This window comes from Gopherus flavomarginatus, chromosome 3 (genome assembly GCF_025201925.1).
Source record: "Gopherus flavomarginatus isolate rGopFla2 chromosome 3, rGopFla2.mat.asm, whole genome shotgun sequence".
NCBI classification, from domain to species: Eukaryota; Metazoa; Chordata; order Testudines; family Testudinidae; genus Gopherus; species Gopherus flavomarginatus.
Genome location: NC_066619.1, coordinates 288,025,788 through 288,596,876, shown reverse-complemented (window position 1 = coordinate 288,596,876; position 571,089 = coordinate 288,025,788). Strand labels below are relative to the sequence as shown.

Sequence of the window (571,089 nt, the reverse complement as noted above, 5' to 3'; positions counted from 1 at the left end):
CAAGAGAAAGTCTCTTTAAGCCCAAGGGAGACCCCTCCATTTTGTCTTCAGCTGGCTAAAGAGAGACCCTCTCCACTCCCAAAGATACCAGAAAGAAACTGGAACAAAGGACAGTGACTGCAAGGGGGGTGAGTGATTGCTGGACCCAGGCTAAAAGGAGATTAGTCTGTAAAAGGGATCATTCTGGAATTGGTGAGGATCTTATCTATATTTAGTTTGATTAGACATAGATTTGCATGTTTTAGGTTATTTTGCTTGCTGACTTACTTTGTTCTGTCTGTTACTGCTTGGAACCACTTAAATCCTACTTTCTGTATTTAATAAAATCACTTTTTACTTATTAATTAACTCAAAGTATGTATTAATACCTGGGGAGGCAAACAGCTGTGCATATCTCTCTATCAGTGTTATAGAGGGTGAACAATTTATGAGTTTACCCTGCATAAGCTTTATACAGGGTAAAATGGATTTATTTGGGTTTAGACCCCATTGGGAGTTGGGCATCTGAGTGTTAAAGACAGGAGCACTTCTCTGAGCTGCTTTCAGGTAAACCTGCAGCTTTGGGGCAGGTAATTCAGACCCTGGGTCTGTGTTGGAGCAGATGAGAGTGTCTGGCTCAGCAAGACAGGGTGCTGGAGTCCTGAGCTGGCAGGGAAAGCAGGGACAGAAGTAGTCTTGGCATATCGGGTGGCAGCTCCCAAGGGGGGGTTCTGTGATTGAACCCGTCACACCCCCATCTTAGTATCATCTGCAAACTTGCTGAGGGTGCAGTCCACGATGTCCTCCAGATCATTAATGAAGATATTGAACGAAACTGACCCCAGGACCAACCCTTGGAGCACGCTGCTTGAAACCAGCTGCTAACTAGACATTGTGCCATTGATCACTACCCGTTGAGCCCGACGATCTAGCCAGCTTTCTATCCACCTTATAGTCCATCCATCCAGCCCATACTTTAACTTGCTGGCAAGAATACTGTGGGAGACCGTATCAAAAGCTTTGCTAAAGTCAAGATAGATCACACCCTCCGCTTTCCCCATATCCACAGACCCAGTTATCTCCTCATAGAAGGCAATCAGGTTGGTCAGGCATGACTTGCCCTTGGTGAATCCATGTTGACTGTTCCTGATCACCTTCCTCTCCTCCAAGTGCTTCAAAATGGATTCCTTGAGGGTATGCTCCATGATTTTGCTGGGGACTCAGGTGAGGCTGACTGGTCTGTAGTTCCCCAGATTCTCCTTCTTCCTTTTTTTAAATATGGGCCCTAGATTTGCCTTTTTCCAATCGTCTGGGACCTCCTCTGATCACCACAATTTTCAAAGATAATGGCCAATGGCTCTGCAATCAGATCAGCCAACTCCCTCAGCACCCTCAGATGCATTAGATCTGGACCCATGGACTTGTGCATGTCCAGCTTTTCTAAACAGTCCTTAACCTGTTCTTTCACCACTGAGGGCTGGTCACCTCCTCCCCATGCTGTGCTGCACAGTGCAGCAGTCTGGGAGCTGACCGTGTCTGTGCAGACTCAGGGCAAAAAAGCATTGAGTACTGTAGCTTTTTCCACATCATATGTCACTACGGTGCCTCCCCCACTCATTAAGGGTCCCACATTTTCCCTGACCTTTTTCTTGTTGCTAACATACCTGTAGAAACCCTTCTTGTTACCCTTCACGTCCCTTGCTAGCTGCAACTCCAATTGTGTTTTGACCTTCCTGATGACACCCCTGTGTGCTCTAGGAATGAGCTAGACTTGAGTCAAGTTATTCTTTTCCTGGTTCCATGGTCACCCTGGGCCTTTAATGGGACCGTGCTCCAGATTCGTTCCTGGCCTTGGGTCCCTTCTTGGCATCCTGAAGCAACTCCAGGCAACCTTGGGGGCAGAGAAAATGAAGGGTCCGGCTCTAGCTTCTCTCCCCCAGCATCGCCTGCAGAGGGGCTGAGGGGAAGTAGACTCCTGGCGCAGGGGCGACTGGGAGGTGACAGGAAAATGCTGAAGGAGTCCCCTCTCCTCTTCCTTCCATTAGAACTCAGCACAGTTCCCTAGGATGGGTCACCATGTGGCACAAGCTGGCTCTGTTCATCGGTGACCCAGCCAAGGACATCAGCCTGCAGGCCAGTTCATAAATATATGATAAGAAACATGCTTTTCCAACAGCAGAGACTGAATGCGGACCCCCATTGGGACAGGCCTACCTTGGAAATGACAAATACCTTTATCGAATTCAGCCAAGATTTGTATCTTCTAATGAAGCCCAATGATTGTATTTATTACTCATTTGTTAGTAGCACTAAAAATATGGATAGAGATGGGCTCTGCTCCGTGGAATTTACTGTTAATGAAATCCAATTAGATGGATTGGGAACAACGTTGAGATTAGCCAAGGGGTCATGTCCCTTTTTCTGGAATCTTGAATCTTGCCTGGCTGCTTTCTAGATCCTGGGACTCTTACACCAGCTGGTCATCAGCAGCGGGTAGGAACACTCCAGCACGTCAGCCATGCTCCTCGCCCACTAATCCTCCTCTTTGCCCCAATGGGCCTCGAGAACAAGCAAAACCACAGGGACCCGTCTGATTTTGGGATGAAGATCTACAGGGGAATGGACACAGCCCTTCCACCACTGGCAGATTGAGCTCCATTGTCTCCAGGCCTGCTGACTAGGGCACGTGCTACCCCGGGGGAAGGTTTCCCAGGGACAAATGGCTTTCCCCAATCACAAGGTTGCGGAGTATAACCAACCCACTTAGCTGACAGTAGGGGCTACAGAGGAAACTACAATACATGATGTTCCAGTGACTCTTCTGGCTGACGATCGTTCCGAGAGGCAGCAGGGATAGCAGTGTACACTGCACTGTGGTGAATGACTTGCCAAACCAGTTATAAATGGGGAAATTGCTTGTCTTCAAAAACTTTTTCACCAGTTAAATCTGTGTCCTCTTGAGGTAACATCTGTGACACGTCCTGGGATGAGGTATGCTCCCCATGCTGGCCCTGCAAGAGCTGAACTGGGCCAATCAGCCAATTAGGCTTCAATGGGGGAGAATTAAACTGGGAGGAAAGCCCTGATTAGGGGAAACTCAGCTCTGTGGGTACAGGAGGGGCGTCTATCAAGACAGGAAATTGGAAGCCAAAAGGCTGCAGGGAGGTAGCCGGCATCACTCCCTGGGAGCAGGGAGGTGTGTTTGAGGGCTATAGAGACAAGCAGCCCATGGTTACCCCTAGAGGGAGGGAGCAGCCCTAGAGGCGTCGGGAGGGCCAGGAGGTAAGGAAGAGGCCCAGGGAAAGGCAGCAGGGTGTGGAAGGGAACCAGACCTTGGCTGCTGTTTGGAGGGACCCTGAGCTGGAACCTGGAGCAGAGGGCGGGCCCGGGTTCCCCTGTCAGCCACTGAGGAAGCAGCACCTGGGGAGGTCAATGGGAGGACTATCTGGGGTCGCTGGTGAGCAGGGACTTTGATACACATCCCCTCCAGGAGTGGGACCTGCACAGTGAGCTGGCTGGAGTCACGAAAGGGAGGCTGTGGTTCCTGGAGCCAGAAAGGGGCTGCAGGCTGAGAGGGTGGCAGAGTGTAATGGCTGGAAGGGACGTTGGTCTAGCAGAGCCAATCCCCAGCACAGCCAGGAGGAGGCGCCAGTGAGTAGAGACCCCCTGGGTCACAACTTCATTTTGAAAATGTTTATTTAAGCCTTGGGCCTATCCTGTACGTGCAACTTGAACAGAACTTCCTCAGCACCTATGTCTTTTGGAAGACCCGTATGAAAACCCTGCCCAAGCAATATAGCCTGGTTTGTAGCAATCTGTTCATTTGGCTTTGGAGTGTGTTTGGAAACATGAAACAGCCTGGGGCTGGGACAGACATCTGAGAAGAAAGGACATCTTCCTTCCTCATCACCTTCATTCCTCCCACTCCCCAGCCTCACCGCACCCCTGTGCACTGCAGCTGCATCACATGCTTGCCATTTCCTGGCATGGTTTTGGCTTCCAAGCTCTCAGACTCTGGCGCACCCCCCACTGCCCTTCTCAGTGGAGAGAGGCAACCTGTCTACGGTGAGAGCACCGGAGTCTCTGAGCTGAACTGGCCATTCTGACCTGTATATGAAGAGGCGGATCCGTGTGTCAGACAGCACCCTGTCACTCACCTTTGAGGGACCCTACTGTGTTCTGCATGGGGTCTCTCAGCTGAAGTGACCATATAGAGAGAACCCTGACGTTTTGACCATGCATGGCCACCAAAAACCCCTGTCTATTGAAATGACCACATAAGGGAAAGGTGGGATCATGGCCAGCCATCAAACCGCACTAATGATAGAAATGACCAGAGATGGGAAAAACTCCAAAATCTTTGCCCAATACGCAGAAGAAATAACTCTAGTTGTTGCACTGAACATATGAGACCAATGAACTGGGTATTAATGTCACATGTAGCACTGTGGGCTACAGCACGGAGGGTGATGACTTTTGGAGTAGGTGCTCCATAAAAGTTGGGTTGTGACCATGAGAGTACTGGACTTCTCCCACTTTTCACAAGAGCGAAACTCAAAACTCCAGAGCCCCTAGAGGTCACAGGTACTTATAGGGCCTGGTCACTGATCCGAGCACCCACCAATCTGTAACATTTCTTGTCCAACCCCCATGCAGCAGATAGGTGCTATCCTCATTGGGCAGGTGGGAACTGAGCCCACAGACTTACACGAGGTCCCCAAGGGAGGCCGGGGTAGAGCTGAGAACTGACCCTTGCTCTCCCAAGGTCTAGCCTAGGGCCCTGGGCCGATGAAGGTGTTTCTAGGGGGCGCTGCAGGGATCTGTTCTCAGCCCCGTACTAGTCAATATCTTTATCAGGGATCTGGAAGAAAATAACGATAAGAACAGGTCAGCTATGCAGACCGATGTGGGTCACTTGGTCAGGTGGGCCCATTTGATCAATGTGTTTTAACCCAGCCCGTTGTAAGGGGGTAAAGACTGTAGGTCACACTTACAAGATGGGGGATTGTAGCCTGGAGAGCAGCGATTCTGAACAGGGCTCGGGTACCACAGTAAATAACCAGCTGAACAGGAGTTCCGGGTTCCCATGCTCTAAGAGGCCAAACACCATCCTGGGATACATTCCAGTGTTGTGTCCTGCCTGGTTTTAAAAATCTCCAGAACTGGGGGTTCCATCCCTTCTCTTGGGAGATGATTCCAAATTCTCTCTTCATAACGATCAGTCCCGTAGCACTTCTTGGGGTGGGACAATCAAACGAGGGATGCAGCCATCTCTCTCACTCCCCATGCTCCCACCGCACAGGACATGCCCAAGGAAAAGGGTTACACCATGACATGCGAGCGCCGGATGGCTCTATTGAGCGGGAGCCGTTCAAGGTGCTAGGAAAACAAGCTGGAACAGCTTGAAGGAGAAGGGCAGCAGAATGAGCTTGAAACAGAAGAAGAGAAACACGGGGAGGGACAGGGAGGCCAGGAAGATGACCAGCGCCGGGAACACGTGATTGACCATTACATCGACACATGGCATCAGGGTTTGGCAGAAGATGAGCATGGCTGGGAACACCTGCTGGGAGAAGATGACTCCTGGGAGCAAGAGGAGCATTAGAAAGATGAAGGAAATGCGGAGAATGAGATCGTAACACAGAACGAGGGCAAGGAACACCAGCAGCCTCCTGAGAGCAGAAAGGTGACCTCTGAGGACTGGCTGCATGCCGCAGGGCCTCTCGCTTGGTGCTCAGTCACAGCTGGCTGTTGGCTGCAACGTCTCTTCGGCTATCACACCCAGCCTGTGAAGGAGACAGGAAGCCTGAGCTGGTGTGAGACCTAAGCAGTGAGAGAGAGACATTAACCATCTCTCTAGCGCCTAGGAGTACCAGTCATGAGCCAGACCCCGCTTGCACTGAGTGCGCACAAACAGAACTAACAGTCGCTGCCCCAGAGAGCTCACAAGCTGAGGACAGATACAGGCAGACGGAGGAGTACAGGGGAACCAGGAGTAAGTACTGATAGGTCTGATCGGCTGGGGACAAAACAGCTGGTTTCAGGGCCATGGATAATTTCAGATGATCTGACATATGTATTGCATTCATGCCCAAAGGATCTGATTCAAACCTGGGCTGAGTGAGTTACAGACACGATCCCTGCCCCAAAGAGCTGATAATCGGAGCGGTTGAGTGACATGTGGTACAGGGGAGGGGGTCACAAGTCTCCTTGTACTTCTGCATCCTAAGGGCCAGATGCTGAGCTCCTCCTTGACGCTGAGCAGTGTCGTGTTCCGCATGAAAGTCACAGAATTGGAGCAGTAGGGGCTGTGAAGGGACGCGATAGGTCGCCTGGCCCAGTCTCCTGCATGCAAGGCAGGGTCTGCCACGGGACTCACAGGAGCCAAATGAGGAGTAACAAGCTAGACAATGTGCAGAAGAGCATGAGATTCTAGCCTGAAAGTCCCCAGGGTCCCCAGACAGGCTGCACATGGGCATAGCAGTAAGAGATGGGGAACACTGGTTCAGTCCCCTCCAGCCAGCTCCCACGGGCCAGTGCAGCATTGTTCCTGGGCTCTGGTCCAGGCTGGGTTTAAAGTCTCACCTCTTTCCCCGGGGAGGTTCCTCCACAGCCCGATACCATTCAGCACCCAGAGGTTTGGGGAAAAAGATGGTTCCGGGGGAATCCCCAGTTCTGTTCCCTGCTCTGCCCCAGTCTCCCTGTGTGACCTTGGGCCAGTCAGCCCTGCCCTGCCTCCCAGGCGCTGGGTAGAGAAATACCCTAAAGCCTGTGAGGTGCTCACGTACTACGGAAATGGGGCCAGCTACGCGGATTCCTGGGCCTGCAATCCAGCGAGCTGGTGGCTTCACTGTCCGCTTGTGACGTCACAAAGGGGGTGTGGCCGTGGGGCTCGCGGGCTGGATGCCAGCTTGGCAGTTGCTGCAGTACTCTGGGGCACACAGCAGCCCTTGGATTTCTTCCCCTCTAAGGCACCGATTCCAAGCCATAAGGAACAGACCAGCCCAACAGCACAGGGAGGAATCGTGACTCCAAGGAGTCGCTTGAGGGCACTGTGCCTGCCAGGGCTGCCCGGGGTCTGTGCAGCTCAGGCCCTGGCTCAATCTAGCCCTGAAAAATGGGCCCAGGAAAGAGCAAAGGGCAGCAGATAACACAGAAAGCAAAGTGCGGGGAGACCCCAGACAGGCCAGCCCACACCGACCAGACTGTCAGTGTCCCATACAGGCAGCTAGCAAGGGGCACAGGCCTGGCCTCAGAAGGAACTCCACAACCTAGGCGTCCCCTCAGAGTAACTTCGGCTCCCAGACCTCCTGTGTTTGGGGCACCATGTACTTGTCGCTGGATCTCTCCGGGAGAACCTGTAGGCAGCAGTTCCAGCAAGAAGAAAATCCTAGACCGATAAGATTTTATGGCCAGAAGGGACCATCGTGCTCACCTCTCTGACCTCCTGCGCATCGCAGGCCACAGACCCTCACCTGCCCACTCCTGTAACAGCCCCAGAGTGAGAGACGGAGGGCACATCTACACTGGAGTGAGAGGTGTAATTTTCCACACCCACGTGATGCTGCCAGGCCATGTGCCAGGTCATGCCAAAGCTCCCATGTCTCAGCTCGACACTGTGGGGGAAGGGCTAGTTCAGTGGTTTGAGCATTGACCTGCTAAACCCAGGGTTGTGAGCTCAATCCTTGAGGGGCCATTTAGGGATTTGGGGATTGGTCCTGCTTTGAGCAGGGGGTTGGACTAGATGATCTCTTGAGGTCCCTTCCAACCTTGATATTCTATGACACTGACCGATGCACATCTGGGTTCACTAGTGGGTTCACATTGACAGGAGAGAGATTAGAATTCTCAGGAAGTGTCTAGTGTCTGGACTCTGGTGAATGCTTGTGAGTTGCTGCCTGCATTGATCTCACCTGTAATACCTGTGTTCCATCCGGGTGGAGTGTGAGCCTCTGTGACCACATGGGAGAGCGACTCTTCTACAGACATTGTTACACCCCTCCCAAAAGAGGAGACCCATCCATACCAGATGGGCTCTGGTTGGATCTTACAACTGGAACCTCCTCACATCTGGAGTGAGAAACCATCAGCAAAAGGATTAAAGATTCGTATTGTCCCACCTTCCACCCTGTGAAGATGAGACATGCAAGTGGAGTCCTCCCATCTGCAGCTCAGGACAAACGGAAGGAGGGGGATAAAACCCCCAGACTATTAAGGAACTAAAGATCTCTGTGTTGCTTGGACTCTGGGGGCCAGGTTTCTAGGCATAAGCAAGAGATCCCCGGTGCTTAGCCTGGGCTAGTCCTAAAGGATACATAACGCTTACTTATTATAAAAATCTCTGTAACCATTTGAAACCTAAGACTATACCTCATTTGTGTGTGTGTGTTACCTGCTTTAACCTTGTAAATAACTCCCCAGCTCCGTTCCCTATTTAACATGTCTTCATAGAGTTTATTACAGGATTGACTACAAGGATCTTTGGTGTGAGAGCAAAAGCACAACTGACCTGGGGTCAGTGACTGGGCCTTTGGGATTGAGTAAGCTGAACATTGCTGTGACTCTTGGTGTGAGGGACAACGGTCCACAGAGTGACGTTCAGCTGGGTGGCGAGACAGCCCGGAGCACCCCCAAGGGACTGGCTGTGACTCCATGTTGAGGCTGTTTGGTGCCTGAGCAGTTTGCACTTGGTGCAGTGTAGAACTCACAGCCAACCAGGAGTTTGTTCTCTGGGTTTTAACAGCCTCAGGGTCCTCACGCTCTTGCGTCACCGTCGGGAGCGTCACAACTCACACTCGCTCGGATCGCGCTAGCATGCTAAACATAGAAGTGTAGCCAGAGCAGCTCCAGCGGCGGGGCAGGCCAGCTGCCCCGATACAATCTCCTCTAGAACCCCAGATGTGTTCCCCAGGCAGCTGGCCCATTCCACTAGTCAGGCTGCGGTCGCTACACGTCTGTTGTGTAGCACAGCAGCTCGATTAGAGCTGGCACTGGTATGTCTACCCAAGCAGATATTACCCCTCTATCTCCTGTGCAGACCTATCCCCAAGCAGAACTGACTGCACCACAGCCAACAGTAAGCATTTCTTCAAGAGAAATGGGCTTAAACTGCAGCAAGGAAGATTTAGGTTGGACATTAGGAAAAAGTTCCTAACTGTCAGGGTAGTTAAACACTGGAATAGATTGCCTAGGGAAGTTGTGGAATCTCCATCTCTGGAGATATTTAAGAGTAGGTTTAAAGAGGCTCCCTGGCTCCCCGCCACGCCTGAGAGGGACGAGCCAGAGCAGGTGCCTCAGTGGGCGGAGTCAGCACTGCCTGTCCCCGCCCCCCGGAAGTCAAGGGGCGGGACAGGAAGTATAAAAGCCCGGCCCCAGCGCTCAGTTGGAAGCAGGCTGCCAGAGAGGACAGACGCTGGTGCCCGGGCTCCCGCCGGGCCCAGCCTGCCCCGCGCCCACTACCCAGAGGAGCGCTGGCCTGACCTGCCCCGCGCCCAATATCCAGAGGAATGCTGGCTGGACCTGCCCCGCGCCCACTACCCGGGGGAGCGCTGGCCGGACCTGCCCCGCGCCCACTACCCGGGGGAGCGCTGGCCGGACCTGCCCCGCGCCCACTACCCGGGGGAGCGCTGGCCGGACCTGCCCCGCGCCCACTACCCGGGGGAGCGCTGGCCGGACCTGCCCCGCGCCCACTACCCGGGGGAGCGCTGGCCGGACCTGCCCCAGACCCGGTACCCGGGGGAGCGCTGGCCGGACCTGCCCCAGACCCGGTACCCGGGGGAGCGCTGGCCGGACCTGCCCCAGACCCGGTACCCGGAGGAACGTCGGCCTGACCTGCCGTGTGCCCGATACCCCGAGGAGTGGCCTGAGCTTCCCCACGACCGGTACCCGGAGGAGCCCATGGTCTGGGACCCCCAGACGACGTCGGCAAGGACCAGGTACCCAGAGAGGGGGAGGTTGGAAGTGGCCCGGGGATAGCCAACCCTGGTTTGGCTCCTGAAGAGCCCGAACCCATGTCAGTGTGTTGCGGCCAGGATCCCCACTGACCGCAGCGGGTCTTGACCGCTGCTGTCGCTGAACCCGCGTTGCTCCCTGCTTGGCAGCATCCTCTTCGAGGCCACTTCCCTTCGGCAGTGCCCCTTAGTCCATCTGCAGCCCCTTCCGGGGATCGGTGATCAACAGTCCTCCACTGCAGCCACCACGTGCAGCCACACAACCCAATGTCTAATCCCTCTTGTCAGGGATCGGGTGCAATGTATAATGGCAGCTCCCTACGGCTAATGGCTGGGTGTACTGCAAGGAGGAAGGGGGTGACCCAGGCCTGCCCTCTACTCTGGGTCCTGGCCCAGGGACCCTCTGGCATCAGCCTTGCTGTCCTCTTTCTTTCCCTCCTCTGTCTGTCCCAGGCCTTCGACAGGGGAAGGTCAGTCTCTAAGGGGGAGACTAGCACCTCGGACAGCGCAGTGCTGGGCAGGCTCAGGGAGGCTAGAAGGCTCTAGCCCATAGCCGCCAGGCTGCAGGCCCTGAAGGGAAGAGCCTAGCGAGTGCAAGGGGCCGTAGGGGAAGAGGCTCAGGGGAACAGACAGAGGAGGGGAAAGAAAGAGGACAGTGAGGCTGACGCCAGAGGGTCCCTGGTGATGACCTGTGGCCTTCCTGGTCACCTTTGAGCGGGTGGCCACCGTCGCGGGGTGGAATCCTGACCAATGGGCCTCCATCCTGGCCCCGTACCTGACAGGAGTGGCCTAGGCAGTCTATCGAAGCCTGTCTGCCGAGGCCACCCAGGACTATAGGCAGGTGAAGTCCGCTATCCTGGATGCCCTCGATGTGAGCCCGGAGACGTTTCGGCAGCGGTTCAGGGGCCTGACGTACCCCCCGGGGGCCCGGCCTCGTATGGTGGCCCAGGAACTGCGGGAGACCTGCCGGCAGTGGTTGCAGCCCGAGCGTCGAACGTCGGAGGAGCTAGCAGAGCAGGTGATCCTCAAACAGTTCACCCACATCCTTCCATCGCGAGGAAGAGCCTGGGTCCTCTGTCATCGACTGGCAACACTGGCCGCCACTGTCACCTTGACGGAGGACTTCCTGGCAGCAGAAGCCCCAGTGGGCCCGACAGGCCGACCAACCCCACCGGGGCTAGAACGCCTCAACCCCGAGAAGAAGGCGACACCCACCCGGGCTGCAGCCCCACCAGCACGGCCAGCCCAAGTCCCAACTCCCGCTCCCCGGAAGGTGCCCTGGAACCCTGCAAGGGACTCCCCCAGGACCCGGCCCCGAGTAGGACGACCCGACCTAGGGCCTTGTTTCTCTTGCGGCAAGTCAGGACATCTCCAGAGGGACTGCCCCCAAATGGAGTGTACCTTTGGCCAAGTCTGCTCCGGGGAGACTCGGGCTCGTCGCCGACAACCCGCCAAGATTACGGCGCCCGTGGTAGTTGAGGGGTACCCGCCCGTGGCCCTCCTCGACTCCGGCTGCGGACAGACGTTAATCCGCAACCGCTTAGGTCCCCCGGCGGATGCACGCCTGGGGGAAATTCGCCTACAATGTATCCACAGCGACGTACGGCCGTACCCCAGTGCCTGGGCCCAACTGACAATAGACGGGGTGACCCAACGGATGGTGGTAGGTCTCGCACTGAGTCTGGCATATCCAGTGATCCTGGGCCGGGACTGGCCTGGGTTTCCGGCTGTCCTACGCCGACATGCCGGAGGCGGCCTGGGTCCCATACCGGCCTTGGAAGGAGAGGCCCCAGAAGGGAAGGACGATGAGCGGGGGCCCCCAGAAATGGAAGAGCATGAGCTGGACCCCCCGGAGCACCCCGCCACCGAGGATGGGGACGATGCTTCCCCGGGCGAGGCCAGGGATCCCTCGGCCCCCACGGACTTCTGCCGGGACCAAAGAGCTGACCTCACCCTCAGCGAGGCATATGAAGAGCTCGCCGCTGTGGATGGGACTATCCTCGATCCCGGACGAGCTGCCCGGTGGCCACACTTCAAGTTGCGACAGAACCGCTTATATCGGGTTGAGAGGGACCCACACACCAGGGAGCCCCGATCCCAACTCCTCGTACCCCGCTGTCATCGGCGGGCGGTCATGAAACTGGCCCATGACGTCTCGGCTGCCGGACATCTGGGTACCGAAAAGACCCTAGCCCGAATATTGGGGCGCTTCTATTGGCCGGGGATATACCGCGAGGTGAAGGACTATTGTACCTCGTGCCCGGGTTGCCAGTTGACCGCGCCGGCGAGGACGCCCAAGGCACCACTGGTCCCGATGCCGTTAATCGAGACCCCTTTCGAGCAGGTGGCCATGGACCTGGTGGGACCCCTCCCTAAGAGTGTTGCGGGGTTCCAGTACATAATTGTGATTCTGGACTACGCCACCCGGTTCCCCGAGGCGATCCCGCTCCGGAACATCACCGCCCGCACCATCGCAGGCGAGCTGGTTAAGGTCTTCGCCCGCGTCGGCTTGCCCCGGGAGATCCTCACGGATCAGGGGACCAACTTCACCTCGTGGCTGTTGGAGCAGGTGTGCAGGCTCCTGGGGATCAAGCAACTGCGAACCTCGGTGTATCATCCCCAAACCGACGGGTTGGTAGAGAGGTTCAATCGAACCCTAAAGGATATGCTGCGGAAATTCCCCCCAGAAGACCTCCGCCGGTGGGACCAGCAACTCCCGCCCCTGCTCTTGGCGGTGAGAGAGGTCCCCCAGGCCTCAGCCAAGTTCTCGCCGTTCGAACTATTGTATGGCCGCCAACCGCGGGGCCTGTTGGACCTGATGAGGGAGACCTGGGAGCAAACCCCCTCACCCACCCAGGGTCTCCTGCAGTATGTGATCCAGCTCCAGGAGTGTCTCAAACAGGCTGGGACCCTGGCCCAAGCAAACTTAAAAGCCGCCCAAGAGATGCAGGCCCAGGCATACAACCGGGATGCGCGCACCCGGGACTTCCAACCTGGAGACCGGGTCTTACTCCTCCTCCCCTCCAGCGAGTCCAAGATCCTGGCTCGATGGCAGGGCCCGTACGAGGTGGTGCGAAAGGTGGGCCCCGTCACCTATGAAATTCGTCAGCCCGACCGACGGAAAGAACTCCAACGGTATCACGTCAACCTCCTTAAGCCCTGGCGGGAACGAGAAGGGTTGCTGAACAGTCCCTGTCCACCAGACCCCGAACTAGGACCCCAGGTACACACCAAGGAAGACCCCGAGGGACCCCAGCTTGGGGAAACGCTGACAGAAGAGCAGCTTGAACAAACCCGCTGCCTCCTTCAAGCATTCCCTCGTACTTTTACGGCCCAGCCGGGGTACACCTCCATGGCCTATCATCAGATTCAGACGGAGCCGGGGGTGTTGATCCGGGCCACGACCAGACCCCTGCCATATCACTGAAGGCGAATCGTTGAAGACGAGGTATGGGCAATGCTGGACCTAGGAGTAATTGAGCCGTCACAAAGTGAGTGGCGTAGTCCCATCGTCCTGGTGCCTAAACCCGATGGCTCCCAGCGCTTTTGTATCGACTTTAGGCGCATTAACGCCGTCTCCAAGTTTGACGCCTACCCCATACCCCGAATAGACGAGCTGCTGGCCCGGTTGGGAGAGGCCCGCTATATCACGACCCTGGACTTAAGCAAGGACTAGGCAGATTGTGCCACATTGAGAGACAGAGAGGGTGGAGAAACAAGACTTGTACTGGAAGGCCTAAGTGGCTCGGCTTGCCGAGCAGCAGAGTGAGGTGCTCTGGCTGCTGCGGGGGTGGGCACCCAGACCATATAAGAGACCAGGCGCCCAGGGCAAGAGGCCAGGGCCTGGCTCTAAGAAATGTTATGCCTGTGGGCGAAAGGGCCACTTCAGGAGGGAGTGTCCCTACTGGGAGAGGGCAGAGAGGCCCCACCCAGACAAGGATCCTCCTGTGAAGGTAACAGGGGGGCCCCCAGCTTGTTGGGTCTGTGGGGAGCAGGGACACCTAAGGAGAGGGTGCCCCTACAGGGATCCTAAGGCCCGGGCCAGCCCAGAAGGAAGCTCAGGCCACTCCTCGGGGTATTGGGCACACGGCAGGTCAGGCCGACGTTCCTCCGGGTACCGGGTCTGAGGCAAGTCCAGCCAGCGCTCCTCTGGATAGTGGGCGCGGGGCAGGTCCGGCCAGCACTCCTCTGGATAGTGGGCGCGGGGCAGGTCAGGCCAGCGCTCCTCTGGATAGTGGGCACGGGGCAGGCTGGGCTCGGCGGGAGCCCGGGCACCAGCGTCTGTCCTCTCCGGCAGCCTGCTTCCAACTGAGCGCTGGGGCCGGGCTTTTATACTTCCTGTCCCGCCCCTTGATTTCCGGGGGGCGGGGACAGGCAGTGCTGACTCCGCCCACTGAGGCACCTGCTCTGGCTCGTCCCTCTCAGGCGCGGCGGGGAGCCAGGGCACCTCCTTACACACACCCCCCCTCAAGGCTGGCTCCCGGGCAACGGGGCCAGGCTTGTCCATGCCCTCCAGGCGGGAAAGGAAGTCTGCGTTGGCGTGGTCCTTCCCCGCCCTGTGGCGGATGGTGAAGGCGTAGGGCTGCATGGCCAAGTACCACCGTTGAAGCCGCGGAGTGGTCAGTGACCAAGGTGAATGGGTCGTCTCGGGGGAGGGGGCTCCCTCTCCCGCAGCCCCCCGTTCACCGGCGTTAAGGGTCCACGCCCACATCCTGGGCGATAGCCCCCCAGTGGTGCTTCCACGTGTAAGCCGGTCGTGTCGGGGCTTGTCCCTCTCAGGCACGGCGGGGAGCCAGGGCGCTTCCTAGCACGCCGCAGTCCGGGTAGGCTTAGCCACTCTGCAGGTGCTGAGGGGGGTACAGGGTCTGCAAACAGGGTAGAGCCTCGGCCCCCTAGCCGGGGTCGGGGCTCTCAAAGTAAATAAGCCCCAGCCCTTGGGCAGGGCGGGGTAGTAAGAGTTCTAGTTGGCCCTGGCCTTTTGGATCAGGGCAGAGCAGTGGCAAAGTCAAAGGGGCCCAGCCCTTGGTTCGGGCGGGGCACCAAACACAAGTCTAGTTAGCTCTGGCCCTCTGGATCAGGGCAGAGCAGTGGCAAAGTCAAAGGGGCCCAGCCCTTGGTTCGGGCGGGGCACCAAACACAAGTCTAGTTAGCTCTGGCCCTCTGGATCATGGCAGAGCCGTGGCAAAGTCAACGGGGCCCAGCCCTTAGTCCAGGCAGGGCACCAAACACAAGTCTAATTAGCTCTGGCCCTCTGGATCAGGGCAGAGCAGCGGCAATAGGCGGGAAGAGGGGGAGTCTGCCACCCGGTTACGGGTGGCAGGGGGAACACAGGCCCTCCCACTCCACTGCGTTCCAGCCCGGGGCCCTAGCAGTGGTCAAGACCCGCTGCGGTCAGTGGGGATCCTGGCCGCAACACACTGACATGGGTTCGGGCTCTTCAGGAGCCAAACCAGGGTTGGCTATCCCCGGGCCACTTCCAACCTCCCCCTCTCTGGGTACCTGGTCCTTGCCAGCGTCGTCTGGGGGGTCCCAGACCATGGGCTCCTCCGGGTACCGGTCGTGGGGAAGCTCAGGCCACTCCTCGGGGTATCGGGCACACGGCAGGTCAGGCCGACGTTCCTCCGGGTACCGGGTCTGAGGCAAGTCCAGCCAGCGCTCCTCCGGGTAGTGGGCGCGGGGCAGGTCCAGCCAGCGCTCCTCCGGGTAGTGGGCGCGGGGCAGGTCCGGCCAGCGCTCCTCTGGATAGTGGGCGCGGGGCAGGTCAGGCCAGTGCTCCCCCGGGTAGTGGGCGCGGGGCAGGTCCGGCCAGCGCTCCTCTGGGTAGTGGGCGCGGGGCAGGTCAGGCCAGCGCTCCTCTGGATAGTGGGCGCGGGGCAGGTCCGGCCAGCGCTCCTCTGGGTAGTGGGCGTGGGGCAGGTCCGGCCAGCGCTCCTCTGGGTAGTGGGCGCGGGGCAGGTCCAGCCAGCGCTCCTCTGGATAGGGGGCACGGGGCAGGTCAGGCCAGCGCTCCTCTGGGTAGTGGGCGCGGGGCAGGCTGGGCCCGGCGGGAGCCCGGGCACCAGCGTCTGTCCTCTCCGGCAGCCTGCTTCCAACTGAGCGCTGGGGCCGGGCTTTTATACTTCCTGTCCCGCTCCTTGACTTCCGGGGGGCGGGGACAGGCAGTGCTGACTCTGTCCACTGAGGCACCTGCTCTGGCTCGTCCCTCTCAGGCGCGGCGGGGAGCCAGGGTGCCTCCTTACAGTAGGTTAGATAAATGTCTATTAGGGATGGTCTAGACAATATTTGGTCCTGCCATGAAGGCAGGGGACTGGACTTGATGACCTCTCGAGGTCCCTTCCAGTCCTGGAGTCTATGAGTCTATGAGTCATACACACTCAGCATAACAGAGCACCTAAGATCATCAGCAGCAATGACTCGCAATCATGTGACATGTCCAGTCCTGGTTGAACCTAAGGCCTGAGAGCAGACCAGCCGTGGCCAGTCCTGACAGACACAGACCTAGAGTAAAATTCAAAGGGGTCTAAAAGAGTTAAAGCCAATGTCCCCTTCCAATCCCCTCAATGTGCAGACTACACCAGTTTAGACCCAGTTCTCCCACCTGATGACATGTAAACAGAGGACGCTGGCTCTGTCCCAGACCACTGGTGACCCCAGTAACACCCACCCACCGAGTCACTAGGAACACAGCAGCACACAGCCCCTAGTTCCTCCGGGAGCTGAAGGGAATTCCTGTGGGGAGAGGTAATCAGAGGGCCCGGACCCATCACCCGCTCGCCTCTCCTCCTTCCTGTGCCGTCGGATTGACAAAACGGCACCACGGTATAGCCAGGCCAGGCACTTGTATTGCATAGTTGCTGTTCGAACTGCTCACCAAGTAAGCCGAAGCAACTTAATGAAAACGGGCAGCAGTATCTTCTGCACGTAGAGGTAGAGGAAGATGGGTGGAGACAGGGAAATGAGGAAGATGACCAGAGCTCGGAACAGCTCATTGAGCAAGACTTCTGTGACGGGCAGCAGGGCTTTGAAGCAGACGAGGATGGCTGGTAACACCTTGTTGACTAAGACGATCCCGGGCAGGAAGAGGGAGAAGAGAAAGATGCTGCCGATGCAGATCAGGAGGATTAAGATGATTGTGGCAGCAAGGAAGCACAGCACGCTCCTGAGACCATGAAGGATGCCTCTTCCGACAGGATGCATGTCTCAGGGCCTCTGGCCTGGTGCCTGCTCTAGCTGTGGCTTCTCTGCAGAGGCAGTGCCCGCCCTATGAGCACACAAGGAGAAAAAGCCATGATGAGGCCTGAGCAGGGGATGGGGGAAACGAACGGTTCCTCGGGAGAACGCTGCTGCTTTCATGGACGCGACTAAGAGTTCATGGTTCTATTGCCATCGGAGCTGGGATCCTGCTGTGCTGGGCACAAGGCCAATGCAGAGGCAGCTGTTAGGGGGCTTATTCCTTCACCCTCTCACTTCCCTGGTCCTTCTCGCAGGAACAGAGAGCAACAATACCCGAAGTCCAAAGGCACAAACAATTCGATGTTTATTGGGGTGAACTTCCAGCAAGCCTGATTCCAGTTTCCTTCCTCAGTGTCCCCTTCCCAGCTCTGACACCACAGTGCCTTGCCTGTGTCCCTGTTCCTGTTCCCATCCCCTGTTCCCATTTCCCCCTTTAGCAAGACATGATTTTAATTCCCCCATCCCCAGTCCCTGTTCCCATTCCCCTCCTCTTCCTGATTGACTGCAGATTATATAGTAAAACCTGAGTTTTGCTTAGCTATTCCTTAACCAATCATTTTACTGAAATTTAACTAACCAACCCTAACATATTGTAACATGGTTATTTAACCAATTATATTTCACCACCTTCATTAGTTTACACCCAACAGCAGACAGAAACGATTACAGAACCAGACAGAGACCATGCAAATAAACATACAAAACAATACAGAAGTGAGGATTTCACAACTACATCTATACAGACATAGGGTTTTCCAGCTGTGTCTATTGATAAGTGAGTTCTTACCAGACAGGATGCTATTAAACTAAGTTTTCTTTTACATCTTCTAGGCTCTACCCTTCCTCCGGAGGTGATAAGAGTATCAGGACGGGATTGTATTCCTAATAGCCCAATAGCACCTTATTTCAATGGCCTGGTCTACATTACGCTTTTAAACCGATTTTAGCAGCATTAAACTGATTTAACGCTGCACCTGTCCACACAACGAGGCCCTTTATATCGATATAAAGGGCTCTTTAAACCGGTTTCTGTACTCCTCCCCGACAAGAGGAGTAGCGCTGAAATCGGTATTACCATATCCGATTAGGGTTAATGTGGTCACAAATCGACGGTATTGGCCTCTGGGCGGTGTCCCACAGTGCACCATTGTGACTGCTCTGGACAGCAATCCGAACTCGGATGCACTGGCCAGGTAGACAGGAAAACTTTTGAATTTCATTTCCTGTTTGCCCAGCGTGGAGCTCTGGTCAGCACGGGTGGCGATGCAGTCCCAAATCCAAAAAGAGCTCCAGCGTGGACCATACAGGAGATACTGGATCTGATCGCTGTATGAGGAGACAAATCTGTTCTATCACAGCTCCATTACAGAAGATGAAATGAGAAAGCTTTTGAAAAAAATCTCCAGGCTATGATACAGAGTCCACAGCACAGTGCTGTGTGACAAGCGTAACGGAAAGCCAAAGAATCAGATGGATGCTCATGGAGGGAGGGAGGGGGTATTGAGGACTCCAGCTATCCCACAGTCTCCGCAGTCTCCAAAAAGCATTTGCATTCTTGACTGAGCTCCCAATGCCTGAAGCGTCAAAAACATTTTCCCGGGTGGTTCAGGGTATATGTCGTCAATTTGCCACCCCTCCCCCCTGTGAAAGAAAAGGGAAAAAAATAGTTTCTTGACTCTTTTATATGTCACCCTATGTCCACTGCATGCTGCTGGTAGAGCCAGTGCTGCGGCAATGAATAGCAGCATCCTCTCCTCTCCCCTCCCCAGTGGCAGACGGTACCGTACAAAAGGACTGATAGTGGTTCTCATCATCCTGTGAGCACTCCTGGTTGGCCTCAGGTGAGGTCGACCGGGGGCGCCTGGGTAAAAATAGGAATGACTCCCGGTCATTCCTGGTAGATGGTACAGAATGGCTGGTAACGTCCTCATCATAGCAACTGGGGGCTGAGTTCCATCAGCCCCCCCCCCTTTCATGTCTAAAGAAAAGATTCTGTACTGCCTGGACCATTATAGCAGCTGGAGACTGCCTCCCCCTCATATTATCTCACAAAAAACTCAGTGTTTCTTATTCCTGCACTCTTTATTACTTCATCACACTGATGGGGGGACACTACCATGGTAGCCCAGGAAGGTTGGGGGAGGAGGGAAGCAACGGGTGGGGTTGTTGCAGGGGCACCCCCTAGAATGGCATGCAGCTCATCATTTCTGTGTGATCTAACACGGAGCGGCTGTGCTCTCTGGTTCTCTGATACACTGGTTCTCTAGTACACTTGCCCCATATTCTAGGCAGGGCTGACTCTATTTTTAGATAAGCCATAAAGGAGGGATTGACTTAGGGAGTCATTCCCATTTTTGTCTTTGTGCCCCCGGCCGACCTCAGCGAAGGCCAGCCAGGAGCACCCATGACAGCAGCAGACAGTACAGAAAGACTGATAACCATCATCTCATTGCTAATTTACAATGGCACAGCAAACGGTACAGAACAACTGATAACCATCTCTGCTACCTTGCAAAGGCAAATGAACACTGCTGTGTAGCACTGCAGTACCTCCTCTATCAGCGGCATCCAGTACACATACGGTGACAGTGACAAAAGGCAAAACGGGCTCCATAGTTGCCATGCTATGGCATCTGCCAGGGCAATCCAGGGAAAAAGGGTACGAAATGATTGTCTGCCGTTGCTTTCACGGAGGAAGGAATGAGTGATGACATTTACCCAGAATCACCCGCGACACTGTTTTTGCACCATCATGCATTGGGATCTCAACTGAGAATTCCAATGGGTGGGGGATACTGTGGGAACTATGGGATAGCTACAGGATAGCTACCCACAGTGCAACGCTCCGGAAATCGACGCTAGCTTCGGTACGTGGACACACACCGCCGAATTAATGTGCTTAGTGTGGTCGCGTGCACTCAATTTTATACAATCTGTTTTACAAAACCAGTTTATGTAAAATCGGAATAATCCCGTAGTGTCGACGTACCCAGTGTGACTAGTTTGGAATGTGAGGATGTGACCATACAGAGACAGTCATTTTGATTCTCTCTTTTATACATCTGTAACTAGCTAAGTGATAAGAATACACCTAAGTTCTTAAAGTATAGGCCTTTGAAGACAGGCCTGAATATCTATATCCTAACAGCAGCCAAAGTGTCTTCCCCAGAGATCTGCCAGGCTAAGCAGATGGGCAGCCCATGGTAGGAATTTGAAGACTTCAATAACTCAGACATAGGTTAGGAGTTTGTTATAGAAGTGGATGGGTAGGATTTTGTGGCCTGCTTTGTGCAGAAGGTCAGACTAGATGATCATATTGGTCCCTTCTGACCCTAAAGTCTATGAATCTATGAGTCTAGGAAGGGTTGAGGAGAGCTAATCATAGAATCATAGAATATCAGGGTTGGAAGGGACCTCAGGAGGTCATCTAGTCCAACCCCCTGCTCAAAGCAGGACCAGTTCCCAACTAAATCATCCCAGCCAGGGCTTTGTCAAGCCTGACCTTAAAAACATCTAAGGAAGGAGATTCCACCACCTCCCTCGGGAACCCATTCCAGTGCTTTACCACCCTCCCAGTGAAAACGTTTTTCCTAATATCCAACCTAAACCTCTCCCACTGCAACTTGAGACCATTACTCCTTGTTCTGTCATCAGGTACCACTGAGAACAGTTTAGATCCATCCTTTTTAGAAACCCCTTTCAGGTACTTGAAAGCAGCTATCAAATCCCACCTCATTCTTCTCTTCTGCAGACTAAACAATCCCAATTCCCTCAGCCTCTCCTCATAAGTCATGTGCTCCAGCCCCCTAATCATTTTCGTTGCCCTCCTCTGGACTCTTTCCAATTTTTCCACATCCTTCTTGTAGTGTGGGGCCCAAAACTGGACACACTACTTCAGATGAGGCCTCACCAATGTTGAATAGAGGGGAATGATCATGTCTCTCGATCTGCTGGCAATGCCCCTACTTATACAGCCCAAAATGCCATTAGCCTTCTTGGCAACAAGGGCACACTGTTGACTCATATCCAGCTTCTTGTCCACTGTAACCCCTAGGTCCTTTTCTGCAGAACTGCTTCCTAGCCATTTGGTCCCTAGTGTCAAAGTTAGAATCAGGACTCACAATTTGTCAGACCACTCTGTTTTATTAGCACAGCGCTCTGCCAATAACATTCAGAATATGTGAGCGGCCATGCAAGGCCAAAACAGTCTTATTTATACAGATAAAAGAGCGGGAATCAGACAAAGGAACAAAGAAAGCAAAACTGTAAAATTCACCTGGGGCACAGCATGCATATCCTACTTCCTTACTAACTCTTTATGGATCTGAGGCTAATACTTTACCAATTGCCCTTAAATGGTGCAATTGTTCTATGTGAATGTCTGTATTCCTGACACCTGGATTGCAGCATTCCAACAGTTTTTCTTAAAGGTACAGACCCCACTGATTAAGCAGAGGATCTTTGGCCGCTGCTAGGGCCCCAGGCTGAGGCGGAGTGCAGTGGGAGGGCCTGAGTCCCCCCAGCCACCCAACTCCTGCGTGGCATCTCCCCCTCTGCCCAGCCTGAGGAGGCTGGAGCCTGTTGTTATTGCTCAGCCCTGCCTGAGCCTGAGCCTCTGACTCAGCGTTTGCTGCCCCACTCTGACCTAGGGCCTGGGCTTAATACTGTGTACTACTGTCCCTCAGCCCTGACTGAGGGCCCGAACCCAGACTTAACGGGGTTGACCCGCCCTGAGTCAGGGCCAGGCTAACCACAGTTCAGCCAGCAACAGCAAGGGCTACCGAGGGAGACCCCTTGGCCGGATTAATTCCCCGGAACCATCAGTGTGTAGTGAGCCGGCATGGCTCCCCATCGCCCCGGAGAGGGTCAAGCCCCAGCGAACTCTTGTACACGGCCCCAGAACCGACCCTTGGGGCACTCTGCTTGAAACCGGCTGCCAACTAGACATGGAGCCATTGATCTCTATCCGTTGAGCCCGACGATCTAGCCAGCTTTCTATCCACCTTATAGTCCATTCATCCAGCCCATACTTCTTTAACTTGCTGGCAAGAATACTGTGGGAGACTGTATCAAAAGCTTTGCTAAAGTCAAGAAATAACACATCCACTGCTTTCCCTTCATCCACAGACCCAGTTATCTCCTCATAGAAGGCAATTAGGTTAGTCAGGCATGACTTGCCCTTGGTGGATCCATGCTGACTGTTCCTGATCACTTTCCTCTCCTCTAAGTGCTTCAGAATTGATTCTTTGAGGACCTGCTCCATTATTTTCCCAGGGACTGAGATGAGGCTGACTGGCCTGTAGTTCACCGGATCCTCCTCCTTCCCTTTCTTAAAGATGGGCACTACAGTAGCCTTTTTCCAGTCATCTGGGACCTCCTCCGTTCACCATGAGTTTTCAAAGATAATGGCCAATGGCTCTGCAGTCACATCTCTGGGGTTCAAAGTTCAGCAGCACGTGGGCAGCAAATGCTGACCTCCCACCCCACTGCTCGGGGACTCCACATACCCGTCACCAGTCCTGTCCATCCCTTCCTCTCATCTCCCTCCCTGCCTCACTCACACTCTCTCCAGGCTCCCCCGTCTCCTCTCCCACACCTGCCCCCCATACGTCCATCTCCCTTTCCCCACGGAGTCCCTCCCTTCCACCAGTGGCTTCTGTACTCCCTGTATCATGGGCACACATGAGCTGCCAGCCAGCACCTTTGCCTGCTTCCCTCAGCCCCAGGCATCCTCTCAGACCACTCGGGGCTGCGGGTAGGAGGGCAAATCCCCCCAAAGGTTTGGCACTGGCTCAAGGTTCCCTGGGCTGTTATTAAAGTCCAATACCATTTCCCAGAAGATAAAACAAGACAAACACACACAAATGGGGAGGGGAAAGAACAGCAAAGGGAGAAAATGCAGCGTTCTGTCTCTGGTGCTGACTCTCACTCAGGGGCGGCTCTAGGTATTTTGCTGCCCCAAGCACGGCAGGCAGACTGCCTTTGGCGGCTTGCCTGCGGGAAGTCCCCGGTCCCGCGGATTCGGCGGCACGCCTGTAGGAGGTCCGCCGAAGCCGTGGGACCGGCAGACCTTCCGCAGGCATGCCGCCAAAGGCAACCTGCCTGCTGTCCTCGCAGCGACCGGCAGAGCGCCCCCGGCTGCTTGCTGCCCCAGGCACACACTTGGTGTGCTGGTGCCTGGAGCCACCCCTGCTCTCACTTGCAGCCTTGCTGCTGGTAAAACCCAGGCCCAGCCCATGGCCTGCTCAGCCACCCCAAGACCTGGCAAAATCATACCAGCATAGGGCTGTTTAGGCCATTGCTTTTAGCTGCCTTTCTGATCGGGGGCACACAGCCGTGTTGCAAAGCGTACAGTCCTGGCTGGCTAAACCAGGCCTGCATTAAACAGGAGGGAAACAGAGAAAGATGGGAAAGAACGGGAAAAAAGGTAAGAGGGGAAAGGACACATTGGAGGAGTGGGGGCAGGAAAAGTCTCACTCCCGGCTGGTGGCTGAGAGGTGAGAGTCCCTCTCTCTGATCAGGAAAGCTGTCAGGATTAGGAGGAAGAAAGTCCAGGGTCCCAGGAGACAGTGGGGGTGGCAAAGCTCGTTCCCTCCCTGTCTCTCGCCTCACAGCTGCCTTTCCTTCCCCTCAAAGAGTCTTTGGAGGACCCCAGAAGGGGCGTGGTGAGCGGAATATACCGTCCTGTCACTGGTTTGCCCACAAATTTGGCCTAATTTCCAACACACCAATTTTGGTTAGTCGACTTCCACGCTTCCACTGATCTTCTTGACCAGGCGTGGTCATGGGCAGTGGGTGAAGCTTCCCGTTGGGGAGGCAAGCCCCCTGCCCCACCTCTTCTAGCCGAGGCTATGCCCTGCTTGCTGCTCTCAGCCTTCCCGTGTTTGCAGATCACAGAGAGCTACTCGAGCTAGCTTAAATCCAGGGGGCACAGGTACCAGAGTGGTGGTGCCGCAGCAGCACAGGTGTCCACATGGGCTAGCCCCAGGCTTTGAGTGGGCTGCAGCCTTGCTCCAGGTTCACTGCTCTGGGACCCAAGCTAGCTGGAGCCAAGCTAACACTGCCCTTTGGGACCCAAGCAGTGAGTTGAAGTCTGTGGCCCTGTGGGTGTTCCAGCTGGGAGCAGACATTGGCAGTAGCCAGGTATTTCTTTGTAAATAAGCCAAACGTCTCAAAGCCCCATGTCTCTGAGTCCAGGAGGAATCAACTAGCAGGAAACAGCTCCCTTAGCTCCTAGCACCAAGAGTGTTCATCAGCCTGCGTCCCTGACCCAGAAACCTCTCCCCAGAGTCAGCTGCTGAGCCTACAAGCTGCTTCTCCCCCCGCATGCACCCCCCTCGCTCCAGGGCCAGCCGGAAGGGTTGGGACGAGGGATTCTCCGCGCACAACCCCCAGCCCCCGTGGAAATGAAGACACCAGGGCGTGTCCGTGCCTCAATGCTGTATTGAGCTGGAGCAGGGCCGTGCGGGCTTGTGAGTCAGGATCTCGCTCAGCCACTGCAGGCAGAAGAGGAGGAGCAGGGCTGAGAGCAGGAACTGGACGACGAGCAGAGTGGATGGGAGCAGGCTGCTGAAGAAGACGTGCACAGCCGCGATCAGGAGGGCAGTGAAGAGGACGCCCACGTAGCTGATGAAGACACACAATGCCAGGAAGAGAACGACGCTCAGCAGCATCTTGAACCCGTCAAGCAAGTCTCTCAGGACCCCCCCGGCGTAGTGGGGCTGCCTGATCACCCTGCGGCAGGGCCTGGCCATTGGCTGCTGCTTCTGAGAAGACATGGCACTGTCCCTGTTAGGGGGACAAAGCGGGAAGGTGGGATCAGACCTCCATAGTGCCAGTGGGGAGCAACCTGTCTCTCTGGCAGAGGGCAGGATGCTGAGGTTATCACCCCTGATAACACAGAGCTTGCGCCAAGCTAAACATGGCCCAGGCTCAGTCTTCAGGGCCCAAGACAGTAGGGAGTCAGGAGAGGTTTCACCCAGCATCTGCATCCTTGCACACTTGGCCAAGTGCATTGGTGGAGTTGGGTTCACTGTGCTCTGCAGCACTGTGCATTGGCCACTGGCAGAGGCAAGATACTGGACTGCCTGATACTTTGCCCTGCTATTGAAGGAGCTAGAGGGCACATTAATGACATGAATTAATTAATTGAGCCTCAAAAGCCCCCCCTCAAAAATGCAGTGGGTAAATGTTATTATCCCTTTTGGATAGATGTAGAAACCAAGGCACGGGGCAGGGAAGTGACTTTGGCCCAAGGCAGCATTATGAGCTTCTAGCACAAGAAGTGGAAGCCTGGGAGATGAGGAAGACGGCCAGAGCCCAAAGCACATTGTGGAAGAAGACGTCTATAACCAGTGCCAGGGTTTGGAGGAGAAGCAGCAAGGCTGGTAACACGTGTTTGTATAAGGCTGATAACATGTGTTCATATAAGGCAACACCAGGGACCATCAGGAAAATGAGGAAGTAATAAAAGGCATCTCCCAGGGCAGCAATATAGATCACGAAGGCAAGGAAGCAGAGCACCCTCTTGAGCCCCTGGAGGAGATCTCTGATGGTGGGATGCATGTTACAGGGCCCCGCTTGGTGCTTCCCTTTCTGCTGGCGCCTCTCCTCGAGTATCCTGCTCTCCCTTTGAAGTCTGAGTTGGGGCGAGGCCTACGCAGCGACGAGGGAACAAACGGCTCATTTCCTGCGCACTGATCACATAGCGTTACGATGCAATGTTTTTATTGCTGCAGCACCCGGGGCCTGGATCAGGACCAGCATTCCAGTGTGCTGTGTATCCAGGTACATATCAGCACCATCTTTGATGCATTTCTCCTCACACCACTTTGAGTTAATTTGGATTAATTGTCCCAGATGTCCCCATATAGACATGCCCTAAGTGACTTCTCTAACATCACACCGGGAGTCTGTGGCAGGGCCAGGAACAGAATCTAGCTCTCCTGAGTCCCCCACTAATGTCCTAACGCCTTTCCCATCCTTCCTCTCATACTCCCTTGTGCTGGGTGTTGTGATAACATGGAGGCAAACTCAATCCCTGCCCCAAAGAGTGGGCCACCTAAGCAGATGAGCAGCCCCTGTAGTGACAGATTGAGGAGGGGGAGCTGATCACGTGCAGACAGTCAGAAGCATGTTGCACTTCTGCCCAGTATACATGAGCTAGAGCATAGAGTCTTGAAAACGGCCCTCACCTCCCGTTTGGCCCAAACATTCACATCTCAGCATTTCCTCATGTCACTTCCCTTGCACCTGCTCTAGCCCAAAGTCCTTCATCCGGCTGGACAGAAGCAGCGTCTCACCCGGGGCTTCCCAGCCACCACTGTCAGCCAGCAAGGTGGGAGTGTGGCAGCTCGGTCACTAAGTCACAACGAGCTGGTGACCCTGTTGTCTGGTTCTGATGTCACAAATGGCCCAGTGGTGAGACAGGGGCTCCTACGACGCACAGATTGATGCAATGGAGGGGGAGGGGTTTCCTCTCTCTCTCAGGCATGCAGGGGGCATGCTGAATGAGTTGACAGAAGATGTTCCTTGACTTCCACCCCTATGCCTGGTCGCTGGACCCTCCTTCCTACCATCCGTACGCTGCACAGGGCAGAACCAAAGTAAATGTGAACCAATTGTCCCCAGGAGTGCAGGGCAGTCTCTGTCACCAGCAAACTTTAAATCCAGATTGGCTGTTTTGTAAAAGCTCGACTGTAGTTCAAAAGGAGCCATTTGAGGGAGGTCTCTTGCCTGTGCCATACGGGGGGTCAGACTAGATGTTCACAGTGGTCCCTTCTGGCCTTGCAATCTATGAATCTAGGTGATCCCAGCTGGACATGTCCTGTTCAAATCCCACGGTGAAAAGCAACCCGCAGTGGGCAGTTATGGATAACGAGCCATGAAGTCACAGATTCCAAAGCCAGAAGGACCCACTGTGCTCACCTAGTCTGACCTCCTGGAGAACTGAGGCCAGAACGTCCCTGAATTAGTATCTGCGTGAACTCGAGCAGATCCCTTAGAAAAACAGCCAGTCTGGATTGAAAATTTGCCTGTGATGGAGAATCTCACCCGTGCCCCTGGGTCAACGGTTCCAGTGGCCGGTTACCCTCACAGCTAATATTTACCCCTTATTCCCAGTCTGAGTGGGTCTAGCTTCAACTTCCAGCCCTGGGGTCAATTAGACCTTCCTCTGCTAGCTTGAACCTGCCTCTGATGTCAAATATGTGTTCCTGCTGTGGGCACTTGTAGCTGTGAGTGTCACGCCTTACCCTTGATCCCCGTGATCAGGCAGGCTAAGATAAAGTCACAGGTATTTTGGTAAAAGTCAAGGTCCCTGACCTGTTCATGACTTTTACAAAAAATACCCCAACTAAATCTCTACATCTGGGGCCCCACTGCTCTGGGAGGGGGGGGCCTGCTCAGGGGGGAAGGGCCCTGCTCCAGTGCCGGGAGTTGACTGCCTCTCAGGGACCGCTTTCCAGTTGGCCTCTGGGTTCCGGACCGCTGCTGCTCGGGTGCTCCCTGGCACCAGCCACACTGGGTGCAGCACTCCCCAGAGCCAGGTGCCCGGGGCCGCTCAAGCAGCAGCTGGAGTGGCTGTCCCCAGGGCAGCTCCCAGGACCACTGCTCGGGCAGTCAGTGGGACTAGCTGCACTGGCCGCTGCTTTGGTGGTCCCCAGAGCCAGCTGGCCCCCGGTCGCTTCAGCAGCAGCCAGTGCAGCTGGTCGTTGGGCAATCGAGCCGCTGGCCCTGAAGTTAGCAGCACCAGCCGCTGCGGAAATCACAGAAAGTTGTGGGATCTCTGACTTCCATGACCTCGGTGAAAGAATCGCAGTGTTAGTGATCAGGGAGGAGGAGGTTGGAGGGCAGAATGTGGGTCGCCTGTCGAAGACTGCCTGCAGCACGGCACTCTCACAAACAATTGCAAGGCTCGGGGTACACTGGAGATGTACGAGTCCCACAGCAAGTGACCTCACTGCCTTCATGCCTGGTGAGAATCAGGCGGCCTCTTTCCTGTCAGAGCCCGACTCCCAAATAAGAACCTCTCTGAACCCACCTCACAGCACGGGCATTGAGGACAGGGAATGCAAAAGGATGCCACAGGCAGTGAAACTGTAGACAAAATACACTAGGGCACCAACGGGAGACCCTGCTAGCCCTTGGGAGGGCCTGCGAGGACCTGAGGTAGTCTGGATCCATGCAGGAGCGGCGCCAGGGTTTTTGGCGCCCTAGGCCCAGGGCCGGCTCACTGGCCCCTTGGCTCCGGTGGACCTCCCGCAGTCGTTCCTGCGGACGGTCCGCTGGTCCTGCGGCTCCGGTGGACCTGCCGCAGGTGTGCCTGTGGGAGGTCCACTGGAGCAGTCTGCCACCCTCCCAAATCCTGGTGCCCTAGGCGACCGCCTAGGTTGCCTAAATGGAAGCGCCGGCCCTGGATCCATGCTTCTGGTGAGCCACGGGTCCTTGTCCTGTGCTTATTGGCCAGCTAGAACAGGCAGGCACAGTCTGCCTGGAATAATGACACTGCCAAGAGGTGAGTGAAAACAGACCCAGCTGAAATCCTGGCCTCATTAACGGCTATGGGAGTTTTGCCATTGACTTCTATGGGACCAAGGTTTCACCCCCTCATTTTTTTATTGCAGGGGGAGGATACGGAAGTCTGGAGTTTAATGCATTGATGTGGAAAAGACAAACAGGGAAATGTTTAGATTCATAGACAGGGCTGGCTTTAAGCCGTTTCCCCCGATTCCCCGGAAGGGCCCTGCGCCTGCGCTAAGAGGGCCCCGTGCCTTTAGGCATCTTTTTAATTTTTTTTTACTCACCCGGTGGCGGGGGGCGGGGTGCTCCAGGTCTTTGGTGGCATTTCAGCAGTGAGGGGTCCTTTGGTGCTGTGGAAGACCCAGAGCAGACCCCCTGCCACTGAAGTGCAGCTGAAGCACTGGGCCACCGCCGGGTATTAGAATCGGGCCCCGCCGTTCATAAAGCAGGCCCTGTTCATGAAGTCTAAGGCTAGAAGGGACCACACTGATCTCTAATCTGACCTCCTGCATAACCTAGACCATGGTGCTTCCCTGAATTAATTCTGGTTTAAACTAGAGCAGAGCTTTTATAAAAACATCCCATCTTGATTTAAAAATTGCCAGTCATAGAGAATCCACCACAACCCTTGGGAAATTGTTCTGGTGGTTAATGACTCGCGTGGTTAAAATTTACATCTTATTCCGATCTGAATTTGTCTAGTTTCAACTTCCAGACACTGGAGATAGTTCTCTGCTAGATTGAAGAGCCCATTATCAGATATTTATTCCCTCTGTAGGTACTTATAGACTTTGGTCAACTCATCAGCATGTTTTCCAATCCTTTGATCATTCTTGTGGCTCTTCTCTGAGCCCTGCAATTTATCAACCGCCTTGTTGAACTGTGGACACCAGAACTGGACACAGCATTCCAGCACCAGGTGCACCATTGCCAAGGGTGATGTCATGGTAGGGGGTCTACTACTGACCACCTAGCCAGGATAAAGAGGCGGATGAGGCTTTTTTTAAACAACTAACAAAATCATCCGAAGCTCAGGACTTGGCGGTGATGGGGACTTCAACTACCCAGACAGCTGTTGGGAAAACACCACCACAGGGCACAGATTATCCAACAAGTTTTTATTTCAGAAGGTGGAGAAAGCTACTAGTGGAGAGGCTGTTCTAGGTTTGATATTGACAAATAAGGAGGAACTGGTTGAGAACTGGTTGAGAGGCTAACTGTCAGGGTAGTTAAACACTGGAATAGATTGCCTAGGGAAGTTGTGGAATCTCCATCTCTGGAGATATTTAAGAGTAGGTTAGATAAATGTCTATCAGGGATGGTCTAGACAGTATTTGGTCCTGCCATGAGGGCAGGGGACTGGACTCGATGACCTCTCGAGGTCCCTTCCAGTCCTAGAGTCTATGAGTCTATGAGTCTATGAGTCTATGAGAATCTGAAAGTAGAAGGCAGCTTGGGGGAAAGGGATCATGAAATGGCAGAGTTCATGATTCTAAGAGATGGTAGCAGGGAGAACAGCAAAATAAAGACAATGAATTTCAAGAAGGCGACTTTAGCAAACTCAGGAAGTTGGTAGGTAAGATCCCATGGGATGCAAGTCTAAGGTGAAAAACAATTGAAGACAGTTGGCAGTTTTTCAAAGAGACATTATTAAGAGCACAAGAGCAAACTATCCCACTGCGCAGGAAAGATAGGAAGTATGGCAAGAAACCATGCTGGCTTAACCAGGAGATGGTCATTCTTCAATTATCTAAAAATCAAAAAAAGAGAGAATGTGGAAATGGCAGAGGTGCTTAATGACTTCTTTGTTTTGGTTTTCACCAAGAAGGTTGGTGGTGATTGGACATCTAACATAGTGAATGGCAGTGAAAATCAGGTAGGATCAGAGGCTAAAATGGGGAAAGAACAAGTTAAAAATTACTTAGACAAAATAGACATCTTCAAGTCACCAGGGCCTGATGAAATGCATGCTAGAATACTCAAGGAGCTGACTGAGGAGATATCTGAGCCATTAGTGACTATCTGTGAAAAGTCATGGAAGACAGGAGAGATTCCAGAAGACTCGAAAAGGGTAAATGTAGTGCCCATCTATAAAAAGGGAAATAAGGACAACTGTTCACAGAGCGTAGTTAGCAGTCCTGCAGTCCCTCCCTGTCCTCCTCCGTCCCCACCTCCCCACCGGTGCTCCTGCCAGAGAGCAGGGTAGGGGGGAAGGGAATTTCACTTTTTAATGAGATGCTAGAAGCAGAATAACGTTGGTGGGTTTTAAAGGCAAAATTAACAATTTTGGATTAAGGTATAATGTTCTTTACAATGTACATTGGCAATTGCACTGATTTTTTTAATTATAACCAATTTTCCTAATTAGCATTTTGCTACCAAGGAAAGGGGGCTTATGTAACCTGAATTCTTGCTTGGTTATAGGTATTTGCTTTGCTTTGAAGTGAGTTTTGCCATTCCCAGTATGGGATAGTAAGCAACAGGAAGAAACACGCCCTCTGAGCATTTCCATGTTGTAACACAGGTCATGCAGTGAAATAGCCAGGAAGAGTTTGGTGCTTTCTAGCTCCAGCGTCATCCACTGTCACGCTGTCTTATCAGGTCTCTGTTTGTCACAGAACCTCCTTTACCTAAACCTCTCCTGTCCAATCAGCTTGCCCCACTCCGCCCGCCTGGCACAGGGGCTTGCCCACCTCCCTTGCAGAAGCACCCCAATTGCCACAGACCCCGTTGGCCCAATGGCTAATCTGCCACTGATGGCACATTCCATTGCCCATCACTCCTTTCACCCATTCCATGGCCAGTTTGCACTGCTTCCTGCCCACACCCGATATTTCCAAACTGATGCGCCACACAAAGACCTTCAGGAGCTTTCAGGATCCAGGAGACAACTCCTTTCCCACACAAGAGACCAGTTATTAAATCAGCTCAACACACAACAGTTCTTGCAATGATATTGCATGGTGTATGCTGTTCCCTCCTACAGTTTTCCCCACGAGTTTATGTACACTAAGGATACAGGGTGTTTTAAAAGGCCTAAAGACTTAAATGCCATTTAGAGAGTCTTCAAGATATTTTTTATTTAAGATATGGGGGAAAAAACTGTCCCTCTTTTGAAGACTGTTTAGGCATTCTTCCTTTCATTCAACATGGGCCCACAGTGGATTCCTCTAACACTAAGACAAATTCAATAATATGGACATGAATTATGATTATTTACTTATTTTATTAATAGAAATAAACAACTTTAGTTTCCAAATGCTATTTCTCTTCTTTATTTAGAAAAACATATTCTTGACCTGCCAATTTTTCTCTTGGTTCGGAGCTTGGGAGTGGATGTCTTTCTTTAAGACAGATACAACAGTTTCATATCCCTAGCACCATAAAGAAATGTTTTCAAAGTTTTAGCAGGTACCTGGCAAAATCTGATCACACCCTGGTTTAAATCAGGAGTAACTAAACTTTGTGGGCCTCATTCTGTTGGGTCAGTAAAATGTGACTCAGACCTTGTCGAGTAATTCCAGTGTAAAGTTAGCCCAATTGTGGTTAGAAATCAGGCCCAGCATCCTCCCTTCTTTTCAGAGACACTCTTGATGTTGATTTAGGTTGAGAGCTCTCAAAATATATGGAAGACCTGATCTCTTCTCACAGCTACCAGCCCGCACTGGGATAACTCCATTTACATTGGTGGTTCTGCTCCTGTTTCATGTTGGTGTGAGAAGAGAATCAGATCTTGTCTGTCATTCAGGAGAGTCACAGGGCAGAGGAAACACTTTGGAAGTCCAGGGTGATGAGGCAGAGAGAAGCAGCACATACTAAGGATCGGTGTGTGAAAGGAAAAGGCAGGCCATGGGGAGTCTCACTGATCTGACTTTGGAACTAGTGGCATAGCAGGTCTTCTTAGACCAGAGCTGGCCTGTCTTTCTGATCCAGCTACTATCTGAGATGTTTATAGGGTGCCTACCACTGCATATCCATGCCAGGGGCCCCAGGGGGTTAGAGAGTTCCCCAGTCTTAGAGACTCCCCAAGTATTCTTGCTACATTCATAGATTTTAAAACTAGAAGGGACCATTAGAGCCTCTAACCTGGCCTTCAGTAGCCTAGAAAATTTCACCCAGTTACCCCCAAACTGAGCCCATTAATGTGTGTCTGGCTAAAGCATGTTCCAGAAAGGCCACCAGGCTGGAACTGGAGACCTCCAGAGAGGGAGAATTCACTAGTTTCTTTTCGGAGTGTGTTCCAGTGGGACTGTTAAAAACATGTGCCTAAAACCTGATTGGACTGCCCAACTTTAACTTCCAGCCATTTATTTGTGTTCTGCCTTTCTCCGCTAGATGAAAAAGCCCTTTGTGACACAGATGGCAATTTCCTGCCATGTCCTGGCAAGACCTGATTGTATTAAGATTACATCTCTCTAGGGGCCATCTCTCTAAGGGGAAGATGTGACTGATGGGAGACCTGGGACTATACTGAAAAGGTGCCAGACATGGATGGACTTTTGGAACAATCAGTGTTAAGTAAGTTTCCTGGTTAATTCCTAGAGGGGGGGTAATGCAAATTCCTCAGCTCTGGTTATACAACTTCCCCCATGCCTTTTGAAGCTATGCCCTGTTACAGTCAGGTCTTTGGTCCCTTCTGTATAAAGAAACAACTGATCTGCCGAGTCTCTACCCTGGTTCTGGATCTAAGAGGAATTTGTAACCACGGGGAAAAGCCAGTTGTGGTTTGGAAGGACTAAAACCTACCAGAGCCTGTGTTGGGGGTGACCTCAAGTGAGCTTTCTAGCACACATGTAGGTTCTTTTGTTGTCTTAAAAGACTTTCTCTGTGAAAATGTTACCTTAAGAATTGATGTGCTTTGCTTAGAAGGAGCTGGGTGGGAACTTGTGTTGCTGGCAATACACTAGTCATAGCCCTCGCGGAGAAAGCAAAGCGCAGCTGCCGGCCTGTTATAGGCAGTCTGTCTTGCTGGGGACATCACAGTCTGTCTTGATGGGGATGTGCCGCTTTCAAATCCCTGGGCAGGAGAGTATGAGACATGGGTCTCCACCTAAGAGAGGTGCCAACTGGGAGCCGGAAGACTAAAGTGAGTGCCCTTCTTAGACCATGGAGAGGAAATGCAGGTGCAGTTACCCTGAAACAGTGACACTGGTTAGTGCCTGGTATTTTCTCCCCATGAAGGGAGACACTAATCATTTCAACAGGCATCTCTGAACCCCTTTTATTTATGGGGTATCCAGAACTGAGCGCACACCAGGAGTGGGGCATTCTTGGGATTTGAAGATGGCATGTTTTCAGTATTCTTTTTTTAAAACTCTGCTGTAGCAATGTTGGGTCTAAACTTTTGGTGAACTTTGGGGAGCCAAAACACACCCAGACTGGCCGTCTCTGCATAATCCTTTCTGAACCCTTTATCGAACAAAGCACTGACCTGCAAACTACTCATGACACCCCCTTTCTCAAGTAGCCATTAGCCTTTATCTCTATGCATTTACTTGTTAAACTTGCTTTTCCTGTAAAATCTTGATTGATTATGCATGACCATTATCTTTTGTTAATCACTTTGTTTACTTCTGTGTATAAATATTGATGCTCACCCCTAATAAAGGGGCCACACTTAATCTAAAGCTTTGAGAGCTAAGGATAGTGTGAGCCCGTTGATCAACGCATTGGTGTCTGGTCTCTGACAGAATTGTGTGCCCCATACCAACTCCGCACGAACTCGGGTGCTGGAGAGGTGAGTGAGGACTTGCTTTATTACCTAACAATTTGGGGGCTCGTCCGGGATTCCTTCTGGTGCGGTACCTCTGTCCAGTGGTCAGACCACTCATATATGAATTGGCAAGGCGCCACAGGAGATTTCTCCCAGCCAATTCAATATTGAGGGGTCGTGTACTGGACAGCAGGGTAAACGCCAGTTGGAGGGCTCCTGTCAGACACCATGGGTCAAGGGACTAGCGTGCCTCTTGAGAGTCCGTTGGGGATTGTAAATAAGTTATGGAACGAAGGGAAACTCCCAGTACAGACAGGAATGTCTAGGAAGAAGTTGTACACACTATGTGTAAGGAATTGGACTGGGTATACCGCGGTATTGGCCGACCCGGAGATGAGGTGGCCTTCGTATGGCTCTTTCGAACAGGCTGCCTTAAGAGGAGTAAAGAGCCAGATCGAAAAAGACCATCCGGGACAGTTATGTTACTGGTTTTGTTGGGACACAGCAGCAGAGCTGTGGAAATCTTTAAAAATTATGGCAGTCAGGTACTCTCCCGAGAGTGAACCCCCTCCAGGTTATTTCGATGAAGGGTGTAGACCACGGCGTGTTTTGACTCGTCAGCTGGTCCCCTCTGCACCTGCCCCTATTCCTCCGCAGGGGGACTCTCTCCTTGTAGCAGAGGGGAATCTGCAGGATACCAGATTGGAATTTCTGCAGAAGGTTGAGGAGGAAATGGAGGGGCAAACCTCGGGAGGAGTGGTTACTAGGCTAATGTCCAAGCAGGTACGGCAGGGTGCACGCCCCCCCCCTGAGGATAGCCCAGAGGATGTCCCCGTCAAATCTCTTGCGAGTAATAAAAGTATAGTTAGAGAGATGCCTTTACAGGTGCACGATCAACCTTATATGGGCAATGATGGACGGTTACAACATGCTAATATTGTGGAATATAAAGGATGGCTAGAATGGGACTTGAAAGAGTGGGGACAGTTGTCAGGGTCTTTTGGGGAAAATCCCCGAAAGATCATAGAACTTCTAGAAAGATTGTTTTTAAGTTATAATCCTACTTATACGGATGTGGATCAGTTGTTAAGTAGAGTTTTGACCGGAGAGGAACGTAGTAGATTGTGGATGGCAGAAAGGACATGGGGAGATAGCAATGCAGTTAATCGTACTTGGATGGATAGGCGGGATCTGGCCGCTGGCTGGAATCCCCTAGACTGGACTCAGCCAAGGCTGACTCAGCTGCGAACAGATCGAGAGCGATTGTTAGAGAGACTCAAGGAAATGGCTCGCCGCTCGCCTAATCAGGCTAAGTTCATGCAGATTCGGCAGGAATCTGATGAGCCGCCCAGAAAGTTCTGGTCGAGGCTATTGGAGGGGGCCCGAATGTTCACTCAGATGGATCCTGAGAGAGAAGCAGACCACCCTACTCTTATTTCATTTTTTGTGAATCAGTCGGTGCCCCCTGTAAGGGATTACTTCTTAAAGTTTCGCCCTGGTTGGGGAGGTGAGTCAGTCACTTCAGTGTTGGACGTAGCTGATTTTGCCTGGGAGAAAGAAAGGGAAAGTAGTAAAAAGAAAGAGAAAAAGGAAGAATATAAGCTGATGGCTTTAGCTTTTCACGGCGGTGTTCGAGGCAAAGGCCGTGGCCGTGGCAGAGGATTCCAGGGTGCTTGGGGAAGAGGGTCCTGGCGACCCCAGCCATCAGGAAATTGTTTTCAGTGCGGACAGCCCGGTCACTTTAAACGTGAATGCCCCTGGGGACGCCCAGAGGGTCTGGTTGCATCCGCAGATGCTTACACAAGTGAGGAATACACCCCTGCACCACCAGCTCAGCCCATTCCCCAGGCCTGGATCAACTACGGGAAACAGCAGCAGCCGCAGCAAACTCAGCCTCCTCAATGACGGTACCCCGGGGGCGAAGGCAAACAATGTGATGGTCTTATTTCCTTAATGTCTTTAGCCGGCTCCTTTCTCACTTTCTCCCCTCCCAGCAAAGAGCCTCGTTTAACCCTTTCAGTCCAGGGACTGCCTGTCTCTTTCCTCATTGATACTGGGGCTACTTTCTCTCTTTTAAATCATGCCCCCTCTCCCTGGCTATCCTCTGAGGTTAAAACTGCGACTGGGGTGGAGGGCAACCCACAGTCTCTGGAACTCACTTTGCCTTTGAATGTTGTTTATGCTGATAAATGTTTTCCTCACCGTTTTCTTTTTTCCCCAGCTTGTCCAATCCCTTTGATGGGCCGGGATTTACTCTGTAAGCTTGAGGCTACTTTAACCTGCACTCCTGAAGGGGTAGGATTATTGATGACAGTGTTAGGAGATTCGGCCCCTACTCAGGGTAATTGGGAAACACCCCCCTCTCTCTCCCCTGACCTCACTGACTTGCCTTCAACCCTCTGGGGAATTTCTGACACTGATGTTGGCCTGCTCCTTTCGGCAGAGCCCGTAAGGATTCAGGTGAAGCCTTCCTTAACCCCCCCGTCAGTCCCTCAATACCCCCCGTCGCTGGAAGCCCGGGAGGGCATCCGCCCCATTATCGAGGGATTCATTGCACAAAAGCTAGTCCGCCCTCAGCGCACTCCCTGTAACACCCCTATACTGCCTGTCAAAAAGCCTCCTAAAAAGGACGGAGACCCTGTTCGTTGGCGCTTTGTACAGGATCTACGAGTTGTTAATCAGTATGTGGTCCCTCTTCATGCAGTAGTTCCTGACCCAGCTACTATCATCAGCCAAATCCCCTGGGATGCTGAGTGGTTCACTGTTATTGACTTAAAATCAGCTTTTTTCAGCATTCCTGTGCACCCAGACTCTCAGTATCTCTTTGGTTTCACCTGGGAGGGACAAAGTTATGTCTGGCAACGACTTCCTCAAGGCTACAGAGACAGCCCCACGATTTTCAGCCAGTGCCTCCGCCACGACTTGGAAGGTTTCACCAGTCCGCAGGGATCCACATCGGTCCTATACGTAGATGACATCCTATTAGGTAATCGCGAAGAAGCTGCCCTCCGCATCGATGGTAAGGCACTTTTATTATACCTACACACCAGAGGCCACAAGGTAGACCCTAAAAAGATTCAGTGGGTCTCACAGAAGGTCCGATATCTGGGCTTCCTGTTAACCCCAGAGGGAAGACAGATGGACCCAGCCCGCATAAAGACTATTCAAAACTGCCCTCTACCGAACACCAAGAAACAACTTCGAGGTTTCTTAGGATTAATTGGCTTCTGTCGCCCCTGGTTGCCGTCCTGCGGGGAGTTAAGCAAACCGCTCCACCGACTCACTGCTAACCTTGCTCCTGACCCTTTGCAGTGGTCCCCGGACACTATTCAAGCCTTTCAGTTACTCAAGGACAGTGTGGCCTCCTCCATGTCTCTCCGCCCCCCCAATTACAGCAAACCCTTTCACCTTTTTGTCCACGAGAGGGGCGGAATTGCTAGTGGTGTCCTTACCCAGCTGAGCGGGCCCCACCATTTCCCGCTTGCTTTTTACTCTCAGCAAATCGACCCTGTCGCTCAGGGAACCCCATCCTGCACCCGGACTCTGGCAGCAGCTGCCCTGCTGATCACAAAGGCAAAGAGCCTAACCCTGGGTCATTTTACCACGGTTTGGACCTCTCATGCCTTGTCAGCCCTTCTGCGTAGGGGCACAACCCAAGTCTTTTCAGCCCATCGTCAGCAACAGCTAGAGGCCGAACTCTTAGAAGACACTAACCTAATTTTTGAAAGGTGTGGACCCCTTAATCCAGCTACCTTGCTTCCTGACCTGCCAGTCCTCCAGGATCAGCACGACTGTGTGGAAGTAGTTTACAGCATCTTACAGATAAGAGACAACCTGTTTGACGTGCCACTGGACAACCCCGATTGCATCCTCTTCTCGGACGGAAGCTCCTTCTATGTTGATGGCAAGCGTTTCACTGGTTATGCTGTCACCTCTGAATGGGACATTCAAGAGGCCGCCTCACTGCCAGGCAACTGGGGAGCCCAAGCCACTGAACTCTATGCCCTGGCCCGAGCTTGCCAGTTGGCCGCTGGTAAGACCGTTACCATTTTTACTGATAGCAAATATGCTTTTGGAGTTGTGCATTGTCATATCCACCTCTGGAAGTTTCGAGGTTTCCAGACAGCTGCCGGTAAACCCATTCAGCACCTCCCCCTCATCCACAAGCTTTTGGACGCCCTCCAAAAACCCTCTGTCCTGGCTGTAGTTCACTGCCGGGCCCATACTAAAGATAGTAGCCCCGTTACCTGTGGGAATGCCCTGGCTGACGCCTCCGCCAAGAAGGCTGCCACCTTACCTTTAGCCATGCCCACATTGGCTATTGCAACCTCCTCCTTTACTCCACCGCACCCCGTACCAGTACCCGCTGCTGAACTACAATCGTGGGAAAGCCTCGGGGCCACTCTGGTCAAAGGGACCTGGCTTATGCCAGATGGCCGAGCCTGCCTCCCTCGCTCCACATACCCCGTGGCAGTTCGCTGGCACCATGATAAAGGGGGTCACTACGGCACGCACGCCCTCGTGGACACTATCGCTCGCTTTTGGTATGCTCCAGGCATTCAACCCTATTGCCTATCAATAGTGAAAGCATGCAGCACATGTCAGCGTAATGGACCTGCTCCGCCTCTTAACAAAATTAAGGGTGGAAGACCTCCGCCTGCTGCTCCATTTCAACATCTTCAAATTGACTTTGCAGATATGCCAAAGGCTTTTGGGAAAAAGCACCTCCTTGTTTTGGTTTGCCCTCTGACTTCCTGGGTCGAAGCTTTTCCTACTGCTAATTGTACTGCTGCCACAGTGGCGAAGATTCTCCTTAGAGATATTGTACCCCGTTTTGGCATCCCTCTTGTGCTCGACTCAGATCGCGGACCTCACTTTACTGGTCATGTCCTTGGCCGTTTAGAACAAGGACTGGGCATTTCACACTCCTTTCATACACCCTACCACCCCCAGTCTAGCGGGAAAGTTGAGCGTATGAATAGGGAACTTAAGTTTACATTGGCTAAATACTGTCAGGAAACAGGATTAAAGTGGCCTCAGGTACTTCCCTTGGTCCTGTTTCACCTTCGTACTCGCCCAACCCGCGCATTGGGATTATCCCCCTTTGAACTGCTCTATGGACACCCCCCTTTCAAAGGCGGGGCACTACCACGTGCTGATGTTTCACTATTGGGAGGGGATCATATGACCGCGTGTCAGTTTCTCTCCCTACAGGCTCGCCTTCGTACCCTTTGGAAAGCCTCGCAGTTTTCCCAGACCGTGCCGCTGGAGGAACAAATCCACCCGTTCCAACCAGGGGACTTCGTCTGGGCCAAAAAGTTCGTTCGTGACGACACCCTCCAGCCAAGGTTTACTGGACCCCACCAGGTTCTTTTGACAACCCAGACTGCAGTGTTCCTGGAAGGACGCAAATCTTGGATCCACCACTCCCACGTCAAGCCAGCCGTAGTGGACCACAGTGACGGACCAGCAGCTCTTGTCACCACTGAGGACACTGCCTTCGACCAGTGGACCAGCTTACCTCTCTCAGACATTAGACTTAAATTGACTCGAAAAAAATGAGAGGACCCTTTATTCTGACAACTGTATGTTTTTTTTTATGCTTTTTTAGTTTATTTTCTGCTTATGAAGATAATGCTTTTATTAGATATTCCCACGAGGTTAAAACTCGTATTTTAGGAAATAGAAGTGATTGCTGGGTATGTACTCAATTTCCAGTAAATGCAGCACAGGGACTCCCCTTCACACCCATTCCCCTAACCACTGCTAATATGACTTGGATGCCACCGACTAGAATAAAAGATCCAGTCCAACCCAATCTTACATGGGACAAAACAGGAGTGCCAATTAACAAATATCTCAGGGTAACCAATCAAACAGGATCACTGTGTTTTGTTAAAGAAAAAGGGTCAACTTTTGTGGGAACAAGTAAATGCAACATATATTTTAATGGCACCGCCTTTAGTAAAAATCTTGGCTTCAAGCCTTGCACATCCCACTTATCCCATATGTGGATCCCTCAACCCGATCCAACCTTTTCAACTTTTTCATGGAGGGGCAGGTTTTCAGAGTCAGTTTTTAAAAAGCCCTGCTCAGATCTCGAGGGTGTCCAACTAATTGTTAAAGGATACACAATTGCCTTCTACAACTGCTCAAGCAGTACTACACTGCCCTTTGAGGACAACACTACCAAATTGTGCCTCTGCAGTTCACACAACGACCCCTCTGCGTTACCAGGGGAACAGTGGTACAACGGGTGGTGGGTTACCTCCTACTTTGAGAAATGGAATACCCAAAACGCATTATATGGAACATACTGGGTGTGCGGGCCCAAGGCTTATTATTTTCTCTCCCCTGATTGGGCAGGGTCATGTTATTTGGCATGGCTAGCACCGCCTTCTCGCATCTCCCTCACTCCCCCTCATTTTCCCCACGTTCGTAACATCCGTGAAACTGACAGAGATATTAATCTCCGTGATGGTTTGTCCTGGCAGCGGTGGGCTGGTCACACTAGCTTGAAGGGTGCTATCATCCGCCTACAGGGACTATTAGAATCTTTGACAAATGAAACTGCAACCCTATTTGAAAATCAGGCCGGGGAAATGTCCCAGCTGCGCCAGTTAGCTTTGCAAAACAGAATGGCTTTAGATATGATGTTAGCAGCCCAGGGAGGAACTTGCGCCCTCATAAATGAAGAATGCTGTGTTTTTGTAAATGACACCTACTCTGACACTTTTCAACGTACCAAACACCTAAGGGAAATGGCTAAAAACTACTCCTTTGGCCAGCCACCTTATGATTGGTGGGGAGCCTTATGGAATTGGCTGCCCGGACTTGGGTGGGTTAAAAACCTCTTGGTGGGTGTTGTTGGGGCCATAGTAGTCCTTATAATACTGTGTTGCTGTATTCAGTGTGTCCCCTCCCTCATAAACTCATGTAAGTCAGTTTATTCTTTTCCCACTTCAGCTAAAAGCCTTACTCTCTTCGAATTGGCCCAGGCTGAAATTGCCAAGCGGCCCTTGAGATCTTGAAATAGGGTGTAGCTTTTTGATTAATAGTTATCTCAAAGCTACAAATGGAGGAATGTTGGGTCTAAACTTTTGGTGAACTTTGGGGAGCCAAAACACACCCAGACTGGCCGTCTCTGCATAATCCTTTCTGAACCCTTTATCGAACAAAGCACTGACCTGCAAACTACTCATGACACCCCCTTTCTCAAGTAGCCATTAGCCTTTATCTCTATGCATTTACTTGTTAAACTTGCTTTTCCTGTAAAATCTTGATTGATTATGCATGACCATTATCTTTTGTTAATCACTTTGTTTACTTCTGTGTATAAATATTGATGCTCACCCCTAATAAAGGGGCCACACTTAATCTAAAGCTTTGAGAGCTAAGGATAGTGTGAGCCCGTTGATCAACGCATTGGTGTCTGGTCTCTGACAGAATTGTGTGCCCCATACCAACTCCGCACGAACTCGGGTGCTGGAGAGGTGAGTGAGGACTTGCTTTATTACCTAACAGCATCCTTCTTGTCTCCACTGATTGTATAATGGCGTTACATTTCTGGTTTCTTTTCCATCCCATTATGTCTGTGATTCTATGTCTCCTATGTCATTTTTATGAAATGCTGCACATCCTGAGACATGTTTTCTCTGGTCCAGACAAACCTAAACATTAACCTGCACCCCCAACTTCCCCCAAACACAGTCACCTTTACCAGATCAATCTCTGAAACTTCAGTACTCCCAGGGTACTTTGTGGCACCAACTCATAGCCTCTGGCCAGAATAAAAATCAACCATTTATTCCTAGACTTGGTTCACTGCCTCTTAGCCTACATTTCCGAGGTTACACCCTGCCAGCTGGGAATGGCGCCCTTGGCCTTCTGCTTCGGCTTCCCCACCCAGGGTGGTAGGGCTTGGGCTTTGCCCCCGCCCCCCTTCCTCCAGGGCAGTGGGGCTCAGGCAGGCTCAGGCTTCGCGCCCCCCACCCCCTCCTGGGGTCGTGTTGTCATTTTTGTTGTCAGAAGGGAGTCGAAGTGCAATGAAGTTTGAGACCCCCTGCTATAAAATAGAGATTCTGCTCAGAATCTGAATGAAAAGTCTTTTTTCCATTAAAAAGAATTTCTGAAATTTCATTATGGAAATATCAAAACAATATTTTATTTTGATAAAGTTGAAGTGCTTTGTTTCATCTTTATCATTTTGACTTTTATATTATAATTTAGCACAATAATTTTTAATGCACATATATTAATGGAATTGTATTAATAGATCATACTTGGAATACATATTTTATTATATAAGACTGACACATTATATTATCAACTATAATATAATTCATATACAAGTTGAAAGTAGGGGCCCGGGCAGAGACAGATGCATCGTGGAGGTGAATGCCTGGCTGTGAAGATGGTGTCGCCAGGAGGGCTTTGGCTTCCTCAACCACGGGATGCTATTCGAGGAAGGACTGCTAGGCAGAGATGGCGTTCACCTTTCGAGGAGGGGAAAGACCCTATTTGCACACAGACTGGCTAAACTAGTGAGGAGGGCTTTAAACTAGGTTCGAAGGGGACAGGTGAGCAAAGCCCACAGATAAGTGAGGAACATGAAGACCTGGGAAATGGGTCGGAAACAAGAGGGAGTGTGGGCTATAATGGCAGAGAGAAAGGAGGGTCAGAGCAAAACTGGGAGGCAAGATCAAACCAGTATCTTAGATGCCTACACACAAATGTGAGAAGTATGGGTAATAAGCAGGAAGAACTGGAAGTGCTAACAAATAAATACAACTTTGACATTGCTAGCATCACTGAAACGTGGTGGGATAATACACATGATTGGACTGTGGGTGTTAATGGGTACAGCTTGCTCAGGAAGGATAGACAGGGGAAAAAGGGAGGAGGTGTTGCCTTATATATTAAAAATGTACACACTTGGACTGAGGTGGAGATGGACATAGGAGACGGAAGTGTTGAGAGTCACTGGGTTAGGATAAAAGGGGTAAAAAACAAGGGTGATGTCGTGCTAGGAGTCTACTACAGGCCACCTAACCAGGTGGAAGAGGTGGATGAGGCTTTTTTTAAACAACTAACAAAATCATCCAAAGCCCAAGATTTGGTGGTGATGGGGGACTTCAACTATCCAGATATATGTTGGGAAAATAACACCGCGGGGCACAGACTATCCAATGAGTTCCTGGACTGCATTGCAGACAACTTTTTCTTTCAGAAGGTTGAGAAAGCTACTGGGGGGAAGCTGTTCTGGACTTGATTTTAACAAATAGGGAGGAAATCATTGAGAATTGGAAAGTAGAAGGAAGCTTGAGTGAAAGTGATCATGAAATCATAGAGTTTGCAATTCTAAGGAAGGGTAGAAGGGAGTACAGCAAAATAGAGACAATGGATTTCAGGAAGGCGGATTTTGGTAAGCTCAGAGAGCTGATAGGTAAGATCCCATGGGAATCAAGACTGAGGGGAAAACCAACTGAGGAGCGCTGGCAGTTTATCAAAGGGACGCTACTAAGGGCCCAAAAGCAAGCTATTCTGATGGTTAGAAAAGATAGAAAATGTGGCAAAAGACCACCTTGGCTTAACCACGAGATCTTGCGTGACCTACAAAATAAAAATCTTGGGCTTTGGATGATTTTGTTAGTTGTTTAAAAAAAATAAAAAATGTCATATAAAAAATGGAAACTAGGTCTCAGATTACAAAGGATGAATATAGGCAAACAACACAGGAATGCAGGGGCAAGATTAGAAAGGCAAAGGCACAAAATGAGCTAAAACTAGCTATGGGAATAAAGGGAAACAAGAAGACTTTTTATCAATACATCAGAAGTAAGAGGAAGACCAAGGACAGGGTAGGCCCACTGCTCAGTGAGGAGGGAGAAACAGTAACAGGAAACTTGGAAATGGCAGAGATGCTTAATAACTTCTTTGTTTCGGTCTTCACTGAGAAGTCTGAAGGAATGTCTAACGTAGTGAATGCTTATGGGAAGGGGGTAGGTTTAGAAGATAAAATAAAAAAAGAGCAAGTAAAAAATCACTTAGAAAAGTTAGATGCCTGCAAGTCACCAGGGCCTGATGAAATGCATCCTAGAATACTCAAGGAGTTAATAGAGGAGGTATCTGAGCCTCTAGCTATTATCTTTGGGAAATCATGGGAGACGGGGGAGATTCCAGAAGACTGGAAAAGGGCAAATATAGTGCCCATCTATAAAAAGGGAAATAAAAACAACCCAGGAAACTACAGACCAGTTAGTTTAACTTCTGTGCCAAGGAAGATAATGGAGCAGGTAATTAAAGAAGTCATCTGCAAATACTTGGAAGGTGGTAAGGTGATAGGGAATAGCCAGCATGGATTTGTAAAGAACAAATCATGTCAAACCAGTCTGATAGCTTTCTTTGATAGGATAACGAGTCTTGTGGATAAGGGAGAAACGGTGGATGTGGTATACCTAGACTTTAGTAAGGCATTTGATACGGTCTCGCATGATATCCTTATCGCTAAATTAGGCAAATACAATTTAGATGGGGCTACTATAAGGTGGGTGCATAACTGGCTGGATAACCATACTCAGAGAGTAGTTATTAATGGCTCCCAATCCTGCTGGAAAGGTATAACAAGTGGGGTTCCGCAGGGGTCTGTTTTGGGACCAGCTCTGTTCAATATCTTCATCAACGACTTAGATATTGGCATAGAAAGTACGCTTATTAAGTTTGCAGATGATACCAAACTGGGAGGGATTGCAACTGCTTTGGAGGACAGGGTCAAAATTCAAAATGATCTGGACAAATTGGAGAAATGATCTGAGGTAAACAGGATGAAGTTCAATAAAGATAAATGCAAAGTACTCCACTTAGGAAGGAACAATCAGTTTCACACATACAGAATGGGAAGAGACTGTCTAGGAAGGAGTATGGCCGAAAGAGATCTAGGGGTCATAGTGGACCACAAGCTAAATATGAGTCAACAGTGTGATACTGTTGCAAAAAAAGCAAACGTGATTCTGGGATGCATTAACAAGTGTGTTGTAAACAAGACACGAGAAGTCATTCTTCAGCTCTAGTCTGCGCTGGTTAGGCCTCAACTGGAGTATTGTGTCCAGTTCTGGGCACCGCATTTCAAGAAAGATGTGGAGAAATTGGAGAGAGTCAGAGAAAAGCAACAAGAGTGATTAAAGGTCTTGAGAACATGACCTATGAAGGAAGGCTGAAAGAATTGGGTTTATTTAGTTTGGAAAAGAGAAGACTGAGAGGGGACATGATAGCAGTTTTCAGGTATCTAAAAGGGTGTCATCAGGAGGAGGGAGAAAACTTGTTCACCTTAGCCTCTAAGGATAGAAGAAGTAATGGGCTTAAACTGCAGCAAGGGAGATTTAGGTTGGACATCAGGAAAAATTTCCTAACTGTCAGGGTAGTTAAACACTGGAATAAATTGTCTAGGGAGGTTGTGGAATCTCCATCTGTGGAGATATTTAAGAGTAGGTTAGATAAATGTCTATCAGGGATGGTCTAGGCAGTATTTGGTCCTGCCATGAGGGCAGGGGACTGGACTTGATGACCTCTCGAGGTCCCTTCCAGTCCTAGAGTCTATGAATCTATGAATCTATGGTAACATCAGAATGAGGTGACTGAAATGAATGATTTCAATAGTTTATTGAAAAGATTTGTGCTCTCCTCCTGTCATAGCATTCTTTTTCAAATCTGAACCTTAGAGTACAGGAATGAGATACTAGCATGAATTTCCCTAAGCGTAATTACCAGCTTAGATCTGATAGGCTGCCACCACCCAAAAATATAGTGTTTTGGGGCACTCTGACCTCCCCAACCTTCCCTGGGGACCCCAAGAACCCAGATCCCTTGGGTTCTTAAAACAAGGGGAAATAAACCATTCCTCCACCTCCCAGAATTTCCCTCCCTGGGCTATTCTGAGAGATACTGATCCAACCTCTTAAATCACCATACAGAGAAGCATCTCCCTTCCCTCTCACAAAGAGGCAAACAGATTCAAGGAAAACAGAGAGAGATTCTATCTCTCCCTCCTCCCGTCTCCCCCACCAGTCCTGATGAGTTATCCCAATCCCCTGGGATAAAACAAGGGAAATAAGAAAAAATCAATCAGGTTCTCTAAAAAGAAATCTTTTAATAAAAGAAAGGAAAAAGTAAAGAATTATCTCTGTAACTTCAAGATGTAACTATTACAGGGTCCTATAGCTTACAGACAACAGAAAGAGACCTTCCCCCCAGTACCAATACAAATCAAAATATTCCCAGCAACTACACATATAAAAGTTAACCTGCCAGGTCCACAATTGCAAATAGAGTAAAACAATTAAAAAGCCTAAACCGCCTGGTTTTTACCTTCTATTTGAAAAGAAACTTAGAGAGCCTGTAGTAATGTCTGGTCTCTTTCAGACCCTCCAAGAGAAGAACAAAGAACTCACACCCAAACTTCCCTCCACCCGAATTTAAAAGTATCTTGTCTTCTGATTGGTCTTCTGGTCAGGTGTCCAGTTTCCTGCTTGTAACCCTTTACAGGTATAAGAGATATTAACCCTTAACACTCTGTTTATGACACCTCCCATCCAACTTTTCTCTGGAGGTGGAGCCTGGGAATGGATGCCTTTCTTTCTGGTAGATCCAACATTTCCATATCCCTTGCAGTCCTGATTTGAAGTCATCAAGAGTTGGAGAACCCATCACACCTTTTGGTAGTTTGTTCTAATGCTCAATCAGCCTCACGGTTAAACATTTGTGCTCATTTCTAATTTCACTTGGCCTGACTATAACTCCCAGCTGTTGGTTCTTGTTTTGCCTTTAACTGCTAGATTAAAGAGCCCTTTAGTACCCATTTTGCTCTTATCTTTTCTGAGCTTAAACAGAAAAACAGAGTTCTTTCAGTCTCTCACTGTACGGCATTTTTCTGCCCCTCGGTTTTCTTCTTTTTTTTAATCTCTCTCTTGCTCTCTCTCTCTTCTTCCTCCTCTCCAATATTTCAAAATCCTTTTTAAAATTTGGGCACCAGAATTCTAGTATTTGTCTCACCAGTGCAATGAACACTGATAACCATCTTCCCTCCCCACCCCACCCCCCGTTTCTACATGCACTGCATTCTTTCTTCCTACATGTATAACCTTGCCATTTGGCCATTGTTTTAATACCACACAATTTGTTGGAATGGGTCCAGTTTATCAAGGGATTCAGATCACACCAAACTGTGTCATCTTCCAATTTGATCAGCAGTGATTTTAGATATACTTCCAGCTCATTGATAAAATATTGAATGTCATCAAGCCTAGAACTGACCCTAAAGCTTGTTAGAAACATCCTCATTCAATTATGATTCCTCATCGACAGCTATTTTGCAAGATCTCTCAAGCAGACTTTTCTTAATCCATTTAATTTGTGCTTTATGTATATTGTTTAGGGCTTTTTTTTAAATCAGAATGTCATGTAGTACTAAGTTAAATGCCTTTGTCTCTTCTGCATTATTATAACAATTTTACCATCTCCAGTAGTCACTGGCATATACCATTCTTAGTATTTCTCTGGTTCCTGATATACTTAAAAACTCTTTTTTACTGCTCTTAGCCTGCCAGTCATAGATTTTTCCCTAATGTCTTTAGCTTTCCTTATCAATTTTCAACACTGCATCTTGTTCACTAGATAGATAGATAGATTTTAGAAACATCTAATCTATCTATCTATCTATCTATTTATCTTCATTTCCCTTCTTTCCCAGGATGTGCTTTTAACAAAATTGTGTCCTCTTTCATATGGTGGAATGGTATGTTTTTGGCTATTTAGTAAACTCTTCTTAAACAAGTCCAAATTTTCATTAACACTTTTTTGTCTAAATGTTTCCTCCCAATCAATTTCACTCATACTTTCCCTCACCTTTGGGGAATTAGCCCTCTTGAAGCACCAAATATGGATATCACTGGTCTTCTGTTTGTCCATAATGAATTTAATTAGGTCATAATCATTGGTCCATAGGCAAAACCACCAACTTTCAGTCCAAAGATCAGTTCAGTTTTATCCATCCCAGTAAGGTACAAAATAGAGTTACCTCGTGTTTGATTCAATCCCTTTTGGGTAAGAAAATTATTTTCCCTATGATATTTTTTTACTGGCTGCATGTGGCCTCCAGCATATGCCTCCCAGACTGACATCTCCTGTAACAACAACATTTTTCCTTTCACACATTCATGATGGGCACTCTGAGCCCCTTTCCATAGTATTTGCAGGGGACCTCACAGGAGGGCAAGAAAAATGCATTTCTTTCCCACATCTATGTCATTTTATAATGCGATTATGGAGTAATTGAAGTTCTTTTAAATAGTGCTTTACCTAGAGCCCCCTTTTGTTAGCTTGCTTCAGTCACCTGCTGATGCCCAGCAAAGTGCATTGGAGGTATTTCTTCTGAAGTTTAGAGTCACTGACAAACAATGAATGCTATTGTTTTAAAGGTCTTGCTAGAAGGGTGGGGACAGAGGGGGATTTTGTCATTACTGAATTTTGATGACTGAAAATTAGAAATACAAATATTTCATCAGGCCAGAAGGAACTGACATGATCCTCGCTCAGTCGTTTTGGTGTCGGGCCCATAACCTCTGTCTGAGCTAGAGCACAACTCTGAGAACTCCCCGTCTGCCTCGATAAGTCCCATTGGGAAATTCCTCTCACAGTTAAAAATTCGTGCCTTTTTCTAATCTGAATTTGTCTCACTTCAGTTTCCAGCCACTGGATCTTGTTCTGCCTTTGTCTCCTAGTGTAGACAGACCCTCAGGGCTAGATTTTCAAAGGTGTTTAGGTGCCTAAATGTGCAGAGGGGCATCATGTGAGACTTTCCAAAGCACCTAAACTGGGTATCAATGAGCTCCAGGAGGGTTAGGGGCCCGGCCAACAGAGGAGACAAAGTCTCTTCACTGGAGGAAGACAGGACACTGGGCTAGATGGACCTTTGGTCTGACCCAGTCTGGCTGTTCTTGTGTTCTTACCTGGGGGATTTTGAAACCTCACCCGAGCTCTTTCTGCCTCTTTAGTGCCTAAAAGCCTTCTAGATCTGGCTCTTCACCTCTCTTGACCCCAGATACAAGTAGCCCGGCCCTGCCTCACAAGGGTCTTGTGAGGGTAAATACATTACAGATTGTGAGGCGCTTTGATACTGGGGCCAGATAAATACCCGAGGTAGACAGACACACGGTGTACAGATGCCAGACTCAGGGATATTTGTTTGAAAACCTATGGGAAGGGTGAAGTCCCCATTCCTCATCCAGGCCACTTCCTAAAGTAAAATCTGAGCCTTGACCCTGTCTCTGCTGACTACAGATCCCAGAGGTTGTCCCTGCCTTACATGGTCATGTGGAAATGACCCGGGATGCTGGAGCCATTGTCGTGTCACAGCTGCCCCTTTAAGTACAGGCCAATTTAAGCGCCTCTTCTGAGCTCAGGGTCAGCACCAGAAAAGAAGTGGCCTGGCAGAGCCTACAAGGGATGGTCCTTTCCCTGCAGTTTTAATACCACCCCAGGCTCAAGACAATGGCGAGATGCCCCTGTGTGCCTGTTACCAGGAGGAACCAAAGAAGGGGACATGGGGGGAGGAGAAGGAGAGCCAAGCGTGGGAGGAGGAGGCAGCAGAGGAGAGGTAAGGGGATCGGAGCGTACTGAAGCGGTTGGTTGTAGCTGTGTGTGCTGGGAGAGGGTGGGGCTGAAGATAGTCTAGATCACAGCAGGCTACTTGCCAAACCCTTGGCTGAGAAAATCGTTCCCAGCAACCTGGTTTAATTTCCCTGGTTTGTCCCCTTCCTGGTTTCAGTTAGAATTATAAACTCGGGAATGGGAAAGAGGCCCAGTCCTCCTTCACTCCGTCTTCTTTTCCTAGCGTTCACCACTCGCACGGTGTACTACTACCGGAAAAAGAGATAACCCATGACTCCCCCTCTTCTCCGGCCCTGGAACTTGGCAGCAGTGCCTGTGGCGTCCCCACCAAGGCAATGGAATGACTTTCCAGGATCCAGGAGCCCTCCTAGCAAAGGAGCAAGGCCCGAGCCCTCATTAAACCTGCAGCTGCATTCCCTGCTCTCGGTGCCGTTGTTAGTTTGTCACCGTCCTTGGGTACACACAGAACCTGCTCAAATGTCCAAGTGACACAGTCCGGTGGTTAAAAAAATACTTGAGAACAAACAGGGAAGCTTGGGACGAATTTGTCCTTCGTGTTGCTCCGAGTTGTTAGTTCAAAGATCCCCCAGGAGCACGATTCTGTTCATTTAAATGAACTGAATATTTTGAGTTCCCCTGGGGCCAGTGCGTGAAGTCCAGTTAAATCATCCCATCTCCAGCTGCTGCAGACTAGCTCCTTACCAGTCCCTTCTCATTCTCCCTCCTCCCTATCAGGTATCCACTGTGGGAATGAGGGCCAAGTACCTAACACAGGTACCTGAGCACCTCACAATCTTTAGTGGATTTATCCCTTTCGAGTCCATACATGGGGACCAGATAGACCTGAACCAGTGGCAATGACTTAGTGTTTGCAGGATCGAGGTCATAGTTGCTAGATTCTTTACCTGCCCCACATGGAAGTTGTGAGGCTAAAATCACTAGCGAGCTCCAGATATCATCCCATGGAAGACACAAATTAGGGCTGTCAAGCGATTAAAAAAAAGAATAATGATTAATCTCACTGTTAACAATAGAATACCATTTAATTTAATATTTGGGACGTTTTCTATATTTTCAAATATATTGATTTCAATTACAACACAGAACACAAGATGTATAGTGCTCACTTTATATTTATTTTTGATTACAAGTATTTTCCCTGTTTAAAAAAAAAAAAAGAAAATAGTATTTTTCAATTCACCTAATACAAGCGCTGTAGTGCAATCTCTTTATCGTGAAAGTTGAACTTACAAATGTAGAATTATGTACAAAAAAATTGCATTCAGAAATAAAACTATGTAAAATTTTAGAGCCTGCAAATGCACTCAGTCCTACTTCTTGTTCAGCCAATTGCTCAGACAGACACGTTTGAAGTAAGAAGCGGGCAGGAGATAATGTTGCCTGCTTCTTACTTACAAGGTCACCTGAAGGTGAGAACAGGTGTTCTCGTGGCACTGTTGTAGCCAGCGTCACAAGATATTTACATACCAGATGCGCTAAAGATTCTTATGTCCCTTCATGCTTCAACCATCATTCCAGGGGACATGTGTCCATGCTGTTTTATTAATCCAGTTTTACTAATCTCTCCTCATATGGAAGCTGTTCCATACCCCTAATCATTTGTGTTGCCCTTTTTTGAACCTTTTCCAATTCCAATATATCTTTTTAGAGATGGGGCAACCAGATCTGCAGACAGTATTCAAGATGTGGGCGTACCATTGATTTATAGAGGCAACATGATATTTTCTGTCTTATTATCTATCCCTTTCTTAATGATTCCCAACATTCAGTTTGCTTTTTTGACTGCCGCTGGACATTGAGTGGATGTTTTCAGAGAACTATCCACAATGACTCCAAGATCTTTCTTGAGTGGTAACAGCTAATTTAGACCCCATCATTTTGTATGTATAGTTGGGATTATGTTTTCCAGCGTGCATTAATTTGCATTTATCAACATTCAATTTCATCTGCCATTTTGTTATCCAGTCACCCAGTTTTGTGAGATCCCTTTTTAACTCTTCACAGTCTGCCTGGAACTTAACTATCTTGAGTAGTTTAGTATCACCTGCAAATTTTGCCACCTCACTGTTTACCCTTTTTCCAGGTCATTTATGAATATGTTGAACAGCACTGGTCCCAATACAGTCCCGTGGGGGGCACCACTATTTACCTCTCTCCATTCTGAAAACTGAACATTTATTCCTACCCTTTGTTTCCTATCCTTTAACCAGTTACCAATCCATGAGAGGACCTTCCTTGTTATCCCATGACAGCTTAAAAGTCTATGGTGAGGGACCTTGTCAAAGTCTTTCTTGTTCACATGCTCATAAGAACATAAGAATGGCCATACTGTCAGACCAAAGGTCCATCTAGCCCAGTATCCTGTCTTTCGACAGTGGCCAGTGCCAGGTGCCCCAAAGGGAATGAATAGAACAGGGAATCATCAAGTGATCCATCCCCTGTCACCCGTTCCCAGCTTCTGGCAAACACAGACTGATAGATTTTAAGGTCAGAAGGGACCATTATGATTATCTAGTCTGACCTTCTGCATAACACAGGCCACAGAATCTCACCCATCCACTCCAATAACAAACCCCTAACCTATGTCTGAGTTATTGAAGTCCTCAGATTGCGGTTTGAAGACCTCAACCTGCAGAGAATCCTTCAGCAAGTGACCCATGCCCCATGCTGCAGAGGAAGGTGAAAAACCTCCGGGGCCTCTGCCAATCTGCCCTGGAGGAAAATTCCTTCCTGACCCCAAATATGGCGATCAGTTAAACCCTGAGCATATGGGCAAGACTCACCAGCCAGCACCCAGGAAAGAAACAGAGGCTAGGGAGACCATCTCTGTCCATCCTGGCTAATAGCTATTGATGGACCTATCCTCCATGAACTTATCTAGTTCTTTCCTGAAGCCTTTTATAGTCTTGGCCTTCACAAAACCCTTTGACAAGTGGTGAGGCATCATTTACTTTCTTGGCACTGGCCTTATCTTCCTTGACTGCTCCTTTAGCATCTCGATTGTTTAGTGGCCCCACTGGGTTGTTTAGCAGCCTCCTGCTTCTGATGTACTTAAAAATATTTTTGCTGTTATTTTTTGAGTCTTTGGCTAGCTGTTCTTCACATTCTTTTTTGACCTTCCTAATTATATTTTTACACTTCATTTGCCAGTTTATGTTTGTTTCTATTTTCCTCACTAGGATTTAACTTGCACTGTTTAAAGGATGCCTTTTTGCCTCTCACTGCTTCTTTTACTTTGTTGTTTAGCCACAGTAGCATTTTTTTGGTTCTCTTACTATGTTTTTTAATTTGGGGTCTACATTGAGCCTCTATTATGGTATAAGAACATAAGTACCAGGTCAGACCAAAGGTCCATCTAGCCCAGTATCTGTCTACCGACGATGGCCAATGCCAGGTGCCCCAGAGGAAGTGAGCCTAACAGGCAATGATCAAGTGATCTCTCTCCTGCCATCCATCTCTACCCTCTGACAAACAGAGGCTATGTTTAAAAATTGCCATGCAGCTTGCAGGGATTTCACTTTTGGCGCTGTACCTTTTAATTTCTGTTTAACTTCCTCATTTTTGTGTAGTTCCCCTTTCTGAAATTAAATACTACAGTGGTGGGCTGCTGTGGTGTCCCCTCCCCCCCTCCACTGGGATGTTAAATTTTATTATGATATAGTCACTATTACCAAGCAGTCCAGCTATATTCACCTCTTGGATCAGATCCTGTGCTCCACTTATGACTAAATCAAGAATTGCTCCTCCTCTTGTGGGTTCCCGGACTAGCTGCTCCAAGAAGCAGTCGTTTTGTGAAAAGTATTTGCCCGTGGGTGATAGGATGTATTTGTCTTTTATCATTTTTCTGTCTGAGTTCATTCGAGAGCGTAGTGATTGATCCATAAGAACGGCCACACTGGGTCAAACAAATGATCCATCTAGCCCAGCATCCTGTCTTCTGGCAGCGGCAGCGGCTAGGGTGTGACGAAGTGGGTTTTTCCTCCTTATGATGTTGTATGCAAGCCTGTATGAGTCTTACTGTTTTGCAAGACTACTGTGTGTGCCTCAGTTTCCCTGTGTATTGCACCAATGACTAGGTGGTGAGAATAAGGGTGTGTGACTTTTGCTGAGACCCTCGGGGACAGGTGAGGTGGCTCCAGCTGCCTCCACATAAGTGATGGATGGTGCCCTTGGTAACCTGAGACCCAGGAGGCGGATGTGATCAGGTGACACTTTGCCTGGGGAAGCGAGACAAAGACCAGGAGGAGGGGCAATGGCATGTTGGAGATTGGGTCGCTGGAAACTGGGCAGTCTCCTGTTTGGGACTCAGAGGGGGGAGTCCAGGGCATCTGGCCCGGGGTCCCCCCAAGATGGACTTGGCTGAAAGTTACTGATTTCTGTGCTAACAAGCTCTGTTCCATGCTGTGTTCCTGTCAGTTAATAAACCTTCTGTGCTACACACTAGCTGAGAGTCACAGCCTGCGGAGTTGGGGTGCAGGGCCCTCTGGCTTCCCCAGGGTCCTGTCCAGGTGGACCCACCAAGGGGAAGTGCACGGTGTGAAGGCTCCGAGGTCAGACCAGGGAGGTCGTAGCCGAGAAGTATGGGTTGTAACTGTGCTACTCCTATTTGAGATTGGTCCTGGGTCCCAGGATCGGATCAGCTCTTCTAACCACAGCATCACATCTGGGTGATGTCAGGCTAGGAGTCTATTACAGGCCACCTAATCAGGTGGAAGAGGTGGATGAGGCTTTTTTCAAACAACTAACAAAATCATCCAAAGCCCAAGATTTGGTGGTGATTGGGGACTTCAACTATCCAGATATATGTTGGGAAAATAACACCGCGGGGCACAGACTATCCAATAAGTTCCTGGACTGCATTGCAGACAACTTTTTATTTCAGAAAGTTGAAAAAGCTACTAGGGGGGAAGCTGTTCTAGACTTGATTTTAACAAATAGGGAGGAACTCATTGAGAATTTGAAAGTAGAAGGAAGCTTGGGTGAAAGTGATCATGAAATCATAGAGTTTGCAATTCTGAGGAAGGGTAGAAGGGAGTACAGCAGAATAGAGACAATGGATTTCAGGAAGGCAGATTTTGGTAAGCTCAGAGAGCTGATAGGTAAGGTCCCATGGGAATCAAGACTGAGGGGAAAAACAACTGAGGAGAGTTGGCAGTTTTTCAAAGGGACGCTATTAAGGGCCCAAAAGCAAGCTATTCCGATGGTTAGGAAAGATAGAAAATGTGGCAAAAGACCACCTTGGCTTAACCACGAGATCTTGCGTGACCTACAAAATAACAAGGCGTCATATAAAAAATGGAAACTAGGTCAGATTACAAAGGACGAATATAGGCAAACAACACAGGAATGCAGAGGCAAGATTAGAAAGGCAAAGGCACAAAATGAGCTCAAACTAGCTATGGGAATAAAGGGAAACAAGAAGACTTTTTATCAATACATTAGAAGCAAGAGGAAGACCAAGGACAGGGTAGGTCCACTGCTCAGTGAGGAGGGGGAAACAGTAACGGGAGACTTGGAAATGGCAGAGATGCTTAATGACTTCTTTGTTTCGGTCTTCACTGAGAAGTCTGAAGGAATGTCTAATATAGTGAATGCTTACGGGAAGAGGGTAGGTTTAGAAGATAAAATAAAAAAAGAGCAAGTAAAAAATCACTTAGAAAAGTTAGATGCCTGCAAGTCACCAGGGCCTGATGAAATGCATCCTGGAATACTCAAGGAGTTAATAGAGGAGGTATCTGAGCCTCTAGCTATTATCTTTGGGAAATCATGGGAGACGGGGGAGATTCCAGAAGACTGGAAAAGGGCAAATATAGTGCCCATCTATAAAAAGGGAAATAAAAACAACCCAGGAAACTACAGACCAGTTAGTTTAACTTCTGTGCCAGGGAAGATAATGGAGCAGGTAATTAAAGAAATCATCTGCAAACACTTGGAAGGTGGTAAGGTGATAGGGAATAGCCAGCATAGATTTGTAAAGAACAAATCGTGTCAAACTAATCTGATAGCATTCTTTGATAGGATAACGAGCCTTGTGGATAAGGGAGAAGCGGTGGATGTGATATACCTAGACTTTAGTAAGGCATTTGATACAGTCTCGCATGATATTCTTATAGATAAACTAGGAAAGTACAATTTAGATGGGGCTACTATAAGGTGGGTGCATAACTGGCTGCATAACCGTACTCAGAGAGTAGTTATTAATGGCTCCCAATCCTGCTGGAAAGGTATAACAAGTGGGGTTCCGCAGGGGTCTGTTTTGGGACTGGCTCTGTTCAATATCTTCATCAATGACTTAGATGTTGGCATAGAAAGTACGCTTATTAAGTTTGCGGACGATACCAAACTGGGAGGGATTGCAACTGCTTTGGAGGACAGGGTCAAAATTCAAAATGATCTGGACAAATTGGAGAAATGGTCTGAGGTAAACAGGATGAAGTTCAATAAAGATAAATGCAAAGTGCTCCACTTAGGAAGGAACAATCAGTTTCACACATACAGAATGGGAAGAGACTGTCTAGGAAGGAGTATGGCAGAAAGAGATCTAGGGGTCATAGCAGACCACAAGCTTAATATGAGTCAACAGTGTGATACTGTTGCAAAAAAAGCAAACGTGATTCTGGGATGCATTAACAGGTGTGTTGTAAACAAGACACGAGAAGTCATTCTTCCACTTTACTCTGCGCTGGTTAGGCCTCAACTGGAGTATTGTGTCCAGTTCTGGGCACCGCATTTCAAGAAAGAGGTGGAGAAATTGGAGAGGGTCCAGAGAAGAGCAACAAGAATGATTAAAGGTCTTGAGAACATGACCTATGAAGGAAGGCTGAAGGAATTGGGTTTGTTTAGTTTGGAAAAGAGAAGACTGAGAGGGGACATGATAGCAGTTTTCAGGTATCTAAAAGGGTGTCATCAGGAGGAGGGAGAAAACTTGTTCACCTTAGCCTCCAATGATAGAACAAGAAGCAATGGGCTTAAACTGCAGCAAGGGAGATTTAGGTTGAACATTAGGAAAAAGTTCCTAACTGTCAGGGTAGTTAAACACTGGAATAGATTGCCTAGGGAAGTTGTGGAATCTCCATCTCTGGAGATATTTAAGAGTAGGTTAGATAAATGTCTATTAGGGATGGTCTAGACAGTATTTGGTCCTGCCATGAGGGCAGGGGACTGGACTCGATGACCTCTCGAGGTCCCTTCCAGTCCTAGAGTCTATGAGTCTATGAGCTCATGTTCAGCTGGTTATCCACCATGACCCCCAAGTCCTTTTCAGTCACTGCTTCCCAGGATAGAGTCCCACATCCTGTCCATCAGTCCTGATCTGCAGCCCCCTGTTACCTCCAATCCTGACCCACCACAGACCCTGCTATCCCAGCCCTGAGATTCCTGCCCCAGCTCTGCTGGTGCTCCCAATCCGGGCCCACCACAGCCCCCTGCTGTCCTAGCCCTGGGATCCCTGCCCCAGCTCTGCCGGTGTCCCCAATCCTGACCCACCACAGCCCCCTGCTGTCCCAACCCTGGGCTCTCCCTCCCCTTTGAGTTCTAGTAATAAATCACAGGGCTTTGGCAACTGGCCAACATGTGCTAGGAATGGGTCCTGGCACTCTGGGAACATGGTCCCATCTCTCTTGGTTGCTTCTGTGATTGACCCTGTTGCAGTGAGTGACAGTGAGTTTCATTGTTACTTCCATAGCGCCACAGAGCAGGGGTTTTCAGAATGAAGAGAGAGAGACTCCCTCGCCCAGACAAACTGGTACAGCCGTTAGAAAACCCTTGGGGAGAGAAGCATTTAAACTAGGATGAGGGGATAGAAGTGGGGCGAGGGCACTGGGAGCCCTGTTGTTACCTGCCTCACACTCTAGGGCACCCCACCTTTACCCTTCCATGGGTTAATGTAGGCATCCCCATCCTTTCCCAGTTCCCAGGGCTCAGAGCATCATCTTCTGCAGGGCCTTTTACCAGTGCAAGAGCCTTGCACAGTAATATCCTTAACTTCTAGTTATTAACCTTTTCCTAAACAGAACGCGCACGCTAAGCAGACAATGCTCACCACTCCCAATAAGGCAGACAAACTTTTCCTGCTGGCCAGTCAGGCTCAGGTCATCCGGGGCTCAGCTTCTGCACAATGCAGTTGGCAGGATGTTGAGGTCTGGCAGCTCCCTTTTGGACCCCCGTTTATACAGTGGAATTTGAGTCCTGCTTAGCTGCACTGTAACCAGTCATTGTAAACTGAAGTCCTACAAAACACCATTTTTCACCCATCCTAGCCCAATACAAAACACTTCTTTGCCCTGTCACACCCACCACCTTAGTTGATTCAAATCTTGCAGTTAATTATGTAACAGACAGAAACAATCAAAGAACCAGAGAGACCATACAAACTGCAGAGAAGTGGGGACCAGACCCACTTTAGGCTGATTCCCCAGAACTGAGGCCCTGTGCCTGAGGTGTCTTTTTAATTTTTTTTACATACCCGGTGGCAGTTGGGGTCTTCGGTGGCACTTTGGCAGCGGGAGGTCCGGGTTGAGTGAAGGACCCCCACACCGCCGAAGTGATGCCAAAGACCCAGACCGCCACCGGGTATTCGAATCGGGCCCCACAGTTCTTAAAGCCGGCCCTGGTGGGGACCATAAAGGCAAAACAATAAAGAAGTAGTGATTTCCCAATCACAACTGTTGAGCAGTGGTTCCTTGCCAGACAAAATGCATCAAACGTTTTCCCTAAATGTCTGACGATCTGTCTCTTTAGCTGGTGATGGTGGGTGCTCTCAGGACAGGAACATCTCAAGAGATATTACATGGAATGTGAGGATGTGATTTTCTGCTTCTTAGCTCAGGGCTGCTGCCCTGCTGCGGCCGCTGTTGCTTACTGTAGAAAAAGGCCTCAGCCCTCACACTAGGGCGTCTTGGGGGTCAGCTCTGAGTAGCAACCCCCCACCTGGGGGACACTTCTCTGCCCCCTGCCGGGCCTGGTGGGGAGCCTAAGCCCTCCCTCCTCATCTGGGAGGGGCCCCAGTTACCAGATGCTCGTGGAGTGAGGGGCCCCGGCAGGATGGGGGCGCTTGGACCCTACAGCGATGAGGGACAGTCAAACCCCAGCGGAAGCAGAAGTGCAGAGCCCTCAGACCCATCAGAGGGGAATTCCATATGCAGGGCTTGTCCAGAGTGGGGCTGGGGGGGTTGACCCCCCCAACACACCCAGCCCCCGCCCGGGGTGGGGTCTGTGGGGCTGACGCCCCCCAACACGCCCGGGGTAGGGTCTGTGGGGCTGACACCCCAACACGCCCGGCCCCTGCCCGGGGTGGGGTCGGTGAGGCTGACGGCCCCCAACGCGCCCGGCCCCCGCCCCAGGGTCCGACCTGCGCCCTCCCAGTAGCGATGGGGTTTCAGGCCGGTTCCCGCAGCGCCCAGAGGCCGCGGTGCGGACCGGTGGGGGCGCGGCCGGGCAGGGCTGGGCCAGTCCCTCCTGGGGGCCCTGCGCTGGCGGGCAGGCGGCCGCTCTCGCAGGGCTCGGGGGCGGGGAGAGGGGCCGAGCTGGCCCCACCCAGCAGAGAGCGCAGGCCCCGCAGAGCAGCCCCGCAGCCCTTCGCCCGCAGCGCCGCCCGGCCGGGACAGGGGCGCGCCAGGTAACGCCCGCCGGGGTAGCGGAGCGGGCCGGGCCGGGCCGGTGGTGCTGCTCGGGCTCCGCGTTAGCCAGGCGCTGCCGTCCTGTGCTGGTGCCCATCGCCGCGGTATCGGACCCCACCGCCCCGGCCGGCGGAGCTCACGGCGGGGGGGTTGTGTGTTGAGGGACTGTGGACTGTGTGTGCCAGAATGGGAGTTGTGTACTGGTTGAGGGCTGTGTGTGGCAGCCTTGTGCATTGTGTAGTTGAGGGAGTGCTGTGTAGTGGGGACGTGTGTGCGGACAGAGGTGTGTGCTGCGGGCGGCTGTGTAGCAGGGGAGTTGTGTGGCAGGGAGAGGGTCTGCACAGGGGCTGGGGGTTGTGCGCTGGGGAGGGATGTATAATACTTGGAGTTGTGCAGTTCAGGTCACTTATGGTGTGTGAGGGGGAGGAGGGCCCTGTACACTGTGTTGTGGTTGTGTTGCTGGGAGTGCTGGATGCTCCGCTGGGCCTGCACAGGGTTCTTGCAGCTCAAAGGCCTGTTTGTTGAGTGTGGTGTAGATGGGGGCGTTGTGCAGGGTAGGGGTTGTGTAGCTGTCGTGCCTTGGGTTGGCTGTCTAGGGCTCCTGGCCGCCAGCAGCTTGTTTGCTGAGCTGTAATTTATAAACCTCTGAAGGGGACTCAGAATTTCCAGACTCTGGAATTTGCTGCAGCTCCTGGAGGAGTCTGTGTGATGAGGGTGGACCCAGGACAGGGTGTGTGGAGGAGGGGGAGCTCCTTTTATCCTCCAGGGGAGAGTCAGCCCCAGTTCTGCCTCTGGTTGGGTTCAGACCTCTGCTGCAGCAGCATTTGGTAAGGTGAGCGGTGGCTAGCGGGGCAGGGTCCATGTCCCTGGGTTAGGGTGACCAGATGTCCCTATTTTATAGGGACAGTCTGATTTTTGGGTCTTTTTCTTATATAGGCTCCTATTACCCCCCACTCCCTGTCCTGATTTTTCACGCTTGCCATCTGGTCACCCTACGCCGGGTAAGCCAAATGGAGCAGCCTGTGCCCGGCAGCTATCTGGGGCTGGCTGGCAGCAGCTCACTGTGGAGTTTGCAGACGGTTGCAGCCATCTGAGTGTCTGCACATTCCATCTAGGTCATTTTCTGCAAACAAGCTGCCTGTTGCAGTTCTCAGAGCCCCAGGCGGACCCCAAAGAACCCGCCCCAGCCAGCCAAGGGCCGTGCTGGCATCCCCCACGCCTGCCGTGCCCTGGGCATCCCTCCTCCCTGGCTCTGGTACCCGTGGGGGCACTGGGGCCTGCAGGGGGCAGAGGTACGCTGGCTGCACTGAACTCCCCAACCTCGAGGGGGTGGCAGCAGCTTCGGGAAAGGAGCAGAAGTCGGCCACTTGAATGGCTGGTGGCCTCCCATCCCCTGGGGGGTGCCTCGTCGAGAGGGCCCCAGCTCCGCCTGCTGGGCTCTGTGCCTCCAGATGAAGGGCAGAGCTCACAGGGCAGGCTGGAGTTGTGCTCCAGCCCCTCGTCAGGGGCCGGTGCAAGGATATTTTGTGCCGTAGGCAAAACTTCCATCTTGTGCCCTCCCCTGTCCCCAAGCCCCCGCCCTGAGGCACCCCCCCACGGCAGCTCCTCCCCTCCATCCTGAGGAGTCCCCCCCCACGGCAGCTCCCCCCCTCCGCTCTGAGGCACCCTGCTTGTGGCAGCTCCCCACCCTCAGCCCTGAGACACCCCCCCACCCCAGCTCACCCCTGCTCCACCTCCACCCCAAGCACGCCATGGCTGCTTCACTTCTCCCGCCTCCCAAGCGGGCGCTGCAAGCCTGGCAGGCGGGAGAAGTGAAGCAGCCACGGCGTGCTCGGGGAGGAGGTGGGGCAGGGGTGAGCTGGGGCAGGGAGTTCCCCTGCGTGCCGCCCCCGCCCCCCCCCTTCCTTACTGCAGCCGGCCCCCCTGCACTCCCGTGCCCCAGCTCCCTCAGCCTAAATGCCGGCAGCAACTGGGGCAGCCAAAGATGCGGCCGCCGCGATCGCTGCCAAAGAAAATGCCGCCCCCCAAATCCTAGTGCCCTAGGCGACAGCATAGGTCACCTAAATGCTTGCACCGGCCCTGCCCCTCATGTTATACTCGAGATAGTTCTGTCTCCTGTTGTCATGAGCCCCTAGCTGTCCCCTGTTGGGTGACCAGTTCATTGTTCTGGTGATGTGGCTGTCATCATGGCCACAGGCATCTCTTGGGGACCCAGATACCTTGGGGGCTTGGCAGCAGGCTGGGCTCTGTATGCAGTGGGGAGCTCAGACAGAGAGCAGGGCCCAGGGCGACGTGCTCCTGGAGCCCTGTGTGCTTGTGTTTCACCAGGTGGAGCTTTCTTGGGCCATAGGGTCTTGTGCTTAGCTAAGAGATTGCAGAGCCTGGGGTCAGCCATGCAGGGGGTCCCTGGGGCCAGGCTGCCCCACAGGACAGGACCCAGTTCTACAGCAGCTACAGGAGGGAGCATACGCTGCCCTGGCTGTTTAGTGCCAGTAGTCATGAGATACCCAGAAGAGCCCAGGGCAGCTTTGTTCCCACAATCTGGAGGGGACTGAATTAATCTTTAACCAGCAGTATTTCTGCAGCATGTTTCGCAGCCAGGGCTCAGGTGGGGCATGTCCCTGCATGCTCCCTTCAGATGAGGCAGCTCACGGACAAGGTGAGGATCAGACGTGAGGCGGTTTTACCGTGAGCAGCAGGCTAGACCCTAGCGGACAGACATCCCTGTGATAACGCCAGGGCAGCGGCTTGTGTCCTGCCCCGTTCCAGGGCTGTGGGCTTGGCCCTGTCCCCAACGCACGCTTGGGAGCCCCCAGAAATACCCTGTTTCCACAGAATTGCCTTGGCTGCACTTCCTCCCCTGCACTGCGTCTGGTTGCCAGGGGCTTGCAGGGGCTGGTGCCAGCCCCACCCCGCGTGTGCACATGGACTCGTGTCTGTAGTGGACAGAACAGTGCCCCTGGCTCTGACTGGCACTGGCACTACCAAACTGCCTGCCCCAGAGGCTCAGCTGCAGCACTGACCTCTGCTCAGCTCCCCAGAGGGGAGGGATGTGGAGGGTGACATAGCACGGGCGCCTCCCAGCCCTGGCATTACTCGGAGAGCGCAGACGTGGCTGTCGGTCGCTCTTCCCGCCAGGCCCCCCAGTGAGCCAGAGAGACCAGAACTGTTTGAGCACCTGACCCGGCTGTGGCCCCCTTGCGGAGGCTGGGCTGGCTCGGGCCACAAGCCCGTTGTGGACACGTGGAATGAAGGAGGGCAGCTGTGGCTGCGGCGAACCGTAGGCAGGGCTTCTGCGCAGGTAGGACTCTGCTGGGGCCTGACCACTGGAGAGGGACTGCCAGAGCTCCTAAAGATTCTCCAGCTGCCTTGCCCAAGCTGTGTCTGGCCCTGGGGCCCCGGAGTTTGTCTTTGCCCTATGTAGGGCCGCAGCCCTGCCTGGTGCCACCTGGGAATGTCACCATCACAGGTTCCCCCAATGCACCCAGCTCCATCCCTGCCCCAGACGCTGTATTAGCAGGAAGTGTGTCCTGGAGCCAGGTCAGCTGCCAGCCCCACGAGCTACATTGCTTGCAGCACCAGTGCTGCCAGGCGGTCAGTCAGTGGGGACTTTCCTGCTCTCTGCTGCGTCATTTCAGGAGGGAGCAGTTGGACTCTGGGATGTGAACTTGCAGACAAGGCCAATTCACCCCTTAGCCTGCCCTTGGACTGAGCTGCTTGTGTCTTGCTGCAGGGCTGGTTTGCCAGACCTCACGTTGTTCCTGTAGCTCTTCTCTCATCCCTTATCTAGTTGTCCACATCCCTTCTGGAGCGTGGGCACCGGTACTGGAGGCCATGTCCTGTGATGGTCTCGCTAATGCTGTATACAAAGGTGACACCACCTCCCTGCTCCTCACTCTGCATTGCAGGATCATGTCCTTTCTCTTACCAGAGTGTCCCACGGGGAGCTTGCGATCAGTTGGTTTGCACCAGTGCTGCTGCATTCCTGGCTGTGGCATTGCCATATGTGTGACCTACATCCTTTGTGACCTTGCACGTGGCTGTATTAAAGTGCATGCTGTTTGCCCACTGTACCAGCCTCCCCAGTCAGCTCTCTAGAACTGACCCCTGCCCATCGTCATTTCCCACGCCTCTGAAAATGTGACCAGCACTGACTTAGCTCCAGGCCGGTTCATGTCTCACTGTTGACGAGCGTGTCTGGGTAGCAGGTTGAGTGCTAACTGGCCCTGTGCCAACCCAGCCATGAGGAGCTGGGCTGCCAAGCAGGAGGTTGGAGCCCACATCCCTGCTCAGACTCTGGCTCTGCCCAGGCACAGCGACACCTGCACGAGCAGCTCTGCGGTTGATGTCGAGACAGGCCGCTGTTCCAGAAGCGCACACTGACCACAGGGACCAAGGGCCACAGGCTTGGTGCGGGGGAAAGAGGACCACTTGGGGAGCACGGGATGGAGAGGGGGTGTCCCAGCAGGAGGGGATGGGACGAGGGAGGCAGACAACAGGAAGAGGAGTTAGGGTTTGGCCATGGCCTGCATGAGCGCGTGAGGGAGAGGAAGGGCAGAGCGCCGGGGGCGCTGTCAACAGAGATGGGAGAGCAGAGCAGGCCATGTCCACGCTGGGCTCTGCAGGGCTTCGCCCCAGCTGCCCAGGGACAATCCCCAGTGCTAGTGTGGGTAGAAGACTCCCTGAGCCCCCAGGCAAGGGGACAACCGTGGGGAGGGTCTGAGCAGGGGCCAGCATAGAGGTGGGCAGGTGTGGGGGGGATTGCTGAGCCCCCATCCTTGTCCCCACCCCCGGATTCAGCAAGGCCTCTCATTCCCCTAGTTGGCAGCGTTAACCCCTTCCTGCCCCCGCTCCTGGCCCCGTTCCCCTGCGAGGAGGTGGCCTTGGGCCCTGCACGCAGCCTGCCCATTCACTGGCGCTGTCAGTAAATTCCTGAGGTTTCCTGAGCAGTCGCAGGGAGCTGGGCTCTCTCTTAACTCCCTCCCTGCTGTTTGCGTAAAGTCTGTCAGTCCTTCCAAGCCTTTTCCCCGAAGTCTCTGAGGCCCATTCATGCCGGGGAGGCAGGCACATCTGGCTTGGTATGGGGTGGATCGAATGTCCTGCTCTGGGCGGGGACCCCTCACACACAACCTCAGTCAGAGGAAATGTTGTCTCTGGCCGGAGTGGGCGGCCCGGGTTCCCAAGCCGCAGGAGCGGCCAGGCGGGATCACACACTTGGCTCCTGTATGACAGCTCCTGACACCAGCAGCTGCATCCCCCGGCAGCCCCTCCTGAGCAGCCTGCCCCAGGTGGGAGGCACCAGCCGACTGGGCTGGGCAGCTTGTACCTTGGAAGGTTACGGCCTGGCTGAATTTTTGGTGTTCTCCAGTGTAACTCTGCGTGGCTCCATTGTCCCTGCAAATGCCTGAGCCTTGTGTGACTCCTGAAAAGATCTCGGCCTCAGCGATACTTTGTGGCAGTGAGTTCCACAGGCTGATTACATGTTGGGTGAAATATGTTTCCTTTGCATTGTAAATGTGCTGCCTGCCAGTATCTGGAGCTGTCCCCTCATGAGGGGACCGGCCCAGCGCCTTGCCTCAGCCAGCATGTTGTACCCCTCTCAGAAACACTCTTTTCTCCCCTGGCCTTGACGGAACTCGGCTGAGTGCGAGGAAGAGCCTTCCACAGCCGGGGGGCCCTGAGATGAGGCAGGAAATGCAGAGCCCAGGAGCTGCCTCCCATCGTCTGTTCCCTTCTCAGGTTATCTAACCTTCTGGTGCCAGAGTGCTGGCGCCCCTTCCTGGCATCCCCCGTCCTCTCAGCCCTGCAGAATCCAGCCCCTGGCCAGTGCTCAGGTCTTGCCTCGTCTCTCTCCTTGTGCCCTCCCTACCCTGGTGTGCTCCAAGCAGAGCTCTCAGGGGGTCTGGGTTGTTTGAACTGCTGCATATGGCATGTGATGAGGGCTGCCTGTCCTGCTGTGCTGCACTGGAGCGGGGGACTCCCCGCCCAATACCCTGCAGCATGGGGCACTGGGCTGGGACCCGGGAGCCCCTGTGTGGCTGCTGTCCATGTTTCTGTGCAGTGCCTTGCACTGAGTGAGGCCTCAGACCCAGCGCAAGGGCAGTTGCAGCTCAGACCATCTTACTAATGAGGCACCGAGAGGCTGCACAGCGGCACTTCTGGCAGATCTGAAGCCAGGGGGCAGCTCTCAGCTGCTTGGCCACATTACTTGGCCACTGCTGCTCTAACCACAGGGCAATGCTACCCTCCCTGAGCCAGGATTAGAGCTCGGGACTCCTGCTCTCTAACAGAGGTGTGTGACTGACTGGCAGAGTGTGTCATATCCCCCCCTGTGGCTGCTCTCCTAGGGTTCAATAGTTATAATGGGATAGCCTAATTCTGGCAATTGGTCTTTGACTACTAGTGGTGAATATGCCCAATGATCTGTGATGGGATGTTAGATGGGGTGGGATCTGAGTTACTACAGAGAATTCTTTCCTGGGTGCTGGCTGGTGAGTTTTGCCCACATGCTCAGGGTTTAGCTGATGGCCATATTTGGGGTCGGGAAGAAATTTTCCTCCAGGGCAGATTGGCAGAAACCCTGGGGGTTTTTCGCCTTCCTCTGCAGCGTGGGGCACGGGTCATTTGCTGGAGGATTCTCTGCAGCTTGAGGTCTTTAAACCACGATTTGAGAACTTCAATGGCTCAGACACAGGTTTGATACAGGAATGGTAGGTGAGATTCTGTGGCCTGCGTCGTGCAGGAGATCAGACTAGATGATTGTAATGGTCCCTTCTGACCTTAAAGTCTATGATTCCTCCAGGTCATGTGACAGAGGCCTGTCCTGGGGTGCTGATAGGGTGACCAGACAGCAAGTGTGAAAAATTGGGATGGGGATGGGGGGTAATAGGAGTCTATATAAGAAAAGGACCCAAAAATTGGGACATCTGGTCACCCTAGGTGCTGAGGGTCTCAGGAGCAAATCCTGCAGGCCGTCAATGGGTGGGTGCAGAGCGAGGGTGTTATGAAAACTAGAATTTGTGTGTCCGGTTTCTCCTTGCTGGTTTGCTGAATTCACCCAGAGAGTAAACGTCCTTCGGACGGGGTGAGAGTTACAGCCTGTTCCCCAGAGAGAGAAAACACCCCTTGGATTGTTTTATATTTTCTTCCAAATCATGGATAAAGATATCGAAAAGCATCATGTCAAGAACAGTTCCCTGTTAAGACTCCCGCAGAAACACCCCCACTGGGTGACTATTCTCCATTCACCGTTACATTTTAGCTCTAGCAGGTAACCAATTTTAATCCATTTACTATGGGCTACAGTGATTTTGTGTAGTGCTGATCTTTTTATCAGACTGTCACATGGGATAAAGTCAAATGCCTTCCAGAAGTCTGTCTGTTATGACAACACATTTCTCTTATCAGTCCAATGTGGGACTCATTAAAAACAATATCAAGTTTTTGACGAGTCCCATTTTCCATACACCCCTGGTGACTGGCATCACTTGTGCTGCCATCTTCATTCTTGACTCGCTGCCTCCCATATCAGCCTGGCCATGATTTTATTCTGGACCAATGTCAGGCCATTAGGCCTGTAGTAACCCAGGTCACCCCATGTACCCCTTTTAAATTCTGGCGCACCATGAGCTCTGTCCCACAGAATTTCCCTTTGTTCCCAGCCAAGTTGAAAAATATCTAGTGATTCAGAGAGCTCCTGGGCCAACGCTTTTCATACGCTGCGGGTGCAAGTTATCCGCTTCAGCCAATGCAAAGCTGTTTATTTGTAGCAGCTGCTGTTTAACACCCTCCCTGGTACCAATGGATTCGAGCATTTCGTTATCCCTGCAAGATGTGGAAACCTCACTCTGCTTTCCAAGCCCAGAACTGAAACATCTGCTGTCTCTGCATGCTGGACTATGTTTCTGTTCCTGTCTCTTTTCAGACCTCTGCCCTTGCTAGTGGGGGAAGGCGGAGGACAGTTTACTGTGAACAGGGGAGAAAGGGGAGCTACTGAGGCTCAGCTGGGGTGGGGAAGGGGGAGATTGTTCCAGGCTGAGGAAGGGGGTGGGGTCCCAGTAGTTCCTGTCTGTTACCTGGCCAGATCCTGGGTGCTGCAGTGGCTGCTTCAGCAGCCCCTCTGGGTCCCACTCTTGCCTCTGTGAGTTTACATGGTGTTGAACCCCCCCCCCAATATTTCCATGGTGAGTGAGCTAGTCCCTCTGCTCCCCCGTTTCGGCAGCCCCTTTTGCTGAGCTGGCTGGGGTCTCATACTGGAAGGTTCGAATGTTTGGGCCCAGCATGCCCCAGTCTCTCTGCCTTCCACTCTCGAAAAGGTCAATAAACCCAAGTGACCTGTGCTGAGAAAGAGAGAGAGCCAATAAAACCCAGCTGCCCCTCTGTTCTGTGTCCCCTCCCCCTTGGGCAGTTCAGACTGTGAGCTCTGCAGCGCTGGGACTGTGTTGCCAAGGTCCCAGCTGCTGGGAAGATGCCAGTCACAAAGCCCAGAGCAGATTGAGTCCATTAATGGCTTTGGAGAGCTGGACCAAAGGGGCCGGCTGGGGACGAGCACAGGCCTGATGTGTACACAGCAGCCTAGCCTGTGATGCAGGGAATGTCAGTGCCGGAGTCTTCGTCCAGCAGGAAGGGCTGGCGTGTCCTGGCAAGCTGCAGGTAAATGATGGGATTTTTAGTCCTGATCCTGCGGGGTCAGCGAGACACAGTGATGATCTGGCCTGGTGAAGGGGCAGATGCCTTCCATGGGGGTGGACAGCGACCCAGTCGGCCCTGCTGACTGCCCACAAACAATCTCCCAGCTGGCTTTGGTTCTGTTCTTGCAAACCCAACCTGGCCGTTGAGGTTTTGGGAGCCAGCCATGCCCTGTCAGATCAGAGTCTGCCACTCAGTGTCCCCTGTGCTCCTCATGCCTGCACTATGCTCAGAAACAACTGCCCTGTGCCAGAGGCCCCTCTCCTCCCCTGTGCCAGGGCTCTGCTTCCCCCGTTCCCTCTCCCTCCCATGCCAGGGGCTCTCTGCCGCCCCTAACTTTCCTCCTTTTTATTCCATTTCTTTCTAACATGGTAAACTGCATTGTGGGGTGGGCAGAGCTGACCGGGTGGTGGTGATGCTGGAAGGTGTCGATGGTGACATCAACTGGTTCCTTGATCTGCAGACAATTACAAAGGTGGCCAAAGCTGCTGGTTCTGCTGACAACATGCCAGTGCTCTGTGTCCCCCCCATTTCCACCTTCCCGTTTTTCTGCTTGCCATCAAAATCAATAGGATTCTGCTGTTGATCAGATGCTGCCTTCTGAAGTTATTGTGTAATATCCAAATGATGAAATGCCATCAAGTTGAATGTTAGGATAAACATTTTAAAATCAGCAGGCCTGGATAACTTGCACCCAAGAGTCCTAAAAGAATTGGCTGTGGTGATGTCTGGTCAAGTGGAGTTTATTTTTAATAAATTTTGGAATACTGGGGAAAGTCCAGGAGTCAGAAACAGGGAGTCAGAAACAGGGCTAATGTGCAAATATTCAGTAAGGGCAGATAGGATAGGCTGGTTAGCCTGATATCAGTCCTGGGGAAAATAATGAAAAAGCAGATCCAGGATTCAGTTAGATAATGAAGAATTACAGAATATGAATATGATTAATGCCACTCAGCCTAGTTTTGTGGGTACGTAGCTTTCGTCAAGCAAACCCGATTTCATACAGGGGTCATAGTGGATAAGCAACGCAATGAGCTCCTGGTGCAATACCGTGGGCAGAGGCTAATGCAGTGCCTGGGTGTATAATGGGGGAGTCGTGAGTAGGAGCGCCAAGGACATTTCCCCTTTGTATATGGCAGTGGTGAGGCAGGTACTTGGAATATAGCACCCATTCTGCTGCCCACCTTTTAAATCGGATGTTGAAAAACTGGAGAGGGTGCAGAAAAGAGCCAGACGTGCAGATGTGCCCCGAGACCTGTCGGGGCTGGCCCTTCCCCAGGCTGCGCGGCGCTGCACATGCAGGCGTGCCCTGAGGCCCCACGGGGCAAGCCCTTCCCCTGGCCGCGCGGCGCCGGGCGTGCAGACGGGGCCGGCCCTTCCCCTGGCCGCGCGGCGCCGGGCGTGCAGACGGGGCCGGCCCTTCCCCTGGCCGCGCGGCGCCGGGCGTGCAGACGGGGCCGGCCCTTCCCCTGGCCGCGCGGCGCCGGGCGTGCAGACGGGGCCGGCCCTTCCCCTGGCCGCGCGGCGCCGGGCGTGCAGACGGGGCCGGCCCTTCCCCTGGCCGCGCGGCGCCGGGCGTGCAGACGGGCCCTGAGGCCCAATGGGGCCAGCCCTTCCCTGGGCCACGCGGCGCCATATATGCAGACGTGCCCCAAGGCCCTAAGTCTCTGCTGTTCCATGGGGCCGTGCCCCTGTTTGTGAGCGTGGGGGCCCATCTGACCCCATCTTCCTTTTTTTCCAGGCCCATCTCAGCCATGAGGAGCAGCAGTGCCCGGGCATGGCAGGACCTGCTGGCCCTGCTCTGCAGCGTCTGGCTCTGGGTGTGCGCTGCTCAGCACACCGGGCCCACGCCCACAGCACAGAGCCAGGGCCCCAAACTGAAGTTCCGCCTGGCTGGGTACCCCCGCAAGCACAACGAGGGGCGCATCGAGGTCTTCTACAATGAGGAGTGGGGCACCATCTGTGACGACGACTTCACGCTGGCCAACGCCCACGTGCTGTGCCGCCACCTTGGCTTCGTGGCCGCCACCGGCTGGGCCCACAGCGCCAAATATGGCAAAGGCATTGGTGAGGGTCGTAGCTGGCGTGGCCCTGACTGCCAGGGCCAGAATCTGTATGTGTGTTGGGGGGTGTGCATGGTGGAGCTGTGTGTGGGCGAGGGACTGTGTGTGTCACTGAGCTTATGGGGGAGTGTGCGTGCAGTGGGGCTGGGGGCTGTTTGTGCATGTGATGGGGTTGTGGGCTGTATTTGCTCAGTGGGGCTGTGTGTGTGAACATGCACGGAGGGGCTGTGTATGTGTGTGTGCAGTTGTGGGGTTTTGTGTGTGGGCAGTATGGCTGGATGCACATGCAGTGGGGCTGGATGTGTGTGTTCACGCAGTCGGGCTGGGGGCTGTGTGCGTGCAGTGCGGCTGGATGTGTATGCAGTGCGGCTGGATGCGCGTGCAGTGAGCCTGTGTGTGCGTGCATATGCAGTGGGGCTGAGTGTGTGTGCATGTGCAGTGGGCTGGGGGCTGTGTATGTGCATGCAGGGGGGCTGTGTGCTATGTGCAGTGCAGCTGAGTGCGCAAGCAGTGGGGCTAAGTGTGTGTGTGCATGCAGCGGGTTTGGGGGCTGTGTGTGCAGTGCCACTAGGTGCGCATGCAGTAGGGCTAGGTGTATACCCAGGCCAGTTGGGTACAGCAGAAGGCAGATATACTGGCCACTGGATTAACAGTTTTGTGTTCCCTGACTGAGCAGAGCAGGGGCTGCTCCAGGCTAATGAGAACACCTGACTCCAATTAACCTGCAAAGAGTCAGGTGAGGCCATTCAGTTAATGTGACCACCTGACTCTAAGCAACTCTGGCAGTGAAAGGTTGGCTGCTAACAGTTGCTACCATTAGGGTCCCTGGGCCGGAACCCGGAGTAGAGGGTGGGCCTGGGTTCCCCCCAACCCACACTACAGGAACATCTCCTGGGAGGGGAAGTCGGGCCCCTGTCAGGACAGGAGGCTGAACGGAGACTGGGATTCTCTCACCAACCTCCTTGCAGGCCTATGATAAAAAGGGCTCAGTAGACTGTAACCCTGGCCCTAGAGAGAAGGGCTACGTGGAGGGTCACAGTGAGCCACTGAGGCTAGCATAAACCACCTAGAAGTGCAGGACCCACGGGTCAGAGCTCTGTCACAGTGTGCAGGGGGCCAGGGGGCTGTGGGCTGTATCTGTGTGTGCAGTGGGGTTGAGTGTGTGTGTGCATGTGGAGTGAGGCTGGGTGTGTGTTGCTGTAGATTTGCACACAAAGTGGCGGGGGGCAGTGCATGTGAAGTGCCCCCCCTGCCCGTGGCTATGGGGCTGGGTACTGTGGAGGGCTGGGATTCCAGGGCAGTGGCTCCTAAGGAGGCTGCTCTGGTTTTTGTGAATGGGGAAACCCCAGGCTGCACCCCCCTGTCCCAGGAGCTCCCTGGGAAATCACTCTTTGGGGCTGAGATTCACGTTTCTTCTGACTTCTTTTTGAGTTGCATTGACCTGCCCCACACTGCCACATACGTCCCAAAGACCCCACACACACACCTTATATACACCCCTCTGGCCCAGGCCCGGCCCTGTCTGTGACCCCTCCCTGGCTTGGTGCCTCTGCAGGGCGGGTCTGGCTGGACAATGTGAACTGTGGGGGCAGCGAGAAGAGCATCGCAGACTGCAAGTCCCGGGGCTGGGGAAACAGTGACTGCAGCCACGAGGAGGACGCTGGCGTGATCTGCAAGGACGAGCACATCCCGGGCTATGTGGACTCCAACGTCATCGAGGTGAGTAGCTGCAGCCCTGGGGTCTGGGCCCCAGGCAGGGGGGCTGCCAGTCCCCCACCCGCATGCCCCACGCTGCAGGGCTGCCACCACCCCTCTCCCTGGGGCCCACACACTGGGGCTGCCCTGCCCTGCCCCAGCTCTCACTCCTGCCCAGGCTCCATCTCCCGGGTTCTCTTGAGCCTGGTGCGGTCTCTGCGTCCCCGTCATTGGCACTGGGTGGGCTGGGAGGGTTGGGCAGGTCGGTGCTGGTGCTGGGTGGACTGGGTGGGTTTGGTGGGGGACGGGGGCCTGGGGCGGCTGGCGCGGGGCTGGGCGGGCTGGGGCTGGACCTGGTGGACTGGCCAGGCTGGCACTGAGAAGGCTGTTGGGACCAGTCTGGTGGAGCTCAGTAGCCCTGACTGCGCTCTCCCTCCCTCCGCCAGGCTGAGCAGAACCAGGTGGAGGAGCTCAGGCTGCGGCCTGTGGTCTCGGGTGCCAGGAAGCGGCTGCCGGTGACAGAGGGCGTGGTGGAGGTGCGCTACAAGGAGGGCTGGGCGCAGATCTGCGACGAGGGCTGGAACCCCGAGAACAGTCGCGTGGTCTGCGGGATGATGGGCTTCCCGGCCGAGAAGAAGGTCAACAGGAACTTCTACAAGTGAGTGAGGGGCTGGAGGAGAACCCCACCGATGGGGTGGGCCTGGCAGTGCCCCGTGGGGCCTGCATGGGCACCAAGGAGGGGGGGAGTCCTGAGGGACTGCGGGGGGCCCATGGCAAGGCAGCCCTGGGGGAGCTGGGGTAAGACTGGGGGGCTCCACAGTGGGGCAGCCCTGGTGGTAGCTGGGTCAGTGCTGCCAACTCTCATGATTCTTTTATGACTCTATTGATATTTGATGTTTTTCCTAAATCCCCAGCTGCTGGAGTCAGGTGACTGTGAGGGCGTCGTCTCTCGTGTGACTAAGCTGGTTGGTTGGGTGGGACACGGAGGTGGAACCTGATGGCTCAGAATGGGGCGAGGGCAGGGACCCTGCATGGGCCTTGTTACAAATTCCCTGCCTTTGAGGCAGCGACCCTGAGTCCATGCCTGTGTCCGGCGAGCCCCAGCGTGCTCCCATTTTGGCAGCCACACTGAGCCTGGCCCTGCTGCATGGGGAGCCTGGGGCAGCCCTTGTCACCAGAAGCGTCTGCCCAGCTCTCGCGGTGACTGGGTGGCCTGAGGTGCTCAGACCTGGCCTGGAGCCTGTGCAGAGGCCGGGTCTGGCCCAGGAGGCTGTATGTGCACGGCCCTGCAGGGATCCAGCACTGTGGAGCTGACCGCCAGGAGGCCTTCCTCATGCCCTCCCAGGCCCCATGCTGGCCGACAGCCCCAGCCTGGCTCTGCCATGGCTCCCAGGCAGTTGCCAGCCCTGGTGCTGTCTCTGGATTTATGGGCTGTACCTCTGGGCATCTGCCGGACCCTCACCGTCCCCTGACTGGCAGGTCACCGTTTCCTTTCTACAGGCGGTTAAAGCAAGCAGCCAAGATAAAGAGCTGGAGGCCAGGGCCAGGTGCAAGGTAACAGGGTAGGGCCAGGGCCACATCCTGGGGCCAAGTCTCCTTGGCAGGTCTGGGGCTCCGAGTCTTTCTGGATGGGAGAAGCTGCCCCTGCCTGGGCCAGTCTCTTCTGCCATCAGGGCTGGATTCTGGGCTGGCCCCTGGGAATCCAGCTGGAGCCATGAACTTCACCCTGGGATTCAAAGGCTGCCTTGGGCAGGCAGGCTGAGCCCCTCGCTGCACAGCTCCTTCGGGGCCTTTGCATTTCAGTGGGTGAAGTTCATTCGGCCGTGGATGGGATGTGAGGCCTGGTTGGGGTCTGACCCACCCCTGCATGTGTTCTGTGTCCTCCATGAGAAATGGCTTTTTCTCCTTGCCCTGGCATTGCATAGGGTCCCCACACCAGCCCCTCAAGGGGCAGGGCAGGGAGGGGGCTGTGCCCAGGTGGGGTCTGATCTGGTCCCTGTATTGGGAGCGCCATGCCCACCACTAGCTGGCAAGGGCACCTCTCAGGGGGACACGCTGGGGATCCCTATGTGGAGGCCACTGCCACAGAGATGGGACTGCTGGTCGTCACCCCACCCAGCCCAGCAGTGGGTTCGGTGGCCATCGGGGTCAGCCCAGGGCCCTGGAGCAGATCTCTTTCTCCTGGAGGGGGAAGGAAGGGCTGGTGGACACGGGCCATTTTCTGGAGAAAATGGCAGTGGAGCAGCTGGGCTGGCTGAGAGTCGCTCCCGTTCCCCACCTGGCTCTGCCTGCGCCTAAGCCATGGGGCTGGCGGACTCGTGTGTGGTGGCAGGGCCTGGAGGCTGTAGTGGGAGCTGTGCAATGGGGCAGCATTTACTTTCAGAAAGGGGCACTACACAAACATGAGGAAGTTAGTGAAACAGAAATGCAAAGGTACAGCACCAAAAGGGAAATCCTTGCAGCTGCATGGAAACTTTTTAAAGACGCCATAATAGAGGTTTAACCTAAATGTATACCCTGAATTAAAAAACACAGTAAGAGAACCTAAAAAGTGCCACCGTGGCTAAACAACAAAGTAAAAGAAGCAGTGAAAGGCAAAAAGGCATCCTTTAAACAGTGCAAGTTAAATCCTAGTGAGGAAAATAGAAAGGAGCATAAACCCTGGCAAATGAAGTATAGAATTAGGAAGGCCAAAAAACACTTTGAAGAATTGCTAGCCAAAGACTCAAAAAGTAAGTACATCAGAAGCAGGAGGCCTGCTAAACAACCCAGTGGGGCCACTGGATGATTGAGATGCTAAAGGAGCAGTCAAGGAAGATAAGGCCAGTGCCAAGAAACTAAATGAGTTCTTTCCATTGGTCTTCACGGCTGAGGAGGTGAGGGAGATTCCCAAACCTGAGCCATTCTTTTTAGGTGGCAAATCTGAGGAACTGTCCCAAACTGAGGTGTCATTAGAGGAAGTTTTGGAACAAATTGATAAACAAAACAGTAATAAGCCTCAAGGACCAGATGGTATCACCCAAGAGTTCTGGAGGACCCCAAATGTGAAACTGCAGAGCTACTAACTGTTATTTGTAACCTACCACTTAAATCAGTTTCTGTACCAAATAACTGGAGGATAGCTAATGTGAGCCAATTTTGAAAAGGGCTCCAGAGATGATCATAGCAATTACAGGCCAGTAAGTCTGACTTCAGTACTGGGAAAACTGGTTGAAACTATAGTAAAGAACAGAATTGTCAGACACGTAGATGAACATAACTTGTTGGGGAAGAGTCAACATGGTTTTTGTAAAGGGAAATCATGCCTCACCAATCTATTAGAATTCTTTGAGGGGGTCAACAAGCATGTGGACAAGGGGGATCCAGTGAATATAGTGTACTTGGATTTTTAGAAAGCCTTGACAAGGCTCCTCACCAAAGGCTCTTAAGCAAAGTAAGCTGCCACGGGATAAGAAGGAAGATTCTCTCATGGATTGGTAACTGGTTAAAGGATAGGAAACAAAGGGTAGGAATAAATGGTCAGTTTTCAGAATGGAGAGAGGTAAATAGTGGTGTCCCCCACAGGTCTGTATTGGGACCAGTGCTGTTCAACATATTCATAAATGATCTTGGAAAAGTGGTGAACCGTGAGGTGTCAAAATTTGGAGATGATACAAAACTACTCAAGATAGTTAAGTCCCAAGCAGACTGCAAAGAGCAACAAAAGGATCTCTCAAAACTGGGAGACTGGGCAACAAAATGGCAGATGAAATTCAATGTTGATAAATGCAAAGTAACGCACATGGGAAAACATAATCCCAACTATACATATAAAATGATGGGGTCTAAATTAGCTGTTACCACTCAAGAAAGATCTCTGAAAACATCCACTCAATGTGCAGCGGCAGTCAAATAAGCTAACAGAATGTTGGGAATCATTAAGAAAGGGATAGATAATAGGACAGAAAATATCATGTTGCCTCTATATAAATCCATGGTACGCCCACATCTTGAATGCTGCGTGCAGATGTGGTTGCCGCATCGCGAAAAGATATATTGGAATTGGAAAGGTTCAGAAAAAGGCAACAAAAATTATCAAAGAGATGGAACAGCTTCCCTATGAGGAGAGATCAGTAAGACTGGGACTTTTCAGTTTGGAAAAGAGACAACGAAGTAGGACCATGATAAAGGGCTATCAAATCATGACGGGTGTGGAGAAAGTAAATAAGGAAGTGTTGTTATTTCAGGGGTGAAAGTAATTTACAGCACTTACCTGTACTGCTGGAGTCCTGGGGGGTGTGGCCTCATCTGGAAGGGGCGTGGCCTTTCAAGATTTAAAGGCCCTGGGGCATCAGCTGTGGCTGGGAGAACCAGGGCCTTTAAATCAACCAGGGGCTCCCAGCTGAAGAGGTGGCTGGGAGCCCCCCAGGGCTCAGGGGCAAATTAAAGGGCCCGGGGCTCTTGCCGCCAGCGGGAACCCTGAGCTTTGCGGGGGCTGGGGCAGGAATTTAAAGGGCCCAGAACACTTGCTGCTGAGGGGAGCCCTGAGCCCTTTAAATCCTGGCCCCAGCCCCGCCTCCAGGGCCGTGGCCGGGATTCAAAGGGCTCTGGGCTGCCAGCAGCTGCGGGGAGCTCTGAGCCCTTTAAATCCCAGCGGCGGCAAGGATTCAAAGGGCTCTGGGCTGCCAGCAGCCGTGGGGAGCTCTGAGCCCTTTAAATCCCAGCTGTGGCCAGGATTTAAAGGGCTCTGGGCTGCCCGCAGCCACGGGGAGCTCTGAGCCCTTTAAATCCCGGCCTCAGCCCGGCAGCTGGAGCCGCAACTGGGATTCAAAGGGCTCTGGGCTGCCAAGAGCCATGGGCAGCCCAGAGCCTTTCAATCCCTGTGGAAGCTGGTGTGGTCCAGCACGGCATACTGGCTCTTGCCGGTACATCGTACTGGACTGGACCGGCTTACTTTCACCTCTGTGTTATTTACTCCTTCTCATAACACAAGAACTAGGGGTCACCAAATGAAATTAATGGGCAGCAGGTTTAAAACACACAAAAGGAAGTATTTCTTCACACAATGCACAGTCAACCTGTGGAACTCCCTGCCAGGGAATGTTGTGAAGGCCAAGGGTTCAAAAAAGAACTAGAAAAGTTCATGGAGGATAGGTCCATCAATGGCTGTTGGCCAAGATGGACAGGGATGGTGTCCCGAGGATAGCTTTGCACAGGTATGGGTTGGTGGGTACATATGGGGGTGGCTGGCTGGGTGTATGGTGGGGGAGGGATAGGAGGGAGGATAGCTATGCACAGATGTGGGTTGGTGGCTGGCTGGCTGCTGGGTGTACTGAGGGGGATACACTGGACGGGATAGAGGGGTAGCGCAGGACAGACTGGAGTCCATGGTTTGGGGCAGTATTTACACGGGTGGTGCCAGCTATACTGCACGTTACAGCTCCATTTGGAGCAAGGGGGTTGAATTATGGCCAGTGCAGGAGTGAGCAGTAGAGTCTGAATTCCAGCTTTCCTTCCCGCCCCAAACACACCGGGCACTCAAACTATGCCGGGGGCTGACTGACGCTGCATCAGGAGGAGTGGGGCTCCCGGCAGGGCCTTGTGGGAGACAGCCTGGAAGCCTACCTGGCCCCTTGCAGTTAGGTCCCCGCCCAGGCCCCTGCCTGTCTATGGGGTTATGTGGGAGAGGGTGAGGTTGCGAGTGGTGCAGGCCCAGGGGTCGCCAGGGTGGGGAGCAAGCAGCATGCATGCCATGGCCATAGGGTACCGGGCGCCATGTGTGCTGCATTCCAGGGAGCATGTGCCTGCCTGTGGGATGTGGTGGCTGGCGTGACACAGGACATGGCTACGTCACACCTGTCATGGGCCATCAGGTGGGAAATGGAGTCACTGCAGTGGGTGACTGATTTCCGGCCATGAGGTGGGAGAAGCTGTCGCTGGCAGCAGCTGCCCTCCTTCTGTGAGCCCTGCCTGAGACCTGGTGGAATGGGTGGCACCCGGGCCCTGTCCAGGTGGATTTGGTGCCCACATGGCTGGATCTGGCCAGGACCCTGGAGGCAGCTGGGCAGCCCCGTTCTGCCAGGATGGCAGTGGCAGGCAGAGCCAGGGCAGGAGGTTGGTTGCAGACCTGGGCTCCAAACTCCTTGACTGTTGTTTTCTATATTCCAGGCCGGTCTCCAAAGCTCGCCCCAAACACAAGCACAGGGAGGACTTTGGGGTCCCCAAGAGGTAAATGGGTGCCTGGCACCAGAGGGTCCTGGAGTCCAAAGGCCTGTGGCCTGCTCTGGGGTTCCCTGGTGAAGAAGGAGTGTGAGCCTTGCTGGCCGGGGCCGAGGGGAGTGCTGCAAGGAGCTGGGCCGCGGAGTGACAGTCTCTCTCTTCCCTGCTGATTGGTGTTAGGGTCATGGATGGCGAGAGTCCCTGGGCTGGGCTCGGCTCTTGGCACCCTGCTGCCCCCGCCAGGCACTCACGCTCTGCTCTCTGCTGGCAGGTTGTACCTGGAACGGCAGCAGCTCAGCTACCGGCTGCACTCGGTGGCCTGCACGGGGAATGAGGTGCACATTTCCATGTGCCCCTTCGAATTCTACAAGGGCAACGCCACTGCGGCCTGCAAAGGCGGGATGCCCGCTGTGGTGAGCTGCATGCCAGGGCCCCTCTTCACCACTGGCAGTTCCCCAAAGAAGAAGAAGCAGCAGCGGCAGCAGCAGCAGGGCCAGGTAAGCGCTCTCCGTGGGTTCAGCGTGGGGCATACCCACTGTGTATCAGGCAGTGATGCCAGCAGCTGGAATGGGGGGCGCCCAGGGTCAGTCAGGAGGCAGCCCCAGCCCAGTGACTATCTCCCAGGGCCTGGTGGGGGCAGCAGGAGCCCTGAGGTGCCCTTGCTTCTGGGCCTGGCAGCAGTGCAGGAGCGTCGGCTGTCTCATGACGTGTCTCCCGTGCTCTCGCCGCAGCAGCGCATCCGGCTGAAGGGTGGTGCCAAGGCCGGGGAAGGCCGGGTTGAGGTGCTGAAGAACAGTGAGTGGGGCACCGTCTGTGATGACCGCTGGAACCTGCAGACAGCCAGCGTGGTGTGCCGTGAGCTGGGGTTCGGCAGTGCCAAGGAGGCTTTGACGGGAGCACGCATGGGCCAAGGTTTGCTGGGATGGGGGTGGTGAGGGGAGAAGCTCTGGGGCAGCCGCATGCGTACGTGGGAGTGATTCAGTGCATGCCGAAGAGCCCGTCAGGGCACGTCTGCCCTCTGGGCGCCTGCTTGAGCCCCTGAGCCTGTTGCTCTGCAGGGGAGAGAACCAGCTCAGGCGGGTTGAGGGCTCTGGATCCCAGGGACGTTGGCTCGAGGGGGCTCTCCCCACATTGCGGTGGGCCTGTTGCTGAGCCGCTCCAGCTCTCAGTTAGCGCTGTGCAGTCTGGGTGCCCTCGCGCCCTGCATCTGCCCCCTCTCCGCCAGCCTCTCCAAGGGGACTCCAGCCAGGCAAGCTGCAAGGGCTGGGAGAAATTCAGCCTCTGAGGGAGAGCCCAGTCCCTGGAGGGCCAGGGAAATGCCTGATGCCAGCCCCATAGGAACCCATCAGGTCTGAGGAGACCCCCATATGTGTCCAGCAGGAGGGAGGGTGGGGCGAGGAGGGAGGGCTCCTGAGACTAGGGTAGGTATGGGGATTTCCTGGAGCGCTGGCTGCCTGCCTCCCCATCACCCTGGCCCCTCTGCTCCCTGCCAGGGATGGGGCCCATCCACATGAACGAGGTGCAGTGCACAGGCTTGGAGATGTCACTGTGGAGCTGCCCCTATAAGAACATCACGGCAGAGGACTGCAAGCACTCCGAGGACGCCGGGGTCCGTTGCAACATCCCCTACATGGGCTACGAGACCACGGTCAGCACCACCCCGTGCAGAGGGGCAGCCCACAAGGACTGGGGTAGGGGACCTGGCTTAGATGCTCGCTGAGCCCGCGGAGCCCAGGATCTGCTGCTCTGCCAGTGTCCCAGGTCACTGCCCAGAGGGGGCCATCTCCCCTGGCAGGGCTCACAGGGCCCAGTCCTCTGCCAGCAGCTTCCTCTCATGTCCCCCCATCACACTGACAGCTCCTGGGCATGGAGGGGGCAGGAAAGGAGGCCCTGGCACCGTTCATATACCACCTCTGAGACGCAGGTAAAGGTGGGGCAGCGCCCGCTTTACCTGCAACAAAAAGGGTGCTAGTGCCCACCAGACCTGGGTGTTACTGCAGTGGGGTGGAGCTGTGGGACCCAAACAAAAACCCAGCATGTGCATGGAGCTGTCTGACTGCCCATGGGAAACCCAGCATGTTAACACCTTTCACAGGCAACCCACGAGACCCAGGGGTAGCTCCCTGCTCGGGGGGGTGTCATGTGCAGCTGGGAGAGTCCCCTGGTGGTGGTGGGGGGCATGTGCCAGCTGGGTAGCCCCCTGCGGAGGGGGGGCACATCCCAGCTGGATTTTTACCATCCAGAACACGTGGCAGAGACCCCAGTGCTGCCGTGGTGAGGTTGAAAGGAGACGATTCCCAGGCTGGGGTGCGGGAGGACTGGTCGTACCCTCGGCGCTGGGCACTTTGGGGGGCAGTCATGGGGGGGAGGGAGGAACCTTCAGCACAGTCCCTCTTCCATTTCCTCTCTGCTTCCCCGCGGGTCACTGCCCCATTCCGTGGTGCCCCTGCCCCCAGGCGTCTCTCTCTCCCATGTGGGTTGGTGCTGGCCAGGGGCTGTGATGATGGGAGGTGTCCCACACGCCCAGGGTCTGTTCAGTTCACAGCCTGGACTGGAACCGTTCCTCTGCTCCAGGCGTGGCACCCTACAGTGCCACCCCAGGTCTGGGGTGGAGAGGAGCATCCGTTGGGGAACCTCAGCCTGCCCTGGGGCACCCATTCCCGCCTGCGCCCACAGGGAGGGGAGTCCTGAGCGCCCGTGAGGAGATTGCTGCTTTGCACTGCATGCTCCCTGCGTGCTCATGGGGGATGGGCACTGGGAAACTGGGCACACGCAGCTCCCCCTCGGCTCGCTCCCACCGTGAACAAGGAGCTGCCCACGCGGCAGTTCTCTGCTGATTTCACTCCCCATCTCCAGGGCCCCCAGCACCAGCCTGGACCAGGATATTGGCTCCTGAACGGGCAGCTGGACAGGGCTGCCCTGGTCCTGCCGCACTGGCCAGTGGCGGATTGGGCACCTGGTGCCCCCTGGAGATGAAGCGACTGCAAATCACCATCAGCAGACGGGAGGGGCCGTCTGGACCGCAGGGGGATCAGGGCTGGGACGGGGGATACAACTCCAGCCTTAAAGTGATTGGCTCGCAGGCCAGCTCTGCGCAGGCACTGCCTCGCAGCCTGAGCAGACGGGACCGGAGCTGGAGCTGCCTCTGGCACTGCCCAGGCTGCACCCACTCTGTAGGGGCTCCCCTCCGGCCCCTTCCCCAGCGCCAGTTCAGGCCCCAACCCCATGGTACTTGTGGCTACATGGAAGGCTGCTGGGGGAGATGGGGGACACCTGGAGCTTGCAAGTGGAGCCCTCAGGGACCCAGCTGGGCCCTGCCGCCAGCCCCTCCCGCTGCCCCCCAGCTAACCCGGCCTTGTCACCTTCTCTCCACAGATTCGCCTGAGCGGGGGCCGGAGCCGCTTTGAGGGGCGGGTTGAGGTGGCGCTGGGCACTGGGAGCAGTGGTGGCCCCGCCTGGGGCCTGATCTGTGGCGATGGCTGGGGCACCCTGGAGGCCATGGTGGCTTGTCGCCAGCTGGGCCTGGGATTCGCTAACCATGGCTTACAAGTAGGTGTTAGTGCTGGCTTGGCTAACTGCATCAGGCAGGGCCCAGGACTCCTCCCTAGTACCCTGGCAGGGCAAAGGCAGCATGCTGGGTTCGCAGGGCCGGCTGGCTGTGGGGTGGGGCTGCATGCTCACGGCCCACAGGGCTTCTTCACAGATCCGAATAGTAGGAGGAAGAACCCCAGCCGAGGGCCGCGTGGAGGTGAAGCGAGGCAGTAAGTGGGGAACGGTCTGCAGTGAGGGCTGGACCACCAAAGAAGCCATGGTGGCATGTCGCCAGCTCGGCCTGGGCTACTCCTTGCATGCAGTGACGGTAGGTGCTGGAGGGGCCCAGGCCTCAGAGAGTGTGGGGGGCAGGGGTTCACCCACCGAGACTGGCTCAGGGCTTGCTCGCAGGGTCCAGGCACTGAGGGGAGGGACGCGTGGGGGCTTGGTCTCTGGGAGCTGCTGGTGGGGTTAAACACACAGCAGACGGGAAGGTATGCACAGGTCCCGCCGGGGGTAGAGAGGGGGCATGGCATGGGCATGGCACACACAAGTGTGGGGCAGGAGGGACATGCCAGGGGCTCGGTGCCTGGCTTGCTCTGCAGAGGGGCAGGGGGCACACAGGACTCTGACCAGCCCGGTGTCTCTCCCAGGAGACGTGGTACTGGGATGCCAGCAACGTGACGGAGATGGTGCTGAGCGGTGTGAGGTGCGCTGGCCACGAGATGGCACTGAGCCACTGCCAGCACCACGGAAACAGCCTCAACTGCAAGAGGACGGGCACCCGCTTCGCCGCCGGGGTCATCTGCTCTGAGAGTGAGCGAGGGGGGGGAGCTCTCGGTTACCCTGGCCCCGTGTACTAGCAACTCTGAGTGTATTACGTGGGCTGCAGGTTGAGAACCACAGCACCCCCCGCCCTAAAACTGCCCACAATCCCCTATGCCCAGTGTGGGGCTAGGAGTGGAGTCCTGGGGATGGGCCAGGCAGCAGCCAGCAGCCCCAGCACCGGGCCAGGAGCAGAGCCCCATGTAAAACCTGGGGCACATCCCTAGAGCCCCCCCACCGTACCCCCAGACCCACTCTCCCCACCACTGCAGCACTAACCAGCCCCTGCTGGCAGGAGTGCGGGTGGAGGCTGCAAGACCCCGGCTCCCCTTAGCCAGCTCCACCCCCTGCCAGACCAGAGCAGCAACTTCTGAATTGTGGTCCAGCTGTGCTAAAAAAACAGCTGTGCAGGGCGGCATCCCCTTGCTAAGAACAGGTCTGAGCCATCCTGTGCTCTGATTGGCTCATCCCTGCACTAAACCAAATATGGCCTTGACCTCCTCTGTCCGTCCCCCCCCCAGCACTGAGCAGGCCCCCTCCCAGAAAGGAGCAGGTGCCCCCAGCGCTGAGCGGGCCTCTCTCCCCGCAGCTGCCTCGGACCTGCTGCTGCACGCCCCGCTGGTCCAGGAAACGGCCTACATTGAGGACCGGCCCCTGCACATGCTGTACTGTGCCGCGGAGGAGAACTGCCTCTCCAGCACTGCCCGCAACGCCAACTGGCCCTACGGGCATCGCCGCCTGCTGCGCTTCTCCTCCCAGATCCACAACAACGGCCGCGCCGACTTCCGCCCCAAGGCCGGGCGCCACTCCTGGGTCTGGCACGAATGCCATAGGTAAATTGGGGGCTTGCCATGGCTCAGACATGCAGGGGCAAGGGCCAGGGCCCAGCTTGGAAGGAAGCTCAACTGGGCCTAGACTGGGCTGGGGGAGGCCGAGGTCTGACGGGACAGGGGGTGGGCAGGGTCTGGGGGAGGCTGAGCAGGGTTCAGTGGAGACTGAGGTCCCAGGGAAGGCTGAGCAGGGGCCAGTGGAGGCTGAGGGGGAGAGGAAGCTGGGCAGGGTCCAGGGGAGGAGGCTGGGTAGGGTCCCAGGAAGGCCGAGGGGGGAGGAGGCTGGGCAGGGTCCCAGGGAGGCTGAGATCAGAGAGGGAAGGAGGCTGGGCGGGGTCCTGGGTAGGCTGAGGGGGGAGGAGGCTGGGCAGGGTCCCAGGAAGGCCGAGGGGGGAGGAGGCTGGGCAAGGTCCCAGGGAGGCCAAAGTCCGAGCGGGGAGGAGGCTGGGAGGGGTCCTGGGGAGGCTGAGGGGGGAGGAAGCTGGGCAGGGTCCAGGGAAGTCCAAGGGGGGAGGAGGCTGGGCAGGGTCCAAGGGAGACTGGGGTCCCAGGGGAGGCCGAGGTCCAACGGGGGAGGAGGCTGGGCGGGGTCCCGGGGGAGGCTGGGGGGCGTGGGATGCCGCACCCTGGGGAGACCGTGCTGGTATCCTGCCCGTGGGCTGCTGGCCAGCTGCTCAGTCACTGCCTGGTCTGTCACAGGGTGAGGTGCTGCGAGGCTGTGGGAGTGGCAGCTGTGGGGCTGGGCTCCCTCATGCAGGTCTCTGGGCCAGCCTGTGTCGCAGGATGGGGTGGTGGGAGCCTTGCAGTCACTGAAGCAGGTGGAAGTGAGGGGTAGCGCTTGCCACCGTGTGACCCCTTGAGCAGCCCCAGGAAGTCCTGGCTCCAGGCTGTGCAGGGCAGCTGGGTGCCTGCGTCCTCCTGTCCAAGCCATGGCGAGTCTCCTGTTTGCTCCATGAAGTTCAGTCCTGGCAGGGGAGCTCTCAGGGGAAGGGCCATGGGAGAGGGCAGGGGGAGGGGGGAACCCTGGGGGAGGCTGCTGTAGGGCAAGTTATGGGCGTGTTGAGGGAGGGGGATCTGTGGGCTCCATTGGCACAGAACTCGCATGGGGACACAGTGGGGCTGTGAGCACTAACGTGGGGGGAGCAGGATCCTCTGTGACTGCCCGTTCTGGGGGCTTTTCCTTGCTCTCATTCTGCATGACAATACAATTGCAGCGGGTGCTGGAGTGGGAGTTGCTGGGACCGGGGTCTGTGTAGGGCTGCATGAGAAAGTGCCAGGGGGGGTAGGATGGGGGCCCCTCTGGGGGTATGTGTCTGGGCTGCCTCCCAGTGCCTCTCTGGGACAGACGGACACACACGCCTCTTCCCACTCCATGCCTCTCTCCGGGCTGCCCCTTCCCGAGGGCCATGTCTCCAGGATATTCCCAATACGCCGCCCCATGCATGTCTCTGGGCCCTTCTCCCTCCTCCACCCTCCCAGGCGTCCCCCCGGCTCGCACTCCACCCTGTGTGTGTGTCTCTGGGCTCTCCTCCCACCCCCGCTGCAGCACTGGGATCTCTGGGATCCCCTGTCTTTCGCCCCACCCACTGTGTGTCTGTGGGTGCAGCACCTTCGGTTTGTCTCTCTTCCCAGGCACTACCACAGCATGGACATCTTCACCCACTACGACCTCCTGACCCCCAATGGCACCAAGGTGGCCGAGGGCCACAAGGCCAGTTTCTGCCTGGAGGACACGGAGTGCCAGGAAGGTGGGTGCAGTGGTTCGGCACTGCCACGAGTTGTGCTGGAAGCGAAGGGAGAGCCCGGGAGGAGGGTGTCTTCTCCCTCTGGGGCTGCCCCGTGGGGAGCTGCTGCCTGCCTCAGGCTGGGCTTGCTGTGGGCAGAGGGAGGGCCAGGGTAAGTGACCTCACCCTGTTCCAGACGTGGCCAAGCGGTACGAGTGTGCAAACTTCGGAGAGCAGGGCATCACCGTGGGCTGCTGGGACCTGTACAGGCACGACATTGACTGCCAGTGGATCGATATTACTGACGTCCGGCCCGGCAACTACATCCTGCAGGTATGTGGGGGGCGGACAGAGGCTGCTGTGCCCTCCCCATGTGTACATGGGCAGCCGCCGGGTACCTGGAGCCACAGCCGCAGGCGCCTCTTCTCTGCCTCCCACTTCCTAGCCCATCAGAGCTCGCTTTGCAGCGGCTGTGTGCGTGAGTGGGGTCGGGTGTGAGGGGAGGGCTGGTGTCTGGGCTGGGATGGGCCAGGCTCGGCTGGATGAGTTTATTGGTAGGTGCTGTCCTAGAGCTGAGGTTGCATTTAGTTTGGGGCACAATGGGGCCGTGGTCTCCTCTCCTGTGGCAATGAGTTCCACAGTCCAGGTCTGGCCTCCAGGACAGTTGTCTCCCACTCTCCCCACCTTGGGCTGCCAGGGTCAGTGTCCCTGCAATGCAGCTGTCACAGGCCATCAGGGAGGGTTCCCCGGGGCAGTGTGGCCAGCAGCCTGGCTCTGTACTCAGTGGGGAGGCTGTGCAGAGCCTGGCCCTGTGGGGAAGGCGGACCCAGCGTCCTGTGCTGCTGGGTGTGTACCAGGCGGAGCTTTCTCAGGCCCGGGGCTTTGTGCATAGCTGGGCGAGCTGCTATGGCCAGGGCCGCCCGGGGGGGGGGGCAAGAGGGGCAATTTGCCCCAGGCCCCGTGCTCCGCAGGGGCCCCCACGATAGTTTTTCGGGGCCCCTGGAGTGGGGTCCTTCACTCGCTTGGGGGCTCCGGGGCGGAAGGACCCCCTGCCATCGCATTACCGCCGAAGCGGGACCTGCTGCCGAAGCGCAACCCGGTCTTCGGCAGTAATTCGGCGGCGGGGGCCCTTCCGTTCAGGGACCTGCCGCCAAAGTGCCCCGAAGACCCGCGGCGGGGACCCCCCGCCACCGAATTACCGCTGAAGAGCAGACTGCACTTCGGCGGCGGGTCCCGCTTTGGCGGTAATTCGCCGGTGGGGGGCCCGTGCCGCGGGTCTTCGGGGCACTTCAGTGGCGGGTCCCAGAACGGAAGGGCCCCCTGCCGCTGAACAGGGCCAGCTCTAGACATTTTGCCGCGCGGGGGGCCCCCTGCCGCTTGCCGGTCCCACGGCTCCGGTGGACCTCCCGCAGGCATGGCTGTGGAGGGTCCGCTGGTCCCGCAGTTCCGGTGGACCTGCCGCTGGCGTGCCTGCGGATGCTCCACCGGAGCCGCGGGACCAGTGGACCCTCCGCAGGCACGCCTGCGGGAGGTCCACCGGAGCTGCCTGCCGCCGATGGCCCCAGGCCCCCGGAATCCTCTGGGCAGCCCTAGCTATGGCCCTGCCTGTGAATGTGTGGGGGGGTGGGGGAAAACTCACATCATCCAGGGAATTAGCATTTAAATCACCAGCTTCTTAACCATGTATTTAAAATCCAGGCTGACAAAGCCTCAGCATGGGGTAGCTGCCATTCTAGCCAGAGAGGGACAGTGGGGCACACAGAGCCCTGACCGGGGAGGGGGCGGGGGATATGGGGGCACACAGAGCCCTGGCCTGGCAGGGGGGGTGGAGTTGGGGGACACAGGGGCACACAGAGCCCTGGCCTGGGGGTGGGGGAATGGAGTTGGGGGACACGGGTGTGGGTGCCCAGCAGTCCCTCAGCCCCAGGTTGGTGCCGCTGGCAGGTGGTGATTAACCCCAACTACGAGGTGGCCGAGAGCGACTTCACCAACAACGCCATGAAGTGCAACTGCAAATACGACGGGCATTGCATCTGGGTGCACAACTGCCATATCGGTATGGTGCCGCGCCAGAGCCCTGGGAGAAACGGGGGGCAGGGCGGCAGAAAGCGTTGGGGGCGGTGAAGGCGGGTGTGGGAGGCGCCAGCGTTGGGTGATGTAGGTGGTAGATTTGGGGGGAGGGGAGGTGACATTGGCTGTGGAGTAGGGCAGGCTGACGCTGAGGGCAGTGAGGGGTAGGTTGTGGGAGCAGGTTTGGGATTGTAGGGGGAGGGGAGTGCTGTGGCAGGGGGTGTTGAAGGCATGGGGGTGGGATACGTTTTGGGGGATGATGGGGACTGGGGAGGTGGCACTGGCTGTGTGTGTGGGGCAGGACTGCGCTGGGGGCAGGGAGCTGGTGGGAGGGGAGGTGGCACTGGCTGTGGCTGCGGGGCAGGGCTGCGCTGGGGGCAGGTTGGGTGCTGGTTTGGGGGGAGGTGGCACTGGCTGCGGGGCAGGGCTGCGCTGGGGCAGGTTGGGTGGTTTGGGGGAGGTGGCACTGGCTGTGGGTGTGGGGCAGGGCTGCGCTGGGGGCAAGGAGCTGGTGGGAGAGGAGGTGGCACTGGCTGTGGGTGTGGGGCAGGGCTGCGCTGGGGGCAGGGAGCTGGTGGGAGGGGAGGTGGCACTGGCTGTGGGTGTGGGGCAGGGCTGCGCTGGGGGCAGGGAGCTGGTGGGAGGGGAGGTGGCACTGGCTGTGGGTGTGGGGCAGGGCTGCGCTGGGGGCAGGGAGCTGGTGGGAGGGGAGGTGGCACTGGCTGTGGGTGTGGGGCAGGGCTGCGCTGGGGGCAGGGAGCTGGTGGGAGGGGAGGTGGCACTGGCTGTGGGTGTGGGGCAGGGCTGCGCTGGGGACAGGGAGCTGGTGGGAGGGGAGGTGGCACTGACTTCACGGGCTGGGCTAGGCAGTGCTGGGGCAGGGGGCTGTTAGGGGATGTTCTGCCCTCACTGGCGCCTGTGTTTCACCTTGTGCTTCAGGTGACGCCTTCAGCGAAGAGGCCAACAAGCGGTTTGAACAGTACCCAGGACAGCTCAACAACCAGATCGTATAGTGACCCCTCTCCCCCCCACACCCCCCGGAGAGGCCGTCTCCCCCCACCGCCCCCATGCACGGCCAGGTGCTCCGAGGGGGAAGCCGTTTGTCCCGGGGCAATGCCATGTCCTGGGCTGGCAGCAGGCTGGCTTGCAGGGCTCTGTGCCCAGGGGCAGCCTCTGGCCCAGCCTGGCTGTGGAGTTCTCGGGAATCTCTGATCTCAGGCAGGATTTTATTGGGCTGATGTGGGCACCACCTTCTTGTCTGGCCACGCAGGGCCTCACAGGAGGTAGGCTCTGGGCACTGCGCCCCACGGCACCCAGCCCTGCTCAGGACTTCTACCACGGGGCAGTATAGGGGCTTCTGCACCTCGGCGTGGGGCTGAGGTGCAGCATGACCCCAAGCAGGGCAGGGTTAGAGCCTGGGCCAAATCCAGCAGCTTCCTCTCCCTGGGAGAGGTGTGTGGATGGCCATCTGCTCCCTCCAGCTCTGTCCCCAGCTCCTGCCCCCCATCCTCTTCTCCCACCACTGCCCCACTATCATCCTGCCCCTCCACCCCTGGCCTGACCAGCCCCACCTGGTTCCTAGCTGTTCTCCTGCCCAGCAGACACAGGAACCTCATGGAAGAGCTGGCACCGGCTCCAGGCACCTTACGCAGCATCCCTTGGCCCATGCCACCTGCAGGGCTGGCTGGCTCTGGGCTGTCACGCCTTTTTGCGTGTCTATGGACTAAGAGCTGACCCATGTCAGGCTGCCCTGCTTGCAGCCCCAGGTCCTGCTTCCCTGACTGCAGCTGGGATACCCTGTCTCTGAGTTGTCATTTTATTTTCTGTATAAATGTGACGATCTGTCTCCCTGAGCGCTGCTGGCTGGTTTTTCCCATGGGCTACGTGCAGGGGCTTCCTGCCTGGCCAAGGAGAGAGCCTGGCCCTGAGACGAACCAGGCCAGCACACGTTGCCTGCACAGAGAACAGGGCGATGGCGGCCCAGCTGCAGTGCGAGGGCCAGCAGTGAGGGGCAGAATGGCTTTGCCCTGCCCCTGACAGGCAAGGGCAGCTGCTCCTGCACAGGGTGGGGTAGGGCTCACTAACCCACAGCTAGGGGGGTGGGAATGCCACCCAATGAACCTGAGGGGGCATGCCACAGGAGGGCCAATGCTCTGCAGGCTCCAGCGTGCCTGGGGAGCCACTGAAAGCAGCTGGGAGGAGATAAAGGAAGCTAGGGTCTGGGGGGCAGAGCTGGGCCTGTCCCTAGGGAGTGGGGTTTGTTGGTGTGACAGGAGGGGGCAGACTGCAGACCTTGGGGGCAGGGGGAGGGTGTGGTAGGGAATGGTGATAGGCAGGGCTGGCTCTAACATTTTTGCATCACCCCCCCCCTCCAGAAAAAGAAAAAGAGCACCACCCCGCCCTCCCAAGCATTGCATCGTGCCGCCCAAGTCCCTGCCCTCCTGAGCATCGCGTCGTGATGCCCAAGTCCCCGCCCCCCACAGCACTGTGCCATGCCTCCCAAGTCCCTGCCCCTGAGTGTCACGTCGCACTGCCCAAGTCCCTGCCCCCCCAAGCACGTTGCCCAAGTCACACCCCTCCTCCCCCTGCTGCCTTGCCAAACCAAAAAAACCAAAACCAAACCCTGAGCACTGGCCCATCCCAAGGTGCTGCCCCAATGGTGCCTGGAGCCAGCCCTGGTGATAGAGCTGTGTCTGGGGACAAACTGCCCTGGGTTGACACCCACCCTGGCTCCAGCACAAGCCCCTGGCTTGGGCAGTTTGCCTTTGGCCCATCCAGACGCTGCTCAGCAGCCTGGGAGCTGCTGAACCCTCCCCCTGGATGAGGAGCATCAGCTGGAGCCCAGAGCCAGCCCTCTGCCCCCAGTGCATTGGGCTGTCACTGGGCCCCTAATGGCACAAAAAAAATAAAATAATTGGAAATATGCCAGTCTCCTAGAACTGGAAGGAACCTTGAAAGGTCATTGAGTCCAGCCCCCTGCCTTCATTAGCAGGACCAAGTACTGATTTTGCCCCAGATCACTAAGTGGCCCCCTCAAGGATTGAACTCACAATGCTGGGTTTAGCAGGCCAATGCTCAACCCACTGAGCTAGCCCTTCCCTGCCTCCATAAGGAATAATTTCATAGAAATATCAGGGTTGGAAGGGACCTCAGGCAATCATATAGTCCAATCCCCTGCTCAAAGGAGGACTAATACCCAACTAAATCCCCAAGTGCCCCCTCAAGGATTGAGCTCACAACCCTAGGTTTAGCAGGCCAATGCTCAACCCACTGAGCTATCCCTCCCCCCACTGAGGCAATGGCCCAGCCTGGCCTTGCTGGCATGGCTGCAGCAGAAGTGCAAGCAAGCTGAGCTGCAGGGCTGTGGGGGGAGGCGGGCACCCAGGCAGGGCCTCAGGTGTGCATGGCCCAGCAGCCTCCAGCCAGGACTAGGCACCCTTGTCCCAATGGGGGTCAATCAGGGCAGGGAGCCTGAGAAGCAGCAGCAGGTGCCAGCTCAGGAGCAGGAGGAATCAGAGGCAAGTGGGTTGGACTAGGAGGGCAGGGTAGCCCAGGTGCCACCACTGAGGGAGAAGCCAGGCCGGACTAGTGGAGATCAGCCCTGCAGGAGAGGTGAGGGTAACGTGGGGAGCTGCCAGGAAGGGGGCAGGTGCTGGGTCCCAGCTCTGGGAAGAGCTCAGGCATGGCTGCCACGCAGCTCTTTCCATCGCAAGCGCACACCCCTCCTCCTGAGCTGGGCTTTGGTGCAGAACAAATTCCAGTGAGGGGCCAGGGCCGGCTGTGAAAGGAGGCCTCTATGCTGGGCTGTTTTCCCTCCGGCTGGGAGGGAGCCGTAGTTCAACGCTGCCTCCCCACCCAGCACTGAGCTCCTTTCATGCATTAAAACAGCCATGGGCCAGGGCTCAGCCATACAGCTGTGCTCCTGCTGCCAGCAGCACTCTCCCCCCAGCATTTCCCTGTCACAGGGAATTCCAGGAACTGGGGAACAGCATGCAGCTGCTGGTTCCCAGAATGCAGGGCCCAGGGAAGGGAACAGCCAGCCCCTGGCTCGGCAGCAGCAGGGCAGTGAGAGGCAAGCAGGCCCCTGCTCCCCAGCCAGTGAATGCAGGAGATCAAGGCAACCCTGTGGCATCACTAGGACAGGCAGGGAGTCTCAGCCCCATAGCTAAAGGGAGCACAGCCAGGGGGCCAGTCCCTCACTGCCACAGCAGCGCCTGTGTCACCCTCCCTGATGGCCTGCCCAGGGAGTGAGCAGGGCAGGTCTCCCTGGCTGAGGAGCCAGGAAGGGAGCAGTCCAGAGCCCAGTGCTCAGGCAGCTGGGCGTGAGGCTCTGAGGCACAGGCCAGGACTGACACACATGCCTCCTCCTGGCAGAGGCCAGGGCAGGGTTCAGACCCAGTCCCGCAGCCCCTCTCACCATGGCCTGGAGCCCATGCACTGACTGGAAGTGATTGGAGCAGAACACTGCCTGCCAATCCCAGAGCATGAACTCCCCCCAGCCCCCACAGAAACAGCAGCAGCTGCAAAGAGTGCTGGGGCAGACGACAGCCCCAGCACCGCCCCCTGGCCCCATGCAACAGCCGACATGTGGCCCTAATCATGTGATGACATGGAGCCCCTGCAGCCCAGAAGGGAGATGCTGTGCTGGTGAGCAGGAGTCAGACCACAAACCCCACCATGGTCCCCGAGGGGGGCCAGAGCCTAGCCTGCCCTTCTCAGTGCATGGCTGGAGCTGCTGTGGGGGCTGCATCTCCACGATGTCCTGGGCAAAGCTCTGTCACCTGTCCTGGTCTGGCTCTGACTGCAAAAGGAGAGCCCCCAGCCTGCCAGAGGTGGGGGGCTGCCCAGACCAGGAGTGGCCCTGCCTAGCTGCCACTGGATGCCGACTCCCTCAGCCTCAGGAGAAAAGCAAGGGCCATGGCCAATCGTTCCCCATGAGAGGTTTAATGGGGATGAGGGAAGCAGATAGCAGCCACCCCCCAATGCGCCAGTTCCAGGATCAGCCCCGCTGGCTGGGGCATTTCAGGCTCTTGCAAAGGCCCCGAGTCTCTTGTGGCAGCACAGGGCCTCCTGCCTGTCACCCTGAGCCTCTGGCTTGGCTCATGTGCTCCAAGCCAAGTCCATGGTACCCCTGCCAGCTGGGCAGCTCTCTACTCCGTGACCTCAGGGCTGACGTTCACCAGCAGCATGTCATGGCCGCGCCGGACCAGCAGAGCCAGGCTGTTCTGCGTCCGCACGGCCTCGTAGATGTCCTCGGCACGCCGCACTGCCTGCCCGTTGATCTCCTGCACAATGTCACCCGCCTTCAGGCCTGCCCTGGCAAGAGAGCAGACACCAGCATGCTGGGGCCCGACAGTGATGCATGCAGACCCTCTCTCCCCACAGAGCCCTGCCCCAGGCAGACGGAGATGGGGGCATGGCCCGCCTAGAACAGTTGGCTGGCTCTGGGTTGTGGCTCTCCTGGGAAAGCTGCAGTGTATTGACGTGAATGCAGCCCTCCGGGCACGGACGGGGTTAACCCCCTCAGGAACACACTGGCTGCTGGTGCAGGCTGCCTGGGGGCAGGGGATGGGCAGAGTCCACAGTGAGCACCCCACGTTCTGAGCCCCAACACCACACAGCAGGTAGCACCAGGACCCTCCCCCTGCAGCACTTACTGATGGGCTGGGGATCCAATGATCACCTTGTGGATCAGGACCCCGTACGAGACATCAGGGAAACTGGAGTCTCGCAGTTTCAGCTCAGCCAGGATACTGCAGAGAGAGAGAGCGAGCGCGTCACTGAAACATTACCCAGCCAGAGGGCCCTGGCCAGGGGTTCAGGACACCATGTCCCAGCACTGGAGAGCACGGGAGCAGCCTCACTGGGCAATCAGCTCCTCGTGGGGAACAGAGCACGAAGCCCCAGGTGGGACTTTGCCCAACCCTACGACCTGGGAGAGACAGGTAGGATCAGGCAGGACAGGCTGCCTTGCCCCAGCCGCACTGAGGGGACAAGGAAACAGAGTCCCTGCCCCGCCCTGTGTGCCCCCTGGCACCCAGCAGCAGACCAGTTCCCCAAGGACAAGGCAGCCAGAAAAGAACGTGGGAGACACGAGGCAGGATCAGAGCCAGCTTGGACCCAGCCCAGTCTCCCATCCCTGAGAACACCCAGCAGCAGCCGCCGCCGCCGCCCTGCCATAGGGAGGCCAGGTTAACCTGCCCCAGGAAAGTCCCCTCCTGACCTGGCAGCGGGCAGGTTCTAGTTCTGCCACACTCGTTACTGCTCAGCAGGTGCTACTCTAACGCTGAGCTGGGCCACTGTCTCCTGCCCCGCTCCAGGTTCAGCCCGGCTTCCCCAAGGGAAAGCAGACTTGCCAGCACACCGACGCCATCTCCTGGACGCCAAGAGATGTAGTTTAAGAAATCCACCACCACCATTAACCCCTGATTCCAGGAGACGAAGTGGCATCCCCACTTCCAGCACCCCAAGAAGGGGATGAAAAAGACCAAGGGCACCAAGCGGGATCCTCAAGCCTATCTGGAAGCAGGACTCAAGATCAGAGCGTGAGCTCACAGCGAAGGCAACAGCACCTGTCTCCATCCCCAGGGGGGAAGACGCCTGCTGGCTCATGCTGTGGCACTGTTTTGTTGGCCCACTGCATTACTAACCGCACTAACAGACTGAGCCAGCCAGGCAGTGACAGACCCACCAAGTCCCTTATGCGGCTGAGCCTGAAAGCTGCAGCCTGCCAAGACACTTGGAGGCTCAGCGGGCGCACACAGGTATTCCAGTGCCACCCTTCGGAGCACGGCCAGGTGCTGCCTGCCTATGGCATCCCGGAGCATGCGGTAGAGCAGGGCGTGGGGAATGTAGAACCCTGGTCACCTGCCGTGGAACACAAGAGCTGACTACTGTTACTGCTGCGTAACTCCAAATGGACCATCTCCATTCCTCCAGAATGACAACTTCTCCTTATTTGCTGTGCAAGACCACGGTGGCAGAGTAAATCTAGAGACACCTGGTGTTGGGCAGAGATGAGAATAGCTCTCTCTGTCCAGCTCAGCCAAGAGATGGCTGGGGCATGGCAAATACTGGGAAGGTGTAACGGGGTGATGGGAGGCTGAATCTCCCTGGGAACTCATCTGCCAGAGCGAAGGCTGGGTGCCCTGCCCTGGCTCCCCTAGGCTTCAGCAAGCACAGGTAAACTAATTGGCCTGGGGTGAGGTAGGACCCACACGGGCTTTCCCAAATGCAGAGTGATTCTCTGCGTGGGTTTCTGGGGGTGGGGTGAGGGGTGACAGGCTCCCTTCTCCATCTTGCTTTCCTGAGACACTGGCCCCTGGGAAAGCCCTGGAAGCATCTTCTGGCCCCAGACTCAGGACACATACCTGGGGGTCAGCGTTAGCATCATCACCCCAATGTAGCGGCGCTTCATCTCCGTGCTGCCAAACCAGGAGCCTGCAAGAGGAAAGGGAACCAGGTCTAGGATGCCCAAGAAAGGACCTGTATGAGCACCCTCCCTTACCCTCCAAAGCACAAGGCCAGTCCAGCTGGGTCACTCCTCAACCTGCTTACCCAGGAGAAAACCACGCTCCACCCCCAGACTGCAGCCTGCCAGTTCCATCCCACACCCCTATCCCATACAGGGCAAGTATCATGTGGAGAAACAGCAGCTGGGGGCTGGGAGAGCAGGGACACCCCAGATCATTGCCAACATCCTAACTGCAGCTGCTCTGCCATCCGGACCCACTACACACAGACTGGTGCAGCCCGGATTCTGGTCCAGGCCCTGAGTAGGTCCCCAGAGCACCCTGCCAACCCATAGGCAGAGAGAGACCCAAAGTCAGAGTTTAAGGCCAGAAAGGACCCTCGGATCAATCTAGTCTGACCTCGTGTACATCACAGGCCACTGAATTTCAGTCAGTAACCCCTGCATTGAGCCCAAGAGCTTGTACACATGAAGGGCTACTGAGCCAGACCAACGATCCGCCTAGCTCAGTATCCTGAGTTCTGACACTGACTGGTGCCAGATGCTTCAGAGGGAACAAACAGAACAGGGCAATTAACAAGGGACACATCCCCTGTCATCCAGTCCCAGCTTCAGGCAGTCAGAGGCTAGGGACATCCAGAGCAAAAGGCTGCGTCCCTGACCATCTTGGCTAATAGCCATTGATGGACCTATCCTCCAGGAACTTATCTAACTCTTTTCTGAACCCTGTTACACTTTTGGCCTTCACAAAATCTAGTGGCAACAAGTTCCACAGGTTAACTATGTTCTGTGTGAAGGAAATACTTTATATTTGTTTTAAACCTGCTGCCAATTAATTTAATTGGGTGACTCCTGGTTCTTGCATTATGTGAAGGGGTAAATAACGCTTCCTTATTCACCTTCTCCACACCATTCATGATTTTATAGACCTCTGTCACATCCCTCTCAATCTTCTTTTTTCTAAGATGAACAGTCACAGTCTTTTTAATCTCTCATATGGAAGCTGTGCCATACCCCTATGCTGACTTTCTCTGTACCTTTTCGAATTCTAATGTATTATTTTTCAGATGGGGCAACGAGAACTGCATGCAATATTCAGGGTGTGGGCAAACCATGAATTTGATAGTGGTATTATGATATTCTCTGTTTTATTATCTATCCCTTTCCTAATGGCTCCTATCAGCATTAGTTTTTTTGACTGCCACTGCACATTGAGTGGATGTTTTCAGAGAATTATCCACAGTGACTCCCAAGATCTCTTTTTTGAATGGTAACAGCTAATTTAGACCCCATCATTGTATATGTAGAGTTGGGATGATGTTTTCTAAGGTGCATCGCTTTGATTTATCAACAATGAATTTAAGCTGCTACTTTGTTGCCACCCAGTTTTGTGAGATTTTAACTTTGTAACTCTTCAGTCTGCTCTGGCCCTATCCTGGGTAATTTTGTATCTCTGCAAACTTTCCACCTCACTGTTCACCCCCGTTTTCCAGATCATTTACAAATACGCTGAACAGCACGGATCCTAGTACAGAAACTGGGGACCACTGATTACCTCTCTCCATTGCAAAAGCTGACTATTTATTCCTACCCTGTTTCCTGTCTTTTAACCAGTTACTGATCTGTGAGAGCACCTTCCCTCCTATCCCGTGGCAGCTTACTTTGCTTAAGAGCCTTTGGCGAGGGACCCTGTCAAAGGCTTTCTGAAAGTCCAAGTACACTATAGCCACTGCATCACCCTTGTCCGCATGTTGACCCCTCAAAGAATTCTAATAGATTGGTGAGTCATGATTTTCCTTTACAAAATCTGGTGACTTTTCCCTCAACAAATTGTGTTCATCTCTGTGTCCGATAATTCTGTTCTTTAGTACAGTTTCAACCGGTTTGCCTGTACCGAAGTTAGGCTTACCAGCCTGTAATTCCAGGATTGCCTCTGGAGCCTTTTTAAAATATTAGTATCAGGTTGGCAATCCTCCAATCATCTGGTACAGAAGCTGATATAAGCAATAGGCTAGATACCCCATTTAGCAGTTTTGCAATTTCGTGTTTCAATTTATTCAGAACTCTTGCGTGAATCCCATCTGGTCCTGGTGATTTATTAATGTTTAAGTGATCAGTCTGTTTCAAAACCTCCTACTGACAGCTCAATTGGGGAGGGATAGCTCAGTGGTTTGAGCATTGGCCTACTAAACCCAGGGTTAAGAGCTCAATCCTTGAGGGGGCCACTTAGGGATTTGGGGATTGGTCCTGCTCTGAGCAGGGGGTTGGACTAGACACCTCCTGAGGTTCCTTCCAGCCCTGATATTCTAGGAGTCAATCTGGGACAGTTCCTCAGATTTGTCATCTACAAAGAATGGCTCCATGTTGGAATCCCCCTCACATGCAGACCAGTGCAGAGTTCATTTAGCTGTTCTGCAATGGCTTTATCGTCCTTGAGTGCTCCTCTAGCACTTTGCTCGACCAGTGGCCCCACTGATTGTTTGGCAGACTTCCTGCTTCTAATGCGCTTAAATTTTTTGCTGTTTGTTTTTGAGTCTTTTGCTAGTTGCTCTACAAATTCTTCAGGCCTGCCCAGTTGTACTCTGTGTTTGACAAAGGCACCGTGTCTGGATTTGCAGACAGCAAGTGATGGAGAATCCACCGCTTCCCTTGGGAGGATTTTTTTTTTTAATCTGAACTTGTCTGGCTTCAACTTCCAGCCCCTGGTTCCTATTCTGCCTGTGTCCACTAGATTAAAGAGCCGGTTAGTGCCTGGTATTTGCTCCCTGTGCACGTGCCTAGCCACTAATTGGGTTACCTGTATTTATTGCCTTTATAAAGAGCTCAGTTTGTTTAACTTACGTCTCTCACTGCAGGGCATGTTCTCCAGCCCTCAAACCATCTGTGGCTCTACTCTGCACCAGCTCCAATTTTTTGATGTCCTGTTTAAAATGTGGGCACCAGAACTGAATGCAACATTTCAGTATTGGCCCCAGCAGCCCTTTTGGAGCCCCGGGGTGCCAGTTATCCAGCCTGCTGCTTTGAAAGAGGTTCTCCCCAGCAGCCACTGTTTAACATCCTCCTCACTGGTGAGTTAAGTCTCAGAGGGGTTACATCCAGACAGCATGGGCTGAGTGTCTCTTTCCTATTGCTCCACATAGGTGCCAGGGAGCAGGTAGGCACTCATGGCCTCTTACCACTCAGTCCCCTCAGATCAGGATGGGAGAGTTCCCTGGCCCCTGAGCCCTGGCCCCTTTGCAGTTGGGGCACAGTTGCTAGAGCCTGAACAGCAGAACTGCACTGCCTTTCCTCAGAAGACGGATGGGCCCCGGCTCCCTTCTCCAGAACCCAGCTGTGCTCAGGCACCTCTCCCTGGCTCCATCCCTTCTGGCCCCACTGCTACCATAGCTGAGAAGAGGAGAAACAGTCTGCAGTGGAGGGGTGATGGGGCTAACCCAGAGAGATGGTGTCTCTGCCTGGAAGGGACCCTCAAGGCTTTTCCCTTGGACTCTGACGTGCCGGGAAGAGATTGAGAGCCAGTCCTCTGCCAGGGATAGATGAGTGACAGCCCTAGCAAGGAGTCTGTAGTGGGTGCTCCTATCCCCCCTAGCCCCCAGCTCTGCTCCTCTCCCTTTGCCTGTATCTCTCCTGCACCAGCTCACTCACTCTTGTGCTGCTCCTCCTTCTGCAAGAATTCCCGCAGCCGGTCCGAGGGGATGGCGAAGGAGATACCCGAAGTCACCTTCATTGTGTTCACCCCAATCACCTCGCCGTCCTGCCGAGAGACTGTCACCATGCAAGCCAAGCAGGGCACCAGCCTGCCCCACTGCCATCCCTCCTGCCCCCCAGTTTGCCCCCTTGCAAGGAGAAGAGGGACATGGTGCCCGGCAGGGCACAAGCCCAGCCCATCCAGGCTTTCACCAATTTGCTCCCAACACACGCTTGGCTGGGGGTGGGTCAGGTGGTGATACTCTCTCAGAGGTGAGCAAGACCCACTGGCTGTGGGAGCTATGCAGCCCTTCCTCTGTGCCTTATAAGTACCAGGCCCCAGTCCAGTTATCCCCAGGCTTGGAGTGTGACTCCATTCAGGTCAGAGCCCCCTGGGCAGTGGGCAGGGCCTGGGAGATGAGCAGCTTGGGTCAAGCTGCTGCCTCACCCGTCCCACCAAGGGTCTGAGCCAGTGCTCCCAGTGGAGTACGAAGGGCCCCAACTGCCCCATCTCTGTCCTCCCTCCTGGCAGCATGAGGTGGACACTCCCCTTCCACAGAGCAAATGAGATAGGGCTGGAGCACCCAGCCCAAACAGGCATCACGTTCCCTCCCAGAAATGGCTAACACCCAAATGGCAGCACTTACCAGGTTGACGAGGGGACCCCCTGAGTTCCCGAACTGCAGCAGGAGAGAGAGGGGGAGAGTCAGACCCCAGCAGCGACATTCCCACTGGGGGGCAGAGACAAACCCCGGAGAACCTGGGGTAGTCAGTAACAGGGGCAGTGAACACAGCCCCTGGGAAAAATAACCCAGATCTCCTGCCTCGCACCTCATCCTGCTTTCCAGCTCATTCTACAAGGTACCTGCCAAAACCTCCATACATGCAGGCCCCCTTCCCCAGCTCCCCCCTCCACCCCAAACAGCAGCAAAATTCTTCTGGATGTATAATATGGTGGCTTCAGTGAGGCCCACCCGCTCCCCTCCCCAGCCCCCCCCCGCCCGCCCCCTCCCCCCTTACATCTATGGCGGCGTCAGTCTGGATGTACTCCATGTTGGAATCGGCCAGGCCCAGCTCCTGGCTGCCACGCTGGGCAGAGCTGACGATGCCGGAGGTGATGGTGTTCTGCAGAGCAAAAGGGCTGCCCATAGCCACAACAAACTCACCTTGACGCACCTCTGAGGAGTGGCCCAAAGATAGCGTGGGCAGAGGTTGCTGGGGGGAGAGAGAGAGACAGGTCAGCACAGCTCCAGGGAATGCCCTGCGGGCAGCCAGCGCAGGGGCATTGCAGCAGCAGCAGGCTGAGAACTCCCAGCCCTCTGGACAGATGAGGCCAAGAAGAATAGGCTGCTAGCCCCTGGCTGCGCACCAGGCTCCCCACACACCTTGGGGTTGATTTTGATGGTGGCAATATCTGCCACCTGGTCGACCTGACGGACCACGGCATCGTAGAGCTCTCCGCTAGCCAACTTCACCCGCACTCGCCGCCGATTCGCCACCACGTGGGCATTGGTCACGATAAGGCCATCCGGGGACACTACAAAGCCAGAGCCGTTGGAGATGGGCACCTCCCGGCCTGAGAAGGGATGCCTGCAGGACAAGAGCCAGAGGTAGCTGTGGGGAGAGCCAGGATCAGCAGCGGGGGGAAGGCACCCACCTCAGTTATCTGCAACCCCTTTAGTCAAGGCACAGGCCCCCTTCTTTGTGTTTGCAGATGACACTAAGCTGGGAGGAGTGGTAGACATGCTGGAGGGTAGGGATAGGATCCAGAGTGACCTAGACAAATTAGAGGATTGGGCCAAAATAAATCTGGTGAAATTCAACAAGGACAAGTGCAGAGTCCTGCACTTAGGATGGAAGAATCCTATTGACTGTTACAGACTAGGGACTGAATGACTAGGCAGCAGTTCTGCAGAAAAGGACCTGGGGATTACAGTGGATGAGAAGTTGGATGAGTCAACAGTGTGCCCTTGTTGCCAGGAAGGCCAATGGCATATTGGGCTGTATAAGTAGAGGCATTGCCAGCAGATCAAGGGACATGATCATTCCCCTCTATTCGGCACTGGTGAGGCCTTATCTGGAGTACTGTGTCCAGTTTTGGGCCCCACACTACAAGAAGGATGTGGAAAAATTGGAAAGAGTCCAGCAGAGGGCAGCAAAAATGATTAGGGGGCTGGAGCACATCACTTATGAGGAGAGGCTGAGGCAACTGAGATTGTTTAGTCTGCAGAAGAGAGGAATGAGGGATGATTTGATAGCTGCTTTCAACTACCTGAAGGGAGGTTTCAAAGAGGATGGATCTAGACTGTTCTCAGTGGTACCTGATGACAGAACAAGGAGTAATGGTCTCAAGTTGCAGTGGGGGAGGTTTAGGCTGGATATTAGGAAACACTATTTCACTAGGAGGGTGGTGAAGCACTGGAATGGGTTACCTAGGGAGGTGGTGGAATCTCCTTCCTTAGAGGTGTTTAAGGTCAGGCTTACAAAGCCCTGGTTGGGATGATTCAGTTGGGAATTGGTCCTGCTTTGAGTAGGGGGTTGGACTAGATACCTCCTGAGGTCCCTTCCAACCCTGATATTCTCTGATTCCTCCCTGTCAGCAACCTCTCCCCCCTGCTAGGACACACACCTCCTTTCTGACCTGAGCACCTGCCCATCCCACTAGTGAGAGACAGCTCCAAACCAAGGCTCTCTCCAGTGGATGTGGGGTAGGATCTCTGGGGGCAGGGCCAATGGGTCAGTACCTGCCCAGGATCTTGATGCAGAGTGCGCCAGATTTCTCTCGGGGGCAAGGATCAGTACCAGGACTCGGTATCAGAAGAATGAGTCAGTACCAGGGTGACAGGTTGGTACAGGATGAGGGGGGCCTGACGGGTCAGTGCTGGGGGGGAAGGACGTGCACGAGGTTGGCGAGCATGGCAGGGACAGAGGAGTGCAAGGCTGGTGGGTTGGTACCTGGATAGATCAGTACCGGAATGGGGGGGGGGGGGGGGGGGGGCGGGGGGCTGAGGTTGATGGATCAGTGCCAGGGACAGGGAGAGTGAGGCTGACGGGTCGGTACCTGGACCTGTGGGTACTGGGGAGCAGGGCAAATGGGTGAGTACCAGGGTGGGGTTGGTGGCAGGGCTGACGGGTGGGTACTGGGGGGAGGGGGCGGTATTGGGGGGAGTGTCAGGGTGACAGGTCAGTATCTGTAAAGCAGCATAAGGGCAGTAACGGGGGGGCCAGGGGAGCGGACGTGTCAGTACCAAGGGGGGGTTCGGTACTGGGGGGGGAGGTTGGACAGGGGGGTCTCAGTATCTGCCCAGGATCTCGATGTAGACCAGCGCGGAGACGGTACCAAGGGGAGGGATCGGGTCAGTACCCGGGGGCGGGGGGAGATCGGGTCAGTACCTGCCCAGGATCTCGATGTAGACCAGCACGGGGGCGGTACCCGGGGGGGGGGGGGGGTTCGGTTCGGTACCTGGCGAGGGTGGGGGGTTTGGGTCAGTACCTGCCCAGGATCTCGATGTAGACCAGCGTGGGGGCGTTAGATGTTGGCATAGAAAGTACGCTTATTAAGTTTGCGGACAATACCAAACTGGGAGGGATTGCAACTGCTTTGGAGGACAGGGTCAACATTCAAAACGATCTGGACAAATTGGAGAAATGGTCTGAGGTAAACAGGATGAAGTTCAATAAAGATAAATGCAAAGTGCTCCACTTAGGAAGGAACAATCAGTTTCACACATACAGAATGGGAAGAGACTGTCTAGGAAGGAGTATGGCAGAAAGAGATCTAGGGGTCATAGTGGACCACAAGCTTAATATGAGTCAACAGTGTGATACTGTTGCAAAAAAAGCAAACGTGATTCTGGGATGCATTAACAGGTGTGTTGTAAACAAGACACGAGAAGTCATTCTTCTGCTTTACTCTGCGCTGGTTAGGCCTCAACTGGAGTATTGTGTCCAGTTCTGGGCACCGCATTTCAAGAAAGATGTGGAGAAATTGGAGAGGGTCCAGAGAAGAGCAACAAGAATGATTAAAGGTCTTGAGAACATGACCTATGAAGGAAGGCTGAAGGAATTGGGTTTGTTTAGTTTGGAAAAGAGAAGACTGAGGGGGACATGATAGCAGTTTTCAGGTATCTAAAAGGGTGTCATCAGGAGGTGGGAGAAAACTTGTTCACCTTAGCCTCTAATGATAGAACAAGAAGCAATGGGCTTAAACTGCAGCAAGGGAGATTTAGGTTGGACGTTAGGAAAAAGTTCCTAACTGTCAGGGTAGTTAAACACTGGAATAGATTGCCTAGGGAGGTTGTGGAATCTCCATCTCTGGAGATATTTAAGAGTAGGTTAGATAAATGTCTATCAGGGATGGTCTAGACAGTATCTGGTCCTGCCCTGAGGGCAGGGGACTGGACTCGATGACCTCTCGAGGTCCCTTCCAGTCCTACAGTCTATGCGTCTATGAGTCACCTGGGGGGGGTTCAGTTCGGTACCCAGCGGGGGTGGGAGGTTCAGGTCAGTACCTGCCCAGGATCTCGATGTAGACCAGCGCGGGGGCGGTACCGGGGGGCGGATCGAGTCGGTACCAGGGGGGGTTCGGGTCGGTACCTGCCCAGGATCTCGATGTAGACCAGCGCGGGGCGGTACCGGGGGGGGGGGTTCGGGGTGGTATCGGGGGGGATCGAGTCGGTACCGGGGGGGGGGTTCGGGGCGGTACCTGCCCAGGATCTCGATGTAGACCAGCACGGGGGCGGTACCGGGGGGGGGGGGGTTCGGGTCGGTACCTGCCCAGGATCTCGATGTAGACCAGCGCGGGGGCGGTACCGGGGGGGGGGTCGGGTCGGTACCCAGCGGGGGTGGGAGGTTCAGGTCAGTACCTGCCCAGGATCTCGATGTAGACCAGCGCGGGGGCGGTACCGGGGGGGGGGGGTCGGGTCGGTACCGGGGGGGGGTTCGGGGCGGTACCTGCCCAGGATCTCGATGTAGACCAGCGCGGGGCGGTACCGGGGGGGGGGTTCGGGGCGGTACCTGCCCAGGATCTCGATGTAGACCAGCGCGGGGCGGTACTGGGGGGGGGTTCGGGGCGGTACCTGCCCAGGATCTCGATGTAGACCAGCGCGGGGGCGGTACCGGGGGGGGGGGTCGGGTCGGTACCGGGGGGGGGTTCGGGGCGGTACCTGCCCAGGATCTCGATGTAGACCAGTGCGGGGCGGTACCGGGGGGGGGTTCGGGGTGGTATCGGGGGGGATCGAGTCGGTACCGGGGGGGGGGTTCGGATCGGTACCTGCCCAGGATCTCGATGTAGACCAGCGCGGGGGCGATACCGGGGGGCGGGGGGCATCGGGTCGGTACGGGGGGGGTGCGGGGTGGTACCGGGGGGGGGATCGAGTCGGTACCGGGGGGGGGTTCGGGGCGGTACCTGCCCAGGATCTCGATGTAGACCAGCGCGGGGGCGATACCGGGGGGCGGGGGGCATCGGGTCGGTACGGGGGAGGTGCGGGGTGGTACCGGGGGGGGGGATCGAGTCGGTACCGGGGGGGGGATCGGGTCGGTACCGGGGGGCGGGGGGGGATCGGGTCGGTACCGGGGGGGGGTTCGGGGCGGTACCTGCCCAGGATCTCGATGTAGACCAGCGCGGGGGCGGTTTTCTCCACCACGTCGGCGATGAAGTTGAAGGCGGCGCGGGCGGAGCCGGGGGGCGGCGCGGGGGGAACCGGCACCGCGGCGCGGACCCGAGGCAGCAGCGCGGGCGGGTCCCGGTCCCGGCTCCGGCCCCAGAGCAGCAGCAGCAGCGCCCCGGCCCCGGCCCCCGCCAGCGCCCAGCGGGCCCGGCATCCGGGGGTGGGCGGCGGGGGCTCCGCGCGGGGCGGGCAGGGAGCGGCCGCCAGACCCCGGACCGGCCCCGCGACCCGCCTCAGCCCCAGCAGGGCCCAGCCCCGCCAGGCCGCTCGCACGCCCAGCGCCCAGGCCGCCGCCATTCTGCGCGCCGCGCGGGGCGGGCCGGGAGATGGAGTCCCGCGCGGGGCATGCCGGGAGCGAGGCGCGGGGCGGGCCGGGAGATGGAGTCCCGCGCGGGGCGGGCCGGGAGCGAGGCGCGGGGCGGGCCGGGAGATGGAGTCCCGCGCGGGGCATGCCGGGAGCGAGGCGCGGGGCGGGCCGGGAGATGGCGTCCCGCGCGGGGCATGCCGGGAGCGAGGCGCGGGGCGGGCCGGGAGATGGCGTCCCGCGCGGGGCATGCCGGGAGCGAGGCGCGGGGCGGGCCGGGAGATGGAGTCCCGCGCGGGGCATGCCGGGAGCGAGGCGCGGGGCGGGCCGGGAGATGGAGTCCCGCGCGGGGCATGCCGGGAGCGAGGCGCGGGGCGGGCCGGGAGATGGAGTCCCGCGCGGGGCTTGCCGGGAGCGAGGCGCGGGGCGGGCCGGGAGATGGAGTCCCGCGCGGGGCTTGCCGGGAGCGAGGCGCGGGGCGGGCCGGGAGATGGAGTCCCGCGCGGGGCATGCCGGGAGCGAGGCGCGGGGCGGGCCGGGAGATGGAGTCCCGCGCGGGGCGGGCCGGGAGATGGCGTCCCGCGCGCGGCATGCCGGGAGCGAGGCGCGGGGCGGGCCGGGAGATGGAGTCCCGCGCGGGGCATGCCGGGAGCGAGGCGCGGGGCGGGCCGGGAGATGGAGTCCCGCGCGGGGCTTGCCGGGAGCGAGGCGCGGGGCGGGCCGGGAGATGGAGTCCCGCGCGGGGCTTGCCGGGAGCGAGGCGCGGGGCGGGCCGGGAGATGGAGTCCCGCGCGGGGCTTGCCGGGAGCGAGGCGCGGGGCGGGCCGGGAGATGGAGTCCCGCGCGGGGCATGCCGGGAGCGAGGCGCGGGGCGGGCCGGGAGATGGAGTCCCGCGCGGGGCGGGCCGGGAGATGGCGTCCCGCGCGCGGCATGCCGGGAGCGAGGCGCGGGGCGGGCCGGGAGATGGAGTCCCGCGCGGGGCATGCCGGGAGCGAGGCGCGGGGCGGGCCGGGAGATGGAGTCCCGCGCGGGGCTTGCCGGGAGCGAGGCGCGGGGCGGGCCGGGAGATGGAGTCCCGCGCGGGGCATGCCGGGAGCGAGGCGCGGGGCGGGCCGGGAGATGGAGTCCCGCGCGGTTCAGGCTGGACGCAGGTTCACTTTCCCAGAAGGCCCCGCGCGGAGAGCGGCCGCCGTGAGTAAGATGGCGGCGGGTCCTGGGCCTCGCTGAGGCGGCGGCTCGGGACCGGGATGGAGCCTCCGGCCTCGAGTCCTGAGCGGCTGTTTGACGCGCACCGGTGAGAGCCCCGGGGGCGGGGGTGTCTCGACGGGGGGGGCTGGGGAGGGGGCTGGCAGAGGAGGGGGGGGGACTGGCCTGGCTGGCAGAGGAGGGGGGGGCCTGGCAGAGGAGTGGGGGCTGGGGAGGGGGCTGGCAGAGGAGGGGGGGGACTGGCCTGCCTGGCAGAGGAGGGGGGGGACTGGCCTGGCTGGCAGAGGAGTGGGGGGGGGGGCTGGCCTGGCTGGCAGAGGAGGGGGTGGGGACTGGCCTGGCTGGCAGAGGAGGGGGGGGCCTGGCAGAGGAGTGGGGGCTGGGGAGGGGGCTGGCAGAGGAGGGGGGGGACTGGCCTGGCTGGCAGAGGAGAGGGTGGGGACTGGCCTGGCTGGCAGAGGAGGGGGTGGGGGGGGCTGGCCTGCTTGCGGGGGCTGTTGCCAGGGGCTGGTGTCGGACCCTGACCCGAGCTCTCTTTCCCTGTCAGGTTTCCCAGCGATGGTTTCCTGCTGCTGGCTCTGCTGCTCTACGCCCCCGTGGGGCTCTGTCTGCTCCTCCTGCGCCTCTTCATCGGCATCCACGTCTTCCTGGTCAGCTGCGCCCTGCCTGACAGTCTGCTCCGGAGGTTAGGGTGCGTGCGGGGCTGCCCGGGGAGAGTTGGGTCTCTTGTCAGTCTCCCACCCCAAAAATCCAGCAAATAGCCATCCCTGACCTGTCTGCAAGGCAATCCTGTGGAGCCCCCCAGTTCCCCATGGAGTTGGAGCTGCCTCTCCCTGACCCGCTGGGGCTTGTGCTGTTAGGTGTGGTGTGCAGGTTGGCATTGTGGTTGCTCTGTCCTGGTGCCTTTTGTGCTTACCAGGCCTTTCATCCCCAGTCCCAAGCAAGGAGGCTCCTTTGCTGGTGACTCTAGGGCCTGAGCCCCATGATACGTGCAGCCTGACAACAGGTATCTTTTGCCCCAGTGACAGACTGCAGCAAGTGCAACCGCAGCCACTCCCTCACGATTCCAGTGCTGAGCTCTCCCCACACAGTTCTGGTAGCTAGTGCCCCTGCTATCTCAGCCCTGAGCTTCCTCCCATTCACCCTATCCCCTTCCCCCCCCCCCCCCCCACGACACACCTCTGGTGCCCCTCAGTCCTAATCCTGCAGTGTCTGTATAGCCCTTGCTAGTCTCGTCTTTATTCACTGGTCATCAAACCAGTTCTGGTCACAATGGGGTTGGGGGGGTCTCTGTTCCTGTTGTTAGGTTTATCGTGCGTGTGATGTGTTCGGTGCTGGGTCTGTTTGTGCGGCAAAGTGACCCCCATCTTCGAGATGCCAATGTCAGGGTTTATATTGCCAACCACGTGACGCACTTCGACCACAGTGTCATCAACCTACTGACCTCGTGCAATACCGTGAGTCATGCAGGGGTCTGGGGCTGCGCCCTTCAGCCTTTCCCCTAGGAGAAGCACTTAGTGACCTGTTCAGGGACTGGGGACTGGCTCCTGGGTCTCTCTTTATTAGTGAATAATGGAACAAGCCTTGAGCTGCTCTTTAGGCTTGTGTGTTGTGCTGTTGGGTTGTGGTTCGTTCAAGTAAAGGAGGAGCACAGAACCGGGCCACCCAAGCAGCATGTAGCCTCAGCCTCCCCTTCCTGGCTCTTTAAAGAGACGTGAGCGGAAGCACAGCTGGGTCTGGGGCTTTCCCAGGGTGCTGGCTGTTTCCTGTGAGTACAGAGGGCCGCCTGCATCTGCCCAGGAAGCACTGAGCGATGCTATATGATGAGGGTCTAGCCAAATAACACTGCTGACAATAGAAATAATAAACACCAGCACTGTCAAACAATTATAAAAATTAATCATGAAGAATAACGCTGTTAACAGTAGAATACCTTTTGTTTACATATTTTTGGATGTTTTCTATATTTTCAAATATATTGATTTAAATTGCAACACGGAATACAAAGTGTACAGTGCTCACTTTATATTTTTTTATTTCAATTATTTGCACTATAAAAAAAGTGTTTTTTCAGTTCACCTAATAGAAGTACTATTGCAGTCTCTTTATCATGAAAGTTAAACTTACAAATGTAGAATTATGTAAAACAAAAAGAAACTGCATTCAGAAATAAAACAATGTAAAATTTTAGAGCCTGCAACTCCAATCAGTCCTACTTCTTGTTCAGCCAGTCGCTCAAACAAGTTTGTTTACATTTGCAGGAGATAATGCTGCCCACCTCTTGTTTACAGTGTCACCTGAAAGTGAGAACAGATGTTCGCATGGGACTGTTGTAGCTGGCATTGCAAGATATTTACATGCCAGATGCGCTAAAGATTCATATGTCCCTTCATGCTTCAGCCACCATTCCAGAGGACATGCGTCCATACTGATGTCTGGTTCTGCTCTATAACAATCCAAAGCAGTGCAGACTGATGCATGTTTGTTTTTATCATCTGCATCAGATGCCGCCACCAGAAGGTTGATTTTCTCTTTTGGTGGTTTGGGGTCTGTAGTTTCCGCATTGGAGTGTTGCTCTTTTAAGACTTCTGAAAGCATGCTCCTCGCCTCGTCCCTCTCAGACTTTGGAAGGCACTTCAGATTCTTAAACCTTGGGTCAAGTGCTGTACAGTAACTCCTCACTTTAAGTCGTCATGGTTAACGGTGTTTTGTTATTTTGTTGATCAGTTAGGGAACATGCTCATTTAAAGTTGTGCAATGCTCCACTCTTGCGTTGTTTGGCTTCCTGCTTTCTCCACAGCTGGCTGCCTCCCTATGCTCCCCACAGCACGTCCTCCTGCTGGCAGACCCTGCGGATCAGTGCCTTCCCCCGCCTCCTGCCCGCGGCAATCAGCTGGCTTGCCACATCTTGGGGGCAGAAGGGAGGGGGGAGGAGCGAGGACTTGACGTGCAGGTTCTTTCCCACCCCCCATGCTGCAAGTCAGCTGATTACCCTGGGTAGGAGGCATCCCCCCTCCCTCCCTTACCTCCTGTCCTCGGCCATCAGCTGGCTTCCGGCTTTTTGGGGGCAGGAGGGAGGAGCGAGGACTCAACGCACAGGCTCCCCCTCCATTCTAAATGCCGCAAGCCAGCTGATTGCCCAAGGGGGGGAGGAACGAGGACTCAGCGTGCAGACTCCCCCTCTTTCCCCTGCCTCCTGCCCAGGGCAATCAGCTGACTTGTGGCGTTTAGAAGGGAGGGGGGAGGAGTGAAGACTCAGCATGGGAAGTAAAGGGGGAGGAGGTGTGGGGGAAGAAGAGGGAGATCAAAGATGGGAGAAAGGGAGGAGTGAATGGGCTAAGGGTTGAACTCCCACCCCTGCTGCTTTCAGAGTAGGGGAAGCTGCCGCTGCTACGCAACGTGCTTCTCCCAGCCTAACAGCACCTTCAGCCTCCTTGCCTGCCTCATCTCCAGTGCCAGTGGGCTATGCCCGTGTGGGGTGAGCCGGGGGCACCTCCCAACTAAAGTACAGTACCCGTATTAAATTGCTTTTTAAAAATGTACATAATGCCTTTTGTATGGCAAAAAAAATTTTCCCTGGAACCTAACCACCCCCATTTACATTAATTTTTATGGGGAAATTGGATGTGCTTAACATCGTGTCACTTAATGTTGCATTTTTCAGGAACATAACTGCAATGTTAAGTTGAAGCTATCTTTAGAAATCTCACATTTGCGTTTTGTGAAATCTGCAGTGAAAGTGTTCTTAAAACGAACAACATGCTGGGTCATCATCTGAGACAGCTATAATGTGAAATATATGTCGAAATGTGGGTAAAAAACAGAGTAGGGGGCATACAGTTCTTCCCCCAGGAGTTCAGTCACAAATTTAATTAACACATTTTTTAACAAGTGTCATCAGCATGGAAGCTTATCCTCTGGAATGGTGGCCAAAGCATGAAGGGGCATGCCAATTTTTAACATATCTGGCACATAAGTACCTTGCAATGCCAGCTACAAAAGTGCCATGCAAATACCTGTTCTCACTTTCTGGTGACATTGTAAATAAGAAGCGGGCAGCATTATTTCCTGTAAATGTAAACAAACTTGTTTGTCCTAGCGATTGGCTGAACAAGAAGTAGGACTGAGTGGACTTGTAGGCTCTGAAGTTTTACAATGTTTTGTTTTTGAATGCAGTTATGTAACAAGAAGAAAATCTACATTTGTAAGTATCACTTTCATGACAAAGAGATTGCACTACAATATGAGATGAATTGAAAAATACTACATCTCTTCCTCGATATAACGCTGTCCTTGGGACCCAAAAAATCTCACTGCGTTATATTGAACTTGCTTTGATCCACCGGAGTGCACGCGCGCGCACACACACACACCTCCCCCGGAGCACTGCTTTACTGTGTTATATCCAAATTCGTGTTATATCACGTGGCGTTATATCGAGGTAGCGCTGTATTTCTTTTGTTTGTCATTTTTACACTGCTAATATTTGTAATAAAAAATAATATACATTTGGATTTCAATTACAACACAGAATAGAATATATATGAAAATGTAGAAAAACATCCAAAATATTTAATACATTTCAATCAGTATTCTATTGTTTAATAGTGCGATTAAACATGATGAATTTTTTAATTGCAATTATTTATTTTTTTTAGTTAATCGCGTGCGTTAACTGCAATTAATTGATAGCCCTAATAAGCACTCTCCCCTGAAAGGACTTGTACTTTGCGGAGTCTTGAAAGGCAGCACACTTGGTGTGGGGAGGGATGATAAATCTTGTACCCAAGGCCCCTCTCCTCCCATTCACAGCTGGGGGCCATTTGGAGGACACCCAGCTGCTGATGCTGCTGTAGTGTCGGGGGCAGGAAGGGCTCTCAGGCAGTCAGGACCCAAATCGACCAGCAGGCTGGAGTCTTAGCAGGGAGACCGGGTGGGGGTCACTAATTTGCCCTTGCTCTTCTCTTGCAGCCTGCGCTGAATGGCACGCCGGGTTTCATCTGCTGGTCGCGGGGATTCATGGAGCTGGGGGCGGTGGGGAGCCGGGCAGAGCTGGTGGATTCCCTGAAGGTGTATTCGTCCCATGGGGGGAATCCACCTCTGCTGCTGTTCCCAGAGGAGGCAGCCACTAATGGCCGAGTTGGCCTTCTTCGCTTCAGGTAGTGGTGGTGGGGGATGTTCCTGGGGACAGGACTGCCTTAGCCCATCTCTGTGGCCCTTGTTAATCACTGAGATGTTTCGTTTTCAGCTCCTGGCCATTCTCAATCCTGGACATGATTCAGCCTGTGGCTCTGCAAGTTCAGAGGCCCTTAATTGCTGTGGTGAGTCTAGAGGTGTGGGGAAAAGAGCCCCTAGCCCATAATGGGTGTGTATAGCTTAGGGGGGTCGTGGCTAGAGGGTTACTATTGCCGTTACTTTGTGCCCTGTGGCCTACTCCTGTGCTTTGGGGTTCTTTCCTTCCATGTCAGACTTCTCGGTGGCCATGCGAGGCAGGCGTTCTGCTTCCTCCCAGGGAATTTCATTGACATCAGCTCTGCCTTTCACACACCTCTTAAGTTCCAGTGGCGATATTGGTACGTTTGTGATCTATCGACCTGCTAGGCAAGGCTCCTCTCTGGGTCCCATCACTAGTATCTTAGCACCCCACCAATTTTAACGCACTTATTCTCACAATACCCCATGAGATCAGGAAGCGCGATTATCCCCTGTGGGACTACATAACCCTTCCGCCGGGCACACGGGGCTGAGTTCAGGGCTTGCACATGAAGCACAGTCCGGTTCTCCTCTCGGACGCTAGTGTTAATATGTTGACCGTGACACCGTTAACTGGGTTGCAACCATGACGTTTTCAGCTCCCTTAAAGCTGTGACTTGGGGCTTGAGGAGAGGGAAACTGATTTAACAGAGGCAGCGATAAAGTGCTGGGCTGAGGGAAAGGAAGGAGTTGCTCTGTAATGGGCAGAGGTGGATGGGTGGTTATACAGCTGTCTCGTGGAGCCAGAGCTAGCACCCCCTCTTGGGCAAGCAAAGACACCCTTATCCATGAATATTTGCTCAGGCTGAAAGCTGGGGCCTGGGTCAGTCTCACAAGTGCAGATTCCCTCTCTCAGCAGCAGGGTCAGATGAGGCCTACTAAGCAGGCAGGGACCGCATCTGGAAAGTGTGTTGTCAGAGCAGCTTGGCTTCCCAGACACCCATTAGACCCACAACTTAGAGCAGGAAATAAGGAAAGCAAAGGGACAGACTCTAAGAAGTAATGGACAAAAGCCCCCCACCCCACGTAAGTCTCTTTCATCCAGGGGTTGTCACTGGCTGTCAGGATAACCAAGGAAAGTTCCAGGAGTTCTAGCCACACAGTGCCAGTCTGTGAGAACCAAAGGCTAATTGAGGGGAGCTCCTTTGAAGTAAAATTGGCCAGCTGTTATCCATGCAGTCCTCAAAAGGTCTGGACCTACAGTGCTGATTGAAAGAAATGTGACTCTGTATCAGTTTCATAAATGTTATTAAAACTATTGAACAAAATCCAGAAAATATCAGCTAAGCGTCTGTTAATACTTCTAAACTGAACTACAAATTAAACAATATAACTATCAAATCAATTAGGTACTTTCAATACAGGATTGCAATTACATCACCAGATTAATACAACAAATAATCCGCCTTTATAAAGCCTGAGGAGGAAGCTGTCCATTTGTTCATAAACCCCAAATAAGGAATTTTACCAGTTAATCAAATGTATGATTTGGGAGTGTTAAATGTTTTAATACTGAAACCAAATTATTGAATGATTTCAGAGCCAGTTACAAAGCTGCTTCCTTGGCTTTCAGTTCTTGTGTTGTGGTCCTAAACCCCTCCTACCCCACTCTCCAACAGAGAGTTTATAACAAATTCCAACAAAACTCTGTGACGAGCGGAAGTTTAACCAGTCTTATGTGCCAAAAGTCACACCTGGCAGTAATTTTTTTTAGAGCTTCTAAACACAGAATGTAGGACATACTTTGATGGGTGTCTGAGACTTTAAAACTGAAGACCATTTCTCAGACACCCTTTGACAGCTTACAATTGGGGAATGTAAAGGTTGGGACACCTCCCATTTAATACAAACCAAAGAGAAAAAGGAAATTCTCAAGGTAATGGAGCAGCAGTCCCTGAGCCAGACAGATGCTGCTGGCACATCGCTTCTTGCCAGTGGGGTCTCCTTTGAGTGTGGGGAGAGGCTTGTCTCTGGCTAATGTGGCCTCTTGATATATTGTGACTTACGTCATATCATTGGTGATTTGCGTACCACAGAGACTGTAAATCTGACTCTCCAAAATATCAGAAAAACAACATGGGACCACTTGGTGAGGAAGATGACATGGTCTTACCGGAGTGAAAAAGTCTTGAGATGATATTGTCACCAATGTATGGAAAATTTGACCAAAAAATCCTATAAAAGTCTCTGAAGAGTCCTGGTAACAACCAGCCAGTCAACATTCATCCATTAGCAACATTAAAAATAAGTTAGACATATTTTGGTCAAATTTTGTTATTACTCTCTCAATCAACAATTTAATAATCTAGATATGTAGGAATTAAATCATAAGTCAAACACTTTGAAAGTTTCATCTTGATAGAGAAGTAACTTTAAAATCTCTCAGTGAAGTCCATTTAAGAAATAAAAATAAGTTTTTAAAGTCTGAATTCCCATACAACCTATTTCTCTCACAAGGTCTTGACGGGTCTGGAAAATCAAGTTCTGTCTGGTCCAGGTGTTCTTTAGCTATGAATTGTCTGTGTAATAGGCATCCTAGTGCCCAAAACAGATCCAGGCAAGGTCACTGAGTCCAACATGCTTACTTACTATGATTCTGGCCAAGAGAGTAGGCCTTCCTGTGAGTCCAGAAAATTGTTCATGGTCCATAGGCCTGAAGCCATTGCCAGTCTTTCATCCGTGAGCAGGTTCTGTCAGTTACAAGTGGGGACGGGGACACACCTGTCTGCTCTGATGGTAGGAGTGGGGCAAGCCCTGGAGCTATGTAATCGGTTGGTGCTAGTCCTATGCGTGTCTCCTTGTCATAATCCACATCCCCAATCATCTCAGTCCTTCTTAGTTCTGCCTGGTGAGAAAGCAGCCTGCCTGGTTTTGCCTCAGGGCAGGTCTTTGCTGTGCGCTCTCCCTTCCTTTGGGCATGTCCGTGTGCTGGCTATGTGTGGCTCTGTCCCCAGCCGGAGTCTCACTGTGCTCTCTTCCCCAGAGTGTGGCCGACTCCTCCTGGATCACAGAGCTGCTCTGGACCTTCTTTGTTCCCTTCACAGTTTATCAAGTAAGGTACTATCTCTCGCTCTCCTTTGAGGAAGGGGGTGGAGCAGGGCCCTGCTGTGTTTATCTTATTCAGTCCTGCTGAGAGACCTTGCTGTGTCCCACTCCTGGGTCCGGGTCCCAGGCTGTCCAGCTGGGTGGCTGAGTCCCTGCTTTTCTCCTTTCCAGGTTCCTGGTGTGGGAGGAGCCTCTTTCTGGGCCCCTGGTTCCTGAGAGGGGTTCGTCCCCTGTTAGAGGGAGGGGGATCCAGTACCAGTGAGGGGTGCCTTGGTCTCCCTGAGTCCTTTTCCCCACATTTCTCTGCTGTCTTTCCCTTTTCAGCTCCTGCCTTCTCTGTGCTTCGGTGGTTCCCTGCAGCTGGCTCAGCCTTTCCCTCAAGTCAATCCCTCTCCCTGCTGGGAGGCTTTTCCTGACACTCCCCTTCTTCGCTCATTTGAGCAATTCAGGCTGGGCCCCTCTCCCTGTGAATCCCAGGGCGTAGCTGATCTCCATCCCCCCTTGGCTGGCACAGCGGCTCAGCATGTCCATCTTACAGCATACAGCTCAGACTGGGGGTATCAGTGAGCAAAACCTCCCCTGCTCTTGAGGGCACAGTCCCTGAGCAGGGCCACCTGCTGGGTTCTTTCCCTCTGTCCTCTCTTCCTCATTGTGTCAGTGCAGGCTAAAGAGAATCCCTCAAAGAGGGAGAGCTGGATCTGTGGGGGAGCTCTCCTTCCCTTCGCTGGGCTGGGGAAAGGGTCCACGTGGCATCTGTCCCAGCAGAGAGCCCGGGGCAGGCTGTGTCCTTTTCCCTCAGGCTGTGTTACATAGTGCAGTTTTCCTGCCCACACCTTGGGTCTGACCCTGGTGCCTCTGTGTTCTCGCTGCCCTCACTGGGGCAGCAGCTCCTCCCAGTTTGGGTCTGGGAACCACATTAACAGGCCACTGACACCCCTTTTCCTGGCAGTTAATGAGTCTAAATCAAATGGGCTCAATTCCTCCCCTGGCAACCCCCCCTTCCCAATCCACCTCCCTCTGCCACATTGCTTGCTTGCGTTGCTGCCACTGGGGCTTGGCCCTGTTGCTGGGCCTGGGCAGCTCGGTTTCACGGTGGACTCAGGGAAGGGCCATGGGGCCCAGGCTCTCAGCCACGCCAGGAGTAGTCAGCCCAGTGCTGTTGTCTCCCATCAGGTGGATGCCGCCTGTCTTCAGACAAGCTGATGAGCCGAATGAGGAGTTTGCGCTCCGAGTTCAGGAGGTAGGAGGGGCTTGGGGGAGGGAGATCTGGGGCTGCTGCAGTTGCAGGGCATCCTAGAGGAGGCTTGGGACTGGATCGGTGGGTGTGAGCAGTGTCTAAGTGTTGGGGACAGAAAACATCTCCAAGGAGGGGCCAGGGTGTGTCTCTGGATGGAAGAGGTATCCCTGGGCCCGTATTTGTTACCCCTGAATTTGCCATATCCTTCATGGCCTGCTGTTTATTTGCCCCTCCACAGCTCAAGGGGGAGCTAACTTCAGTGGACATGGGCAGGCTGGCTAAGGGGAATCAAGGTATAGAAATGGAATTTACCACAGCAGAGAGAGCTGGCACGTGACACTGCTAGGCAGGTACCAAGGATTTCTAATCTGTCAAATGCAGAGTGGTGCTGTCTGGCACGAATAGCTAACAGAGTGCCAGTATTTGTGGCAATCTCCCTGTTACTCGCGCACTCTAGGACACCCTACCTTTATCTTTCTGTGGGCTCAAGGCATAACCTAGTTAATGTAGGCACCCACACCCTTTCCCAGTTCCTAGCGCTCAGGGCGTACTCTTCTGCAGGTTTGCCGGGCCTTTTACCAGCAAAAAGCTCCTTACACAGTAATATCCTTAAACTCTATTTATTAACAGTTACCAAAAGAGAATACACATGCTAAGCATACAACGCTCACCGCTCCCAATAAGGCATGCACATTTTTCCTGGTGGCCAGTCAGGATCAGGTTGTCCAGGGCAGTGGTTCTCAACCAGGGGTACTTGTTCCCTTGGGGGTACACAGGTCTTCTAGGGGTACATCAACTCATCTAGATATTTGCCTAGATTTACAACAAGCTTCCATAAAAGCACTGGCAAAGGTAATACAAACTAAAATTTCATACAGAAAAAATGAGTCAGCAATTTTTCAGTAATAGGGAAATAGTGAAAAGAACAAGGCGTACTGGGTTTTAGCCCACGAAGGCTTATGCCCAAATAAATGTGTTAGTCTCTAAGGTGCCACAAGTACTCCTGTTCTTTTTGCTGATACAGACTAACACGGCTGCCACTCTGAAACCTGTCAGTGAGCTGTGACACTTTCTTATTTTAATGTCTGATTTTGTAGGCAAGTAGTTTTTAAGTGAGGTGAACCTTGGAGGTACAGAAGACAAATCCGACTCCTGAAAGGGGTACAGTAGTGTGGAAAGGTTGAGAGCCACTGGTCCAGGGACTCCAGCTTCTGCACGAGATAGTTGTCAGGATGTTGAGGTCTGGCAGCTCTGATCTTGGGCTGTATCTGAATTAGGTTGCAAAGAATTTCTCTTTGGACCCCATTTAGTTAAACTTGAGTCCTGGTTAGCTACACCTTAACCCAGGGGTGGGCAAACTTTTTGGCCTGAGGGCCACATCAGGTTTCGGAAATTGTATGGAGGGCCGGTTAGGGAAGGCTGTGCCTCCCCAAACAGCCAGGTGTGGCCTGGCCCCTGCCCCTTTTTCCCCCTACTTATTGCCCCCTGATTCCTCCCCCAGGATCCCTGCCCCATCCAACCTCCCCTGCCCCCTGACTGCCCCCAGAACCGCACCCAACCCATCCTCTCATTCCTGAATGCTCCCACCCCCACCCCCCGTGACTCCTGCACCATTCAACCACCCCTTCTCTCTGACAGCCCCTGACTGCCCCCTGCTGCCCCATCCAACCCCCCACCCCCTTCCTGACCGCCACCCAGGACCCCTGCACCCATCCACACACACACACCCCGTTCCCTGCCCTCTGACTGCCCCGACCCCTATCCACACCATCACCCCCTAACCACCATCCCGAACTCCACTGCCCTCTGTCCAACCCCCCCGCTCCGTAACTACACTGCCTGGAGCACTGGTGGCTGTGGCAGGAGCCAGCCATGCCATCGCGCAGCACAGAGCACCGGGTCAGGCTGCAGCTCTGCAGTTGCACTGCCTGGGCGGCGCAGTGAGCTGAAGCTGCGGGGGAGAGGGAACAGCAGGGGAGGGGCCGGGGGCTAGTGTCCCAGCCAGGAGCTCAGAGGCCGGGCCAGATGTGGCCTGCGGGCCGTAGGTTGCCCACCTCTGCCTTAACCAATCATTTTAAACTAAAGTACTGCAAAATAATTCTTTGACCAGTCCTAACATATTGTGAAACAATTGTTTAACCAATCATACACCACCACCTCAGTTGATTTAAATCTTGCAAAATTAATCACGAGACAGATAGAAACAAAGAACCAGATAGACACTAGAGATAAACAGTAGAGAAGTGGGGACCATAGAGGCATAGCAATAAAGTAGGGATTTCACGATCACTCAGCTGTTGATAAGTGATTCCTTGCCAGGCAGAATGCATCAAACAACATTTTCTTTAAACATCTTAAGATCTGTTTCTTTACCTGGTGATGATGGTGCTATTAGGACAGGAACGCCGCCTTCTTAACTGCCCCAAAATTCATTGTTTTAATGTAATTAGATGGAATGGGAGCATGAGACTTTCTGCTTCTTTGCTCCTGTCCTAATGTGGCAGCAGTAAAAGGCCTCAGACCTTACACTTGGGTGCACCCGTGCATTTGTGGTGCTGCCGCACATGCGCACCGATCCCTGGATCTTGTTGCCCTGGGCATGACTGCTGACTCTCTCCTGTATGTTTTCTGTAGCTCTTGGCCGTGGAGCTGGGTGTGGTTTCTACGCGACTCACTGCTGCAGATAAAGCCGAGCATATGAAGAGGCTGAGACACACCCCACCTCATCTCTTTGCCCCAGGTGTGTCTGCCTTCCCTGCTGCAGAGCACGTGCCTGGGCTCTGGCAGAGCCCCACCCGCTGCCTGCTTTCTGCCTTGGTGGCTGCCCTGGTCTGCTGTCAAAGCTTCACACTTGGGGGAGGGAAAGGGACATTCTCCTCCAGTGCCAGCCTCCTCCCTGGGGAAGCAGGAGGCACTCCTAGGAAAGGGTGTTACCCCAGCCTGCCTGTCCAGACTGGGATAAGGGCAGACCTGGTGAGGTGGGGGGTCCCCTTATAGAACCTGTAGAAGCTAGAGATGCCAGCGGGTCATCGCTCCCCTGGCCAGCGTAGCTTGGGACCCTGCACTCTCCCCTGGGCTGCCCATTCATGCCCTCTGTTCTTGCTCCTGCAGCCTCAAGCCAGTCCTTGGTTGCCAGGCCAAGGGCATCGCCCAGCCTGGCTGGTGTCGGGCCTCTTGCTCCCGAGGATGTGCGGATCACGGAGATGGCCCAGCGGGTCAAGGAAGTGCTCCCACATGTGTCTCTGGGAACCATCAGGAGAGACCTGGGTAAGCGCATACCTGGGACCTTCGTGCAGACCCTATGGGGCAGAGGCTGGCTGCTGTCCTTCATCTCCTGTCACAGAGCTCCACAACACCCGGCGTGGAGGCCTGGGGACTGCTGTGCTATGGGGTTTGTTGGGACATGGAGAACCCCTGCACAGGTCCCTTAGCTTCAGCAGCAGCTCCCCTTCTAACCAAGCCCCTGTGTCCCCACAGCCCAGACCAACTGCGTGGACACTACCATCGCCAACCTCCTGGAGGGCCAGGTGCCCCTCCTCCCTGAGGACAAGGATCCGGAGCCTGGCCTGCTTGCTCCATCGACGTCCCAGACTCCAGCGGTCTCCAGCTCTCAGTGCCCTGCAGCTTCATCCTCCTCCAAGGTGCCTGCTGGTGGGACATTGAGAGGGGGACCTGGGGAGGCTGAACCCGCTGGCCCACAGGCACTCTCAGGGCTGCACTGGGGCCTGCCCCCAAGAGCTGGTAGCGGGTTTGAGAGAGCTGGGACTGCCAAGGAAGGAGATAAGTCAGGGCCAGGAACGGGGATGATGGGCTACCTCTCCCTCGCTAGACCCAACTCATGGCCTGGCAGTGTGGGGAGCTGGGCACCATGGGTTAGGTCAGCTGTGGCCATCCAAGCTCCTGCCCGTGATGCTAATGGGACTGGAGACTTCTGCAGCCTCTAGTGCTGACGCTCTCCATGAGAGGCGTGGGCGCTGAGGTCATGATAAGGTGGAGGGGGAGGTGCTGGGCTACTTGGCAGCTTGCCTTGCCATGCAGTGTGGCTGCTCCCTGAATGCTCTCTTCCCCCAGCCCTCTGTGAAGCTCTTTGCGAAGTCCCCTGTGGAGAGGCATTTGTCCTTGCAGGAGCGGAAACATGTGCTGTATGCCTACGCCAGGAGGTGAGTCCCTTCTGCATCTTATGACCCCTGCCTCTGCCATGGTCACAGCAAGGGTGGTCGGCATTCCTGGGTCGGTATCTGCTCTGCCCAGCTCCGGGCAAGGGTGCTGATGCCCAGCAGAACCCTGCCTCCCAGCACAGAGTGGTGGCTAGGGGCACCGAGCTGTGCACAAAGCAGGCAGGAAAATGTGGCTGGATTTGGCTCTTTTTTCCAGCATGTGACCCTCTCCATGGTTCTGGGGCAGCTGTCACCAGTTTGTCAGCACCCATAGGACCATCTCCCTGGGCTGGACATAGGGCTATCCGCTCCCTGCTGTATTCAGTCAGTAAATTAAAGGATAGGCATATAATTAATGCTAGTCCATGTGACTTTATGGCAAATGGGGCTTGTCAAGCCGGATTTAATCCTTTGGTATTGTGAGTGTGGTTGATAAAGGTAACTGTGCACCTGTGATGTGCCTGCACCACATTCTTGTTAGAAAATTAGCACCTGGCATGTGGCAAAACGGGCTGATGAGGTCCTGGGGAGTACAAACCTGAGGAGCCATGAGTATGCATAGGAGTAGGGTGAGGATTCTCCTGTCTACGCGGCACTGGTGCAGCCGGTGCTGAAATGCCACCCCAGCTCTGGAGCAGCATTTTAAACAAGGGTGTTGGAAAACTGGAGAGGATAAAGAAAGGAGCCAGAGAAACGGTTGGCGGGTGGAGAAAATGCCTGGCAGCTGGAGACTTACAAGCTCATTCTGTTTAGCTGAGTGAAAAGGAGACTGAGAGGTGACTTGATTTCACTGAGAGAAAATCCTGGGGACTAAAGGCTCTTTAATCTAGCAGAGAGAGGCAGAACGAGACCCACACTGGAGGTCAAAGTGTGTCAGACCTATTCCAATTAGAACTAAGGCCCATGAGGGTGATTAACCGTTGGAACAAACTCCCGGGGCAGTGGTGGATTCTCCATCTCTCAGGGATGAGGGAAAGCAGGTGCAGATAGAGCTGAGGGGAGAGGCTTTCCCTGTGGAGAATTTGACTCATTGACAGAACGGGGCTTCTCCAGTTTTTCTAGAGCATGTATCTCAGCACTCTCGTCAGAGCATCCAGACCTAACGACCATGTTGTTTTGCTTCCAGAGACAGAGTGCAGTGTGACCTGGGCTGACATGAACGGCCTTCTGTGCCCTGGGAGTACTGGGCTTACAAAGCCAGGCTTACAAAGCCAGGCTCCTGGGGGAAGCGGGGAGGGGTCCCTGACTGGGGATTCCACATAGGCAGGCCAAAGAGCCCTAGTTTCTGAAGAGGACTCCTGTGGGAGCCAAACCTTGGGGTACGTCTGGTTCTGCCTTTCTGGAACATACATTTTAGCCCATGCTAGTTCTTCATTGTGTGTCAGCGTAGATCCCGCTGTGGGTGAGCATGCTCCTCATGCACACCAGACCGGAGGCTTTTCGGAATAGCGGCGTCTGCCCCTACTGGCATGAGCCCGCTGCTGCCTCGCTCTCCCATACGATGCATGAAAGGTGGGGCAGCCGTGACCGCCCATGGCACTGAAATGCAGCCAGGAGTTCTCAGCTCAGGCTAAACTTTGTCAAAATTTCCAAAGTCCTCAGAATCGCTTCTATGGACTGTTTGTCAGCCATGAACTGATCCCACCATCGGGACTGATTTCCAGTGGTCAGACCTGCCCATACAGGCTCCTTATAGTGGACTCTGCCCTGTGGGCTTCCAGCCCGGTCCGTCCTGCGCTGGGCTCGTTCCCCTGAAGCATGGATGCTGTGGTTGTCTCTCTTACCTGGGGGAATTGCATACTCACTGTGCTTGGCTTTCTCTGCCAGACTGGGAGGTGTGAGACGCAAGGTTGAAACTCCACCTTCTGGAACAGTCCATGAAGGTCTTGTCAGAGCCCCTGAAACAAGCTCCAGCAGCAGCACCATCTTGGGCAGGCTCAGGCAGTGTCACAGGTTAGCACTGAGAACCCAGCACTGAGGAAGGATCCGTCAAAACACTGGCATTGAAGCCAGCCTCAGCGTCCATGTTGAAGCTGGCACCAGCACCTCTGGGGTCAAATTCAGGGACCAAGAGGGGCTGCTCTGAGCAGCGAGGTAGAAATGAAGAACAGACTGCAAAGCCTCCAAGCCCCATGCGAGATCAAGGGCTGGGGAGATGGAGCCCTGCCAGCATGGAGCCCGGCTCTGGAGAAGCACCTGAGCCACCCAGAGTCGATTGTACTCCTGCGACATGGTTTGGCCCTGTGGTATGCTGCAGCCCACCATGGCCAGCATGGAGAAGCCAGTCTCCACCATCGAGGAAAAGGAAGATCTCTCCCTGCAACCCCCCCACCCCAAGCAGGCCATTGACACGTGAATACGAGGAACAGCCAGCTCCGGGGCAGAGCAACGTGATACTGAAGATCTCCCCCATTATCACCAGTGTCTTCAGCACTGGATGACTTTAAATTGTTCCGGGAGCTTGAGTGTGGCTGAGACCCTCGGCATCTTGGAGAAATCTCACAAGCTGTTTGACCCCCTCTTGGCTTCTGGTCTAACAGGATCACCCTCCCAGCCAACATGGGGAACTGCTGGACCCAGCTAATGGGCTGTGGCCACAGGGAAGCTAATGGTGAAGTGAGTTGACACGCAGTCCCTGGTACCAGCCTCCATGGGATTTGAGTTCTTGTGCACTCAGCTGACCCAGCTTCCTTTGTCGTATTTGCTAGGCAAGAAATTTTGAGGTTGAGCTAAAGCACAAGGACTCCAGGTGTCTCGAACTACTTGGGAAGAATTCATACTCCAGCTTCGCTGCAGCTGTGCATGGCTAGCTGTCAGGCCCTGCTGGCCAAGTACAACTTCCTAACATGGGACAGCAGAGCAGAATTCAAGGATGTAAAGCAGCTGGTGGCAATGCTTCTGACTGTGGCCAGGTCGTTAGGCAACACAGTGACCACAGACAGTGCACTGTGGCTCCAGGCTGTGAATGAGGATGTACCCTGTGAAGGCTCCAAGCTGCTGAGCGAGACAGGGGCCAGCCCTCTGCACTCACTGAAGGACTCAAAAGCCACCTTGCACTCTCTGGGGGCTTGCACCCCTCCATTCCACAGGCCATTGCATCCCCAGCCTCAGCAGCACTCACTGTCCTGCCACCCCATACAGTCGGAATGTCATGCCAAGAAGCTCCCAAGATACAACATGGGCACCAACCTTCCTTTTCCTTGGCAGCACACCTGCTCCGTCACACGTCAATGGATCAACAAGACAGTCGAGAGCTGCACTGGACCCAGTCTAGAGAAAACAACCTTCAGAAGCTACCTAGCCCCATTCCACCTGGCACTGTCTGCCATCACATCAGATAAATGGACGTTACAAATCTTTGCCTGGGGCCACCCATCGCTCTTCCATGAGAGCTTGCTACAAGCGGAAGAAGCCTTGTTGCTACACCTAGAAGCCATGGCAAAGATCCCAACAGAGATTGGGGGAAGATGCTTCTACTCCTGGTATTTCCTTACTCCAAAGGAAAAGGGAGGTCATCTTCCAATCCTAGACCTGAGGACGCTGACCGAACACATTCACTGTCTTGGGGTCAGGATGGGTAACACCTGCCTCCATCATCACCTCTCCCCAGGCTCAAGACTGGTTCGTAGCGCTTGATTTGCAGGGTGTGTACCCAGCCCACAGGAAGAACCTTAGATTCACAGTAGGGCCCGACCATTATCAGTGCAGGGTTCTGCCCTTCAAACTCTCCAGTGCTGAGTGTGCACTAAAGGTCTTGCTGTAAACACAGCACATGTAAGGAGACAGGGAATCCATTTCTGTCCAGGCCTGGACAACTAGCTGATCACAGACAGATCCCAGCAGGAGACAGGAACAGCCTTACAATACGACCTTTCCCTGTTCTCGCAACTAGGGCTCCTTGCGAATTAAAGAAATATCTCACGCTGTTGCCGACAATAGAGTTCACAGGAGCTCCGACTGATTCCAGATGAGCCCGAGCCTACCTGCTGGAGGTTGGATTCCAGTTTCTTCAGTCAGAGGTAAATGATCTACAGGCAAGACTGACAGTGCATATGTGTCTGGGACTCTCAGGGCACATGCCGACATGCGCATATGTGATGCCACTTGCCAGACTCCACCAATGGCCATCACAGCAGTGGCTGTGGTCCATTTAGTCCCCATCCAGACATCATGAACGAGTTGGTCACAGTCCATCAGATCCTGGGAGAGCTCACCTGGGGAGCGTGAGAAAAGGGCTGGCATTCTCTGGCCACTCCCTGACAGCTCTTATCATGGATACATCAGGGACACGCAGATGCAAGGCACGTGGTCTCACAATGACTTGAACCTACCCATGACTGCACTGGAGCCGAGGGCCTATGTAGCGTTCCTGCCCGTTCTGCTAAACTCCACCGTGCAAATCCTGACAGCACATCTGGGCAGCACTCGATCTTCCTGGAAGCCATCAAGCTCTAGGAATAGTGCCATCAACACGGCCAGCCCCACTGGCTGTCCCCCTTCCAGGGGTTGGCACTGACCTGGAATAGTACCATCCCACATGAGTCGACCCCACTGGCTGTCCCCCTTCGAGGGGTCGGCACTGACCTGGAATAGTACCATCCACATGGCCGACCCCACTTGCTGTCCTCCTTCCAGGGGTCGACAACAGCCTGGCTGACTTCCTGAGCAGACCAGGGGGCTAGCCACGAGCGGTCCCTGCAGAAGTCCATCCTAGACTCCCACCATACACTTCTTGGCCACAGAGCACAACACCAAGGGTCTGAACTTCTGCTCCGGGGAGGCCTGAGCCCAGGTTCCCTGCTGGATGCCTTTCTCCCCTGACAAAAGATAGACAGGACATGGCTATACTCATCCTATTAGCCCTTTACTGGCTGTGACGGTGCTGCCCGTGGGAGCCAGCTGAGGTCCCTCAATCAGGGTGAACTGCAAACCAAACGGGGCAAACAAACCCCAGAAGCTGGTGGTTATTCCAATACTTAGATTTACCAGCCAGCACAGAACAGCTTCTATAGTACCTCTCTGGTTACTCAGAAGTCCAAACAACACAGTTCCCTTAAAGTACCCAGCCTCAGGCCTCCATCCAGACTCACCTGTCAGATATGATGATGATTCCTGAAAATCTTACTTCATCATATAAAAGAAAAGATTCTTCCAATCTCAAAGGATCAGCCACACACTCAGTCCAATTATAACTTAGATCTTACCCAAAATACATGCTATAGTCACAAGCTAAAATTTATGTAAAAAGAAGAGAGAGAGGATGTTGGTTAAAAGATAAATTCAAGTCTGTATGTATATTAAATTCTTGAGGTTCAGATGCATAGCAGAGGTGAGCTTGTAGTTGCCAAAAGTCCTTTTAGAAACAGTCCATAGGCTATAGTCCTATTTGCATATTCAGGGGGCTCCAGTCAATGACTGGGGATCTCAATCCTTATGACTTAAGGTTTCCCCCTCTTGAAACCCAAAGCAGATCTGAGATGAAGAAGGATCGTGTCCCAGGGTTCTTATACATTTCCAGCAGCCTTTCGGCCTGAGAAAACAATAGGCTTAATTCTCCTTCCAAACATCCTGGCAATTAGCACAGGGTAATTTATCCATTAAACAGTTCACAACCTTCAAAGAGACATATAGACAATAATACTATTTCACTTAAATATCATCATAAATGCTAATATTCCTTTTTTGATCTTTGAATTAAAACTATAGCAGTAGACAAGACTTGTTTGCTTACATCACAAGACCTGAGCAAACATTTACCCTTGAGATCTCTAACAATGCAGACTGCATTTCAAAGCTTTATTTATTTACATATTTTCCTAACCAGTCCTTAAGATTCACCCGTGGGTCAGGTCAGTCGGTGAGGTGAGTTAATTAACTCTTTCTGGCCCGGTCATCTTTCAGTGAGATATTATATCACACTCATAACGTCACACTGGCCAAGAGAGTTTTGGCTCTGACCTGTTACAAATGTCCTGGGGCGGCGTCCTACCCTCCCCCAATATTCCTCCCGGCTTGTATCAGTATAATAGCTCAGAACCAAGATCGGAGATGCACTGAGAGGGCCTGGATGCTGGCTGGCTGAGCCCTACTGAACTTGCAGGGTGCAGTTGCTGCCAGGATATTTTTATGTAAAACAAGAAAACTTGCACCAGGAAAGCTTATTCCTCGAAATGGAAGAAATTCTCCAAATGGGCAACTCCCTGTTATGTTGACCCAGCAGAAGCTCTTGTGCCAAAGATCTTGTGCTAAATTCTGCTTTACCTCTCACCTTGCTGCAATATCTGCACGTCACACCGTGGTACAGTCGTATTCTGACTTCTCCCACCCTACGGCATCAGAATTCCTCCAGGGGCCTCCTTTATGCTTGTCTTCCAGTTAGAGACCTGACTCACATGGGACTGATTGTGATAATGGGGCCTAAAAATTTACCGTAATTATAAGCTCAGTTGTATTAAAAAAAAAAAAAAAAAAAAAAAAGGTATGTGAAAGCTCCTAAGACATCACAATAACCTGTAACATTCTGCCTAGGAGTTAACCGTCCGCCACCTGACTACCAAGATGGTCTGGCTATCACCTCAGCTTGAAGGTCAGCAAGCACCAAGTCCTTCCATGTCCTTCCACAGGGACATGGTGGTGCTGAAACTGTGCCCAGGTTCCACCCTATGGTGGTCTCAGAATTCCACCTGACCCAGCCCGTTACCTACCCGTCGTCTGCATGCTTTGCACATTGCCAAAGCTGTGCTGTTACCCAACAATCCAGGCCTTTCAGGGTTCCTCTTTGTGGCCATATCACAGAGCATCTCCAAGTGGAACACACCATGCAGAGCCACCTGCTTTCAGCTGCCTAGGGAGGCTCTCCCTCCAGATGGCCAGGCACACTCCACTAGGGATCGAGCAGCAGCACCTGCCTGCTTCCAGACTGCTGCACGCTGCAAGGCAGCTGGGTTAAACGTTGTGCGCTTGCTAAGGCAGCCAGCCACATGCCAAGTTCAGGAGAGCAGAGCTGATGTCTGTTCGATTGGCTCACCCTCATCGTGCAGAGAGTGTGCTGCTTGCCAGCCACCTGCAGAGGGATCCACGCTGACACGGAGCCGAAAAGCAGAGAGCTGTTACTTACCCCCCAGGGAGTGGTTCCTCGTGACCTGTCACTGCTCTCGCAGTCCTCAGCCATCTGGGCTTTGGACTGCGAGGGGGTGGCAGGAGGGTCGTGGCCACATCTCGAGGAACCATGGTGCTGCAGGGTAAGTGCCTGGTCTCTGCGCTTTAGTCAGATGCAAGTAATGGGGCTGAGGGCGGGGTAATGGGGGCCTGTGCTCTACAGAAGGTCGGAGCCGATAAGCCACTGGTCCCTTCCAACCTTCAGGGGGCCCAGAGCAGAGCGTAGGGGATGCGAGCGTGGAGGGTCACCCTTCACCGTGGAGGCACCGCCCCCTCCCTCCGTTACATGGTGCTGGGACTGAGTTATTCCCCCAAGCCCAGTCTGGTGGTTTCTGAACCCAGGTCCTCTGGGCTGTTGCTGGGGAGGCAGCTCCCCTCAGTCTGATGCCATCTGAATAGAACCCAGGAGTCCTGGCATCCAGTTTCTGATGTGAATAGGAGGCTGCTCCAGCTGCCATCCTGGGGGCGATCCACTCCCTCCCCGCACTCCTCTGCTGCCTGACTAATGGACTCTTCCTGCCCCACAGGAGATACACGGAGAAATATGGGATGCCGCGGGGTGATGGGAGCCACTGAGGCGCCCCTCACCCTCCTGCCTGTGGCGTGCGCAGGGCTCGGGCCACTGGGAGCGTGACCTCAGCATGGCCGTTTTGCATGAATCAGCACTGCAGTGGGATCCCAAAGCCTCCGAACCAGCACGCTTGAGATTCAGCAGGGCCTTCGTGGCGTGTGCCAGCCCAGGCAGGCAGTGCTCAGCTGCCCACGGTGGGGCAGTAAGTGCCTGTGTATCCCCACATCACACCCGACCTGCCTCCGGCGAGCCACATGGGGTTGGAGAGCTGAAACTGGGCTGCCCATGGGGGACTGGACTCCGCATCAGCCTCGCCCGGCTGCCTCCACTTGGGCTGTTGTTAAACTGGGCAAAGGGGGTTTCTTCTCAGCCACAAAAAATAAATCTGACTCTATTATGGCCGGGTCCCAGGGCTTGAGATCTCCGGCGGGGGAAGCCTGCTGACCTCTCTGGGGAGGCAGGGGGAAGGGAGGGGAGAGGGGCTCCTCTTCCAGGCCAAGCTTTAACCAATGGGGCCCAGTGTTCCGGTCCCGAAGCTGTCTGGGCCTCAGATGTGCCCCAGAGCTGAGCTCGGGGAGCGCCCTGGAGAACTGCAGGCCCTGTAGCATTGGTGGCTGTAGGCCACGTTTACTTCAAGTGTCTCTGTCCCTGTTCTCAGTCCTCTGGTGCCCATGTGCCCTGGCCGCACTTGGGCTGATGCCTCTCACGTGGCATTGTTAGATGGTCAGAGGTACTGGGGGGGGGGTGCCCAACAGCTGGAGAAAGATCGCTGCACGGCATGCCCTTCGGAGAATCTCCAGGTGGGCAGAGGACAAGCAGTGCCCAAAGGAGCACGCTCCCTGGTGCCTCCCTCGTGCTCCCGGTGTGAGGTGGTGAGAGTGGACAGGTTCCACCCTCTTAAAACTGTTCTTTGCCTGGCACCTGAGCGCTGCCCTGCTGCGCAGCTCTTCCCCCAGCTGCTCAGGGGCTCTCTGACCCTCCTGGAGCAGGGGAGAGAGGGCTGGTGCAGGGTCCACAGGCCCAGGAGCATAGATGTGTGTTCCTGGAGCTTTAGTTCCATCCTCTGGGTGGAGTGAGTGGCCTATACCCTCTTCCTGCAGCTGCAAATGAAACCCCAGGCTGAGTGCCATGCTGCTGCAGCTGCCCCAGTGCCGCTCAGCTGACCTCTGGGAGAGGAGCTGCTTTGAATGGGATCTCTGGGGTTCTCCCACTGCAGGGCAGGGTCGGTGATCTCAGCTGCAAAGGGGCGCAGGGGGCTGGGCAGGGGCACTGACTTTCCCTTGGACATGTGGTGCGCGGGGAGGTGATTTTAGGCTGGTGCCCAGGAGTGGATGAGGAGCTAGGACAGAAAGGAGAATGCCGTGCCCCCCCTACCCCCCCACAGGCCTGCCCCGTGCATTGCCGGTGTGAGGGGCTGGGCCTGACAATACGGGCACGGCAGGACGGGTCCCAGCCAGCTCTGCTTTTGCTTTAAAAAACCAGCTGGGGGTGTCTGCAAAGAGAATCAGGAAACATGCCTGAGTCTGCTCAGAGCCTGGAGCAGGAGGGGTGCTGCCCGTGCAGGGCCCTAGACCTGTCACTCACAGCCCCACTCCCCCAGCAGTCTCTGCCACCCGCACCCAGCAGGGCCTCCACAGCAGAGCTGCCTCCTGAGACAGCGGGGGGCGGGGGGAGTGTCTGCACAGTCAGCAGTGTGGAGAAATGTGGCAGGGGGAGGCTTTGTAATGGCCATGTGATGGCCCCAGCAAGGGGGTGAGTAATGCTTAGACCAGGGGGCAGGGAGCCAGGACTCCCAGGTTCTGGCCGGGGATGGGGGTCAGAATCCAGCCCTGGACTTTGAAGCGGAGTCAGAGCCCCATGATGGCTGGGCTACATCCCACAGGACCCCACTGTGGGCCAGTTCGGGCAGGGTCTGGTCCTGTACCACAGCTGGGGGGCTGGGGGTCACTGCAAACCATCGCTCTGCTCCCTGCCCCCGGTGGATGCTGTGATCCCAGGGTGCTGGGAGGTCGTGCGTGTCCAGGCCATAGGATGTGCCCTGTGTCCCCATGGGTACATAGGGGACCTGCAGGGGGACACTGACAGATTGCCCCTGGACCAGCACCCCCAGTCACCTCTGCCCCTCCAGCCACTACAGTGACCAGCCATGATGTGCGCTGGCGGCTCAGCTGTGGTCAGCCCAGACCCACTCCTGGGCCACATTCTGCACTGAGGTGAGCACAAGGGCACCACGGGCTGAGCTGGGATCTGCCTGGGGCCAGCTCACAGCTGCTGCCACCCCATGGGGCAAGGCCTTGTGCCCCCCCCACCCAGCCAGCCTCCTGCTGGGCCCATGGCCAGGCATGTGCGGCATTGCTGGGGCCTGCCCCCCCACCCCCCCAGCCAGGGGCTACCAGGCAACCCAGAGGCCAAAGGAAGCTGCTGATGCAGGGACCCAGATGTGGAATGTCTCAAAAAACTTGAGGCAGCTGCAATGGGAAGGGGGCAGGTAGCCAGGACACAGGGGTGGGGGTGGGGTTTCCAGTCCTGGTTCTGGGAACAATGGGGGTCTAGTGGTTAGAGCAGCAGGGAGTGGGGCTGAGTGTTCCCCTCTGTGCATCTCCCATGGGCTGACTTGGCCTGAGGAGGGGTCTGGCCGTAGCAGGATTCTTGGCGGTTGCTGTAGGTTTGCCTGTGCTCACAGCCCCTGGCTGGGGGGCTGCAAGGGCTGGGTAGGGGCATGTTGCGCCCGGGTGTGGAAGCAGAACACCCCCCACCCCCGCCACAGCTGCCCCAGGGAACCTGGGGTGGTCCCAGCCCCACTTGCTCTTCATGGGAGGGGGATGGGATGCCAGCGAATCTGGTGCCCCTGCCCAGCTGGCCTCAGGATGCGGCGCCTTTCTGAGCCAGGCCTCAGTTGCCTGAACTGCTGGGTAAAGCATCCCAGCCCCTGCCCCCTCCAGTGCCCCCCTGCGAGCCCCCCCACCCCACCCCTTTAGTCTGTTTTGTCCTTCAGCCTTTGCTTTCATGCTTTCCCCCACCTCCCCGCCACTGCTGGCCTGAGGTTGGAGCCCGGCACAGCCTGGAGAATTTAGTCTCTTTATTGGTAGGCAGCTAGAGGCAGCCTATGGCCCCAGGCACACGACCCCCAGCAGTGCGGCAGGTACGTGCTGAGCAAGCAGTGGGGCCTGGGCAGCTGGGGGTGCGCAAGGAGCTGCTGTGAGGAACGTGGGCAGAACGCAGACCCTGATGGCCCATGGTGGGGACGCTAAGCCCGTCTGGCTGCCTCACGTCGAGCAGCAGCAGGCTGGCTCCTGCCCCACAGAGGAGGGGCTCAGTCCATGGGCGCTGCCCGCAGTGCGGGAGGCTGGCTGGGACCAGGCGATGGGAAATGGCCTTAGCTGAACTGATCTGCGGTTGCTGCAGTGGAGCCCCAGCGGTGCTGGAGAAGCTCACTGCACCGCGACTCCAGGGGTCGCAGCCTCTGGGAGTGGCTGATACAGAGCCTATTTCAGTGCTGCTCTGTGACCAGCTTGGGGTGAGAGTTAATGGGTGCTCAGGGGCTGCCCATTGCCAGCCCCGCCCCGGGACAGTGCAGCTCTAGGGGGTCAGGACCTGGCAAACTGTCCTGTACCAAGGGGCTGCCCCACTGGGGAGTGTTCCTGCTGAGCGGGTGGACTGAGTCTATCAAATACTAAGTGCGCGACCCCCAGGCAGCAGACCGTTCTGTCGGCCTCACAGCACGCCCACAGGCCGTAGAGCGGAACGGGGGGCAATTCAAAGGAAATGTTTCCCCCAGGCAGAATTGCATTCGCCTGTGAAACTCACTGCCCCAGGACGGCTTAGGGGCTGGGCCTTTATCCAGAGCACAGATAGGAAAAGGAGAGCTGGGAGGGGACCCAGAGCCCAGCTTCAGGGCTGCGGCAACCTCTAACTCCTGGGGCTGGAGCAGTCCTTCACCGGGGCAGATTTGCTGGCTCCAATGTTTCCTACACATTCCTCAGAGGGGCAGACGGGCCCTAAGCCTGACCTAGGCTGGTGCCACCTGTGAGAGGGAGGCTGGGCTAGGCTGGGGCTTCTGCAGCTCCAAGCACACGGGAACCAGGGTGCGGGGGTGGTGGGATGCTCAGGCTGCCATAGGAAAGATGACTGAGTCTGGCCCAGGGCTCAGCCGGGGGGAGGGGGGGGAGTGTGCCAAGCAGCCAGCAAACACCTTCATCAGCAAAGTCACCCTCCTGAGCAGGACAGCGAGGGAGCCGATCGCGGGCAGTGGGCCAGTTCAGGTCTGGGATATGCGCTTGGATTTGGGGGGTGGCGGGGGTGGTGATTTCAGCCCTTTACTTCCATCCACTGTCAGCTGCTAAAACAAAGAGGAACACGCATTAGTGAGTGGCTGGGATGTGGGGGCGCGGGGGCGAGGCCCTGCACCCCATGTGGCTCTGGGGAGATCCTGCAGCCCAGGTCGTGGCCAGTACCTTCCCACTGTTCGGTGTGGCGTTCTGCTCCATGAAGGTCTCATAGACGCTGGAGCTGATTTTGCGGGGCAGTGGGGGGGCCTTGCTGGCGCTCTTCACCCGACCTGCGAAGCCCCGGGGGGATCCTGACGCCCCTGCACACAGAGAGGAGGACACAGCGCTGAGCCCTGCCCTGTCGTGCAGCTGGAGCAAAGCCGGTGCTGCCCCATGCCCTCATGGTGCCAGCTCCGCAGCTGGGCAAATATGGGCCATGAGGGAGTCAGCAGGCCCTCAGGAGAGCCGAGCCGGGCAGGGACCAGCCACGCCCCGTACAGCCTCTGGGTTCTGGACCATCTGGCTGCATGGATCTCACCCTTGGGTCGTGTTAGCCTGGGGCCCAGCCTGTCCTCCATCCCCCCCCCCAACCCAAAGGCATAAACAGCCCCTCAGGCCCGTCACCCTGGCCAAATCCCAGAGCTATAGGGGGGCAGGGGAGGGAGGGGAGAGGGCACCACATGGCCAGGGCACCTCAAAGACCCCCGGGCACTGTACGGTGAGTGACCGGCCAGTGTCCTTATGGGCCCCCCAGTGCTGGGACATGGGAGCTGGGAGCCCGGCGTGAGCTACGGTTGCAGGCCAGCCTGCCAGGAGCCCCAGCTACAGCGCAGTGCTGGGCACCAGGTGGCTCTGGGCCAGGGCACTGCTCCGACAAGCCACAGTGGTGCCTGGGCCCCAGCAGAGCCAGCGTTCATGGGAGAGCTGCTCCAGTGCCCCCAAACAGGCATCACGCAGGCAGGGCCCCATCCGGCTGAGGCTTCGTGCACCGGGAACACAGGCGAGGCCTCGGCATTGATGATCAGGGTCGCACAGCGGAGGAAGTGGCTCACCAGGGCACCGACGGGGGCAGGGAAGATTATGCAGAGGGGATCCCCATCCCCACCCCAAGACTCTCCATGGTCAGTCTGCAGCCCCCTTTGTCGAGTGCTTGCCACACTGGGAGGGGACGGGAAGGGGGTGCCCGACCATGCTGTGCTGAGGGGCAGGGGAAGGGGGTGCCTGTACCTGCCGTGCTTTGGGAGGGGATGGGGTGGTGCCCAGATGTGCTGTGCTGGTGGGAGGGGAAGGGGGTGCCCAGATGTGCCATGCTGGCGGGAGGGAAATGTTGTGCCCGGACGTGCTGTGCTGGGGGGAGGGGAAGGGGGTGCCCGGACGTGCTGTGCTGGGAGGAGGGGAAGGGGGTGCCCGGATGTGCCGTGCTGGGGGAGGGGAAGGGGGTGCCCGGACGTGCCGTGCTGGGGGAGGGGAAGGGGGTGCCCGGACATGGCATGCTGGGGGGAGGGGAAGGGGGTGCCCGGACGTGCTGTGCTGGGGGAGGAGAAGGGGGTTGTGACGTTATTGATATAAACTGGGACCATATAGAACATGGTTTGCAGCCAAGGTCCTGTAATGGCACCAAATCTCATTTAAAGGGGGTCATATAAGGTGTCTAAGACCAAGTTTTGAGTTACTGGTTATGATTATGCTGTCTGTATGTCTGTAGCATTATGTAGTTGAAGGTATAAGTATTGGCTCTGTACTGTCTGTATTTCAAATTGGTGCTGTAGTTCTGGGTGACATCCCAGACAAGTGGGTGTTAGCTCTGCTTAGCCTGCTTGATGGCCCACTAAGGACCATCAGCTACACAACTGACCCATCGAGAGAAGGCAGATACGCCTTGTGACTCAGCAGGGTGTGCAGGGACTTGCCCATGTGACTCCAAACTCCATTTTGCTGTAATTTTCCACAGTAAGAACAAAGAAGTGTTCTTACACCTGGAAGTGCCTATATAAGGCTGATGCCTCATCTCCATCTTGTCTTCAATCCTGCTTCCTACCTCTGGAGGGACTTTGCTACAAGCTGAAGCTCTACACAAGGGACTGAGGACCCATCCCAGCGGGGGATGTTCCAGAAACTTGATTTAAACCTGCAGTTTAGTCCATCACTGCTACAAGCCTGAACTAAGAACTTTGCCATTACTGTATGGAATTGATTCCATTTAACCAATTCTAGCTCTCACCTCTATCTTTTTACTTTTATGAATAAACCTTTAGATTTTAGATTCTATAAGGATTGGCAACAGTGTGACTTGTGGGTAAGATCTGATTTGTATATTGACCTGGGTCTGGGGCTTGGTCCTTTGGGATCGAGAGAACCTTTTCTTTTACTGGGGTATTGGTTTTCATAACCATTCATCCCCAGGACGGGTGGCGCTGGAGGTGATAATGGGAAACTGGAGTGTCTAAGGAAATTGCTTGTGTGACTTGTGGTTAGCCAGTGGGGTGAAACCGAAGTCCTTTTTGTCTGGCTGGTTTGGTTTGCCTTAGAGGTGGAAAAACTCCAGCCTTGGGCTGTGACTGCCCTGTTTGAGCAATTGGTCCTGATTTGGCACTCTGGTCAATATATACATCAGATCTTACCCACAAATCACACTGTTGCCAATCCTTTAGAATCTAAAATCTAAAGGTTTATTCGTAAAAGGAAAAAGAGAGAGATGAGAGCTAGAACTGGTTAAATGGACTCAATTACACACAGTAATGGCAAAGTTCTTAGTTCAGGCTTGTAGCAGTGATGGAGTAAACTGCAGGTTCAAATCAAGTCTCTGGAGAACATCCCACGCTGGGGTGGGTCATCGGTCCCTTGTGTAGAGCTTCTGCTTGTAGCAAAGTCCCTCCAGAGGTAGGAAGCAGGATTGAAGACCAGATGGAGATGAGGCATCAGCCTTTTATAGGCTCTTCCAGGTGTAAGAACCTCTTTGTTCTTACTGTGGAAAATTACAGCAAAATGGAGTCTGCAGTCACATGGGCAAGTTCCTGCACACCCTGGTCAGTCACTGGGCGTATCTGCCTTCTCTCGATGGGACAATTGTGTAGCTGATGGTCCTTAATGGGCCATCAAGCAGGCTAGGCAGAGCTAACACCAACTTGTCTGGGGTGTCACCCAGAACTGTAGCACCAGTTTGAAATACAGACAGTACAGAGCCAATACTTAAACTTCAACTACAAAATGATACAGACATACAGACAGCATAATCATAACCAGTAACCCGTAACCTGGTCTTAGACACATTATATGACCCCCTTTACATAAGATTTGGTGCCACTACAGGACCTTGGTTGCAAACCATGTTCTATATGGTCCCAGTTTATATCAATAACGTCACAGGGGTGCCCGGACGTGCTCTGCTGTGGGGAGGGGTTAGGGGGTGCGTGGACGTGCCGTGCTGGGAGGAGGGGAAGGGGGTGCCCGGACGTGCTGTGCTGGGGGCAGGGGAAGGGGGTGCCCGGACGTGCTGTGCTGGGGGAGGGGAAGGGGGTGCCCGCACGTGGCGTGCTGGGGGGAGGGGAAGGGGGTGCCCGGACGTGCCGTGCTGGGGGGAGGGGAAGGGGGTGCCCGGATGTGCCGTGCTGGGGGAGGGGAAGGGGGTGCCAGGACGTGGCGTGCTGGGGGAGGGGAAGAGGGTGCCCGGACGTGGCGTGCTGGGGGGAGGGGAAGGGGGTGCCCGGACGTGGCGTGCTGGGGAGAGGGGAAGGGGGTGCCCGGACGTGCCGTGCTGGTGGGAGGGGAAGGGGGTGCCCGGACGTGGCGTGCTGGGGAAGGGGAAGGGGGTGCCCGGACGTGGCGTGCTGGGGGGATGAGGAAGGGGATGCCCGGACGTGGTGTGCTGGGGGGATGGGGAAGGGGGTGCCCGGACGTGCTGTGCTGGGGGAGGGGAAGGGGGTGCCCGGACGTGGCGTGCTGGGGGGAGGGGAAGGGGGTGCCCGGACGTGGCGTGCTGGGGGGATGGGGAAGGGGGTGCCCGGACGTGCTGTGCTGGGGAAGGGGAAGGGGGTGCCCGGACGTGGCGTGCTGGGGGGATGGGGAAGGGGGTGCCCGGACGTGCTGTGCTGGGGAAGGGGAAGGGGGTGCCTGGATGTGCTGTGCTGGGGGAGGGGAAGGGGGTGCCCGCACGTGGCGTGCTGGGGGGAGGGGAAGGGGGTGCCCGGACGTGCCGTGCTGGTGGAGGGGAAGGGGGTGCCCGCACGTGCCGTGCTGGGGGGAAGGGGGTGCCCGGACGTGCCGTGCTGGGGGGAGGGAAAGGGGGTGTCCGGACGTGCCGTGCTGGGGAGAGGGGAAGGGGGTGCCCGGACGTGGCGTGCTGGGGGTAGGGGAAGGGGGTGCCCGGACGTGGCGTGCTGGGGGGAGGGGAAGGGGGTGCCCGGACGTGCTGTGCTGGGGAAGGGGAAGGGGGTGCCCGGACGTGGCGTGCTGGGGGGATGGGGAAGGGGGTGCCCGGACGTGGCTTGCTGGGGGAGGGGAAGGGGGTGCCCGGACGTGGCGTGCTGGGAGGAGGGGAAGGGGGTGCCCGGACGTGGCGTGCTGGGGGGAGGGGAAGGGGGTGCCCGGACGTGGCTTGCTGGGGGAGGGGAAGGGGGTGCCCGGACGTGGCGTGCTGGGGGGAGGGGAAGGGGGTGCCCGGACGTGCCGTGCTGGGGAGAGGGGAAGGGGGTGCCCGGACGTGCTGTGCTGGGGAAGGGGAAGGGGGTGCCCGGACGTGGCGTGCTGGGGGGATGGGGAAGGGGGTGCCCGGACGTGGCGTGCTGGGGGAGGGGAAGGGGGTGCCCGGACGTGGCGTGCTGGGAGGAGGGGAAGGGGGTGCCCGGACGTGGCGTGCTGGGGGGAGGGGAAGGGGGTGCCCGGACGTGGCGTGCTGGGGGGAGGGGAAGGGGGTGCCCGGACGTGGCGTGCTGGGGGGAGGGGAAGGGGGTGCCCGGACGTGCCGTGCTGGGGAGAGGGGAAGGGGGTGCCCGGACGTGGCGTGCTGGGGGGAGGGGAAGGGGGTGCCCGGACGTGGCGTGCTGGGGGAGGGGAAGGGGGTGCCCGGACGTGCTGTGCTGGGGGGATGGGGAAGGGGGTGCCCGGACGTGGCGTGCTGGGGGAGGGGAAGGGGGTGCCCGGACGTGGCGTGCTGGTGGGAGGGGAAGAGGGTACCCGGACGTGGCGTGCTGGGGGGGAGGGGAAGGGGGTGCCCGGACGTGCTGTGCTGGGAGGAGGGGAAGGGGGTGCCCGGACGTGCTGTGCTGGGGGGATGGGGAAGGGGGTGCCCGGACGTGGCGTGCTGGGGGAGGGGAAGGGGGTGCCCGGACGTGGCGTGCTGGTGGGAGGGGAAGGGGGTGCCCGGACGTGGCGTGCTGTGGGGGAGGGGAAGGGGGTGCCCGGACGTGGCGTGCTGAGGGAGGGGAAGGGTGTGTCCGTACCTGTTGCACTAGGGGATGCAGCGCTGGCATCTCTCTCCAGGGGTGACTGTTTTCCCTCGGCACCGGCCAGGCAGCTCTCAGTCATGTTCCAGGAGAGTCTCCACTTCTCCTCCTAGGGGAGCAAGGGGTATCAGCTCAGGTCCCAGGGCAGCAGCCGCCAGCCTCCTCCTGGGCACCTAATGGGCCAGCAGCAGTGGCCGAGCTGGGGCCAGCCCACGGGGAGCAGGGCTTGCTGGCACACGCTGAGTGGGGCAGTGACATGAATCCTTTAGCTTGTTTCGTTATCCCCCTTTCACAGATGGGGAAACTGAGGCACAGAGGTGCTGGGCCTCATCCAGCAGCTGAGCTGGGAATAGACTCCAGGGCTCTGTGTGGCAGGCCAGGCCACAGTGGCCGCTCACACCTAGGCAGGCTTCAGGGCCATGTCCCAGCCCCGCTGTGCTCAGGCACCTGCCCAGGGCAGCGGGGACACCACGGCTCACAGCGAGGGGCACAGGCTGGGGAGGACGCAGCGCACGGTGTGAGGGGTGCAGACCCGGCAGGGGCATGGGCTGGGGAGATGCCATGCAGGGGAACGCGCTCACTCTGGGGGGCAGCGTTACCTTGGGCTCCGGGGGCTCCAAGACGGACTGGCGCTGCTCCTGCCGCCGGTACCCAAAGAAAGTGCTGCTGCGATTCTCCCTGCGGTCGCTCTTGCGCTCCTCGGCCTCAGGGGGACGCTCAGGAGCACAGGACACTGACTTCCTGGAGGGAGGGGGCTCTGTGCTGCAGATACCCCCAGGGGAGCCTTGTGAGAGTGGGGTGGGGGCAGTGATGGGGGGAGAGCAGGTGGCTGTGATGTAGAGTGGAAAGAGGGGAGGGTACGGGGGGAGGGAGGGCAGGAGCTGGGAGGAGAGGGGCAGCGAGGCAGGGTGGGGCTGCGGGGGCAGCCAGTGGCTGAGGGGGGAAGGGAGGGCAGTCCCTGGGGACATGGGCAGTGAGGCTAGGGGGACAGCCAGTGGTTGAGGGGGGAGGGAAAGGGAGGGCAGAGCAAGGCTGCTCCCTGGCTCCAGGACTCACCTATCTTGGTGCGGGCGGCTGGGTGGCTCTGTCTCCGGGCCCCACAACTTGGAGTGGGGGCGGCCTCCGCGCCTCTCCTCCAGGAAGGGCTGCGAGCACAAGGAGCCGAGGGGGGGGGGGGGCAGGGCTGAGCATCTCTCCCCAGCTCCAGCCAGGCCTGTAGACCGCTCCCCCAGCCCAGCCCCTGTCCCCACCGGGCAGCTCCGCTTCCCCCCCCCCCCGCAGCATGGTCACTGGGGGTGGGGGAGTGGGGCTCAATGTGCACACGGATCTGCGGGCGGGGGAGGCTGAGCAGAGGCGCAGGGAGCAGGACGCTTACACTCACCCAAAGGCAGGAGCGGAGGAAGAAGGGAGCCAAGGACAGAGCCCCAGGGACCCTGGCCCCAGGAGAGCAGCACGGGCAGGGCACTGGAAGCAACAGGGAAGGAGCAATCACCCCCCACCCTGCCGCCAGCTCCCCTTGGAGCATGAGAAGGTGCCGGACTGGACTGGCCCAGCTGCCCGTCCCAGAGACTGGCCAGCAGCAGCCCTGCCGCAGGGAGGCCAGGTTACCCTGCTCATGCCCACGGCTCTAGCCCTGCCACACTCAGGTTATTCGGTATTTACTGTGCCCGCTCTGGATGGTCTCTTCAACAGGGCTGGTCCCTCTGAACCCTGCTGAGCTCCGGCCCTCAGCAACAGCTTGTGGCCATGAGTTCCACAGGCTAACCAAGAGCCACATGAAACGCTGGTTACTTTTTCCAGTTTCCCTGCTGAGCTGCACTGACTGTCCCCTCCACATCCATGCACCATGAGACAGGGAACACGAGGCTCTGCTGCCCCTTCTCCATCCCTAGCCTCAGCCACCGCCCAACCTGTCTGCTCTCGAGGAACCACCTGCAGCCTGCTCAGGCCCTGATCACCCTCATCAGCCATCTCGGAGCACTGCTCTGTGCTGCCCTGTGCAGCACATCCAGACAGGCCGCACCCCGTCTACAAGGCAGCATTAGACAGTTCGCTGCATTATTCTCCTGCCTGCCCTGCAGCTCGGCAGCTCGTTTGCTTTTCTGGCATCAGCTGCACGTTGTGTCAAGGTCACACTGCGCTGCCCGGCGACGCTGGGTCTGTTTGCTGAGCGGATACAGACGCTCCCCAACTTACACAGGTGTTCTGTTCTGGAATGCCGTGTGTAACATGATTTTGTGTAAGTCCGAAACGTATACCCGACCATTATGCAAAAAACAACCCCCAAATCCTCCTATTTCTAGCTTATGGAACTTTTTCCGGGAGTGCAGATTTGCATAAGGCGGGTTTGTGTAACCCGGGGGGGGGCGTCTGCACTGTTAAGTTAGGCCCTGAGAAGGCACATGACAAGGTCAGTTTAAACCCTCCAATGTGTGTTACTTCGTATTAATCAGCCCTGCATCCCAGCTGTGCCCGCCAGCATGCTGCCTTTTCCCTCTGCCAGTCCCTCAAATTCCTCACAGGCGCCTCTGGGGGCAGCTCCCCTCAATACCTTTGTGTCATCTGCAGAGTCACACGTCCCTTCTCCAGCTTGTTAATAAGTATCTGAAACCCCCGTCTGCCCCCTGGGGCCCTGCTGTGACCCCTCTGCTCTGATGGAAACGGACCATCGATCCCTGCTCTGTTCTGAGCCTTCTGCTCCAGGGCAGAGATTCGCCCTCCCCTCACAGCGACTGGTTCCTCACCAGTCTCTTGCGAGAGGCTTTGCCAACGGCCTTCGAATGGCAGCTGCTGGGTGACGGCCAGGTGCATTGTCGCCGAAAGATCTTGCTCTGCAGCTGCCGAGCCCCTCTTGGGGTGAGATCCAGGGGTTTCAGTGTTTGGCTGCTGGTACCTTCCCTGGGGCAGGGCTCAGGCTCATGGCCTGCAGGCACCCAATCCACCCCACACTGGTTCACAGCAAGTCACACCCTGGCTGATTTCGGGCACAGAGAAACCATTCGGCTTCTCAGCAACGTCCAAATCCTTAGCACCTCCACCCTGCTGGGCAGCCTCACTGATCCTGCCCCCGCCTGCCAGACAGCCCTGCTGACACTGCCAGGTGGCCCCACTGACCCTGCCCCCACCTGCCGGGCGACCCCGCTGATCCTGCCCCCGCCTGCCGGGTGGCCCCGTTGACCCTGCCATGCGGCCCCGCTGACCCTGCCCCCGCCTGCAAGTCAGCCTCGCTGACCCTGCCAGGCGGCCCCACTCACTCTGCCCCCACCTGCCGGGCGGCACCGCTGATCCTGCCCCCGCCTGCCAGACAGCCCTGCTGACCCTGCTGTGCGGCCCCGCTGACCCTGCCCCAGCCTGCAAGTCAGCCTCGCTGACCCTGCCAGGCGGCCCCACTGACCCTGTCCCCACCTTGCCAGGTGGCCCCGCTGACCCTGCCCCCACCTGCTGGGTGGCCCCGCTGACCCTGCCGTGCGGCCCCGCTGACCCTGCCCCAGCCTACAAATCAGCCTCACTGACCCTGCCAGGCGGCCCCGCTGACCCTGACCCCGCCTGCCAGATGGCGCCGCTGACCCTGCCCCCAGCCTGTCGGGCGGCCCCGCTGACCCTGCCCCCAGCCTGCCGGGAGGCCCCGCTGACCCTGCCCCCGCCTACCAGGCGGCCCCGCTGACCCTGCCCCCGCCTGCCGGGTGGCCCCGCTTACCTTGCCCCAGTCTACAAGTCAGCCTCGCTGACCCTGCCAGGTGGCCCCACTGACCCTGTCCCCACCTTGCCGGGTGGCCCCGCTGACCCTGACCCCGCCTGCCAGGCGGCCCCGCTGACCCAGCCCCCGCCTGCCAGGCGGTCCCACTGACCCTGCCCCCAGCCTGCTGGGCGGTCCCGCTGACCCTGCTCCCGCCTGCCGGACAGCCCCACTGACCCTGCCCCCAGCCTGCCGGGCGGCCCCCTGACCCAACCCCCGCCTGCGAGGCGGCCCTGCTGACCCTGCGCCCGCCTACCGCGCGCCCAACTGACCCAGCCCCTGCCTGCCGGGCAGCCCCGCTGACCCTGCCCCCAGCCTGCCGGGCAGCCCCGCTGACCCTGCCCCCACCCTGCCAGGCGGCCCCGCTGACCCAGCCCCTGCCTGCCAGGTGGTCCCATTGACCCTGCCCCCAGCCTGCCGGGCGGCCCCGCTGACCCTGCCCCACCTGCCAGGCAACCCCCTTGACCCTGTTCAATATTTTCATCAACGACTTAGATATTTGCATAGAAAGTACGCTTATTAAGTTTGCAGATGATACCAAACTGGGAGGGATTGCAACTGCTTTGGAGGACAGGGTCAAAATTCAAAATGATCTGGACAAATTGGAGAAATGGTCTGAGGTAAACAGGATGAAGTTCAATAAAGATAAATGCAAAGTGCTCCACTTAGGAAGGAACAATCAGTTTCACACATACAGAATGGGAAGAGACTGTCTAGGAAGGAGTACGGCAGAAAGAGATCTAGGGGTCATAGTGGACCACAAGCTAAATATGAGTCAACAGTGTGATACTGTTGCAAAAAAAGCAAACGTGATTCTGGGATGCATTAACAGGTGTGTTGTAAACAAGACACGAGAAGTCATTCTTCCACTTTACTCTGCGCTGGTTAGGCCTCAACTCGAGTATTGTGTCCAGTTCTGGGCACCGCATTTCAAGAAAGATGTGGAGAAATTGGAAAGGGTCCAGAGAAGAGCAACAAGAATGATTAAAGGTCTTGAGAACATGACCTATGAAGGAAGGCTGAAGGAATTGGGTTTATTTAGTTTGGAAAAGAGAAGACTGAGAGGGGACATGACAGCAGTTTTCAGGTATCTAAAAGGGTGTCATCAGGAGGAGGGAGAAAACTTGTTCACCTTAGCTTCTAATGATAGAACAAGAAGCAATGGGCTTAAACTGCAGCAAGGGAGATTTAGGTTGGACATTAGGAAAAAGTTCCTAACTGTCAGGGTGGTTAAACACTGGAATAAATTGCCTAGGGAAGTTGTGGAATCTCCATCTCTGGAGATATTTAAGAGTAGGTTAGATAAATGTCTATCAGGGATGGTCTAGACAGTATTTGGTCCTGCCCTGAGGGCAGTGGACTGGACTCGATGACCTCTCGAGATCCCTTCCAGTCCTAGAGTCTATGAATCTATGAATCTATGGCCCTGACTCCGCCTAATGGGCGGCCCCGCTGACCGAGCCCCCGCCTGCCGGGCGGCCCCACTGACCCTGCCCCCACCTGCCGGGTGGCCCCGCTGACCCTGCTGGGTGACCCCGTTGACCCTGCTCCAGCCTGCCGGTGGTCCCATTGACCCTGCCCCTACCTGCCAGGCAGCGCCACTGACCCTGCCGGGTGGCCCCCACTGACCCGGCCCCCGCCTGCCAGGCAGCCCCACCGACCCTGCCCCAGCCTGCCAGACGACCCCGCTGACCCTGTCTGGCGGCCCCGCTGACCCTGCCCCCAGCCTGCCAGGGAGCCCTGCTGACCCTGACCTCGCCTGCCAGGCAGCCCCGCTGACCCAGCCCCTGCTTGCTGGGCAGCCCCACTGACCCTGCCCCCCCTGCCAGGTGGCCCCACTGACCCTGCTGGGCAGCCCCACTAACCCTGCCCCCATCTGCCAGGTGGCCCTGCTGACCCTGCCAGGTGGCCCTGCTCACCCTGCCCCCAGCCTGCCTGGTGGCCCCACTGACCCTGCACCCCCCTCGCCAGGCAGCCCCGCTGATCCTGCCCCCGCCTGCCAGGCGGCCCCCCTGACCCTGCCGGGTGGCCCCACTGACACTGTCCCCACCTGCTGGGAGGCCCCGCTGACCCTGCCCCCACCTGCCAGGCAGCCCTGTTGACCCAGCCCCCACCTGCCGGGCAGCTCAGCTGAGCCTGCCCCCGCCTGCCAGGCAGCCCAACTGACCCTGTCCCTGCCTGCCGGGCAGACTCACTGACCCTGCCGGGCGGCCTCACTGACTCTGCCCCCAGCCTGCCAGGCAGCCCCGCTGACCCTGACCTCGCCTGCCAGGTGACCCCGCTGACCCAGCCCCCGCTTGCTGGGCAGCCCTGCTGACTCTGCCAGGCGGCCCCACTAAGCCTTCCGGGTGGTCCCACTGACCATGCCCCCAGCCTGCCAGGCGGCCTCGCTGACCCTGTTCCCGCCTGCTGGGCGGTCCCAATGACCCTGCCCCCCACCTGCCAGGCAGCCTAGCTGACCCTGCCTCCAGTCTGCCAGGCGACCCCGCTGACCCTGCCGGGTGGCCCCGCCAACCCTGCCCCCGCCTGCCAGGCGGCCCCACTGACCCTGCCCCCCAACCTGCTGGGCAGCCCCGCTGACCCTGTCCCCGCCTGCCAGGCAGCCCCCCGACCCAGCCCCCACCCATTGTCTGCAGGCAGCCTCGCCTGCCTGCACCCTCTCCCCTCCCCTGCCTGCCCCCCCACCCAGTCCCACCCCATGCCCGCCCACACTCACCAGTTCCCGCAGGCCGTACTGGCTCTCCACCTTGGCTCGCAGCTGCACGAAGCACTGCTCCATGCGCTCGTGGAAGGGCCTGAGGTCCTCGGTCACCTTCCTGCTGTGGATCCGGATCCCCTCTGCCAAGAGCGGAATCTGCCGGGAAACAGGCCCAGTGCCAGCGCCCGCAGGATGGACACGGGCCTTGGCTCACACAACCAGGTGCTACAGGGACAAGGGTGCCTAGGTGGAGGGCTGGGGGGCAATGGGGGCCGGGCAGCACCCACACGGGGCCTGGCAGGGCTGAGGGGTCATTGCCTGGTGCCGGAATGGGCAGTGGCCTGCCCAGTGAAAAGGCTCAGGAGAACATCCCCCCATTTGGGGAACTCTAAGGATCCTCCAGCGTTCTGCCTGGAGCAGCTGCAGGAGACTGGGGCAGAAACACTCCCAGGAAGCCCTGGGATGCTGGGGAACCCTGCAGCAAGGGGGAGCTACCTGCCAGGCGATCAGGTCCTGCAGCTTCTCAATACTGGCCTGGTCCTCGGGGTGTTCCATCAGGTAGGCCTCCTGGAAAAATGCCTGCAACAGTAAACCCACCTCAGCTCCTACCTCGGCCTGGCTCAGCACATGGCCTCAGCCGCCGGCAGGGTGCAGCTGAGCATGGAGCATAGACACAACGGCTCACTCCCAACCCACAGCCCCTGGCTGTGTGAGCCCTGGGTTCCCTCCTCTGCTCTCTGCCCCCCAGCTCTGCCGATGCTCCTCACTCCCGACCCACAGCCCCTGCTACTCCAGCCCTGACCCCCAAGCTCTGCCAGTGCCTCTCATTCCCAACCCACAGCCCCTGCTACTTCAGCCCTCACCGCCAAGCTCTGCCGGTGCCTCTCACTCCCAACCCCGGCTATCCATAAAAGGTATGGGCTGGATGAATGGACTATAAGGTGGCTAGAAAGCTGACTAGATTGTCGGGCTCAACGGGTAGTGATCAATGGCTCCATGTCTAGCTGGCAGCCAGTATCAGGCAGAGTGCCCCAAGGGTCGGTCCTGGGGCCGGTTTTGTTCAATATCTTTATTAATGATCTGGAGGATGGCATGGACTGCACCCTCAGCAAGTCTGCAGATGACACTAAGCTGGGAGGAGTGGTAGATACACTGGAGGGTAGAGATAGGATACAGAGGGACCTAGACAAATTGGAGGATTGGGCCAAAAGAAACCTGATGAGGTTCAATGTAGCTAGCTGGGTTTGTGATGACCGGGAGAACCGTATGGTGACTTGCCTGCCTGGTGCGAAGGTTGCGGATTTCTCGAGGCATCTAGACAGACTTATGTGTAGTGCAGGGGAGGAGCCAGTGGTCGTGGTACATGTAGGTACCAATGACATAGGGAAGGGTAGGAGAGATGTTCTGGAGGCCAAATTTAGGCTGCTAGGAAAGAGACTGAGATCTAGGGCCTCTATGGTGGCATTCTCAGAAATGCTCCCAGTTCCATGCACAGAGCCAGATAGGCAGGCAGAGCTTCAGAGTCTCAATGCGTGGATGAGACGATGGTGTAGAGAGGAGGGGTTTACATTTAGAAGGAACTGGGGAAACTTTTGGGATGCGGGGAGCCTATACAGGAGAGATGGGCTCCACCTAAACCAAAGTGGAACCAGACTGCTGGTCCTCAACATTAAAAAGATTGTAGAGCAGTTTTTAAACTAGGAGATGGTGAAAAGCCGACTGCTGCAGAGGAGCATGTGGATCGGACACAGACTTCTCTTAGGGGAGAGTCTAACGATAGAGAATCTCCAGGTTATAGTCAGGAGCAGAGGACGGAAGAGGATAATGTAAGGGCCAGATCAGATGATAAACAGTCACATAAAAAAGAATCTGACACATCAGAAAAGGGCAGACAAATAAACAGTGACAAGTTTTTGCTTGTACACAAATGCTAGAAGTCTACATAATAAGCTGGGTGAACTAGTGTGCCTCGTGATAAAGGAGGATATTGATATAATAGGCATCACAGAAACCTGGTGGACTGAGAGCAATCAATGGGACACAATCATTCCGGGGTACAAAATATATCAGAAGGACAGAACAGGTCGTGCAGGGGAGGAGTGGCACTATATGTGAAAGAAAATGGAGATTTAAATGAAGCACAAATCTTAAGTGAATCCACATGTTCCACAGAATCGCTATGGATAGAAATTTCATGCTCTAATAAAAATATAACATTAGGGATCTATTATCGACCACCTGACCAGGACAGTAATAGTGATGATGAAATGCTAAGGGAAATTAGAGAGGCTATCAAAATTAAGAACCCAATAATAGTGGGGGATTCCAATTATCCTCATATTGACTGGGAACATTTCACTTCAGGACAAAATGCAGAGATAAAATTTCTCAATACTTTAAATGACTGCTTCATGGAGCAGCTGGTACGGGAACCCACAGGGGGAGAGGCAACTCTAGATTTAATCCTGAGTGGAGTCCAGGAGCTGGTCCAAGAGGTAACTATAACAGGACTGCTTGGAAATAGTGACCATAATATAACAACATTTAACATCCCTGTGGTGGGAAGAACATCTCAACAGCCCAACACTGTGGCATTTAATTTCAAAAGGGGGAACTATACAAAAATGAGGGGGTTAATTAAACAGAAGTTAAAAGGTACAGTGACTAAAGTGAAATCTCTGCAAGCTGCATGGGCGCTTTTTAAAGCCACCAAAATAGAGGCCCAACGTCAATGTATATCTGAAATTAAGAAACACAGTAAAAGAACTAAAAAAGAGCCACCGTGGCTTAACAACCATGTAAAAGAAGCAGTGAGAGATAAAAGGACTTCCTTTAAAAAGTGGAAGTCAAATCCTAGTGAGGCAAATAGAAAGGAGCACAAACACTGCCAAATTAAGTGCAAGAGTGTAATAAGAAAAGCCAAAGAGGAGTTTGAAGAACGGCTAGCCAAAAACTCCAAAGGTAATAACAAAATGTTTTTTAAGTACATCAGAAGCAGGAAGCCTGCAAAACAAACAGTGGGGCCCCTTGACGATCAAAATACAAAAGGAGTGCTTAAAGACGATAAAATCATTGTGGAGAAACTAAATGGATTCTTTGCTTCAGTCTTCACGGCTGAGGATGTTAGGGAGATTCCCAAACCTGAGCTGGCTTTTGTAGGTGACAAATCTGGGGAACTGTCACAGATTGAAGTGTCACTAGAGGAGGTTTTGGAATTAATTGATAAACTCAACATTAACAAGTCACCGGGACCAGATGGCATTCACCCAAGAGTTCTGAAAGAACTCAAATGTGAAGTTGCGGAACTGCTAACTAAGGTTTGTAACTTGTCCTTTAAATCGGCTTCGGTACCCAATGACTGGAAGTTAGCTAATGTAACGCCAATATTTAAAAAGGGCTCTAGAGGTGATCCCAGCAATTACAGACCAGTAAGTCTAACGTCGGTACCGGGCAAATTAGTCAAAACAATAGTTAAGAATAAAATTGTCAGACACATAGAAAAACACAAACTGTTGAGCAATAGTCAACATGGTTTCTGTAAAGGGAAATTGTGTTTTACTAATCTATTAGAGTTCTTTGAAGGGGTCAGCAAACATGTGGACAAGGGGGATCCAGTGGACATAGTGTACTTAGATTTCCAGAAAGCCTTTGACAAGGTCCCTCACCAGAAGCTGTTACGTAAGTTAAGCTGTCATGGGATAAGAGGGAAGGTCCTTTCATGGATTGAGAACTGGTCAAAAGACAGGGAACAAAGGGTAGGAATAAATGGTAAGTTCTCAGAATGGAGAGGGGTAACTAGTGGTGTTCCCCAAGGGTCAGTCCTAGGACCAATCCTATTCAACTTATTCATAAATGATCTGGAAAAAGGGGTAAACAGTGAGGTGGCAAAGTTTGCAGATGATACTAAACTGCTCAAGATAGTTAAGACCAAAGCAGACTGTGAAGAACTTCAAAAAGATCTCCCAAAACTAAGTGATTGGGCAACAAAATGGTAAATGAAATTTCATGTGGATAAATGTAAAGTAATGCACATTGGAAAAAATAACCCCAACTATACATACAATATGATGGGGGCTAATTTAGCTACAACGAGTCAGGAAAAAGATCTTGGAGTCATCGTGGACAGTTCTCTGAAGATGTCCATGCAGTGTACAGAGGCAGTCAAAAAAGCAAAGAGGATGTTAGGAATCATTAAAAAGGGGATAGAAAATAAGACTGAGAATATATTATTGCCCTTATATAAATCAACGGTACACCCACATCTTGAATACTGCGTACAGATGTGGTCTCCTCACCTCAAAAAAGATATACTGGCACTAGAAAAGGTTCAGAAAAGAGCAACTAAAATGATTAGGGGTTTGGAGAGGGTCCCATATGAGGAAAGATTAAAGAGGCTAGGACTCTTCAGCTTGGAAAAGAGGAGACTAAGGGGGGATATGATAGAGGTCTATAAAATCCTGAGTGATGTGGAGAAAGTGGATAAGGAAAAGTTATTTACTTGTTCCCATAATACAAGAACTAGGGGTCACCAAATGAAATTAATGGGCAGCAGGTTTAAAACAAATAAAAGGAAGTTCTTCTTCACACAGCGCACAGTCAATTTGTGGAACTCCTTACCTGAGGAGGTTGTGAAGGCTGGAACTATAACAGCGTTTAAAAGAGAACTGGATACATTCATGGTGGTGAAGTCCATAAATGGCTGTTAGCCAGGATGGGTAAGGAATGGTGTCCCTAGACTCTGTTTGTCAGAGGATGGAGATGGACAGCAGGAGAGAGATCACTTGATCATTGCCTATTAGCTTCACTCCCTCTGGGGCACCTAGCATTGGCCACTGTCAACAGACAGGATACTGGACTAGATGAACCTTTGGTCTGACCTGGTACGGCCGTTCTTATGTTCTTATGTTATGTTATGTAAGGACAAGTGCAGAGTCCTAGTGGTGGCAGATGACAGAACAAGGAGCAATGGTCTCAAGTTGCAGTGGGGAAGGTTTAGGTTAGATATTAGGAAAAACTTTTTCACTAGGTGGGTGGTAAAGCACTGCAATGGGTCACCCTTGCCCCGCCTTCTGCCCTGAGGCCCCACCCTGCTCACTCCCTCCCCCCTCCCACCCTCCCTCCCTTTCACCGGGCTGGAGCAGGGGGTTGGGGTGTGGGAGGGGGTGAGGACTTTAGCTGGGTGTGCATGCTCCAGGGTGGGGCCAGAAATGAGGGATTATGGGTTCAGGAGGGGGCTCCGAGCTGGGGCTGAGGAGTTCAGAGGGCAGGAGGGGGCTCAGGATTGGGACGGGGGTTGGGGTGTGGGAGAGGGTTAGGGGTGTGGGCTCCAGGCAGGCAGCGCTTACCTCAGGCGGCTCCTGGAAGCAACTGGCATGTCCCTCTGGCTCCCAGGCTCAGGGCGGCCAGATGGCTCCGCACAGTCCCTGCCTGCAGGCACCGCTCCCGCAGCTCCCACTGGCTGTGGTTCCTGGCCAATGGGAGCTCAGACTCAGCGCGCAGAGACCCCTGGCCGCCCCTGCGCCTAGGAGCTGGACATGTTGGCTGCTTCAGAGAGCTGTGTGGAGCCAGGCAGGGAGCCTGTCTTAGCCCCGCTGTGCTGCCGACCGGACTTTCAGTGGCCTGGTCAGCAGTGCTGACCAGAGCTGCTCAGGGTCCCTTCTCGACCGGGCGTTCCAGTGGAAAAGCGGATGCCTGGCAACCCTATCTGTGCTCCCTTCCCCACAGCTCTGCCGGTGCCCCTCACTCTCGACTCGCAGCCCCTGCTACCCCAGCCCTGCGCCCCCCAGCTCTGCCAGTGCCCCTCACTCCTGGCTCGCAGCCCCTGCTACCCCAGCCCTGTGTCCCACAGCTCAGCTGATGCTCCTGAATCCTCACCTGCTGCCCCAGCCCTGTCTCACCTGCTGATGCTCCTCACTCCCAACACACAGCCCCCTGGGACCCCAGCCCTGGGCTCCCCACAGACCATTAACTACTCTGTGATGTTTTACACTGCTCCCTGCATGACAGCAGCTCACTGGAGGCAGGTGGTGATGCCTCCTTGTTTGGGGTCAGCCCTCCAGAGCAGCAGGACTGCGCCCTGCCCCCACCCGCCCCGGAGCTCTCACCGTCTCATACTTGGCGAAGCCCCCCATGACGGCTGGGTCCACGATGCCATTGAGGAGCATGGAAAGTGGATTGACAGGCAGGCTGGGCTCGCTGTGGTGCCGGTTGATCTCGGTCAGGATTTTCTCATTGGTTTTCTTCATGGTCTCGATGGCATTTTCCAGGGGGCTGATGATGGTCTGGGCCGGGGCAGGGAGGCTATTAAGTGGCTGCAGAGGGCTGGGGGGCTCGGCCCATTTCACCCAGGGCTCCCCGGCTGGCCACGATCCCACCCAAGAACAGGCAGTGCTGGGCAGGCTGTGATCCCCCACAGGGACCCCACCACAAACCTCACCCGCCTGCGTCCAAGCTGCTCCGAAGGTCATGTCACCCATTTGCACCCCAACAGGCCGGGTGTCTCCAGGCCCAGGGAGAGGAGGGTTGGGGAGGCCAAGGCCTGGTTCTGCTGCCTCCACACCCTGTGGCCGGGGACTCCTGGGCAAGGTGGATTTCTTCCCTAGGCCCCAAACAAGCAGGGCTGGGGTCACCTCCCTGCACTACCTCTGGGGCTCACTAGCAGCTGGGACACTGGATCCAGTTTGAACCAGGTGTGACTAAGGGGAAATGTGTGCCTCAGTTTCCCCCAGACCTTGCACAGCTCCCAGCAGGGCGAGGGGGGGGGGGAGAGGGGTTCAGTTTGCTCTCAGGACAGGCCAAGAGTAAGGAACCACTGAGAGCGCCAGGGGGTCAGAGAGTCAGTGGCAACACCAGGGGGTCAGAGAGTCAATGGCAGCACCAGTGACTCCGGGTCTCCTGCCTCGCAGCCGGGAGCTGAGCAGAGACCCCAGCTGAGAACAAAGGCCAGGGCAGGGGTGGGACGGGCTAAGCATCTGCGTGGGTAGGAGGGCACCCGCTTCCCTGATGCCCGGCACCCCCCCGCTTCCCACCTCCCCCAGTTCCTCCCTTGCCAGGGCCTCACTCTGGCGGTGGCTGTGACCATAAACCAGCGCAGGATCCCAGGCAGCGGATAGGCTGTCACGTAGGTCGTTCTCTCGATCCACATGGTCTGGGGGGGGGTCAGAACTCAGTCATCACATGGGCCTTGGCTGAGGGAAGCTGAACAGCTCCTCCCACCTGGGAACCCCCTGGCCACCCTGAGCACAGGGCCCCCCCCGATGCTCCCTTGCCCCCTCCCCCGAGCACAGAGCCCTCGATGCTCCCTCATCCCCCCAGAGCACAGCACCTCCCCCACTCCCCAGGACCCCCCGGAGCAGAGGGCTCCCAGAGCACAGGGCTCTCCCATTGCTCATTCCCACCCTGACACACCTGCACCCCCCATTCCCCCCTAAGCATGGGGCTCCCCCAGGAATCGGCTCACCGCAAACTCATTGTCAGGGTCCTTTGGGCCTTTCCTGAAGGGCCGCGAGTAGCTGAACTGCTGGATGTTGTTGGCTTTATAGAAACTGCAGGAAGAAGGCGGGTCAGCATCGTGGGGGGGGGACAGCATTGGGGGGGCACGCCCTCCATGTACTGCACCCTGTCCCAGGACCTGCATCAACTCCCCCACCCCCAGCACCCTTCCTGGCCCCCTGGGGAATTGCCCCCCTGGGCCTGGGGACCCACCCCCAAAGCATCCATCCTGGCCCCCTGGGGAATTGCCCCCCCCCATGCCTGGGGACCCACCCCGCGAGCACTCTTCCTGGCCCCCTGGGGAATTGCCCCCCTGTGCCTGGGGACCCACCCCCCGAGCATCCATCCTGGGCCCCTGGGGAATTGCCCCCCTGTGCCTGGGGACCCACCCCCCGAGCACCCTTCCTGGCCCCCTGGGGAATTGCCCCCCTGTGCCTGGGGACCCACCTCCCGAGCATCCTTCCTGGCCCCCTGGGGAATTGCCCCCCTGGGCCTGGGGACCCACCCCCCGAGCACCCTTCCTGGCCCCCTGGGGAATTGCCCCCCCCAGGCCTGGGGACCCACCCCCCGAGCATCCTTCCTGGCCCCCTGGGGAATTGCCCCCCTGTGCCTGGGGACCCACCCCCCAAGCATCCATCCTGGGCCCCTGGGGAATTGCCCCCCCTGGGCCTGGGGACCCACCGCCCGAGCATCCATCCTGGCCCCCTGGGGAATTGCCCCCCTGGGCCTGGGGACCCACCCCCCGAGCACCCTTCCTGGCCCCCTGGGGAATTGCCCCCCCCATGCCTGGGGACCCACCCCCCGAGCACTCTTCCTGGCCCCCTGGGGAATTGCCCCCCTGGGCCAGGGGACCCACCGCCCGAGCACCCTTCCTGGCACCAAGACCTGCAGGTGGGGGGCACTGGCATGCCCACCTTGGGGGTTCTGGGCCCTGGGCACTCACTTGACAATCTGCTCAGGGACGTTCCTGCCCCTGAATCGGTCCCTGGCCTCCTCCACGGGCTGCACGGTGAAGCACTGGATATCTGGGCCGAGTGAAGGAGCAGCCAGAGCACAGATCTGTTCCGGGCTGAGCCTTGCTGGGAGGCCCACAGGACCCCTGCACCTGCCACACCCAGCCAGACCCCTGCATAAGGGAAGCCTCGTGGTGGGGCATGCTTGGGCCTACGCGGGGCACGCTCGGGGGAGGGGAGGGCCTATGTGGGGCGTGCTTGGGACGGGGGACACGCTCTGCCAGGCTCCTGTGCCCAGTGTAACACCGACAGACCCCGCTGGTCGGCAGGCGGGATCGAACCAGCGACCTCGGAAGCTCAGTGTACGAGCTAACAGCCAGCCAGCTGCGGGGCAGACTCATCATCTCTCTCTAAGTGGTCTTGTCTAGGTGCCACTAGATGGGCCAAAACCCCGCACGCAGGAAGGGTGTGGGTTACACTCGGATGCGAGACAGCTGGGCCTTGGCCACTGAGCTGGGGACAGGGAGGATACACTGGCCCGGTGAGTCGGTGACGTCCTGCTCCGGCGGGGACGTGGTCTGCAGCTTCTCGGCGTAGGGGAAGGGAGTCAGCAGCCGCATCTCAAAGTCCTCCCGGCGCTCGTACTCCTTGCCTCGGTAAATGAACACCTTGTTCTGGGGGATGGGGAGAGGTCAGGGTCCCTGTTCTCCTGTCCCATGAGGGCCGCGCCTGCCTGGCCCAACCCTGCTGCAATGGCCTGGCCTAGCGTGTGTGTGTGTGTGTGTGTGTGGAGGAGAAATACCAGCTGGTGGGGGATGGGGAGCCAGCCAGGCCCATTCTGCGTGGGGGAGGAGTCACCTGGCACTAGCAGGGAATGGGGGGCCCGGCCTGGCTCCTCCCCCACTATCCCAGCCCTTCCCCCTCCCCCCCAGGCCCTGCACACTGTCAGACCCTGCTGGAATCTCTCTCAGGGGAGTCGAGGCAGAGTCCCCAGGCCACAGGGTCTCAGGCTGTGACCAGGGGACTTTCCAGAGGAGCATCCCTGGGGCGGCAGGGGGAGAGGAGCATGGTGGGCTCTGGGGCTCGGCCATCAGCAGGGGGCCCTCGCCCAAGGCTGTCACAGGGGCCGACACCGACCCAGCCTCTGGGGCCCAGGAGCACATGCTGCTGCTCAGCAGTGGGCTGGCAGATCAGCAGGTGGTTGGCTGCGATGGGCCCCAGGGGGTCTCTTACCCGCAGGAACGTGGGGAAGCCCTGTCCGTAGTAGCCCACGGCGAAGTAGTCTGGGCTGGGCCGCAGCACCTTCAGGATGTTCTCGTAGAACTTTGCCTCCCGCTGCTACAAGACACAGGATGGGGCCCCACCCCGCTCAGACTTTTCACCCAAATCCACTACCCAGGAGGAGGCAGATTGGAGACCAGCTCTGCCAACTCCCCTGAACTGTCCCCTCCTATCCCAGCTCTGCTGGCGCCCCTCACTCCCTACCCGCAGCCCCTGCTATCTCAGCCCTGCCCCCCCCAGCTCTGCCAGTGCCCCTCACTCCTGACCCGCAGCCCCTGCTAGCACAGCCCTGCCCCCGCAGCTCTGCCGGTGCCCCTCACTCCTGACCCACAGCCCCTGCTAGCACAGCCCTGCCCCTGCAGCTCTGCCGGCGCCCCTCACTCCCTACCCGCAGCCCCTGCTATCCCAGCCCTGCCCCCCCACAGCTCTGCCAGTGCCCCTCACTCCTGACCCGCAGCCCCTGCCAGCCTAGCCTTGCCCCCCAGCTTTGCCGGTGCCCCTCACTCCCTACCCGCAGCCCCTGCTAGCACAGCCCTGCCCCCCCAGCCCTGCCGGTGCCCCTCTCTCCCAACCCACAGCCCCTGCCAATCCAGCCCTGCCCCTACCCAGCCCTGCCAGTGCCCCTCACTCCCAACCCACAGCCCGTTAGCCCAGCCCTGCTGGTGCCCCTCACTCCCGACCCACAGCCCCTGCTAGCCCAGCCCTGGGCTCCCCCCGTAGCTCTGCCAGTGCCCCTCACTCCCGACCCACAGCCCTGGCTAGCCCAGCTCTGGGCTCCCCGCGAGCTGACAGTGTCCGTGCCTGGTGCCTCCCTTGCACACTCAGTTCCAAGGTGCAGCCCCCTGCCCCCAGACTCACCAGGATGTCACTCAGCATTTCGTACTCAAAGACCTCACTCTCGTACTGCTCAGCCAGCTCCTTGCAGATGTGAATCGCCTCCTCCCACATCTGCTGGGAGACGGGCGGCAGAGTCAGGGGCTCTGCATGGGAGGGTGGGGGCGTTTCTCCAAGCTCTGCTCTGGGCATTGCCTCTGGCACCCACTGATCCGCTGCTGGGGAACAGGGTCACTGCCTGGGCAGGTTCTACTCCTGCTCTGCCAGGCCAAGGGGCACCTGCTGGGCCGTGGGACCAGCCCGGGGAGAGGGTGTGATGAGACCCTCTGGATGGCCTGCCAGGCATCCCTGCCACAGGGATCAGGCCCGGCCACGGCTGGCAGCTGCCTGGCCACAGTCGGGGCAGCTGGGCCCAGACGGGACTGAATGACCTCGCGGTGCAGCTTGTCCCCAGGCAGGGCTGCAGCTGCACTGGGCCCACCAGAGCCATGGGCTGGCAGCTGCTGCAGGCTCACCAGCGTCCTGCAGGAGGCGCTCCCGCACCAGGGCTGAGCTGGGACCCAGCTCACCTGGGGCTGCCCATGTTCTGGGAGGCCTGGCCCAGAGGGGGCAGTGCCCAGACCCCCAGGGGACGAGAACTGGCGAAACTATCAGAGCTCCTGGGGCCAGTGCTGGAGAGGGGATATGGGCCACAGGGAGGAAGATACAGGCCTGTGGAGAAGGGGCTGCACCATGGGGAAAGGGGTACAGGCCATGGGGAGGGGGGAAGGGGCCCTTGGGGAAGGGGTACAAGCTGCAGGGAGGGGGTATGGGCCACGGGGGGGGTACAGGCCCGTGGAGAAGGGGATACAGCTGTGGGGAAAGTGGTACAGGCCATGGGGAGGGGCCCTTGGGGAGGTGGTACAGGGAGGGGATGTGACGAAGTGGGACTGCTCTTAATGTTTCCTCTGAATACTGTGTGGGTCCCTCAGTTTCCCCCATGCATTTCTTAAGGCTCCAATGTGCATAAATAGCCAACACTTTGTATCCTGACAACTAATGGCCAGGCCCTTCCCCCCCTGGAAGGGGATTCTAAAGGTGTTGGAGACAAAGGGATCAGGTGACTTCGTGGCCCGGGAAAGAGACAAAGGCCAGAGAGGAGGGGCTGGAGGGGGTGTCAGTATGGAGCTGGCTGGGGACGAGAAGTGAAGTGCAGACGTGGAGGTCTGGCTCACTGCTCCCCCACCCAGAATGGACCCGGCCGAGGGGTCCGGTTCTCTGTACCTACAAGCTCTGTTTTAGACCCTGTTCCTGTCATCGAATAAACCTCTGTGTTACTGGCTGGCTGAGAGTCACGTCTGACTGCAAAGTGGGGGTGCAGGACCCTCTGGATTCCCCAGGAGCCCGTCTGGGCGGGCTCGCTGTGGGAAGCGCACGGAGGGGCAGAGGATGCTGAATGCTCCAAGATCAGACCCAGGAGGTGAAGCCGTGTGACCTTCCTGCCCTGAAGTCAGTCTGCTCCAAGGGAGAGGAGGCTCCCCAAAGTCCTGGCTGGCTTTGTGGGGAGCAGTTCCAGAGCATCACCTGGGGACTCCATGACAGGGGGTATGGGCCATGGGGAGGGGGGTACAGGCCCGTGGAGAAGGGGATACGGCTGTGGGAAGGGAGTACGGGCCGTGAGAAGGGAGTATGGCCATAGAGAGAGGGGTACGGGCCGTGGGAAGGGGTTAAGGGCCCTTGGGGAAAGGGAAAGGGGACATGCGGAGGGGGGTACAGCCGAGGGGAGAGGGGTACAGGTCGCAAGGGAGTACGGGCCATGGGAAGGGGGGTAAGGGCCCTTGGGGAACAGGAAAGGGGCCACAGATAGGGGGTACAAGCCCATGGAGAAGGGCGTATGACTGTGGGAAGGGAGTACGGGCCGTGAGAAGGGAGGTAAGGTCCCTCGGGGAAGGGGAAGTGGGGAGGGGGGTACGGCTGTGGGAGGGGGGTACAGGCCGCAGGGAAGGGGAGTCTCCCTGAGTCGCAGCCCCGCGCTCACCTTGCCCTGGTCGAAGTAGTGGATGATCTGGTTGTAGAGCGCCTCCTTCAGCTGGCGCTGGGTGTGCAGGCTCTGGCTGTGGGAGCCCTGCATCGGGGCCGTGTTCGGCTCGTCCGACCACTGGGGAGAGGCACACAGACCCCCTGTTGCCACACAGCCAATGCCCCCGCCTCTGGCATGCAGCAGCAGGAGATGGGCTCCCCCAGACTCCCCCAGGGCTCTGGTATCCCGACTCCCCCCCCCTCCGGGACTCTGGGCCTGGTACCCCGACTCCCCCCCCCCGGGACTCTGGGCCTGGTACCCCACCTCCCCACCCAGAGCTCTAGGTCTGGTACCTGACTCTGCCCCCCAGCACCCAGAGGGATCTTCCATCCCCAGAACCCCAAGGAGCAGTGTGTACAGCAGCAAGATCCCCGTCCCCACCCCCCAGTACCACAAGGAGCAGCGTGTGCGGCAGCAGGGTTCCCATCCCCCCCAGTACCCAAAGGAGCACCATTTGCAGCAGCAGGATCCCCATCCCCCCCCAGTACCCCAAGAAGTGGTGTGTGCACCAGCAGGATCCCCGTCTCACCCCCAGTACCCCAAGAAGCTGCATGTGCAGCAGCAGGATCCCCGTACCCCCCAGTACCACAAGGAGCAGTGTGTGCGGCAGCAGGGTTCCCATCCCCCCCAGTACCCAAAGGAGCACCATTTGCAGCAGCAGGATCCCCATCCCCCCCAGTACCCCAAGGAGCAGCATTTTCAGCAGCAGGATCCCCGTCCCACCCCCAGTACCCCAAGGAGCAGCGTTTGCAGCAGCAGAGTTCCCATCCCCCGCACCTGGAAGAGCTGGCCATGCAGAAGAGGTTCCTCACCTCGTGCAGCGACTGCAGGTCTCCGATAGGCCCATCCCAGCAGGGGCTTCACATCAGGGCACAGGCACCCCCAAGCCCTTGGATGGCGAGTCTCAGCTAATCAGTGTCTGTTGGGCCCGTGCCTGCCCCCTCGGCCTCCTCGTGCCAGACCCAGAGGCTGCACCGGGGTGCATGGGAGAACTGCTCTCAGGTCCTTCCCTACCCAAACGCCCTTGGGGACACCCTGAAGCAGGGGGCACGGAGGGGGACGGGCGTGCCCACAGGGCCACGTCTCCAAGAAAAAGTGAGTAACTATAGGGGGTATGACGACATGCTCTGCCCCCTGCCAGAGAGCGACTCCTGCTGGCCGCAACGGGGACTAGCTCTGCAAGGCTGACACCCTTTCCTGCGGCTCTGCCTGTCTCTCTGCTCCTCTCCCACTCTGCAGCCTCTCTCTCACCCCAGCAGCTGCTCTGCCTCTGGGGAACTTGGCCTTTGGCCAGCTCACTCCGCAGCTCCCCACAGTCCCAGGCAGTCCGCCCATTTACTGCCCACGCCACTCCCTCCGCAGCTGGCAGGAACCTGGGCCCCTCTGCTCCAGGTTCAGCTCAGAGACCCTCATATCAGCAGCCAAGGTCTGTTCCCACCCAGGCCGTTCCGTGAGCCTTTCTTACCTGGCTGGCTCCCTCCCCGTCTGGGTTCACCAGCCTTCCAACTGCCCCCACCCCAGACAGTGACTGCAGGTTCCAAACACCCCTCCCTTCTCCCAGCCCCCCACTTCCAATTCTCTGTCTTCATACATGCAGCACAGCTGGGTCCTCCTCCTCAGCGGGCACCCCACTTCTCAATCTGCACAGCACCCCACTTCAAGGGCATCTCCAGCAGTATCCCCAGGGCGCAAGGGAGCTTTGGAGTCCAGGACTGATGGTATTCCAGAAGAATCGAGTGCCGCATCGGATCTGGCGGCACAGATCAGGGCATAATGTACTGAAGCCCCCAGAGCAGCCCTGCAGAGCTCAGAAACTGGCACATTCTGCAGTAGTGCTGGAGCTGTTGCCTGTGATCTGGGTGAATGTGCTAGCACCCTTTGGGAGAGTGCTAATACCCCCAGAGAGCCATCTCGATAGTCTGAGCAGAGAGTGAGGAGCCCTTCAATCTACCCCAAGGGAGACGGAGAACTTAGGAGACTGGCTTGGTCCTATCTCAGCAGAAAGCCAGCACCCTTCTAACCTCCAGGCTATGAAAACAGGCTTCCTGCAGAGCACCATGCGGCTTCGCAAAAACCCTGGTGGACCAACAGATTGGTCAGGATGGAACTTGGACGGAAGCTTAGCTAAGAACTAAGCATGTGGACGTGAAGACACTTTGTCCTTGAAGAACAGCATAAAGACAGAATCTGCTACCAAATTACCAGTCTCCCTGACCCCACAGGCCGATGTGATGGCCACTAAGAAAGCTGCCATCATAGACAAATGGAACAGAGGACAGGTTGGAATACACTGTGGAGAACTTGGGTGTCTAGCTCCCATTCGTAGTCCTGAGAACTGCCTGCTGAGCACATGGGCTGTGCTGTTCCCAATACCTGGGAGTAGACAGCCGAGATTTAGCGCTGATGAACCAGCGCTAAGTCCCACAGTTTCACGGCTTCAGCGCACAGGGAGGGAGTCTTGCTCCTCCCTGCTTATTGATACAGAACACACGGGATGCATTGTCTGTCATGGCCCTGACAGGGGCAGTGATCTCGACAGCCCTGAGCTCCAACAGATTGATGTGGAGTCCAGTTTCCTGAGCTGTCCATCTGCCCAGAGTCAGAGGGCACTGATGTGGGCCCCCAGCCCACAGCATGTGTCTGGTGTTAAAGTCACTGGCAGGGCTGGGTGACCGAGAGGGATCCCTGCACAGTCAGACGCTGGGCTGATCCTTCCACCAGCCAAGGGAGGCCTCCACTTGTACAGGAGGTGTCAAGTGTCTGTCCAGGGTGCCACTGACTGGAGAACAGGTCAGTCTGAGCCAACCCTGGAAGCAGCGGAGGCAATGATGCAATGGTGCAAGCTGCCACATTCCCCAGGAGCTGAAAACAGTTCCTTATTGTGGTCCAGAGGCACCCTGGATTGCCCGTCCCAGAGCTGACAAAATCGCAGATCTGTCTGAGGGAAGGTAGGCCCCGGCTGTCAATGAGTCCAAATACACCCCTGTAAACTATCTGCCATATGGGACTATTTGATATGCAGCTGCCGACTCACCCCCTGGAACAGAGCGAGGGCCAGTGGGTGGCAGGTAGAACGGCCCTGGAGTAGACAGCCACTGAAATCGGGGGAGACTAGGATTGCTTCTTGTTGGAGGTAAGCAGCCACTCTTGCCAGCACCTCTGAGAACACCCTGGGCTGAGGAAAGGCAGCGGGAAAGCACTGGGTATTGGTAGTGACCCTGGCCTACGGTCGAGCGTAGCTATTTCCTGTGCGATGGGGGTATTCCTATATGGAAATTGGAATCTTGCAGGTCAACAGCTGAAAACCAATCCCCCTCCTCCAGTGAAGCAATTAGAGCTGCCAGAGTCACTTGAACTTGTCTAGAAGTCTTAGATCTAAGATCAGTCTCCGCCCTCCATCCCTTTTTGGCACAAGCAATGTACCGTAAAATCCTTTGCTCTTGTGAGGATGCAGGACCTGGGCTAGTGCTCCTCATGAGAGAGATTTAACTTCTTGTGTCAGTAAAAGCCCCACCCCCCCAGTGACATAAGTTACACCTGCCCTTAGGACCGTGCTACATTGGTGGGAGAGCTTCTCCTGCCAACGTAGCTGGGCTTCTCACAGAGGTGGAGCTCTATCCAGTCGGCACAGGGCGTCTTCACCAGACACGCTGCAGCGGAGCAGCTGTGCTGACGTAGCGCTTCTAGTGTAGACTGGTCCTCAGAGAAGTGCTGCCTACCCTGCTCCTTTACTGCACCCTCCACCAGGAAGTTAGGAGGAGGGTGGGAGAAAAAAAAGTTAGAAGCCTTGGGGGGAAACAGAACTTTATCTGCCCGGTTACATGTGAGTGGGACAGTGGAAGGAGTGTGCCGCACCAGCGTAGCCAGATCCAGGAGCACCTCATTGATGGCTAACGCCACCCTGGGGGGGTGTTGCAGACTGCAGGATATCCACCAAATGGGAGGTTTAAGCTGCAAATCCTTAACCTCTTTGAGTGGAATTTGAAGGGCATCAATTGCCCTCTTTTAGGAGGTCTTGATTCTTGGTAATTTCATCAGCCATAGCTGGTGGCAGAGGCATAACTTCCTCGTCCAGAGACGAGGATGAGAAAGGTGTTTGAGGTGTGGCCTCCTTTTCCACCCTGGCTTCCTGCTCCTCAAACATCTCCTATGGTGGGGGCTGCTTGAACTTGGGCTATGAGACGGTACCGGTGGTCTGGCAGGTTGTTGTTGAAAAAGAGCCCGGGGGCCCAGTCTTTCCACTGGGGGCCCATACAGAAGTGGGGGGATGCAGGGTTGGGTTAGGGTGAGCGCCCCATCTTCCCTGTGACTCTCCCAGAATGGGATACGGTGGAGGCCCCTGAAAGGAAACAGAGGAGACTGAGTCTCCTTCATCCTCGTCCATCTCATCCAGCGGAGGAGCAACCGCCGAAAACAGTGGAGAGTGCTGTGGTACCGGGGACGGTGGCCCAGATATAAGGGTCTCGGTACTGAGATGCACTTGGTAACCATGAGGCACAGGGACCCCGGTTCATCCGTTATCAAGAGGCGGGGACCAGCAGCAACACAGTGCCAAGGACCTGGCCACAAAGCCAACAGTACCATGGAGGGAGGGCGTCCTGGCGTCGATGTCAATGGGGTCTGGTGCTGTTGCTTGCTTGGTGCTGAGGGTGCCATAGGTGCCGATTGCGAGGCTCAGCTTGACTGCTTGGGGTTGCCCTTGCTGACAGAGCATACTGAGGCCCAGTTGGAGGAGCTGTGTCTCCTTTGAGCTCCAGCACTCTGCAGCCGTACTGGAGGCAGAGTCCTTCCACTCAGTCATGCTGAGACAAGAGGCTGAGGCTCCGGAGAGCGTGGATCTCGCTGGGGAACTGGTCTTTTTCAGAGCTGGCTCAAGGTGAGAGTCCGCGCTCCTCTTTTTAGAGACTTTCCCTGAAACCCCCACAAACCCTTCCCTCTCTTAGGGGAAGCCTGCGCCGAGGCAGATGGGCAGTGGGTCTGTCCGGGGACAAGCGTACAGGGGGCTCTCCTGACCTGACTCAGATGCTGGCCGATGGCAACATTCCATCATGAACAGTCTGAGTTTCATCTTCCTTGAGGGCCAGGCAGAAGCTGCACTTGTGGGGGATGTGGGGCTCCCACAAGCAATGGACATGCTTGGCCTGGCTGTCGCTCCAGGCACGGCCTCTCAGCAGGAGCCTGGCGAGCCAGGAATGCTCTGTCAGGAAAAGCGAGGAGAAAAAACCAACCTCTTGGCTATTTAGCTATCGAAATCTGACTGCAATGAACTATGCCATCCTAGCCCGAGATGCAGAGAAGCCAGGGCACACTCAGGATCCATCTCTGGCCAAGGCCGTTGAGAAGGAACAGAGGGTGGTTCTTCCACGTACTCACATGTAGCCTCGGTGTCTGGCATGAGAAGGCCTAGGGCGCACGCGGGGACCGAACGGATGCTGTGAGCTGAGACTCTCTGCTCAAGGGCTCGAGACACGCCTGCGCCCCTGCAATGGAGCAGCCGCCGGGATGTGCCTCTCAAAGAGGAAGCAGGTGCCCCCCGGCCCAGTACCTTGAGGAGCTGCGCGTGCAGCAGCAGCAGGTGCCCCCCCCCGGTACCTTGAGGAGCTGCACGTGCAGCAGCAGCAGGTGCCCCCCCGGTACCTTGAGGAGCTGCGCGTGCAGCAGCAGCAGGTGCCCCCTCGTACCTTGAGGAGCTGCGCGTGCAGCAGCAGCAGGTGCCCCCCCGTACCTTGAGGAGCTGCGCGTGCAGCAGCAGCAGGTGCCCCCCCGTATCTTGAGGAGCTGCGCAGGCAGCAGCAGCAGGTGCCCCCTCGTACCTTGAGGAGCTGCGCATGCAGCAGCAGCAGATGTCCCCCCCTCGTACCTTGAGGAGCTGCGCGTGCAGCAGCAGCAGATGTCCCCCCCGGTACCTTGAGGAGCTGCGCGTGCAGCAGCAGCACGTGGCCCCCCCCCCGTACCTTGAGGAGCTGCGCGTGCAGCAGCAGCAGGTGCCCCCCTGGTACCTTGAGGAGCCGCGCATGCAGCAGCAGGGTGTAGGCCGCCTCCGTGTAGTTTTCGTAGCTGACGTGCAGGTCCTTGAGCTTGTACAGGTACCTGGGAGCGAGCACGGCCCGGGGTTAGCACTGCCTGTGGTTCCATTGCAGGGTGGTGCCCATGCTGGGCCGCAGGGGAGGCTGGGCTAACCTGGGCCCACGCCCCTGGCCCACTCACCCTGCAGGGGGGCTGATACTAGGCCATACCCAGAGTGGGGAAGATGGCAACAGCCCCACCTCGCCCTGATGGCAGCACAGGTGGTGTCTGGTGCACTGGTCTGCACACCGCCCAGAGAGTTCTGGGAAGCAGGGCTGCCCAGAGCTGACCCCACAGCCCCTGGTGGCACACGGGCTCCAGGAAAAGCCAGCACCACTGTGACGGTGCCACCCATAAGGCTTTATGGAAATACGCTTATGAATATATATGACATAACGGGAATGTGTTCTGTGCTACATATGTCATGTAACATATCTCTGTAAAGGTTATAATCTACTGAATATATTAATCCTATTTGTATGCATGTGTCATTTTTGTATTCGAAGTTATGAATATTGGGTGTGTAAATAACCTTAATAGAACATTTGGTCAGTTCCTGAAGAAAGGAATTTGCAAAGTTAAGTGCTCAATCAGGAAGCACTTGGGGAACAATGCATCTTGGAATGCTCCAATCCACATAAGAAGTCTTCCTGGAGACATTCAAGATACCAGGTGGGCAATGGCGTCTACCTGTAAAGACTGAGTCATACATGGACATGGGACTTGCCCAGGTGACTCCAGAACTCCCTCTTGGAGCTGGACTTTGCATAGGAGAGAGGAGGGGTCTCCACCCACAAGAGAAAGTCTATTTAAGCCCAGGGGAGACCCCTCCATTTGGTCTTCAGCTGGATAAAGAGGGAGCCTCTCCACCTCCAAAGATACCTGAAAGAAACTGGAACAAAGGACAGTGACTGCAGGGGGGTGAGTGATTGCTGGACCCAGGACAGCAGGAGACTAGTCTGTATAAGGGAGCATTCTGGAACTGGTGAGGATTTTATCTATATGCAGTTGGATTAGACATAGACTGGCGTGTTTTATTTTATTTTATTTGATAATTCACTTTGTTCGGTCTGTTCCTACTTGGAACCACTTAAATCCTACTTTCTGTATTTAATAAAATCACTTTTTACTTATTAATTAACTCAGAGATGTATTAATACCTGGGGGAGGGGTATACAGCTGTGCATGTCTCTCTATCAGTGTTACAGAGAGTGAACAATTTATCAGTTTACCCTGTATAAGCGTTATACAGGGTAAAACAGATTAATTTGGGTTTAGATCCCATTAGGAGTTGGGCATCTGAGTGTTGGAGACAGGAACACTTCTGTGAGCTGCTTTCAGGTAAACCTGCAGCTTTGGGGCAGGTAATTCAGACCCTGGGGCTGCGTTGGAGCAGACAAGAGTGTCTGGCTCAGCAAGACAGGGTGCTGGAGTCCTGAGCTGGCAGGAAAAGCAGGGGTAGAAGTAGTCTTAGCAGATCGAGTGGCAGCTCCCAAGGGGGTTTCTGTGATCCAGCCTGTCACAGCCAACCTCCCTCCATCTCCTCCCCAGCAGGGCAGGGCCAGGCCGTGCAGAGGGGCCAAGGAGAAGCTCCAGGGTAATTAGCCCAAAGAGAATTTTAACGGTGGGGAGCCTTTGCCCTCAGGACTCCGGCTCACCTGGGTCTGGAAACACTGCCTGCCATCCCCAAGAGCCCTGGTGCCAGGCCAAGCCTCCTGGGGTGGGTCGTTCTGGGACCTGGCTCAGAGAGTGCCCTCGGCTCCTGCAGAGCATGGGGCATCACAACGCAGCATCAGCTCCCAACGTGCCGGCAGATCCAGGGCAACAGCTGCCTCCTCCCGGCGCAGATCATCCCACACAGCACCTGGAAGTGCCCCGTCTCCTCCTGGCCCTGCTGCCTGGGACAGAGCTGCTGGCCTCCGCAAAGGAAGAGAAGGTTACTCACCTTGTGCCGTCTCTGAGGTTCTTCGAGATGTATGTCCCTGGGGGTGCATCCCTGCACCTTTGCTCAGAGAGGTTTAGTAGCAGTGCCCATATGGGTCGTGCATGTGTGGTGTTTGCCTCACAGTGCCGTTAGCACCTCCTCTAGTGCGTGCATGACCAGGACCCCTCAGTTCCATCTCTACCACAGAGTCGTATATCGAACTCCAAGGTAGAGGGGAGGAGGGCAGGTAGTGGAGCACCCACAGGGACACACATCTCGAAGAACCTCAGTTACTGCACCAGTGACTAACCTTCTCTTCAAGTGCTGTCTCTGTGGTTGCGCCACTCCAGGTGATTGTAGACCAGTGCCTCCTTAGGACAGAAGGGGCTTCAGAGTTGGTTGGTTGACTGAGGATAGCACTGTTAGGCTTAGCCATGTGTCTGCTTCTGGACCCTGTGTAATTGCGTAGTGTTTCACAAAGGTGTGTTTGGAGGCCCAGGTGGCAGCTTTACATATGTCTATGAGAGGGACATTGTGCAGAAATGTTACAGATGATGCTATTGATCTGGAAGAGTGTGATCTGGTTCCCACTCGTGGCTGTATACCCTTTAGTTGGTAACATAGGTGAATACGACCAGATATCCATTTTGAATCTGTCTGCGTGGCTATGAGATTTCCTTTGGACTGTTCCGTGGTGGAGATGAAGAGTTTTGGGGATTTGGTTCTGTTTAGACAGAATGTTAAAGCTCATCGAATGTCCAGGGTGTGCATGATAGCTGCATGTGCGTTCTCACGGTGTTTGGGGAAGAATGCTGGGAGATGTCTTGGTCGATTTATATGGAAGGATGGTATCATCTTAAGAACAAATTTTGGATGGGTCCTTTATGTGACTTTGTCTTTAAAAAAAATAGAAACGGTGGGTGTGCCATGAGATCCCCTATTTCTCCCATGTGTCGAGCCGACGTGATTGCTATTAAAAATGTGACCTTTATGTGCTAGGGAACAGGTCGCCAAGGGTTCGAATGGTGATCGAGTGAGACCTTTTAAAACTAAGGTTAGGTCCCAAGATAGTGTAGGTGGATGCACTTCGGGGTAGATTGTTTCTATGCCCCTGAGAAATCGTTTAGTGATTGGATGTGCAAATATTATGTCATCGATTTTTTGGTGAAAGGTGGTGATAGCTGTGAGGTGCACTTTGGTCGAACTTATGGGTAGGCCAGGGTTTTTTAACTTGAGACTGGAATCTAGTATCAGTGGAAGAGGTGCTGACACCGGCAAGATTTATTTGGTGTTGCATCACGCAGTGAATCTCTTCCGTTTCTGTAGGGAAGTCATATGAGTAGTAGATTTCATATTGTGTAACAATACTTGGTTTACTAGTTCCGAACAATCTGATTCATTCTGAGTGAACCACAGAAGAGCCATACTTTCAGGTGGAGCATCTCTAGGTTTGGATGGAGAATCTGACCCTCGTGTTGTGTTAGACGGTCCGTCTGAAGCAGGAGAGTGATTGGAGCACATGCTGCCATCCGTGTTACAAAGGGATACCACGTCTGTCTTGGCCATGTGAGGACTATCAGGGTGACTCTCACTTTGTCTGTCTTTATTTTGTGTATCACCTTCGATAACAGAGGTATGGGTGGGAATGCGTATGGGAGAGATGCGTTCCATGTGCTTAGGAATGCATCCCCCATCGATCGTGTTCCCAGACCTGCTCTCAAGCAGAATCGCAGACATTTGCAGTTTCAGACTGTCGTGAAGAGGTCTATCGCTGGGTGTCCCCATTGGTGGAGTATGTTCTCTAGTATCACCTTGTTCATCTCCCATTCATGATCAGGGGAAATTGTCTGCTGTGGTGTTCTGGGATCTGGGCAGGTAAGAGGCAGAGATGTTGATATTGCGATGGATGCACCAGTTCCACAATTTCATGGCTTCGGTGTATAGTGAGTGTGATCGGGCCCCTCTCTGTCTGGTTATGCAGAACATGCATGCAGTGTTGTTGGTCATTACTCTTATGTTCTGGTTCCTTAGTAGCGGTAGGAAATATAGACAAGCATTGCGAACTGCACAGAGTGCCAACAGATTTACATGTAGCTATGTTTTGTCGGGGGACCACTGTGCCTGAATTGTGGGTTGTTGCATGTGTGCTCTCCACCCTATGAGAGGCATCTGTTGTGAGCATTTGGGATGGTGCCTCCTGTGCAAACAGGATTCCTGACCACACATTGTTGGGTTGTGTCCACCATTCTAGGGATTCCTTGACTTTGCGTGGCATTGTGAATCATCTATTTAGGCCATGTTTGTGGGGCCTGTTGCTGGTTCATAGCCATCCCTGAAGGCATCGCATATGTAATCGTGCATGTTTCACCACAAATGTGCATACTGCCATGTGACCTAGAAGTTGGAGGCAGATGTGGGCTGATATATATAGGCTGCTCATTACTACAAATATGAGGTTGGATATTGTGTTGAATCTAGGGAGGCTTTGGTTCCACTGAGTCGAGGTAAGCACTGATAAATTCTAATTGTTGGACGGGGTCTAGGGTTGACTTGTTCTCGTTGATTTGTAGGCCTAGACTCTGTAAGAAGTATATTGTCTGTCAGGTAGTCTGGATGGCGTCTATTCGAGTGTGCGACTTCAGAAGGCAGTCGTCCAGGTACGGGAATATTATTATCCCTTGTTTTCTTAGGTGTGCCGCTGCCACTGCGAGAATATCGGAAAAGACTTGAGGTGCCATCGATAGGTCAAAGGGTCAGACTTTGTATTGGTAGTGGTTCATGTCTAGGGTAAATCTGTGAGCGGGGTGTATTGAAAATAAGCATCGTGCAGGTCAAGGGCTGAAAACCAGTCCCCCTGTTCCAGTGCTGGTGTTACTGGTGCTAATGTGACAATCTTGAACTTTTGTTTTCTGACAAACTTGTTCAGTTGCCTGAGATCCAGGATAAGTCGCCATTTCCCGTTTTTCTTCTGTGTTAGGAAATAGTGGGAATAGAAACCCTTCCCCTGTGCTGAGTGGGAACTACTTCCACTGCACTTAGTTGTGGAAGGTGCTCTACCTCTTGTCGCAGTAGGTGCTCGAGAGAGGGGTCCCTGAAGAGGGATGGGGATGGGGAATGGGTGGAGGGTATAGAAGCTAAGGGGATGGCGTATGACTACAGGGCCCATTTGTCCATGATGATGGAAGACCATCTCAGACAGAAGGGGAGTAGACGGTCTCCAAACAGATGGATGACGTGGGGGAGGTCCTTCAGACCCTCAACCAAGGATTCAAATTTTCTCTTTGGATGAAGAACCTTGGGGCGCTGCAGCTGGTGGAGGTCTGCATCTTTGGGGTCTCTGTCTCTGTCTTTGTTGTTCATATAATTGCTGATGTTGTTGTGGATATGGTGACCATCTATTCCTCTGGTATGACTGATACCTATTCTGTCCCCTTTTGTGGCAGGTATGTGAATGCCTAGGGATCGAAGAGTCGCCCATGAACCTTTCATGGTGTGCAGCACTTCGCTGGCTGCAGAGAGCTTCTCACCATCAAATGGGAGGGCTTCATCTGTAGATTGTATTTCTTGGGGAAACTCTGAAGAGTTCAACCACAACGCCCATTGCATGACCACAGCAGTAGCAGAAAATTCAGCTGCTGTGTCTGCTACATCTAGGGATGCCTGCAGGGCTGTCCTCACTATCATTAGCCCTTCCGAGACCAGTGATTTCAATTGGTCTCTCTTTCCCTCAGGGATATCATTACTAAAGTCCAAACATTCTGCATAAGCAGCAAAGAATCCTGTGGCACCTTATAGACTAACAGACGTTTTGGAGCATGAGCTTTCGTGGGTGAATACCCACTTCCTCAGATGCATGTAATGGAAATTTCCAGGGGCAGGTATATATATGCTAGCAAGCAAGCTAGAGATAACAAGGTCAGTTCAATCAGGGAGGATGGGGCCCTGTTCTAGCAGTTGAGGTGTAAAAACCAAGAGAGGAGAAACTGGTTCTGTAGTTGGCAAGCCATTCACAGTCTTTCTTCAATCCTGAGCTGATGGTGTCAAATTTGCAGATGAACTGAAGCTCAGCAGTTTCTCTTTGAAGTCTGGTCCTGAAGTTTTTTTGCGCAGGATGGCCACCTTAAGGTCTGCTATAGTGTGGCCAGGGAGGTTGAAGTGCTCTCCTACAGGTTTTTGTATATTGCCATTCCTAATGTCTGATTTGTATCCATTTATCCTTTTCCGTAGAGACTGTCCAGTTTGGCCGATGTACATAGCAGAGGGGCATTGCTGGCATGTGATGGCGTATATTACATTGGTGGATGTGCAGGTGAATGAACCAGTGATGGTGTGGCTGATCTGGTTAGGTCCTGTGATGGTGTCGCTGGTGTAGATATGTGGGCAGAGTTGGCAACGAGGTTTGTTGCATGGATTGGTTCCTGAGCTAGAGTTATTATGATGCGGTGTGCAGTTACTGGTGAGAATATGTTTCAGGTTGGCAGGTTGTCTGTGGGCAAGGACTGGCCTGCCACCCAAGGCCTGTGAAAGTGTGGGATCATTGTCCAGGATGGGTTGTAGATCCTTGATGATGCGTTGGAGGGGTTTTAGCTGGGGGCTGTATGTGATGGCCAGTGGAGTCCTGTTGGTTTCTTTCTTGGGTTTGTCTTGCAGTAGGAGGCTTCTGGGTACACGTCGGGCTCTGTTGATCTGTTTCCTTATTTCCTCGTGCGGGTATTGTAGTTTTGAGAATGCTTGGTGGAGATTTTGTAGGTGTTGGTCTCTGTCTGAGGGGTTAGAGCAGATGCGGTTGTACCTCAGTGCTTGGCTGTAGACAATGGATCGTGTGATGTGTCCGGGATGGAAGCTGGAGGCATGAAGGTAGGCATAGCGGTCGGTAGGTTTTCGATATAGGGTGGTGTTAATGTGACCATCACTTATTTGCACCATGGTGTCAAGAAAGTGGACCGCCCGTGTAGATTGGTCCAGGCTGAGGTTGATGGTGGGGTGGAAGCTGTTGAAATCGTGGTGGAATTTTTCCAGAGTCTCCTTCCCATGGGTCCAGATGATGAAGATGTCATCAATGTAACGTAGGTAGAGAAGGGGCGTGAGTGGACGAGAGCTGAGGAAGCGTTGTTCCAGGTCGGCCATAAAGATATTGGCATATTGTGGGGCCACGCGGGTGCCCATAGCAGTGCCACTGATCTGGAGATATATATTGTCATCAAATTTGAAATAGTTGTGTGTAAGTATAAAGGCACAGAGCTCAGCAGCCAGTTGTGCTGTGGCATCATCAGGGATAGTGTTCCTGACAGCCTGTATTCCATCTGTGTGTGGGATGTTTGTGTAGAGAGCCTCTACATCCATGGTGGCTAGGATGGTGTTTTCTGGGAGGTCACCAATGCATTGTAGTTTCCTCAGGAAATCAGTGGTGTCACGGAGATAGCTGGGAGTGCTGGTGGCATAGGGTCTGAGTAGAGAGTCCATATATCCAGACAGTCCTTCAGTGAGAGTGCCAATGCCCGAGATGATGGGGCGTCCAGGATTTCCGGGTTTGTGGATCTTGGGTAGTAGATAGAATAACCCTGGTCGGGGTTCTAGGGGTATGTTGATTTCTTCTGGTGTTAGTGTAGGGAGTGTCCTGAGTAGATGGTGCAGTTTCTTAGTGTATTCCTCAGTGGGATCTGAGGGAAGTGGCCTGTAGAATTTGGTATTGGAGAGCTGTCTGGCGGCCTCCTTTTGGTAGTCAGACCTGTTCATGATGACAACGGCACCTCCTTTATCAGCCTCTTTGATGATAATGTCAGGGTGGTTTCTGAGGCTGTGGATGGCATTGCGTTCTGCACGACTTAGGTTGTGAGGCAAGCGATGTTGTTGTTCCACAATTTCTGCCTGTGCACGCCGGCGGAAGCATTCAATGTATAGGTCCAGGCTGTCATTTCGACCCTCAGGAGGAGTCCATGTGGAGTTCTTCTTCTTGTGCTGTTGGTGGGAGGGCACTTGTGTATCATTGATGTACATTGATGACATCTTCATCATCTGGACCCATGGGAAGGAGACTCTGGAAAATTTCCACCATGATTTCAACAGCTTCCACCCCACCATCAACCTCAGCCTGGACCAATCTACACGGGAGGTCCACTTTCTTGACACCACGGTGCAAATAAGTGATGGTCACATTAACACCACCCTATATCGAAAACCTACTGACCACTATGCCTACCTTCATGCCTCCAGCTTCCATCCCGGGCACATCACATGATCCATTGTCTACAGCCAAGCACTGAGGTACAACCGCATCTGCTCTAACCCCTCAGACAGAGACCAACACCTACAAAATCTCCACCAAGCATTCTCAAAACTACAATACCCGCACGAGGAAATAAGGAAACAGATCAACAGAGCCAGACGTGTACCCAGAAGCCTCCTACTGCAAGACAAACCCAAGAAAGAAACCAACAGGACTCCACTGGCCATCACATACAGCCCCCAGCTAAAACCCCTCCAACGCATCATCAAGGATCTACAACCCATCCTGGACAATGATCCCACACTTTCACAGGCCTTGGGTGGCAGGCCAGTCCTTGCCCACAGACAACCTGCCAACCTGAAACATATTCTCACCAGTAATTGCACACCGCATCATAATAACTCTAGCTCAGGAACCAATCCATGCAACAAACCTCGATGCCAACTCTGCCCACATATCTACACCAGCGACACCATCACAGGACCTAACCAGATCAGCCACACCATCACTGGTTCATTCACCTGCACATCCACCAATGTAATATACGCCATCACATGCCAGCAATGCCCCTCTGCTATGTACATCGGCCAAACTGGACAGTCTCTACGGAAAAGGATAAATGGACACAAATCAGACATTAGGAATGGCAATATACAAAAACCTGTAGGAGAGCACTTCAACCTCCCTGGCCACACTATAGCAGACCTTAAGGTGGCCATCCTGCAGCAAAAAAACTTCAGGATCAGACTTCAAAGAGAAACTGCTGAGCTTCAGTTTATCTGAAAATTTGACACCATCAGCTCAGGACTGAACAAAGACTGTGAATGGCTTGCCAATTACAGAACCAGTTTCTCCTCTCTTGGTTTTCACACCTCAACTGCTAGAACAGGGCCTCATCCTCCCTGATTGAACTGACCTTGTTATCTCTAGCTTGCTTGCTAGCATATATATACCTGCCCCTGGAAATTTCCATTACATGCATCTGAGGAAGTGGGTATTCACCCACGAAAGCTCATGCTCCAAAACGTCTGTTAGTCTATAAGGTGCCACAGGATTCTTTGCTGCTTATGCAGATCCAGACTAACACGGCTACCCCTCTGATACTTGACATTCTGCATAGTTTCTGTGCTTATATGTGGCTAGTAGTGACGCGTAGTTTGCCACTCTAAATTCGAGGGTAGAGGAAGAATATACTTTGCAGCCAAATAAGTCCAACCTCTTACTGTCCTTACCAGTGGGTGCTGACCTATAGTGTTGTTGTTTCCTTCTCTGGCTGGCCGCCTCCACAACCAGTGAGTTGGGTGCTAGATGGATGAATAACATTCTGTTCCCTTTGAGGGGCCATAGTACTTTTTGTCAGTCCTCTTGCAGGTAGGTGGTACTGTGGCTGGAGCTTGCCATACATTTAGGAGGTTCCATTAGCGCCCCACGGATTGGCAGTGCTATCTTGGATGATGATGTCTGCAAAATGTCCAATAATACGTGTTGGGCTTCCGGTACTTCTTCAAGAGGAATTTTTAGATAATCAGCCGCCCTTTTGAACAAGGCCTGAAAATGGCCAGAAGACTGGAAAAGGGCAAATATAGTGCCCATCTATAAAAAGGGAAATAAAAACAACTCAGGAAACTACAGACCAGTTAGTTTAACTTCTGTGCCAGGGAAGATAATGGAGCAAGTAATTAAGGAAATCATCTGCAAACATTTGGAAGGTGGTTAGGTGATAGGGAATAGTCAGCATGGATTTGTAAAGAATAAATCATGTCAAACCAGTCTGATAGCTTTCTTTGCTAGGATAACGAGTCTTGTGGATAAGGGAGAAGCGGTGGATGTGGTATACCTAGACTTTAGTAAGGCATTTGATACGGTCTCGCATGATATCCTTATCGATAAACTAGGCAAATACAATTTAGATGGGGCTACTATAAGGTGGGTGCATAACTGGCTGGATAACCGTACTCAGAGAGTAGTTATTAATGGCTCCCAATCCTGCTGGAAAGGTATAACAAGTGGGGTTCCGCAGGGATCTGTTTTGGGACGGGCTCTGTTCAATATCTTCATCAACGACTTAGATGTTGGCATAGAAAGTACGCTTATTAAGTTTGCAGATGATACCAAACTGGGAGGGATTGCAACTGCTTTGGAGGACAGGGTCATAATTCAAAATGATCTGGACAAATTGGAGAAATGGTCTGAGGTAAACCGGATGAAGTTTAATAAAGACAAATGCAAAGTGCTCCACTTAGGAAGGAACAATCAGTTTCACACATACAGAATGGGAAGAGACTTTCGAGGAAGGAGTTTGGCAGAAAGGGATCTAGGGGTTATAGTGGACCACAAGTTAAATATGAGTCAACAGTGTGATGCTATTGCAAAAAAAGAAGACGGTTACTCACCTTTGTAACTGTTCTTCGAGATGTGTTGCTCATATCCATTCCAATTAGGTGTGTGCGTGCCGCGTGCACGCTCATTGGAAGATTTTTACCCTAGCAACACTCGGTGGGTCGGCTGGGCGCCCCCTGGAGTGGCACCGTTATGGTGCTGGATATATACCCCTGCCGACCCAACGGCCCTTCAGTTCCTTCTTGTCGGAGTGAGATGTTGCAGAATGCAAAACTGCTGAGCCAAAGGCTGCGTCATCTCTGGACTGTTGAACCAGAGCGTAATGAGAGGCAAAGATATGTACCGAAGACCAGGTAGCTGCATGGCATATCTCCTGGATGGGTACACGAGCCAGGAAGGCAGCAGATGAAGCCTGAGCCTGATAGAATGTACGGTGAGGCGGCTTAAGGGAACATGAGCCAAGTCATAACAAGTACGAATGCAGGCCGTCACCCAAGATGAAATCCTCTGGGAGGAGACAGGTAGGCCCTTCATTCGGTCCACCACCGCGACGAAGAGTTGGGGCGTTCTACAAAAGAGTTTTGTCCGCTCGATATAAAATGCGAGCACTCTATGAACATCTAGAGAGTGCAATTGTTGCTCCCTTCATGTTGAGTGTGGTTTCGGGAAGAAGACCGGAAGGAAGATATCCTGGTTGACATGAAAGGCCGATAACACCTTAGGGAGGAACGCCGGGTGTGGTCGCAACTGCACCTTGTCCTTGTGAAACACAGTATACGGTGGGTCCACCATGAGAGCCCGAAGCTCGGAGACTCGTCTGGCCGATGTAATGGCTATGAGGAAATCTGTTTTCCAGGATAGGTATAGTAGCGAGCAGGTTGCTAGTGGCTCGAATGGGGCAGACATAAGTCTGGATAGAACCAGGTTGAGGTCCCAGGTTGGGGCAGGGCGGCGTACCTGAGGGTACAGGCGCTCCAAGCCCTTGAGGAACCTAGAAACCATAGGGTGCGAGAACGCTGAGCGGCCACGCTCCCCGGGGTGGAAGGTAGAGATAGCCGCCAAGGGCACCCTCAATGATGATATTGCTGGGCTCTGCTGTTTGAGAGACCAGAGGTAGTCCAAGATGGTGGGGATCGGGACCTCGGTGGGAGTAACGTTTTGCGTTTCACACCAGCAGGAAAAGCGCTTTCACTTGGCCAGATACGTGGCCCGAGTGGAAGGTTTTCTGCTACCCAGGAGTACTTGTTATACTGAGGCAGAGCAACGTAATTCTGATTGGCTTAACCACGCAGCAGCCATGCTGTGAGGTGAAGGGACTGCAGGTCTGGGTGGTGAAGTCTGCCGTGGTCCTGAGTTATGAGGTCTGGGCGAAAAGGCAGGGTAACTGGATTGGCTATCGACAGGTCGAGCAACATGGTGTACCAGTGCTGCCTGAGCCACGCTGGAGTCATCATGATTAAGCGAGCTCCGTCTCTGCAGAGCTTTAGCAGAACCCTGTGAACCAGCAGGAATGGTGGAAAGACATAAAGCAGTTTGCCCGTCCACGGTATCAGGAAGGCGTCCGAGATCGAACCCGGGGAGAGACCTTGAAAGAAGACCTTGAAAGGGGCAGAACATCTGGCATTTCCTGTTCTCGAGGAAAGCGAAGAGGTCTATGCGGGGAAATCCCCACTTCCGAAAAACAGAATGGATAACTTCCGGATGAATCGACCACTCATGACACAGGAAGGATCTGCTGAGTTGATCTGCCAGAGTGTTCCGAACGCCTGGGAGGAAGAACACTACCAGGTCTATCGAGTGGGCTATACAAAAGTCCCAGAGTTGGATGGCTTCCTGACAAAGGGGGGAAGACCGTGTCCCTCCCTGCTTGTTTATGTAATACATGGCCATTGTGTTGTCTGTGAACACTGAGACACAATGGCCTTGCAAATGCAGAGACTTGATTTGAACCTGCAGTTTACTCCATCACTGCTACAAGCCTGAACTAAGAACTTTGCCATTACTGTATGTAATTGAGTCCATTTAACCAATTCTAGCTCTCATCTCTGTCTTTTTCCCTTTATGAATAAACCTTTAGATTTTAGATTCTAAAGGATTGGCAACAGCGTGATTTGTGGGTAAGATCTGATGTGTATATTGACCTGGGTCTGGGGCTTGGTCCTTTGGGATCGAGAGAACCTTTTTCTTTTACTGGGATGTTGGTTTTCATAACCGTTCATCCCCAGGACGGGTGGCACTGGTGGTGACACTTGGAGACTGGAGTGTCTAAGGAAATTGCTTGTGTGACTTGTGGTTAGGCAGTGGGGTGAAACTAAAATCATTTTTGTCTGGCTGGTTTGGTTTGCCTTAGAGGTGGAAAAACCCCAGCCTTGGGCTGTGACTGCCGTGTTTAAGCAATTGGTCCTGAATTGGCATTCTCAGTTGGGTCCCGCCAAAACCGCATCGTCACACAAGGTAGTCGGTGCCGCGACAGGTGTAGGTGCCGGGCGATCCGATCTATCTGGGTGCTTCGGCTGCAGTGCAGAGGGCACAGAAGCAGCGGAAGTCTTAGGCCTCTTCACCCTCGGGGAAAGAGAACGGTGCCGAGGAGGCACCGGTGCCGGAGATGGTCGGTGCCGAGGGGTCTTAGAGGAGCCGGCGCGATCCGGTGCGGAAGAGGCGCTTCTGGCAGTAGATTGTCCAGCGCTTGGTGCCGAGGGCGGAGGAGTAAGAGCTGCCTCCATCAGGAGCTGTTTGAGACAAAAGTCCCGCTCCTTTTTTGTCCTCGGTTTGAAGGTCTTGCAAATGCGGCACTTATCGGCGAGGTGAGATTCCCCGAGGCACTAAAGGCAGGAGTCGTGAGGATCTCCTGTTGGCATTGGCTTGTGACAGGCCGAGCACTGTTTGAAACCCGGTGAACCGGGCATGGGCCCCAGCACCAGGTGCAGGGAAGGGGTTAATCCCTGAACCCTGCTTAACTATATACACTAAGTAAAGAACTACTAAAAAATAACTGTAAGTATAGAAATTTCAACTATATACACAAGAATAACGAGAAAAACTACGAGTAGCTAGGGAAGTGGAGGTCAGCTAAGCCGCGCTCCACTATTCCAACGACCGACACGGGCGGTAAGAAGGAACTGAAGGGCCGTTGGGTCGGCAGGGGTATATATCCGGCGCCATGGCGGCGCCACTCCACGGGGTGCCCAGCTGACCCATCAAGTGTTGCTAGGGTAAAAATCTTCAAACGAGCATGTACGCGGCGCGCACACACCTAATTGGAATCGATATAAGCAAGCACTCGAAGAACAAACGTTATTCTGGGATGCATTAAAAGGTGTGTTGTGAGCAAGACATGAGAAGTCATTCTTCCACTATACTCTGCGCTAGTTAGGCCTCGGCTGGAATATTGTGTCCAGTTCTGGGCACCGCATTTCAAGAAAGAGGTGGAGAAATTGGAGAGGGTCCAGAGAAGAGCAACAAGAATGATTAAAGGTCTTGAGATCATGACCTATGAAGGAAGGTGAAAGAATTGGGTTTGTTTAGTTTGGAAAAGAGAAGACTGAGAGGGGACATGATAGCAGTTTTCAGGTATCTAAAAGGGTGTCATCAGGAGGAGGGAGAAATCTTGTTCACCTTAGCCTCTAAGGATAGAACAAGAAGCAATGGGCTTAAACTGCAGCAAGGGAGATTTAGGCTGGACATTAGGAAAAAGTTTCTAACTGTCAGGGTGGTTAAACTTCAGAATAAATTGTCTAGGGAGGTTGTGGAATCTCCATCTCTGGAGATATTTAAGAGTAGGTTAGATAAACGTCTATCCTTGCCCACAGACAACCTGCCAACCTGAAACATATTCTCACCAGTAACTGCACACCGCACCATAATAACTCTAGCTCAGGAACCAATCCATGCAACAAACCTCGATGCCAACTCTGCCCACATATCTACACCAGCGACACCATCACAGGACCTAACCAGATCAGCCACACCATCACCGGTTCATTCACCTGCACATCCACCAATGTAATATACACCATCACATGCCAGCAATGCCCCTCTGCTATGTACATCGGCCAAACTGGACAGTCTCTACGGAAAAGGATAAATGGACACAAATCAGACATTAGGAATGGCAATATACAAAAACCTGTAGGAGAGCACTTCAACCTCCCTGGCCACACTATAGCAGACCTTAAGGTGGCCATCCTGCAGCAAAAAAACTTCAGGACCAGACTTCAAAGAGAAACTGCTGAGCTTCAGTTCATCTGCAAATTTGACACCATCAGCTCAGGATTGAAGAAAGACTGTGAATGGCTTGCCAACTACAGAACCAGTTTCTCCTCTCTTGGTTTTCACACCTCAACTGCTAGAACAGGGCCTCATCCTCCCTGATTAAACTGACCTCGTTATCTCTAGCTTGCTTGCTAGCATATATATACCTGCCCCTGGAAATTTCCACCACATGCATCTGAAGAAGTGGGTAGTCACCCACGAAAGCTCATGCTCCAAAACGTCTGTTAGTCTATAAGGTGCCACAGGATTCTCTGCTGCTTTTACAGATCCAGACTAACACGGCTACCCTTGTGATACTTGACACCAGGCAAGGCACTGCATTTAGCCGTATGGAGTGGAAATCCATCAACCTCATGAAGAAACTTGCACAAATACAGACAGATATCATCTTCCTTTCCAAATGCAAACGGATGGACATCATACCAAATGGACTAAAGGTAAAAAATCCACTGCTATCTACATACTACACAGACCACAGTGAGAGATTATGCCATACTCTATCAAAAAAACTGAGGAACCACCTGATCAGCATCCTATACAGCAAACAGGAAAACATCAAAAAAGAGCTCTCCAACATGGAGACTCTCATTAATAACCAAACTTCTATACAAACGGACTTCACTAGAATAAGACAGGAGATCTACATTACTCACTTCACCTCTCTACAAAGGAAAAAGGACTGTAAGCTGTCTAAACTCCTACCTGCCACATGGGGCCACAACCGTGGTACCCCTAACCCACTCAGCAATATCGTCAATCTATCCAACTACACACTCAGCCCAGAAGAAAAGTCTGTCCTATCTCGGGGACTCTCTTTCTGCCCTGCCACCCCCACCAACATGATACAGTTCTGTGGCGATCTGGAAGCCTACTTTCGCCGTCTCCGACTCAAAGAATACTTCCAGGACAAAACTGAACAGTGCACTGATATACAGGTGCCCTCCCACCAACAGCACAAGAAGAAGAACTCCACATGGACTCCTCCTGAGGGTCGAAATGACAGTCTGGACCTATACATTGAATGCTTCCGCCGGCGTGCACAGGCAGAAATTGTGGAACAACAACATCGCTTGCCTCACAACCTAAGTCGTGCAGAACGCAATGCCATCCACAGCCTCAGAATCCACCCTGACATTATCATCAAAGAGGCTGATAAAGGAGGTGCCGTTGTCATCATGAACAGGTCTGACTACCAAAAGGAGGCCGCCAGACAACTCTCCAATACCAAATTCTACAGGCCACTTCCCTCAGATCCCACTGAGGAATACACTAAGAAACTACAGCATCTACTCAGGACACTCCCTACACTAACACCAGAAGAAATCAACATACCCCTAGAGCCCCGACCAGGGTTATTCTATCTACTACCCAAGATCCACAAACCCGGAAATCCTGGACGCCCCATCATCTCGGACATTGGCACTCTCACTGAAGGACTGTCTGGATATATGGACTATGCCGCCAGCACTCCCAGCTATCTCCATGACACCACTGATTTCCTGAGGAAACTACAATGCATTGGTGACCTCCCAGAAAACACCATCCTAGCCACCATGGATGTAGAGGCTCTCTATACAAACATCCCACACACAGATGGAATACAAGCTGTCAGGAACACTATCCCTGATGATGCCACAGCACAACTGGCTGCTGAGCTCTGTGCCTTTATACTTACACACAACTATTTCAAATTTGATGACAATATATATCTCCAGATCAGTGGCACTGCTATGGGCACCCGCATGGACCCACAATATGCCAATATCATTATGGCCGACCTGGAACAACGCTTCCTCAGCTCTCGTCCACTCACGGCCCTTCTCTACCTACGCTACATTGATGACAACTTCATCATCTGGACCCATGGGAAGGAGACTCTGGAAAAATTCCACCACGATTTCAACAGCTTCCACCCCACCATCAACCTCAGCCTGGACCAATCTACACGGGAGGTCCACTTTCTTGACACCACAGTGCAAATAAGTGATGGTCACATTAACACCACCCTATATCGAAAACCTACTGACCTCTATGCCTACCTTCATGCCTCCAGCTTCCATCCCGGACACATCACACGATCCATTGTCTACAGCCAAGCACTGAGGTACAACCGCGTCTGCTCTAACTCCTCAGACAGAGACCAACACCTACAAAATCTCCACCAAGCATTCTCAAAACTACAATACCCGCACGAGGAAATAAGGAAACAGATCAACAGAGCCAGACGTGTACCCAGAAGCCTCCTATTGCAAGACAAACCCAAGAAAGAAACCAACAGGACTCCACTGGCCATCACATACAGCCCCCAGCTAAAACCCCTCCAACGCATCATCAAGGATCTACAACCCATCCTGGACAATGATCCCACACTTTCACAGGCCTTGGGTGGCAGGCCAGTCCTTGCTCACAGACAACCTGCCAACCTGAAACATATTCTCACCAGTAACTGCACACCGCACCATAATAACTCTAGCTCAGGAACCAATCCATGCAACAAACCTCGATGCCAACTCTGCCCACATATCTACACCAGCGACACCATCACAGGACCTAACCAGATCAGCCACACCATCACTGGTTCATTCACCTGCACATCCACCAATGTAATATACGCCATCACATGCCAGCAATGCCCCTCTGCTATGTACATCGGCCAAACTGGACAGTCTCTACGGAAAAGGATAAATGGACACAAATCAGACATTAGGAATGGCAATATACAAAAACCTGTAGGAGAGCACTTCAACCTCCCTGGCCACAGTATAGCAGACCTTAAGGTGGCCATCTTGCAGCAAAAAAACTTCAGGACCAGACTTCAAAGAGAAACTGCTGAGCTTCAGTTCATCTGCAAATTTGACACCATCAGCTCAGGATTGAAGAAAGACTGTGAATGGCTTGCCAACTACAGAACCAGTTTCTCCTCTCTTGGTTTTCACACCTCAACTGCTAGAACAGGGCCTCATCCTCCCTGATTAAACTGACCTCGTTATCTCTAGCTTGCTTGCTAGCATATATATACCTGCCCCTGGAAATTTCCACCACATGCATCTGAAGAAGTGGGTAGTCACCCACGAAAGCTCATGCTCCAAGACGTCTGTTAGTCTATAAGGTGCCACAGGATTCTCTGCTGCTTTTACAGATCCAGACTAACACGGCTACCCCTCTGATACTATCATAGACTCATAGACTCTACGGTCAGAAGGAACCATTATGATCATCTAGTCTGACCTCCTGCACAATGCAGGCCACAGAATCTCACCCATCCACTTCTATAACAAACCCCTAATCTATGTCTGAATTACTGAAGTCCTCAAATTGTGGTTTGAAGACCTCAAGCTGCAGAGAATCCTCCAGCAAGTGACCCGTGGCTCATGCTGTAGAGGAAGGTGAAAAACCCCCAGGGCTTCTGCCAATCTGCCCTGGAGGAAAATTCCTTCCCTACCCCAAATATGGCGATCAGCCAAACCCTGAGCATGTGGGCAAAACTCACCAGCCAGCACCCAGGAAAGAATTCTCTGTAGTAACTCAGATCCCAACCTATCTAACATCTCATCACATACCACTGGGCATACTTACCTGCTGATAATCAAAGATCAATTGCTAAATTAATTGCCAAAATTAGTCTATCCCATCATACCATCCCCTCAGGGATGGTCTAGACAGTATTTGGTCCTCCATGAGGGCAGGGGACTGGACTTGATGACCTCTCGAGGTCTTTCCAGTCCTAGAGTCTATGAATATGAATCTATGAAGTCATAGGCGGTGGCTGGGGATGGGGGCCTCACCTGGAGAGGAGGAGCAGTTATTAATGTTCAGCAAAGTGTCAGGTGCAAGACACTCTTCCTCTTCTATGGGTTCCTCCCTTGGAACCGTTGTTAAAAGTCTCCGACGGTGAAGGTGGACATCGAATGCCTTCCCTATGTGGGCTGGGGGGGTCTGCTCAGGGGTGAAAATAACTCCGGTCACTTACTGGTATGGGGCTGGGGCGGATCCAGCCCCTGGAAGGGGCAGGGCTGGGGGTCAGCATCCCCCAGCCAGCCCTTCCAGGCCATCTGGCCTGTGCTGCCCGGGGCTCCAGCGGTGATTTAAGGGGCCCGGGGCTCCAGACGCCACTGCTGCTATTGCGGCAGTGGCGTCTGGAGCCCTAGACCCTTTTAAATCGCCAGCCCTGGGGCAGTTGCTCCCTTTGCCCCTGTGACATTATTGGTATAAACTGGAACCATATAGAACATGGTTTGCAACCAAGGTCCTGTAGAGGCACCAAATCTTGTGTAAAGGGGGTCATATAAGGTGTCCAAGACCAGGTTACGGGTTACTGGTTATGATTATGCTGTCTGTATGTCTGTATCATTTTGTAGTTGAAGTTATAAGTGTAGTAAGTGAAGGCCCTGATAAAGGCCCAGTATGAGGCCTGAGGCCTGAACTAAAGTAATGGTCAAGACTTTGCTAACATAAAGCAAAGTGAAGCTGTGAGCCAGAGGCAGGCCCTGCTCGCAGAAGCTGGCAAGGAAAGGGCTGATGCTGCAAGAAGATACGTACCTAAAAGGTACTGAACACTAGAGATCAGAACATTCACATACTTGCACATTCCACACAGATAACAAGGAACAGACTGACCCATCCCAATGACAGGGGCAAAAGGGTAATATGATGGATAGAGTTGTTTTGATCGAGCCAACATGTACAAGGTGAGAGGCGGCACCTTACTACGTAGATGGGTTGTACCTTGCTACGTAGAAGGGTTGTACCTCAATACGTCAGGAGTGATGTGTAACTTGTTTGTACCTGTGTATAAAAATGTATCCCTGGGGCGATGTCTTTGTCCAGCCTAGGGGGCAGTGGAAAGGCCTGCCATTGACTGAGCCGGGTCCATTGCCAAGAGGCACTTTCTCGTAGTATGCCCTGAATTAGGCTCAGAAACCTACAGGGAACTGCAATTGTGTCCGAGGTCGCAATAAACCTGGCCGACGTGCCTTCGTACCTTACTAGACTCTGTGGTCATTGGGGGTTCTCTTCGGGTCTGCTGTGTCAGCTATCTGCGCAGAGCTGGAGCAGCACACAGAGGGAACACACGCACGCAGCCGAGTGATACCAACAAGGAGAGAGCAGAGCAGAGCACCACACCAGTAGCCTCTGACAACACACCTCTAACAACAATAAGTATTGGCTCTATACTGTCTATATTTCAAACTTGTGCTGTGTTACTGGGAAAAATCCCAGACAAGTGGGTGTTAGCTCTGCTTAGCCTGCTTCATGGCCCATTAAGGACCATCAGCTACACAATTGACCCATTGAGAGGAGGCAGATACGCCTTGTGACTCAGCAGGGTGTGCAGAAACTGGCCCACGTGACTGCAGACTCCATTTTGCTGTAATTTTCCACAGTAAGAACAAAGAAGTGTTCTTACACCTGAAAGTGCCTATATAAGGCTGATGCCTCATCTCCATCTGGTCTTCAATCCTGCTTCTTACCTCTGGAGGGACTTTGCTACAAACTGAAGCTCTACACAAGGGACTGAGGACCCATCCCAGCGGGGGATGTTTTCCAGAGACTTGATTTGAACCTGCAGTTTACTCCATCACTGCTACAAGCCTGAACTAAGAACTTTGCCATTACTGGATGTAATTGATTCCATTTAACCAATTCTAGCTCTCATCTCTACCTTTTTCCCTTTATGAATAAACCTTTAGATTTTAGATTCTAAAGGATTGGCAACAGCGTGATTTGTGGGTAAGATCTGATGTGTATATTGACCTGGGTCTGGGGCTTGGTCCTTTGGGATCGAGAGAACCTTTTTCTTTTATTGAGGTGTTGGTTTTCATAACCATTCATCCCCAGGACGAGTGGCACTGGTATTGATACTGGGAGACTGAAGTGTCTAAGGAAATTGCTTGTGTGACTTGTGGTTAGCCAGTGGGGTGAAACCAAAGTCCTTTTTGTCTGGCTGGTTTGGTTTGCCTTAAAGGTGGAAAAACCCCAGCCTTGGGCTGTGACTGCCCTGTTTAAGCAATTGGTCCTGAATTGGCACTCTCAGTTGGGTCCCACCAGAACCGCATCGTCACAGCCCCCCCTCTGGCCGTTGGCGGCCGAGGGGGTCAACGGGGGCAGGGATGTTAAAGCACTGCATGGTCCTTTGTCGCGGCAGCACTTTAATGTGGGCTGGGTATGGGCCAGTGTGGGTTCTTACCAGTACGCTATATCAGCCCATACCGGCTCACTTTCACCCGAGTCTGCTGTAGTGTCTTCTGTAGGACCTCCATTGGTCCCAATACGGCCAGTTTGTGGGGAAAGGCATGGGTGGTCCCATCCATGGATGCCCATACCATGGTGGTATTTCGTGCCCCTATGTGGACCTTGATCGTAGTGGTCCAGCTGTCACAGGCGTTCTGTTCAGGGAGGAATGGTGAGGTGAGAACATCCCTTTTTCCTCGTCATCCTCTTCACTTGAGATTGGAGGGACTATCAGAGATAATGGTTGCTCCGGTACTGCGCGCACCGGGGAGCCCTCGATGTCCAGAAGTGGGGACGCCAGTATCGAGGAGACAAATAGATCTTTCTGGTGCAGAAAATGGTGTGGTGTCAGGAGCTTTAGTGCCGATGAGGTCGGTGCCGATTGTGCTGATGGTGTAGCAGTCGGTGGCATTGTAATAGTAACAGTGGGAGGAGGCATAGTCAGCAGAGTGGCTGTCGGTGCTGTCTCCTTCAGCATCATCGATGGTTCCTTGATGGAGGATGTAGGCTTAGCACCCCTCGACTCCGCACTGGAGCACCGTGTTTCGGCAGAGGCCACTGCACAGCTGGTGCTGGAGGTTCCCAGAGAGTTTTAAGTGCTGAGCAGCTGTGAGGTCAGCACCGAGGAGAGCAGTCTAGTGGGAGACCATTTCCTCTTGGCCTGCTCTCTGTGAGGCGATGAGGACGCGTGTTTTCTTGCCGGGTTTTTGAGGAATCGGTCTCAGGAGACCTTGCCGTTAAATTGTTTGATGATCTCTCCTGGGAGGGAGTTTCCTGCCCGAGATCAGAGGCGGGCCGTAGTGATTTCTCCATCAAGAGGAGTTTTAGCCTCAGGTGGCTATTTCTATGAGCTCGGGCTATGAGTTATTACAATGGGCACATTTCTGGGGTATGTGCATCTCCCCCAAGCAACGGGCACATTGAGTGTGTCCACTGGATGCCAGCATCACTTCTCTGCACGTCGTGCAGTGTTTGAATTCTGGTGAACCCAGCATTCTTGTCAGTTCACAATCTCTATCCTAACTATCCTAAGGGATAAATATATTAAACTTTTTTTTATTATTATTTTATTTTTATTTTTTTTAGGAAGAAAAGGAGTAAGTAATTTACTAAAAAATGAAACTTATACTTCCTATCCTATTTGAAACTATTGACTAGCTAAGTTTAACAGGACTGCTAAGGGTTCCGTCCCTGGCCAGGGACGGTTGAGAAGGAAAGGAGGGGTCCAGGTCCGGGTTGTACATGCTAGATGAGGTGCCAACAGGGCTGGTGCAACCCATTAGGCGACCTAGGTGGTTTCCTAGGGCGCTAGCATTTGGGGGGCGGCATTTTGGGTCCTTCGGCAGTGACCGCGGCGGCTGGATCTTCAGCCGCCTCAGTCGTCGTCAGCATTTAGGCGGAGGGAGCTGGGGCAGGGGGGAGCGGGGAGTAACGGGGGGCATGGCACGCAGGGGAACTCCCTGCCCCAGCTCACCTCTGCTCCACCTCCTCCCCTGAGCACGCTGCCTGGCTCTGCTTCTCTCCCTCCCAGGCGCCAAACAGCTGATGGGCACCGCAAGCCTGGGAGGCGGGAGAAGTGGAGCGGTGATGGCCTGCTCGGAGAGGAGACGGAGCAGAGGTGAGCTGGGGCAGGGAGCTGCCACACGGCTCCCCGGGACGGGGGGAGCTGCTGCGGGGAGGGACACGCCTCAGGGCAGAAGGGGGAAGCTGCTGTGGGGGGGGCACCTCAGGGTGGAGGGGGTGTGGGGAGCTGCCAGGGGGGGCACCTCAGGGCGGGGGGGGGGGCGGGGAGCTGCCACAGGGCTCGGGGGGGGGCGCAAGGTGGAAGTTTTGCTAGGGCACGAAACATCCTTGCACCCGCCCTGGGTGCCAGCAGGGCCACGAGGCAAACACTGCGCTTGCGTGACCCGCTCAAGCACTGCTACTAAACCTCTCCGAGCAAAGGCGCAGGGATGCACCATCACCTCAAGTGGGACACCCATGGGACATCGCTCAAAGCCGCAGCAGTGCCTGGGCCCTGTATAGCCCGAGAGCTAGACCTAGTCCACGAGCCTCGCGGAGCCTGCCTAGCACCATCCTCAGGGTGGGTATTAACTTCCACCCAGTGGCCCCTGTGCAAATCCACCCAGCAGCTGCTCAGGGGCCCCAAGGGCCCCTCTCTAGCTGTTGAACCTTTGTTGCAGGGCATGATGCACCCAGGGGGCTGCAGGGCAGCTACTAAGAAGAACCATCTTATTCTGCTTGTGAGCGACGCAGTGGAGTGGAGGCCACAGGATGCTGTGCTGGAGGTGGGATGGGCCCCGCCTGGGCATATAGGGATGGACCCCCAGGGGCACACGGCTCTCACGGACCCTCGGGTATGGCTCTCACAGACCCCCTGGGGGCACACGGCTCTCATGGACCCTCCCAGGGCACATGGCTCTCATGGACCCCCCCGGGGCACACGGCTCTGTGACGAAGTGGGACTGTTCTTAATGTTTCCTCTGAATACTGTGCTGGTGCCTCAGTGATGGCTGACCTCTGTCCCCTGGCAACTAATGGTCCGGCCCTTCCCCCCTGCAAGGGGATGCTAAAGGTGTGGGGGAACAAAGAGGTCAAGTGACTTCCTGGCCTGGGAAAGGAACTGAGCAGAGAGGAGGGGCTGGAGGAAGTTTCAGTTAGGGAGCTGACTGGGGAGGAGTGAGGGCAGACGTGGGGGTCTGGCTCACTGCCCCCCAGAATGGACCCGGCCGAGGGGTCTGGTTCGCTGTATCTACAAGCTCTGTTTTAGACCCTGTTCCTGTCATTGAATAAACCTCTGTGTTACTGGCCGGCTGAGAGTCACGTCTGACTGCAAAGTGGGGGTGCAGAACCCTGTGGCCCCCCCAGGACCCCGCTGGGGCAGGCTCGCTGTGGGAAGCACACGGAGGGGCAGATGATGCTGAATGCTCCAAGGAGAGACCCAGGAGGTGAAGCCGTGTGAGCTTCTTGCCCTGAACAAGTCTGCTCCAAGGGAGAGGAGGCTCCCCAAAGTCCTGTCTGGCTTTATGGGGAGCAGTTCCAGAGCATCGCCCGGGGACTCTGTGACAAGCTCTCACGGACCCCCGAGGGCACATGGCTCCCACGCAGTCCCGGAGCACACGGCTCTCACGGACCCTCAGGCGCACACGGCTCTCCCACACCCCCGAGGGCACACGGCTCCCACGGACCCCCGGAGCACACGGCTCTCACCTGATGTACATGGCCCGGCGGTCGATTTCCTTGTAGAAGTTCTGGGGAAGGAAGAGCAGATGGAGGACAGTGACTGGTGGAGGAGGCACTAAAGAGCTCTGGGCTAGATCCACAGAGGGACATTGGTGCCTGTGTGTAGGCGCCTGCCACCCCATGGGATCCGCAGCCCAGAAGAGGGCGCCCAGCTCCCCACACAATGAATGGGCAGAGAGTGGGTCCCACAGACGCCAGCGATAGGTGGGGCCCTGCTGGAACTAGCCAATGGGAGATGCTGACCAGAGGGGTGGGGTCTCTGTCCTGCCCTTCCAAGGGCTGTTGGCGCCTACCTCCCCAAACCTGGCACTCAGGGCACTGAACCCTGGCTGCAGTGCGGTGCCTGGGCCAGGCCAGTTGGGTCCCCACTACCCCGAAGGGGGTCGAGCCCCGGCTAACCCTTGTACACGCTCCCCCAGGCTTTGGGAGGCCCAGGTTCAGTTCCCTTCTGCCAAACATAGAGCAGGGATTTGACCAGGGGTCACCCCTACCCACGGGGCTGTGGGGTGCCTGGGCAGGGCTCCCAGCCTCTCCTGCACCATGTAAACGTCCCTGCTACCAGACGTGTCAGGGGCCAGTTCTCAAGGCTCGGTACAGCAGGGGCTGGGGGGCGGGAGCTGCCAGCAGGGGATGCCAGACTGGGGGGTGGGAGCTTCCCGGGGAGACGCTGGGCTGAGGGGCAGGAGCTCCCCGGGGAGATGCTCGGCTGCCCGAGGAGGCAAGCGGCCAGAGACCCACCAGCAGGTTGACAGTGCAGCTCATGCTGTACGTCTTGTTCTCGTCGTTCATGACAGCGCGATAGTCCAGCAGCCGCTCCAGCAGGCCCGTGACCAGGGCTACGAACTTCTCACTGGGCTTGGCCAGCTCGGGGTGATTCCTGCAGCAGCTGAGCAGGCTGGGGGAGAACAGAAGGATTCACATCCCTGTTCCCCTCAGCCATCCACCCACCCCTCTGCCCTGGCCTGGAGGCTCATGCAGGCCAGACTCATTCCACACAACCACAAAAAGGGGATATCTCACGTGCGGCAGCTCCTCCAGCCCCGGCCTCGTCCAGAAGGGGGCGCTGTGGGGAGCAGGGCAGGAGCCCTGGCTGTGGGGGGAGCTCCTGGCTACCCCAGTCCCAGCCTCTCCCAGCAGGGGGCACTGAGGGGAGCGGGGCAGGAGCCCTGGCTGTGGGGGGAGCTCCTGGCTACCCCAGTCCCAGCCTCTCCCAGCAGGGGGCACTGAGGGGAGCAGGGCAGGAGCCCTGGCTGTGTGGGGAGCTCCTGGCTACCCTAGTCTCAACCTCTCCCAGCAGGGGGCACTGAGGGGAGCAGGGCAGGAGCCCTGGCTGTGTGGGGAGCTCCTGGCTACCCTAGTCTCAACCTCTCCCAGCAGGGGGCGCTGTGGCGAATGGGGCAGGAGCCCTGGCTCAGGGGGGAGCTCCGGGCTAGTCCAGCCCCGGCCTCTCCCAGCAGGGGGCGCTGTAGGGAGCGGGGCAGGAGCCCTGGCTGTGTGGGGAGCTCCTGGCTACCCCAGTCCCAGCCTCTCCCAGCAGGGGGCGCTGTGGGGAGCGGGGCAGGAGCTGGCTATGAGGGGAGCTCCCTTGGTGCCTCTGGAGGGTGCTGTGGGGCAGGAGCGCTGACTGTGCGGGGCTCCAGTTTGTGAGCTAGGCAAGGGGAGAGGGTCGAAGCTCCTGGGGGTGCCTGCGGGGGCCAAGTTGGCAGTGAAGTATTAACAGACTGGTCCTTGGTCCCAGCGCTCCAGCTGGCAGCCGCTGAGGGCGATTCCAGAACAGAGCAGAGGGGGCACATGGGGAGGGGTGTGAACAGCTGTAGGAGGGGCCAGACCCCCCCCATCCAGGGGCAGATGTGAGAGGAGGTGGGGCCAGACAGGGCAGAGACTCACATGCTCTGGAAGAGCTGCTTGTACTGTTCATCCCCACGGCCGCCCTCCACCTCGCTGTCCAGCTTGCGCAGGATCTCATCCTCGAACTGCGGAGAGGGGCAGCGTGAGCCGGGCTGGGGCGCTGCCAGGCTCGAGGCGCCCTGGGGGCTGCAGCAGCAGCAGAGCCCCTGCCCAGGGCCTGGGCCAGACTGGTGTCTAATCCTGATCTGGGCGGGGATTAGACTAGACCCTCGCGCTGCCTCCCAGCCTATGGGTCTAGAGCCCATTCCCGGGTCTCCTGACCATCTCCTTCCCAGCATCCCCAGCCACGCCCCACGACAGCCTTGGGGAGCGCAGGGCCCTGCCCCCGGCGGCTGGGCCAGGAGATCCCGGCAGGGCCTGTGGAGATAACTGGGCTGACAGATTTCCCCCGTTCCCCTGTTGGGAGCGGCGCATGTCCTGCTCGGCGCAGGGCACGGACTAGCTGAGCTCTCGCGTCCCTCCTGGCCACGGTTCTCTGACAAGTGTGGCCACAAGTGAAACAAGCACTGCTGGGAAAAGGGGCGGCCAGGCCAAATGAGTCTCAAGGAAAAGGCCTGATCTAACCCCGGGACCCCGGAGAACAAATGAAGAAATCAGTGACCCCAACCGGTGTGTCACCAACTAGGACAAAACACGGAGAGGCTGGGCTGCTCCACCCCACCGCCCTCCAGGGTCCTGAAACAAAAGCCATGGGAGAGGGACAGGGGAGACGCTGCCATGGGGATCCCCTCAGCCCAGCTACGGAGCAGTGTGCTAAGGGTGCAATGTAAGTCTCCATCCAGAGCCAGCACCAGTACCCCCGGATGGGCTGCTTATGAGAAGGGTGGAGCTGGACTCCCCAGGGGTGCTCGGGGGAGGGGCTCAGCCCTGTGGGGAAGGCAGGGTGAGGGTCACACTTGGGGGAGGGGCTCGGCCCAAGTCTCCGGGAAGGGAGGGAGAGGCTCATGCTCAGGGGAGGGGCTCAGCCCTGTGGGGAAGGAAGGGCGAGGGTCATGCTTAGGAGTGGGGCTCGGCCCTGTTGGGAAGGGAGGGTGAGGGTCACACTCGGGGGAGGGGCTCAGCCCAAGTCTCCAGGAAGGGAGGGTGAGGGTCTCGCTCAGGGGAGGGGCTCGGCCCTGTGTCCCCAAGAAGGGAGGGCAAGGGTCACACTTGGGGGAAGGGCTCGTCCCCAGGCAGGGAGGGAGGGTCATGCCTGGGGGAGGGGCTCGGCCCCGCATCCCTGGGCAGGGAGGGTGAGGGTCACACTCGGGGGAGGAGCTCGGCCCTGCGTCCCCGGGCAGGGAGGGTGAGGGGTGTGCCAGGGCCGAGAGGCTCAGTTTGAGGGCCTAGGACCCGGGGCAGGGGCTGAAGGGAGCAGTGTTCCTGTCGGGCCAGCTGGGTCATGGCTGAGGGGGAAGGTGACAGGCCCCGTGCCTCCTCTCCAGTCGGTCTCTGGCCCTGGTGCTCTCTTTTCCCATGGCCTCCCCCGCCTCTCCGTCATACTGGTCAGGTGCCGGGAGCAGCACAGACCCTCATGGGAGGGGCTCACACTGCAGCATGCCTCCTAGCCCAGGGCTGCTGTCATCCTTTGCCTGGTGACTACGGCTGGCTGCACACTGCCAGTCCACCCGTGCCTCGCACGCCCGCTCCTTGTACCCTGCTCCTTTGCCTGGTGACTACGGCCGGCTGCACACTGCCAGTCCACCTGTGCCTTGCACGCCCCCTCCTTGCACCCTGCTCCTTTGCCTGGTGACTACGGCCGGCTGCACACTGCCAGTCCACCTGTGCCTTGCACGCACCCTCCTTGCACCCTGCTCCTTTGCCTGGTGACTACGGCCGGCTGCACACTGCCAGTCCACCCGTGCCTTGCATGCCCCCTCCTTGCACCCTGCTCATTTGCCTGGTGACTACGGCCGGCTGCACACTGCCAGTCCACCTGTGCCTTGCACGCCTCCTCCTTGCACCCTGCTCGTTTGCCTGGTGACTACAGCTGGCTGCACATTGCCAGTCCACCTGTGCCTTGCACACCCCCTCCTTGCACCCTGCTCCTTTGCCTGGTGACTTTGGCTGGCTGCACACTGCCAGTCCACCCGTGCCTCGCACACCTCCTCCTTGCACCCTGCTCCTTTGCCCGCTGACTTTGGGTGGCTGCACACTGCCAGTCCACTCTGCTCGTTTGTCTGGTGACTATGGCCGTGTCATAAACAGACAGTTAAGGGTTAATGTCTCTTTGACCTGTAAAGGGTTAAGAAGCTCAGTGAACCTGGCTGACACCTGACCAGAGGACCAATCGGGGGACAAGATACTTTCAAATCTTAGCGGAGGGAAGTCTTTGTGCTCTTTGTGTTGTTGTTGTTCGCTCTTGGAACTAAGAGGGACCAGACATACATCCAGGCTCTCCAAATCTTTCTGAATCAGTCTCTCATGTTTCAAACTTGTAAGTAATTAGCCAGGCAAGGCGTGTTAGTCTTATGTTTGTTTTCTCCACTTGTAAATGTTTCTTTTTGCTGGAAGGATTTTACCTCTGTTTGCTGTAACTTTGAACCTAAGGCTAGCAGGGGGTCCCTCTGATCTATAGGAATCTGATTACCCTGTAAAGCATTTTCCATCCTGATTTTACAGAGATAATTTTTACCTTTTCTTTCTTTAATTAAAAGCTTTCTTTTTAAGAACTTGATTGATTTTTTCCTTGTTTTAAGATCCAAGGGGATTGGATCTGGACTCACCAGGGATTTGTTGGGGGAAAGGAGGGGGATGGTTAATTTCTCCTTGTTTTAAGATCCAAGTGGTTTGGATGTGAGTTCACCAGGGAATTGGTGAAGTCCCTCAAGGCAAACCAGGGGGAAACAGAGAGTGCCCCAGACACTGAAATACTGGGTGGTGGCAGGGTTACCAGATCTAAGCTAGTAATTAAGCTTAGAAGTGTCCATGCAGGTCCCCCATATCTGTACCCTAAAGTTCAGAGTGGGGAAAGAAACCTTGACAGGCCGGCTGAACACTGCCAGTCCACCTGTGCCTTGCACACCGCCTCACTGCACCCTGCTCCTTTGCCTGGTGACTACGGCTGGCTGCACACTGCCAGTCCATCCGTGCCTCGCACGCCCGCTCCTTGCACCTTGCTCGTTTGCCTGGTGACTACGGCTGGCTGCACACTGCCAGTCCACCCGTGCCCCGCACACTCTCTCCTTGCACCTTGCTCGTTTGCCTGGTGACTACGGCTGGCTGCACACTGCCAGTCCACTTGTGCCTCACACGCCCCCTCCTTGCACCCTGCTCCTTTGCCTGGTGACTACGGCTGGCTGCACACTGCCAGTCCACCTGCGCCTCACATGCCCCCTCCTTGCACCCTGCTCCTTTGCCTGGTGACTACGGCTGGCTGCACACTGCCAGTCCACTTGTGCCTCACACGCCCCCTCCTTGCACCCTGCTGGCCTCTGACGCCCTGGGCCCCAGAACGCACCATGCCAAAGTTCTTGGTCCGCTGGAACTCGCACAGCATCATGTCGAAGAAGATGGGGATGGTGGATTTGCGCAGCTCCAGCTCAGGTACCAGCGTCATCTCCAGGATGGGGCCCACCATGCCAGGGATAAACCGAATCTTGTGATGGCCTGAGGCAGGGGCAGGAAGGGACTGGTTGGAAGGGAATTGCTCTCCCAGGACCCCTCCGCTCTCTCCATGGGGGGAGAGCCCGCTCCTTCCTGCTGTGGGCAGCAGCCCGGGGGCAAGATCTCCTTGGGGGAGTGGTGGTATCACCCTGCAGGACACTAGCAGATTCCACACTTCCCGAGGCACCCAGATCAGGCCTAGCAAGGAGCCAGGTCCTGCCCCGGAGAGAGCAGCACCCACGAGAACGATGATCGGCAAGAGGTGTAAGGGACAGACAGCTGGGGAGTGGGGTTGCCTCGCAAGGGCATTCTCAGCTGCACATCCGGTGGGGCCAGCTCAGGACATGAGATCGGATTCAGTCGCTCTCTCCAGCCATGCTCTCCACACCACACCGCTCTACTGGGGCCCCACAGCCCCTTGGCGAGTCCAGCCCCAGACTGTCTCCGGTTGGCTGCCTTACAGACCCAGGAGCCCCAGCTGTGCGCTCTGTCTGTGGGGAGGCTGTTAAGCATTGCTCTAGCTGCGAAACCGAAAGGTAGGGAATTATTCTCACAGGCCAGTATTGGAACATCCCGAAGTTCGACTCTTCTACCCTAGTGCAGACCTAGGAGGTCCCTGCACTGCATGTGCTCAGAGTAGAGACGGGGTGCGCCAGGGACCAGGATGCCAAGGCGGAAAGCTGATGGGCTACTCCTGGTATTGGCTGAGGTGGCTTTTACTTGTAAACAGGCAGGGCACAGAGATGGCTTTAGGGCAGGGGTGGGCAAACTTTTTGGCCTGAGGGCCACATCGGGTTTTGTAAATTGTATGGAGGGCCGGTTAGGGGAGGGGGTCATGGCCCTGCCCCCACCTCCTATCTGCCCCCCACCGGGACTCCTGCCCCATCTAACCCCCCCCGTTCCCTGATGGCCCCCTGGAACCCCTGCCCCACCCACACACTTCCGCTCCCTGTTCCCTGACCGCTCTTGGACCCTGGCTGCCCCATTCAACCCCTCCTCTCATTCCTGACGGCCCCCCCTAGGACTCCTGTCCCATCCAACCACCCCTTCTCCCTGACCACTCCCGGAACCCCTGCCCCTGACTGCCCCCTGCTGCCCCATCCAACCCCCCCCCCCTTATTGACTGCCCCCCAGGACCCCTGCCCCCATTCAACCCCCTGTTCCTCCCACCCCCTAACCACCCCCCGAACTCCCCTGCCCTCTATCCAACTGCCACCCCCTGCTCCATGCCCCCTTCCCACACTGCCTGGAGCACCGGTGGCTGGCGGTGCTACAGACACACCGCTCGGCTGGAGCCGGGCCATGCTGCCGCCACCACTACGCAGCAGAGAGACCGGTCAGGCCGGCTCTGCAGCTGCGCTGCCCCAGGAGCTCACAGCCCCACACCCAGAGCCTTGCGCCGGCAGTGGGTGGAGCTGCGGGGGTGAGGGACAGCAGGGGAGGGGCAGGGGGCAGCCTTCCGGGCCAGGAGTTCAGGGGCCAGGCAGGACGGTCTCGTGGGCCGGATGTGGCCTGTGGGCCACAGCTTGTCCACCTCTGCTTTAGGGGTTAACGTCTGTGTAAGGTGAATGTCACATGACTGCGTGGGATGGCTTCCCGGAGTGCTGTGCTGTATCACTGGTCTATAGCCATAACCCGGATGTTCCTGGGTATATTTCATAACGAACCAAAGAGCCAACCTGCAAATAACGACGATCCCGCCCCCCATGCTCAGCCCTGCCTGGCCCCACGCCAGAGCTGCCCTGTCTATGGCACAAGCCCTTCCCACCCTGGCAAGACAGCGTCAGCCTCACCCAGGTTGTACCACATGTCCCGGATGGCGGCTCCAATTGTGGCTCTCATGTCTCCGTACCTGATGCGATAAGGAGAGGGAATTATTCCCTCCAGCCCCTGTGCCGTCCGGACCATTCGAGGTGTCAGTAAGAGCAGAATGGGACCCAGGGCTGGGAATCCAGCACCAAACCCACCCCCCGTCCCATTCTGATGGAAGCTCCAGACGCAGCCAGTCTAGAGCATCACCAGAGAGCAGGGAATCCCCCGCCTGGTTACATGGCAAAGTCAAGAGGCACCTCCAGCCACCAAGGTCAGCAGAGGAGCTCAGGCTGTGGCCGTGGAAGATGGGCTCCCCAGGGTCCCATAATCCCCAGGGCCCAGTGGAGACAGGCAGGTGACTCACTTGGCAAGGATGGTGGTGCGCTTAGCCTGGGAGAAGTTCTCCAGCTGCAGGGAATCCTGGGTGAGGAAGGCAACTGCCAGGTGGAAATAATTGTTCCAAAGCTGTAAAGAAAAGATGGGCTCAAAGGTGGCTACAGGGATGTCAGATGTGTGGGGGCCTGGGACCCGGAGGTGAAGGACTGGGGCAAGGCCAGGGAATGCGGGGGAGAAGGAGAGTGAGGTGGAAGGAGGCATAGATTCCGAGGCCAGAAGGGACCACTGTGATCACCTAGTCTGGCACCCTCCCACCCCCCGCCTCCCGCCCTGTACAGCATAGCCCAGAGACCTACCCCACAATAATTCCTAGAGCAGAGCTTTTAGGACATGGGTGGGCAAACTTTTTGGCCTGAGGGCCACATCGGGGAATAGAAATTGTATGGCGGGCCATGAATGCTCACAGAATTGGGGTTGGGGTGCAGGAGGGGGTGAGGGCTCTGGTTGGGGGTGTGGGCTCTGGGGTGGGGCTGAGGATGAGTGGTTTGGGGTGCAGAAGGGTGCTCCATGCTGGGATCGAGGGGTTTGGAGAGTGGGAGGGTGATCAGGGCTGGGGCAGTGGGTTGGGGTGTGGGGAGAGGCTCAGGGGTGCAGGCTCAGAGAGGTGTATACCCCAAGCGGCTCCCAGAAGCAGTGGCATGTCCCTTTTCTGGTTCCTAGGCGTGGCGCGGCCCACAACCCTCAAAAAGGGGCAATGCCGCGGCTTCAGGGAGCCGCGCGGTGCAGCCCCCGACCCAGTTCCTCAGCAGGAGCTCGTGGCCGGCTTAAAACAGCTGATCCAGGCCGCGGCTGTAATTTGCCCACCCCTGTTTAGAAGAACATCCAATCTAGATTGAAAAATCACCAGGGATGGCGAATCCACAACGACCCTGGGTGAATTTGTTGAGAGATATATATTATGTGACAGACCCAGGCCAGTGAGGTACAGGAGTCTGGTAGAGGGCAAATATACTGGTCACTGGATGAGTAGTTTTTCTGTTCCCTGAGTGACCAGAACAGGGGCTGCACTAGAGTAATCAGGAACCTGCTAGAACCAATTAAGACAGACTAATCAGGGCACCTGGGTTTAAAAAGGAGCTCACTCCAGTCAGGGAGTGGGGAGCCAGAGGAGAGGAAGTGCGTGTGAGGAGCTGGGAGCAAGAGGCACAAGGAGCTGAGAGTGAGAGGGTGTGCTGCTGGAGGACTAAGGAGTACAAGCGTTATCAGACACCAGGAGGAAGGTCCTGTGGTGAGGATAAAGAAGGTGTTTGGAGGAGGCCATGGGGAAGTAGCCCAGGGAGTTGTAGCTGTCATGCAGCTGTTACAGGAGGTACTATAGACAGCTGCAATCCACATAGCCCTGGGCTGGAACCCAGAGTAGAGGGCGGGCCCTGGTTCCCCCCAAACCTCTCAACTCCTGATCAGACACAGGAGGAGTTGATCCAGACTGTGCGGAAGATCACTGAGGTGAGCAAACTCTGCCAATAAGTGCAGGACCCACCAAGGCAGAGGAGGAACTTTGTCACAATATATATACACACACACATTGTGATTCATACAGCTGTGTAATATGTTATAGGTCATTGAGGCCTGGTACAAATGATGTGTGCTTGAAATGAATGTGTGCATTGCAAGTTAGCAACCGAAGCAAGGACTTAAGGTCAAGGACTATTAGAACTATTTGCACAAAAACAATCTTATGTTCCAAGAAAAATACAGAAAATCATCAGAAAAGGAAACACCACCAGCTGGACTGATATAAAATTGTATGAGAATTGAAGGAAATGGACACCTTGGATCATAGCAGCCCACCCAGCATCGTGTCTTTGGAATTGTGCGACGGCCTAGTAAACAAAGGCAAAGAACCGATGAAGCGATGGGATGGACTATAAACGAATGCCCATGTTTTCTGCAAATCAGAGTTGTTTATTGATCCAGAGTCCCGTGTGGCTCCCCGCATCTTATGATCTTATCCTGAGGGAAGGAACCTCGACTGGCCATCAGGACCATTCTGACCTTTGGACTCTGGTATAGTATGTTTGGGGTCTGAATGTGGAGTGAGGAAGGTTTGTTTTGTAATCAATAAAGAGCATGTAGAGTATCGTATATCAACACTGTGCCCAGTATCTGCCTGCTCCCCATCCCATAGGGAGACCTCTATTGTGCGTCTAGGAAATTGTTCCTATGGTTAATTACTCTCACTGTCAAAAACGTGCGTTTGTCTAGCTTCAACTGCCAGCCACTGGATTGCGTTAGACCTTTGCCAGCTGGATTGAAGAGGCTGTTATTAAATATTTGCTTCCATGTAGATACCTATAGACTGGGATCAAGTCACCCCTTAACCTGCTCTTTGTTCAGCTAAATAGATTGAGCTCCCTGAGTCTATCACTACAAAGCATGTTTTCTAATCTTTTCATTATTCCTGTGGCTCTTCTCTGAACCTTCTCTCATTTATCAACATCCTTCTTCAATTGTGGGCACCAGAACTGGGCACAGGATCCCAGCAGTGGTCGCACCAGAGCCAAATCCAGAGGGAAAATAACCTCTCTGCTCCTACTCAATATTCCCCTGTTTCTACATCCCAGGATCACATAAGCGCTTTTGACCACAACGTCACCCTAGGAGCTCATAGACTCATAGACTCAAGGACTGGAAGGGACCTCGAGAGGTCATCGAGTCCAGTCCCCTGCCCTCATGGCAGGACCAAATACTGTCTAGACCATCCCTAATAGACATTTATCTAACCTACTCTTAAATATCTCCAGAGATGGAGATTCCACAACCTCCCTCGGCAATTTATTCCAGTGTTTAACTACCCTGACAGTTAAGAACTTTTTCCTCATGTCCAACCTAAATCTTCCTTGCTGCAGTTTAAGCCCATTGCTTCTTGTTCTATCATTGGAGGCTAAGGTGAACAAGTTTTCTCCCTCCTCCTGATGACACCCTTTTAGATACCTGAAAACTGTTATCATGTCCCCTCTCAGTCTTCTCTTTTCCAAACTAAATAAACCCAATTCCTTCAGCCTTCCTTCATAGGTCATGTTCTCAAGACCTTCAATCATTCTTGTTGCTCATGTTCAGTTAATTATGTTCATGTTCAGTGAACCCCAAAGCTTTTCAGAGTCTCCCACCCTGAACGGAGAGCCTCCATGCTTTGTTCCTAGATGTACATATTCAGGTTTAGTTGTATAAAAACGCATGTTTGCTTGTCTCTGGTTTACCAAGTGAGACAGAGGGCCCTGAATCAATGATCTGTCCTCTTCATTATTTCTCACTTCCCCAATTTTTGTCATCTGCAAACTTTAGTGATGATTTTATGTTTTCTTCCACGTCATTGATAAAAACATTAAATAGCGTAGAGCCAAGAACCGATCTCTGTGGAACCCGACTGGAAACAGACCTCCTTGATTATGATTCTCCATTTACTATTACATTTTGAGATCTACCAGTTAGCCAACTTGTAACCCATTTAATGTGTGCCATGTGCATTTCATATCAGTCTAGTTTTTTGACCAAATGTGGAAGGGTGCCAAGCAAGCACCTCACAGATGTCTACATGTAGTACAGCACTTGTCATCTCCTCAAAAAACTACCAACTTTGACGGGATCTATTTTCCATAAATCCAGGTTGATTGGCATTAATTACATCACCGTCCTTTAGCTTGTTATTAATTGAGTCCTAGACGCTCCATTGTCTTAGCCAGCACTGATGTCAGGCTGGAAGGCCAGTAATTAACCAGGTCATCCTACTTTCCCTTTTTAAACACTGGCACAACGTTAGCTCTCTTCCATCCCCTGGAACTTTCCCAGTGCTCCAAGACTCACTGAAAAGCAACCGCCCAACAAGCTCCTCAGACAGCGCTTTTAAAACTCTGGGTGCAAGTCAATTGGACCTGCTGATTTGAAAATCTCTCACTGTAGTAGCTTCTGTTTAACATCCTCCAGAGAGACGAGCAGGATGGAAGAGCAGCACCATATAGGAGGCCGCATCAACTGGTTTTTCCCCCAAATACAGAACAGAAATATTTACTGAACACTTCTGCCTTTTCTGCACGATCACTGAGAATTCGGGGTCACAGTCGGCACATTGGTGCTGACAGTGGTGGCTTGCGGGTCTCTGGACGAGTGCATGAAGTGCACTGCCGGTTGGCCATTGACTCCCTTGGGGAGTGAATCAAGCCTGTGGGCAATGTCAGACCATGGCAAACCCTTCTCCCAACCAGCTCGGCTCGGCCTGCAGCCTGGCTCCACACCCTCAGCCGGCTGGTTTCACTCAGGGTGGTGATGTCTATTATGCCTCTCAGAGGTAGAAGCTTGGACAGATGGCTAGGGAGGAGTATAAAAATATTGCTCGGGCATGCAGGGGTGTAATCAGGAAGACCAAGGCACAATTGGAGTTGCAAGGGATGTGAAGGGTAACAAGAAGGGTTTCTACAGGTATGTTAGCAACAAGAAGGTGGTCAGGGAAAGTGTGGGCTCCTTACTGAATGGGGAAGGTAACCTAGTGACAGATGATGTGGAAAAAGTTGAAGTACTCAATGCTTTTTTGCCCTAGTCTGCACAGACAAGGTCAGCCCCCAGACTGCTGCACTGGGCAGCACAGTATGGGGAGGAGGTGAGCAGCCCTCAGTGGTGAAAGAACAGGTTAAGGACTGTTTAGAAAAGCTGGACATGCACAAGTCCATGGGGCTGGATCTAATGCATCCAAGAGTGGTGAGGGAGTTGGCGGATGTGAGTGCAGAGCCATTGGCCGCAAAGAATCCTGTGGCACCTTATAGACTAACAGACGTTTTGGAGCATGAGCTTTCGCGGGTGAATACCCACTTCGTCAGATGCATGTGGGTTACAACGGATGAGAAGCTGGATATGAGTCAGCAGTGTGCTCTCATTGCCAAGAAGGCCAATGGCATATTGGGCTGCATCAGTAGGAGCATGGCCAGCAGATTGAGGGAAGTGATTATTCCCCTCTATTCGGCACTGGTGAGGCCACATCTGGAGTATTGTGTCCAGTTTTGGTCCCAGAAGGGATGTGGACAAATTGGAGAGAGTCCAGCAGACGGCAAGGAAAATGATTAGGGGGCTGGGGCACATGATTTACGAGCAGAGGCTGAGGGAACTGGGATTGTTTAGTCTGTAGAGGAGAAGCATGATTCTATGATCACTCAGCACCTGCGAAGGCCACGCTGGCATCTGACAGTCTTGCCCACAGGCTCTGGAGGGAGCATGGAGTCTGTCTCAGAACCCAGATACAAATCTACCGCGCTCTTGGACTCACACCTCTTCAGCTGCAAGACATGGACGCTGTACCAACACCACATCGACTAGCTGGAGAGCTTCCACCTTCGCTGCCCAAGATCCTTCGGCATCCTCAAGTGGTAGGACAAAATCCCAATACTGAAGTCCTGGCAAGGAGCCAAATCCCTGGCCTTGAGCACAAGCTCATCGGGGCTCAGCTTTGCTGGGTCAGACTCATGGTCTGCATGGAGGCTTCCCAACAGCAGTGCTCTGCAGCCAACTGAGCATGGGAACCTGTTCTACGGGTCGACCCATCCTCAGATATAAAGACACCTTCAAGGCCAACCTCAAAGCATACAGGATAGATCTTAAAACCTGGCAACTTATGGCACTTGACAGACCTGGAGGGAGAGGTCTATGCCATGAGGCCATGTCCACTTTGGAGGAGTGGTGTGTGAGCTCCTTGCAGAAGAGAGCACATCAAAAGGCCAAAACCTCAAACCCTCCCCATAACCATTACGCTTGCAAGAGATGCAACCGCATTCGCAAATCCAGGATTGGACTCGCTTCCCACGTGAGAAGCCACAAAATCAAATCAATCTAGAACAAAAGTAAACACTAGCTGAACACTCATTCATGAGCGATGGGAGAATCCATCCATCCAGATAATTCTACCATTTCCATCTAGTAATAGACTAATACTTATTGGGATTTTTTCTGTTCCTAATATACGTTAAAAACTCCTCATTGTTTTTAACTCTGCTGGCCACAGAGTTCTTCTTGTGTCCCTTGGCTTCCCTTATCAATTGTCTACAATTTCTAACTTCCCCATTTTTCCATTTATTATTATATTTTTATAGCTGTCTTCACTTCCCCTCTAAATCAGGTTGTCTTTCAATCAGCACAGTCTTCTTCCTCAGTTGTGGAATTGTGGCTGTTTGGGCATCAAGTAAGTTCTTAGATAATTCCCAATTATCATTCACGTTTTTATGATTAAACACTTCCTGCCAGCTGATCTGGCTCATAATCACATTCAGTTTGTGAAACTGGCCCTATTAAAGCACCAAGTATATCTATTACTGGTCTGGATTTTATTCTGCTTGCACATTATAAATGTAATCACATCATGATTGATCACTTGTTCCAAAGCTACCATTAATTTTTGGTGCTGTGATCTTTTCCTTTTTGCCAGGACAAGGGCTCACAAAGAATTCCCTAGTGCTGGTTGAAAGCCATTTTGACTTAGGAGGGAGACGAGGTCACATACCAGGGCCTGATGAAATGCACCTTAGAATACTCAAGGAGTTAATAGAGGAGGTATCTGAGCCTCTAGCTATTATCTTTGGAAAGTCCTGGGAGACGGGAGAGATTCCAGAAGACTGGAAAAGGGCAAATATAGTGCCCATCTGTCAGGTATGTGGGGAAGTCCGGTCCTGCACCCCTCTTCCTGGGATCCACAGTGACTCTTAGCCAGCCAGTAAAACAGAAGGTTTATTGGACAACAGGAATGCAGGTTACAGCAGAGCTTGGAGGCCCAACCAGGACCCCTCAGTTGAGTCCTTCTAGGGGTTCAGGGCGCTTGGATCCCAGGATAGGCTTCCCTGAATTCCCCCACCCAGCCCCAAACCAAAACTGAACTGCCCCTCCTCCAGCCGGCCGATTCCTTAGATCCTGTCCCTCACCTAAAGACATTCCCAGCTCTTCCATCCTCCACACAAACAATCCCTACTCCATCACACCATCTATAAAAATGTAAATAAAAACAACCCAGGAAACTACAGACCAGTTAGTTTAACTTCTGTGCCAGGGAAGATAATGGAGCAAGTAATTAAAGAAATCATCTGCAAACACTTGGAAGGTGGTTAGGTGATAGGGAATAGCCAGCATGGATTTGTAAAGAACAAATCGTGTCAAACCAATCTGATAGCTTTCTTTGATAGGATAACGAGCCTTGTGGATAAGGGAGAAGCGGTGGATGTGGTATACCTAGACTTTAGTAAGGCATTTGATACGGTCTTGCATGATATCCTTATCGATAAACTAGGCAAATACAATTTAGATGGGGCTACTATAAGGTGGGTGCATAACTGGCTGGATAACCGTACTCAGAGAGTAGTTATTAATGGCTCCCAATCCTGCTGGAAAGGTATAACAAGTGGGGTTCCGCAGGGGTCTGTTTTGGGACCGGCTCTGTTCAGTATCTTCATCAACGACTTAGATGTTGGCATAGAAAGTACGCTTATTAAGTCTGCAGACGATACCAAACTGAGAGGGATTGCAACTGCTTTGGAGGACAGGGTCAAAATTCAAAATGATCTGGACAAATTGGAGAAATGGTCTGAGGTAAACAGGATGAAGTTCAATAAAGACAAATGCAAAGTACTCCACTTAGGAAGGAACAATCAGTTTCACACATACAGAATGGGAAGAGACTGTCTAGGATGGAGTATGGCAGAAAGAGATCAAGGGGTCACAGCGGACCACAGGCTAAATATGAGTCAACAGTGTGATACCGTTGCAGAAAAAGCAAACGTGATTCTGGGATGCATTAACAGGTGTGTTGTAAACATGACATGAGAAGTCATTCTTCCGTTCTACTCTGCGCTGATCAGGCCTCAGCTGGAGTATTGTGTCCAGTTCTGGGCACCGCATTTCAAGAAAGATGTGGAGAAACTGGAGAGGGTCCAGAGAAGAGCAACAAGAATGATTAAAGGTCTTGAGAATATGACCTATGAAGGAAGGCTGAAGGAATTGGGTTTGTTTAGTTTGGAAAAGAGAAGACTGAGAGGGGACACGATAGCAGTTTTCAGGTATCTAAAAGGGTGTCATCAGGAGGAGGGAGAAAACTTGTTCACCTTAGCCTCCAATGATAGAACAAGAAGCAATGGGCTTAAACTGCAGCAAGGGAGATTTAGGCTGGACATGAGGAAAAAGTTCTTAACTGTCAGGGTAGTTAAACACTGGAATAAATTGCCGAGGGAGGTTGTGGAATCTCCATCTCTGGAGATATTTAAGAGTAGGTTAGATAAATGTCTATCAGGGATGGTCTAGACAGTATTTGGTCCTGCCATGAGGGCAGGGGACTGGACTCGATGACCTATCGAGGTCCCTTCCACTCCTAGAGTCTATGAATCTATGAATCTATACCAGAGGTGTATGTGTGGGGGAGGGCGGAGGTCAGGAACCAGGGACATGCAGGGGTGGGAGGAGACTAGAGTTCAGAGATGTTGGGGGCAGGAACCAGGGATGGGGGGGGGCAGGAACCAGGGAAGTAGGGGGAGACTAGAGACTAGAGATGGGGAGGGACAAGGGGAAGGCTAGAGACCAGAGATGGCGGTGGGGTCAGGAACCAGAGATGAGGGGTAGGCCAGAGACCAGAGATGAGAGGGAGGGGCAGGAACCAGAGATGAGGGGGAGGAGGAACCGGAGATGTAGTGGGGGTAGGAACCAGGGACAAGGGGGAGGGGCAGGAACCAGAGACGAGGGCGAGGGCAGGAACTGGAGACAAGGAGGAGGCAGGAACCAGGACACGGGGTTGATCCCGTCTCACTTGAAACACTAGAAACCTGCTTGGGGGGATGCCAAGACCAATCCGAAGCCTGCCCAGAAATGCTCCCTCACCCCTTGTCACAGGCTTCATTTGAGCAGCCCCAGGTAAAGCATTAGCAGAACTGCTGGCAAAGGCCTTATGACCCCCTGCAGCCTCAGCTCTCACAGGCCCTGCTCAGCACTGGGCAAAGCCTGCGGCCCTCCCAGCCCCTCTGCTCACCTGCAGTTCCAAGCTGCTGCTGCTCAGGAACATCTGGGTCAAGGTGTCAGCAAACTGGTTGATGGCTCGGAGGAACTCCCTGCAGGGAGAGCGACAAGGGCAGTGAGCGGCTGGTCGGTTGCGCCCTTTGCCCTGCACGTGAGTGGGACGCTATGTGCAGCGGGGCAGGAAGGCTGCTGCAGAGGTTCGGGCTCTCAGGTTACCAAACCACGCAGGTGTCTGGCGAGTCTCATGCTGGCTGGGGTTCTTCTCCAAGCCCCAGCTCCTGGAGCCCTGGGATTACAGCGGGAGCTGTATAGGGTACAGTGTCTTTTAAAAATCCATGTCTAATCTCTGCAGGGGCTGAGAACAGGTGGAGAAGGTGCCGCCAGGAGCAGGTAAAGGACTGGCCAGCGTTGGTGTTTGGCTGCAGCTCAGGAGTTTGGGGATTCGACTCGTGATTACTGATTGGTCAGACGGGTGGACAAGACCAGAGGGAGGCATGTCTGGCGGGATTTCCGTGAGTGAAGGGCTGTGCCCCTGGCTCAGGGAAGCGGGCGGAGGAGCTCTGAACAGCTGGGCTGTGAGGAACTGGAGCCAGCAGCCTGCCTGTCAGAGGCTGGAGAGGAGCCGGAAAGCCCCATCGGGCACCAGAAGAGGCCCCACTGTGAGGGGTGTTACAAAGCCGAGCCCCCAGGCGAGGGGGCAGCTGTCTGGCTGGTCTGCTGTCTGCTCTGGCCCCTCTGTGACCCACACTCAGAGCAGCCCATAAAGGCAACCCCCCCTCATACCCACACCTGCATCACCCATACAGGCATGCACCCACCATGCAATGGCATGCCCATCCCTCGCCCCCCAAAAGAGAGAACCTCCCACCTGCACACACACACACACACACACACACACACACACACACACACAGCGAGCACGTCCGCCTCCTGGGTGGGCCCTCATGTGCGCATGCAGCCCTGTCCCCCCCTCCACACCCTGTCCGCAGCCACTTCCCCCCACCCGTCCCTGATCCACAAGGTCTTTGCCACACCCCAGCTTTACAACAGTCCCTTGGTGGAACCCTTCAGTGGGGCATCCCCGCAAGGGTCCCGCTCTCCCTTCGGGGCAGGCCCTGCAGCCTCCCTGGCACCTAGACTCAGCCTCTGGGTGCCAGCAGCCCTCCTGCTGCCCCCCGAGAGCTCTGCCCAGCCAGGCAGCTGAGAGAGGCCCTGGGCAGAGGTGCCTCCATGCCGCAGCGACTCGTGCCCCCAGCTGCGTTCCCCAAACAGAGCCGGGTGCATAAGTCACCTGCCCCCAGCGTGGGCAGCCCCTGGGTCAGCGCAGAGACAGAGCGGGTACTGCAGTGTCCAGCCTGGGCAGCCCGGAGCAATTCACCAGCTGGGACTCCATTGCCAGGCTGGCTCTGACCCCGTCAGTCCTCAGGTCAGAGAGCCTGGGCTGAGCCCCCTACTTACTCCCCCACGCTGAGCCCCCCACTTACCCCCTCCCACCCTTGCTTAGCCCCCCACACCCATGCTGAGCCCCCCACTTACACCCTCCCACCCTCGTGTAGCCCCCCGCCCACGCTGAGCCCCCCACTTACCCCCTCCCACCCTCGTTTAGCCCCCCCGCCCACGCTGAGCCCCCCTACGTGCCCCCCCACACTGAGCCTTCCACTTACTACCTCCCACCCTCGCTTAGCCCCCCCCACCCATGCTGAGTCCCCCACTTACCCCCTCCCACCCTCGCTTAGCCACCCTGCCCACGCTGAGCCCCCCACACTGAGCCCCCCACTTACACCCTCCCACCCTCGTGTAGCCCCCCGCCCACGCTGAGCCCCCTACTAACCCCCTCCCACCCTTGCTTAGCTCCCCCATGCTGAGCCCCCCACTTACCCCTTCCCACCCTCGCTTAGCCCCCCACCCATGCTGAGTCCCCCTACGTGCCCCCCCACACTGAGCCTTCCACTTACTACCTCCCACCCTCGCTTAGCCCCCCAACCCATGCTGAGCCCCCCACTTACCCCTTCCCACCCTCGCTTAGCTCCCCCACCCATGCTGAGTCCCCCTACGTGCCCCCCCACCCTGAGCCCCCCACTTACACCCTCCCACCTTCGTGTAGCCCCCCGCCCACGCTGAGCCCCCTACTAACCCCCTCCCACCCTTGCTTAGCCCCCCCATGCTGAGCCCCCCATTTACTCCCCTGCCCACACTGAGCTCCCCATTTATCCCCCCACACTGAGCCCTCCACTTACCACCTTCCACCCATGCTTAGCCCTCTGCCCATGCTGAGCCCCCCACTTACCCCCTCACACCCTCACTTAGCCCTCCCACCCATGCTGAGCCCCCCACTTACCCCCTCCCACCCTCGCTTAGCCCCCGCCCACACTTAGCTCCCCACTTACCCACTCCTGCCCCAGGCCTTTGTTCTCAGCTGGGGTCTCTGCTCAGCTCCTGGCTGCGAGGCAGGAGACCCGGAGTCACTGGCACTGCCATTGACTCTCTGACCCCCTGGTGCTCTCAGTGGTTTCTTACTCTTGGCCTGTCCTGAGAGCAAACTGAACCCCTCTCCCCCCCCACCTCGCTCAGGAGCTGTGCAAGGTCTGGGGGAAACTGAGGCACATCCAGGCATCATAAAAAGATTACAAAATTTCCCCACTTTGTCACCCTGTCACTGCAAATCCCCTTAAACCATGTTCCTGGCACCTCCTCCTGGATATCAGGCTACCAATTCCCCTATCACAGAATCAGAGAATATCGGGGCTGGAAGGGACCTCAGGAGGCATCTAGTCCAACCCCCTGCTCAAAGCAGGACCAATTCCCAACTAAATCATCCCAGCCAGGGCTTTGTCAAGCCTCACCTTAAAAACCTCTAAGGAAGGAAATTCCACCACCTCCCTAGGGAACCCATTCCAGTGCTTCATAGCCCTCCTAGTGAAAAAGACGGTTACTCACCTTTGTAACTGTTGTTCTTTGAGATGTGTTGCTCATATCCATTCCGGTTAGGAGTGCGCGCGCCGCGTGCACGTGCATCGGAAGATTTTTACCCTAGCAACATTCGGCGGGTCAGCAGGGTTGCCCCCTGGAGTGGTGCCGCTATGGCACTGGATATATACCCCAGCCGACCCGACCGCTCCTCAGTTCCTTCTTGCTCGCTACTCCGACAGTGGGGAAGGAGGGCGGGTTTGGAATGGATATGAGCAACACATCTCGAAGAACAACAGTTACAAAGGTGGGTAACCGTCTTTTCTTCTTCGAATGATTGCTCATATCCATTCCAGTTAGGTGATTCCCAAGCCTTACCTAGGCAGTGGGGTCGGAGTGAGATGTCGCAGAATGCAAGACTGCAGAGACAAATGCTGCATCGTCTCTGGATTGCTGAACCAATGCATAATGTGAGGCAAAGGTGTGAATCGATGACCAGGTAGCAGCGCGACATATTTCCTGGATGGAGACATGGGCCAGGAAAGCAGCAGATGAGGCTTGTGCCCGAGTAGAATGGGCGGTGAGGTGGCTAGCCGGAATGTGAGCCAATTCATAGCATGTTCGGATGCAGGATGTCACCCAAGATGAAATTCATTGGGAACAAACTGGCATGCCTTTCATCCAGTCTGCCACCGCTACAAAGAGCGGAGGCGAATGCCGGAAGGGTTTGGTTCTCTCGATATAAAAGGCGAGAGCCCTGCAGACATTCAAGGTATGTAGTTGTTGTTCCCGACGCGATGAGTGTGGCCTCGGGAAAAAGACTGGGAAAAAGATGTCATGACTTACATGAAAAGCGGACACCACCTTAGGGAGGAAAGAGGGGTGTGGTCGCAGCTGTACATTGTCCTTGTGGAATACCATATACGGGGGATCCGTTGTCAAAGCCCGAAGCTCCGATACTCATCTTGCCGAGGTGATAGCGACAAGGAAGGTTGTCTTCTAGGAGAGGTACAGCAGCGAGCAGGTGGCTAGAAGCTCAAAAGGGGCACCCATAAGCTTGGCTAGCACCAGGTTTAGATCCCAGGTAGGGGTCGGGAGTCTGACTTGAGGGTACAACCGTTCCAATCTCTTAAGGAACCTGGAAACTATGGGGTGAGAAAAGATTGAACGGCCACTTTCCCCCGGGTGGAAGGCGGAAATAGCTGCCAGATGCACCTTATAGAAGAGACCGCCAGGCCCTGCTCTTTCAGGGACCATAGGTAATCCAGGACAGTAGGGACAGATACCTGTCCGGGGACTAAGTTACTCTGAGCGCACCAGCAGGAGAAACGCTTCCACTTGGCGAGATATGTCATCCTAGTGGAAGGCTTCCTACTGCCCATGAGCACCCGTTGTACGAGGCAGAGCAACGTAACTCAGACTGGCTCAGCCACACAGCAGCCATGCTGTGAGATGAAGGGATTGCAGGTCCGGACGGTGAAGGCTGGCGAAGTCCTGTGTTATGAGGTCCGGCCAGAGTGGCAGGGGAATCGGGTCTGCCACTGATAGGTCGAACAACAGGGTGTACCAGTGCTGCCTCAGCCACGCTGGAGCAATGAGGATCAGGTGGGCTCTGTCCCTGCGGAGCTTGAGTAGGACTCTGTGGACGAGTGGAAACGGCGGGAAGGCATAAAGTAGGTGCCTCTTCCACAGGATCAGGAATGCGTCTGAGAGGGAGCCCGGGGAGTGTCCTTGGAAGGAGCAGAACACCAGGCATTTGCTGTTCTCTCAGAAAACCCCACCTCCGGAAAACAGAATGGATAACGTCCGGACAAATCGACCACTTGTAGACAGGAAGGACCTGCTGAGGTGATCTGCCAGAGTGTTCTGGACTCCTGGGAGAAAAGACGCTACCAAATCGACAGAGTGGGCTATGCAAAAGTCCCAGAGGCGGATGGCTTCTTGACAAAGGAGGGAGGAGCATGCTCCGCCCTGCTTGTTTATGTAAAACATGGCCATTATGTTGTCCATGAACACTGATACACAACGGCCTTGGAAATGGTCCCAAAACCCCTGGCATGCTAGACGGACTGCTCTCAGCTCCCTCACATTAATGTGCAAGGCCAGCTTTTGGGGCCATCAGAGGCCTTGAGTGTGAAGGCTCCTGAGGTGGGCACCCCAACCCAGAGATGATGCGTCTGTGGTTAGGGCCACCGAGGGTTGCGGTGGGTGGAATGGCATCCCTGCGCAGACCAGAGAGGGGTCTAACCACCAAGTGGTTAGACGAGAACCTTCCTGGGGATAGTGAGCACCGAATCCAGACCGTCTCTGTGTGGACGGTATATTGAAGCAAGCCAGGTTTGGAAGGGACGGAGACGTAGCCTTGCGTACTTGATCATGAAGGTGCAGGAGGCCATGTGACCTACTAGGCCGAGGCAGGTGCGCACAGACATTGTCGGAAAGGATTGAAGACTTCGGATTATTGAAGCCATTGTTTGAAAACGAGACTGGGGGAGGCAGGCTCTGGCCAGATTGGAGTCCAGAACCGCTCCAATGAAGTCTATTCTCTGCGTGGGTGTCAGAGTAGACTTTTCTGTGTTGATCATGAGGCCTAGGCTCCCGAAGAGGTCTCTGACGATGCACAGGTGCTGCGATACTTGTGACTGGGAAGTTCCTCGAATGAGCCAATCATCGAGATATGGGTAGACGTGTACTCGACGACACCGGAGGGAGGCGGCTACTACAGTCATGCATCTGGTGAAGACCCTTGGAGCTGTAGAAAGGCCAAAGGGAAGTACCGTGAAATGAAAGTGTTGGTGGTTGACCACAAAATGGAGGTACTGTCTGTGTGGTGGATAAATGGCGATGTGGAAATACGCATCCTTCATATCGAGGGCGGCATACCAGTCTCCCGGATCCAAGGATGGGATGATGGTCCCCAGGGATACCATGCAGAACTTCAGCTTTATCATGAATTTGTTCAGTTCTCGCAGGTCTAAGATCGGTCGTAGACCTCCCTTTGCCTTGGGGATTAAGAAGTAGCAGGAATAGAACCCCTTGCCCCTCATGTCTTTTGGCACCTCCTCTATGGCTCCCAGTTTTAGGAGCGCCTGGACCTCTTGTAAGAGGAATTCCTCATGAGAGGGGTCCCTGAAGAGGGACGGGTGGAGGGGGGGGTTGAAACAAACTGGAGGTGGTATCCCACTTCCACCGTGCGGAGGACCCAACGATCTGAGGTTAGCTGGGACCAGGCAGGGAGGAAATGGGAGAGGCGGTTGAAAAAGGAGGGAGAAGGATCCGGTAGGGTAACTGGTGGGCCGTTCTCGGGCGTCCCATCAAAAGCTTTGCTTGGGCCCCGTTGGTGGTTTAGGAGGCACTTGACTTTGGATTCCTTGAGGGCCCGACTGCCTCCGCCAATTCCCCCTGCCATGCCTTCTGGTAGCGTCCTGACGCGGCCTAGGATGGTTGTAAGGGCGGTGTGGCTGGGGCTGGAAGGTCCTGCGTTGGGTCACTGGCACATGCATACCCAGCGAGCGCATTATGACACAATTGTCCTACAGATTTTGCAACTTGGGGTCGGTTTTGTCTAAGAGAAGGACCTGGCCCTCGAAGGGTAAGTCCTGAATGGTCTGCTGCAATTCAGGGGGAAGGCCTGAAGCCTGGAGCCAGGAGATACGCCTCATCGTCACTCCAGATGCCAGAGTTCTGGCAGCCGAGTCTGCTGCATCCAGAGAGGCCTGGAGGGAGGTTCTTGCTACCTTTTTACCCTCTTCAAGTAGGGCCGTAAACTCTGGATGGGACTCCTGGGGAAGAAGCTCCGTAAACTTCCCCACGAACACCCACGTATTAAAGTTATACTCACTTAGGAGGGCTTGTTGGTTTGCCACTCTAAGTTGGAGGCCCCCAGCCGAGTATATTTTGCGGCCTAGGAGGTCCATGCATCTAGCCTCCTTCGCCTTAGGAGCTGATGCTTGCTGGCCATGACGTTCCCGTTCGTTCACCGATTGGACAACCAGAAAGCAGGGAGGTGGGTGAGTGTAGAGATATTCGTACCCCTTTGAGGGTGTGATGAACTAGGAATGTTCTTAATGTTTTCTCTGAATACTGTGTTGGTGCCTCAGTGTCCCCATGGCAGTTCTTAAGTGTCTGGCAGAGCAAAGGGCCAATGCACCTAAATGCCTGACACTCTGTCTCCTAGCAACTGATGGCCTGGGCCCCTCCTCTGCAAAGGTGCCAACTGAAGGTGTTGGAGACAAAGGGATCAGGTGACCTCGTGTCCCAGGAAAGGAGCTGAGCAGAGAGGAGGGGCTGGGGGGGGTTGTTAGTCTGGAGCTGGCTGGGGTCGAGGAGTGAAGTGCAGACATGGGGGTCTGGATCACTGCCCCCCAGAATGGACCCAGCCGAGGGGTCCGGTTCGCTGTACCTACAAGCTCTGTTTTAGACCCTGTTCCTGTCATGGAATAAACCTCTGTATTACTGGCTGGCTGAGAGTCACGTCTGACTGCAAAGTGGGGGTGCAGGACCCTGTGGCCCCCCCAGGACCCCACTGGGGCGGGCTCGCTGTGGGAAGCACATGGAGGGGCAGAGGATGCTGAATGCTCCAAGGAGAGACCCATGAGGTGAAGACGTGTGAGCTTCTTGCCCTGAACAAGTCTGCTCCAAGGGAGAGGAGGCTCCCCAAAGTCCTGACTGGCTTGGTGGGGAGCAGTTCCAGAGCATCGCCCGGTGACTCCGTGACAGAGGGGACCATATATTTCCTCTCTACTCCCCTTGCTGTAGGAGGAATTGAAGCTGGGGATTGCCAAATGGTGTCCGCATTAGATTGTATAGTGCGGATGAACGGGAGAGCCACTCTGGTAGGTGCATCAGCCGATAAGATGTCCACAACCGGGTCCTCTATTTCAGTGACCTTCTCCACCTGCAAGTTCATATTCTGAGCCACTCGCCTCAAGAGGTCTTGATGGGCCCTCAGATCGATTGGCGGAGGGCCTGAGGAGGATGTTCCTGCTACCGCCTCATCAGGTGAGGAGGAGGAGGAGAGACCCAGGACCAACGGGTCCTGAGGTGGATCGTGTACTTGAGGGGCGTCATCTGCATCAGGTGGAACCTCGGTGACTGCAGATGGAATTGGAGCCTTGTCCGTGCCCGCAGGGGGAGGGTGGCTCACTGTTGCCTCTGGTACCCGGTATTCTGACGGGGCCGACCATTGAGCCACTGATGGGGCACCTTGGGCCTGGTGGTATGCCCGTGGTGTCCAGAAGGACTAGTGATGAGGCCCTTGTTCGTGGCTTTGTCTCTCCGGATATTGGCTGGGAACATCAGAGTCACGCTCCTGATGGTAGGATGCACTACCAGCCTGAGACGATACCGATGTGTGTCTTGAAGGCCACAGTGGTGCCGAAAGACCCTGGGAGGGCGCCACTGTTCTTGACGCTCGATCCCTGGGCGGTACCGAGGAGCGGTACTGGGAGCTATGGCGGTACCGCGAGCAAGACCAGGACCTTCTACCGTACTGGTGCTGGGAGGTCAACCGGGACCTCAAGTCCCTTCATCTGGAGCGACTGTGGGATACACGGTACCGAGATTGGTGCCGAGAGCCGGATCAGTACCAGGAGTACCTGCCTGGTGAACGAGATGTTGAATGTCGCCGCGAGTGCCACCAGTACCGCGATGGAGAGCGGTGCCGGGACTGCGAGCGGTGCTGGGAGTGGGAATGACGTGATCGAGAGTGTCTGCAAGACCGTGATCTGGAATGACGTCTCTCTGGTGGACCGACGGAAGGAGGCCTTACCAGGGCCGGCTTGCTGATAGATTGAACAACCCACACCAGCGGTGCCGGGGTTGAGAACGTATCGGCTCCGTCACAGCAATGAGCTCCCTTACCATAGAGAAGGTCTCCGGCGTAGAAGGGAGGGCAAGCTCAACCACAGCAGGAGCCGGGGAGCTGTCAGGGACCGGACTCGACGGACCTTGTGGGACCGGAATCGACAGTGCTGAGCTTGGCAGAGGCGCCATCTGTGGTGCCACAGTCGATGGTGCTGCAGCAGATGACGGTGCCGGACGAACCGTGTTGGAAGAGCGCTCCTTCCGTGGAGCAGAAGTTGAAGCACTATGTTGCTTCCCAGGTCTCAGGGACAGGGAGCGGTGCCGAGCAGATGTCGGTGCCGGTTAGGGTCGGTGTCGGGACTCCTTCTCGGTACCGGAGCGCTCCGGGGCCGAAAGGGGTGCTCCTTACCGAAGAAGTCTGTTGGGCGCTCGGTGCCGACGCTGCAGGACTAAGTGCCGACTCCATGAGAAGCTGTTTCAGTCGGAAGTCCTGCTCCTTCTTCGTCCTTGGTTTAAACAACTTGCAGATGCAGCACTTATCAGCAAGGCGGGATTCCCCTAGGCACTTGAGGCAGGAGTCATGGGGATCCCCTATTGGCATCAGCTTTTGGCATGCCGAGCACGGTTTGAATCCCGGTGCCTTGGGCATGGGCCCGCACCAGGGTGGAGGAAAGGGGCTAATCCCCGATCCCCCCTTAAACTATGTACACTAACTATAAAGACAACAACTAATACTAACTATAACTACAAGAACTCGAACTATAAACACAGTAAAGAGCAAAGAACTACGAGTAGCTAGGGATGTGGAGATCAGCTAAGCCGCGCTCCACAGTTCCAACGACCATCACGGGCGGTAAGAAGGAACTGAAGGGCCGTTGGGTCGACAGGGGTATATATCCGGCGCTATAGCGGTGCCACTCCAGGGGGCGCCCAGCCGACCCACCGAGTGTTGCTAGGGTAAAAATCTTCCGACGAGCATGCACGCGGCATGCGCACACACCTAATTGGAATCGATATGAGCAAGCACTTGAAGAATAGTGTTTCCTAATATCCAACCTAAACCTCCCCGACTGCAACTTGAGACCATTACTCCTTGTTCTGTCATCTGCTACCACTGAGAACAGCCGAGCTCCATCCTCTTTGGAACCCCTTTTCAGGCAGTTGAAAGGAGCTATCAAATCCCCCCTCATTCTTCTCTTCTACAGACTAAACAATCCCAGTTCCCTCAGCCTCTCCTCGTAAGTCATGTGCTCCAGCCCCAGAGCAATCAATGGGACACAATCATTCCGGGGTACAAAATATATCGGAAGGACAGAACAGGTCATGCGAGGGGGGAGTGGCACTATATGTGAAAGAAAATGTAGATTCAAATGAAGTAAAAATCTTAAGCGAATCCACATGTTCCACAGAATCGCTATGGATAGAAATTTCATGCTCTAATAAAAATATAACATTAGGGATCTATTATCGACCACCTGACCAGGACAGTAATAGTGATGATGAAATGCTAAGGGAAATTAGAGAGGCTATCAAAATTAAGAACCCAATAAGAGTGGGGGATTCCAATTATCCTCATATTGACTGGGAACATTTCACTTCAGGACGAAATGCAGAGATAAAATTTCTCAATACTTTAAATGATTGCTTCATGGAGCTGCTGGTACGGGAACCTACAAAGGGAGAGGCAACTCTAGATTTAATCCTGAGTGGAGCGCAGGAACTGGTCCAAGAGGTAACTATAGCAGGACCGCTTGGAAATAGTGACCATAATACAATAGCATTCAACATCCCTGTGGTGGGAAGAACATCTCAACAGCCCAACACTGTGGCATTTAATTTCAAAAGGGGGAACTATTCAAAAATGAGGGGGTTAATTAAACAGAAGTTAAAAGGTACAGTGACTAAAGTGAAATCCCTGCAAGCTGCATGGGCACTTTTTAGACACCATAATAGAGACCCAACGTCAGTGTATACCCGAAATTAAGAAAAACAGTAAAAGAACTATAAAAGAGCCACTGTGGCTTAACAACCATATAAAAGAAGCAGTGAGAGATAAAAAGACTTCCTTTAAAAGGTGGAAGTCAAATCCTAGTGAGGCAAATAGAAAGGAGCATAAACACTGACAAATTAAGTGTAAGAGTATAATAAGAAAAGCCAAAGAGGAGTTTGAAGAATGGCTAGCCAAAAACTCCAAAGGTAATAACAAAATGTTTTTTAAGTACATCAGAAGCAGGAAGCCTGCTAAACAAACAGTGAGGCCCCTGGACAATCGAGATACAAAAGGAGGACTTAAAGACGATAAAATCATTGTGGAGAAACTAAATGGATTCTTTGCTTCAGTCTTCACGGCTGAGGATGTTAGGGAGATTCCCAAACCTGAGCCGGCTTTTGTAGGTGACAAATCTGAGGAACTGTCACAGACTGAAGTGTCACTAGAGGAGATTTTGGAATTTAATTGATAAACTCAACATTAACAAGTCACCGGGACCAGATGGCATTCACCCAAGAGTTCTGAAAGAACTCAGATGTGAAGTTGCAGAACTGCTAACTAAGGTTTGTAACCTGTCCTTTAAATCGGCTTCGGTACCCAATGACTGGAAGTTAGCTAATGTAACGCCAATATTTAAAAAGGGCTCTAGAGGTGATCCCAGCAATTACAGACCGGTAAGTCTAACGTCAGTACCGGGAAAATTAGTAGAAACAATAGTTAAGAATAAAATTGTCAGACACATAGAAAAACACAAACTGTTGAGCAATAGTCAACATGCTTTCTGTAAAGGGAAATTGTGTTTTACTAATCTATTAGAGTTCTTTGAAGGGGTCAGCAAACATGTGGACAAGGGGGATCCAGTGGACATAGTGTACTTAGATTTCCAGAAAGCCTTTGACAAGGTCCCTCACCAAAGGCTCTTACGTAAATTAAGCTGTCATGGGATAAAAGGGAAGGTCTTTTCATGGACTGAGAACTGGTTAAAAGAGAGGGAACAAAGGGTAGGAATTAATGGTAAATTCTCAGAATGGAGAGGGGTAACTAGTGGTGTTCCCCTAGGGTCAGTCCTAGGACCAATCCTATTCAATTTATTCATAAATGATCTGGAGAAAGGGTTAAACAGTGAGGTGGCAAAGTTTGCAGATGAAACTAAACTGCTCAGGATAGTTAAGACCAAAGCAGATTGTGAAGAACTTCAAAATGATCTCACAAAACTAAGTGATTGGCAACAAAATGGCAAATGAAATTTCGTGTGGATAAATGTAAAGTAATGCACATTGGAAAAAATAACCTCAACTATACATACAATATGATGGGGTCTAATTTAGCTACAACTAATCAGGAAAAAGATCTTGGTGTCATCGTGGACAGTTCTCTCAAGATGTCCACGCAGTGTGCAGAGGCAGTCAAAAAATCAAAGAGGATGTTAGGAATCATTAAAAAGGGGATAGAGAATAAGACAGAGAATATATTATTGCCCTTATATAAATCAATGGTACACCCACATCTCGAATACAGTGTACAGATGTGGTCTCCTCACCTCAAAGAAGATATACTGGCACTAGAAAAGTTTCAGAAAAGGGCAACTAAAATGATTAGGGGTTTGGAGAGGGTCCCATATGAGGAAAGATTAAAGAGGTTAGTACTCTTCAGCTTGGAAAAGAGGAAACTAAGTGGGGATACGATAGAGGTCTATAAAATCATGAGTGATGTGGAGAAAGTGGATAAGGAAAAGTTATTTACTTGTTCCCATAATACAAGAACTAGGGGTCACCAAATGAAATTAATGGGCAGCAGGTTTAAAACAAATAAAAGGAAGTTCTTCTTTACGCAGCGCACAGTTAACTTGTGGAACTCCTTGCCTGAGGAGGTTGTGAAGGCTAGCACTATAACAGTGTTTAAAAGAGAACTGGATAAATTCATGGTGGTTAAGTCCATAAATGGCTATTAGCCAGGATGGGTAAGGAATGGTGTCCCTAGCCTCTGTCTGTCAGAGGATGGAGATGGACGGCAGGAGAGAGATCACTTCATCATTGCCTGTTAGGTTCACTCCCTCTGGGGCACCTAGCATTGGCCACTGTCAGTAGACAGATACCGAGCTAGATGGACCTTTGGTTTGACCCGGTACGGCCGTTCTTACGTTCTTAATCATTTTTGTGGCCCTCCGCTGGACTCTTTCCAATTTTTCCACATCCTTCTTGTAGTGTGGGGCCCAAAACTGGACACAGTACTCCAGATGAGGCCTCACTAATGTCGAATAGAGGGGAATGATCACATCCCTCAATCTGCTGGCAATGCCCCTACTTATACAGCTCAAAATGCCGTTAGCCTTCTTGGTAACAAGGGCACATTGTTGACTCATATCCAGCTTCTCGTATGCTGTAATCCCTAGGTCCTTTTCTGCAGAACTGCCACCTAGTCACTCAGTCCCTAGTCTGTAGCAGTGCATGGGATTCTTCTGTCCTAAGTGCAGGACTCTGCACTTGTCCTTGTTGAACCTCATCAGGTTTCTTTTGGCCCAATCCTCCAATTTTGCCTATGGTAACATATCCCCCACAGCCCTGCCCTCAGAGATATACACAGCCCCCATGCATATTCCATGGCCCTGCCCGATAGAGACAGGGCACCCTCCCCTCACAGTACTGTCCCTCCATCCTGTCTATACCAGGGCCAGGCTGGGCACAGAACTTGTGCCCTCAGCGGGTGCAGCACAACCTGCAGCCTCCCCAGGGTGCTGAGCGGCGTTTAAATCAAGGGTGTTACACACAGCACTGCCTAGTGGTGGAACAGTATAATACAGTATCGAATTTCATTGTATCTCCCCTGGCCCCCAACCCACAGATACGGAGCCCCCTCCCCCACAATACCTACTCTATAGCTCCTCTCCCACAGTACAATACCCCCTGCCCCACAGATACAGAGCCCTCCCCCCATACCTACCTCACAGCCCCTCCCCACAGTACCATCCTCCCCACAACCCTCACCCCACAGATACACACGTCTCTCCTCCACAGTTCGTACCCCCATGGTCCCTGTCCCACAGATGCACACCCTCTTTGCCCCCCTCAATCCCTTCTCCCTGCAGGGATTCTGCCCGAGCCCCATGACACCGTACATCACCCCACACTTGTCATAACCCAAAGACCCACCTCAGCCCCATGTCTCCACCTCCCTTCCCAGCCTGGCAGAGGGCAGCTGAACTGAAGGCAGTTCCCTTCCTGCCTTTCTGCCTTTCTCCCTTTTTGCCTTCTGCCTTTGGGGGGAGCCCTGGGCATCCCCGACAGGGCTCCGCTCTCTGTACCCTGGCTACTCCACTGGCCCGAGCCTGGCTAGAGAATTTCGTAGGCAGAGGCTCCCTCAGCCCCAGCGACTGTTCCCTGCACATGCCAGGCCCAGCCCCCCTCTGGGGCAGCTGAGCCTAGTGCGTCCCTGGCATCCCCCACGTTGGAGCAAGCAGCTCCTCACCCCCCCAGCTCAGCTGCACCTGGGTGCACAGGCCCTATAGGTACTGGGGGAGGACTCAGCTCTTTGTGGCTCCCAGCCCTGGCAGCTCACAGGGGACGAGGGATGTTTTACCGGGACATGTAGGGCCCATCTGCACTCAGGACACTACAAGGGCCCAATGGCAGTGCTTCAGCATAAACACTTGTGCTGCTGGTGTATCCAGCCACCTCCCCAAGACGGGGCAGTGGACCGAGGGAAGCACTGTCCGTATTAGGCCAGGCTGGCGGAACTGCACTGCTGGGGGGTGGGTCACAACCCCCGAGGTCGACCCCACGTTTCAGCGCATACCAGCCCTACATGTGCCACCTCTGAGGCCTCGGCATGTTTCAGTTAGAAGCTGCAGTGCTGGCCCCAGACCTTGTGAATCAGCAGGGGAGGAGGAAATGTGCAGTACAGGCATCTTGGCCATGGCGACAGGACCCCGGGCTGTGACCTCGCAGGGAGCAGAGCTGATGACATTTCCTGTTGTCACAGGTGGTAAATAGGTCTACAAGGCCCAGGGAGTCCCTCACCATTGGAAGATGTCCCTCACCCTATCCTGCTGATGCGTCAGTTGCTAGGGACAGAGACGGCTGAGTTCTTGAGAAGGGTCCCCCTGCACATACCATGTGGCTATCCAGCCACATGTCAGCGAGCTGAGATCCTGGGTTGGAATTGTGCGCACCGAGTCCAGGTGATGGTGAAAGGGGGAATAGACCATGGCTAGCTAGGCTGGGAGAGGTCTGAGACATAGTCACGCATGTTGCGCTACTTATGTGCATGACACCATCTGGCGCACGAGGCTCCGACACTTCCGTGTGGCTGTGATTGGATGAGCTCGAAGGGACCTTATCATGGCTGTCACTGAGTGGAACTGGTCTTCCGGAACTGTAACTCTCACTTGCACTGAATTGAGAACTGCCACGATGAATCTCTATCCTCCGGGTGGACTTCTTACATTCAGCAGGAGGCCCAAGGTATTGAAATTTCGTCAACTGGATGAGATGGATGTCGGCTTCCACCTGAGCTCTGGAGTGGTCTTTGACTAGCCATTGAGATATGGAAAGAAGTGGACTCCCTTTTTTCTGAGAAATATTTCTACCACTGCCATGGTGAAAACTCGCAGTGTGGCTGGTAATGGCCTTAGCTCACTACAAATTTTAGGAGATGTCTGTGGCCATGAAAAATCGAGATGTGGAAATAATCCTCTTTTAGACCAAGGGCGGCACACCAGTCCCCAGGATCAGCGAGGGGATGATGGAGCCAAGGAGACCATGCAGAACTTAAAGTTCTTGAGATACCAGTTGAGACAGTGCGGGTCTAAACTGGGTCTGAGACCCACCTTGGCTTTCGTAATTAGGAAGTAACAGAAATAGAAACCCTTTCCTCTCACTTGAACTGGAACCCCTTCCACGGGTCCCACTTGAAGGAGTAATTGGGCTTCTTGTTCTAACAGATGCTTGTGAGAACAGTTCCTGAAGAGGGATGGAGCTGGAAGGGGTGGGGGGACAGGAATTGGATGGTGTAACCCAGTTTTACTGTGCTGAGAACCCAGCAGTCTGACGTGATCTGGGTCCAGGCATCCAGGAAGTGTAAGATGTCGTAGGAGAACAAGGGGGTAGCTAGATCCGATGCAGGGGGACTGGAACGCTGACCTCGAGCATCTTGTCAAAATGAGTGCTTTGATGATCCTGAATGAGCGGGACTTACAAGGTGGTTGGGGGAGAAGGTCTGTGCCTGAATCCGTCATTCTTTCTCCTGGGCTGGTCCTGCCTAGGTGGCTGACAGAATGAACAGCCCCTCTGCTGTGGCCTGTGCTGCTTCCTTGGCCCTGCCGGTGCATAAAGTCCCAAGGATTTCAAAGTTGCTTTCAAGTCCTTGAGGCCGTGAGCCTGGCATCTGTTTGCTCTGAGAAGAGTGCAGATCCCTCAAACGGAAGGTCCTGAATCGTCTGTGGCACCTCGTGAGGGAGCCCTGAGGCTGCAGCCAGGAGCTCCGGTGCACTGTTACCGCTGTGGCTGTTGATCGGGCCACAGAGTTAGCTGCGTCCAAGGCCACCTGCAGGGAGGCATAAACCACGGTTTTCTCTTCCTCGACCAGGGAGGAAAACTCCTGTCTGGAGTCCTGTGTGAGAAGGTCCTTCAATTTTAACCTAGGCTCCCATATAGTAACATACATTAACAGGTATATTGTGAGCAAGACACGAGAAGTCATGTTTCCGCTCTACTCTGCGCTGGTTAGGCCTCAACTGGAGTATTGCGTCCAGCTCTGGGCACCGCATTTCAAGAAAGATGTGGAAAAATTGGAGATGGTCCAGAGAAGAGCAACAAGAATGACTAAAAGTCTTGAGAACATGACCTAGGAAGGAGGCTGAGAAAATTGGGTTTGTTTAGTTTGGAAAAGAGAAGACTGAGAGGGGACATGATAGCAGTTTTCAGGTATCTAAAAGGGTGTCATCAGGAGGAGGGAGAAAACTTTGTCACTTTAGCCTCTAAGGATAGAACAAGAAGCAATGGGCTTAAACGGCAGCAAGAGAGGTTTAGGTTGGACATTAGGAAAAAGTTCCTAACTGTCAGGGTGGTTAAACACTGGAATAGATTGCCTAGGGAGGTTGTGGAATCTCCATCTCTGGAGATATTTAAGAGTAGGTTAGATAAATGTCTATCAGGGATGGTCTAGACAGTATTTGGTCCTGCCATGAGTGCAGGTGACTGGACTCGATGACCTCTCGAGGTCCCTTCCAGTCCTAGAGTCTATGAACATCACAACAACCCAGCAAGGCTTGCTGGTTCGCTGGGTGGAGCTGAAAGCCCCTGTAGAATAAGCCTTCAATCCGAACAGGTCCAATCTCCTTGGGTCCTTTGCCTTGGGCATAGGAGCTGTCTGTCTCTGGCGAGCCCTTTCGCTGGCAGGGATCTTGGGGAAGGGGGAAAAATGACGGATCCATATCCCGGGGCTGGTATAAGATACTTGCGCTCTGTGTGCTTTGCTGTCAGCAGGAGGGAGGCAGTGGTCTGCCACAGGGCCTGGTCTGGTCCATGACGGCTTCAATTAGCAGTAGGGCCATCCTAGAGGGGCCTGCTGGCAACCAAATGTCCAGGAGACCATGTGCTGCCTCCCTGACCACGTCTGAGGCTGCTTGCTTCAAAGAGTGCTGGTAAGCCCTGTGGTGGGAAGCCGCCTGGTGTTACTAATGCCTCATCCGGAGAGCAGGATGAGGAGGCTGAAACAAGCTGGGGAGCCTCCACTGGTTCCTGCAGGAGGCTGCTGGGCTCCTCCCAAGGCTCAGTGCCATGTCAGTACCGGAGTCCGGATCTGTAGCCCCAATGCACGGTGCTAGGGGCACCCTGACGTGTAGGCACCAACTTTTCCCGGCACCAGTGGGTGCTCACGCCCCCCGACGCCCCCGACTCCACCCCTGCCCTGCCCCCATTCCAACCCCTTCCCCAAAGTCTGCGCCCCAACTCCTCCCCCTCCCTGCCCCATTGGACTCCTTCCCTAAATCCCCACCCCTGCCCCACCTCATCCCCTGAGTGCATCATGTTCCCCTTCCTCCCCTCTCCCTCCCAGCGCTTGCTGCCGCAAAACAGCTGTTTCATGGCAGGAAGCGCTGGGAGAGACGGGGGAAAAAGCAGCGTTCTCAGGGGAGGAGGCAGAGCAGAGGTGGAGGTGAGCTGGGGCAGGGAGCTGCTGGTGGGTGCAGAGCACCCACCAATTTTTCCCCGTGGGTGCTCCAGCCCTGGAGCACCCACAGTGTCGGCACCTATGCTGACCTCCGAGACCATGGAGTACAAGTGCCTGGAGGGGACACCCCGTAGTGGGGGAAAACCCCATGGGCACCAAAAGGGGTGGGATCCCCATGGACCTAGTGGCTAAATGCCAGGAGGCACCGGGGCAGGATAGGACCGGTCCGGAGAATAGCAAGGAGGGGAATACGAGCCCATCTTGGAGTCCAACGAAGACACCGAGCTGTGGTGCAGAGACCAGGGCGGTGCCGTGTCGCTCGGCGCCAGAGAGGGTCACTGTGGTGAACTCAAGGCTGACAATGGGCTGGACAATGGCCGTGGCAGCGGGTGAGGTTCTGGTGCTTTCTCCCTGCTACTCAGTGGCACCGGCAGTGCTAAGTCTTGACCCTCTGCGGATCCTGGCACCAGTAGGGTGAAAAGGTCCCTGGCTGCTATGAGCACGTCAGGAGCTGACAGTGCCATGAACTTGGAAGGATCAGGCTCTTGTCTGCAGCCAGATTGAAAGAGCAGCCGAGCAGCAGCCATTAGCTGAGAAGCAGGAAGTCACATTCCATCTACATGACATTAAAACAATGTAACATCAGGCTGGTAAGGAGACCCCATCCTAATGGCCCCCACTAGCACCAGATACAGAAACAGAGCTTAAGATGGTTGAAGAAAACTTAGTTTGATGGTGTCCTGTCAAGAGACCATTTCTCAACAGTTCTGGGTGTGAAACCCTCATTTCTGTACGGCCCCATTCCTCTACTGGTTTCTGCCAGGTTCGATTGCTTCTCTCTGTTGCATAATTCATTTTGCTGGGTGCAAGTCAGGCCCGTTTTACAATATGTCAGGATTGGTTAGAGACATTGCAGTACAATGACTGGTTAAGGTCGAGCTAAGCAGGACTCAAGTTTCACTACAGAAACTAGGGCCAACAAGGAGACCAGCTGGGAAGAGAAGAAGAAGAGGAAGGAAAGACCTGGAGGAAGAAGAACTCACCCCGAAGAAAGCATAGGATCGAGCTGCTAAAAATCCTCTGAACAACTGATGCGCAGCAACCAGGACCCAGACGAGGCCGACCTTGCCTGGCCACCAGGGAAAGGCCGCCTGCGAGATGAGGACTGGGGATTATCGCACTGGGTGCTCAGCATGTGTATTTTGCTTCGTAATTCTTGATAAATAGAGGATACGGATATTACTGTGCAAGTCTCTTCCTCTGGTGAAAGGTCCTGCAGACCCACAGAAGCAGTGTACACCTGGAGCTGTACGGATTGGGAAAGGGGGCGGGTACTTCCATTGAACAGGTTAGTTACACCTGGAGCCGTACGGATTGGGAAAGGGGGCGGGTACTTCCATTGACCAGGTTATTTACACCCGGAGCCCTACGGAATGGGAAAGGGGGCGGGTACTTCCATTGACCAGGTTAGTTACACCCAGAGCCTACAGACTGGAAAACAGGGTGGGTACTTCCATTGACCAGGTTAAAGCAGCAAAGAATCCTGTGGCACCTTATAGACTAAAAGATGTTTTGGAGCATGAGCTCTCGTGGGTGAATACATCTGTGACATGCATCTGACCAAGTGGCTATTCACCCATGAAAGCTCATGCTGCAAAATGTCTGTTAGTCTATAAGGTGCCAAAGGATTCTTTGCTGCTTTTATAGATCCAGATTAACACAGCTACCCCTCTGATAATTGACCAGGTTAGTTACACCTGGAGCCCTACGGATTGGGAAAGGGGGCGGGTACTTCAAGTGACCAGGTTAGTTACACCAAGAGCCCTACGGATTGGAAAACAGGGTGGGTACTTCCATTGAAACCGTTACTTACACTCGGAGCCCTATGGATTGGGAAATGGGCGGGTACTTCCACTGACCAGGTTAGTTACACCCAGAGCCGTATGGATTGGGAAAGGAGGCGGGTACTTCCATTGACCAGGTTAGTTACACCCGGAGCGCTACAGATTGGGAAACAGGGCGGGTACTTCCATTGACCAGGTTAGTTACACTGAGAGCCCTACGGATTGGGAAAGGGGGTGGGTACTTCCATTGACCAGGTTACTTACACCTGGAGCCTACAGATTCGGAAAGGGGGCGGGTACTTCCATTGACCGGGCTAGTTACACCTGGAGCCCTACGGATTGGGAAAGGGGGCAGGTACTTCCATTGACCAGGTTAGTTACACCCGGAGCCCTATGGATTGGAAAAGGGGGCGGGTACTTCCATTGACCAGGTTAGTTACACCGAGAGCCCTACGGATTGGGAAAGGGGGTGGGTACTTCTATTGACCTGGTTAGTTACACCCGGAGCCCTATGGATTGGGAAAGGGGGTGGGTACTTCCATTGACCCGGTTAGTTACACTTGGAGCCCTACGGATTGGGAAAGAGGGGGGGGACCTACATTGACCAGGTTACTTACACCCGGAGCCCTACAGATTGGGAAAGGGGGCGGGTACTTCCATTGACCAGTTTAGTTACACCCGGAGCCTACAGATTCGGAAAGGGGGCGGGTACTTCAACTGAGCAGGTTAGTTACACCCAGAGCCCTACGGATTGGGAAAGGGGGCGGTATTTCCATTGACCAGTTTAGTTACACCCGGAGCCTACAGATTCGGAAAGGGGGCGGGTACTTCAACTGAGCAGGCTAGTTACACCCGGAGCCTACGGATTGGGAAAGGGGGTGGGTACTTCCATTGATAGGTTAGTTACACCCGGAGCCGTACGGATTGGGAAAGGGGGTGGGTACTTCCACTGACCAGGTTAGTCACACCCGGAGCCCTAGGGATTGGGAAAGGGGGCGGGTACTTCCATTGACCAGGTTAGTTACACCCAGAGCCCTACCGATTGGGAAAGGGGGCGGGTACTTCCATTGACCAAGTTAGTTACACCCAGAGAAGTACGGATTGGGAAAGAGGACGAGTACTTCCATTGACCAGGTTAGTTACACCCGGAGACTACGGACTGGGAAAGGGGGTGGGCACTTCCATTGACCCAGTTAGTTACACCTGGAGACCTATGGATTGGGAAAGGGGGCGGGTACTTCCATTGACCAGGTTAGTTAGACCAGGAGCCCTACGGATTGGGAGAGGGGGCGGATACTTCCACTGACCAGGTTAAAGCGGCAAAGAATCCTGTGGCACCTTATAGACTAACAGACGTTTTGGAGCATGAGCTTTCGTGGGTGAATAGCCACTTGGTCAGACGCATGTCACAGATGTATTCACCCACGAAAGCTCATGCTCCAAAACGTCTGTTAGTCTATAAGGTGCCACAGGATTCTTTGCTGCTTTTAGAGATACAGATTAACACGGCTACCCCTCTGATAATTGACCAGGTTAGTTACACTCGGAGCCCTACGGATTGGGAAAGGGGGCGTGTACTTCCATTGACCAGGTTAGTTACAACTGGAGCCCTACGGATTCGGAAAGGGGGCGGGTACTTTCATTGACCAGGTTAGTTAGACCAGGAGCCCTACGGATTGGGAAAGGGGGCGGATACTTCCATTGACCAAGTTAGTTAGACCCGGAGACCTACGGATTGGGAAAGGGGGCGGGTACTTCCATTGACCAAGTTAGTTAGACCCGGAGACCTACGGATTGGGAAAGGGGGCGGGTACTTCCACTGACCAGGTTAGTTACACCCAGAGCCCTACGGATTGGGAAAGGGGGAGGGTACTTCCATTGACAAGGCTAGTTACACCCCGAGCCCTACGGATTGGGAAAGGGGCCGGATACTTCCATTGACTAGGTTAGTTACACCCAGAGCCCTACGGATTGGGAGAGGGGGCACGAACTTCCACTGACCAGGTTAGTTACACCCGGAGCCCTACGGATTGGGAAAGGGGGCAGGTACTTCCATTGACCAGGTTAGTTACACCGGGAGCCCTACGGATTGGGAAAGGGGGCGGGTACTTCCATTGACCAGGTTAGTTACACCCGGAGCCCTATGGATTGGGAAAGGGGGCGGGTACTTCTATTGACCAAGTTAGTTACATCCGGAGCCCTACGGATTGGGAAACGGGGTGGTTACTTCCATTGACCAGGTTAGTTACACCCAGAGCCCTACGGATTGGGAGAGGGGGCGCGAACTTCCACTGACCAGGTTAAAGAGGCAAAGAATCCTGTGGCACCTTATAGACTAACAGACGTTTTGGAGCATGAGCTTTCGTGGGTGAATAGCCACTTGGTCAGATGCATGTCACAGATGTATTCACCCACGAAAGCTCATGCTCCAAAACGTCTGTTAGTCTATAAGGTGCCACAGGATTCTTTGCTGCTTTTAGAGATACAGATTAACACGGCTACCCCTCTGATAATTGACCAGGTTAGTTACACTCGGAGCCCTACAGATTGGGAAAGGGGGCGTGTACTTCCATTGACCAGGTTAGTTACACCAAGAGCCCTACCGATTGGAAAACGGGGTGGGCACTTCCATTGACCCGGTTACTTACACCCGGAGCCCTATAGATGGGGAAATGGGCGGGTACTTCCATTGACCAGGTTAGTTACACCCAGAGCCCTACGGATTGGGAAAGGGGGTGGGTACTTCCATTGACCCGGTTGGTTACACCCGGAGTCCTACGGATTGGGAAAGGAGGCGGGTACTTCCATTGACCAGGTTAGTTACACCCGGAGCGCTACGGATTGGGAAATGGGCAGGTACTTCCATTGACCAGGTTAGTTACACCGAGAGCCCTACGGATTGGGAAAGGTGGCAGGTACTTCCATTGACCAGGTTAATTACACCAGGAGCCCTACGGATTGGGAAAGGGTGCGGGTACTTCCATTAACCAGGTTAATTACACCTGGAGCTCTACCGATTGGGAAACGGGGTGGGTACTTACATTGACCAGGTTAGTTACACCCGGAGCCCTATGTATTGGGAAAGGGGGCGGGTCCTTCCATTGACCAGGTTAGTTATACTCGGAGCCTACAGATTGGGTACGGGTAGGGGCTGTTCGCCTGGAGCCCTACGGACTGGGAAATGGTGGGGTGCCCCAATTTGTGCAGATAATGAACTGGCCACTGCTTTTGCTCTGAGGCTGCTCCCCGGTATATGTCTGAGGGGCTTGCTGTGGCACTGGACGTGGTACTGGGGAGGAAAAGAGGCCAGCGCGGCTCCCACCCTGTCTTGTTTTGACCTCAGTACCAGGGACCTGATCTTGTCTTGGAGTCTGAGGGGCTTCTTCTTGGGTACCTGGCAACCCCCCCCCCCCCCCCGCAGTGCCGAGGCCCCCATGGCGCCCAGCTAGGGTTTCTAACTTTCTACTTGCAGAAAACTGAACATCCTTGCCCTGTCCCGCCCTTTCTCCAAGGCGCTGCCCTAGCCCAGCCCCTTCACTGAGGCCCCACTCCCCACTCACTCCATCTCCCCCTCCCTCTGTCGCTCCCTTTCCCCGTTCTCACTCACTCGGTTATTGTTACTGGACTGGCTCAGGGGGTTGGGAAGGGGTGAGGGCTCTGGGCTGGGGTATGGATGAGGGGTTTGGGGTATTAGGAGGGTGCTCCAGGCTGGGACTGAGGGGCTTGGATGGCAGGAGGGGGATCAGGGCTGGGACAGAGGGCTGTTGAGGACTCTGGCTGGGTATGTGGGCTCCGGGGTGGGGCTGGGGATAAGGAGTTTGGGAGGTAGTTGGGTGCTCGGTGCTGGGACTGAGGGGTTTGGAGACCAGGAGGCGGACCAGGCCTGGGGAAGGGGGTTGGGGTGCAGGTTCCAGGTGGAGCTTACCTCAAGCAACTCCCAGAAGCAGCGGCATGTTTCCCTCTCCGGCTCCTATGTAGAGGCGTGGCTCTGCACGCTGCCCCTTCCGTAGGCATCGTCCCTGCAGCTCCCATTGGCCATGGTTCCTGGCCAATGGGAGCTCTGGAGCTAGCGCTTGGGGCAGGGAGAGTGCACAGAAGCCCCTGGCTGCCCCTACATATAGGAGCCAGAGAGGGAACATGTCAGATGCTTCCCGGGAGCCGTACGGAGCCATAGCAGGCAGGGAACCCGCCTTAGCTCTAATGTGCCACCGACTGGACTTTTAAGAGCCTGGTCAGTGGCGCTGACCGGAGCCATCAGGGTCCCTTTACAATCAGGTGTTCTGGTCAAAAACTGAACACCTGGCAACCCGGCGCCTAGCCCCCCATCGCAGCGCCCAGCCCCAAAATTCCTGCCCCCAGCAAACAGAGCAAAAGGAAAATGTAATAGCCTCAACCAACTCCCACCAAACGCTGCAGGGCCCCCCCAACCCACCCCCGATTAAATGTCTCTATGGCCATGCCCCCCCAACCCACCCCTTGGCTACGGCCCCCCAACCCACCCCTGTTAAATACCCCAACCCACCCCCCTCAGATGCCCGCATGGCCACAGCCCCTCCCCCTACATACCCTAGAGGCCCAGGTTACAGAGCTTACACCCCAGAGACACACAATGCCTGTTCTCTGTAAGACCCGTCACCAGCTGCCTTTCTGGCTCTTACCGGCCCAGGTGAAGTGTGTGGCCCAGTGGCTGTACAGAACAATACGGGTAACACGAACATAACAACATAAGAACATACGGCTGGCCGTACCGGGTCAGACCAAACATCCTTCCAGCCCAGCATCCTGTCTGCCGACAGTGACCAATGACAGGTGCCCCAGAGGGAGTGAACAGAACATCATCAAATGATCTCTCTCCTGCCATCCATCTCCACTCTCTGACAAACGGGCTAGGGACACCATTCCTTACCCATCCTGCCTAATAGCCATTAATAGACCTAACCTCCATGAATTTATCCAGTTCTCTTTTAAACCCTGTTATAGTCTTAGCCTTCACAACCTCCTGAGGCAAGGAGTTCCACAGGTTGACTGTGTGCTGTGTGAAGAAGGACTTCCTTTTATTTGTTTTAAATCTGCTGCCCATTAATTTTGTTTGGTGGCCCCTAGTTCTGATATTATGGGAATAAGTAAATAACTTTTCCTTATCCACTTTCTCCACATCACTCATGATTTTATAGACCTCTATCATATCCCCCCTTAGTCTCCTCTTTTCCAAGCTGAAGAGGCCTAGCCTCTTTAATCTCTCCTCATATGGGACCCTGTAGTAAGGAGGCCTCACTCCCCGCTACGCCTGAGAGGGACAAGCCAGAACAGGCATGGCAGTGGGCGGAGCCACCCCCACCTGTCCCCGCCCCCTGGAAGTCAAGGGGCAGGACAGGAAGTATAAAAGCCCGGCCCTGGGGCTCAGTTGGTGGGAGGCTGTCGGAGAGGACAGATGCTGATGCCTGAGTTTCCGCTGGGCCCAGCCTGCCCCGTGCTTGGTACCCAGAGGAGCGCTGGCCTGCCCTGCCCTGCCCTGCCCTGACTCGTGCCCGGTACCCGGAGGAGCGCTGGCCTGCCCCGCCCCGTGCCCGGTACCCGGAGGAGCGCTGGCCTGCCCCGCCCCGTGCCCGGTACCCGGAGGAGCGCTGGCCTGTCCCGCCCCGTGCCCGGTACCCGGAGGAGCGCTGGCCTGCCCCGCCCCGTGCCCGGTACCCGGAGGAGCGCTGGCCTGTCCCGCCCCGTGCCCGGTACCCGGAGGAGCGCTGGCCTGCCCCGCCCCGTGCCCGGTACCCGGAGGAGCGCTGGCCTGCCCCGCCCCGTGCCCGGTACCCGGAGGAGCGCTGGCCTGCCCCGCCCCGTGCCCGGTACCCGGAGGAGCGCTGGCCTGCCCCGCCCCGTGCCCGGTACCCGGAGGAGCGCTGGCCTGCCCCGCCCCGTGCCCGGTACCCGGAGGAGCGCTGGCCTGTCCCGCCCCGTGCCCGGTACCCGGAGGAGCGCTGGCCTGTCCCGCCCCGTGCCCGGTACCCGGAGGAGTGCTGGCCTGCCCTGCCCGGTACCCGGAGGAGCGCTGGCCTGTCCCGCCCCGTGCCCGGTACCCGGAGGAGCGCTGGCCTGTCCCGCCCCGTGCCCGGTACCCGGAGGAGCGCTGGCCTGTCCTGCCCCGTGCCCGGTACCCGGAGGAGCGCTGGCTTGTCCTGCCCCGTGCCCGGTACCCGGAGGAGCGCTGGCCTGCCGTGCCCCGTGCTCGGTACCCGGAGGAGCGCTGGCCTGCCGTGCCCCGTGCTCGGTACCCGGAGGAGCGCTGGCCTGTCCTGCCCCGTGCCCGGTACCCGGAGGAGCGCTGGCCTGTCCTGCCCCGTGCCCGGTACCCGGAGGAGCGCTGGCCTGTCCTGCCCCGTGCCCGGTACCCGGAGGAGCGCTGGCCTGCCGTGCCCCGTGCCCGGTACCCGGAGGAGCGCTGGCCTGCCCCGCCCCGTGCCCGGTACCCGGAGGAGCGCTGGCCTGCCCCGCCCCGTGCCCGGTACCCGGAGGAGCGCTGGCCTGCCCCGCCCCGTGCCCGGTACCCGGAGGAGCGCTGGCCTGTCCCGCCCCGTGCCCGGTACCCGGAGGAGCGCTGGCCTGTCCCGCCCCGTGCCCGGTACCCGGAGGAGCGCTGGCCTGTCCCGCCCCGTGCCCGGTACCCGGAGGAGCGCTGGCTTGTCCTGCCCCGTGCCCGGTACCCGGAGGAGCGCTGGCCTGCCGTGCCCCGTGCTCGGTACCCGGAGGAGCGCTGGCCTGCCGTGCCCCGTGCTCGGTACCCGGAGGAGCGCTGGCCTGTCCCGCCCCGTGCCCGGTACCCGGAGGAGCGCTGGCCTGTCCCGCCCCGTGCCCGGTACCCGGAGGAGCGCTGGCCTGCCCCGCCCCGTGCCCGGTACCCGGAGGAGCGCTGGCCTGCCCCGCCCCGTGCCCGGTACCCGGAGGAGCGCTGGCCTGCCCCGCCCCGTGCCCGGTACCCGGAGGAGCGCTGGCCTGCCCCGCCCCGTGCCCGGTACCCGGAGGAGCGCTGGCCTGCCCCGCCCCGTGCCCGGTACCCGGAGGAGCGCTGGCCTGCCCCGCCCCGTGCCCGGTACCCGGAGGAGCGCTGGCCTGCCCCGCCCCGTGCCCGGTACCCGGAGGAGCGCTGGCCTGCCCCGCCCCGTGCCCGGTACCCGGAGGAGCGCTGGCCTGCCCCGCCCCGTGCCCGGTACCCGGAGGAGCGCTGGCCTGCCCCGCCCCGTGCCCGGTACCCGGAGGAGCGCTGGCCTGCCCCGCCCCGTGCCCGGTACCCGGAGGAGCGCTGGCCTGTCCCGCCCCGTGCCCGGTACCCGGAGGAGCGCTGGCCTGTCCCGCCCCGTCCCCGGTGCCCGGAGGAGCGCTGGCCTGCCGTGCCCAGTACCCGGAGGAGCGCTGGCCTGCCCCGCCCCGTGCCCGGTACCCGGAGGAGCGCTGGCCTGCCCCGCCCCGTGCCCGGTACCCGGAGGAGCGCTGGCCTGCCCCGCCCCGTGCCCGGTACCCGGAGGAGCGCTGGCCTGCCCCGCCCCGTGCCCGGTACCCGGAGGAGCGCTGGCCTGCCCCGCCCCGTGCCCGGTACCCGGAGGAGCGCTGGCCTGCCCCGCCCCGTGCCCGGTACCCGGAGGAGCGCTGGCCTGCCCCGCCCCGTGCCCGGTACCCGGAGGAGCGCTGGCCTGTCCTGCCCCGTGCTCGGTACCCGGAGGAGCGCTGGCCTGTCCTGCCCCGTGCTCGGTACCCGGAGGAGCGCTGGCCTGCCCTGCCCCGTGCCCGGTACCCGGAGGAGCGCTGCCCTACCCCGTGCTCGGTACCCGGAGGAGCGCTGGCCTTTCCCGCCCCGTGCCCGGTGCCCGGAGGAGCGCTGGCCTGTCCCGCCCCGTGCTCGGTACCCGGAGGAGCGCTGGCCTGCCCCGCCCCGTGCCCGGTACCCGGAGGAGCGCTGGCCTGCCCCGCCCCGTGCCCGGTACCCGGAGGAGCGCTGGCCTGCCCCGCCCCGTGCCCGGTACCCGGAGGAGCGCTGGCCTGTCCCGCCCCGTGCTCGGTACCCGGAGGAGCGCTGGCCTGTCCTGCCCCGTGCTCGGTACCCGGAGGAGCGCTGGCCTGCCCTGCCCCGTGCCCGGTACCCGGAGGAGCGCTGCCCTACCCCGTGCTCGGTACCCGGAGGAGCGCTGGCCTTTCCTGCCCCGTGCTCGGTACCCGGAGGAGCGCTGGCCTTTCCTGCCCCGTGCCCGGTGCCCGGAGGAGCGCTGGCCTGCCCCGCCCCGTGCCCGGTGCCCGGAGGAGCGCTGGCCTGCCCCGCCCCGTGCCCGGTACCCGGAGGAGCGCTGGCCTGCCCCGCCCCGTGCCCGGTACCCGGAGGAGCGCTGGCCTGCCCCGCCCCGTCCCCGGTACCCGGAGGAGCGCTGGCCTGCCCCGCCCCGTCCCCGGTACCCGGAGGAGCGCTGGCCTGCCCCGCCCCGTCCCCGGTACCCGGAGGAGCGCTGGCCTGCCGTGCCCGGTACCCGGAGGAGCGCTGGCCTGCCCCGCCCCGTGCCCGGTACCCAGAGGAGCGCTGGCCTGCCGTGCTCGGTACCCGGAGGAGCGCTGGCCTGTCCCGCCCCGTGCTCGGTGCCCGGAGGAGCGCTGGCCTGCCCCGCCCCGTGCTCGGTGCCCGGAGGAGCGCTGGCCTGCCCCGCCCCGTGCTCGGTGCCCGGAGGAGCGCTGGCCTGCCCCGCCCCGTGCTCGGTGCCCGGAGGAGCGCTGGCCTGCCCCGCCCCGTGCCCGGTGCCCGGAGGAGCGCTGGCCTGCCCCGCCCCGTGCCCGGTGCCCGGAGGAGCGCTGGCCTGCCCCGCCCCGTGCCCGGTACCCGGAGGAGCGCTGGCCTGCCCTGCCCCGTGCCCGGTACCCGGAGGAGCGCTGGCCTGCCGTGCCCGGTACCCGGAGGAGCGCTGGCCTGCCGTGCCCGGTACCCGGAGGAGCGCTGGCCTGCCCTGCCCCATGCCCGGTACCCGGAGGAGCTGCCTGAGCTTCTGACGCCCGGCATCTAGATGAGCTGCCTGAGCTCCCCCACACCCGGTACACAGAGGAGTGGCCTGGAGTTCCCGACGCCCGGTATCCTGGGGAGCCCATGCTCTGGGACCCACCGGATGGCGCCGGCGGATGGCTGGCACCCAGTGAGGGGGAGATTGGAAGTGGCCCGGGGGCAGCTGACCCAGTCAGGCTACAGATTCACCTGAGCCTATGTCAGTGTGTTGTGGTCAGGATCCCCACTGACCGTCAGTGGTGTTAGCTGCTACTAGGGCCCCGGGCTGGGACGCAGTGGAGTGCGAGGGCCTGCGTTCCCCCTGCCACCCTTCCAGGCGTGGCAGACTTCCGCTCCCCCTGGCCTGAGGAGGCCATTCAGACTGGTTGTTTGCTCAGTCCCTCCTGAAGGGCCTGAGCCCTGAGTCGCTTGCTGCCCTGCCCTGAGCCAGGGTCTGGGCTTTATACACCTGAACTGCTTGTTGCCCCGCCCTGCCCCAGGGCCTGGGCTTCTAGACTGCTTGTTTGCTCAGCCCTGAGCCAAAAGGGCCTGAGCTTTGCCACTGCATTTGGTGCCCCGCCCAAACCTAGGGCTGGGCCCCCAACTAACTGTGTGTTGTTGCCCAGCCCTGCAGCGGAGGGCCTGAGCCCCGAATTGACTGTGTATTGTTGCTCAGCCCTGCAGCAGAGGGCTTGAGCTCCCAGCTAACTGTGTGTGGTTGCTCCACCTTGCCGCAGAAGGCCTGAACCCCCAAGTGACTGAGCATTGTCTCTCAGCCTGGAAGCAAAGGGCAGGACCCGGGCCGACAAAATGTGGTGAGCTGGTGTGGCTCCCCTCCGCCCTCAGGGAGGGTTGAGCCCCAGTCCCACCCTTCTACAGACCCGTTAGTCTGTTAACATATCTGGGGATGGAGCGGAAATCCTCCAAGGACATCTCCATGAAGCTCTCCTGGAGGTACTCCAAAAGCCTTTGCAGAAGGTTTCTGGGCAGGGCAGCCTTATTCTGTACTCCATGGTAGGACACTTGACCATGCCATGCATGTAGCAAGCAATCTGGTATCATTGCATGACAAAGCCTAGCTGTGTATGGTCCCGGTGATTGCTGGCATTCAAGCAACATCCGTTCTTTATCTCGCTGTGTTATCCTCAGGAGAGTGATATCGTTCATGGTAACCTAGTTGAAATTCAGGAATTCAATTAAGGGGACAGACATGACCATTCCTACTGGCCTGTTTGCCTGTTGCTTAAAAGAAATCCTTCCTTGCACGTAGCCAAGCAGGGCCGGAGGAGGTGATTGGCGCTGAGCTTTTTCGCGTTTGGCTAGCAGGGATCTTTCCTGCTACCAGCCACACAGTGGGGGGGAAAGGGGGGTGATTAGCAGTGATCTTCCATGATACCAGCCACGCAGTGGGGAGAGGGGTAAAGCGATCATCCCAGAGAATTGGATGGAGGGTGGTTTCTGCTGCTGCATGTTAACAGGAAAGAAGCAGCACTGAATGGGCTTTGCTTGGTATTTAGGAAAGGAGGGCACTGTGTATATGAAGGCTGCAGAAGCCGAAAGACAATGGCTTACCATGGCCGCATGCAAGCTGAATTCTGCTGTCCAGACCTGCGTCTGTGAAATTTCTAACACCAGAGCCGCAGGCACTCAATATTAAGATGCAAAATGCAACCTTGTAGTGAAATCACATGTGCTATGTAAGGTGAATAGTGTTGTTCACTGTGAAAGAGTATAACCATTGTTCTGTAAAATGTATCTTTTTAAATACTTCTCTCCCTTTTTTACCTCCCTCATGCAGCTGCAATTTTTTCAAGTCTCCCTACTCCATCCCGAAGGCTATCTCAGATAAGGCGGTGGAAAAAAAAGACGTGAGACGAAATGTTCTCGGAAATCATGGAAGTGACCCGCAATGAAAAAGCTCATCTGAATGAGTGGAAGGACGTGATATCAAATTACAGGAAAGATGCTAGTGAACGTGAAGACAGGAGGGACGCTCAAGATGAGAGATGGTGGCAGGAAGATCAGAGGTGTAGGCAGGAAGATAAGCGGTGGTGGGATGCAACGCTGGGGCTGCTGCGTGATCAAACTGACATCCTCCGACGTCTGGTGGACCTTCAGGAACAGCAGCAGGGTCACAGAGTGCCGCTGCAGCCCCTGTGTAACCACCCTCACCACTCACCATGTTCCATATCCTCCTCACCCAGACATGTAAGAACGCGTGAGGGAAGGCTTCGTGCACCCGCCCAGTCCACCCCCGTGGACAGCCCAACCAAAAGGTGTCATTACTTTGAAATTTTTTTAGTGGCCTTTTCCTTCCCTCCTATCCTCCTCCCAAACCACACCCGGGCTACCTTGTCAGTCCTCTCCCTCTTTTTATAATGAATTAATAAAGAATACATGATTTTTAAACAATAGTGACTTTATTTCCTTAGAAATCAAGCTGTAATCGAAGCGGGAAGGTGGGTTGCTTACAGGGAATGAGTCAATCAACGGGGGGGTTTATCAAGGGGAAACAAACACAGCAGCCAGACTGTACCCTGGCCCGTGATGAAACTCATTTTCAAAGCTTCTCTGATGCGCACCGCTTACTGGTGAGCTCTTCTAATAGCCCTTGTGTCTGGCTGTGCATAATCAGCGGCCAGGTGATTTGCCTCAGCCTCCCACCCCGCCATAAAGGTCTCCCCCTTACTCTCACAGAGATTGTGGAGCACACAGCAAGCAGCAATAACAATGGGGACATTGGTTTGGCTGAGATCTGAGCGAGTCAGTAATGTGCGCCAGCGAGCCTTTAAACGGCTAAATGCACATCTACCACCATCCTGCACTTGCTCAGCCTGTAGTTGAACAACTCCTGACTACTGTCCAGGCTGCCTGTGTATGGCTTCATGAGCCATGGCATCAAGGGGTAGGCTGGGTCACCCAGGATAACTACGGGCATTTCAACATCCCCAACTGTTATTTTCTGGTCTGGGAAGTAATTCCCTTGCTGCAGCCGTTTAAACAGAGCAGTGTTCCTGAAGATGCGAGTGTCATGAACCCTTCCCAGCCATTCCACGTGGATGTTGGTGAAACGTCTCTTGTGATCCACCAGGGCTTGCAGCACCATTGAAAAGTACCCCTTGCGGTTTATGTACTGGGTGCCCTGATGCTCTGGTGCCAAGATAGGGATACGGGTTCCATCTATCACCTGCTCACAGTTAGGGAATCCCATTGCAGCAAAGCCATCCACTATGACCTGCACGTTTCTCAGAGTCACAACCTTTCGTAGCAGCAGCTTAATGATTGCTTTGGCTACTTGCATCACAGCAGCCTCCACAGTAGATTTTCCCACTCCAAATTGATTCCTGACTGACCGGTATCTGTCTGGCGTTGCAGGCTTCCAGAGGACTATTGCCACTCGCTTCTCAACTGTGAGGGCTGCTCTCATCTTGGTATTCTGGCGTTTCAGGGCAGGGGAAAGCAAGTCACAAAGCTCCATGAAAGTGCCCTTACGCATGTGAAAGTTTTGCAGCCACTGGGAATCATCCCAAACCTGCAAAACTATGCGGTCCCACCAGTCTCTGCTTGTTTCATGGACCCAAAATCGGCATTCAATGGCTAGAACCTGCCCCATTACCAGCAGGATCTCCAAAGCGCAGGGGCCCGCGGTTTGAGAGAATTCTGTGTCCATGTCCTCATCACTCACGTCGCCGCGCTGCCATAGCCGCCACCTCCTCGCCTGGTTTTGCAGGTCCTGGTTCAGCACAGACTGCATGAGAATGTGCGAGGTGTTTACAACGTCCATGATTGCTGTCTTGAGCTGAGCAGGTTCCATGCTTGCTGTGCTATGGCGTTTGCACAGTTCATCCAGGAAAAAAGGCGCAAAATGGTTGTCTGCTGCTTTCACAGAGGGAGGGGTGAGGCTGTACCCAGAACCACCCACGACAATGTTTTTTGCCCCATCAGGCACTAGGATCTCAACCCAGAATTCCAAGGGGTGGGGGAGACTGCGGGAACTATGTGATAGCTATGGGATCGCTACCCACAGTGCAACGCTCCAGAAATCAACACTAGCGTCGATACATGGACACACATCGCCGAATTAATGTGCTTACTGTTGCCGCGTGCACTCGACTTTATACAATCTGTTTTAAAAACCAGTTTCTGTAAAATAGGAATAATCCTGTAGTGTGGACGTACCCTATGTCCACCAGATCCTCCTTGTCCACATGTTGTTTGACCCCTTCAAAGAACTCTAATAGATTAGTAAGACACAATTTCCCTTTACAGAAAACATGTTGACTATTGCTCAACAGTTTATCTTCTTCTATGTGTCTGACAATTTTATTCTTAACTGTTGTTTCGACTAATTTGCCTGGTACTGACGTTAGACTTACCGGTCTGTAATTGCCGGGATCACCTCTAGAGCCCTTTTTAAATATTGACTTGTTAATGTTGAGTTTATCAATTAATTCCAAAACTTCTTCCAGTGATACTTCAATCTGTGACAATTCCTCAGATTTGTCACCTACAAAAGCCAGCTCAGGTTTGGGAATCTCCCTAACATCCTCAGCCGTGAAGACTGAAGCAAAGAATCCATTTAGTTTCTCTGCAATGACTTTATCGTCTTTAAGCGCTTTATGTATCTCGATCATCAAGGGGCCCCACTGGTTGTTTAGCAGGCTTCCTGCTTCTGATGTACTTGAAAAACATATTACCTTTGGAGTTTTTGGCTAGCCGTTCTTCAAACTCCTCTCTGGCTTTTCTTATTACATTCTTGCACTTAATTTGGCAGTGTTTAAGCTCCTTTCTATTTACCTCACTAGGATTTGACTTTAAAAGATGCCTTTTTCTCTCTCACTGCTTCTTTTACATGGTTGTTAAGCCACGGTGGCTATTTTTTAAATTCTTTTACTGTGTTTTTTAATTTGGGGTATACATTGAAGTTGGGCCTCTATTATGGTGTCTTTAAAAAGCGCCCATGCAGCTTGCAGGGATTTCACTTTAGTCACTGTACCTTTTAATTTCTGTTTAACTAACCTCCTCATTTTTGCATAGTTCCCCTTTCTGAAATTAAGTGCCACAGTGTTGGACCTTTGAGACGTTCTTCCCACCACAAGAATGTTAAATGTTGTTATATTATGGTCACTATTTCCAAGCAGTCCTGTTATAGTTACCTCTTGGACCAGCTCCTGCGCTCCACTCAGGATTAAATCTAGAGTTGCCTCTCCCCTTGTGGGTTCCCGTACCAGCTGCTCCATGAAGCAGTCATTTAAAGCATCGATAAATTTTGTGTCTGCATTTCATCCTGAGGTGACAGGTACCCAGTCAATATGGGGATAACTGAAATCCCCCACTATTCTTGAGTTCTTTTTTTTGATAGCCTCTCTAATTTCCCTTAGCATTTCACCATCACTATCACTGTCCTGGTCAGGTGATCGATAATAGATCCCTAATGTTATATTCTTATTAGAGCATGAAATCACTATCCATAGAGATTCTATGAAACGTGGATTCATTTAAGATTTTTACTTCATTGCCATGACACCCCCAGCCCAGCTCCTGGCTAAACATCTCCTTGGTGCCCCACCTCCCACAAACACTCACGGCCATCAGTGCCTCCCTAACCCACACAGCCCCCAGCGCATCTCACCGCCCAGCACCTTCCCCCTGCCACCCCTGAGCTGGAGCTGGGAGATCCCCCTGGCCTGGCTGTCGGGGCATGTGCCCTGGACAGCTCACGCTTCTCCCCAGCTCTGGGCGCTTGTGGGAGAGGAGCCCCACAGCCAGGTCCAGTCGCCGCACGTTCCTTCCCACCAGCCCAGCCCTGGGGCCGGGCCTGCTCACCGGTTCTGCACCATGTTCATCACCATCCAGTCGGAGGGATACACCGTCTTGCCGATCAGGTCCTTGAACAGGATGAAGGTCTCCATGAGAAAGTCCTGCCAAGCAAGGAGGCCCTGTTAGGACCCAGGGTGCTGCAGTCGCCTGTGTGCCCTGGGGGCGAGGGTGCCCAGCCCGGGCAGGGCAAGCTGGCTGAGGATGGAGGTGAGGCTGATGGGCTGGGGAAGAGGCGAGAGGATGGGGCACCCGGCTGGTGAAGGAAGGGTTTGCCCATCTCTTCAGGGCTCTCATAGGGCCCAAAGAGCAAAGTGTCTCCTCCCTGGCCTGGGACCGGGCTGCGGCAGCTCCTCCCCCATGCACCAGCCTGTCTCTAGCTGGCGTCACCACCACGGCCTCTGAGTCTGGTGGCACTGGCTCCTGGCTCACTCCAAGGGCCACAGTGCGAGCCCAAGGGCAAGAGACTGGCCCAGGCTCAGGGGACACTGGCCCTCCTCACCCGCTGTCTGGAGGCAGGGACGCAGACATGACTCCTGGTTTTGGGGCTGCCAGGCAATGAGCTCAGCTCAGCCCTCCCCAGCCAGCAGCACAGGATCAGGCCAGCTGCCCCCTTGGCAGGGCACCACAAGGGGTGGGGGTGGAAAGGGCACAGCATCCCCCCCGCCCTCCTACACTGGGTACAAGCTTGTCCCACTTGGTCCCTCAGAGGCAGCAAGGGGCGAGTGGGCAGGTCTCTTCCCTCTGCCCACGGAGAACAGCAGCAGAGGCGCTCGGGCTGGGGGATGCCAAGGACACAGAGCTGGCAGTGGGGGTGCCGTGGGGGAAGGTTTTTGAGGAGCTCGCTCTGGGTTGCTGTGGGGAGGGGGTGCTGAGGAGCTGGAGATGGGGTGCCAAGGGGGTGCTGAGGAGCTGGAGATGGGGTGCCAAGGGGGTGCTGAGGAGCTGGAGATGGGGTGCTGTGGAGGAGGGGATACTGAGGATCTGGAGGTGGAGTACTGTGGGGGGGGTTCTGAGGAGCTGGCAGTGAGGGTGTTGTGAGGGAGGGGGTGCCAAGGAGCTGGTTCTGGGGTGCCATGGAGGAGGGGGTGCTGAGGAGCTGGAGGTGGGGTACTGTCAGGGAAGGGTTCTGAGGAGCTGGCAGTGAGGGTGCTGTGAGGGAGGGGGTGCCAAGGAGCTGGTTCTGGGGTGCCATGAGGGAGGGGGTGCCAAGGAGCTGGTTCTGGGGTGCTGTGGGGGAAGGGGTGCTGAGGAGCTGGTTCTGAGGTGCCGTGGAGGAGGGGGTGCTGAGGAGCTGGCGCTGGGGTGTTGTGGGGGAGGGGATACTGAGGATCTGGAGGTGGGGTACTGTGGGGGAGGGGTTCTGAGGAGCTGGCAGTGGGGCTGCCGTGAGGGAAGGGGTGCCGAGGAGCTGGAGGTGGAGTGCCGTAGGGGATGGGGTACTGAGGAGCTGGTTCTGAAGTGCCGTGGAGGAGGGGGTGCTGAGGAGCTGGAGGTGGAGTGCCAAGGGGGGGCTGAGGAGCTGGAGGTGGGGTGGCGTAGGGGATGGGGTACTGAGGAGCTGGCTCTGGGGTGCTGTGGGGGAGGGGCTGGTGGTAGGCTGGGGAACAGCACTGCCACTGCCAAGCCTCTTACTACTGTGCAGCCTACAGATCCCACCCCACAGGACCCCGAACTCCGCCACCATCTCCTAGCAACGTCTGGGGGGGCTGGCACTGGGGGGCACTATCGAGGAGGCAGGCGAGCACAGAAAAGCACCAGCCCCCGCCCCCGCCCCCATCTATTCAGCTTTGTGACTCAGGCTCGGGTCTGGCCAGGCCCATGTCCCGCCCCTACTGACCCACCCAACACCAGCCCCTGAGCCCCCCTTTCTCCCTGGGGTGTCTGTCGCAGTCTCCTCCCTTCAATCCTGCTCCCACCTTGACTCCGCAGCCCCTCACCCCATCCCATCCCCTCTGCTGCAGAGCTGCTCCTGGAGCTAATGCCCAAGTTGATGCCAGCTGGTGACGCTCTGGGAGCTGCTGGCTTTCGCCCCCTCACCCCGGGCCCTAGGCGGCACCCTCCCATAGATGCACCAAGGCGAGGCATCACAGCCAGTGAGCCTGGCCAGTGCTTGGGCGTGGCCTGCCAGTTGGGCACTGCTCGGCTGGGTGTGGGAAACCCCTGCCCGCAGCCCATGGGAAGGGACCGGCCTGGGCCATGCAGAATGGATGCGGAGCAGCTGGGGAGTGTCTGGGACAGGATGGGGGCAGGGGCTGTCTGGCCTGGGGGTGGGTGATACGCCAGCACCACGACGAGCGACAGCCCCAAGAGCTGCCAGGCTGGGCCCTGGAGAGCACAGGCTGAGCGGGCGACTCACCACCAGGTCGGTCCGGGCTGAAAAGGCCTGGATGTAGGAACTGTAATGGGCCTTGTCCATCTGGTTCAGGATGGCTGCCATGCAGGCCACGTAGTGACTCTGAGGAGAGACAGACCCGGGGAGTCAACAGGACAGATGCTGAGTGACCCAGGCCTTGGGGTGCAGCGAATCGAGCGATTACTCACTGGGGTCTCTTGGCCTGACCCACGGCCTCAGCCCACCCATAGAATCGTAGGACTGGAAGGGACCTCGAGAGGTCATCTAGTCCGGTCCCCTGCACTTATAGCAGGACTAGGTATTATCTAGATCAGGGGTCGGCAACCTTTCAGAAGTGGTGTGCCGAGTCTTCATTTATTCACTCTAATTCAAGGTTTTGTGTGCCAGTCATACATTTTAACGTTATTAGAAGGTCTCTTTCTAGAAGTCTAGAATACATAACTAAACTATTGTTGTATGTAAAGTAAATAAGGTTTTTAAAATGTTAAGGAAGCTTCATTTAAAATTAAATTAAAATGCAGAGCCCCCTGGACAGGTGTCCAGGACCCAGCATTGTGAGTGCCACTGAAAATCAGCTTGCGTGTCTCCTTTGGTACGTGTGCCATAGGTTGCCTACCTCTGATCTAGACCATCCCTGACAGGTGTTTGTCCAACCCTGCTCTTAAAAACCTCCAATGATGGGGATTCCACAACCTCCCTAGGCAATTTATTCCGGTGCTTAACCACTCTGACAGTTAGGAAGCAAGACCAATCCCCAGCGAAATCATCCCAGCCAGGGCTTTGTCAAGACTGACCTTAAAAATCTCTAAGGAAGGAGATTCTGCCACCTCCCTAGGTAACCCATTCCAGTGCTTCACCACCCTCCTAGTGAAATAGTGTTTCCTAATATCCAACCTAGACCTCCCCCACTGCAACTTGAGACCATTGCTCCTTGTTCTGTCATCTGTCACCACTGAGAACAGCCAAGCTCTATCCTCTCTGGAACCCCCTTTCAGGTAGTTGAAGGCTGCTATCAAATCCCCCCTCACTCTTCTCTTCTGCAGACTAAACAATCCCAGTTCCCTCAGCCTCTCCTCATAAGCCATGTGCCCCAGCCCCCTAATCATTTTTGTTGCCACATCCTTCTTGTAGTGTGGGGCCCAAAACTGGACACATTACTCCAGATGAGGCCTCACCAATGTCGAATAGAGGGGAATGATCACATCCCTCGATCTGCTGGCAATGCCCCTACTTATACAGCCCAAAATGCCGTTAGCCTTCTTGGCAACAAGGGCCCACTTGACTCATATCCAGCTTCCTGTCCACTGTAACCCCTACGTCCTTTCCTGCAGAACTGCTGCCTAGCCATTTGGTCCCTAGTCTGTAGCAGTGCATGGGATTTTTCTGTCCTAAGTGCAGGACTCTGCACTTGTCCTTGTTGAACCTCATCAGGTTTCTTTTGGCCCAATCCTCCAATTTGTTTAGGTCCCTCTGTATCCTATCCCTACCCTCCAGCGTATCTACCACTCTTCCCAGTTTAGTGTCATCTGCAAACTGGCTGAAGGTGCAATAAATCCAATCATCCAGATCATTGATAAAGATGTTGAACAAAACTGGCCCTAGGACCGACTCCTAGGGCACTCCACTTGAAACTGGCTGCCAACTAGGCATCGAGCCGTTGATCACTATCCGTTGAGCCCGACGATCTAGCCAGCTTTCTATCCACCTTATAGTCCATTCATCCAGCCCATACTTCTTTAACTTACTGGCAAGAATACTGGGGGAGATCGTATCAAAAGCTTTGCTAAAGTCAAGGAATAACGCACCCACTGCTTTCCCCTCATCCACAGACCCAGTTATCTCCTCATAGAAGGCAGTTAGGTTAGTCAGTCATGACTTGTCTTTGGTGAATCCATGCTGACTGTTCCTGATCACTTTCCTCTCCTCTAAGTGCTTCCGAATTGATTCCTTGAGGACCTGCTCCATGATTTTTCCAGGGACTGAGGTGAGGCTGACTGGCCTGTAGTTCCCTGGCTCCTCCTCCTTCCCTTTTTTAAAGATGGGCACTACATTACCCTTTTTCCAGCCATCCGGGACCTCCCCGGATAGCCATGAGTTTTCAAAGATAATGGCCAATGGCTCTGCAATCACATCCGCCAACTCCTGTAGCACTCTCAGATGCAGCACATCCGGCCCCATGGACTTGTGCTCGTCCAGCTTTTCTAAATAGTCCTGAACCCCTTCTTTCTCCACAGAGGGCTGGTCACCTTCTCCCCATGCTGTGCTGCCCAGTGCAGCAGTCTGGGAGCTGACCTTGTTTGTGAAGACAGAGGTAAAAAAAGCATTGAGTACATTCGCTTCTTCCACATCCTCCGTCACTAGGTTGCCTCCCACATTCAGTAAGGGGCCCATAGTTTCCTTGACTTTCTTCTTGTTGCTAACATACCTGAAGAAACCCTTCTTGTTACCCTTCACATCTCTTGTTAGCTGCAACTCCAAGTATGATTTGGCCTTCCTGATTTCACTCCTGCATTCCTGAGCAATATTTTTATATTCCTCCCTGGTCATTTGTCCAATCTTCCACTTTTTGTAAGCTTCTTTTTTGTTTTTAAGATCAGCAAGGATTTCACTGTTAAGCCAAGCTGGTGGCCTGCCATATTTAAATGTTCTTTCTACACATCACGATGGTTTGTTCCTGCAACCTCAATAAGGATTCTTTAAAATACAGCCAGCTCTCCTGGACTCTTTTCCCCCTCATGTTATTCTCCCAGGGGATCCTGTTCATCAGCTCCCTGAGGGAGTTAAAGTCTGCTTTTCTGAAGTCCAGGGTCAGTATTCTGCTGCTCTCATTTCTTCCTTGTGTCAGGATCCTGAACTTGACCATCTCATGGCACTGCCTCCCAGGTTCCCATCCACTTTTGCTTCCCCTACTAATTCTTCCCTGTTTGTGAGCATCAGGTCAAGTACAGCTCTGCCCCTAGCTGGTTCTAGGGTGACCAGATGGGATGAAGAAAATATCAGGACACATGGGCAGGGAGTCCCTCCGGTGGAGTAAAAAAAAAAAAAACCAACAAAATCGGAGTCCCGGAGTCTCGCTGGCATAAAGAGAGAGGAGGGGGGGGAAATATGCAGAGTCCCGCTGGTGGAACAAAACAACAAAACAAAAACCAGGAGAGCGAAATATCGGGACAAATTGCGTCCCGACCGAACATCGATCGGGACGCAGGACAAACACCTAAAAATCGGGACAGTCCCATTTTATCGGGATGTCTGGTCACCCTAGCTGGTTCCTCCAGCACTTGCACCAGGAAATTGTCCCCTACACTTTCCAAAAACTTCCTGGATTGTCCGGGCACCACTGTATTGCTCTCACAGCTTCCATCTTTGTAGTATAATGCACCAGGCAATGTCTTTTGAGGTCTACAGGGATGGCTGCAAACTGTTTATAAACCAAGAAAGCACAGTCAAGGCCAGGTTACCGTCATTCCCCAGTGGGTTATACAATCATTCAAGTGGTAGAAGATCCAACAAAAACATGTGCAATGTGTTCCGTTCTTCCAGAATCCCCCTACCAGAGTCATAAAGTTGGACGCTTCATGTCTGGGTTGGGGGCACATTTGGGATCTCATAAGGTTCAGGGCAAATGGTCACTACAGGAGCAGCTTCTTCCCATCAATGTTCTGGAACTGGGAGCTGTCAAAAATGCTTGCTTACACATTCTACCACCGATCAGGTCCAAGTTAACAAAGATAATGACAGACAATGTGGCATGCATGCAGTACGTCATCCACCAGGGAGCAGTACGTTCCCCATCTCTCTCTGCTGAAGTGACACACAGCCAACCAGATAGTCATCTCAGCTTCATCCCTCCTAGGTATTCAGAACAACCTGGCAGGTGACCTCAGCAGACATTTCTCTCTAAATTACAAATGGTAACTAAACTCCTGAGCCTTCCACGTCATATTCCTAGCCTGGAGGTTCCGCCGTTTGCTGCAGCGGTTGAAGACAATCTCTTACTGTTATTTGAGAACGACCCTGAATCTTTGAGATGAGATTCAGGAGGAATCTCCTTCAGGAGGAACTACAGGTACCTTCCATCTACCTGCGAGGAAGGTACACTCTGCCTGCCACTGCATCCAGGGAAGCTCCTATGTAGTCCAGACTCTGTGTTGGACTCAAAATGGATTTTTCAAGATTCTTTTGGAGGCCCAGGCTGCCAAACAGAGAACACGTCATTTTTACTACTGCCAACACTCCCTGATATGACCTGCTCTGATCAGCCAATCATCCAGATACAGGAAAACTACTATCCCCAAACAATGTAGGTGGGCATCAAAAACTGCCAGAATCTTTGAACATATTCTTGGGGCAGAAGACAGGCCGAAAGGAAGCACCCAGTATTACTAGTGCTTGTTGATTAGAAATCAAAGACATCTCTTGTGTGAGGAAGGAACAGTGATATGAAAATATGCATCTTGTAGGTCGACAGTCATGAATCAATCTCCTAATTCTAACAAGGGAATTATGGGTGCAAGGGTCACCATCATAAATTTCTGCTGTTTTACATATCTGTTTAGAGACCTGAAGTCTAAAACTGGTCTCTATCCTCCATACTTCTTGGGAATCAGGAGGTACTTTTAATACAATCCCTGTCCCCTGTGCTGTACAGGAACTGGTTCATGCCTCAGAAACACAGAAATAAGGCAATCTCTTCTGCCAGCAATTGATCATGAGAAGGGCCCTGAAGAGGGAGGGGGAGGGGAAATGGATAGTTTAACCAGATGTTACCGCTTCCAAAGCCCAACTGTCCAATGTTATACTTTCCCACATAGCCTGAAAGGGGCCATCTGAAGTGGGGGGGATATTAAGTTGCAGCTGTAAACCTCTGCTAACTGAGTGGTAGACACGCTGGAACAATCCATCAGAACTCAGAGGGGCAGCCGTGTTAGTCTGTATCAGCAAAAACAACAAGGAGTCCTTGTGGTACCTTAGAGACTAACACATTTATTTGGGCATAAGCTTCCGTGGGCTAGAACCCAGTTCGTCAGCTGCATGGAGTGGAAAACATAGTAGCAGGTATATATATATATATATATATAGTACATGAAAAGATGGGAGTTGCCTTACCAAGTCGGGGGTCAGCCTAACGAGACAATTCAATTAACAAGGTATTCAAAGGCATGCTCTGTGTGCCGTTTGAGACTCGCTAAATCTCCTCTTATTTACAGGACTATAATCCCTAAAGATTGCAGCATGGCCCTCGAATCCTTTAGTGTGTGGAGAAATGTATCCATGGAGTCTGCAAAGAGCTTGGGACCACCAAAGGGGAGGTCTTCAACAGGGCTTCGAACTTCTCTTGCGAAGCAGGACCGCTGCAGCCAAGATGCTCAACCCTGACCACTGCAGTGGATATCAATCGAGCGACCATATTTGCAGCATCCAATGAGGCCTGGAGTGATAATCTTGCCAGAAGCTAATCCTGTTGTATAACTGCTTTAAATCAGTCATGATGTTCCACTAGCAGGTGCTCAATAAAGGAATTAAATTTGTTGTTGTTTAGATAATCATGTTTGGCCAGGAGTGCCTGATGGTTTGCTGTTCTGAACTAAAGTATCAGAGGGGTAGCCGTGTTAGTCTGGATCTGTAAAAGCAGCAGAGAGTCCTGTGGCACCTTATAGACTAACAGACGTTTTGGAGCATGAGCTTTCGTGGGTGAATACCCACTTCGTCAGATGCATGCATCTGACCCATGCATCTGACGAAGTGGGTATTCACCCACGAAAGCTCATGCTCCAAAACGTCTGTTAGTCTATAAGGTGCCACAGGACTTTTTGCTGCTTTTACCGAACTAAAGTGTGGCTCTTCAGCCACACTTTAGCAAACCATCAGGCACTCCTGGCCAAACATGAATCTCTTTTGGTCCTTTGCTATGTCATGGACCTGAACCTCTTTTGGTCCTTTGCTATGCTGTCTGCCCTGCTCATTAACAGCCTCCAAAACCAAGGATTTCGGAGCTGGGTGGGAAAATAGAAATGTCTACTTCCCTGGCAGGGATGTAATACTTTTTATCCACCCTCTTGTGTGTAGGTAGTGCAGTAGCTGGGGTTTGCCAAACAGTTTTACCAGGCTCCTTGAGAGCTTCATTGACCAGAATGACAATCTTCATCGATGCTGAAGTATGTAATACATCTAGAAGTTTATGGTGGGACTTCTGAAACTTCTCTAAGGGAATATGCATTGCATCAACAATTCATCCCATCAGTTCATGAAATTGTCTAAAGTCATCCGCCATAGAAGGTAACCGAGGCATCACAGCTTTATCAGGTGATGAGGAAGAAATATTAATAAGAGGTGTCATCTCCTTATCTGCCCTGACCTCTTGCTCCTCCATGGTCTCTTTCTCTCAGATAGATGGTAGTAGAGGCGGTTGAGGTGAGTGGGCCCTTCTCTGTTCCCTCTGGTGGTGCAATGACTTGGGGGAGGGATAACTCAGTGGTTTGAGCATTGGCCTGCTAAACCCAGGGTTGTGAGTTAAATCCTTGAGGGGGCCATTCGGGGAACTGGGGTAAAAATCTAGGGATTGTTCCTGCTTTGAGCAGGTGGTTGGACTAGATGACCTCCTGAGGTCCCTTCCAACCGTAATATTCCATGATTCTATGCAAAAGGTTGACAGCAGAACGGTCAGAGCAAGGCTACTGATGGGCCCAAATGGCACAGGGGGAGGCAGCCATGTGTGTCCCTGCCAAGTAGGTGCCCTTTGGCATCTGTCTTGCTGTAGTACATCAGTTTAAGATGGAGAGCTGTGTGTCCTGGAATAGACAAAGGAAACATGGATGTAACTTAAGAGTACGAAGAGTGCTTTTCCACATATTCCTAGGGGGAGATAGCTGTTCCATTTGCAAGACAGCCAAGGGCAAACATGGTATTCCAGGATACTGGTGGGCCAGTTACTGAGAGAATCTGAATGCTGACAACCCTCCAGCACTCATTAACAGGAAACTCTGACTCCAAAGATGCTATCAGGTCCTTAGGGTACCTAAATTCTTGCGGCACCGATGGTGTCAAACAGAGGATCAAGCAGGACTCTGTGGAGGGCAGCTTTGGTACCAATGCAGCTGGTACTGAGTGCTTGACCTGGGAGTGAGTCGCTTTGATTCCCTCGGCACTGTAGGTGCCTCAGTGGTCTTTGGTACTGCTGATTTTCCTGTTACCGGTTACAAATGTTGTACATCATTAGGCTAAGAACTCATCACCGCTATGTCTCTGCTGCTCTGGGTATCGGTGTCCCACTGTCTGGAGCGGCTCACCACTGTGAGTGCCGACCTCAGGGCAGACTGTCAAAAAACAGGGCAGACACCCTCAGGTGGTGGTGTGGTCTGTAATTAGATTTCACCAAGCCAGTGACAAACTGGAACTCTTGGATCTCTGTACCAGTCCTCCCCTGGAGTCACAGACAGTCCCCTCAGACTCCCAGTCTCTCTTCCACCCAAAGAACCCGCACTAAGTGATAATAGTCACTTATACCAAAAATCACACATCAGGGTACTCCCAGCCCTGAGAGACTGTCACTTACCCCAGATCAGATGGCAGCCTAGAGTGTACACTAAAGCCAATCCTGGCAACCACTTCTATAGCAAACTAACAGAAGGGTTATTAGCTAAGAAAAGAAAGTGAGAGTTACTGAGAGTTTAAAGCAGGTAAAATATACGTACGGATGAGTCGTGGTTTGTAATTGCAAATGGTGGCAGTGATGTAATGAACTGCCAGTTTCCCAAAAGTCTTTTCAGGGTGCCCAGATTGTCTCTGGGGATCTCCGCTGTGCATCTGGTACCCTGCTCTGTAAGAGTCCAACCAGGCCAGAGATGCAGGATCTTTCCTTAACTCTACACTTACAGCTTCTTCTCGCAGACAACAAGCTGACAGAGTCACCACTTACGTAGGCTTTTCCTTTGACGGTGGTGCGTGAGAAACGCACTTTGAGTCACTGACCTCTGGTCATCACACACAGTGGCCACTTGCTCTGAAATTAGCACTTGTCTGTTAAAGTCCTTCACGAGCATCCCACAAGGCTTCCTGATGGGCTGATTATTACAGGGGTGCACACACGGTAAATGTTGCTATGATATTACACCAGGAGATAGATCAGTGCAAACAATGCAGGTAACATCCCAGTAATTTTCATGGAGTTTAAATATCAAATACACTTTTCTACCTTCGACAATCACTTTGATCTCTACTAATACCCAGGTGAATGGGCCTGAATACACTCTGGCATGACGTGTTCTGCCAGGGTCACAATGTGTACCAGAGATTGGGACTATGTCTGTCTCAGATGACGGACTCCTCTTCGCCTTTGCAGTACCAGCATCACTTGAGGGCTCCATACTCTTCTCGGGTGTCAGTGACAAAGTTATTCTTGTAAAAGCAGCAGAGTCCTGTGGTACCTTATAGACTAACAGACGTTTTGGAGCATGAGCTTTCGTGGGTGAATACCCACTTCGTCAGATGCAGGTGACCCACGAAAGCTCATGCTCCAATACGTCCGTTAGTCTATAAGGTGCCACAGGACTCTTTGCTGCTTTTACAGATCCAGACTAACACGGCTCCCTTCTGACCCTAAAGATTTTCTTGGAGATTTGCTCATCTCCTTGTGCTCAGAGGTGGGTAATGGAACTACCTTTGCTGAGGTCTTCAGTACCATAGATGTACTTGATGCCACAGTACCACCTATTTCTCTAGCGGCATCCAATGACCAAGATATCAATATGGACGAGGCTAAAGGGCTTGCTCCATCAGCAGCAGCTTAAATTTGATCTCCCTGGTTTTTTTGGGGGGGAGGGGAGTTGTCTACCCTTGAAGAAAGTGAGTATCTTGCACTTACTAGGGATATTGGTATCATCCAAACAGCACAGGCAGTGGGAATGCCCATCGCTGACTGGAATAGCCACATGATAAGAGAGTCACCTTTAGTATTCCAGCGAGTGAAAGAACGAATGAAAGAAAAGGGAACGGCTGATCCAACAAGTACAAACACTCTCTGCTAACTAACTCCTGCATACTAGCAGAGAACAGGCACCGCAGTGGGTCCCACTGCAGGCTGAAGGCGACGGAGAAGGAACTGAGGGCAATTCGCCCATGCAGCCCCATATAGCCTTAGTGCGGGTGTGGGGCACGTGCAGGCTGAAGGCTACGGAGAAGGAACTGAGGGCAATTCGCCCATGCAGCCCCATATAGCCTTAGTGCGGGTGTGGGGCACGTGTGCAGGCTGAACAAGAGCTGCTGCCAAGACCCTCTGCTCAGAGGCGCAGGGCACAGCGCAGCACCCACAGGGACGCTCTTGAAGAACTGCTGGGTTTTAATCCATTTAATGTCTGACATAATTAATTTTATATTGCCCTAGGTTTTTAATCAAAATGTCTTACGGTATCGAAGTCAAATGCCTTACAGACGCCTAAGTACATTATATTCCCACTATTACCTTTATCAGCCAAACTTGTAATCTCATAAAAAAAATCAAGTTAGTTTGACAGGATCTACCTTCCAAAAGCCCAAGATAATTCCATTAGCCTCCATTAGTTCTTTATTAACTGACTCCAGTAGCAGCCGTGCCACTATCTTGTCTGTGATCAGTGTCAAGCTGACAGGCTTATAATTTACCTGGGTCAACCCAGTTACTTTTTAAAAATGGCACATTAGCTTTGTTCCACTCTTCTGGAATTTCCCCAGTGCTCCAAGACTTATTGAAAATCAGCATTAACAGTCCAGTGAGCTCCACAACCAGCTCTTTTAAATCTCTTGCATACCAGTTATCTGGATATGCTGATTTTAAAATGTTTAACTTTAGTAGCTTCGGTTTAACATCTGCTAGTGAGACTAATGGAATGGAAAGAGTGTTATCACCATATGATGAGACTGCATCGTCTGTTCTTCCTCAAATATTGAACAGAAATATTTATTGAACACTTCTGTTTTTTCCACATTATTATTGCTAATTCTACAAGTCCCATCTAGTCGTCCATCTACAGACCAATAACATTCCTGCCCCCCCAATATATTTGTAAAAACTCCCTCTCATTATCCTTAATTCTGCTGGCCATAGAGTTCACCTTGTGTCCTTTGGCTTCCCTTATCAATTTTGTACAATGCCTAACTTCTGGTTAATATTCTTTACTATCAACTTCCCCTTTCTTTCTATCTATCTATCTATCTAAGCTGCCTTCTCTTCCCCTCTAACCCAGGTTGGTTTTTTAAGCAGCACAGGTCTTCTTCCTCAATTGTAGGGCTGTGGGTTTTTGGGCATCTAGTAAGATGTTCTTAAACTATTCCCAATTATTATTCACATTTTTCTGATTAAATTCTTCCTCCCAGCTGATCTGGCTCATAATTGTTTCATCGTTGTGAAACTGGCCCTATTAAAGCACCAAGTATATCTATTACTGGTCTGGACTTTATTCTGCTTAGACATTATAAATGTGATCAAGTCATGGGCACTTGTACCTAAGTTACCATTAAGTTTTGCAATCAGTTCTTCTTTATCTGCTAGGACAAGGTCTAATAACAAATTCCCCCACATTGGCTGCAACACTTTTTCAGTTAGGAAATTGTCATCTACAATGTTTAAAAATTCCCAGGGTGTTTTTGTCCTGGCTGCATAAGACTTCCAGTGTACGTCTCTCAAACTGAATACCCCCAGGATCACAGTGGTTTTGTGCTTACACATTATAGATAGGTGTGTAAGGAGCTCCCAGGCAGAAGGGGCAGGGGGCTCTGCCTGCTCACCCCTGCAGCTCCCATTGGCTGCAGTTTCTGGCCAATGGGAGCTGAGAGCCAGTGCTCATGGCGGGGGCAGCGTGCGGAGCCCCCTGGCCTTCCGTCCTCCTAGGAGCTTCAGGGACATGCCAGCCACTTCCAGGGAGCCCTGCAGAGTCAGGTAGGGAGCCTGCCAGCCCCCCAACTCCCCTCCCCCCACATCAGAGAGGGTCCCAGGCCACATGCCACCGCCTGGCCCCCCAACACCAGCAGGGGTCCCCAGACACCCCCAGCCCAAGTTTTAGTTAGGGACATACAGTACAAGTCATGGACAGGTCACAGCTGTCAATTTTTGTTTACTGTCCGCGACCTGTCCATGACTTTTACTAAGAACACCTGTGACTAAATCGCAGCCTTATCCCTGAGTGGCTGGGACGTCATCCATGTCCCTGCCTGTGGCTGGCTGTGAACGTGCAGGGCCTGCCAGAGGTTTGTTGCGTGATGCAGCATCAGCGTGAGGGACAGCCCAGGCTGGTGGGTGTGGAGGGCTCAGCAGTTCTACAGCCCAGGTTTCACCCTGGGGACCCATCACGGCGACCCCTCACTAGAGGCAGTGAGGAACAAGGCGACTCACAATCCTCGGTACCCCAAGAACTGTCACAAGCCCCAGGCAGCAGCCCCGTGTTCCGAGGTGTAGCATTAGCGCTTACGGGCACTAGATGGCTTGGGACGTGGCTAATGTGCTACAGAGCTTTCCACTTGTAGGACAGCAGCTCGAACAGAGGACTTCACTCACCACTTGTAGGGCCAGCACCGCCACAGAGTGACATCTACAGAGCTTTTTAAAGCCACAGTTTATGGTTAGTTCAGCAAGTCATTGACATTAAAACCACACCCCCAGCTGAACTAGCCATGGCAGCTGGGCAGGGTGTGATCCTTGGAAACTGCAGCTGACTGCACCCAGAGGATGATCCTCAGGGGACCCTAAGCAGCACCTGGGTTTCCTTGGGAGGTGCTCACGAGGGAGTGCTTGAGAGAGTCACCTTCCCTGCTGCTGGCACAGAGCAGCCCATCCATGGCCAGACTGTGCTTTCATCCTCCCCTCTTCCCAATGGCAGAGCGGGACAGGGAGCTGCCAGTCCCACGCCCTGCCCCACACCATCTCCTGAGAAACCAGAACTAGACGTGCCAGTGCCAGTGATGGGTACCCAGGGACAACGGACACAGAGCGAGCGCTGCCCAGTGTGCCTGCCCCACAGGCGTTAAGCACATCTCCCCCCAGGAATGGCTCAGCCCTCACTCACACCAGCCTAAGTTCTGATGACCATCCCTCCCCTTGGCACCGGGCCGCGGACCCAGTCTGCTCTCTCCCAGCCGAGAGAACGTGTCCCCGGGTTCTACACAGCTTGTCTGATGTGGGGGAATGAGAATGTGTCCTGTGCTCCTGTTCAACCTGCCCCCACCACTGAGCAACAGCCTGGCTCCAAGGCTTTGCAATCTTGCCCAGGCAACCCACCCGCCCCCGCCCCTGTGAAACGCTCTAACGCATCAGTGGTGATGTGGGTCCCATTTGGTTCATTTAACTGACACTTGACAATGTCTGGAACCTGCCACCCCTACCCAGCAAGCACTCGGCAGCCCCATCTCCGAGGCAGAGGCAGAGAAACGTTCTCTGCAAGAGGCCTCTGCCACTAGGTATAGCCACAAACACAACAACCCAGTGCAGGCAACACAGCTCCACCGGGCAGGGGCAACGGAGCCACGTGAGGGGTGGGGACAGAGTCATGGCAGTTTGTGACCCAGGGACGGGCTCACGCTGCAAACGCTCAAAAGGAAGGTTCCCTGCCAGTGGAAACCGACCCATCTGTCCTCAGACCCACTTTCATTCCAACCGCTATGTGCATGAACGTGAACCCCCTTTACCTTCTGCTCTTCTTGGCTGCTGGTGCCCACCGTACCCAAGCATGAGAGCTGCCCATGATGCTGCAGGGCTTGAAGCCCCTTCCCAGCCCCTGTACCCCACATTTCATCCAGCTCAATGGGGAAACACCATGAAAATGAGGCCTCGCCAGTCACCAGGAGACACTGGCCAGTGGGTGTGAAGAGGTGGCTAGGAGGCCTTTCCCCTCTAGGGGACACTAGTTCCAATCTAGTCCCAGGCTGGCGGGGGGCCTTGCGGAGGGAATATTCCATTGCTAGGCCTAATCTAGGGGTTCTCAAACTTCACAGCCCCATGACTCCCTTCTGACAACAATTACTACATGACCCTGGGAGGGAGGACCAAGCCTGAGCCCGCCTGAGCTCCAAAGCCACAGCCTGAGCCCCACCACCCAAGGTGGGGTGTCCAAAGCCGAAGCCCAAGGGCTTTAGTCCCAGGCAGGGGGCCTGTAACCTGAGCCCTGCAACCAGAGCTGAAGCCCTTGGGCTTCAGCTTTGCCCCAGACCTCAGCAAGTCTAACACCGGCCGTGGTGACCCCACTAAGACAGGGTCCCACCATGGTTTGAGAACCACTTGAAATCTGACCCCAGGTCAGCAGTGACGGACTAGTGCTGCCATCTGGTGGCTACTTGTGATTTTGGTGAGGGGGAGTGTGCACAGGATGACCCAGAAGGCAGGTGGCACATCACAAACGGCATTAAGTGGCCCCTCATTAGCAGTATCGGCAGAGAGAGGGCAGGAAGTGACTGAGCGCTGGAGACTAAGCTCCAGAAGAGAGTCCCACCAGGGCACAGCTGAGGCTGGGGAGCAGCGTGCTGGGGGCTCCTTGCCCTGCCAGTGAAGGGTCCTGTTCCGTGGAGCAGGGTCTTTTCCACATTGCACCTTTCCCCAGTGCTCAGGACTATCACACAGCAGGTGCAGTGAATCCAAGGACACGGGGAGGCTTGGAAAACATTCCAAGGACCCAGAAACTGATCCAGCTAAACAGTAAATGAATAAAAATCAATCCTATTAGCATACAAGTGAAAGAGTGAACATGGCAAGCCAGGAGCTGTGTCCCCGACTGGCCCACAGCTGTGTCAGCAGTGCCTGCACAAAGACACCACAGGGCCTTGCTGGGGCAAACTGCAGAGAGAGTCTTGCATTGGCACAGGGGTCATCAGCTGTCCCTACTGATCCATATTCCTTCAGTCCTAGCAGGCATGACTTGCCTGCAAAGTCTGTAGTGAATGTCTCCTGGCTCCAGCTCAGTCCATGCCCATGACTTTGCTCGGGAGTGCAAGCGACACACAGTGTGCATGGCAAGGACCCTTTCTGAGGCAGTGAGCATGTGACATAGGGCAGGCTGGAAACTCGCATTCTCGCCTATCCTACCTGCCCACGAGCCCAGCTCAGGAGAGATCTGACGGCAGCTCCTGGACAGAGACTGCCTTGACCTGTGGCTCCGAATGGAACCGCCCCAGCACAAGGACCCGGGGCTCCTCGAGAAGGGAATGCCAAGTGCCATAGTGCTAGCAGTCAGGGCAGCCTACTCCCCTTTCCCCCCGAGTCTGTTTGTTTGTTTGTTTGAAGGACCGTGTGCCGTGGCTGGCAGTTGAAGCCAATAGCTGAAAAAGGGAAGTTTGAAAGCTCAAAGCCTCTGGTAATTGGCTGAGCCTTAATCAGTGGGCGGGGCATTAACTCAGGCCAGAGCTTTATAAATCCGCGCACAAGCGACCAGGGGCTGCTAACAGGGAGTTTTGCAAGGAAGTTTGGAAGAGGAGTGGAAAGCGAGGGGGGGGTCCCTTGTCGGTCCTACCTGTTCCCCTGTAGTCCCCGTAAAACCTATAATCCAACCCATATTCCAAAACCCCTTTCTTTAAACCACCCTTTCATTAACTAGGAGACAATGCAGGCAGAAGCCCAGCAGCAGAGTGGGGGCTATCCAGTTTATTGCACTGAGTGTAGCATGTATGATTACCTGCCTTGTGGGCAGGTTGTGTATGTGTGCAGTCGGTGCAAGGAGCTCCTGGCCCTCAGAGACCACGTACGGACTTTGGAGGCCAGGGTGGCGAACTGGAGGAGCTAAGAGAGGCAGAGAGGTATGTTGACGAGGCTTTCCAGGACACTGTAGAATTGTCCCACCTCCGCTCAGACAGCCTCTGTGCTGTTGAGGAGGAAGAAAGGCCCAGGGAAGCGGAGCAGTCAATGGGAGCAGAGGGAAACCTTCCCATAGTTGGGACCCTCCTTCCAGATGGTGCTGGGGTTGCCGCTCGCACTGAGGTTACCTCTCTGGGGGAGGGAACTCCAGTTGCTAGGAAAAGGCAGGTGTTAGTAATGGGAGATTCGATCATTAGAAACATAGATAGCTGGGTTTGTGATGACCGGGAGAACCGTATGGTGACTTGCCTGCCTGGTGCAAAGGTTGCAGATCTCTCGAGACATCTAGACAGACTTATGTGTAGTGCTGGGGAGGAGCTGGTGGTTGTGGTACATGTAGGTACCAATGACATAGGGAAGGGTAGGAGAGATGTCCTGGAAGCCAAATTTAGGCTGCTAGGGAAGAGACTGAAATCCAGGACTTCCATGGTGGCATCTCAGAAATGCTCCCAGTTCCACGCGCAGGGCCAGGTAGGCAGGCAGAACTTCAGAGTCTCAATGCATGGATGAGATGATGGGGTAGAGAGGAGGGGTTTATGTTCATTAGGAACTGGGGAAACTTTTGGGATGGGGGGAGCCTATACAGGAGAGATGGGCTCCACCTAAACCAAAGTGGAACCAGACTGCTGGCACTAAACATTCAAAAGATTGTAGAGCAGTTTTTAAACTAGGAGGTGGAGGAAAGCCGACTGCTGCAGAGGAGCATGTGGATCAGACACAGACTTCTCTTAGGGGAGAGTCTGATGATAAGGAATCTCCAGGTTATAGTCAGGAACAGAGGACAGAAGAAGATAATGTAAGGGCCGGATCAGATGATAAACAGTCACATAAAAAAGAATCTGACACATCAGAAAAGGGCAGACAAATAAACAGGGACAAGTTTTTAAAGTGCTTGTACACAAATGCTAGAAGTCTAAATAATAAGCTGGGTGAACTAGAGTGCCTCGTGATAAAGGAGGATAGTGATATAATAGGCATCACAGAAACCTGGTGGACTGAGAGCAATCAATGGGACACAATCATTCCGGGGTACAAAATATATCTGTAAGGTTCTTGGGAGGCTACGGGCCTACCCAGGGTGCTCTGCAAGAACGAGGCCCACACACACTGTGAGTTATTGGCTTTAATGAAGGTAAAGTGACACACCTGCAACGGGAACTCCGTACCAGGCTGAGCTTCGGTGCACTGGGTTCCCCACCTCCGTGATAGCAACGCCAGGAGTCCCCGTTGTGGGTGTGTCACTTTACCTTCATTAAAGCCAATAACTCACAGTGTGTGTGGGCCTCGTTCTTGCAGAGCATCCTGGCTAAGCCCGTAGCCTCCCAAGAACCTTACAATATCGGAAGGACAGAACAGGTCGTGCAGGGGAGGAGTGGCACTATATGTGAAAGAAAATGGAGATTTAAATGAAGTAAAAATCTTAAGCGAATCCACATGTTCCACAGAATCGCTATGGATAGAAATTTCATGCTCTAATAAAAATATAACATTAGGGATCTATTATCGACCACCTGACCAGGACAGTAATAGTGATGATGAAATGCTAAGGGAAATTAGAGAGGCTATCAAAATTAAGAACCCAATAAGAGTGGGGATTTCAATTATCCCCATATTGACTGGGAACATTTCACTTCAGGACGAAATGCAGAGATAAAATTTCTCGATACTTTAAATGATTGCTTCATGGAGCTGCTGGTACAGGAACCTACAAAGGGAGAGGCAACTCTAGATTTAATCCTGAGTGGAGTGCAGGAGCTGGTCCAAGAGGTAACTATAGCAGGACTGCTTGGACATAGTGACCATAATACAATAGCATTCAACATCCCTGTGGGGGGGAAAACACCTCAACAGCCCAACACTGTGGCATTTAATTTCAAAAGGGGGAACTATACAAAAATGAGGGGGTTAATTAACAGAAGTTAAAAGGTACAGTGACTAAAGTGAAATCCCTGCAAGCTGCACGGGCGCTTTTTAAAGCCATCAAAATAGAGGCCCAACGTCAATGTATACCTGAAATTAAGAAACACAGTAAAAGAACTAAAAAAGAGTCACCGTGGCTTAATAGCCATGTAAAAGAAGCAGTGAGAGATAAAAAGACTTCCTTTAAAAAGCGGAAGTCAAATCCTAGTGAGGCAAATAGAAAGGAGCACAAACACTGACAGCTTAAGTGCAAGAGTGTAATAAGAAAAGCCAAAGAGGAGTTTGAAGAACTGCTAGCCAAAAACTCCAAAGGTAATAACAAAATGTTTTTTAAGTACATCAGAAGCAGGAAGCCTGCTAAACAGACAGTGGGGCCCCTGGACGATCGAGAAACAAAAGGAGGACTTAAAGACGATAAAGTCATTGCAGAGAAACTAAATGGATTCTTTGCTTCAGTCTTCACGGCTGAGGATGTTAGGGAGATTCCCAAACCTGAGATGGCTTTTGTAGGTGACAAATCTGAGGAACTGTCACAGATTGAAGTGTCATTAGAGGAGGTGTTGGAATTAATTGATAAACTCAACATTAACAAGTCACCGGGACCAGATGGCATTCACCCAAGAGTTCTGAAAGAACTCAAATGTGAAGTTGCGGAACTGCTAACTAAGGTTTGTAACTTGTCCTTTAAATCGGCTTCGGTACCCAATGACTGGAAGTTAGCTAATGTAACGCCAATATTTAAAAAGGGCTCTAGAGGTGATCCCAGCAATTACAGACCGGTAAGTCTAACATCAGTACCAGGCAAATTAGTCAAAACAATAGTTAAGAATAAAATTGTCAGACACATAGAAAAACACAAACTGTTGAGCAATAGTCAACATGCTTTCTGTAAAGGGAAATTGTGTCTTACTAATCTATTAGAGTTCTTTGAAGGGGTCAGCAAACATGTGGACAAGGGGGATCCAGTGGACATAGTGTACTTAGATTTCCAGAAAGCCTTTGAAAAGGTCCCTCACCAAAGGCTCTTACATAAATTAAGCTGTCATGGGATAAAAGGGAAGGTCCTTTCATGGATTGAGAACTGGTTAAAAGACAGGGAACAAAGGGTAGGAATTAATGGTAAATTCTCAGAATGGAGAGGGGTAACTAGTGGTGTTCCCCAAGGGTCAGTCCTAGGACCAATCCTATTCAATTTATTCATAAATGATCTGGAGAAAGGGGTAAACAGTGAGGTGGCAAAGTTTGCAGATGATACTAAACTACTCAAGATAGTTAAGACCAAAGCAGATTGTGAAGAACTTCAAAATGATCTCACAAAACTAAGTGATTGGGCAACAAAATGGCAAATGAAATTTAATGTGGATAAATGTAAAGTAATGCACATTGGAAAAAAATACCCTCAACTATACATACAATATGATGGGGGTTATTTTAGCTACGAGTCAGGAAAAAGATCTTGACGTCATCGTGGGTAGTTCTCTGAAGATGTCCACGCAGTGTGCAGAGGTGGTCAAAAAGCAAACAGGACGTTCGGAATCATTAAAAAGGGGATAGAGAATAAGACTGAGAATATATTATTGCCCTTATATAAATCAATGGCACGCCCACGTCTCGAATACTGTGTACAGATGTGGTCTCCTCACCTTAAAAAATATATTCTAGCACTAGAAACGGTTCAGAAAAGGGCAACTAAAATGATTAGGGGTTTGGAGAGGGTCCCATGTGAGGAAAGATTAAAGAGGCTAGTACTCTTCAGCTTGGAAAAGAGGAGACTAAGGGGGGATATGATAGAGGTCTATAAAATCATAAGTGATGTGGAGAAAGTGGATAAGGAAAAGTTATTTACTTATTCCTATAATACAAGAACTAGGGGTCACCAAATGAAATTAATAGGTAGCAGGTTTCAAACAAATACAAGGAAGTTCTTCTTCACACAGCGCAGTCAACTTGTGGAACTCCTTACCTGAGGAGGTTGTGAAGGCTGGAACTATAACAATGTTTAAAAGGGAACTGGATAAATTTATGGAGGTTAACTCCACAAGTGGCTATTAGCCAGGAAGGGTAAAGAATGGTGTCCCTAGCCTCTGTTCATCAGAGGATGGAGATGGATGGCAGGAGAGAGATCACTTGATCATTGCCTGTTCGCTTCACTCCCTCTGGGGCACCTGGCATCGGCCACTGTCAGTAGACAGATACTGGGCTAGATGGACCTTTGGTCTGACCCGGTACGGCCGTTCTTATGTTCTTATGCATCCAGTGCATGCAGCTTGTCCCCTCTGGGAGAAGCAGCCAGCAGAGCTGGGTGAGACTGGAGGTTACATAGAAAATGGGGGCTTGGCAGCAACCTGACAGGACGGACACAGCTAAAGCAAGCTGATCTCTTTGGGATTTGATGAGATTAGTTCAGTCATGTGAAAACAGCTCTTCTAGCAGCTGCTGAAATTAGATTCAGGTGAACTCACTGTGCTGCCTGTTACACCTTGTTCCAATGAAACTGTATTTCCACTGAAATGACATTACTGGGAAGGGAAGCAGCCAGACCCTGCCATATATATGGATATGGTTCAGCTAGGGAATGGGGAAGCTGTGCACACACTGGCTACAGATCTCCCAGCAAAGCGCCAGTCTGCCCAACAGCACAACCGACTCACACAACCTCCGGGGGATTCAGATGGACTTTGCAGATGAGCTGCCTTGTTGTGACACGACTGCTGAGTTACCTGCGATGTCACAACCCCACCACCCAGCAGTGAGCTGTTTGTAGCTGCCTGGAATCAAACTGCACATGCGACAACCCAGCAACCAAGTGCACCGATTGTGGACGTCTTCAGCCAATGGATCTTACAAGAAAAAAAACTTGCAGGGGGCTCAGGGCTGCTGGTGGTGGGAAGATAGGGATCAGGGGCAGAGAGGAGGGGACAGCAGACACTGGGCACTTGCCGCAGTTCCCACCTTTGCACTTTCTGCCCCGCTGCCCTCACATGCAGGGCGAGCTCCTCTTAAACTCCGCAAGGCCACCTCATTGGCTCCCTCCAGCTCCCTCCGCCGCCAGGCCTACAATAACCCCCCAGCCGCCCGGAGATCATTCCCATCTCCCTGCCCCTTGTGCTCTGCCATCTGTCTGGTGTACCCCTGCTACCTCATCTCCCATGCGGCCTGGGAGCTCCTGGGGCAGGGACTGTCCCCGCTAGATGCTTGCATGACACCTAGCATGATGGAGCCCTGGTCTCTTGGCACTATTGTAAAACCAATAACCACAGCAATCAGGTATGTGGAAAGAGGGGGCTCGGGGGCGAGGGGGAGAATACAGAGCATGGGGAAGCTGTGGCTTATGACCCACTTTTGCCATAATACCTACTAGAAACCAACCAGTGAGTGACTGCTGGGCTGGTAGGAGAGTACAGCTGAAGTCAAAAACATACCAACAAACAACAAAGCAAAGGTCTGTGTGTGCTAAACGATTGGAGGGGGGTCGTCCTCTTAGACACCCTTCTGATGGCACCGGTCATCTTGTCCTTGGGCTCTTCCGGGGAGAAGCACTGTGCTCTGTGTCTGTGCTGCCCCAGCGCCAGGAACCCAATCCTGCCCGGGCGGCACTGCCAGCAGACAGATCATAATCCTAAGGGGCTGGGGAGGGGGCTGAATGAGGCAGTTGGGAGTCAGGGCAGAGGTGGGAGGGGGTGTTTCAGGCCTTATGAAGGACTCGTCATAGCTGAGGCTGTAAACCACACCCAGAGTAGCTGTGAGCAGGGCACTGCATGCCGCTGCCCCGGGCTCAGGACATGCTGCTCTGCAGTGCCAAGCTCTGCATCAGACTCCCACAGCCACAGGAAGGGGCTCCCCCGCAGGCACTGGCTGGGCGGCAGACACCAGCCTGGCTGGATGTGCCAAGTCTCCTTGGCAGGGTTATTCTGTCCAGACTTGGAGGCAGGAGGCACCTTCACCACACACAAGAACCACCCAGCTCTGCCACCAGCAGCAGCATTAACACTCAGCTGGAGTGAGGCTCTTCTCCAAGGCCAGGCCAGACTCGTACACCCCCACCCAGCACAGGCCCTATCCTGCTGCACGTGTAACGCTGACAGACCCATTCACTGGTGGGAGGGATTGAACCTGGGATCTCGGGAACTTAGTGCATGAGCCTCGACTGCAGGAGCTAAAAGCCAGCAGGCTGTAGGGCAGACTCATCATCTCTCTCTCTAAGTGGTCTCGTCTGGGTACCACTAGATTGGCCAGAACCCCCAACGCAGGAGGGGTTTGGGTCACACACGCAGCCAGCCAGCATACCCACCCACCGCTCAGCCCCTCAGAACTCTGCAGGCCAGACACGACCTCCGTAAACATAGGCCAAAGAACAGGGCCAGTTTCCTCTGCCCTGACTGTGTCTGGCTAAAGCACCTCCCAGACAGGCCTCCAGTCCTGGCTCCAAGACACCAAGAAGAGGGAGAATCTTCCCTTCGCTTGGGAGCTGGCTCCACTTCCAGCAGTCACTCACGGGGGTGGGAACAGTTTGCTTGGCCTCTCCTGTGTGCCTGGTTCAGCTTCCAGGCAGGGTCTGGGTTCACCTCCTCCCCTACAGGGCCCGGGAGCTTCTCCCAGCCAAGGTGCTCATGCCCCATTGTCAAGCCACCCTCCCTCCATCCCCTATCCGCTGCGCTCCCCCGAGCCAGCTCCAGAGACTCCTGCCGGGGATTTTCTCCAGGCTCTTCCCCGCATCGCTGCAGCTTTTCAACCCCTTTCAAAGGGCTGCCCCGACAGCTGGGCGCCTGCTTCAGCCCCAGCCGCACCAACAACCCGCACAGGAGCTCTCCCCCCTGCCCGGCGCCTCCCGGCCGCCCCCGGGCATGCTCGCCCCCACCCTCCCCTACACAAGCACAACCCCAGCACATGCCCCCCGCCCCTGCGGCCACCCCGGGCTCCCTGCCGTGGCCCCCCGCCCAGGTACCCCCCGGCCCCGCCGCCCGCCTGATGACACATCACTTGGCACCGACCTGCCTCCCGGCTCCGCCTCCTCCAGCTCCTCCTCCCCGGCCCGGTAGCCAGCGCAGCCCGGCAAGCGGCCCTGGAGCTGCCGCTGCCCAGCCCGGTGCCAGGAGCTGCCGCGGGGCCAGGTGAGGGGCCGTGACCGGCCGCGCTGCGAGCGGGGAGCCGGGGCTGCGGGGCGCGGGGAGAACACAGGGATGCGGGGCTGCAGGTTGGGGAGCCCGGGGGAGGGCAGGGACAGGGGGAGCCCGGGGGGAGCCTGGGGGAGGGCAGTGCACGGGGAGAACACAGGGCACAGGGGGAGCCCGGGGGGAGCCTGGGGGAGGGCAGTGCACGGGGAGAACACAGGGCACGGTGGGAGCGCAGGGCACAGGGGGAGCCCGGGGGGAGCCTGGGGGAGGGCAGTGCACGAGGGAAGCCTGGGGGAGGGCAGGGCACACGGGGAGCCCTGGGGGATCCTGGGGGAGGGCAGTGCACGGGGAGAACACAGGGCACAGGGGGAGCCCGGGGGAGCCTGGGGGAGGGCAGTGCACAGGGAGAACACAGGGCACAGGGGGAGCCCGGGGGAGCCTGGGGGGAGCACAGGGCATGGGAAACATACAGGGTCGGAGGACTGTGTAGGACCACAGGGACACAGGATCCCCGGCATGGGGAGTGTGAGGGGAGTCGGATGGTCAGATGTCCCGATTTTAGGGTCTTTTTCTGATATAGGATACTATTACCCCCCATCCCCTGTCCTGATTTTTCACATTTGCTGTCTGGTCACCTTAGGGGGGAGTCACAGGACATTAGGAGTTGGGGGCCATGGGGAACCTTGGGGGACCGTACAGACAGGGGCTGTGGGGCAGGGGGAGCATGGGGTTTGGGGAGCCCGGGGACAGTGGATTTGGGAAGCCTGGGGACCTGGTCTGCAGGGGGAGCTAAAGGGTCTTGAGAGCCTGGGGCTGGTGTTGAGGTGTCCTAGGCACAGCAGGTCCGTAGGACCCAATTTCTGAGCCAGGGGTCCCTTGAATCAAGATTGGTGGAGCCTGGGTGCCTGGTTTTGTTCCAGCTCATGCCAGGCCTTATGGGGCTGGGTAGGTGGGTGTGCAGTGGTGGGGAAACCACTGGTGGCCAGGGTGGTCACGCGGGTCTGGGTGAAGAGTTTGCTGAGCTCTGACCTACATCCCCTGTTTTCAAAGGGTACGTGACGTGCCCAGCCATGTGAGGTCTGGGACCCTCAAGCTGTAGGACCCCATCCGCTCCCAGGCACTGGGGCAGGGTTGGCTCCTTTCCATTTGCTGCTAGTGTTTGGCTGATGGGTCTCCAGCGCTTCTCTGGGGGAATCTCTCTCCCTCCGCTTCACTCTGGTTGAGGGAGCAGCAGAGTAAACAGGTTTCAAAAGGGGAACACGCTGGGAGCTTCTCTAGCCCTTGTTGACCTGACACCCCTCTGCATGTCCCCGTCCCACCCCCACCCTGTCGCCCCTCCTTTGGAGTGGGCTGGAAGGAGCCATGTGGTGGCGGGAGGGGGCAGAGGAGAGAGGCTGCCGCACACTGAATGAGCCTGGCCACGGTAGCTCTGCTGCCTTGGCTTTTCCCTGTTCAGTCAGGCCTCTGGGGAATAGAACTGGCTCAGTACCCACCTTCTGGGGGTGCTGCAGATCCCTGGCTTTGTCCGGTCATTGTGTCAGGGAGGTAGCCAGGAAACACCTGGTTCTGGGGAGAGACTCCCATGCCTGCCCTTTCCTTCCTTGGAGGGAGGGCATGGTGTCTGCAGCCCACTCTAGAGAGGAGACATAGTCCCTGGCCAGAGACTCCAGGGAGAAATAGATCTGCCCCAGCTTCTCGGACTAGCCCATGTCCACACCCCACACCCTCTGCTCAGGCTGCCCTTTCTCACTGCCTCAGCCTGTCTCAGCTCAGTAACTAATGTGTGGGAGATCCAGGGAGAGTATGCCAGTCCAAAGAGCAGCTGCCTCCCTCTCTGCCGTCCCTCATTAGGAAACATGTCCATCAGCTGAGACCCACGTGTGCTTCTGTCCCACCCTGGTCCTGGGCCTGTCACTTTCTGAGCTGTGTGTTCCTGACCCGTGAGTCTGAGGTTAGAACCATTTCGGCTGGCGGGTGTTTCCGGTAGCACATTTTGCTGTGTTCTGGTTGGGGCCTTTGTGCCTGAGAACCAGGAGCAGAGCAGGGCTACAGCAGCGACTGAGGTGCTTGGTTACCAGAGATCTCTCTACTGTCCCTGCCCCCACTACCAACCACAAAGCGTGCCAGAGGCTGGGAATCCCCAGGAGAGGCTCTGGGCTGGGGATGCTGTGATGCTAAGAGCAGGGACTGTCAAGACCTGGGGAAAGAGAGGATGAAATGGTGCCATTTTCTTCCTTTCATGGGTCAGGTGGGGATAAGTGATTGAGGCTATATGTAACCAGCAAAGCTGGGCATGGGCTGGCCTGAATGCTGCCAGCGTGGGTAACAGTCGTGCAGACAGTGCAGCGTGGGAGTGTGCACGCTCGGGGCCATGCCAGGCTTTCCTGCTTGCGCTGAAGCACACACTGCACTGTCTTCACCACTGCTGTTCCCAGCGCTAGCCCGGTAATCCAGCCTAAGCCCAGCTTGTTCTGCGGAGAGAGACTCTAACCAATCCAAAGAAGCCAGGCAGCAGGAACTGGGCGAGTGCCACCAGCCAGGGAACACAAAACCCTTGGGGCCAAAGTGGGAACTGTCTCTTGGGGCTGCCCACATGCTCTCCTGGGACCAAATGCTCCAACCCAAACTACAGCCCCCCCTGGTATGCGGGAGTGAGTCTCCTTGGGAGAGCCACAGTTCCCCCAAGTAACCTCTCTGTCTTCAAGGACTGCTAGCAGAGATCCCCTCTCCACAGCACTACCCCGAGGGGTGGGTCTCAGGGGAACTGTGATGCTGGTCCCCTGAATTGCATTCTTTAGCTCAAGAAGTGAATCCTAGGCAGCCACTAGACAGAACTGAGAGACTGCCCTTTTTGAGGCATGCTTTAGATCTGGTGGGATGTGTTCTAAATCTGTCACGTACACCTCCAAAGTTATAGCAAGTTTGAATGCAGAGCCTCATTGAGTCAGATGTCTCTGAGCAGAGGGCATCTTCCTCATGGATTATTATAATTATTTAGGGTTTACACTATGGTAATACTCAGAGGCCACAAATAATCTAGGACAGTGTTTCTGAACCTTTTTTATACCAGGCACTGGCTTGCGGTCTTCCTAAACTATGTCAGGGAGATCTCAGGACCGGCACCCGTCCACAGACTAGTCATTGAGAAACACTGATCTAGGGGATTTACTCCTGTCTAGAAAATAACAGAGGGTCCTGGCTTCCCTGCTAGTGAATATGGCTTAGGGAAGCACACAGGTAAGATGAGGGATTGATTATGAGATGAGATTCACTTTAGGGTCAGGAATTGTGAAGTCACCTTGTCCTTATGGGGGAAGATCAGCCGGTCTGGCCTGGGGCTCACAGACAGCCCTAGCTGAAGTGATTCCTATGAGGAATATAGTCTTCAGGGACAGACGATGTCCCAGAAAGATGGTGGTGAGAAAGTGTGGGTCACTTGTCTAGGAAGCACGTAACTCCGGGATCTGGGAGTAGGAACGTGGTAAGTGGATGTGGCTGCCAGATTCATTTTGACTGTGTTTAAGGTCACTTCAGATTTCTTCAGTGATGGCAAATAGTCTAGGCCAGCAGGTACATGTGCTGGAGTTGCTTGTCTGTGAAGGGCCCAGGGACAGAACTTTTTCCAGTCTGCTGGAGCAGTTTGCCTTGTGGACAGACCGTGGCTCTCTGATAAGGTTGGCTGCACACTGAGGCACATGCCCAGTCCCAGTCTGTCAGGGTTTTGCCACCAAGCAGGCTCCTAGTTGTAGAGATTTTGGCTTCGGGTGGGCAGTGTGACCCTGTTTCTGGGAGAGGTGATCCAGGCAAGCATGGCTGTGGAGGGGTTGTGCTGTCTGGGAGATGGGAATACCAGTACTGATGAACCCATTTTATGGCTTGCAACAGCCCTCAGGCCACGGCTTGTTTCATTTTCCTGATTATTGCTCTGGAAATTGGAAGCATGGGGGGAACCTGTAGAACTGCTATGCTCTGGGCCAGGCTGAAGCTCTGGGTTACCCCCCAGAGTCTGTTCTCTCTCTAGAATAGAACTGTTGCCACTGGTGATCTGTCTTGTGTAGATAGTATCAGTGGGGTAGCCGTGTTCATCTGGATCTGTATTGCTTTGTGTAGATAGGTCTGCTGAGGTTGTTCCCCAAGGCGTTGGGGAAGCACTTTTGCTGGACTCTGCCACTTCTGTCTGGGAGACAGCCAGCCACCATCATTAGATCACATTCCCCAAACTGGACTGTTTCTTGACATCTAGAAGACATCAAAGACTGAACAGAGCTCCCCCCTCAACAGTGGCTGTGGTCTGTGTATGAGAAATGCGGAACTACTTCTGCACTGATGGGAGGAAGAAAAGCCTTGGCACACAGACTGCTCCTAATTCCAACCCACTTGTGTGTCACCCCTCCTTTGCCACAGACTTCTGGTGTGGCCTTGGGTAAATCGTTTAGCTTCTCTGTACCTCAGTTCCCCATCTGTAAAATGGAAATGTTAGTACTTCCCGACCTCACAAGGGTGTTGGGTGTATAAATAGGATTATGGAGCTCTCCCATTCTGCAGTAACGGGGGCTATGTAAATACCCAAGACAGACAGATAGTTGGGTCTCTGTAGGCTTCCACAGGCCTTGTATTGTTGGGTGATCAGAGTAAGGTTCCTAGCCTGATCCTACCACTACAGATAGAGGTGGAAGACAGAAGGGCAACGTAACCATGATAGGTGATCACTGGCCTGCAGAATTAACTAACTGGAAAGATCTCAAGTTGCGTCTGGATAATAGATTATAAGGGTACAGTACCATGAACCCATAAGTTTCCAGAAGAGGTGTAGAGTGTGTGTGTGTTTTATCTAAGACCTGAAGAGGTGAATTCATAGATTCATTTATTCCATGACCAGAAGGGAACATGGAAATCATCTAATCTGACCTGAATAACACAGGCCATGGAGTTTTCCCAGAATAATTCCCAGAGCAGATCTTTTAGAAAAACATCCAGTCTTGATTTTAAAATTGCCAGTGATCGAGAATCCATGATGACCCTTGGTAAGTTGTTCCAAGGGGTAATTACCCTTCGTGTTAAAAATCTACACTTTATTTCCAGTCTGAATTTGTCTAGCTTCAACTTCCAGCCACTGGATGGATCATCTTACACCTTTTTTTGGTAGACTGAAGAAATACTTGTTCTCCATGTAGGTACTTATAGACTGTTATCAAGTCACCTCTGAACCTTGGTCTGCATCCTTTGTTCCTAGATGTAGATGTTTACATTGAGATGTACTAAAACGCTGCCAGAATCGTTTGCATCAGTCCTGTGACAGACGTGCTGAATTTACTATTGAATTGGTGGGATCTCCTGTGAAAGCTGTTGGCTCCACTAATGTGAATGGAGACTCTTCTGGTCCCAGTGAGTGGAGAGCTGTCTGTGCAGAACTCCTCAGAGGGTCACCTAAACAAGGATACATGTGGATCCCTTGGCTGCTTATATGAGCTGCTGCTATGGTTAGACACCTGATGACCCCGAAAGGCCAAAAGGGAGGCTCTTGTACTGGTGAAGATCTTCTGCTGTGCAGAATCCAGGGTCCTTGCTGTGAGCTGGCCTAGTAATGATGTGCGAGCATGTGTCCTTTCAGCGCAGTCTTCTCAGAGCCAGGATGGGATGAAGCTTCCCCACTGACCACTTCTGTTGTGGGCTTGACTTCTGTGTCATAAGCACCTGTGAGCAGGTGCTTCATCGAACCATTGGCCCTCCATCACTTTCATTCTTTTCAGAATTCAGGAAAGATTTTTGTCCCAGGAGAAGTCGTATGCCGCTAGCAGAGCCTGACGGTTAGCTATTCTCAGCTGCAGAACTGCAGAAAGGTACAGCTTCCTCCCCAATAAATCTAGTCTGGCTTCATATGTCTCGAGGAGTAGATTTACAGGTTTGCTCTAGTTCTCACTTCTCCTGAGCTGCAGACACAGCAAGGGAATTAGGAAGCGGATGCGTGAAGAAAAACCCCAAAGTCCGTTTGATGGACAGCTGGAATTTGTCTGCCTTTTCAGAGGTACAGGGCCCAGTGTTGCACTGGGGAGTCCTTCGGTGGTTCCTTAAGTTATTCATGGATAACGACCTCCATTCAGGGTCTGTGCTGAGGCTCAAACATGTCAGATAATCACTAGTGCAGTTCTCATACTAAGTCCCCAGAAGGCCTTGAAAATTCTTGGATTTTGGGGTGACAAGGAAGAGGGGGTCCACGCTGCTTCCTCAGGTGGTGATGAGGAAGGGCAGGAAGTTGGCCCTTCCTTTGTCATCAAACACCTTACTCACAGTAATTTGGGAGGATACAGATGTCACTAGATGCTATTTGTGGAGGTGGGGTCTGTCTCTTAGGAGGATGATCCCCAGAGCCCCTAACAAGAGAGGCTGCAGATGTGGAAACAATGTTGGCTGGTTTTTCTGCTGGATTGACCAGAACCAATAGATCAGCCCCACAGGAATAAGGTGACATGTTACAGGTGTCCATGGAGGAGCTGTCTATGCACCAGACAAGGTAGTCATTGATCTCGAGAAATCAGACACTGGATATAACCCAAGTTGGATGGCAGCTGCAGGGATCCTGAGGGCTACAGGACTGATCAACAGACTTGATGGCAGAGTTTGATTCAGAGGCTTTCAGGTCCCAGGCCTTGGTTCTGAAGCTAAAATCTTCTAAGACATCTTTTTTGGGGGTGGAGGGATGGAGGGAGACGAGAAGGGGGTATATGGCTAAGAGGGGATGTTAGGAGACGGCTCACTGCTGAAGCAGAACCTGAACGTTTCTCTGACATCTCAAGAGCACCAATGCTGCACAAACAAAGAGCTCTGCATCTAAGTGTCCATGACACCAGCCTCTCTGGTTCATCGGCTCACAGATAACACGGCCACTGTGTTCATCTCTAGTCTGACCTCCTGCATAACACAGGCCATAAGACTTTCCTGAATTAATTTCTGATTGAACTAGGGCAGATCTTTTATAAAAACACATGAGATCTTGATTTTAAAATAACCAGTGACGGAGAATCCACCAAGACCTTTGGTAAATCGTTCCAGTGATTAATTACCCCCACTGTTAAAAATTAGCACTTTATTTCCAGTCTGAATTCATTTAGCTTCAACCTCCAGCCATTGGATCATGTTAGACCTTTTCTCTGCGAGACTGAAGAGCCCTCTGCTGTCAAATTTCTGTTCCCCATGTAGGTACCTGTAGTCTGTGATCAAATCATCCCATAACCTTCTCCTTGGTATTCCTCAGAGCTTGACTTAAGGAGATCAGTCACTATAAGGCACGCTTTCCAATTCTTTAAATGTTCTGTCCCCTCTCCAATTTATCAACACCCTTCTTGACCCGCGGACACCAGAACTGTACACGTTATCACAGCAGTGGTTGCAACAATGCCGAATACAGGGGGATATAATATCCCTATTCCTACTTGAGAGTCCCCTGTTCCTGCATCCAAGGCTCACACTAGCCCTTTTGGCCACAGCGTCACACTGGGACCTCATGCTCAGTTGATTATGCACCTGAAGTCCCCAAGTTATTTTCAGAGTCACGGCTTCCCAGCATAGAATCCCCCATCATGTCAGTATGGCTGCACCCTTTGTTCCTAGATGTATGACTTCACATTTGGCCATATTTAAAACACATTGTTTAGTTGTGCCCATCTTACATTGCTGTAGTGACCTGTCCTCTGCACTGCTCGTTTCACCCCTCCCCCCAATCTTTGTGTCATCTGCAAACTTCATCAGCGGTGAGTTTTTCTTCTAAGTTATTGATTAAAATATTAAATAGCAGAGGGCCAAGAACTGATCCTTGTGGGACTGCACTAGAAACACACCTGCTCAGTGATGATTCTCTATTTACAATTACATTTTGAGACCTATTAGTTAACCAGTTTTTAATGAATTTAATGTGTGCCATGTTGATTTTGTGTCATTCTGGTTTCTTAATCAAAATGTCATGTTGTACCAAGTCTAAGTGTAGTACAACACTATTACCTTAATCAACCAAACTTGTAATCTCATCAAAACAAGATCCCACGTCAGTCAGGATCTGTCTTCCATACAGCTGTTCTTATTGTCTGTCACCTTCCTTTCTTTCCCATCTGAGTCCTCTATCTGCTATTCCATTGCTGTGCCCTGGATCAGTGTGGGGCGGACAGACCTATAATCACCTAGCTTTCTCCAGTGCTCTGACGCCTAGGGTGGGGGTGGGCTTCAGAGCGTGAGCTGCATCTTCAGGGCTCTGTGTACGCAGCTATTTCTAGAGCGCTAGCATGAGCCCCACTTGACCATGTCTGTGGACCCGGGCTGGGGGGTCACTCCCACTCGCTCCAGAATGCTGTGTCGACGTACCTCATCGGGGCAGTATGCACAGCTTCAGTGGTCACTGCTCTTGAGGGAGTGATGACTATAGTACAGAGGGCTCCCTGTGCCCTCTGTGCAGACAGAACTCAAAGGAGACGCATCAGCTACGCCATTATACAGACAAGGGCAGGTCCTGTGAAAACTTCCCGACACCTAACTCTGCCAGTGCTCCTTGATCCCACCTGGCAGCCCCGCTGCTAGCCCTGCCCTCAATTCCCACACTGTGCTTCACTGACCCATTCTGTGGGGCATTTGTGATTTCGATAAGTGCTTACTACTGGTTGCAATGACTTCCTCCATCTCCTGTCACTTGTATCCTAAGTACTGATGTGACATGAGTCGGGGAGGGGTCATGGCAATCAGTGCTACCCCCATCTCTCATCCAAGCTCCTGTCACATCCTGTCTGATGTGCAGCCTGAGTTCTCTGGGGCATGGACTGTACTGCACGATAGGGCTCTGCTCCCTGACTGGGGTCCCCAGGCTCTTACAGGGAGAGAACAAAGCCGTTACCAGTGTGACAGATTGCTGAGTTAGCACTCCCCTCCCAATGTACTGACTACAGCCCCGCACCCCAGCCCTGGGTTCTAGCCTGGCCCTTCCCTCACCATGACAGTGGGGTAGTGACTCTGCTCCCTCACCAGGCTTTACCACCAGCCTGAGAGGCCCAGCTCAGCTGCTGAAGGGGAGTCCCTGAGCAGAGTGGATCTAACAGCCTCAAGGGACGAAAAGGACCTACCAGCTTCTCTTGCTAGAATCCCAGCAGGTTGCTATGGTCACAGGAGGGCATTTCAGCTTTTTTAAAAACACAGATCTATGTGACAAGAGCATCCGTGAGGTTGCTAAGTCAAGCACTCAAGTTAGCAAATGCCAGTGGATCACACTGGACTGGGACTCAGGAGACTGTCTTAGTGTCCACAGGCCTGCTGGGTGCCCCTGGAGGAGTTGGTAGAGCCCAAGCTCTGGCTTGACCTGTCCACAGCAGGCACCCGCCATGGCTTAAGCTCAGGCAGAGACTAGAAAATGGCCTTCCAGAGTAAACGGGGCCTCCCTGGCAGGGGTTCCCAGCCATTGGCTCCATGCACTGGATGGAGCCATCAGTTTGTTATGGCAAGCTTCATAGTGACCCTTCCCCCTGCAGCAACTCCCCCTCCTATTTGGCATCCCGAGGACAGCATGGCCTGAGTCCTGCAGCCCTGTCCCACTGAGGGCACATGCCCAGTGCCTCCTGCCAGCTGTGCTGTGCTCAGGAGATGCAGCCAGAAACACACAGGGAAGCTCGGGGTTGCCTTTGGGAGGTGGGCTCTGTGTATAAACCCTGAATGAGTGCTCCCAGGGCAGCCAGTGTGTGCAATGTTCCCCCTTTCCTTCTCCAGAGCGGGGTGTTTGTGGGGGATTCTCACTGTCACTAGGCAGCATTGCCTGAACCCCTCCTGCCTCTGGGCTGTACTGGACTCTGGCTGGCTCTCACGTTGCAGCTCTCGGGAACAGCAGCGTGCTGGGCGCTGTGGAAGGAGGCTGCAGCTCACTCTGTCCCTTGAGTAATGACTCTCTCCAACCTGTTGCTGTCCATACTAACTAGGTGTCCCATCCATTGTGTCTTTACCGTGTTCTGCCTTACAAGCATCTCCCTGTCTGGGCACAGCTCCAAGAGTAGGAAAGGAAATTGCCCTGTTACTGGGCGTCTGGCTGGGCGGCGCATTGAGCAGAATGCTGAGCAGAAAGCTGCTGCATCAGGTGCCAGGTGGCAGACTGGCTGTGGGCACCACCCTCCACCACTCCAGAAGGGGATGCCTCAAGATGGGAAGGACTGGGCAGCTCCCTCCCTACTCTGGTTTGGTTTTGCTAAGCTCTGAGTTGTGCAGCTTGCTGCTTTCTGGGGGAGGGATCGGGAATCCAGCTCACCCAGCACCTGGGAACTTTGCTTGTTCTCAGCACCTGTTAACTCTGGGCCACTCTGCTGAGTCGGCAGCTTGGTTACAGAAGAACGAGCTGTAAGGGATGTGGCTGCAGCACCGTGCACATGCTACGTTGCCATCTGCAAAACAGGGTAGCAATGCCGCTGTGCAGTTCTCAGATGAGGCACTGGGGGGCAGCACAGGGTGTGCTCTAGGGAGCAGGGCCCGAATGCGAGCTGCAGAGGGTGATCCCTTCTATGCCAGGCCCAGCCTTGCCCACATGCGGTAGGGAACAAGGCAGCAGCACTCAAAGGGTGCTGAGGAAGGGGTGTGCCGAGGGGAGGGGGGGCAGGACTTTTGGAGTTGCTCAGCAGGCACCTCTGGATATTCACAGACCTTGGACACTAGGGACACTTTGGGTATGTCTCCACTGGCCATGTCACCGCGCGGCAGCGGCAGCGCGGGCAGTGTAGTCCTGCTTTATCGCCTGGGGAGAGCTCTCTCGGCCATAAAAAATAATCACCCCGAACACGCGGCAGGAGTGTGGCTCCCAGCAATAAAGCTCTGTCTATACTGGTGCTTTTCAGTGCTAAAACTTTTGTCACACGGGGGTTGTTTTTTCACACCCCTGAACGACTAAAGTTTTAGCGCTGAAAGTGGCAGTGTAGACACAGCCTGAATTGCACGGCAAAGGAGCGTTGCTCCCGGCGTGTTAGTGGCTCTAACTCTCCCCACAGCTCCAAAGCAGTTCTCTTCCATACCCCTTGGGGTGTCTGGAGGATGGCAGAGGGCACCTCAAACAGGGCTGCTGAGCATGCGCTGTGATGTGCTGCATGCGGGAAGGAGTGGGGAACCCTGGCTGGAGCAGAGGGGAGGCGTGAGAGCAGAGGAGACTGGAGTTGGTACAGGGTGTGGCCGGAGATGTATGCCTGGGCGTGATGTGGGATCACAGGGTGGGGGAGCGTGTGTGCTCATGACAGAGCTGATGTGGCAGGGAAGACGTGTAGGTGCCCACGCTGTGAAGCGTGTGCGTGAGTGGGTGCAGCATTGTGAAATGGACCATAGGGCACTCTCCTGCCCTGCCCTGGGCTGGGCTGTATCTACCATTGCTTACAGAAACAGAACCAAGGGCCCTGCAGTGGCCAGTGACTCCAGTTGCCTCTGACACGAGGAGTGACAGGGGCCTAACTCTGGACACACACTGTAGTGCCCGAAGCAAGGGCAGAGGAGGATTCTCTGCCATGCCATTTAGATACAGCGCACGGCAAGCCTAGAGCCTCCAGCTGATGGTGGTAGGAGGAGGTCTCTGAGTGAAATCCCAACGAGCTGAGTTGGAAGAGTCCCTGCTCCTCGAGAGGAGATTGCTTTACAGATTGTCCCAGGCACCCACACCTGGAGTAGCCGGGGAATAAGGGGGGCTGCAGGCAGGGCGCCCAGGCCTGCAGTAGCCAGGGGACTGAAGTTCAGGACTGAGGAGAGGGAGCAGCAGGCTGAGACTGAGGGGCAGCAGCAGAATTGATGGGCAGAGGGTGCCCTGTTGTGGAAGAGCAGGGCCTGGACACCTTCCACTCGGAAGAGCACCATGCAGGGACTTGCAGTTTGCACAGGCTGCCTCTCTGTATTCAAGACAGGGAAAAAGATGGTTACTCACCTTTGTAACTGTTGTTCTTCGAGATGTGTTGCTCATATCCATTCCAGTTAGGTGTGCGCGTGCCGCGTGCACACTCGTCGGAGAAACTTTTACCCTAGCAACCCAGGCGGGTCGGCTGGGCGTCCAATATATATCCCAGTCGACCCGGCCACCCTTCAGTTCCTTCTTGCCGGCTACTCCGACAGTGGGGAAGGAGGGTGGGTTTGGAATGGATATGAGCAACACATCTCGAAGAACAACAGTTACAAAGGTGAGTAACCGTCTTTTCTTCTTCGAGTGATTGCTCATATGCATTCCAGTTAGGTGATTCCCAAGCCTTACCTAAGCGGTGGGGTCGGAGTGAGATGTGGCGGTATTTAAAACTGCTACGCCGAAGGCCGCATCATCTCTTGATTGTCTGACTAGCGCATAGTGTGCGGTGAATGTGTGGACCGATGACCAGGTCGCTGCACGGCATATCTCCTGGATAGGCACGTGCGCCAGGAAGGCTGCCGACGTCGCCTGAGCTCTCGTGGAATGTGCCGTGAGGTGGCTAGAGGGGACACGAGCTAAGTTGTAGCATGCGCGAATGCATGCATTTACTCAGGAGGAAATCCTCTGAGAGGAGATAGGTTGGCCCCTCATCCGTTCTGCGATCACCACAAATAGCTGAGGGGACTTCCGAAATGGCTTTGTTCGCTCAATGTAGAAAGCGAGCGCTCTGTGTACATCTAAGGAGTGTAGCTGCTGCTCCCGCCGGGAAGAGTGTGGCTTCGGGAAGAAGACCGGGAGGAAGATGTCCTGGTTGGTATGGAAGGCAGAAACAACCTTAGGGAGGAACGCCGAGTGGGGTCGCAGGTGCACTTTGTCCTTATGGAAGACGGTGTAGGGTGGATCCACTGTGAGAGCTCTCAGCTCTGAGACCCGTCTGACCGATGTAATGGCCACCAAGAAGGCCGTCTTCCATGACAGGTACGTGAGCGAGCAAGTCGCCAGTGGCTCGAATGGCGGGAGCGGGAGCCTGTTCAGGACCAAGTTAAGGTCCCAGGTAGGAGCAGGGTGGCGTACGGGGGGGTAGAGATGCTCCAGGCCTTTAACAAACCTGGCGACTAAGGGGTGGGAGAATACGGAGCGGCCATCCTCTCCTGGCCGAAAGGCGGATATGGCCGCTAAGTGTACCTTTAAGGAGGATGTCGCCAGGCCCTGCTGCTTAAGGTACCAGAGGTAGTCTAGGACCGTGGGAATTGGGGTCTGCGTAGGGTTCACCCCTTGAGTAGCGCACCAGCACGAGAAACGCTTCCACTTGGCCCTGTACGTTGAGCGAGTGGAAGGCTTCCTGCTGTTAAGGAGTATATGTTGGACCGGTGCGGAGCAGCTGAGCTCCGCCATGTTCAGCCATGCAGGAGCCACGCCGTGAGGTGCAGGGCCCGTAGGTCCGGGTGACGAAGCCTGCCGTGATCCTGCCTGATCAGGTCTGGGTGGAGAGGAAGGGGAATTGGGGGGTCCACAGATAGGTCCAGCAAGGCAGTGAACCAGTGCTGTCTGGGCCACGCAGGTGCGATCAGGATTAGATGCGCTTTGTCCCTGCGCAGCTTCAACAGGACTTTGTGCACCAGAGGGAACGGAGGGAAGGCATACAGGAGGTGGCGGGACCATGGCAGGAGAAATGCGTCCGTGATCGACCCGGGAGAGAGACCTTGAAAGGAGCAAAACTCCTGGCACTTCCTGTTGGATTTGGTTGCGAAGAGGTCTATGCGGGGAAATCCCCACCTCTGGAAGATGGAATGGATGACATCCGGTCTGATCGACCATTCGTGGCAGAGGAAGGATCGGCTGAGTCTGTCCGCCAGCGTGTTCTTGACCCCTGGGAGGAAGGATGCCACCAGGTCTATCGACTGGGCTATGCAGAAGTCCCAGAGTCGAATGGCTTCCTGACATAGGGGAGACGAACGGGTTCCCCCCTGTTTGTTGATATAATACATAGCCGTTGTGTTGTCCGTGAGTACGGAAACACAACGGCCGTGTAGGTGTCGTTGACACGCTTGGCAGGCGAGGCGGACTGCCCTTAGCTCCCGGACATTTATGTGGAGTGACAGCTCTTGGGACGACCAGAGGCCCTGGGTGCGCAGGTCCCCTAGGTGGGCCCCCCACCCCAGGGATGATGCATCGGTTGTTAGAGTCATCGACGGTTGCTGTGGATGGAACGGCATCCCCGCACATACTAGGGATGGGGTCAGCCACCAGTCGAGGGAGCGGAGAGGGTCGGGGGGGACCGTCACCAATACATCCAGGTGGTCCCTGCTCGGGCGGAATACGGAATGAAGCCACGTTTGGAAGGGCCTCATTCGGAGCCTGGCATGCTTTGTCACGTAAGTGCATGCGGCCATATGCCCTAGAAGTGTGAGGCAGGTGCGAGCCGAGGTGATTGGGGAGGCCTGCAAGCTCCGAATGATCACAACGATCGTCTGGAAGCGAGGTTGAGGTAAGTAGGCCCTGGCCTGAGTAGAGTCCAGGGTCGCGCCTATGAAGTCTAACCTCTGTGTGGGGACCAGGCTGGATTTCTCGGCATTGAGAAGCAGGCCTAGCTGGGAGAAGAGGTCCGTAACGGCCTCGACATGTCGCCGCACCTGCGACTGGGAGGACCCTTTCAGGAGCCAGTCGTCGAGGTACGGGAAGACGTGGATTTTCCGCCGACGGAGGTGGGCGGCCACAATGGCCATGCACTTGGTAAACACCCTCGGGGCTGTGGAGAGGCCGAAGGGCAGGACTGCGAACTGGAAGTGCTGATGTCTGACCGTGAAGCGAAGGTACTTCCTGTGCGGTGGAAAGATGGCGATATGGAAGTACGCGTCCTTCATGTCGAGGGCGGCATACCAGTCTCCAGGATCCAGGGATGGGATAATGGTTCCCAGGGAGATCATGCGGAACTTCAACTTGAGCATCCATTTGTTGAGGCCCCGCAGGTCTAGGATGGGTCTGAGACCTCCCTTGGATTTGGGGATCAGAAAATATCGGGAGTAGAATCCCTTGCCTCTCTCGCCTAGAGGTACTTCCTCTATATCTCCCGCCGCGAGGAGGGAACGAACCTCCTGCAGGAGGGTTTGCTTGTGAGAGGGGTCCCTGAAGAGGGACCGGGAAGGGGGGCGGGAAGGGGGTGAGGAAGCAAATTGCAGATGGTATCCGTGCTTCACTGTGCGCAGCACCCAACGGTCTGAAGTTAACTGGGACCACGCCGGGAGGAAGTGGGAGAGGCGGTTGGAGAAGGTAGGGGAAGGATCCTGTCTTGAGTCTGGCATGCCGTCCCCGGGCGCACCTTCAAAAGCCGGACTTGGGGCCCGGCTGTGCCTTGGAAGGCCCTTGGTTTTCACCTCCCTGGGAGCTGGATTGGCGTCCCCCTGGCCACGCCGTCTATTGAGGTCCTGCCTCTGACGGGGTGGGAAGTATGGGCGTCGTGCTTGGGGTCTGAAGGGTCTACGCTGGGTGGAAGGTGTATGCATCCCCAGCGAGCGTATGATGACTCGATTGTCCTTTAGGTTTTGTAATTTGGAGTCCGTCTTGTCCGAGAACAACCCTTTCCCGTCAAAGTGTAGGTCCTGGACTGTATATTGTAGTTCCGGGGGTAGTGTGGAGGCTTGAAGCCATGAAATGCGCCTCATGGTTATTCTGGACACCAGGGTTCTGGCTGCCGAGTCAGCCGCGTCGAGGGAGGCCTGGAGGAGGTCCTGGCCACCTTCTTACCCTCCTCCAGGAACGCGTTAAATTCCGGGCGTGAGTCCTGGGGTAGCAGTTCGGAGAACTTACCCACCTCCGCCCATATGTTGTAGTTATAACGCCCCAGTAGGGCCTGCTGGTTGGCCACACGGAGTTGCAAGGCCCCAGCTGAGTACACCTTGCGACCCATGAGGTCCATCTGCCTAGCCTCCTTGGATTTGGGGGCCGGTGCCTGCTGGCCATGCCATTCCCTGTCGTTGACCGACTGAACCACTAGGGAGGAGGGAGGAGGGTGGACATACAGGTACTCGTACCCCCGAGAGGGTACCATGTACTTCCTTTCCACTCCCTTAGCTGTCGGTGGGATGGAGGCTGGTGACTGCCACAGGTTATCGGCGGTAGACTGGATAGTCTTTATGAATGGGAGGGCTACCCGGGTAGGAGCATCGGCTGAGAGGATGCTCACTACCGGGTCCTCAACCTCTGAGACCTCTTCCACCGGAAGGTTGATATTAAGGGCCACTCTACGGAGGAGGTCCTGGTGGGCTCTGAGGTCTATAGGTGGGGGTCCCGACGCTGACGACCCAGCCACTGCCTCATCTGGCGAGGAGGAGGAGGAGGATACTCCGGGGATGAGGATATCCTGCGCGGTCTCTTGTTCTTGGCCTGGTTCCTGCTCGTGTTGACCCGGGGAGTCTGGAGGCGGCTGTTTGTCCGACTCAACCACGGGGGGGCGGGAAACAGTGGCCTCTGGCACCTGATGTTCTGAGGCGGTAGAACGTGTCTGAGGCACGGGGGCACCCTGGGCCTGATGGTAAGCCCAGGGTGTCCAAAAACCCCACTGTTGGGCACCTGCATCCTGCGGGTGGGGGTCTTGGAACACTCCCAGCGGTACTTCGGGGTCCTGGTCCCGTTCGTAATAGCTACCTGCCTGGGAGGATGCCGACATGCCTCTAGATGGCCACGGTGGAGCGGCGAAAGTCGGTGCCGAGGTACCGACCGACCTCACACCTCTGGATCGTGGTGACCGGTGTCGGTATCGGTGTTGAGAGCGAGACCGGGACCTGCGACCGGCTCGGTGCCGGGAGGTCGACCGGGATCCCGAGTGCCTTTGTCTAGATCTGCTCCTGGAGGTGCGGTGCCCACCGCGGTGCCGTGAGCTGGAGCGGTGCCGGGAGTACCGGGTTGACGCTCGGGACGTCGACCGGCGCTGGGAGCCCGACCGGTGCCGAGAGTGTGAGCGGTACCGAGGTGAACGGTGCCGGGAGCCTGACCGGTGCCGGGAGCCTGACCGGTGCCGAGGCAATCGGTGCCGGCAGTCCGACCGGTGCCGGGATCGGGATCGACGTCGCGAACCTGAGTGGTGCCTCGATGCCGAGCGTCCGCGGGACCGCGATCTGGAGCGGTGCCGGTCTGCCACACTGACCGAAGCTGGTCTGGTCAGGGTCGGTTTGCCCATAGAGCATAGTACCCGCACCGGCGGTGCCGGGGGTAAGGGCATCGGTGCCTCGGTGATGGCAATTAGCTCCCTCGCTGCGGCAAACGTCTCCGGGGTAGAGGGTGAAGCGAGCTCTACCACAGTGTGCACCAGGGAGCTGCCAGGTGCCGGACTCAACGGCCCTCGCGGGGTCGGAGTCAACGGTACCGGCTTAGACGGTGCCGCGGCAGGTATCGGTGCCGGGTGATCCGCCTTTTGTGCAGGCTCTGATTGTGGGGCGGCTGGTGGCGAGATGATCTGTGCCTTCGCCGCCTTCGGCCTCGGGGAGCGGCTCTGGGCCGGTTTCGGTGCTGGCTTTTTGGTGGTAGCACTCGGTGCCGTGGCGGTGCCCTTGCTCACCGGCTGACTTGCGCTCGGTGCCGAGGGCAAAGGTGTCAGGGCCACTTCCATAAGGAGCTGTCTCAATCTAATGTTCCGCTCCTTCTTGGTTCTCGGCTTAAAGGACTTACAGATCGAGCACTTGGCCAATAAGTGCGACTCCCCGAGGCACTTCAAGCAGGAGTCATGGGGGTCTCCAACTGGCATGGGCTTGTGACAAGCCGAGCACTGCTTGAAGCCCGATGAGCCGGGCATGAGCTCCGGCTCCCGGTGCGGGGAAGGGGGGGGTACCCCCGATCCCCTCAACTACAACTAATAACTACACTAACAACACTAGATAACTGACTAACTAACAACTATATATCTATATATGTACAATAACAACTATAACTACTATATACAACGATAGCGAAATGAGCTGCTAGGGAGTGTGGAGGTCAGCGAAGCCGCGCTCCACAGTTCCGACGACCGACACGGGCGGTAAGAAGGAACTGAAGGGTGGCCGGGTCGGCTGGGATATATATTGGGCGCCATAGCGGCGCCACTCCAGGGGGCGCCCAGCCGACCCGCCTGGGTTGCTAGGGTAAAAGTTTCTCCGACGAACGTGCACGCGGCGCGCGCACACCTAACTGGAATGCATATGAGCAATCACTCGAAGAAGAACAGATGCAGCTCTTGGACGCCTGCTGAACTGCCAGCTGTGCCCTCTGTGGAGCAGCAGGAAGGCCCTTGGCTCAGGGATGATGCACATTTTCTCACTGGCCCATTTGCCATGTTTCATGTGAGCTGGCTCCCCGCACCCAAGACCCTGGCCTGTCACTGCCCCGTGGGGAGCCCAGGACCCTGGCCCATCACTGCCCCACGGGGAGCTGGCTCCCTGCCCCCAGGACCCTGGCCCGTCACTGCCTCACGGGGAGCTGGCTCCCTGCCCCCAGGACCCCGGCTCATCACTGCCCCACGGGGAGCTGGCTCCCTGCTCCCAGGACCCTGGCCCATCACTGCCCCACAGGGAGCTGGCTCCCTGCTCCCAGGACCCTGGCCCATCACTGCCCCACAGGGAGCTGGCTCCCTGCCCCCAGGACCCCGGCTCGTCACTGTACCACGGGGAGCTGGTTCCCTGCCCCCAGGACCCTGGCCCTACACTGCCCCACGGGGAGCTGGTTCCCTGCCCCCAGGACCCTGGCCCGTCACTGCTCCCACGGGGAGCTGGCTCCCTGCCCCCAGGACCCTGGCCCGTCACCACCCCACGGGGAGCTGGTTCCCTGCCCCCAGGACCCTGGCCCGTCACTGCCTCACGGGGAGCTGGCTCCCTGCCCCCAGGACCCCGGCTCGTCACTGCCCCACGGGGAGCTGCCTCCCTGCTCCCAGGACCCTGGCCCGTCACTGCCCCACGGGGAGCTGGTTCCCTGCCCCCAGGACCCTGGCCCTACACTGCCCCACGGGGAGCTGGTTCCCTGCCCCCAGGACCCTGGCCCGTCACTGCCCCCACGGGGAGCTGCCTCCCTGCTCCCAGGACCCTGGCCCGTCACTGCCCCACGGGGACCTGGTTCCCTGCCCCCAGGACCCTGGCCCGTCACTGCCCCACGGGGAGCTGGCTCCCTGCCCGCAGGACCCTGGCCCGTCACTGCCCCACGGGGAGCTGGCTCCTTGCCCCCAGGACCCTGGCCCGTCACTGCCCCACGGGGAGCTGGCTCCCTGCCCCCAGGACCCTGGCCCGTCACTGCCCCACGAGGAGCTGGCTCCCTGCCCCCAGGACCCTGGCCCGTCACCGCCCCACGGGGAGCTGGCTCCCTGCCCCCCAGGACCTTGGCCCGTCACCGCCCCACGGGGAGGTGGCTCCCTGCCCCCAGGACCCTGGCCCGTCACCCCCCACGGGGAGCTGGCTCCCTGCCCCCAGGACCCCGGCTCGTCACCGTCCCACGGGGAGCTGGCTCCCTGCCCCCAGGACCCCGGCTCGTCACCGTCCCACGGGGAGCTGGCTCCCTGCCCCCAGGACCCCGGCTCGTCACCGTCCCACGGGGAGCTGGTTCCCTGCCCCCAGGACCCTGGCCCGTCACTGCTCCACGGGGAGCTGGCTCCCTGCCCCCAGGACCCTGGCCCGTCACTGCCCCACGGGGAGCTGGCTCCCTGCCCCCAGGACCCACACGGGGAGCTGGCTCCCTGCCCCCAGGACTCTGGCTCGTCACTGTCCCACAGGGAGCTGGCTCCCTGCCCCCAGGACCCTGGCCTGTCACTGCCCCACGGGGAGCTGGCTCCCTGCCCCCAGGACCCTGGCCCGTCACTGCCCCACGGGGAGCTGCCTCCCTGCCCCCAGGACCCTGGCTCGTCACTGTCCCACGGGGAGTTGGCTCCCTGCCCCCAGGACCCTGGCCCGTCACTGCCCCACGGGGAGCTGGCTCCCTGCCCCCAGGACCCTGGCCCATCACTGCCCTGCATGAAGCTGGCTCCCTGGCATAGCCTGTCTGCCCTGCACAGAGCCCCAATGTGGCAGAGCTATTTTTAACAGTTTCTTCTGCTTGAATTGAGCTGTGAACTTGTAGCATGTTTATGCTAAAGGGGCTTCCTTTTCCCTTTTTGCTGAAGAGGCAGCGCTGGAGATCAAAGCTTGTCTCTTTGGATTTGTGATCTTGCCTGAGCTGAGAGGGAGGGCTCGAAAGGGGCCAGCAACTCCATGTGGAGGCAGCCAAGTGTGCTAGAAACTTTGCTACCCTTGGGAGGGAACGTGAGAGGAGACGTGCTGCAGCTCCTGCACTGGCTCCATGCTCACACAGTCTCTCTGTCTCCGCAGGTCCAAGGGAGTATGGGAGCCATGAGCTGGGCCTGGACCTGCTGCCATCCTGCCCCCAGGGGGGCCAACCCTGGGGGTGACTAAGACGGAAAAGCAGCCAGGAGAATGGGCTCCTGGTGCCCCAGGCCAGGCTCAGGGCCAGCCAGGGCCAGCTGTGCAGGGGCACTTTGTCAGAAGCTTTAGGGGCAAAGGACAGAGGCAGGGCAGCATGCCGAGAAGCCTCGTTGCTGCTCCTCCTGTTCAGCTTTCCTCTGGTCACTATCCCATCAGCAAGACCCACAAGCAGCAGAGGATGAAGCCAGCTGGCCCCCTGGCCAAGCCACGGGCAGCCCTTAGCACGGGGCCCCAGCTGCAGCTCTGACAGGCAGAGGAGATGCTCCCTCTGCCAGGTTGCAGCGTGTGTACTGCAGCTTCCCAAGCAGCAGGGAGGAGGAGCATGGGAGTGGAGCCTGGGGCCTGAGGGCAGGGCCGGGCCGGGCCGGGCCGGGCGGCAGGAGATGGTCAGTAAGGAGACCAGCCCCTGCCTGGCTCGGAGCAATGAGGGCAGCCAGGAGAAAGCCATGACCGTACGCTCGGTGCTGCTCAACCGCGACTCGCCCAACATCGAGACCCGCCTCAAGCACCGACGCAACCGCACCCAGCAGGTACGCTTCAAGGACCTGGTGGATGGCAACCCTGGGGAGGAGGCGAGCCCCCCACAGGAGCCAACAGCCACACCTGACACCAACACCCCATGTGCCTCGACGCCTCCCAGGGATTCCCCTGAGCTGGTGGCAAGCTGTGCCTCGGACGCCCAGTGGGGCTGGCACCAGGCCAAGCCGCGCTCACTGACGCTGCCTGTGCCCAGCAAGGTGTGTCTGAGCACGGCCATCCAGACCTCCCCCAGCCTCCAGCAGCAATTTCCAGCCTCCCGTGTCCGCAGCAAGAGCGCCTGCGACTTCGCCCAGCAGGAGGTGCTAGCTGCCGCCTGGGAGCCCAGCAAGAGCCAGACAGGCTGCTGGGGCCCAGCCAGGGGTCCCGCCTCTGCCAGAGCCAGCGGGGATCTCCCCCACTGCATCCTCACCAGCCTTTCTGCACACAACCACCTCCCTGCCTCCCCCCTCACCCAGCACACCAGCAGAGAGGGGCAGCCAGGCCCCACTCCACATGCCACTTTGTGCCACGGGCTGACTCCACCGCCCAGGGCTCCTTGCCCACTTTATCCAGGGACCATCAGGTGTACCGCTGCCAACTATACCTCCCAGCAAAAGGGCTGCCCACCAGCGCCCAGCCCCGGCCTCTGCTCCTCCCAGCCCCCTGCATACACCAGGAACTGTGGGAGCCCTAAGGACAGCCATGGTGCCCCTGCTCCATGTCCCCTGTGCCCTCCCTCTGTGCCATGTGGACAGCCTGGGCCACCTGCAGAGCCATGGCCTCAAAGCAGGAGCCAGTCTGAGCAGGACCTGCCATCCCAGCCTGCTCATAACCACGTGGCCGGCAGCCATGGGCTCGGCCAACCAGCTCAGCGTCCCTCCCAAAGAGACCCCACTGCTGCCCTGCAGCAGCAACACGGCTCGTCCTGGGGCAGCCCCAGCTGCCTCCCTTCAAACCACATCCCCAGCGCAGTCCTGCCACCACCAAGCCTGCCCAGTACTACAGCCACCATGCTGAAGAAGACACCAGCCACCCTCAGCCACCAGGCTCCCAGCAGTGGATGGGCCCAATCTGTGGCTGCAAGGCCCAGTGTCTGCAGCCAGCTGAAGGCCACCCAGACCGAGTGTGGCCTCATGAACTTGGAGGAGCCTCAGCAACTGACCTCCACATCCAGCCAAGGGCCCCCCCCAAGGACACAGCAATTCACCCGGACTCCAGGGGCCCCCTGGAGCAACGAGCCGCTGGGTGAGCCCTGTCTGACGGCCAAGCAGCTGGAGACTCTGCACCAGGTTCAGGATCTTTTGCAATTGGTGGTTGCAGCCAAAGGGCAAGTGGGTCTGTCCAAGGGGGATGAGCATTTCCTAACATCTCGGGGACATGTGGGTGTGGGGCCTGGGCAAATGGGGGACCTACAGTCACAGCTGCAGTCCCTGGAAGAGGTGCTGGAGACCAGCCAACAAACCATCAAGGTGCTGCTGGATGTCATCCAGGACCTGGAGAAGAAGGAGGCCCAGCGGGATGGGTGAGCAGCAGGGTGCAGGTGGGCTGCTGGGAGGGGGAAGACAAGGTGCACAACTCTCTGCCATAGGTTTGGCTCAGCAATCAAACACAGTATCAGGTCAGGGAAGGATAACACTACTCCAGAGAACTTCGACCTACTGTCCAAACAGCACTGACCCAGTGCCAGCCCACTGACCCCCAGCTGTCCATGGGCACCAGCCCTGCCATGCCTGCTCTCAGGCCTCCCCATCCCCCGCCAACACACACCTGCCCTCCCCCTTGGGTCTCAGGGGTAATCCAGTCTCCGAGCACAGCGTGTCTTGGCCGTTCTGCTGAGTCTGCCAGCCAGTGTAAAGCACAGGGATGAGTGTGTGTCATGGGAGCAGAGATCCCCAAACTCATCTCAGACAGGGCCCTTAGATGGGACCTGCTGTCAGTCCCTCCTGAGCCAGGTGGGATTCAAACGGGTTCCCTGCAGGAGAGAGGCTCCGGAGCTCATTAGCACTATCCTGAAGCAGCCAGGCCCTGTACGTACTATTGCTACCCCTTGGAGAGTGAGTCTGCTGTCTGGAAAGATCAGTTCAAGTGCAGACTTTTCTGCAGCTCACACAGGCAGGGTCTTCTCCTCTGCACACACAGGCAATGCCTCCCACCAGTGCACTCAGTCGCTAGCAAACCCACTGCACAATTAAATGTCCTACCTTCTTAGAGGGACAGTTCTCATTAAACAAAATACAAACCCTAAAACTACACCAGTAAAACAAATGTTAACACACCATCCAGATGTATCTCCCTGTAGGATGGTTTGCAATACAAAATAACAATACTAATTGCAGAGTCCTCACACTGTGAGAGTTGTTAACAGAGTTTGAACCCATGAGTTGCAGATCCACCACATAGACTTCCCCAGCTCTGGGGGATGAGGGGTGAGGAAAGCTTGCTAATATCCTCTGTGTGGGTCAGCCCATGGAGCAAGCCAGGACACATTGTCACAATTCCATGAGTGTTTGGGAGCTGGTGGGATGCTGGGTATCAGGGTTACTGGGGACAGAGCATGATGTGGTGGTTCTAGACATCACAGCCAAACAGCTATGCTTCAGTTTGAGTTGTCCACAAGGACTGAACTCAAGGCTTGGCTCTAAAAGCACAACCAGCTCCATTAGCATGGAAGTAGTAACAGACTCAGGTTATGTCCACACTGCAAACCCCCTCCGCAACAGTGAGTCTCAGCCCAGGTCAACTGATGCGGGCTTGGCCTTTGGCGCTGAAAACAGCTGTGTAGACATCTGGGCTTGGGCGGGAGCTGGCTCTGGGACCCCCACCCCCTTTCACTGGATTTCAGAGCCTGGGCTCCAGCCGAAATCTGAATGTCTGCGCTGCTATCGTTAGCCCCAGAGCCTGAGCCTTGCCAGTGACAGTTCGTTGATCCGGGCACTGAGTCGTACTGCCAGAGGTGCTGCTCATTTCTTTTTGCAGGGTAACCCTATCCTCAGAATCCTCCATATGGGATGTACCACGAAGGAGTGACACCAAGCCGCACTGCATCAGTGGGGTTACACATGCATTTAGCACATTGCTTCAGAAAGGCTGCAGGGCAAAGTGGATGAGATTTGGGTCTGTCATATTAAGCATGTGGATTCTGGACCTAGGCCTATCTGAAGAGATCTGGTGGAACCTCCTAGTTCTCTGTAAACCAGGTGGATGCTAGCTGCCTTCGTCTAGTTTGTGGTGTGTGCCATGAGTTACTAGTGGTTGTGAAGGACAATAATATATTTGCACCAGTGGAAGAGCTGGGCTTAGAACTCACGTTCTCCTGGTTTACAGCTCAGCATGCCTTGCCTTTGGGTCACACATGTATCCTGGCCCCTTTCCTGTACAATGTGGATTGGCAGAGACGAATGCAAGACTCGGCAGCTGATTTGCACTGCTCGCTCCAGAAAAAGGAAGCTACAGCAGCAGTGAGAGCACAGACTGACTCCCCAAGGCGGCCTCTGTTGGGGATCCAGGCCTCCCTGCTGTGTGCAGTCAGGTCTCTCCAAACAAAGCACTCACTGTTCATGTCTGTTCATTTCACTGATTCTGCTGCTCCTGAGAATGGGGTCTGGGAGCAGCACCAGTGCCCCTGACGCATGCCAGACATGGGGCCCAAAGTGTGAGTCTGCCCCTACCTGGAGACCAGAACATCCACCTCTACCAATGTGCCTGAAGCATGGCCAGGTCTGGTGTCTGCATTTCAAAAAGAACGTTAAAGTCTGGAAGGGAGTCAGAGAAGAGCTACAACGATTCGAAGTCCTGGCAAACCTGCCTTAATAGTGAGAGGCTTAAGAAGCTCAATCTATGCAGTTTATCCAAGAGAGGGATAAGAGGGGATGTATCGCAATTGGTTGCTGCCTGCATGGGGAGCAGAGGGCTCGTTAATCTAGCAGACAAAGGCAAAATGGGATCAGTGGCTGAATGCTAAAGCTAGAGATAAGGAGCAGTTTTTTCTATGGGCATGTTGCTTTAACGTGGCTGGGCAGTCATGGCACAGCGCTGGGAGAGAGCTTTCCCAGCGCTGTAAAAACCCGCCCCCACGAGGGGAGTAGCTATCAGAGCTGGAAGCACAGCTCCCAGCGCTGGTGCACTGTCTACACTGCCACTTTACAGCCCTGAAACTTGCAGCGCTCAGGGGGTGTTTTTTCACCCCCTCGAGCGAGAAAGTTGCAATGCTGAAAAGTAGCAGTGTGGACGAGGCCTAAGTGTGAGTAATTAACCACCTGAACAACTTACGGAGGATTGTGGTAGATTCTCCATCACTCGAAGCCTTAAATGAAGAGTGGATCTCTTTGTCAAAGAGGCACCATAGCTCAAACAGAAGTTCCATGTGGGCTTACCGCAGAAATTACAGGGTGAGGGTCTGTGGCCTACACTCTGGGTGGTCAGACTAAATGATCACAGTAGTACCCTTCTGGCCTTAAAAATATACAAAATCCTAGACATGTAGCACTGGAGGGGACTTTGCTAGGTCATCTAGTCCAGTCCCCTGCACTGAGGCAGGACTCGGTATTATACAGACCAGCACTGACGGGTTTGTCTGACCCGGGGTGGGCAAACTATGGCCCGCAGGCCACCTCTGGCCCACCAGCCGATTTAATCCAGCTGTCACGTTCCTGCTCAGGATGCACGTGTGCTGTGGCTCCCGGAAGCAGTGGCATGTCCCCCCTCTGGCTCCTATGTATAGGGGCAGCCAGGGGGCTCTGTGTGTTGCCACGCCCACAGGCGCCGCCCTCACTGCTCCCATTGGCCAGGAACTGCAGCCAGTGGGAGCTGCAGGGGCAACGCCTGTGGGCAGGGCAGCACACAGAGCTGCCTGGCTGCGCCTCTGTATAGAAAGTGGAGGGGGGACATGCAGCTGCTTCCAGGAGCTGCTGAGGTAAGTGCTGCCTGAGCCTGCATCCCTAACCCCCTCACATGCCCCAACCCCCTGCCCCAGCCCTGATCCCCCTCCTGCCCTCCAAACCCCTCAGTCCCAGCCTGGAGCACCCTCCTAGACCCCAAGCCCCTCATCCCCAACCCCACCCCAGAGCTTGCACCCCAAGCTCGGGGCCCTCACTTTCCCGCACCCTGCCCCAGCCCAGAGCCCCGACCTGCACCCTGAGCTCCTCATTTCTGGTCCCACCCCAGAGCCCAACCCCCCCTAGCCAGAGCCCTCACCCCCCCGGTGCCCAGCCCTGATCCTCCTCCCACCCTCCGAACCCCTCAGTCCCAGCCTGAAGCACCCTCCTAGACCCCAAGCCCCTCATCCCCAGCCCCACAGCCCACACCCCCAGCCAGGGCCATCCCCCACCTCTGCATCCCACCCCCCTGCCCCAGCCCTGAGCCCCTTCCCGCACCCTGAACTCCTCTTTTCTGGCCCCATCGCAGAGCCCTCACCCCCTCCTGCACCTCAACCGCCATTTTGTAAGAATTCACAGCCCGCCATACAATTTCCATACCCAGATGTGGCCCTCGAGCCAAAAAGTTTGCCCACCCCGGTCTAACTTGTTCTTAATCTCCAATGATGGAGGTTCCACAACCTCCCTAGGTAATTTGTTCCCGTGCTCAACCACCCTGATAGTTAGGAAGTTTTTTCTAATGTCCAACCTAAACCTCCCCTGCTGCAGTTTTTGCCTCTTGTCCTGTCCTCAGTGGACAAGGAGAACAGTTTATCACCCTCCTCTTTATAACAACCTTTTACAGACATGAAGACAGTTATCATGGCCCCCTTCAGTCTTCCCTTCTCCAGACTAAACAAACCCAATGTTTTCAATCTTTCCTCATAGGTCATATCATTTTTGTTGCTCTTCTCTGGACTTTCTCTAATTTGTCCACACCTTTTCTGAAGTGTGATGCTCAGAAGAGGACTCAGTACTCCAGTGGAAGCCTTATCAGTGCTGAGTAGAGCAGAAAAGACGGTTACTCACCTTTGTAACTGTTCTTTGAGATGTGTTACTCATATCCATTCCAGTTAGGTGTGCACGCTGCGCGTACACGCTCATTGGAAGATTTTTACCCTAGCAACCCAGGTGGGTCAGCAGGGTCGCCCCCTGGAGTGGTGCCGCTATGGCGCTGGATATATACCCCTGCTGACCCGACTGCTCCTCAGTTCCTTCTTGCCGGCTACTCCGACAGTGGGGAAGGAGGGCGGGTTTGGAATGGATATGAGCAACACATCTCGAAGAACAACAGTTACAAAGGTGGGTAACCGTCTTTTCTTCTTCGAGTGATTGCTCATATCCATTCCAGTTAGGTGATTTCCAAGCCTTACCTAGGCAGTGGGGTCGGAGTGAGATGTCGCAGAGTGTAACACTGCGGAACTGAAGGCTGCGTCATCCCTAGACTGCTGAACCAGGGCATAGTGGGAGGCAAAGATGTGGACCGAGGACCAGCTCGCTGTGCGACAGATTTCATGAATGTGCATGTGAGCGAGGAAAGCAGCCGATGAGGCCTGAGCCCTGGTGGAGTGCGCAGTCACGTGGCCCGAGGGGACATGAGCCAAGTCATAGCAGGCGCGGATGCACAACGTTACCCAGGAGGAAATCCGCTGTGAGGTGGGTAGGCCCTTGATACGCTCAGCCACCGCGACAAAGAGTTGGGGGGTTCTGCGAAATGGCTTAGTTCGCTCGATAGAAAAAGCAAGCGCTCTACAGATGTCTAGGGAGTGTAGTTGCTGCTCCCTGCGAGATGAATGTGGTTTTGGGAAGAAGACAGGTAGGAAGATCTCCTGGTTAACATGGAAGGCCGATACCATTTTGGGGAGAAAGGCCGGATGTGGTCGCAACTGCACCTTGTCCCTGTGGAACACAGTATATGGGGGATCTACCGTGAGGCCTGAAGCTCCGAGACTCGTCTCACGGATGTGATGGCCATCAGGAAAGTGGTTTTCCAGGAGAGGTAGAGAAGGGAGCAAGCTGCTAATGGTTCGAATGGGTCGGACATGAGTCTGGCAAGAACCAGGTTAAGGTCCCATGTAGGGGCAGGGCGGCGTACTTGGGGGTAGAGGCGCTCCAGGCCCTTAAGGACCTAGACACCATCGGGTGAGAGAACACCGAGCGGCCATCCTCCCCTGGGTGGAAGGTAGAGATGGCCACCAAATGGACCCTCAGAGATGATATGGCCAGGCCCTGTTGTTTAAGGGACCAGAGGTAATCCAAGATGTTGGAAATGGAGACCTCGGTGGGAAGAAAGTTCCGCTCCACGCACCAGCACGCGAAATGCTTCCACTTGGCCAAATATGTCGCTCTAGTGGAAGGTTTCTTGCTACCCAGGACCACCTGTTGCACTGGTGTAGCGCAGCACAGCTCAGACTGGGTCAGCCAAGCAGGAGCCATGCTGTGAGGTGGAGGGACTGAAGGTCCGGGTGACACAGCTTGCTGTGGTCCTGGGTGATCAGGTCCAGGTGAAGAGGTAGGGGGACAGGGTCGGCTATGGATAGGTCTAGTAGCATGGTGTACCAGTGCTGCCGAGGCCACGCTGGAGCTATCATGATCAAGCGGGCTTTGTCCCTGCGTACTTTCAGTAGGACCTTGTGGATGAGCGGAAATGGTGGAAAGGCATAGAACAGGTGCATTGTCCACGGTACAAGGAAGGCATCCGCCACTGAACCCGGTGAGAGGCCTTGAAAGGAGCAGAACGTCTGGCATTTCCTGTTCCCGCGGGATGCAAAGAGGTCCATCCGGGGAAACCCCCACCTCCGGAAGAGCGAAAGAGCAACGTCCAGGCGAAGGGACCATTCGTGGGAAAGGAAGGATCTGCTGAGGCGATCCGCCAGCGTGTTCCGAACTCCCGGGAGAAAGGACGCGATGAGGTGTATAGAATGGGCTATGCAGAAGTCCCAGAGTCGTAAGGTCTCTTGACACGGGTGAAGATCTCGTGCCACCCTGCTTGTTTATATAGTGCATGGCCGTTGTGTTGTCGGTGAATACTGACACACAACGGCCCTGTAAGTGTTGTCGGAATGTCTTGCAAGCGAGACGGACCGCTCTCAGCTCCCGGACGTTGATGTGGAGGGTCAGCTCTTGAGATGACCAAAGGCCCTGGGTGCGTAGGTGCCCGAGGTGAGCCCCCCAACCCAGGGATGATGCGTCCGTTGTCAGGGACACCGAGGGCTGGGATGGATGGAACGGGAGCCCCGCACACACCATGGAGGGATCCAGCCACCACTTGAAGGAGTCGAGGACGGTCGGGGGAATGGTGATGACCATGTCCATAGGATCCCTGGCTGGGCGGTACTGTGAGTTGAGCCACGACTGGAGGGGCCGGAGGCGCAGTCTTGCGTAGTTCGTTACGAACATACAGGCTGCCATGTGGCCCAGGAGAGCGAGGCAAGTGCGCACCAAAGTCAACGGCACCGCTTGCAGCCTCTGGATGATGGCTGCCATAGTCTGGAACCGTGACAGTGGTAGGCAGGCTTTGGCAAGAGTGGAGTCCAGGGTGGCGCCAATAAATTCTGTCCTCTGAGTGGGGATCAGACTCAATTTTTCCACATTGATCATTAGACCTAGATGTACGAAAAGGTCCTTGACAATGCGGACATGACTGAGGATTCGCGCCTCGGAGGTCCCGCGGATGAGCCAGTCGTCTAGATACAGAAACACGTGTATCCGACTGCGGCGAAGGTGGGTGGTGACTACAGCCATACATTTGGTGAATACTCTTGGGGCTGCAGAGAGGCCGAACGGGAGGGTCGCGAACTGAAAATGTTGGCGGTTGGCCACGAACCGGAGGAACCTCCTGTGAGGTGGGAAGATGGCTATGTGGAAGTAGGCATCTTGCATGTAGAGGGCGGCATACCAGTCTCCAGGATCCAGGGATGGGATAATGGTCCCCAGGGATACCATACGGAACTTCAACTTTATCATGTATCTGTTGAGTTCCCGCAGATCGAGGATAGGTCTGAGACCTCCCTTTGCCTTGGGGATTAGGAAGTAGCGGGAGTAAAACCCCTTGCCCCGCTTGTGCTCTGGTACCTCCTCTATGGCCCCTTTGGCGAGAAGCGTTTTCACCTCCTGTAGGAGGAGTTGCTCGTGAGAGGGGTCCCTGAAGAGGGACGAGGGAGGGGGGTGGAAGGGGGGGGGGTTGAAATAAATTGGAGGTGGTATCCAAGTTCCAGCATGCATAAGACCCAACGATCTGATGTTAGCTGGGACCACGCAGGGAGGAAAAAGGAAAGACGGTTGGAAAAAGGAGGGGATGGATCCTTTAAAGAAACTGGTACAACGCCCTTGGGCGCACTTTCAAAAGGAAGGTTTTGGCCCTGAGGAAGGCTTGGAGGAGCTTTGGTTCTGGCCCCCTTGGTTGCCCAGTTGCCTTCAGCGACCATTTCTGCCTCGCCGTCTGGCAAAGTCTTGTCTCTGCCGGGGCTGAGGGTAAGGGTGGTGCAGTTGGGGTTGGAAGGGCCTGCGCTGAGTTACCGGCATGTGCATTCCTAATGAGCACATAATGACCCTGTTGTCTTTTAGGCTCTGCAGCCTAGGGTCAGTTTTATCCGAAAACAGCCCTTGGCCCTCAAATGGAAGGTCCTGAATAGTGTGTTGGAGCTCCGGGCGGAGGCCGGAGACCTGCAGCCACGAGATACGGCGCATAGTCACGCCAGAGGCCAGAGTCCTGGCAGCTGAGTCTGCGGCATCCAGGGAAGCCTGGAGGGAAGTTCTCGCCACCTTTTTCCCTTCGTCGAGGATCGCCGAGAACTCCTGTCGTGCGTCCTGTGGAAGCAACTCCTTAAATTTGTCCACTGCCGCCCAGGTGTTGTAATTATAGCAGCTAAGGAGGGCTTGCTGATTGGACACGCGGAGTTGGAGTGCCCCTGCGGAATAGACTTTTCGCCCTAGCAAGTCCATGCGCCTCGCGTCCTTTGATTTAGGGGCTGGAGCCTGCTGGCCATGGCGCTCCCTCTCGTTAACCGACTGGACAACGAGGGAGCAAGGAGGAGGGTGGACATACAGATATTCATAGCCCTTGGAGGGTACCATGTATTTGCGCTCTATACCTCACGCAGCAGGTGGAACAGAGGTCGGAGACTGCCAGATCGTAGTGGCATTGGCTTGTATGGTCTTAATGAATGGGAGGGCCACTCTAGTGGGGGCATCTGATGACAAAATGTCCACCACTGGGTCCTGTACCTCCGGGACCTCCTCGGCCTGCAAGTTCATGTTTTGTGCAACACGCCTGAGGAGGTCCTGGTGGGCCCTGAGGTCAATTGGTGGAGGACTGGCAGATCAGGTTCCAGCTACAGCCTTGTCAGGGGAGGATGAAGAGGAGAGACCTGGAACGAGCAGGTCTGATGAGGGCTCTGCCTGGTGGATCATGCCTGTCTCCCTGGGGAGCTCAGAGTCCTGAGGCTGAGTTAACCCTTCCTCCATAGGAGGAGGAGGAGGATGGGGACGGGTAATCATGGCCTCCGGCACCCTGTGTTCCGAGGCGGTCGAGCGCGATGGACCTGGGTGAGGGCCTTGGGCCTGATGGTATGCCCAAGGCGTCCAGAACCCCCACTGCTGCGGTCCATGATCTTGAGGCTGGGGCTCATGGAATAACGCAGCAGGCACGTCGGTGTCTGGGGCGTATGCACTATCCGCCTAAGAAGACACGGACGGGTGTCGGGACGGCCACGGAGGAGCCGAACGAGGCTGGTATGAGTCCTTTGCTCCTGTCGCTGGAGATCTCCTCGGTGCCGGGGATCGGTACTGGGAATCATACCGGTGCCGAGACCGAGACCGGGACCTGCAACCAGCGAAGTGCCGGGAGATCGACCTGGATCTCGAACGTCTGCGGCGGGACTGGCTGCGAGAGTCTCGGTGCCGGGAGCGGTGCCTAGAGCCGGAGCGGTACCGAGAGTACCGGGCGGGACGAGAGGTGGATCTGTGCCACGAGTACGACCGGTACCACCTAGGTGAACGGTGCCGGGACTGTGAGTGGCGTCAAGACCGGGACCGTCCATGAGACCGAGAGTGGTGCCGGGACCTGGATCGAGATCGGTGCCGGCTCATCGATTCTAGTGAAGGAGGTCTCATAGCGGCTGGCTTGCCTCTGGAATGCAGAACCCGCACCGGTGGTGCCGGGGGTTGAGGCAAGGCAGACTCAGTCATTGCGATAAGGTCCCTGGCCGAGGCAAATGTCTCCGGTGTGGAGGGGACCGTAAGCTCAACCACAGGCCTCAGCGGGGAACTCTCAAAGACTGGACTCGACGGCCCTCTCGGGACCGGAGTCGACGGTACCGGAGTCGACGGTACCACAGTCGTCGGTGCCGCAGCAGGAGTAGGTGCCGAGCGATTTGAACGAGTCTGCGTCGAAGGTGTGGAGGAAGCTGAGAGTCTTCGATCAGGCCCGTGCCGGAGAAGGCCGGTGCCGAGGTGTCTTGGCAGCGCCGGCGCGGTCCGGTGCCAGAGGAGCGCTGTCAGAGCTCGGTGCCGAGGACGGAGGGTTGAGGGGTGCCTCCATAAGGAGAGTCTTTAAGCGAAAGTCTCTCTCCTTTTTAGTCCGCGGCTTAAAGGCCTTACAAATGCGGCACTTATCGGAGATGTGCAATTCCCTGAGGCACTTTAGGCAAGAGTCATGGGGATCGCTCGTGGGCATTGGCTTCTTACAGGCCGAGCACGGTTTAAATCCCGGTGAACCGGGCATGGGCCCCGGCACCGGGTGCGGGGAAGGGCTAATGCCCGAACCCCACTAAACTATGTACACTAACTAACTAAGAACTATAAAACTAATTACACTATAGACTAGTTAACTATATACAACAAGAGATCAACTGAACAAGAAGAAGCTAGGGAAGTGGAGGACAGCTAAGCCGCGCTCCACTGTTCCAATGACCGACACGGGCGGTAAGAAGGAACTGAGGAGCGGTCGGGTCGGCAGGGGTATATATCCAGCGCCATGGCGGCACCACTCCAGGGGGCGACCTGCCGACCCACTGGAGTTGCTAGGGTAAAAATCTTCCGACGAGCATGCACGCACGGCGCGCACACCTAACTGGAATGGATATGAGCAATCACTCAAAGAAGAATAATTACATCTCGTGTCTTGCTGACAACAATCCGGCTAATACACCTAAGAATGTTCCCTTTTTTTTTTTGCAACAGTGTTACATTGTTGACAGGGCCGGCTCCAGGCCACAGTGTGCCAAGCACGTGCTTGGGGCAGCATGCCGCGGAGGGCGCTCCGCCGGTTGCCGAGAGGGCGGCAGGCGGCTCCGGTGGACCTCCCGCAGGCGTGCCTGTGGACGGTCCGCTGGTCCTGCAGCTACGGTGGACCTCCTGCAGGCATCCCTGCAGAGGATCCGCTGGTCCCACGGCTCAGGTGGACCTCCCGCAGGCATGCCTGCAGATGTTCCACCGGAGCCGCGGGAGCAGCGGACCCTCCGCAGGGATGCCTGCAGGAGGTCCACCAGAGCCGCGGGACCAGCGAGCAGCAGAGCGCCCCCCGCGGCGTGCCGCCGTGCTTGGGGCGGCGAAATGGCTAGAGCCGGCCCTGATTGTTGACTCATATTTAATTTCTGATCCACTAGAACACCCAGATCCGTTTTCGCAGTACTCCTACCTAGACAGTCATTGCCTATTTTGTATTTGTGCAATTGATTGTTCCTTCCTAAGTGGAAGACCTTGCATTGTCCTGACTGAATTTCATCCAATTTATTTCAGACCATTTCTCCAATTTGTCCAGATCTTTTTGAATTCTAATCCTATCCTCTAAAGCCCTTGCAACCCCTCCCAGGTTGGTATCACCATCCCCAGACTTGATAAGCGTGATCTCTATGCCACTGTCCAAATTATTTATCAAGGTATTGACTAGAATCAGACCCAGAACAGATCCTTATGGGACCCTACTCAGTATGCCATTCCAGCTTGACAGTGAACCATTGATAACTACTCTCCAAGTACCGTTTTCCAACCTGTTGTGTACCCACCTTATCATTGGTTCGTCTATGATCTATATCCCTAGTTTGTTTATGAGACGATCATCTGAGACTATCAAAAGCCTTAGTAAAGTTGAGATATATCCCATATACTGCTTCCCTTCGTCCACAAGGCTTCTTGGATTAACATGACTTGTTCTTCACAAATCCATTTTGACTGTTACTTATCACCTTATCTTTGAGGTGCTTACAAATTGATTGTTTGATTATTTGTTCATTACCTTTATGGGCATAGAATTTCAGCTGACTGGTCTACAATTCTCTGGGTTGTCCTTATTCCCCTTTTTATAGACAGGTACTATATTTGCCCTTTTCCAGGCCTCTGGGATCTCTCCTGTCCTCCACGAGTTATCAAAGATAATTGTTAATGGCTCAGAGATCTCTTCAGCCAGTTCCTTAAATATTTTAGGATGTATTTCCCCAAACCCTGCTGACTTGAAAACATCTAACTTGTCTAAGCAATTCTTAACTTGTTCTTTCCCTGTTTTAGCCTCAGGTCCTACCCCAGTCACACTGATGTTCACTATGTTAGTCATGTGATCACTGCTAGCCGTTTGGCATTTAACGTGAATCTGGATACTGTGTGCCGTCCTGGCCATCTCACCTCACCTGCTGTACTGCGGAATTAGGGGGAGCTCAGAGATGAAGGAGCAACAAGAATGATTTGAGTCTTGGAGAAATTCTCCCATGAGGGTCTGACCAGCCTGGTATTGTTCTCTTAGAGAGGAGATGTGTTAGAGGAGATTGGGCTATAAAATACTGAATGGGCTGGAGATGAGTGGTAGAAGCAGGAGCTCCTGTTCTCCCTGGTTCACAGCACATGGACAGGCAATGGAACTGAATGGGGAAACTTCAAACCGATCAAAGGAAATACTTTCACACACACACTAATTATTTTTTGGAACTCTCTGCCACAGGATGGTGTTAGGGCCAAGAACTTCAGATTTAAAGCAGGGCTAGGCATCTGTGTGGAGAACAGAGGAATGTACCTGTGTGTGAGAATAGTTGATGCTCAGAAGCGAGTCCAGGAATGGATTGGCTCCAGCCCTGAGGCAGGGCTTATCACCTCGTGGGCTGGATGAGACCACAGTTGGAGCATATGACCCCACTTCTGCCTGCTGCAAGGTTTCTTACACCTTCCGCAGAGGCAAATGCTCCTGGCCCCTGTCAGAGATAGGAGACTGGGCTAGATGGGCCATGGGGCTGACCCAGGCTGGCAAGTCCAGCTGCTGTCTTTATCTGTTGTGACAAAGTTCCTTCTCTACCTTGATGAGTCCTGCGCTTATTGGCAGATTTGCTCGCCTCACAGATTCATCCTGCGGGTTGGGAAACAGCCCAGAGACCTTCCCCTCTGGTAGAAGTCACAGTCCAGGTCAATTCCTCCTGTGTTTGATCAGGAGTTGGAAGGTTTGGAGGGAACCCAGGCCCGCCCTCTATTCCAGGTTCCAGCCCAGGGCCCTGTGGACTGCAGCTGTCTAGAGTGTTTCCTGGTACAGCTGCGCGACAGCTACAACTCCCTGGGCTACTTCCCCATGTCCTCCTCCCAACACCTTCTTTGTCCTCACCACAGGACCTTCCTCCTGATGTCTGATAACGCTTGTATTTCTCAGTCCTCCAGCAGGATGCCTACTCACTCTCAGCTTCTTGTGCCTCTTGCTCCCGGTTCCTCACACACACTTCCTCTCCTCTGGCTCTCTTTGGCCTGACTGGAGTGAGCCCTTTTATAGCATCAGAGGGGCCTTAATCAGAGTCAGGTGCTTAACAGCCTCACCTGACTCTTAGCAGATTAATTGGAGTCAAGTGTTCTCATTAGCGTAGAGCAGCTCCTGCTCTGGTCACTCAGGGAACAGAACACTGCTTATCCAGTGACCAGTATATCTCCCTTCTACTACTCTGCTGTTCCCAACTGGCCTGGGTCTATCACACTGTCCATCCAGCTTGATCCTTCTAATGGTTTCCTCATCGCACAAATGCTACATTATACCAACAAGGGGCTGTCTCCATGCTTCTTGCACTATTAGCTATGCAGGGCACATGTACAAAGTCTGTCGTATTTGGGGCGAGGTTCACTCCAGGCTTTCTACAGGCCACAGGCTCCCCAGAGAGCTCAGAGTGCGAAGGACCACCAGGTTTTCTGCTAAGCTGCCATGAGGAGGAGCTCCAGCAGGGTGATCATGTAGGTGATCATGTACCCAGTGGCGGCTCCAGGCACCAGCCTTCCAAGCGCGTGCCTAGGGCAGCAAGCTGCAGGGGGCACCCTGCCAGTCACTGTGAGTGCAGCAGTCAGGCTGCCTTCAGCAGCGTTTCTGCGGGAGGTCCACCAGTCCCGCGGATTTGGCGGCGAGTACGCCAAAGCTGCGGGACCGGGGACCTCCTGCAGGCGCGCCACCGAAGGCAGCCTGCCTTCTGTGCTTGGAACGGCAAAAAAGCTAGAGCTGCTCCTGCTCCTACCACCCTGATCTGCAACCTGGTGAGAAGCATAAAGTCTGTTCTGAGTCAGGGAAGGGCTGGTCCTGCTTTGAGCAGGGGGTTGGACTAGATACCTCCTGAGGTCCCTTCCAACTCTGATATTCTGTGATACTAACTCAGCTTGGCCCTGCACTGAAGACTAAATGATACAAACATGGGGGAGTGGTAAATAGTGAAATGGAGAGGTCACTGCTAGAGAGCGAGCGGGATCGCTTGCAGCCTGTATGCGAATGAAAAATACGCATTCTAATATGGCTACCTGTGAACGTGTACAACTAGCAGCAAGAACTAGGCCACACTTACAGAGTGGGGGATTCTATCCTGGGAGCAGGGACTCTAGAAGTATCACATGGGGAACAAGTATTTAATAAGGGGCTCCTCAGTCCAGCAGAGAAATGTATAACCTGATCCAATGGCTGGGAGTGGAACATAGACGAATTCAGGCTGGAAATAAGGCGTAAACTTTTACCAATGAGCAGGGGTGAAAGTAACTGAAAGGACTTACCGGTACGCTGGAGTCCTGAGTGGGGGCGTGGTCTCAACCGGAAAGAGGTGGGGCCTTTAAAGATTTAAAGGCCCTGCGGCTCCGGCTGTGGCTGGGAGCCCCAGGGCCTTTAAATCACCCCAGAGCTACCAGCTGCAGAGGTGTCTGGGAGCCCCGGGGCTGTAAGGCGAAATAAAGGCCCAGGGCTGCGGCCACCGCAGAGCTCCAGGCCTTTTAAATCCCCACCCGAGCCCAGCTGCTGGGCTCGGATGGGAATTTAAAGGGCCAGAGGCTGCAGCTGCTGTGGGGAGCCCCAGGCCCTTTAAAGCGCTGCCCAAGCCCTGCTGCCAGAGCTCCAGTGGTGATTTAAAGGGCCTGGGGCTCCCCGCAGTGGCCAGAGCGCTGGGCCCTTTACGTTCCCACCCGAGCCCTGCTGCCGGAGCTCCGGCGGTGATTTAAAGGGCCGGGGGCTGCCCACAGCGGCTGGAGCTCCGGGCCCTTTAAATCACCGCCAGGGAAGCCAGTCCAGTCCGGCACGGCATACCAGCTCTTGACGGTACACTGGATCGAACCGGCTTACTTTCATCTCTGCCAATGAGACTAATTAACCATTGGAACAATTTACCAAGGGTGGAGGCGGATTCTCCATCACTGACAATCTCTCAGTCAAGATTGGCTGTTTTTCTAACAGCTCTGCTCTGGGAATTATTGCAGGGCTGGTCTCTGGCCTGTGCTATATAGAGGGTCAGACTAGCTGATCACAATGGCTCCTGCTGGCCTGAGAATCTATGCAAACCATCTAGTATGAGTGGCACAGGCTCATCCTAACCCTCTGCTCACACTGGCATTACCTCCCAGAGATGGGTCTGAGCTACTGTCTCTGTTGTGCTGAGGAGAAAGCAGTGGCAGGTTGCCTGGGGAGAGTGAGAGGTGGAACCCAGGAGTCCTGGGTTCCTATAACCCAGCCTTCCCATCCCATAGGCAAGATCCTGGAGGCTTCCCTGCCTCCTCTCCAAAAGCTGTGAGTGATGCTGCCATCCCACCCACAGCTCTGCTGCCTGTGGTCCGGATGCTCAGCCCCACTTTCTTAGCCCCTCTTCATGTGACACTCCCTCAGGATGCTCTCCATGCCCCTTGTCGTCTTCTTGCCATCTGTAGTTCTCCAGGAAGTTTTCCGATCACCCTGGCCCATTGGCTCCTGCTCTGCTGTCTCACTGATGTCACTATCCTACCTATGGCAACGGAGTGATGTCACAGACCCTTGGGGAGTTCTTACAGGGAGGGGTCTGAGAGACACTGGGAACAGCAACCCCAGGGCTCCTTGCTCATGGGGTTTCTGCTCTGTTGTAGGCGACACTCATACCGGACAGGGCAGGATATCGCCAACTGTGGGACCTGCCGGGACTGCGCCTGCATAATCTACAGGTAAGAGCCACCTCGCCAACCCTGGGAGGGGTCCCCAGCTTCATTCCCTTCCTGCCTCCACCGACCAAGGCTGTAGCAGAATTCCCTGTTTGGCCTCCCTCCAGCAGTGACTGGCAGTTTGGTGCTGTTACTAACTTAGCGCTGGGGATCCTTCAGAGACCAGCAAACCTGGGCTGGGAGAAGGCAAAGCACCACCGCAGGGACTCTGCACTCTGTGAGCGGGTCAGCAGCAGTCTGGGCTCTCAGCAAGAGAGAATGGGAGCAGCCCCCTTAAATCTCACAATGTGGAGCAGTGCCAGTTACAGAGCCCTCCAGGGGCAGGGAGGGTCACGCTGCCTCTCCATTGGCCCTCACTTCAGACCCAACATGCCCTTATGTTCCACACGCACATGATCTCCCCCCCACACACTTTTATTGCTGAAAATTGCTGCCACCAGAAGTGCAGCCTTCCAAAGCAGGGCCAGGGCAGGCCCTCGGGCTGGCTGTCTCTGCTAGGGCTTCTCTGCAGCCCCTGCAAGGCAACACAGTCCCGGACATAGCAGGTCTCACATGCCACTTGGAAGGGGCCCACAGGGCGTACACTGGCACTGGGTTATGCAATCCTCTCCAGCCCTCACCTCGCACACAGGAGGGGTAGCCCCCACACTTGTCTCTGTGGAGGGCACAACAGGACTGAGGTGCTTCACCCAACACATAGGGGTAGAAATGATTGACTCGTCACTGGAACAGGGAGTGCCCTAACCACTGGGCTCCAGTGTCCTTCTCTTTCTCGGGCCCAGTGTCTACTGATAGCACATAGCCCATGTTTAAGGCACTCTCCTGGGAGCTGAGAAACCCAGGTTCAAATCCTGATTCCTCATCAGGCAGAGGAGGGTCTCCCACATCCTGGGTGAATGCTTTAACCACGAGGCTCCAAGTCATAAAGTGTGGGTACTCCTCCGCCCCCAGCTTTTATGTCAGTTTAGGTGGGCTCTGAGCATGCCTGCTGGATCAGGCCCCAAAGGCAAGACTGGGGGGAGAATGCCTAGCTTAAGAATCCTGCTGGGACTTAGGTATGGAGGTGGCTGAGCACATGCCCAGCCACCGAAATTTAGGCATTTCAGGGCTTTTAACAGTGGAAACTCAAGCACCTAGAACTCGGCAGCAGCTGAGCAAGGCTATTGTGAATTCCAGTGGTGCCTAAATGTTGGACTTAGGTATCTAACTGCAACATTAGCAGCCTATGTCCCTTTGTGAATCTAGCCCTTTAAAAAATATTAAAGCTGAGATTCCCACATAATCACATGACTCCAGGAGCTGGTGCTTTAGGAAAAACACCAAATGTCACATACCTGACAATAAAACCATGTGAGCTGGCACTCCTGCATCATAAACCCAACAATGCACATCCAGGACAGGAGAATGACTTCCCTGGATCTCCTGCCCACAGGCAAGCAGGACCCCTGGGTCCACATACAGAGCCAAAACTTCACACTCCACCCACCTCCCGTCACCCTGGCAGGCCACTGCCTCACTCTGCTCCACTCCCTCCAAGAAGCAGGCGCTACGTTGGTTGAGACAGCCTAGACCTATACCATCCAGTCAGGAAACAGAAATCACACCACGTGACCACTCGCATTAAGTACTCGAAACAGACGTCACTAAGGTTTGTGAAACCTCCCCAAGTCCCACATCTGCATAAAGCAACCCACCTGCCAACCGCGAAAAACAAAGTAGGCATAGGTGCCGACTTTCCAAAGTGCTGGGGGCCGGGGAGGTGCTTGACCCCAGGCCCCACCCTCCACCCCTTCCCCCAAGGCTCCACCCTCATCCCGCCTCTTCTTGCAGAGTTCTGTCCCTCCCCCAAACATGACACATCCTCGCTCCTCCCCCCTCCCTCCCAGCCTCCTGCACACTGCGAAACGGGGAAGGCAGGGGGAGAGAGGAGGAGGCGCTGATCTGCAGGGCTGCCGGCGGATGGGAAGCACTGGGAGGGGCGGGCGGAAGGCACGGGGAGAGAGGAGGAGGCGCTGATCTGCAGGGCTGCCGGCGGATGGGAAGCACTGGGAGGGGCGGGCAGAAGGCACGGGGAGAGAGGAGGAGGCGCTGATCTGCAGGGCTGCCGGTGGATGGGAAGCACCGGGAGCGGCGGGCGGAGGGCATGGGGAGAGAGGAGGAGGTGCTGATCTGCAGGGCTGCCGGCGGATGGGAAGCCCTGGGAGGGTGAGGGGAGCTGCCGGTGAGTGCTCAGCATCCACCCTGGAGCACCACAGAGTCAGCGACTATGAAAGTAGGGGATGAGGAGCAATGTGCAAACAGCCACCCCCTAACGGTTCCTCAGCAGGCCCCTATGCCCAGGGGAGTCCTGGCCTGTGGGAAACAGGTGAAGGACAGAGGTGCTGATGTATCCCAGGAAGGCCATTGCAGGCCTGACGCACTCAGATGGAAGAGCCCAGTGCAAGGAAGTCTTGTCAGCCGTAGCTGGGTCACTGGGGAGCTCATGCTCAGCTTTGTTTGCTGCACAGTATAAGCCACGCTCTAGGTCTCAAAGAGGGCCAGGCACACAGGAGGGGTGCACATTTAGTGCAGACTCAAGAACTTTCAGCTGTGCCCTTGTGCCCGGGGACCTGTGCCCGGCAAAGCTAGGCCTGACATAGCAGGGGTAAGGCTGTGGGCTGAGATTGAGGAGCATCGGCAGAGCTACAGTGGGACCAAATACTTCTAACAGGCTCTTCTGTCTAGCAGACAAAGGTAAATATGATCCAGTGACTGGAAGCTGAAGCTAGACAAATTCAAATCGGAAACTGGAACATCGCAATTAAAACAGCCCTGCAGCCCGAGCCCCAAGAGTCCGAGTCAGCAGACATGGGAAATCCAGTGGCTGCAATGCTTGGAAGCGAGACAAATTCAAAGTACACTAAGGCGCACGTTTACGTGAGGGTAACTAGAACAGTGTAGCCAGGGATATGGTGGATTCTCGGTCGCCTGGAGTCTTTAAATCAAGATTCAATGGCTCTCTTGCCACAGGATATGCTCCAGCTCAACCAGAAGTTCTGGGCTTGATGCAGGAGTCACTGGATGAACTGCTCTGACCTGTGTTATGCAGGTTAGACTGGTTCATCATGATAGTTCCTGCTGGCTTTAAAATCTGTGCCCTGTGTGGGGAGTCCATGGCTGGAATAGTGGGGTTCTGAGGGTTGAGATCAAGGGGCATCAGCAGAGCTGCATGTCTGTTTGGGGAGCTCCCTAAGCCTCCTTCCCCTCTCATTGGCCAGCACTCTGTGCACTTCCCATCTGACTGAGCTAAAGAGCCTTTGTTGGAAAGTGAGGCTCTTGGTAAATGCCATGCGAGAGCTCTCCATGGGAAGTGACAGCCCCTCCAAACTGTCACCTCCTGCTGGGCCCCATCAGCCTGTGCTGCTTCTCCGCTGTGGCAGGCCCTCCCCCAGCCCTGACATGCCTCCTCCTTGGGTAATGGGCCCTAGTGCATGGAGTTTGGGATCCCAGGGGCCCAGCTCTTAGTCCTCTGTGCCGGGGGGCAAGGGAGTGCCTGTCTCCATTTCCCTCTTTCCACAGGTCCACCTCAGTCCATGGCAAAGAAGCCACAAAGCCCTGAGCAAGAGAAAGGGGGAGGGAAGGGGGACAGCTGCTGCTTGGCCTGTGAGTGAGGGAGGGCTGGGGGACACTGTCCCCATTACTCTGTGGGAGGGGGGTACTCAGCTGTTCACTGTGCATGTCAGGCCGGGTGTCCCAGTGCGTGTGGCTAAGGGTCTTTCCACATCTGTGTGCCCCACTCTCTCTGTGCATGTGCAAATTTGACCATTAATGACATTTGGTTAGGGTCACTAAAGGCTGAATGGCATTCTGATGGCGGGGGGGTCTCTGAGCAATGCTGTGTGTTCGTGTGGGTGCGCTTCTGCCCCCACCTCTCTTTGCATGCAGGATTCTGTCTCTTGTCCATCTCTGTGGGCGGGCGTCTCTCCCTGCTGCACTGGGTGCACGTCTCTCTTGGAGGTGCCTTGTTGTGTCTGCATCTCTTGCTTTGTGCTTGTGTACACCAGAGCTAACAGCAAACGCCTCCTGTGTAGCTAGCGGAGGATTTCAGTGCTAACTGGGATTGACAGGTCTGTCTCCGTGGGCACAGTGGCTGGGAGAGATGTCACAGCTGCGGGAGGTGGATTGTGTAACTTGTCTCTGCCTGTGGACTCCCTCTGGGCTCAGCCGCCATTCACATGATGAACCAAGTGCTCCAGCAGGACCCACACAGGCACAAGGCAACAGACACTAGAGCAGCATTGTGCCTGGACCCTGTGACCTTTCCCAGACGCCAGGAGTTTGGTTCTATTGCAAGGAATGCTGGGTGACTGTCACACTGTACAGAAGAGACATCAGGGTAAGGAGCAGGCTGGGTTAGTGGAGATCAGTGCTGTAGCTGAGGGGTTAATGGTGGTGTGACGAACTGGGAATGTTCTTAATGTTTCCTCTGAATACTGTGTTGCTGCCTCAGTGTCCTCTATGCAGTTCTTAATATCTAGGTGGTGGGATAAGGGTGTGTGATTGCTGCAGAGGAAGGGGCAGTGCACCTAAATGCCTGACACTCTGTCTCCTAGCAACTGATGGCCTGGGCCCCCCCTCTGCAAAGGTGCCAGCTGAAGGTGTTGGAGACAAAGGGATCAGGTGACCTCCTGGCCTGGGAAAGGGGCTGAGCAGAGGAGGAGGGGCTGGAGGGGTTGTTAGTCTGGAGCTAGCTGGGAACGGGCAGTGAAGTGCAGATGTGGGGGTCTGGCTCACTGCCCCCCAGAATGGACCCGGACGAGCGGTCTGGTTCACTGTATCTACAAGCTCTGTTTTAGATCCTGTTCCTGTCGTCGAATAAACCTCTGTGTTAGTGGCTGGCTGAGAGTCACGTCTGACTGCAAAGTGGGGGTGCAGGACCCTGTGGCTTCCCCAGGACCCCGCTGGGGCGGGCTCGCTGTGGGAAGTGGACGGAGGGGCAGAGGATGCTGAATGCTCCAAGGAGAGACCCAGGAGGTGAAGCCGTGGGAGCTTCTTGCCCTGAACAAGTCTGCTCCAAGGGAGAGGAGGCTCCCCAAAGTCCTGCCTGGCTTTGTGGGGAGCAGTTCCAGAGCATCGCCCGGGGACTCCGTGACAGGTGGAGACGGGAATTCCCTTTGGCCACTCCAGATCTCCATTTCCTCAAGCCCCTGGCATACAGTGGCAAAGGCTCAGTCTATTATTATTGGCATTGCTAAGATCAAGGCCCCACGGTGCTGGGTGCAGCACAGCTAGCCCCTGCCTGGAGGAGCTCACAGTCACACAGAATGGACATGCACAGGAGCAGGGCTAACACGCCTTGAGGCCCAGAGAGAGAATGCCTTCCCCACTGTCACAGGGGGAACTGAACACAGGTCTCCTGCTAACAACAGCCATTCTTCTACTGCCTATAGATAGAACAATGGCTCTGATCAGCTGGGAGACTGCAGGATTCGATTCCTTAAGGGGAAGAGCATGCAGGGGGCAGCTTTTGGGGTGGATCAGCCAGAGCATGGGGTGGGCAAACCCCCCTTCAATCATTAGGAGATACATTAACCCTTTACACACCGCTCCCGCAGCCCCAGGGGCCATAAGGCCAGAGGAAGAATTTCTTCTCGCTCCATTCTTATCTGACTCCCGAAAGAGGCAGGGCAGGGCCCTGGCTCCTTTCACTGTGGCGAGTCTCCATCCTCCCTGGAGTGCAGAAGGGATGTTAGGCAGAGGGCTACTGCCCAAAAGCCTGCATTCCTGCTGCTCCAGCCATGATGCACTCGAGTCTTGGGCCTGAAGAAGCAGAGAGTAGGGTGACGGGAGGTGTTGTGGCCACTGACTTGGGATCTGTAAAGGATCACTACGGTGCACCTCTGAAGCCTGTGTTGGACCCTATGGGCACAAGAGAGGGACAAAACGACCTAGGGCCTCACCTATCTGTTTGCTATAATCCCCTCTGGAGCAGCAGCCACACTGCTGCTGGAACACGAACAGCTTTGAGGAAGCAAGACACAGTGCTGGAGAGGGAAGAGCTCCTGGCCTCCACTCCTGACAGTAGCGAGTACTCAGCTGGTGGGAAGGCAGAACTAAAGTGACCTACCAGGACATGGTGCTTCAACACTGCTGCAGTGCCCTTGCCCCAGCCCCATATGTGCTAGTGCGAGGGGACACAGACACAAGCAGTAACTCTCCTACCCTAGACTCCCCTCACTGATATGTGCAGAGAAGACAGGCAGTAGTTCCTGCTGGCCCCCAGATCCCTCACCAGGCCTAGGAAGGGTTCCACCAATGGTGACAGATGATTTCAGTGAGAGCTCTCCCTGCAACCAACCAATCTGTCTGTGCCTTACTTTACACCCACGCCTGTCTGGGCAGACCATCCTCCTGCTGCGTTTGCACTGCAGTCAGAGAAGAATTCCGTAGGATGCAAGGGGGCGTAATGAGGGTTAATGGGACTTAAAGGTGGAAAATGGCCTAGTCTGAGGAAGACTCCCCAGCTGGGTCATGGCTGGGACATCACTTCCCAGGGAAAGGCTGGGAGAGCCCTGGGCATGGGCTGTAGGGGCAGTCATGGCGTCCTCTGCACAACAGGAACTAGATAGGGCTTCATGTGGCTTTGTTATGCCAGCACCTCAAACACATCTAGCAAGCAGCATGCGCTCTCTTCTGTTCTGTGTGAGCTCTCTTCCACCTGGGGCAGTACAGTATCCACGCCCTCAGGATACTTCGGAGACTAACGCAGCCCAGCTCTTGCATGTGGTCACTCAGGGATCCAGTCTCCCTCAAACAGCAGGTTTCACTCTTCCACCACACTCAAAGGTCTGGGGCACCCACCCCGTCCTCAGTAAGGAAAGGGTTAACATGCTGCTGCAAGGACATACCTTGGGGCATTATGAGCAGCTGTCGACTTCTAATGCCTGCAGCCCAGAAAAGAGCCGGAACCTGCTTCTTGTGGAAGTAAGAGGGGGAAAGAGGCCCACATGTGGTGTCTGCTCTCTCCTCAGAGGTGCTAGAGGATGGTGCTGGGCAATTGCTCCTCCACAGCCTCTCTTACATGGGGAGATGCCAGTGTATTCCATCAGCACCTTCTCGTTTGTTAACTATGGGGGCTGCTGGGGAGCGAGCGAGGCAGCCTGAGCTGTGGTGCCATCAGGCTGTGGATGGTAGTGCAGAGTCTCTGCTTTCTGAGTGCACACAGAGATCATTTGCCTCCTAAGCCTGCCATCAAAACCGCAGCCAGGCCTGGGGATTCACAGACAGGTGTTGCTTCAGCAATTAGGTGCCATCTTAGCATGGACCATGTGTAACTTGACCTCCCTCAGTGGCTGTGGCTTGAGAAAGAGAACAGGACGTTCACAGTCTGACTCAGAAGACAATCAGTGCCCACATCAGGGATGAATCAGCTGAGGCTGGCTGTGTAAGGATGGCACTCGTGTGTGATCTGAATTGGGGTTTCTGAGCATCACCACAAAATAAACAAACACTGAGAAGGAATGATGACACTGATTGAGGCTAGGGCCACCATCAGCCCCGTAAGTTTGCAGCTAAATCTGTGTCCTTGAGTCCACTTTGTGGGTGGGAGTTTCTGCTTGTTGAAGCAACAGACTTCTGAAGTGTCTCTGGCTCTGTGATCTGCTGCAGATCAGTTCTGAAAGGTGATGACCTGGAGTCTGTTACATTTTTCAAGTGTCTGGGGGCACATCTGGTTTCACAAAGGGAAGGTCTCCCACTGCAGCCTGTGTGTCCATAGACAGGCAGGAGCACATTAGCCAGGCAGCTCACCTACCAAAACAGTTGTGGCTGAGACATCATAGGCAGCTTTTAATGAGTGTTCTGACCTTCAGCTGCTTTGTAGCCCTCAAACTCCTCAGCTGGACTACAAAGGTAATACGGTTGGCCCAAGCATAGACATTATAGTTTGTTCTCACTGAGCCAACAGGGGTCAGAAGTTTGGCACAGGTCTTAGAGCTCTTGGAATCATCCCGGACAGTTCTCTGAACACATCCGCTCAGTGCACACCAGCAGTCAAACAGCTAACAGTGTTAGGAACCATTAGGGAAAGGATAGATAAAACAGAAACTCTCTCTGAAGCAGCTAGTGCTGCCTACTGCCAGAGAAACGGTACTGGGTTAGATGGACTGCTGCTCTGACTCAGCATGGCAGTTCCTGTGGTCCCACGGCTGTGGTGCCCAAGAAAGACAAATGGCCCATATGGAGGACACCCTTTGTAAGAGTAAGGGAGAGCCTAGGACCTGTAACTCATGGAAAGGGCTCTGCTAAGAGAACTCTGTTCTGAGGGTGGAACTGCGAAAGGCTTAGATTAAGAGCCCCTCGAGTGAGCCTCCAACTGCAACCTGGCATGAGGTTGAGTCTGAAAGTTCCTGGATCCAAACCCTCTGATCCAAGAGAATCCTGAGCACTACCCTAGATGGAGGAGTAATCAGGGGCTGGCTTCTACTCTCTGAACTGAGAATGGAGGTCTAGGGTGGAGGGGCGTGGGTGCGGTCTTCCCCTGCATCCCTGTCAGAACTGAGCATGGAAGGCAGGTGTGTATGGGGGAGGGGCACCCTCAACAGGGAAAATGACCTTTCCGTCACCACCAGGAAAAGGCAGTGAGGGGAACCTGCCAAAGAACCCACATGGTTTCTGTGCTGACTGGTACCAGGCTCTCCCAGCGCAGGGTTCCAGGGCATGATGGGGTTGTTTCTTCTTCTCTCCCTCTCTTGATATTATGGAAGAAGGCTTCAGTGCTGAGCCGGAGCCCTTTCAGCCTGTCATATCGTCCAGCCCTTCTCAGAAACGAGGCTCTCTCACAGTCAGACATGGCTCCACCAGCCCTCCCGCTAAACACCTATTTACAACAAGAGTGCTCGAGTGAGGCAGAAAAATCAAAGAAATTTGGCAAGTAAAAGGAAGCATCTGCTCTGCTTTGGTAGCTGCCAGGGACTGAGGGAACATGGTACCTCCCCTCCTCATGTCACCCTGGCTGGAATGTGGCCAAATCTGTGAGGCCATGTGACCGGGGGCCACTACCTCTCCTGAGCGCCTCCTGTTGGTTGGGTGTGAACCTGCACTCACTTTCTCTGCTTCCAGCATCCCCTGTTGGAGGTTAACCTTGTCAGATGGCCCTTCAATGGTTGCCCTCCAGCTGAGTCACACTATCTAAAATGGATGAACAAACCCTTCCAGGGTAAAAGGTCCCACAGAACCTATCACTGTGCTCTTGGCATCTGCAGCGCTGCCTCTGGGCTCGGTTCTTGGCCTCTTCTGAGCTATCTTTGACTCTGTGCCTGCCATGGTGTAGAGCAGTGCCTGCAGGACTTTCTCCCTGGAGACTCTTCGTCTTAAATGGTTCTTATTGCCCCAGGTCCCCAGCCAGGTCACTCCTTCAAGTTCAATCCCCTCCTGGGGTAACAAAGTCCAACAAATGGTGGACCCTCTGAGGGTCTTCAATCCCTCCCTGAGCCCATTAAATTCTAGCCCAAAACTTGTTCCCTTCTTGGGGCTTTGGCCACTCTGCAAGTGGCCAGTGGGGGAGACCCGGGCCCACCCACTACTTTGGTCCCGACCCACGAACTCTACAAATAGCAGCTGCATGCTGCTTCCTTTAATGGTTGCTGCTCTTCTTCCCTGGGCCACTTCCCATGTAGTCCCTTCCTCTTCACCCTGACCTCAGGGCTGAAGTTCTCAACTCCTCTTCTTCCTCATCAAATGGCAATGCTACCAGAACCCATCATCTGGTTCTCCCTTGAGCTCCAGCAAGAAGCTGCCTGCCTTACTCCTCTGGTCTCCACCAGGAACTGATCTTCTCTGGCCCTGCAGCTCCTTTTAACTGAGCTGGTGGGCTCTGATTGGCTGCTTCCCTGCAGCCTCTCTAGGCAGGCCTGGAGGACCCACCTTCACTGCTCCTTTTCTGGGGCAGGGTGTGGATGGACCATAAGGTCTCCAGCAGGGGGTCTCAAAAGGCCCAGTACACCCTGTCAGAGGCCCCACCAAAGGTCCCAGAGATCTGAGGTCCAGGTTTTGGTGCACCTAGGTGGGGCAGTGACTTCTGCAGCAGGGCTTGCCCTTGAGCTGATAGCAGCTGGGCAATTTCTGCTACCAGCCATCATATTGGGACGATCTTGGGGCTGGGAGTTCTCACTGGGGAACCTTCTGCTCTGGAATGTGCTTTCCCTTTGGACAGTGCGTGGCCCAGGTAAGCCTTTGCTGGTGGGCGAGGGCTTGCTGGGGTGGAGCAGTGGTTGAAGGGACCCTGATCACACATTCATATTGAATAACGGTCTGTTGTAACTGTGCATCCCCTCAAAGACTAAAGTTGCTTTCTAGCCCTGGTGCACACTGCTGTGGCTAATGCCAGGGTGGTGGGTAAGTGATCCTTTGGGACCCAGTGGGAGAAAAGTTGTTCTATAAATGACTTAATTAGTTAATGTACATGAAGGGCTTTGAAGACAGACTGCTCATTCTTACTCTCATGTAAGCTCATTAGTGCTCCATGGAGCTGAAATCATTCCCATCTGACATCAGCTCAGCGGCTGGTGGGAAATGTGTTGATGTCTCAGGCCAGTACAGGTGTCCACATCATAAAAGCCCCCAGCCCAGTTTGTTTTTGTTAACGGTCTCAGCTGAGACTGAGGCCTGAAGGGGCATGGACACTAAACTGCCCTGGCAAGGTGCATCCTGGCAGAGCAGGGCAGGGGTAGCTTATGGAAAGCAGACTCCACCACTGATTGTACTTGAATTATTATTGTTATTATATGAAATGTTTCTTAACATTTTCTTCTTTGTTCTGTGTCTCCTACAGCGTGGAACATGATTTTCGGCAGCAGGAAGGCCGCTTCCAGTGGGTGCTGAGCAGCATTGAGAGTGAGTCAAGGCAAAGCTCCTCCACGACAGCCGAGGCCACTACACCAACTCGGCAAGAGCTGTCCCCGATGCCGAAGCTGCCTGCAAAACTGGACTCCAAAAAATCCAGGCGCAAATGTTTCTGGTTCCTTTGACACATGATGCTGCCTGAGGAGGATGCACAGGCCCATCACCGAGGCAAGAGGACATGCGTGAGGTCCCCACCGCCAAAGAGACGTTCCATTGCTGACACACCAAGCACTCTGTTCCTTGCTCTCCCTCTCTCTGAGGCTAGGGTTTGGGTAGCACCAGCTTTTGTATTCTGACCTCTCCCCTGTTTAACATACTAAGGCCCCTGTGTAAATAATGGGCGGAAAGGGGAGCACCACTGTACTTAATGAGAAATCAATAAACTCTAGGGAGACGCTATTTTTGCTACACAGGCTCTTGCCAGCAAGTTTTTGTTCTTAAAAAGGCACTGATTGGCTCCAGTTTGGAATATTTGGGGATGTAATTAACAAAGAAAGCATGGAGATAACACTCTCTCCATGCACCCAGGGTGTCACTGCCATCATGGTAAACATGCTGAAAGCTGCTGGAGTTTTGTCTACACTAGGGCTCCCTTTAGTGCAGCTGAATGGCTGGTTAACACCCCTGCCTCCATCTCTGATCTCCAAGGGCAGGCACCCCTAGCATTTCCAACCTCTGTAGCTCCCCTTTCCCTGTGTAATGAAAAGCGCATTTCTACAGCATGGCTCCCGACAGAACAGTCAGCAGCTGCCTTTCAATCACTTCAGTGTCATTAAAAGTTCCTGGAGGTTTGTCACTTCCAGGCTCAGAGTCTGGCTGATTCAGCAGCCTAATGAGAGACCCTGCAATTGTCTTTTACACACAGAAAAGTTGGGGGCCTGTGTTACAAGTTCTCCTCAGCATAGCACCATTCCCCTTCACTCCAATGGCCATCAGCTGTCCCACCCCAGTTTGGCTTGTTGTCCAGGTGATAGGGTAACTAAGTCCTCTGCATTCTGGGTTGAGTAGCACCTTCTTATAGCCTTGATTTCTGAAATCACGTGTTGCAGGGATTAGTCAGAGAGCTGCAGCACAGCGTGAAACTTTCGCCATGCTATGTGAGCATCAGAAAGATCTTGATACGCAACGGAGACAGATTACGCCCAGGGGAACCTGACCTTTGAGTTTCCTGGATCAGGCAGCCAGCAGGGGGATGCAGGAGAAAGGCAGACACTAGAAACTGGAGGGAGCAGGGACATAGGCAAGTGCCAGTGAGTGAGCCCTGGGTTCTGGCCTGGTTCAGAAATCAAACTCATTCATTCACTTTTAAGTCTATTCCTCAAAATTCTGCAGAGCCTGTTAATGAAAGAGCAGATAGCACCAGTGGTGATATGCGCACCTGCCTGCTGTGGACATAGCTGAGACCAGCCCAACTCATTTCACAACACCAGTTTTTATCACTTGTGACCTGCTATCTCTAATCAAAAGCACTGTGATATTGAGTCCAGATGGGGAGGGGAAGTCAACCTAGAAATTATACTCTCCCTCCCACATGCAGCTGGCTCGCAGGGAAGGAAGCTGAGGCTCCCTGGCTGCAGGATTCACTGACTAATTACAAGAAAGAAATTAGCAGCTCAAATATTCCAGCTTTTTCAAGGCTGCCCACAAGAGGAGAAATTCAATGTCAGTTTAATGAGGGTCCCAGATCAAAGGGCTGGAAGCAGCCAGTGGGTGGTGTCAGCATGCTGAGCACAGCACAGAAAACACTCCCTAATGCTCCACACAGCGTCAGCAAGATGTTGCCCTGCTCAGAAAAACTAAGCCTGAGCCGCACAAAGGCCAGGAGAGGGGGAAAGGAGAGGGCTCCACAGAGACCCCATGCAGCTGAAAGCAGCACAAAGGCCTCTGAATGATACTGTCTGTACATGATAATAGGGGATAGAAGGGAGGCTGGGCCCCAAGAAGGCCTCAGAATTCAATACCCATTGAAGTCAATGGCAGCTGCTGGTCCCTTGAAGGGGGACACTTTGCCCCAGCAGCAATGACAGAATTTATCTCACTGAAGAACATTGGAAGTCTCAGCATTTCAGGTGTCTGGTGCCATGGCTACACTGGCGCTTTACAGCGCAGCAACTTTCGCGCTCAGGGGTGTGGAAAAACACCCCCCTGAGCGCTGCAAGATACAGCGCTGTAAAGCCTCAGTGTAATCAGTGCCGCAGCGCTGGGAGCGCGGCTCCCAGCGCTGCAAGCTACACCCATAAGGGATGTGGTTTACGTGCAGCGCTGGGAGAGCTCTCTCCCAGCGCTGGCGCTCTGACCACACTCACACTTCGGCAGCGCTTTGAAATGTCAAGTGTAGCCATACCCTGAGACTTGCTATGGCCAATGCACTATTCACAGCAACCCCAAGCCTGGACAACTGCTGCGAGGGAAGGATCACAAACCCAGCCAGGAAGAGACTGGGATCCATGCAAGCTCCAGGCTACACCCATCTGAAACTAAGGAGCTCAGCAGAGAATTTGCATGCTGTCATAGTATCTTTCCCCAATCTGAACCTTGCGTCTGTTGGAACTGACATAACAGTAACCCACCCTGAGCCTTCTGTCCTTAACCATTGCAGGAGGAGGGATAACGCAGTGCTTTGAGCATTGGCCTGCTAAACCCAGTATTGTGAGCTCAATCCTTGAGGGGACCATTTAGGGATCTGGGGATTGGTCCTGCTTTGAGCAGGGGGTTGGACTAGAAACCTCCTGATGTCCCTTCCAACCCTGATATTCTAGGATTCATTGACTCACTCCTAATCTGCCCTGAACTATGACATACAAATGGCCTTAACCTACCAGGAACCCCGTTTATTTTGGGTGGAACCATTCTTGCCCTTCTCCCCCTGTGTGGCAGGGAGGAGGGGAAGCTTAGGTCTCTGGTGTGGGGTTAAGTAGCCTGGAAATTCCAGGTGCATGGTTCATAGGTCCCAGCACTCCGGAAAGCAAGAGCTTCCTTTGGCCTGCAGGTTTTGTGAGCATCCATGATCAGTCTCTCCTTAGAAGCAGATGACTGGGTCACAGCTGAGAAGATCTATGTACCTTGTATTCCCCTCCCCCTCATGCAGCTGCTGACAGGGTCCCATGGGTGCCTATGTTCAGGGTGCTTGTGGGCCTTGTGTCAGATCCAGGGCCAGCTCCAGGCACCAGCCTACCAAGCATGTGCTTGGGGTGGCACCTTGGGACGGGGCGGCGCTCGGGATTTGGTTTTGTTCTTTTTGGTTTGGCCAGGCAGCATTGGGGGGGGGCGCGGACTTGGGCGGCACGACGCTCGGGGGGGGGGCGGGGATTTGGGCAGCACGGCGCTTGGGGGTGGAGACTTGGGCGGCACGACGCGGTGCTGGGGGTGCGGGGACTTGGGTGGTGTGACACGGCACTGGGGGGCGGGGACTTGGGCGGTGTGACATGGTGCTGGGGGGGTGGGGACTTAGGAGGTGTGACGCAGCACTGGGGGGCGGGGACTTGGGTGGCGCGTTGCGACACTGGGGGGACAGGGACTTGGGCGGCACGATGCGACACTCGGGGGGCGGGGCGGTGCTTTTTTTATTTGCTTGGAGCGGCAAAAATGTTAGAGCCCGCCCTGGTCAGATCATTCACCTGGAATGTATTGGGCACCAGGACAGGATGGCAAGTCCCTGGTTGTGGCATCTAATCAGTGAAGCTTTTAGCTTGTGCAGTTTCACAAGCCCCTACAGCCAACAGAGGCTTCGCAAGGAGGCGGCATTCCTAGCCAAATGATTATTTTCTTGTGCCCTGATGAGCAGATCAGATACCTGAGTGAGGACAGGCATTTCCTAAAGGGGTGGGATGGGAGCTCTGAGAGGTGCACCTGGGTTGCTGGGGTCACTGGACAGGCCAGCATGGGAAACAGAGGCACTCGGGGGTGTACCAGATAACAGTGCCAGGGGCTGCTGGGGGACAGTGCAAACCGATGTTCCCTCACGGCATGGGGAGCTGGGGCTCTGAGGGAAGGGGACAGAAAGTGACCACAGAGCTGTCCCCTGGGATTCTTTCCCCCATACCCCCATCTGCTTCCCATTACACACAGGCTCAATTACGCTGACAAAGACTGTGGTTCAGTTTAGCTCTGTGCTCATGAGAAACTTCCAAACCCGGGCTGGAAATCTGACTTGCAACAACAGGCTCTGAGAAGATGCTGACTGTTGCGCACCACCTAGGAACAGTCAGTCATGAAGCAGCCCTACACCTCTGGATGGAGCCAGGGAGTACAGAGGCAGCATATAGCTGATAAGTCAGGCCAAGACAGCTACCAGACAGCATTTCTGAAACTCAGATGGTTCAGGTCTTGGAAAAGATTCAAGGGGAGATGGCTGGGATCAGGTCAAAGGGTTAGATTCTCTTTGTACTGAAACTGGTCTCTAATGACCTCATCCAGTTCCTCGTTACTATTATTATAAATCATGCGTGTAGCTCCAAAACTGCTCCTTTCTGCCCTCTTTTCCCTGGGATGCCAAAATACACAACCCAGAAGCAAGGGTAACAAAAAACGTAATGCTAGTGAGCTCAAATCCCACCTGATCCCCACCAAGCCTCCTTCACTCGCTTGGACCCCTCACTCTAAAGGTCCTTGTCATAGACCTGCAGATTCAGAGCTCCAGTCTCTCTCCCTCCACAAAAGCGCTGGAGAGAGAAGTGTATGAAAGGAGATGCTATGACTAGCTGGGCCACACCCTGTCTGCCTCATTTACAGCACTGACACAGTGACTGAGGGCAGAACTGAATACAGAATAGCTTAGCTAAGCAACCTCATAAGGCCATTACCCTCAAGGTCAGAGAGGAGTATTTAGGACTGAATCCGCAATCAGTTTGGCAGACAAAGCCACTTAATGATGAGCAAGAGACAGGGTTGGTGATCTGGAGCTGGAAGAGCTTCCTCACCCTTTGTGTCAGGCAGGCCAATGGGAGCTCTCCTGAGAAACTGCACAAATCACGCCAGGAAAACAGCCCATCCACGCTGCCGCAGTGAAGTGATTCTAGTGAAGGGAGTCTGAGCCTGCCAATTGTGAGAGACTCGTTGAAGAGGCAGATATCTCAAAATATACACTTGAAACCCATCACAGGATCAAACCAAAGCCATTAAAGAGAAGAGCCTTGTTCACTCCTTGAACCTTGGAGAATGAAGGTGCTAACTCACAGGGATCAGTGTAACAGCAGCATCAAATGAATCCTGGGGATGTCTATCCAAACGTCCACCCAAGAGCTGCCAGCAGCCTGACCGTGCACAGACCTGAGCAGGGCGACCTGCGGGAGAGACCCTCAAGCAGCCTCCAAACAGAAACCACACCAGAGCCAGAGGTTCGGTGAGCCTCACAGCACCAGTCTGCCATGCCCGTCACTCCAGATTCACTTCCTCCAGCAGCACTTGTCAAGGAGAACCAAGAATGGGAGGACAACACTGTTCTCAGATCCCAGCAGGCCCCTCCACTGAGAGGCAAGCTGAGCTTCCTGGCCATTGCTCCTCTACACCATAGGTTTACAGCCATCCCCACTGACTTCTCGCTGCCACAGGACACAGAGCGTGGACCCAGCGGTTTGCCGTCTGGGCAGTCCTCATTGGGCTAAGCTGCCATGCACTAACTCCCCTGGTTTCTAACCCCCACCCTGGCCCCTTCCCAGGGGGGGGTGATTTATCTCTAGCCAATTATCCAGTTCGTTCTTCATTCTGAACCCCTCCCCCACCTGCTGGCACATCAGATCTGCTTCACATCAAGACACTGGCTAACCGAGTGAGCCATGGGCCATCTTGCCTCGTAGCTCCTCACCAAACAGTCCAACTGGGCCCTACGTCTGGAGCGTCAGGTGAGCAGTGCTGTGCTTCAGGGTACGTTCTACAGCTCGTGGAAGCAAGGCTCTCATTCAGCCCAGGTCAACGAACTCAGGCTAGCAGGGCTCCCAGCAGTGCTCTGAAATAGCTGAGCCAATAGCCAGTTGAGGCTGCAGCTCAGGCTGGAGCCTAGGAATGGGGGTGGGCCTCAGAGCACGAGTTCCAGCCTGAGCCACTGGATAGACACACCCAGCATTCTGAAAAGCGCTGCCTACACAGCTATTTCTAGAGCACGAGCCCTGGTAGCCCAAGTCTATCGCCCAAGGCTGGGAGGCTCGCACCCACTGGCTGTGTAGACAGAGACTCTATGACTGGCTGATGCACTGAACCCTGAGATTTAATCTGCTCTGCATTCTTGGCATGCAGAACTCCAATGGTGATTTTGGCCCAGCAAACATCCTTGTGCCTGGAAGGAGCCCAGCTCCCTTCACCCGTTCTCAGAACTCACATTCTTCAACCTTGGGGGTGTCTCTACAGCCCCACCTCCACACAAGGAACCTCCCACTGTGGGAGGGGGCCCAGCCTTCTGCCAGCACCCCATGAGGGTCAACCCAGGACTCCACCCTGCCTCAGTATCTGCTCCTACCATGAATTCCCCATGTGCCGTGTTTGGACTCGGGCTGATGGATTTTCCAGGAGCTCTGTGTAATGTCGAGAGCCTCATCCTGACCAGGCTGCTGCAGATGAATGGTACTAATAGCAGGAGACTCTAATGAGCTCTCACCACCCCAGCACCGAACCCAGCACACACTTCTGCACTCACCAGGGCACATTCAAGGGCCAGGCTCGCTCCAAGATGCCTGTAGTCCCCCAGAACCGCATAGAACAAGCAGTAGTACTCACTCTTAGGTCATGTTCCTGGCCGAGGCCAATCACCCTGCGATTGACAGTGCGCAGCAGCTGCTCCAGAATCATCTGCACATGCCCCTTCACCTTCCTCTGAAAGGCAAGACACATGTTATGTCCAGAGCCTGAGCAGCTGGTCTCACTCCTGGGATCACCATGCAGGAGTCAGAAAGAGAGGACACCTGGCAGTTACACTCCTCTGCATGGTTAGTATCAGAGTGCCCCAGGGGCTGTGTCAGACACAGGCTTTGGCACTTTAAAAGGGACCTCCACCAGCAATGGCAGCAACAGGACAGTTAGCACAAGAGGAATCAGTCAGGTGGCCCCACTCACAGCTAGGACAGACTGCTCCAAGAGCAACTCAGCTGGTGTTTGAGAGCTGGGACTAAAGCAAGGAATTCTCTCTCCACACCTTAGAATCATAGAATCATAAAATATCAGGGCTGGAAGGGACCTCAGGAGGTCATCTAGTCCAACCCCCCTGCTCAAAGAAGGACCAACCCCAACTAAATCATCCCAGCCAGGGCTTTGTCAAGCCTGGCCTCTAAGGAAGGCGATTCCACCACAACCCTAGGTAACCCATTCCAGTGCTTCATCACTCTCCTAGTGAAAAAGTTTTTCCTAATATCCAACCTAAAACTCTCCCACTGCAACCTGAGACCATTACTCCTTGTTCTGGTACCACTGAGGACAGTCTAGATCTATTCTCTCTGGAACCCCCTTTCAGGTAGTTCAAAGCAGCTATCAAATCCTCCCTCATTCTTCCCTTCTGCAGACTAAACAATCCCAGTTCCCTCAGCCTCTCCTCATAAGTCATGTGCTCCAGCCCCCTAATCCTTTTTGTTGCCCTCCGCTGGACTCTTTCCAATTTTTCCACATCCTTCTTGTAGTGTGGGTCCCAAAACTGGACACAGTACTCCAGATGAGGCCTCACCAATGTCAAATAGAGGGGAATGATCATGTCCCTTGATTTCTTTTGGCCCAATCCTCTAATTTGTCTAGGTCCCTCTGTCATAAACAGATAGCTAAGGGTTAATGTCTCTTTCACCTGAAGCACCTGACCAGAGGACCAATCAGGAAACCGGATTTTTTCAACTTTGGGTGGAGGGAATTGAGTGTCTTTGTCTTTGTCTGCCTGCCTGCCTTCTCTGAGCTTTGGAGAAGTAGCTCTACTTTCTAGTCTTCTGTTTCTAAGTGTAAGGACAAAGAGATCAGATAGTAAGTTCTATGGTTTTCTTTTCTTTGGTATTTGCATGAATATAAGTGCTGGAGTGCTTTGATTTGTATTCTTTTTGAATAAGGCTGTTTATTCAATATTCTTTTAAGCAATTGACCCTGTGTGTATCATCTTAATACAGAGAGAACATTTGTACTTATTTTTCTTTCTTTTTATATAAAGCTTTCTTTTAAGACCTGTTGGAGTTTTTCTTTACTTCAGGGAAATTGAGTCTGTACTCACCAGGGAATTGGTGGGAGGGAGATCTGTGTGTGTTGAAGTGGCTAGCCTGATTTTGCATTCCCTCTGGGTGAAGAGGAAAGTACTTTTTGTTTCCAGGATTGGGAACAGAGAGGGAGATTCACTCTGTTTGGATTCTCAGAGCTTGTGTCTGTGTATCTCTCCAGGAGCACCTGGAGGGGGGAAGGGAAAAAGGATTATTTCCCTTTGTTGTGAGACTCAAGGGATTTGGGTCTTGGGGTCCCCAGGAAAGGTTTTTCAGGGGGACCAGAGTGCCCCAAAACACTCTAATTTTTTGGGTGGTGGCAGCAGGTACCAGGTCCAAGCTGGTAACTAAGCTTGGAGGTTTTCATGCTAACCCCCATATTTTGGACGCTAAGGTCCAAATCTGGGACTAAGGTTATGTCATGGTGTGCAGCTGGTGGGACTAGAATCCAGAAGCCAGTAGGAATATTATATTTTTCTTTTCTCTGCTAAGGGCTTTTTAGCAGAGAGAAACAGTTGGTTTTAAAAGGGAACCAGAGAGAAATTTTTTTTCTGCTCTCTCTGGCAGTTTGTGGCTTGCATGTTAAGCGAGAAGCCATTAAGAACCTGTTAAGGGTCTTTTGTCATGCAATAGCCCTCCCATTAGGGGGCAAGTACCAGCACTTATAGGCATGCAAATAAAGTGGTTTTTCTGGTTTCCCTTCATTGAACATTAGCTAGAGAGAGAAAAGGAAAAAAGCACTGTTGCTAGGCAGACTCCAGGAGGCAACAGAACCTGCAGTTCAGAAGATAAACACCGGAGGGCACCCCAACACAAGAAAACAGGAACCATGACTTCTAAGGCAAAAATTGACGCCGAAGAACAAATCAAAGAAGCTCAACACAGGCGACAACTGGAAATAAAACAAAAAGAGATGGAGATGAAAGAAAGAGAAGAACAGATCAAAGAGGCAGCCTACCAAAGAGAACAGGCAGCCTTCCAAAGAGAACAGGCAGCCCAAGAGGCAGCACACAAAAGAAAACTAGAAGAAGAAGAGGTGGCCCACCGCCGAGAAATGGAAAACCACCACCGAGAAATGGAAAAAACAACAAAAAGAGAATGAAGAGAAGGAAAAACAGAGAAAACATGAACTGGAGTTGGCAAAAGCTGGGCTGCCTGTGCCAGCCAACCCTAACAACCCGGCGCCAAATATTGCTCCACAGCCCAGGAAATTTCCCACCTACAAGGCAGGTGATGACACCGAGGCCTTCTTGGAAAATTTTGAAAGAGCCTGTCTTGGGTACAGCATTCCCGAAGACCAGTACATGGTAGAATTGAGGTCACAGCTCAGTGGACCTTTAGCAGAGGTGGCAGCTGAAATGCCTAAGCACCAAATGAATGACTATAAACTTTTCCTAACCAAGGCCAGATACAGGATGGGGATAACCCCAGATCATGCCCGTCGGCGCTTCAGAACCCAAAAGTGGAAACCAGAGGTGTCATTTCCCAAACACGCCTACTACATTGCAAAAAACTATGAGGCCTGGCTAACAGGAAACAACATTCAAACCTTGGAAGAACTGAACCTCCTCATACAAATGGAGCAGTTCTTGGATGGTGTTCCTGAAGACATCACACGGTACATACAAGATGGAAACCCCAAGAATATCGCTGAGGCGGGGGAGATTGGAGCCAAATGGATGGAACTGGCAGAAAGCAAAAAAGCTACTGTCAAGGGGAACGATTACCCCAGGGGGCACACAGACCATAAACCCTACAACCGAGGACAGCCAAAGACCCCACATACCACCCAAGTAAAGCCACAGATACCCTACCCTTCAACCTCACCAGTCTCCAGTAACTCACCTCGGCCCAGTGATCCATCAGATGGAAGATGCTTTAAGTGTAATGAACTGGGACATATCAAGGCCAAGTGTCCCAAGAACACCATGCGAGTGCAATTCATTACACCACCATCACACCAAAGATCCCCAGGCCCGGATGCCTCTCAAATACCCTTGGAGCGAAGGGAAAATTTGAGAGTGGGCGGAAAGAAGGTTACTGCGTGGAGAGACACGGGAGCACAAGTGTCAGCTATCCACCAATCCTTCGTTGACCCCAAATTCATCAACCCAAAGGCCAAAGTTACAATTTACCCCTTCATGTCACAAGCTGTAGACTTGCCTACAGCTCAACTGCCTGTCCAGTACAAAGGCTGGTCAGGAATGTGGACTTTTGCAGTCTATGACAATTATCCTATCCCCATGCTACTGGGGGAAGACTTGGCCAACCAGGTGAGGCGGGCCAAGAGAGTGGGAATGGTTACACGTAGCCAAACCAGGCAAGCTTCCAGACCCATTCCTGTTCCTGAACCGTCCACAGAGGCCCCGTCTGTGTTACCAGAGACCCAGACAGAGGTAGAGGACCCGGATTCCATGCCTACCACTGAAACAGCCACAGCATCTCCAGTCCCAGGCCCGGAACTGGAACAGCAACCAGCACCAGCAAGTGCAACCCCATCTTCAAACTCAACGCCAGAGGGCGCCAGCGAGCCAGAACTGGCAGAAGCACAAGACAGCCATACCCAAAAGGCTCAGCCAGAGCCTGAAATACCCTCAGGTGCACCAGCGGAGAGCGGTTCACCAGCAACGGAAACAACCCCATCACCTACATTGCTTCCAGAGGGACCAAGCCCAAGTCCACAGTCTGAGGAAGAACTGGTGACCCCAGCCTCAAGGGAACAGTTCCAGACTGAGCAGGAAGCGGATGACAGCCTTCAGAAAGCTTGGGCGGCGGCACGGAGCACCCCACCGCCTCTCAGCTCTTCTAATCGATCCCGGTTTGTTATAGACCAAGGACTTTTATACAAGGAAATTCTTTCTGGTGGACACCGGGAAGAATGGCAGCCGCAAAAACAGTTGGTGGTTCCAACTAAGTACCGGGGGAAGCTCTTAAGCTTAGCCCATGATCATCCCAGTGGCCATGCTGGGGTGAACAGAACCAAGGACCGGTTGGGGAAGTCCTTCCACTGGGAGGGGATGGGCAAGGATGTTGCCAAGTATGTCCGGTCTTGTGAGGTATGCCAAAGAGTGGGTAAGCCTCAAGACCAGGTCAAGGCCCCTCTCCAGCCACTCCCCATAATTGAGGTCCCATTTCAGCGAGTAGCTGTGGATATTCTGGGCCCTTTCCCAAAAAAGACGCCCAGAGGAAAGCAGTACGTACTGACTTTAGTGGACTTTGCTACCCGATGGCCAGAAGCAGTAGCTCTAGGCAACACCAGGGCTAACACTGTGTGCCTGGCCCTAACAGACATCTTTGCCAGGGTAGGTTGGCCCTGCGACATCCTTACAGATTCAGGGTCTAATTTCCTGGCAGGGACCATGGAAAAACTGTGGGAAACTCATGGGGTGAATCACTTGGTTGCCACCCCATACCACCATCAAACCAATGGCCTGGTGGAAAGGTTCAATGGAACTTTGGGGGCCATGATACGAAAATTCATCAACGAATTCTCCAATAATTGGGACCTAGTGTTGCAGCAGTTGCTGTTTGCCTACAGGGCTGTACCACATCCCAGTTTAGGGTTTTCACCATTTGAACTTGTGTATGGTCACGAGGTTAAGGGGCCATTACAGTTGGTGAAGCAGCAATGGGAGGGGTTTATGCCTTCTCCAGGAACTAACATTCTGGACTTTGTAAGCAACCTACAAAGCACCCTCCAACACTCTTTAGCCCTTGCTAAAGAGAACCTAAAGAATGCTCAACAAGAGCAAAAGGCCTGGTATGACAGACATGCCAGAGATCGGTCCTTCAAGGTAGGAGACCAGGTTATGGTCTTGAAGGCGCAACAGGCCCATAAGATGGAAGCATCATGGGAAGGGCCCTTCACGGTCCAAGAGCGCCTGGGAGCTGTAAACTACCTCATAGCATTTCCCAATTCCTCACTAAAGCCTAAAGTGTACCATGTTAATTCTCTCAAGCCTTTCTATTCCAGAGACTTACAGGTTTGTCAGTTTACAGTCCAGGGAGATGATGCTGAGTGGCCTGACGGTGTCTACTACGACGGAAAAAAAGACGGTAGCGTGGAAGAGGTGAACCTCTCCACCACCCTGGAACGTCTGCAGCGGCAGCAAATCAAGGAGCTGTGCACCAGCTTCGCCCCATTGTTCTCAGCCACCCCAGGACGGACTGAACGGGCATACCACTCCATTGATACAGGTAATGCTCACCCAATCAGAACCCCACCCTACCGAGTGTCTCCTCATGCCCAAGCTGCTATAGAACGGGAGATCCAGAACATGCTACAAATGGGTATAATCCGCCCATCTACCAGTGCATGGGCATCTCCAGTGGTTCTGGTACCCAAACCAGATGGGGAAATACGCTTTTGCGTGGACTACCGTAAGCTAAATGCTGTAACTCGTCCGGACAACTATCCAATGCCACGTACCGATGAGCTATTGGAGAAGTTGGGACGTGCCCAGTTCATCTCTACAATAGACTTAACCAAGGGGTACTGGCAAGTACCGCTAGATGAACCTGCCAAGGAGAGGTCAGCATTCGTCACCCATGCGGGGGTGTATGAATTCAATGTCCTTCCTTTCGGCCTTCGAAATGCACCCGCCACCTTCCAAAGGCTGGTAGATGGTCTACTAGCTGGACTGGGAGAATTTGCAGTTGCCTACCTCGATGATGTGGCCATTTTTTCTGACTCCTGGCCCGAACACCTACTACACCTGGAAAAGGTCTTTGAGCGCATCAGGCAGGCAGGACTAACTGTTAAGGCCAAAAAGTGTCAAATAGGCCAAAACAGAGTGACTTACCTGGGGCACCAGGTGGGTCGAGGAACCATAAACCCCCTACAGGCCAAGGTGGATGCTATCCAAAAGTGGCCTGTCCCAAGGTCAAAGAAACAGGTCCAATCCTTCTTAGGCTTGGCCGGATACTACAGGCGATTTGTACCACACTACAGCCAAATCGCTGCCCCACTGACCGACCTGACCAAAAAGACCCAGCCAAATGCAGTTAAGTGGACTGATGAGTGTCAAAAGGCCTTTACCCAACTTAAGGCAACGCTCATGTCTGACCCTGTGCTCAGGGCCCCGGATTTTGACAAGCCATTCCTAGTAACCACAGATGCATCTGAGCGTGGTATAGGAGCAGTGCTCATGCAGGAAGCAACAGATCACAACTTCCATCCTGTCGTGTTTCTCAGCAAGAAACTGTCTGAGAGGGAAAGTCACTGGTCAGTCAGTGAAAAGGAATGCTATGCCATTGTGTACGCCCTGGAAAAGCTACGCCCATATGTTTGGGGACGGCGGTTCCAACTACAAACTGACCATGCTGCACTAAAGTGGCTTCATACTGCCAAGGGGAACAACAAGAAACTTCTTCGTTGGAGTTTAGCTCTCCAAGATTTTGATTTTGAAATTCAACACATCACAGGAGCTTCTAACAAAGTAGCTGATGCACTCTCCCGTGAGAGTTTCCCAGAATTCAGTAGTTAAAAAGTGTTCTTAAAATGTAGAAGTCTGTTAGTTATATACTTAGGAGTATATGTAAAGGTGTATGTGTTGTATTAATCTGTTTATTTTCAAGTTCTAGAAGGAAATCGCCGCCAGTGAGCTTCCCCACTGTCTGCAATTTGGGGGGCGTGTCATAAACAGATAGCTAAGGGTTAATGTCTCTTTCACCTGAAGCACCTGACCAGAGGACCAATCAGGAAACCGGATTTTTTCAACTTTGGGTGGAGGGAATTGAGTGTCTTTGTCTTTGTCTGCCTGCCTGCCTTCTCTGAGCTTTGGAGAAGTAGCTCTACTTTCTAGTCTTCTGTTTCTAAGTGTAAGGACAAAGAGATCAGATAGTAAGTTCTATGGTTTTCTTTTCTTTGGTATTTGCATGAATATAAGTGCTGGAGTGCTTTGATTTGTATTCTTTTTGAATAAGGCTGTTTATTCAATATTCTTTTAAGCAATTGACCCTGTGTGTATCATCTTAATACAGAGAGAACATTTGTACTTATTTTTCTTTCTTTTTATATAAAGCTTTCTTTTAAGACCTGTTGGAGTTTTTCTTTACTTCAGGGAAATTGAGTCTGTACTCACCAGGGAATTGGTGGGAGGGAGATCTGTGTGTGTTGAAGTGGCTAGCCTGATTTTGCATTCCCTCTGGGTGAAGAGGAAAGTACTTTTTGTTTCCAGGATTGGGAACAGAGAGGGAGATTCACTCTGTTTGGATTCTCAGAGCTTGTGTCTGTGTATCTCTCCAGGAGCACCTGGAGGGGGGAAGGGAAAAAGGATTATTTCCCTTTGTTGTGAGACTCAAGGGATTTGGGTCTTGGGGTCCCCAGGAAAGGTTTTTCAGGGGGACCAGAGTGCCCCAAAACACTCTAATTTTTTGGGTGGTGGCAGCAGGTACCAGGTCCAAGCTGGTAACTAAGCTTGGAGGTTTTCATGCTAACCCCCATATTTTGGACGCTAAGGTCCAAATCCGGGAATAAGGTTATGTCACCTCTGTATCCTATCCCTACCCTCCAGCATATCTACCACCCCGCCCAGTTTAGTGTCATCTGCAGACTTGCTGAGGGTGCAGTCCACGCCATCCTCCAGATCAATAAAGATATTGAACAAAACCGGCTTCAGGACCGACCTTTGGGGCACTCCACTTGAAACCAGCTGCCAACTAAACATGGAGCCATTGATCACTACCTGTTGAGCCCGACGATCTAGCCAGCTTTCTATCCACCTTATAGTCCATTCATCCAGCCGATACTTCTTTAACTTGCCGGCAAGAATACTGTGGGAGACCGTATCAAAAGCTTTGCTAAAGTCAAGGAATAACACATCCACTGTTTTCCCCTCTCCCACAGAGCCAGTTATCTCCTCATAGAAGGCAATTAGGTAAGTCAGGCATGACTTGCCCTTAGTGAATCCATGCTGACTGTTCCTGATCATTTTCCTCTCCTCTAAGTGCTTCCGAATTGATTCCTTGATGACCTTCTCCATGATTTCTCCAGGGACTGAGGTGAGGCTGACTGGCCTGTAGTTCCCTTAGAAACATATGGCTGCTCTCTCCTAAGCTGACCTCATGCACCAACATAAGAACATAAAAGAGTGGCCAGACTGGGTCAGACCAATGTTCCATCTAGCCAGTAGCCTGACTCTGGCAGTTGATGGTGTCAGATGCTTCAGAGGGAGTGAATAGAAAAGGGCAATTTATCAAGTGATCCATCCCCTTTCTTCCAGTCCCAGCTTCTGGCAGTCAGAGGTTTAGAGACACCAGAGCATGGGGATGCATCTCTGACCACCTTGGCTAACAGCCATTGATGGACCCATCCTCCATTAACATATCTAGTTCTTTTCTGAATCCAGTTATACTTTTGGCCTTCACAACATCCCCTGACCAGGAATACCAGGAATACCACAGGTTGACTCTGTGTTGTGTGAAGAAGTACTTCCATATGTTTGTTTTAAACCTGCTGCCTACTAATTTCAAGAGAAATTATTGTAGGGTATGGAAAACATTACAAGCAAATAAGAAGCAGTTTCCGTTGCAGCCTGTCACTGGATCAGGAGCTGGAACAGAAAGCACCATCCCACTCCTTTCTTCAAAGCATCGGACAGTCTTTCCTCCTTAAGAGAGGTGATCATCTCCATTAGCAATATACCCAGTACTTCCCTACCAGCCTGATCAGCTAGGAAGCATATGGATCCACAGCATGGGTAGTAGCACACGATTCTCAAAACACCTCTTATTGTGCAACACTAACTGAAACTCAACACAGGACTTATGGTCCCCTCCCTCTGAATACCGTTCTATCCCCACTGGCACTGAATTTATCCAAGGGCACACTGTTGATTCATATCCAGCTTCTCATCCACTGTAATCCCCAGGTAGTTTTCTGCAGAACTGCCGCTTAGCCAGTTGGTCCCCAGCCTGTAGCAATGCCTGGGGTTCTTGCATCCTAAGTGCAGGACTCTGCACTTGTCTTCAAGAGAAGGAGCAAGTGCTCAAAATGCTGAAATTACAAAAGAAAAACCCACCTACCATGAGTGATCCTCCTCAGGGATCAACCAGCTAAGATAAATTGTGTCCAAGATGCTGGGACAGGGAATGCATTGAGGAATACCTGACCTCTTTTGAGAGGACATGTGAAGTATTCCAAATTCTTGACACACAGAAAATGCCCACCTTGCCTCCCAGTCTATCTGATAAATATCCAAAGGAGGCTATGAATTATGACTGATTCAGAGATACTGTACTGAAAAGGTTTAAAATCATCCCAGAGGAATATTGCCTAAACTTTAGAAAAATCAAAAAAACATGATAAAATAAGTCACGGGGAATAAGTTTATAAAATGGTATAAAATTATTTAAGGAAATGGATAAGGGATAAAAAGGCAGAGAACTATGAAAATCTGGTAGACCTATTTAGCCAAGAGAAGTTCTTTGATGCCTGGCTGGATAAACTAAGGGCTGCAGTGTGCGATGAATCCCCAGCGACTGATCTATATGTGCTAGTGAGGCCATCTGTGAAGTGCAGGTCTGAGGGATGGGCAACACCCAGCGTAAAGGGTGGGACCCCAATTTGTCTCAGGCAAGAAGGTGGGAGGGAGTTGATCTGAGCCCATACCACCCCAGAAATGGTTGCCTCCTGGCAACCCCAATCACAGGTTCCCAGCCAAGAGCAACAGCCTAAGAAGGCATTATTTGTGTGAATCTACTGAACACATGAGGAAGCAGTGTGCTTTATATGTGGAATCCACATAGGGATGCCTGAGGTGATCACAGTTGTGACAGTTGCTCGCAACCCCCCTTAACAACTAACAGGCAACCATTAAGGGGAAGCAGAAGCCTCACGTACACAGTAACCTGAACTTTTGAACTGTCTTCGCTCCTCTGCCTTGAGGCAGAGGAAACTGGCTCCAAACTGGTTTGCACTGACCAGATAGCAGAAGTACGGGGTCTGGCAACCACCAATCAAGTGTTAACATGGCAAGGGTCTTTGTCTAAATGTGTATAAAAGGTTTGTGAAATTTGTATACGGGAAAGTTTTTTGTACCAAGGTACAAGGCTCTCCTTTCTTCTGCAGAATAAAGCAACTTTTCCTTATCCCTGTCTGGCTGTCATTGGCTTTCAGCTAGGCGGACCCGACATTTCAGTAACAGTTTCTGGTGACCCAGATGGGACCCTCTGAGCTCGGACATCGGACTCCGGACGGCTGCGGCGAACTAGGAGCAGCGCCACCAGGGTGTTTAGCCCCTCTTCCTCACTTCACCACAGCCACTGGGGTTCGTATTCCGATAAGGTGAGTCCTAATAGGATAAGGAAACGCTATCTGGTTCTGGTTCTGTTCTGGTTAACCGATTAACGTTTTTCTGCTTTATACATTTGGGCATTAGGTGTGTGGGCGGAACTGAGCCTCTCGTTCATAATTCCTCAGGGTGGAAGCCATAGCGTGCGATGAAGCTCTGAGGTTGAATTGAGATCCTTCTGTCCCGTCCCCTGTAGCGGTCAGTGTAATAGAAGTAGAAAATCCTGGATTAGACCATAATTCCCTCTGCTCTCTGTTTAATTCTCTGTTTGAGTGTCAGAAGACAGATGGGTGGGTCTCAGAGAAAACCCTCTAAGGATAGCCCTTTGAATTATATGCTAAGTAAATGGCCCCTACCCGATGTTCAAAAAGGGATGTCAAGGAACGTTTTTTACAACTCTGCACCCAGGATTGGCCAGCCCTCGGGACTGCATGGCCTGAGTATGGCTCTTTTGATATTCCAACTTATTTAACCCCTTTGCTCCTGACATTGGAAAACCAGGCACCGGGGCAAATGGACTATTGGTTTTTGTAAAACAATGAGGCTCATCATCACTCAAAAAAGGTACAGATTCAGGCCCCTCTATTCCCAAAAGCTTCTGCCCCTCACGAAGCCGATTGTTGGGAGAATACCCACCCCCATGTATTGTCCTAGACCACAACCACCCCAGGTGGCAACATCATCAACTGCGGCAGACCTGGTACCCTCCTCTATAGAGTCCGAGGCAGCAGTTGTACCAAGACAGGGCCTGTCAACAAAAATTGAAGATGCCACAATTCAAGTCAGTGGACCAACTAGTGGAGCGACCAGTAGTGGATACACTACTTCTCTGTCCGTTCCCTTCCCTAGTCCGTCCCATACGAGAAAGGGGGCACTCTATGGGGAGGAAGTAGTTAATATCCAGGCACCCCTCCGGACCATCCCAGTTCCCACAACGGATGGGAATGTCATAGACCATTACGTTCATGTCCCATTTACTACAGCGGACCTTATGAACTGGCAAACTACTACGCCTTGCCTTAGGGACGACCCGGTCATCGTTCATAGACCATTCCATGCCATTTTCCAGTCCCATAATCCTGATTAGCAAGACGTGGGCCAACTTTTAAATTGTCTATTACACACGGAGAAGAAAGAGCAGGTCCTAAGGGGGACCCATAAGGCTGCAGAGGCTGCCAACAATGGCCGCAACTTTATAACTCTCACCAACCCTGCCCAATGAAACCCAAACAATTTAACCCACCAGGCAAATCTAAAAAAATTCCTAAACTATATTTTAACAGGTATAAAAGAACCAGGAAAAAAACCTCTAAATTGGTCAAAAGTCCATAATACTGTGCAAGGAAAAAAAACACCCTTCCGACTTTTATACAAGACTTTGTTAAGCATTTTGTACTTATACTAACACAGACTCCAAGGCCACGAACACACAGTCCACGGTCAGGCTTATTTTTATCTCCCAGTCAGCCCCAGACACCAAAAAGTGATTGCAGCAGCTCGAGGGCGCTAAAAAAAATTCCCTGAAAAAACTGGTAAGCGTGGCCATCCGTGCATATCATACCAAAAAAAAAATTCAAAAAACCAAACAAGTGAGAATGCTGGCAGCCCTTGTAAACGCTAGAAGTAAAAAACAAAAAGGGTGGCGGGGACCCTCCAAGTGGCAACCAAAAACGGATCACGGGGGGACCCGGAGTCACATCAATAATATATGTAATTCCTGTAAACAGCTTGGTCACTGGAAGAGAGATTGTCCAAACTGACCATAATGAATGACAGCCCCAACCTCAGCCCCAAATGGCTATAAAAAAACCAAACACTGTTAATAGTAAAAAATAACGGCAACCCGGGGGTCCTCTTGTCACCTATTCAAATAATTTTACCACTTATGTTTGTTCCTCCACAAACCCCCAGGTTCGCCTAACTTTAAAAGAAACTGCTTATGCTTGTCCCTAAAGGCCCCCAAGAGCCAACTCCAGTCCTGGTCCCTTTTACCCCTAAGCCATTAAAAGTTAAACACTAAAAAAGCATGGGGCCACCAAAACGCCAAAAAAAAAAAATAGCAACTACCAAATAAAAAAAGGGCTTTGCCCCGAGCCACTCTGCGGCCTGTCCTACTTAAACTACATCAAAAAACACACGGTGGAGAGACATGAGAGTAGTTTGGAGGGAAATAACATATTTGGCTAGGTTTTTTGTTATTTTAAGTGGGTTCTTGCAGCAACTAGCCACATTAAAACACCTGTCTAATTGCTGGCTGTGTCACCAAACCCGTTCTAAAAACAAAATAAAGTTATGGGCTATACCTGCAAATCTCTCCAAAGTACTCTTCTTACAAATAATACAAAAAACTAAATAAGCATACGTTTAAAAATATCAGTATAATAACTATAAAAAAATCTGAAGTTTAGCATTATTACTGGGCGGCTAAAGGGGTCCCTCTTTTAATATCCTTAACATTAAATATAACCTGCCCCTTTGCTTAAAAATGCTAAAAAAAAAATTAAAAAATAAGCTACCATCCCCTTAAGGCCTGTAACCAAACCCTTCAGTTTAATGTCAAAACCAAAACCCTTTACCCTTCAAATCCTCCTAAAAATGCCCCAACCCCCCCTTGTCTCCTACAAAAGGCCTTTACTACAAAATCAACAGGCGTTCGCTATCAAGAGCAGTGGTTTCCCTCATTTCTCCCATTAGGCCCCATAAATAAAACACATATATATTATATAAATATTTACTCTGGCGTTCTGTTGCCTCACCCATCCCTTAAAAAAATGTCTACATGCCCACAACCCATAAAAACACTTGCAAGTTTCACAGCTAACTTATTTAATGTTACGTATTGTAAAAGCATCCTAAATGCTACCCATGCCCTAAAACACTTAAATGTATCCCATTAAAAATGTCAAAACCGCATAATAAAGAACTCCAAGCAGTAAAATGTACGGGTGGGCTGGCACCATCAAGTTGTGGGTAATACCCTTACCCTCTACTTAAAGTCCCCCGGCTTGTATTTTATCTCTAGCCATAGTGCCTACAAAGCTCTCCCTCCAGCTTAGCAAGGTCAGTGTGGAGTGGCCCAGGTGCTACCAAATAGCCAAACAAACAATACATTAAATTCCAGTTAAATCCTCAGTCTAAAAAGCTACTCTCACAAGCTCTTCACCACCTGCATAAGTACATAAGAATGGCCATACTGGGTCAGACCAAAGGTCCATCTAGCCCAGTATCTGTCTACCAACAGTGGCCAATGCCAGGTGCCCCAGAGGGGGTGAACCTAACAGGCAATGATCAAGTGATCTCTCTCCTGCCATCCATCTCCACCCTCTGATGAACAGAGGCTAGGGACACCATTCTTTACCCTTCCTGGCTAATAGCCATTTATGGACTTAGCCACCATGAATTTATCCAGCTGCCTTTTAAACATTGTTATAGTTCCAGCCTTCACAACCTCCTCAGGTAAGGAGTTCCACAAGTTGACTGTGCGCTGTGTGAAGAAGAACTTCCTTTTATTTGTTTTAAACCTGCTGTCCATTAATTTCATTTGGTGACCCCTAGTTCTTGTATTATGGGAATAAGTAAATAACTTTTCCTTATCCACTTTCTCCACATCACTCATGATTTTATAGACCTCTATCATGTCCCCCCTTAGTCTCCTCTTTTCCAAGCTGAAGAGGCCTAGCCTCTTTAATCTTTCCTCATATGGGACCCTCTCCAAACCCCTAATCATTTTTAGTTGCCCTTTTCTGAACCTTTTCTAGTGCTAGAATATCTTTTTTGAGGTGAGGACACCACATCTGTACACAGCATTCAAGATGTGGGCGTATCATGGATTTATATAAGGGCAATAATATATTCTCAGTCTTATTCTCTTTTTAATGATTCCTAACATCCTGTTTGTTTTTTTGACTGCCGCTGCACACTGCGTGGACATCTTCAGAGAACTATCCACGATGATGCCAAGATCTTTTTCCTGACTCGTTGTAGCTAAATTAGCCCCCATCATATTGTATGTATAGTTGGAGTTATAAAAACTCAAGCTCATTCCTAAATTAAAAATAGCTAAACTAAAAAAAGCAATAATAAATATTTCTGCAAAACTCAAAAAAAAACAGCTAATGCATCAATAAACGCTTTCCAAAAATTGCAACAAAAAATTAACAAAATAGCAGAAATAGCTTTGCAAAATAAGAGTATAATAAATGCCATATATGCTAAATTACGGGGGGCTTGTGCTCGCATAAAAAAAATATTGTTTTTATGTTAATCGCTCTAGCTTCATTAAAAAAAGTGACAAGTTATTAAAAATGCTGCTGTTATTTTTCATGCTGTATCTCTTAATCACACCTTTAGTTTTAAAAATCTCCTCCCAAACCTTGGGTCATAATTTACGGGACTCTTCCAAACAATTATTAAGCAAATTCTTTTCCTTCTTTTCTTCCTATCTAGTATTTAAATAATAATACAATGTGCAAAGTGTCTCTATAATGCTGTAACTAAAAGCTCTGCTGCCCGTAAAAAAACCCAGTATCTGTCCCTCCAGCTTAATCGCAAATTGCGTAACGGGCCTGACAATTTAAGCTTGTCAGGCCCAAAAAAAAAACTATAACAGTTGCTGGCAACCCCCCTTAACAACTAACGAACCACCATTAAAAAAAAGCAAAAGCCTCACATACACAGTAACCTAAACTTTTAAACTATCTTCTCTCCTCTGCCTTAAAGCAAAAAAAAAAAAAAACTGGCTCCAAACCGGTTTTCACTAACCAAATAGCAAAAGTACAAAATCTGGCAACCACCAATCAAATCTTAACACGGCATAAGTCTTTATCTAACTATATATAAAAAATTTATAAAATTTGTATACAAAAAAGTTTTTTATACCAAAATACAAAGCTCTCTTTTCTTCTGCAAAATAAAGCAACCTTTCCGTATCCCTGTCTGGCTGTCATTAGCTCTCAGCTAGGCAAACCCAACATTTCAGTAACACAGTTAATTGTGTCCATTCTGCTCGGTAACACTACACTCCATAGTCTCATGATATGAATATGGCATAACTCAGATGTGCTCCATGTGAGGTATCATTGGAAAGGTTATGATTTACTGAATGTGATTATCCTATCTGTATGTATGTATCATTTCGGTACCTGAAGTTAGGAATATTGACTATGTAACAATTACAAGTGGGTTTACACCTGGGGAATGCCCACCAGACAGATTGCAATCAGCTTGGATGGGCCATTAGGGAGACCAATAGGATTTTGAAGATGCTAATCTCCCACCTTCCTGAGAAGCTTCCTGGGATGCTGCAAACAACCTTTGACTCCTGTCTGCTTTGACACTGCAGGGTCATGTGATCCTGGTACTGGACTCCATTTTGGACTACTAGTATTTTTCCCACTGATAAGGGGTGGGGATCAAACTGGGAAATAAAGGATTCCTGCCATATGTAAATCCTATTTAAGGCAGGGAAGTCAGTTAATCAGGGGCCATTCCTCACTGAATCCCCGCCCAGGAGGACTGCTGGAAACATCTAAGAAACAAAGACAAAGGGGGGCGGGGGAAGGACTGAGCCTGGTCTGGAGAAGGTGTCTGGCCTGTGAAAGAACTACCTAGAGTTTTAAGCTGCAGGCAAGAGCAGCTTGTCTTCAAGAACCTCTGCAATCTGCCATAGAGCAACATTGAGGGTGAGAAATTACCACTTGTAACCAGTTTCTTTAGTGTATTGAGCTTAGTTTCGTGGTGGTTTTTATTTGCTGGGTGATCTGCTTTGATCTGTTTGCTGTCCCTTATAATCACTTCACATCGACCTTGTGTAGTTAATAAACCTGGTTTGTTTTCTCTAAGCCCCATTTGTGAAATCCATAATGGGGGGAGGGGAAAAAGCTGTGCATCTCTTCCTCCACATTGAGGGAGGGAGCGAATTTCATGAGTTTATGCTGCACATTTCTCTGTGCAGTGCAAGCCAATACAATTCTGGGTTTGCACCCCAGTACATCAGGTGGCACCCCACAGTGGGGGGTAACCCGTCAAAGGCCCTCCTGGAGGTGGACAGAGTTTATTAAAGATGACAGTGTAAATGGCAGACTGTTTCAAGAGTGGAAGCACACAGTGCCCAGATCAAGCTTGGTAGGAAAGATCTGACTAACGAATCAGATACACTCGCAGGGGAGAGAGAAAAGCACCTTGCCTTGGGGAAATATGAAACCACTTGTGCCTTTGGCTCATGCCTAACAAGACTGGGAAGGTTTAAAAGATGCTTGGAAGGTGAGGTTCTCCATAAGATACTCGCCAATGTTTTGGTGGGAGAAATGATATTATTTCATTGCCTAGGGCTGTTAATATTGTGAATCCCTCTTGCTGTAGCTATGTCCTGGTTTGCAGACACACACCCTGCTGAGAGGAAGGTGAAAACTCCAGACCCTTAGCGGCAGAGATTAGTGATATGTCTATGAGAAGTCATCAGAACAACCATGCAGTGTCAGACCAACAGTCCATCTAGCCCCATATTTTTTTGAGATGGGGCAACTAGAACTGCAGGCAGGATTCAAGTTGTGGGCATACAATAGATTCATATAGTGGCATTATGCTATTTTCTATCTTATCTTTATTATTTTCTAATGGTTCCTAACTTTGTTAGATTTTTTTTGTTTACTGCCGCTGCACATTGAGCAGATGTTTTCAGAGAACTATTCATGATGATTCATAAGAACGGCCAGACTGGGTCAGACCAAAGGTCCACCTAGCCCAGAGTCCTCTCTTCTGACACTGGCCAATGCCAGGTGCCCCAGAGGGAATGAACAGAACAGGGAATCATCAAGTGATCCATTCCCTGTTGCCCATTCCAGGCTTCTCGCAAACAGAGGCTAGGGACACCATCCCTGTCCATCTTGGCTAATAACCACTGATGGACCTATCCTCCATGAATGTATCTAGTATTTTTTTTTAACCTTGTTATAATCTTGGCCTTCACAACATCCTCTGGCAAAGAGTTTCACAGGTTGACTGTGTGTTGTGTGAAGAAATACTTCCTGCTGCTTATTAATTTCATTTGGTGACCCCTAGTTCTTGTGTTATAAGAAGGAGTAAATAACACCTCATTATTCACTTTCTCTACACCAGTCATGATTTTAATAGACCTCAATCATATCTCCCCCGAGCCGTCTCTTTTCCAAGCTGAAAAGTCCCAGTCTTATTAATCTCTCCTCATATGGAAGCCGTTCCATACCCCTAACCATTTTTGTTGCCCTTTTCTGAACCTTTTCCAATTCCAATATATCTTTGAGATGGTGTGACCACAGCTATATGCAGTATTCAAGGTGTGGGTGTACCATAGATTTATATAGAGACAACATGACATTTTCTGTCTTACTATCTATCCCTTTCTTAATGATTCCCAACACTCTGTTTGCTTTTTTTGACTGCCACTGCAAATGGAGTGGATGATTTCAGAGCACTATCCACAACGGCTCCAAGATCTCTTTCTTGAGTGGTAACAGGTAATTTAGTCCCCATCATTTTATGATTCCAAGATCTCCTACTGAGGAAAATAGAAAAGAGCACAAACTCTGGCAAGTCAAGTGCAAAAGTATAATAAGGCAGGCCAAGGAAGAACTTGAAGAGCAACTAACCAATGACACAGACACTAACAGCAAAAAAAAAAATGTAAGTACATCAGAGGCAGGAAGATGCCAAACAGTCAGTGGGACTGTTGAATGACTGAAGTACTAAATGAGCGATCAAGGAAGACAAGGCTGTTGCAGAGAAGCTAAGAGCATGGCTACACTTGCCAGTTAGAGTGCATTAAAGCAGCCCCGTGCGCTCTAACTCATGACCCGTCCACACTGGCAAGGACAGAGCACTCTGACTCCACAGCTAGAGCGCTCCTGGTTCCCCACCTTGGCGAGTGGAATAACGTTTGATGCGCTCCCACTGGAGCACAGAGGCGCCAGTGTAGATGCCCTGGTCTGCTAATGCCCTCTGATCGGCATCCAGAAGTGTCCCACAATGCCTGTTTTAGCCACTCTAGTCATCACTTTGAACTCTACTGCCCTGCCATCAGGTGACCAACCATCAGACCCGCCCTTTAAATTCCCTGGGAATTTTGAAAATCTCCTTCCTGTTTGCTCAGCCAGGCGTGGAGTGCTCTCAGCGAATCTTTCCAGGTGACCAGGCCTCCATGCATCAGGCGATCCCCAGTATGGAGCAACGGTGAGGTGCTGGACCTCATCAGTGTTTGTGGGGAGGAAGCTGTCCAGTCCCAGCTGTGCTCCAGCCATAGGAATTATGATACCTTTGGGCAGATATCAAAGGACATGCTGGAACGGGGCCATGACCGGGACACACAGTAGTGCAGGGTTAAAGTGAAGGAGCTGCAGAATGCCTACCTCAAAGCCTACGAGGCAAAACGCCGCTCCAGTGGTGCCCCTGCGACCTGCCGTTTCTACAAAGAGCTGGACGCGATACTTGGGGGCGACCCCATCGCTACTCCAAGGATCACCACGGACACTTCAGAGCCCAGTTCAACAAGGCAGGAGGAGGAGGAGAAAAGCGGGAGTGAGGACACTGAGGAGGAGGAAGACACCCCAGAATCCCTAGATTCATGCAGCCAGGAGCTGTTCTCAAGCCAGGAGGAAAGTAGCCAGTCGTGGTGGCTGGTGCTTGGGGAAGGACAAACACCAGAGGAGGTTCCCGGTAAGCATCTTTTATTTTGGGAAGGAAGTTATTCGGTGTGGGCTCTTGTGGCGAGGAGAGTTAGGGCTGCATGCATGCCTAGATGCGGAATAAGGTGTTGATGCCACCATGGTCCTTGTCCCAGTTAGGCTAACATGTCCGCGCCACTGTGCTGTGAGGGGCGGGGGGACCATTGCTGCACACAGGCAAGCTGCGTATGGGCCAGGGTGGAAGCTGCATTGCAGTAGAAGACCTTCCCTTGCTTCCCAGGTCACCCTCAGCAGCGAGATATCTTCCAGGACGAACTCATCCTGTGGAAAATGTGGGGACAGTATTCAGTACAGGGGCCCCCTGCAGCTGTTGGCTCTCCCCAAGGCACAGAAACCCAGAGGACAGTATGGGCATGAAACAATCAGTCCCCCTTAACTCTCCGCTTACTCACCATTTTGGGGCTCCCACAGGTTATGGGATGGGCACATTATGCTATTGTGTAGACTGTGTATGCCCTCCTTAAGTATGGGGGAATCATTGCTCTGCCTGGTGTGAACAATGCTGCCTCTGTTAAGTGTTGCATTTTGCCTTTACAGATGCAACCTTGAGATCTCAGTCATCCATGTTATCACCGGCCGAAGACTCCAAAGCATTAGGAAGAGGCCACATAGAAGCAAAGATGACATGCTGCATGAAGTAATGCAGCCTTCACTTAATGAGAATCTAAAAGCACAGGATTGGAGGGAGAGTGAAAGGAGGATCCACCAGCAGAATGAGGAGCATCAGCATAAAGCATGGCTCGCCAGTAGCAAAGCACAGATTGGCTGATAAGCATCATGGAGCACCAAGCAGACTCAATCCAGGCGCTCGTAGCCATGCAGGTGGAGCACTACTGTGCCTGTCCCCCCGTAGCCCTTGTCCCAAAACTCTTTCCCTTGTGCCCCCATGTCACCTCCAACCCACTTTCCCCAACATCCAGGTTCTTATTGCCACCAGCTGCCTCCAACACCTATAGCTTCATTACCCAGCCCTGCAAACTATGACCCTTACCCACTGCACTCAACCCCCATCCCCATGCAGTACAGCCATCCTGAAGTGCAGCACTCATTGCACAGCATTCCAGACAGGACATACGCAAACCTGTGATTGTACCATTCTCCACCCCACCCCCTTGCCCCTTCTGTTTCCCAAGCAGTTGTGTTTCTTTTCAATAAATGGATATTTTGGCTTTGAAAACATTCTTTATTATTGCAAAAAGTAAAAGATGCCTTAGCCCAGGAAAGCAACAGGCACTGCAAATCAGCTTAGCAAACACAGATTCCTACTAATCTTGGAACCACTTCACTTCACTTCTGTGCAGGGCACCAGACATTACTGGTGGCTTTCAGCCTTAAATTCCTCCCTCAAAGGCATCCCTAATCCTTGTAGCCCCGCGCTAGGCCCCTCTAATAGCCCTGCTCTCTGGCTGTTCAAATTCAGGCTCCAGGTGTTGAACCTCTGAGTTCCATGCCTGAGTGAATCTTTCACCCTTCCCTTCACAAATGTTATGGAGGGTACAGCACACGGATATAACCGCGGGGATGTTGTCATTGGCCAGGTCCAGCTTCCCATACAGAGAGTGTCAGCACTCCTTTAAATGGCCAAAAGCACACTCCACAGTCATTCTGCACTGACTCAGCCTGTTGTTGAACAACTCCTTGCTGCTGTCAAGGCTCCACTGTGTAGGGTTTCATGAGCCATGGCATTAAGGGGTAAGTTGGGTCTCCAAGGATCACAATGGGCATTTCAACTTCCCCTCTCCTCTGGAAAAAAAGTCCCGGCTTGCAGCTTCCTGAACAGGCCAGTGTTCCGAAAGATGCATGCGTCATGCACCTTTCCCGGCCAGCCTGCGTTAATATCAGTGAAACGCCCATGGTGATCCACAGGCGCCTGGAGAACCATAGAGAAATACCCCTTCCGATTAACATACTCGGAGGCTAGGTAGGCTGGTGCCAGAATTGGAATATGCATCTCATCTATTGCCCCTGTGCTTTTAGGGAAACCCATTTGTGCAAAGCCAGCCACAATGTTATACATGTTACTGAGAGTCACAGTTCTTCTGAGCAGAATGCGATTAATGGCTCTGCAATCTTGCATCAACATGATTCCAACAGCCAATTTTCCCACTCCAAACTGGTTAGCGACTGATCAGTAGCTGTCTGGAGTTGCCAGCTTCTAGACTGCAATAGTCACCCACTTCTCCACCATCAAGGCAGCTCTCAATCTTGTGTCCTTGCGCCATAGGATGGGAGTGAGCTCCTCACACAGTCCCATGAAAAAAGAACGAGGAGTACTTGTGGCACCTTAGAAACTAACACAGTCTCTAAGGTGCCACAAGTACTCCTCGTTCTTTTTGCTGATACAGACTAACACAGCTACCACTCTGAACTAGCCCCATGAAAGTGGCTTTTCTCATCCGAATGTTCTGCAGCTGCTGCTCGTCATCAAAGACTTGCAGGATGATGTGATCCCACCACTCAGTGCTTGTTTCCTGAGCCCAAAAGCAGTGTTCCTAGGTGATGAGCATGTCTGTGAATGCCACAAGCAATCTCATGTCGTATGCATTACGCGAATCGATACCATTGTCGGAGTCCTCACTGTCGGTTTGGATCTTAAGGAGTAACTCGACTGCCAAATGTGATGTGCTGGCGAGACTTGTCAGCATATTCCTCAGTAGTTCAGGCTCCATTCCCGCAGACAGAAAGGGAAGACAGAACGAACAGTACAAAAAACATTGAAAGATGGAAGCACAGTGATTGCTGGGATGCGAACCAATGCATCACAGGGCATTGGGACAGGACCCAGAATGGCCTGCCCCCCACCCCCTTCCCACAAGCCATAGTGCCATAATGGGAAGAGGTGCTCTGTGGGATAGCTGCCCATAATGCACCGCTCCCAATGCCGCTGCAGGTGCTGCACATGTGGCCACGCCAGTGCACTTGTATCTGTCAGGGTGGACAGACTGCAGCGCTTTCCCTACTGCGCTCTGCGAAGGCTGGTTTAAATCAAAGCGCTCTACATTTGCAAGTGTAGCCATGCCCTAAATGAATTCTTTGCATCCGTCTTCTGGTGCATCAGTAACTGGCTTAAAGACAGAAAACAAAGGGTAGGACTAAATGGTCAGTTTTCACAGTGGAGAGAGGTAAAGAGTGGGGTTCCCCTTAGATCTGTACTGTAAAGTGTGCTGTTGTGATGGGCTGGGTGTGGTACTGAATTTTTTTTTCTGTTCCTGCCACCTTCTGTAGGTTGCCAGCCTCTCTAGGCAGGGCCGGCTCCAGGCACCAGCCGAGCAAGCTTGTGCTTGGGGCGGCAGATTCTACAGGGCGGCTTCCACCCAATCCTAGGGTGGCACAGACGCTTTTTTTTTTTTTTGTTCGCAGCTCTGGCTGCCCTGTTTTCTCTGGGCTTCTTCCCACCTGGTCTCTTTCCATTCACCTGTTACCTTGGGGTTACAATTCTCAGGTCCTCTCTCTCCCAGGTTTAGGAAATACAGCCAGTCAAGCTCCTTCAGTAGAGAGGAGCACCCTTCTTCACCTCCCTGGTCCCAGCCAGGAGCCGACCTGGTAAGGCCCTACAGCTCCTTTCACCTGAGTGTGCAGAGCTCTGATTGGCTGAACAGAAGCAGCCATTCTAGGCAGGCCTGGAGGGCCAACCCTCACTGCTCTTTTCTTGGGGTGGGGCGTAATAGGACCATGGTCGCCTCCAGCAGAGGGCCATGAAGGCCTGGTACACTCCATCACAGCTGTTCAACATATTTATAAATATGATCTGGAAAAAAGGGTGAACATTGAGTTGGCAGAATTTGCAAATGATACAAAGTTACTCAAGATAGTTAAGTCCAAAGTTGCCTGCAAAGTGTTACAAAGAGATCTCACTAAACTAGATGACTGGGCAACACAATGGCTGAGGAAATTCAATGCTGACAAGTAATGTAGAAAGTAATGCACACTGAAAAAAGTAATCCCAACTATACATAAAAAAAGATGGGGTCTAAATTAGCTGTTACCACCCAAGAAAGAGATCATGGAGTCGTTCTGGATAGTTCTCTGAAAACATCCATTCCATTTGCAGCGGCAGTCAAAAAAAGCAAACAGAATGTTGGGAATCATTAAGAAAGGGATAGATAGTAAGACAGAACATATTATGTTGTCTCTATATAAATCCATAGCATGTCCACATCTTGAATATTGTGTGCAGATCTGGTCATTCCATCTCAAAAAAGATATATTAGAATTAGAAAAGGTGCAGAGAAGGTCAACAAAAACTATTAGGGGTATGGAACAGCTTCCATACAGGGAGAGATTTAAAAGACTGGGACTGTTCAGCTTAGAAAAGAGACGACTAAGGGGAGGATATGGTAGAGGTCTATAAAATCATGAATGGTGTGGCAAAAGTGAGTAGTGAGGTGTTATTTACCCCTTCATATAACACAAGAAAAGACGGTTACTCACCTTTGTAACTGTTGTTCTTTGAGATGTGTTGCTCATATCCATTCCAAGTAGGTGTGTGTGCCGCATGCACGTCCGTCGGAAGATTTTTACCCTAGCAACACCCGATGGGTCGGCTGGGTGCCCTCTGGCGTGGCGCCGCTATGGCACCGAATATATACCCCTGCCAACCCGTCCGCTCCTCAGTTCCTTCTTGCTGGCTACTCCAACAGTGGAGAAGGAGGGCGGGTTTTGGAATGGATATGAGCAACACATCTCGAAGAACAACAGTTACAAAGGTGAGTAACCGTCTTTTCTTCTTCGAGTGCTTGCTCATATCCATTCCAAGTAGGTGAATCCCAAGCCTTACCTAGGCGGTGGGGTCGGAGTGAGATACTGCAACGTGTAGAACCGCAGAGCCGAAGGCTGCATCCTCTCTGGATTGTTGCACCAGGGCATAATGGGAAGTGAAGGTATGTACTGAAGACCACCTAGCTGCTCGACATATCTCCTGGATGGGAACTCGAGCTAGGAAGGCGGCCGAAGAGGCCTGAGCCCTGGTGGAATGGGCGGTAATATGCCCCGGAGAGGCATGAGCTAGGTCATAGCAAGTATGGATGCACGCCGTTACTCAGGACGAAATTATCTGATAAGAGACGGGTAGGCCTTTCATCCCATCTGCCACTGCCACAAAAAGTTGGGGGGTTTTGCAGAAGGGTCTCATCCGATCAATGTAGAAGGCGAGCGCCCTACGGACATCGAGGGAATGCAACTGCTGTTCTTTATGAGATGTATGCGGTTTGGAAAAGAAGACCGGGAGGAATATGTCCTGGTTGAGATGAAAGGCCGAGACTACTTTAGGGAGGAACGCCGGATGCGGACGTAACTGCACCTTGTCTTTGTGGAACACCGTTTATGGCAGGTCCACCATCAGAGCCAGAAGCTCAGAGACTCTCCTAGCCGATGTGATGGCTACAAGGAAGGCTGTTTTCCACGACAAATACAGGAGCGAGCAGGTCGCCAGTGGCTCAAATGGAGGAGTCATAAGTCTCGTCAGGACCAAGTTGAGGTCCCAGGAAGGGGCGGGGCATCGTACTACGGGGTATAGACGCTCCAAACCTTTGAGAAACTTCGAGACCATAGGGTAGGAGAAAGCAGAGTAAGTACCTTCTCCGGGATGGAAAGTAGAAATAGCCGCCAAGTGCACTCGCAATGATGAGATAGCGAGGCCTTGTTGTTTAAGGTACCAGAGGTAGTCCAATATAGTGGGAATGGGAACCTCCATGGGTGATGTATTTTGTGCTTGACACCAGTAAGAAAAACGCTTCCACTTGGCCAAGTACGTAGATCAGGTGGAAGGTTTTCTGCTGCCCAGGAGTACTTCTTGCACTGGGGCGGAGCAACGTAACTCCGACTGGGTTAACCATGCAGGAGCCATGCTGTGAGATGGAGGGATTGCAGGTCTGGGTGGTGAAGCTGCCGTGGTCCTGCGTTATAAGATCCTGATGTGGGGGCAGAGGGATCGGGTTGGCTATCGAGTGGTCCAGCAACATGGTGTACCAGTGCTGTCAGGGCAAGGATCAGGCAAGCCCTGTCCCTGCGGAGCTTTAAAAGAACCTTGTGCACCAGTGGGAAGGATGGAAAGGCGTACAGCAGCTGGTCCTTCCATGAGATTAGGAAGGCGTCCGATATCGAGCCAGGGGCTAGACCTTGGAAGGAGCAGAACTTCTGGCACTTCCTGTTGTCGCGGGAAGCGAAGAGGTCTATATGGGGAAAGCCCCACTTCTGGAAGATGGAATATAGGACGTCCGGACGAAGAGACCACTCGTGAGACCGAAAGGATCTGCTGAGATGGTCTGCCAGGGTGTTCTGAACTCCCAGGAGGAACGATGCTACAAGGTCTATCGAGTGGGCTATGCAAAATTCCCACAATTGGATCGTCTCCTGACAAAGGGGGGAGGATCGAGTCCCGCCCTGCTTGTTGATGTAGTGCATGGCCGTTGTGTTGTCGGTAAGCACTGAAACACAACGACCTTGCAGGTGTTGTAGGAATGTCTGGCACGCCAGGCGGACTGCTCTCAGCTTCCGGACGTTTATGTGCAATGCTAGCTCTTGAGGTGACCAGAGGCCTTGCGTGCGACGATGGTCTAGATGAGCCCCCCAGCCGAGACACGACGCGTCCGTCGTTAGGGACACCGAGCGCTGCCCTGGATGGAACGGCAGTCCCACACAAACCAGGGAGGGTGTTAGCCACCAGTTGAGGGAGTCTAAGATGCTCTGAGGAATGGTGACCACCATGTCTATGGTATCTCTGGCTGGATGGTACACTGAGGCGAGCCAGGTTTGAAGGGGACGTATGCGTAATTTTGCATGCTTGGTTACAGAGGTACATGTGGCCATGTAACCAAGGAGGCTCAAACAGGTGCGAGCTGAGGTCGTCAGAAAGGTTTGGAGGCTTTTTATAACAGAGACTAGTGCCTGAAACCGGGGCGGTGGCAGGCAAGCTCTTGCGAATCTGGAGTCCAGAATGGCCCCAATGAATTATATTCTTTGAGTGGGTACGAGAGTGGACTTCTCTCGATTGATCATCAGGCCCAGTCTCTCGAATAGGTCCGTGATGATGGCTACATGCTGGGTGACCTGGGCCTTGGAGGTCCCTCGAATAAGTCAGTCGTCTAGGTAAGGAAACACATGTATTCACCGATGACGGAGGAAGGCGGCCACTACCGCCATGCACTTTGTAAATACACGAGGGGCCGTGGAGAGGCCAAACGGAAGGACCACAAACTGGAAATGTTGGCGGTGCACCGTAAACCGTAGGTACCATCTGTGTGGGGGGTAAATAGAGATATGGAAATATGCATCCTTCATGTTGAGAGCAGTGTACCAATCTCCGGGATCCAAGGAAGGGATAATGGTCCCCAGGGATACCATGCGGAACTTCAACTTCTTCAGAAACATGTTGAGTCCTCGCAGGTCCAGGATGGGTCGAAGACCTCCCTTTGCTTTGGGGATTAGGAAATATCGGGAGTAAAATCCCCTGCCCCTTAATTCCTCCGGTACCTCCTCTATAGCTCTGATCGAGAGGAGCATGCGAACCTCTTGCCAGAGGAATTGCTCTTGAGAGGGGTCCCTGAAGAGGGACAGGGTGGGGGAGTGAGAGGGAGGGGGCGAAATAAATTGGAGGTGGTATCCAAATTCCACCGTGCGTAGGACCCAGCGATCCGAGGTTAACTGGGACCAAGCAGGGAAGAAGGAGGAAAGGCGGTTGGAAAACTGAAGGGGATCCTGGGAAAGGACTGGTGCTCTGCTCTTGGGCGCACCTTCAAAAGTTCGCTTTTGGGCCTGGCGCTGGTTTGGAGGGACCGGTATTGTGTCTGCGTTGGGACCCTGATTGTCGCCTGCGTTTCCCGCGACCGCGCCTCCTGCCAAAGTCTTGACGCGGTCTGGGTGGGGGGTAAGGGCGCTGGGGTTGGCTACGGAAGGACCTGCGCTGGGTTTGTGGGGTGTGCATCCCGAGGGAACGCATGGTCACCTGATTGTCTTTAAGATTCTGTAGCCTGGGGTCCGTTTTCTGGGAGAAAAGGCCCTGGCCTTCAAACGGCAGGTCCTGGATGGTGTGTTGCAGTTCAGGAGGAAGACCTGACACTTGCAGCCACGAGATCCTCCTCATAGTAATTCCCGAGGCCATGGTTCTGGCTGCCGAATCCGCAGCATCGAGGGAGGCCTGCAGGGATGTTTGCGCCACCTTCTTTCCTTCCTCGAGAAGGGCTTGGAATTCCTGGCGGGAGTCTGGTGGGACCAGCTCAGTGAACTTACTACCGACTGCTAGGTGTTATAGTTATATCTGCTGAGCAGGGCCTGTTGGTTCGCCACCCTGAGTTGGAGGCCCCCTGCAGAGTAGACTTTACATCCCAATAGGTCCATTCGCCTAGCCTCCCGTGATTTTGGGGCGGGGGCTTGCTGGCCATGGCGTTCTCGCTCATTAACGGATTGAACCACCAGGGAGCATGGAGGAGGATGGGTATATAGGTATTCATACCCTTTGGAGGGTACCATATACTTTCTTTCCACCCCTCTGGCCATAGGAGGGATAGACGCTGGGGATTGCCAGATTGTGTCTGCTTTGGCTTGGATAGAGCGTATAAACGGCAAAGCTACGTGGGTTGGGGCATCCGCCGACAGTATGTCTATCACCGGGTCCTCAACCTCAGGGACCTCCTCCACCTGGAGATTGATATTTAAGGCGACTCGCCGCAAAAGATCCTGGTGAGCTTGGAGGTCGATAGGGGGCAGGCCCGAGGAGGATGTACTGGCCACTGCCTCGTTGGGTGAAGAGGAGGACAACAGACCCGGTACCAGTGGTTCCTGTAGGGACTTGTGGTCCGGAGGTATGTCAGGGTCCGGGAGGGCCTCAGGGTCTGGTACCTGAGGGGAGTGATCTGTACCCGCTGGAGGGGGGCGGCTAACAGTGGCCTTTGGTGCGCGATGTTCCGACGCGGCGGAACATGATGGTACTGTGGGCTCGCCTTGGGCCTGGTGATATGCCCAAGGCGTCCAAAAGGACTACTGATGAGGATCTTGGTCTGGACCTTAAGCCTCATGAAGAACCCGGCTGTGCACCTCTGAATCAGGATAGGCAGCACTATCTGTGTGCAATGACTCAGACGCGTGCCTCGATGGCTATGGCGGAGCGGAGGCTGTTTGAGGGTAAGCCCTGTCTCTAGTGTACTGTATGTCGTGCCGCACCGGGGAGCAGTACCGGGATCCGTATTGGTACCGAGAGCGTGGTTGGGACCTGCGACCGGCGCTGTGCTGGGAGGTCGACCGGGATCTGGACACTCTGTGATGAGCTGGACCAGTGCCTGGAATATCAGTCCAGAGAGCGGGACCTCGAGTGGTGCCGCGAGTGCGACCAGTACCGGGCAGGAGATCGGTACCGGGACTGCGAGCGGCGCCTGGATCTGGAGCGATGGCGAGATCGAGAGCACTGACGGGATCTTGATCTTGAGTGCTGTCTGCCTGAGGTGCCGATGGACGGTGGTCTTACCATGGCCAGCTTGCCTGTTGATTGAATAACCCGCACCGGCGGTACCAGGGGTTGAGGCAGAGTGGGCTCCATTAAGGCAATAAGTTCCCTCGCTGTAGCAAATGTCTCTGGCATAGTGGGAACGAGAAGCTCTACCAAGGCATGTGCCGGGGAGCTGTCACGCACCGGACTCGACGGCTCTTGCACCTCCAGAATCAACGGTGCGGAGGTTGTCGGCGCCGTGGCAGTTGGTGATGCCGGGCGGCTCGACTTAGATTGTTGCTCAGACTGCGGTGCAGATAGTGAGGCCGCAGGAGCTTTAAGCTTCTTGGCACGTGGGGAGAGGGAGCGGTGCCAGGCTGGTTTCTGTGCCGGTGCCGGTTGGTGCTGAGCCGTCTTCACGGTGCCGGCGCTCTCCGGTGCCAATGAAGCACTTCTCCCCGGCGCGGACTGTCCGACAGGTGGTGCTGAAGGTGGAGGAGAGAGGGCTGCTTCCATTAGGAGCTGCTAAAGGCGAAAGTCCCGCTCCTTTTTCATCCGCAGCTTGAACGATTTGCAGATCCGGCACTTGTCTGCAAGGTGGGATTCCCCCAAGCACTTGAGGCAAGAGTCGTGGGGATCTCCGGTGGGCATCGGCCGGCGGCAGGCCGAGCACGGTTTGAAACCCGGTGAGCCAGGCATGGGCCTGGACACTGGGAGAGGGAAAGGGCTAATCCCCGACCCTCTGAACTATATACAATAACTACGTTTATAAAAATCTAATAACTAGAACTACAGAAAAAAAATTATATACACAGTAAGTATTAGAACGAGCGAAAAGCTAGGGAGATGGAGATCAGCTAAGCTGCGCTCCACTGTTCCAACGACACACACGGGCGGTAAGAAGGAACTGAGGAGCGGACGGGTCGGCAGCGGTATATATTCGGTGCCATAGCGGTGCCACGCCAGGGGGCGCCCAGCCGACCCACCGAGTGTTGCTAGGGTAAAAATCTTCCAACGGACGTGCACACGGCACGCACACACCTACTTGGAATAGATATGAGCAAGCACTCAAAGAAGAACCAAGGATAACCCAATAAACTTAATAGGCAGCAGGTTTAAAACAAACAAAAGGAAGTATTTCTTCACACAACACACAGTCAACCCCTGGAATTCATTGCCATGGGATGGTGTGTGTGACGTTGCACGCCATAATGCTTTATAGAAAAATGCTTATGAGTGTAAATATGACACAACTGGAATATGTTTTATGCTAGATATGCCGTGTAACATATCTTTGCAAAGGTTATGTTCTACTGAATGTATTCATCCTATTCGTATGCATGTGTCATTTTTATATCTGAAGTTATGACCGTTGGCTCTATGCTTGTATTTAAAGTGTTTGCTGTAGGAAGCACATAAGGCAGATTTGGTCAACATAGTGTGAAGGGGTTATTCAAGTAATTGAGAGTACTTGGCTAACAATGAGAGACGCCAATCCACATCTGAGCTTTCCTGGGAACTTTCAAACTAACATGTAAACAATGGCGTCAACCTGTAAAGAACTGAGTCATGCATAGTGTGAAAGTAGAATGAATTATATTGTAAAAATAAGAATGGATTAAAGAAATGTTGTATGTAGCAGAAATAAGAAATGTTGAAATACAGGTGCCAGGAAAAGAAACATTAGGCATAAACAAGGGTGCTAATGGCGAAACATTAACAGAAGATCGGTAATAGTTAGTAAGGAAATAAGATATGCATGCCTAGCCCAGGTAAACTTATCAGATTCTGCTCCCTTTGTTATCTTGTTAAGTGCTCACCCTTTTATCTGTATAAATAAGATAGTTTGTGTCTTGCATTGTGCTCACATTACCTGGGTGTTATTAGCAAAGCGCTGTGCTAATAAAACAGAGTGGTCTGACAAACTGTGAGTCCTGAGTCTAACTTTGACAATAGACGTGACTTGCCCATGTGACTCCAAAACTCCAACTTGTAGCTATGATTCTGCACAGGAGAACACAATGGGTTTCCACCCACAAGAGAAAGACTAAGGAAGGCCCTGGGAAACCCCTCCATTTTGTCTTCAGCTGGCTCAGAAGATAGCCTCTCCACCCCAAAGAGATGCCTGAAAGAAACTGAAACAAAGGACAGTAACTACAGGGGTGTGAGTGATTGCTGGACCCAGACTAGGAGGAAGTCTAGTTTTTGAGATTTACTTGTATTTAGTTTCTTACTGTATTAGGCTTAGACTTGCATGTTGTTGTTTTAATTTGCTTGGTAATTTACTTTGTTCTGTCTGTTATTACTTGGAACCAATTAATTCCTACTTTTTATATTTAATAAAATCACTTTTTACTTATTAATTAACCCAGAGCAAGTAATTAATTCTTGGGGGAACAAACAGCTGTGCATATCTCTCTATCAGTGTTATAGAGGGCAAACAATTTACGAGTTTACTCTGTAAAAGCTTTATACAGGGTAAAATGGATTTATTTGAGTTTGGATCCCATTGGAAACTAGGTATCTGGGTGTTGGAGACAGGAGCACTTCTTAAGCTGTTTTTAGTTAAGCCTGCACCTTTTGGGGGATGTGGTTTGGACCTGGGCCTGTGTTTGTAGCAGGCTAGTGTATCTGGAACAATCAGGCAGGGTACTGAAGTCCCAAGCTGCCAGGGAAAACAGGCTTAGAGGTAGTCTCAGCACATCAAGTGGCAGTCCCAAGGGGGTTTCTGTGACCCAAACTGTCACAGTGTGAAGGCCAAAAGTATAACGGGGTTCAAAAAAGAATTAGATAAGTTCATGAAGAATAGGTCTGTGACGCTACACCCCATATTCCCCATAGAGATATTGTTATGGTATGAATATGGCATAACTAAGATGGGTCATTTGAGGTATCATTGGAAAGTTTATGTTTTACTGAATATGATTATCCTATTTGTATGCATGTATCACTTCTGTATATGAAGTTAGGAATATTGACTATGTAACAATTTCAAATGTGTGTGTACTTGGGGGGAACGCCAACTAGACAGTAGGCAATCAGCCTTAATGGGCCATTTTTAGATGGACAATAGAAAAGACGGTTACTCACCTTTGTAACTGTTGTTCTTCGAGACGTGTTCCTCATATCCATTCCAATTAGGTGTGTGCATGCCGCGTGCACGCTCATCGGAAGATTTTTACCCTAGCAACACTTGGTAGGTCGGCTGGGCACCCCCTGGAATGGCGCCATTATGGCGCTGGATATATACCCCTGCCGACCCAATGGCCCTTCAGTTCCTTCTTGTCGGCTACTCCGACAGAGGGGAAGGAGGGCGGGTTTGGAATGGATATGAGCAACATATCTCGAAGAACAACAGTTACAAAGGTGAGTAACTGTCTTTCCTTCTTCGAGTGCTTGCTCATATCCATTCCAGTTAGGTGATTCCCAAGCCTTACCTAGGCGGTGGGGTCGGAGCGAGATGTTGCAGAGTGCAAAACTGCTGAGACAAATGCTGCATCATCTCTGGACTGTTGAACCAATGCGTAATGTGCGGCAAAGGTATGAATCGATGACCAGGTAGCAGCGCGACATATTTCCTGGATGGGGACATGGGCCAGGAAGGCAGCAGATGAAGCTTGCGCCCAAGTAGACTGGGCGGTGAGGTGGCTAGCCGGAACGTGAGCCAATTCATAGCATGTGCGGATGCAGGATGTTACCCAAGATGAAATCAGTTGGGAAGAGACCGGTAGGGCTTTCATCCGGTCTGTGACAGCTACAAAGAGCTGAGGTGACCTTTGGAAGGGTTTAGTTCTCTCAATATAAAAGGCGAGAGCCCTGCGGACGTCCAGGCTGTGTAGCTGTTGTTCCCGACGCGATGGGTGCGGCTTTGGGAAGAAGACCGGGAGGAAGATGTCTTGATTGACATGAAAGGCTGTGACGTTATTGATATAAACTGGGACCATATAGAACATGGTTTGCAACCAAGGTCCTGTAGTGGCACCAAATCTTATGTAAAGGGGGTCAGATAAGGTGTCTAAGACCAGGTTACGGGTTACTGGTTATTATTATGCTCTCTGTATGTCTGTATCATTTTGTAGTTGAAGTTATAAGTATTGGCTGTATACTGTCTGTATTTCAAATTGGTGCTGTAGTTCTGGGTGACACCCCAGACAAGTGGGTGTTAGCTCTGCTTAGCCTGCTTGATGGCCCATTAAGGACCATCAGCTACACAATTGACCCATTGAGAGGAGGCAGATACGCCTTGTAACTCAGCAAAGTATGCAGGGACTTGCCCATGTGATTCCAGATTCCATTTTGCTGTAATTTTCCACAGTAAGAACAAAGAGGTTCTTACACCTGGAAAAGCCTATATAAGGCTGATGCCTCATCTCCATCTTGTCTTCAATCCTGCTTCTTACCTCTGGAGGGACTTTGCTACAAGCTGAAGCTCTACACAAGGGACTGATGACCCATCCCAGTGGGGGATGTTCTCCAGAGACTTGATTTGAACCTGCAGTTTACTCCATCACTGCTACAAGCCTGAACTAAGAACTTTGCCATTACTGTATGTAATTGATTCCATTTAACCAATTCTAGCTCTCATCTCTACCTTTTCCCCTTTATGAATAAACCTTTAGATTTTAGATTCTAAAGGATTGGCAAGAGTGTGATTTGTGGGTAAGATCTAATGTGTATATTGACCTGGGTCTGGGGCTTGGTCCTTTGGGATCGAGAGAACCTTTTTCTTTTATTGGGGTGTTGGTTTTCATAACCATTCATCCCCAGGACGAGTGGCACTGGTGGTGATACTGGGAGACTGGAGTGTCTAAGGAAATTGCTTGTGTGACTTGTGGTTAGCCAGTGGGGTGAAACCGAAGTCCTTTTTGTCTGGCTGGTTTGGTTTGCCTTAGAGCTGGAAAAACCCCAGCCTAGGGCTGTAATTGCCCTGTTTGAGCAATTGGTCCTGAATTGGCACTCTCAGTTGGGTCCCGCCAGAACCGCATCATCACAAAGGCGGACACCACCTTAGGGAGCAAAGAGAGGTGTGGTCGCAGCTGTACCTTGTTCTTATGGAATACTGTGTACAGGGGGTCCGCTGTCAAAGCCCGAAGCTCAGATACTCGTCTCACCGAAGTAATAGCGATGAGGAAGGCTGTCTTCCAGGAAAGGTAGAGCAGCGAGCAGGTAGCCAGTGGTTCAAAAGGAGCACCCATAAGCTTGGCTAGCACCAGGTTTAGATCTCAGGTAGGGGTCGGGTGTCTAACTTGAGGATACAAACGTTCCAATCCTTTGAGGAACCTTGAAACTATAGAGTGAGAGAAGAGTGATCAGTCATTTTCCCCTGGATGGAAGGCGAAAATGGCTGCCAGATGCACCTTTATGGAAGAGACCGCTAGGCCCTGCTCTTTTAGGGACCAGAGGTAGTCCAGGACAGTGGGAACGGACACCTGTCTGGGGTCTAAGTTACACTGAGCGCACCAACAGGACAAAACGATTCCACTTGGCGAGATATGTCATCCTAGTGGAAGGCTTCCTACTGCCCAAGAGCACCTGCTGGACCGAGGCAGAGCAACGCAACTCAGACTGGCTCAACCACGCAGCAACCATGCTGTGAGATGAAGGGACTGCAGGTCCGGACGGTGAAGGCTGGCGAAGTCCTGTGTTATGAGGTCAGGCCACAGTGGCAGGGGAATCGGGTCTGCCACTGAGAGGTCGAACAACATGGTGTACCAGTGCTGCCTCAGCCACACTGGAGCAATCAGGATCAGGTGGGCACTGTCCTTGCGGAGCTTGAGTAGGACTCTGTGGACGAGTGGAAACGGTGGGAAGGCATAAAGTAGGTGCCTGTTCCACGGGATCAGGAATGCATCTGAGAGGGAGCCCGGGGAGCATCCCTGGAAGGAGTAGAACACCTGGCATTTCCTGTTCTCTTGGGAGGCAAAGAGGTCTATGTGGGGAAAGCCCCACTTCCGGAAAACAGAATGGATAACGTCCGGACGAATTGACCACTCGTGAGACAGGAAGGATCTGCTGAGGCAATTCGCCAGAGTGTTCTGGACTTCTGGGAGAAAAGACGCTACCAATTCGATTGAGTGGGCTATGCAAAAGTTCCAAAGATGGACGGCTTCTTGACAAAGGAGGGAGGAGCGTGATCCGCCCTGCTTGTTTATGTAAAACATGGCTGTTATGTTGTCCGTGAACACTGATACACAACGGCCTTAGAGATGGTCTCGAAACACTTGGCATGCTAGCCGGACTGCTCTCAGCTCCCTCACGTTGATGTGTAAGGCCAGTTCTTGGGGCGACCAGAGGCCTTGAGTGCGAAGGCTCCCGAGGTGCGCACCCCAACCCAGAGATGATGCGTCCGTGGTTAGGGCCATCGAGGGTTGTGGTGGATGAAATGGCATCCCTGTACAGACTAGAGTGGGGTCTAGCCCCCAGGTTAGGGAGCCCAGAACCTTTCTGGGGATAGTGAGCACCGAGTCCAGGCTGTCTCTGCGTGGTTGGTATATTGAAGCAAGCCAGGATTGGAAGGGATGGAGGCATAGCCTGGCGTGCTTGGTCACGAAGGTGAAGGAGGCCATGTGACCTACTAGGCTGAGTCAGGTGCGCACCGACGTTGTCGGGAAGGTTTGAAGATTTTGGATTATTGAAGCCATAGCCTGAAAACGTGACTGCTGGAGGCAGGCTCTGGCCAGATTGGAGTCCAGAACCGCTCCAATGAAGTCTATTCTCTGCGTGGGTGGGAGAGTAGACTTTTCTATGTTGATCTTGATGCCTAGGCTCTCAAAGAGGTCTCTGATGATGCGCAGGTGCTGTGATACTTACCACTGGGAAGTCCTTTGAATGAGCCAATTGTCGAGATACGGGTAGACGTGCACTTGACAATGCCGGAGGGAGGCGGCGACTACAGCCATGCATTTTGTGAAGACACGCAGAGCTGTAGAAAGGCCAAAAGGAAGTACAGTGAACTGAAAGTGTTGGTGGTTGACCACAAAATGGAGGTACTGTCTGTGTGGTGGATAAATTGCGATGTGGAAATACACGTCCTTCATATCGAGGGTGGCATACCAGTCTCCCGGATCCACGGACGGGATAATGGTCCCCAGGGATACCATGCGGAACTTCAGCTTTATCATGAATTTGTTGAGTTCTCGCAGGTCTAGGATTGGTCGTAGACCTCCCTTTGCCTTGGGGATTAAGAAGTAGCGGGAATAAAACCCCTTGCCTCTCATGTCCTTTGGCACCTCCTCTATGGCTCCCATGGCTAGGAGCGACTGGACCTCTTGTAAGAGGAATTGCTTGTGAGAGGGGTCCCTGAAGAGGGACGGGTAGGGAGGGTGGGAAGGCGGGGTTGAAGCAAACTGGAGATGATATCCCCCTTCCACCGTGCACAGGACCCAACGATCTGAAGTTAGCTGGGACTAGGCAGGGAGGAATTGGGAGAGGTGGTTGAAAAAGGGAGGAGAAGGATCTGGTATGGTAACTGGTGGGCCGTCCTTGGGCGTCCCATCAAAAGTTCTGCTTGGGCCCCGCTGGTGGTTTAGGGTATGAAGTTATTGATATAAACTGGGACCATATAGAACATGGTTTGCAACCAAGGTCCTGTAGTGGCACCAAATCTTATGTAAAGGAGGTCATATAAGATGTCTAGGACCAGGTTATGGGTTACTGGTTATGATTATGCTGTCTGTATGTCTGTATCATATTGTAGTTGAAGTTATGAGTATTGGCTGTATACTGTTTGTATTTCAAATTGGTGCTGTAGTTCTGGGAAAAATCCCAGACGAGTTGGTGTTAGCTGTGCCTAGCCTGCTTGATGGCCCATTAAAGACCATCAGCTACACAATTGACCCATTGAGAGGAGGCAGATACACCTTGTAACTCACCAGGGTGTGCAGGAACTGGCCATGTGACTGCAAACTCCATTTTGCTGTAATTTTCCACAGTAAGAACAAAGAAGTGTTCTTACACCTAGAAGAGTCTATATAAGGCTGATGCCTCATCTCCATCTTGTCTTCAATCCTGCTTCTTACCTCTGGAGGGACTTTGCTACAAGCTGAAGCTCTACACAAGGGACTGATGACCCATCACAATTAGGGATGTACTCCAGAGACTTGATTTGAACCTGCAGTTTACTCCACCACTGCTACAAGCCCCCTGCCACACCTTCTGGTAACGTCCTGACGCGGCCTAGGCTGGGCATAAGGACGGTGTAGCTGGGGCTGGAAGGTCCTGCGCTGGGTCACTGGCGTGTGCATTCCCAGCGAGTGCATTATAACCCAATTGTCCTTCAGACTTTGCAACCTGGGGTCAGTCTTGTCTGAGAAAAGGCCCTGGCCTTCAAAGGGTAAATCCTGAATAGTTTGTTGCAATTCGGGGGAAGGCCTGATACTTGGAGCCAGGAGTTATGCCTCATCGTCACTCCTGACGCCAGAGTTCTGGCTGCAGAGTCCGCTGCATCCAGAGAGGCCTGAAGGGAGGTTCTCGCTACCTTTTTACCCTCCTCAAGTAGGACCGTGAATTCTTGATGGGACTCCTGGGGAAGAAGCTCCGTAAACGTCCCCAAGGACACCCAAGTGTTAAAGTTATACCTGCTTAGGAGGGCTTGTTGGTTTGCCACCCTATGTTGGAGACCCCCGGCCGAGTATATTTTGCGGCCTAGGAGGTCCATATGCCTAACCTCCTTTGACTTAGGAGCCGGGGCTTGTTGGCCATGATGCTCCCGTTCGTTCACCGATTGGACAACTAGAGAGCAAGGAGGTGGGTGAGTGTAGAGATATTCATACCCATATGAGGGGACAATATATTTTCTCTCTACTCCCCTTGCTGTAGGTGGAATTGAAGCTGGGGATTGCCAAATGGTGTCCGCATTAGCTTGTATGGTGCGGATGAACGAAAGGGCGACTCTAGTGGGTGCATCAGCCGATAGGATGTCCATGACCGGGTCCTCTATTTCAGGGACCTCCTCCATCTGCAAGTTCATATTCTGAGCCACTCGCCTCAAAAGGTCCTGATGGGCCCTGAGGTAAATTGGTGGAGGGCCTGAGGAGGATGTCCCTGCCACCGCCTCATCAGGCGAGCAGGAGGAGGAGAGGCCCGGGACCAAAGGGTTCTGTGGTGGCTCCTGTACTTGAGGGCCGTCATCTGCATCCGGTGGAACCTCGGTGACTGCAGATGGAATTGGAGTCTCATCCGTGCCCATGCGCGGGGGTGGGGGGTGGCTTACTGTCGCCTCTGGTACCCGGTGTTCTGACGGGGCCAATCGTTGAGCCACTGACGGTGCACCTTGGCTTTGGTGGTATGCCCACGGTGTCCAGAAGGACCAGTGATGAGGCCCTTGCTTGTGGCTCTGGGAATATATGGCTGGGGACATCAGAGTCACGTTCCTGTTGATAGGATGCGCTACCAGCCTGTGATGACACCGATGTGTGTCTGGAAGGCCACGGCAGCGCCGATAGGCCCTGAGAGGGCGCCACTGTTCTCGACGCTCGGGCACGGGGCGGTGCCGGGGAGCGGTACCGGGAGCTATAACGGCACTGTGAGCGAGACCGGGACCTGCCAGGAGGTCGACCGACATCTCGAGACCCTTCGTCTGGAGCAACTGTGGGATACACAGTGCCGAGATCAGTGCTGTGAGCTGGATGAGTACCAGGAGTATCTGTCCGGCGAACGAAATGTCGAACAGTGTCGCGAGTGCGACCAATACTGCGATGGATAGCGGTGCTGGGACTGCGAGCGGTGCCGGGAGTGGGAACGGTGCGATCGAGAGCGTCTGCGAGACTGGGATCTTGAACAAAGTCTCTCTGGTGGACCAACGGAAGGAGGCTTTACCATGGCCAGCTTGCCGATGGATTGTATGACCCGCACCGGCAGTTGAGGCCGTGTTGACTCCGTCATTGCGCTGAGCTACCTTGCCATGGAGAAGGTCTCCAGCGTAGAAGGGAGGGCAAGCTCAACCACAGCAGGAGCCAGGGAGTTGTCAGGCACTGGACTCGACGGCCCTTGTGGGACCGGAATCGACAGTGCTGAGCTTGGCGGAGGCGCCATCTGTGGTGCCACAGTCGACGGTGCCACGGCAGATGACGGTGCTGGACGAACCATCTTGGAAGAGCGCTCCTTCCATGGAGCAGAAGTTGAAATACTATGTTGCTTCCCAGGTCTCGGGGACAGGGAGCGGTGCCGAGCAGATGTTGGTACCAGTAAGGGTCGGTGCCGGGACTCTTTCTCAGTACCGGAGCAGTCCGGAGCTGAAGGGGCGCTCCTTACCGAAGAAGTCTGTTGGGCGCTCAGTACCGACGCTGCAGGACTAAGTGCCGACTCCATGAGGAGCTGTTTCAATCGAAAGTCCCGCTCCTTCTTCGTCCTTGGTTTAAACGACTTGCAGATGCGGCACTTATCGGCAAGGTGGGATTCCCCTAGGCACTTGACGCAGGAGTTGTGAGGATCCCCTATTGGCATCGGCTTTTGGCACGCTGAGCACGGTTTGAATCCCGGTGCCTTGGGCATGGGCCCGCACCGAGGTGGAGGAAAGGGGCTAATCCCCGATCCCTCCTTAAACTATGTACACTAACTATAAAGACAACAACTAATACTAACTATAACTACAAGAACTTGAACTATACACACAGTAACAGCAAAGAACTACGAGTAGCTAGGGATGTGGAGATCAGCAAAGCCGCGCTCCACTGTTCCAACGACCATCACAGGCAGTAAGAAGGAACTGAAGGGCCATTGGGTCGGCAGGGGTATATATCCAGGGCCATAACGGCGACCCACCGAGTGTTGCTAAGGTAAAAATCTTCTGAAAAGCGTGCACGCGGCGAGCGCACACCTAATTGGAATCAATATGAGCAAGCACTCGAAGAAGAACTTTGAAGATACTAATCTCCCACCTTCCTGAGAAGCTTCCTGGGATGTTGCTTTGACACTGCAGGGTCATGGGATGATGTCACCTGGTATGAAGTAACGCCTTGGACACTCTTGGTATTTTTCCACTGGAAACAAAGGATTCCTGCCTTATGTAAATCCTACTTAAGGACGGGAAGTGAGTCAATCAGGGCTCTTCTCCATTGCCTTCCTGGCCAAGAAGGAAGACTGTTGAAAGCACCTGAAGAAATAAAAGAACTAAGCTGGGAAAGGCAAGGGCTGAGTCCACGCTGAGACAGGGGTCCAGCCTGTGAAGAGAAATAACTGGAACTCTGAGCTGCAGAAACTCTGTAACCTGCCTAAAACAACATTTAGGGTAAGAAAATTCTATCTGTAACCTGTTTCTTTAGTGAATTAAACTTAGGCTGCGTGTTTTGTTTTATTTGCTGAGTAATCTGCTCTGTTCTGTTTGCTATCCCTTATAATCACTTAAAATTTACCTTTTGTAGTAATAAACGTATTTCCTGTTTATTTCAAAACCCACTTTGTGCAATTCATGTCAGGGAGTGGGGATGGAAACTGTGCATATCTCCCTCCACACTGAGGGAGGGCAATTTTTATGAGCTTGTGCTGTGCAGCACTCTCTACACAGTGCAAGACACTATTATTTTGGGTTTACATCCCAAACGAGGTATGCACATGAGTGCTGGGCTGAGTCCTCCCACAGAGAACTGTTCACAGGCTCTGTGTGATTCTACAGCTGGGTGTGTCTCTAACAGTGTGTGTGTTGGAATGGGGCTTGAGAGCCTTTCACAGCAGCACAGAGTAAGGGAAACCTAGGCCCGTTGGATAGGTGGGCTCAGTGGGACCCTAGCACATCTGGTGGCACTGAGAAAGCGGGGTCCAACCTGTCACAAGATCTACCAATGACTATTAGCCAAGATGGTTAGGGACAGAATTTCATGCTCTGGGTGTCAGTAAACCTCCTAATGCCAGAAGCTGGGACTGGACGGATGAATCACTCGACAGGGGATGAATCACTCAAAATTGCCCTGTTCTGTTCATTCCCTCTGAGGTATTTGGCACAGGCCATTGTCAGAGACCAGATACTGGGCTAGATGGACCTTTGGTCTGACCCAGTGTGGCCACTCTTAAGGTTCTCTACGGAGAAATGGATGACACAAGCCTGCAAGGCCCTGAACATTGGCTAATTGGTCAGGTCAATGGGGCAACACTAATGTGAGGAGTGGGATAGTTTCCACGGAGAGAAATAAGCTGGTATTCCTGTTAAACTAAGATGGAACAAATACTGGAGGTGCTCTCAGAACTCAAAGATAGCCAAAAGAAGTTAAAACAGGATCTGGAAATTTCTCAGAAGGATTTAAAGAAACTTATGGAGGTTTCCCAGAAAGGACAGAATGATGACTTGTGGTCAGAGATAAAATTTCTGTTGGGACTGCAGCTATCAAGTGTCTGGGCAGATTTGGGGTAACTGTACTTCCATCACTAGACTGAAATGTCATGTGGTACCAAGGATATGTCAACACTATTATCTTGATCAACCACACTTGTAACGTTATCAATAAAAGATATCAAGTTAGTCTGAGAGGCTCTATCTTCCATAAACCCACATTGATTGGCATTAACTGCATTACCCTTCTTTAATTCTTCATGATTCAAGTTCCGTATCAACTGCTCCATTGTCTTGGCCAGAAATGATGTCAGGCTGACAGACCTGTAATTAGCCAGGTCATCACATTTACCCCTTTAAAAACTGGCACAACATTAGCTTTCTTCCAGTCTTCTGGAATTTCCCCAGTGCTCCAAGACTTATTGAAAATCAACATTAATGGTCCTGCAAGCTCCTCAGACAACTCTTAAATCTCTTGGATGCAAGTTAACTGGACCTGCTGATTTTAAAGATGTCTAACTGTAGTAGCTTCCGTTTAACATCCACTAATGATGGGAAGAATATTATCTGCACCATATGATAAGGCTGTGACAGACTGACAATATCTATAATATACCTAACAAACCTTGTGGAATTAAGATGAACTTTAATTCAATGAAGTGTAACATGAATGAATTAGGGTTAACACCTTTGCAGTTCATTGTATTACAAATGCAAACATTCACACCGTGCTGTGAAATTGTATGGAACCTCTTTACTAGAATGACAAGATTAATACAATTTCTGGAAGTTCAAAGGTCTTTCTGGAACAATAGGTATGAAATGAATTTCTTTAGGAAATACCTTGAGGTGAGGGGAATGCAAATTCTCCCCCTTTGAAGCCAATCTTTTGAAGATATGCTGTGAGGAAAGAGACCCTTTGTATACTAACTACTTGCTTCTGGAAACTCCAGTTCAAAGAGCCCTGAAGTGTATAAAAAGGAAACTGAACATGTTATGACTGTGCTTGTTTCAAGCTGAAGATCTGATGAACTTGTAACCACAAGGTGTTGCTAGGGTGGGGTATTAAAAGTCTGCACCTGAGCAACTTTCCTAACTTCTGATTATTATTCATTAACAACTAAAACCCCATCTTGTGCTTTATCTGTTAGGACACTGATCCGTGAGCAAATTAAAGACGTATTATTCTTCACACAAGACTTCAAGAAATCCAATAAGTTTAGAAAATGAAGGTCTGATAGCCCTGGCCAAACCCAGTCATAGTGCACATCTGAACTTCTCAGTCATACAGTTCTGCTGATGCACCACACATCCAGTCCCAAGCCCCCAGACCCACTATTACAGTCCCAGTCTCCCCACCCCATCGCTCAGCAGGAGCCCCATCTCCACCACTTCTCAAACTCAAAGTGATAGTAAATGTAAGGATGGGGGCTGAAGTGAGAAGCAGGTGGGCTTCTCCCAGGTGCTCCGGCTGCCCCTACTCTTCCTTTCTCCACCTGTATTTCAAAACTTCCCAGAGGAATGCTCACCAGCTCAGAGTCCTCACTGTGCTGTCTCTCTTCTCCACTCTGATGTGTCAGCCACTCTTCTGCTCTCTGGAACCAACAATATCAAACAGAATTCATCTTTACAATCAAGCTAAGAGTCATTATCATTGGCTCATTTCACCATAAGACCTACGGGCAGGGCTGTGCTTCCTTTGTATACCTTTCCCTCTCTGGGACACGTTTCCAAATGCAGCATGGAACCTGCTGCCTTTCCGAGAGGAAAGCTGTCTTACTCCTAGGAATGTTGGTACAACTCTCTGCTTCAGGCTGGAAGGAGGTGGGTAAGACCCTCACACAGGATTTTGGCATGGCTGAGGTGATGGGCTGCTATGTTAAAAGGGACATTATACTCAGGCCTCTTCTGCCAGTCCCACTGAGTAGCCAGTGCTGGCATCCTTCAGAAGGTGGATGTCTCAACCAGCTCCACTCTGCTCATCTCTGCGTCTGCCAGGGGAATACTTGTATTAGAGAAAGTTGGGGCTCAGAATGTCCAGGCCTTATCCCCTCACTTCACCTTATAAAGGAGCTCCTTGAGCAAAGGGTTGTATCATGTACCCTGAAGTGATGTATTATAGAAGCCTCAGAAAGTTGCAATTGAAGGGGCAGGAACTGGAGGGTTCAGAGGATATGGTCCTGTTGGTCTAATTAGAGCTGCTTTTGGCTAATTTTCAAAGGTAAATGGGTCAGAAGCAAGTTTGATGGATGAGGGGCACTCCTGGTGCTGGTGGGTGGCAGCTCGTGAACACTGGGCTGTCTGTGTAGCTAACAACAGTGGTGCTGACTTGGCAGGGCTCAGATATCGCAGTGCCTAGTGTGAGAGGCAGCTCTCTGGGCCAAGGCCAAAAAGGACAAAAACTGAGTGTGGTCCTTAAAGACAGCAGCTCCAACTGAGCCTCACAGGGGAGCCAGTCTGGAGCTCATTCTTTCTCAGAGGAGACTGAGTGCTGTTCCTGACTCTGCCACAGCCTCCATGTGACACCTCGGGCAAGCCACTTCATCTCTCTGGGCCAAGTGCTAATAGCCCTTTGTTCCTCTCCACCTTTGTCTGTCATTTCTATTTAGACTGTCAGCTCTCCATGTCACAGACTCTCTCCTGTTATGTGTCTATACAGTAGCCAGCCAATGGGTGACCTCAGCTGGAGCTTTGAGACACTACAAACAAATAAAAACAAATGTAATAATTCCATTTGTTTTGTCCTGTAACTCACATGGGTTGGGCAGCTTCCCCTAGGTCTAGTACACAGGGAGAAGGGTCAGCCCATGAGGAGGGACAGAGTATTGACAAAGTTTGAAAGAGGCTTCCCACCAGGGCTCCATGACGCTTTGGACCTTCTATTTCCATAGGGTCTCCCCACCTCAGGGTCAGGGCCAAGGGCTTGCAGGTGTGGTCAGGAATTATTGGGCTTCCCTAGGGCTTGCAGGTAACTACGGTATTAGGAACCCATCACTGCAGTGGGGGCCGTGGCTTGGCCCATCAAATCAAGATGGTTTGACTCAGATATCATTGCTGTGGTTTCATCTCTGAGAGCTTTAGCAGCTCCATCTTGTTTATTTGGGAAAGTGTCTGGGACACTGGTTCTCCACTTGTGAGGTAACTCCCTTCTCTTCATGTATCAGTATATTTATGCCTGCATCTGTAACTTTCACTCCATGCATCTGAAGAAGTGAGGCTTTTTTACCCACGAAAGCTTATGCCCAAATAAATCTGTTAGTCTTTAAGGTGTCACTGGACTCCTTGTTGTTTTTGCCTGGGACAGTTGGCTAGTTACACAACAGCTCAGCAACCCCTGCTATGCCCCCTGTTTCCCCCTAGGTCTGTAGAGGGAGGGGGAATGCCAGCCTGAGCCCCAGTGTTTGTCCCCACAAAGGAGCTTTGTATTCAACCTAGCTCAAACCCATTTAACTTTGTGAGTCCAACACCACAGCTGGACAGGGCTGACAGCCGGTGCCTTAGGGTAATGGGGGGTTTACCTTCTGGGCTTTGTACAGCACCTCCAGGATATTGCTGAGCAGCTCAATGCAAGCCTCCTCCTCCTCTCCCTTCGCAATCAGCTCCTGGAGGATGGGGATTGTAGTATGCAGCAGCATCTCTCGACACTCTGCACAGACAGAGATATTAGTTGTGGGGTGGGAAGGGAGCAAACACAGACACCTCACCGTCCTGGGGAGGGAGTGGGTCAGAGACAGGCAGACGTTCAGGCTCAGGTTGGAGCCCAGGCTCTGTGACCCTTCCCCCTTGTGGGTCCCAGAGCCTGAGTCCAAAGGTCTCCACCGCAATTAAACAGCCCCACAGCCCAAGTCAGCTGCCATGGGCCAGCTGTGAGTGTTTAATTGCACTGTACACATGGAGAATTCACCACATCCCTAGGGGAGCTGTTCCAGTGTTAATTCCCCTCAGTGTTAAAAATGTGCCTCTTATTTCTATACTGAATTTGTCTGGTTTCAGCTTCCAGCTACTGGACCTTGCTTTGCCTTCATCTGCTAGATTGGAAATCTTCTGCTCATCTATGTACTCACAGGCCCTGACCAAGTCACCTCCTGTGCTACTCTTGTCTTGGATAAAGTAAACAGCCTGAGCTACTTCAGTCTCTGATTCAGAAGTGAGACTGCAGATCATTCTCATCGCTCTTTTCTGAACCCTTTTCAGTTCGTCAGTGTCATCTCTTTTAAAGTGTGGACACCAGAACTGGACACACCATCCCAGAAATGGTCTCTCTCCTGCAAGTCAGTGGTCTGACTGAGCAGTCTCCTGCCATCTACTGAAGAACTGGAGGAAAAGATCTAATGAGCAGACACACCTGCTTTGCCAGGGTGATCAGCTTTGGCTGTGTTGTGTTAGCATTCACTTAAACCTTGGAGGCGGGGTAATGAAATGTTATCCTTATTGTATGAGTAAAGCGGGGCAGAAAAACGGTTACTCACCTTCTCGTACCTGTTGTTCTTCGAGATGTGTCGCTCATTTCCATTCCAATAGGGGCGTGCGCTGTGCGCACAGTCGTCGGAAGGTGTTTCCCCTAGTGGTACCTGTCAGGTTGGCTGTGGAGCCACTTGGAGTGGCACCCTCATGGCGCTAAACATATGCCATTGCTGACCCGGCCTCTCCTCAGTTCCTTCTTCCTAGCTGCTCCGACAGCGGGGAAGACGGACGGGTTTGGAATGGACATGAGCAACAAATCTCAAAGAATAACAGTTACAAGAAGGTGAGTAACCATTTTTCTTCTTCGAGTGCTTGTTCATATCAGTTTCAGTTAGGTCCCAAACCCTACCTAGGCGATGGGGTCAGAGTTATGGAATCGCTGACTGGAGCACCACTCTGCCGAATGCTGCATCATCTCTGACATGCTGGATGATAGCATAATGAGAGGAACGTGTGGACTGAGGACCACATTGCTGCCCTGAAGATCTCCTGTATTGAAAACTGGGCCAGGAACAGTGCCGAAGATGCCTGCGCCCTTGTGGAGTGTGCAATAAGGGCCGGGGATGGAACCTTGGCCAGCTCAGAGCACATCCTGGTGCAGGACATGATCCATGATGAGATCCTCTGAGATGAAACCAGGAGCCCTTTCATCCTGTCCACAATCACCACAAACAGCTGGTTCAACTTCCTGCACGGCTTCGTGTGCTTGATGGAAAAGGCCAGCGTTCGCAAAACACCCAGAGAGTGGAGCCTCTGTTCTCAGACATTAGCATGAGGCTTAGGGAAGAAGATAGGCAGAAAAATGTCCTGGTTGGTGTTAAAATGTGACACCACCTTGGGAAAGAAGGCCAGGTGGAACTATCCAGATATATGTTGGGAAAATAACACCGCAGGGCACAGACTATCCAATAAGTTCCTGGACTGCATTGCAGACAACTTTTTATTTCAGAAGGTTAAAAAAGCTACTGGTGGGGAAGCTGTTCTAGACTTGATTTTAACAAATAGGGAGGAACTCGTTAAGAATTTGAAAGTAGAAGGAAGCTTGGGTGAAAGTGATCATGAAATGATAGAGTTTACAATTCTAAGGAAGGGTAGAAAGGAGTACAGCAAAATAGAGACAATGGATTTCAGGAAGGCGGATTTTGGTAAGCTCAGAGAGCTGATAGGTAAGGTCCCATGGGAATCAAGACTGAGGGGAAAAACAACTGAGGAGAGTTGGCAGTTTTTCAAAGGGACACTATTAAGGGCCCAAAAGCAAGCTATTCTGATGGGTAGGAAAGATAAAAAATGTGGCAAAAGACCACCTTGGCTTAACCACGAGATCTTGCATGACCTTTTTATTTTGTAGGAGTCATATAAAAAATGGAAACTAGGTCAGATTACAAAGGATGAATATAGGCAAATAACAGGAATGCAGGGGCAAGATTAGAAAGGCAAAGGCACAAAATGAGCTCAAACTAGCTATGGGAATAAAGGGAAACAGGAAGACTTTTTATCAATACATTAGAAGCAAGAGGAAGACCAAGGACAGGATAGGCCCATTGCTCAGTGAGGAGGGAGAAACAGTAACAGGAAACTTGAAAATGGCAGAGATGCTTAATGACTTCTTTGTTTCGGTCTTCACTGAGAAGTCTGAAGGAATGTCTAACAAAGTGAATGCTTATGGGAAGGGGGTAGGTTTAGAAGATAAAATAAAAAAAAGAGCAAGTTAAAAATCACTTAGAAAAGTTAGATGCCTGCAAGTTACCAGGACCTGATGAAATGCATCCTAGAATACTCAAGGAGTTAATAGAGGAGGTATCTGAGCCTCTAGCTATTATCTTTGGAAAGTCATGGGAGACGGGAGAGATTCCAGAAGACTGGAAAAGGGCAAATATAGTGCCCATCTATAAAAAGGGAAATAAAAACAACCCAGGAAACTACAGACCAGTTAGTTTAACTTCTGTGCCAGGGAAGATAATGGAGCAAGTAATTAAAGAAATCCTCTGCAAACACTTGGAAGGTGGTAAGGTGATAGAGAATAGCCAGCATGAATTTTTAAAGAACAAATCGTGTCAAACCAGTCTGATAGCTTTCTTTGATAGGATAACGAGTCTTGTGGATAAGGGAGAAGCGGTGGATGTGGTATACCTAGACTTTAGTAAGGCATTTGATATGGTCTCGCATGATATCCTTATCGATAAACTAGGCAAATACAATTTAGATGGGGCTACTATAAGGTGGGTGCATAACTGGCTGGATAACCGTACTCAGAGAGTAGTTATTAATGGCTCCCAATCCTGCTGGAAAGGTCTAACAAGTGGAGTTCTGCAGGGGTCTGTTTTGGGACCGGCTCTGTTCAATATCTTCATCACAGACTTAGATGTTGGCATAGAAAGTACACTTATTAAGTTTGCAGACGATACCAAACTGGGAGGGATTGCAACTGCTTTGGAGGACAGGGTCAAAATTCAAAATGATCTGGACAAATTGGAGAAATGATCTGAGGTAAACCAGATGAAGTTCAATAAAGACAAATGCAAAGTGCTCCACTTAGGAAGGAACAATCAGTTTCACACATACAGAATGGGAAGAGACTGCCTAGGAAGGAGTATGGCAGAAAGAGATCTAGGGGTCATAGTGGACCACAAGCTAAATATGAGTCAACAGTGTGATACCGTTGCAAAAAAAGCAAACGTGATTCTGGGATGCATTAACAGGTGTGTTGTAAACAAGACACAAGAAGTCATTCTTCCGCTCTACTCTGCGCTGGTTAGGCCTCAGCTGGAGTATTGTGTTCAGTTCTGGGCACCGCATTTCAAGAAAGATGTGGAGAAATTGGAGAGGGTCCAGAGAAGAGCAACAAGAATGATGAAAGATCTTGAGAACATGACCTATGAAGGAAGGCTGAAAGAATTGGGTTTATTTAGTTTGGAAAAGAGAAGACTGAGAGGGGATATGATAGCAGTTTTCAGGTATCTAAAAGGGTGTCATCAGGAGGAGAGAGAAAACTTGTTCACCTTAGCCTCTAATGATAGAACAAGAAGCAATGGGCTTAAACTGCAGCAAGGGAGATTTAGGTTGGACATTAGGAAAAAGTTCCTAACTGTCAGGGTAGTTAAACACTGGAATAGATTGCCTAGGAAAGTTGTGGAATCTCCATCTCTGGAGATATTTAAGAGTAGGTTAGATAAATGTCTATTAGGGATGGTCTAGACAGAATTTGGTCCTGCCATGAAGGAAGGGGACTGGACTCGATGACCTCTTGAGGTCCCTTCCAGTCCTAGAGTCTATGAGTCTGAGGTGTACCTTGTCCTTATGTAGGGGGAATCAGAAGTGAAAGTCTTTAATTCCGACATCCTCCTTGCTGAGGTAATGGCGACCAGAAAGGCAACCTTATGACAAGTAGAGAAGGGATCAAGTCATCAGTGGTTCGAAAGGGGGCCCTGTTAGCCTGGAGAGGACCAGGTTAAGGTCCCATACAGGGAGCAGTAGTCTAATATGTCGGTGTAACTGCTCCAGGCCCTTGTGGAAACGGGCAACCATAGGGTTGATGAAGATTGAACATCCGGCTGCTCCTGGGTGGAAGGCCAAAATGGCTGCAAGGTGCACCTTGATGGACAATGCTGCGAGACATCCTTTAGCAGTAGGATCCGGAGCTGCCACGGCCAGGGAGAGGCAACTCTCTCCCAGCCCCAGGCTGCTGCGGCGAGAGGGGGTTGGGGGGGGAAGTCTTCTCCTCCTGCTGCAGCCCGCACCAGAGACCCCTCATCCCCAGCCCCACACCAGAGCCTGAGCCCTCACCCCCCAGCCCTCTGACCCTGGCCCTGAGCCCCCTTCCACACCCCAACCCCCCCCTTATCCCTGGCCCCACCCCAGAGCCCAGCTCTGAGCCCCCTTCCACACTCCAAACCCCTCAGCAAATGGGGGGATCAGGTTTGCCAGAGTCTTAATGTTGTTCTGAATTGTTTTTATCAGGGGCAGAGCTACTCTTGATGGCCCCTCTGGTGCCAAGATGTCCACCATAGGCCATAGTAAATGACCCTAGTATGACAGTGGATCATTTAAAAGATACCCCATTTGTCCATGTCACCAAACAACCAAATAATTGGTACAATCCACAGTGTCTGCTTCGGCGACATCATTGACTGGCATAAAGTGTTGTGGGTCAAAATAATGGTGGCTTCTGTGCTGAGATAATTGCTCAGTGTTTTCCTTTATTACTGCTATTGGTCTTTCACTTTAATGAGTCTTTGGGACAGTGACAAGTCTTAATGTTGTTCTGAATTGTTTTTATCGGGGCAGAGCTACTCTGGATGGCCCCTCTGGTGCCAAGATGTCCACCATAGGGCCCTCAGGTTCCACTACTTCCTCTGCCTGCAACCCCATGTTGCGTGTGATCCTCCACAGTAGGTTCTGGTGAGCTCCGTGGTCTATCGGGGGCGGACCCCAGGTAGATGCACCTGCCACCGCCTTGTCTGGGGATGAGGATGATGAGGGCAGAGGCAGCACGGTCCTCCTGACCCTCTAGCTCTCTGACCTCCTCCTGGTCAGTGCTAGGGGCCTCTATGCCGACTGTTGTCCCGGTGGTGGAGGCCTAGCTCGGCGGTGGGCACTGTGCCGACACTGTTGCAGCAGTGGCCTGAATGGCCAGTGGGCCTTGTGTCAACGTCATCTCGGAGGTGGTCTGGACAGCCGGTGTGCCTTGTGCCACAGTCATCTTGGCAGTGATGGCCTGGACAGCTGATGGGCCTTGTGCCAATGTGATCTTGGATCCCCGTGGCATGGGTTGGTCCTTAGGCAGCAGGGGTGCTCAGGTCTCAGAGGCCACTGACTGGGAGCCCCTGGACAAGGACCCCTGAGTCTGGTGATAAGTCCAGGGGGTCCAAAAGGGCCACTGTGCAAGTGGCTGCGATTGGGGGTGCCAGGGTACCACTCCTGCCTCACTTCGGTGCCTGTCAGAACTGTGCCGGCTGTGACGGGAGTAAAAGGAGTCCCCATCAGAGTCTGATGAGACTGATCTCGACCTGATGACCACGGTGGCACTGATGGGTAGTGTGCCGGGGACCGGTGCTGAGCGTCAGGTGCTGAATTGGCAGTGTGAGAGACCAGTGCCACTCTGTTGGTGTCGCTCCACTCTTGGTGTCGGGGAAGGAGACTGTTGCCCCACTGGTGTCGGGGAAGCCTGCCGGGAACCCAGTGCTGGTGAGCAGTGCCTTGATGAAGGTGATTGGGAGCAGTGCTGTGGGAAGCAGTGCCAAACTGGAGAAGGCGACCACCGCATCATGGCCACCTTGCCTCTAGACGGTGCTGGTTGTTGCGGCACCAGAGGCTTGTCTCTGACTGCCAGGGGTTGAGGTGTCGGCGTGGTAATCAGATCCCTGAAAGCTTCGAAAGTGACCAGGGTGGAGGGCAGCTCTAACTCCTCTACTTGGCACTGCCTGTCTGGAGAGTCACTGGATGCCGGACTCGATGGTCTCCTCAGGGGAACTGAAGTCAATGGTGCCGACTCCTGTGCTCTGGGCACTGAGTGCTCCTGCGTAGGATGCACTGTTGTTGCACCTGCCAGCACTGCTGTCTTTGGCACAGGGGAATGACCCCTATCAGTCTTCCTGTGCCACTTATGTGGCATTGGGGAGTGGGAGCAGTGCTGGGTTGTCTCTGCAGCCTGCGGTGCTGGGGAGCACCACTGCCGAGGGTCTCTTAGACCAGAGTCCTTCCTTGGCACCATGTCGCATATGGAGGGCAAGGCACTCTGCATGGACGCGCTCAGTGCCGGGTCCCGATGGTCTGCGGCAGTTTGGAGGCGAAGAGTGGACTCTATCAAGAGGAGTTTTAGACAGAAATCATGCTCTTTCTTTGTCCTGGGGTGAAAAGCTCTGCAGATTTTGCACCTCTCCGTCTGATGCGCCTCTCCCAGACACTTCAGGCATGAGTCGTGGGGATCACCTGTTGGCATAGGGTTGCTGCAGGTTCTGCAGGGCTTAAATGCTTGGGACCGAGGCATGCCCCAGAACCCAAGAGAGGGGTCAGGGACTGGGGAAAACCCCACTCCCAAAACTTATCTATCCACTATATACAACTATAACTAATTACATGTGAACTGGAAACTACAGCTACAAACTAGACGATACGCCAAGGGAAGCACTTGCTATTTTGCAAGCGACCGCAGTTCCAACAGCTGTCACCGGCAGTGAGAAGGAACTGAGGAGGGGCTCGCTCGGCAGAGACATATATTCAGCCCCATGAAGGTGCCACTCCAGGGGGCTCCACAGCCAACCCGATGGGAGCTGCTAAGGGAAAAAGTTTCCAACCACTGTGCACGCGGCACGCACACACCTGATTGGAATCTATATGAGCAATCACTCGAAGAAGAGTTATACTTAATATGCCCTGATTGAGTGGTCCCTGTGAGTAGAACCTGGCCTGCTAAGTGTGAGGTAGTGAGCCAGGGCTGCCCGGGGGGAGGGGCAAGTGGGGCAATTTGCCCCAGGCCCCGGGCCCCGCAGGGGCCCCCACGGGAGTTTTTTGGGGGCCCCGGAGCAAGGTCCTTCACTCGCTCCAGGGGCCCCGGAAAACTCTCGCGGGGCCCAGGCCCCCAGAGCTTCTTCCACTCTGGGTCTTCGGCGGCAATTCAGCAGCAGGGGGTCCTTTCGCTCCGGGACCCGCCGCCGAAGTGCCCTGAAGCCCCGCGGTGGGGAGTCCTTCTGCCCCGGTACCCGCTGCTGAAGTGCCGGGACCTCGGCGGCAATTTGGCGGCAGGGGGCCCCTGCCACAGGTCTTCGGGGCACTTTGGCGGCGGGTCCCGAAGCGGAAGGACCCCCCGCCGCCGAATTACCGCTGAAGCAGGGGCCCCCTGCTGCCGAAGACCCCAGGCCCCCTGAATCCTCTGGGCGGCCCTGTAGTGAGCCACTGCCAAGTGAAAGCTGGATGGGCGGGAGACAGGTCAGGTGCTCTAGATACCACTTGACCTTTCCTCTTCATTGTCTAAGGACAGAGCTGACTCGACTCCCTGTAGAGTCTGTGCCTCTCCTCAGTGCAATCACTGAGTGGGCGGTCTAATGCAGAGCAGGCAGCAGCACTGGGATGCTGCACTACCCAGGGCAATCACTCCTGCTGAAATCAGTAAGAACTGGGCGAGGTGGCAGAGCCGCAGAGCAAGGCCTTGCAGCTAAATGCAGCACACGTAGAGATGCAGCAGCAAAGGCCCTCCCCTACCCAGCAGATCCTAGAGCTGTGGTTACTAAGAGCTGGGCTGCATGGCTGTGATGCTGTCGGACTGGACTGGACTAGACAAAGGACACAGCAGAGCAGTGGTAGAGGCAGCAGCAATGAGAAGCAGCAGCAAGTGGCAGAGGCCTCAGTAGCCCACCCCCAGGACCTGAAGGTGAATGCACCTAGATGAACCCCGTGGACTCTGGGACTCAAACAACATGTGAATAGGATACAGTGGAAGGAATGGGGGAGTGGCATATAAAACGGACATTCATCCATTGGACTTTCAAGGTGGGAAACTGAGGCAAAAAGACTACTGCCCAATAGAGCGCAAGATGGGTGTTCGCGTACTTTTGAGTCATTGTTGCTGTTTTCCCAAATAAATGCTGTGTTCCCTCTCACCTTACCACAGTTTTGCTTTTATGTTGTACACAGACTCAGTGCTTGTGCGTGGGGAAGGACTGCCTCTAAGAGGTGCCCTGGAGAGGCTGTTAGTTTCCCCAGATTTCTGGATGAGGGCTCAAGCTGGTTTTGTTTCATAATTTTAAGAGGCATCCCTAGATATTGAACCCCTTTGTGCTGACACCACTTGGGAGAAGGTTACATTGATGCCGTGTAGTGTGTAATACCACCGCTCTACTTCTACCTGATATGCCTTGCCATGCATGTCCAAGGATCCCGTCTGCTCTGTCAACTAACTGAACATGAGCTCTCAGTGCAATACAGTGGCTATCTACCACGAGTCCGGAAAGCTTTCCTGAGTCACTGTTTTCCAAATACAACCCTCCATCCTCTACACGATGTGGTCACTAGTGGCACTAGATGATCAGAAAGGAGTGATCCCAAAGCACTCGTGCTGCTTGGAACATTGCCAAGTGGAGAAGAGGGAAATCACAGACATCTCAGGGCCTTCCAGCAGGGCACATACCAACCTTACCCTGAATTTTCTGTAATACTTTTATGAAGCTTATGTGTGCCTCAGTTTCCCTCTGTACCTTAGACTCATAGAAGATTGGGGTTGGAAGAGACCTCAGGAGGTCATCTAGTCCAACCCCCTGCTCAAAGCAGGACCAACCCCAACTAAAGTATCCCAGCCAGGGCTTTGTCAAGCCAGGCCTTAAAAACCTCAAGGAAGGAGATTCCACCACCTCCCTAGGTAACCAATTCCAGTGCTTCACCACCTTCCTAGTGAAATAGTTTTTCCTAATATCCAACCTAGACCTCCCCCTCTACCTTGCATTGGTACCAGGAGTTAAAAACAGTTCACACTGCACCTGGAGCAGTGCAGGAGACATGATGGCATCTAACTGTCTGGGTGGAATGACAGGGTTGTTGAAGAACTGTTTGAAACTGACCCAGCTCAACAGGGACTCCAGAGAGACAATGAGACCACCCACAACAACTGAACAATTGACATCTGGCAGCAGGAAGCCCCAGAAAGCGTACCATGTATGATGTTATGAGTATAATATAATATCTCGTTGAAAGATGACAGGGCCAGAAAGAGTTAATTAACTCACCTCACCGACTGACCTGACCCACGGGGGTGGGGGTGGGGGTGGGGGGGGGACCTTAAGGACTGGTTAGAAAGATATGTAAATGAATAGAGCTTTGAAATGCAAGTCTGCATTGTTAGAGGTAGAAGGGTAGATGTTTGCTCAGGTCTTGGGATGCCAGCAAACAAGTCTTGTCTATTGCTATAGTTTTAATTCAAAGATCAAAAAAGAAATATTAGCATTTAAGATGATACTTGAGTAAAATAGTATTATTGTCTATGTGTCTCTTTAAAGGTTGTGGTAAGCTGTATCTGAACTGTTTAATGGATAAATTACTCTGTGCTAATTGCCAGGATGTTTGGGGGAAGGAGTTAAGCCTATTGCTTTCTCAGGCCAAAAGGCTGCTGAAAATGTATAAGAAGCCTGGGACACGATCCATCTTCATCTCAGATCTGCTTTGGGTTTCAAGAGGGGGAAACCTTAAGCCACAAGGATTGAGATCCCCAGTCATTGACTGGAGCCACCCTGAATATGGACATTGGATTATAACCTCTGGACTATTTCTAAAAGGACTTTTGGCAACTACAAGCTCACCTCTACTACGTATCTGAACCTCAAGAATTGAATTCAAGTCTGTATGTGTATTAATCTTTTAACCAACACTCTCTCTCTTTTCTTTTCTAATAAATGTTAGCTTAGTTAATAACAATTGGCTATAGCGTGTATTTTGGGTAAGATCTAAGTTATAATTGGACCTGGGTATGTGGCTGATCCTTTGGGATTGGAAGAACCTTTTCTTTTATATGATGAAGTAAGATTTTCAGGAATCATCATCATATCTGACAGGTGTGTCTGGACGGAGGCCTGAGGCTGGACACTTTAAGGGAACTGCATGGTTTGGACTTCTAAGTGACCAGTGAGGTACTATAAAAGCTGTTTTGTGCTGGCTTGGTAAATCTAAGTATTGGAATAACCACCAGCGTTTGGGGTTTGTCTGCTCCGTTTTGATTGCAGTTCACCCTGATTGAGTGACCTCAGCTGGCTCCCACGGGCAGCACCGTCACACCATGTGAACTAAGCTAAGAGCAAAGGGGAGAAGGTGTCAAGGTAGCTGGAATAACGACTGCCCTTTGGAATAACGACTGCTACTTTCACTCGGAATTAAGGACAAAGAGAGGGAGATCAGGCATGAAATGGGGTCCATAGCAGCTTGGCTATGGAAACACAGAAACCCTCCTTTCTGTGTTCTGACCTAAGGACTTTCAGATTCCATCGGCCAGGTGACTAATACGTTGTTACCTTGTTTTGGAAAGGCTGCCTGGTGATACTGGAAAGACTCAGAGCATTGCGCCCTGAAGGGGCACGAGACAAGCCTCCCATAGGAGTCTGGCTTGGCTGCTGGGAGAGAGGGATTGCAGGTATCCAAAGGCCCAGTCTTGGAGACCACGGGCCTGCCCTGTGAATTGTGTGGGTTCTGGAGGCCTGGCACACTAACAGGGTCGCTGCCAACGGACTGTTTACATGCTGGGCATAGATGAGGCCCTGTGGATCTGTGATGGGGGGTTCCCCTTGATGTCCCCCACTTACCATAGGACTGGAAGATCTTGCTGTTGACTATGTCCGTCAGGGACTGCAGCTTCTGCTTGAGCAGGCGCAGAGGGGGCAGGTTCCCAATGAAATCCCGCAGCAAGCACCTAAAGCCCAGACGCAAGGGGACTCGGTTAGGTGATAATATGTAAAATCTCCAGAATAGGGGTGGGATAGGGAAAATCCCAGGGATCTTCAAGCTACAATATCCTTCTCCTGCTGGGTGTATACTCCAGCCCCTCACTGAGCCACTTTCCTGCTCTGGCTACTTGCTGCACCAGCAGCTGTCTCTGTTTTGAGGAAGAATTCAAAATGGATGCCAGGTCATTTATTGACTACACTTCTTCCTACAGGTGGGATTGGGCAAATTAGGGGGAAGGGCTGCTAGGAGTGTATAGATCTGAGCCTGATAGCTGACTGGCAGGTTGGATCAGGGAAGCAATGGGGTATGTAGGCTTTGGGAGGATGGCAGACATTTTGGGCATGTTGGTCACACCTCTAGAGATAAGGTTGCAAGTCAGTTTCCCACATAAAAGCCCCCCTTCAGTGTTTGTATGCTTGTACGTTTCTGAACTGGTCACTCCTCCCATCTCTTACGAGGGGCCGTTTTTTAAGACAGGTAATGTCAATACCTTCTTTGTGCCTTAAACTGAACCTAGTCCATTATAAAAGAAAACTGACAGAGTCAAGAAATCACAGAAAGACATTCTCTGTTGTGGCTTTTCTTGTTAAATGTGGAGCTTAAAATTATGTCTTTGGCTGTTATTAAATGTTGTACCAAAAAATGCCACCTGCTGAAGAGAATGTTACTGTAGAACAGGGGTCGGCAGCCTTTCAGAAGTGCTGTGCCGAGTCTTCATTTATTCACTCTCATTTAAGGTTTTGCGTGCCAGTCATACATTTTAATGTTTTTAGAAGGTCTCTTTCTATAGGTCTAGAATACATAACTAAACTATTGTTGTATATAAAGTAAACAAATTTTAAAAAATGTTTAAGAAGCTTCATTTAAAATTAAATTAAAACGCAGAGCCCTCCGGACTGGTGGCCAGGACCCCAGCAGTGTGAGTGTCACTGAAAATCAGCTTGCATGCCGTCTTTGGCACACATGCCATAGGTTGCCTACCCCTGCTGTAGAACATCCCAGACTGCCACCCGCGGAAGAGAACGTTACTGTAGACTCTAGAACTACTTCCTGACTTTCTGGAAAAGACGGTTACTCACCTTTGTAACTGTTGTTCTTCGAGATGTGTTGCTCATATCCATTCCAATTAGGTGTGCACGCACTGCATGCACGTTCATCGGAAGATTTTTACCCTAGCAACACCCGGTGGGTCGGCAGGGCGCCCCCTGGTGTGGCACCACTATAGCACTGGATATATACACCTGCCGACCCGACCGCTCCTCAGTTCCTTCTTGCCGGCTACTCCGACAGTGGGGAAGGAGGGCGGGTTTTGGAACGGATATGAGCAACACATCTCGAAGAACAACAGTTACAAAGGTGAGTAACCGTCTTTTCTTCTTCGAATGCTTGCTCATATCCATTCCAATTAGATGAATCCCAAGCCTTACCTAGGCGGTGGGGTCGGAGTGAGAAACTGCAGAATGGAAGACTGCTAAGCCGAAGGCTGCATCATCTCTGGATTGTTGGACCAGGGCATAATGGGAGGTAAAGGTGTGTACCGAAGACCATGTAGCTGCTCGGCACATCTCTTGAATAGGTACTCGAGCTAAGAGGGCGGATGATGAGGCCTGAGCCCTGGTCGAATGTGCAGTAATACGACCCGGAGAGGCGTGAGCTAGATCGTAGCATGCCCAAATGCACGCTGTTATCCAGGACAAAATCCTCTGGGTAGAGACGGCCTGGCCTTTCATCCGGTCCGCCACTGCAACAAAAAGTTGGGGAGTTTTGCGGAAGGGCCTCGTACGGTCAATATAGAAGGCGAGCGCCCTACGGACATCAAGCAAATGTAACTTCTGCTCCGTACGTGATGCATGCGGTTTGGGGAAGAAGACCGGGAGGAATATGTCCTGGTTGAGATGAAAGGCCGAGACTACTTTAGGGAGGAATGCTGGATGTGGGCGTAGCTGGACCTTGTCCTTGTGGAACACCGTGTATGGTGGGTCCACTATCAGAGCCCAAAGCTCAGAGACTCTCCTAGCCGATGTAATGGCTACCAGGAAGGCAGTCTTCCATGACAAATATAAGAGCGAGCAGGTTGCCAATGGCTCGAACGAGGGGGATGTAAGTTTCATTAGAACTAAATTGAGGTCCCAGGAAGGGGCGGGGCGTTGCACAAGAGGAAATAGATGCTCCAGGCCTTTGAGGAACCTCAAAACCATAGGGTGGGAGAAGACGGAGTAAACGCCTTCACCAGGGTGGAAAGTAGAGATAGCTGCTAAGTGTACTCGCAAGGATGAGATTGCGAGGCCCTATTGTTTGAGATGCCAGAGGTAATCCAAAATAGTGGGGATGGAAACCTCCGTAGGCGCAACATCCCGCGTGAGACACCAGCAAGAGAATCGTTTCCACTTGGCTAAGTAAGTAGACCGGGTAGAGGGTTTCCTGCTACCCAGGAGTATCTCTTGTACTGGGGCAGAGCAGCGTAATTCCGATCAGGTTAACCATGCAGGAGCCACGCCGTCAAGTGGAGGGATTGCAGGTCTGGGTGGAGAAGCCTGCCGTGGTCCTGCATTATCAGGTCTTGATGGAGGGGCAGGGGGATCGGGTCGGCTATCGAGTGGTCCAATAACGTGGTGTACCAGTGTTGCCGGGGTCACGCAGGGGCTATCAAAATCAGTCGAGCCCTGTCCCTGCGAAGCTTTACGAGAACCCTGTGCACCATTGGGAAGGGTGGAAAGGCATAAAGCAGGTGGTTCACCCAAGAGATTAGGGAGACGTCCAATATTGAGCCCGGGGCAAGACCCTGGAAGGAGCAGAACCTCTGTCACTTCTTGTTGTTGCAGGAAGCGAACAGGTCTATGTGGGGAAAGCCCCACTTCTGGAAGATGGAGTGAACAATGTCTGGGCGAAGCGACCACTCGTGGGCGAGAAAGGATCTGCTGAGATGGTCTGCCAGAGTATTCCGGACTCCTGGGAGGAAGGACGCTACAAGGTCTATAGAGTGGGTTACACAAAATTCCCACAGTTGGATCGCCTCCTGACAAAGGGGGGAGGATCGAGTCCCGCCCTGCTTGTTGATGTAGTGCATTGCTGTTGTGTTGTCCGTAAGCACTAGAACACAACGGCCCTGTAGATGTTGTTGGAACGTCTGGCAGGCGAGGTGGACTGCTCTCAGATCCCGGACGTTTATGTGCAAGGACAGCTCTTGAGCTGACCAGAGGCCTTGCATGCAGCGATGGCCTAGGTGTGCCCCCCAGCCAAGAGACGAGGTGTCTGTTGTTAGGGACACTGAGGGTTGTCTCGGTTGGAACGGCATCCCTGCGCACTCCAGGGAAGGTGTTAGCCACCAGTTGAGGGAGCCTAAGATGGTTTGAGGAACGGTGACGATCATGTCTATGGAGTCCCTGCCTGTGCAGTAAATTGAGGCAAGCCAGGCTTGGAGGGGACGCAGGCATAGTTTGGCATGCTTGGTTACAAAAGTGCACGCAGCCATGTGACCGAGAAGGCTGAGGCAGGTACGGGCCGAGGTCGTGGGGAAAGTTTGAAGGCTTTCTATGGCCGAGACTAGCATCCGAAACCGGGGTAACGGAAGGGAGGCTGTTGCGAGCTTGGAGTCTAGAATGGCCCCAATGAATTCTATTCTTTGAGTGCGCACCAGAGTGGACTTCTCTAGATTGATCATGAGGCCCAACCGCTCGATAGGCTCATGATGGCGGCCATATCCCTGGTGACTTGGGCCTCGGATGTCCCGCGAACCAGTCAGTCGTCTAGGTAAGGAAAGACGCTTATGCGCCGACGGCAGAGAAAGGCAGCCGCTACCGCCATGCACTTTGTAAACACGCGCGGGGCAGTGGAGAGGTCAAACGGAAGGACCGCAAATTGAAAATGCTGGTGGTGCACCGTAAACCGTAGGTACCGTCTGTGCGGAGGGTAAATTGAGATGTGAAAGTATGCATCCTTCATGTCGAGAGCAGCGTACCAGTCTCCGGGATCCAAGGATGGGATGATGGTCCCCAATGACACCATGCGGAACTTCAACTTCTTGAGTTGAGACCGCGCAGGTCTAGGATGGGACGGAGACCTCCTTTTGCCTTAGGAATTAGGAAATATCGAGAGTAAAATCCCTTGCCCTTGAACTCCTCCAGCACCTCCTCTATAGCTCCAATTGACAGGAGCGTGCGAACCTCCTGCCAGAGGAATTGCTCGTGAGAGGGGTCCCTGAAGAGGGACGGGGAGGGCGGGTGGGAAGGAGGGGGCGAAACAAATTGAAGGCGGTATCCAAATTCCACCGTGTGTACGACCCAACGGTCTGAGGTTAATTGGGCCCACGGAGGGAGGAAGGAGGAAAGGCGGTTGGAGAACTGAAGAGGATCCTGGGAAAGGACTGGTGCTTTGCTGTCGGGCGCACCTTCAAAAGTCGATTTTGGTCCCGCTGATGGTTTGGCGGGAGCGTTATTCTGGCCCCCTTGGGAACCCAATTGTCTCCTGAGGTTCCCACGACCATGCCTCCTGTTAAAGTCTTGTCATGGCCTGAGCGGGGGATAGGGGCGCTGAGGCTGGGTACGGAAGGACCGTCTTTGGGTTTGCAGGGTATGCATCCCGAGGGAACGCATTATGACTCGATTGTCTTTGAGACTCTGGAGTCTAGGGTCCGTTTTCTGAGAGAAAAGGCCCTGTCCCTCAAACGGAAGGTCCTGAATAGTGTGTTGCAGTTCGGGAGGTAGACCCGAGACCTGCAACCACGATATTCTCCTCATTGTAATGCCCGAGGCCACGGTTCTGGCTGCCGAATCAGCAGCGTCAAGCGAGGCCTGCAGGGAAGTCCATGCCACTTTCTTCCCCTCCTCCAGAAGGGCTTGGAATTCTGGGCGGGAGTCCTGTGGGACTAGTTCAACGAATTTACCCACCAACTGCCAGGTGTTATAACTGTATCTGCTGAGTAGGGCCTGTTGGTTGGCCACTCGCAGTTGGAGGCCTCCGACGGAGTAGACTTTACGCCCCAATAGATCCATCCTTCTAGCCTCCCACGATTTTGGGGCAGGAGCTTGTTGGCTATGGCGCTTTCTCTCATTCACAGATTGAACGACCAGAGAGCATGGCAGAGGATGGGTATATAAATATTCGTACCCTTTAGAGGGTACCATGTACTTCCTTTCCATGCCTCTGGTCGTAGGAGGGATAGACGCCGGAGATTGCCAAATGGTGTCTGCTTTGGCTTGGATAGACTATATGAATGGCAAAGCCACACGAGTTGGCGCATCTGCTGACAATATGTCTATGACCGGGTCTTCCACCTCCGGGATCTCTTCCACCTGGAGGTTGATATTTAAGGCGACTTGCCTTAGAAGGTCCTGGTGGGCTCGGAGGTCAGTCGGAGGCAGGCCCGATGAGGTGGTACCAGCCACTGCCTCATCTGGTGATGAGGAGGAAGACAGACCCGGCACGACTGGATCATGCAGTGACTCCTGTTCTTGACGAACATCAGGGTCCGGAAACACCTGAGGGTCCGGCGCCAGAGCCGAGTCATCTGTAGCCGCTGGAGGAGGGTGGCTAACAGTGGCCTCTGGTGCTCGGTGTTCCAACGGGGCAGAATGAGATGGTACTGTAGGCTTGCCTTGGGCCTGATGATATGCCCAAGGCGTCCAGAAGGACCACTGAGGTGCTTGTTCCGTGCCCTGAGCCTCCTGAAGGAGATGGCTCTGCGGGTCTGAGTCCCCATACATGGTGCTGTCAGCGTGCAAAGACTCAGATGGGTGCCGTGATGGCCATGGCGGAGCAGAGTGCACGTGAGGAGTGGCCCCATGCGTACATCGTGCCATGCCGGAGAGCAGTACCAGGAGTCGTACCGGAGCCGAGAGGTTGACCGGGACCTGCAACCAGCGCGGTGCCGGGAGGTCGACCGGGATTGTGAAGCTTGGTGGTGAGAGTGGCTGCGGCGAGAACGGTGCCGGGAGCTGGACCACAGTCTGGAGTACCGGTCCGGGAAGCGGGATCTTGAGCGGTGCCGCAAGTACGACCAGTACCGAGAAGGGGACCGGTACCGGGACTGTGAGCGGCGCCTGGATCGGGACTGGCGGCGAGATCGGGAATGCTGGCGAGACCTCGACCTCGAGTGGTGCCTGCCTGCGGGGTCAATGGAAGGTGGCCTGACCAGGGCCGGCTTCCCCGCTGACGCAACAACCTGCACTGGCGGTGCCGGGGGTTGAGGGAGGGTGGGCTCTATTAGAACAATGAGTTCCCTCACCGTTGAAAAGGTCTCTGGCGTGGTGGGAACGAGAAGCTCTACCAAGGCATGTGCCGGGGAGCTGTCACGCACCGGACTCGACGGCTCTTGCATGGCCGGAATCAACGGTGCTGGGATCGCCGGTGCCACAGCAGTTGTTGGTGCCGGGCGACTCGGTCTTGGCTGATGCTCTGACTGCGGCACGGGTATTGGAGCCACAGGAGCCTTGGCCTTCTTAGCACGTGGGGAGAGGGAGTGGTGCCGGGCTGTCTTCTGTGCCGGTGACGGCTGGTGCTGGGGCGTCTTGGCGGTGCCAGCGCTCTTCGGTGCCGACGAGGCACTTCTCCCTGGCGTGGACTGTGCAGCACTCGGTGCCGAGGCTGGAGGAGTGAGGGCCGCCTCCATTAGGAGCTGCTTAAGGCAAAAGTCTCGCTCCTTTTTTGTCCGTGGCTTAAACGATTTGCAAATCCGGCACTTATCTGTGAGGTGGGATTCCCCCAGGCACTTTAGGCAGGAGTCGTGGGGGTCTCCCATTGGCATCGGCCGGCGGCAGGCCGAGCACGGTTTGAAGCCCGGTGAACCAGGCATGGGCCTGGGCACCGGGAGAGGGGAAGGGGCTAATCCCCAACCCTCTAAGTATATACACTAACTACGTTAATAAAGGTTAATAAAGTATAAACTACAACTATAACTATACAACTATATATACAATAAGTACTAGAACAGTGAATAGCTAGGGAAGTGGAGATCAGCTAAGCCGCGCTCCACTGTTCCAGCGACTGACACGGGCGGTAAGAAGGAACTGAGGAGCGGACAGGTCAGCAGGGGTATATATCCGGTGCCATAGCGGTGCCACACCAGGGGGCGCCCTGCTGACTTGTCGGGTGTTGCTAAGGTAAAAATCTTCCGACGAATGTGCACGCGGCGCGTGCACACCTAATTGGAATGGATATGAGCAAGCACTCGAAGAAGAAATTTTAATTATTTAGCTTTAAATCGCAGTTAAACTGTGAAAAATGAAATGTGTAAAAATGGTGGCAGCTTGTTCAACAGCTCTGTTCTTGGTAAGTATTCAGAGTCTGATTTGTTGACTTCAGTGATGGAAATCAGTTTCTGCTGCTTTTTACTACTATTAATCCTGCAGAACCAACACAGATAAGAAGAGAGGGAGCTCTTCCTCCTTGGCTGTATATCAAGTTCCAGTCAGTGACAGCTGCCCAAGACCACTGAAGATCCCTGGGCTGCATAGGTATTTCTGATGGCAGCATCTGGCCTGTGGAACTTTTTAACTGATGATATGCAAGACAGATAAACCCCAGAGAAAGTTTGCAGAGCGGGTACTGAGAAAACCATTTCATGTGCCATTTGAGCACATTTAAAATTTATATAGTCTCTGTTTTTTAATCAATCAATCTCACTTGGATTCAATAACCACCTTTTTGAAATAGCTCCCACTCCTACCTGCCACATGGGGCCACAACCGTGGTACCCTCAACCCACCCAGCAATATCGTCAATCTATCCAACTACACACTCAGCCCAGAATAAAAGTCTGTCCTATCTCGGGGACTCTCTTTCTGCCCTGCCACCCCCACCAACACGATACAGTTCTGCGGCGATCTGGAAGCCTACTTTCGCCGTCTCCGACTCAATGAATACTTTCAGGACAACACTGAACAGCGCACTGATACACAGGTACCCTCCCACCAACAGCACAAGAAGAAGAACTCCACATGGACTCCTCCTGAGGGTTGAAATGACAATCTGGGCCTATACATTGAATGCTTCCGCCAACATGCACAGGCAGAAATTGTGGAAAAACAACATTGCTTGCCTTATAACCTAAGTCGTGCAGAACGCAATGCCATCCACAGCCTCAGAAACCACACTGACATTATCATCAAAGAGGCTGATAAAGGAGGTGCTGTTGTCATCATGAATAGGTCTGACTACCAAAAGGAGGTCGCCAGACAACTCTCCAATACCAAATTCTACATGCCACTTCCCTCAGATCCCACTGAGGAATACACTAAGAAACTGCACCATCTACTCAGGACACTCCCTACACTAACTCCGGAACAAATCAACATATCCTCAGAGCCCCGACCAGGGTTATTCTATCTACTACCCAAGATCCACAAACCCGGAAATCCTGGACGCCCCATCATCTCAGGCATTGGCACTCTCACTGAAGGACTGTCTGGATATGTGGACTCTCTACTCAGACCCTATGCCACCAGCACTCCCAGCTATCTCTGTGACACCACTGATTTCCTGAGGAAACTACAATGCATTGGTGACCTTCCAGAAAACACCATCCTAGTCACCATGGATGTAGAGGCTCTTTACACAAACATCCCACACACAGATGGAATACAAGCGGTCAGGAACAGTATCCCTGATGATGCCACAGCACAAATGGCTCCTGAGCTCTGTGCCTTTATCCTCACACACAACTATTTCAAATTTGATGACAATATATATCTCCAGATCAGTGGCACCGCTATGGGCACCCGCATGGCCCCACAATATGCCAATATTTTTATGGCCGACCTGGAACAACGCTTCCTCAGCTCTCGTCCACTCACGCCCCTTCTCTACCTATCCTACATTGATGACATCTTCATCATCTGGACCCATGGGAAGGAGACTCTAGAAAAATTCCATCACGATTTCAACAGCTTCCACCCCACCATCAACCTCAGCCTGGACCAATCTACATGGGAGGTCCGCTTCCTAGACACCACGGTGCAAATAAGTGATGGTCACATTAACGCCTATACCGAAAACCTACCAACCGCTATGCCTACCTTCATGCCTCCAGCTTCCATCCTGGGCACATCACACGATCCATTGTCTACAGCCAAGCACTGAGGTACAACCGCATCTGCTCTAACCCCTCAGACAGAGACCAACACCTACAAAATCTTCACCAAGCATTCTCAAAACTACAATACCTGCACGAGGAAATAAGGAAACAGAACAATAGAGCCAGACGTGTACCCAGAAGCCTCCTACTGCAAGACAAACCCAAGAAAGAAACCAACAGGACTCCACTGGCCATCACATACAGTCCCCAGCTAAAACTCCTCCAATGCATCATCAGGGATCTACAACCCATCCTGGACAATGATCCCACACTTTCACAGGCCTTGGGTGGCAGGCCAGTCCTCGCCCACAGGCAACCTGCCAACCTGAAACATATTCTCACCAGTAACTGCACACTGCACCATAGGAACTCTAGCTCAGGAACCAATCCATGAAACAAACCTCGATGCCAACTCTGCCCACATATCTACACCAGCGACACCATCACAGGACCTAACCAGATCAGCCACACCATCACCGGTTCATTCACCTGCACCTCCACCAATGTAATATACGCCATCATATGCCAGCAATGCCCCTCTGCTATGTACATCGGCCAAACTGGACAGTCTCTATGGAAAAGGATAAATGGACACAAATCAGATATGAGGAACGGCAATATACAAAAACCTGTAGGAGAACACTTCAACCTCCCTGGCCACACTATAGCAGACCTTAAGGTGGCCATCCTGCAGCAAAAAAACTTCAGGACCAGACTTCAAAGAGAAACTGCTGAGCTTCAGTTCATCTGGAAATTTGACACCATCAGCTCAGGATTAAACAAAGACTGTGAATGGCTTGCCAACTACAAAACCAGTTTCTCCTCCCTTGGTTTTCACACCTCAACTGCTAGAACAGGGCCTCATCCTCCCTGATCGAACTAACCTCATTATCTCTAGCTTGTCTGCATATATATACCTGCCCCTGGAAATTTCCACTACATGCATCTGACGAAGTGGGTATTCACCCACGAAAGCTCATGCTCCAAAACGTCTGTTAGTCTATAAGGTGCCATAGGATTCTTTGCTGCTTTTACAGATCCAGACTAACACGGCTCCCCCTCTGATACTCCTCCTACCACAACTCCTGCCTGTTGCACTCCCCATCTGGATGCAGCATTTCCATTCCCCACCCAGCAAACAGTGCGATAGCCACTCACTGGGAGGCCCTTTCCTGGGAGAATCACCTGTCTTCACTGTCACCTTATTTCCTTTGCCCCAGCTCAGAATTATTTATGTTGTTTCAATTACACCAGGCCTCTGTCCTCCACGCTTGACCCTGTGACCACTCTCACTGATCCTGCAGTATAAATTTACTGACATCACCTTTAAATACACATCAGTGCAGCGGCAGCTTCAGGCACCAGCACTCCAAGTGCATGCCCGGGGCAGCAAACCGCGGGGGGCGCCTGCCGGTCCCTGGAAGGGCAGCAGTCAGGCAGCCTTCAGTGGCATGCCTGCAGGAGGTCACCGGTCCCGTGGATTTGGCGGCAATTCGGTGGCGGGTACGATGAAGCCATGGGACCGGTGGAGTCCCGCAGGCATGCCGCTGAATCTGCGAGACCGAGGAGCTCCCACAGGTGTGCCGCCGAAGGCTGCCTGCCTGCTGTGCTTGGGCCGGCAAAAAAGCTAGAGCCGCCCTTGCATCAGTGGAATGTGATGTCACAAATGCAGGAAGAGGATATCACTGAAGGACTATTGGAAGGTAAGCCTCGGTGGCAGGGGGATGAAACAGACATACAGGATGCCCTTTACAAATACACATGCCACTCTGCGGAGAGAGAGTGACTGAGCTTGGTGCATTGGCTGAAAGAAGGAGAAAAGTATCCCTTACCCTAGCACAGAGGAGTCGAAGATCCCAAACACATCTTCCAGAATCGAAGGCAGGTACTTCAGAGCAGCTCCCTGAAAGCAGAAATCAGCAAAAAGAGCTAACTACTGGGCTATGTTTTATTATCAAACTTTAGAAGGACACAGTTACTAGAAATCTTACTGCTCTGAGTGAAGTTCTTATTGCGCAAAGAGCCAGCACCAAGCCTCTGCACTCGTTAGACCCTGTTTAAAAGCCCCTTGCATTTCATCCTGACTCCATACATAAGACTGAGGCTGATGCACAAAGTTTTGCTCTGATTCAGTATACTTCATGTAAACAAACCCATGACATTACTACCGTAAACAGTAGCTCCATGAGCTCTCCTTCCCCAAATGGAGAAATTTTGCTGAGATCCTTTACTCTTACTAGGTCAACACTAATAAGAATCAGAAAAAACTGACTGTGATAATTCAAATATATCATTGTAGACAGGAATAACTGTTTCAGGTCTTTACTTTAAAACAACAGAGGAAGAAATTTCAAGAAGAAAATTGGATTCTCCCTTATATTTATACAGGCACAGTCCATCCCACAAAGAGACCCCAGCCTTTGGGGCTCCCACAATAATATGACTTGCTTCTGCCATATTCCCAAATGGAACAAAGTTTTCACATATTCCATAAAGGAAGGGCTGGGACTTCTCTCTAGGGTCTGGGTGAATGTCCTTTTCAGATGTCCCTCAGCAAACCTACAAAGTAACCAGAAAGTCACATTCCATTGTGAGGCAGAATTTTTGTCTCTGCCCCTGTTCCCTTACAAGTAAAACATTTTTTAGAGGTGCAGGTGGATCCTCCACTAGCTTCATTATTAGATCCATTTTGCAGTCTATGAGTCACTTCAGATTTTTTTCTCCAATGGTTCCCTAGCCCATCCTATGAATATCCTTCAGGTCTGAGCTGCAGCCAGGGCTCTGGTGTTTCCTCCGACGGTTCAGCCTCCATATAGTCTTCTATGTTCTGCACAATTGCTGCCAGCATACACAGCCATTGCTGGTGCACACACATCTGAAGCCTCCCAAGTCTACTAGTAAATCCACCAGTTCTCACCCTGTTCAAGATTCTGACTTCAACCATTGACCAGTAGGTCAACTGCTATCACAAGGAAAAGCACTCTCCTAAAACCACTAGTCTCACGCCTTGGAGATCTCCAGCTGGTGCCAGTGTCCTCATTCAGGGCTAAATACACACTCTTTTACGCAGTGAGCAGCAGCAGCCACCGCCCTCCCATCAAAGGTGACCTGGTGGGCCTGAGGGTTCCTTCCGACTGGGCCCTAGGAACTGGGTAAAGGTGGGTGCTCTAGAGTGTGCAAATGACAGAGAATTTTGTGTGGATACCAGTGTGGATGGTAAATATAGTCGCAATGATGGAATTTAGAGGTTTTTTTGTTTACTCAAGAAAACAATATAAAATTACACACACACTGCATCAAAAGAACATTAAGGTTGCAAAGCCAAGCACTGAGAATTCAGCTTGGTTGATTTCTCAGACTGCAGTGGTTGCTATGGGGCTGGGCTGGGCTGGGTCTCCTATAGCATCAGGAAGATTATTTCCAATGTTAATCGAATGAAAGACACAAGGAGCACAACTGCAATTTATCACAAGCCGCTTTGCTAGCAAATTCACAAACAATCCCACAAACACTGCAATGTCACAGCACATAGAGAGACAGTACCAAGTATTTAGCCCCGTGACTGGCATCACTCACATCTCCTGGTGTGGAACCCCAGAATGTCAGTCATTATCTTCCTCAGTGCTTGTCAGGATACAGCTTTCATAATGCCCCACTGAGGTTCATACATACTTATGAAGGTTTCAACTGCTTTTCTTTATCTGTACTTCCACACACCCCTAAATTCGGGGTGCCCCATTTTTCATAGGCTAGCTTGTTAGTTCCCTTTGTACTCATTAACATTTATGTCACTCAATCACCAAAACTTATTGTTAACACACTGCTGACCCCTAGGTCTGCAAAAATCCACAAAATACTCTAACTGGCTTTAACTAGTACATTGCAAGATATATTTCCTAAATACCAGCAATTTAACAACACTGACTTAATGCAGCATTCTACCTTATGACATCTTATAATACACGGACATTGCAGTCTTGTGACAACTTGTGACCTGGGGTCACTTACTGGTTAGTTCTTTCTGCCAAGTCTATCTTTAGGCTTGAGGCCTTGTTTGCCTAAGCTATGAAGGCCCTATCTTACAACATTAATACTTATTTCTGGGGCTGTCGATTAATCGCAGTTAACTCACATGATAAACTCACCAAAATTAATCATGATTAAAAATTAATCACGATTAATCACACTGTTAAACAATAGAACACCAACTGAAATGTATTAAATATTTTTGGATGTTTTTCTACATTTTCAAATACATTGATTTCTATTACAACACCGAATACAAAGTGTACAGAGCTCACCTGATATTTTTTATTACAAATATTTGCACTTTAAAAATGATAAACAAAAGAAACAGTATTTTTCAATTAACCTCATACAAGTAGTGTGGTGCAATCTCTTTACCATGAAAGTATAACTTACAAAGGTAGATATTTTTTGTTACGTAACTGCACTCAAAAACAAAACAATATATAACTTTAGAGCCTACAAGTCCACTCAGTCCTAGTTCTTGTTCAGCCAATCACTAAGACAAACAAGTTTGATTATATTGATGGGACATAATGCTGCCTGCTTCTTATTTACAACGTCACCTGAAAGTGAGAACAGGCATTTGCGTGGCACTTTTGTAGTCAGCATTGCAAGGTATTTATGTGCCAGATATGCTAAACATTCGTATGCCCCTTAATGGTTCGGCCACCATTCTAGAGGACATGCTTCCATGCTGAGGATGCTCATTAAAAAATAATGCGTTCATTACATTTGTTACTGAACTCCTTGGGGGAGAACTGTATGTCTCCTGCTCTGTTTTACCCGCATTCTGACATATATTTCATGTTATAGCAGTCTCGGACAATGAGCCAAAACATGTTCATTTAAAGAACACTTTCACAGCAGATTTGACAGAACACAAAGAAGATCTCAATGTGAGATTTCTAAAAATAGCTACAGCATTCAACCTAAACTTTAAGAATCTGAAGTGACGTCCAAAATCTGAGAGGTATGAAGTGAGGAGCATGCTTTCAGAAGTCTTAAAAGAGCAACACTCCAATGGGGAAACTACAGAACCCAAACCACCAAAAAAAGAAAATCAACCTTCTGGTAGCATCTGACTCAGATGATGAAAATGAACATGTATTGGTCCATGCTGCTCTGGACTGTTATCGAGCAGAACTCGTCATCACCATGGACACGTCTTCTGGAATGGTGTTTGAAGCATGAAGGTACATATGAATCTTTAGCACATCTGCATGTACATATCTTGTGACGCCGGCTACAGCAGTGCCATGTGAATGCCTGTTCTCACTTTCAGGTGACTTCGTAAACAAGAACCAGACAGTATTATCTCCTGCAAATTGTAACCAAATTTATTTGTCTGAGGGATTGGCTGAAGTAGGACTGAGTGGACTTGTAGGATTTACATTTTTATTTCTGAATGAAGTTATTTTTTGTACATAATTTTACATTTATAAGTTGAACTTTCATGATAAAGTGATTGTACTACAGTACTTGTATTAGGTGAACTGAAAAATACTATTTTTTTTGTTTTTTAGAGTGCAAATATTTGTAATTAAAAATAAATATATGGTTAGCACTGTACACTTTGTATTCTGTGTTGTAATTGAAATCAATACATTTGAAAATGTAGAAAACATCCAACAATATTTAAATAAATGGTATACTATTATTATTTAACAGTGCGATAAATCGCGATTAATTTTTTTAATCACTTGACAGCCCTACTTATTTCACTTCTATATCCTAAATATATCTCTTATCTTTTATCCTTGGATTCACATAGGACCCCATCTCATTCAATGCATACAATAGACCATTCTCTGGGGATGAATCAGGGCTGTGTAATCATAGACTCATGGAAGATTAGGGTTGGAAGGGACCTCAGGAGGTCATCTAGTCCAACCCCCTGCTCAAAGCAGGACCAACACCAACTAAATCATCCCAGCCAGGGCTTTGTCAAGACTGACCTGAAAAACCTCTAAGGATGGAGATTCCACCACCTTCCTAGGTAACCCAGTCCAGTGCTTCACCACCCTCCTAGTGAAATAGTGTTTCCTAATATCCAACCTAAACCTCCCCCACTGCAACTTGAGACCATTGATTCCTGTTCTGTCATCTACTACCACTGAGAACAGCTGAGCTCCATCCTCTTTGTAACCTCCCTTCAGGTGGTTGAAGGCTGTTATCAAATCCCCCCTCACTCTTCTCTTCTGCATTCTAAATAACCCCCGTTTCCTCAGCCTCTCCTCATAAGCCATGTGCCCCAGGCCCCTAATCATTTTCTTTGCCCTCCACTGGACTCTCTCCAATTTTTCCACACCCTTTCTGTAGTGGGGGGCCCAAAACTGGACACAGTACTTCACTTACGGCTTCACCAGTGCTGAATAGAGGGCAATAATCACTTCCCTCGATCTGCTGGAAATGGTCATACTTATGCAGCCCAACGTGCCATTAGACTTCATAGTAGCAAGGGCACACTGCTGACTCATATCCAGCTTCTCATCCACTGTAATCCCCAGGTCCTTTTCTGCAGAACTACCTTGTTACTCTCCTGTGGACTCTCTTCAATTTGTCCACATCTTTCCTAAAGTGTGGCACCCAGAGCTGGACACAGCTGAGGCCTCACCAGTGCCGAATATAGTGGGACAATTACCTCCTATGTTTTGCACACAACACTCCTGTAAATACACTCTGAATGATATTAGCCTTTTTCACACCTGCATCACACTGCTGACTCATATTCACAATCCGTTATAATCCCCAGATCCTTTTCAGCAGTATGACCACCTAGCCAGTTATTTCCAGTCATTTCCCATTTTGTAGTTGTGCAATTAATTTTTCCTTCCTATTTGTAGTACTTTGCACTTATCTTTATTGAATTTCATCTTGTTGAATTTAGACCAATTCTCCAATTTGGTGTTATCTGCAAATTTTATAAGCATACTCTCCACCACTTTATCCAAGTCATTAATGAAAATATTGAATAGTACCAGACCCAGGACTGACCCATGCAGGACCCCATGATATATGTCCGCCCAGTTTGATAGAAAATCTTTGATAACTTCTCTTTCAGTATAGTGTTTCAACCAGTTTGGCACCCACTTTATGGTAATTTCATCTAGACCGCATTTCTCTAGTTTAATTATGAGAATGGCATATGGGACTATGTCAAAAGTCTTACTAAAACCAAGAGATATCACATCTACTACTTCCCCTCCATCCACTAGGCCAGTAACCCTGTCAAAGAGGGACACAGACCGACAGACGAGGGAGTACATAAGAACAGCCATACTGGATCAGACCAATCATCCATCCAGCCCATTATCCTATCTTCCAAAAATGGCCAATGCCAGGTGCTTCGAGGGAATGAACAGAACAGGGGAATCATCAAGTGATCCATCCCCTGTCACCCATTCCCAGCTTCTCGCAAACAGAGGCTAGGGACTCCATCCCTGCCCATCCTGGCTAATACCCAGTCTTATTAATCTCTCCTCACATGCAAGCTGTTCCACACTCCTAATCAATTTTGTTGCCCTTTTCTGAATCTTTTCCAATTCCAATATATCTTTTTTGAGATGCGGCGACCACATCTGCACGCAGTATTCAAGGGCCCTGGAGGTTTTTCGCCTTCCCCTGCAGCGTGGGGCATGGGTCGCTTGCTGGTGGATTCTCTGCAGCTTGAGGTCTTCAAATCAATTTTGAGGATTTCAATAACTCAGTCCTGGGTTAGGGGTTGTTATAAAAGTGGATGGGTAGGGTTCTGTGGCCTGCCTTGTGCAGGAGGTCAGACTAGATGATCATATTGGTCCCTTCTGACCTATGAGTCTATGAGTCTATGTGGGAGTACCATGGATTTATATAGAGGCAATATGATATTTTCTGTCCTATTATCTATCCCTTTCTTAATTATTCCCAACATTCTGTTAGCTTTTTTGACTGCCGCTGCACATGGAGTGGATGTTTTCAGAGAACTACTCACAATGACTCCAATATCTCTTTCTTGAGTGGTAACAGCTCATTTAGACCCCATCCCTTGTCTCACTGTACAAGGAAACAATGACACAAAGTTGGTCAGCATGATAGGCAGTAGTCTTGGCACACCAGCAGCCAAGCCGTTGTCAAGTTTTCTGTAGGTATCACAGCAAAGATACCTTCCTTAACATAAAGAAGAATGTTAAGGAAGGATTTCAAGAAGGATAATAAGGTAGCTTTGAGGATGTTTATGGAGAGCTTCTCCCAGCCATGAAGGGAAGCACAAGAGAGAGCACAAAGGGACTTGTTTGAAAATTTAACAGGCGACTGATGGAGGGTGGCATCACTGGCCAATCCAAAGTGGCAGTCAACACCCAATAGTACATGAGAGATGGCAGGTACGGTGGGGATAGGCTAGGAAGGGTCCTGAAATTTAAGACCAGAAGCTTTGTTTGGTGTGATAGAGAAGAGGTAGCCAATCCCACAGTATTCTTGCCAGCAAGTTAAGGAAGTATGGGCTGGATGAATGGACTGTAAGGTGGATAGAAAGCTGGCTAGATCATCGGGCTCAACGGGTAGTGATCAATGGCTCCATGTCCAGTTGGCACCCGGTATCAACCGGAGTGCCCCAAGGGTCCGTCCTGGGGCCAGTTTTGTTCAGTATCTTCATTAATGATCTGGAGGATGGCGTGGACTGCACCCTCAGCAAGTTTGCAGATGACACTAAACTGGGAGGAGTGGTAGATATGCTGGAGGGTAGAGATAGGATACAGAGGGACCTAGACAAATTAGAGGATTGGGCCAAAAGAAACCTGATGAGGTTCAAAAAGGACAAGTGCATAGTCCTGCACTTAGGGCAGAAGAATCCCATGCACTGTTACAGACTAGGGACTGAGTGACTAGGAAGCAGTTCTGCAGGAAAGGACCTAGGGGTTACAGTGGACGAGAAGGTGGATATGAGTCAACAGTGTGCCCTTGTTGCCAAGAAGGCTAATGGCATTTTGGGCTGTATAAGTAGGGGCATTGCCAGCAGATCGAGGGACATGATCATTCCCCTCTATTCAGCATTGGTGAGGCCTCATCTGGAGTACTGTGTCCAGTTTTGGGCCCCACACTACAAGAAGGATGTGGAAAAATTGGAAAGAGTCCAGCGGAGGGCAACAAAAATGATTAGGGGGCTGGAGCACATGACTTATGAGGAGAGACTAAGGGAACTGGGGTTGTTTAGTCTGCAGAAGAGAAGAATGAGGGGGGATTTGAAAGCTGCTTCAACTACCTGAAAGGGGGGTCCAAAAAGGATAGATCTAGACTGTTCTCAGCGGTGGCAGATGACAGAACAAGGAGCGCTGGTCTCAAGTTGCAGTGGGGGAGGTCTAGGTTGGATATTAGGAAAAACTTTTTCACTAGGAGGGTGGTGAAGCACTGGAATGGGTTACCTAGGGAGGTGGTGGAATCTCCTTTCTTAGAGGTTTTTAAGGTCAGTCTTGACAAAGCCCTGGCTGGGATGATTTAGCTGGGGATTGGCCCTGCTTTGAGCAGGGGTTGGACTAGATGACCTCCTGAGGTCCCTTCCAACCCTGATATTCTATGATTTTATAAATGAAGGAGCTGTGTAACTCCCTTCCTCTCTACCAGGCATGGCACTGTGCCGACAGAGAAGGATTCTGATGCAGTAATACTTAATGGCACCAATTCTGCATGATGCATGTCCCTTCACTCCATCTAACCATGTGTAACAGAATGGCAAATTCTAGCACCCTGCATAAAAGCAGAGGAATGGCTAGACTGGATCTGCTCAGTGGCCAATCTAGTTCTGTGTGATGTCTGACAGTAGGCAGCAACAAATGCTTCAGAGAATGAGGCACACACATGAGTGCGCACACACACAAACATGCTCCCATATATCTGCCCCTCTCCAGAACCTTGCTGGGGTTTCAGCTGTAGGGACAAAAACAGGTATCATAAGGCCAGGACCCCCCTGCCCTCCTCACCTGGGATAGCAGGGTTGTATTCTCCAGTGTGGATTTCATCAGCTGATTGACAGACAGGAAGAATTGCTGCAATGAAGCCTGGAATTCTGTTTTTTCTTTCCCTTCGTAGAGTCTGAGGGAAAACAAGCAGAATAAATATCACAATCCTCTTCCTCTCTTGTTCACAGAAGCGATCTTTTTAGCTGATGACATAACAAAGGATATATCCAAGGAGGCAAGAATTCTTCCTACGTGGCCTGTTCAGACTTCATAAGAACATAAGAACGACCATACTGGTCAGACCAATGGTCCATCTAACCCTTGACAAAGTCCCTCACCAAAGGCTCTTATGCAAAGTAAGCTGCCATGGGATAAGAGGGAAAGTGCTCTCATGGGTTGGTAACTGGCTAAAAGATAGGAAACAACGGGTAGGAATAAATGTTCAGTTTTCAGAATGGAGAGAGGTAAATAGTGGTGTCCCGCAGGGGTCTGCTCTGGGCCCAGTCCTATTCAACATATTCATAAATGATCTGGAAAAAGGAGTAAACAGTGAGATGGCAAAATTTGCAGATGATACAAAATTACTAAAGATAGTTAAGACCCAGGCAGACTGCAAAGAGCTACAAAACGATCTCTCAAAACTGGGTGACTGGGCAACAAAATGGCAGATGAAGTTTAATGTTGAAAAATGCAAAGTAATGCACGTTGGAAAACATAATTCCAACTATACATATAAAATGATGGGGTCTAAATTAGCTGTTACCACTCAAGAAAGAGATCTTGGAGTCATTGTGGATAGTTCTCTGAAAACATCCACTCAATGTTCAGCGGTAGTCAAAAAAGCAAACAGAATGCTGGGAATAATTAAGGAAGGGATAGATAATAGGACAGAAAATATCATGTTGCTTTTATATAAATCCATGGTACGCCCACATCTTGAATACTGAGTGCAGATATGGTCACCCTATCTCAAAAAAAAATATTGGAATTAGAAAAGTTTCAGAAAAGGGCAACAAAAATGATTAGGGGTATGGAGGCTTCCGTATGAGGAGAGATTAATAAGACTGGGACTTTTCAGCTTGGAAAAGAGATGACTAAGGGGAGATATGATTGAAGTCTTTAAAATCATGACTGGTGTAGAAAAAGTAGATAAGGAAGTGTTGTTTATTAGTCCTCATACTGCGAGAACTAGGGGTCATAAAATGAAATTAATAGGCAGCAGGTTTAAAACAAATAAAAGGAAGGATTTCTTCACATGACACACAGTCAACCTGTGGAACTCCTGCCAGAGGATGTTGTGAAGGCCAATACGATAACAGGGTTCAAAAAAGAACTAGATACATTCATGAAGGATAGGTCCATCAGTGGTTCTTAGCCAGGATGGGCAGGAATGGTGTCCCCAGTTTCTGTTTGCCAGAAGTTGGGAATGAGCGACAGGGATGGATCACTTGATGATTCCCTGTTCTGTTCATTCCCTCTGAAGCACCTGGCATTGGCCACTGTCGGAAGACAGGATACTGGGCTAGATGGACCTTTGGTCTGACCCAGTAGGGCCATTTTTATGTTCTTAGTATCCCATCTTCTGACAGGGCAATTTATCACATGATCCATAACCTAACATCCAGGCCCAGCTTCTGGCAGTCAGAGGTTTAGGGACATCCAGCGCATGCGTCTGCATCTCAGACTCTCTTGGCTAATAGTCATTGATATATCTGTCCTCCATTAACTTATCTAATTCTTTTTTGAAACCAGTTATACTTTTAGCCTTTACAACACCCTCTGGTACAGTTCCACAGACTAACTGTGCATTGTGTGAAGAAGTATTTCATGATATTTGTATTAAACCTGCTGCCTATTAATTTCATTGGGTGACTCCTGGTTCTTGTGTTATGTGAAGGGGTGTATAACACTTCCTTATTCACTTTCTCCACATGATTTGTGATTTTATACACCTTTATCATAGCCCTCGAGTCATCTCTTTTCTAAGCTGAACAGTCCCAGTATTTTTCATCTCTCCTCCTATTGATGCTGTTCCATACCCCTCATCATTTTTGTTGCCTCTCTCTGTACTTTCCCAGTTTTAACGTATCTTTTTTGAGATGGGGCAACCAGAACTACACAGTGTTCAAGGTGTGGGCGTACCATGGATTTATATATTGGCATTACAACATTTTCTGTCTTACTATCTACCCCTTTTCTAATGATTCCTAACACTGTTCGCTTTTTTTGACTGCTGCTGCACACTGAGCAGATGCTTTCAGAGGACTATCCAGAATGACTCCAAGATTGCTTTCTGAGTATAACAGCTAACTTAGACCCCATCGTTTTGTATGTATAGTGGGGATTATGTTTTCCAATGTGCATTACTTTGCACTTATCAACAATGAATTTCATCTGCCATTTTGTTGGCCAGTCACCCAGTTTTGTGAGCTCCCTTGGTAACTATTTGCAGTGTGTTTTAGACTTAAGTATCTTGAGTAATTTTGTATCTTCTCCAAACTTTGCCACCTCATTGTTCACCCCTTTTTCCAGATCATTTATGAATATGTTGAACAGCACTGGTCCCAGTACCGATCCCTTGGGGACCCCGCTATTTACCTCTCTCCACCATGAAAACTGACAATTTATTCCTGCCCTTTGTTTCTTTTCTTTTAACCACTTACTGATCCAGGAGAGAACCTTCCCCTTTGTCCCATGGCAGCTCTCTCTGCTTAAGAGGCTTTGGTGAGGGACCTTGTCAAAGTCTCTATGAAGGTCCAAGTATGCTATATATGCTGGATCCCCCTTGCCCACATGTTGATTGACCTCCTCAAAGAATTCTAGTAGATTGGTGAGGCGTGAGTTCCCTTTATAAAAGCCTTGTTGATTCTTCCCCAACATATCAGGTAGATCTCTGTGTTTGACAATTCTGTTCTTTACTACAGTTTCAACCAATTTGCCTGGTACTGAAGTTAGGCTCACCGGCCTGTAGTTGCCGGGATCACCTCTAAAGTTCTTTTTTTTAAATTGGCATCACATTAGCTATCCACCAGTCACCTGGTACAGAGGCTGATTTAAGCAGTACACGGTAATTTAACTTAATACACAGCGAGAATTTCAATGAATTACAATCCTTCTTGAGCAGCTTGTAAATTAGAACAAGCTTTAAAGAGACACACGGTAGCTCCTTCTCCCTGTTACTAAGAGAAGGGACAGAATACGAACAATATGAGCAGTAGCCAAGCCAATGAGCAATTCTCTCACAGTCTCATAGGAATTTCCTTTGGCTTTTCTGCCCCCTTCATTCTTTTTTCTCATGAGCATTCATCATACTGTTGGGCTTCACCAGCACAAGAATTCATGGAAAGTTGCATGTGGGAGTATTTGTGGAAAAAACATTTTACATTTGAACATGCCAGAAGAGCTGCCACACTCATCCAATGAGGCAGACGGCTCAGTATTATGGGACTTGTCTGAGCATTCACAGCTATCCAGCGTACCCCAAACAGTGAATACTTACACAGGATGGTTTGTGAGCAATACACAGAATAGGAAAACTGCCCCAGTTTACTTGGAAGTGTCCTTTCTCAAGTAATCACACCAGCAGATCTGTTGCGATGGATATTTCAGCTGGTTTGCATCTTGGGGGCAGAACCTGACCTGTCAGTCATGAGCAGTCGGGGAATGCCCCACCCCCTGAAATTCCTACCAGCTGAGACAATTTCCATTGCCAGGATAATTCAGTTGTACTTTTCTAAATCAGAGATTGTTTCAATGATACTTTGAGCAGAGACAACAGTTTCTCCTGTTGCAGAGCATGTGGATAATTTGCACTAATTAAATTGTAACCATTGGTTTCAGTGAGCTCTCTGCTGCCATCTTTTGATGAACTAGGGGAAAAACCTCATGAGTAAAATAAACCTGAATTTTTGGATGTCAATTTTTATCTCTATTTCAACTCTGGATGATCCTTTTGTTTCCACAGTGGGCAAGATCTCTGGACCTTATCACTCAAAGAAAGGAAACTTTCATATAAGCAGGAATCAATTTTACTGTTCTTTATCGTGCTAAAGTCCACAGATCTGTTACAATGGGATTTTCACAACAATGTGCTTCCAGTATGGGAAGGATGATCATCCTTTAACTACATGCAGATCTTCCCCTTACTAGGGTATCAGAACATGGAGAAGATTTCTGGAAAAAATGCCATTTGAGGAAGATTTATTGACCAGCTTGGTGAATGTATGCTCTTATGGCCATGCAACTGCTTAGCAGATTTTGTAATAGGAGATATAGGACATCTCTGCCCATGAGATTCTCAGTGATCCTAACAATTGGGCTCTGATTCTTAATAGAAATGAGGAAGAAAATTTCTTGAATTATTTGATTAAAAAAAAATTAAGTTCACTTTGGGAATAAATACTATGATGGTTCTGAGGACTACCTGTCTGAATTAAAGATAAAATGATGGGTCCCGACTTTGAAATGTAATCTGGTTGGACATAATACACTCTCAACTAGTTAGATGAATATAAAAATACAACACAAGCACATAGGGATAAAATTAAAAAGGCCAAGGAACAAAATAAGATTAAACTGGCTATGGACATAAAGGGTAGCAAGAAATCATTTTACGAATTCATTAGAAGCACAAGGAAGACCAAGGACAGGGTAGGCCCATTAGCTCAATGAAGGAAAGACAATAACAGAAAATGCAACAATGACTGAAGTGTTAAATGCCTTTTTTGTTTCAGTTTTCACCAAAAAGGTAAGCAGGGACCTGACGACTAAGAGCAGGTCTACACTTAAAACGCTGCATTGACACAGCTGCACCAATACGGCTTCACGGCCATAGCACTTAATGAAAACTCTTCTACGCCAACAGGAACGTTCTGGTATCACTTAATATTGGGATGTGTTTGTGTAACTAGCACTTCTTAGGAATGTGTATTTCTGCAGTATCAGCCTGTTCTTCCCAAATTCTGTGGGCAGGTCCTGCCTCATACCAGGCTATGTCTCAGGCTCTTTTCCTACTACACCAAGGGGCAAGCATTGAGGCAAGGGCCCAGGGGATACCACCCAGTGACGGGTTGGGAGGGAGAAAAACCTGTTCTGGTAGGGGCAGAGGGGCCATATAAAGAGGCTTTGCCCCCACCAAGGGCCAGAGGAAAGGAAAGAAAGAAGAAACAGGAGCCCGTAAGAAGCCCATGGAAGAGGTGGAGAGAGCCATGAGACAGCCACAGGAAGACCATAAGGTGAAATTGGGGGTAGGAGAGAGACCCCTCAGGGAGGCAGTTGAGGGTCAAACACTGAAATGAACCACACCTTGAGGACTCGGTGGGGCAGAAGAAGCAGCTGCAAGGGAGGCCTGTGGCTGCACAGTAGGCCTTGCAAGAGGCTGTGCAAGACCTGGAATCTCAGCGAAAGAAACTCAGGGAGACCATGGTTCATCTTTTAGATCTTTGCAGAGGTTTAAGATGGCCAGAAACCTCTTCTGAGGTAAGTAAGCCATTGCTATGGTTGAGTAGAGGACCCGTCTGATGAATTCAATTATTTGAACTGTGTCGATATTGACTTTGTTTGTTTTCCCATTCAAGCATACAACAGTAGGATGACCAGGAACTTGTGTGGATTTTTCTGCACAATCGCTGCCTGAATCCCCAGAGTTGAAGCCACTCTATACATCAACTCTTGGAAAGTCTTGTAGTCCTCTGGGATCTGCGATGTTGTTTCAGGAGCTGGTCTCAACAGTCCTGATGATGTCCATACCAGAGGCAATAGCACCACCTCAGACAGCACTGGAGAGTGGCAGTCTTTGCACTGCACCCCAGTCTCCCTACCAGATGACCAATGGTGTGTGCTTTAAGATCCATACCATGAAGTGTCCACTTCCACTTTTGTGGAAGGCCCCAGGAAAGAATGAAGACTTCTCTTCTCATCAAGAACTTTGTGAGAGCTCTTAGGTGAGGCAGAAGCAGCTTGAGGAGTATTCTTAGCTGAACAGTGCTCAGCTCACTTGGGGCAGAGTCACCAGGATCAGACGAGGGAAGCATGATTTTCTAAAAGGTGCTACCTCAGACAAATTTGTCTGGACTCCACATCCTAGTCAAGAAGGGCTTGCAAATGCTGCATTTGTCCTTTGAATGTCCTCTTCCCAAACAAGAGAGGCAGGAAGAATATTTGTCATTATAAGGGATTACTGCTGTGCAGCAGGATCATTGTTTAAGCCCTGGAGACTTCAGCATACTTACAGCAGAGAGGACTGCAAGAGAATAAAAGAAAATAAAGGGTCCCATTGAAAGGGAACTGAAATCTAACAACTTTATTTAATCTTAACTGTCTAAGTATTATTTAGAAGAAGAGATTCTGAAGAAATGCTAGCTAAAAAATGTCACTGGAAGAGCAATATGGAACTCTACCGTTAGCCATGGTGGTGAGAAGGATCTGAGTCAGGGTAGCCATGTCTTTATGCCATTGGCTGCAAGTGCAAGGATGTACAGGGCACATGTGTTGCCCTAATGGTACTGCTAGCAAAAGTCTCCGACTCAAATGCACTGTGTGCAAATATACCTAAAGTGGAATGTACATATGCACAATCTCCTGAGGAACTACCAGTTCCAACATGACTTGGCATTTCTGTTTCACCACTCCAGGCATCTTTCTGGGAAGGGAGTGAAGTGTTTGCCAGACTCATTGCCCTGGCTCCATCTCAGTACAGTGGTAGACCGATGCCAGTTGAGGTGAAAACACTCTATTAGAAATAGGCAACGAGTTGTTGCACTTGGGCTTTTTGGTCCCGTCAGAGGTTCTCGCCTATTTAAGAGTTACCTGAGACACTGAATTCATTCTGTCTGTTGCATACACAATCGTAGAATCATAGAAATGCAAGAGTGGAAGGGAACTCGGTAGGTCATCTGGGCCAATCCCCTGTACTGAGGCAGGACTAAGTATTACTTAGACTATCCCTGAAGGATGATTGTATAACCAGTTCTTTAAAAACTCCAATGATGGATTCTACAACCTCCCTAGGTAATTTGTTCTAATGCTTAACTACCCTGACAGTCAGGAATTTTTTCCTAATGACTAACCTTTAAATCTTCCTTGCTGCAATTTAAGCCCATTACTTTTATCCACTATCCTCAGTGGATAAGGAGAACAATTTATCACTTTCCTCTTTATAACAACCTTTTACATACTTGAACACTGGAATCGTGTCCCCTCTCAGTCTTTTCTTCTCAAGACTAAACAAATCCAGTTTTTTCAGTCTTTTCTTGTAAGTCATGTTTTCTGGACCTTGAATCATTTTTGTTGCTCTCTTCTGGACTTTCTCCAAGTTATCCACATCTTTCCTGATGTGTGGTCCTAGAACTGGACACAATACTCCAGCTGAGGCCTAATCAGCACGGAGTAGTGTGGAAGAATTATGTCTCATGTCTTGCTTACAACACTCCTGCTAGTACATCCCAGAATGATGTTTGCTTTTTTTGCAACAGTGTTACATTGTTGACCCATATTTAATTTGTGATCTACTATAGCCCCCAGATCTTTTTCTGTAGTACTCCTTCCTAGACAGTCATTTGCCATTTTGTATTTGGGCGATTGATTATCCATTCCTAAATGGAGTACTTTGCATTTGTCCTTATTGAATTTCATCCTATTTATTTCGGACAATTTCTCCAGTATGTCCAGATCATTTTGAATTTTAACCCTATCCTCCAAAGCACTTGCAACCCTTCCCAGCTTGGTATCATCATTCACAAATTTTAAAAGTGTACTTTCTATGCCATTATCTAAATCACTGATGAAGATACTGAATAGAACTGGACCCAGGGCAGATCCCTGCAGGCCCCTATTTAATATGCCCTTTGAGCTTGATTATTAACCATTAATAACTACCCTCTGAATACAGCTTTCCAACCAGTTGTACACCTACCTTATAGTAGTTTCGTCTTGGTTATATTTCTCTAATCTGCTTATGAGAAGGTTAGTAAGGCTTTTGATACTATCTCACATAAAGTCAAGATGTATCCTATCTATTGCTTCCCCCATCCAAAAGGCTTGCTACCCTGTCAAAGAAGGACATTAGACTGCTGTGACATGATTTGTTCTTGACAAATCCATGTTGACTGTTACTTAGCACCTTATTATCTTCTAGACACTTACATATTGAATATTTGTTCCATTATCTTTCTGGATACTGAAGTTAAGATGATTTAATTATCAATTAGATAAATTATGAAAGTTTGTAATTTAATTATAACCTAATTTCTTCAAATTATAGCCTGTACACAAGATTTCAATTTATAATAGCTATATGAAAAGTTTAACGAGTCTGCGTTATTCTGTTGCTAAGATCATTGAGACCCTGGAAAGACTAACAGAGGCTACAGTTCTTAAAGAATCGCTGTTTAATGAATCTTGACTCAATCTAATTAATGGCTTTATCTGTAAATTCTCTTAAAATTGAAAAATACACTGTATTTTTCATGTATAACAAAGACATTGATTCTCCCGTGTAAGAGCAAAATGTAACTCAGACTTAACTATGGAGTCCTGACTAAAGCCTTTATAATACCATAGTGATCATGAAAAGGACTGTGGGAGCATTTGCCAGATTAAATGGTAATGCTCCAGTTTCAGAGAGATAAAAGAACTGCTATCTGTATACAAAGCAGGGAATGTTGTGGGATGGTAAAATGGGAATGTGAAAATGAACCTCCTTTAGGAACTTGTTCAGATGTTTCAGGCTGAGCCCTCCTTCCTTGTTCTTTAATTCTCAAAGCTAGGATGCAGAGAGAACTGCCCTTGATGGAAAATGCATGGATTACATAGCTCCACAGTGAAGTGGAGGATGAATGGTTTCCTACCTGTCCTGGTGTTTCCTTGGGGTAGTCAAGATTGGGAGTGGTCAAAACAGAGCCTGTGACTCTCGCACAGCTCCATAAGGTACTCCCTCTGGACAATGACCAGTAACCTTATTTTGTCCAAAGATCTATGTAGCCAGGTGTTCCTGACACCAATCTGGAGGTCTAACTCTGCGTGGGTAGGAGCCATGTAGATTGCTTTGAGATAACTGTTCTGACTTTGCCTCAGTACCCTGGACTTTCTCTAGTTATACCTTGCAAAGTGGTATTCTCTCCTGTTCTACTCAGGGACCATTTCAACTTTTCCATTTGACCGTTATTCTTTTCTATTGTATCTGTCGGGGACCAGGATTCTAACTTGACTTTTCTGAGTATTCTGACTGATTAGTCTCGGTTTTCAGAAAAGTTTCCCACTGTAGTACTGAACAAACTGAGAACTGATTTGCTTGGGCGTCTGCTCTCAGTGAGCAAAGCCCCATACACTAGCATGAAACAAATATACGTCCCACTATCTTTTCAGAGAGACAGTGCATAAGCTGTAAGATGTTTAAGTTCGGAGTGGTACCACCGGTGGTGCAGCCCACCCTTTTTAGCACTGCCCTTAGGATGTAAGACGACACCTCATAATTCCTCTCTCTCTCGTTCTGATGCTGCCTGAGAGCGTTCATGCCCAGGGGAGGGGGTTAAGGTGACCCTGCCCAGACATGGCTGCCTGTGAAGGGCCTGTAGAGTGAGAAGCCCACTCTTTCAGATGAGCATCCCTTCCAGTTGGAAACACTGAATCTCCAACCAGGAAATATAGACACATTTAGTAGTGACACCAGGTTGAAACTGAATTGGTGCACACTAAAGAACTTTTTGGCCTTATAAAATGGAGGCTGGGGGGCTAAATTAAGTAAATGGTGGTCCAAGGGGGCCATTAGCACGTGCTTGTTCTTCCACATCTGGGCTGCTCTCCATCTCATCACTCCACAGTCAGCTGCTGACAAGAGGAGGTGGTGAGGAAGCATTGCAACCTGCAGCATCAGCTGGGCACAACAGACTGGTTATTAGAGTATGGCAATCTGCTGTGGCAGCTGGGGATAACAGGCAGGTACCTTCACAATTTTTTAGGAGTGGCTAGAATTTCCCAGTTCTCTATAATATCTTCCCAAGGAGCATGAGGTGGATATGCTTACCTTGGTAACCCTGGACCATCTGAGCAGTTTCACAGCACTGTGTCTCAAAGAGTCTACCTTCTGCTTGTTCTAATATACATTATTATTTTGATCCTCTAACTCTAAGCCTCCTCCCCTGAAAAGGAAGATGTGTGTGTGCGCGCGCATGTCAGGGGGAGAGAGGAGTTACAGAAATCTCACAAGTCTCACAAAGCATGTCATGTGAGGTCTCTAATGAAAGCCAGTGTCACGCTGGCCTATAAGGCCATTGTGAAATGTATGTAAAGCTACTATGTAAGGAGTTATGTATATATATTGAAAATATGTTTTCAAATCTATATCAATGTATTAGTCACCAGCAAAGGTAAAAAACCCAGGTTTCTCTCAGATAAGAGATGTTTATTCCTCTCTATCAGAATGTAAATTAAGCATTGTAAGCTAACACAACAGATGTCCATTTACATATAAAGAGATGTGAAATCAACAGAAAAGGAGCACACAGGAAAAAAACAAGCCATGGGAGGTTATCCTGACTATGAGTCAAGACAATGAACAATGGGGATATATTTAAAAGAGAAAGACACCTCTTCATCCTGTACCTAGTACATAAATGGACAGTGCATTTGCATTCATGAAAACAGGATCTAAAGTTTCACTGAAAATGCGGCAGAGGATTTTGGGTGAGATCAACTTTTCTGGACAGGAGGTTAACCTGTTAGTGAAGTTTCCTCTTCAGAAAGCATATTATGGTTTTGTTTTATATGTCACCATTTGTTTCCAATATTCTTAGTCACTATCACTTGAATCTTAAATCTTTGATAATAAACTTACGTGTGTTTTCACTATAAATCTATCTCAGTGCTGTTATGTTGAGCAAAGTGCTGACCCTGAGTTGAATCATACACGCTGCTGTGTCTGTTACTTTGGGAGCCGTGGATCTGGTAATTCTGTGAGTAGCCAGTATCAGGGGCTGGATATCACAGGGAAGGACTCAAAGGGACTCAGGGACTGGGTGCACCTATTGTTAACCTGCCAGGCAAAGTCTGGGCTGGCCTAGCCCAGAGGAGAGCGCTTGAATAGCTAACTGGCTGATGGTGTTAGGAGGGTGACACCCAGCTGAGCACCAGCAAGACTTCTTCAAGCTGGAGGAAGGGGGTAACAAGAGGACCCACAGCTTTGGCTACCCCAAGAACTCATCATACTGCCATGCTGTGCTCCACAAGGGTGAGCAGGAGAAGCAGGTGCTGATGAATTTATTTATTTCTCTTTTTGAGTACTGGCCCATGAACCAAAAATATTTCAGGTGATTAGCATTCTCCCTGGCCTCTTTGAGGGCAAATTATTGGCTCCCCTCCTGCTCAGGGACACGTTCAGGGTCTCTCAAGGAAAGGACTGAGGTTTGAGAATGGTCTCCCCAGAAGCTCTAACCCTCTCTAACGTACAGGGTCTACATGGGACAAATGGATCTGCATTTCCCTGGGAACTTCTGAGAGGCCTGTTATAAGATGGCAGCAGGGGGTAGGAGGCTGGGCCTAAAGGCCCCTTACCACACTCTAGCATTGTCAATGCTGCATCCAGTGTTCTCCATCTATGGCCTGAGGGGAGAGACAGAGGGAAGGAAAGAGGGCAGCTGAGCTGAGCAGGATGGTGGCTGCTAGTGCCCACTTTAGGGATTTTGGCATAAGGTTAAGAGGCAGCAGGTTTGAAACAAACAAAAGGAAGTATTCCTTCACACAATGCACAGTCAACCTGTGGAACTCCTTGCCAGAGGATGTTGTGAAGGCCAAGACTATAACAGGGTTCAAAAAAGAACTAGATAAATTCATGGAGGATAGGTCCATCAACGGCTATTAGACAGGGTGGGCAGAGATGGTGTTCCTAGTCTCTGTTTGCCAGAAGCTGGGAATGGGTGACAGGGGATGGATCACTTGATGATTCCCTGTTCTGTTCATTCCCTCTGGGACATCTGGCGCTGGCCACTGTTGGAAGAAAGGATACTATGGACCTTTGGTCTGACCTAGTATGGCCGTTCTTATGAGGTAACCCCACCTGGACGGGGCTGTAAAGGGGATACTTCATTGTCCACACAGAGAAGGCAAAGCTCCCTGTCCAGACATTCAATAAAGGGGAAGAAGTCAGAGACACAGACCTTTCCTTTTGCCTTTGGCTTGCCTGAAGAGACACTGGCTGCTGCAACAACTTAGAAGAGGAAAGAAAGCTGAGAGGGAAAGCTCCCCAAAGACAAACAGCCTAGAACACAGCCGCAAATTAGACTAAGTATTGAGTCAAACTGTTAGCTTGAAATGCCAAATAATTTCCCTCAGAAAGGTTCCACATGAGGAAAGCTACCCACCTGTCACTGGGGAGTATAGTAACCCTTGCAGAATTTCTGGGGATAGAACATTTTCCTGATGCTAGTGGCAGACAGGTCTGGTTCTTCCCGCAAGCTGCAAGCAGGCTGAAGTACCCCTTGTACCAGATCCATGGATTATTGCACAATGACGAATTAAACAAATTCCCCACATTGCATCGGATACTTTCAAACAACAAATTAATGGGAGGAAATTGAATTAATCAGCTTAATAAGTAACTGAATGTTAGTCTCCACTTTAATCATTGTTAAACTGCTATCCAGACACCATCCTTTGCAGACTCTGTATAGGGTGATCACTCACACAGTACTGAATTTCAACTGCCCTGGGGTGGAAGATGACAACTGTTTAACCATGACACAGCAACACAACAGTTTAGGGCAGGAGGTCAAAAAACATTGTATCCAACTGCAAACAGAAGGGGACTTCAGGAAAGCAAAATTTAATTACATGGGTTAACAAACACTGTGACATCTACAAAAAGAGCCAGAGAATTGTAGTGAGCATGAAAGAAAATTATCTCTCCTTTACATCCAAAAAGTGGCACCACAAGCAGCGCAGAGCACCAAGCACCATGCTAGGTCATTGGCGTCAGTATTAACTCAGCAGTAGGGAAAGCACCCCTCCAGCATACTGCTCTCTACCATCATCACTCCAGCACCACTTCCTACAACACCTTGAGTTTTTCCTGTAGGTCTCACATCCTAGTACTCAGCTGGCCTGGACCTGTTGAGCTTGTACTGTGGCCTGGCTGCTGGAGAAGCACTGGAAAGTGAGTGCAAATAATCAGTGACACTTACTGGGAAAAGAGGTGTCTGGAGCGGACAATGAATTTGAAGATATACTCCAAGGCTTTGAAGGTGCGTAAGAGCGACTCACAGGGCTCCCCTCGGCTGGCTGAGTCCACGTACTGTGTCAGCACTGAGATCAGCTTCCTGCACAGTGGAGACAGAGATGTGGGAAGTGGGGCCTGAAAGTTAATATGCCTCTTAAATCTAACCCTCCCTACCACAGAGCCTGGTCTGAGAGGAACTCCAGATAGACTGGAGAGTTCAGGGCCCATGCAGAGTCACACTCAGGTTTCCAAATGCCAGACCCCTGGCAGGCAGAACAGTGAAAAGAAAGGGGAGCTTCCTGCACTGCAGGGTTCCCCCTCCAGGTTCTCCTGACACCTACAGCTCCATGGCATCCCACTGTACCTCAGGTTTCTGATCTGCTGGCTCCATGGTGGGGAGTGGATGGGAGGAGACAGGAATGAGGGCCCCATGTGTGCAGAGGCAGATTCACAATCTGATACTTACTTGTAGGCCAGTGTGGCGCTGAAGTGCTGCTGGATATAGGCCTCCAGAACAGCATTGAAGTGGTGGAACTTCCTGTCAGCAATGAGCCCCACAATGAAAACCTGTGGGAGAGAATCCGAGCAGGTGTCAGCGGCAGTTTGGCACTAGGTCAAAGAACTCCTGGAAAGTGGAACTGCGGGTATTGTCTCCTGCTAACAGAACCAGTTCCCAGAAGGGGGGTTTAATATCACCAGAGACAGTCCCTGACCCCTGGGTATGAAGGGAAGGTGTTCATATCAGAGCCTGCCCTAAGCCCTCCCTTTCTATCCAGAACAGTAAAGATCACAGAGACGGCAGCAAACATGAAATGAGCTGCAGGGAGCCAACTTGCCTGTGATGGGACATCCGCACCTCACTGGCAGAGATGGGGTTAACAGAGCACTAGGGAGGCTGTGTAGAAAGCAGCCAATAGGAGAGAGGCTGTGGGAAACAGCCAGTCAGGGTTCAGCTGGCCTACATAAAAAGGAGCTGCAGAGCAGAGCAGGGTCAGTTGCTGCTGGGAGCTGGGGAGGGGGGTAAGGATTGCGTCCCTGGAGGGCAGAGAACGGGAAGCCCCTTGGACAGAGCAGTGGCTGGCTCCTGGGACTGAGCAGCTGTGTGTCCTTGGGGGAGGGCAAAGAAGGTGCTGTGGCCACAGGGAAGGGGCCCAGGGAGACATAGCAGCAGTGGAAGGAATTTGAGGTGCAGCAGGAGGCTGCTAGCTACAGGATCCCTGGGCTAGGACCCAGAGAAGTGGGTAGGTCCAGGTCCCCCTCCACTTGCCACTGGGGAAGTGGCTGGACTGTTGGATAGAGACACCTCACCCAGAAGGGGGAACACAGATGACGACCCAGATGGGGGGCTAAGTCAAGAGGAGGATGCTGTGATCCTGGGAACTGAGAGAGGAGCTATAGGCGGGAGCAGAGACAGTGCTGGTGTGCAGATCACGAGCTTCAGCCTGGAGCTAATCCCCAGCATCACCAGGAGTTATCAGGTCCTGTGCCGCCTCGTAAGTTTTGGGTGTGGAAGGGAGGTCCAAATCTTCCACCTGGGTCTCCCCAGTGGCACCGAACTCAACGGTCCCTCCCGTGGGCCAGGAGTCAACAGTACCAGCTGTTGAGCTGGAGGGGAAGTGCAATCTTGCACCAGTCACCCTCCCTTGGGTGGTTCCTGTTCCCTTGCATGGGAAGGAGAGTGCCCTCTATCATTCTTCCTGTGCTGCTTCTTTGGGACAGGAGACTGTGAGCGGTGCCGAGACTGATCCTGTGCCTGGGGTGTGCCGGTGCTGAGAGTCTCTGACCCCAGAGTCATTCCTCAGCTCCTTCTGGACTGAAGCCGGAGTGCTGCACACTGATGCTGAGGAGCCCGGTGCCATGTCCACCGGGCTCGACTCAGACTGACAGTGGCGAGCACCTTCCATCAGCAGCAGAGAGTCCTGTGGCACCTTATAGACTAACAGACATTTTGGAGCATGAGCTTTCGTGGGTGAATGCCCACTTCTTCGGATGCATGGATCCAGACTAACACGGCTACCCCTCTGATACTTGACTTCCATTAGCAGTAACTTGAATCTCTTTCTTCGTGTGAGAGCAAAAACTCCTACAGATCTTACACCTGTTTGTTTGATAGCACCTCCCCTAAGCACTTTAGACAAGCCGAGTGTGGGTCGCCCTTGGGCATAAGCTTCTGGCAAACCCCACACAGCTTAAACCCCTGGGTCCGAGGCATGCCCCAGGCCCAAGAGAGGGACAGGGAAATGGGGGAGGGAAACAGCCCCCTATACCTCAAGTCCAAATATCTAACTAATTGTAACTTTTTAAAAAACTATCTTTAACTATTTACAGAAAACTACGCTAGAGGATCGCTCGTTGAACACGAGAGATGAAACACTCCGACGACTGTCACTGGCAGTAAGAAGGAACTGGAGAGATGGTGTGGCCCTATATGCGGTGCCATGAAGGCATGACTCCAGGGGGCTCCACAGCCGACCCGACAGATACTGCTGGGGAAAAATGTTCCAGCGAACTGTGCATGCGGTGCGCACACACCTGATTGAAATGGATATGAGCAAGCACTCGAAGAACGACCTCTTTCCATCTTTTGGGTTGTCTTGCGAGGAACCCCAGGAGAGGATGAACCACCTCTCCTTCTTGGAGAGGAATCAGAGTCCAGCGGTCTATCCTGGGCTTCCACAAGTTTGGTGGACAAATGAGGATGGACAGAGCTATCTGGCACTAGTTTTGTTGCCAAAGCAAGCTTTGTGGCTTGTTCAAGGAGGTCCTGCTGGAAGCACAGATCCCTGGCAATCTCCACTCACTTTTTGAAGGTGTGGCAGATGTTACACCTCCCCTTGGTGTGTCCCTCACCGAGGCACAAGAAACAACGTGTGTGGGGGTCACTGTTACAACTAGTAACCCCACACAAAAGGCAGTGCTTGAAGCCTGTAAAATGCTGCATGCCCTCAGTGCTCCACATCCCACTAAGCCTAACTAGTAACTATTAAATAAAAAACTGAAAAGCTTTAAATAAAGTCTAACTGCAGGTACTACTTGCTACTTATTGCAACTATTTTCAGGAAGAAGCTAAACTAGCTAAGAGCAGCAAAACATAGTAAGAACTACATGGGGTATTCTGACTGTGGCCACTGGCCATTAGAAGGAACTGAGGGGGACTAGGGTGGTACTACACTTATACCTTCAAGAGTTGCCACGAGGAGGCATAGGGCACTGCCATGATGGGTGTGACACTGGCAGACCAGGTGCCAGCTTATGCCAAGGTCCTCATGCAAGTATGAAAACCTGACAAATACACACCTTGAATCCGTCTGGCTCAGCTGTGTGTTAGTGCTGTTAAAATGAGTGTTAAAATTATAAGAATGTGTTTAGTGTTTAGACTTGATTGAATGCTTGTGAATTGCTGCCTGCATTAATCTCACTTTAATATCTGTATCTGATTTCATAAGGTAATATTGAGTGGTTGTGTTGGGACCCTCTGCAGCTGTGTAAATCACCAGATAAGAGAGAGACATTAACTAGTGTGAAGTGCTGGTCTCCAGCTGAAGGTGTTACATCCTGCCCAACAGGGAAGGTCCATCGACACCAGACAGACTATTGTGGAACATTAAAGAGAAGAGAGGCATTTTGTTGTTCTGCCCTCTCCACACCATGAAGATGATTCATGCAAGTGAATTCCTCCCATCAGCTGAGTTGGCAACTCAGAGTACAAGGGAGGAAAGAAATAAAAACCCCTACTGAGAAGGAAATATATCTCTGTGCTGCTTGGACTCTGGGGGCAAGGTTTCTAGGCATAAGCAAAGGATCCGCAGCTACTTAGCCTGGATTAGCCTAAAGAATACATAGAGTTTGCTTATTACAGAAGCTTCTATTACCTTTTGAAATGTAAGATTGGTAATCATTTGTGTGCATATATATTTGCTTGCATTAATCCTGTAAATAACTCTCTTATTTCCTTTTCCTATATCATAAATCTTAATATAGTTTATTATAGGATTGGCTACAAGCATTGTCTTTAGTGTGAGATCTAAGGTGCAACTGACCTGTGGTAAGTGACTGGTCCTTTGGGACTGGAAGTAACCTGAATATTACTATGATTCTTGGTGTAAGAGACCACCTATCAAAAAGGTAGGTGAGACAGTTTCAAGTGCCCAACAGGACTGTTTGTCACTCCATGGTTAGGCTGTTATAGTGCCTAAGGAGTTTATAGGTGATAATTGGTTGGTGAAATTTAAGTATAAAGCTCATAACCAATTTGAGATTTGTGACCTGGTTCCCAGCAGTCTGCCCTGAGGTTAGTATTCACCAGGGGAGGCTCTAGGCATTTCGCCGCCCCAAGCATGGCAGGCAGGCTGCGTTCAGCTGTTTGCCTGCGGGAGGTCCGCTGGTCCCGCGGCTTCGGCGGACCTCCTGCAGCCGTGCCCGTGGAAGGTCCAGAAGCCGCGGGACCAGCGGACCCTCCACAGGCACGCCTGCGGGAGGTCCACCGAAGCCGCGGGACCAGCGGACCTCCCGCAGGCAAGCCGCCGAAGGCACCCTGCCTGCCACGCCTGTGGTGCCGGCAGAGCGCCCGCCGCGGCTTGCCGCCCCAAGCACGCGCTTTGCATGCTGGGGCCTGGAGCCGCCCCTGGTACTCACATCTTGAGTTACTGCAGGCACTTTGACAATAGGTAATGCTGCAAAAGACTTCTGGCTCTGGTACACTGCACACGCACGTACCTGAGTGGAATACACATCTGCATCCATTCAAAGAAGAACAATTGTTCTCCATGTCCACCAAGAGTAGGACAAGAAATAATTGGCTTAGTTTGCCGCAAGGCAGATTTAGGTTAGATATTAGGAAAATCTTTCCAACTCTAAAGACAGATGAGCAATGGAACAGATTATCTATAGAGGCTGTGGAATCTCTGTTATTGGAGGTTTTTAGAAGCAGGTTAGACAAATATCTGTCATGGATGGTCTATGTATCCTTAATTCTGCCTCAGCATGGGTGGTTCTCAACCATGGGTACATGTACCCCTGGGGGTACGCAGAGGTCTTCCGGGGGTACATCAACTCATTTAAATATTTACCTACAACAGACAACATAAAAAGCACTAGAGAAGTCAGTACAAACTAAAATTTCATACAATGGCTTGTTTATATTGTTCTATATACTATACACTGAAATGTAAGTACAATATTTATATTCCAATTGATTAATCTACAAAATCCTGTGCTAGATATCTCAAGAGTCTCCTCAGTCTTTTCTCCCAGTTTGTGATCTCGCCTGTTTTTGAGGAATTTGTTTTGGACATCACTGGTAGTTCCTCTGTTGGGTCAGAACTGCCCACTGCCACGGAGAATAAAGTGCACTGCCTCCCATTGGTGTAGAGATGGGAGAATGAGCTAGTGAGAGGGTAAACAATTGAATGAGTTTGGCAGTAGGCAGATCAATTGGTAGGAGCATAGAGGGGTGCCGGGTCTGGCCTAGCACCACCCATGTTCAGGGCTGGACAGGGGGAAACAGGAACCTACTTACTAGGGCATCAAAGATCAGTGTATCATAGACATCTGTGGCTGAATTCTCCATCATAATTGAGAACAAGGCATCCAGAGTGTCCTGAAGGAACTGGGGGAGACACAAGAAGAGTAGGAGCCTGAGTGATAATCCCTAGTATGATCCCTGACCAATCCCAAATGCCACCTCAGCCCAAAGGAAAGGAAAGCAGAGGTTACTTACATGTACAGTAACTTTTGCCCCTGTGGATGCTCCACCATAGGATGAGTGCAGGCCTGTCTGCTTTTCACTAGAGACAGTACAGCAGTGTCTGTGGGCCCAAGTCTTCACACAGCAGCTCCTTGTGTTCTCATACAAGGGCATATAAGGAGGCATGGCCCTATCTGTGATGGAGTAGGGGCTATCTGTGTGGGGGATGGGAAAGCCGGGGATTACTTTAGGTGAGGGACAAGTGCTCAGCCTGTAACCTGAGCCAGGGAGCAGGGAGGTGTGTCAGCACCTTTGCCCGGGAAGCTGGACAAAGGAAGGGGCCGGCTGAAGGGAGTGGAGTTTAGTTTCGGTTTTGGGCTGGGTGGTTGGAAATCAGGGGACTAAGCTTCCTGGACCCGAGAGGGGCTTGATTGAGGGGTCCTGGCTGTGCCTACAAGCTCTGCGGTAACCTGCATTCCTGTTGTCCAATAAACCTTCTGTTTTACTGGCTGGCTGAGAGTCACTGTGAGTCCCAGGAAGAGGGGTGCAGAACCGGACTCCCCCACACTCCGAGTACAGCAGTGTCTGTGGGCCCAAGTCTTCACACAGCAGCTCCTTGTGTTCCCATACAAGGGCATATAAGGAGGCATGGCCCTATCACCATTCAATTCCTTCTCAATTGCAAAGCCGGAGTTTCTGCAGCAGGGAGGGAGGAGAGAGGGAGGTGGAGCACCCATAGGGTCAAAACATCTCAAAGAACTCAAGTTACTGTACAGGTAAGTAACCGCTCCTTCTTTGAGTATATGTCCCTATGGTGCTTCACCACAGGAGACAGCTAAGCAGTAACTGAACATGGAGGTGGATGCTGAGGAAGCAGATCCAAGGCAGCGTGGAGGACCGCGTCACCAAACATGTCAGCTCCAGAAGCAGGTAAGATAGTGTAATGCTTGGCAAAGGTATGGACAGAGGACCAAGTTGCAGTCCTGCAGAGTTCAACTATGGGAACATCTTTCAGAAGGGCTATAGATGTGGACTGAGCCCTAGTGGAGTGTGCTGTCACTCTGTGAGGAGGTGGTATTCCAGCAGTCTGACAGCACATTAAGATGCAGCCCAAGACCCACTTTGTCAGTCTTCATGTAGAAATGGACTGTCACTTCATATCTGCAAAAGATACAAATAGTCTGGGAGAGGCCCTGAAAGTCTTAGTCTGCCCAGGTGGAAGCCGGGAGCCCTCCTAAGTCTAATGTATATAGGCTGGCTTCCTCCTTGGAGGCATGAGGCTTTGGACAGAACACTGGTAGACAGATTTCCTGATTAATATGGTATTCCAAAGAGGCTTTAGGGAGGAAGCTAGAATGGAGACTGTTGTGATAACCTTTAACTACTTTTCACAAGTTCACCTTACAATTAAAGTAAATGTGTAGGCCCAGTTATCACAACACGTAGTGTAACTTCATCTCTGTAGAAAGTAGCAAATGGTGGGTCTGCCATGAGAGCACCCAGTTCTTCCATTTGTCTAGCTGAAGTGATGACTATACAGAATGAAATATTGAGGGAGAGGTGGAGGAGAAAGCAGGCAGCCATCGTTTCAAAAGGGGGGTTCCTCAGGGCATTGAGAACCATATTAAGGTCCACTGGGGGCCCTGGCTCTGTACAGAAGGCAACAAGTTGTATGAGCCCATAAAGAATCTGGTCGTAGGAGGATGGGCAAAAACTGAGAAGCCCTTGGTGGGCAAGTGGAAGACCACAATAGTGGCCAAATGCATTCTGACTAAACTCATTGATAAACCCTGTGTCTTTAAATCCAACAAGTCATCTAGGATCTTGTAGAGCAGAGCTCTTTATGCTTGAGAAGAGGAGTGAAGAGAACACCTGGAACGGAAGCATTTCCACTTCTGAAGGTAAGTTTTGCAAGTAGTAGATTTCCAGCTAGACAGGAGAACTGACTGGACAGGTTAGCTGCATGCCAAGAACCATCTAGGAACCATGCGCTCAGGTTTAAGGATAAGGAATTAGGATGGACCAGGGTCCCTGAATTCTGTGGCAGGAGATCTTTCCTGAAGGGAAGGCAGAGAGGCATTGCCACAGAGAGTTGAAGGAGGTTTGAGTACTTGTCTTGGCCAGGACAGTGTTATGAAAATAACCCTCGCTCGTTCCTGTCGCAGTTTGAACAAGGAGGATCAGAGGTAGAGATGGGTAAGCATATAGCAGGGTACAGGCCATGGTCTTATCAGGGCATTTCCTAATGAGTTGCAGCTGTACCTTCCCTTGGAGCAGAGGAGGAGACATTTTGTATTGATTGCTGTAACAAAGAGATCTGCTTCTGGGAGAAGTCCAGATTTGGCAGATGCTGAGGAAGACAGAATTGTTGAACTCCCATTGTGGTCCTGATGGAAGTTCCTGCTGATGGAGTCTTCAGTTGTATTCTGGAGGCCTGGTAGATAAACTGCTGAGATTTCTATCTGATGGGAAATGCACCAGTTCCAGAGTTTTAGCAATTCTCTATATAAGGACTGAGATCTTGCTCCATCCTGCCGACTGATATAGTACATTGCTGCCCTGTTGTCCAGCATTACCCTGATGGAATGACCCTGTACACTGTGAAGGAAGTGTTGGCAAACATATCCAATTGCTCCTAGCTCTAGGAAGTTAATGTGGAGCGTGGCCTCTTCTGCAGACCACTTCCCCAGGGCTGTGGCCCTTTGGTGTTGAGCTCCCCTTTGCAAAAGTGAGGTATCTGTTGTGAGGATCCTTGAGGGTGGGGAATGTGAAAATGGAGTTCCCATGCAGACCATCACTGGGAACTCCTTCCACTACCTGACAGAGTCCAGAACTTTTGGAGGTACGGTGATGCGTTTGGAGAGACTATGTCTGTTTGGGGTGTACACAGTCCTAGCCATGTCGGAAGGCTCCTGAGACACATGAGATGCGAGGAATATTGAGGCATATATGTGGCCCAAGAGCTGCAAGCAGGTCCTTGCAGTTATTTGTGGGCTGCACTGTACTGTCGAGATTGGACTGGACACAGTAGAGAACCACTCCTTGGGCAAGCAGGCGCTGGCAGTTATACTTCAACAGAGCTACTCTAGACTCCCTATCTTCTGGACCGGAGTCAGTGTAGGCTTCTTCAGATTGACACAGAAATCCAGGGATTGAAATAGGGGCAGTCCCTTGCCAACTGAGCCTCTGGCGCTGACCAACACCTGAGGAGCCAGTTGTCCAAGTATGGGAATGCTGTGATGCCACACTGATGTAGGCAGGCAACTACCAAGAAGAGGACCTTTGTAAAGAAGCTTGGGGGTGTAGAGAGACCGAAGGGGAGGACTCCATATTGGTAATGATCTGAGCATATTACAAAACATGGGAAATGCTTGAGAGATGGGTGGATAGTTACATGAAAGTAGGCGTACGATAGGCCAAAGGTGATGAAACAGTTTCCTGGATCTAGGGTTGGAATTATGATGGAATGGGCTTAAATTGCAAGAAGTAAAGGGCTTAAATTGCAGAAGAGTGGTTTAGGTTGGACATTAGGAAAAACTTCCTAACTGTCAGAGTGGTTTTGCACCAGAATAAGTTGCTTAGGGAGGTTGTGGAATCTCCATCTTTGGGGATTTTTAAGAGCAGGTTGGACAAACATCTGTCGGGGTGATATAGATAATACTTGGTCCTGCCTTGAGTACAGGGGACTGGACTAGATGACCTCGCGAGGTCCCTTCCAGTTCTATGATTCTATGGCTAGCATCACCATTCTGAAGTGCTGAAAAAGGACGTGAGTGTTCAAGTTTCTGAGATCAAGGATTGGTCTTCATCCTAATCTTCTTTGAGGACTAGGAAATAGTTGGAATAGAACCCTCTTCCAACAAACTTGAGTAGAAATGATCTGATCATCCCCAAGAGCAGGAGAGATTGTACTTTCTGCCTTAAGAGCTCCTTGGGAGAATCAAAGACTCATAGAATTGGAAAGAACCTCAAGAGGTCATCTAGTCCAGATCCCTGCACTCAAGGCAGGACTAACTATTATCTAGACCAGTGGATCGTGCATATCAAGTGGGGCCCCTCAGGGATAGGTTCTGGGTCTGGTTCTGTTCAATATCTTCATCAATGATTTAGATAATGGCATAGTGTGTACACTTATAAAGTTTGTGGATGATACCAAGCTGGGAGGGGTTGCAAGTGCTTTGGAGGACAGGATTAGAATTCAAAATGATCTTGATAAATTGGAGAAATGGTCGGAATCAATAAGGACAAATGCAAAGTACTGCACTTAGCAAGGAACCATAAGTTGCACACATACAAAATGGGAAATTACTGCCTAGGAAGGAGTACTGCAGAAAGGAATCTGGGGGTGGATCACAAGCTAAATATGAGTCAACAGTGTAATGCTGTTGCAAAAAAAAAGCAAACATCATTCTGGGATGAATTAGCAGGAGTGTTGTAAGCAAGACACAAGAAGTAATTTTTCTGCTCTACTCCACGCTGATTAGGTCTCAGCTGGAGTATTGTGTCCAGTTCTGGGTGCCACATTTCAGGAAAGATGTGGACAAACTGGAGAAAGTCCAGAGAAAAGCAACACAAATTATTAAAGATCTAGAAAACAAATTATTAAAGATCTAGGAAAGATTGAAAAAAATTGGGTTTGTTTAGTCTGGAGAAGAGAAGACTGAGAGAGGACATAACAGTTTTCAAATATGTAAAAGGTTGTCATAAAGAAGAGGGTGATAAATTGTGCTCCTTATCCTCTGAGGATAGGACAAGAAGCAATGGGCTCAAATTGCAGCAATGGCAGTTTAGGTTGGAATTAGGAACAACTTCCTGACTGTCAGGGTGGTTAAGCACTGGAATAAATTGCCAAGGAAAGTTTTGGAATCCACGTCATTGGAGATTTTTAAGAGCAGCTTGGACAGACAACTGACAGCAATGGTCTAGATCAGACCTCTAATATCCACCTCTAATTTGTCTGAGGTGATCTGCTCCCAGGCAGGTAGGAAGTGGAACAGTCAGTTTCCAAAAGAGGGATGGACAGTAGAGTTGTACAGTAGAGGATCCTTGGGAAAAAGTTGCTCAACACCTTCAACCAAGGCATCAAAATCATCCCTTATATAGGGGTGTAGACTGGGTAGATGTAAAGGGAGGTGGTTCGCTTTTCTGAGGTTTCAATTTCCTCAAAGGCTCCAAAGGGCTAGGAAAGGACTGGTGTGCATAGTACTGGAAAGTCTGGAACATTGTGGAGTTTAAGTTCTGCTAAAATGTCTCTTTGTAGCAGGCACATAAATTCCCAGTGATGGTAGCGTTGCTCTTGAATCTGTAAGGATATGGAGTGTGGAGTTTTGGTCGTTCAAAGGCAAGGTCTTCAGTTGTATCAGCAGCACTGAGAACAGTCCACAAGGAGGCTTTTGCAATCAACTAACCCTCAGAGATGATGGACTGAAATTGGTCTTTTTGTGGCAGGTGTTCAATAAAGTGTGTGAACTTAGAATAATTGCTAAGGACTCATTTTGCCATCAAGGCCTGATGGTTTCCAATTCAAAATTGAAGAGCTACCAATGCGTAGCTCCTCCTTCCCAGTAGGTCTAATCATTTGGACTCTTTGCCCAAAGGAAAGGGTCTAGAATGAGCCTGGCTTTAGTAATGCTTTTCATTGACCAAGTCCACCACCAGGGAATTAGGGACAGGATGGTGGAAGAAGTGATCCATTCCCTTAACTTGAATATTTTTTATCTGCTCTTTGGCAGGTGGGCTGAGTGGTGGCAGGTGTTTGCCATAGAGCACATGCAGGCAATAACTGCCTCATCAATTGATAGGACAAACTTTCCCTCAGCAGAGGATGGAGTGTGGGGGTGATGTTTAAAATGTTCATCAGGGAGTGTTGGGACTCTTGTACCTCTTCTCATGGAATCTGGATGGAGTCTGCCAGGTGTTTCATGAGGTCCTGGAAAGTCTTAAAGTCATCAACATAAGAGGGAAGTGGTGGCATTACTGCCTCATATGGGGAGGAAGAGGACCTGGCTGAAGGAGGGGAGTTTTCTTCAGTCTGTGGCTCTTATTCATCTTGTGTTTTTCTCATTACCAAAGAGGCATGTAGTACCAGAGGATTCTCTGTGGTGCCTGTGCATAATGCGGTACCAATGGATGCTGGAGTTTGTTTCTAGCTGGCACCCTGTAAAACTGTTCACTGAATTGCTCCCAGAGGTTCCAGGGGTCCCCAAGAGTATTCATATCCCCGATGTCAAGGGTGCTTGGTGGGCTCTGGAAGGTCTTCTTCCGTAAATGGACTCAGGAGAGTGTGATGCAGAGCCCTGCATCAAGACCTCAGAGTCAGAAGTATCGTCTCCTGGGTTAAGAGGGTGAACCTCAGGCATCAATGCCAGTACCAAGGGTTGGAAGCCCAACCAAGGGTCACGTTGCAGCTGGCGAGGCAGTACCAGAGAAGGAACTCTAGTAGACCTCCTTAGTAGGAGGAGACTCTGGTTCATCTGAGACTAGAAGATACTTCAGGGAAAAGGATCTGGAGGGTGGTGGAGGGCTATGATAGCCTACCTTCAAAGTCTGAATCAGTACCAGTACCAGAGCAGGAAAAAGGATCAGTGAGGAGATGGTGAATGTGATACCAGAGATGTCAGAGGGGCTTTTCTGACCTTGGAACTGTAAGAAGGCAACAAAAACAGAGCCTGGGGAGTAGTCCTGGATACATCACAGTGCTGAGAGGTGTCAGAAGGAACTGAGATAGCAGCTTGTCACGGAGAGTGGGGAGTCCAGTCCTGCACCTCTCTTCCTGGGACCCACAGTGACTCTCAGCCAGCCAGTAAAACAGAAGGTTTATTGGACAACAGGAACACAGGTTACAGCAGAGCTTGCAGGCACAGTCAGGACCCCTCCATCGAGTCCTTCTGGGCTTTTAGGGTGCTTGGATCCTAGCTAGGATACCCTGAATTCCACCCACACAGCCCCAAGCCCAAACTCAAAACTGCTTCCCTCCTGCCACTCCCTTCCTTTGTCCCCCTTCCCAGGCAAAGGTGTTGACCTTTCCCCTCCCTTACCTAGCTCAGGTTACAGGCTCCGGTATCATCCATCCCCTAAAGTCCTCCCCTGCTCTCCCATTCCCCACACAGACAGCCCCTACTCCATCACATCGCTACCCTGAGAGAAGACTTCTCCACACACTACTTCTTATGCAGTACTGATGTCTCAGTATCGGTTGCAGTCAGAGTCTCCCAGAAGTGAGATTTTTTTCGTTTCTCCGGAAAGTGAAAGAGGATTTTTTCCCCCTAGAAGGCTTAGTCTTTTGTGCTGCCGATTAGTTTCCTCTAGTCACCAAAGTGGCCTGAAATGTTCAGGCTGATGTACCGGAGAGGTGGGAGCAGACCCCTCAGGAACTAGGGATCGTACCACTAGGAGGAACTTCACCCTAGCCTCTCTGTCCTTTCTAGACCTGCCTTTAAACACTGAGCAGACCTTGCACTTTGAGGGATGTGGGATCACCAAGACACTGGTGAGAGCTAGAGTGCTTTTGCTGCAGGTAAAAAACCTGTGGCAGGCCTGGCAAGGCTTAAGTGCCAGGTGGCATTTTCAGCATGACCTGGTATGCCAAAGCCGTAACTAAAGTCCTGAAAAAAGGAATAACCCCCCTTTGAAAGCACAACTGTGTTGAAATAAAATTTAATTTCAAAAAATGACAAAAATAACCAAAGTAAATAACGAAATAAGAACATTTCACAATAAGTGAGAAAGGCGGGAAGCTGCAAAATGCTCCATCTCGAGCTGCGAGTGAGTGGCAGCAGGTCCACACCTCCCTACATGCCTCATATGGGAACATGAGCAGCTGCTCTGCACAGGCTTGGGCCCACAGACACTGCTTTACAGTCTCCAGTCAAGAGTGCATGGGTGTGTGCGCATCCTACAGTGGAGCACCCATGTGGACATATACTCGAAAAAGAACAGAAACATACTCCTCAGTCCCTGCGCAATATTGACCCTTATAATCTGTGCACCTCAGTTTTCTCCAGTATGGTGCTTCCAGCCCAGGGAGATAAAAATCATATATTTTTTAAAAAAAATCAGATATTTTATTTAAATCAGATTCCTTTTATTTAAATTAAATACAAGTTTATTTTTTAATATTTAAAATTAAATTTTAAATTTAGTCCCTAACATAGGTTGTCAATATACTAAAATCATATAAATTAAATACAAAAAAAGAATATTAAGCAGTACACGCTTGCTCTCAAGTTTGAAAGTACGTCAAAGCGTTGAACCGGTGGAACTGATTCACTCAGAACTCAAACTAGAGTTTGTTGAAGGGCTACACTAGCTTTTGATAGCAGTAGCCTCTTCTGCAAGTGCAGAGAATATTTTCTTTTTTTCAGTTTCTTTGACTAGTTCCATTTAATGACTAGTTCATTCAAAGTTAAGAAAACAATTGGGAGCAGAAAAAGCAAGAACATTTATTTTCCTCTTCCAATCTATGAATAAAAAGTAGCTGTGAGAGGATGAGATCTAAAAGTTCTAAAATCCTGAAGGACACTGTGACCAGAAATAATCAGTTCGATTCATTAACTTTTATAAATCAATCTTAAATGCAAAACATGTTTTGATAAGCTTTTCAGTACACTTTTTTTTTTGTTTTCAGCAAATTTAAGGTAGTTTTAATTAAAAATTCTGTTCGCATTTTAATGAATTTGAATTTCCATTCAAATAGAGCTTGATATAAATCACAAGTAAAAAATTACTCATCAAGTAAATGAGATATGCATCATTCAACATTTTCTAATACAATAAAAATGTAAAAATTAAGAAGCTGAATAAATGTAAGTTAGGCTACATAATAGCTTAAATTAAGCTGTATAGATACACTGTATCTTCCTGGTTAGCAAAAAGAAGCACCAAATTTAGTGTAAAGACGACATTTGGCTGCAAATCAACATATTTAATGGTTTCCAACCAGTGAGAATCAACCGCTTTTTAGGAAAATTACAAATGCAGAACACGGTTAAAATAGATGACTTTAAAAAGTTTCCTGCTTGCTGATTTAAATCATGATTAAAACAGGTCATTTAAATCACTTGATTTAAATCAGTTAGCCCACCCTATCACAGCTCTTCCCTGGAAGATAATTTTCCATCCTTATCCATCTCCCTGACAGGAAGGTTCCCCTCATACTTGGCCTAAATTCCCCCTTTTCTTTGTTTCATTTGATCCCTCCTCATTCCACCATAGTTCATATCCCTCAGAGATACAGACACTCCCCATATCTGTTATCATTTGCCAATGAAAGGCCAAGTTAGAAGCATCATGGCAGCATTTCACTGACTGTTCATGACCTGCAGGTAGGATGTGTGTGATGGTTATACAAACCCACGCTGGAGCAAGGAGTTATGAACAGCCCTGCTCACACACCCCTGCAAAGCCTGCAAAAGCTGGAGGCTGGGTTGTAAAAAGGAGAGCAGAGCAGCTCAAAGGCAGGCAGTGGAACGGAGCAAGTGGCTGCTCTGAGGGGAAGTTTCTGCCCAGGAGCCCATTGCCTGGCACTTGACAACACAGACCTGTGCAAACCCATAGGGGAGAAGCAGGGGTCGGAGTGTGCAGGTCAGAGACTTGGCTGGAGTGAGTTACTCTGGGAAGCTGAAGGAGACTGGGGTAGAAAGTGGTCCAGGGGATGGGGGAGCAGAGAGGGTAGCAGCTTAGCACCCCAAGATGTAGGGTGTAGTTGCCCACCATTGGGCCCTGGACAGGAGTCCAGTGGAGAGGGTGGGTCCAGGCTCCCCTACCCCCTCTGAGAGGAAATACAATGGGAGCCTTCACCTCCAGTGAGAGGCTGACTGGAAAAGACTGTGAGTGGTCAAGGGCCTAGCCCTCGAGCCCCTGGCTAAGAGGAGGACTGGAAACTCTTGGAGCAGGGATGCCAAAGGACAGGGCTGAGCTTCAATGGAGATATGTCCTGCCAATGTTTGCGTGACCACTAGGCAGCACTGTCAGTTGTTGTGCACCTTCTGCAGAGTGGTTTCTGAGAGCTACTGAAATCTGCTGCCTTTCCCCCAGATTAACCCCTTCCTGTCAGTGTAACAGGCCACACATCCCAGTCGTTATCTCTCCCTGATCTCTTCCCGTACTTGCCTCCCTCTGCTTGTGCTGCACCCAGCCCAGTGGACCCTGATCCCCGTTAGGCCCCTTGGATGTCACTACAATATCAACAACTCAGCCTGTGACCCCTCAATATTTCTGTGGTTCTTCTCTGAGCTCCAAACAGTTTGTCAGTAACTATCGCTCTGGCAATGAGGTGCCCAGAGCTGAGCATCAGATCCCAGGTGGGGTCTCCCAGAGCTAGAGAGAAAACGACAGCCCCTCCCTGTTCCAGGCTGGAGCCGTCTTCACATGCCACTCAGCGTGGCACTGGCCTATATCCTCACTGCTATATTGTCAGCTTCCTTGCCCACTCTTCCCCGAGCCTGCTCACCAGGCTTTGCCTGCTGAATCTTCACTTTCCAGTTCTTTTTTTCTAAAGAGGTGGAAAGCGGCAGCTGTAAGGAATGGGGATAGGGAATGTTCTTCCTGTGGGACAAAGGGAGCTGGCCCAAGAGAAGCTCTAAAGAGCTAGGCTGCAAGGACCCTTCTTACCTTGATGACTTCTCCTCCATCCACATTCATTAGCTTCTGGAGGTTTCCAGCCAGGAGGTTGGGCTTCGACCGCCATTTCAGCAGCCCCAGAAGGTCAACTGCATGGAAACAAACTCATTCATTCAGTCAGTCCTTATTTGCTATTGACCCAGGCACTGACTGAGCCCTTTGGCTTCAGCTCCAAGTCAGCCAGCCCTCCCTGTCCCCCAACCAGCCTCACCCACATCCAATGCCCAAGTCAGCATTCAGAAATGCTCCCTACGAGGAAAGTGGCTGAATGACCCTGGCAGGAGTGACTGTGGCGTGATTCTCCACTCACTCCCACCTGTACCAGTCAGTAGTAATTCCACTGACGTCAATGGAGTGCCAGTGCTGTGAGTAAAAAGAGAATTGGGCCCTGCTGGACTGGGAATTCCCTGCTGGCTTTCACAGCTTCAATGCTATGTTAATGAGATGTGGCATTTCATTTCTGCATATATTACAGGGGGAAAGAAAGGAGGTAAAAAAACAAAAGAAAAATCAAAAGTGACTCGGTGACTTCCTTGAGTGAAGGAGTCTCCTGAATGAGTGCAACTCCTGCCTCAATTCCTACCTGCTCACAGGTCAGAGGGAGCCAGGGTTAGCTTGCATGTCAATCAATTTATGCTATGGCCAGGTAGGCCTATGGCTGCCCTGAGAATATGAGTGCTTACACATGCATCTCTGCTTCCCTCCGCTCTACTTGCACTGAACTAAAGCTTGACACCTGGTCACAGAGTCCTAAATAGAAACTGACTGAAAAGCCATGACCTCAACTGCAAGCACACGAAAGCACCACCCCGCCAAGCATTAGCCTACAGCAGCCCAAAATGGTCACTTTGGCTGCTGTGGGATCCCCAGTTTCTCTGTTATTGGGGCAGGAAGAATAAAGTGTTGTTACCCTGATTATGTGACTCAAGGACAAGGAAACTGTTTTATGACAGAGGGACTCGCCCTCAACTAAGTAGCACTCCCTAGACAAGGGACATGGGTTCCAAAACCCAGTGAATTGAGAGAAGGTGGGGACAGGTATTTGTACCTAATGGCATAGGCCTCTTTTGAGGGCCTGAAATACCAACTGCATTTCCTCTTTTCTCTGCTGTGGAATATCAAAGCAAATTTTAATTCCATTAGGAGTCCAGTTACAGGCTGCTGAGATTAATTCACTTTGGGCCAATGGTGCACCAGCACTGATGCTCCCCTACTACAACCTGAAATCACTACAGAACTAAAATTACTGAGAGCTGAAATCACTGAGTGCTGTGGGGGAGCCTACAGATACATTGCTGAGCAGCTGGCAGAGCAGAGCAGTTTGTGGGACAACTGGCGCAGCTCACAGGACAGCTGGCAGAGCAGAGCAGTTTGCGGAACGGCTGGAGCAGCTCACGGGACGGCTGGTGGAGCGGCTTGCGGTGAAGGCTGCAGCAGAACCCCATGGAGAGGCGGGGCAGTTGGCCTTGGACCATGTAAGGTGCCCCTTAACACCCCTGCCCACCCTCACCCCCGGGCTGGGAGGTAAAACTCTGTAGATAAACTTTTTAACTCTGGAGCTGCACTGACCAGGGACAGAGACTTTTGGGTTGTTGGACTTTTGGGTGATTTTTGGGTTGCTGGACTCAGGAGACTTTCGGGATGTTGGACTTTTGGGACTTTGGGTGATTTTTTGGGGGCAGGGGTTGCTGGACTTGAGACTCTGAGAGGAAAAGGATACTGCCAAACTTACTTGGGGGAGAGGGGGGGGTCTTTTGCTCATGGTTTGTGTTATGAATCCTGTTTGTGGTGTTTCTCTAACATAGTGCCACATTTTTCCCTCCTTTATTAAAAGGATTTTGCTACACTCAGACTCCATGCTTGCAAGAGAGGAAGCATTGCCTTGTAAAGGTACCTGTGGGGGGGGAGGGTGGTATGTAATTGTCCCAAGGCTCTGGGTGGGGGCTTGAGCCAGTTTTGCATTGTTACTGAAACGGAACCCCTATATACTGAACCCAGGCCTTGTTGCTGCCGCCAACTCAGACGGGCAGAAGGTTTACATAAGAATCAAGCAAAGTAAATTACTGTGGCTGGGATTCCTTAACTGACACTTGAAGAAGCAATGCTGCTAGACAGAGTAGCTAAAACTCCACTCTGTAGGCGTGAGTAAGACTGTGAACCAGAGGTGCCTCAAGGGAATCAGAGACAGACCAGAGAGCGGAAAAGAACAGACCAGGTGGAAAGACGCCATCTATAAAATTGGTAACTACCTTCTCTGTTTGTCAAGCAGGAACTGCGTGATGCCAGTGCAGGGCCTGTTTGTGTATGTTTGTGAAAGAGAGACTCATTAAGAGGAATGTATAACTCTTAATGTCTAGCACTTAATGTCTAACAGAGGAGTTATGTGCTTAATATAATCCTTTACAGCTTATGTAATTCCTGCTCAGTAAATTACTGTGTACTGAAGACAATTACTGTGGACCTTTTTCACTGGTATGACCATAATCTGCTCTGTCAGGAGCCAGTAAAGATCCATTTCGGGGATAGTAGTGCCCTGTTGTCAACAATGATTATCATGGTTGGAGTTCTTTGTAGAAATTGGACTCCTGAACAGACGTTCTTTGGTTGTGTCCACCATTTTAGGGAGTCTTTGACCCTGCATGGCATTGTAACACATCTGTTTAGGTTGTGCCTGTGTGGTATGTGCATTGTTCGAAGCCAGGCCTGCAGGCATCTCATGTGAAATCTGATGTGTTTGACAACAAATGATGTTGCTGACATATGCCCCAAGAGCTGTAAATAGGTTCTGGCTGATGTTTATGAGCTGTCCATCAATGTCTAAATTAAATTGACTAGTGTGATGAAGCGTTGCTGAGGTAGCATTGCTGTTGCTGTTGAACAGTCGAGACAGGCTCCTATGAATTCCAATTTCTGGACAGGAATCAGTGTGGACTTTTACACATTTATCTATAACCCTAGGCTTGTGAAAAGGGTTATCATACTTTGTGTGTCTTTTATTGCTTCTTGTTATGTTTGTGCCCTTATGAGACAATCGTCAAAGTATGGAAATATCATGACTCCGTGTCTGCAGAGGTATGCCACCATGACAGCTAGAACTTTGGAGAAAACCCTTGGGACTTGTGACAAAGTAGGGGGGGGGTTCATGGTTTTTCCGTGTTTTCCAGTGTCCCTGGGTGTTACTGGTTTAACGAGGTGAGGGGAGAGGGAGTTTGTTGTTACAGAGGATCGGAGGGGGAACTTGGGACCCCAGCCGATGGCCTGGAGGATGGAGACCCCAGCGACTGGTGACCTGACGACCTGGAGACCCAGCTCAGGAGTTGCAGCTGGTTCTGGCCAGTGGGAGGACAATGGGCTGTGAAGAGAGGATCCCAGTGAACTGATCAGCCGGTTTATGACCCTATTTACCTGGAGAGAAGACAATGGACAGAGGTGGGGCTTGGGGCCAGGGATATCAGATGCCCATCTGGGAAGCAGGGGGGCTCGGGGCTGGAGAGGGGGAGCAGGCAGAGGTCACCAGGATGCAGGGGGACTGGGATGTGCTGTGCTGTGCTGAGGGAGACTAGGCTTGAGGCCCTGAGAGTTTTCTGCACTGTGTTCAACCCTCAATAAACCCTCCTATTTTACGCAAGCTGAGAGTCGCTCCGGTCTAGAGAACAGGGTTGCATCAACCCCTTCGGGGTGAAGCCCGGGGGGTCCAGAGCAAGTGGACTCCCTGAGGGGGCCCACAGTGAGAAACAGGTGTACTAAGGCTCAGAGAGGTGCGGCTCTGGGAGGTGGAGGGGCCTGACCCCGAGAGAGAGTGGACCTCCGAGAAGGGCTGTCACACTGGAAGGGGCACCCCCCACGAACCCTACAGGGCCATGAGTGGGCACTATCTGTGAGTCCGTGACAGGGCAGTGGACAAGCCAAAGGCTAGTACTTTGTATTGGATGTGTTGTTTCCCTAGGATGGACCTCAAGAATCTTCTGTGCGATGGGTGGATGGTAACGTGGAAATACACCTCCTGCTGGTCGAGGGCCAGGGGCCAGTCCCCCTTTTCTAACACTGGAATTATGGGTGATACTGTCACCATCTTGAAATGTTGGGTTTTTACAAATTTGTTGAGTTTCCTTAGATCCAATATGGGTCTCCATCCGCCTGTCTTTTTCTGCGTGAGAAAATAATTTGAATAGAAACCTTTCCCTCTGTGTTGAGTTGGTACAGGTTTCACTGTGCCTAGATAAATAAGATTATTCACTTCCTGTTGCAACAGTAACTCAAGAGAGGGGTCCCTGAAGAGGGATGGGGAGGGAGGATGGGTGAGATGACGATAAAGGGGATGGAGTAACCAGTTTGGATCATTTCTAAAACTCATCTGTCTGTCATGATGCTGCACCAGACGAGGTGAAAAGGTGACAAATGATCTCCAAATGGTTGGGAGATATTTTCTGTTTCTAGCATTAGAATGAGCGGTTGTCTCGTGCCCTCAACCACACCTTAAAAACTGCTGTCTAGTTTTGGATTGTTGGGATGTTTAAGGTTGGTTCTGTGGCTGTTAACGTCTGGTTTGCCTTTGCTTGCGGCATTGGTCCTACTGTCTATTTTGTGCGTATGGTGGTGATCAGAATCTCTGGGTATAATACCTGCCCTGTTTCTTTTTATTTGCAGCTGTGTAGATACCCAAGGATTTTCAGGTTGCCCTTGAGTCTTTAAGAGTGTGGAAAGAGTCATCCATTTTGGTTGCAAATAATTTTGGGCCTTCGAACGGTAAGTCCTTGACTGTTGCCTGGACCTCCCTGGGGGCCCCGAGAGATAGAGCCAGGATGCCCGACACATAACCACAGATGTTGCGATGGATCATGCTGCTGTGTCTGCGGAGTCAAGAGAGGTCTGCAAGGTCATCCTGGCATGAGATGTCCTTCAGCAATATTCACTTTAAATTGTTCTTTTTTATCATTACGTGGCAAATTGTCAATAAATTCTGATATTTGCGAAAAGATAGTGTGGATGTATTTCACCAGCAGAGCTGCATAATTAGCTATGCGGAACTGAAGTGTTGCAAAGGAATAGGCTTTGTGGCCTAAGAAATCCAATCTTCTCCAATCTTTATCATATGGGGTTGTTCTAGAGTGGTGTTCTTTTCCCCTCTCGTTTACAGCCTCCACCACTAGTGAATTGGTGTGGAGCGTGTAAATAAAAACTCAGCACCTTTAGATGTCACATCATATTTTTTGACCCATCTTTTGCATGATCGGTGAGCTGTTGCTGGTGTCTGCCTTATGGTTTTTGCAGGCTCCATAATAGCATCATCGATCAGTAAAGCTATCCTTGCTGATGGAGATGACTGGAGTATGTCCAGTAGCTTATGCTGAGATTCAGGTACCTGTTCTAAAGAAACATCTAAGGATTCTGCTACCTGAAGGGCCTTAAAATCATCCCCAGTGGTGGGGGCATTATGGTTTTGTCCAGTGACGAGATGAGAGGTGTGCAGGTGATGAGGCTTCCTGGTCAGGTATGTCCTCAGTTTCCTCCATCACTTCCTCTTGTGTTTCTGAGGATGCTGAGATAGGTGGCAATGGGGATTGTGCAGCTCTCGATCTTGGTGTGCTAGGAGGCCTGTGGTGTTTTACCCTGTACATTGCCCACGGATTCCAATAAGGCCAGTTCAGTGGGAAAGGCATGGGGGACGGTGCCTATGGGTGCTCATACCAAATATGTGCCTCTGCAGATGGGTGACGTGCTGGTAGCTGAGATGGTCCAGATTTCAGTGAGGAGTGACAAGGAGTACATATCACTGCATCCTCCTCTTCGCCATCACTGGACAGAGTGGGAGCTGATCCAGATGGAGTATTCAAGTGGCTCAGTACCAATCTGGATGGAGTACCTTCGGTACCGAGTAGAGAGAAATCAGGTGTTGAAGAGACTATTAGGTCTGCATGTCTCGTGAACTGTTGTGGAACTGTGGGCTTTGGTACTGGGGATGGCGGCCCGGGAATGTGAATTGTAGTTGCTGGTGCCGAGGGCTCTGCGCTGGGCAGCATAGGTACAGCAGGTGGCATCATTGTGCCGCTCGGTACTGAGTTTCTTTTCAGCTCTGCGGATGCTGAGGTTGAGGGTTTAACTTTGCTTTGTGAGCCTCTGTTTGAGTTTGCCCTCATAGGGTCGATCGCTCTCCAAAAGGGCGTCAAGACATCTAAAGTGGAGCACCCACAGGGACACTCCTCGAAGAAGCTTTGTTCCTACTACTAAACTTTAACAATGCTTGGTTTCAGAAGGCTGTCTGGATACTGTACTCACCACTGGTCAGACTCTTGAAGGGAAGAAACTGCACCGGCGTATACGCACGGTGGGTGCACCTTACCTTTGTTCTGAATACATGCATTCCAGGTACTAAGGGGCAAAAAAAAACCTCCTAGGCCTGCATTAGGATAAATTGTTAGCTTCACAAACCTCTTTTTGTTACTATGAGAAAATCAATTATGTGTCTTGATACTGATGGTTTTCCTATTTCCTTAAAACAAAGCTTACTTCAGTTTATGTAAGATGTTATGGGATACTTAACATAAGTTAACAGGATTATAACAGGCCAATTTGGGCTATATAACTGTTATATTAATGCTTCATAATATGCATACTTAAATGCTTGGAATATATATTGTGGGTAGTATTATTAACATATTATATATGTATGCTAGTTAGCATATATTAGTCTACAGTAGCCTTCAACTTGTTATGCACCATCCGCTCTGTTACCTAGTGAACCCATCAACTCTTAGACCATGACCAGACCTCTGCAGTCTTCACATTCGAGAATGGGATCCTATACCATGAGCGACACATCTATGTGCCTGATGGCATTATTTGGCTTTGAGTCCTACAATTCTGCCATCATGCTCCCCTAGCAGGCCACTTTGGCCATTCCAAGATTCAAGACCTGGTTTCCAGGAAGTTTTGGCGGCGAGCCATATGCGCCTCTGTTGCATCCCATGTAGATTCCTGTGATCTTTGCACCCGGACTAAGACTGCACCATTCAAGACTGCTGGGTCTCATCCATCCCCTATCCACTCTGCCCTGGACTTGGGCCATCCTTCCCATGGACTTTATTATAGAATTACCACATTCCTAAGGCCACAGTGCAATTCTAGTGGTGGTTGACCATTAACCAAACTGGCATATTTTGTTCCATGCCAGGTGCTTCCTTCTGCTCAGGAGACAGTTCACCTATTTGTGAACAATGTCTTTTGTCTCCATGGCTTGCCTACAGGCATGGTACCTGATCAAGGAGTCCAGTTTATTTCCTACTTCTGGCAAGAATTTATATGCCATCTGAGTATTGACATCCTAACCTCAATGGCCTTTTATACATGCACCAACAGTCAGGCAGAGTGGATCAATGAAGTCATAGAATCATAGAATCACAGAATATCAGGGTTGGAAGGGACCTCAGGAGGACATCTAGTCCAACCCCCTGCTCAAAGCAGGACCAATTCCCAACTAAATCATCCCAGCCAGAGCTTTGTCAAGCCTGACCTTAAAAACCTCCTTGAACAGTACCTACGTTACTTTCTAAACTTATCATTGAGATAATTGGCTGTCCCTGATTCCTCACCTCATGCCACGTTTGCATACATCAATGCTACAAATGCCTGCAGCAAGCACCACCACTGTGCTCATCCAAAGATCCTCACCAAACTGTCAACACTTGCCATTACCAAAATCATTGCCCACAACTCCGGGGCAGTTAAAAATTGCCAAGACGACTTATGAATGGTATGCCACCCAGTTCCGCCAGCCAATACCTGGTTTTAGGGTAGGGGATAAGGGGAGGTTATCCACCTGGAATCTGTGATCAACTTCCCTTCCCTCAAAGCTGGACTATCAGTACACAAGGTCTTTCCAGATCACAAAACAGATTAATCCTGTTATGTTCAAGTTACAGCTATAAGAACATAATAAGAACGGCCGTATCAGGTCAGACCAAAGGTCCATCTAGCCCAGTATCCTGTCTGCTGACAGTGGCCAATGCCAGGTGCCCCAGAGGGAGTGAACCTAACAGGCAATGATCAAGTGATCTCTCTCCTGCCATCCATCTCCATCCTCTGATGAACAGAGGCTAGGGACACCATTCTTTACCCTTCCTGGCTAATAGCCATTTATGGATTTAGCCACCACCAATTTATCCAGTTCCCTTTTAAATGTTGTTATATTCCTAGCCTTCACAACCTCCTCAGGTAAGGAGTTCCACAAGTTGACTGTGCACTGTGTGAAGAAGAACTTCCTTTTATTTGTTTTAAACCTGCTACCTATTAATTTCATTTGGTGACCCCTAATTCTTGTATTATGGGAATAAGTTAATAACTTTTCCTTATCCACTTTCTCCACATCACTCATGATTTTATAGACCTCTATCATATCCCCCCTTAGTCTCCTCTTTTCCAAGCTGAAGAGGCCTAGCCTCTTTAATCTTTCCTCGTATGGGACCCCCTCCAACCCCCTAATCATTTTAGTTGCCCTTTTCTGAACCTTTTCTAGTGCCAGTATCTCTTTTTTGAGGTGAGGAGACCACATCTGTACACAGTATTCGAGATGTGGGCGTACCATGGATTTATATAAGGGCAATAATATATTCTCAGTCTTATTCTCTATCCTCTTTTTAATGATTCCGAACATTCTGTTTGCTTTTTGACCGCCTCTGCACACTGCATGGACATCTTCAGAGAACTATCCACGATGACTCCAAGATGTTCCCCCCTCCAGCCCCTATTCAGAGGTATACCTATCTATATCATAGAAAAAACAGTTACCTTGTCCATAACTGGTGTTCTTCGAGAGGTGTTGCTCATGTCTATTCCACAGTAGGTGTGCGTGCTCACCCCGTGGACCAATGCCGGAAGTTTTTCCTTTAGCAGTACCCATATTGGGGCAGCACTGCGGCAACCCCTGGAGTGGCGCCTCCATAACGCATTATAATGGGAGCCATGCACTCCCCCCTACCCTCAGTTCCTTCTTGTCGGATAACTCTGACAGAGGGAAAAGAGGGTGGGATGTGGAATAGACATGAGCAACACATCTCAAAGAACACCAGTTACGGAACAGGTAACTGTCCTTTCTTCTTCGAGTGATTGCTCCTGTGTATTCCACAGTAGTTGATTCCAAGGTATGTGTGTTGGAGGTGGGTAGGAGTTCACAAGTTCCCAGGACGCAGCACCGCTCTGCCGAACCCGGCGTCATCCCTAGTTTGGGAGACAATCGCATAATGCACAGTGAACGTGTGAATTGAAGACCAGGTGGCGGCCTTACAGATGTCCTGGATAGAGACATGGGCTACATAGGCAGCTGACAAGGACTAAGCTCTCGTTGAGTGCGCCCTGACAATCGGTGGCGGGGGAACTCCTGCCAGATCACAGCACGTGCGTATACACAAGGTGATCCAGCGAGAAAGGTGCCGGATGGAAATAGGCTGCCCCTTCATATGCTCGGCCAAGGCATTGAAGAGTTGCATGGATTTTCAAAATGGTTTAGTCCGATACAGGTAGAAGGCCAGTGCCCTAAGCACATCGAGCATGTGAAGGCGGCATTCCTCATGGGAGGAATGGGGCTTGTGACAGAGCATGGGGAGAAAGATGTCCTGTTCCATTTGGAAGGCGGAGACCACCTTCGGGAGGAATGCAGGGTGTGGGAGAAGTTGGACCTTATCCTTGTGGAAGACCATATACAGAGGTTCCGAGGTCAAGGCCCTGAGTTCTGAGACACGTTGGGCTTACGTGATTGCTACAAGGAAGGCTACCTTCCATGAGAGGTGAGACAAGGAACACATGGCCAAGGGTTCAAAGGGAGGCCCCGTGAGGTGGGACAACACCAGGTTTAAGTCCCATTGTGGTACAGGGGATCTAGCATACGGGAATGAATGGTCAAGGCCTCTTAGGAAGCGGGAGGTCATAGTATGGGAGAAGACTGAGTGCCCTTGCAGGTGGAAGGCCAATATGGCCGCCAAGTGTACCCTGATTGTCGATTTGTCCCTTGGCCTAGATAGTGAGGCCGACAGGGCCTTGGATGCTCCGGCCACTGAGCGGGTTCCCTCCTGGGTGGGTGTCACGGAGTCACCGGGCGATGCTCTGGAACTGGTCCCCACCAAGCCAGGCAGGACTTTGGGGACCCTCCTCTCCCTCAGAGCAGACTTGTTAAGGGCAAGAAGCTCACACGTCTTTACCTCCTGGGTCTCTCCTTGGAGCATTCAGCATCCTCTGCCCCTCCGTGCGCTTCCCACAGCGAGCCTGCCCCAGCGGGGTCCTGGGGAAGCCACAGGGTCCTGCACCCCCACTTCGCAATCAGACGTGACTCTCAGCCAGCCAGTAAAAGAGAGGTTTATTCGATGACAAGAACAGGGTCTAAAACAAAGCTTGTAGATACAGCGAACCAGACCCCTTGGCCGGGTCCATTCTGGGGGGGCAGTGAGCCAGACCCCCACATCTGCCCTCACTCCTTGTCCCTAGCCAGCTCCAGCTAACAACCCCCTCCAGCCCCTCCTCCTCTGCTCCATTCCTTTCCCGGGCCAGGAGGTCACCTGATCTCTTTATCTCCAACACCTTCAATTGGCACCTTTGCAAAGAAGGGGCCCAGGCCATCAGTTGTTAGGAGATAGAGTGCCAGGCATTTAGGTGCACTAGCCCTTTTCTCTGCAGCAATCACACACCTTTATTCCACCGCCTAGATACTTAAGAACTGCATAGGGGACACTGAGGCACCAACACAGTATTCAGGGGAAACATTAAGAACATTCCCAGTTCGTCACAGTGGGCATCGGTCTTCAGTACACAGTACACCACCACCCCTGCCATGGGGCCCCTTGCCACTGTCCATGCTGCAGGCCATGTGGCGCTATCTGATCCAGCTGATCAGCACAGCCCAGTGAGGGGTGGCTGGGTGCCGAGGCTGAGGTCACCACCGACTGAACGGTACCATAGGAATGACAGTGCCTAAGATGCCATCTTCCATGGGACCGGGACCCCGACATCGAGGACTGGTACCCCCGGAAGTACTGTTCCAAGATTTGCTTCGGCGTCTGGAGCTGCGGTGCCATGGTGCCAGTGATGCGTGGCAGGAGCTCCATGTGTGACGTCTGACAGAGCGGGAGCTTCGACGTCTGTCGTGCCGAGACCAGCTACGATAGCTGCATTGAGAAGAGAAGCGCCTTGAACGTCTACCTTAGTGCCTACGCCCGCTGCTGCATGGCGTGGAGGGACCCTGAGACTCCTGCCCGGATGGCACCGAACCAGGTAACCTGGCTGGCATCGAGGGTGGTGGACATGAGCTACAAGCAGACCTGTCGCTGCGTGCTGAACGACGTAGAAAACAGTCTTCAGAGTGAGAGCTATGCTGTACTGGGAAGGCCTGTCGAACACCCAGCAGCAGTTCGCCTTGGGACCAGGGGCCTGCCACCGGCAGCGCCCTAGGCACCAGCAAGTTCAAAATGTCTTGAGCGGTCTGTAGAGCCTCCAGCGTCGATGGGATCCGGACCGCAGGAGAAGAGCGTGTTGACACTGCCAGGCTACTCCGCTCAGCACGAGGAGGAGGTTTTGAGCCCGAGGGAGACCAAGGGCTGCCCAACGCGGGACCAGCCTTTCTCCCTTCCTTCTCTCAGTGCTACTGCGAAGTCAAGCTCTTCCTTTGCTTCTTGGAAGGGGAGCGGTGCTGACTGGGGGAGGGGGCTTCGCTGCGCACCAACAGTGTGGTGCCCAGCACCGAGTCCGCTCGGCGTACTGGAGTTGAAGCCAGCACCGATTCTATGAGGAGAGTGTGAAGCCTGATGTCCCTCTCCCTTCTTAGTTCATGGCTTAAAAGACCTGCAGATCTTGCAGCGTTCACTCATGTGAGTTTTGCCCAAGCAGTGGAGACATTCAGCATGTGGATCACTCCTTGGCACGGAACGGTGACAGGAGTCACACGACTTGAAGCCTAGGACACAGGGCATGCCCTGGGCCCACTTTAACAACTGAAAAAACTACTTATTATGAGCTACTAACAACTAGCTAAAGGTACCACTAAAGATCAACTGGAAAGGCTGCAGCAGAGCTGGAGCAAGAAGTTTGACGCACCTTCACTGTTGGCAAGGAGGAACTGAGGGAGGGGGGAGCGCGTGGCTCTCCTTATAGCACAATATAGAGGCACCACTCCAGGGGTCGCAGCGGTGCTCCCCCCTACGGGTACTGCTAAGGGAAAAACTTCCGGCACCAGTGCACATGCACATACCTACTGTGGAATACACATGAACAAGCACTCAAAGAACTGGAAGGGACCCCAAAAGATCATTGAGTCCAGCCCCTGCCTTCACTAGCAGGACCAAGTACTGATTTTGCCCCAGATCCCCAAGTGGCCTCCTCAAGGATTGAACTCACAACCAGCCCTGGGTTTAGCAGCCCAATGCTCAAACCACTGAGCTATCACTCTGTGTGCTACAGTGTCTGCAGGCACTGCCATGCAGTTCCCATTGGCCACAGTTCCCAGCCAATGGGAGCTGCGAGGGCAGTGCACAGAGCCCCATGGTTTCCCCTATGCATAGGAGCAGGAGTGGGGACATGCCGCTGCTTCCAGGAGCCGCGGCACATGCATGCGGAGTGGCCCTTGACCGTGCTCTCCAGCAGGAGCTTGAGGGCCAGATTAAATTGGCTGGCAGGCCAGATGTGGCCCATGGGCCATAGTTTGCCCACCCCTGTTCTAGACTCTTGCTGGGTATCTAATTGACTGGGACAGGTATGGCTCAGACAAATGTTCCCGAGAACCTGCGGAACACATCCATGCCCAAGATCTCCTGCAAGTCTTTCACCATATGTACCCCAAGAAACCAGGCTCCAAGGCCTCCAGACGGCACCCTCGATGGGGAGGGGATACTGTCAGGGCCTGTAGCAGAGCTAGTCTCCAGGCAGCCTCATCAGTACAGCTGGCCTGTAGCAGGCTGCCCGACTGGCCATATCTCCGGATTGGCTAGCAGGTCTAGAAGGCTGACTCTTAGGCCAACAGCAGTAGCTGCAGCTAACTGGCTTCTCAATGCTCATGTCCAACATTGTGCTTGCGCTTGCGTTACCTTCTTGCTGCTGCTCCTGCCTTGCACCCAGCCTTGCCTTTGTCCTGCCCTTGCCTTGAACCCTTCTTTCCCTGCTACCCTGCTTACTCCACTTCCTGATCTCTGGAGTGACCTGAGGCTCTGGCTTCTCACTACTGACTCTGGCTTGACCCCTTGCAGTTTCCCAAGCATTTTCCTCACAGGCAAGAGGCTGCCCATGGATGCTGATACACTGTAACTAACAGCTGTATCATAAAGGATATCTTGAAGGGGGCTGAATTAAGATTGTGTGGTTAATTCTGAAAAGCGATGTATGCCTGTGGGGTGGAACCCTCAGCCAGGGAAGATTAATAATGATGTCCTCACCAGCAGCAGTTACCACCTCATTCTAGGAATTTTCTTTTATAGATTCATAAACAAATGGTTTATAAACATAAAAACAAACAAGCCATTCAAAAGAGTTCTCCCAAATGCTCTAGACCCCTCCAGCCTTTAAACCAACTGAGATGGAAAAGGACATGGCCTTCCCCCAAGGTGGGCACTACCACGGCCACTTCTCCTCTACCGATCACCCATATAACAGGCAGCGGTCTGAGTTAACCACTTATGCACTAGAGCTTGTGGAGCACCTTTCTACCTTGTCACAAGTGACTATACAAAAAAAGGCATCTTCATGTTCAATGGCTCTGCTCCCCATGTGTATCCTGTCTGCTGATTTGACTGACTAAAATGATTTTACTTCTTTACATTTATGACCCTGGAAAGTCAGCTCACCTCTGGTAAAGAGGGCTGGAGTCTGTTCCCATGAACCCAGCAGAGTCAGCTCAGTTCTAGGAGACACAGCTGGAGTCTGTTCTGGCTCATGCAACATTCACAGAATTGTTACTTACATTCTAATTGCACCATTTTCATTGCTGACAATGCATCAGCAAGAAATAGCCCTGCTTGCATCTCACAGTCAGGCACAGTTAGTTTGTAGAGCTGTCAGTTTGAAAAAACACCTATTTACTTGATCTGGAGTCAACTCACTGAGAGACAACACCATACAGCCCTACACTATTTATACAGCCACTTTTCAGAATACAACCAGAGTTTACCTTTCACGTTTTCTTGCTTTTTGGTGCTTCTGTTACTGTAAGGTGGCGACGTTCACCTTGATTGCATTGGCCTTGTTAGCACTACAAAAGTAATTTTCCCTCTCTTGATAATCACCCCTTCTTGTCAACTGTTGAGAATAGGCCGCTTCCATCTTAATTGAATTGCCCTCATTAGCACTGACCCACCCCCAACACACACTTGGTAAGGTGACTCTCATCTTTTCATGTGCTGTAATATTTATACTGCTTACTGTATTTTTCACTCCATGCATCTGATAAAGTGAGTTTTAGCCCACAAAAGCTTATGCCCAAATAAATGTGTTAGTCTCTAAGGTGCCACAAGGACTCCTAGTTGTTTTTGTATCATTAATGTTACAGTTGAGAATTTTTTGCATTTAATTACGATATCATCTGCCAGATATCATGTGCCAATGTCCTGGGTGTGTATAAGAAGCTCTCCTGTGATGTGTCCCCAGGAACAGGCTGATTTAGTGCTGCTGGGGGCCAATTCCTCAGAATTCCCTCACTTTAGCGAGGTTACACTTTAGACATTTAATTAATGCTTTTAACTTAAACATACATGTTTGTCAAAGGTATGCTGGGCTATGCAGCTGTGTGCAAGGTGGACACATACATACAGATGTGTAGGAAGTGAATATAGCTTATTTAAGAGTGTGGCAGTGTGCACACTGGCATGTTGTGATGTGCACCCTGGCATATTGCAGAAGTGTCACACTGAAGTCCGTGGTGTGCACATCTGCTGAAAACAGGGGAAAACTCCTACATACCATTCTGGGTCAGTTTGGTGGAGCAGACGAGGGTGGAGATTTGGAAGCTGTCCCGGGAAGATATGGCCATACCAGCCATGCCACCGCTCACTCGGAATGAGGAACCAGAAAGGGTCTTTGTCTCTGACAGACTTCTCATAAAAGGCAGATTCAGGTAAGAGCTGGCATCCTCCAGTTTCCTGATGTCACCCTAAAATCCAAAGCGTGTCATCAGAATGGGCAGGACATAAAAGATTCAAACTGTATGACTCAGCATTTTTTGATAAATTTGGTTGATAGCAGTAACTGTATTGACATAATATACTTAGACTTGGTAAGGTATCGACTTAGTCCCGTATGACATTCTAGTAAAATAACTGGCACTACACTACGTCAGTGAAGAAGATGGACTTAAAAGATTACAAACTGGCTAACTGCTAGATCTCAAAAAGTAAGTGTGACGTTGCATTCCGTATGTTTTATAGAAATATGCTTATGAGTGTAAATATGATGCAACTGGAAAATTCTTTCTGCAAAAGGTCTCTTGTAAGGTATTATTACAAAGCTTATGTAAGCAGAGTTAGGATGAGCTCTACCCTGACATCTGGTGGAAAGAATTTCAGAGAGTGTATTTGCATAGGCACGCCTACCCCATCCCAGGCTGACGAGCTGTGGGACTGCTTTGTGACAGAAATGACTCAACCTCAATTGGGTGGTACTTGCTAGACAAGGGACATGGGTTCCAAAACCCAGTGAACAGAGAGAGGCTGGGGACAGGTATCTGTGCCTGGTGGTGCAGTCTCCTTGTGGAGCCAGAAGCACCAGTTCCACCCCCTCCTCTCTCCACTGTGGAATGTTAGAGTTGATTTTTTTATTCCCTCAAGAATCTAGATACAGGTTACTGAGCTGAACTTGTTTTGGGCTAATGGTGCACTAGCACTGGGGCTCCCCTACTAAGAGCTGAGATCACTAAGAGTTGAAATCACTAAAGAGCTGAAATTACTGAGCTGAGAGCACTGAGTACTGTGCTAACTAGTGGGGGAGCCTGAAGCTATACTGTGGAACAGAGCAGCTGGCGGAGTGGAGGAGTTTGTGGGGTTGGCTGGAGCGGATCATGGTACAGCTGATGGAGCGGAGCAGCTGCCAGAGCAGAGTATCTGTGGGACGGGTGGAGTGGCCCACAGAGCGAGCGGAGCTGAGCAGTTTGCAGGGAGAACTGGAGCAGCTCATGGAGCAGAGCAGGTGGTGGAGCTGAGCAGTTTGTGAGGACAGCTAGAGGAGCAGAGTGGAGCAGCTGGTAAAGCGGAGCAGTTCGTGGAGAAGGCGGAAGCAGAACCCACGGAGAGGCAGGGCTGTTGGCCCCGGACCATGTAAGGTGCCCTTTTCTACTCAGGCTGGGGGGAGGGACCTCTACAGATAAACTCTCGATACTCTGGGGTGGCATTGACCAGAGACTTTTGGGTTGTTGGACTTTGAGGTGATTGGACTTAAAACCCTAAGGGGAAAAAGGACATTGCCAAACGTACTTGGAGGTGGGTTTTTGTTTATGGTTTGTGTTATAACCCTGTTTGTGGTGTTTCTCCAATGGGATGCCGCATTGATTCCTTCCTTTATTAAAAAGATTTTGCTACACTCAGACTCCGTGCTTGCGAGAGGGGAAGTATTGCCTCCTAGAGGCGCCCAGGGGGGTGTGGTAAGTAAGTGTCCCAGGTCACTGGGTGGGGGCTTGAGCCGGTTATGCATTATGTTACTGAAACGGAACCCCTGGATACTGAACCCGGCCCTTGTTGCTGCCAGCTCAGAGGGGCAGAAGGGTTACACTTATAATCTACTGAGTGTGTTCATCCTTGTATGAATGTATCATTCTTGTATCTGAAACTAGGAATATGAAATATAACTCTGAAGTCCTATCGTAATTATGCAAAGTGTGGGCCATTAATGGTGGTTTGGAAGCTTGATGGCTCCCACTGACTAGGACAACTGGTTGTAAATGGCTCTGTTTACTTGCAAACCTCCCTAGCTACGTGTGGACCAGCCCTGGAAGAATGAAGAATGAGGTCTCACAGGACAGGTGACCATGTCACAGGATATTGGAATCCATCTTAAACCTGGTGCTTTTCCATTTAGAAGGAGGGGTGGGGATCCAGAGAGACAAAGGGTTCCAGCATTGGGCCAAAACAATAAAAGGGGGTGAAACAAAACAAAGGGGGCTGCCGGTCATGAGAACACCCCTGCTTTCCACATAAGATGTCTGCTGGAACTAACAGACTGTACCAGGGGAAAGGATTGGGCCCAGACTAGGAAGGAGTCTAGTCTGTGAAAGAAGCTCATTGGAACATCTCTGAGGGTGAGATTTACCTGTATTCAGTTTCTCAATGTATTAGGCTTAAACTTGCATGTTTTGTTTTATTCTGCTTGGTAACTTACTTATTTCTGTCTGTTATTACAGGAACTCCTCACTTAACATTGTAGTTATGTTCCTGAAAAATGCAACTTTAAGCAAAACAATGTTAAGCAAATCCAATTTTCCCAGACAAAAGAATACACACACACACACACACACACACACACACACACACACACACACACACACAGTATAAGTTTTAAACAAACAATTTAATACTGGTACACAGCGATGATGATTGTGAAGCGTGATTGAGGTGGAGGAGTCAGAGGGTGAGATATTTCCTAGAGAATGCCTTACTGCTAAATGAACTAGCAATTGACTGAGCCCTCAAGGGTTAACTCTCACACTCTACAAGGCAGCAGGAAAGGAGGGAGCGCAGACAGAGACAGACACACCCTGTGTGAGAGAAAAAAATGTGCATTTCCCCTTTAAGTAGCTGACCCCAGGCTTAAGTACACTGCCTTGTTAATTAAAATCAGCCTGCTGAGATCTGAGACCAGCAGCTACTGCCTAGAAGCTCCCTCCATTGTGTGTCCCCCCTGCTCTATGGAAGATGGGGTAAGCGGGGTGCAGGAGCAGGGGGGAGGGTGAGACACCCTGACATTAGCCCCCTTCTTCTCCTCTCCCCTCCCCTCCCCCTGTACAGCAAGCAGGAGTCTCTGGGAGCAGCTCCAAGGCAGAGGACGAGAGCAGCACATGACAGTGAGGGGAGGGACAGCTGCTGCACAAGGAACTTAGGGGAGCGGGGAGCTGATAGGGGGACTGGTGGTCCACCCTGGTTCCAACCACCCAGCAGCTAGCTGCAACAGGCTGCTCTTCCTGCAAGCAGTAGACAAAGCAGGCAGCTGCCAAACAACGTTAGAAGGGAGCATTTCACAACTTTAAATGAGCATGTTCCCTAACTGATCAGCAACTTAACAGCAAAACAACATTAACCGGGATGACTTTAAGTGAGGAGTTCCTGTACTTGAAATCACTTAAATTCTACTTTTTATACTTAATAAAATCACACTTGTTTATTAGTAAACCCAGAGTAAGTGATTAATACCTGGGGGAGCAAACAACTGTGCACATCTCTGTTACAGAGGGTGGACAAATTATGAGTTTATCCTGTATAAGCTTGTCAGGGTTCCTTCCCCACTCTAAACTCTGGGGTACAGATGTGGGAACCTACACAAAAGACTCCCTAAGCTCATTTTTAGCCCCAAGGCACAAATTCCTTCCTTGCCTTAGTATCGCTGCCACCACCAAGGGATTTAAACAAACATTCAAGGAGGGACACTTGGAGTCCTACCTTTCCCAAATATCTCCCCAAGCCCCTACACCCCCTTTCCTGGGGAGGCTTGAGAATAATATCCTCACCAATTGGTACAAGTAAACACAGACCCAAATCCTTGGATCTTAAGAACAATGAAAAATCAATTGGGTTCTTAAAAGAAGAATTTTAATTAAAGAAAGGGTAAAAGAATCACCTCTATAAAATCAGGATGGTAAGTACTTTACAGAATAACAAAAGACTCAAAAACACAGAGGATTTCCCCTCTAGGCAAAACCTTAAAGTTACAAAAACAGAGATAATCCTTCCACTTAGCACAGGGAAAATTCACTAGCTAAAACAAAAGATTTAACCTAATGCATTTCTTTCCTATTACTTACTATTTCTGCACTACTAGATGCTTAGTTCAGATATGCTTAAGGAGATGTTTTTTCCCCCTGCCCTGTTTCCTGGCTGGCTCCAAGAGACGGACAAAAAACCTTCCCCCACAGATTTGAAAGCATCTTCTCCCTTTATTGCTCCTTTTGGTCAGGTGCCCCCTGGTTATCTGAGCTTCTTAACCCTTTACAGGAAAAAGAGGAATTAACCCTTTACAGGGTAAAGAGGGATTTTATGCTACCCTTAGCTGTATGTTTATGACAAAGCTTTACACAGAGTAAAATTGATTTGTTTGGGGTTTGGATCCCATTGAGAACTGGGTGTCTGGGTGCTGGAGATAGGTGACCTACAGAGCAGTTTTTGGTTAAAGTCTGCAACTTTGGGGGTGCTGACCAGACCTGGGTCTGTGTTGCAGCAGGCTAGCATGCCTGGCTCAACAAGGCAGGGGTCTGGAGTCCCAAGCTGGCAGGGAAAACGGGCTCAGAGCTAATCTCAGCATGTCAGATGACAGTCCAATCCCGCAGCGAAGCTGGGGCGCTGCATATCAATGATGGTGGTGCCATTTCCAGCTGAGGGCAGAGGGCAGACTCCATCAGGAGGAGCTTTAAACGATAGTCCCACCCTCTTTTAGTCCTGAGTCTAAAGCTCCTGCAAATTGGGCACTTGTCTGTCTGATGACCTTCTCCTAGGCACTTAAGACAAGCAGCATGCGGATCACCTCCAGGCATAGGTTTCACACACCTTAAGGCCCTGGGACTGAGGCATGCCCCAGTGCCTGGGGAAAACTGGAGGGGAGCCCCTCAAAGTAAGCTTAACTACTATACAACTACTGTTACTACAACTCAATTAAACTATTTACAAATAAGAAAAGGGAACCACTAGGTAGTCACTTGCGAATGCAAGAGACTGAGCTGCTCCAACAACTGTCACTGGTGGTAAGAAGGAACTGAGCAGGCGGTGGGTCGTCAGGGACATATATACACACACCGCCATGAAGGCGCCTCTCCAGAGGTCTCCACAGCCAACCCGACAGGAACCACTAGGGGAAAATCCCTCCGAAGATCATGCACCAGTGCGCGCGCACACTCCTATTGGAATGCACATGAGCAATCACTCGAAGAAGTAATTATTCTGTTCTACTCGGCTCTGATTAGGTCTCAACTGGAGTATTGTGTACAGTTCTGGGCACCATACTTCAGGAAAGATGTGGACAAATTGGATAAAGTCCAGAGAAGAGCAACAAAAATGATTAAAGGTCTAGAAAACATGAGCTATGAGGGAAGATTGAAAAAATTGCGTTTGTTTAGTCCGGAAAAAAGAAGCCTGAGAGGGGATACAATAACAGTTTTCAAGTATGTAAAAGGTTGTTACAAGGAGGAGGAAGAAATTTTTTTTTCTTAACCTCTGAGGATAGAACAAGAAGCAAATGGGCTTAAATTCCAGGAAGGGAGGTTTAGGTTGGACATTTGGAAAAAGCTTCCTAACTGTCAGGGTGGTTAAGCATTGGAATAAATTACCTAGGGAGATTGTGGGATCTTCATCATCGGAGATTTTTAAGAGCAGCTTAGATAAACCCCTGTCAGGAATTGTCTAGAAAATTAGTCCTGTCACGAGTGCAGGGGCCTGGACTAGATGACCTCTCGAGATCCCTTCCAGTTCTATGATTACGAACCAGAAACTACTGAGGTAAACTACACTACAAAGCTAAGGGAAGGCAAGGAGAACATGCAAGCAAGCCACTCGCAGTTCCAACAATTGTCACAGGCAGTAAGAAGGAAGTGAAGGGGTGTCGGGTTGGCAGGGTCATATATTGAGCGCCATGAAGGTGCCACTCCAGGGGGCTCCATAGCCAACCTGACAGGACCTGCTGAGAGTAAAACTTTCCAGCAAATGTGCATGCGGCGTTCATACACCTGATTGGAATTGACGTGAATAAGCACTCGAAGAAGAACTAGGTTGGTTTGGTATGATTTGTTCTTGTCAAATCCATGTTGGTGGCTACTTATAACCCTGTTATCCTCTAGGACAATGCTTGCTTATTGATTGTTCAATAATTTGTTCCAGTATCTTTCCAGTTATATGAATATTCATATGGTAATAGTCCCTCTACATGACTCTGCTCCATTTATTAATTATTTGTATTGTAGTAGTATCTAGGAGCCCTAATCAGGGATCAAGGCCCTGTTGTGTAAGAAACAGAACACAGCGAGGTTCAGTTCTGGGCACACTGCATTTCCAGAAAAATACCAAACAATATATCAGAAAAGAAAGAAAAGTGATCATGGATAAGAGGGGCTGTGTTATGCACAGAGATTAAGGACACCGTGACAAGGTGCATAAACCCCACACCGGCATAGAAAGCGATAAGGAGCTACTTTGGGCTGGAGTTGTCCCACATCACCGCAGCTACATGGCATGCCAAGAATGGAGGAAGTGCCACTCAGTGGTGGGCAGTCCTGGGAAGGGAGCAGGTTGTAGGAGCTGGGGAAGCTCTATTAAGAGGCCCATGGAAAGGTGACAAGTCCACCATTGGGAACATTTATAACTAGACTGGATGAAGCACTAGAAAATATATTATAGGGAGTGATCTCTGGCACACAGGCTAAATGGCATCCAATAGAGTTTCCCATCTCTGATTAATACCAGCACAGTGAAAGGAGGGAAGCAAAGACAGAACATAATAATGGCCATATCAGGTCTGACCAAGGTCCATCTAGCCCAGGATCCTGTCTTCCAACAGTGGCCAGTGCCAGGTGCTTCAGAGGGAACAAACATAGCAGGACAATGATTGAGTGATTCATCCCATCATCCTGTCAGATGTTTAGGGACACCTGGATCATGCAGCTGCATCTCTGATCATCTTGGCAAATAGCAATTGATGGACCAATCCTCCATGAATTTATTTAATTTTTTTAATTCTAGTTAAAATTTTGACAATGAGGTCCTCAGGTTGACTCGGCATTGCGTAAAGTAGTACTTCCTTATGTTCGTTTTGTTGAAGTTGGGAAAAGCGCAGACATCTTAATCTTCCAGGAAGAGCAAGAGTCAGGCTAACTCTTCTATTTAATAACATGAGACTTTAATGCAGGGCCTGGGCAAGTGGGAAAAACTGAGAGGTTATTTTGACCTTGTGTTAGATAAGAATGGAATGCAGCAGAAAAATTGCTGAGAAGAGTAAGATATCAGGAAGAAATATGTATAAACCAAATGCAGTTGTTGCACATTACTGTGTACAACAAAAGGTATAAACGCTTGCCCTGATTGTTTATCTACCGGAGCCTCCTGCAACATGCACAGGAGAGTACACCCGGGGAAATCCCTGCCCAGGTGTACTCTCCTGTGCATGTTGCAATTGCTTGGCATAAAGCTGCCTCTGGTTTGTGGCTTTGTTTTCCTCCACAGTTTTAAACTTGCTATCTTAATTTCATTGGATGACCTCTTGTTCTTGTATTATATGTAGGGTGACCAGATGACAAAGATGAAATATTGAGACGCGCGGGGCAAAAAAAAAAAAAGAAAAAAAGCCAGAGTGCGGCCCCCCCCCCCCCACCGCCAGTGGCACAGCCCCGTCTCCAACCAACTCTTGGCTCCGACCCCCGATACACCCCCCAGCTCCCCCATCCCCTCACTCCCAGGCCCAGCCTGGGCTCCGAACTCTGCAGCTGAGCCGCAATCTGGGCCCCTCCTGCAGCACCCGGGACACTCGCCCCCCGCAGTCCCAGGCAGCCCTGCTCTGGCCGTGGGGAGCTCAGGGACCCACCCGGGCAGGGGGCGAACCAGGCAGCCGGGCCTGGCCCCTCCCGGCAGGAGCATGTCTGCCCCATGTGTGTCTCCGCCCCCCACCCACCGGGGCCCTTGCCTGCTCCGCACTGCCCTCAGCCCCACCGCGCTGTCCCACGGGCTGCAGGGCTGGAGCAGCCTCTGCGCTGCGCTCCCATCCCCGTCCCGTGTGCAAACCTGGGAGGGAGGAGGAACGCCTCGTGCTTGGGGACGAGGCGGGGCCAGGGTGGGGATTTGAGGAGGAATCCAACAGGGCAGTGAGGGGGCAGGGCTGGGGGCAGGGCCAGAGCAGGGATTTGGGGAAGGATCCAATGAGGTAAGGAGGGGGCCGAGTCGAGACAGGTGGGGTGAGAGCCCCTCTGGGCTCTGCTGGTGCACCGGAGTGGAGGGAAAAATTGCTCATTTGTCCCGTGTCCCAATCGAACATTGGTCGGGACACGGGACAAACATGCAAATATTAGGACAGTCCCGATAAAATCGGGACGTCTGGTCACCCTAGTTATATGAAGGGGTAAATAACACTTCCTTATTCATTTTCTCCACTCCATTCATGATTTTATAGACCTCTATCATATTCCCCCTTAGTCACCTCTCTTCTAAGATGAAAAGTTCCAGTCTTTTTAATCTCTCCTCATATGGAATCTGTTCCATACCCCTCATCATTTTTGTTGTCCTTCTTTGTACCTTTTCCAATTCTAATGTATCTTTTTTGAGATAGAGCGACCAGAACGGCATGCAGCATTCAAGATGTGGGCGTACCATGGAATTTTATACTGCCATGGTGATATTTTCTGTCTTATTATCTATCACTTTCCTAATGGTTCCTAACATTGTTACTTCTTTTGACTGCTGCTGCATATTGACTGGATATTTTCAGAAAACTATTCACAATGACTCCAAGATCTCTTTCTTGAGGGGTAACAGCTAATTTAGACCCCATCATTTTGTATGCATAGTTGGGATTACTTGTTCCCGTGTGCATTACTTTGCACTTATCAACACTGGATATCATCTGCCATTTTGTTATCCAATCACCCAATTTTGTGAGTCCCTTTATAACTCTTCACAATCAGCTTTGGACTTAAGTATCTTGAGTAATTTTGTATCATCTTTAATCTTTGCCACCTCACTTTCACTCCCTTTTCCAGATCATATAAGAATAAGTTAAACGGCACAGGTCCCAATTCAAATCCTTGGAGGACCCCCAATATTTACCTCTTTCCATTGTAAGACTGGCCATTTATTCCTATCCTTTGTTTCCTACTTTTTAACCAGTTACTGATCCATGAGAGGACCTTCCCTCTTATCCCATGACAGCTTACTTTGCTTAAAAGCCTTCGTTGAACTTGTTGTTAGGATATAGATATTCAGGCCTGTCTGCAAAAGCCTATACTTCAAGAATGTAGGTGTATTCTAATTACTTAGCTAGTTATAGAGGTATAAAAGAAAGAATCAAAGATCACTGTCTGTGTAATGGCCTTCTCTTACTGTGACAGTCTGAGGCCTGGTTCTTCGGCTAAGCAGCAAAGGCAGCCATAAGCTGGGAAGTGTATGGTCACATCCTCACATTCCAAACTAGACACATTGAAATAAGGTGCTATTGGGTTATTAGGAATACAATCCTGTCGATATTCCTATCACCTCCAGAGAAAGGGAAGAGCCTAGAAGATAGCATCTTGTCTGGCAAGAACTCACTTATCAACAGAAACAGCTGGAAAACCCTTATGTCTGTATAGATGTAGTTGTGAAATCCTCACTTCTGTATTGTTTTGTATGTTTATTTGCATGGTCTCTGTCTGGTTCTGTAATTGTTTCTGTCTGCTGTTGGGTGTAAACGAATGAAGGTGGTGAAATATAATTGGTTAAATAACCATGTTACAATATGTTAGGATTGGTTAGTTAAATTTCAGTAAAATGATTGGTTAAGGTATAGCTAAGCAAAACTCAGGCTTTACTATATAGTCAGTTTACTATATAGTCAATCAGGAAGTCGGGGGGAAAATGGGAACAGGGACTTGGGGACGAGGGAATTGGGATCATATTTTGCTAAAGGGGGAAATGGGAACAGGGGATGGGAACAGAAACAGGGACACAGGCAAGGCTCTGTGGTGTCAGAGCTGGGAAGGGGACACTGAGGAAGGAAACTGGAATCAGGCTTGCTGAAAGTTCACCTCAATAAACATCAAATTGTTTGCGCCTTTGGACTTTGGGTATTGTTGCTCTCTGTTCATGTGAGAAGGACCAGGGAAGTGAGAGGGTGAAGGAATAAGCCCCCTAACACTTGTCAAAATCTTTCTGAAAGTCCAAGTACACTATATCCACTGGATCACCCTTGTCCACATGCTTGTTGATCCCCCCTCAAATAATTCTAATAGATTGGTGAGGCATGATTCCCCTTTACAAAAGCCATGTTAACTCTTCCACAGCATAGTGGTTTTTTCAGTGAGTCTGATCATTTTGTACTTTTCTATAGAGGAAAGGTATGTTATTCATAGGATCCTTTATGCAGACCTTAATTAGGTTGCCCTCAACTCCTGCAGCAGAGCAAAACTGAATTATTGTGCACACTCCCAGAACCCTGTGCTAACTCAGCACTAAACTATGGGTCATGGATCCTGATTTCACATCATATCCTCAACTGCTGTGGCACAGAGGTGCTGAATTATGCAGCCAAATTAACTAATTTCTTAACTGAAACCATTCATTTTTATTGAAGGCAACCCAAAAATGTGCCAGAAAACAAAGCCACAACTTATAGACATCACTGCTCTGCATTGTAACAGAAAGACTGCAATCGGCATGTACAGGGCCACTGCAAAAGAGCAGAATGGAGGCTGGAGAAAGCGAAGAAAATAGACAATAGCTGGGGGAAACAGAGCCTTAGAGGATCAGAAGGTAGAAGGGACAATAGGAAGTCCTGGGAAGCATCTGGAAGGGCTGTGTTAGGGGGACAGTGAGTACCTGCTACCGATAGACTAAAAAGCTTGCACCCATAAAGAGTAAACTCCCTAAGCTCCTATGCCCTGCATAAATAGTCTGGAGGGAGAACATGCACCTTCTTTGTGGTCTTCTTTATTCTGAACAGACAGATTTGCCGGGGACCACCAATACCTTATATAGAATGAGGTCATGTTCACCGTCATGCAGGGTTGTACCATCAGGTCTCATCAGCTTCACAAAGGCCATGGAGAAAAATTTTTCACTTTTGTCCTTAGCTAGGAGACACAAAACCACAAAGTCAGGGGACGTCTATTCAGGGAGAACAAATAATTACTTACTGTAACTCTTTCTTCAAATGTGATGCAGATGTGCGTTCCAGTTAGGTGTGCACACACAAGGCCGGCCTTAGGATTGGGTGACCTGGGCAACTGCCCAGGGTGCTATGGTCAGGGAGGCATCATAGGGCTCAGGCCAGGAGTGGGGCTCAGGACAGGGTTCTGGACAGAACACAGGCACAGAGGTACAGGCCGGCAGGAAGGCCAGTGTGGGGCCAGCACACACAGACAAAATGCAGGGCTCTGCAGTTGTGGACCCTCAACGCTTTCCCCAGGGGTAGGGTGATGGCTGGTGAGTTCAGTCTGAGTGACTGTGCAAGAAGCCAATGGGAGCTCTGCAAACTGGGCCATGACCAATCTGTAAAGGGACTAAATCAGAGTGAGTGGGTTAGGGCATGGCTTTGGGAGCCAGAGCCAATCCGAGGAAGAAGCCAGCTGAACGGGGTGATGTTAGAGTGACATGGCCAATTCAGAAAGGCTCTTTAAGGGGGATAGATAAGAGGGTGGGGGCTTGAATGTCCACCTGGCTACTGAGGTGAAGAAGAGTGGGCCATTGGCCTCTGGCCAATGATAATAGAGAGGGCAGAGCTTGGTCCCACTGTGGGTGAGAGGGGCTCTTGGCGGAAATCAGGGAGGACCGTGCAGTGACTACTGTAAGGGTGCGGCTTAGGAGTGGAGCAGGGGCTGGCTTGACCCACCTGGCACCAGTCACAAGCACGTTGCAAGGTGAGGACTCTGAGGTGAGAGCTGGCAGAAGGGATTAATGCACAGGCCTCTCAGAGACAGCAAGAGGGGCCTTATCCCCTTCAGGGCAGGGACCCTGAGCACTAGAAGTGCCCCCCCCAGCTATGATAGGGGGCTACCCCATGGAAATTTCCCCATTCTGCCTACACAGACATCACCACACACAGATGGGCCTGAGAGGGACTCCCTGCCTACCCCTCCCCCCCCCATTCACAGAGGGGGTGATTGGAAGGGAACTCCCCACAATCATGAGAAGGAGGAACTAGCTCACACACAGAGGGTGTTTGTTGGTGTGCATCCCCCAACATACGGGGAGCTGTATGCCTCCAGAATCAGGGATTGGATTAAATACAAAATTGTTTAAAATAAGTAAAAAGTGGGGTCCTTAAATGGCTGCTAGTTTTTGAGCATGCAAGGTTAATTTGTCCTCTTTGGGTGTGAGCAGCATGATGATGCCATCTTTAACTGCATGGCCCCATGCTATTATTTTCCTACAGGTCACCCACCTCATTCCCTGTCTAGGATGGCTGGATAATTGGTTTGATTTGTTTCAAACATTTCAGAAAGAAAAATTAGAAAGAAAAAAATTTATGTTCTTTATCATCAGAAATCATCACATTAAACCAATACCAAAATAGAAAATCTGTACCTGCATGTGGAAGAATCTTTAACTGCTTGCTAGTTTACAGTGATAGTGGTATGGACGTTAATTATCTAGCATATGGCACAGAATTAGTATACTCCTATTCACATTTTCATCAGGTTAAAATATTATCAATACTCCTATAGTTATACTTTTTATACACTAATAAAATAGTTAAATACATTTTACCAAGATGCCATTTTTTTACTGTATCTCATTTTTAAAATAGTAGACAACCACAACTTTATAAGATAAATAGAGACAGCATTTCAAAACCTTTTATATAATTTAAACCAAAAAGAGGAACTAGTAAAAGATGGTTACTCACCTTTGTAACTGTTGTTCTTTGAGATGTGTTGCTCATATCCATTCCAGTTAGGTGTGTGTGCCATGCGTGCACGCTCATCGGAAGATTTTTACCCTAGCAACCAGGTGGGTCAGCAGGGTTGCCCCCTGGAGTGGTGCCGCTATGGCGCTGGATATATACCCCTGCTGACCCGACTGCTCCTCAGTTCCTTCTTGCTGGCTACTCCGACAGTGGGGAAGGAGGGCGGGTTTGGAATGGATATGAGCAACACATCTCGAAGAACAACAGTTACAAAGGTGAGTAACCGTCTTTTCTTCTTCAAGTGATTGCTCATATCCATTCCAGTTAGTTGATTCCCAAGCCTTACCTAGGCGGTGCGGTCGGAGTGAGATGTTGCAGAATGTAAGACTGCGGAGCCAAAGGCTGCGTCATCTCTAGACTGCTGAACCAGGGCATAGTGGGAGGCGAAGGTATGGACCGAGGACCAGGTAGCTGCACGACAAATCTCATGAATGGGTACATGAGCAAGAAAAGCAGCCATTGAGGCCTGAGCCGTGGTAGAGTGCACAGTGATGTGGCTCGATGGAACCTGAGCCAAGTCGTAACAGGTGTGGATGCATGACGTCACCCAGGAGGAAATCCGCTGCGAGGAGATGGGTAGGCCCTTGATACACTCAGCCACCGCAACAAAGAGTTGGGGGGTCCTGTGGAATCGTTTTGTTCGCTCGATATAAAAAGCGAGCGCTCTACGGATGTCTAGGGAGTGCAGCTGCTGCTTCTTGCGAGACGAATGTGGCTTTGGGAAGAAGACAGGTAGGAAGATCTCCTGGTTAACGTGGAAGGCTGATACCACCTTGGGGAGAAACGCCGGATGTGGTCGCAACTGCACCTTGTCCCTGTGGAATACAGTATATAGGGAGTCCGCCGTGAGGGCCCGAAGCTCGGAGACTCGCCTCGCCGAAGTGATGGCGACCAGGAAGGCGGTTTTCCATGAGAGGTAGAGAAGGGAGCAAGTTGCTAACGGCTCGAATGGGTCGGACATGAGTCTGGTAAGAACCAGGTTAAGGTCCCGTGTTGGGGCAGGGCGGCATACCTGGGGGTAGAGGCGCTCTAGGCCCTTAAGGAATCTAGACACCATTGGGTGTGAGAAGACCGAGCGGCCATGTTCCCCTGGGTGGAAGGTAGAGATGGCCGCCAAATGGACGCTCAAAGATGATACCGCTAGGCCTTGTTGTTTGAGAAACCATAGGTAATCCAAGATGATGGGGATGGAGACATCGGTGGGAAGGAAGCTCCACTCCCCGCACCAGCACGTGAAACACTTCTACTTGGCCAAATATGTCGCTCTAGTGGAAGGCTTCCGGCTACCCAGGAGCACCTGTCGCACTGGGGCGGAGCAATGCAGCTCAGCCTGAGTCAGCCACTCAGGAGCCATGCCGTGAGGTGGAGGGACTGACGGTCTGGGTGACGCAGTTTGCCGTGGTCCTGAGTGATCAGGTCCAGGTGAAGAGGCAGGGGGACCAGTTCGGCTATGGACAGGTCTAGCAACATGGTGTACCAGTGTTGCTGAGGCCACGCTGGAGCTATCATGATTAAGCGGGCTTTGTCCCTGCGTACTTTCAGTAGGACCCTGTGGACAAGCGGAAACGGTGGAAAGGCATAGAGCAGGTGTGTCGTCCACGGTATAAGGAAGGCGTCCGTCACTGAACCCAGTGAGAGGCCTTGAAAGGAGCAGAACATCTGCCATTTCCTGTTCCCACGTGACTCGAAGAGGTCTATCTGGGGAAACCCCCACCTCCGGAAGAGCGAAAGGGCAACGTCCGGGCGAACTGACCATTCGTGGGAAAGGAAGGATCTGCTGAGGCGAACGCCAGCGTGTTCCGAACTCCTGAGAGAAAGGACGCGATGAGGTGTATAGAGTGGGCTATGCAAAAGTCCCACAGTTGTAAGGCCTCTAGACATAGGGGCGAGGATCTCGTGCCGCCCTGCTTGTTTATATAGTGCCTGGCTGTTGTGTTGTCGGTGAATACTGACACACAGAGGCCCTGTAGGTGCTGCTGGAACGTCTGGCAAGCGAGGCGGACTGCTCTCAGCTCCCGGATGTTGATATGGAGGCTCAGCTCTTGAGGTGACCAAAGGCCCTGGGTACGTAGGTGCCTGAGGTGAGCTCCCCAACTCAGGGATGACGCGTCCGTTGTCAGGGACGCCGAAGGCTGGGGGGATGAAACGGGAGACCTGCACATACCATGGAGGGGTCCAGCCACCACTTTAAGGAGTCTAGGACGGTCGGGGGAATGGTGACGACCATATCCATAGCATCCCTGGCTGGTCGGTATCGAGAGTTGAGCCAGGACTGGAGGGGCCTGGCGTATTTTGTTACGAAGGTACAGGCCGCCATGTGTCAACGGCGCCTCTCGCAGACTCTCGATGATAGCCACTGTAGTCTGGAACCATGGCAATTGGAGACAGGCTCTGGCAAGATTGGAGTCCAGGGTGGCGCCAATAAATTCTATCCTCTGAGTGGGGATCAGACTCGATTTGTCCGCATTGATCAGTAGGTCTAGATGTAGGAAAAGGTCTTTGATAATGCGGACGTGACGGAGGACTCATGCTTCAGAGGTCCCTCGGATAAGCCAGTCGTTCAGATACGGAAACACGTGTATCCGACTGCGACGGAGGTGGGCGGCGACTACAGCCTTGGTGAATACTCTTGGGGCTGTAGAGAGGCCGAACGGGAGGACCGCGAACTGAAAATGTTGGCGGTTGGCTACGAACCGGAGGAACCTCCTGTGAGGTGGGAAGATGGCTATGTGGAAGTACGCATCTTTCATGTCAAGGGCGGCGTACCAGTCTCCAGGATCCAGGGATGGGATAATGGTCCCCAGGGATACCATACGGAATTCAACTTTACCATGTATCTGTTGAGTTCCCGCAGATCGAGGATAGGTCTGACACCCCCCTTTGCCTTGGGGATTAGGAAGTATCGGAAGTAAAACCCCTTGCTCCGCTTGTGCTCTGGAACCTCCTCTATGGCTCCTTTGGCGAGGAGCATTTGCACCTCCTGGAGGAGGAGTTGCTCGTGAGACGGGTCCCTGAAGAGGGACAAGGAAGGTGGGTGGGAGGGGGGTTTTGAAATAAATTGGAGGTGGTATCCGAATTCCAGCGTGCGTAGGACCCAGCGATCTGACGTTAGCTGGGACCACGCAGGGAGGAAGAAGGAAAGACGGTTGGAGAAAGGAGGGGACGGATCCTTTAAAGAAAGTGGTACAATGCCCTCGGGCGCACCTTCAAAAGGAAGGTTTTGGCCCGGAGGAGTGCTTGGAGAAGCCCTGGTTTTGGTCGCTTGGTTGCCCGATTGTCTGCGGCGACCAGTTCTGCCTCGCCTCCTGGCGAAGTCTTGCCTTTGCCGGGGCTGAGGGTAAGGGCGGTGTGGCTGGGGTCAGAAGGGCCTGCACTGCGTCACTGGCGTGTGCATGCCCAACAAGCGCCTAATGACCCTGTTGTCTTTTAGGCTTTGCAGCCTAGGGTCAGTTTTTATCAGAGAACAGCCCTTGCCCCTCAAAAGGAAGGTCCTGAATAGTATGTTGGAGCTCCGGGGGGAGGCTGGAGACCTGCAGCCACAAGATACGCCACATAGTCACTCCCGAGGCTAGGGTCCTGGCAGCTGAGTCTGCAGCGTCCAGAGAAGCCTGGAGGGAAGTTCTTGCCACCTTCTTTCCTTCATCGAGGATGGCCGAGAACTCCTGCTGGGCGTCTTGCGGAAGCAACTCCTTGAATTTATCCGCTGCCACCCAGGTGTTATAACTATAGCGGCTAAGGAGAGCTTGCTGGTTGGACACGCGGAGTTGGAGAGCCTGTGCCGAATAGACTTTGTGCCCTAGCAAGTCCATGCGTCTCGCCTCCTTTGATTTAGGGGCCGGCGCCTGCTGGCCATGGCGTTCCCTCTTGTTGACCAACTGGACAACAAGGGAGCAGGGAGGAGGATGGACATAGAGATATCCATAGCCCTTGGAGGGCACCATATATTTACGCTCAACTCCTCGCGCTGCTGGTGGGACAGAGGCCGGAGACTGCCAGATCATAGTGGCATTGGCCTGTATGGTCCTAATGAAGGGAAGAACCACTCTAGTGGGGGCATCTGATGATAAAATGTCCACCACTGGGTCCTGTACTTCCGGGCCCTCCTCGGCTTGCAAGTTCATATTTTGTGCAACACGCCTGAGGAGGTAATGGTGGGCCCTGAGGTCAATTGGTGGAGGGCCAATAGAAGAGGTTCCAGCTACAGCCTCGTCAGGGGAGGATGAAGAGGAGAGACCTGGAACCAGCGGGTCTGATGAGGATTCCTCCTGGTGAATCGTCTGCGTCTCCCCGGGGAGCTAAGAATCCTGAGGCTGGGTCAACCCTTCCTCCATAGGGGGAGGAGGAGGGCGGGTGATCGTGGCTTCCAGCACCCCGTGTTCTGAGGCGGCAGAATGTGATGGACCTGGTTGAGAGCCTTGGGCCTGATGGTACGCGCAAGGCATCCAGAAACCCCACTGCTGCGGCCCATGATCTTGAGGTTAGGGCTCCTGAAACAATGCAGCAGGCACATCGGTGTCCGGGGCGTATGCACTGTCCGCCTGAGAGGACATGGACGGGTGCCGGGATGGCCAAGGAGGAGCCGAGCAAGGCTGGTATGAGTCCTTCGCTCTCGTCGCTGGAGATCTCGGTGCCGGGGATCGGTACCGGGAGCCATAGCGGTGCCGAGAATGAGATCAGGACCTGCAACCAGCGCGGTGCCGGGAGGTCGACCTGGATCTCGACGGCCTGCGGCGGGACCGGCTGCAAGAGTCTCGGTGCCGGGAGCGGTGCCTAGAGCCGGAGCGGTACTGAGAGTACCAGGCAAGACGAGAGGTGGATCTGTGCCGCGAGTACGACCGGTACCGCCTAGGTGAGTGGTGCCGGGACTGCGAGCGGTGTCTCGACCGGGACCGTCAGTGGGACCTCGAGCGGTGCCGGGACCTGGATCGAGATCGGTGCCAGCTTGCCGAGTCTAGCGAAGGAGGTCTCATAGTGGCTGGCTTGCCTCTGGAATGCAGTACCCGCACCGGCGGTGCAGGAGGTTGAGGCAAGGCAGACTCAGTCATCACAATAAGGTCCCTGGCCGAGGCGAATGTCTCTGGTGTGGAGGGGACTGTAAGCTCAACCACAGGCCTCGAGGACCGGACTCGACGGCCCTCTCGGGACCGGAGTCGATGGTACCACAGTCGTCGGTGCCGCAGCAGGAGTAGGTGCCGAGCGATTTGAACGAGTCTGCGTCGCAGGCGTGGTGGGAGCTGAGAGTCTTCGATCATGCCCCTGTGCCGGAGAAGGCCGGTGCTGAGGTGTCTTGGCAGCGCCGGCGCAGTCCGGTGCCGGAGGAGCGCTGTCAGCGCTCGGTGCCGAGGACGGAGGGTTGAGGGGTGCCTCCATAAGGAGAGTCTTTAAGCGAAAGTCCCTCTCCTTTTTTGTCCGCGGCTTAAAGGCCTTACAAATGCGGCACTTATCGGAGATGTGCGATTCCCCCAGGCACTTTAGGCAAGAGTCATGGGGATCGCTCGTGGGCATCGGCTTCTTACAGGCCGAGCACGGTTTAAATCCCGGTGAACTGGGCATGGGCTCCGGCACCGGGTGCGGGGAAGGGATAATGCCCGAACCCCACTAAACTATGTACACTAACTAACTAAGAACTATAAAACTAATTACACTATAGACTAGTTAACTATATACAACAAGAGATCAACTGAACAAGAAGAAGCTAGGGAAGTGGAGGACAGCTAAGCCGCGCTCCACTGTTCCAACGACCGACACGGGCGGTAAGAAGGAACTGAGGAGCGGTTAGGTCAGCAGGGGTATATATCCAGCGCCATAGCGGCGCCACGCTAGGAGGTGACCCTGCTGACCCACTAGGGTTGCTCGGGTAAAAATCTTCCGATGAGCGCACACACCTAACTGGAATGGATATGAGCAATCACTCAAGGAAGAATAAATAATTGCATATACACACACATATATATATACACACACAGTACTGAGATTACCCCCAAATCAAAGCTTTTTTACTGTGACATTAAAGGCGAGGGGCGGGGGGGAGAGCAACACATACCTGTACTACACTGTTTACTAATTCTAGATATTGTTAATTGCATATGGATCAGTAAATACGCTTAAACTCAAAGAAAGGGCACCAAAATACAAGTTCACCCAGGGTTCCATTTTCCCTAGGGCCAGTCCTGTGCACGTGCCAGATAATTTTGCCTAGGAATATCCACAGGGAGGTGGTGCTCACGTCTTATGGCCGTAGTCTCTCTCCTGGCTATATGAGACAGTGCCACTCCAACCCCCATCAGTTCCTTCACACTGAACATAAAGAGTTCAGACTCAGTACAGAAGGGATGGAAAACGGGTTGTGGAATACTCCTCTGCATCACATCTTGAGGAACCACAGTTACAGTAAGTAACCGTTGTTTCTTCTTTGAGTAGATGCAGCCATGTATTCCACTTAGGTGACTCTCATGCAGTACCCGCAAGAGGTAGGGCCCAGAGTCCACTTAAACAAGGACTGGAGGACTGCTCTATCAAAGTTCACAACTCCTCTGGATGCCACAGTACAACATAACCGTTGGTAAGCGTATGCATGGACAACCAAGTGGTGATCCTGCAAATGTCCAATACTGAAATGTCACTTAAAAACACCATCAGCATGGCCTGTGCCCTTGTAGAATGAGCTCGTGCCCTTTGACGGGGTGTAGCTCACACTATTTTTATGCAGTCTTGATGCAGGAAGTTATCAACCTGGAGATCATCTGTGAAGAGACCAGTATCAGAGGGGTAGCCGTGTTAGTCTGGATCTGTAAAAGCAGCAAAGAATCCTGTGGCACTCTAGCGGGGTGACCACCCACTCCAGCCTGGAAGGGGTTGGAAAAACCTTGCAGAGGGCTGGGGCTGGGCAAGGTAAAACTCTGGCTGACTGGGGGAAGTGGCTGCAGCTGGGGCCATGCCCCAAACTAAGCAACAGGGCCTTATAAGAAGGCCAGGGAAGCCAGAAGGATCAGTCTCCCTCTGCCTGTAGAGAGAGAAGGGCCTGGCTGCAGGGAGCTAGAGGCAGGGTACCTGAGTGGAGCAGGGCTGGGGAAAGGCAGAGGAGCTGGGGAGCTCCAGCCTGGAAAGCCCCAGGCTGTGGTGCAGCAGAAGGCAACAGGTACTGTGGGTTGCAGAGGGCAGTCCAGGGGTAGGCCAAGACAGCAAGTCCAAACCCTCCTTGCCAGTGATGAGTAGGCTGATACTGCAGTCTGTCCCAGGACGCGGGGGCTAGACGATGACTGGCAGTAGCCATTGTCACGGAGTCCCCGGGCGATGCTCTGGAACTGCTCCCCACAAAGCCAGGCAGGACTCTGAGGAGCCTCCTCTCCCTTGGAGCAGACTTGTTCAGGGCAAGAAGCTCCCACGTCTTCACCTCCTGGGTCTCTCCTTGGAGCATTCAGCATGTGCCCCTCCGTGCGCTTCCCACAGCGAGCCCACCCAGGCGGGGTCCTGGGGAAGCCACAAGGTCCTGCACCCCCACTTTGCAGTCAGACGTGACTCTCAGCCAACCAGTAAAACAGAGGTTTATTCGATGACAGGAACAGGGTCTAAAACAGAGCTTGTAGGTACAGCGAACCGGACCCCTCAGCCGGGTCCATTCTGGGGGGCAGTGAGCCAGACCCCTACGTCCGCCCTCAGCCAGCTCCAGACTAACAACCCCCCCCAGCCCCTCCTCCTCTGCTCAGTTCCTTTCCTGGGCCAGGAGGTCACCTGATCTCTTTGTCTCCAACACCTTCAGTTGGCACCTTTGCAGGGGAGGGGCCCAGGCCATCAGTTGCTAGGAGACAGAGTGTCAGGCATTTAGGTGCACTGGCCCTTTGCTCTGCCAGATACTTAAGAACTGCCATGGGGACACTGAGGCACCAACACAGTATTCAGAGCAAACATTAAGAACATTCCCAGTTCGTCACAGCCATATACTGAGGCAAGGTGGGGATAGTGGGTGGGGGTTCCCCAGGGAGGGGAGACCCTGAGAGAAAGGGGGCAGCACCCCAGCTAACAGGGCACCGGGTCCTGGGAGGACATGGGGGCCCAGAGGACAGGTAGATCAGCAGCCTGCAGAGGGTGCTCCAGAGGCTGGAAATCCAGCTAATTCCCTTGCAGACCAGCAGGAGGCGCCACAGGGGTGAGTCCACATGTCTACAGGCACTTTATAGACTAACAGACATATTGGAGCATGAGCTTTCGTGGGTGAATACCCACTTCATTGGACTGCTTGTCCCTTCAGCTCGAATGGAGGTCCCATCAGAGCCACTAACACAATATTCTTCTGAGTGTATGTCCAATGTGCCTCAGGTGGCATCTAACCAGGATTCATCACCAAATTTGGTCCGCTAGTTTGATCGTTAGCTTCCCCAGCTCGGGGAGGGTACTGATGGGGAGTGTGATGTGAATGCTGATCCATGCACCCCAAGACACTACTGAGATGAGGGCAGGGGACTGGACTCGATGACCTCTCGAGGTCCCTTCCAGTCCTAGAGTCTATGAGTCTATGAGATCCCACAAAGGAACTGGTTCTCCCTGGTAGGTGAAGAGGAAGGATTCCTTTCAAGAATCTTGACACCACGGTGTTCGAAAATACTGATCTCCTATGGGTGAATGAATGAACACTGACATTACAACCAAGTGGACCTTCAATTAACTGAATGCAAGACGTGTAGATGCAACAAGTACTCCAAGAGGTCCTGAATCCCAGTTAATATCAGTTGAACCCCACGAGCCAATCACCACTCTGAAAAATGTTTCCATTTAGCCAAATAGGCCAGTCTGGTGGAGGGTTTTCTACTATTGAATAAAACCTGTCCAACAGCCTCCAAATATTGTTTCTCCTCCTCATTTAACCATGGAGCAGCCATGTGGTGATATGTAGAGAGCTGAGTGCTGGATGCTGACTGTGATGCTGAGTATGGAGGTCAGGATGAAAAGAAAGAGATATGGAAGGCTGAATTGAAAACCCCAGAAGGTCAGAGAAGCAGCATCACCTCGGCCATGCTGAAGCAATGAGGATGGCCATGGCAGGGTCCAATTTGAGTTTGAAGATTAGCTGTGGGATTATTGGAATCAGAAGGAAGCCATACAGGAGTGCTGATTCCCAACCTACGTGAAAGGCGTTGGTCAGAGAGCCTGGAGTGAGGCCCCCTTGAGAGCAAAACAGATCAATCGTAGGATTGTCCCACATTGCAAAGATGGACCACAGGGCACTAGACTTCAGAGACCACTTGTGACTGAGGGAGAAATTCCTACTGAGGTGATCCACAAGTTGATTCTGGGCCCCGGGTAAATGATCAAGTACCAGAGTAACATTCTCTCTGATGCAAAACTGCCAAAGCCTGATTGCTTCCTGACACAGCACTCTCGAGTGTGCTCCTCTTTGTCTGTTCACATAATACATCACGGTGGTATTGTCCATAAGAATGTGAACTGTCAGGCCCCTGATACAACTTTGAAAGGCATGACATACATTGTAATTGGCCTGAAGCTCCAGACTGTTGATATAGAAAAAAACAACAACAACAACAACAAAAACAGCTTCCTGCTCAGAGCACAGATCCTGAACTCAGCAACCCCAGCCTCCCAAGGAGACATCGGTGACAATGGTCCTGGTCAATGGGGACCAAGCAAAGGGATCTCCTTGGTATACATTACCTTGAACTCTCCACCACTATAAGGAGTCCAGGATCAATGGAGGGAGCCAGACCAATCAGTGCAAAGGGTGATGGGTTGGACAATAAACTCTCATCAGCCACATCTGGAAAGGGCCAAGACACAAACTGTACCACCTGTGCACAAGCAGCCATGCAATCCAACAGCCTTAGGCACACTCAAGCTGTAAACAGAGACGAAGAATTGCCTCAAAATCATCTGTCAGCAGAAGAGCTCTCAAACTTGTAGAATCTATTAAGCCTCAAAGAACTAAATTCTTCAAGTGAGGACCAACATTGACTTCTCCGTTGAGAATGAGTAAGCATAGTGTGACGTGTACACGAGACTGAACTTCTTCCCTGGACTTGCCCTTCAGTAACCAATTGCCCAGGCACAGGAAGATATGAATTTCCCCCTTCCCGAGGCAGGCTGTCACTATAACCATGCAGAGAGAAGGCCAAAGGGGATTACTGCATACTGATAATGTCGGTGTGCCACTATGAACTGGAGAAACTTGTCTGTGGCTCAGGAGAATCATCCCCTGATAGGAAGTGTCCTGAAGGTCCAGAGCAGCAAACCAGTCATTCTGATTTAATGTGGGAGGATTGTTGATAGGGTGATCACTTGGAATATCATGTATCTGATATATTTGTTGAGGTTGCAGAGATCGAGACTAGGTCTCACCCCTCCTTTGGATTAGGGAACCAGAAAATACAGAAATAAAACTCGGCCCTGATGCCAGGGACAGTGAGTTATATGGGCCTATGGTGTCCGTGCTCCAGGAATATTCAGAGCCTGGGGACCTGGCTCCACCAATGTTTGGGGCTGGGTCTCTCCCCCAGCCCTGCCTGCCACCCCTGGGCAATTTAAAAGGGCCTGGGGGCCCCCAGCTGCTGCCACCACCACTGACAACACAGCAAAGCTAACGTGGCTCCACACCACTCCCGGAAGCAGCTGGAATGGCCCCCTACAGCCCCAGGGGGAGTGTCTCTACATGCTGCCCCCACCTCTAGCGGCAACTCCACAGCTCCCATTGGCCAGGAACTGCAGCCAATGGGAGCTGCAATGGTGGTGCCGGTGGGCAGTGGCACGCTGAGACCTTCCAGCCCCCACACCTAGGATCCACTGCCAGAGGGATGTGAGGGTCGCTTTCACGAGCCACTCAACATAAGCACTGCACCCCTCACCCTCTCCTGTACCCCAACCACCTGCCCCAGCCCAAAGCCCACCCCCTGCACCCAAACTCCCTCCCAGAGGCTGCACCCCAAACCCCCTCCCACACCCAAACTCCCTCCCAGAATCTTAGGCAGGTGTGGTGGGGGCAAGACTTGGACCCACTCTGGGCACGAACAAAAATTATACAAACCTGCTGCACCGGGGCCTGGTGCTGCTGAGGGACCTCCTGCACAGCTCCTAATGCTAGTAGAGACTGAACCTGCTCGAGGAACAGTGTCTTGTGAGAAGGGTCCCTGAAGAGAGAAAGGGTGAGGAGAAGAGGCAGAAAGGAACAGGATGGCGTAACCCTATCTGACAGTGCTCAGGACCCAGCTGTCAGTGGTAATTGAGACCCAAATAGTGTGAAAACGAGTGGAAGGGGGAACAGGGATATAGAAGTAACAACTGCATTGCTGCCCTGGATGTATAAGTCAAAACAAGCACTTGGTAATAACACAAGAACAGCCATACTGGGTCAGATCAAAGGTCCATATAGCCCAGTATCCTGTCTTCCGACACTAGCCAATGCCAGGTGCTTGAGAGGGAATGAACAGAACAGGGAATCATCAAGTGATCCATCCTCTGTCGCCCATTTCCAGCTTCTGGGTAAATGCCAGGGGAGGATAAGTTGACTGGCTGAACCCAGAACCAAAGACCTCTAACTTTCTCAGATAGTCTCACTGCCTCAGAGAAGGGAAGGACTGCCCAAAGTACCATTATGGGCAGTACTGTTGATGCTGCTGCTGACTGTCAAAATGGTGTCTCCGCACCTCTGGAGTAGATACGCCTAGAGAGCTCTTGAGTCTTTAGACAAGTGCAAGGTTTCAGCAGTCTTATGTGAAAAAAGCACTCAACCACCGAAGGGCAGGTCCTCATGCGTCTGCAGCACATTGGGAGAAATGCCCGAATTTTGCAGCCAAGACACCCTTTTCATGGTTACTACTGAGGCTATAACTCTGGCTGATGTATCTGCCATGCCCAAAGCTGAGTGGAAGGATGTCTTGGCCACCAAACAGCACTCAGCTATCAGCACTCGAAATTCCTCCCTGGAGACTTCAAGTAACTGTTCTATAAATTTAGACATAGCTGTCCAATTAATAAAATTGTACTTGGACAGTGCCTGCTGGTTCACAATACTCATCTGCAGGTGTAGTAAGAAGAGGGCCTGAAACATAAGCCTATGTATCAGAGGCCTGGTATGAGACCTGGGCTAAAGTAGTCAAAACTTTGCGGATATAAAGCAAAGTTAAGCTGTGAGCAAGAGGCTGGCCTTGCTCACAGAATCTGGCAAGAACAGGGCTGATATTGCAGAAACACACATTCCTAAGTAGTGCTAGGCATAAGAATACATTCGCAAACATATTCCAGAAAAGGTGGTACCAGAATACCTCGATACCAAACACATTCCCCAAAGATAGGGACTGGGACAGCACGCTGAAAGAGCACACACGCAGCCAAACATCTGACCACAGCAGGGAAGAGGAGGTATAGATTTTCCTACCTATTAAATCTATCCTCTTGGACTCCTTGTCTTTGGGCAAAGATTTATACCTGCCCTGCCAGGCCCTATCATTCACTGCATTCACAACCAGGGAATTAGGGTCAGGGAGGGAATAGAAGCCCTCAAAATGCTACACAGATATGAAACATTTACATTTCTCTCAACATTTTGTCATGGGTGGCACCGAAGTCATAGAAAGCTAAAGAACCTTTGCAGGCTCCAGGAATGCGTCATTAATAGGTAGGGCTAACTTCCCTGGGGCAGACAACCGGAGAATTTTCAGTAGTTTGAGAGTATTCTCCTTCAGGAACTCTGCCAAGGTGGCTGCAGAAGATCCTGGTAGGCCTTGAAATCCTCAGGCGCCTAGGTAGAAGAGGAGCCTGGTAACATTGAATTGTCAGGGGATAATGATGAAGCAGTCAGCTGCGCTAGGGATGGGTCCTGCCCCTGAATTGTTGGACCTGGGTGGAACAATTTCGGAGGCCCCGAGAAGGGAAGCCAACTGATGCCTCAGCTTGCAGTGGATCAACAACTGCAGCCACCGATGTGCCCAGTGATCTTGCTCCGGAACAGGATGAGGAATGCGACTTCCAAGGCCAAGGAGCATCCCATAGATTCCAGTGAGGCCACTGGAGATAAGGTAGGGCATTGGTGGCCAGTAGGCCACAGGTGAGGGGCCCCAGTCCTGACTGCCAGTCTCAATCACAAAGTTGCTCCAAGAATAGTCTTCAACACATATCAGGTGGTGATGAGTGGGAGGAGAACCTTAACCTGGATCCTGAGAAGCCCCAGGTCTCTGGGGACAGTGGTGGAACTAGCCCTGATGGCAGAAGCAACCTGTCAAACTCATTTGCTACCAGCAGGAAAGAGGTACTGGTACCGACTGGCACAACCAGAGCCAAATACATCACAGTTGCATCCAGTGCCGGGGTCAGCAGCAGTGTTGATGCAGTGGACGGTTGTTACGGAGTGTCGGAGAGTCAGGGCCCTTCACCCCTCTTCCTGGGATTCACGGTGACTCTCAGCCAGCCAGTAAAACAGGTTTATTGGACAATAGGAATGCAGTCTACAGCAGAGCTTGTAGGCACAACCAGGACCCCTCAATCAAGTCCTTCAGGGGGTTCAGGGAGCTTAGTCCCCAGCTTGGGGTTCCCTGTATTGCACCACCCAGCCCAAACAAACTAAACAACTCCTCTCTTCGCTTTCTCCGACCTCCCCTCTCTTCCTCCTCTCCTTTGTTCAGTCTCCCAGGCAGAAGGTGTGATTTCTCCTCACACCCCTCCTGGCTCAGATTACAGCTCAGGTAGATTCCTTCTCATCCCCAATGTAACTCCCCCGCAACATTTTCAGGTCAAATCCACTCCGCTCCCTGCTCCGTCACAACGGTGCCGGCATCAAAGACGGGATCCTCCACCAAGACAACGTCTGTGCTGAGAAGTCCAGAACAATAGACAGAGTAGACCTGCTGTCACCCACTAGGCCGCTGGCATGGAGAGAACGGTGCTGGCATCATTGTCATCAGTACCAGACTCAGACATCCCAGGGCTGGAACCAGAGTCAACAGTATGGATGCCTGCACATATCTAGGCAGTACCAGGCAGCGATTTGAAGGACCTGCTCCATTCCACATGTTGGCAGTAGCATGAGGCCAGTCCATACTCTTCTTAGAGGAAGACACCAAGAGTGTTACCAACTGGTCTTTTGAGATCTTTTCTTCAGTGCACTTGAGAAAGCAAATGGCTCCCCCATCTCTTGGGAGAGACACTAGCTCTGGAATGTGGAGTGGCGTCTCTCACTGAGCCCGAGGGTGACTGCTGATCCAATTCAAGCCTCGGTGCTGAAACAGTCCTCACGGCCTGCTCAAGGAGGTGCTGCTTCAGGGAAAGGTCTCTAGCCACCTGAGCCCTTTTAGAACGATTTACAAACTAAACCCTCACCCAAACAGAGCAAACACCTTGTGTGGGGATCACTAATGGGTATCACCACTCCCCTCCCACACACACAATGGATAGTGTTTGAACCCTGGTGAGGGCATTATCCAAGACAACTAACTATACTAACTTACTAACATGGGTACTAACTAGCTATACAACTAAATACAGAGAAAACTCAGTAACTGAGAAGGAACTATGAGGTGAAAACCATACAGGGCTCAGACTCCAGCCACGAGCCGTGAGACAGAACGGAGGGGAGTCAGAGCACTGCTGCCTTACATAGCCGGGGAGGAGCAACAGCCACAAGGCATGAATGCTGCCCCTGCCCCATGAGTACTGCTAGGCAAAATTCTCCAACTCCAGTGCACTGTGTGCACGCACCTACATGGAATACGTAGCTGCATCTAGTCAAAGAAGAACCCTGAAGACAAGAATCACTGTGAAGGAGGGACAGGTCAGGCTGCACACCAGCAGTTGTGGGCTGCATAAACTGCAGTGCTTCCTCCCTGTATCTGGGAAGCCTTGCAAAGCTGTCCCAGCCAAAACCACATGCTACAGCCCACCCTGTGCCACCACATGATTTTTTCAGTCCTGCAGATTGACTCTAGAGGAGAGGCTCTAGCCCATGCCTGGACCACAAACAGAACAAGATCAGAAGCAGAAGGAAAACTTACAGTCACTGGAAGAGCGGTGCCTGAAGGTGAATCTCAGATGGGTCCTGTGGACATCTTCAATGGGAACAGCAATCTAGGAGAGAAGAGCCAGCATTAACACAGGAGGGAATAGGCCCAGTCATGGGAGCATCAGAGGACCAAAGCTTTGATAGAGCCAGCCAAAGGTCAACCATAGATTAAGATGCTCAATCCAGAACCCCATTCTGTCTTTAACTAGTAAAGTGTAGAGATCTGAACATGTGACTGTGTCTATCTGTGCACGTCCATCAGTATGTGCGGCTGTGCATACATGTGTGCCTGTGTCCATACTTGGATGTGTCTATGCAGGCACACATGTGCATAGGGAGGTACCCTGGCATCTTTGTGTATATCTGTATGCCTGTGTGCATATCCACCTATAACGATATGTGGCCATATGCCATTCATGACTGGGGCTGAATCCCTAGAGAATGCAAGCCAGGTTTCACTGAGGACAGCAGGCTGGGGCAAGACCTAGGGAGTTCAGTCAGTGCTGTGGGATTGCCTATGGAGTGCAGAGCTGATCTACGCAGCTTCTGTTACTCCCCTCGCTCTCAAGACTCAGGGCCTTGAGGAAAGGAGCTCCCAGTAACCATGGACACAATGGATGTTTGTCTCTACGCATGTGGATTTGCTCTTGTGTCACAGCTCCCTCTATGGACTGAGCTGTATGTCACCCCTGTTCGCCATACAGCGGGTCATTAAGCAATATTCAGTCTCAGAGCTGACCTCTTCCCTCTTCTGTTTGCATGGGAGGGCTATGAACTTTGCTCTTTGGGAAGGGATTTCTCTGGGCAGAAGAGACTCCCTCAGGCTGTTCATTCTCCTTGCACAAGAGTAATAAGAGAACTAATTCTTAACCATCTGATGTTCTTCACAGTTCTGCCTAGCCTCTGTGTGAGTCAGGAGACAGAGTCTGATCAGAACAGACCTCACACCTGGGACCCAGTAAGCTCGGTTTGCAGGTTTCATGTCCAAAATTCCAATCACAGCTGATCCCCTCCCCAACCACCTCCAAGCATGGGGAAGTTCAAACAGACCTTCATTGTCTCCATCCACCGCTGTTGCCGCTGCTGGTAATAGACCACAGAACGATATTCACTTGAAGGCTTGTCACCAGCACCCGGGAAAATCACATTCTGAGAAGTGGACAGTCAGGGGAGAGTCAGTTAGTGCTGAGCTTTTATGGTTACTAGGCAAATAGTTGTCCTGCATCCAAGCAATTCAGAGCTGCAGCATTTCTGTCACAGACATGGAAATCAACAATTAAGAACAGAAATGCTGTGTGCTGACCAATATGCTAACCAGCCCCAGCCTACAGTACCCCATTCCCCTGTCTGTACCAACCTGTCATATAGCATGCTGAGCTCCATGACTGTGCCAGCCCACTCTAGCCTTTACCATCCCATCTGGTGGCTTCCAACTGCCCACCCACAGCATGGTCTCCTTCCCACCCACTGGATGTGCCATCCTGCACAAACAGGCAGCCCCACTGCCCTCACTGTTCTGTCAGCCTGGCATGCATAGTCCATTATAGCTGTGCCACTCTGCACTGAATTACCATTGCCCGTCCCTGAGCCGCACCTCCCAGTGAGAGCCTGTGATGGGGCGTCCATCCCACACTGACATGCAAGGGGTTAACAGAACCCTACGGAGGCTGCGCAGAAAGCAGCCAAAAGGAGAGGGGCTGTGAGGAGCAGCCAATCAGGACCCAGCAGACCCATATAAGAAGCACCACAGGGCAGAGAAGGGTCAGTGGCTCCCTGGAGCTTGAGGAGGGAAGATCTGCTCAGACCGAGGAGAGTGCTGTGACCCTGGGGAAGTGGCCCAGGGAAATACAGTGATAGTAGAAACAAAGGAATGCAGTAAGTAACTGCAGTTCAGAGGGTCCCTGGGCTGGGATCTGGAGTAGTGGGCGGGCCAACTGACTGCAGATACCACTGGGGAAATGGCTAGACTACTGAGGAGCTAAACTTCCCTTGAAGGGGGAACGTGAACAGTGACACAGCCAGAAGGCCGAGCTCCAAAGAGGATGCTGCAGTTCCTGACACTTGTGAGAGGCTGCAGGCAGACTGCAGGAAAGGAGGGATGGGGAAGTCTGCCTTGAGCTAATCCCCAGAATGACAAGGAGGCACTAGTCCACCGGCAAGTGATACACACCATGACACAGCCCCACAGCTGAGAGTGAATGGGGCTGCAGCGAAGCTACCCTGCTAGGCTGGAATGCCCTCTCTAACTGCAGAGCTGGCTCAGTCTTCCAAGGAAGGCAGCAAGGGGTTCACAACTCTCCAGAGAGCTTTCAAGACTCAAGTCTTGTTGCAACATGGGGAAATCATTATCGCAGAGAGAGAGAGAGAGAGAGACTGGGGTGGGAGAAGAGATTGCATCTCTGGATTTTTAACAAGCCTACATCCAATGTGTCAGCTGAAAGTTTAATTAGAAATAAAAGCAAACACATGGAGAATGAGTAAGGGCAAGAGTCAATGTACTATCAGGAGCAACTCCAGGGCTTGGCCTAAGCAAGAGCACAATCTCCTTCCCTTACCCATGTACTTCCCTGTGTTCTTCTCCTTAACAAACCTTTCCTGCAGCTCCCAAGCCATGTTTCACTTCTGTAGCACCCAAAGCTTCTCCCTCTGCTCCGGCATTTGGAGTCTCTAACACACAAGTTGTGAGGATAGGGCCATGCACATCTGAGGAGAGGCTGGAGGGCCTTGAATGGTTCTGACAAGCCCTACAAGAAGCTGATTCTCCTCTTTCCCTTCTCATAGCCTTTTTGGTTCTGGTTTTAGAGGTGAATTAGCAAGGCAGCAGCTGCATTCACCAGCTTAAAACAAGATTTAGTCATCAAAAACCTACAATAAAGACCAAACTACAAATCTTCAACTCAAATATTATTTCCACTTTAACATATGGATGTGAAACCTGGAAATCCATTAAAGGTATAGACAGATGTCTGAATGCCTCGAAAAGCAAATGCCTCAGGAAAACACTAGATATTAGATGGACTGAATTTATAAACAAATGCTGAGATTTTTCAGAAAGTTCAGCAACCCCTTATCGCCAAAGTTATTCAGAAACAAATCTGGAAATATCTGAGATGTGTTAAGAATGACACCAAAGCATCTGCCATGGAAGGTATGTCATTGGGCCGCTGAAGGAACATATAAAGGGGACCAACCAAAAGAATCCCTCTGTCAAACAATACTTAGAGAGGGAAAATGCATGGGACTTCACAACACCGGGACTATGCAAAGAGTAGCCCAAGATAGACAGTGATGGCAGAGTCTGGTTCTTGTTCTAAGCCAGGGGTAGCAACCTATGGCACAGGTGCCGAAAGCGGCACGCAAGCTGATTTTCAGTGGCACTCACGCTGCCTGGGTCCTGGCCACCAGTCCGGGGAGCTCTGCATTTTAATTTAATTTTAAATGAAGCTTCTTAAAACATTTTAAAAGCCTTATTTACTTTACATACAACAACAGTTTAGTTATATATTATAGACTTATAGAAAGAGACCTTCTAACAACGTTAACATTTTTACTGGCATGCGAAACCTTAAATTAGAGTGAATAAATGAAGACTCGGGACAGCACTGCTGAAAGGTTGCCCACTCCTGTTCTAAGCAATGTTTGACAATGCAGGAAGGATTCAGGTTTAGAGGCAGGTTTGAAGGTCCATTTCCAGAGCTTCAGTGCCCTCAGAAGGAGTGATCTGCCAAGAACACTCCAACCAGCTGCAGTGAAGGAGATGGCCAAGACTTCCTAGGTGGTAACTGCCTTTGAGCACTACTGCAAAGCTGCTTCCAGACAGGTCTGTGCAGTTCAGATCCAGATCCAGCACTTTCCCATTGGCTTGGTTCTACAGAGCACCTCTGAAGTCCATGGAGTTAACCCAAGGATGTCTGGCTCCTCCTGAGACATCTCCAAAGGAACAAGGAGTCCAGTGGCACCAAATCTTTAAGGTGCCACTGGACTCCCTGTTGTTTTTGTGGATACAGACTAACATGGATACCCCCTGATACTTGATCACCAAAGGAGTGAGGAGTCAAGTAGCACTAGCACAGTCAGACTTAATCCCACAAGTTCAGGATTTCCCCTTTCCCTGCACCCACCACCACACGCTCCCACTACACTACAACCAGCAGGCCAGCATGGGGCACACTCACCTGCATCATGTTTCCAGTCTCATCACAGACACACACTGTCACCTCCACGTTCTTCTGCGTTTTCTTGTTCCCCTTGTCAAACTCGCCCTGCACCAATGTGAGGTAAATGTCGTTCCTGATGTCCCCTGGAGAGAGCCACACACAGCGAGGTTGCAGTGAGGTCGGGCCTGAGCGGCTACCAGGGGCCCCAGGAGCCCTCAATGCTCTCCCACCCCAAAGCACACAGGACTAGCCAGGGATGGGGCAATGCTTTGGTTAAAATTAAAAAACCTCTTCTCTTCCACCCCTCTTCAACATACACCTACATTTTCATAGATTCCTGGAATTTAGAGCCAAGAAGCCCCATAAGTCCCATCCAGCCCAGCCCACTCCTAGTCACTGAGACCAGCAAAAACTGGTCCCTACTACACATTTACTAGTGTTTTGATATGGTCCCTTCATTTCCTCCCTTACACCTACCCCTTACTTGGCTAATGGCTGAAGTGTCTTTTAATGGAGGGGTGGGTGGCAGACAGGCCAGCCAGCCCCACTCAAATTCCTAGTATGGGTCTCTCTATAAGGGCAGGCAGTCTGATTTTCCCTCTCCACCTGCTTGGCCATTCTTCAACTGCAGGAATCAGAATAATCTCTCACTGTGCAGCTGAGGTGCCAGATACCCAGTGCTTCTGGGGTATCCAAGACAAAGGCCTTTCACATTTTAAAGGGCTAGAAGCAGCAGGCCCATGAAGAGTAATTCTGGTTCCAGTGCAGTAACTGAGCTGGTCTGGTCTGGCTTCTCTTCCATTTGGCAGATCCCACTTCAGTTGCCTGTTCAGTCTAGCAGGTGTTGGGTTGCTTTGGAGAAGCCCAGCTTCCATCTGAGTAGAAAGGGGAATAAGGCATCCCCCATTTATTCTCTCTCTCTCTCTCTCAAACACACACACACACTCTATCCCCAATAGCACCCAGACACTGCAGTGACAGATTGCAATGATTTGGGGGATCTGTCTGTACAACCACACAACTGTTATGCTAAAAAATAACTACATCTTGGGGGAAACCAGTTTTACCTACCTCTCTGAAGGGAGGGGGGAAGTAGAGGGTGAACATTTACTAAAAGGCAGAACAAAGACCATTAGGTGTTGGGTGGGGAGGCGTATAAACAGGAACTTAGAGAGAAAAGCACAGGAAGTTTGGGCAGAAGCAGAGCTGGTGCAACCATTTAGGCGACCAAGGCGGTCACCTAGGGTGCTAGGATTTGGGGGGTGGCATTTTCTTCAGCAGCGGCCGTGGTGGTCAGATCTTTGGCTGCCCTGGTCGCCACTGGCATTTAGGCGGAGAGAGCTGGGGCATGGGAGTGCAGGGGGGCCGGCTGCAGTAAGGAAGGGGGGGGGCGGGGGCGGCACGCAGGGGAACTCCCCGCCCCAGCTCACCCCTGCCCCACCTCCTCCCTGAGCACGCCGTGGCTGCTTCACTTCTCCCGCCTCCTAGGCTTGTGGCACCTAAGCTGATTGGCGCCACAAGCCTGGGAGGCGGGAGAAGTGAAGCAGCGATGGCGTGCTCAGGGAGGAGGCGGAGCAGGGTGAGATGCCATGGAGGGGTTACCTCAGGGCGGAGGGGGGTAGCTGCCGTGAAGGGGGGGCGCCTCAGGGCGGGGGCTCGGGGACAGGGGAGGGCGCAAGGTGGAAGATTTGCCTAGGGCGTGAAACATTCTTGCACCAGCCTTGGGCAGAAGGAAGACAGGCCATGGACTAGCCAAGGTAAAAAGAGGAACAATGATCTAGAGAAGATGACTCTTTTTTAGGACAAGCCATGCACTGGAGCAGAAGGATTTTGGTCCCCAGCCCAAAGAATGCTCTAAGGTGGGGGATGCATGTAGGGTTTATTATTTTTGTACAGACCTGTGTATTTTTCGTGTGATTACATAAAGGCCACGAGCGACTTAGAACCTGTGTGAAGTCTGTCTGTAGGTGTTATAAGCTACGCTCACCACATGGCCCTGAAAGAATTAAACTGTAACCCAGAAGGCTCACGTCATTGGTGGGATTCTGAGAGAGGATGCGTTTAAGCTACAGGGCAGCAGGAATCACTGGTTTCAGAGGGCTAGGCAGCTGGACCATGTGGTCAGAGCATTTGAGGGAGTGCTAGACAGAGGGTTTGCACTCCCAGAGTTTGCCTAGGAACCCCCAAGACTGGCACAGTGCCTGGGCTCTGTCTCACTCTGGAAGCTTAAAACACTTGAGGATCCATGAGCTGGGATTCCTCTCACAAGAATATGGTGGGTGGCCAGCAGAGAAAGCCTGACCCAGGGCCAGCTCTAGCTTTTTTGCCGCCCCAAGCAAAAAAAAAACCCCAAACCTCCTACTGCCTGCCAGACTGCAGAAGGGAAAAAAAAAAAAAGAGGGGCAGCCACAAGGAGTGAGTGGAGGGCGGTCAAGGCAACTCGCAGAGGGGTGAAAGGCGGCGCTGTAGCCCACTCGCAGCTGGGCAAGAGGGGCTCCCCCCTCTGGCCTTGGAGTGTTTCTCCCGGCCGGGCAGGCGGAGTCCCCAGGGGCTGCAGGAGGTGCTGGCTCAGCCGTTCCTTTAAAGGCAGCTTGGCCGGGCTCAGAGTGGCATGGGAGGTGGAGGCCGGTGCAGGCGGTGGGGAGTGGTACATCTTGGAGAGCCCGGCAGCACGGAGCCGCAGAGATTGCTAGTTCCTGCCCCCAAGCCGGGGTCGGTGCCCTGGGGCTCCAGAGCTGCAGATTGGGCTGCCAAAAGCAAAAGAACCACGGCAAGGCGGCTGGAATGTGCTGCCCCAAGATTGGCCAGAATGCTGCCCCTTACAATGTGCCGCCCCAGGCACGTTCTTTCTCGTCTGGTGCCGGCCCTAGCCTGATCAGATCTGTAACACAGGTGCACTAGATGTACAAAGAGTCAGGATACTGATCCTGCTCCCCCATGCAGATGATAGGCAAAAGCCCTTGCTCTGGGGAAGAAAATCCAGGAGGATGTTGTGATGATGAAGTGGGAATTTTTTGTAATATTTGTATTATGCCCATATGTGCCTCAGTTTCCCCTATGCTTTGCATTGTTACCTGGGGAAGCGGGGAGGGGGAGAGATTAAGCTTGCTCTCAGGGCAAACTAAGAGACATAGGTGTGTGTATCACCTAGTTGAATGGGTCATTAAAAAAGGACTGGCCTAGGCCAAACCAAACCAATGGAAAATGTGAGAAGACAATGGAAAACCCCAATGGCCAGAACATTGACACCTAGCAATCAACAACCCAAAGAAAGGAGCTTTTTCCCGCCTCTCAGCAGGGGTTGTGAACTCAGCATGGTCCTGCCTGGAGAACTAAGGACTGAGAGGTGATCAGCAGGGAATAAAGTGTGGGCTCTGGAAAAAGCTTGCTGCTCTCTACTAGGACCCACTAAGGAGATCAGAGAGACAGAGTCTGAATATGGAGTTCCCTACAGCTTGGTTGGTGAATTGTGGCTTGACCAGACTGGATGATGCTTTAACCTTTATGACTCTGTGCTAACCTAAGGCCTGTGACCACTTGACTAATAAATCCTACTCTGTTTTGAAAATGCTGTTTGGGTGCCCCTGCAAATACTTGCTGGGGTGCATGCATCCAGTGATTTCCCTGCCCCTCTAATTTCCCCAACACCCCTCCTCAGTTTTGTGAACTAGTTACATGCCAAACCTAGTGGCTGAACTTTGCGACTTTGTCCTCACCCGCAACTATTTCACATTTGGGGACAATATATACCTTCAGGTCAGCAGCACTGCTATGGGTACCCGCATGGCCCCACAATATGCCAACATTTTTATGGCTGACTTAGAACAACGCTTCCTTAGCTCTCGTCCCCTAATGCCCCTACTCTGCACTGATGACATCTTCAACTGGACCCATGGAAAAGAAGCCCTTGAGGAATTCCACCATGATTTCAACAATTTCCTTCCCACCATCAACCTCAGCCTAGACCAATCCACACAAGCGATCCATTTCCTTGACACTACTGTGCTGATAAGTGATGGTCACATAAACACCACCCGATACCAGAAACCTACTGATCACTGTACTTACCTACATGCCTCCAGCTTCCATCCAGGACACACCACATGATCCACTGTCTTCAGCCAAGCTCTAAGCTACAACTGCATTTGCTCCAATCCCTCAGACAGAGACAAACACCTACAAGATCTCTATCAAGCATTCTTAAAACTACAATGCCCACCTGCTGAAGTGAAAAAACAGATTGACAGAGCCAGAAGAGTACCCAGAAGTCACCTACTACAAGACAGGCCCAACACAGAAAATAACAGAATGCCACTAGCCCCCAACTAAAACTTCTCCAGTGCATCATCAGAGATCTACAACCTATCCTGAAAGATGATCCCTCACTCTCCCAGATCTTGGGAGACAGACCTGTCCTCGTTTACAGACGGCCCCCCCAACCTGAAGCAAATACTCACCAGCAACCACACACCACAGAACAAAAACACTAACCCAGGAACCTATCCTTGCAACAAAGCCCGATGCCAACTCTGTCCACATATCTATTCAAATGACACGATCATAGGACCTAATCACATCAGCCACACCATCAGGGGCTCGTTCACCTGCACATCTACCAATGTGATATATGCCATCATGTGCCAGCAATGCTCCTCTGCCAAGTACATTGGCCAAACCAGACAGTCTCTATGCAAAAGAATAAATGGGACGCAAATCAGACATTGAGAATTATAACATTCAAACACCAGTAGGAGAACACTTCAACCTCTCTGGCCATTCAGTAACAGATTTAAAGGTGGCAGTTTTGCAACAGAAAAGCTTCAAAAACAAACTCCAACGAGAAACAGCTGAACTTGAATTAATATGCAAACCAGATACAATCGATTTAGGCTTAAATAGAGACTGGGAATGGCTGAGCCATTACACACATTGAATCTATTTCCCCACGTTAAGTATCCTCACACCTTCTTATCAAACTGTCTTAAATGGGTCATCTTGATGATCACTACAAAAGTATTTTTTCTTCTGCTGAGAATAGCTCATCTTAATTAATTAGCCTCTTAGAGTTGGTTGGGCAACTCCCACCTTTTCATGTTCTCTGTATGTATATATATATCTCCTCACTATATGTTCCATTCTATGCATCCAATGAAGTGGGCTATAGCTCATGAAAGCTTATGCTCAAATAAATGTGTCAGTCTCTAAGGTGCCACAAGTACGCCTGTTCTTTCTGCGGATACAGACTAACACCGCTGCTACTCTGAAACATGCCAATTTAGTGACTGTTTGGAAATTTGAATTGAAATTGAAACATTAATACACACTTTAAAAGCATATACAGTGTATGATAAAATACATAGATCTGAAAAAGTATAATAGATTTCAAAAGTCTGAACATAGACTAGCTTCCTTATACAGCTGGTTTTTATGACAATGTCAGTGCATTCATTTCAGTGATGTTGGCCAACGTAATAATTTCAAATGATGATTTGTAAGCAAAGTCTAAATGAGCTCTCCTTGACAGCTAGTGATGAGCTGGAGGCTGGGGGGAAAGGCTTCAGGACCAGATTGTATTTACATTCACACCTAATCTACCTAGGTATCCAGCAAACAGAGCTGTGTTGCCCAAGTGATAGATTTTGGCTGGGGTTGGGTTACAAATCACTTGAATGCAGGGGGTGTTGGGTGGGAAATGAAATGTTGTTCTTATTGTATGAGTAAAGGTCAGTAAAACTGTACTTAGCCTGTGCTGATTGACCTCTATCATATCCCCCCTTAGTCATCTCTTTTCTAAAGATTAAAATTCCCAGTCATTTTAATTTCTCCTCCTGTTTCATACCCCTAATCACTTCAGTTGCCCATCTCTGTACCTTTTCCATTTCCAATATCTCTCTTTTGGGATGGCGTGACGAGATCTGCACAGTATTCAAGGTGTATTCGTACCATGGGTTTATATAGAGGCACTATGATACTTTCTGTCTTATTATCTATCCCTTTCTTAATGATTCTCAACATTCTGTTTGCTTTTTTGGCTGCCGCTGCACATTAAGTGGATGTTTTCAGACAACTATCCACAATGACTCCCAAGATCTCTTTCTTGAGTGGTAACAGCTAATTCAGACTCCTTCATTTTGTATGTATAGTTGAGATTGGAAAACAATGTGCATTACTTTGCATTTATCAACACTGAATTTCCTCTGCCATTTTGTTGCCCAGTCTCCCAGTTTTGAGAGATCCCTTTGTAACTCTTCACAGTCTGCCTGGGACTTAACTATCTTGAATAGTTTTGTATCATCTGAAAATGTTGTCACCTCACTGTTTACCCATTTTTCCAGATCATTTATGAATATGTTGAACAGTAATGGTCTCAGTATCAACCCCTCAGGGATACCACTATTTATCTCTCTCCATTCTGAAAACTGATAATTTATTCCTACCCTTTGTTTCCCATACTTTAACCAGTTACTGATCCATGAGAGGACTTCCCTCTTATCCCATGATGGCTTACTTTTCAAAAGTCAATTTAAATTAAATACATTTAAAAAAAATTATACATTTTTTAGAAATCTAGACCTGTTATGTGTAACTTGCATTATCCTTATGTTAAATTTGCATTATCCTAACAAATCATTTACTTTATTCATATCTCTTTTATATATCTCATTGGCCCTGACACCCCCCTTGTAAATTTGAACACCCCCCCTAATTTCAATTCCTGGGGAAACTACTGCATGCGTCTCTGAAGAGTGGCCAGGAGTCTATCTCAGTTGGACTTGCTGAGCAGTGCTCACAGTGTGAAGCAGGAGTGCTGGAAGTCAGAGGCTTGGTCTTGGAGAGGGTGAGGCTCTGTGGGTCCCCTTGAGCAGCTAGCACCATAGGCGCCAACTTTCCCCAGCATCAGTGGGAGCTCACACCCCTCCGTCCCCAGCCCTGCTGCGACTCCACCCTTTCCCTGCCCCTGCCCCTGCCCCACCCCCATTCCAACCCCTTCCCCAAAGTCCCCTCCCCAACTCTGCCCCCTCCCTGCCCCTATTGGACCAGTTCCCCAAATCCCCAGCCCCGTGTCTTCCCCGAGTGCGCCGCGTTCCCCTCCTCCAGCCACGCAAAACAGCTGTTTTGCAGCGCAAGCACTGGGAGCTAGGGGGAAAAGTGGGCATGCAGCACGCTCAGGAAAAGAGGTGGAGGCAGAGGCAAGCTGGGCAGTGGGGCAGGGTGCCGTTGGTGGGTGCAGAGCACCCACCAATTTTTCCCCATGGGTGCTCCAGCCCCAGAGCACCCATGGAGTCAGCGCCCATGGCTGGTGCACAAAAAGGGTTCCTCCGAGAGACTGCTTAAAAGCTGGGGCATGGATTCATGACCGATGCCACAAGCACTTTAGAAGACAGTAGGTAAGGATGGATCAGGATAAACTTGCTAACCTTAGCCTGAGGTGCCTTCTTCACTCACCTGGCATGATAATCTCTGGGAAGCCTAACTTGCGGACCACAACTGTGCTGCGGTCCACCAAATGAGGATGATCTTTCCGCACCTGACTCAGGTCTCCCCACAGCATTTTCAGAGACACCCAGAACCCTGGAAAGGAATGAGAGAAAAGGGATTGGAATTTACTTTGCCCAAATAGAGTCCAGTGAGTAGCTCAACCAGATGCTCAGCCCACACCCCAACGTAGACATCTGCACAGATGGGTCCATTTTACAGTCCTAGGACATGCTGTTCAGGGCCTCATGTTGAAAGTGGCTTCCACGATGTTAAACATTTCCAGGAGCCAGGCCTCAGAGATGTTGTCTCCATCAAAGGTGTGTAGCTCCCACGTATCATAGTGATGTGAAGTTTCGAGGTCCTGTTTGGCTCTTCACTAAACTTGGATGAGCAGGTAGCATCAATTTCCAAATTTCCAATTTCCAATTTCCCTCCAGCTCATTAGGAAACTTCATCCCTTCCTCCCAGACATGGACTTTGCAACAGTCACTGCCAGGCTGGTTTACTGTATGCATGCATTTGTCACCGCCAGGCTGGTTTACTGTAATCTGAAGCTGAATGTGACAATGACACACAGGTTCTATCTTGCGCAGAATATAGCTATCCACCTTCTCCACGGCTCAGTCTGTTGTGAGCACATCAAGTCTGTGCTCAAGTCCCTCCCAGTGAGACAATGCAGATCACAAAGCCAGGACAAAGTATGTGAGAACTGGGACAAAGCATTTTCTACCACAGGGATCCAGCTATGGAACAATCTTCCAGGGGAGATCAGATGCATCACTAGTCTGACCATTTAGGAAATGTTGCAAAGCCTTTGTGTATTAATTCTGAAAGTCATGTACAGTAGACAGGCTTCAGTGGTGTAACAAAGCCCCAGAGGGCCCTGATGCAGGAATAAGGTAGGGCTCCTCTCCCCAATTGCAAAATCTACAATTTTGCTTACCCACATCAGAGCCCCCAACCTACCCCACTTACCCCACCTCCAATCCTTTACCCATTGCCTCCATGAACTTCTTGATGGCCCCTCTCCTCCCCCACCCTGTCCCTGGTGCCCCACTCCCATCCTGGGCTAGGATATCTCCTCCCAGTCCAAGCTGCTCAATGACTCCCCTTGCTTACATCACCTGCACTGCACTCACACAACACAGGCTGAATTTGAATGACGAGTGGCATAGCAACCAGGCACATGGAGTCTCAGCTCCACTCAGGTTTGGCCCAGCCTCTCCTCCGTCATGATGAAGGTGTGGTTGAGGCAAACCTGAGTGGTGCTATGACCTCGTGCACCAAGATGCAAGAACATTCACTCAAATTTAGTCCAACCACCCCTCTGTCATTTGGCCCAGCTGCACTTCTGTCTGATGGAGCGGTAGTAGGATCAAATTTGAGTGAGTGGCATTGCAACCCTATGCGCCAGATGAAATGCCAGAGCATTACTATATCTGGTTAAGCCCCCATAACCTCGTGGGCTCATGAGCAGTCTTGCACTATTCTTACACCACTGAACAGCTTTCTCGAAGGCCTCTTTAAAAAAAGGTTAACTCTGTAAAAGGAAAAGTGCCAGAGACTCTGTTCATTGCACTAGGCACTTCACTGTCGCAACTGATTTAAGTGGAAAGTGTTCAGATAGCGTGGGGATGGGCAGCAGGATAAAACCCTAAGATAGGCCACCCAGCTGTGGGAGGAGGCGGTGTAAGGCCCTTACCTTGTCCTTTGTGGTTGATTTCTTTCCCTTCCACTGCTTTCTTTATCATGCTGTGAAGGAAGTCATTCTCAGCAGCTACCCTGAAACACAACAAAAGCACATGGGGGGAGGGGCTCAGCTCTATCAAGCTAGGGAGGGAGACTGTCTGCAGAAAAGGATCTGGGAACAGGAGCATGTGAGTGCAGAAATGGTTACTATATTTACTCGTACAGTGAGTGTGATTCTGTGAGATATATTATGCACATTTAGCTTCCACTGTAGCGGTGTGTGCACCCAGTGCACTTGAGCCAGAGATATCTGATCAGCACCCATTCTGATGGCATACGCACACAGCATGTTCTCATGCCTCCAACAGTGGGCATGAAGAGCAGAGTCGCCCTGGCCCCCTCTCAAGTTCCTTCATACCAGAATCCAGCTGACATTAGACCAGAGATCTCAAACTGGGGGTCAGGACCCCTCAGAGACTCACAAAGTTATTACATGGGGGGGGCCGCAAGCTGTCAGCCTTCACCTCAAATCCCGCTTTGGCTCCAGCATTTATAATGGTGTTAAATATATTTTTTTAAGTGTTTTTAATTTATAAGGGGGAGAGGGGTCGCATGCAGAGAGGATTGCTATGTGAAAGGGATCACCAGTACAAACATTTGAGAACCACTGCATTAGACTCTAAGTAGTGGGGATGAAGCGTGGATCATGACACATATGTGTACAACACATCTCAAAGAACAAGTTACTGTGCAAGTAAGTAACTGTTTCTTCTTCGAGTGCTTGTGCATATCTGTATTTTACTTGAGGTGGTTCCCAAGCAGTAGTCCAATGGTAATGGAAACTTGGAAGTCACTTAAACATGGATTGAAGAACAGACTTTCCAACGTCGGTATCTGCTCTGGATGCTTACAGAATTGCATGGTGCTGTGTGATCCTGTGACCGGAGGACCACATTATGGCCATTCTGCAAATGGCCATAATAGGGATATTACTGAGGAAGGTCACTGAGGTGGCTTGAGCTCATGTAAAATAAGCAGTACCTCTTTCTGGAGTGACCTTTGCAAAGCTGTAACAAATCTGTATGCATAAAGAAATCCAGTTAGATATCCTCTGGGCAGTATCTGCTCGCCTCTTCATCTTCTCACCATGTGGGAGAGGATCTAAAAAGTTTAGTCCTGTCAATGTAAAATGATAGGGCCCTGCAGACATCCGAAGTATGAAGCCTCCCATCATCCTTATGGATGTGTGACTTGGGAAAGAAGATTGTTTGGTGTAATTCTGATACCATTATGTACAAAGATTTTGGACACAGTTGCAAGGAAACTTTGTCCTTATAGAAAACTGTATACGGGGGACCCATTAAAAGAGCCTTCAGCTCTCTAACTCTCATAGCAAATGTTATCAATGATGTAATATCATATGAAACACTCTGTATCTTGGGAGGATGTTAAACAGCAGCTATTAAAGTTAGACATTTTTAAATCCACAGATCCAGATAAGTTACACCCAAGAGCCTTAAAAGAGCTGCCGAGGAGTTCACTGGACCGTTAATGTTCATTTTCAATAAGTTTTGGAACACTGGGGAAGTTCCAGAAGACTGGAAGAAAGCTAATGTTATGCCAATATTTTAAAAGGGTAAATGGAATTCCTGGGTAATTATAGGCCCACCAGTCAGACATTGATCCGAAGCGAGATAATTGATTGGCTGATATGGGACTCAATAAAGAATTAAAAGAGAATAATGTAATTAATGCCAATCAACATGGGTTTATGGAAAATAGATCCTGTCATACTAACTTGATATCATCTTTTGATGACATTGTAAGTTTGGTTTATAAACGTAATGTTGACGTAATATACATAGACTTCTGTAAGGTATTTGACTTGGCACCACATGACATTTTGATTAAAAACTGATAAAATTAATATGGCACACATTAAATGGATTAAAAACTGGCTAACTGATAGGTCTCAAATTGTAATTGTAAAGGAGAATTGTCATCAAGCGGGTGTGTTTCTAGTAGGGTCCCCCGGGGATTGGTTCTTGGGCTTACACTATTTAATATTGTTATCAATGACCTGGAAGAAAACATAAAACCATCACTGATAAAGTTTGCAGATGACACAGAAGATAGGGGAGTGGTAAATAATGAAGAGGACAGGTCACTGATTCAGAGCAATCTGGATTGCTTGGTAAACTGAGTGCAAACAAATATGAATTTTAATATGGCTAGATGGGAAGGTATACATCTAGAAACAAAAAAATTTGGCCTTATTTACTCTACCCTGGGAAGCAGTGACTCTGAAAGATTTGGGGGGTCATGGTGGATAATAAGGTAAGCATCAGTTCCCAACATGATACTGTGTCCAAAAGAGCTAATGTGATCCTGGGATGCATGAACAGAGGAACCTCGAGTAGGAGTAGAGAAGTTATTTTACCACTATATTTGGCACTGGGCGGCTGCTGCTGCAATACTTTGTCCAGTTCTGGTGTCCACACTTCAAGAAGAATGTTGATAAATTAGAGAGGGGTCAGAGAAGAGCCAAAAGAATGAATGACAGATTAGAAAACATGCCTTGTAGTGACAGACTCAAAGACCTCAATCTATTTCACTTAAAGGGAAAGTTAATGGGTGACTTGATTACAGACTATAAGTATCTACATTGGCAAACAATATTTAATAATGGGCTCTTCAATCTAGCAGAGGAAAGTCTAACATAATCCAATGCCTGGAAATTGAAGATAGACAAATTCAGACTGGAAATAAGGCATATTTTTTTGACAGTGAGCGTAATTAACCATCGGCACAATTTACCCAGGGTAGTGGTGGCTTCTCCCTCATTGACAATTTTAAAATCAAATTAGATATTTTTCTAAAAGATATGTTCTAGGAACTCTTTGGGGGAAATTCTATGGCCTATGTTATACAGGAGGTCAGACTAGTTGATCACAATGGTCCCTTCTAGCCTTGGAATCTATGCATCATCACCAAGAATGCAGCTTGGAAACAAATGAAACAAGAAACAGGAGGCTAGAGGCTCAAAATGTGGTCCCATGAGCAATGAGAAGACTATTTTAAGGTCCCAACGGGAAAAAGGGGCTTTAACCAATGAGTAGACCCTGATTAAGTCAAGAATCTCTTGACCACAGGGTGGTAGAAAATAGAGCAATCCTCAATAGACGGGTGAAAAGCCAATATGGCTGCCAGGTGGCTCTTTATTGGGCTCGTTGACAGGCCTGAGTTCTAGCAGATGTTCCAATAGGTCCTGCATTTACATAATGGAGGGAGACAACTTGTGCCAGCATATCCAGATGGAGAACCTCTTCCACTTAGACAGGTGGAATGCTTTCTACTACTAATCTGTACCTGCTGAACTGCCTGTTAACAGATTATCTCTGTAACGGTCAACCACTGAGCATCAGGCAGAGACTGTCTGGATTGGAGTGCAAAATTATGTCCTGGAGAACTGGTAATGTGAATGGAGATTGTATCATCAGGGTCTGCAAGTCCAAATACCAGTACTGCCTTGGCCATGCCGGGGCTTTAAGAATCATCCTGGCTTGTTCTTGTTTTGGCTTCCTGATTACTACAGAAATCAGCGGGATTCAAGGTAAGCATACAGAAGCTTCGATTCCTCAGGCAGCTGAATTGTATGTGTCACAGAGCCTGGACTCTGGCTGAACAGAGAGGCTGTATTTCCTACTGTCTCTGGTGAGTCCATGTTAGGAAATTCCCATCTCTAGAAGACTGAACTGACCTCACTATCTCATTTTTTAGGGACGACTTGGTTACAATTCACAACTATCTGCTGAGAATCTGCGAGAACATTCTGCACCCCTGCTAAATGTGAGGTTTCAAGAGTGATGCTGTTTTGAATGCAGAAGTTCCACAGCTAGATTGCCTCCCGACAGGGGGATCTAATCTCTCCTCATAAGGCTATGGAACAGCTTCCGTAAGTATTTTTGTTGCCCTTCTCTGTAATTTTTTCCAATTCCAATACATCTTTTTTCAGATGGGGTGACCAGAAATTCACCCAGTATTCAAAGTGTGGGTTATCATGGATTTATATAGTGGCATTGTGATATTTACTGTCTCATCTATCCCTTCCTTATGGTTCCTAACATTGTTTGCTTTTTTTACTGCTGCTGCACATTGAGTGGATGTTTTCAGAGAACTACCCACAATGACTCCAAGATCTCTTTCTTGAGTGGTAACAGCTAATTTAGACCCCATCATTTTCTATGTATAGTTGGGATTGTGTTTTCCAATGTGCATTACTTTGCATTTACCAACTCTGAATTTCATCTGCCATTTAGTTGCCCCATCACCCAGTTTAGTGAGATCCCTCTGTAACTCTTCAGTTTGCTTTGGACTTAACTATCTTGAGCAATTTAGTATAGTCAACAAATTTTGCCACTTCACTGTTTCCCCCTTTTTCCAGATCATTTATAAATATGTTGATTAGTCCCAGGACAGACCCCTAGGGGACACCACTATTTATCCTCTCCATTCTGAGAGCAACCATTTATTCCTACCCTTTGTTTCCTCTCTTTTAACCAGTTACTGATCCATAAGAAGATGCTCCCTCTTATCACATGACAGCTTACTTTGCTTAAGAGCCTTTGGTAAGGGACCTTGTCAAAGGCTTTCTGAAAGTCCAAGTACACTATATCCATTGGATCACCCTTGTCCGCATGTTTGACCCCATAAAGAATTCTAGTAGACTGGTTTGGCATGATTTCCCTTTACAAAAGACATGTTGACTCTTCGCCAACAAATTGTGTTCATCTATGTGTCTGACAATTCTGTTCTTTACTATAGTTTCAACCACTTTGCTTGGTACTAAAGTCAGGCTTACCAGCCTTTTAATTGCCAAATACACCTCCGGAGCCTTTTTTAAAAAATTGTGTCACATTAATGATCCTCCAGTCATCTGGCACAGAAGCTGATTTAAATGATAGGTTACAGTCATAGTCAGTGGTAATTTCACCTTGAGTTCCTTCCAAACGCTTGGGTGAATACCATCTAGTTCTGGTGATTTATTACTGTTTAATTGATCAATTTGTTCAAAATCCTCTTCTACTGATAGCTCAGTCTGGGACAGTTCCTCAGATTTGTCACCTAAAAAGAACAACTCAAGTGTGGGAATCTCCCTCACATCCTCTGCAGTGTCTTTCCCTCCTCACTGAGTAATAGGCCTACTCTGTCCCATAGTAGGTCTGGACCAAACAGCGGTCATGGGAAGGGCTTGTTGGTCAACTCTACTGCAGGCAGCACTTCCCACAGTGACTCTGCCATGGCAGCATGGAAGCACCGCCAAACCACAGATCCAGGTTCAAGTCCCACAAATCCTTACAGGTTCTCCTGAACAACCTCTAACAGCAGCTCCAATGTTGTGGCTATTGTTCTCATTAGCTCCTGGAATGCTTTATAGTCCTCTGGTATAGGTGGTCTAGGGTCAGGAGCAACTGCCTCATCAGGGGATGAGGATGAAATGGGAGCTGGGATCCAGTGTTGATCAGCCTTAAGCTCATCTTCTGCCTGCACTTCAGAAACAGGCAGCTGGGAGAGTTGGGAGGTTGGTGGAGGGAACTTCTTAAGTCAATTGGGGTTGAGGAGACTGAGGCCTCAACTGTGTACTGAGGCAGTTCTGGTGTAGTAGGCAATATCCCAAGGTGCCCATACAGTACAGAGGCCAACAAGGGGGCCCCCGAGAATTAATATACCTAGAAAGGGATCTCTGTCTAGAATGGTACAATTCCATTCTGAAGTCATGCCCAGAGTTATAGAAGGTGACTACTCTGAACATGGCACCAGAGAGCTCTCACTGCTGCTCCCAGAGTCAGAAGACAAAAAGAAATCATCTTCTGGTAGAATCATAGATAACACCTTGTACCCTTTCTTATTCTATACAGTCCCAAACTATTTGTCTCTTCATACTCAGGGTGTTACGTTAACTTGAGCTCAGCCCTGAGGGTCCTCTATTCAGAGTTTTTCATGGGGTTCTTTTGTCTTTGTAAGTGCTCAGACCTGCATCTGGTCCAGACTGTAAACACAGGGCTGAGTTGAAAGACGGCGATTGTTCTCACTCTTTCTTGAGTTAGCTCTGAGACCCATCCCATCTTATTGCCAACAGTTTTGGAACATGATGATGTTCTACATTTTACATCTCACATCTCTCTTAAAACATTTCCTGTACAAACAACTGACAATCACCATGATGATCAGCTAGCTCTTAGCTTTGACAAGACCACACAAAACCCCTCCTTTGGTGAAGTATTGAGAAGCTGGTCAGATGCAGGTGTAATATGCCTTCTGGGCATGCCTATGTTACACAGGCATTGAAAAGAAACAGAGGGGGTCAGGCAGCCCTGCTCTTTATGGCCTAGGCTGGAGGGATGAGTGCACACAAGGCACAGACAGTTCCCAGAATCCCCAGACAATGCTGTTCATGAAGTATCTCTGTCTTGAGTGCACTGGGTGTGCACAGGCATAGGATGGAAAAATATATGTGCACAAGCACTTGAAAAACAACACAGGAATAGCTCGATTGGATCAGGCCCGTGATCCATCTAGCCCCATCTCTGTCAGCTGCCAGCACCAGCAGTTTCAAAAGAATTAATAAATAGATGTGCAATAATATGCCTTCAACATTACATCTCCTCCTAACCCTTTTTGTTAGAGATTTGTTCAAACCCTGAAGCACGAGGTTTAATATGTCTTACAAAATTTGTGTATTAACTCTGGATATTCTTGTTACCCATATAAATGTCCAATTCCTGTTTGAATCTTGCTAAATTCTTGGCCACAGTGACATTTGTGGCAATAAGTTCCACAATCTAATTATCCTGAAGTCAAAAAGATAGATAGATATTTCCTTTGATCAGTTTTGAATTTGTCACCTTTTAAGCTAATTTAGTATACCCTTGTTCTTATGCTCAGCCACTCCTGGCCATGGGTAGTATTTCCTTCCCACCCTTCTACTCACCCAAGAGAGGGAGACTGTCAGTTGACTCAGAAATGTTCCCCTTTTTGCAGCTGAACTCTTGTCTAGTGAATAGAAAGTCCCAGTTGTCTTAACTCCAGCCTTCATCCCCAATCCTTGCAGCCCCCCTTACTCTCTGCTCATAAGTGCCTGCTTTACTCACAGGTGCACAGGAATGAAGTACTGCTTGTCCTCATCACTCTCACATTTTCCCTTGATGATATCTGTAATGTCCATCACTGTAAGAGACAAGGGACAGAAGCCTATGATCATAAGATCCTTTGGACAACCCTGAACCAACCCAGAAGGCACAATGACCACCCTCCCTTGCCAGTTCCTCCTGAGTAAGGCATTTGATACGATTCCACATGGGGAATTATTAGCTACATTGGAAAAGATGGGGATCAATATGAGAGATGGATAAGGAACTGGTTAAACGGGAAACCACAACGGGTCATACTGAAAGGTGAACTGTCAGGCTGGAGGGAGGTTACTAGTGGAGTTCCTCAGGGATCGGTTTTGGGACCAGTCTTATTTAATCTTTTTATTACTGATCTTGGCACAAAAAGTGGGAATGTGCTAATCAAATCTGCGGATGACACAAAGCTGGGAGGTATTGCCAATACAGAGAAGGAATGGGATATCAGACAGGAAGATCTGGATGACCTGGCCATCAGGAAGTTTAGACTTGAAATTAGACAAAAGTTTCTAACCATCAGAGGAGTGAAGTTTTGGAACAGGCTTCCAAGGGGAGTAATGGGGGCAAAAGACATAGCTGGCTTCAAGACTAAGCTTGATAAGTTTATGGAGGGGATAGGAAAGCCTAATTTTGGCAATTAATTTGTCTTTGACTACTAGCAGTAAATATGCCTAATGGCTTGTGATGGGATGTTAGATGGGGGTGGGATCTGAGTTATTACAGAGAATTCTTTCCTGGGTGCTGGCTGATTAGTCTTGCCCACATGCTCAGGGTTTAGCTGATTGCCATATTTTGGATCAGGAAGGAATTTTCCTCCAGGGCAGATTGGCAAAAGCCCTAGGGTTTTTTTTTGCCTTCCTCTGCAGTGTAGGGCACGGGTCATTTGCTGGAAGATTCTCTGTACCTTGAAGTCTTTAACCTATGATTTGAGAACTTCAGTGGCTCAGACACAGGTTTGATACAGGAGTGGTAGGTGAGATTCTGTGGCCTGCATTGTTCAGGACGTCAGACTAGATGATTGTAATGGTCCCTTCTGACCTTAAGGTATATGATTCTATGAGCTTTCATGAGAAAAGAGCAACCAGAGACAGCCAGACATTACTGAGCACCTTTGATCTGTGTTTAGAGCTACTGTCATTGCCAATAGGTGAGAGGAACACAATAACCACATAAAAGAACCTGCAGAAAAACCCACTACATTCTCAGATGACGGTGATGTCAGGCTGAGAAGTGCAGGGAGGAGGTAGTAGGAGGAGGAATAGGAAGAAATGAACAGGGGAAATTTTGGCTGAATCCCAGGAAGCGTCTCCTGGCAGGGAGATAGCTCCTCACTTAGATTTGTGTCTCAGGGAGAGGTCAGGGATCTCCAATGATGGGAACATTTAGAACTAGGACTGGCTCATGAATTAGAAAACAACCAATAGATTGCACTGGCCCCTAAAGGATAATGGAAGCTTTTCTGCATCTGATTTCTCTCAGTTTTCCTATTAATCATAGATTTTAAGGCCAGACAGGACCATTTGATCATCCAAACTAACCTCCTTCATAACACAGGCTGGACGATTTTAATCAATTTGTAGTGATGCAGGACTCACCCCTGCAGCACCTCCCACTCATCTCAGGAATTAGCATCTCCAGAGCACCCTCTGCAGGCTGGTGTCCCACTTGCTGCTTGCCCCCATGTCCCTCATCTTTGGGGTGCTGCCCCCTGGCAATACCCCCACAGTATCAGGGTCTCCCAGTGGAACCCCCAACCCTCTATCCCCACCTTGCCTCAGTCATGGGCTATTGCCAGTCACTATCTAGCCCCACCACCCTGGGGCAGACAGCAGTATAAGCCACTGATCACAGGCAAGGTTGGTTTGGACCTGCTGCCTTTGCCTACCCCGGACTGCCATCTGCAACCCCCCAGTACCCCCTTGGTCTTCTGCCAGGCCACAGCCTGGGGCTTTCCAGGCTGGAGCGCCCCAGCTCCCATAGCCTTCCCCCAGCCCTGCTCCACTCCAGGTACCTTCTCTCACTCCCCAGCAGCCAGGCCCATCTCCCTCTACAGCTAGAGAAGACTGTGTCTGGCTTCTGGCCCCCAGCCCTCTTTATAGGGCCAGCTGTGGCCTGATGGGGCATGGCCCCAGTTGTGGCTGCTTCCTCCAATCAACCTAGCTTTTCCTTCCCCTTCTATTTTAGGAGCGCTACACAATTCCTTCACTGTCCCTGAAAGAGGAGCTGCAGGACTTCAATAATGAAACCAGAACTACTGCCCAGTTTCACTGTCGCTTTCCTGGGGTCTTGTTTAGACTAAAAAAGGTGTTCTTCTCAATCAAGTCAGCTCAATCCAGCTAGTTTTACTGAACTGAAAAATCCACCTAACGATGATTGGGCGAATTGAGGATGTCACCCCCATCCCCTCTGACAGCACTCACAGAAAGGGGGGTTGCCGGGATCATCATCTGTAAACCGTGCCTGGCTTTTGTTTCATCATTAGATCTCTCAAGGTGGGTGGGGGAAATAGTGCAGACACACTACCACCTTTTGCCTCATTATATCAGGATGAGTCATACCTATGGACCTCTTTCCTCAGTGACTCACCACAGATAGCCTTCCACTTCCAGAAATGCTATACTTCCAGTAATCCACCATCATCCCCTTCTGCCTGCTCCCAAATGCTATCCCCTCAGCAATTCACCCCAGGTATCCCTGTTCCCCCTAACACTGTCCCCAGCAAGTCACCACAGATATCACTCAGCTCTCCAGCACTATCCCCACAGAATTCCTCCACCCCACAGTGTTTTCCCAATACTAGTGAATTTTTCTTAAGTGACAGAATTTTAGTTGAGGCTGAAGATAGTCTTACAATGACGCAAGAAGCTCCAGCCCTCTAGTGAATTTGAGCCTTGCTAGGGGAAAACCAGCCCCCTCTGATCAGCTTCCTGTCCAATTTACCCACTGTGGGAAAGTGGAATTTCTTTAATATTTTTATGAGGCCTATGTGTGCCTCAGTTTTCCCTATATTTCACATGGCTACCCAGTGTAGGGACTATTTGCTGTCAGGGCGGGCTAAGAAACATAGGCATGAATGTCGCCTAGCTGTTTGAGACTGAATGAGTCATTAAAAAGGACTGGCCAAGGCCGATCCCACATCATTGGAGAATCTGATAAGACAATGGCAAATCTGGTCACCAGGACACTGACACCTAGCAATCACTGACCCAATGGAACATGGATTGGGGGCTTGGCTGGGGGCTCTTATTTAACCAGAATGGTCTATGCTATGGTCTATGCTTTAACCTTCACTTCTCTATGCTCATCTAAGGACTTCTGATGCCGTGTGCCAGGTGACAAATAAACCAGACTGTTTTGACAATGCTGTGTGAGTGTCACTGCAAATGGTTGGTGAGATGTATTAATCCCTCAGGAGTATACAAATCTCCACCAGGAGTCTGTCTCGGCTAGACCTGCTGAACAGAGCTCATGGTGCGAAGCAGGAGTGTTAACGCCCCACAAGTTCAGTCAAGGAGGCTGTGAGGTAGCTTGGCCTGCCCTGGAAGAAGAGTGAGACCCATCGGGCGTCTGGCACACTGAAGGAGTTCCAGAGTAGTAGCCGTGTTAGTCTGTATCTGCAAAATGAACAGGAGTACTTGTGGCACCTTAGAGACTAACACATTTATTTGAGCATAAGCTTTCGTGGGCTACAGCCCACTTCATCAGTTCCATTCCTCCAAGAAACTGTTCCAAAGCTGGGGGCATAGCACTGATCCTGTGGACTAGTGACACCCAGTTCAAGAGGCTAAGCATCCAGTCAGAGCTGCTACAGGCAAAGCTTCTCTCTCCCCTCACCCCCTCATCAACCCAAAGCCATTCTCACAAGAGGGAAACAGGGAGCTAAAGAGACCAGCAGCTCAGGGCAGCTCCACTCTGGGTGGAACAGGGGTGGAATGGGATGACACTTCTGCTCCTGCCCGCTCCCTCCAGCACCTGGCCTGGGAAGGAGGAGGGATGAAGATGAAGCACACCTCAAGCTGCCCCCCAGCCTGGAAGTGGGAGATAGGACCCCACTGCTGCTCCTCCAGCCAGGCCTTGGAGAGGGGTGGGGTGAAGAACACCAGGAAGAGCAGAGAAGAGGCTGTGAGGGTATGAACTGACGGAAGGGCATAAATGATGGGGGCACTGTGGGACAGGATTGACCCAGAAGCTAAAGGCCAAATTAACTCTGGGCAGGGAATGGGCAGATGTGCAGGTGAGAGCTTCTGCCATGGAAGCCAAAATCACTGTACCCAATAAATTTGAGAGAGTGGGAAACACTAACTGTCGCACTCACACACACACTGGGGATCACACATGAACATACACACACAGGGGATGGGCAGGGAAGTTCAAATATCAAAACAGACATATAAATTTTTAATCTTGTGATTTTGGAGCCAGTATTATAATTTTGGGGACTGATTCATAATATTTGATCTATTGCTGTCCCCTCAGCAGCTTACCACAGATATTGACACACATACACATTGTGATGGGGTGTCTGCCCTACATGGGTCCATAAGGGGTTACTGACAACTGATATCCCTCTGCCCCCACAAACAATATCTCTCATCAGCTCACCACAGATATTGCTCAGCCCCTCAGGACTCTCACAGACATCCCTGTGCCTATCCTCTGGTGCTGTGTTCTCCGAAACTCGGCATAGATCTTCCTCCATCACATCAACAACTTACTACAGACATCCCTCAGACTCCAGCACCTATCACCTGCGTGACTCATTTCAGATATCCTTCTACCTCCTTTGCCAGTGATGTCATGTTTCACAGCATATACATAGTGTTGAACAATATATGTTAGCTAGCATATAAATATATATCAGAACTATATGTAAGTATGCCTTAAGCACCAATAACATTAAGCACAAATATTGTGACAGTGATGTAGCCTAAATTGGCCTATTCCATAATTCTGTTCACTTATGCTAAGTATCCCATAACTCCTTGCATTTGCTGATGTAAGCATTTGGCACAAGCGGATAGAAAATTTGCCAAATTCAAGATACATTTGTTCTATGTCTTAGTCCATCATTTGACTTTTTAACTCCCTTCTATTGTTCTACCAATGTATGTATAATAATTTCGGTTCAAAATTCAACTTATAATGCACATAAAAATGCATGTCTCTCCCTGGCTGCTCAGATGGAAAGTCCACTTACCCTCTCCTCACCCCTAAGATAGGGGAACTGCAATCCATTCTCTATTACTATATTGACCTGGTAGCAACATTTGTTTGTCTCCTGCTGCTCCGGGACTTTTCTGCCTGGGACTCAGTAGCACCACCTTCGCAACTCCCAATTCCTCTACATCCTGCTGCCCCAGGGCCCTCTCTCTACTATAGGGCCATACATGAAGGCAAGGATCAGTGGCAGGACAGGTCTGTGACTTCACTCCTGAGGTTCTGGCCATATGCCTTGCCCTGAAAATCACAGAATTGGAGGACTTCCAATCCCTTCATCTCCCATCACTATCTTCTGCACCTTCTGAGCCTCCCTCCTGCCCCTACATCTCCCTGCCCCCATTCCCCTGCAGCCCCTACATCAGCCTCTTGCTCCCCCCAGTGCTCTGCTCTCCTCATTGTCCCCACCCACCTTTCACAGGCTCTCTGCTGCTCCTCACAGTCCCTGTGTCCTGTCTAGCCAAAGAGTGTCAGCCATCATACCTGTGGGCAAGGCTTCAGTCTCCTTGCAAAGAGTGGGAAGTGGAAGACAGTTTTATAAAGGGCAGTCTCGCTTCCACCAGCAGTGACTATAGGGAAATGGAGGCATCTTGCTGGCTTCAAGCCCATAGGCAGCATTGGGAGCTGGTGGCCATTTTTAACTCTGGGAAAATGTGTGAGTAGGCACCTTTCTGGGGCGACCATACAGCCAATGTGAAAAATCGGGATGGGGTAGGGGGTAACAGGAGCATATATAAGAAAAAGACCCCAAAATTGGGACTGTCCCTATAAAATCAGGACATCTGGTCACCCTACACCTTTCATTGTTTGCATGGAACAGATAAGGAAAAAACCCCAGAATTGCTAGTTGTGATATAATCCTGTCAGTTTACAATGCTACTCCATCCCCAGCACTATTCCCATATCCACTCCCACCCAGCGCTATCCCCTCAGCCACTCCCCCAAGATATCCCTCCGCCCAGCAGCACTATCTCCTCAGCCACTCCCTATAGATATCCCTCCACCCAGCGCTATCCCCTCAGCCACTCCCCCAAGATATCCCTCCGCCCAGCGCTATCCCCTCAGCCACTCCCCCAAGATATCCCTCCGCTCAGCAGCACTATCTCCTCAGCCACTCCCTATAGATATCCCTCCACCCAGCGCTATCCCCTCAGCCACTCCCCCAAGATATCCCTCCACCCAGCGCTATCCCCTCAGCCACTCCCCCAAGATATCCCTCCGCCCAGCGCTATCCCCTCAGCCACTCCCCCAAGATATCCCTCCGCCCAGCAGCACTATCTCCTCAGCCACTCCCTATAGATATCCCTCCACCCAGCGCTATCCCCTCAGCCACTCCCCCAAGATATCCCTCCACCCAGCGCTATCCCCTCAGCCACTCCCCCAAGATATCCCTCCGCCCAGCAGCACTATCTCCTCAGCCACTCCCTATAGATATCCCTCCACCCAGCGCTATCCCCTCAGCCACTCCCCCAAGATATTCCTCCGCCCAGCAGCACTATCCCCTCAGCCACTCCCCCAAGATATCCCTCCGCCCAGCAGCACTATCCCCTCAGCCACTCCCCACACAGTTGGTCCTCACAGAAATCCCTCCTCTACCCAGTGCTATCCCCTCAGCTGGTCCCCACAGATATCCCTCCCTCCAGCACTACCCTCACACCCGTTCCCCCCAGATATCCCTCCACCCAGCAGCACTATCTCCTCAGCCACTCCCCACAGATATCCCTCCACTCAGCAGCGCTATCCCCTCAGCCACTCCCCACAGATATCCCTCCGCCCAGCAGCACTATCCCCTCTGCCACTCCCTGCAGATATCCCTCCACCCAGCGCTATCCCCTCAGCCACTCCCCACAGATATCCCTCCGCCCAGCAGCACTATCCCCTCTGCCACTCCCTGCAGATATCCCTCCACCCAGCGCTATCCCCTCAGCCACTCCCCACAGATATCCCTCTGCCCAGCAGCACTATCCCCTCTGCCAATCCCCAAAGATATCCCTCCGCCCAGCAGCACTATCCCCTCTGCCACTCCCTGCAGATATCCCTCCGCCCAGCACTACCCTCACAGTTGGTCCCCACAAAAATCCCCCCTCTGCCCAGCGCTATCCCCTCAGCTGGTCCCCACAGATGAATCAGTGTTGCAAACTCTCTAGACAAATGGTGTGCACTGTGGAGCCCCTGCCCTGCGGGTATGCGTTGGGGGAGCCCAGCCGTCATACAAACAGAGCCACTTCTCAGCCCCCGGCTTGTGAGGAAAGCTTGAGGAGGCGATGTGAGTGCCCCGAACAGCTCACAGCTCAGAGGAAAATGCACAGACCCAGGACTTGCAATTTTAAGATCTCTTGATTTTTTTCAGCCACTCTCAGCATAGTGTGGGGGTCTGACATGTACATTTAAATGCTCGGGGGGTGGGAGACACGACCAACTCCTCGGGCTTCGCAACCCCTCTGCGGGGTTCCCAAAACTGGCCAGCGCTCTCCTCTTGTGTGGCTCCCACAGGTCTGTGCAGGGGTGTGGGGAGAGGGCATTTGTGCCCCCCATCCACGCTGCAGACATGAGAACAGGCCTGGCCTTTCCCTGCTGGGAGTGGTTGGAGGGGCAAAGGGATCTCTGTGGGGAGCAATTCAGGGGATAGCGCTGGGGGGAGGGATATCGATGGGGAGCAATTCAGGAGACAGCGCTAGGCGGAGGGGTATCTGTGGGAAGCGACATGGGGGATAGCGCTGGGCGGTGGGATATCTGTGGGGAGCGACACGGCAGATAGTGCTGGGTAGAGGGATATCTGTGGGGACCAGCTTGTCTAACCGCCTTCTCCTGCAATCTCCCTGCTCCCACATCTCTGCAGCCAGAGACGGGGAAATAAACGGGCCTCCAAGCTCATACCAATTCCCACAGGGAGGGAAACTGGTAGGGAAGGGGAGAACAGACCCCTCTGCTGGCTGGAAATCTGGCCCCAGCGAGAAGCAAACAAAGCAGCAGCTGGCCTTAGCATCCATTCCCCTACCCAGAGGGTGGGCTCCTGGCCAGCTGAGAAGGAGCGAGATGTTGTTTGGACCCTCAGAGCCAGGAACCCTTCTTTCCTAGTCCCATAGCCTTGTAGGGCCAGGAGCAGCCAGAGGCCCTTGGGTGGGTTAAAGAAAACTCTCCCACTCCAACTCTGCACTCATTTCCCCCAAGCTCATCTTCCTCTCTCAGCTTGGGGCCCTCATGTTCAAATTGCCTTCTCAATCCACATCCACCTGGTGCCCTCTCCCCTTCAAACCTCCTCCATGGACCATGGCATTCCTTCTTCCATGCATGTCACTCTCTAGCAGAAAGTAGCTCTCACTTCTCTGAACACAGGGGTTCAAAATCAGGGAGCTTTGCATATTTTTTCTTTTATATGTAACCCACACAGCACCTGGGTGTGGTGCTCTATCCCATTTAGTGGCACTGAGAGAGAAATTAATGAGTCCGCTCTGTAGCCTTAGCCAATAGGCATATGGCCTTTAGCTCATACAGTAGAGGCTCATGCACTAAGCTCCAAAGGTCCCACATTCAATCCTGCCTGCTAAGGACCAGGGTCTGTCAGTGTTTTGAATCTTTAAAGCCACATTTTCTGAACAAAAAGAACAGGAGTACTTGTGGCACCTTAGAGACTACAAATTTATTTGAGCATAAGTCTCAAATAAATGTGTTTGTCTCTAAGGTGTCACAAGTACTCCTGTTCTTTTTGCAGATACAGACTAACACAGCTGCTACTCTGAAACCTGTCATTTTCTCAACAGCGGATCCTAAATTTTGTTGTCAGCAACCAGCCTGTGGCTGCAATAGTACCTGGGTACAGTGACAGCCCCTGCATATCTCCTCCTGCCCAACGCGCTCCCTATAGATGACTGTCTTAGCTTATACGTATGAAGAGATGGATGCTGTTGCAGACCCACGGATCTCCACTGAATGATCTCTGAGCTGGGCTGATAAGCTGCATTGGGCTGAATTTCCAGTTCCAATCCATTTCTGGGAGCTCCCCACCTCCCTTGGGGGCACAGGGATTTCAGCACCTTCAGCTAGAGGCTCTACAGAACATAAACACGTAGGAGCCAGTATAACACAGCAGCAGCACAGACCCGCTGCCCAGGGATACACTCAGCTCAGAGCCCAATTTGCTACCCTTGTGTTAACTATTCACCTGGTAATTACTCTATGGTTGAGGTCCCAGCTCACACTAATTAGCCTATCAAAAATCAATCATTTCCAACAACTCCATTTGTTGAGGATCAATATCTCAGGCTAGGAACGTTTATCAAAGTACAGAGACAGAGTGAGAGAAAGGAGTGTGTGGAATGTCCTCATCTATATCATTGGGAGTAAAGACAACTGGGACTACATGTGAACCAGATTCCCAGCCACAGGGGCTATGACACACTTGGAAAACAATCACAAGTATTTACTAGGCTTCAGCAGGATGACAACCACAGGATGGATGGAGATTCCACAGGGAGCAGAGGGAGGAGCTGACACGGAGAATGCACTGGCTTCTCCTACTTTAACTCGTAAACTGGAGTAATAGTAATAGGATGAAATTTAATAGTGAAAAGTGCAAGGTCACGCATTTAGGGATTAATAACAAGAATTATTGTTATAAGCTGGGGACACATCAGTTGGAAGTAACAGAGGAGGAGACGATCTCAGAGTATTGGTTGATCACAGGATGACGATGAGCCGCCAATGTGATATTGCCGTGAAAAAAGCTAATGTGGTCTTGGGATGCATCAGGCGAGGTATTTCCAATAGAGATAAGGAGGTGTTAGTACCGTTATACAAGGCACTGGTGAGATCTCATCTGGAATATTGTATGCAGTTCTGGTCTCATGTTTAAGAAGGATGAATTCAAACTGGAACAGGTACAGAGAAGGGCTGCTAGATGATCTGAGGAATGGAAAACCTGTCTTATGAAAGGAGGCTCAAAGAGCTTGGCTTGTTTAGCCTAACCAATAGAAGGCTGAGGGGGGATATGATTGCTCTTTATAAATATATCAGAGGAATAAATACCAGGGAGGGAGAAGAATTATTTAAGCTCAGTACCAATGTGGACACAAGATCAAATGGATATAAACTGGCCATCAGGAAGTTTAGACTTGAAATTAGACGAAGGTTTCAAACCGTCAGAGGAGTGAAGTTCTGGAACAGCCTTCCAAGGGGAGCAGTGGGGGCAAAAGACATATCTGGCTTCAAGACTAAGCTTGATAAATTTATGGAGGGGATGATATAATGAGATTGGTCTTTGACTACTAGTGGTGAATATGCCCAATGGCTTGTGATGGGATGTGGGATGGGATGGGATCTGAGTTACTACAGAGAATTCTTTCCTGGGTGCTTGCTGGTGAGTCTTGCCCACATGCTCAGGGTTTAGCTGATCACCATATTTGGGGTCAGGAAGGAATTTTCCTCCAGGGCAGATTGGCAGAAGCCCTGAAGGTTTTTCGCCTTCCTCTGCAGTGTGGGGCACAGGTCACTTGCTGGAAGGTTCTCTGCACCTTGAAGTCTTTAAACCACGATTTGAGAACTTCAATGGCTAAGACACAGGTTTGATACAGGAGTGGGTGGGTGAGATTCTGTGGCCTGCGTTGTGCAGGAAGTCAGACAAGATGATCATAATGGTCCCTTCTGATCTTAAAGTCTATGAACGTACACCTTCTTACCCTGCTGCTTGTTGCTTTCCTGGCTGCAGTCCCCTCCTCCAGCCCTCAATGGGAGAGTCAGACCAGTCCAGACCCCCTGAGACTGAGGCCGTGTCTACACTACAGACCTTGCAGTGGCACAGCTGTATCATGGCAGCTACGTCGCTGTAAGGTCTCCTGTGTAGCTACTCTGTGCCAGCCGGACAGAGCTCTCCTGTCAGCATAATTAAACCACACACACCCCCGCGAGAGGTGGTAGCTATGTCAGTGGGAGAGCATCTCCCACCAATATAGCATTGTGCAACCAGCACTTCTCTCGGTGAAACTTACATCCGGTGGGGTGGGGTGGGGGGGTTTCACACCCCTGACCTACACAAGTTTTACCGACAAAAGTGGTAGTGCAGACATAGCCTCAGGCGCAGCTGCAGCCTTCAGTGACTCTAGCGATGGCAGGGGCACTGCCGGCGGCATAGTTAATCCATGGCCCCGAGAGGCTGTAAGAGGTTGATGGAAGAATTCTTCCATGGACCTAGCGCTGTCTACACTGAAGGTTAGGTCGGCTTAACTCTGTTGTTCAGGGGAGTGGATTTTTCAGACCCTAATTGACATAGCTGAGTTGACCTCAATTTTCAGTGTAGACCAGGTCTCAGTGGGCCAGAAGGGATGTGAATTGCATGTCAGCAAGTGGGTGTGTGTCTAAATAGATGTAAATTGAGCACTGAGTGGGCAGGAAGCAGCTACGGGGGCCTTGGCAAAGCTGTGGGGTGTTCCCAGGGTTGGTATAGTAGGGCCAGGACTGAGCTGCATTAGCAGATCTGGGGATGAAAATGGCACTGGTAGGAAGGGGCTGGGGGGCTGCAGTTGGGTTACACTCTGGAGGGCAGAGTTCCAGAGACTGGAACATCCTTTATTCACAGAAACAACATGACTCTAGCAGTGAGCCAGTTCTTGGTCAAAACAGAGGTTGTGCTGTAACACTGGGAAAGAGTCAGGAGTCTGCCAGTGTGAACCACAAACAGGAAATGCGTGGGGAGGATCCCTCCCCCAGGTATGTACTAGGGGTTCTGGGAAAGGTTCTGGGACCGAGTGGAGTGCAGGAAAGAATTCAGGCTGCAGCTGAGGATAGAATGAAATCCGGGGGAGTGAAAATCAAACAGGACTACCAGAGAATAGGTCCCCAGAATGAGGGGCAGATTGCAAGCATCAGTCACAGGACCAGTGAAGAAATTAGCTATGCAAATGAGGACCCAGGATCTGCAAATACAGCAATCAGATATGCAGATAAGGGGACAACATACTTGGAGCGGGAACCAACATAATCAAATAAGGACTGAATATGTGGAATGACTCTTCAGAGATACAGTCTGAGAGCAGCAAGCAGGGAAGGGTGCCAGGAGCAACGGGGAACAAAGGGAGATGCTGCCAGACAGGTAATAGAAAGGCAGCAGCTCGGCAGGTCTAGATTCCAGTGAGGCATCAAAGACTGTCTCTCAGAGACCCTTCCTCCCCAAATTCACTCCAAATGGCCAGGAGGGGTCACCTGGGGAGGCGATATTGCTGAAAAATGGCAGTGCAGCGAGTGGGGGCCAGAGCTTGGCTCCTTCATTAATTACCCGGCAGAGAGAGGTAAATGACAAAAGAAACACAACGAGCAGATAATAAACTGGGAGGAGCTGCCAGTCCCAGTGAGGACAAGAACAGAACCCACCAGCTGAGCAGGAAATAGCCATAGGAGACTTCGGCCTGGGCCACACTACACAGTTAGGTTGATATGAGTCACCTTGCTCAGACCTACATATGTGTTTACACTCACATTTGTCTGCAGCCAAAGTAAGCGCCCCATTACAGCAAGGCAGGAAAACCACCTCCCCAAACAGTGCAGAACCGGGCTCAACCTCCTGAGGTCGACTCAGGACGAGTGTAGTCACTGCATGACCTGTGTCGACCCCGAGCTGGGGGAATAACATGCCCTGAGCTCCCTAGTGAGAGCAGGAGTGGTAAGAGGGTCTGGGTGGGATGAGGCAGCAAACGAGACAGGAGTTTGCAGTGGAGTGTGGTGGTAAAAACCTAATGAAACTGGTGGGGATGCACAAGCATTGGCCTCACAACATGTCAGCAGGAGCTCACCTCTGATATGGCTGATCACTGGCTTCCTCCCCACAGTGGCTTCGCCTGCTGCCCTCCTCCAGGAGAGAGACGCTATTGTCCTCTGATCACTAACAATGAGAGGGAAGAATCCCCCTCTCTCTGACCCTGGAAGACCCCCTGCCCCTGCACTCAGCCCCAGGTCTCTAAGGGCCAGAAGGACAGTGACAAACCACAGGGAGCTGGAGCAGCCCCAGAGTCGTGGAGGGGCCTGAAAGAGACAGGAAGTGCCAAGTCTGTCTGGCTCAGCGCAAAGACAGCCCAGGGGGATGTGACAAAAGCCCACAGATGTGAGGGGTGTGAGCCCACTGAGGGAGGTGTGTTAGGTGTGTGTTACTACTAAGCAGACTGAGGGCAAACTCAAAAGGGGAATTTCAGCTGCAGCTCAGAGAAACGCCCTGCACAGAGACAGCTGTGGCCTGTGTTACGCTGGAGATCAGGTGGTCACACTGGTGCCTTCTGGCTTTACAGTCTGAGACAAAAGCTGCACCTGTCAATCAGCCTCCTGGGCAGGGCTGAGCCCAGCACTGGGACACTTGTGAGCAGCCTGACAAAGCCTTGGGGAAGATGCTCTGGGGAGAGGTTCTGCTCTGCCCCAAGGGATGGGCTGGGTGTGAGTGGATGGCACCGGCCTCTCCCCACCTTCAGCTGTAAATAAGGGGGCCAAATCTGGCAGTGAGCAGGGATGCTGGCCCAGGCGAGGGCCGGGGCAGGTCACGGGCTGACAGGCTAACACTGCGGCCGTGCAGCCCCCACCTCAGGCCAGGAACACAGGCCAAGCCAGCTGGAGCCCTTTGGCTCAGCGGCCAGTGGATGGGCAGCAGTGCTGGGGCCAGGGGCTGCTGCACGCCGTCAGCCAGGAACAAATGGATCTAGGGCCCACACTCACCCGAGACGCCAAAGGGCCGTCTGAGGCCCGTGCTCAGTTTCCGCGTGTAGGTCTCCTTCAGGTCCATGCGCCCCACCCGCACAATCTGACACACCAGGAAGAGCCTCTCGCGTTTCAAGTCCTTGCTGCCCAGGTCCTGAGGAGTGGGAGAGAAACTCAAAGAAAGGCCCAGCAGAGCACAAAGGCCTGGCCAGCAGATTCCACGTCCCACCCCAGGGGGTTCTGATGCCAGCTTGGGGACGCCATGTCAGCACTGGTGGGGATGGATGGCATTAGGGGCCTAGCTCAGACAATGATAACAATCCCCCCCCCTCCCCCTGGCCTTTCAAAATCTCCCAGAGTCCACTGCTTCTGGGCACTGCTGGGAATTGGGGGATAGGTCCCCAGAGGGCACCAAGCAGAGCTCTAGTGAGTCAGAGGGACACGCTGAGATGTGGTGCTTCAGCCTGTGCACAAGCCGTGTAGCAGCCAAAGGGCACAAGGCAGCAGTGATAGAACAGAGCGAGTCCCTCCCAGGACACCTGCCTGCGAGCATGGTGGGCTCAGCCCAGCCTGACATGCTGGAAATGAGCAGGCCCCCTCAGCCGCTCCTGATTTGTTCATGTGGGAGACAGTACACAGACCTATGCCTGCAGCCGGACCTCACTTGGGCCAAGTGCTGTGCAGGGGTCGGGGAGGGGCTGGATGATCAGCTACAGCAGAAGAAGATGGTGGGGTGGGAGCTGGCTTTGTGCTCATGCTGTTTATCAGCTTCATTTACATATAGAATTCTCCTTTCTCTGGCCAGCTGCCTTGGTCCCTTCCTGGGGTCAGTCTCGGTGCAGCTTGTGCTGTGAGAATACAGCTCGGGACAGGTATACGCTTACAACGCTACTACGGAGCAGCTGCAGCATTTCAGTGTGGACACTGCCCACACCGACGAGAGGGGTTCTCCTGCTGGCAAAAGTGACCCACCTCTCCATTGACCTAGTGCTGTCTGCACTGGGAGATAGGCCACTTTCCCAGAGCCACTCTGCACTCCTGCAAGACGGAGCTATAGGGATGTAAGTGCCTAGTGCAGATCAGGCCTTGGTCAGTAGGAGCCACATCCCCTCTGTTCCCCTGCCTGGGGCCTGCGAGAAACCAAGGCAAGCCCCAGCCGAGGAGATGGGCCCACAGGAAAGCCCGGTGGGAGGGGGGCAGTTAGGGGCCTTGGTGTCTGAGTGTCACAGAGGAAATGGGCCACAGGAAAGATTTAAAGGAGGAACCAGAAGCTAGGGTGAGCACACACTGCTTCTTTTCAGATGGACTGAAATGTATTAAAATTGATGCTAGAGACCATTTTAAACATTCAGTTGCTGTGTCAAGTAATTGCAGGTGTATACTAAAGGGCAGTAGAAATGTAGATGTGAGAGAGGAATACATGGCATGCTGGGGTTTCCCTAAAATGTTCCTTAAAACAAAGTGTTATCCCGCATTTGTCACGTGGTTTTCCCTTATTTTCATCCAGCAGAGGTGGTCACCCTAGCAGAGCACTGGAACCAAGGGCCATTCAAGGGGGAGCAGGGGGGAGAGGGGGGCTGGGAGTCAGGTGGGGGAAGGTCAGGGAGGGACATGGTGGCCCAGCCCTGGTGAGGATGAGGAGGGGCATGGTGGCCCAGCTGCGGTGGGGGAGGGGCATAGGGCCCAACTGCGGTGAGGATGGGGAGGGGCATGGTGACCCAGGTGGAGGGGGGGGACATGGTGACCCAGCTGTGAGGGATGGTAGGCATATCGTGAAAAATAAACAATCCCTGTAACTAGACAGACACATTCATCCGGCATTTTGCCATCCATGTCTGGACTGCTGGGCTACTGGTCCTGTGGGGCAGGCTCTGTGCAGCCCCCTGGCTCAGGCGTCTGGATGCAAGAGGCATGCTGTCAGGCCGGGCAAGAGGGCACCTGTGCTCACCGTGAAGATGGCCTTCAGGTTGTTGAGCAACTCGATGTCCTGGGGGACCCCCGTGCTAGCCCAGCGGATCAGATAGTTCTCACTGCAAAGAGAATCCGAGAGCGTCAGGAGACTCGCTGCTGCAGGACACAGCCAGGAGCCTGGGATCCAGCTCTGGCCAGTCTCTCAAGGGGTGGTGCTCTCCTGAGCTGGGCGGGTGAGACTGTGGCTCTGGGCCTCTGGCTCACAGACAGGAGGGGACAGCCACGGAGCACAGGGTCTGTGAGCAGAAGAGGCTAGGCCCGGTCAGCACCCTGGGGATGTGATGGGGCAGCTGACGCAGGCTCTGCCAGCTCCCACACAGGGCCCTGTCAGATGCTCAAGCCCAGTGAAAGAGAAACCGCGAGGGCCAAGCTTTATCCCCTTCCCCACATGTTCTGTTCTCTCCAATCCAGCACAACCTAGGCAGCCCCTGTCCTACTCAAACAGCCCTGTGGGAAGCCAGGGCTGCCCGGGGGAGGGGCAGGTGGGGCAATTTGCCCCAGGACCCTGGCCTTGCAGGGGCCCCTACGAGACTATAGTATTCTATGGTATTGCAACTTTTTTTAATGGAAAGGGCCCCCCAAAACTGCTTTGTCCCAGGCCCCCTGAATCCTCTGGGTGGCGCTGTGGGAAGCTGCCTGTCCTAACAGTCCTCCTCGCTTTTAATGCAGGTACTGGGGATCCCATCTGAGCCGTGGGCCTTGGAGATGCAACCGACTCTGATTGCAAAGCACGCGCTCAGCAAGCCTCCTTCTGGAGGAGCATGGCATGTGGTGGGACAGGAGGCAGACACATGGCAAGCTCCACACAGCCCTGGAGCGGAGCTCTGCATGGGGCAGGGCCCAAGAACCAACCCCCGTTTAACAGCCAAGCCTATGGCAGTGACTCTCGTGGGAGGAGGAGGCGGCAGCGCCAGGGGGCAGAGTGGCTCTGGGCCAAGTACTGCAGGGGGCTGCCAAGGCTCCCACTCTCTCTCCGGAGTGGGACATGACACCCCTGGAAACAACTCAGGCTTCTCTGTAAGCCCCGGATCGGCACAGCTCAGGTGTGGTCAGCCCGGGGGGCAGGGAAGCACCCTGCTCTCTGAGCTGCAGTAAGGAGGCCAACCAGTGACACTGGGAAGTGAGGACTGGGCAGCAACCCTGGAAGGGACAGGCCCCACGTCCCATTCCCCATCCCTCAGCCATCCAGTCCCTACCCTGGGACCAAATGGGAGCCAGCACCCCCTGGAAAGGACCGGCCCCATGTCCTGTTCCCCACACCCCCAGCAAGTCCCTCCATCCTGGAGCCGGATAGGAACCATCATCCCCTCAGATGAAAGGCTAGTGTCCCATTCCCTGCCCCCACCACCCAGCCAATCCCTCCATCCTGGGGCCGGATTGGAGCCAGCACCCCCATTCCCAACCCCTCAGAGCCAGCCCATCTGCAAGCACTGCACATTCCCATCAGCTCTTTTCACACCTTCCCTGGTTTGCGTACTGCTCTGCTCTGGAGGGACCCCTGTGTCGCTCCCTGCAATCCAGCTTTGCTAGCCCTGAAGCTGCTCCCTGGCTGGTGCCCGCTGTCCTGGATAGAGGGGGATTACTGTTTTGTACAGCCCTGGGCCAGAGCAAGTGGGGACCCCCTGTCCCCCCTCCTGCACTCCTGCCAGGGAAATGGGGTTGGGCGCAGGGGCTTTCCCCGCTCCCTGGCAGGAGCGCCAGGAGGGTGGGTGAAGCAGGTCAGAGTGTGGGGGTGTTGGGTCTAAACTTTTGGTGAACTTTGGGGAGCCAAAACACACCCAGACTGACTGTCTCTGCATAATCCTTCCTGAACCCTTTTGAACAAAGCACTGACCTGCAAACTACTCATAACACCCCCTTTCCCTAGTAGCCATTAGCCTTTATCTCTATGCATTTACTTGTTAACTTGCTTTTCCTGTAAAATCTTGATTAATTATGCATGACCATTATCTTTTGTTAATCACTTTGTTTACTTCTGTGTATAAATATTAATGCTCACCCCTAATAAAGGGGCCACACTTAATCTAAAGCTTTTTAGAGCTAAGAATAGTGTGAGCCCGTTGATCAACGCATTGGTGTCTGGTCTCTGACAGAATTGTGTGCCCCATACCAACTCCGCACAAACTCGGGTGCTGGAGAGGTGAGTGAGGACTTGCTTTATTACCTAACAGGGGTGCCCATTTTTCTGGGGGGTCCCCAATTGTCCAGGGACCCCTGAGCATGGGCCTCATTGGCTCAGTGGAAGTCCATCACTGCCACCTTTGTCCAACCTGCAGCCCTGGCTCAGCTGCCTGGCGCTGGCTCAGCCTGGCCTTCCCCAAGCACTGCTCCGTCTCTGCCCTCTCTCCTCTGTCTTTCAGCAGCACCCCCCTTCTGCTTGCCCAGAATCCAGCCCAGGTGAGACCCACAGCTGCAGTGTGTGATGGGTGACCACCCCGGGGCTTTTCGCTCTCACTCCTGTGTGAAGGGAGTTTTGTCTCTGAGTAAATTCCGGAAACCACTTTCACCCAAATCCCTTCCCATCACATGGATCCACAAAGTGCTTCCACAAACACAGGGCCTCTGCAGAGCCCGAACTCTGGCCCTTGGCTCCCCAGCACCCACCTGTCATTTGAGCTACATGTGACTATGAGGCTTGATGGTGTGAAAGTAGAATGAATTATAATGTGAAAATAAAAAGGATTAAAGAAATGCTGTCTGTACCTTTAAGCAAAATTGTTGAAATGCTGCAATCCAGGTGTCAGGAATACAGACATTAACATAGAACAATTGCACCATTTAAGGGCAATTGTTGAAGTATTAGCCTTAGATCGATAAGAGTTAGTAAGGAAGTAGGATATGCATGCTGTGCCCCAGGTGAATTTTACTGTTTTGCTTTCTTTGTCCCTTTGTCTAATTCCCGCTCTTCTATCTGTATAAATAAAATAGTTTGTGTCTTGCATGGTGCTCACATTATCTGGATGTTATTAGCAGAGCGCTGTGCTAATAAAACAGAGTGGTCTGACAAACTGAGTCCTGAGTCTAACTTTGACAATTTGGAGGTTCTACCGAGATGGCAACCGTTTTCACTGGGGCTGTGTGATTCCTGACCGTTTTTGTAGGATGACCGTGACAGCCGGCACCTGGGCATTTGGCCCGAGCGGTCCTCCACTAGGGTGGAAAGGCGCATGACCACAGTGAAGTCTACGCCATCGAACCTGTTGGTTCCCATTCTGTTCTGGTAGGGACCCCAGGATCAGACATCAGGAATCTGGTCAGGTAATTATTTCTGTGTTTTGTCCAGACTGAGGGCTGTCCTGTCTCTGTGTCTATCCGTCCTCCTGTGGAGTGTTTGAGTCTGGGTGCCGTCTCCGTCCGGGGATCGGCCGACCAAGGAGTTCCTGTCCCCACGGTCTGAGTGAGTGGAATCTGCACAATCGCAGCCGCACTGCACTTTGGGTAAAACCCCTGGTGTGAAAGCAAGGGCGATTGAGGCAGTAGCCTGAGGGCTCCTTTTGTGTGTTGAACCTGGCATCGCTCTGACGAACCCGAATTTCCTTCTTGTGTGATTGGTGTGTGAAGTCCTCCTGTATTGGTAACCAGACATCTAAGTCGGGACCGTTCCCTAAATGAACGCCGGCTTATTTTATGTATTTAGGATGGGTCCAGACTCCTGTAAAAAGGGTCCAGACTCCTGTAAATTTCTGGAAAAATGGTCTAGGCTAAGTCAGGGGGATCCTAAAACTCAGTGGCCACTGCTAAAATCTTGGAACAAAGATTGAGTGGACATCTTAAAGGACAAACTCAGCCAACCTAAAACTAAATTGGCTAAAGGAGAGGTTAATTGTTTCATGCAGTGGTGGGTAGAGGCAAATCGTAGGTGGACAGAATCAAAACTCGCCTCTCTCAATTATTCAAATAATAAGTTAAAAGCTTTATTAAAAGCCTCCTCTCCCACCACCAGACCGAGCGTTCCTTTACCCCATTCTCCAAACCCCGGATCGATCCAACCCCCTTCATACTCCCATCTCATTGTAAAAAGGACAAAAAGCCCCTTGTTCTTTTCCCCTTTGTTGTCTGCCTCAAAAACTGATTCTTTAGTGTTCCACTACCAATTCAGCAAGGAGGATGGGCTCCTCAACTAGCCCCCACCCTTCCTGGTCCCTTTCCTCAAACATTTCTTTCAAAATTGTGAAATGACCACAATATCACTCACAAACAGTTCATTGGAAAAAGCAGGATCGGGCCCAGGCAAGCAACAGATAAAAAAACAGGTTGGAAGCCCTAAGGGAATAGTGTCAGGAGTAAGAAAAGCAGTAAGTGCAGGTATAAACCTCTGGAACAATACTTAAAATGGTGAAATCTGAGGTGATAAAGGTGTCATTTTGGGACATAAACAAGTGATTTAAGGAAAGAGAGTAAAAAGTTAACTCTACAGAGGCTGAAGAGAATTAAGCAGTTAAACTTTGTAAAAATGTTAAAAAAGGATCATGTTAAAGAGAGAATTCTTGGTTTCTTTGCAGCCATTCTGAAGGGAAAATGGGCCCTTTTCTAGAAGAATGCCTGTAAATAATCCAAATATATATACAGCTATGTAAAAACAAAGCAGTGTAAAGATTGGCAGGTGCCCTGGAGGTTTTTCGCCTTCCCCTGCAGCGTGGGGCACGGGTCGCTTGCTGGTGGTGTCTCTGCAGCTTGAGGTCTTCAAACCATTTTTGAGGATTTCAATAACTCGGTCCTGGGATAGGGGTTGTATAAAATTGGATGGGTGGGGTTCTGTGGCCTGCCTTGTGCAGGAGGTCAGACTAGATGATCAGATTGGTCCCTTCTGACCTATGAGTCTATGAGTCTATAAATGTTAAGGAAAAGAAAATGTGTATGTATCTATTTGTCAGTGAAAATATGTAAAGTTCTAAGAATCTAAACCAGCACATCTGGTTTGTAAAACTCCTGTTTTGTAGGTGTAAGATTAATTAATTTTGTTTTTGTTTTTAATGCCACTACAAATTCATTTGACTCTTTAATTCAAAGTTGCAAAACCGACAGACCTTTTTGCAAGACACAGGTAATTAGTGTTGTTTGGCTTTGGGATTTAGCATTTAACCCTTAAGGGGTAGCTTGATTCTTTACAAAATTAAAATGTTTTTAAATAAAGACCAAGTCATGGCTGCAATAGGGCAGTCAAAATCAGAAGAATAGGTAGAGATTCTGGAGTCTGTTTGTTTGGGGTTTTTTTTTGGTAACAATAGCAGATAAGAGCTGTAATGAAAGAATAAAAAATTAACAGTAACCCTCTAAAGCAACAGCAGAGGTGAGGTGCACAAAACAAAAAGAAGCAATGTTAAAACCACTGAGGGTATGGCTACATTTGGAATTTCAAAGCGCTGCCCTGGCATCGCTGCGGGAGCGCTGCCGCGGCAGCGCTTTGAAGTGTGAGTGTAGTCAGAGCGGCAGCGCTGGGAGAGAGCTCTCAGCGCTGCACGTAAACCACATCCCTTACGGGTGTAGCGTGCAGCGCTGAGAGCCCCGCTCCCAGTGCTGCCGCCCTGATTACACTGAGGCTTTACAGCGCTGTATCTTGCAGCGCTCAGGGGGATGTTTTTTCACACCCCTGAGCGCGAAAGTTGCAGCGCTGTAAAGTGTGAGTGTAGCCATGGCCTCAGCTTTAAAATGGCTCTGTGTAATCAGACTGTCACTTTGATAAGGGTACATAAAAACTCTGTAAGAAGAAAAGAAACAATTACACCTTATGTAAAAATTAATATGGCTGATGTTTTTAAAAAGCTATAGTATAAAAAGAATGTGCATTTTCCCTAGGACATGTGCAGTGTATATTCTAGAAAGGGGTAAAAAAAAATGCAAATGAAATGTGCTGCTGAATTAAAATCCTATTAGGGCTCCAAAAAGAGCCGCAATAGGCTGTGTTTTCTTTTTCAGATCCCTGTGTGTTAAGACAGAGTCTGAGCTCTGCTGATGGCTTTGAATCCAAAAGCCAAGCCTGTGTTAATGCAAATTACTTAACTGATAAAGAAAGGTGAGAACTGCCAGCACAAAAGAAGCTGCAAATAAAAAACATACCTGGTCAGCAAACAAATTGCCTACATAAAAGCCATGGTATAACAAGATATCTTTAATAGATTTGATGCTAATGTTATTGTTAATATTAAACATTAAAATGAATTTAATGTTAGTAAGTACCCCTGTAACAACTTATAGTGTGTATGATTTTTGAAAAAATCCTTTAAAATAATATGGTAATGAAGCTTCTCAGCTATTACCTGTGAATAAACTTAACGCTTAACACAGCAGGAAAAACATTACAGACTTGGTCTGCTACATAAAAGGAAAAACTTGAGGTACACCACCTCATAAATTTAATAACTAAACGTGAAATAATTTCCCATAACCCTTAAAAAGTAGAAGCCATTAAAACCTGGCCTGGCTATAGAACAAAACACACAGGAAAATATGGGGTATTTCCTCTGTTTTGCCTGCAATCAGCAAGGGTATTTGTAAAAGAAAGGAATCTTTTAAGTAATAATCAATGCCACCCCAAAAGGGGTAGAAAAATGTTATTTTAGTCTTTCAGATAATCCAAAGTACTGTATAATGGGCTATGTGTATGTGTTAATTCTTGGGAAAAAGTGTTTAAAAAGTGTTAGCAACCCACCAGAAGACAAATGTAAATGTACTGTAAGTACTGTGTTTACCAATAATCACATTTACTATTTGCCACAACAACAACAACACAAGAGTCTCAGCTTACTGTAAGCACTGATTTAGTTGAGTTCTCTATCAATCTTGGCATTGAATGGCAAACAGTTACCAATCATCTGTTAAAAGGTAAAAAGGTAACATAGTTCCTAAAAAAAAAAAGTAAAAAACTGGACCATTCATATTATACACGCAAATGGAAACATGTTAAAAATTGCCACTGCAAAAAACATAACAGCTTACCATTGGTATAACATATTTTCTGGATGGTCTCCCACAACTACTGGCATACTAATGTTACTACTCCTAATTGTTTTTGGTTTTAAATTGTATGTGTTTAATTGAAATGTTTAAAATGTGCTGGTGAATAAAACAAATATATGCAAAGCTAAAGCCACAGGCCCAAATCACCTCCCAGTATTTTCTGTTATGTGGACTAAATAAAAAGTAACACTGGCGATTAATAATCTTAGTGTCAAAAGGGGGATATGTAGGAGCAGGATTTTATAATGTCCCATAACAATTAAAGTATAATTTGATTTCATCCTGCTAGCCACCTTTTTTAAATAGCAGAAAGAAATGACCCCCTGGGACTATAAGATTCTGTTTTCCCATATGCATTACAAATTGGGCCCTCTCTAACTCTTTGTTTTAAAATTTAGGTAGTAAGAGAAAGGATTCTCTTTGTGTCTATGTTAAGTAAATTAGAGAAACACTGAAGGCCTGGTCTCAATGTAAATTGTCTTGGTTATTAATTGTAAAACTTAGCAAGATTTAATTTGCAATGCTTTTTTGCTCGATATAAAATACTACTGTTTGTATTCTCAATCTATTTGTGTAAATGAGGAATGTATGCATCAGGGAAAGATAAAGGTGTGAAGGCCATTGTTATAGCCAGAGTCAAGAAAGAAGTAGTAAAGAAACTTAAAGAACATCAGAAAATCACTAGGCACTGCTTACTACCTCAACGGCTGTTAAACTGTCTGGCATCTCAGAGTGGATACATGCTTCGCCGTGTAAAAATGCACCACCCCCAGTGAACCAATCATCACCTCAGGACCACGCAGAATCAATTGTGACTCCAGAAGAAAAGGTAGAGGAACAGCCTGCAATACCTTACAATCTACGTTCTCATAAGGGTTGCCAGAAGCAGATGACAACCTAAAGCAAGGCCCAAGAAGAAGCAGTAGTGAGCCTAGCGGCTGCTGCCTGGTGAACATAAAACTGTGACTGCAGTTTCCTCAGTTGAGGTTGTCAGAATCAGAAGGGCCCTGCCTCCAACATGCGCCTCTGGTGGTGCCTGTTCCTCGGCTGTTGGTGTCTTAAGGTCTGGGAAGTCCACAATGACAATTCTTTTATCCAGCAGCAAATGTGGATAGCTCAGACCCTTAATATTTCTAAATGCTGGATCTGCAGCCACATCCCAGCCCACTTTCAAACTGGTGTTCCTGTCCTGGCTATCCCACTCAGTTCCCCAGACCTCACTGGAGGACCTTGTCCGTTTAACACAATATGGAACAGTAATGATGTGATGCAGTAGGGACTGTCTGTGTGGGGAGTGGGAGAGCAGGGGAGGACTTCAGGGGATGGACGATGCCAGGGCCTGTAACCTGAGCTAGGTAAGGGAGGGGAAAGGTCAACACCTTTGCCTGGGAAGGGGACAAAGGAAGGGAGTGGCAGGAGGGAAGCAGTTTGAGTTTGGGCTTGGGGCTGTGTGGGCGGAATTCAGGGTATCCTAGCTAGGATCCAAGCACCCTGAAAGCCCAGAAGGACTCGGTGGAGGGGTCCTGACTGTGCCTGCAAGCTGTGCTGTAACCTGTGTTCCTGTTGTCCAATAAACCTTCTGTTTTACTGGCTGGCCAAGAGTCACTGTGGGTCCCAGGAAGAGGGGTGCAGGGCCGGACTCCCCACACTCCGTGACAACTGGTGGCAGAGGTGGGATATACTGCACCCCGTGGACGGCGCTTCCTGCAGTAAGTGACTGGGGAGCAGTAAAACGAAGGGGTGATTAACCCCTGGGAATGTGTGCCCAGTGAGAAGGACTTTACAGTAACAGGGTCCCCCGGGGGATTGCAGCGAGCGGTCCCAGGGGCGGAGGAGTCTGCAGCTCGACCCTGGCAGAGAGGTGGTGACCTCACGAAGGGTTGGTGCACTAGGGGTCCCCCTGGAAACCGTGGGGAGCGGCGAGCACCCCGGCCTGTGAGTGCCCAGCAGGAAGATGTATGCCAAGCGGCGCAAGTGTGACCTGGTGGAGCTGTGCAAGCAGAGGGGGCTGCACCCAGGGAGATGCACCAAGGACCAGCTGATTGCCCAGCTGGAGCAGGGAGACCGCATGAATGAACGGAGCCCTGTCTCTGAGGGAAGCAGCCGGGCAGATGCAGCGCAGGCACCAGTGTCTGTCCCCGCTGGGAGTGGTCAGCCGGCGGACGAGGGCTTCCCAAGACCCCCCCTTCCTAGGCCTAGGGGAAGGGCGGGGAGGAGCCCAGTGTATACCGAGGGCACCGTGACACCCCCGGCCAGCAGGGGAGCCTCCCGGCAACGCTCGGCATCCGTGGAGCGGATGCGGCTGGAATATGAAAGGGAGAAGCTCGAGTTAAAGAGGCAAAAGCTGGAGGAGAAGGCGAAACAGCGTAAACATGAGGAGAACCAGCGTAAACATGAGCGGGAGGAGAAGGAGAAACAGTGTAAACATGAGCTGGACCTGGCCCAGCTGAGGAGAAGTGAGGCCCCGGCTGCGGTGAGTGAGGGGGGACCCAAGCCTACAAAGAGCTTTGATAAGCACTTGCTGCCCCGGCGTAAGGAGGGAGAGGACATAGATCCCTTCCTGACGGCCTTTGAGAATGCCTGCGAGCTGCACAGGGTTGACCCTGCAGACAGGATCGCAGTTCTCATCCCCTTACTGGACTCCACAGCCGTGGAGGTGTACAGCCGACTGAAAGGGGCGGAGGCAGGGGACTACGAACTGTTCAAACAGGCCCTGCTCCGCGAGTTTGGGCTGACTCCTGAGATGTACTGGAAAAAGTTCCAGAGCCAGCGTAAAACCCGTGAGGTCACATACCTACAACTGGTCAACCGGGCGCAGGGGTATGCCCGCAAGTGGACAGCTGGGGCCCAAACTAAAGAGGACCTGCTTGACCTATTCATACTGGAGCACCTGTACGAGCAGTGCCCGTCCGACTTGAGGCTGTGGTTGATGGACCAGAAGCCGGAGAACCCACAGCACGCAGGCCAGCTGGCCGACCAATTTGTGGACAGTCGGGCAGGGGATGGCAGGGAGGAGTCTCGAAGGAGCAAGCCTGCCTCAACGCAGAGAGACAGTCATCATGGGACCTCCCAGTGGGGTCCTATGGAGAACCCCCCCAAAAGGGGAACATCCAGCGGCAGGTCCCTCCGACCCACTCAAGGGGACCCACGAGACATGGGCTGCTATCGCTGTGGCCAACGAGGTCACATACGGGCCCAGTGCCCCAAGCTCAGGGTCAGACCAAGCAGACCCAACCCGCAGAGGGTGGACTGGGTAAAAACCCAATCGGAGGAGGGGCTACATTCCCAGGAAAGGGGGGCTGGCAACATACCACCTGTGGATGCTCCAGGCTCCGGGTTTTTGGTTTACCGGGTGGGCGCGGGGCTGCCCCTCCGGAAGGAGTGCATTGTTTCCCTGGAGGTAGATGGGAGGAAGGTCACTGGGTACTGGGACACGGGTGCAGAGGTGACGCTGGCCCGGCCCGAGGTGGTGGCCTCAGATCGGATGGTGCCCGACACCTACCTGACCCTGATGGGCGTGGGCGGGACCCCATTCAAGGTGCCCGTGTCATAAACAGATAGCTAAGGGTTAATGTCTCTTTCACCTGAAGCACCTGACCAGAGGACCAATCAGGAAACCGGATTTTTTCAACTTTGGGTGGAGGGAATTGAGTGTTTTTGTCTTTGTTTTCTGGCTGCCTGCCTTCTCTGAGCTTTGGAGAAGTAGTTCTACTTTCTAGTCTTCTGTTTCTAAGTGTAAGGACAAAGAGATCAGATAGTAAGTTCTATGGTTTCTTTTCTTTGGTATTTGCATGAATAAGTGCTGGAGTGCTTTGATTTGTATTCTTTTGGAATAAGGCTGTTTATTCAATATTCTTTTAAGCAATTGACCCTGTGTTGTATCATCTAAATACAGAGAGAACATTTGTACTTATTTTTCTTTCTTTTTATATAAAGCTTTCTTTTAAGACCTGTTGGAGTTTTTCTTTACTGCAGGGAAATTGAGTCTGTACTCACCAGGGAATTGGTGGGAGGAAGAAATCAGGGGAGATTTGTGTGTTGGATTGCTAACCTGACTTTGCATTCCCTCTGGGGGAATAGGAAAGTACTTTTTGTTTCCAGGACTGGAAGCAGAGAGGGGGAGTCACTCTGTGTAGTTTCACAGAGCTTGTGTCTGTGTAGCTCTCCAGGAGCATCTGGAGGGGGGAAGGGAAAAAGGATTATTTCCCTTTGTTGTGAGACTCAAGGGATTTGGGTCTTGGGGTCCCCAGGAAAGGTTTTTCAGGGGGACCAGAGTGCCCCAAAACACTCTAATTTTTTGGGTGGTGGCAGCAGGTACCAGGTCCAAGCTGGTAACTAAGCTTGGAGGTTTTCATGCTAACCCCCATATTTTGGACGCTAAGGTCCAAATCTGGGACTAAGGTTATTACATGAGTGGCAGCCGGTGGGATATAGATAGAATCCAGAAGCCAGTAGGAATATTATATTTTTCTTTTCTCTGCTAAGGGCTTTTTAGCAGAGAGAAACAGTTTGGTTTTAAAAGGGAACCAGAGAGAAATTTTTTTTTTCTGCTCTCTCTGGCAGTTTGTGGCTTGCATGTTAAGCAGAAGTCGTTAAGGACTATTAACAGTCTTTTGTCACACAATAGCACTCCCATTGAGAGTCATACCAGCACTATATGAATGCAAATAAAGTGGTTTTTCTGGTTTCCCTTCATTGAACATTAGCTAGAGAGAGAAAAGGACAAAAAGCACTGTTGCTAGGCAGACTTCAGGAGGCAACAGAACCTGCAGTTCAGAAGATAAACACCGGAGGGCACCCCAACCCAAGAAAACAGGAACCATGACTTCTAAGGCAAAAATTGAGGCCGAAGAACAAATCAAAGAAGCTGAACACAGGCGAGAGATGGAAAAACACAAACAGCAACTGGAAATAAAACAAAAAGAGATGGAGATGAAAGAAAAGGAAGAAAGCATCAAACTGGCAGCCTTCCAAAGAGAACAGGCGGCCCAAGAGGCAGCACACAAAAGAAAACTAGAAGAAGAAGAGGTGGCCCACCGCCGAGAAATGGAAAAGCACCAAAAAGAAATGGAAAAACAACAAAAAGAAATGGAAAAACAACAAAAAGAGAATGAAGAGAAGGAAAAACAGAGAAAACATGAACTGGAATTGGCAAAAGCTGGGCTGCATGTGCCAGCCAACCCTAACAACCCGGTGCCAAATATTGCTCCACAGCACAGGAAAATTTCCCACCTACAAGGCAGGTGATGACACCGAGGCCTTCTTGGAAAATTTTGAAAGAGCCTGTCTTGGGTACAAGATCCCCGAAGACCAGTACATGGTAGAATTGAGGTCACAGCTCAGTGGACCTTTAGCAGAGGTGGCAGCTGAAATGCCTAAGCACCAAATGAATGACTATAAACTTTTTCTAACCAAGGCCAGATACAGGATGGGGATAACCCCAGATCATGCCCGTCGGCGTTTCAGAAACCAAAAGTGGAAACCAGAGGAGTCATTTCCCAAACACGCCTACTACATTGCAAAAAACTATGAGGCCTGGCTAACAGGAAACAACATTCAAACCTTGGAAGAACTGAACCTCCTCATACAAATGGAGCAGTTCTTGGATGGTGTTCCTGAAGACATCACACGGTACATACAAGATGGACACCCCAAGAATATCGCTGAGGCGGGGGAGATTGGAGCCAAATGGATGGAACTGGCAGAAAGCAAGAAAGCTACTGTCAAGGGGAACGATTACCCCAGGGGGCACACAGACCATAAACCCTACAACCGAGGACAGCCAAAGACCCCACATACCACCCAAGTAAAGCCACAGATACCCTACCCTTCAACCTCACCAGTCTCCAGTAACTCACCTCGGCCCAGTGACCCATCAGATGGAAGATGCTTTAAGTGTAATGAACTGGGACATATCAAGGCCAAGTGTCCCAAGAACACCATGCGAGTGCAATTCATTACACCACCATCACACCAAAGATCCCCAGGCCCGGATGCCTCTCAAATACCCTTGGAGCGAAGGGAAAATTTGAGAGTGGGCGGAAAGAAGGTTACTGCGTGGAGAGACACGGGGGCACAAGTGTCAGCTATCCACCAATCCTTCGTTGACCCCAAATTCATCAACCAAAGGCCAAAGTTACAATTTACCCCTTCATGTCACAAGCTGTAGACTTGCCTACAGCTCAACTGCCTGTCCAGTACAAAGGCTGGTCAGGAATGTGGACTTTTGCAGTCTATGACAATTATCCTATCCCCATGCTACTGGGGGAAGACTTGGCCAACCAGGTGAGGCGGGCCAAGAGAGTGGGAATGGTTACACGTAGCCAAACCAGGCAAGCTTCCAGACCCATTCCTGTTCCTGAGCCGTCCACAGAGGCCCCGTCTGTGTTACCAGAGACCCAGACAGAGGTAGTGGACCCGGATTCCATGCCTACCACTGAAACAGCCACAGCATCTCCAGTCCCAGGCCCGGAACTGGAACAACAACCAGCACCAGCAAGTGCAACTACATCTTCAAACTCAACGCCAGAGGGCGCCAGCGAGCCAAAACTGGCAGAAGCAACAGACAGCCATACCCAAAAGGCTCAGCCAGAGCCTGAAATACCCTCAGGTGCACCAGCGGAGAGCGGTTCACCAGCAACGGAAACAACCCCATCACCTACATCGCTTCCAGAGGGACCAAGCCCAAGTCCACAGTCTGAGGAAGAACTGGTGACCCCAGCCTCAAGGGAACAGTTCCAGACTGAGCAGGAAGCGGATGACAGCCTTCAGAAAGCTTGGGCGGCGGCACGGAGCACCCCACCGCCTCTCAGCTCTTCTAATCGATCCCGGTTTGTTATAGACCAAGGACTTTTATACAAGGAAATTCTTTCTGGTGGACACCGGGAAGAATGGCAGCCGCAAAAACAGTTGGTGGTTCCAACTAAGTACCGGGAGAAGCTCTTAAGCTTAGCCCATGATCATCCCAGTGGCCATGCTGGGGTGAACAGAACCAAGGACCGGTTGGGGAAGTCCTTCCACTGGGAGGGGATGGGCAAGGACGTTGCCAAGTATGTCCGGTCTTGTGAGGTATGCCAAAGAGTGGGAAAGCCTCAAGACCAGGTCAAGGGCCCTCTCCAGCCACTCCCCATAATTGAGGTCCCATTTCAGCGAGTAGCTGTGGATATTCTGGGCCCTTTCCCAAAAAAGACGCCCAGAGGAAAGCAGTACGTACTGACTTTAGTGGACTTTGCTACCCGATGGCCAGAAGCAGTCGCTCTAGGCAACACCAGGGCTAACACTGTGTGCCTGGCCCTAACAGACATCTTTGCCAGGGTAGGTTGGCCCTCTGACATCCTTACAGATTCAGGGTCTAATTTCCTGGCAGGGACCATGGAAAAACTGTGGGAAACTCATGGGGTGAATCACTTGGTTGCCACCCCGTACCACCATCAAACCAATGGCCTGGTGCAAAGGTTCAATGGAACTTTGGGGGCCATGATACGAAAATTCATCAACGAATTCTCCAATAATTGGGACCTAGTGTTGCAGCAGTTGCTGTTTGCCTACAGGGCTGTACCACATCCCAGTTTAGGGTTTTCACCATTTGAACTTGTGTATGGTCACGAGGTTAAGGGGCCATTACAGTTGGTAAAGCAGCAATGGGAGGGGTTTACGCCTTCTCCAGGAACTAACATTCTGGACTTTGTAAGCAACCTACAAAGCACCCTCCGACACTCTTTAGCCCTTGCTAGAGAGAATCTAAAGGATGCTCAGGAAGAGCAAAAGGCCTGGTATGACAGACATGCCAGAGATCGGTCCTTCAAGGTAGGAGACCAGGTTATGGTCTTGAAGGCGCAACAGGCCCATAAGATGGAAGCATCATGGGAAGGGCCCTTCACGGTCCAAGAGCGCCTGGGAGCTGTAAACTACCTCATAGCATTTCCCAATTCCTCACTAAAGCCTAAAGTGTACCATGTTAATTCTCTCAAGCCTTTCTATTCCAGAGACTTACAGGTTTGTCAGTTTACAGTCCAGGGAGATGATGCTGAGTGGCCTGACGGTGTCTACTACGACGGGAAAAAAGACGGTGGCGTGGAAGAGGTGAACCTCTCAACCACCCTGGAACGTCTGCAGCGGCAACAAATCAAGGAGCTGTGCACTAGCTTCGCCCCATTGTTCTCAGCCACCCCAGGACGGACTGAACGGGCATACCACTCCATTGATACAGGTAATGCTCACCCAATCAGAACCCCACCCTACCGAGTGTCTCCTCATGCCCAAGCTGCTATAGAACGGGAGATCCAGAACATGCTACAGATGGGTATAATCCGCTCATCTACCAGTGCATGGGCATCTCCAGTGGTTCTGGTACCCAAACCAGATGGGGAAATACGCTTTTGCGTGGACTACCGTAAGCTAAATGCTGTAACTCGTCCGGACAACTATCCAATGCCACGTACCGATGAGCTATTGGAGAAGTTGGGACGTGCCCAGTTCATCTCTACAATAGACTTAACCAAGGGGTACTGGCAAGTACCGCTAGATGAACCTGCCAAGGAGAGGTCAGCATTCGTCACCCATGCGGGGGTGTATGAATTCAATGTCCTTCCTTTCGGCCTTCGAAATGCACCCGCCACCTTCCAGAGGCTGGTAGATGGTCTACTAGCTGGACTGGGAGAATTTGCAGTTGCCTACCTCGATGATGTGGCCATTTTTTCAGACTCCTGGCCCAAACACCTACTACACCTGGAAAAGGTCTTTGAGCGCATCAGGCAGGCAGGACTAACTGTTAAGGCCAAAAAGTGTCAAATAGGCCAAAACAGAGTGACTTACCTGGGGCACCAGGTGGGTCGAGGAACCATAAACCCCCTACAGGCCAAGGTGGATGCTATCCAAAAGTGGCCTGTCCCACGGTCCAAGAAGCAGGTCCAATCCTTCTTAGGCTTGGCCGGATACTACAGGCGATTTGTACCCCACTACAGCCAAATCGCTGCCCCACTGACCGACCTGACCAAAAAGACCCAGCCAAATGCAGTTAAGTGGACTGATGAGTGTCAAAAGGCCTTTACCCAACTTAAGGCAACGCTCATGTCTGACCCTGTGCTCAGGGCCCCGGATTTTGACAAGCCATTCCTAGTAACCACAGATGCATCTGAGCGTGGTATAGGAGCGGTGCTCATGCAGGAAGCAACAGATCACAACTTCCATCCTGTCGTGTTTCTCAGCAAGAAACTGTCTGAGAGGGAAAGTCACTGGTCAGTCAGTGAAAAGGAATGCTATGCCATTGTGTACGCCCTGGAAAAGCTACGCCCATATGTTTGGGGACGGCGGTTCCAACTACAAACTGACCATGCTGCACTACAGTGGCTTCATACTGCCAAGGGGAACAACAAGAAACTTCTTCGTTGGAGTTTAGCTCTCCAAGATTTTGATTTTGAAATTCAACACATCACAGGAGCTTCTAATAAAGTTGCTGATGCACTCTCCCGTGAGAGTTTCCCATAATTCAGTAGTTAAAAAGTGTTCTTAAAATGTAGAAGTCTGTTAGTTATATACTTAGGAGTATATGTAAAGAGGTATGTGTTGTATTAATCTGTTTATTTTCAAGTTCTAGAAGGAAATCGCCGCCAGTGAGCTTCCCCACTGTCTGCAATTTGGGGGGCGTGTCATAAACAGATAGCTAAGGGTTAATGTCTCTTTCACCTGAAGCACCTGACCAGAGGACCAATCAGGAAACCGGATTTTTTCAACTTTGGGTGGAGGGAATTGAGTGTTTTTGTCTTTGTTTTCTGGCTGCCTGCCTTCTCTGAGCTTTGGAGAAGTAGTTCTACTTTCTAGTCTTCTGTTTCTAAGTGTAAGGACAAAGAGATCAGATAGTAAGTTCTATGGTTTCTTTTCTTTGGTATTTGCATGAATAAGTGCTGGAGTGCTTTGATTTGTATTCTTTTGGAATAAGGCTGTTTATTCAATATTCTTTTAAGCAATTGACCCTGTGTTGTATCATCTAAATACAGAGAGAACATTTGTACTTATTTTTCTTTCTTTTTATATAAAGCTTTCTTTTAAGACCTGTTGGAGTTTTTCTTTACTGCAGGGAAATTGAGTCTGTACTCACCAGGGAATTGGTGGGAGGAAGAAATCAGGGGAGATTTGTGTGTTGGATTGCTAACCTGACTTTGCATTCCCTCTGGGGGAATAGGAAAGTACTTTTTGTTTCCAGGACTGGAAGCAGAGAGGGGGAGTCACTCTGTGTAGTTTCACAGAGCTTGTGTCTGTGTAGCTCTCCAGGAGCATCTGGAGGGGGGAAGGGAAAAAGGATTATTTCCCTTTGTTGTGAAACTCAAGGGATTTGGGTCTTGGGGTCCCCAGGAAAGGTTTTTCAGGGGGACCAGAGTGCCCCAAAACACTCTAATTTTTTGGGTGGTGGCAGCAGGTACCAGGTCCAAGCTGGTAACTAAGCTTGGAGGTTTTCATGCTAACCCCCATATTTTGGACGCTAAGGTCCAAATCTGGGACTAAGGTTATTACAGCCCGTGGCAAGGGTACACCTAAAATTGGGGGCCAAGGAGGGCCCCAAGGATGTGGAGGTACACCGATACTTGCCCACTGATGTGTTAATGGGAGGGGACCTCGAGGACTGGCCTAGTAACACCCAGAGTGCCCTGGTCGTGACTCATAGTCAGAGTCGGCAAAGGGCACTGCACCCCGACAATGGGGAAGGTACTCGACCCGAGGTGCAGGACCCTAACCCAGGGAGCGGGGAACGCCCAGGGGCACGGTTCAGAGAGGCTGCGGCCTCAGACCCAGCCAGCAAGAGAGAGCCGGTCCCCATCCCTGTCCCAGCTGCTGAGTTCCAGGCTGAGTTGCAGAAAGATCCCTCCTTGCGGAAGCACAGGGACCGGGCTGACCTTAGTGCGGTACAGACCATGAGGAGAGGTTGCAAGGAGAGGTTCCTGTGGGAGAAGGGGTTCCTGTACCGAGAATGGGCTCCCCCAGGGGAAGTAGAGTCATGGGGGATCAGGAGGCAGCTGGTGGTTCCCCAGAAGTTTCGTCACAAGCTGCTTTACCTGGCCCATGACATCCCTCTCACAGGGCACCAGGGAATCCAGCGCACCAGGCAGAGGCTGCTACAGAACTTTCACTGGCCTGGGGTCTTTACCCATGTCTGACAGTACTGCCAATCCTGTGACCCCTGCCAGAGGGTGGGGAAGGCCCGGGACAAGGGGAAAGCGGCTTTGAGGCCTTTACCCATCATAGAAGAACCTTTCCAGAAGGTGGCCATGGACATAGTGGGACCCCTCAGCAAGATGACCCGGTCAGGGAAGAAATACATCCTGGTGGTGGTGGATTTTGCCACTCGCTACCCCGAGGCGGTGGCCTTGTCCTCTATCGAAGCAGACACAGTGGCAGATGCACTGCTGACAATTTTCAGCCGGGTGGGGTTCCCCAAGGAGGTCTTAACGGACCAAGGGTCCAACTTCATGTCGGCCCTGCTCCGGTCCTTATGGCAGAAATGTGGGGTCCAGCACAACTGGGCCTCAGCGTATCACCCCCAGTCCAACGGGCTGGTAGAAAGGTTCAGCGGGACGCTGAAGATGATGCTAAAAACATTTATGAACCAGCACCCGCAGGATTGGGACAAGTACTTACCTCACCTGCTGTTCGCGTACAGGGAGGTACCCCAGGAATCTACCGGGTTTTCACCTTTCGAACTGTTGTATGGAAGGCGAGTAAGGGGGCCCCTAGACCTGATGAGGGACGAATAGGAGGGGAAGGCCGCTCCCAAGGGAGAGTCAGTGGTGGAGTATGTCCTGACCTTCCGGGAAAGACTGGCCGAGCTCATGGGCCTGGCCAGGGAGAATCTGGCCCGAGCCCAGAGGAGGCAGAAGGTCTGGTATGACCGCACGGCTCGGGCCCGTGCCTTCGCCACCGGAGATCAGGTGATGGTTCTCATCCCCGTGAGGAGAAACAAACTCCAGGCCGCCTGGGAAGGGCCCTTCAAGGTTATCAAGCAACTGAGTGAGGTAAACTATGTGGTGGAGCTGTCAAATCGGGCACATCACCGTCGGGTGTACCATGTGAACATGATGAAACCATACTATGACAGGGGGAATGTGGTGTTGGCCGTGTGTGGACATTGGGAGGGGCAGGGAGATGACCCCTTAGTGGATCTATTCCCTGGGACAAAAGCTGGTTCCCCCCTGGAGGCGATTCCCCTCTCTGATCAGCTGACCCCGGGCCAGCACGCTGAGATCAGGGGGGTGCTGCATCTATACCGACAGCTGTTTTCCAAGCAGCCTGGACGCACTAATTTGACTGTCCACCGGGTGGAGACCGGGTCACATCCCCCTATAAGATGCTCCCCTTTTCGGGTCACTGGTAAAACTGCCCAGGATCTTGAAAGAGAGGTCAGGGACATGCTGGCTTTGGGGGTGATCCAGCAGTCTTCCAGCCCTTGGGCCTCGCCAGTGGTGCTGGTTCCCAAGAAGGATGGGTCAATCCGGTTCTGTGTGGACTATCGAAAGCTCAATGCCATCACCGTATCGGATGCCTACCCTATGCCCAGGCCTGACGAGCTCCTAGACAAGCTAGGAGGGGCTCGCTACCTCACCACTATGGATCTTACCAAAGGCTACTGGCAAGTGCCGCTGGACGCAGATGCCAGGCTGAAATCGGCCTTTATCACCCCTCTGGGGATCTATGAGTTTCTGACCCTGCCCTTCGGCCTCAAGGGAGCACCGGCCACCTTCCAGCGCCTGGTGGATCAGCTACTGAGGGGGATGGAGAGTTTTGCCGTGGCGTATATTGACGACATCTGCGTCTTCAGCCAGACCTGGGAGGACCATATGTCCCAGGTTAAACAAGTCCTGGACCGACTCCGAAAGGCTGGGTTAACAGTAAAGGCTGAGAAGTGCAAGGTGGGGATGGCTGAAGTATCTTACCTGGGCCATCGGGTGGGGAGTGGCTGCCTGAAGCCGGAACCAGCCAAGGTGGAGGTGATCAGAGACTGGCCTGCTCCTCAAACCAAAAAGCAGGTCCGGGCCTTTATTGGGATGGCGGGGTACTATCGAAGGTTCGTGCCCCACTTTAGTGCCATAGCCGGCCCCATCACTGAACTGTGCAAAAAGGGGAAGCCAGACCAGGTGATCTGGACTGAGCAGTGCCAGGAGGCTTTCCGGGCGCTGAAGGAGGCTCTGGTTAGTGGCCCAGTTCTGGCAAACCCAGATTTTGACAAACCCTTTATGGTGTTCACCGATGCCTCAGACACGGGACTGGGGGCGGTGTTAATGCAGGAGGATGAAAAAGGGGAGAGACACCCCATTGTGTACCTGAGTAAGAAGCTGCTACCCCGGGAACAAAGCTACGCGGCCATCGAGAAGGAATGCCTGGCCATGGTGTGGGCCCTTAAGAAGCTAGAGCCATATCTCTTTGGGCGACACTTCACCGTGTCGCCCAAAGAGATATGGGGGGACCACTCTCCCCTGACCTGGCTGCACCAGATGAAACGAGCCAACGCCAAGCTCCTGAGGTGGAGCCTGCTCCTGCAGGACTATGACATGGACGTGGTCCATGTGAAGGGAAGTGCCAACCTGACAGCGGATGCGTTGTCCCGGAGAGGGGACCCTGAACTTCCCCAGGTCACTGGGCAGAGTGACCCTGCTCAGTTCAGGCTCGAAGGGGGGAGAGATGTGATGCAGTAGGGACTGTCTGTGTGGGGAGTGGGAGAGCACGGGAGGACTTTAGGGGATGGACGATGCCAGGGCCTGTAACCTGAGCTAGGTAAGGGAGGGGAAAGGTCAACACCTTTGCCCGGGAAGGGGACAAAGGAAGGGAGTGGCAGGAGGGAAGCAGTTTGAGTTTGGGCTTGGGGCTGGATGGGCGGAATTCAGGGTATCCTAGCTAGGATCCAAGCACCCTGAAAGCCCAGAAGGACTCAGTGGAGGGGTCCTGACTGTGCCTGCAAGCTGTGCTGTAACCTGTGTTCCTGTTGTCCAATAAACCTTCTGTTTTACTGGCTGGCCGAGAGTCACTGTGGGTCCCAGGAAGAGGGGTGCAAGGCTGGACTCCCCCACACTCCGTGACAAATGACACCTGGGAAGAGGCTATTGGCAGTTCCCTTATCCCACTTGGGGGAGTAATACACCAGGCAAAAAGGCTCCTGAGGTTACAAGCAGTAGTTAAAATAATGGCAAATAAAACCGGAGAAAGTTTAAGAGCCCTGGCCAAAGAAACAGGGGTGATCCGAGAGGTGGCCCTCCAGAACCGTCAGGCATTGGACATAGTGTTAGCGGCCAAAGGAGGGACCTGTGCTCTTACTGGAAAACAATGTTGTCTGTTTATACCTGACGATACCAATGAGGTAATAGATCGCGCTAGCCACTTAGAACAAATCGCATATCTTCCCCATGTAGAGCCGAGTTCTTTATGGAAGTGGCTAAGTAACCTGTTCAATTTCTCTGGCATAAAAAACTGGTTGTTTCAGGAGCCCTAACTCTCCTGTTTGGAATCTTAGTGATTTTTGTATGCTTTCAGTTAATCTCCTCTTGTATCCAGAATTGTAAAAGCAGCAAAGAATCCTGTGGCACCTTATAGACTAACAGACATTTTGGAGCATGAGCTTTCGTGGATGAATACCCACTTCTTCAGATGCATCTGAAGAAGTGGGTATTCACCCACGAAAGCTCATGCTCCAAAACGTCTGTTAGTCTATAAGGTGCCACAGGATTCTTTGCTGCTTTTACAGATCCAGACTAATACGGCTACCCCTCTGATCCAGAATTGTGTCACCCAGGTGATTGCCTGAAAACAGAGTGCTAATATGATTATTTTGAATATCACTGGTGAACAAAGAGATAAGGAACGGTTAATTTGTGGAACCCAGTAATTGTTGGTCATGGCGTACGCCTGACCAAAAGGAGGGATTTTGAAAGTAGAATAAATTATATTGTGAAAATAGAAAGGATTAAAGAAATGCTGTCTGTACCTTTAAGCAAAATTGTTGAAATGCTGCAATCCAGGTGTCAGGAATACAGACATTAACATAGAACAATTGCACCATTTAAGGGCAATTGGTGAAGTATTAGCCTTAGATCGATAAGAGTTAGTAAGGAAGTAGGATATGCATGCTGTGCCCCAGGTGAATTTACTGTTTTGCTTTCTTTGTCCCTTTGTCTGATTCCCGCTCTTCTATCTGTATAAATAAAATAGTTTGTGTCTTGCATGGTGCTCACATTACCTGGGTGTATTAGCGGAGCGCTGTGCTAATAAAACAGAGTGGTCTGACAAACTGAGTCCTGAGTCTAACTTTGACAATGGAGACCCACTGCTAGAGGGGGCCGTGAGACGCACTTGACCAGTGAGCACAGAACAAACTGTCCCAGCACAGCTGAGACCTGGAGCGCAGGAGTGCCTGGCCCTGGGGCAAGGGCTGCAGGGTAAAGCAGATCACAGAGTCCTTACCCTGGGAACACTCAGTATAAAGGCAGTCGGTTCAGAGGGCAAGGCTAGGGACAGGAGACACAGAGTAACAATAACCGGTCAGTTTTCAATCACACAGGTCCCTGTGGGCAGAAACACTCCCATGGGACGGCAATTCCCCACTTGTACATCTACCGTCCCCCTCGGCAGCTCCCAGGGCAGCCGACACCAGACACCGTGGGTCCCTGGGCAGCCAACACCAAAAGAGCCCACAAGATGCCAGCGCAGCCAGGAGGGAGGTTATTGCAGGCGTATTGGAACGGCTGGGGGCTGTGCGCCATGCTGGGCACCCGCAGGACAAACTAGTCCTGATGGATATAAGAGAGAGGGGCAGGGCAGATCTCTGGGCCCAGGAAGGGTGAAGGGCCTGTTTCCTCTAAGCTGAAAACAGGTGACCTCAGGTTAACCAGAGACATGTGAGGCCAGTTAGGGGCTCCAGTGACCTTTACAAACCATCCTCTGGTGAGAGAGAGGAAGGGGGAGCCAGAGACAGGATGCATCAGGAGGAATAGTATCAGAGGGTAGCTGTGTTAGTCTGGATCTGTAAAAGCAGCAAAGAATCCTGTGGCACCTTATAGATTAACAGACATTTTGGAGCAAGAGCTTTCGTGGGTGAATACCCACTTCCTCAGATGCATGATCAGGAGAAATGGCTTCCCCAAGGTGAAGGCTGTCTGCCCTCCCTACAGAGAAAGAAAGAGCTGCCGAGCCCCTGGGCCCGCTGGCTGCCCCCCTGCTGCCTCAGGTTAGGATGGCAACATGTTGAGTCCCATCGGGTCTCATGCCATATGAAGCCTCAGGCACTCAGCAAGGGGACAAAAGCCCTGGCCTCAGCGAGGAGTTCCCTGGCCCCAGGCAGGGTCCGTGTGCTCCTGCCAGGACAACCCTCCCTGAACAGGGGGAGAGGGGCAGTTCTCACCAGTTGGTCGGTCACTGAGAAGGTGTGATCAGTCACTGGTGGTGGGGTCAGTTATCACTGGTCAGTCACTGGGGAGGTCTCAATTATCACTGGTTGGTAGGGTTGCCAGGTGTCCAGTTTTCGACCAGAACGCTCAGTCGAGAAAGGACCCTGGCGGTTCTGGTCAACACCGCTGATTGGGCCGTTAAAAGTCCAGTTGGCGGCGCAGCGGGGCTAAGGCAGGCTTCCTGCCTGCTGTGGCTCCGCGCAGCTCCTGGAAGTGGCCAGCACGTCCCTGCAGCCCCTAGGCAGAGGGGCAATCAGGGAAGCTCCACACACTGTCCCTGCCCCCAATGCCAGCTCCGCAGCTTCCATTGGCTAGGAACCACGGCCAATTAAAACTTCAAGGGCAGCGTCTGCCCCTGGCCCCTCCGCCTAAGGGCTGCAGGGACATGCTGGCCACTTCTAGGAGCTGCATGGAGCTAAGGCAGGCAGGGAACCTGCCTTAGCCCGCTGTGCCGCTGACCAGGAGCTGCCTGAGGTAAGTGCCGCCCAGCTGGAGCCAACACTCCGATCCCCCTCCCGCACTCAACCTCCTGCCCCAGCCCTGAGCCCCCTCCCAGAGCCTGCACCCCTCACTCCCTCCCACAACCTGCCCTAGCCCTGATCCTCCTCCTGCACCCTGAATGCCTCATTTCTGGCCCCACCCCAGAGCCCACACCCCCAGCCGGAGTCCTCACCTTGTCCTGCACCCTAACTCCCTGCCCCAGCCCAGTGAAAGTGAGTGAAGGTGGGAGAGAGCGAGTGAGGGAAGGAGGGGGGATGGAGGGAGTGGGGGCGGGACCTCTGAGAAGGGGCACAGCCTCTGGGAAGGGGCGGGGAATGAGTGTTTGGTTTTGTACTATTAGAAAGCTGGCAACCCTACTGGTCAGTCAATGGAGGGCGGGGTGAGTTATCTCTGGTCAGTGGGGTGAAGGGGAGGGGTGGTTATCACCAGCCGGTCAGTGGGCAGGGGTGGGGGAGAGGAGACAAGTCATCGGCCAGTGGGTGATGTCCCAGGTAAGCCATCTGGGCTCACGTGGCTCAGGACAGTGGCTCTGCTGTTGCTCCAGGTCTGGTTTGGAAACTGCTGACCTCCATGGTGCCAGGTGCTAGGATCACTTACCCAGGAGCAAGTCACTTGGCAACTCCCCGTGGGCCAAGGCTCAGGAGTCAGTCAGGTCCCATCAGAGCAGCAGCCCTGGCCCAGGGCTCTCCTGGTGAGGCCCCCAGAGCAGGGTGTAAGCCCGTGTCCCTCCCTTGGGGCAGGTACCTGATCATCTTCTGCTGGCCGGGGTCGTAAAGCGCCGTGAAGAGTTGTGCCTCCTCCCCGATGTTGCAGACAAAGTTGCGGACGCAGAGGTAGAGGTTGTGGGAGGGCGAGGCCAGGTGAGCACTGCAGCCCAGCTCGCTGTGCTGAGAGCACTGCGGGGAGACGGGCAGAGGTTAAGGCCAAAAAGACTCCTACCTGCCCGGCCCCTCCCCAGCCTGGCTCCTGCCTGGGGTCTAGCTGGAGCCAGGCCCAGAGTGGTGGGCAGCAGGACAGCCTGAAGCTCAGCACAGAGGCTGGGTGGGACAGGGAGACCCGCAACCTGGCAGGGGGCTGGAACTCCCCTTCTGTGTGTATGGACTCCCGTGGGCAGTGCCTCTCAGCTGGGCAGGGCCAGCACACCTGTTAGCACGGGGTGGGGCAGAGACCGTCCAGGAGGAGGGACCGGGCGAGGGGGCCAGGGCTGGGACTCACCATCTCTTCCTGGATGCGCTCACTGATCATACTTGTGGCCTGTTTGTGAGCATGGAAGAGGCTGATGACGCTGGTTCTGTCGGGGTCCAGGATGTTCCCATTCTCGTCACGCACAACCAGGTCCAGCTCCAGGATCCTGCAGTGCACAAGGTGGGGCATGAACACGACTCCTGGCGCAGCTCAGGGACCTGGACTCTCCAAGGCCTCTGGTCCGGCCCAGCCGCACTCAGAGCAGCACCCAGCCACGCTGTCACGGAGCAAATGCCCAGCCCTTCTAGTCCCTGGCTGTCCAGCCTGCATGCCCAGCAGGTACCCACCTTGGGGCAGGAAGGGGCCGGCACAGGCCTCACCCAGGACTGCAGCAAGGGTCATGCCAGTGGTCGCCACGGATGACCCCCAACCCCCTCATTGTTCCTGATCCACGCACTGCGGGGCCCTCCCTGCCCCCTGGGTCCTCGCTCACCCTATGCTGCTTGCACACTTGTGTGTCTCGCACACCCAGGCTATCTCCATCCCCATGCTCTCACTTTCTCCAATGCACTCACACCAGGTATTAGTGCCCATTCCTGGTCCCTCTCCAGCCACCCCTGCCCCCGCCTACAACCCCTCTCCGGCCCCATGCCCCTGCCTTGGCCCCCCCATCTCAGCCCCACCTTTCCCTGCCCCCTGCCTGCTCTCACTTGTTTCCGTAGTCGATCTTGCTGGTCACCTCCTTCTTGAGCTCCAGGAGCTCATCCTTGGGAAGCGTCCCAGAGAGCAGCTGCGAGCGCCTCTCCATCAGCTCACACATCATCCTCCTGACCTGCCCGTATCGCTCCTTCTGCCCCGTCTGCAGGGGAACAAGGGGGCAAGAGTCATGCCTGATCCCAGAGAGCTGATCACCCGCAGCCCTCACAGCGGAGAGCCCAAGCCATGTGGCCCCTCTTCCCTGACCCCTTCTGACCCCATCCCAGAAAGAGCCACCCCCCGCAGTTCCCACACCCCCCATTCCTGACACCATCGCAGTCTCTGCAGCCCCCTGAGGTTCCCACACTCCCTATCTCTGACTCTCCGCAGCACTCAGCCTGGGACTCACCCTCCTAAAGGCTGGCGCTTGCCCTGTGCATCCCCTGTCCCTCCCCTCCCTGTGCTGAGGGCTGGTGGCCCATCCCCAGAGGGTGGCCCATCCCTGTGGCTTCCCTAATGCTGGGCCCCAGGCTCTCACCACGTAGAGCTGCTTCCAGATGGTGGCCCATTCCCGCAGCGTGGTGGTGATTTCCTGCACCATCGGCATCTCCGCCGGCACAATGTTCTCCTCCGCCCTGGCCAGAGAACTGGTGAGGCCAAGCCCTGCACGTGGCGAGGAGGCTCAGCCCCATCCCCGCCCACCACATGGGGGTCCCTGAGCTCAGCAGCCCCAGTTCCCGCCTGCCCCGGAGTCCTGCCCCAGCCTGTGGCAGCACCAGCCATCAGCCTCAGGGAGCCCCACTGAGACCCTGCATCGCTCTCCCTGGGCCCAGCTGCCGTCTCAGGGGGCTGCCCACCCTGGCCAGGGACCCACTGGGCGGCTAGAGCCCCGGCCTGGCCAGGTGATAAGGGGAATGAATCCCAGAGCTGCACGCTGGTTACTGCAAGCAGCCCATGGACCAGGCTGGGGCAGGGCATGGGGAGAGAGCTTAGAACCAGGCCAGGCACAGACCTGGGGCGCTGGGCTGCTTGCCCCACCTCATGCCAGGGGAGAGGTCTGGCCAAACACAGGGACGGGGGCGGGGGGGGCAGGGCCCGGCCGGGCTCTAGGATGGGGGCTGGGGGGGGCAGGGCCCGGCCGGGCTCTAGGACGGGGGCGGGGTGATGGGCCCAATAAGGTGCAGATCAGGGAGGACCCAGCCCCCTGACCAGTAAAACATTCACTGACTCAGCCCAGAGCCCTTCCCTGCCCCCCAGCCCCAGTACCTACCCCCTCTGCTCCACATGGGCGCTCTTCAGGTGAATCAGTGTGACAGGGAATATGCCCTGGGGAGAGGAGAAGTCGTCAGCACAGCGACCCTGATCTGGGGGGCAGAGCCAGAGGGTAGGATGTCGGCCCCCATGGGGCAGGAACCCCCGAACCCAGTCGGATGTGGGTCAACCTAAGGCCAGGTCCTCGATGGGGCCAGAGCAGATGTCAGGGGGAGGCTCGGAGCCCCCACACCAGGTTAAAGTCACTCCTCGCATGGCCCGGTGATTTCCTGCAGGGGACGCCACGCGGCGAGAGCGTGAGCTCAGCCTCAGGCCATGCGCTGTGTCCCCAGCGCCCCACAGCAGCTGTGAGGCCCGGCCCTCGGACAATGGAGAGGACGAGCACCCCAGCCTCTCTGCACCGCGGGGAGCAGCAGACTTACCCAGGTGGCTCTGTTCCTGAGCGAGTACCCTCTGTACCAGCCTGCAAGCAGAACAAACAGCCAGTGAGACACCCAAGGGCCTCTGAAAGAAGAGCACTTCTCCCAGCAGGGGGCGCTGTGAGGGGGACAGGATTCCTGGCTGGGGGGGAGCTCCCAGCTACCCCAGCCCCAGTCTCTTCCAGCAGGGGGCGCTGTGGGGGGGGAGCTCCAGGTGACTCCAGCCCCAGCCTCTCCCATTAGGGGAGGGGGAGCTCCCAGCTACCCCAGCCCCAGTCTCTTCCAGCAGGGGGCACTGTGGGGGGGGGGAAGGGACAGGATCCCTGGCTGGGGGGGAGCTCCAGGTGACTCCATCCCCAGTCTCGCCCAGCAGGGGGGGCTGTGGGGGCCAGGGCAGGATCCCTGGCTGGGTTGGGGGGGAGCTCCCAGCTACCCCAGCCCAGGCCTCTCCCAGCAGGGGGTGTTGTGGGGGGGCAGCGCAGGATTCCTGGCTAGGGGGGAGCTCCCAGCTACCCCAGCCCAGGCCTCTCCCAGCAGGAGCGGTGGCTAGGGAGACTGGAGTGGGGGGACTGGTTGCTGAGGGGAAGTATTACTAGGGTCTGGCTGCTGTTGTTGTGTATTGTTGTGTCTCAAAGCGCCTTGGAGCCAAACCCAGAACAGAGAGGCCCTGCCCAAGCAGCTGACAACCCGTGTACAAGAGACGAGCGGAGACAGACCGCCAGGGAGCCAAGAGAACCACCAGACCATGGCCAGCGTGACAGGTGGTGGTCTCAGCACACCAGCCCCCGAATCACTCTCAGGTATTTTTGTCGGCGGGGAGGCAGAGCAGAGTGCTCAGGGGGTTTGAAGATGGACAATGAGTTAGTTTTTCAGAGGTTTACAGGGAGCTGCTCCCCAGTGTGGGGGCAGGGGAGAAGGTACCAAGGAGCTTGTTTGAACCTGGAACAAGTGAGTCCTGGAGGCTGGTGTCACGGGCTGATGGGAGGTGAACGCAGACAGGCAGCGTGGGGATGGGTCATGCCGTGAAAGCTAAGCTCATGTTGGATCCAGTGGAGAAGCGGGAGCCAGCGGAGGGTGCTGTGGGCACAGTGCTGCTCACAAACTGGGAAGAATTGGTAGGGGAAGCAAAAGTGGATGGGAAACTGGGAGGCAGTGACCACGAGATGGTTGAGTTCAGGATCCTGACACCAGGAAGAAAGGAGAGGAGCAGAATACAGATCCTGGGCTTCAGAAAAGCAGACTTTGACTCCCTTACTGAACTGATGGACGGATCCCCTGGGAGACTAATATGAAGGGGAAAGGAGTCCAGGAGAGCTGGCTTTATTTTAAAGAAGACTTATTGAGGGCACAGGAACAAACCAGCCCAATGTGCAGAAAGAATAGCAAATATGGCAGGCAACCAGCTTGGCTCAACAGTGAAATCTTGAGTGAGCTTAAACTCAGAAAGGCAGCTTCCAAGAAGTGGAAATTTGGACAGATGACTAGGGAGGAGTATAAAAATATTGCTCGGGCATGCAGGGGTGTAATCAGGAAGACCAAGGCACAATTGGAGTTGCAGCTAACAAGGGATGTGAAGGGTAACAAGGAGGGTTTCTGCAGGTATGTTAGCAACAAGAAGGTGATCAGGGAAATTGTGGGACCCTTACTGAATGGGGCAGACAACCTAATGACAGATGATGTGGAAAAAGCTACAGTACTCAATGCTTTTTTGCCCTGAGTCTGCATAGACAAGGTCAGCTCCCAGACTGCTGCACTGTGCAGCACAGCATGGGAAGGAGGTGACCAGCCCTCCGTGGTGAAAGAACAGGTTAAGGACTGTTTAGAAAAGCTGGACATGCACAGGTCCGGATCTAATGCATCTGAGGGTGCTGAGGGAGTTGGCTGATCTGATTGCAGAGCCATTGGCCATTATCTTTGAAAATCGTGCTGATCAGGGGAGGTCCCAGATGATTGGAAAAGGCAAATCTAGGGCCCATATTTAAAAAAGGAAGAAGGAAAATCTGGGGAACTACAGACCAGTCAGCCTCACCTCAGTCCCCAGCAAAATCATGGAGCAGGCCATCAAGGAATCCATTTTGAAGCACTTGGAGGAGAGGAAGGTGATCAGGAACAGTCAGCATGGATTCACCCAGGGCAAGTCATGCCTGACCAACCTGATTGCCTTCTATGATGAGATAACTGGCTCTGTGGATGAGGGGAAAGCGGAGGATGTGATCTATCTTGACTTTAGCAAAGCTTTTGATATGGTCTCCCACAGTATTCTTGCCAGCAAGTTAAAGTAGTATGGGCTGCATGAATGGACTATAAGGTGGATAGAAAGCTGGCTAGATCGTCCGGCTCAACGGGTAGCGATCATTGGCTCCATGTCTAGTTGGCAGCCGGTATCAAGTGGAGTGCCCCAAGGGTCAGTCCTGGGGCCAGTTTTGTTCAACATCTTTATTAATGATCTGGATAATGGGATGGATTGAACCCTCAGCAAGTTCACAGATGATACTAAGCTGTGGGGAGAAGTAGATACGCTGGAGGGTAGGGATAGGGTCCAGAGTGACCTAGACAAATTGGAGGATTGGGCCAAAAGAAATCTGATGAGGTTCAACAAGGACAAGTGCAGAGTCCTGCACTTAGGATGGAAGAATCCCATGCACTGCTACAGGCTGAGGACTGACTGGCTAAGCAGCAGTTCTGCAGAAAAGACCTGAGGATCACAGTGGATGAGAAGCTGGATAGGAGTCAGCAGTGTGCCCGTTGCCAAGAAGGCCAACGGCATATTGGGATGTATTAGTAGGAGCATTGCCAGCAGATCAAGGGAAGTGATTATTCCCCTCTATTCAGCGCTGGTGAGGCCATACCTGGAGTATTGTGTCCAGTTTTGATCCACACAGTACAGAAGGGATGTGGACAAATTGGAAAGGGTCCAGCAGAAGACAATGAAAATGATTAGGGGGCTGGAGCACATGACTTATGAGGAGAGGCTGAGGGAACTGGAGTTATTTAGTCTGCAGAAGAGAAGAGTGAGGGGGGATTTGATAGCAGCCTTCAGCTACCTGAAGGGAGGTTCCAAAGAGGATGAAGCTCGGCTGTTCTCAGTGGTGACAGATGACAGAACAAGGAGCAATGGTCTCAAGTTGCAGTGGGGGAGGTTTAGGTTGGATATTAGGAAACACTATTTCACTAGGAGGGTGGTGAAGCACTGGAATGGGTTACCTAGGGAAGTGGTGGAATTTCTTTCCTTAGAGGTTTTTAAGGCCCGGCTTGACAAAGCCCTGGGTGGGATGATTTAGTTGGGGGTTGGTCCTGCTTTGAGCAGGGGGTTGGACTAGATACCTCCTGAGGTCCCTTCCAATTTAACCCTGATATTCTATGATGGGCTAGGAGCTGCATGGCTCTGAGCAGGCCGGGACGGATCAGTAATGGAGCTGCCCTGATCAGCAGGGGGAGAGTGGGAGTTGTGGGGAGGGAGACGAAAGGCCCTGTCTCGCAGATGCTCTGCAGAAAGAACCAGCCAGATTTACACACAGCTGCAAGTGAGGACCTGGCGAGAGGCTGGGGTGAAGACAATGCCCCAGTTACAGGCCTGAGTGACAGAGCAGGATGGTGACGTTGTCCAAGCAAGGAGGGCTTGGGGGAAGACTAGGAGCCGGAGCTGGCAGCTAGACAGTCCCCAGGAGGCATCAGAGAGAAAGGCCCAGATTGTTGTTTGGCCTGAAGGAGACAGTCTGGAGCAGAGGGAGATAAGTGAGTCGGGCATAGAGAGGGTGACTGACTCTGCGGTTGCAGATGGGGCTATGAGAGCCCTGGTGCAGAGGGAGAAGAGAAGGGGACCCCACACAGAAAGCGGGAGGGGGACGAGGAGATCCGCTGAAGGGAGCTGAGAGAGGAGGAGGACCAGGAGAGGGCAGAGTCCCAGAAGCCGAGGGAGGACGCGATTTCAAGAAGAGAGTGTGGCTGATGGTTTCACAGGTGGTGAGAGGTCCAAGAGGATTCTCCTGGGGTCTATGGAGCCAGTTCCCCCACTCTCAGTGCCCGGCCCCACTTACCCTCCGAGGCCTGTAGGATGTGCACTGTATCCCCGATCTGCAGCGGCAGGTGATGCTCGTTCGTGCCCGAAAAGTTCCACAAAGCTGTAAAACAACAGCCAGGGGAGTTAGCGGGGTGGTGAGAGGGGGCAGCTCCGGACCCCAGCAACTTGCAGGTGGCTCTGCCCTCTCACTGCCTCACCCAGCCCAGCTCATCTGTCCCTGGGGCTAGGGGGAACCTGGCACGCTTGCTCTCTGAGCTTGGCCTCTCAGTGCCTTGCGGACAACTTGCCTCAGCTGTTCCCTAGCACTGGATGGGGCCGCCCTTCGGTCCTGGTGCTGCCCCATTGTCACAACCACTGCTACTGGTGTGCCAGGCTGAGCCAGCCCCCAGTCACCCCCAACAGCGAGAGGCGCAACATGCCCCCTTCATCTGAGCTGTCACCCTGCCCCGTGCCAGGCCCCATGCTGCCACCATCTCCCAGCCTGTACTCAGGGCAGTGCAGTCACGGGGGAAGTGACTGGCTGGGGCTGGGGGGCAGGAGAGACCCCTCTATGACACTGCACAGATGAGCGCCCGGGACGGCATGGCCAGTCTTAGGGCTCCCGAGGGGTCTGAGTTCAGCAGCGCCAGGATGGAGGGTGCAGATGGAGCTGGAGGCAGGTGGGTCTGGGAGCTGCCACGAGGCTGGGGGAAGATCTGCAGGGTGCTGCCAGCCAGGGACATGGGCGTGAGCAGCACGGGCAGGCTGGAGATGAGCACAGCAGGATCCAGCTTCCTTGTGGAGTGGGGATTTCACTGCACCCAGGACCAGGGCTGTCGAGTGCCCAGAGGGATGCTCCCGCCCATGGCACTCCTTCCCACACGCGCACAGCGCAGCCTGGCTCTGCCCATCCTGCAGCTCTGCCTGCTGGGCACTAGCAGACTGGGGGTTGCTCTGCAGGCAGCTGGGCGCCTCCTCCCCCTGTTCTCCCACTGGCCCAGCTAGGGGCACCCTCTATTGGCACCAGGGTCCCACCCCCAGCTGCCACCCACCCTCCATCCCAGGACCCCTGCAGTCTTCAGCAGCCAACAGCACAGGTCACCAGCACCCACCACCACTCAGGGCAGGGTGTGGTAACAAGCCAGACCATTAAATATGCACAATTCTAAGCATGCAAATTAGCTCATTAAGTAATTTGCATAAAATATCACACAAAGAGCTGCACAAAACTTCAACTTCCAGGTTCAAGGTCTCAGGCCTTATCTCCAACGTGCACCCTCGGCCCAGCGTTGAAAGAGCCCAGAGAGGAGGCTGCCAGGGCCTCTGGGACCCGTCAGCACCAGGGTAAAGCCGTGTGTGCTGGCACCTGAGGTGTGTCGGGGGCAGGTGCCAGGCTGCGGAATGAACCCACAGTAACTACGGGCCAGCCCGCCCCACCTGCTGCACCCAGCAGAGATCTTTGACATGCCCGCATGGGTACTGCTGTAAAAACCCCTCCCAAAACAAGACACAGGCTGCTGCAGCTGCTGCTCTCAGGGGAGACAGGCGGGGGAGATGCCCTGGGGATGAGCCGCCCTGTGAGATCCTAAGCAGAAAGAACAGAAAACTCAGCAGCTGCACCCCAAGTGGCTAGGCCAACCCACTGCTATGCACAGCCCCACAGCCCTCTGTCCCATCACCACAGCATCCAGGCCCCTTGCTGTCTCCAATGTGTATTTCCCCACCCAGCGCAGAGACAGGGCCAGGATCAGCCCCCAGTCAGGGGCTCTTTCGAAATCTGACCCTGCTGATGGGTGCTGAGCCCTGGGCTGCTCAACGACACCCTGGAGCCGCCCAGGACTAAACCTGGAGCTCCTGAGTCCCAGGCCAGCCCCTCGCCATTGGGCTGCAGGGCGACCAGACAGCAAGTGTGAAAATTCGGGATGGGGGTGGGGGGTAATAGGAGCCTATATAAGAAAAAGACCCAAAAATCTGGACTGTCCCTATAAAATCGGGACATCTGGTCACCCCAGCTGTCCTGCCTCCCAGCCGAGTGAGCAGGGCCCTGAGCCCAGCAGGAGCCACCGGGGACACTGAGTCTGGCTCAGCTGCTGGGACCCTGCGTGAGTGTAGCAGGCAGGGGTCAAGCCCGGGGCGCCCAAGGGACCGTTCAGCTGCGGGGGGGCAGCCGCAGAAACAGTTCCACTCACTCATCTGCTAAGTGGCAGCTACTGAGAAAAGCAGGAACAGAAAATACCACAGAGGAAAGTGACAGCAGGAGCCTGCAACGCGACGCTTCCTGCCACAGGCTGGGCTCGGCGGGAGGAAGGTCTGTGCAGAGAGCGCAGGAGCCCCCGGTGCTATTCCTGGCTCCGGTCCCTCCCCCGGTTACAGCGCAGGAGCCCCCGGCTCTATTCCTGGCTCCAGTCCCTCCCCCGGTTACAGCGCAGGAGCCCCCGGCTCTATTCCTGGCTCCGGTCCCTCCCCCGGTTACAGCGCAGGAGCCCCCGGCTCTATTCCTGGCTCCGGTTCCTCTCCTGCTTACAGCGCAGGAGCCCCCGGCTCTATTCCTGGCTCCAGTCCCTTCCCCGGTTACAGCGCAGGAGCCCCCGGCTCTAGTCCTGGCTCCGGTCCCTCCCCCGGTTACAGCGCAGGAGCCCCCGGCTCTATTCCTGGCTCCGGTCCCTCTCTCGGTTACAGCGCAGGAGCCCCCAGCTCTATTCCTGGCTCCGGTCCCTCCCCCGGTTACAGTGTGGGAGCCCCCGGCTCTATTCCTGGCTCCGACACATGCTGCCATCGTGATGCAACCTGAGAATATGAGGTGAGGTTCGGCTCTCTGGCCACCCCGGACACATGGATTCACACAGACAAGACCTCTCACCAACCCCACCCATACTGCTCAGAACCCACTTGCTGCCGCTGAGGACCAGTACGGCCCCCATGCCCAGCACGTGTTATTGGTGGGGAGCTCGGGGGGCTGTGCAAGGGGTCTCAGGGGCAGCCCAGAGGGTGCAGGGGGTCTTGGGGGCTGCGCAGAGAGTCCCTCCCCCGGTTGAGGGGCTGCATGTAGGCTGCAGAGGAGTCTAGGGGGGCTGCGTGTAGGGTGCAGGGGGGTCTCCAGGGCTGCGCGGAGGGTGCAGGGGGGTCTCCAGGGGTAGCCTGGAGGGTGAAGTGGGGTACTCGAGGGCTGCACGGACCCTGCAGAGGGGTCTCGGGGGCAGCGCGGAGGGTGCAGGGGGGTACTCGGGGGCTGCGCGGAGGGTGCAGGGGGGTGCTGCCCTGTCTCTGGGCCTGGAGGGAAGGGCAGGTGAGAAGGAGCCAGTGAGGAGCGGATACCGACTCAGCCAGCAGCACCTGTGAATGGGGAGCAACAGCTCACCCCCAGGGCACCCACGGGTGCTGCACACACAGTTCTGCAGCTGTCACCTCCCGCCATCTCTGCCCCTCCAGGGACGCTGCAGTTGTAGGCCAGGGCTCAATGTTGGACTACAGTGGCTCCGAGGGCTGGGCAAAGCCAGCGGGAAGGGGAAGAGGTGCAAGCAGGAGACACCGCCTTGTGCAGGGCGCTGCCTCGGGGGCGGACGGCATGGGGGAGCAGCGGTGCTGCTCAGTGCATTGCGGGCTGGCTGCAGCACTGGCAGGCCCTGGCTCGCCGTGCTCCACGTGTGACCTGCCTGGGTCAGGGGCTGAGCCCAGGGTCCCTGCTGGGGCATGGAGGAGGGGACGGAGCATGTAGAGCAGAGCCGTGGGTAGAACTCATCCTCGCACGCCACAGGGAGCCCTGCGATTGTCTAGGGTGAGCGGGGCCGTGGGTAGAACTCATCCCTACGCCACAGGGAGCCCTGCGATTGTCTAGTGTGAGCGGGGCCGGGGGTAGAACTCATCCTCGCACGCCACAGGGAGCCCTGCGATTGTCTAGTGTGAGCGGGGCCGGGGGTAGAACTCATCCTCGCACGCCACAGGGAGCCCTGCGATTGTCTAGTGTGAGCGGGGCCGGGGGTAGAACTCATCCCCACGCCACAGGGAGCCCTGCGATTGTCTAGGGTGAGCGGGGCCGTGGGTAGAACTCATCCCTACGCCACAGGGAGCCCTGCGATTGTCTAGGGTGAGCGGGGCCGGGGGTAGAACTCATCCTCGCACGCCACAGGGAGCCCTGCGATTGTCTAGTGTGAGCGGGGCCGGGGGTAGAACTCATCCCCACGCCACAGGGAGCCCTGCGATTGTCTAGTGTGAGCGGGGCCGTGGGTAGAACTCATCCCCACGCCACAGGGAGCCCTGCAATTGTCTAGCGTGAGCGGGGTCGGGGGTAGAACTCATCCCCATGCCACAGGGAGCTCTGCGATTGTCTAGCGTGAGCGGGGTCGGGGGTAGAACTCATCCTCTCACGCCACAGGGAGCCCTGCGATTGTCTAGGGTGAGCGGGGTCGGGGGTAGAACTCATCCCCATGCCACAGGGAGCCCTGCGATTGTCTAGTGTGAGCGGGGCTGGGGGTAGAACTCATCCTCTCACGCCACAGGGAGCCCTGCGATTGTCTAGCGTGAGCGGGGCTGGGGGTAGAACTCATCCTCTCACGCCACAGGGAGCCCTGTGATTGTCTAGCGTGAGCGGAGCCGGGGGTAGAACTCATCCCCACGCCACAGGGAGCCCTGCGATTGTCTAGCGTGAGCGGGGCCGGCCCAGGCCACGCCCGGCCCACAAAAACAAGGGAGAATAGCTGCTAGCAAAGCAGCCAGTCTGCAGAGAAAACCTGTCAGGGACGGTGTGAGGAAGTGGGAACGTTCGTGCTGTGTTATGTGAATGCTGAGTGGGGAGTGTTGACTTGGGAAGGTTGCAGGGGAGTTGGGACGGCTGCCCTGGGAAAGGGAGGATACCTGAGCCTGTAACCTGAGACCTCAGGAGGGGGGTTGGAGGCCAGGTGACACCTCTCCCGGGACACTGGACAAAGGACACAATGGCTGGGGGAGGAGCCGGGAGGAGGCTGGAGGGAGTTTCAGTTTGGAGCTGGCTGGGAAATGGAGAGGGGCACCCTGACCAACAGGGCTGTGGCCTCCCTGGGGCCCCCAGCTGGACCTAAATGAGGGGTCCCGTTGTCTGTGCCTGCAAGGCCTGTCTTGGACTGTGTTCCTGTCGTCTAATAAACCTTCTGTGTCACTGCCTGGCTGAGAGTCCCGGTGAATCGCAGGAAATGGGGGGTGCGAGGCCTGGACTCCCCCACACTCCGTAACAGACAGAGTATCCACCTCAGCCCCAGGGACATCGCCCCAGTTCTCAATTCCCCTCAGGGGTCAACAGTTACCCTGACCGCCAATCAGCTTTCCAATGGCCAGTGTGGGGGGCGGGAGCCCAGGCCTCTCCCCAGCTCACAGCCCCTGGGACAAGCATGTCCTGTGCATCTGTAGCACCTCCAGACCCCAGCCCCAGAGCCAGAGCATTGACCTCCCAGGGCAAATGAACATGGCACTGGGGAGCGGGAGACACGAGGACACCCCACCACCACTCAGCGCCCCGGTCCCCAGCCACCACCTAGACCAGACACCACTCAGCACCCCCCAGCCCAGAACCCAGACACCGCTCAGCCCCTGCCCCCCAGACACCGCTCAGCCTGATGCTGCTCAGCCTCCACACCCCCAAACCCAGACACCGCTCAGCCCTTGCCCCCCCCAGACCAGCCCCCCTGAGTCCCACCCAGCGTGGGTACCTGGGACCCACTCACCCCCCAGCCCAGAGGCTGAGCTCGCTGGACGTGGGGCCCTGTGCCCAGCTCGCAGGGCCTCCAGGCCAGAGCTGCCCAGACAGGGCTCAGTGCTATAAAATCTGCAGCCCCACCCTGCAGCTGGGCATCCCAGCCCCACTCAGCTCTCACAGGCTCTGTGGTGGCCCAGTGGGCCAGTCACCCCCAGCCAGGATGGCCCAGGCTGCAGCCCAGGTAGCATCACTCACCGACTCCATACTTCTCCTTCTTGGTGGGTAGCCAGGGGGCCATTGCAGCAATGCGCCCGTCCCTGCACGGTGTGGCAGCCAGTTCCTCCCGCTGAGCTGCCAGGGTCACGTGCGTCTCACCGGCTTGTGCAAACCTTCCTGGGCCACTTCCTCTAAGCACAGCTGGGCTCTGCACAGAGCCTGCAACCAGCCCCTTCTCCCCAGCCAGCTCTGAGCGCGCCCAACGCAGAGACCCAAGGGCTGTGGGACACCAGCGAGAGACGCCCCCCAGCCCCAAGTGCCAACGGAGCGGCCTGCTCCTGCGCTGAGTGCAATAGGGCACCGAGGGGCTCACTCTGGGGCCTTTCCCTGTTAGGCCAACAGAGCCGGCCCGGCACAGGGAGAGGGAGCCGGGCTCTGGTCCCGGAGCCCCACGGCGCCGGCCCGGCACAGGGAGAGGGAGCCGGGCTCTGGTCCCGGAGCCCCACGGCGCCGGCCCGGCACAGGGAGAGGGAGCCGGGCTCTGGTCCCGGAGCCCCACGGCGCCGGCCCGGCACAGGGAGAGGGAGCCGGGCTCTGGTCCCGGAGCCCCACGGCGCCGGCCCGGCACAGGGAGAGGGAGCCGGGCTCTGGTCCCGGAGCCCCACGGCGCCGGCCCGGCACAGGGAGAGGGAGCCGGCCCGACACAGGGAGAGGGAGCCAGGCTCTGGTCCCGGAGCCCCACGGCGCCGGCCCGGCACAGGGAGAGGGAGCCGGGCTCTGGTCCCGGAGCCCCACGGCGCTGGCCCGGCACAGGGAGAGGGAGCCGGGCTCTGGTCCCGGAGCCCCACGGCGCCGGCCCGGCACAGGGAGAGGGAGCCGGGCTCTGGTCCCGGAGCCCCACGGCGCCGGCCCGGCACAGGGAGAGGGAGCCGGCCCGACATAGGGAGAGGGAGCCGGGCTCTGGTCCTAGAGCCCCATGGCGCCGGCCCGACATAGGGAGAGGGAGCAGGGCTCTGGTCCTAGAGCCCCATGGCGCCAGCCCAACGCAGGGAGAGAGAGCTGGGTTCTGGCCAAGGAAAATTGCTGCTGAAGTTTCCTGTTCTCCCTGGAGCGTCTCTCGCTCTGGGGCTGATGCATGAGGATGCCCCTAGTGAGTTTCAGGCCGAAGAGAGTTTGCGGCGCCAGCGCTGGCATGGCTGTTCCTCTACAGCTGCGGGGTACTGAGCCAGGCCCTGGGCCGTCTGCAGACCCCTCAGCCCAAGCTTCACTGCAGCCCCCCCTCCGCCCCCAGCTCCACCTGCTCCTCTCACAGCCAGCCTGGCAGAGGGGCCTGTTTGGGAGCAACATGGCGGGGGGAGGGTTTCCTGGTGCTGGCAAGGGGTCCATTGTGCTCGGAGCCTCCCGATACAAAGCCAACAGACCTTGGGCAGCGTTGCTGGATGGGCAGAGTGCAGCACCTCCCATGCAGGGTCTCATGCTCCGCTGTATGGGGCTGGGCATGTTCTCCACCTGGTCCCAGCAGGGCTCTGACTCCCAGTGGCTGAAGGTCCCCCCCCCCCGGGCACCTGGGAAGGGTTCCTGGCTCCGTCTGATGCTGTTACTAGCCATTGCCATTCTGCACAGTGGGATCCTCCTCAATCCCACAATGCCCTGGGCCACCTCTCAGCAGCTGGTGGGAGATCTGGTGTGGGAGGAGTGGAATGGAACTGTGTGATTCTGAACCCCCATTCCCTGCCCTGCTCAACCAGCAGTCTCCTGCCCCCAGGGGCTGGCACCCCTAAGGAGGAAAGGGCCCCTGGGCCAGCCAAGCCCCTGCCCTGTGGCCTAAGGTAATAGGATTCTCTTGTGAGCATAACTCATTGCAGAACTCGCTCTCTGCGCACGTGTGCACAAGGGTTGGGGGGGCTATATTAATGCAGAGGAATAAAGGGGCCCTGTAGAAGGGTGGGACCGGGGCTCAACCCTCCCTGAGGGTGGAGGGGAGCCACACCGGCTCGCCCCACACTGTCGGCCCGGTCCCTTGGCTTCAGGGTTGAGGCAACAACGCCGAGTCGCTAGGGTGTTCGGGCCTTCCTTTGCAAGGCTGAGCAGCAATAGTCGGGCTTGCCCGGGTTAACAGGCTCAGGCTCTCAGGCAGGGCTGAGCAGCAATAGTCGGGCTTGCCCGGGGTTAACGGGCTCAGGCCCTCAGGCAGGGCTGAGCAGCAATAGTCGGGCTTGCCCGGGTTAACAGGCTCAGGCCCTCAGGCAGGGCTGAGCAGCAATCAGTGAGTTTATAAGCCAGGCCCTGGAGCAGGGCAGGGCCCCAGGCAGTTCAAGCTCAGGCCTCTCAGCCGGGCTGAGCAAACACAGTGGCGGCTTGTACAGCCCAAGCCCGGGCTCAGGGCAGGGCAACAAACACAGCTACGGGTCAGGCCCTCGAGCAGGGGCTGACCAGCAAGGTAACCGGTACAAAAGGTCTCCTCAGGCCAGGGGAAGGGGAGTCTGCCGCCCTTGGAAGGGGGACGGGGGGACACAGGCCCTCCTGCTCCACTGCATCGCAGCAGCAAGGGTTCGCTGCAGTCAGTGGGGGTCCTGACCACAACACACTGACATCAGCTCAGGTGAATCTGCAGCCTGACTGGGTCAGCTGCCCCCAGGCCACTTCCAATCTCCCCCTCACTGGGTACCTGCCATCCGCCGGCACCATCCGGTGGGTCCCAGAGCATGGGCTCCCCAGGATACTGGGCATCGGGAACTCCAGGCCACTCCTCTGTGTACCGGGTGTGGGGCAGCTCAGGCAGCTCATCTAGATGCCGGGCACCAGAACCGCAGGCCTGCTGCGCTCCTCCGGGTACCAGGCATGGGGCACGGCAGGCCAGCGCTCCTCCAGGCACAGGGCAGCAGGAGCTCAGACCCCAGCATCTACCCTCTCCAGCAGCCTCCCACCAACTGAGCCCCAGGGCTGGGCTTTTATACTTCCTGTCCCACCCCTTGACTTCCAGGGGGCGGGGACAGGTGGGGGTTGCTCCGCCCACTGCCGTGCCTGTTCTGGCTTGTCCCTCCCAGGCGCTGCGGGGAGTGAGGCTTTAAACTACGTTAAACAAGGTTTGGGGCTCAGTAGACAACGGCCTCGTCCTGCTTAGTCCATGGCAAACACACCATTAAACACCCTTTTAACCTTTAGTGAAAGATACACAAAAGAAGCAAAAATGATCAAAGCTTTTGAAATATAAAGTAACCAGCAAGACTTTCATTTTAATGTAAGCAGGGTCAGCACGAGCTTCTCCCTGACATCTAGTGAGGAGCCTTCAGGAGCATAGGCGGCGAGTTCCACACCCACGCGGTGCTTGGGCACCAGCAATATCCACAGCCGGGGCCTAGCTCCACCAAAATCTGGGGCCGGGGCACCCCCCTGGCCCCACTTGTGTGCCCCTCTCCCAGTATCCCGTGGCCTCAACTTGCTGCCCCCGCCCCCCACTCGGCATTCCCCGGACCAAGGAGCAGAGCCTCCCTGTCTTGGTCTCCCCCATGCTGCTTCCCTGCAGCAACTGCTGCCGTGGGGTACTAGTGCCCCCCTCCTCACCAGCTAGGGCAGACTTGACTGAGAGCCTGCCATTCCCCCTCAAACTCTTCCCTTTTGCAGCAGAACCCCCACCCCCCCACCCACAGTCACTGCTCCTGCCCCATGCTGAGCAAGGAGGCAGTCCCATCGCTCACTCCCAGTAAGGCTACAGTCAGGGACAACAGCAGGGAAGGAGGTGCACACAGCACCCACCATGGGGGAGGTGAGGGAGATTTCTGGACCTGAGAGGGGCCCTAAGAGCACATGCAGTGACTGTGTGCTGCTGGGGGGGCAGGAAAGGGGGGCTCCTCCCCCAGAGCTTGCTGCTGCTGGCAGGGAAAGGGCTGGCGGGGAGTCCTCCTCTCTGGCCCCTGTCCTGGAGCAGCCTGCCTGCACCCCAAACTCATCCCCAGCCCTGCCCCACCCCAGAGCCCATACCTCCAGCCAGAGCTTTCACCCCCACACACACCTTCAACCCTCTGCCCGAGCCCTGAGCCCCTCCAGCACCCCAAACACCTTATCCCCAGTCCCAGCCCGAGCCCTCATCCCACACACTCCTACTCTCACCCTGAGCCCTTCCCACACCCCAAACCCCCGTTGCCAGCCCCAGACAGAGCCCTCACCCCCTACACCCCTACTCTCACCCTGAGCCCCTCCCACACTCCAAACCCCTCATCTGCAGCCACACCCCACAGCTTTACCCTGTACCCCATCCCTCTGTACCCCTCCGATCCCGAAACTCCCTCCCAGAGCCTGCACCCCAATCCCCTGTCACAGCCTAGGGCCTGCACCCCAGACCTCCTCCTTCACCCAAACTGCTTCCCAGAGCCTTGGGCAGGTAGGGGGGCAGAGTTGGGGGGACAGAGTTTGGGCAGGGGTGGGTTCTGAGCACCACCAAAATTTCTACAAACATGCCACCGCTGTTCAGGAGCTCTGCCCAGGGGCACAGTATGATGGGGTGGCGTTGCCCAACTGGTCACTTTTGGTGGGTGTTGGGTTGCAAGTCACTTTGTTATGGGGTGCAGGGGTATTAAAGGGTTGTTATCCTTGTTGTGTGAATCAAGGGCAGCAGAACTGTGCTTGGCAGGCCCTGACTGAGGGACTCACCCTCAACTGAATGGTGCCTGCGAAGCAGGTTTAGGGGTGCCAAAGCCCAGCAGAGATGACAGGGGGAGGATCAGGTGTTTCTCTCTAGTGGTTCAGGTCCTGGACACCACATGACCCTCCCTCTCCCCACTGTATATATCTACACTAGCACTTTTGTTGGTATAACTTATGTTGCTCGGGGTGTGAAAAAAACACACCCTTCAGTGACCTACGTTTCACCGACAGAAGCACCATGTGGACAGCACGACGTCGGCAGGAGACACTACTAGCTGGGGCTGTTTAATGATGCTGACGGGCAAGCTCTCTCCCGCCAGCATAGAGCAGTACACGGGAGACCTTACAGCCGGGCTGTTGTAAACTCGCAAGTGTAGACAGAGCTTCAGCCTCATAGACTCATAGACTCATAGACTCTAGGACTGGAAGGGACCTCGAGAGGTCATCGAGTCCAGTCCCCTGCCCTCATGGCAGGACCAAATACTGTCTAGACCATCCCTAATAGACATTTATCTAACCTACTCTTAAATATCTCCAGAGATGGAGATTCCACAACTTCCCTAGGCAATCTATTCCAGTGTTTAACTACCCTGACAGTTAGGAACTTTTTCCTAATGTCCAACCTAAATCTCCCTTGCTGCAGTTTAAGCCCATTGCTTCTTGTTCTATCATTTGAGGCTAAGGTGAACAAGTTTACTCCCTCCTCCTGATGACACCCTTTTAGATACCTGAAAACTGCTATCATGTCCCCTCTCAGTCTTCTCTTTTCCAAACTAAACAAACCCAATTCCTTCAGCCTTCCTTCATAGGTCATGTTCTCAAGACCTTTAATCATTCTTGTTGCTCTTCTCTGGACCCTCTCCAATTTCTCCACGTCTTTCTTGAATTGTGGTGCCCAGAACTGGACACAATACTCCAGTTGAGGCCTAACCAGCGCAGAGTAAAGCGGAAGAATGACTTCTCGTGTCTTGTTTACAACACACCTGTTAATGCATCCCAGAATCATGTTTGCTTTTTTTGCAACAGTATCACACTGTTGACTCATATTAAGCTTGTGGTCCACTATGATGTCTAGATCTCTTTCTGCCATACTCCTTCCTAGACAGTCTCTTCCCATTCTGTATGTGTGAAACTGATTGTTCCTTCCTAAGTGGAGCACTTTGCATTTATCTTTATTGAACTTCATCCTGTTTACCTCAGACCATTTCTCCAATTTGTCCAGATCATTTTGAATTTTGACCCTGTCCTCCAAAGCAGTTGCAATCCCTCCCAGTTTGGTATCGTCCGCAAACTTAATAAGCGTACTTTCTATGCCAACATCTAAATCGTTGATGAAGATATTGAACAGAACCGGTCCCAAAACAGAACCCTGCGGAACCCCACTTGTTATACCTTTCCAGCAGGATTGGGAGCCATTAACAACTACTCTCTGAGTACGGTTATCCAGCCAGTTATGCACCCACCTTATAGTAGCCCCATCTAAATTGTACTTTCCTAGCTTATCTATAAGAATATCATGCGAGACTGTATCAAATGCCTTACTAAAGTCTAGGTATATCACATCCACCGCTTCTCCCTTATCCACAAGGCTCGTTATCCTATCAAAGAACGCTATCAGATTAGTTTGACACGATTTGTTCTTTACAAATCTATGCTGGCTATTCCCTATCACCTTACCACCTTCCAAGTGTTTGCAGATGATTTCTTTGATTACCTGCTCCATTATCTTCCCTGGCACAGAAGTTAAACTAACTGGTCTGTAGTTTCCTGGGTTGTTTTTATTTCCCTTTTTATAGATGGGCACTATATTTGCCCCCTTCCAGTCTTCTGGAATCTCCCCCGTCTCCCATGATTTCCCAAAGATAATAGCTAGAGGCTCAGATACCTCTTCCATTAACTCCTTGAGTATTCTAGGATGCATTTCATCAGGCCCTGGTGACTTGCAGGCATCTAACTTTTCTAAGTAATTTTTTACTTGCTCTTTCCTTATTTTCTCTTCTAAACCTACCCTCTTCCCATAAGCATTCACTATACTAGACATTCCTTCAGACTTCTCAGTGAAGACCGAAACAAAGAAGTCATTAAGCATCTCTGCCATTTCCAAGTCTCCCGTTACGGTTACCCCCTCCTCATTGAGCGATGGGCCTACCCTGTCCTTAGTCTTCCTCTTGCTTCTAATGTATTGATAAAAAGTCTTCTTGTTTCCCTTTATTCCCATAGCTAGTTTGAGTTCATTTTGTGCCTTTGCTTTTCTAATCTTGCCTCTGCATTCCTGTGTTATTTGCCTATATTCATCCTTCGTGATCTGACCTAGTTTCCATTTTTTATATGACGCCTTTTTATTTTGTAGGTCACGCAAGATCTCAAGGGTAAGCCAAGGTGGTCTTTTGCCACATTTTCTATCTTTCCTAACCATCGGAATAACTTGCTTTTGGGCCCTTAATAGCGTCCCTTTGAAAAACTGCCAACTTTCCTCAGTTGTTCCCCTCAGTCTTAATTCCCATGGGACCTTGCCTATCAGCTCTCTGAGCTTACCAAAATCCGCCTTCCTGAAATCCATTGTCTCTATTCTGCTGTACTCCCTTCTACCCTTCCTTAGAATTGCAAATTCTATGATTTCATGATCACTTTCACCCAAGCTTCCTTCTGCTTTCAAATTCTCAACAAGTTCCTCCCTATTTGTTAAAATCAAGTCTAGAACAGCTTCCCCCCAGTAGCTTTTTCAACTTTCTGAAATAAAAAGTTGTCTGCAATGCAGTCCAGGAACTTATTGGATAGTCTGTGCCTCGCGGTGTTATTTTCCCAACATATATCTGGATAGTTGAAGTCCCCCATCACCACCAAATCTTGGGCTTTGGATGATTTTGTTAGTTGTTTGAAAAAAGCCTCATCCACCTCTTCTGCCTGATTAGGTGGCCTGTAGTAGACTCCCAGCACGACATCACCTGTGTTTTTTACCCCTTTTAGCCTAACCCAGAGACTCTCCACCCTTCCATCTCCTATGTCCATCTCCGCCTCAGTCCAAGTGTGTACATTTTTAATATATAAGGCAACACCTCCTCCCTTTTTCCCCTGTCTATCCTTCCTGAGCAAACTATACCCATCCACACCAACATTCCAGTCGTGTGTATTATCCCACCAAGTTTCAGTGATGCCAACAATGTCATAGTTGTATTTATTTATTAGCATTTCCAGTTCTTCCTGCTTATTACCCATACTTCTTGCATTTGTATAAAGGCATCTAAGATACTGGTTTGATTTTGCCTCCCAGCTTTGCCCTGACCCTCCTTCCTCTCTGCCATTATAGCCCACGCTCCCTCCTGTTTCCAACCCTTCTCCCAGGTCTTGTTCCCCACTTACCTGCGGGCTTTGCTCACCTGTCCCCGTTGAACCTAGTTTAAAGCCCTCCTTACTAGGTTAGCCAGCTGAAAGTCTTGTGCTGTGGCTGACGAGAGATGAAATCAGTGATGATAAGCATGAGGACTGTGATGAGCCAGCGTCTCTGGTGGCAGGACCTGCCCAGCTGGCACTAGCAGAGAGGTTCCCCCACTGAAAGCTGAGGTCGTGTTAGGTGCTGGGACCTCCAGAGACTCCAATGGCTGCAGTGATGGAGTGAGTAGCACTGGAGTGGCCGACAGCGGAGCGAGCCGAGGTGGGAGGTGAACTCACATGAATGCTCCTCTGAACTTGGGGTCGTCACTGACCAAAGACAGTAACTGGGACTGGGGTGTGGTGGAGGAAGAGGGGAGCGGCACATTGCAGGAACTTCTGTTGGTTGGACTTTTTCACCATGAGAACCTGAGTCAAGGGACACTGCCCGCCATGCTCCGGGGTGGGTGTTTTGCTCATGGTCACATGCTTCTGAATCCTGCTGGTGGCGTTTTCCCAAATTAAGGCTGGGTTACTTTCCACTTTATTAACAGTTTCTTTTCTACACACTCTGCTTGCGAGAGGGGAAGTATTGCCACTTAAAGGTGCCCAGAGATGGTGTGTTTGTCCCAGGTCACTGGGTGGGAGTGTAACCCACACACCTCCTGGCTGTGGGGCTCTGTCCCATCTAGTGGCATTGAGACCACGTAGCAAGAGAGAGTTAAAAGACTCTGCTCTGCAGCCGCAGCTAACAGCGAATTGGCCTTTAGCTCATGCACTAAGCTCCAACGGTCCCTGGTTTGATTCATCCTGCCGCCAGCTGGGGTCTGTTGGTGTTACTGGACCTTGAGCCCGTTCTCTGCTCTATTATTAAAAGAGACCCCCTAGATATTAGACTGTCAGACAAGGGGGCTTCCTTTCTAACGGCCCCAGTGAAAGGGATGGGAATAAGGCTGTAGTTACAAGGGCTAGGTTTGTTAGGGGGAGTCATGATGGTCCCAGCTGTCCTCTTGGGGAACAGAGCCAAGGTCAGGTGGGCTGGCAGGGAGCTGTGGATGCTGAGGCTGCAGTCCGAGCCTGTTTCCTAGAAGACAGAACAAGACAAACGCACGCAGCACAGGGGAGACAAGAACAGCTAAGAGCGACAATGCAGCCTCTGTCTCTGGCATTGATTCTCATTTGCACCCTCACTGCTTGAACAAGGCAGGCTCAGCACTCTGCCCGCTGCACCCTGTACTCACACCCTACACGCTGCTGTCATAATCTTTGTACAAAATGTGCTGAGGAAGGGATTACTGGAAAACTAACTCCTCACTGCTCAGTAATGTCATGGGGAAACGTGTCTAGCAGCATTGAATGTAAAGTTCTGAACACAAGCTGAAATTGGGACTGAAATGTGGTAACCAACAAGTCCAGGCAGGAGAGACCTGTTCCTCAAAGATGGACAAGCTGACGCCTCTCGCCAGGTAACATCAAAGCAAATGGGCAGTCATGGCTCAGGAGGCCATTCTTTGGGAAGGAAGGGAGGCAGGAACAGATCAATCTGCGTTTTAGCAACAACATGGAACCTCTTTCCCTGTGAGACTCCATGTCTGGCTAACCTAGTAAGGAGGGCTTTAAACTAGGTTCGACGGGGACAGGTGAGCAAACCCCACAGGTAAGTGGGGAACAAGACCTGGGAGATGGGTTGGAAACAGGAGGGAGCACGGGCTATAATGGCAGAGAGGAAGGAGGGTCAGGGCAAAGCTGGGAGGCAAGATCAAACCAGTATCTTAGATGCCTATATACAAATGCAAGAAGTATGGGTAATAAGCAGGAAGAACTGGAAGTGCTAATAAATAAATACAACTATGACATTGTTGGCATTACTGAAACTTGGTGGGATAATACACGCGACTGGAATGTTGGTGTGGATGGGTATAGTTTGCTCAGGAAGGATAGACAGGGGAAAAAGGGAGGAGGTGTTGCCTTATATATTAAAAATGTACACACTTGGACTGAGGTGGAGATGGACATAGGAGACGGAAGTGTTGAGAGTCTCTGGGTTAGGCTAAAAGGGGTAAAAAACACGGGTGATGTCGTGCTGGGAGTCTACTACAGGCCACCTAATCAGGTGGAAGAGGTGGATGAGGCTTTTTTCAAACAACTAACAAAATCATCCAAAGCCCAAGATTTGGTGGTGATGGGGGACTTCAACTATCCAGATATATGTTGGGAAAATAACACCGCGGGGCACAGACTATGCAATAAGTTCCTGGACTGCATTGCAGACAACTTTTTATTTCAGAAGGTTGAAAAAGCTACTGGGGGGAAGCTGTTCTAGACTTGATTTTAACAAATAGGGAGGAACTTGTTGAGAATTTGAAAGTAGAAGGAAGCTTGGGTGATAGTGATCATGAAATCATAGAATTTGCAATTCTAAGGAAGGGTAGAAGGGAGTACAGCAGAATAGAGACAATGGATTTCAGGAAGGCGGATTTTGGTAAGCTCAGAGAGCTGATAGGTAAGGTCCCATGGGAATCAAGACTAAGGGGAAAAACAACTGAGGAGAGTTGGCAGTTTTTCAAAGGGACACTATTAAGGGCCCAAAAGCAAGTTATTCCGATGGTTAGGAAAGATAGAAAATGTGGCAAAAGACCACCTTGGCTTAACCACGAGAACTTGCGTGACCTACAAAATAAAAAGACGTCATATAAAAAATGGAAACTAGGTCAGATTACAAAGGATGAATATAGGCAAATAACACAGGAATGCAGAAGCAAGATTAGAAAGGCAAAGGCACAAAATGAGCTCAAACTAGCTATGGGAATAAAGGGAAACAAGAAGACTTTTTACCAATACATTAGAAGCAAGAGGAAGACCAAGGACAGGGTAGGCCCACTGCTCAGTGAGGAGGGGGAAACAGTAACGGGAGACTTGGAAATGGCAGAGATGCTTAATGACTTCTTTTTTTCGGTCTTCACTGAGAAGTCTGAAGGAATGTCTAGTATAGTGAATGCTTATGGGAAGAGGGTAGGTTTAGAAGAGAAAATAAAAAAAGAGCAAGTAAAAAATCACTTAGAAAAATTAGATGCCTGCAAGTCACCAGGGCCTGATGAAATGCATCCTAGAATACTCAAGGAGTTAATAGAAGAGGTATCTGAGCCTCTAGCTATTATCTTTTGGAAATCATGGGAGACGGGGGAGATTCCAGAAGACTGGAAGAGGGCAAATATAGTGCCCATCTATAAAAAGGGAAATAAAAACAACCCAGGAAACTACAGACCAGTTAGTTTAACTTCTATGCCAGGGAAGATAATGGAGCAGGTAATTAAAGAAATCATCTGCAAACACTTGGAAGGTGGTAAGGTGATAGGGAATAGCCAGCATAGATTTGTAAAGAACCAATCGTGTCAAACTAATCTGATAGCGTTCTTTGATAGGATAACGAGCCTTGTGGATAAGGGAGAAGCGGTGGATGTGATACACCTAGACTTTAGTAGGCATTTGATACAGTCTTGCATGATATTCTTATAGATAAACTAGGAAAGTACAATTTAGATGGGGCTACTATAAGGTGGGTGCATAACTGGCTGGATAACCGTACTCAGAGAGTAGTTGTTAATGGCTCCCAGTCCCGCTGGAAAGGTATAACAAGTGGGGTTCCGCAGGGGTCTGTTTTGGGACCGGTTCTATTCAATATCTTCATCAACGATTTAGATGTTGGCATAGAAAGTACGCTTATTAAGTTTGCGGACGATACCAAACTGGGAGGGATTGCAACTGCTTTGGAGGACAGGGTCAAAATTCAAAATGATCTGGATAAATTGGAGAAATGGTCTTAGGTAAACAGGATGAAGTTCAATAAAGATAAATGCAAAGTGCTCCACTTAGGAAGGAACAATCAGTTTCACACATACAGAATGGGAAGAGACTGTCTAGGAAGGAGTATGGCAGAAAGAGATCTAGGGGTCATAGTGGACCACAAGCTTAATATGAGTCAACAGTGTGATACTGTTGCAAAAAAAGCAAACGTGATTCTGGGATGCATTAACAGGTGTGTTGTAAACAAGACACGAGAAGTCATTCTTCCGCTTTACTCTGCGCTTGTCAGGCCTCAGCTGGAGTATTGTGTCCAGTTCTGGGCACCGCATTTCAAGAAAGATGTGGAGAAATTGGAGAGGGTCCAGAGAAGAGCAACAAGAATGATTAAAGGTCTTGAGAACATGACCTACGAAGGAAGGCTGAAGGAATTGGGTTTGTTTAGTTTGGAAAAGAGAAGACTGAGAGGGGACATGATAGCAGTTTTCAGGTATCTAAAAGGGTGTCATCAGGAGGAGGGAGAAAACTTGTTCACCTTAGCCTCCAACGATAGAACAAGAAGCAATGGGCTTAAACTGCAGCAAGGGAGATTTAGGTTGGACATTAGGAAAAAGTTCCTAACTGTCAGGGTAGTTAAACACTGGAATAAATTGCCTAGGGAAGTTGTGGAATCTCCATCTCTGGAGATATTTAAGAGTAGGTTAGATAAATGTCTATCAGGGATGGTCTAGACAATATTTGGTCCTGCCATGAGGGCAGGGGACTGGACTCGATGACCTCTCGAGGTCCCTTCCAGTCCTGGAGTCTATGAGTCTATGAGTCTCCATCCTCAGAGCAGGAAGGAACATTTTCTAGGGGTGACCCTCAGGAAAATGCATTTTGAAGGGTGACTGAACTGTAAACGTGTGGGGCAAAACATCCCAGTATCTCCCTCTCTCTCTTTCACCTAAGAAGACAAAGGAACCTTGACTTTGGGGGGATCCTGATCTGTGAATTTAGTCCCCCTGTTGCTGGGAACATGTGGTGAGGATTTTACCTTGAACCAATTCTGGCCTGTTAAATTTTAGCTACTAGGAAGAATTTTATCTTTATTTCTCTTGTACCCATTTCTGACTTTAACGCCTTACACTTGTACTCACTTAAAACCTACCTCTTTGGAGCTAAATCAACTTGTTTTATTTTTAATCTAAACTAACCTACTGTTGTGTTTGAATGGAGCTGTTTGGATAGCTCCAGTTACAGCAGTGAACTGCTGGATACTGACCCCTTACAGGGACAACAGCCCTCTACTGTCTGAGCTGCCCCGGAGAGGGCTGGACGTGCAGAACACACGATTTGGGGACAATCGGGGACTGGGAGTGTGTTGGGGTCACCCTGAAGGCAGTAACCAAGGCTGCTGGAAGCCAGGGGGTGGCTGGTGTGTCAGAGCCACCGGACCGGGGCTGTAGCTATACAGACACTCAGGGTGGGACCTGCAGTTTGTGAGCGGCCCAGGCTGGGAGCAACAACAACACAGCCTGCAGGGCAGACGTGACACAGCCCCTCACTGGTCTGGACTGCACCCCGGAGTGTGACAAGCACACGGGCCGATCAGCCACTCTGGGGCCTGGCAAACCCCCTCAGGCATCGCTTTTAGCTGCACGTCTGTCACATGCTCACAGCCATGTTACACAATGTGCAGGCTTGGCTGCTAAGCCAGGGGCTGCTTCGACAGAAGGAAAAAGAGAGAGGAAATAAGATGGAGAAGGAAAAGAACCCACTGGGGGTGAGGGTGTCACAAAGTCTCCCATCCCAGATGGTGTTCAGGAGCTAGCCGGAGCCAGTGGTGTCATCTGGGTCCCTCTCTCTCGCCCCGAGTGGTCAGGAAGCTTTATGGCTTCGGACGAAGATGGTCCAGGGTTCCAGGAGATGGTGGGGTGGCAGCCACAACAGCCAAGCTCGCTCCTTCCCCTTCTCTCCTCTTTCAGTCAGCCGGCGTCGCAGTCGCCAACCCCCCCTCCCCCAGTCTCCTTCTTCGGAACCTGAAAGGGGAAGTGGGGGGGTGGAATCAATTCATAGCTCCTGAGGCCAGCAGGGACCCTGACCCCCTGCAGAACGCAGGCCAGGGACTGGCCCCGAATTACACCCAGAGTGGAGCTGTGAGACAAACAGCCAGGCTGGCCTGGAAAATTGCCAGTGATGGAGAATCTACCACGACCCTTGGTAAATGGTTCCAGTCGTTAAGTCCCCTCCCTGTCAGAAACATACACCTTACTTCCAGTCTGAATGCGTCTGGCTTCATCTTCCAGCCACTGGATCGGGTTAGACCTTTCTCTGTTGGATTGAAGAGCCCGTTATTAAATATTTGTTTCCTATGTAGGTACCTATAGATGGGTTTGGTCACAAAAACTCCCTCAAGACTGTCACGAGATGTGCTGGGATACCACCGAGAACAAACCCCCCTGCCAGAGAAGGCTTCCCTCCACTCCTGTCTTGCTGAGCTAGACACACCAGTCAGCTCCAGCACAGGCCAAAGGCTGGGCCGCAGCCCCCTGCAGTTCACAGAAACGGAGATTCACTTAGCCCAGGGGCTTCTCAGTTAACAAGGACTTTCCCAGCACCCAGTATTCAGTCTTTCTGGGAGCCTAAACCCCAAATAGATCCGTTTTACTCTGTATAAAGCTTATGCAGGGTAAACTCATAAATTGTCCCCCTTCTATAACACTGATCGGGAGGTATGCACAGCTGTTTGCTCCCCCAGGTATTAATCACTTACTCTTGGTTAATTAATAAACAAAAGTGATTTTATTAAGTATAAAAAGTCCGGTTTAAGGGGCTTCTAGTAATAACAGACTGAACAAAGTAAGTTACCAAGCAAAATAAAACAAAACCCACAGGACTAACTTAACTCACTAAGGCTCTAGCTACAAATACTAACTTCTCACCCTAGATGTTGTCTCAGGTACAATCCTTTTTAGACCAAAGCTGTAGTTTATGGCCTGGGTCCAGCAATCACTCACACCCCATAGGTACAGTCCTTTGTTCCAGTTTCTTTCAGGCATTGCTTTGGGGTGGAGCCAGCTGAAGACAAAATGGAGGGGCTTCCAGGGCCTTTTCTATTCTCTCTGTTGTTGGCGGAAACCCCTTTGTTCTTCTGTGCAAAATCACAGCACCAAGATGGATTTTGTAGCCACTTGGGTAAGTCACGTGTCCATGAATGATTCAGTTCTTTACAGGTTGACGCCATTGTTTACATGTTAGTTTGAACGTTCCCAGGAAAGCTCAGATGTGGATTGGCGTCTCCCAAAGTCCATTGTAGTTAAGTTTCAGAGTAGCAGCCGTGTTAGTCTGTGTCATGGTATCATTCCCCACTCTGAACCTTAGCGTCCAAAAGATGGGGTACCAGCATGAATTCCTCTAAGCTCAATTACCAGCTTAGTACCTGTAGCGCTGCCACCAACCAGGAATTCCAGTGCCTGGTACACTCTAGTCCCCGAAAACCTTGCCCGGGGACCCCCAAGACCCAGACCCCCTGGATGTTAACACAAGGAAAGTAAACTCTTTCCCTCACCGTTGCCTCCTCCAGGCTTCCCCTCCCTGGGTTACCCTGGAAGATCACTGTGTGATTCAAACTCCTTGAATCTTAAACAGAGAGGAAAATGCACCTTCCCCCCTCCTTCTCTCTCCCCCTCCCAGACTCTCCCTGAGAGAGAAAATAATCCTAACGCAGAGAGAAATTAGCCTCTCTCTCCCCCTTCTCTCCTTTCTCCCCACCAATTCCCTGGTGGATCCAGACCCCGTCCCCTGGGGTCTGAATAAAGAAACAATCAGGTTCTTAAACAAGAAAAGCTTTTAATTAAAGAAAGAAAAACAGTAAAAATTATCTTTGTAAATTTAAGATGGAATATGTTACAGGGTCTTTCAGCTATAGACACTGGGAACACCCTCCCAGCCTAAGTGTACAAGTACAAATTAAAATCCTTCCAGCCAAATACACATTTGAACTCCTTCCAGCCAAATACACATTTGCAAATAAAGAAAACAACCATAAGCCTAACTCGCTTTATCTACCTAGTACTCACTATTCTGAGCACATAAGAGCCTGTATTGGAGAGATTGGAGAGAAACCTGGTTGCACGTCTGGTCACTCTGAGCCCTCAGAGAGAACAACAACCAAACACTAACAGCACACACATAAACTTCCCTCCCTCGAGATTTGAAAGTCTCCTGTCCCCTGATTGGTCCTCTGGTCAGGTGACAGCCAGGCTCACTGATCTTGTTAACCCTTTCCAGGCAAAAGCGACATGAAGTACTTTTGTTCTATTAACTCTTACTTATCTGGTTATGACAGTCTGTATCAGCAAAAAGCACAAGGAGTCCTTCTGGCACCTTAGAGATTAACACATTTATTTGGGCATAAGCTTCCGTGGGCTAAAACCCACTTCATCAGATGCATGGAGTGAAAAACTCAGGAGCAGGTATAAATACAGGAAAGGATGGGGGTTGCTTTACCAAGTGTGAGGTCAGTCTAACAAGATAAATCAATTAATAGCAGGATACCAAGGGAGGAAAAATAACTTTGGAAGTGGTATGAGAGTGGCCAATTACAAACAGTTGACAAGAAGGTGTGAGTAACAGGAGGGAGAAATTAGTACTGGAGAAATTAAGTTTAGGTTTTGTAATGACCCAACCACTCCCAGTCTTTATTCTGCTGGTATCCAGTTTGCAAATTAATTCCAGTTCTGCAGCCTCACGTTGGAGTCTGTTTTTTGGTCGTAGTTAAGTACTCTCAATTACTCGAATAGTCCCTTCACCATATGTTGGCCAAACCTCCCTTATGTGCTTCCTACAGCAAACACTTCAAATGCAAGCACAGAGCCAACACTCATAACTTCAGATATAAAAACGACACATGCATACGAATGGGATGAATATATTCAGTAGATCATAACCCTTGCAAAGGTATGTTACATGGCATATCTAGCACAAAGCGTATTCCAGTTACATTATATTTACACTCATAAGCATATTTCCATAAACATATGGAGTGCAACGTCACAACGGGGATCGAGTCACCCCAAATAGATGGAGCTCCTTGAGTCTCTCACTATAAGGCAGGTTTTCTTTAATCATCCTACTGGCTTTTCTCTGACCCTCTCCCACTTATCCACAGCCTTCTTGAATTGTGGGCACTGAATCCCAGCAGCAAATACAGAGGGAAAATCACCTCTCCACTGCTCCTCAGGATTCCTGTTCACGCATCCCAGGGTCGCATTACTTCTTTTGGCCACAGTGTTGCACTAAGAGCTCATGTTCAGCTGATTATCCACCATGACCTTTAAATCCTTGTCAGAGTCACTGCTTGCCAGGATAGAGTCCACAGCCTGTACGCATGGCCTGCAGTCTCCGTTCCTAGATTTATACATTTACCTGTATTCAAATGCCCAGATTACCAAGCGAGCCAAATTGCTGTGTCACAGTGACCTGTGTAACAATGCGGTTCTGGCGGGGCCCAACTGAGAGTGCGAATTCAGGACCAATTGCTTAAACAGAGCAGTTACAGCCCTAGGCTGGAGTTTTTCCACCTCTAAGGCAAACCGAACCAGCCAGACAAAAAGGACTTCGGTTTCACCCCACTGGCTAACCACAAGTCACACAAGCAATTTCCTTAGAAACTCAAGTCTCCCAGTATCACCACCAGTCCCACTCGTCCTGGGGATGAATGGTTATGAAAACCAACACCCCAATAAAAAAAAAACGGTTCTCTCGATCCCAAAGAATCAAGCCCCAGACCCAGGTCAACAGACAAATCAGATCTTACCCACAAATCACGCTTACCAATCCTCCAGAATCTAAAATCTAAAGGTTTATTCATAAAAGGAAAAAGATAGAGGTGAGAGCTAGAACTGGTTAAATGGAATCAATTCCATACAGTAATGGCAAAGTTCTTAGTTCAGGCTTGTAGCAGTGATGGAGTAAACTGCAGGTTTAAATCAAGTCTCTGGAACATCCCCAGCTGGGATGGGTCATCAGTCCCTTGTGTAGAGCTTCAGTTTGTAGCAAAGTCCCTCCAGAGGTAAGAAGCAGGATTGAAGACCAGATGGAGATGAGGCATCAGCCTTTTATAGTCTTTTCCAGGTGTAAGAACGCTTCTTTGTTCTTACTGTGGAAAATTACAGCAAAATGGAGTCTGGAGTCACATGTGCAAGTCCCTGCACTTTGCTGAGTTACAAGGCGTATCTGCCTCTTCTCAATGGGTCAATTGTGTAGCTGATGGTCCTTAGTGGGCCACCAAGCAGGCTAGGCACAGCTAACACCAACCTGTCTGGGGTGTCACCCAGAAGCACAGCATACATTTGAAGTACAGTCAGTATAGAGCCAATACTCATAACTTCAACTACAAAAATGACACATGCATACAAACAGCATAATCATAACCAGCAACCCCTAACCTGGTCTTAGACACTTCATATTACCCCCCTTTATACAAGATTGGGTGCCACTACAGGACCTTGGTTGCAACCATGTTCTATATGGTCCCAGATTATATCAATAATGTCACAACCTGTCCTCTTCATTAGTTACGACCCCCTAATTTTTGTTTCCTCTGCAAAAGTTATCAGTGAAGATTTGATGTTCTCTTCCAGCCATTGATACAAATGTTAAATAACTCATCCCCTTGTTATTTTGTCCACAAATGAGACCTAATCTCCAACACACCAATTGTGGGCCACTGATTTCCAGTCCTACCATTTGTTCACCAGCCATGATCTTAATACAGTCTGTGCGTTCCATCAGGGGGCCTGTTTTTTGAACTAATTCAGTCTCTCGCTTTTGCATCTTTTCCCACTGACGTTTCGTGCTCCAGGTTGGTGGGACCCCTTGTGACCTGGCGCTCATGTCTTACAGAGAGCTCACTGAGACGTAGTGGGGATTTTCCCTTGTTATGTTGTACGTAAGTCTGACTTTTGAGCCTCTGTGAGTTTAACTGTTTTGCATGAATACTGTGTGCGCCTCAGTTTCCCTGTGTGCTGCACCAATACCTTGGTGGTGGGAATAGGGGTGTGTGACTTTGGCTGAGACCCTTTGGGGCAGGTGAAGCTGCTCCAGCTGCCTGCTCATATGGTGCCCTTCGTAACCTGAGACCCAGGTCGGGGATGTAACCAGATGACAACCAGGTGACTCTGTCCGGGAAGCGAGACAAAGAGCAATGGGGGTGTCTGAGGTTGGATCGCCGGAAGCTGGCAGTCTGCCTGGGGGGACTGTAAGAGGGGATGTCCAGGGCTTCTGGCCCAGGACTCCCCAAGATGGACTTGGCTGAAAGTCACTGATTTCTGTGCTAACAAGTTCTGTTCTACGTTGCGTTCCTGTCAACTAATAAACCTTCTGTTTTACTGGCTGATTGAGAGTCATGTCCGGCTGCGGAGTTGGAGTGCAGGGCCCACTGGCTTGCCCAGAACCCCTGCCCGGCCAGACTCGCTGCGGGAAGCGCACAGTGGGGCAGGGGATGCTGAATGCTCCGAGGTCAGCCCAGGAAGGTGGAAGCTGTGTAAACTTCTTGCCCTGGAGACAGTCTGCTCAGAGAGAGGAGGCTCCCCCAGAGTCCTGGCTGGGTTCATACGGAGCAGTTCCAGAGCATCGCTCGGTGACTCCGTGACAACTGGTGTTAGTGGTGGGATAAACAGCACTCCATGGACAGAGCATCCTGCAGTAAGTGCCTGGGGAGCAGTAAAATGAAGTGGGATTAGCGAGAGACAGGCATGCTGGAGGCTCCAAGAGGTGCGGTTCCAGGAGGCGGAGGAGCCTACGGCTTACCCCGCAAGAAGGGCTGTCGCACTGAAGAGACCGTGGGGAGCTGAGAGAGCACAGGCCTGTGAGTCCGGGATCACTTGGGAACAGCATGGAGATGGCCTATAACCATCTCCTTATGAAGGACATTGTAGAGCTGTGCAGAGAGAGGGCTGGGCATTGGAAAGCTCCCCAAGGCACAGCTGATTGCTCAGCTGGAAGAGGAGAATCACTCTAAGGAGCCAGTTTCCAACTAAGCTGGGGCCACAAGAGAGGCTGGGAACAGCTGGGCGTCCCAGAGACCCGTGTCCCCGACCACCTGGGGCTGCGAGAGAGGCTGGGAGCAGCTGGGCGTCCCAGAGACCCATGTCCCTGACCAGCTAGGGGTCTCCACTGGGTTCCCCATCGGTGGATCTGAGACGGATGGAATTGGAGCTGAGATCGAAGGAGTCGGAGGCCCATGAGAGACAGGGAAGGCGTGAAGCAGACCAGCAGGAGAGACAGCGACAGCATGAACTGAGGATGGTTGAGCTGAGAGGCAGAGGGACCCAGCCAGGAGTGGTGGGGATGGACCCCGGGGTGCCCATTCTGCAGGGAACCTCAACACTAAATTGCTGCCCCAGGTTCAGGAGGGGGAGATATAGATGCCTGTCTCGGCCTTTGGGAAGGCTGGTAATTGGAACCAGGCTGGCCCTGCGGAAAGGTTCCAGTGTCTAGCCCCCTTCCTGGGTCCCAAGGCCATAGAGCTGTTTAGGGCATCAAGCAGCTGAATGAGAACAATGTGGTGGAACTGCCCAGCCGGGCTCACAGCCACCAAGGGGACCAGGTCACCATGATGGAGCTATACTGTGACAGGGAGAGGCTAGTACTGGCTGTGTGTGGCCAGGGGGAAAAGGGGGAAGATCCCCTGGTGGGTCTCTTCCCTGAGACAGGAGCCAGCCCTTGCTGGAATCAATTCCCCTCTCCGGCCAACCAGAGGGGGGCCAGGAAGGCCATTTGGCCTGGGCCTCAAGCTCAAAGGGGGCCTCAGATTTAGACACTTGTTAATTTGGGGGCATCTGATAAGTTTTGCAACTTGTTTTTATGCGCATCCCTAGCAGACCAAAATGTTGTAGCAGGAGGAGTTTATGTTTGTCTTGTGTATAGTTTGGAATGAAGGATATAAGAATGTAGCACGCAGGGGCGGCTCTAGGCATTTTGCCGCCCCAAGCACGGCAGGCAGGCTGCCTTCGGCAGCTTGCCTGCGGGATGTCCGCCGAAGCCGGGGGACCAGCGGACCCTCCGCAGGCAAGCCGCCGAAGGCAACCTGACTTCCGCCTTCGCGGCTCTGGCAGAGTTCCCCCCGTGGCTTGCCACCCCAAGCACGCGCCTGGCGTGCTGATGCCTAGAGCCAGCCCTGGTAGCACGTATTAAATGCATTGATGTACGATTTGACCATATCCTTTCTGAATAGCAGAAAGGAATGGCCTAAGGGGCCATTGGTAGAAATGCATCAGCCAGGCTGCCTGTGTCTGAACTGATGTTAAGGCAGGAACCGACCAGACCAGTCCTTACGGCTGATTCTGGTCACCTTTTGTTTTAGGATAAGTTTTCAATACAGTAATTGCTATAAGGTCTTGTTTCTTATCTGTATTGCAAACAAAGTTGTGTAAGGTTCTTTTGTAATCTCTTTAGTAACCATACAACCCTTTCAAAAATGTAATCCTGTCTGACATTCTCTGTACAACTGTTTGGTGTGAGTAAAGGATGTGTGCATGGCTAAGGATGAGTGTGAAAGTCATCCCAAGTGTCCAGCTGGTCAAGAAGAAGTGAGAGACTTGGAGAGACAGCAGGAAACAATCAGAAAACATCCACTGTATCTTATGCTAAACAAGTTAGCAGCACTGACAACTTTAGAGGTGAGGCAAACACCCCTCAAGGCAAGACAACAAAGAAGAGATAACAGCGGAAAACCCTGAGATTAACCCCACATAAGGACTAACGATCACAGAATGACATTGCAAAATCCATAGACTAAAGTAGGCATTTACAAGTCTAAAGCTGGGGTGTTTTGCCATAGAACTCTGGGTTCAATCCTGCAAAGCCTCGGAGCATGGGATCAAGACCAACAGAGCCCAGCTCCTCACACATGCTCAGTGTAACTGGCCATTAGACTGACTCGAGCTACGACAGACTGGGAACTATAAGGCCATCTGCAGTGAGGGTGTGTGTGTTGGGGGGGGAGTGTAACTGTTGTATTTTCATAAACGCGGCATGTTGCCTTTTCTCCTGAAAAAGATCCCATGTGCTTCTTATAAGCATAACGAAGTGACACTCTCTCAACTTAGAGCTGCACATTTAAGCAAATAAGAGATGAGATTTGGTAAAAGACAAATTTTTTGTTAACTGATATAGATTTTGTCATATTGAGTTAAAAATGTTCATAAATATTAATAAAAATATATAGGTTCTGATGGCATAAGACTAGACAGTGATGAACGTGTCCTTTCAGATCAGCTGATTATATAAACAAACCAATACTAGATTTTTCCTCAATAATTAGTGCATTTGCACAGAAAAAGGCTAGAAAAGCATTCGTTAAATGCAAAAATATTCAAATTATGTCTCACTCTTTTTTTTGGTGCCTTATTTTGTTTTCATGTGTCGCCATTTTTTATTTTTATTATAGCTGGGGCCTCAAAAGCTGGAAGTGGCCCAGGACTCTCTGGACCTCTGAGAGAGGCTGTGACCAGCTAATCCCTTCCTATCAGGCTGCATTCATACCAATAGCTGTTTTCCAACCAGCCGGGGCTCACTAACCCGGCTGTCCACTGGGTGGAGACGGGAGCCAGCCCTCCCATCAGGTGTTCCCCATTCAGAGTAACGGGGAACACAGCGCAGGCCCTGGAGGGAGAGGTCAGAGACATGCTGGCTTTAGGGGTGTTCCGGCCACCCACCAGCCCCAGGGGGGGCCTCTCCCGTGGTGCTAGTCCCCAGGAAAAAAAAGGTCGATCCAATTCTGTATGGCTTATCGGAAGCTCAGTGCCATCGCCAGGTCTGGTGCCTGCCCCATGCCTGAGCATGACGAGATCCTAGACAAGTTGGGGGGGACTCGGTACCCCACGACCAGGGATCTCAACAAAGGCTACTGGCAGGTGCCTTTGGATCCAGATACCAGGTTGAAACCTGATTTTGTCAGCCCCATGGGGCTGTACAAATCCCTGGTCCTACCTTTTGGCCTCAAGGAGGCACCGGTCACCTGCCAGTACCAGGTGGATCACTTACAGGAGGGGGATGGAGAATTGTACACTAGCATACATTGATGATATCTGTGTCATTAGCCAGACCTGGGAGGACCAGGTGTCCCAGGTGAAGAGGGGGCTGGGTCCCATTTAGGATGCAGGGCCGACTGTAAAAGCTGGGACGTGCCAGGTGGGGATGGCAGAGGTGTCGTACCTGGGCCTCAAGGTGGGGAGCAGCTGCCTAAAGTCAGAGCCTGCCAAGGTGGGGGCGATCAGAGACTGGCCACTCCCCAGCCTAGTTCTGTTCTATGTTGTGTTCCGGTCGACTAATGAACCTTCCATTTAGAGGGGCCTGCACCCCAACTCTGCAGTCAGAGGTGACGCTCAGCCAGTGTAAAACGGAACTTGTTAGCACAAAAATCAGTGACTTTCAGCCATGTCCATCTTGGGGAGTCCTGGCCCAGAAGCCCTGGACACCTCCTCTTCCAGTCCCCCCAATCAGACTGCCAGCTTCCACCAACGCAGCCTCAGACACCCCATTGCCCCTCCTCCTTCTCTTTGGCTCACTTCCCAGGCAAAGAGTCACCTGGTTGTCACCAGTCATAGCATACCTGCCCCAGAGGTCTCAGCCAAAGTCACACCTCCTATTCCCACCACCGAGGTACTGGTACAGCACACAGGGAAACTGAGGCACACACTGTATTCATGCAAAACAGTTAAACTCACAGAGGCTCAACAGTAAGACTCACATACAACATGACAAGGGAAAATCTCCACTTTGTCACACTCGCACCCACGGGAAATTCGTACTTATCACAAGAGAGGTGCCACGCTCCAAGGAGGATGCTCCAGGGCAGCACCCGCTGAGGGAGGATCCGTTCTTTGTGTGAGAAGCGGCACGACAGCCCCCTCCTCCACACTGGTCTGAGGAGCTGACCAGACCCCAGTGCATGTGCCTGGCTCTGGGAGCCATGGATGGAGGCAGCAGCCTGCCTGAGCTGCGGAGAGCGTGCCAGTGACCTGCTGGTCAGGAGAGGTTTGCTAAGGAATTGTTCCAAACACTGAAGCCAGTAGCAATGGCCCTGGACTCTCTGCAGAGTAATCCGTCCTGCTGCTGAACTGTGGGAGACGCTTGAAAAATACTTTTCTTAATAGTAATTAGATGATGGGAAAGTGTGTGCCTGGAAGTGCTCTGAGGAGGCTCCACACCAGACCCTCACCACCGGCCACCTGCCCACACCGGTACCTGCCTGCACTCCCAGAGGCACTCGTGTTTGCTCGTGAGCACGCAGGAGGCTTTGCACAAGCAGCACATTTCTGTTGCCAGCAATTCAACTGCCCGACGCGTCTCCTCCAGCTCAGAACGTCACGTTCGCCAGCGAAACACATCAGCCGTGGGGCACTGGAAGGGTTGGAACCACCTGGGCACTGCCAGCCCATTACCCTGGGGCACTGCTGTGTGCCCCACCTCCAAGTGTCCCACAGTCTCTCCAGGTGCGCGCCTTTAACAGGCTGCCTGGGTTAAAACACAAGCGTGAGCCGGGGGGCTCTGCTGCTCTGCGACGGGGCCCACAGGCTCCAGCACCCCATTCGCTCCGCGGCTCCCCAGCTGGTCCAGCCGAGTTCAGAGCCTGGGAGAGACTTTGCCCCTCTGAGAAGCAGCACTGCCATCTTGAAGAGATCAAACTTCGAGCCGGGCCCCCCGAATCCTGACACTGTAATTAGCTGATATTGTGGTTTTTGGTCAGTCTCTTGCTTTGTGAACTCCCCCGGCCCATCCCAGGGGTGTGCATGTGACAGTTAGTGTCGCCAGCTAACCCTTGTGTATGGGATACGGGGATTTTGGCCCCTGCTCTCACCCCCACATCTGAGGTCTCCTGCCCAGCAATTAATCCTGCCCCACAGCCCCGCACAGTTCAGCCTCCCCAGCCACTGTCATCACCGCCCCATGAGTTCAGCCCCACTGCCCCATCGACCCCAACTCCCTCCCTCCCAGCACCACCCCATCTGCTCAGAACCCACCATCAAAACAGCTCTCCCTCCCTATCAGCCCTCACCCTCACTTCAGCCTCCCTGCAGCCCCCAGGCCATAGCTCAGCCCTCCCAGCCTCACCTCTGCTCCTTAGGGGTCTTCACTCTCCCCAGGCTTGGGGGGCCGTAGTGGGGTCCCCTCTCCCCCTTCCCAGGCTGGCAGGACTGACAGCTGGAGCCTGGCCGTGCCTGGGTCGAATTAAGCCCCACTTGTAGAGCTCTCAAATGTGGGATTTGTTTTGTCAGGTGATTCAGGAGTTTATCTGAAGATTCCCTGCTGGGGTGTGGCCACGGGGTGACCAGAGAGCTTTGGGTACCCACCAGGTAAATGGGTTCTCATTGTTTTGCAAGGACTTTGGCAGTAAGCGCCCCAAGGAGAAGCCACATCGCTTTGTTTGGCGCGGGGTAACTCCTGGCTGGCTGGGAGCACATGTGCCATGGCTGGAAATCCACCCTGGTGTTTGAGAGTTGTAGGGGAGATCAGGAATTTACTCAGCAATTGGGACTCTCCTGAGCTGGCATGTCCCCAGCAGGACGCTGCAGCAACACAGAGCAAGCCGGCATTTAGGAGTGAACAGGAATCCAGGATTTACAAGTCCTTTGTATCCCATGGAAAAGCAAAACGCAGCAGAGAACTGCTGGCGGCAGGATCACCCAGCCCTCTCGTCCTCAGCCTCCTGGGGTTCATGTCTGTGTTTGCAGCCCCGTATGAGCTCCTTGCACCTAGCTCATCCTCTGCAGCTGCTGTGCTCACAGGCTCTCAGCTGTTAGCAACGACTGTCTGGTCACTGGCCTCCTTTGAGTCTCCAAGGCAACTTCCTTCATCTGTGGCTAGTTCGTTCACACCGGCCTAGTCAGGCCTCTGAGACACCAAGCCCCACCTCTTAGCTGCCTGTCCCAGAGGAGCGATTGCCATTGACTCCACACACACAGTGGACAACAGCACAAAGTGGGAGGGAAACTGACAGCCCCTTTCAGGAGCCCAGGAGTTCAGCAGGCTACTGATGCTGTGCCTGGGCAGGCCGATTATGTGACTCAGGAGCCCAGACTCTCCAGCCAGGCCGGGGCTTTGCAAAAACAGATCCCTGCTTGCCACATGCACTGATACACCTGCCCCACAGGCAGCTGGGACAAACCACCAAGCAGCATCTCTGGGGTCAGGGAGCCCATTGTAGAGGGCAGGGATAGGGGAGATGGGGATCCAGAGAGAAAGGGGAGATATTGGTAGGCAAATAAGATAATGCATATTCATAAAATGTCTCACATGATCTTCTCAAACCAGGGAAATGTAGCCTAGACAACCCTACTATAAGGTGAGTGCATGGCTGGTTGGAAAAGCGCACTGAGAGGTACTCATTAAGGGTTCCCAATCAAGCTGAAGGCGCATATTGAGCAAAGACCTGCAGGGATCTGCCCTAGGCCCAGTTCTGTTCAATATCTGCACCGATTTAGATCAGTGGTTCTCAAACTGTGGGTCGGGACCCCAACACAAGTTGGGCTCACTAGAACTGGCTTAGATTTGCTGGGGCTCGGGGCTGCAGCCGAAGCCTGAGGGATTCAGCCCTGGGCAATGGAGTTCAGGTTACAGGCCCCCTGGCTGGGGCTGGAGCCCTTGGGCTTTGGCTTTGACCCCTACCCTGCCCAGGGTGGTGGGGCTCAGGCAGACTCAGGCTCTGGACCCCCCTCCCGGGGTCGTGTAGTAATTTTTGTTGTCAGAAGGAGGTCGCGGTGCAATGAAGTTAGAGAACCGCTGATTTAGGGCTTGTCTACACTGGCAATTAACAGTGCTGCGCCTCTCATGGAGGTGGGTTTGGCAGAGCGCAGGAGCTCTCCCCGCGCTGCGCTGCGACCACACAAGGCACATTAAAGCGCTTTAGAGTTGCCAGCGTAGACTAGCCCATAGATGAGAGGTGGGCAAACTACAGCCCGCGGGCCACATCCGGCCCGCAGGACACTCCTGCCCGGCCCCTCCCCCGCAGCCTCAGCTCGCCCCACCACGGGCGCAGTGCTCTGGGTGGTGGGGCTGTGAGCTCCCGGGGCAGCGCAGCTGCAGAGCCGGCCTGACCTGGTCTCTGTGCTGCGCGGTGGTTTGGTCTGGCTGGATCCAGCCAGGTGGCGCGGCTGTAGCACCACCAGCCACCAGTGCTCCAGGCAGCGTGGTAAGGGGGCAGGGAGCAGGGGGTTGGATAAAGGGCAGGGGAGTGTGGGTGGTGGTCAGGGGGCGGGGGTGTGGATAGGGGGCAGGGCAATCAGAGGGCAGGGAATAGGGAAGGTTGAAAGGGGGCAGGTGTCCTGGGGAGCAGTCAGGAAGAAGGCAGGGTTGGATGGGGCAGCAGGGGGCAGTCAGGGGTGGGGGTTCCAGGGGCGGTCACGGGACAGGGAGCAGGGGAGGTGGATTGGGCAGGGGTCCTGGGGGGGGTCATCAGGGGGCAAAAAGCAGAGGGGGGTCAGATAGAGGGCGGGGGGCAGGCCACACCTCGCTGTTTGGGGAGGCCCAGCCTCCCCTAACCAGTCCGCCATGCAATTTCCAAAACCTGACGTGGCCCTCAGGCCAAAAAGTTTGCCCGCCCCTGCCATAGATAATGGCACAGTTTGTGGACGATACCAAGCTAGGAGGGGTTGCAACGCTTTGGAGGACAGGACAGGACTGCAGTTCAAAATAATCTGGACAAACTGGAGAAATGGCCTGAAATAAATTGGATGAAATTCAATGAGGGCAAAGCACGGCACTTACCCTGGAACAGTCAGTTGCGCACACATACAATGGGCAATGACGGCCTAGGAAGGAGCACAGTGGATCACAAAATAAATAGGAGTCAACAATGTAATTTAGTTGCAAAAAAAAAGAGCAAACAGCATTCTGGTCTGTATTGGCAGGAAGGTTGTGTGCACGACACGAGCAGTGATTCCGCTCTGCTCCGCACTGAGATGGCCTGGCTGGAGTATTGTGTCCAGTTCTGGGGGCCACATGTCAGGGAAGAAGTGGGCAAATCGGAGAGAGTCCAGAGAAGAGCGACAAGATGCTGACAGGTCTGGAGAACAGGGGCTGTGAGGGGAGCCGGAAAACACGGGGGCTGTTCAGGCTGGAGAAGAGAAGGCAGAAGGGGCCATGAGAAGAGTTTCAAGGGTGTAAAAGGTTGTTCTGAAGGAGGGTGAGAAATGGTTCTCCTTAGCCACTGAGGGCAGGACAAGGAGCAATGGGCTCAAAGTGCAGCAGGGCCGGTTTGGGTTGGACACTAGGAGAAGTTCCTCACTGGCCGGGTGGTTAAGCGCCGGGATAAATTGCCCAGGGAGGCTGTGGAGTTTCCGGCCGGGGGGTTAGGAGCAGGTCAGACAAACCCGCCAGGGCGGGTCTAGGGGTCCTGTCTCAGTGCAGGGGCTGGACTAGACCACCTGGCGAGGGCCCTCCTGCCCTACGGTTCCAGTGACCGTCTATCCCGGCCTGAGCATCTCCCCAGGCCCCGCCCGGAAGCCCTTGCCTGCCCTCCTCTGGTACCGCGGTGCCACCTGCTGGGCATGGCAATGTACTGGCCAGGGTGGGTGGACCTGTCCCAGTGGGCCCACGTGGCACCTGGCAGAGCCCGAAGTGACTCTGGTGCCAGGGGCGGTTCCAGGCACCAGGGCACGAAGCGGTGCCTGGGGCGACAAGAGGGGCCGGCGGCTGCCGGTCACCATGAGGCGGCAATTCAGCAGCGGGGACACCAAAGGCACAGGACCATGGACCTCTCGCAGGCGCCCTGCCAAAAGCCACCTGCCTGCCATGCTTGGGGGGCAAAATACACAGAGCTGCCCGTCTGGTGCCAAAACCCTGGGAATGCTGGAGGCTGCAACGAATGTCTCAGCCCAGCCAACAGGATTCCTGCTTCCTCAGCCACAGAGCAGGGGAGGAGATAGGAGCAGGCTGGGCTGGCTGGAGTGGGGGATGGGTGCTGAACTGGCTGGACTGGCTGGCTGGGCAGCGAGGGGCACTGGGTTGGCTGGACAGAGGGGTGGGTGCTGAACTGACTGGCTGGGCATGGGGGGCGCTGGGCAGCTGGGCACTGAAACTGGCTGGGCAGGGGGTGGGGGCTGAGCTGGGCAGGGCTCGTTAGGCAGGCGGGGCACTGGGCTCGCTGGGGCTGGGGGGCACTGGGTTGGATGGAGGGGGGGTGCTGAACTGGCTGGGTGGGGGGGCACTGGGCTGGCTGGGCAGGGCTGGCTGGGGGCCATGGGGCTGACTCAGGGGGGCTGAGCTAGGCAGCGGGGGCATGGGGCTGGCTGGGCTGGGCAGGGCAGGGCTTGTGGATGCGGCACTGCGCTGCTTGGGAACGAGGGGAGGCACTGGCTGGGCAGGGCTGGCGGGGGGCACAGGGCTAGCATGGGGGGGCTGAGCTAGGCAGGGCTAGCTGGGGTTGAGGGGGTACTGGCTGGGGTGGGGGGGTTAGCTGGGCTGGGCTGGCTGGGGCAGGGAAGGCACCTGCTAGGCGGGGGGGCTGAGCTGGGCAGGGCTGACTGGGGCTGGGAGGGCACTGGCTAGGCGGGGGGGGGGGGCTGACTGGGCTGGGGGGGGTGGCTGGGTCTGGGGGGGCACTAGTTGGGGCATGGGGGGCTGAGCTGGGCAGGGTAGGCAGGGGGGCACGGGGCTGACTGGGGCACTGGCTGGACAGGGGGGGTAGCTGGGCTGGGCTGGCTGGGGCTGGGGGGGGCACCTGCTAGGCAGGGGGGACTGAGCTGGGCAGGGCTGACTGGGGCTGGGGGGGGATGGCTGGGTCTGGGGGGCACTGGTTGGGGCGGGGGGGCAGGAGGCTGACTGGTGTTGGGAGGGGCACAGTCTGGGCAGGGCGGGGCTGGCTGGGGCTGTGGGGGAGGGGTGAACTGGGCGGGGCTGGCTGGGGTGGGGGGGACACCGGCTGGGGGGGCTCTGGCTGAGCTGGTGGGGGCACGGGCTGGGGCCAACCGGCTGGTCACTCCCCGCCCCTCAGCCGAGCGGCTGCCCTGAGCCAGGCCGGGCCCGCGGGACTCGCAGCTACAACGTGTCCGGCCCCGCCCCTTGGGAGGCCCCGCCCCGCGGGCAGCCTGGCCCCGCCCCGCCCCGCGGGCAGCTGTGGTCGGGGCGACAGACGCTGCGGGGCGGGGCCTGGCGCTGCGGGGCGGGGCTCGGGTGACAGCGCTGGGGGCGGGGCCGAAGCCACTCGTGCCCCATCTGATTGGCTGCCATGGCGCGGCACGTGACTCGTGCTTGGCGTCCCGTGACACCCTCCGGGGCGGGGCCTAGAGCCGGGTACAGGTGAGTGGGGGGCGGCAGGTCTGGGTGTGCGCGGCCGGGCCGGGGGCCGCCGGGGGGCGGGGCCGGGGGCCGCCGGGGGGCGGGGCCGGGGGCCGCCGGGGGGCGGGGCCGGGGGCGCTACAACCAGCCGCCTTCTCCCGGCTCACCCCGGGGCGCGGCTGCTGCGTGGCGGGTCCGGGGCACGGCGTGGTGGCGTTCACGGCTCCGAGGGCGGGGCGGGGCGGATGCCGCGTCCCGTCGGACCGGTTCCCCGGACACCTGGGTTCCGCGAGGGGGGGAGGTCTCCTGCAGCCGCTCCCTGCGCTTGGCCGCGGGCCGGGTCCCGTTACCCCCGGTCCCTGCCGTGGGGCGGGGCGAGGCTGTGTCCTGCCCCGGGGGGTGAAAAGGCTCCGGGCCCCGGGTTCCTCCTGCAGCCCGGGCGGTGCCGGCTGCGCACGCCCAGGTGAGCGGGGCGGTTCGTGACACGCCCGGCGCTCCCGGCTGCTCTTCCTGGAGACCTGGGGGGTGGCCGCTCTCCCGGCCACGGACCTTGCTCCTTGTGCCGGCGCGAGTCCCCGCCCCGGGCGAGAGCCTGCTGAGGGGGGGCTGGTTCGCAGGTGGTTCCCCCAATGACTCCCAGTCAGCCGGATCTTGTGGGAAACAGGGCGCAGGCAAAGGCCTGGCGGGTCCGTGCGACGGGCCTGGCCGGGGAGCCTGACTGGCTCCGGGACCGCTCGAGCTGTGACCGAAAGAAGGAGTGTGGTCCCAGGATACGTCAAGGGGTGTAGCAGCAGCAGTGACTTTCCCTCTGTCTGGCCCTGGGCCGGCTGGGATCCGGTGCCCACAGTTCAGGCTGCTGATAAACTGGAGCAGGTCAGAGAAGAGCGGGACTCGAAAACCTGCCTTGTAGTGAGAGACTGGGAGAGCTGGCTCTGAGTGACTGGATCCCAGGCTGTAGGTCCCTGCATGGGGAACAGATATTTAGTGACGGGCTGCTCAGTCCGGCAGGGGATGGTCAAACACGGGGCAGTGCCTGGCAGTTGAGGTAAGATGAATTGGGATGGCAATTAGAGGCAGGTTGTTAATGGTGAGGGGAATTAACCGGGGGAACCCAAGGGCTGAGACGGATTCTCCATCCCTGACACGTTTTCAATCCAGACTGGCTGCTTTGCTAGCAGGTCAGCTCCAGGCGTTCCTGTGGTGCAGCCCCTGGCCCATGTTACATGCTGGGCCCTGCTGGCCTCAGGATCTCTGACTGCCCCTCAGCTGGTGGGCGTGGAGCAGGGCCACTGGTCCTGGGGCAGTGGGGATTGGGTGTCTCCCCACTCTGCTAACTAGTTTCTCCCCTAGGGCCCAGTGGCTTCTCCGACCCCTGCCCTTTTCCCTTGCAGGTCCCGGCTCCGTCTACCCCGCAGCCTCACTGCCATGGAGGCCAGCGATGGCCTCACGTCCCCGCTGCGACCTAATGGCCTTGGCTCCTTGCTGGATGAAGAGGAGGAGGAGTGCGAGGCCTTGGTCCTGGACTGTGAAGGAGACCTGGAGGTGAACCCCTATGATGGGCTGCCTTTCTCCTCCCGCTACTATGAGCTGCTGCAGCGGCGACGAGACTTGCCCGTCTGGACCACCAAGTACAGCTTCATGGAGCACCTGGAGAGCAGCAGCGGCATCGTCCTGGTGTCTGGAGGGCCTGGGTCTGGCAAGAGCACCCAGGTGCAAGGGGGCATGAGAGGGCATAGCCAGGGCAGGAGGGCCCTGCCTGGAAAGAACGCCTGCCAAATAATCCCCTTGCATGTGGCGGGCTCAGGGCTTGGGGAGCAGCCGGTGCTGCAGAGAGAGGGTGGGGGGCACAGTGCCCCCGACTGAGCTCCCCACTCCCTGCAGCACAGACCCCCTCAGTCAGCACAGGGCTAGGGTGCCTGTGCTGCAGGGAGTGGGGAGCTCTGTCGGGGGCGCTGTGCTGCTGGCTTGCCAGTGAGACTCCTTGGCTCCTTTGAGTACCTGCTCTTGGTGTCCAGAGGTTCTCGTGGGGACAGGAGCACAGAGCTAAATGGCTTGGCAGCTGCTGCTGGCGGTGTCTGCGTCCCACAGTCTAGGGTGCTGTGGCTACGGGTGCCACGGGAGGGGGGCCAGTGGGCAGGGTCCATTGTACGCCTGACTGCGGCTCTTATCTGTTTGCGAAGCCCCCTCGGGGCAGCCCTTGGGGAAGTCAGGGTTACGGGAGGCCGGGCTCTCCCTGCCGGCTGCCCTGGGAATTGGCTTTCAGTTGTGCCTGGCACTGGCTGGGAGTCAGCTGGGTCTGCACTGTGAGCTGCAGGGCAAGGCGTGCCCTCTGGAGTAAGCTGCTGGCGGGTGGCCGGGGACTCCCGAGGGGGTGCGTGAGCCCAGAAGAGTGGTACCGGGGCCCCAGACACCTTGACTTGTTGGGCTGCGATCCTGGTGCACCGAGCAGCCCAGTCAGGACCCAGTTCTCTGACTGCTGTCCTGGCATTAAAGACACAGCCCCTGCCCCAGAGAGCTCTCACGCGGAGCAGGACAGACAGACTGACGGGGGCTGGCTTGTCTGCAGAGTCCCAGGCTGCCAGTACCTGACAACCAGCAGCCTCGGTGCCAACCCTCCAAGCTGCGGCGCCTGAAGACAGCTGGGCTCCTTGGCCTTCTGCCCCTTGTGCATGCCTCTTCC

The 571,089-nt window shown here is 52.6% G+C and overlaps 6 protein-coding genes and 1 long non-coding RNA gene across 22 annotated transcripts in view; 5 read left to right on the top strand and 2 right to left on the bottom strand.

Moving 5' to 3' along the window:
* The first annotated feature begins 59,624 nt into the window (after nucleotides 1–59,624).
* LOXL3 (lysyl oxidase like 3) lies at nucleotides 59,625–89,173 on the top strand. Of its 4 annotated transcripts, XM_050946079.1 has the most exons (16): nucleotides 66,789–66,966; nucleotides 70,126–70,451; nucleotides 72,003–72,166; nucleotides 72,589–72,800; nucleotides 78,612–78,837; nucleotides 79,072–79,252; nucleotides 79,834–79,988; nucleotides 81,716–81,889; nucleotides 82,044–82,199; nucleotides 82,525–82,687; nucleotides 83,286–83,529; nucleotides 85,159–85,274; nucleotides 85,447–85,583; nucleotides 87,195–87,306; nucleotides 88,260–88,700; nucleotides 88,754–89,173. In XM_050946079.1, exons 1-15 carry the CDS (start codon nucleotides 66,851–66,853, stop codon nucleotides 88,331–88,333), a joined length of 2,556 nt encoding a protein of 851 aa, XP_050802036.1. In that variant the 5' UTR covers nucleotides 66,789–66,850; the 3' UTR covers nucleotides 88,334–88,700; nucleotides 88,754–89,173. The 4 variants fall into 4 exon arrangements, with proteins under 4 accessions (XP_050802035.1, XP_050802036.1, XP_050802034.1 ...); XM_050946078.1 differs by lacking the exons at nucleotides 66,789–66,966; nucleotides 82,044–82,199 and adding an exon at nucleotides 59,625–59,695; XM_050946077.1 differs by lacking the exon at nucleotides 82,044–82,199 and having other exon boundaries at nucleotides 66,790–66,966; nucleotides 79,075–79,252.
* LOC127047649 (uncharacterized) lies at nucleotides 87,319–88,252 on the top strand. Its single transcript, XR_007773434.1, has 3 exons — nucleotides 87,319–87,780; nucleotides 87,844–88,095; nucleotides 88,159–88,252. It is a non-coding gene; the product is annotated as an uncharacterized LOC127047649 (long non-coding RNA).
* Nucleotides 89,174–92,248: 3,075 nt separating the features above from the next.
* Nucleotides 92,249–104,452, bottom strand: HTRA2 (HtrA serine peptidase 2). Of its 6 annotated transcripts, none has more exons than XM_050946090.1 (8): nucleotides 104,074–104,452; nucleotides 99,864–100,068; nucleotides 99,499–99,693; nucleotides 99,126–99,158; nucleotides 98,437–98,545; nucleotides 94,691–94,760; nucleotides 92,978–93,073; nucleotides 92,249–92,636 (listed from the first exon to the last, which is right to left on the bottom strand). In XM_050946090.1, exons 1-8 carry the CDS (start codon nucleotides 104,442–104,444, stop codon nucleotides 92,471–92,473), a joined length of 1,245 nt encoding a protein of 414 aa, XP_050802047.1. In that variant the 5' UTR covers nucleotides 104,445–104,452; the 3' UTR covers nucleotides 92,249–92,470. The 6 variants fall into 6 exon arrangements, with proteins under 6 accessions (XP_050802047.1, XP_050802049.1, XP_050802050.1 ...); XM_050946092.1 differs by having other exon boundaries at nucleotides 92,249–92,605; XM_050946093.1 differs by having other exon boundaries at nucleotides 92,249–92,605; nucleotides 93,004–93,073.
* Nucleotides 104,453–105,610: 1,158 nt separating this feature from the next.
* On the top strand, nucleotides 105,611–127,478 carry AUP1 (AUP1 lipid droplet regulating VLDL assembly factor). Of its 4 annotated transcripts, none has more exons than XR_007773433.1 (13): nucleotides 105,611–105,746; nucleotides 106,206–106,349; nucleotides 106,965–107,115; nucleotides 110,630–110,817; nucleotides 110,907–110,979; nucleotides 113,895–113,968; nucleotides 115,130–115,196; nucleotides 117,828–117,933; nucleotides 118,305–118,460; nucleotides 118,671–118,834; nucleotides 119,265–119,353; nucleotides 125,879–126,591; nucleotides 127,036–127,478. XR_007773433.1 is itself a non-coding variant. In XM_050946087.1 (12 exons), exons 1-12 carry the CDS (start codon nucleotides 105,700–105,702, stop codon nucleotides 127,082–127,084), a joined length of 1,308 nt encoding a protein of 435 aa, XP_050802044.1. In that variant the 5' UTR covers nucleotides 105,611–105,699; the 3' UTR covers nucleotides 127,085–127,478. The 4 variants fall into 4 exon arrangements, 2 of the variants coding, with proteins under 2 accessions (XP_050802044.1, XP_050802045.1); XR_007773432.1 differs by lacking the exon at nucleotides 125,879–126,591 and adding an exon at nucleotides 120,477–120,669; XM_050946087.1 differs by lacking the exon at nucleotides 125,879–126,591.
* A 2,552-nt stretch (nucleotides 127,479–130,030) lies between these two features.
* LOC127047633 (dedicator of cytokinesis protein 2-like) lies at nucleotides 130,031–538,450 on the bottom strand. Of its 2 annotated transcripts, none has more exons than XM_050946070.1 (53): nucleotides 538,371–538,450; nucleotides 532,488–532,571; nucleotides 528,454–528,494; nucleotides 528,030–528,085; nucleotides 527,298–527,394; nucleotides 526,774–526,922; nucleotides 526,094–526,229; nucleotides 525,623–525,774; nucleotides 500,974–501,055; nucleotides 499,044–499,179; nucleotides 485,103–485,178; nucleotides 477,965–478,044; nucleotides 476,230–476,355; nucleotides 468,802–468,926; nucleotides 465,677–465,775; nucleotides 464,619–464,691; nucleotides 447,693–447,796; nucleotides 436,762–436,951; nucleotides 421,828–421,925; nucleotides 411,049–411,138; nucleotides 405,997–406,097; nucleotides 405,496–405,630; nucleotides 392,345–392,456; nucleotides 384,197–384,267; nucleotides 373,153–373,259; nucleotides 361,930–362,057; nucleotides 359,941–360,006; nucleotides 317,277–317,372; nucleotides 239,710–239,808; nucleotides 237,360–237,454; nucleotides 202,827–202,905; nucleotides 193,812–193,912; nucleotides 193,429–193,487; nucleotides 191,490–191,638; nucleotides 188,030–188,115; nucleotides 186,881–187,037; nucleotides 186,110–186,150; nucleotides 161,840–161,930; nucleotides 155,799–155,918; nucleotides 153,806–153,895; nucleotides 152,900–153,004; nucleotides 152,199–152,340; nucleotides 151,657–151,738; nucleotides 150,682–150,766; nucleotides 150,283–150,369; nucleotides 149,327–149,503; nucleotides 143,718–143,801; nucleotides 143,241–143,378; nucleotides 137,845–137,933; nucleotides 137,388–137,550; nucleotides 136,786–136,897; nucleotides 131,534–131,667; nucleotides 130,031–131,418 (listed from the first exon to the last, which is right to left on the bottom strand). In XM_050946070.1, the coding sequence occupies exons 1-53, from the start codon at nucleotides 538,411–538,413 to the stop codon at nucleotides 131,338–131,340; spliced, it is 5,499 nt and encodes a 1,832-aa protein (XP_050802027.1). In that variant the 5' UTR covers nucleotides 538,414–538,450; the 3' UTR covers nucleotides 130,031–131,337. The 2 variants fall into 2 exon arrangements, with proteins under 2 accessions (XP_050802027.1, XP_050802028.1); XM_050946071.1 differs by having other exon boundaries at nucleotides 130,031–131,415.
* On the top strand, nucleotides 261,494–310,976 carry LOC127047637 (INSYN2B protein-like). Of its 2 annotated transcripts, none has more exons than XM_050946082.1 (4): nucleotides 261,494–261,543; nucleotides 281,752–283,906; nucleotides 299,616–299,690; nucleotides 310,498–310,976. In XM_050946082.1, the coding sequence occupies exons 2-4, from the start codon at nucleotides 282,249–282,251 to the stop codon at nucleotides 310,691–310,693; spliced, it is 1,929 nt and encodes a 642-aa protein (XP_050802039.1). In that variant the 5' UTR covers nucleotides 261,494–261,543; nucleotides 281,752–282,248; the 3' UTR covers nucleotides 310,694–310,976. The 2 variants fall into 2 exon arrangements, with proteins under 2 accessions (XP_050802039.1, XP_050802040.1); XM_050946083.1 differs by lacking the exon at nucleotides 310,498–310,976 and adding an exon at nucleotides 303,246–303,307.
* A 29,937-nt stretch (nucleotides 538,451–568,387) lies between the features above and the next one.
* DQX1 (DEAQ-box RNA dependent ATPase 1) overlaps nucleotides 568,388–571,089 on the top strand; it is a 10,871-nt gene continuing 8,169 nt past the window's right edge. The window contains exons 1-2 of one of the 3 annotated variants that reach the window (XM_050946074.1): nucleotides 568,388–568,430; nucleotides 569,801–570,119. In XM_050946074.1, coding sequence (XP_050802031.1) covers nucleotides 569,835–570,119 — 285 coding nt within the window. In that variant the 5' untranslated portion in view covers nucleotides 568,388–568,430; nucleotides 569,801–569,834. Of the gene's footprint in view, nucleotides 568,431–568,627; nucleotides 568,873–569,343; nucleotides 569,455–569,800; nucleotides 570,120–571,089 lie in introns of those variants that run through there. The other 2 variants (XM_050946072.1, XM_050946075.1) reach the window with 2 other exon arrangements.

What these genes read in the sequence shown, in the direction of transcription:
- LOC127047637 (XM_050946082.1), top strand. Translation starts at nt 282,249, where the DNA reads ATGGTCAGTAAGGAGACCAGCCCCTGCCTGGCTCGGAGCAATGAGGGC. An exon ending in AAGGAGGCCCAGCGGGATGG is followed by an intron (nt 283,907 to 299,615) that starts GTGAGCAGCAGG and finishes GCTCTGTTGTAG; the next exon opens with GCGACACTCATACCGGACAG. An exon ending in TGCGCCTGCATAATCTACAG is followed by an intron (nt 299,691 to 310,497) that starts GTAAGAGCCACC and finishes TGTCTCCTACAG; the next exon opens with CGTGGAACATGATTTTCGGC.
- LOC127047633 (XM_050946070.1), bottom strand. Translation starts at nt 538,413, where the DNA reads ATGGCCCCCTGGCTACCCACCAAGAAGGAGAAGTATGGAGTCG. An exon ending in GGACATGTGGTACAACCTGG is followed by an intron (nt 191,639 to 193,428) that starts GTGAGGCTGACG and finishes CCCCTGCCTCAG; the next exon opens with GCCATCACAAGATTCGGTTT. An exon ending in CACCGACTCACCGGGCCAGT is followed by an intron (nt 151,739 to 152,198) that starts GTATCCTCCCTG and finishes CACTCGGCCCAG; the next exon opens with ATATCCAGTGCTTCACCGTG.
- LOXL3 (XM_050946079.1), top strand. Translation starts at nt 66,851, where the DNA reads ATGGATAAAGATATCGAAAAGCATCATGTCAAGAACAGTTCCCTGTTA. An exon ending in TTACATTTTAGCTCTAGCAG is followed by an intron (nt 66,967 to 70,125) that starts GTAACCAATTTT and finishes CTTTTTTTCCAG; the next exon opens with GCCCATCTCAGCCATGAGGA. An exon ending in GGGAGCACGCATGGGCCAAG is followed by an intron (nt 79,253 to 79,833) that starts GTTTGCTGGGAT and finishes GCTCCCTGCCAG; the next exon opens with GGATGGGGCCCATCCACATG.
- HTRA2 (XM_050946090.1), bottom strand. Translation starts at nt 104,444, where the DNA reads ATGGCGGCGGCCTGGGCGCTGGGCGTGCGAGCGGCCTGGCGGGGCTGG. An exon ending in TACATCGAGATCCTGGGCAG is followed by an intron (nt 100,069 to 104,073) that starts GTACCGCCCCGA and finishes CTTGTCCTGCAG; the next exon opens with GCATCCCTTCTCAGGCCGGG. An exon ending in GAAGGAGGAGCAGCACAAGA is followed by an intron (nt 94,761 to 98,436) that starts GTGAGTGAGCTG and finishes TTCCTCTTGCAG; the next exon opens with GCTCCTGGTTTGGCAGCACG.
- AUP1 (XM_050946087.1), top strand. Translation starts at nt 105,700, where the DNA reads ATGGAGCCTCCGGCCTCGAGTCCTGAGCGGCTGTTTGACGCGCACCG. An exon ending in CGGCTGTTTGACGCGCACCG is followed by an intron (nt 105,747 to 106,205) that starts GTGAGAGCCCCG and finishes TTTCCCTGTCAG; the next exon opens with GTTTCCCAGCGATGGTTTCC. An exon ending in CAGCTTCATCCTCCTCCAAG is followed by an intron (nt 118,835 to 119,264) that starts GTGCCTGCTGGT and finishes CTCTTCCCCCAG; the next exon opens with CCCTCTGTGAAGCTCTTTGC.